The following is a 456,916-nucleotide window of genomic DNA, read 5'->3' on the forward strand; positions in this document are numbered from 1 at the left end:
CGTCAAAATCATTGCTTTATATTATGGAACTCTTAAGGTTCATTGTCGTGTTCAGATCATCCACCTACCTAAAGTCAATTGAATCTGTTAAATTTTGTGCGGTACATGTCTCAACCATCTCATACTCCTTGAATTAATCACTCTAAAATGTTAAATTGAATCATAAGTATGAAGTTCCCCATTGAGTAAGAAACTAAACTAACCCCCCCCCAAAGGGTGGTTAGTTTTGTGTCTTATCCAAGTGTTTTAACCCTTGAATGCGCAGTATGACTTGAATGAGTATTCTTATCAGTATCAGATTACCTTGTTGGTGTTAGTACGTCTTCTCTCACTATTCTTCATTTCTTAAATAGTTTTCTGTCGCTGTTCGGAGACGATGTGCTGCTTGTAGAGCAGTGATCATGCGACTGGCTTGGTATTTGTTTATTTGTTACGTTATTTGTTTACTCGGCATTGTTGTGTTTCTATACCAACACAACAATGCAGAGTATAAACAAATATCTGTTGCCATTGTTTGAAGACGTCACCTTCTGTCACCGGGATCTAAAAGACACACAATTGAAAGTATATAAATCACTTTTATATTACTGTTAATTAAATTAAGCAATGAAGCTATAACACACCCATCACAGTTTCTAGAGTTCACCTCAGTGAACAATACAAAACACATACGGATGTGTTCAAGGTCGTATTTTTCTGTGTTCATTGTACACGTTTTTCAGATTCTGTAATACTACAGATTCAGAAATATAAGATATGAAATGTTGACAGAGGAACTACGGTTCCGGAGAATCTGACGTAAATACGTCTCTATAATGTAATGTAATGTAATAATTCTTACATAAGATAAGTACCTGTGATATTCTAAAACGTTTTTACCAGCACAAAATTATCTATTCTACGACGCACTTATTCTACAGCCGATTCACAGCTCAGTTCTTTCCGCAATAACGAAAGCGGATTGTTGACGGCAGTAATGTAACACAACAATGCCGAGTAAACAGATCACGTAGCAATTAGTTTCTTAGGTAACATAACCATTGTTATGTTACCTGGGAAACGTCAAACTTCATTGATATGTTACCTGGGAAACGTCAAACTTCATTGATATGTTACCTGGAAAACGTCAAACTTCATTGATATGTTACCTGGGAAACGTCATCTGTTTATCAACAAATAAACAACAATGGTTACCTACATAGTTACCTTACATTACATTACATTACATTCATCTACCACAGACCCATCTTAAGCGTAACTAATTCAAGTTAAATAAGCAATGTCTTAATCAAACTTTACTCGATTGTAAAGCAAGTGTGACGTATTTACGTCAAATTATCCGGAACCATGGTTCCACTGACAACTTTTTACATGCAAAACAAATTAATTAGAATAATGGCCGGTGTCAAAAGCAGGGTATCTTGTAGAAAATTATTTCGTAAATTTAATATACTTCCACTTGCAAGTGAATTTATACTCTGCTGTCTATCATGTGTGGTGGAAAACTTAGATAAATTTAAAAGAAATACAGATGTACATAATTTAAATACAAGATGGAAACGTGATCTCTATGTGCCAAATCCTAACCTTACTAAATATCAAAAAGGAGTCTACTATACAGGTATCAAGTTGTTTAATAATCTTCCAACAGTTAAAAGTCTAAGTTATTATATAAAGGTATAAGCCTGCATTGAAATATTACCTCTTCACTCACTCTTACTATTCCGTAGATGCTTTCATCTCTGCTGAACATTTTTAAGCTTTATGTATAGCTATAATCTATACGTAAAGCAAGTTTTGCATTTCTTTTTAAAATTTAAAATTCTGAGGTTTTTGTATATTAATTTGTTAAAATCTTGAGTAAGAAACTAAACTAACCCCCCCCCCTTCGGAGGGTTTTTTTTGTGTCTTACTCAAGTCTTTTAACCCCTTCCTTTCATTGTATTTATCGCCTAAATATAATTTAAACACAGAGGCGTCAGTTTTCGTAAGCAGTTTGACTTGAATGAGTATTATTATCAGTATCAGATTACCTTCTCTCACTTTTCTCCATTTCTTAAATAGTTTTCTGTCGCTGTTCGGAGACGATGTGCTGCTTGTAGAGCAGTGATAATGCGACTGGCTTGGTATTTTTTGATTTCTTTGTTGTGAAGCGTTATTTGTTTACTCGGCATTGTTGTGTTTCTATACCAACACAACAATGCAGAGTATAAACAAATATCTGTTGACATTGTTTGAAGACGTCATTTCCTGAAGGCAACGAAAATCACAAATTTTTATAGTAGAAGACTAGAGCAGGGCGCTCCTTCCGGAGCGCGTTCTCTAATCTGATATTCTACGTCTTTACGTCGCTGTTCTTGTTCAGTCAACTTTCTACGTCCATCCCCACCCTTGCAAATCTTCGTCTTAAAATCGATCATAATAGTTTTCGTAATCGTAATATATCGAATGAGGATCAGTTTACCTTGTGAAGTTGTTGGAGTTGGTACTTCAAATACTTGATGACGTCTTCTTTCGCTTTTCTGATGTTTTAAGCCAACTGTCAGTCGATAATCAAGATTGCGGTCTGCTGCTTCTGGAGCAGTGATAATGCGACTGGTTTGATATTTTTTGATTTCTTTGTTGTGAAGCGTTATTTGTTTACTCGGCATTGTTGTGTTTCTATACCAACACAACAATGCAGAGTATAAACAAATATCTGTTGACATTGTTGATTGATGACGACGAAATCACAAATTTTTATAGTAAAAATAAAAAAAAGATATTTCAGCTACCACAGACCCATCTTAAGCGTAACTAATTCAGGTTAAATAAGCAAAGTCTTAATCAAACTTATCTCAATTGTACAGCATGTATGAAGGGAATATTTAGAATAAAGCCAATATATAAACTTCCTTTCCGTAAAGACGTATTTACGTCAAATTCTCCGGAACCGTGGTTCCACTATCACTTTCATTTTTTTTTTTGTGGGGGTGGGGGGGTTGTCTACTCGGTCGTGACTCTGCGTATGCACTTTCGGTGCCCACAACGAAGCTGAAAGCCAGGGCTGGGGCTCCGACGTGCTGGGAGTGGTGACGAACTCCTGTAATCCAACTACTTAGAGGCTAAGTGTTGAGAAATGACTTGAGGTTGGGAGTTCTGGTGTTCTGTGTCCCACAGCTAAGCTCGGTATCAATATGGACACCCTGGGGGGAGCCCGGGGTGGCCAGGTTGTTTAAGGAGGGGTGGATCGGGCCAGAGAGGAAACTCACCCGTATGATGCTGTAATGGGATCGCGCATGAAGACTGGGAGCTGCTTTAGAGCAGACCGGAAGTCACCTGTGATCGGAGCTACCGGCACCTGTACTACGACAACCCCGGCCCAGGGAGCATTTTTTGGAGGGGGGGGGAGGATGAGCCATGTCTCATGGCTCGAGTAGCCTATCTGCTCTCTCGAAGTTCTTTGGAGTCGGCGGCTTCGAGACCCAGATGAGACAGCAGGGCAGACAGTCTGTGTGTGTGTGTGTCCGCCGGGCAGAGAACGACTCAGCTTGGAGACAGATAGGTCTGATATTTTTTGGGTTGTAACCCCCTACCGGAGCCTGAGCCTTGGGAGTTTGTTCTCCTTTTGAATTTATATATATTTTTATTAAATATCCCTTGTTGTTTAATCGGGGGTTCATTTATTAAGTTTTTTGGCTTAACCGCTATTACCATCCCACAACCGTACCACCTCCCGGCCTGGGATAATTTGGTCCAGTCACGAGAGCCAGTAGGGCTGAATTGCCACCTCACAGATTTTGCAATTATGGAGAAGAATGTTCATTCCAAATTAAAACAAATATATTCTGCAGAGAACTTGTGAGACCTACTGATGTTTTAATACTCCAATTTATATGATGAACTATCATTATTTATAAATTAACAATCATTCCATTTATTTAACTATTTCCATGCATAATTTATCAAATTTAACTTTAAATTCACATAATCTGTATGTATGCTTTTTAACCTATGAAAAAGCATTTTTTAAATATATATCATAATAGAAAATTTCAAAGCCTAACTCCACTAATCAAACATAAAAATGAAAACTAAAAACTAAAAGGTAGATTTCCTGTTCCACATTCTAATAAATATGAAATCTGAATATTCTTCAAACATGGCCACTCTCCAGCAATAAAACTTGGTTTCTGGAGACCACAGCCCAAAATTGGAAGAAATCTGTACAATATTTATGACAATGGAAATAAAACAATTATATCAATTATTTATTTTAATCCGTCTGATCACAATATAATTTTATTTAAAATTTATTATAATTAAGATAATAAAATATCATTCATATTCCTTATCGATTGATCGATTTACATTTCGGAACAAACAAACAAACAAAACAATTACTTCTTTAAAACAGGGAAGGAAAACCCTGACAGAAAACCAAGGGTTGAAGGGGCTGCATAGGAAAAGAGAAACCAATCCTTCTAAGGGAAAGAACCCGGAATAAAAACTTCTGGAGGACTATGGGGGTTGGACATCGGGCTAAGAACCCAATTCTGGAAGAAGCTGACACACTGAAAGGGCCGTAGTGGTAAAGAAGAAGAAGAAGGACATGTAATGAATATCGAAACTTTCATTAGGTTTGTACGTCTTCCTCCTCTGTGTGTGTGTGTGCGTGTGCGCGCGCGCTTGGGTGTGTGTGTGGCGTGTGGGGCGTCTGGGGCGTGGTGTGGGGGTGGTGTCTTGTCGTGTGGTGTGGTGTGGTGTGGTGTGGTGTGGTGTGCAGTCGTGTAGTGTCGTGTCGTGTGGTGTGCTGACGTGTCGCGTGGTGTGTCGTCTCGTGTGGCGTCGTCTCGTGTGGCGTCGTCTCGTGTGGCGTCGTCTCGTGTGGCGTCGTCTCGTGTGGCGTCGTCTCGTGTGGCGTCCTCTCGTGTGGCGTCGTGTCGTGTGGCGTCGTGTCGTGTGGCGTCGTCTCGTGTGGCGTCGTCTCGTGTCGTGTGGTGTCGGCCCACACCACAGTACACCACACGACACGACAGCACACGACGACACGACACGACGCGACACGACTGCAGAACACACCACACAACACACCAAACCACACGATACAACACGACAGGACACCAGGCCCCACACGCCCCACGCCCCACGCCACATACACACACCCAAACGCTCGCGCGCGCACGCAGACACACACAAAGGAAGAATACATACAAACAAAATGAAAGTTTCGAATTTCTTCATTACATGTGCGCTTCTGCTCCAACCTCTTCTTCTCTAGCACTACGGCCCTTTCAGTGTGTGAGCTTCTTCCAGAATTGGGTTGGTAGTCCGATGTGCACCCCCCCCCCCGTCCTCCATAAGTTTTTATTCCGGGTTCTTTCCCTTAGAAGGACTGGTTTCTCTATCCCTATGCAGCCCCTTCTACCCTTGGTTTTCTGTCAGGGTTTTCCTTCCCTTAGCCTTTGGGGATTCCTCCCCTACCCACAAGGCAGTGGGGTCACTGAGCTCATGTGGTATTTGATGGGTGTAGCCTGCCACCAGCTACACTCCCACGCTCTCCGGTCTTGCCGCCTCGGTCCGGGACTGCCCCTTATTCGCAGCTAACCCTCATATCACTATCCGCCACCTGTCGCCCGCCCAGTACCTGAGGCTCGCCCTGGATTACGACTGAAATAAACAAACACGACGTTACGGATACGGATCCTACACATCTCCGTTACACTTTTTCGCCGAATGACCCTTCCGTGTAGACGTATTTACGTCAAAATCATTGCTTTATATTATGGAACTCTTAAGGTTCATTGTCGTGTTCAGATCATCCACCTACCTAAAGTCAATTGAATCTGTTAAATTTTGTGCGGTACATGTCTTAACCATCTCATACTCCTTGAATTAATCACTCTAAAATGTTAAATTGAATCATAAGTATGAAGTTCCCCATTGAGTAAGAAACTAAACTAACCCCCCCCCCCCCCCAAAGGGGTGGTTAGTTTTGTGTCTTATCCAAGTGTTTTAACCCTTGAATGCGCAGTATGACTTGAATGAGTATTCTTATCAGTATCAGATTACCTTGTTGGTGTTAGTACGTCTTCTCTCACTTTTCTTCATTTCTTAAATAGTTTTCTGTCGCTGTTCGGAGACGATGTGCTGCTTGTAGAGCAGTGATCATGCGACTGGCTTGGTATTTGTTTATTTATTACGTTATTTGTTTACTCGGCATTGTTGTGTTTCTATACCAACACAACAATGCAGAGTATAAACAAATATCTGTTGCCATTGTTTGAAGACGTCACCTTCTGTCACCGGGATCTAAAAGACACACAATTGAAAATATATAAATCACTTTTATATTACTGTTAATTAAATTAAGCAATGAAGCTATAACACACCCATCACAGTTTCTAGAGTTCACCTCAGTGAACAATACAAAACACATACGGATGTGTTCAAGGTCGTATTTTTCTGTGTTCATTGTACACGTTTTTCAGATTCTGTAATACTACAGATTCAGAAATATAAGATATGAAATGTTGACAGAGGAACTACGGTTCCGGAGAATCTGACGTAAATACGTCTCTATAATGTAATGTAATGTAATAATTCTTACATAAGATAAGTACCTGTGATATTCTAAAACGTTTTTACCAGCACAAAATTATCTATTCTACGACGCACTTATTCTACAGCCGATTCACAGCTCAGTTCTTTCCGCAATAACGAAAGCGGATTGTTGACGGCAGTAATGTAACACAACAATGCCGAGTAAACAGATCACGTAGCAATTAGTTTCTTAGGTAACATAACCATTGTTATGTTACCTGGGAAACGTCAAACTTCATTGATATGTTACCTGGGAAACGTCAAACTTCATTGATATGTTACCTGGAAAACGTCAAACTTCATTGATATGTTACCTGGGAAACGTCATCTGTTTATCAACAAATAAACAACAATGGTTACCTACATAGTTACCTTACATTACATTACATTACATTCTTCTACCACAGACCCATCTTAAGCGTAACTAATTCAAGTTAAATAAGCAATGTCTTAATCAAACTTTACTCGATTGTAAAGCAAGTGTGACGTATTTACGTCAAATTATCCGGAACCATGGTTCCACTGACAACTTTTTACATGCAAAACAAATTAATTAGAATAATGGCCGGTGTCAAAAGCATTGTATCTTGTAGAAAATTATTTCGTAAATTTAATATACTTCCACTTGCAAGTGAATTTATACTCTGCTGTCTATCATGTGTGGTGGAAAACTTAGATAAATTTAAAAGAAATACAGATGTACATAATTTAAATACAAGATGGAAACGTGATCTCTATGTGCCAAATCCTAACCTTACTAAATATCAAAAAGGAGTCTACTATACAGGTATCAAGTTGTTTAATAATCTTCCAACAGTTAAAAGTCTAAGTTATTATATAAAGGTATAAGCCTGCATTGAAATATTACCTCTTCACTCACTCTTACTATTCCGTAGATGCTTTCATCTCTGCTGAACATTTTTAAGCTTTATGTATAGCTATAATCTATACGTAAAGCAAGTTTTGCATTTCTTTTTAAAATTTAGAATTCTGAGGTTTTTGTATATTAATTTGTTAAAATCTTGAGTAAGAAACTAAACTAACCCCCCCCCCCCTTCGGAGGGTTTTTTTTGTGTCTTACTCAAGTCTTTTAACCCCTTCCTTTCATTGTATTTATCGCCTAAATATAATTTAAACACAGAGGCGTCAGTTTTCGTAAGCAGTTTGACTTGAATGAGTATTATTATCAGTATCAGATTACCTTCTCTCACTTTTCTCCATTTCTTAAATAGTTTTCTGTCGCTGTTCGGAGACGATGTGCTGCTTGTAGAGCAGTGATAATGCGACTGGCTTGGTATTTTTTGATTTCTTTGTTGTGAAGCGTTATTTGTTTACTCGGCATTGTTGTGTTTCTATACCAACACAACATTGCAGAGTATAAACAAATATCTGTTGACATTGTTTGAAGACGTCATTTCCTGAAGGCAACGAAAATCACAAATTTTTATAGTAGAAGACTAGAGCAGGGCGCTCCTTCCGGAGCGCGTTCTCTAATCTGATATTCTACGTCTTTACGTCGCTGTTCTTGTTCAGTCAACTTTCTACGTCCATCCCCACCCTTGCAAATCTTCGTCTTAAAATCGATCATAATAGTTTTCGTAATCGTAATATATCGAATGAGGATCAGTTTACCTTGTGAAGTTGTTGGAGTTGGTACTTCAAATACTTGATGACGTCTTCTTTCGCTTTTCTGATGTTTTAAGCCAACTGTCAGTCGATAATCAAGATTGCGGTCTGCTGCTTCTGGAGCAGTGATAATGCGACTGGCTTGATATTTTTTGATTTCTTTGTTGTGAAGCGTTATTTGTTTACTCGGCATTGTTGTGTTTCTATACCAACACAACAATGCAGAGTATAAACAAATATCTGTTGACATTGTTGATTGATGACGACGAAATCACAAATTTTTATAGTAAAAATAAAAAAAAGATATTTCAGCTACCACAGACCCATCTTAAGCGTAACTAATTCAGGTTAAATAAGCAAAGTCTTAATCAAACTTATCTCAATTGTACAGCATGTATGAAGGGAATATTTAGAATAAAGCCAATATATAAACTTCCTTTCCGTAAAGACGTATTTACGTCAAATTCTCCGGAACCGTGGTTCCACTATCACTTTCATTTTTTTTTTTGGTGGGGGGGGGGGTCTACTCGGTCGTGACTCTGCGTATGCACTTTCGGTGCCCACAACGAAGCTGAAAGCCAGGGCTGGGGCTCCGACGTGCTGGGAGTGGTGACGAACTCCTGTAATCCAACTACTTAGAGGCTAAGTGTTGAGAAATGACTTGAGGTTGGGAGTTCTGGTGTTCTGTGTCCCACAGCTAAGCTCGGTATCAATATGGACACCCTGGGGGGAGCCCGGGGTGGCCAGGTTGTTTAAGGAGGGGTGGATCGGGCCAGAGAGGAAACTCACCCGTATGATGCTGTAATGGGATCGCGCATGAAGACTGGGAGCTGCTTTAGAGCAGACCGGAAGTCACCTGTGATCGGAGCTACCGGCACCTGTACTACGACAACCCCGGCCCTGGGATCTTTTTTTTTTTGGGGGGGGGGAGGATGAGCCATGTCTCATGGCTCGAGTAGCCTATCTGCTCTCTCGAAGTTCTTTGGAGTCGGCGGCTTCGAGACCCAGATGAGACAGCAGGGCAGACAGTCTGTGTGTGTGTGTGTCCGCCGGGCAGAGAACGACTCAGCTTGGAGACAGATAGGTCTGATATTTTTTGGGTTGTAACCCCCTACCGGAGCCTGAGCCTTGGGAGTTTGTTCTCCTTTTGAATTTATATATATTTTTATTAAATATCCCTTGTTGTTTAATCGGGGGTTCATTTATTAAGTTTTTTGGCTTAACCGCTATTACCATCCCACAACCGTACCACCTCCCGGCCTGGGATAATTTGGTCCAGTCACGAGAGCCAGTAGGGCTGAATTGCCACCTCACAGATTTTGCAATTATGGAGAAGAATGTTCATTCCAAATTAAAACAAATATATTCTGCAGAGAACTTGTGAGACCTACTGATGTTTTAATACTCCAATTTATATGATGAACTATCATTATTTATAAATTAACAATCATTCCATTTATTTAACTATTTCCATGCATAATTTATCAAATTTAACTTTAAATTCACATAATCTGTATGTATGCTTTTTAACCTATGAAAAAGCATTTTTTAAATATATATCATAATAGAAAATTTCAAAGCCTAACTCCACTAATCAAACATAAAAATGAAAACTAAAAACTAAAAGGTAGATTTCCTGTTCCACATTCTAATAAATATGAAATCTGAATATTCTTCAAACATGGCCACTCTCCAGCAATAAAACTTGGTTTCTGGAGACCACAGCCCAAAATTGGAAGAAATCTGTACAATATTTATGACAATGGAAATAAAACAATTATATCAATTATTTATTTTAATCCGTCTGATCACAATATAATTTTATTTAAAATTTATTATAATTAAGATAATAAAATATCATTCATATTCCTTATCGATTGATCGATTTACATTTCGGAACAAACAAACAAACAAAACAATTACTTCTTTAAAACAGGGAAGGAAGACCCTGACAGAAAACCAAGGGTTGAAGGGGCTGCATAGGAAAAGAGAAACCAATCCTTCTAAGGGAAAGAACCCGGAATAAAAACTTCTGGAGGACTATGGGGGTTGGACATCGGGCTAAGAACCCAATTCTGGAAGAAGCTGACACACTGAAAGGGCCGTAGTGGTAAAGAAGAAGAAGAAGGACATGTAATGAATATCGAAACTTTCATTAGGTTTGTACGTCTTCCTCCTCTGTGTGTGTGTGTGCGTGTGCGCGCGCGCTTGGGTGTGTGTGTGGCGTGTGGGGCGTCTGGGGCGTGGTGTGGGGGTGGTGTCTTGTCGTGTGGTGTGGTGTGGTGTGGTGTGGTGTGGTGTGCAGTCGTGTAGTGTCGTGTCGTGTGGTGTGCTGACGTGTCGCGTGGTGTGTCGTCTCGTGTGGCGTCGTCTCGTGTGGCGTCGTCTCGTGTGGCGTCGTCTCGTGTGGCGTCGTCTCGTGTGGCGTCGTCTCGTGTGGCGTCCTCTCGTGTGGCGTCGTGTCGTGTGGCGTCGTGTCGTGTGGCGTCGTCTCGTGTGGCGTCGTCTCGTGTCGTGTGGTGTCGGCCCACACCACAGTACACCACACGACACGACAGCACACGACGACACGACACGACGCGACACGACTGCAGAACACACCACACAACACACCAAACCACACGATACAACACGACAGGACACCAGGCCCCACACGCCCCACGCCCCACGCCACATACACACACCCAAACGCTCGCGCGCGCACGCAGACACACACAAAGGAAGAATACATACAAACAAAATGAAAGTTTCGAATTTCTTCATTACATGTGCGCTTCTGCTCCAACCTCTTCTTCTCTAGCACTACGGCCCTTTCAGTGTGTGAGCTTCTTCCAGAATTGGGTTGGTAGTCCGATGTGCACCCCCCCCCCCGTCCTCCATAAGTTTTTATTCCGGGTTCTTTCCCTTAGAAGGACTGGTTTCTCTATCCCTATGCAGCCCCTTCTACCCTTGGTTTTCTGTCAGGGTTTTCCTTCCCTTAGCCTTTGGGGATTCCTCCCCTACCCACAAGGCAGTGGGGTCACTGAGCTCATGTGGTATTTGATGGGTGTAGCCTGCCACCAGCTACACTCCCACGCTCTCCGGTCTTGCCGCCTCGGTCCGGGACTGCCCCTTATTCGCAGCTAACCCTCATATCACTATCCGCCACCTGTCGCCCGCCCAGTACCTGAGGCTCGCCCTGGATTACGACTGAAATAAACAAACACGACGTTACGGATACGGATCCTACACATCTCCGTTACACTTTTTCGCCGAATGACCCTTCCGTGTAGACGTATTTACGTCAAAATCATTGCTTTATATTATGGAACTCTTAAGGTTCATTGTCGTGTTCAGATCATCCACCTACCTAAAGTCAATTGAATCTGTTAAATTTTGTGCGGTACATGTCTTAACCATCTCATACTCCTTGAATTAATCACTCTAAAATGTTAAATTGAATCATAAGTATGAAGTTCCCCATTGAGTAAGAAACTAAACTAACCCCCCCCCCCCCCAAAGGGGTGGTTAGTTTTGTGTCTTATCCAAGTGTTTTAACCCTTGAATGCGCAGTATGACTTGAATGAGTATTCTTATCAGTATCAGATTACCTTGTTGGTGTTAGTACGTCTTCTCTCACTTTTCTTCATTTCTTAAATAGTTTTCTGTCGCTGTTCGGAGACGATGTGCTGCTTGTAGAGCAGTGATCATGCGACTGGCTTGGTATTTGTTTATTTATTACGTTATTTGTTTACTCGGCATTGTTGTGTTTCTATACCAACACAACAATGCAGAGTATAAACAAATATCTGTTGCCATTGTTTGAAGACGTCACCTTCTGTCACCGGGATCTAAAAGACACACAATTGAAAATATATAAATCACTTTTATATTACTGTTAATTAAATTAAGCAATGAAGCTATAACACACCCATCACAGTTTCTAGAGTTCACCTCAGTGAACAATACAAAACACATACGGATGTGTTCAAGGTCGTATTTTTCTGTGTTCATTGTACACGTTTTTCAGATTCTGTAATACTACAGATTCAGAAATATAAGATATGAAATGTTGACAGAGGAACTACGGTTCCGGAGAATCTGACGTAAATACGTCTCTATAATGTAATGTAATGTAATAATTCTTACATAAGATAAGTACCTGTGATATTCTAAAACGTTTTTACCAGCACAAAATTATCTATTCTACGACGCACTTATTCTACAGCCGATTCACAGCTCAGTTCTTTCCGCAATAACGAAAGCGGATTGTTGACGGCAGTAATGTAACACAACAATGCCGAGTAAACAGATCACGTAGCAATTAGTTTCTTAGGTAACATAACCATTGTTATGTTACCTGGGAAACGTCAAACTTCATTGATATGTTACCTGGGAAACGTCAAACTTCATTGATATGTTACCTGGAAAACGTCAAACTTCATTGATATGTTACCTGGGAAACGTCATCTGTTTATCAACAAATAAACAACAATGGTTACCTACATAGTTACCTTACATTACATTACATTACATTCATCTACCACAGACCCATCTTAAGCGTAACTAATTCAAGTTAAATAAGCAATGTCTTAATCAAACTTTACTCGATTGTAAAGCAAGTGTGACGTATTTACGTCAAATTATCCGGAACCATGGTTCCACTGACAACTTTTTACATGCAAAACAAATTAATTAGAATAATGGCCGGTGTCAAAAGCAGGGTATCTTGTAGAAAATTATTTCGTAAATTTAATATACTTCCACTTGCAAGTGAATTTATACTCTGCTGTCTATCATGTGTGGTGGAAAACTTAGATAAATTTAAAAGAAATACAGATGTACATAATTTAAATACAAGATGGAAACGTGATCTCTATGTGCCAAATCCTAACCTTACTAAATATCAAAAAGGAGTCTACTATACAGGTATCAAGTTGTTTAATAATCTTCCAACAGTTAAAAGTCTAAGTTATTATATAAAGGTATAAGCCTGCATTGAAATATTACCTCTTCACTCACTCTTACTATTCCGTAGATGCTTTCATCTCTGCTGAACATTTTTAAGCTTTATGTATAGCTATAATCTATACGTAAAGCAAGTTTTGCATTTCTTTTTAAAATTTAAAATTCTGAGGTTTTTGTATATTAATTTGTTAAAATCTTGAGTAAGAAACTAAACTAACCCCCCCCCCCCTTCGGAGGGTTTTTTTTGTGTCTTACTCAAGTCTTTTAACCCCTTCCTTTCATTGTATTTATCGCCTAAATATAATTTAAACACAGAGGCGTCAGTTTTCGTAAGCAGTTTGACTTGAATGAGTATTATTATCAGTATCAGATTACCTTCTCTCACTTTTCTCCATTTCTTAAATAGTTTTCTGTCGCTGTTCGGAGACGATGTGCTGCTTGTAGAGCAGTGATAATGCGACTGGCTTGGTATTTTTTGATTTCTTTGTTGTGAAGCGTTATTTGTTTACTCGGCATTGTTGTGTTTCTATACCAACACAACAATGCAGAGTATAAACAAATATCTGTTGACATTGTTTGAAGACGTCATTTCCTGAAGGCAACGAAAATCACAAATTTTTATAGTAGAAGACTAGAGCAGGGCGCTCCTTCCGGAGCGCGTTCTCTAATCTGATATTCTACGTCTTTACGTCGCTGTTCTTGTTCAGTCAACTTTCTACGTCCATCCCCACCCTTGCAAATCTTCGTCTTAAAATCGATCATAATAGTTTTCGTAATCGTAATATATCGAATGAGGATCAGTTTACCTTGTGAAGTTGTTGGAGTTGGTACTTCAAATACTTGATGACGTCTTCTTTCGCTTTTCTGATGTTTTAAGCCAACTGTCAGTCGATAATCAAGATTGCGGTCTGCTGCTTCTGGAGCAGTGATAATGCGACTGGTTTGATATTTTTTGATTTCTTTGTTGTGAAGCGTTATTTGTTTACTCGGCATTGTTGTGTTTCTATACCAACACAACAATGCAGAGTATAAACAAATATCTGTTGACATTGTTGATTGATGACGACGAAATCACAAATTTTTATAGTAAAAATAAAAAAAAGATATTTCAGCTACCACAGACCCATCTTAAGCGTAACTAATTCAGGTTAAATAAGCAAAGTCTTAATCAAACTTATCTCAATTGTACAGCATGTATGAAGGGAATATTTAGAATAAAGCCAATATATAAACTTCCTTTCCGTAAAGACGTATTTACGTCAAATTCTCCGGAACCGTGGTTCCACTATCACTTTCATTTTTTTTTGTGGGGGGGGGGGGTTGTCTACTCGGTCGTGACTCTGCGTATGCACTTTCGGTGCCCACAACGAAGCTGAAAGCCAGGGCTGGGGCTCCGACGTGCTGGGAGTGGTGACGAACTCCTGTAATCCAACTACTTAGAGGCTAAGTGTTGAGAAATGACTTGAGGTTGGGAGTTCTGGTGTTCTGTGTCCCACAGCTAAGCTCGGTATCAATATGGACACCCTGGGGGGAGCCCGGGGTGGCCAGGTTGTTTAAGGAGGGGTGGATCGGGCCAGAGAGGAAACTCACCCGTATGATGCTGTAATGGGATCGCGCATGAAGACTGGGAGCTGCTTTAGAGCAGACCGGAAGTCACCTGTGATCGGAGCTACCGGCACCTGTACTACGACAACCCCGGCCCAGGGAGCATTTTTTGGAGGGGGGGGGGAGGATGAGCCATGTCTCATGGCTCGAGTAGCCTATCTGCTCTCTCGAAGTTCTTTGGAGTCGGCGGCTTCGAGACCCAGATGAGACAGCAGGGCAGACAGTCTGTGTGTGTGTGTGTCCGCCGGGCAGAGAACGACTCAGCTTGGAGACAGATAGGTCTGATATTTTTTGGGTTGTAACCCCCTACCGGAGCCTGAGCCTTGGGAGTTTGTTCTCCTTTTGAATTTATATATATTTTTATTAAATATCCCTTGTTGTTTAATCGGGGGTTCATTTATTAAGTTTTTTGGCTTAACCGCTATTACCATCCCACAACCGTACCACCTCCCGGCCTGGGATAATTTGGTCCAGTCACGAGAGCCAGTAGGGCTGAATTGCCACCTCACAGATTTTGCAATTATGGAGAAGAATGTTCATTCCAAATTAAAACAAATATATTCTGCAGAGAACTTGTGAGACCTACTGATGTTTTAATACTCCAATTTATATGATGAACTATCATTATTTATAAATTAACAATCATTCCATTTATTTAACTATTTCCATGCATAATTTATCAAATTTAACTTTAAATTCACATAATCTGTATGTATGCTTTTTAACCTATGAAAAAGCATTTTTTAAATATATATCATAATAGAAAATTTCAAAGCCTAACTCCACTAATCAAACATAAAAATGAAAACTAAAAACTAAAAGGTAGATTTCCTGTTCCACATTCTAATAAATATGAAATCTGAATATTCTTCAAACATGGCCACTCTCCAGCAATAAAACTTGGTTTCTGGAGACCACAGCCCAAAATTGGAAGAAATCTGTACAATATTTATGACAATGGAAATAAAACAATTATATCAATTATTTATTTTAATCCGTCTGATCACAATATAATTTTATTTAAAATTTATTATAATTAAGATAATAAAATATCATTCATATTCCTTATCGATTGATCGATTTACATTTCGGAACAAACAAACAAACAAAACAATTACTTCTTTAAAACAGGGAAGGAAGACCCTGACAGAAAACCAAGGGTTGAAGGGGCTGCATAGGAAAAGAGAAACCAATCCTTCTAAGGGAAAGAACCCGGAATAAAAACTTCTGGAGGACTATGGGGGTTGGACATCGGGCTAAGAACCCAATTCTGGAAGAAGCTGACACACTGAAAGGGCCGTAGTGGTAAAGAAGAAGAAGAAGGACATGTAATGAATATCGAAACTTTCATTAGGTTTGTACGTCTTCCTCCTCTGTGTGTGTGTGTGCGTGTGCGCGCGCGCTTGGGTGTGTGTGTGGCGTGTGGGGCGTCTGGGGCGTGGTGTGGGGGTGGTGTCTTGTCGTGTGGTGTGGTGTGGTGTGGTGTGGTGTGGTGTGCAGTCGTGTGGTGTCGTGTCGTGTGGTGTGCTGACGTGTCGCGTGGTGTGTCGTCTCGTGTGGCGTCGTCTCGTGTGGCGTCGTCTCGTGTGGCGTCGTCTCGTGTGGCGTCGTCTCGTGTGGCGTCGTCTCGTGTGGCGTCCTCTCGTGTGGCGTCGTGTCGTGTGGCGTCCTGTCGTGTGGCGTCGTGTCGTGTGGCGTCGTCTCGTGTGGCGTCGTCTCGTGTGGCGTCGTCTCGTGTCGTGTGGTGTCGGCCCACACCACAGTACACCACACGACACGACAGCACACGACGACACGACACGACGCGACACGACTGCAGAACACACCACACAACACACCAAACCACACGATACAACACGACAGGACACCAGGCCCCACACGCCCCACGCCCCACGCCACATACACACACCCAAACGCTCGCGCGCGCACGCAGACACACACAAAGGAAGAATACATACAAACAAAATGAAAGTTTCGAATTTCTTCATTACATGTGCGCTTCTGCTCCAACCTCTTCTTCTCTAGCACTACGGCCCTTTCAGTGTGTGAGCTTCTTCCAGAATTGGGTTGGTAGTCCGATGTGCACCCCCCCACCGTCCTCCATAAGTTTTTATTCCGGGTTCTTTCCCTTAGAAGGACTGGTTTCTCTATCCCTATGCAGCCCCTTCTACCCTTGGTTTTCTGTCAGGGTTTTCCTTCCCTTAGCCTTTGGGGATTCCTCCCCTACCCACAAGGCAGTGGGGGCACTGAGCTCATGTGGTATTTGATGGGTGTAGCCTGCCACCAGCTACACTCCCACGCTCTCCGGTCTTGCCGCCTCGGTCCGGGACTGCCCCTTATTCGCAGCTAACCCTCATATCACTATCCGCCACCTGTCGCCCGCCCAGTACCTGAGGCTCGCCCTGGATTACGACTGAAATAAACAAACACGACGTTACGGATACGGATCCTACACATCTCCGTTACACTTTTTCGCCGAATGACCCTTCCGTGTAGACGTATTTACGTCAAAATCATTGCTTTATATTATGGAACTCTTAAGGTTCATTGTCGTGTTCAGATCATCCACCTACCTAAAGTCAATTGAATCTGTTAAATTTTGTGCGGTACATGTCTCAACCATCTCATACTCCTTGAATTAATCACTCTAAAATGTTAAATTGAATCATAAGTATGAAGTTCCCCATTGAGTAAGAAACTAAACTAACCCCCCCCCAAAGGGTGGTTAGTTTTGTGTCTTATCCAAGTGTTTTAACCCTTGAATGCGCAGTATGACTTGAATGAGTATTCTTATCAGTATCAGATTACCTTGTTGGTGTTAGTACGTCTTCTCTCACTATTCTTCATTTCTTAAATAGTTTTCTGTCGCTGTTCGGAGACGATGTGCTGCTTGTAGAGCAGTGATCATGCGACTGGCTTGGTATTTGTTTATTTGTTACGTTATTTGTTTACTCGGCATTGTTGTGTTTCTATACCAACACAACAATGCAGAGTATAAACAAATATCTGTTGCCATTGTTTGAAGACGTCACCTTCTGTCACCGGGATCTAAAAGACACACAATTGAAAATATATAAATCACTTTTATATTACTGTTAATTAAATTAAGCAATGAAGCTATAACACACCCATCACAGTTTCTAGAGTTCACCTCAGTGAACAATACAAAACACATACGGATGTGTTCAAGGTCGTATTTTTCTGTGTTCATTGTACACGTTTTTCAGATTCTGTAATACTACAGATTCAGAAATATAAGATATGAAATGTTGACAGAGGAACTACGGTTCCGGAGAATCTGACGTAAATACGTCTCTATAATGTAATGTAATGTAATAATTCTTACATAAGATAAGTACCTGTGATATTCTAAAACGTTTTTACCAGCACAAAATTATCTATTCTACGACGCACTTATTCTACAGCCGATTCACAGCTCAGTTCTTTCCGCAATAACGAAAGCGGATTGTTGACGGCAGTAATGTAACACAACAATGCCGAGTAAACAGATCACGTAGCAATTAGTTTCTTAGGTAACATAACCATTGTTATGTTACCTGGGAAACGTCAAACTTCATTGATATGTTACCTGGGAAACGTCAAACTTCATTGATATGTTACCTGGAAAACGTCAAACTTCATTGATATGTTACCTGGGAAACGTCATCTGTTTATCAACAAATAAACAACAATGGTTACCTACATAGTTACCTTACATTACATTACATTACATTCATCTACCACAGACCCATCTTAAGCGTAACTAATTCAAGTTAAATAAGCAATGTCTTAATCAAACTTTACTCGATTGTAAAGCAAGTGTGACGTATTTACGTCAAATTATCCGGAACCATGGTTCCACTGACAACTTTTTACATGCAAAACAAATTAATTAGAATAATGGCCGGTGTCAAAAGCAGGGTATCTTGTAGAAAATTATTTCGTAAATTTAATATACTTCCACTTGCAAGTGAATTTATACTCTGCTGTCTATCATGTGTGGTGGAAAACTTAGATAAATTTAAAAGAAATACAGATGTACATAATTTAAATACAAGATGGAAACGTGATCTCTATGTGCCAAATCCTAACCTTACTAAATATCAAAAAGGAGTCTACTATACAGGTATCAAGTTGTTTAATAATCTTCCAACAGTTAAAAGTCTAAGTTATTATATAAAGGTATAAGCCTGCATTGAAATATTACCTCTTCACTCACTCTTACTATTCCGTAGATGCTTTCATCTCTGCTGAACATTTTTAAGCTTTATGTATAGCTATAATCTATACGTAAAGCAAGTTTTGCATTTCTTTTTAAAATTTAGAATTCTGAGGTTTTTGTATATTAATTTGTTAAAATCTTGAGTAAGAAACTAAACTAACCCCCCCCCCCCTTTCGGAGGGTTTTTTTTGTGTCTTACTCAAGTCTTTTAACCCCTTCCTTTCATTGTATTTATCGCCTAAATATAATTTAAACACAGAGGCGTCAGTGTTCGTAAGCAGTTTGACTTGAATGAGTATTATTATCAGTATCAGATTACCTTCTCTCACTTTTCTCCATTTCTTAAATAGTTTTCTGTCGCTGTTCGGAGACGATGTGCTGCTTGTAGAGCAGTGATAATGCGACTGGCTTGGTATTTTTTGATTTCTTTGTTGTGAAGCGTTATTTGTTTACTCGGCATTGTTGTGTTTCTATACCAACACAACAATGCAGAGTATAAACAAATATCTGTTGACATTGTTTGAAGACGTCATTTCCTGAAGGCAACGAAAATCACAAATTTTTATAGTAGAAGACTAGAGCAGGGCGCTCCTTCCGGAGCGCGTTCTCTAATCTGATATTCTACGTCTTTACGTCGCTGTTCTTGTTCAGTCAACTTTCTACGTCCATCCCCACCCTTGCAAATCTTCGTCTTAAAATCGATCATAATAGTTTTCGTAATCGTAATACATCGAATGAGGATCAGTTTACCTTGTGAAGTTGTTGGAGTTGGTACTTCAAATACTTGATGACGTCTTCTTTCGCTTTTCTGATGTTTTAAGCCAACTGTCAGTCGATAATCAAGATTGCGGTCTGCTGCTTCTGGAGCAGTGATAATGCGACTGGCTTGATATTTTTTGATTTCTTTGTTGTGAAGCGTTATTTGTTTACTCGGCATTGTTGTGTTTCTATACCAACACAACAATGCAGAGTATAAACAAATATCTGTTGACATTGTTGATTGATGACGACGAAATCACAAATTTTTATAGTAAAAATAAAAAAAAGATATTTCAGCTACCACAGACCCATCTTAAGCGTAACTAATTCAGGTTAAATAAGCAAAGTCTTAATCAAACTTATCTCAATTGTACAGCATGTATGAAGGGAATATTTAGAATAAAGCCAATATATAAACTTCCTTTCCGTAAAGACGTATTTACGTCAAATTCTCCGGAACCGTGGTTCCACTATCACTTTCATTTTTTTTTGTGGGGGGGGGGGGGTTGTCTACTCGGTCGTGACTCTGCGTATGCACTTTCGGTGCCCACAACGAAGCTGAAAGCCAGGGCTGGGGCTCCGACGTGCTGGGAGTGGTGACGAACTCCTGTAATCCAACTACTTAGAGGCTAAGTGTTGAGAAATGACTTGAGGTTGGGAGTTCTGGTGTTCTGTGTCCCACAGCTAAGCTCGGTATCAATATGGACACCCTGGGGGGAGCCCGGGGTGGCCAGGTTGTTTAAGGAGGGGTGGATCGGGCCAGAGAGGAAACTCACCCGTATGATGCTGTAATGGGATCGCGCATGAAGACTGGGAGCTGCTTTAGAGCAGACCGGAAGTCACCTGTGATCGGAGCTACCGGCACCTGTACTACGACAACCCCGGCCCAGGGAGCATTTTTTGGAGGGGGGGGGGGAGGATGAGCCATGTCTCATGGCTCGAGTAGCCTATCTGCTCTCTCGAAGTTCTTTGGAGTCGGCGGCTTCGAGACCCAGATGAGACAGCAGGGCAGACAGTCTGTGTGTGTGTGTGTCCGCCGGGCAGAGAACGACTCAGCTTGGAGACAGATAGGTCTGATATTTTTTGGGTTGTAACCCCCTACCGGAGCCTGAGCCTTGGGAGTTTGTTCTCCTTTTGAATTTATATATATTTTTATTAAATATCCCTTGTTGTTTAATCGGGGGTTCATTTATTAAGTTTTTTGGCTTAACCGCTATTACCATCCCACAACCGTACCACCTCCCGGCCTGGGATAATTTGGTCCAGTCACGAGAGCCAGTAGGGCTGAATTGCCACCTCACAGATTTTGCAATTATGGAGAAGAATGTTCATTCCAAATTAAAACAAATATATTCTGCAGAGAACTTGTGAGACCTACTGATGTTTTAATACTCCAATTTATATGATGAACTATCATTATTTATAAATTAACAATCATTCCATTTATTTAACTATTTCCATGCATAATTTATCAAATTTAACTTTAAATTCACATAATCTGTATGTATGCTTTTTAACCTATGAAAAAGCATTTTTTAAATATATATCATAATAGAAAATTTCAAAGCCTAACTCCACTAATCAAACATAAAAATGAAAACTAAAAACTAAAAGGTAGATTTCCTGTTCCACATTCTAATAAATATGAAATCTGAATATTCTTCAAACATGGCCACTCTCCAGCAATAAAACTTGGTTTCTGGAGATCACAGCCCAAAATTGGAAGAAATCTGTACAATATTTATGACAATGGAAATAAAACAATTATATCAATTATTTATTTTAATCCGTCTGATCACAATATAATTTTATTTAAAATTTATTATAATTAAGATAATAAAATATCATTCATGTTCCTTATCGATTGATCGATTTACATTTCGGAACAAACAAACAAACAAAACAATTACTTCTTTAAAACAGGGAAGGAAAACCCTGACAGAAAACCAAGGGTTGAAGGGGCTGCATAGGAAAAGAGAAACCAATCCTTCTAAGGGAAAGAACCCGGAATAAAAACTTCTGGAGGACTATGGGGGTTGGACATCGGGCTAAGAACCCAATTCTGGAAGAAGCTGACACACTGAAAGGGCCGTAGTGGTAAAGAAGAAGAAGAAGGACATGTAATGAATATCGAAACTTTCATTAGGTTTGTACGTCTTCCTCCTCTGTGTGTGTGTGTGCGTGTGCGCGCGCGCTTGGGTGTGTGTGTGGCGTGTGGGGCGTCTGGGGCGTGGTGTGGGGGTGGTGTCTTGTCGTGTGGTGTGGTGTGCAGTCGTGTAGTGTCGTGTCGTGTGGTGTGCTGACGTGTCGCGTGGTGTGTCGTCTCGTGTGGCGTCGTCTCGTGTGGCGTCGTCTCGTGTGGCGTCGTCTCGTGTGGCGTCCTCTCGTGTGGCGTCGTGTCGTGTGGCGTCGTCTCGTGTGGCGTCGTCTCGTGTCGTGTGGTGTCGGCCCACACCACAGTACACCACACGACACGACAGCACACGACGACACGACACGACGCGACACGACTGCAGAACACACCACACAACACACCAAACCACACGATACAACACGACAGGACACCAGGCCCCACACGCCCCACGCCCCACGCCACATACACACACCCAAACGCTCGCGCGCGCACGCAGACACACACAAAGGAAGAATACATACAAACAAAATGAAAGTTTCGAATTTCTTCATTACATGTGCGCTTCTGCTCCAACCTCTTCTTCTCTAGCACTACGGCCCTTTCAGTGTGTGAGCTTCTTCCAGAATTGGGTTGGTAGTCCGATGTGCACCCCCCCCACCGTCCTCCATAAGTTTTTATTCCGGGTTCTTTCCCTTAGAAGGACTGGTTTCTCTATCCCTATGCAGCCCCTTCTACCCTTGGTTTTCTGTCAGGGTTTTCCTTCCCTTAGCCTTTGGGGATTCCTCCCCTACCCACAAGGCAGTGGGGGCACTGAGCTCATGTGGTATTTGATGGGTGTAGCCTGCCACCAGCTACACTCCCACGTTCTCCGGTCTTGCCGCCTCGGTCCGGGACTGCCCCTTATTCGCAGCTAACCCTCATATCACTATCCGCCACCTGTCGCCCGCCCAGTACCTGAGGCTCGCCCTGGATTACGACTGAAATAAACAAACACGACGTTACGGATACGGATCCTACACATCTCCGTTACACTTTTTCGCCGAATGACCCTTCCGTGTAGACGTATTTACGTCAAAATCATTGCTTTATATTATGGAACTCTTAAGGTTCATTGTCGTGTTCAGATCATCCACCTACCTAAAGTCAATTGAATCTGTTAAATTTTGTGCGGTACATGTCTCAACCATCTCATACTCCTTGAATTAATCACTCTAAAATGTTAAATTGAATCATAAGTATGAAGTTCCCCATTGAGTAAGAAACTAAACTAACCCCCCCCCCAAAGGGTGGTTAGTTTTGTGTCTTATCCAAGTGTTTTAACCCTTGAATGCGCAGTATGACTTGAATGAGTATTATTATCAGTATCAGATTACCTTGTTGGTGTCAGTACGTCTTCTCTCACTTTTCTCCATTTCTTAAATAGTTTTCTGTCGCTGTTCGGAGACGATGTGCTGCTTGTAGAGCAGTGATCATGCGACTGGCTTCGTATTTGTTTATTTATTACGTTATTTGTTTACTCGGCATTGTTGTGTTTCTATACCAACACAACAATGCAGAGTATAAACAAATATCTGTTGACATTGTTTGAAGACGTCACCTTCTGTCACCGGTATCTAAAAGACAGATACAATTGAAAATATATAAATCACTTTATATTACTGTTAATTAAATTAAGCAATGAAGCTATAACACACCCATCACAGTTTCTAGAGTTCACCTCAGTGAACAATACAAAACACATACGAATGTGTTCAAGGTCTAAAATTTGGGTTTGTATTTTTCTGTGTTCATTGTACACGATTTTCAGATTCCGTAATACTACAGATTCAGAAATATAAGTTATGAAATGTTGACAGATGAACCACGGTTCCGGAGAATCTGACGTAAATACGTCTCTATAATGTAATGTAATGTAATAATTCTTACATAAGATAAGTACCTGTGATATTCTAAAACGTTTTTACCAGCACAAAATTATCTATTCTACGACGCACTTATTCTACAGCCGATTCACAGCTCAGTTCTTTCCGCAATAACGAAAGCGGATTGTTGACGGCAGTAATGTAACACAACAATGCCGAGTAAACAGATCACGTAGCAATTAGTTTCTTAGGTAACATAACCATTGTTATGTTACCTGGGAAACGTCAAACTTCATTGATATGTTACCTGGGAAACGTCAAACTTCATTGATATGTTACCTGGAAAACGTCAAACTTCATTGATATGTTACCTGGGAAACGTCATCTGTTTATCAACAAATAAACAACAATGGTTACCTACATAGTTACCTTACATTACATTACATTACATTCTTCTACCACAGACCCATCTTAAGCGTAACTAATTCAAGTTAAATAAGCAATGTCTTAATCAAACTTTACTCGATTGTAAAGCAGGTGTGACGTATTTACGTCAAATTATCCGGAACCATGGTTCCACTGACAACTTTTTACATGCAAAACAAATTAATTAGAATAATGGCCGGTGTCAAAAGCAGGGTATCTTGTAGAAAATTATTTCGTAAATTTAATATACTTCCACTTGCAAGTGAATTTATACTCTGCTGTCTATCATGTGTGGTGGAAAACTTAGATAAATTTAAAAGAAATACAGATGTACATAATTTAAATACAAGATGGAAACGTGATCTCTATGTGCCAAATCCTAACCTTACTAAATATCAAAAAGGAGTCTACTATACAGGTATCAAGTTGTTTAATAATCTTCCAACAGTTAAAAGTCTAAGTTATTATATAAAGGTATAAGCCTGCATTGAAATATTACCTCTTCACTCACTCTTACTATTCCGTAGATGCTTTCATCTCTGCTGAACATTTTTAAGCTTTATGTATAGCTATAATCTATACGTAAAGCAAGTTTTGCATTTCTTTTTAAAATTTAAAATTCTGAGGTTTTTGTATATATTAATTTGTTAAAATCTTGAGTAAGAAACTAAACTAACCCCCCCCCCCCCCTTCGGAGGGTTTTTTTTGTGTCTTACTCAAGTCTTTTAACCCCTTCCTTTCATTGTATTTATCGCCTAAATATAATTTAAACACAGAGGCGTCAGTTTTCGTAAGCAGTTTGACTTGAATGAGTATTATTATCAGTATCAGATTACCTTCTCTCACTTTTCTCCATTTCTTAAATAGCTTTCTGTCGCTGTTCGGAGACGATGTGCTGCTTGTAGAGCAGTGATAATGCGACTGGCTTGGTATTTTTTGATTTCTTTGTTGTGAAGCGTTATTTGTTTACTCGGCATTGTTGTGTTTCTATACCAACACAACAATGCAGAGTATAAACAAATATCTGTTGACATTGTTTGAAGACGTCATTTCCTGAAGGCAACGAAAATCACAAATTTTTATAGTAGAAGACTAGAGCAGGGCGCTCCTTCCGGAGCGCGTTCTCTAATCTGATATTCTACGTCTTTACGTCGCTGTTCTTGTTCAGTCAACTTTCTACGTCCATCCCCACCCTTGCAAATCTTCGTCTTAAAATCGATCATAATAGTTTTCGTAATCGTAATATATCGAATGAGGATCAGTTTACCTTGTGAAGTTGTTGGAGTTGGTACTTCAAATACTTGATGACGTCTTCTTTCGCTTTTCTGATGTTTTAAGCCAACTGTCAGTCGATAATCAAGATTGCGGTCTGCTGCTTCTGGAGCAGTGATAATGCGACTGGCTTGATATTTTTTGATTTCTTTGTTGTGAAGCGTTATTTGTTTACTCGGCATTGTTGTGTTTCTATACCAACACAACAATGCAGAGTATAAACAAATATCTGTTGACATTGTTGATTGATGACGACGAAATCACAAATTTTTATAGTAAAAATAAAAAAAAGATATTTCAGCTACCACAGACCCATCTTAAGCGTAACTAATTCAGGTTAAATAAGCAAAGTCTTAATCAAACTTATCTCAATTGTACAGCATGTATGAAGGGAATATTTAGAATAAAGCCAATATATAAACTTCCTTTCCGTAAAGACGTATTTACGTCAAATTCTCCGGAACCGTGGTTCCACTATCACTTTCATTTTTTTTTGGGGGGGTGGGGGGGTTGTCTACTCGGTCGTGACTCTGCGTATGCACTTTCGGTGCCCACAACGAAGCTGAAAGCCAGGGCTGGGGCTCCGACGTGCTGGGAGTGGTGACGAACTCCTGTAATCCAACTACTTAGAGGCTAAGTGTTGAGAAATGACTTGAGGTTGGGAGTTCTGGTGTTCTGTGTCCCACAGCTAAGCTCGGTATCAATATGGACACCCTGGGGGGAGCCCGGGGTGGCCAGGTTGTTTAAGGAGGGGTGGATCGGGCCAGAGAGGAAACTCACCCGTATGATGCTGTAATGGGATCGCGCATGAAGACTGGGAGCTGCTTTAGAGCAGACCGGAAGTCACCTGTGATCGGAGCTACCGGCACCTGTACTACGACAACCCCGGCCCAGGGAGCATTTTTTGGAGGGGGGGGGAGGATGAGCCATGTCTCATGGCTCGAGTAGCCTATCTGCTCTCTCGAAGTTCTTTGGAGTCGGCGGCTTCGAGACCCAGATGAGACAGCAGGGCAGACAGTCTGTGTGTGTGTGTGTCCGCCGGGCAGAGAACGACTCAGCTTGGAGACAGATAGGTCTGATATTTTTTGGGTTGTAACCCCCTACCGGAGCCTGAGCCTTGGGAGTTTGTTCTCCTTTTGAATTTATATATATTTTTATTAAATATCCCTTGTTGTTTAATCGGGGGTTCATTTATTAAGTTTTTTGGCTTAACCGCTATTACCATCCCACAACCGTACCACCTCCCGGCCTGGGATAATTTGGTCCAGTCACGAGAGCCAGTAGGGCTGAATTGCCACCTCACAGATTTTGCAATTATGGAGAAGAATGTTCATTCCAAATTAAAACAAATATATTCTGCAGAGAACTTGTGAGACCTACTGATGTTTTAATACTCCAATTTATATGATGAACTATCATTATTTATAAATTAACAATCATTCCATTTATTTAACTATTTCCATGCATAATTTATCAAATTTAACTTTAAATTCACATAATCTGTATGTATGCTTTTTAACCTATGAAAAAGCATTTTTTAAATATATATCATAATAGAAAATTTCAAAGCCTAACTCCACTAATCAAACATAAAAATGAAAACTAAAAACTAAAAGGTAGATTTCCTGTTCCACATTCTAATAAATATGAAATCTGAATATTCTTCAAACATGGCCACTCTCCAGCAATAAAACTTGGTTTCTGGAGACCACAGCCCAAAATTGGAAGAAATCTGTACAATATTTATGACAATGGAAATAAAACAATTATATCAATTATTTATTTTAATCCGTCTGATCACAATATAATTTTATTTAAAATTTATTATAATTAAGATAATAAAATATCATTCATATTCCTTATCGATTGATCGATTTACATTTCGGAACAAACAAACAAACAAAACAATTACTTCTTTAAAACAGGGAAGGAAAACCCTGACAGAAAACCAAGGGTTGAAGGGGCTGCATAGGAAAAGAGAAACCAATCCTTCTAAGGGAAAGAACCCGGAATAAAAACTTCTGGAGGACTATGGGGGTTGGACATCGGGCTAAGAACCCAATTCTGGAAGAAGCTGACACACTGAAAGGGCCGTAGTGGTAAAGAAGAAGAAGAAGGACATGTAATGAATATCGAAACTTTCATTAGGTTTGTACGTCTTCCTCCTCTGTGTGTGTGTGTGCGTGTGCGCGCGCGCTTGGGTGTGTGTGTGGCGTGTGGGGCGTCGGGCGTGGTGTGGGGGTGGTGTCTTGTCGTGTGGTGTGGTGTGGTGTGGTGTGGTGTGGTGTGCAGTCGTGTGGTGTCGTGTCGTGTGGTGTGCTGACGTGTCGCGTGGTGTGTCGTCTCGTGTGGCGTCGTCTCGTGTGGCGTCGTCTCGTGTGGCGTCGTCTCGTGTGGCGTCGTCTCGTGTGGCGTCGTCTCGTGTGGCGTCGTCTCGTGTGGCGTCGTCTCGTGTGGCGTCCTCTCGTGTGGCGTCGTGTCGTGTGGCGTCCTGTCGTGTGGCGTCGTCTCGTGTGGCGTCGTCTCGTGTGGCGTCGTCTCGTGTCGTGTGGTGTCGGCCCACACCACAGTACACCACACGACACGACAGCACACGACGACACGACACGACGCGACACGACTGCAGAACACACCACACAACACACCAAACCACACGATACAACACGACAGGACACCAGGCCCCACACGCCCCACGCCCCACGCCACATACACACACCCAAACGCTCGCGCGCGCACGCAGACACACACAAAGGAAGAATACATACAAACAAAATGAAAGTTTCGAATTTCTTCATTACATGTGCGCTTCTGCTCCAACCTCTTCTTCTCTAGCACTACGGCCCTTTCAGTGTGTGAGCTTCTGCCAGAATTGGGTTGGTAGTCCGATGTGCACCCCCCCACCGTCCTCCATAAGTTTTTATTCCGGGTTCTTTCCCTTAGAAGGACTGGTTTCTCTATCCCTATGCAGCCCCTTCTACCCTTGGTTTTCTGTCAGGGTTTTCCTTCCCTTAGCCTTTGGGGATTCCTCCCCTACCCACAAGGCAGTGGGGGCACTGAGCTCATGTGGTATTTGATGGGTGTAGCCTGCCACCAGCTACACTCCCACGCTCTCCGGTCTTGCCGCCTCGGTCCGGGACTGCCCCTTATTCGCAGCTAACCCTCATATCACTATCCGCCACCTGTCGCCCGCCCAGTACCTGAGGCTCGCCCTGGATTACGACTGAAATAAACAAACACGACGTTACGGATACGGATCCTACACATCTCCGTTACACTTTTTCGCCGAATGACCCTTCCGTGTAGACGTATTTACGTCAAAATCATTGCTTTATATTATGGAACTCTTAAGGTTCATTGTCGTGTTCAGATCATCCACCTACCTAAAGTCAATTGAATCTGTTAAATTTTGTGCGGTACATGTCTCAACCATCTCATACTCCTTGAATTAATCACTCTAAAATGTTAAATTGAATCATAAGTATGAAGTTCCCCATTGAGTAAGAAACTAAACTAACCCCCCCCCAAAGGGTGGTTAGTTTTGTGTCTTATCCAAGTGTTTTAACCCTTGAATGCGCAGTATGACTTGAATGAGTATTCTTATCAGTATCAGATTACCTTGTTGGTGTTAGTACGTCTTCTCTCACTATTCTTCATTTCTTAAATAGTTTTCTGTCGCTGTTCGGAGACGATGTGCTGCTTGTAGAGCAGTGATCATGCGACTGGCTTGGTATTTGTTTATTTGTTACGTTATTTGTTTACTCGGCATTGTTGTGTTTCTATACCAACACAACAATGCAGAGTATAAACAAATATCTGTTGCCATTGTTTGAAGACGTCACCTTCTGTCACCGGGATCTAAAAGACACACAATTGAAAGTATATAAATCACTTTTATATTACTGTTAATTAAATTAAGCAATGAAGCTATAACACACCCATCACAGTTTCTAGAGTTCACCTCAGTGAACAATACAAAACACATACGGATGTGTTCAAGGTCGTATTTTTCTGTGTTCATTGTACACGTTTTTCAGATTCTGTAATACTACAGATTCAGAAATATAAGATATGAAATGTTGACAGAGGAACTACGGTTCCGGAGAATCTGACGTAAATACGTCTCTATAATGTAATGTAATGTAATAATTCTTACATAAGATAAGTACCTGTGATATTCTAAAACGTTTTTACCAGCACAAAATTATCTATTCTACGACGCACTTATTCTACAGCCGATTCACAGCTCAGTTCTTTCCGCAATAACGAAAGCGGATTGTTGACGGCAGTAATGTAACACAACAATGCCGAGTAAACAGATCACGTAGCAATTAGTTTCTTAGGTAACATAACCATTGTTATGTTACCTGGGAAACGTCAAACTTCATTGATATGTTACCTGGGAAACGTCAAACTTCATTGATATGTTACCTGGAAAACGTCAAACTTCATTGATATGTTACCTGGGAAACGTCATCTGTTTATCAACAAATAAACAACAATGGTTACCTACATAGTTACCTTACATTACATTACATTACATTCATCTACCACAGACCCATCTTAAGCGTAACTAATTCAAGTTAAATAAGCAATGTCTTAATCAAACTTTACTCGATTGTAAAGCAAGTGTGACGTATTTACGTCAAATTATCCGGAACCATGGTTCCACTGACAACTTTTTACATGCAAAACAAATTAATTAGAATAATGGCCGGTGTCAAAAGCAGGGTATCTTGTAGAAAATTATTTCGTAAATTTAATATACTTCCACTTGCAAGTGAATTTATACTCTGCTGTCTATCATGTGTGGTGGAAAACTTAGATAAATTTAAAAGAAATACAGATGTACATAATTTAAATACAAGATGGAAACGTGATCTCTATGTGCCAAATCCTAACCTTACTAAATATCAAAAAGGAGTCTACTATACAGGTATCAAGTTGTTTAATAATCTTCCAACAGTTAAAAGTCTAAGTTATTATATAAAGGTATAAGCCTGCATTGAAATATTACCTCTTCACTCACTCTTACTATTCCGTAGATGCTTTCATCTCTGCTGAACATTTTTAAGCTTTATGTATAGCTATAATCTATACGTAAAGCAAGTTTTGCATTTCTTTTTAAAATTTAAAATTCTGAGGTTTTTGTATATTAATTTGTTAAAATCTTGAGTAAGAAACTAAACTAACCCCCCCCCCTTCGGAGGGTTTTTTTTGTGTCTTACTCAAGTCTTTTAACCCCTTCCTTTCATTGTATTTATCGCCTAAATATAATTTAAACACAGAGGCGTCAGTTTTCGTAAGCAGTTTGACTTGAATGAGTATTATTATCAGTATCAGATTACCTTCTCTCACTTTTCTCCATTTCTTAAATAGTTTTCTGTCGCTGTTCGGAGACGATGTGCTGCTTGTAGAGCAGTGATAATGCGACTGGCTTGGTATTTTTTGATTTCTTTGTTGTGAAGCGTTATTTGTTTACTCGGCATTGTTGTGTTTCTATACCAACACAACAATGCAGAGTATAAACAAATATCTGTTGACATTGTTTGAAGACGTCATTTCCTGAAGGCAACGAAAATCACAAATTTTTATAGTAGAAGACTAGAGCAGGGCGCTCCTTCCGGAGCGCGTTCTCTAATCTGATATTCTACGTCTTTACGTCGCTGTTCTTGTTCAGTCAACTTTCTACGTCCATCCCCACCCTTGCAAATCTTCGTCTTAAAATCGATCATAATAGTTTTCGTAATCGTAATATATCGAATGAGGATCAGTTTACCTTGTGAAGTTGTTGGAGTTGGTACTTCAAATACTTGATGACGTCTTCTTTCGCTTTTCTGATGTTTTAAGCCAACTGTCAGTCGATAATCAAGATTGCGGTCTGCTGCTTCTGGAGCAGTGATAATGCGACTGGTTTGATATTTTTTGATTTCTTTGTTGTGAAGCGTTATTTGTTTACTCGGCATTGTTGTGTTTCTATACCAACACAACAATGCAGAGTATAAACAAATATCTGTTGACATTGTTGATTGATGACGACGAAATCACAAATTTTTATAGTAAAAATAAAAAAAAGATATTTCAGCTACCACAGACCCATCTTAAGCGTAACTAATTCAGGTTAAATAAGCAAAGTCTTAATCAAACTTATCTCAATTGTACAGCATGTATGAAGGGAATATTTAGAATAAAGCCAATATATAAACTTCCTTTCCGTAAAGACGTATTTACGTCAAATTCTCCGGAACCGTGGTTCCACTATCACTTTCATTTTTTTTTTTGTGGGGGTGGGGGGGTTGTCTACTCGGTCGTGACTCTGCGTATGCACTTTCGGTGCCCACAACGAAGCTGAAAGCCAGGGCTGGGGCTCCGACGTGCTGGGAGTGGTGACGAACTCCTGTAATCCAACTACTTAGAGGCTAAGTGTTGAGAAATGACTTGAGGTTGGGAGTTCTGGTGTTCTGTGTCCCACAGCTAAGCTCGGTATCAATATGGACACCCTGGGGGGAGCCCGGGGTGGCCAGGTTGTTTAAGGAGGGGTGGATCGGGCCAGAGAGGAAACTCACCCGTATGATGCTGTAATGGGATCGCGCATGAAGACTGGGAGCTGCTTTAGAGCAGACCGGAAGTCACCTGTGATCGGAGCTACCGGCACCTGTACTACGACAACCCCGGCCCAGGGAGCATTTTTTGGAGGGGGGGGGAGGATGAGCCATGTCTCATGGCTCGAGTAGCCTATCTGCTCTCTCGAAGTTCTTTGGAGTCGGCGGCTTCGAGACCCAGATGAGACAGCAGGGCAGACAGTCTGTGTGTGTGTGTGTCCGCCGGGCAGAGAACGACTCAGCTTGGAGACAGATAGGTCTGATATTTTTTGGGTTGTAACCCCCTACCGGAGCCTGAGCCTTGGGAGTTTGTTCTCCTTTTGAATTTATATATATTTTTATTAAATATCCCTTGTTGTTTAATCGGGGGTTCATTTATTAAGTTTTTTGGCTTAACCGCTATTACCATCCCACAACCGTACCACCTCCCGGCCTGGGATAATTTGGTCCAGTCACGAGAGCCAGTAGGGCTGAATTGCCACCTCACAGATTTTGCAATTATGGAGAAGAATGTTCATTCCAAATTAAAACAAATATATTCTGCAGAGAACTTGTGAGACCTACTGATGTTTTAATACTCCAATTTATATGATGAACTATCATTATTTATAAATTAACAATCATTCCATTTATTTAACTATTTCCATGCATAATTTATCAAATTTAACTTTAAATTCACATAATCTGTATGTATGCTTTTTAACCTATGAAAAAGCATTTTTTAAATATATATCATAATAGAAAATTTCAAAGCCTAACTCCACTAATCAAACATAAAAATGAAAACTAAAAACTAAAAGGTAGATTTCCTGTTCCACATTCTAATAAATATGAAATCTGAATATTCTTCAAACATGGCCACTCTCCAGCAATAAAACTTGGTTTCTGGAGACCACAGCCCAAAATTGGAAGAAATCTGTACAATATTTATGACAATGGAAATAAAACAATTATATCAATTATTTATTTTAATCCGTCTGATCACAATATAATTTTATTTAAAATTTATTATAATTAAGATAATAAAATATCATTCATATTCCTTATCGATTGATCGATTTACATTTCGGAACAAACAAACAAACAAAACAATTACTTCTTTAAAACAGGGAAGGAAGACCCTGACAGAAAACCAAGGGTTGAAGGGGCTGCATAGGAAAAGAGAAACCAATCCTTCTAAGGGAAAGAACCCGGAATAAAAACTTCTGGAGGACTATGGGGGTTGGACATCGGGCTAAGAACCCAATTCTGGAAGAAGCTGACACACTGAAAGGGCCGTAGTGGTAAAGAAGAAGAAGAAGGACATGTAATGAATATCGAAACTTTCATTAGGTTTGTACGTCTTCCTCCTCTGTGTGTGTGTGTGCGTGTGCGCGCGCGCTTGGGTGTGTGTGTGGCGTGTGGGGCGTCTGGGGCGTGGTGTGGGGGTGGTGTCTTGTCGTGTGGTGTGGTGTGGTGTGGTGTGCAGTCGTGTAGTGTCGTGTCGTGTGGTGTGCTGACGTGTCGCGTGGTGTGTCGTCTCGTGTGGCGTCGTCTCGTGTGGCGTCGTCTCGTGTGGCGTCGTCTCGTGTGGCGTCCTCTCGTGTGGCGTCGTGTCGTGTGGCGTCGTCTCGTGTGGCGTCGTCTCGTGTCGTGTGGTGTCGGCCCACACCACAGTACACCACACGACACGACAGCACACGACGACACGACACGACGCGACACGACTGCAGAACACACCACACAACACACCAAACCACACGATACAACACGATAGGACACCAGGCCCCACACGCCCCACGCCCCACGCCACATACACACACCCAAACGCTCGCGCGCGCACGCAGACACACACAAAGGAAGAATACATACAAACAAAATGAAAGTTTCGAATTTCTTCATTACATGTGCGCTTCTGCTCCAACCTCTTCTTCTCTAGCACTACGGCCCTTTCAGTGTGTGAGCTTCTTCCAGAATTGGGTTGGTAGTCCGATGTGCACCCCCCCCACCGTCCTCCATAAGTTTTTATTCCGGGTTCTTTCCCTTAGAAGGACTGGTTTCTCTATCCCTATGCAGCCCCTTCTACCCTTGGTTTTCTGTCAGGGTTTTCCTTCCCTTAGCCTTTGGGGATTCCTCCCCTACCCACAAGGCAGTGGGGGCACTGAGCTCATGTGGTATTTGATGGGTGTAGCCTGCCACCAGCTACACTCCCACGTTCTCCGGTCTTGCCGCCTCGGTCCGGGACTGCCCCTTATTCGCAGCTAACCCTCATATCACTATCCGCCACCTGTCGCCCGCCCAGTACCTGAGGCTCGCCCTGGATTACGACTGAAATAAACAAACACGACGTTACGGATACGGATCCTACACATCTCCGTTACACTTTTTCGCCGAATGACCCTTCCGTGTAGACGTATTTACGTCAAAATCATTGCTTTATATTATGGAACTCTTAAGGTTCATTGTCGTGTTCAGATCATCCACCTACCTAAAGTCAATTGAATCTGTTAAATTTTGTGCGGTACATGTCTCAACCATCTCATACTCCTTGAATTAATCACTCTAAAATGTTAAATTGAATCATAAGTATGAAGTTCCCCATTGAGTAAGAAACTAAACTAACCCCCCCCCCCAAAGGGTGTTTAGTTTTGTGTCTTATCCAAGTGTTTTAACCCTTGAATGCGCAGTATGACTTGAATGAGTATTATTATCAGTATCAGATTACCTTGTTGGTGTCAGTACGTCTTCTCTCACTTTTCTCCATTTCTTAAATAGTTTTCTGTCGCTGTTCGGAGACGATGTGCTGCTTGTAGAGCAGTGATCATGCGACTGGCTTCGTATTTGTTTATTTATTACGTTATTTGTTTACTCGGCATTGTTGTGTTTCTATACCAACACAACAATGCAGAGTATAAACAAATATCTGTTGACATTGTTTGAAGACGTCACCTTCTGTCACCGGTATCTAAAAGACAGACACAATTGAAAATATATAAATCACTTTATATTACTGTTAATTAAATTAAGCAATGAAGCTATAACACACCCATCACAGTTTCTAGAGTTCACCTCAGTGAACAATACAAAACACATACGAATGTGTTCAAGGTCTAAAATTTGGGTTTGTATTTTTCTGTGTTCATTGTACACGATTTTCAGATTCCGTAATACTACAGATTCAGAAATATAAGTTATGAAATGTTGACAGATGAACCACGGTTCCGGAGAATCTGACGTAAATACGTCTCTATAATGTAATGTAATGTAATAATTCTTACATAAGATAAGTACCTGTGATATTCTAAAACGTTTTTACCAGCACAAAATTATCTATTCTACGACGCACTTATTCTACAGCCGATTCACAGCTCAGCGCTTTCCGCAATAACGAAAGCGGATTGTTGACGGCAGTAATGTAACACAACAATGCCGAGTAAAGAGATCACGTAACAATTAGTTTCTTAGATAACATAACTTCATTGTTATATTACCTGGGAAACGTCAAACTTCATTGATATGTTACCTGGGAAACGTCAAACTTCATTGATATGTTACCTGGGAAACGTCATCTGTTTATCAACAAATAAACAATGGTTACCTACATAGTTACCTTACATTACATTACATTACATTCATCTACCACAGACCCATCTTAAGCGTAACTAATTCAATTTAAATAAGCAATGTCTTAATCAAACTTTACTCGATTGTAAAGCAGGTGTGACGTATTTACGTCAAATTATCCGGAACCATGGTTCCACTGACAACTTTTTACATGCAAAACAAATTAATTAGAATAATGGCCGGTGTCAAAAGCAGGGTATCTTGTAGAAAATTATTTCGTAAATTTAATATACTTCCACTTGCAAGTGAATTTATACTCTGCTGTCTATCATGTGTGGTGGAAAACTTAGATAAATTTAAAAGAAATACAGATGTACATAATTTAAATACAAGATGGAAACATGATCTCTATGTGCCAAATCCTAACCTTACTAAATATCAAAAAGGAGTCTACCATACAGGTATCAAGTTATTTAATAATCTTCCACCAACAGTTAAAAGTCTTAGTTATTATATAAAGGTATTCAAGCCTGCATTGAAATATTACCTCTTCACTCACTCTTACTATTCCGTAGATGCTTTCATCTCTGCTGAAATTTTTTAAGCTTTATGTATATCTATAATCTATACGTAAAGCAAGTTTTGCATTTCTTTTTAAAATTTAAAATTCTGAGGTTTTTGTATATTAATTTGTTAAAATCTTGAGTAAAAAACTAAACTAACCCCCCCCCCCAAAGGGATGGTTAATTTTGTGTCTTACTCAAGTCTTTTAACCCCTTCCTTTCATTGTATTTATCGCCTAAACATAATTTAAACAAAGAGGCGTCAGTTTTCGTAAGCAGTTTGACTTGAATGAGTATTATTATCAGTATCAGATTACCTTCTCTCACTTTTCTTCATTTCTTAAATAGTTTTCTGTCGCTGTTCGGAGACGATGTGCTGCTTGTAGAGCAGTGATCATGCGACTGGCTTGGTATTTGTTTATTTATTACGTTATTTGTTTACTCGGCATTGTTGTGTTTCTATACCAACACAACAATGCAGAGTATAAACAAATATCTGTTGCCATTGTTTGAAGACGTCACCTTCTGTCACCGGGATCTAAAAGACACACAATTGAAAATATATAAATCACTTTTATATTACTGTTAATTAAATTAAGCAATGAAGCTATAACACACCCATCACAGTTTCTAGAGTTCAACTCAGTGAACAATACAAAACACATACGGATGTGTTCAAGGTCGTATTTTTCTGTGTTCATTGTACACGATTTTCAGATTCTGTAATACTACAGATTCAGAAATATAAGATATGAAATGTTGACAGAGGAACTACGGTTCCGGAGAATCTGACGTAAATACGTCTCTATAATGTAATGTAATGTAATAATTCTTACATAAGATAAGTACCTGTGATATTCTAAAACGTTTTTACCAGCACAAAATTATCTATTCTACGACGCACTTATTCTACAGCCGATTCACAGCTCAGTTCTTTCCGCAATAACGAAAGCGGATTGTTGACGGCAGTAATGTAACACAACAATGCCGAGTAAACAGATCACGTAGCAATTAGTTTCTTAGGTAACATAACCATTGTTATGTTACCTGGGAAACGTCAAACTTCATTGATATGTTACCTGGGAAACGTCAAACTTCATTGATATGTTACCTGGAAAACGTCAAACTTCATTGATATGTTACCTGGGAAACGTCATCTGTTTATCAACAAATAAACAACAATGGTTACCTACATAGTTACCTTACATTACATTACATTACATTCATCTACCACAGACCCATCTTAAGCGTAACTAATTCAAGTTAAATAAGCAATGTCTTAATCAAACTTTACTCGATTGTAAAGCAAGTGTGACGTATTTACGTCAAATTATCCGGAACCATGGTTCCACTGACAACTTTTTACATGCAAAACAAATTAATTAGAATAATGGCCGGTGTCAAAAGCAGGGTATCTTGTAGAAAATTATTTCGTAAATTTAATATACTTCCACTTGCAAGTGAATTTATACTCTGCTGTCTATCATGTGTGGTGGAAAACTTAGATAAATTTAAAAGAAATACAGATGTACATAATTTAAATACAAGATGGAAACGTGATCTCTATGTGCCAAATCCTAACCTTACTAAATATCAAAAAGGAGTCTACTATACAGGTATCAAGTTGTTTAATAATCTTCCAACAGTTAAAAGTCTAAGTTATTATATAAAGGTATAAGCCTGCATTGAAATATTACCTCTTCACTCACTCTTACTATTCCGTAGATGCTTTCATCTCTGCTGAACATTTTTAAGCTTTATGTATAGCTATAATCTATACGTAAAGCAAGTTTTGCATTTCTTTTTAAAATTTAAAATTCTGAGGTTTTTGTATATATTAATTTGTTAAAATCTTGAGTAAGAAACTAAACTAACCCCCCCCCCTTCGGAGGGTTTTTTTTGTGTCTTACTCAAGTCTTTTAACCCCTTCCTTTCATTGTATTTATCGCCTAAATATAATTTAAACACAGAGGCGTCAGTTTTCGTAAGCAGTTTGACTTGAATGAGTATTATTATCAGTATCAGATTACCTTCTCTCACTTTTCTCCATTTCTTAAATAGCTTTCTGTCGCTGTTCGGAGACGATGTGCTGCTTGTAGAGCAGTGATAATGCGACTGGCTTGGTATTTTTTGATTTCTTTGTTGTGAAGCGTTATTTGTTTACTCGGCATTGTTGTGTTTCTATACCAACACAACAATGCAGAGTATAAACAAATATCTGTTGACATTGTTTGAAGACGTCATTTCCTGAAGGCAACGAAAATCACAAATTTTTATAGTAGAAGACTAGAGCAGGGCGCTCCTTCCGGAGCGCGTTCTCTAATCTGATATTCTACGTCTTTACGTCGCTGTTCTTGTTCAGTCAACTTTCTACGTCCATCCCCACCCTTGCAAATCTTCGTCTTAAAATCGATCATAATAGTTTTCGTAATCGTAATATATCGAATGAGGATCAGTTTACCTTGTGAAGTTGTTGGAGTTGGTACTTCAAATACTTGATGACGTCTTCTTTCGCTTTTCTGATGTTTTAAGCCAACTGTCAGTCGATAATCAAGATTGCGGTCTGCTGCTTCTGGAGCAGTGATAATGCGACTGGCTTGATATTTTTTGATTTCTTTGTTGTGAAGCGTTATTTGTTTACTCGGCATTGTTGTGTTTCTATACCAACACAACAATGCAGAGTATAAACAAATATCTGTTGACATTGTTGATTGATGACGACGAAATCACAAATTTTTATAGTAAAAATAAAAAAAAGATATTTCAGCTACCACAGACCCATCTTAAGCGTAACTAATTCAGGTTAAATAAGCAAAGTCTTAATCAAACTTATCTCATTTGTACAGCATGTATGAAGGGAATATTTAGAATAAAGCCAATATATAAACTTCCTTTCCGTAAAGACGTATTTACGTCAAATTCTCCGGAACCGTGGTTCCACTATCACTTTCATTTTTTTTTGTGGGGGGGGGGGTTGTCTACTCGGTCGTGACTCTGCGTATGCACTTTCGGTGCCCACAACGAAGCTGAAAGCCAGGGCTGGGGCTCCGACGTGCTGGGAGTGGTGACGAACTCCTGTAATCCAACTACTTAGAGGCTAAGTGTTGAGAAATGACTTGAGGTTGGGAGTTCTGGTGTTCTGTGTCCCACAGCTAAGCTCGGTATCAATATGGACACCCTGGGGGGAGCCCGGGGTGGCCAGGTTGTTTAAGGAGGGGTGGATCGGGCCAGAGAGGAAACTCACCCGTATGATGCTGTAATGGGATCGCGCATGAAGACTGGGAGCTGCTTTAGAGCAGACCGGAAGTCACCTGTGATCGGAGCTACCGGCACCTGTACTACGACAACCCCGGCCCAGGGAGCATTTTTTGGAGGGGGGGGGGGAGGATGAGCCATGTCTCATGGCTCGAGTAGCCTATCAAACATAAAAATGAAAACTAAAAACTAAAAGGTAGATTTCCTGTTCCACATTCTAATAAATATGAAATCTGAATATTCTTCAAACATGGCCACTCTCCAGCAATGAAACTTGGTTTCTGGAGACCACAGCCCAAAATTGGAAGAAATCTGTACAATATTTATGACAATGGAAATAAAACAATTATATCAATTATTTATTTTAATCCGTCTGATCACAATATAATTTTATTTAAAATTTATTATAATTAAGATAATAAAATATCATTCATGTTCCTTATCGATTGATCGATTTACATTTCGGAACAAACAAACAAACAAAACAATTACTTCTTTAAAACAGGGAAGGAAAACCCTGACAGAAAACCAAGGGTTGAAGGGGCTGCATAGGAAAAGAGAAACCAATCCTTCTAAGGGAAAGAACCCGGAATAAAAACTTCTGGAGGACTATGGGGGTTGGACATCGGGCTAAGAACCCAATTCTGGAAGAAGCTGACACACTGAAAGGGCCGTAGTGGTAAAGAAGAAGAAGAAGGACATGTAATGAATATCGAAACTTTCATTAGGTTTGTACGTCTTCCTCCTCTGTGTGTGTGTGTGCGTGTGCGCGCGCGCTTGGGTGTGTGTGTGGCGTGTGGGGCGTCTGGGGCGTGGTGTGGGGGTGGTGTCTTGTCGTGTGGTGTGGTGTGGTGTGGTGTGGTGTGGTGTGCAGTCGTGTAGTGTCGTGTCGTGTGGTGTGCTGACGTGTCGCGTGGTGTGTCGTCTCGTGTGGCGTCGTCTCGTGTGGCGTCGTCTCGTGTGGCGTCCTCTCGTGTGGCGTCGTGTCGTGTGGCGTCGTGTCGTGTGGCGTCGTCTCGTGTGGCGTCGTCTCGTGTCGTGTGGTGTCGGCCCACACCACAGTACACCACACGACACGACAGCACACGACGACACGACACGACGCGACACGACTGCAGAACACACCACACAACACACCAAACCACACGATACAACACGACAGGACACCAGGCCCCACACGCCCCACGCCCCACGCCACATACACACACCCAAACGCTCGCGCGCGCGCGCAGACACACACAAAGGAAGAATACATACAAACAAAATGAAAGTTTCGAATTTCTTCATTACATGTGCGCTTCTGCTCCAACCTCTTCTTCTCTAGCACTACGGCCCTTTCAGTGTGTGAGCTTCTTCCAGAATTGGGTTGGTAGTCCGATGTGCACCCCCCCACCGTCCTCCATAAGTTTTTATTCCGGGTTCTTTCCCTTAGAAGGACTGGTTTCTCTATCCCTATGCAGCCCCTTCTACCCTTGGTTTTCTGTCAGGGTTTTCCTTCCCTTAGCCTTTGGGGATTCCTCCCCTACCCACAAGGCAGTGGGGGCACTGAGCTCATGTGGTATTTGATGGGTGTAGCCTGCCACCAGCTACACTCCCACGCTCTCCGGTCTTGCCGCCTCGGTCCGGGACTGCCCCTTATTCGCAGCTAACCCTCATATCACTATCCGCCACCTGTCGCCCGCCCAGTACCTGAGGCTCGCCCTGGATTACGACTGAAATAAACAAACACGACGTTACGGATACGGATCCTACACATCTCCGTTACACTTTTTCGCCGAATGACCCTTCCGTGTAGACGTATTTACGTCAAAATCATTGCTTTATATTATGGAACTCTTAAGGTTCATTGTCGTGTTCAGATCATCCACCTACCTAAAGTCAATTGAAGCTGTTAAATTTTGTGCGGTACATGTCTCAACCATCTCATACTCCTTGAATTAATCACTCTAAAATGTTAAATTGAATCATAAGTATGAAGTTCCCCATTGAGTAAGAAACTAAACTAACCCCCCCCCCAAAGGGTGGTTAGTTTTGTGTCTTATCCAAGTGTTTTAACCCTTGAATGCGCAGTATGACTTGAATGAGTATTATTATCAGTATCAGATTACCTTGTTGGTGTCAGTACGTCTTCTCTCACTTTTCTCCATTTCTTAAATAGTTTTCTGTCGCTGTTCGGAGACGATGTGCTGCTTGTAGAGCAGTGATCATGCGACTGGCTTCGTATTTGTTTATTTATTACGTTATTTGTTTACTCGGCATTGTTGTGTTTCTATACCAACACAACAATGCAGAGTATAAACAAATATCTGTTGACATTGTTTGAAGACGTCACCTTCTGTCACCGGTATCTAAAAGACAGATACAATTGAAAATATATAAATCACTTTATATTACTGTTAATTAAATTAAGCAATGAAGCTATAACACACCCATCACAGTTTCTAGAGTTCACCTCAGTGAACAATACAAAACACATACGAATGTGTTCAAGGTCTAAAATTTGGGTTTGTATTTTTCTGTGTTCATTGTACACGATTTTCAGATTCCGTAATACTACAGATTCAGAAATATAAGTTATGAAATGTTGACAGATGAACCACGGTTCCGGAGAATCTGACGTAAATACGTCTCTATAATGTAATGTAATGTAATAATTCTTACATAAGATAAGTACCTGTGATATTCTAAAACGTTTTTACCAGCACAAAATTATCTATTCTACGACGCACTTATTCTACAGCCGATTCACAGCTCAGTTCTTTCCGCAATAACGAAAGCGGATTGTTGACGGCAGTAATGTAACACAACAATGCCGAGTAAACAGATCACGTAGCAATTAGTTTCTTAGGTAACATAACCATTGTTATGTTACCTGGGAAACGTCAAACTTCATTGATATGTTACCTGGGAAACGTCAAACTTCATTGATATGTTACCTGGAAAACGTCAAACTTCATTGATATGTTACCTGGGAAACGTCATCTGTTTATCAACAAATAAACAACAATGGTTACCTACATAGTTACCTTACATTACATTACATTACATTCTTCTACCACAGACCCATCTTAAGCGTAACTAATTCAAGTTAAATAAGCAATGTCTTAATCAAACTTTACTCGATTGTAAAGCAGGTGTGACGTATTTACGTCAAATTATCCGGAACCATGGTTCCACTGACAACTTTTTACATGCAAAACAAATTAATTAGAATAATGGCCGGTGTCAAAAGCAGGGTGTCTTGTAGGAAATTATTTCGTAAATTTAATATACTTCCACTTGCAAGTGAATTTATACTCTGCTGTCTATCATGTGTGGTGGAAAACTTAGATAAATTTAAAAGAAATACAGATGTACATAATTTAAATACAAGATGGAAACGTGATCTCTATGTGCCAAATCCTAACCTTACTAAATATCAAAAAGGAGTCTACTATACAGGTATCAAGTTGTTTAATAATCTTCCAACAGTTAAAAGTCTAAGTTATTATATAAAGGTATAAGCCTGCATTGAAATATTACCTCTTCACTCACTCTTACTATTCCGTAGATGCTTTCATCTCTGCTGAACATTTTTAAGCTTTATGTATAGCTATAATCTATACGTAAAGCAAGTTTTGCATTTCTTTTTAAAATTTAAAATTCTGAGGTTTTTGTATATATTAATTTGTTAAAATCTTGAGTAAGAAACTAAACTACCCCCCCCCCCTTCGGAGGGTTTTTTTTGTGTCTTACTCAAGTCTTTTAACCCCTTCCTTTCATTGTATTTATCGCCTAAATATAATTTAAACACAGAGGCGTCAGTTTTCGTAAGCAGTTTGACTTGAATGAGTATTATTATCAGTATCAGATTACCTTCTCTCACTTTTCTCCATTTCTTAAATAGTTTTCTGTCGCTGTTCGGAGACGATGTGCTGCTTGTAGAGCAGTGATAATGCGACTGGCTTGGTATTTTTTGATTTCTTTGTTGTGAAGCGTTATTTGTTTACTCGGCATTGTTGTGTTTCTATACCAACACAACAATGCAGAGTATAAACAAATATCTGTTGACATTGTTTGAAGACTTCATTTCCTGAAGACAACGAAAATCACAAATTTTTATAGTAGATAGACCTGAGCAACGCGCTCCTTTCGGAGCGCGTTCTCTAATCTGATATTCTACGTCTTTACGTCGATGTTCTTGTTCAGTCAACCTTCCACGTCTCTCTCCACCCTTGCAAATCTTCGTCTTAAAATCGATCATAATAGTTTTCGTAATCGTAATATATCGAATGAGTATCAGTTTACTTTGTTGAAGTTGTTGGAGTCGGTACTTCAAATACTTGATGACGTCTTCTTTCGCTTTTCTGATGTTTTAAGCCAACTGTCAGTCGATAATCAAGAATGCGGTCTGCTGCTTCTGGAGCAGTGATCATGCGACTGGCTTGATATTTTTTGATTTCTTTGTTGTGAAGCGTTATTTGTTTACTCGGCATTGTTGTGTTTCTATACCAACACAACAATGCAGAGTATAAACAAATATCTGTTGACATTGTTGATTGACGACGTAATTTATTAACGACGACGAAATCACAAATTTTTATAGTAAGAAGATTTTCCAAACTCTGCAGCTGTGTCGAGGTCATGCCTTGCCCAAACGAAGTCGTTTAGTTAGGTTTGTCTCTTCGGATTTCTTTCGTTGGCCTTGATTTTAAATCGATAGGAGGGCACTCATCCACTGATTCAGATCAGAATTTAGCAAAGATCTGGCCGTGGTAGATCGCACATTCGCTCTTTGGGCCTGTGGCCCGTAGCTTGAGATACTGTTCCATTAAACCACTTTTCAGTCTTGGGGAGCAGCTCCGGCCATTTCTGTGGGTTTGGTGGCAGTGGATTTTGCGTAACCACAGCGTTTCGACCTTTCTTAGCGCGATAAAAGTTGGTGAGATGCGTGAGTGGAGACAATGACTCGGTTTTCAAGTTCAGTACGGATAATTCTTATTACACAGACTCTTCAGAATATTATTCCGGGATAGGTACGGGGCCAGATCCCTAAGTTTGCGTCCTATCGAAGAATCTCTATCCAGGTTAATGGCCTTCACCAACAAGCCTTCCTGCATCTCGCGTTCGCTCAGGCGAGGAAATTACTAGCGCCACTGGCTTGATTAATCTTATTTGCATCGTCCGTCTGGCTTCTCGATGAGAAATGACAAAGCTTTGTACAACCCTAAGGACTTCTTGAGACGTGCTGCTCAAATAGGAGAGCCGTGTACGTATTTCCTGGAATCGGGATTCAAAACAACGTGAAAAGAGCACCGGATAAGCCGAAAAACATCCACGGAGTCGATGCAGCAGCTCGGCCATCGGAGCGTAGCGTGATTGGTCTGGGTTCGTAGCCCGGTTCACACAGCGTTCGTCTACGAAGATGCGGGGAGCCTTTCCCTGAATATCGTCATAATCGTGAGTGGATTTAAGTGGCATGACTTGGAATATTCGAGAATTCCATCTCTCATCGTCTGTTCCATTTGGGTCCTAACTGAAAGTCTCACTGAAAATGGCATTGCTCTCGTATGCGAGACGCAGAATGAGATTGCTGTGGCATCCCCCGGTTCTGAATGTGTGTTGATCCTCGGTGCTTGAACTGGTCCATCCTCCTCTCATCGAATGAATCAATATCGATAAGTCGATTCACTGGATTCTCATTACGCCTATAAAAGGGAATCTGCCCTATCAGAGCCACGTAATGAATAAACAATGCATCAGTGTTAGAGTAAATTAATGTGGAATTAACTTAAATTGTGTTGATCCTCAGTGCTTGAACTGGTCCATCCTCCTCGTCCATTGCTGATTCTTACTTTATGCAACGCGAAAAAGAAATTTCCAATTTTCGTACTCAGTTATTTGCTTAGACGCCAGAGAAACGTCAGCTTCGAGACGAGCGGCGTACATCCACCCCCTCCCCTCCCCTCCCCTCCCCTCCCCGGCGCTAAAACTTCAATTTCCTCAGACGCCGAGGTAATTCGCCGATGTCACAGCAAACCCGCTAGAGCGTGCCCCAGGCGCTGAGGCCGGTTGAGCGTCTGTTCGCGACGCTTGGGAATAATTCGTACCCGTTCGAACGACGTGAGTGCGAAAAATAGAATTTGCTCTTTTCCGAGTCGCAAATCAGTGCCTAACTCGAATACGCCGTAACCCACAGACATAAGGAGATTGCATTTGAATGTATGAGAACATCCACTGCTCCTGCACTTGAAGTACAGGCAACACGCAGCACTTCACGTAGTTTTCCGCAGGCGCAGGCGTTTGAAGCGATAAGAATTCAGAGCCTTTTAAGACGGTCGTAATTCGTAAACGTGGGAGCTCGACTGAAGCTTCGAGCTTAAGAGAAATGTGATTCCTGCTAGCGGATGCCAGTGACCCTCATATGAAAAACGAAGGACATTCATTGAAATGAGCCGAGTTTATTTGCCCAAATCTTACAATAAGTAGATACATAAATGCTACTCATCAAAGTAATTGATTCTGAAATTATTGCTACTGGGACGAAATTACGAAACCTCGTCCATTTTATCTTGTGCCTGTGTTACGAAGGAGAACTTCAAATCATAAAACAAAACACGATCCTGCCCCCGTGTGCGTTAATGGCCGCGTACCAATGTCCTTACTGACGCGAACTTGGATTCATTTGTAGCTCTGTCCAGTTTCATGAAATTCGTATTTCTCTCCAAATAGTGCCCTTTTTTTTATTGTTATTAAATCGAGGATGTGGACTGAGGACAAAACGAGAAAAGTCCTTCTTGTGGTCACTAAGGTAGTTCAAGGCCTGTGACTTCGCTCACAAAAGTACGCTGAGAATTCCCATCCAGCTTCTTTAATATCATTTTCATGTGATCTGACGTCAGCGTCAGAGTGTTCCAGTTGGTCTGTCCCCTTCTGGTTTTACGAATAGGATTTTCTCATGGTTTCTAACTAATTCTCCGTCTAATTATCATTTATTTCGTCATCTTAATAAAATTAGGGACCTCGTTATTTTGTAGTAGTCTCCGACCTCCTGCTGATTTATTCCTCACAGGCCCAAGCCAGTTTAAGAGACGAAGTTCCGAAGAAGACGATGTTTACCTGGTCCGGCCTGAAAGTTCGCTCACCTCTTGCAGCATTGTGCAGGGGATCAGTGACCACAGTGGGGTAATATTAGAAGTGGAATGGGAAGAAAAAATCCGTGAACCGCAGGTAGAAAGATTAGTCCCCATGTTCCATAAAACAAATGTTTTAGGATTACAAAGCTTTCTTCGGGAAAAGTTTAAATTATGGGCTGGAAATGGTAGTAGCGTGGAAGAGATATGGGAAAGCTATAAGGATATAGTCTTCGAGGGTATCGATCGTTTTGTACCTCAAAGAATCCTGAGTAAAAATCCGGATCCGGAATATTATACCAAGGAAGTGAAACGTCTGAAGGTAAAGGTGAGGAGGGTTTATAATAAGAGAAATTCTGGAGGGCAGTACCAAGCGGAGCTGAAACGGTTATCCAAGGAGTTGCTGATAGTAAAAAAGAAGGCTCAGGAGACATTCTTAACTTCGGTCTTGCAAAGAGAGGGGAGAAGCTGGACAGAGTTTTACAAATATGTTAAAAGACGTAAGGGTAATAGAGAAACTATTCCGGCAATCAAGGGCGTTAAAGGAAACCTCATCACAGATCAAACAGAAAAGGCCAACTCCCTTAACGCTTATTATGCGTCGGTATTCAGTTGCGAACGGATAATTTCGCTAAATAACCAGCTAATCCAATCAACAGATTCAGATAAAACGTTTACCATTAGTATCAATATCATAAGGAAACGGATAGCAGCAATCGGGAAAAATAAATCCGTCGGACCAGATGGCATCCCCGGGGAAATTTTAAAGTTAGGTGGGGAAGCAATGATTCCATACCTTGCGCGTCTGCTGGAGGTAACGATGAACAACAATTCTATCCCAGGGGACTGGAAGAAAGCTATAGTGGTCCCTATTTATAAAGGGGGAGATCGATCGGTAGTTGGGAACTATAGACCGGTCAGTTTAACCTCGGTGGTTTGCAAGCAAATGGAGCACGTTATAGCAGGGTATCTAAGGCAAGTCTGGGAAAGGAGTGAGTGGTTATATGAGGGTCAACATGGGTTTAGACCAGGGTACTCATGCGAAAGTCAAGTAGTCACGGTTTGTCAAGATGTTGCTGATTCATTGGACGAGGGAATCAGGACTGATGCGGTTATAATAGATTTCTCAAAGGCATTCGATTTAGTCCCACACGATAGGCTGATTACAAAAATTGCTGCAACCGGTGTGGACTTGAGGGTAGTGTTATGGGTAAAGGAATTTCTCTTAGGACGTTCGCAAAGAGTAAGAGTGGAAGGACAGCTATCTCATGAAGTCAGGGTAACGTCAGGAGTGCCGCAAGGGAGCGTATTAGGTCCCTTGCTATTCCTAGCTTATGTTAATGATATTTGGAAAAACATTGATTCAAATATACGGCTTTTCGCTGATGATTGTATAGTATACAGGAAAATAATGGATAGTAGTGACATTGATAAGTTACAGACAGATATGAATAGATTATGGGAATGGGCGGTAGAAAATGAAATGAAGATAAATCCAGGTAAAAGTAAAGCAGTCAGCTTCAATAGAGCTAGGGTGAAGGATAAGCTGAGTTACTTTTTTGGGGATCAATTAATTCCAGAGGCAAATAGCTTTAAGTACTTAGGAATACTTATTCGCAGTGATCTGAGCTGGGCAGATCATGTGAATTATACACTAATTAAAGCATGGAAGGCTCTCCATTTCGTAATGCGTATACTAAAAAAGGGAAATAACAATACGAAACGTTTAGCTTATACGTCGCTAGTGAGACCGATACTTGAATATGGAGCTGTGTGTTGGGACCCTTACAGGGAAGGACAGGTAAGAGCACTAAATCGGGTGCAGAAGAGAGCGGCTAAATTTGCTAATTTCACGAACGAATCTGGTTGGGAAACATTGGCACAGCGTAGATTGATAGCCCGAATGTGCGCCCTTTTCAAAGCATACACGGGGGGCCGGGCTTGGAAAATGATAGAGGATAGATTATTAAAGCCATGCTACCTGGGCAGGGACGATCATACTCGGAAAATTAGGACTAGGAAACAAAGAACGGATGTAGGCAAATATTCCTTTGTAAATAGGACCATAAGAAGCTGGAACCAATTACCTCCAGGCGTGCTAGAGTCTTTCCCCTGTAAATTAGGCACCTTTAGAAAGAGGGTCAGAAAAGTAGTTACAAGCTAAGGGTTATTAAGTTGGGAATAAATGGTGATAAGTGAAGTGAAGTGTCTTAGTCTCCAAGTGATGAAGGGCTGTAGTTCTTTGGGATAAAATTTTCATGTACTGAGAGCGGACTTTATATTCCACTCTTAAGTATTGTGATTAATTAGTGGATGTGTGTTTTTTTTATTGTGTGTCAGATGTTTTATTTTGAGTGTGGTATGTTGTATTGTTGTGTCTCATTGTATTGTTGTGTGAGTGCATCAGTTCATGACGTTTGTAATACATTACAGTTATTGTCTTATGTCTAGGTGGTATTAAGTTCTTTTTTTTAAGTTAAGTACTTGAGGTTGGATGGTTTTGTAATTTATGAGTTGGTTGATTTTGAGTGGGATGTGTTGTTTTTGTTGTGTCCTTTTTTATTGTTTTGTTCTGTCTCTGTGTTGATGTATCTCATTGTATGTTGTGTCTTATGGTTTTTGTTGTGTCCTTTGTTTATTGTTTTGTTGTGTCTCATTGTGTTGATGTATCCCATTGTTTGTGTGTCATATTGTTTTTGTTGTGTCCTTTTGTTTATTGTTTTGTTCTGTCTCTGTGTTGATGTATCTCATTGTTTATTGTGTCTTATTGTTTTTGTTGTGTCCTTTGTTTATTGTTTTGTTGTGTCTCATTGTGTTGATGTATCCCATTGTTTGGGTGTCATATTGTTTTTGTTGTGTCCTTTTGTTTATTGTTTTGTTCTGTCTTTGTGTTGATGTATCTCATTGTTTATTGTGTCTTATTGTTTTTGTTGTGTCCTTTTGTTTATTGTTTTGTTCTGTCTCATTGTGTTGATGTATCTCATTGTTCTGTTCTGTCTCATTGTTTTGTATGTTATTGTAGGACACTGCCACCGGGTATAAACCCATTTGCAGTCAATAATAAATATATATAATAAATTATGGTCCATGAGATGCCGGAAGATAAGGTTTCAGAAGCGCATTCCCTGACTGTCGATTAAACTAATTTGTCTCGTTCCATGTGGAACGTCAAGACATTATTTAACACTCGCAAACTAAGATCCTTGCATGTCTGATGGGATTTTACGGGCTTCTTAGAATATACACGCACGTGTCGCATTTGCAAAAATTCTGTTTTAAACTGTTCACCTGCAGTTTGCTCAAGTGCAGAATTCTCTTCTGTTACTCATGCCGAAGCAACTGGAAATGGGTTCCGAAATCGTCGATCGTCTTACTCGAAGGCCGTAAAGCACGCGCGATCCAGCAAGCTTTTGTTAACGAGCAGAAAGCATCGTCAGTATCATTCATTCGCGTTTTCACTGGCGAGGCTAGAAGTCAGGTCTTCTTTTTTGTGTTTCCGATATTTGTTGTTAATTGGCATCGTGATTTGAAACTGGCTGTAGACAAGCAGACGTAACCTCCCCCCCCCCCAAAAAAAATAAACACGTACTTAGAAGAGTTTTATCTCCAAAAGTTTACCATTTATTCATATAAACATGGTTCATTATGTTATCCCTTAAATGTTCTGCTCTTAAAACCGGATATCTGTAATAAAACTTTGAGAGTCGCTGAGTTTCAGCCACGGATCTTATTTGGCTCAACACGGACTCAGTTGGAGATCGAACGCGAGATTCAGATAATGCAACTTTGCTGTTAATATACCTCCTGAATTTCCTGACTTGTTGATTAATGTAACGGAGACCGGAAGTTTTTCCGAATGAAGCCGTTAATCTCATTATGCAGTACAGATTTTGTGTACGCGTAATTTTGTGTTCTGAACAGACGTGTCTGAGAAAATTCGTGGTTTCAAATAGCGCTACTTAAGTCGTTGATGAACTGCGTTAGCGAACGCAGAAGTGAATTCGCTCTCTACTTTGCCAATCTGTGACCCTCCAGTCTCCGCCTGACATCTCTCTGATAAATTGTTCCCCTCTGGCAGGTAAATCACTGCTGTGGTTCCGATATCACGGGGATTTATCAGGGTTAATTTGCGGCACGTTCGCACTCAATATTCTGGTGTTGTTACGAACACGAGATATGTGCTGGATGTGCGCATGCGCGTTCGGGGTAATGGACATCAAAACAGTAATGACTGCGCGAATTCGATCCTTTATGACGACACAGATCATTTACCAATGCCTAGGCGTCTAGAATAAACGACGCCCTCAATCTCTGATCTCCATTTCCTTGCTGGAAAATTCTCGCGTTTCTCAGCTCTTAAAATGACAAAGTTCGCGAGTATGTAGAAATTCAGGCGTCGTGTTTCTTTGGAACGTGGCGTCAGGAAGGCTCGCGAAATTTGTGCGTAAAAACGGGATTTTTGTTTGGCTGAGGGTCAGGACAAAGGAGATCCATCTGGATAATTCTGGCTGAAGGTCTCCGTTATCGGGGGTAGGCATTTTGAAAGAGAGTCCCAGTATACGACTGATCGCAATTCTTTGTGAAGGCGAGAGAAACAAAGCGTTGGACATGTGCACGGGCAATACGGGCATATATCGCTCTTTGTGAGTGGACCAATCAGCGCAAAGGAGGTCTCCTGAAAAACACCCGTTTAGAGGCCGAAACTACGTTGTTGCAACTTCGCACCTGGTAACCTTTTCTGGTGTTCAAGGAAGGTTTGGATTTGTACGGACAGCGAAGTCTGCAAATGACGGCATTTCACGAGTCCTCGGATTGTTTGCATGGAAATACATGTTAAAAAAAAAACAATTAGCATTCACTGGAAACCAAAGTTTGTCGCGCAGAGCGTGGCAACACTGAATGTTTCATGTCTCCTTGCTTGTTTCTCGCAACGTTTGATTCCTTCGACGTCAGAGTGCACGTGAGTGATGCAGGCCTCAGCCTCAAATTGTGCTGGAAAACATTTTTATGTTCCGTGACCTTCGATGACCTTTTAACGACACACAGTTTCGGTTTTATTACTCTCAAGGACAACTGAGAACTGGGCTTGGACTAGACGACATGCACCCCGCATCCATTTCCACTTTGCCGGCAAGGAAGCCCACTGAAGCGAAATTTGACGCTGAAGCCGAAACACGCTCCAATGGGTCTCGCCCACTTCATGTGGGTATCGAATTCTCTTCCGCCACATCCGGGATTTTGAGGTCAGGACAGAAGCCTTTGAACGATTGGAATCCGGCCAAAGCCTGTCCAAAATTTCCTCGGCGTTTTCAGGAAATTCAAGTGACCGGAAAAACTAACGTCGCTGTACCAACTGCTAGATTATGAAGCGGCGAATCAAATGAATTGATGTTTATTTGAAATGAACTCGAAGCGATCGCGGATTTAATCAGGACTAGAAAATTGTCCGTGCAGAATGACGAGAAAACCGAACACATCATTTGGGAATAATTTTATTAAAGAGTGTAACGAAGAACATGTACAGTTTAAACCATCGTTTGTCCTTGCTCAATTGCGAAAACTGCGAGCGTCTGTTTTCTAGTTGTGTAGAATTACATGGAAGTGTTAACAGTTTCTTTCCTTGAACACAGAATTTAATATGGCTTAATTTTGCAGTCTCGACCAAAATCATACGTCGAGGTATAAAGTAACTGCACAAAGAACGCCGTGCGCAGAGTAGGCCACGGTTAAAATGAATGTCGTGTAGATCGGTGCCATGCATTCTTGATCGTGGAGATCTTTCAGTAAGGATAGCCGATGTTGCAGGGTCCATCCAAATACGCAAACACAAAGTAAGGTTTAGATCTGGCCCACACGTTTTTCATTTCCCAAACCGCATAACTGATATAGACTAAATTTGGTATTGGAGCCTACATTAAGAGTGGTCAGGTGAAATACATTTTGGCTTGTAGTTTCGGCTTCAAAGTTTTTACGTTGACATAAAATTGGTCTTCACGAACTTCGCGCTGTCTGGACTTTCATCGCTTGGCGTGGCGACGCATCGTTTACGACGTGATTCTGAGTGACTCCAGGCATCGTACTTGAGTCTTGGGAAACGTAACTGGAGCTTCTAAAGTCGGCCTTTCTGGAAGTAAAACAGGTTGGCTGCAGTCAGATTGGCGATTAACAATGTTTTACGGAATGCGACAAAAATCCTGTTGTCTCCCCCCCCTCGCCCCTTCCGGCATCGCCACTAGTGCGGTGATAATGTTCGCTAACAGAAAGTGCTTTGGATGCAAACGGGAATCCAGATAAATTCTTTGGATTATGACAAAGTGCGTTTCGCGGTGTCTGTACGAGTTTCAAACGGACTTGGGAAAAGTCACGTTTCTCTTCAAATTAGGCGGACGTACACGTAGCCCTCGATTTGCGCCGATTCAGAATAACGCCGGTTTTGAAACCAGAAAGCTAAAAAGTGAAAAGAATATATTTTACTATTATTTATAACGTTTTACAATATATCTCGTAATTCTTATATCGCTGATTTTGAATAAAAGAAATGCATTTACGTAAGTTTCGTTAACGCGAATTTGCTCCAATGAGATCGATGAATCGGTAAAAGTTGTTTGTGAAATGCAAACTTTTTCTCTTGTGCTAGGGCGAAGAGGAGTGTTGTGGCATCCATGAAATTTTGAAAGAAAGAAAGAAAGAAAGAAAGAATGAAAGAAGAAATCACGACAGTCCACACTACACGCCTTTTTTAAAAAAACATGACGATCCTGAACCAGGGACTTCGTCAGAGAACTCACGCCCCTTCATCACGCCATATTTTTTAAATTACCTTTATTTTATTTACGTTATTTCAGAGCTTTAAATGCAATGCCATTATTTTACTCGTCAATGTTTTGGTGCTGGGAACGCGTGTCATTGACTTCCCATTGATTTACATTATAAAATCGTTCCAATTTACACCGATTCGTCCAGGAACGCATCCCCGACGTAAACCTGTACTTGTGTTTTATGCACGTGGGATAAATAATTTCAATTAACGGACGGAAGAGGAAAGCCAAATGCGGACAAATGAAGATCAGATTACGAATTCATTGTAGCGAATTATTTAGCGCTCAGTTTGCCCCCCCCCCCCCCCGCACGTCCGCTTTGGCCATGAGCGCTGGGCAGTTACGAGATCGTTGCGTAACTTCGTCATTCCTTTCTTGTGACACAATCCTCGGGGTCACGTCGTTGACCTAACAAGTGTCTCGAGCTCTTGTTTTCCGACGCTAGTCGCTTTCTGCAGTCAATTCCATGATCCAGCAAATGTGAAAAGACGGACACAATCTTATGCATTGTAATTAATTATTTCCAATTAATCAATGATAATAACTGTATTTTCCTCGTAACTTAATACATTCTCTTCATACGAATATAAACCCATAATTTCAAATGTTACTTACGAATCCTGAAGGCCCTCAGTGCTTGTTTGCTGTTTTAAAACGCGCTGATGCGACCATCGGCCTTTCTCTCACGCATATCGATGCGAAATTTTCTTTTGGTTTTTGTTAAATCTGCCGGCTCACCACAGAACAAATCTTTTTGTGTGGAATTTGCAGACTTTGATATGAAACTTTTTTAAGGGTTTATAAGTTACCAATCGACGACCGGTTTAGGAGAAAATCAATTAAGTTAGATTTAAGCTTCATGCAGAGTTGTCGTATTTGACCAATACGAAAGTAGGAAAGCCAAAATAAAACTCGCTTAGCCCCCCCCTCCCCCCCTCACACACACTCACACATTTTTATGAAAATCTTTTGCGTATTTTTTTAGTAGGACGAACAAGAAGACATGAATGACGCATTAATGAGAAGCTTGGTGTGTGCAAAACTGCTATCAAATTAACTACTCAGTGTCACTAATGGCCGCGTGATTGTGACCTTCTGGGTTGTGGCACCGCGACTTCCGATGTTTTCTATTGTGTGTCGTCACATCCTGCTGGTAGGAACAGCGACAGAGAGACTTGGAACTGTGCAGTGGATCTGAAGACGCGCTGAACGCAGTCGAATATTCTGACACAGCGGCAATCCCGAGGCCACAGTGCCAGGGTTTCGCGTCTAATCAACTCATTGATTCACTTATTTGACTGTTGAGTTTGGGGGCCGGACGGTGTATCTGCAGAAGGTTTGAGGCTTCTGTCCGCTCCTTTTAACTAGAAACAATTTTCTGTTCCACAGATTTCCAGAGAATTTAATATTGACCGCGAAACTGTACGTCACTGACTAATTTAAGCAACGGATACCAGAGATGATCGTCGAGAGACCTCAGCAAATTCCCACACAAATAGACAATTCATAACCGCACTTCTATTAATACTTGTGATGAAATTACATAAACTGATCGGTTGGTTTACAATTGATAAATGAATATAATTCGAAGACGGTGCGTGGCGTCGTGGACGTAAGGCTCCACGGTTTCATAATCTCGGCACCAGATGGAGGTGAGTGGTCAGCGCCACTCTCCCGGTCGCCTAATCCTTGGGAAAGAGGCTCTTGTACCCGCGGTCACCGGAAGAGCGATGTTTAATATCGCAGAGAATAATCGAGATAAAAACAAGGATCCACTCAGGACTTAGGAAGTCAGTTCGTGGATCTGGTGGGAATCTCACGATCCGGAATGTTGGTAGCGCTCGGTGCATTTGGGGAGAACGAGGGACGAATACCAAAATCCGTCTCGTGAAGATTTCCGTCACTGAGCAAATGAAGAAACCACACACATTTTTCGAAAGGTTGTGTGGGCCGACTCTTTGGACCAACTTATGCAATGAACTCAGTTGCCTGAAAACAAATGTTTTACGGGGCGTTAAGGCAGACCAGTGGTGTCAACGTCGAGTGCGAACGCCATTCGGATCAGGCCTTCCTCCTCGACATATGACAGAACATTTCGAGTTGGAATCGATAATGCCAAATCGAATCATTCGAGGAGAGGAAGGTGTCGCTCTATAGACGGCGAGAGTTTTTCAAAGAAGTTTTTTTTTTAAAATTTCGTTGTTGTTTTTTTGTTCCATCCGAGAATTTTTGAATTGGTTTTTGGTTTTTGGTTGTGGACTGTGAGTAGCACAACAGTTCATTGTAAATTTGCAATAACGCATTGACGCAAACGTGATCTTTTTGCGACCAGGGGGAGGAACTTCGAGGAGCCGGCGTGATGTTATCAGATGAACTTTTCTCTCAGGTTTTGACGCAGGATTTTGTTTGTTTTGTGGTCGATTGTTATCTTGTTGTGGGTTGCATTGCATCTGTTCTACGAAGCTCGTGCTAATGAAAATCCTCTTAACCCCGGAATTAGAAACAAAGCAACCAATTTATCGCTGATCGATAGCAGTGACGTAATATTTATCGCCCGCCCCCCCTTTCAAATAGCCTACAGTGTTGCCACGTCACTTTCAGCTTTAGCAGTGTTTTCCGCGGGGATAAATTCGGCAGGTTTAAATTTCAACGCTGAATATTTTCTTTAAAATAATTTGCAAGGTTTCGCCATGGAATTAATAGCAGGAATCCGCTTTTATTTTCTCGCTGATTTATTTAATTTCTATTTAGTCCACTTTTACACGGGGTCCGCACGGACCGACGTATGCAGAGTGAGGCTTTCAATGCGTTCCAGGGTTAGTTCAAAATTAAGCGTTTGTCGGCCTCCCACAATTTAAGATTTACCGAAATGTTTGCTGTCGGATTTCTTTGTCTCCTGGTGTGTGCTACAATTACGGGCCTTCACTTAGTGATACTCGAGAAAGGAAAATTTCGTAAGGCAGGCAAGTACGTCTCAAAAATATCCCTTCTCTTACTTAACAGTAAATGCATTGAATGTTTAATGTTTATTCAAACAGACTAGCAACAAGTTGGTACACAATTTTGTCATCCATTGAATGCAGTAAAGTTTCCTTGGGCCTTCTTATTTTGGAAAGAGCCTCTCGCAGATAAGATGGCAGGCAGCTCCTGTCCTCCCACTCCTTTTGAAACCCTCCAGAGAAATGTTACGATACTTTTTCTATAACTAAAATAATGTCTGTCTTCCGCGCTCACAAACGCCAACGAATAAACTCTCGCCTGCCAAGTGCGAGTTCACAGAAATTAATACTACGAGTCGCACAACAAGGGAAGGATTTGTCGTGGGTAATCGGTGAATTGGCTGCTAATGCGCTGTTCCAACAAATGTGCACACACCCCAAGTCATTGTAGAGAAATAACTTAAGCAGCTTCTAAAACTGCTACATCTAAGACTACTTTAGTAACAAATCCCAACCATAATACAGGGTGAGTCAGAAGTATGTTTAAAAACTTTGCGTGCGTGTTCCTGGATCAAAAATAAGGAAAAATGTTCCTATGAACATGGGGTCGCAAATGCTTATTTTTCGAAATAATAGCCAAAAATATTTTCCAATGTCTGCCTTTATTGCCGAGTATAAGGACAGGGATGTTTCTTTATAACAGATGCTCAAAGGTTGTTCCTCCGTTCTCCACACACGCACGAGCACGACGTACACACGACTCACGAATTCTTTCGTACACTCCAGAGTTTCCTCGAATCAACTGCACGCGTTCCCATTGGTCGTCTTCATTGTTCATGGGCGTTGCATAAACGACGGACTTCAAGTGACCCCACAGATAAAAGTCCAACGGAGTCAGGTCCGGTGACCTCGGTGGCCACCACGCCCAATCCCTCGCTGAGGGTTCTGTTCATTGAGACGATATCTGACGCGATGGGAGAAGTTTGATGGGGCTCTGACATGCATAAACGACATTTGTCTTCTTGTATTCAGTGGGACATCTTCACGGAGGCGTGGCAAGTGTCTTCTTAATATTCGCCGATCTGAAGGTCCTCTTAGACGCGATCGAAGCATGTGTGGACCAATAAGCACGTCGGAAACAATCACTGTCCAAATTGAAAATCTTTGCTGGAAGCTGGATTCACTTTGACATAAAGTCAGTTCATTGAAACTTATTTTTGGTCATTATTTTGGAAAAGCAACATTTGCGATTCCATGTTCATAGGAACATTTCTTCTAATTTTTGATCCTGGAACACGCACACGAAGTTTGTAAACATACTTCTGACTCAGCCTGTATAATTGTTATTTCATTCTTAGAAGAGGACAGGAACATTTTTTGAAATGACACCTTTTGAGGGAGGCAGTTAGGAAGGAGAAACAGCGCTTTGTTTCCGTCGCCAATCATCTTAAGCTGCGAAGAAGGCGTCGTGGATTCCCTCCACGGTTTTCTGGCCACCCTTATTACTACATCCAGTCATGATCTTTATAAAGCAAACAGTCTCCCATTTTACGACCGGGAAAAATGACGGCGAAATGTTGGCACAGCGAGATTGGGGCAGACTCTGAAAGAAGACGTTCCTGGGATCGTAAATCGTGTGCTGCGTGGCACCGGCGGGCATCCAAATGGGCCCAACCTCATGGCATTTGCCATGGGAACTCCTCAAGACACCGAAGCTGTTACAGAGACGTCAAGGACATTTCGTGGACCTCTCGTCATTTTAAGCTGTTCACGGCCGATGTCTTTTCGTGAACCTCCGCATTAGAGTCGCGGAATTTTAAATAGGCAATTCCTCGTTCCTTCGCGTGTCTCTTCAGCAGCCTCTGACCTAGGTTTTTGTAGGCCGCGGAGCTTCGTTTGCAAAGTCTGTCTGTCTGTCTGACTCTTTGCATTTTGTAAACGTAGCAAATCAGTGCAGTCTTTACGTACGCGTTTTACCTAACGTTTCATTCAGCCTTGAACGGAATCTGTGAGTAATATTCTCGCACAGCGTTTTAAAATAATTTATCACGAAGAATTTTTTTTTTAAAAAACAACGAAAACGAATTATGCAGTTGTCAGTTAACACACGCGACACAAAAAAACATCTGTTTCCTGGTGTCTGGCCTCTGCGCGAGTTTTCCTGTCTCTTCGATTTGTAGCAGCAAACTTTGAAATAAACTGAAGGAATGTTTGCCGTCTAGGAAGTCGTGGACGAGAATGGAGGAATCTTGTATAACATTTTTTTTAATGAAGCGTGTAACATCCGGACGCGAAATTTGCATACGCAGTCGTGGTTTATTGAAAGCAGAACATCGCGTCCTTCTTGTTACAATCACATGCCGCATGGGCAATTATTGATGGCGATAAATGAACACGGACTTGAATGAGGGGTTGCTGCAAGGAGGCGAGGTGATTGATCAAATTTGCACGTCAGATTTTACGTAAATTGTGCATTTCCGTCGGTTAAAGACGTCTTTTTGCTAGCCACGTGTTTCCCAAAGAGAAATGTACCGCCAAATACATCAGAGACTGTTCGCTGACTTCCACTTCAGAAATGAATTTCTGTTAACAGATGCGAGCTCTTCAATTCGAATGTTCTCTTCAGGGATTTTAGTGCGTCATTTGACTGCCGAAACAAATGCAGGTAACGAAAATTAAGATGTTTTGGTTTTGCAATAGGCCTGCATCATACAGACAACTTCGTTTTATCGACAAAGCACGTTTTGTGTTGCCGGACTTTTCTGACATTAAGAACACGCACGTTGAAAGTGAGTACTGGAAAAGTATTCCTTATTGTCATCTCTTTGCTGTCTGAACGACGGGACCAGTAAAATATGTGAATAGCACAATTCGTGAAGTTGCCCGGCCTGCTATTTGCTATTTGCTTGTTTCGTGTCAAATGAGCTGAAGCGTAGTTCAGAAACTTCCGATTGGGGAGTCGGGGGCGCATGCGCGCTAGTACCAAATGACAGACACTGCTGCCCTCTTGCAGTCTCGCATCGTTTCATAACGGCGTTCGTTTGTTAATTTGCCAGCTGCGAAGTTCGAAGGCCGTGACTTAGAACGGGGAGGGAAAATGTAACTTTCTCACGATGGAGTCTGCAAAATATTTAGGTCCTTCGGTTGTGACGATTCGTTCCTAAGAAACTGACAGTCACTTAGCTGGCCAAAATACTTTCCACTTTTCCTAGGACCTGAAGGTCTCTTACCGTGCGGGTGACTTCGACTTCCTAAATTATTTTTAGTCAAGGAAGTGGACCGATAATACGAACTGTGATAACAGTAGATAATTTCACCGAAATTATCGTTCTTCGATACCACATTCAGTAATGTACCTGCAACGCACAGCAGCACCAACAGGGAGAGATAAGATGCGACCTTGAATGTACAAATGTCTGTGATGTCGGTCGGAAATCCGTGGCGTTCCCGAAGCACGCTTCCCTCAAAGTGGCGTTTGAACCCTCGCATTTGCGAGCATGAGTGAAACATGGTTCCATAAAAATTCTGATTGGGCATCTTCGAGGAAAGAGACCACTGAGAAGACCCAGGCGTAGATGGGATGATAAGATTACGATGATTTGTAGAGAAAGAGGTTTTCAGAGTATCGAGTGCTTTCGGGCAGGAGAACCTTCGGCCTCGGTGAAAGTCGGACTCGCCGACATTTACGGCTTGTCTTATTTCGAAAATATTTCGCAGATGTTGATCGTTTAAAAAGACACGTACGCCCGATGTGACTGTCTTCGTACAAAACAATCTAAAGCGATGGAGCGTAACTGGGAAGTGTTTGGACTCCGACGCCGTCTGTCTGCTGGAACGTCGTGGCGATAAATCAGCGAAGTGTAGAAGGAACTTTCGCAGACTTTCGCTTACTACGAATTGGACCGGTGTTACGCAACCTTTTCTGAAATCGCCGCACACTAAATATTGTCCAAGTCATGGCGGCACTCCATATTGTGGGGGGGGGGGAGATGCTCTATGACATTGACTGGCCGCGACAACTTCTTACAAGTCGACCCCAACCGAAAAATGTTCATAATTATCCAACAAGATCGCGGTGTCCATTATTCGCAAAGTAGCGAGCGAAAGACAAATTTGTGGCAGGGCGGATGGCCTCTGTGGGAGGGTTGTGTCGCCCCTCTGGTTATAATTATAATATGGGGTGAAAGTTTCGTGGTCCACCAGCAGCTGTTCTACTGAGGTCGCCAGCGGAACTGAGCAAGAGCGGATTCCGGTTGAGGACGATGCGCCATTCGACCACAGTTTATTCAGATTTATTCAGTCTGATGGGAATTGAAAGTCAAGTCTTCGGTGTTGTTGAGGAACGTCAGAACGATTCACGTCACTTTCCATCGCGCTCAAGGATGTGATGCTGAGTTTTCTTCCTCTCTTGAGCTGGTGGAGCTTCAACTGTGGCTTCTGGCAACCAGGTCACGTGGCACTACCGAAGCCATGACCAGGGTGCCCTCCAAAGACCCAGGCACTTCACTCTCAGACACCTGGGTTCTGTGGGGATTTTGGGGCAGGAACTGATGATTTTTACAAGCCACAGCGAGCGCGGTTTCATATTCTCAGGGTTTTTGTATGGAATTGTCCATATTGTGAGGCCAACTTATTCCTAAGTATGAACCGAGATGATTCCTTAGACAAATAGATCTAATTTTATAATCAATTCTTCTCGAGCTGCCAGCCGTATGAGGAGGTCAGGTTACTAAAGAACCCTGACGATCAGGACGAAGCTGGTTCTCGAAACGTTGGTGTTTACAACACAAGCTCATGAAATCACCAATTACACCGCAAGGTAACCCGCTTACCGTCAGCGATGTCCCTTGGAGGAGAAACCTGAGCCTCCCCTCTTCATATTTTATCCGCTCATGCGCGAAGGAGCTCGCTCCCTCGCTCGCTGAGTTGCAATTGTTCAGTGTGTCCTGCGCCGGCCGCTTGGTTCGACTAGCGGCTCGATCGCATTTCATTTGTTTCGATAAGTGATGTGTGCGAACGTTTCCTGAAACACGCAGACTTTGTGGAAAATATCTGGCCTGAAAGTAAGTTGCTGTTAAAACTTTTATCCTTTTGTGGCCAACTAGTCATTTAAGAATCCTTGTCTCACTCTTCGTGATAAATGGAGCACAATTTTTGGTGAAAAGCGAATAGTTCTTTGATCCTTCATATTCTTCATTGTTTACGATGTGTTGATATGAACTTTGAAGTACCCACTGGACGAGTGATCCGCCCACGTATAAGATAACGGAGGTCCGAGATTTTTGAGAGTTGGAATGTTTAAGCAGTTCACTGACTAACAATTTACCATTAGCAGTAGAAAATGTTCACTTCCCGTTGGAGGCTTCGGAGCACCGAACTCTCGTGGCTGAACGTAAATTTTACTGCAGTTTGTTGAATGTGACACGACGACTTCTGATTAATTCTCGTTGCGATATTTTACTGGGCAAAATCAAATAGCACGAATGACAGTTCAGAAGCTTTGTTAGATGCTGATACGAAATTATGTCTAGAAGGAAACAGACAGAGAAATCTTTGATTGTTCGTGATTTCTTCACCACGATGTGGAACAGAGTGCAAGATAAAGGTGAGTTTGACATCAGGACAGTCTTAAATGATAGTAACAGCCACCACCAGCGCGACAAAGTTCCAGAGTTCATCAACAAATCGAAACTGCATTTTACGAGAAGAATTTAGAATTCGTGGCAGTCAGGTGCTTGGAATGTTTTCTGCCATTCAATTCAGAATCTTTTGTTTGCGTTCGAAAGAAGAATATTAAGGTGGGCATGTAGAAGGTGAGTTCTTTAAACTTGGGAAATGCAGGCGTAGAAAAGAAATAGGTCTGGTTCGATGTTGGCTGTATTCCTTTGGCTCAGAAGGGAGAGACTGGTGGCGACCTCCAGGGGGAACCTTTGTGTAGTTGAGCGACGATCAGCTTCTCAAGGAAGTCTCTGATCCAAGCAGGTCCTTTTCTGGACTGTGGAATGTTCTCGGAGGGTCGAGAGTCAAAGCTTAAGCTTCGTCGTACCTCAGGAGTCAGACGACAAAGCACGAGGTGGCAGGTGGTCGTGGGCGTTGATTGTTTCGTGACATCAGAACCACGTGAACTGCCGAGGTTACGTAACTTCGTGTTGGAGAAGATTGCTGGGAAAAAAAGTGCGGGAGGAAGCGATTGTGTCCTGGATATGACGGCGGAAAACTTAGTGCACTTCGAGTTTCAGAAAATCTAATTATTTCCCTTTTTAATTTTCATGCAAAAGAGAGGTTTGGCACTTGGTCGCATTTCACTGGTCAGCGCCTTTACGTATTCACGTAGTCCTGAGTTTGAATCTCGGATCGGAGACTGGCTACTCGAAAGTTTTTCCCCACTTCTCGGTCTCTCCAAAACGATGCTGTGAGGTGTCCTTAAAGCCGTCAATATCTTCATACCAGAGGCTGGAAAGCCAATGGCGTTCGCGGCAGGAAGGTGAAATTGGTGAGGAAGGCGTCGATGTCTGCCTCCTGAACGAGACGCGCCTTGAATCGAATCGAGCCCTGAGGTTCGCAAACTCTTTGCCGCCGACCCGAGGGGAAGGAACAGCGAAATTATGCCGTGGTGACCTCTTCGTACACATCCATCAGCTCCGTGAGGACATCCAAGCCACAGCGGCTAACCGGCCCGATTTTCCTCCTGTGCAAGCTAATTATCGCAAACTTGCCTTCTTACCTGGAGCAAACCATCTCATCATATCTTCACTGCCGAACGCTCGAAACGTCCGCGTGTCCTAGCACGCGGACTGGAGTGGCCCAGGAAGAATGTTTGACCCCGAACAAGGGCTGACTGGTGGCTGCCATCCTCGGGTGTCCCGGAAAAAGCGGCCATCCCAACTGAGGTTTCCGTGATTCTCCTACGCTTCAAGGCAAGTTCCAGTGCAAAATCCCACAGGGACACTTCGCGCGCCTCACCCAATCACAGAGACCTTAAGCCGAAGTGATCCCAACATTTGCGGGTTCATAAGTCAACCAAAATCCCAGGACAAAGGACACGTTGCCTGATTGGATAATCTTCTTGAAAAGTCAAGGCCTTCTGCCACGACAAAGTTGCCGTTACCCGCGGTTAGGTTTTGAGGCAAGGGACGATGTCTGGCGCTTGCGCAGAACTCCTCTCTAAGCATTCTTTGCTCTGCAGGGCTGTCACCCGAAATTGCATTTAAGTCAAGATGTTTTATTTTAAAACAACCTTTTTAAAGCCAACAGGGAGAGAGACATTTTGACTTATTATATAGCATCAAGGTCACGGTCCTCTGCGGTTGCCAACTTTTACCTAAGCCAAATCCGGACATTTTTACTCCCACCCCCGTTCTTCGGTATTTGTGTAACATATTTTAAAAATTTCTTAGATCCGGCGTAGTTCAGTCTACTGGCTGGAAGATCGGGGTTCGATCCCCAGCAGGGGCAGCGTGCAGACCTGCTCTGGAGCCCACCCAGCCTCCTGTCCAATGAGTACCGGGGTCCTTTCCCGGGGGTAAAGCCGGCCGGGACGTGATGCTAACCACTCACCCCATCTAGTGCCGAGGTTAAGAGCTATACCTCCGCTCCCCACCCCAAATGACCTGCATGGCGTATAGTGGGACAGCTTTTTCATGTCAAAGTTTTAGAGCTTTCCTGCTTTCGAAACCAGAATAATGGTTTCTCCATTTGGAAAGCAATTTTCGTGCGTTTAAAATTGCTATAATTGTTTGAAATAAAAACTGTTGTTGGAGTTTAATTTGAATTTAAGCTGGAAACTTATTACGTAATCAAACCATGCTTTTGCGCTATAGTGAAAGTTCAATGAAAAAGAGACCTTTTCATTCACGGGGACACAGCGATGTGATTTCACGTCAAAACACGACAATTTACGAACACAAACGCCAAGGCCATAGGTAAAACGTGTGCAGTGGTGGCTGAATATTCGCCTTAAACAGCAGCTGACAAGTTTTCTCCGCTCTCCGAGTTCATGGAATTTGCAGATTCGGTGCATTTCATGTTGTAGTTGGAATGCTCTAGGTTTTCGACGATTCGCTTCATTCTTGCAAATGTTTTTCGTAACACCGAACACTCGCTCCACGAAAACATTCGATGGCTGGAACAAAGGAGGTTAGGTTAGCGTGACTTGGGAATTTTTCTCGCTTTCTTTGTTGTCAGAATGACTTGGTTCAAGCAGTTATCCTTTAATGAGGGCCGTTACTTTGTTGAAATCACAGATCTCCGAAAATAATGGTCGCCAACAGATTCAGAAACCTAAGCGGTCATCCACATCGAGAGGTCCGTCGAGGTTTTGTGCGGATCGCAGACTCTGCGGACCGAGACGAGCCAGAATTGAAGCTTACTGATGCTTACCACGAGTTTAGTTCTGGAAGAATTAGTTTATCGCGATTTAAGAATCATTTCCACGATCAAGAGACGTCCACGTCGCTCTGTTCTTTGTCTTGGCTCGAAAATAAAACTTTTTTACTCTCCAGTTTTTAATAAATCTCTCCTCAGTGGAACAGAAGCTGGAGCGGGGGAAGAAAATCTTTGAACTCATAATTTCCTTTGCAGTGGATGAGAATTCAATAGACGCTATAATTACCAACATTACAGCATCAAATTACAGGAGATTTAGTCCTCGTTTGTCAGCGTTGTGTGAGATGTGGTAATTACAGAGGCCAGCAACGAGATTAGGCGAATCCAATGACTTTTTTTTTAACTTCGCAGATACTGACTTGTCGTTCGCGTAATTAAATGAGCAGATGTCAGCTCCGTTCGCAACCAACTTCCCCCCCCCCCCCCCCGACATATCTGTCTTAGGGGTAAATTCTTTAAGCCTCGGATGTTTCAGCTGAATCTTCGTGAAGTTTAAAGCGCGCATCTCCGTATCGAGGTATCGAATGGCAATCGATACAACTTCAAATTGCCTTCATTTGACGGAAAACTGACCACTGTCTGCATTTTTCAAAATAGATTGTAGTGACGGGGGTGCGAATACATTTTTGAGACCACAATGGATTCTGGATGTTAAATTATAATCAGCGCAAACAGAACGAGACGACAGTCAGTTTCCGTGGTTTTGGGACAAATAACTGAGGTGGTGTTTTGCAACCTGATAAGTCAATATTGTTTCTGTTTTGTTCCGGATTTCACAAAATACCTGTCAACAGTTGAACTTCGTAGATTTTCCTCTCACTTTGCTAATATGACGCCCTGCATCTTTGACGTCCTGTTTCGACAGCCAGTTCCAGGAATCAGCATTTCGTAGCCACTCTTCGTTAAAGTGACATTGTCATAGGGATTTGAGAATTATTCACATATAAGAACCGGCGTAGTTTTACCAAGGTGAGCGAGGTCCGAGTTACTGATTGATGAGAATGGTAAGGAACTGACTCGCGGCGTCTTTTGCTGCTGAAGGCAAGAATCGAACACTGGACGATATATCAGAAGTAAACCCACTGATCTGAACACCTGTAGCTGTAAAAATTAGTGGCTCATCCACTCCAGGTTCAGTTCTTCCGTGTGTCGAGTTCGTGTTCGTCAATGTTGGTTGGTGACTGTGGAATATTACGAAATGAGCATCCGGGGAACCAGAATCGTTTCGAAAAGGCAGGTATCATATTCCTGTCTTAAAAAAGACATTCGCAGCAAAGTTTCCGATCCTCCTAAAAGCCGGATATTCGGCTTCCGGTCGAATATTGCGACCGGAAATTGTATATTTCGTGCAGAACCCGGAAAAACCGGATAGTTGGCGGCCATGACGTCCTGTATTAGAATCTATAAAGATTCTTCAACGATAGAATGAAGAAAATATCTGTTATTGGGGTCAGGAGTGGCGACAGTGGCTAGGTTACATTTTCGAATGCAGTTCGAACGCAAGCGATTTGGTTGTCGCCGTGAAATTTATTTTCGTTGGCGTCGTGTTGTGATTAGTTTAACTTTTATTGAATATATTTTGCGATATGACATTTAATTCATTGCAAACTACATTAGCAGCGTCCATCTTTTGCTGCTGGTAGAATCACGAGACCCCGCGATTGACTTTGTTTTGAGTTAAAGCTGAGGTTGAAGAGCTGCTGTTCTAGCTAGTAAATGTTTTACAAGCCCGCGACTAATGGTCCTAGTTTGACGCAGTCAAAATGCTTGCGACATTCGCTATGAACTAGGGATTTTTTCATTCGACCTGCTTATTCGTGATAAAATCTTGGCGACTGCCTTAAACGCTGCACACCTTTGTACCGGAGGTTTCTTTTTGTTCGGTTGGTAGACTTGTCTGACCTACTGCGATGAAGAAACCTGTGAAAGGGGCAACGATTTGCAGGCTGACGGCTAAGTCCGGTGCAGAGGACCTTGTCGCTTCAGAAACATGAATTAACTACGTAATACAATTAAGAAACCCCTTCAAAAAATAATACAGATGTTGAAATGGTCAAGGCATTGCCCGCTGTAATAGGACCCGAAGGTTCAGCATCGTAATTACAAAAGCCAGGAATTGGACGCCTCGTAACCCATTTTTATGTTCTCCTCACATCTGCTTCTAATTTGTCATCATTTTCCATAATTTCGTACATTTTGTGCGTGACGTAATTACGGAGATAATTGTAATTTCACCAGCTTTGCTCTTAGATCGTGTCATCACAAGTTAGGTTAGGTTAGGTTCTGTTTACGATTTCTCATTCGTGGTGCCAGTCGAAGTCTAAAATCTCACTTGCCTCCAGGCGCCTTGATCTTATATTCACCGGCTGTTTCTTCTGTCTCTCTTGAGAATTGTGTTTTTGTTGAATTATCGACGTCACTAAGTCGGACATTCCACTGGATTACGTTTCGACGTCCGATGTGTGCGCCTTGAAGCAGCCGATACCACTTCCTCGTGCACGTCTCGTGCATTTCACAAAACCTTGGCACGTGAACCATCAGCGAGAAATGCCACCGGAAGGTAAGAGGTGCAGTCGAGTTTCGTCGTCTTACGCGTTTGACTTCGCTCGCTGTAATTCGGACGGCCCGATTTCTTTTGCAAAGGCGAGGGACGAGGATGTCAGAGGCAAAGACATCGCTGCTTTTGTAGTTAGAGCCAACAGGACTGTTACAAAGGTTTTTTTCTGAGACCGACATCAGTTCCTGCCCCAAGCTTCTTCGAATTCGTAATTTTGTTTCAAATTCCTGGTTGCTCGCAGTTTTCATCATTACAATTTTCCTTCCAACAAAATCTGCGCAGAAATCTTCAGTGTTTAGTTCGATTTCGTTCCTTTGTCTCTCACGTTTCTGCAGCGATAGTCGACCTATCGTTTTCAACGCTCTTCGACATTTCGTAATTTTCGTAAAAAAAGAGCCTTTTCGGGAAAATAACAGCGAAAAATACAGCCGCTATCACGCGCTCCAATAAACTGGAAATTCAAGTCGTAGTTCGTATTCTTAAGTTGCTATTCGGTTTAGTTGAAATCAAGGAAAATGTTCAACTGGTTTCAACTTCACTGGAAACTTCAAACGGTCCTTTCAGTTGACATGAAAAAGTGTTCAGGAAATTTGTTTGGTCTCGAGATGCTTGAAGTCCGGAGATCAAGAACAGGTGGGCTTTCCCCATCAGGATTCCTGGCGTGTATTCTCACCTTCTTTAAATGCAGAAGGACTTAAGATCTGTCAATGCTCAAAGTGAGTTAGTTTTCATGAGGGACTTTTACAGCTGCTCTTAAGATTATTGAGTTGAGTCAGAATTTGAGGATTAATTTTTTGAATTCACAATCATTCTTCTGGATTTAGTAATTCTGAGAAACATTTCAGTGATCTTAATTTGGTGGCATTCCGGAAGCGTCGTCTTTATTGTGAATCCAAACACTTTGTCAACAAGATTGGGAAACACGGAGCAATTTTGACCCTGACGAAAGGTGTCCACTCTGTCGACCTTCTCTGACAAACGTCGTAAATATTGACAAAGCGGAGAATCGGGATCCTTTAGAAACCAGCTTCCTTATCTCATCTCGTCGTCGAAGAAGTTCGCTCCTTGTCAACCAAACTTACTCTCCAATGAAATGCAAGTGACTTCGAGGCACGACGCAGCTAAAAGGTCGGAGATCTTTCGTAAAGTTCACTACGTTCAAGGCCTCTAGCGGCACAGCGCGGAACTATGGCTGAATGGAGGTCGCGTGATGCCAAGAAACCTCTCGATGAATGATTCAGTGCCAGGCTTCAGCACAGACGCGGCCGCGTTCTGACGTCGTAAGTGGCGTCGCCCTGAACGGAGGGAGAAGTAGCTAATATTAAACCACACGTGTGTTTTAAAGGAAACGTAAGTTTGTTTCTGCCATCTGGTGGTATTATTCTGAACTGCATTTATTACCCATGATCCTGCAGAAAGAGAACTGAGTGACTGTGAAAATAAAATGTTTGGCTGTTACACGCGACTTTCTTTTGGGTTTTGCGAAAATGGAGGTAACAATTCTCTCTCTCTGTGACGCATTTGTTCTTAAATTTCGGACGCTTTAAGCCTTCGAAGGATTTGGAGGCTGTGGAGATAGCTCATAAGAATGGAGCCATTCTGTTGTGCAGTTATCAGACCACACGACCCATCGCCTCAGACCTTTTTGAAGCCGCTCGAAACATTCTACGTCCAACCAATCACCAAATGGCAGCGTTGATATCCAATGCGGCAAATGGGTTTCGGGCTGTGACCTTTGACCGAAGTGACCTTATCTCACTTAATCTCAACACACCCGATGGCATTTTTAATGGAGACCCGACTAGGGAAGAACAACCCCCCGGGGGGGGGGAGGTTACAAAGCATTGCGCCCAACTTTGCAAATCTGCATCAAACTACAAATGTCGCGACAAACATCGATTAAATATCAAAATGAACTCTTCTCGAGCTACCAGCCGCGTGAGGTGGGCGAATGAAGAGAACACCAGCGTTCCGAGAACCTTCTACGCCCTCGTCCTCAGGGCAGAAAAACAAAAGAACGAAGGAAGGAAAGTCCTGACGCAAAAGAAAATAGAAGCGAAGATGCGATGACCGAAGTGAACCAGCTTGGAGATGCAGTAAGTTGTCAGCACTGTGAAATGCGGGCGCGAGAGTCATCTGCTGGGTAATGCAAGAACAATTCTGGCGTCTGTTTCCACGATTTTTGTCCGCGCTAATGCGACTTAAGTGCGCAGTTCCTTGCTTCAACACTTAAAACGTATTTTACCACTATCTGCAGAAAGTAAAAGTTAAGTAAAGCTGTTCCACTGTACGCCGTGTAGGCGCTTGGGGGGGAGAGGCCGTGTAGCTCCTACTCATTCCTGACCTCGGCACCAGATGGGGTGAGTGGTCAGCGTCACGCCCCGGCCACTTTACCCCCAGAAAAAGGCGACGGTACCCAATGAATAGGAGGCTGGACACAGGGGCTAAAAAAAAATCCTCGGCCCCCGTCGGGGATCGAACCTCGGTCGTCTTATCTGTAGTAGAAGGCGATTTGTGAAATCAGTTTCTTAAATCGCAAGCATTTGGTTTTTTGTTTCTATTAGCCTCGTTAAATCGCCGTAGAAAACTTAAGAGACCACACACGAGTTGACGCTTAGGAACGAACGAACGAACGAACGTCCCGACGTCGCTTTTAAGCTGTCACGTGACGCGGGAATTTAGAGGACGCGCTATTCTCACGTGCTCTGACTCTGGCGTTTGCAGTTTTTCACGTCTGTCGTGGGAAAATCGCCGAACCTTCCTTGCCCTTGCATTAGGGTCAACTGAGTCTGCCTAATCTTTGGGCATCTCGTGCTACACAATCGCTAGTAGCTGCAGAGGGGGAGGGGAGAATGCTCCGACGCCCACAAAATATGCGTCTGCGCTGTTTTGTTCGAGCGAATAAACACTTTCTGTCAGGAAACACGCGGTACGAATGGATCATTTTCTCGCCGCTGATACAGAGCAGGAACTAAGTTAAATTTTCATGGCACGGAACCTGAGCGTTGTTAACAACTGACTCTCAAACTGCCCGCTGGGGGGGGGGTGCTCCCCGGATCGAGGACCCGTGGAGATTTCAAGGGCGGCGTGAGAACGCCACTGGCTGCATTTTACGGTCGGTTTCCTTGGCAACCGTCACGAAAAATGAATCGAGTAGATTTCGATATTTGAACGGCGATGAAACGCCCCAGGGGAAGTTGAAACAAGTTTTTTTTTAAAAAAAGGGGGGGATTAAATAAAAAACTGTTTAGAATGATATGACAGTAGCCGGCATGGTGTGAAATCGGAGCGTACGTAGTGCCTCGAGAAAATAGTGTATTTTGCTGACTGGCAAAATGCTTAAACACCGGACGGAGTTCAGGCTACGTCGGAGAACTTTTTAAAATGGACCGCGTTATTAAATCACTTTTTCTCCGGAATGTGGAAAGATTACTTTGCCTTGCCCGGGTCATGTGGGTTTGTCGTACGTTCAGGAGTGGTCAGTGTTTGCAGATTTGCCATATTGCTTGCTAAAGAGTAACAAACACGATTCCTGACCAATTCCTGCCCTACCGCGCACCCAAAGACACGTACAACGAGAGAGAGAGAACATTCGTATCCTTGCCCTAGTAAGGCCCGTACCCTTACGGCGTTTTTGCGAGGGACCAAGCAACGATTTTGGGCGGTAGACGCCGCGGAGACCGACGGGCGTCGGTTGCTTCCTTGCCCTCGTCTGCGGCTTCGGCGGGAAGGTCTTCCTCTCCGACGACGAGCTAACCCGTTTGAAGACGCCTCAGAACTTGCAACGTAACAAATCTAGAGGATTCAAATTAAATTATTTGGTTATTCCGTGAAATCACAATGTATTTAAAATAAGATAATTAAAATAATTAAAATATCATTCTGTGTTCCATATCGAATAATCGATTTACAATTGGAACAGTTACAACATGTTTCGGTTTTATTAAACCATCATCAGGTGTAAAATTATATTAAATTTAAAACTCAATTACACACCACGAAAAATTGTAAAAAATTATGATGCTGTAATGGGATCGGGCATGAAGACTGGGAGCTGCTTTAGAGCAGACCGGAAGTCACCTGTGATCGGAGCTACCGGCACCTGTACTACGACAACCCCGGCCCAGGGAGAATTTTTTGGAGGGAGGGGAGGATGAGCCATGTCTCATGGCTCGAGTAGCCTATCTGCTCTCTCGAAGTTCTTTGGAGTCGGCGGCTTCGAGACCCAGATGAGACAGCAGGGCAGACAGTCTGTGTGTGTGTGTGTCCGCCGGGCAGAGAACGACTCAGCTTGGAGACAGATAGGTCTGATATTTTTTGGGTTGTAACCCCCTACCGGAGACTGAGCCTTGGGAGTTTGTTCTCCTTTTGAATTTTTATATATATTTTTATTAAATATCCCTTGTTGTTTAATCGGGGGTTCATTTATTAAGTTTTTTGGCTTAACCGCTATTACCATCCCACAACCGTACCACCTCCCGGCCTGGGATAATTTGGTCCAGTCACGAGAGCCAGTAGGGCTGAATTGCCACTTCACAGATTTTGCAATTATGGAGAAGAATGTTCATTCCAAATTAAAACAAATATATTCTGCAGAGAACTTGTGAGACCTACTGATGTTTTAATACTCCAATTTATATGATGAACTATCATTATTTATAAATTAACAATCATTCCATTTATTTAACTATTTCCATGCATAATTTAACAAATTTAACTTTAAATTCACATAATCTGTATGTATGCTTTTTAACCTATGAAAAAGCATTTTTTAAATATATATCATAATAGAAAATTTCAAAGCCTAACTCCACTAATCAAACATAAAAATGAAAACTAAAAACTAAAAGGTAGATTTCCTGTTCCACATTCTAATAAATATGAAATCTGAATATTCTTCAAACATGGCCACTCTCCAGCAATAAAACTTGGTTTCTGGAGACCACAGCCCAAAATTGGAAGAAATCTGTACAATATTTATGACAATGGAAATAAAACAATTATATCAATTATTTATTTTAATCCGTCTGATCACAATATAATTTTATTTAAAATTTATTATAATTAAGATAATAAAATATCATTCATATTCCTTATCGATTGATCGATTTACATTTCGGAACAAACAAACAAACAAAACAATTACTTCTTTAAAACAGGGAAGGAAAACCCTGACAGAAAACCAAGGGTTGAAGGGGCTGCATAGGAAAAGAGAAACCAATCCTTCTAAGGGAAAGAACCCGGAATAAAAACTTCTGGAGGACTATGGGGGTTGGACATCGGGCTAAGAACCCAATTCTGGAAGAAGCTGACACACTGAAAGGGCCGTAGTGGTAAAGAAGAAGAAGAAGGACATGTAATGAATATCGAAACTTTCATTAGGTTTGTACGTCTTCCTCCTCTGTGTGTGTGTGCGTGTGCGCGCGCGCTTGGGTGTGTGTGTGGCGTGTGGGGCGTCTGGGGCGTGGTGTGGGGGTGGTGTCTTGTCGTGTGGTGTGGTGTGGTGTGGTGTGGTGTGGTGTGCAGTCGTGTAGTGTCGTGTCGTGTGGTGTGCTGACGTGTCGCGTGGTGTGTCGTCTCGTGTGGCGTCGTCTCGTGTGGCGTCGTCTCGTGTGGCGTCCTCTCGTGTGGCGTCCTCTCGTGTGGCGTCGTGTCGTGTGGCGTCGTGTCGTGTGGCGTCGTCTCGTGTGGCGTCGTCTCGTGTCGTGTGGTGTCGGCCCACACCACAGTACACCACACGACACGACAGCACACGACGACACGACACGACGCGACACGACTGCAGAACACACCACACAACACACCAAACCACACGATACAACACGACAGGACACCAGGCCCCACACGCCCCACGCCCCACGCCACATACACACACCCAAACGCTCGCGCGCGCACGCAGACACACACAAAGGAAGAATACATACAAACAAAATGAAAGTTTCGAATTTCTTCATTACATGTGCGCTTCTGCTCCAACCTCTTCTTCTCTAGCACTACGGCCCTTTCAGTGTGTGAGCTTCTTCCAGAATTGGGTTGGTAGTCCGATGTGCACCCACCCACCGTCCTCCATAAGTTTTTATTCCGGGTTCTTTCCCTTAGAAGGACTGGTTTCTCTATCAATATGCAGCCCCTTCTACCCTTGGTTTTCTGTCAGGGTTTTCCTTCCCTTAGCCTTTGGGGATTCCTCCCCTACCCACAAGGCAGTGGGGGCACTGAGCTCATGTGGTATTTGATGGGTGTAGCCTGCCACCAGCTACACTCCCACGCTCTCCGGTCTTGCCGCCTCGGTCCGGGACTGCCCCTTATTCGCAGCTAACCCTCATATCACTATCCGCCACCTGTCGCCAGCCCAGTATCTGAGGCTCGCCCTGGATTACGACTGAAATAAACAAACACGACGTTACGGATACGGATCCTACACATCTCCGTTACACTTTTTCGCCGAATGACCCTTCCGTGTAGACGTATTTACGTCAAAATCATTGCTTTATATTATGGAACTCTTAAGGTTCATTATCGTGTTCAGATCATCCACCTACCTAAAGTCAATTGAATCTGTTAAATTTTGTGCGGTACATGTCTCAACCATCTCATACTCCTTGAATTAATCACTCTAAAATGTTAAATTGAATCTTAAGTATGAAGTTCCCCATTGAGTAAGAAACTAAACTAACCCCCCCCCCAAAGGGGTGGTTAGTTTTGTGTCTTATCCAAGTGTTTTAACCCTTGAATGCGCAGTATGACTTGAATGAGTATTATTATCAGTATCAGATTACCTTGTTGGTGTCAGTACGTCTTCTCTCACTTTTCTCCATTTCTTAAATAGTTTTCTGTCGCTGTTCGGAGACGATGTGCTGCTTGCAGAGCAGTGATCATGCGACTGGCTTCGCATTTATTTATTACGTTATTTGTTTACTCGGCATTGTTGTGTTTCTATACCAACACAACAATGCAGAGTATAAACAAATATCTGTTGACATTGTTTGAAGACGTCACCTTCTGTCACCGGTATCTAAAAGACAGACACAATTGAAAATATATAAATCACTTTATATTACTGTTAATTAAATTAAGCAATGAAGCTATAACACACCCATCACAGTTTCTAGAGTTCACCTCAGTGAACAATACAAAACACATACCAATGTGTTCAAGGTCTAAAATTTGGGTTTGCATTTTTCTGTGTTCATTGTACACGATTTTCAGATTCCGTAATACTACAGATTCAGAAATATAAGATATGAAATGTTGACAGATGAACCACGGTTCCGGAGAATCTGACGTAAATACGTCTCTATAATGTAATGTAATGTAATAATTCTTATATAAGATAAGTACCTGTGATATTCTAAAACGTTTTTACCAGCACAAAATTATCTATTCTACGACGCACTTATTCTACAGCCGATTCACAGCTCAGCGCTTTCCGCAATAACGAAAGCGGATTGTTGACGGCAGTAATGTAACACAACAATGCCGAGTAAACAGATCACGTAACAATTAGTTTCTTAGATAACATAACTTCATTGTTATATTACCTGGGAAACGTCAAACTTCATTGATATGTTACCTGGGAAACGTCAAACTTCATTGATATGTTACCTGGGAAACGTCATCTGTTTATCAACAAATAAACAATGGTTACCTACATAGTTACCTTACATTACATTACATTACATTCATCTACCACAGACCCATCTTAAGCGTAACTAATTCAATTTAAATAAGCAATGTCTGTGTTATAGCTTCATTGCTTAATTTAATTAACAGTAATATAAAAGTGATTTATATATTTTCAATTGTGTGTCTTTTAGATCCCGGTGACATAAGGTGACGTCTTCAAACAATGGCAACAGATATTTGTTTATACTCTGCATTGTTGTGTTGGTATAGAAAAACAACAATGCCGAGTAAACAAATAACGTAATAAATAAACAAATACCAAGCTAGTCGCATGATCACTGCTCTACAAGCAGCACATCGTCTCCGAACAGCTACAGAAAACTATTTAAGAAATGAAGAAAAGTGAGAGAAGACGTACTAACACCAACAAGGTAATCTGATACTGATAAGAATACTCATTCAAGTCATTCTGCTTACGAAAACTGACGCCTCTTTGTTTAAATTATATTTAGGCGATAAATACAATGAAAGGAAGGGGTTAAAAGACTTGAGTAAGACACAAAATTAACCATCCCTTTGGGGGGGGGGTTTAGTTTAGTTTTTTACTCAAGATTTTAACAAATTAATATACAAAAACCTCAGAATTTTAAATTTTAAAAAGAAATGCAAAACTTGCTTACGTATAGATTATAGATATACATAAAGCTTAAAAAATTTCAGCAGAGATGAAAGCATCTACGGAATAGTAAGAGTGAGTGAAGAGGTAATATTTCAATGCAGGCTTGAATACCTTTATATAATAATTAATTCTTTTAACTGTTGGTGGAAGATTATAAAATAACTTGATACCTGTATGGTAGACTCCTTTTTGATATTTAGTAAGGTTAGGATTTGGCACATAGAGATCATGTTTCCATCTTGTATTTAAATTATGTACATCTGTATTTATTTTAAACTTATCTACGTTTTCCACCACACATGATAGACAGCAGAGTATAAATTCACTTGCAAGTGGAAGTATATTAAATTTACGAAATAATTTTCTACAAGATACCCTGCTTTTGACACCGGCCATTATTCTAATTAATTTGTTTTGCATGTAAAAAGTTGTCAGTGGAACCATGGTTCCGGATAATTTAACGTAAATACGTCACACCTGTTTTACAATCGAGTAAAGTTTGATTAAGACATTGCTTATTTAAATTGAATTAGTTACGCTTAAGATGGGTCTGTGGTAGATGAATGTAATGTAATGTAATGTAAGGTAACTATGTAGGTAACCATTGTTGTTTATTTGTTGATAAACAGATGACGTTTCCCAGGTAACATATCAATGAAGTTTGACGTTTCCCAGGTAACATAACAATGGTTATGTTACCTAAGAAACTAATTGCTACGTGATCTGTTTACTCGGCATTGTTGTGTTACATTACCGCCGTCAACAATCTGCTTTCGTTATTGAGGAAAGAGCTTAGCTGTGAATCGCTTGTAGAATAAGTGCGTCGTAGAATAGATAATTTTGTGCTGGTAAAAAAGTTTTAGAATATCACAGGTACTTATCTTATGTAAGAATTATTACATTACATTACATTATAGAGACGTATTTACGTCAGATTCTCCGGAACCGTGGTTCATCTGTCAACATTTCATATCTTATATTTCTGAATCTGTAGTATTACAGAATCTGAAAATCGTGTACAATGAACACAGAAAAATACGACCTTGAACACATCCGTATGTGTTTTGTATTGTTCACTGAGGTGAACTCTAGAAACTGTGATGGTAAATAACTGTTGGGTGTGTTATAGCTTCATTGCTTAATTTAATTAACAGTAATATAAAAGTGATTTATATATTTTCAATTGTGTGTCTTTTATATCCCGGTGACAGAAGGTGACGTCTTCAAACAATGTCAACAGATATTTGTTTATACTCTGCATTGTTGTGTTGGTATAGAAACACAACAATGCCGAGTAAACAAATAACGTAATAAATAAATACCAAGCCAGTCGCATGATCACTGCTCTACAAGCAGCACATCGTCTCCGAACAGCGACAGAAAACTATTTAAGAAATGGAGAAAAGTGAGAGAAGACGTACTAACACCAACAAGGTAATCTGATACTGATAAGAATACTCATTCGAGTCAAACTGCTTACGAAAACTGACGCCTCTGTGTTTAAATTATATTTAGGCGATAAGTACAATGAAAGGAAGGGGTTAAAAGACTTGAGTAAGACACAAAATTAACCACGTTTTTTGGGGGGGTGGGTTAGTTTAGTTTTTTACTCAAGATTTTAACAAATTAATATACAAAAACCTCAGAATTTTAAATTTTAAAAAGAAATGCAAAACTTGCTTTACGTATAGATTACAGATATACATAAAGCTTAAAAAATTTCAGCAGAGATGAAAGCATCTACGGAATAGTAAGAGTGAGTGAAGAGGTAATATTTCAATGCAGGCTTGAATACATTTATAGCATAATTGTAGACTTTTAAATTGTTGGTGGAAGATTATTAAATAACTTGATACCTGTATGGTAGACACCTTTTTGATATTTAGTAAGGTTTGGATTTGGCACATAGAGATCATGTTTCCATCTTGTATTTAAATTATGTACATCTGTATTTCTTTTAAATTTATCTAAGTTTTCCACCACACATGATAGACAGAAGAGTATAAATTCACTTGCAAGTGGAAGTATATTAAATTTACGAAATAATTTTCTACAAGATACCCTGCTTTTGACACCGGCCATTATTCTAATTAATTTGTTTTGCATGTTAAAAGTTGTCAGTGGAACCATGGTTCCGGATAATTTGACGTAAGTACGTCACACCTGCTTTACTCGATTGCATTTCTTTTTAAAATTTAAAATTCTGAGGTTTTTGTATATTAATTTGTTAAAATCTTGAGTAAAAAACTAAACTAACACCCCCCCCCAAAGAGGTGGTTAATTTTGTGTCTTACTCAAGTCTTTTAACCCCTTCCTTTCATTGTATTTATCGCCTAAATATAATTTAAACACAGAGGCGTCAGTTTTCGAAAGCAGTTTGACTTGAATGAGTATTATTATCAGTATCAGATTACCTTCTCTCACTTTTCTCCATTTCTTAAATAGTTTTCTGTCGCTGTTCGGAGACGATGTGCTGCTTGTAGAGCAGTGATCATGCGACTGGCTTGGTATTTATTTATTACGTTATTTGTTTACTCGGCATTGTTGTGTTTCTATACCAACACAACAATGCAGAGTATAATAAAATATCTGTTGACATTGTTTAAAGACGTCACCTTCTGTCACCGGGATATAAAAGACACACAATTGAAAATATATAAATCACTTTTATATTACTGTTAATTAAATTAAGCAATGAAGCTATAACACACCCAACAGTTATTTACCATCACAGTTTCTAGAGTTCACCTCAGTGAACAATACAAAACACATACGGATGTGTTCAAGGTCGTATTTTTCTGTGTTCATTGTACACGATTTTCAGATTCTGTAATACTACAGATTCAGAAATATAAGATATGAAATGTTGACAGATGAACCACGGTTCCGGAGAATCTGACGTAAATACGTCTCTATAATGTAATGTAATGTAATAATTCTTACATAAGGTAAGTACCTGTGATATTCTGAAACGTTTTTACCAGCACAAAATTATGTATTCTACGACGAACTTATTCTACAGCCGATTCACAGCTCAGCTCTTTCCGCAATAACGAAAGCGGATTGTTGACGGCAGTAATGAAACACAACAATGACGAGTAAACAGATCACGTAACAATTAGTTTCTTAGATAACATAATACTTTGTCGGTCCGTATTTGCACATTGTCTATATGGATCTTACACATCTTCGTTATTAATCTTTTGGAGAAATTCAACGGACAGTAAGAAAGTTTTTGACGTAAATACGTCTATATTTTAGTGTCAGTGTCATTCGGCGAAAATGTAACGAAAAAGTGTAACTTCATTGTTATGTTACCTGGGAAACGTCATCTGTTTATCAACAAATAAACAACAATGGTTACCTACATAGTTACCTTACATTACATTTATCTACCATAGACCCATCTTAAGCGTAACTAATTCAAGTTAAATAAGCAATGTCTTAATCAAACTTTACTCGATTGTAAAGCAGGTGTGACGTATTTACGTCAAATTATCCGGAACCATGGTTCCACTGACAACTTTTTACATGCAAAACAAATTAATTAGAATAATGGCCGGTGTCAAAAGCAGGGTATCTTGTAGAAAATTATTTCGTAAATTTAATATACTTCCACTTGCAAGTGAATTTATACTCTGCTGTCTATCATGTGTGGTGCAAAACTTAGATAAATTTAAAAGAAATACAGATGTACATAATTTAAATACAAGATGGAAACGTGATCTCTATGTGCCAAATCCTAACCTTACTAAATATCAAAAAGGAGTCTACTATACAGGTATCAAGTTATTTAATAATCTTCCACCAACAGTTAAAAGTCTAAGTTATTATATAAAGGTTTAAGCCTGCATTGAAATATTACCTCTTCACTCACTCTTACTATTCCGTAGATGCTTTCATCTCTGCTGAACATTTTTAAGCTTTATGTATAGCTATAATCTTTACGTAAAGCAAGTTTTGCATTTCTTTTTAAAATTTAGAATTCTGAGGTTTTTGTATATTAATTTGTTAAAATCTTGAGTAAGAAACTAAACTAACCTCCCCCCCCTTCGGAGGGTTTTTTTTGTGTCTTACTCAAGTCTTTTAACCCCTTCCTTTCATTGTATTTATCGCCTAAATATAATTTAAACACAGAGGCGTCAGTTTTCGTAAGCAGTTTCACTTGAATGAGTATTATTATCAGTATCAGATTACCTTCTCTCACTTTTCTCCATTTCTTAAATAGTTTTCTGTCGCTGTTCGGAGACGATGTGCTGCTTGTAGAGCAGTGATAATGCGACTGGCTTGGTATTTTTTGATTTCTTTGTTGTGAAGCGTTATTTGTTTAATCGGCATTGTTGTGTTTCTATACCAACACAACAATGCAGAGTATAAACAAATATCTGTTGACATTGTTTGAAGACGTCATTTCCTGAAGACAACGAAAATCACAAATTTTTATAGTAGAAGACTAGAGTAGGTCGCTCCTTCCGGAGCGCGTTCTCTTATCTGATATTCTACGTCTTTACGTCGCTGTTCTTGTTCAGTCAACTTTCTACGTCCATCCCCACCCTTGCAAATCTTCGTCTTAAAATCGATCATAATAGTTTTCGTAATCGTAATATATCGAATGAGGATCAGTTTACCTTGTGAAGTTGTTGGAGTTGGTACTTCAAATACTTGATGACGTCTTCTTTCGCTTTTCTGATGTTTTAAGCCAACTGTCAGTCGATAATCAAGATTGCGGTCTGCTGCTTCTGGAGCAGTGATAATGCGACTGGCTTGATATTTTTTGATTTCTTTGTTGTGAAGCGTTATTTGTTTACTCGGCATTGTTGTGTTTCTATACCAACACAACAATGCAGAGTATAAACAAATATCTGTTGACATTGTTGATTGATGACGACGAAATCACAAATTTTTATAATAAAAATAAAAAAAAGATATTTCAGCTACCACAGACCCATCTTAAGCGTAACTAATTCAGGTTAAATAAGCAAAGTCTTAATCAAACTTATCTCAATTGTACAGCATGTATGAAGGGAATATTTAGAATAAAGCCAATATATAAACTTCCTTTCCGTAAAGACGTATTTACGTCAAATTCTCCGGAACCGTGGTTCCACTATCACTTTCATTTTTTTTTTGGTGGGGGGGGGTGTCTACTCGATCGTGACTCTGCGTATGCACTTTCGGTGCCCACAACGAAGCTGAAAGCCAGGGCTGGGGCTCCGACGTGCTGGGAGTGGTGACGAACTCCTGTAATCCAACTACTTAGAGGCTAATTGTTGAGAAATGACTTGAGGTTGGGAGTTCTGGTGTTCTGTGTCCCACAGCTAAGCTCGGTATCAATATGGACACCCTGGGGGGAGCCCGGGGCGGCCAGGTTGTTTAAGGAGGGGTGGATCGGGCCAGAGAGGAAACTCACCCGTATGATGCTGTAATGGGATCGCGCATGAAGACTGGGAGCTGCTTTAGAGCAGACCGGAAGTCACCTGTGATCGGAGCTACCGGCACCTGTACTACGACAACCCCGGCCCAGGGAGCATTTTTTGGAGGGGGGGGGAGGATGAGCCATGTCTCATGGCTCGAGTAGCCTATCTGCTCTCTCGAAGATCTTTGGAGTCGGCGGCTTCGAGACCCAGATGAGACAGCAGGGCAGACAGTCTGTGTGTGTGTGTGTGTCCGCCGGGCAGAGAACGACTCAGCTTGGAGACAGATAGGTCTGATATTTTTTGGGTTGTTACCCCCTACCGGAGCCTGAGCCTTGGGAGTTTGTTCTCCTTTTGAATTTATATATATTTTTATTAAATATCCCTTGTTGTTTAATCGGGGGTTCATTTATTAAGTTTTTTGGCTTAACCGCTATTACCATCCCACAACCGTACCACCTCCCGGCCTGGGATAATTTGGTCCAGTCACGAGAGCCAGTAGGGCTGAATTGCCACTTCACAGATTTTGCAATTATGGAGAAGAATGTTCATTCCAAATTAAAACAAATATATTCTGCAGAGAACTTGTGAGACCTACTGATGTTTTAATACTCCAATTTATATGATGAACTATCATTATTTATAAATTAACAATCATTCCATTTATTTAACTATTTCCATGCATAATTTATCAAATTTAACTTTAAATTCACATAATCTGTATGTATGCTTTTTAACCTATGAAAAAGCATTTTTTAAATATATATCATAATAGAAAATTTCAAAGCCTAACTCCACTAATCAAACATAAAAATGAAAACTAAAAACTAAAAGGTAGATTTCCTGTTCCACATTCTAATAAATATGAAATCTGAATATTCTTCAAACATGGCCACTCTCCAGCAATAAAACTTGGTTTCTGGAGACCACAGCCCAAAATTGGAAGAAATCTGTACAATATTTATGACAATGGAAATAAAACAATTATATCAATTATTTATTTTAATCCGTCTGATCACAATATAATTTTATTTAAAATTTATTATAATTAAGATAATAAAATATCATTCATATTCCTTATCGATTGATCGATTTACATTTCGGAACAAACAAACAAACAAAACAATTACTTCTTTAAAACAGGGAAGGAAAACCCTGACAGAAAACCAAGGGTTGAAGGGGCTGCATAGGAAAAGAGAAACCAATCCTTCTAAGGGAAAGAACCCGGAATAAAAACTTCTGGAGGACTATGGGGGTTGGACATCGGGCTAAGAACCCAATTCTGGAAGAAGCTGACACACTGAAAGGGCCGTAGTGGTAAAGAAGAAGAAGAAGGACATGTAATGAATATCGAAACTTTCATTAGGTTTGTACGTCTTCCTCCTCTGTGTGTGTGTGTGCGTGTGCGCGCGCGCTTGGGTGTGTGTGTGGCGTGTGGGGCGTCTGGGGCGTGGTGTGGGGGTGGTGTCTTGTCGTGTGGTGTGGTGTGGTGTGGTGTGGTGTGGTGTGCAGTCGTGTAGTGTCGTGTCGTGTGGTGTGCTGACGTGTCGCGTGGTGTGTCGTCTCGTGTGGCGTCGTCTCGTGTGGCGTCGTCTCGTGTGGCGTCCTCTCGTGTGGCGTCCTCTCGTGTGGCGTCGTGTCGTGTGGCGTCGTGTCGTGTGGCGTCGTCTCGTGTGGCGTCGTCTCGTGTCGTGTGGTGTCGGCCCACACCACAGTACACCACACGACACGACAGCACACGACGACACGACACGACGCGACACGACTGCAGAACACACCACACAACACACCAAACCACACGATACAACACGACAGGACACCAGGCCCCACACGCCCCACGCCACATACACACACCCAAACGCTCGCGCGCGCACGCAGACACACACAAAGGAAGAATACATACAAACAAAATGAAAGTTTCGAATTTCTTCATTACATGTGCGCTTCTGCTCCAACCTCTTCTTCTCTAGCACTACGGCCCTTTCAGTGTGTGAGCTTCTTCCAGAATTGGGTTGGTAGTCCGATGTGCACCCCCCCCCACCGTCCTCCATAAGTTTTTATTCCGGGTTCTTTCCCTTAGAAGGACTGGTTTCTCTATCCCAATGCAGCCCCTTCTACCCTTGGTTTTCTGTCAGGGTTTTCCTTCCCTTAGCCTTTGGGGATTCCTCCCCTACCCACAAGGCAGTGGGGGCACTGAGCTCATGTGGTATTTGATGGGTGTAGCCTGCCACCAGCTACACTCCCACGCTCTCCGGTCTTGCCGCCTCGGTCCGGGACTGCCCCTTATTCGCAGCTAACCCTCATATCACTATCCGCCACCTGTCGCCCGCCCAGTACCTGAGGCTCGCCCTGGATTACGACTGAAATAAACAAACACGACGTTACGGATACGGATCCTACACATCTCCGTTACACTTTTTCGCCGAATGACCCTTCCGTGTAGACGTATTTACGTCAAAATCATTGCTTTATATTATGGAACTCTTAAGGTTCATTGTCGTGTTCAGATCATCCACCTACCTAAAGTCAATTGAATCTGTTAAATTTTGTGCGGTACATGTCTCAACCATCTCATACTCCTTGAATTAATCACTCTAAAATGTTAAATTGAATCATAAGTATGAAGTTCCCCATTGAGTAAGAAACTAAACTAACCCCCCCCAAAGGGGTGGTTAGTTTTGTGTCTTATCCAAGTGTTTTAACCCTTGAATGCGCAGTATGACTTGAATGAGTATTATTATCAGTATCAGATTACCTTGTTGGTGTCAGTACGTCTTCTCTCACTTTTCTCCATTTCTTAAATAGTTTTCTGTCGCTGTTCGGAGACGATGTGCTGCTTGTAGAGCAGTGATCATGCGACTGGCTTCGTATTTGTTTATTTATTACGTTATTTGTTTACTCGGCATTGTTGTGTTTCTATACCAACACAACAATGCAGAGTATAAACAAATATCTGTTGACATTGTTTGAAGACGTCACCTTCTGTCACCGGTATCTAAAAGACAGACACAATTGAAAATATATAAATCACTTTATATTACTGTTAATTTAATTAAGCAATGAAGCTATAACACACCCATCACAGTTTCTAGAGTTCACCTCAGTGAACAATACAAAACACATACGAATGTGTTCAAGGTCTAAAATTTGGGTTTGCATTTTTCTGTGTTCATTGTACACGATTTTCAGATTCCGTAATACTACAGATTCAGAAATATAAGATATGAAATGTTGACAGATGAACCACGGTTCCGGAGAATCTGACGTAAATACGTCTCTATAATGTAATGTAATGTAATAATTCTTATATAAGATAAGTACCTGTGATATTCTAAAACGTTTTTACCAGCACAAAATTATCTATTCTACGACGCACTTATTCTACAGCCGATTCACAGCTCAGCGCTTTCCGCAATAACGAAAGCGGATTGTTGACGGCAGTAATGTAACACAACAATGCCGAGTAAACAGATCACGTAGCAATTAGTTTCTTAGATAACATAACTTCATTGTTATATTACCTGGGAAACGTCAAACTTCATTGATATGTTACCTGGGAAACGTCAAACTTCATTGATATGTTACCTGGGAAACGTCAAACTTCATTGATATGTTACCTGGGAAACGTCATCTGTTTATCAACAAATAAACAACAATGGTTACCTACATAGATACCTTACATTACATTACATTACATTCATCTACCACAGACCCATCTTAAGCGTAACTAATTCAATTTAAATAAGCAATGTCTTAATCAAACTTTACTCGATTGTAAAGCAGGTGTGACGTATTTACGTCAAATTATCCGGAACCATGGTTCCACTGACAACTTTTTACATGCAAAACAAATTAATTAGAATAATGGCCGGTGTCAAAAGCAGGGTATCTTGTAGAAAATTATTTCGTAAATTTAATATGCTTCCACTTGCAAGTGAATTTATACTCTGCTGTCTATCATGTGTGGTGGAAAACTTAGATAAATTTAAAAGAAATACAGATGTACATAATTTAAATACAAGATGGAAACATGATCTCTATGTGCCAAATCCTAACCTTACTAAATATCAAAAAGGAGTCTACCATACAGGTATCAAGTTATTTAATAATCTTCCACCAACAATTTAAAAGTCTACAATTATGCTATAAAGGTATTCAAGCCTGCATTGAAATATTACCTCTTCACTCACTCTTACTATTCCGTAGATGCTTTCATTTCTGCTGAAATTTTTTAAGCTTTATGTATATCTGTAATCTATACGTAAAGCAAGTTTTGCATTTCTTTTTAAAATTTAAAATTCTGAGGTTTTTGTATATTAATTTGTTAAAATCTTGAGTAAAAAACTAAACTAACCCCCCCCCAAAGGGATGGTTAATTTTGTGTCTTACTCAAGTCTTTTAACCCCTTCCTTTCATTGTATTTATCGCCTAAATATAATTTAAACAAAGAGGCGTCAGTTTTCGTAAGCAGAATGACTTGAATGAGTATTCTTATCAGTATCAGATTACCTTGTTGGTGTTAGTACGTCTTCTCTCACTTTTCTTCATTTCTTAAATAGTTTTCTGTCGCTGTTCGGAGACGATGTGCTGCTTGTAGAGCAGTGATCATGCGACTGGCTTGGTATTTGTTTATTTATTACGTTATTTGTTTACTCGGCATTGTTGTGTTTCTATACCAACACAACAATGCAGAGTATAAACAAATATCTGTTGCCATTGTTTGAAGACGTCACCTTCTGTCACCGGGATCTAAAAGACACACAATTGAAAATATATAAATCACTTTCATATTACTGTTAATTAAATTAAGCAATGAAGCTATAACACACCCAACACAGTTTCTAGAGTTCACCTCAGTGAACAATACAAAACACATACGGATGTGTTCAAGGTCGTATTTTTCTGTGTTCATTGTACACGATTTTCAGATTCTGTAATACTACATATTCAGATATATAAGATATGAATTGTTGACAGAGGAACTACGGTTCCGGAGAATCTGACGTAAATACGTCTCTATAATGTAATGTAATGTAATAATTCTTACATAAGATAAGTACCTGTGATATTCTAAAACGTTTTTACCAGCACAAAATTATCTATTCTACGACGCACTTATTCTACAGCCGATTCACAGCTCAGTTCTTTCCGCAATAACGAAAGCGGATTGTTGACGGCAGTAATGTAACACAACGATGCCGAGTAAACAGATCACGTAGCAATTAGTTTCTTAGGTAACATAACCATTGTTATGTTACCTGGGAAACGTCAAACTTCATTGATATGTTACCTGGAAAACGTCAAACTTCATTGATATGTTACCTGGAAAACGTCAAAATTCATTGATATGTTACCTGGGAAACGTCATCTGTTTATCAACAAATAAACAACAATGGTTACCTACATAGTTACCTTACATTACATTACATTACATTCATCTACCACAGACCCATCTTAAGCGTAACTAATTCAAGTTAAATAAGCAATGTCTTAATCAAACTTTACTCGATTTTAAAGCAAGTGTGACGTATTTACGTCAAATTATCCGGAACCATGGTTCCACTGACAACTTTTTACATGCAAAACAAATTAATTAGAATAATGGCCGGTGTCAAAAGCAGGGTATCTTGTAGAAAATTATTTCGTAAATTTAATATACTTCCACTTGCAAGTGAATTTATACTCTGCTGTCTATCATGTGTGGTGGAAAACTTAGATAAATTTAAAAGAAATACAGATGTACATAATTTAAATACAAGATGGAAACGTGATCTCTATGTGCCAAATCCTAACCTTACTAAATATGAAAAAGAAGTCTACTATACAGGTATCAAGTTGTTTAATAATCTTCCAACAGTTAAAAGTCTAAGTTATTATATAAAGGTATAAGCCTGCATTGAAATATTACCTCTTCACTCACTCTTACTATTCCGTAGATGCTTTCATCTCTGCTGAACATTTTTAAGCTTTATGTATAGCTATAATCTATACGTAAAGCAAGTTTTGCATTTATTTTTAAAATTTAAAATTCTGAGGTTTTTGTATATTAATTTGTTAAAATCTTGAGTAAGAAACTAAACTAACCCCCCCCCCTTCGGAGGGTTTTTTTTTGTGTCTTACTCAAGTCTTTTAACCCCTTCCTTTCATTGTATTTATCGCCTAAATATAATTTAAACACAGAGGCGTCAGTTTTCGTAAGCAGTTTGACTTGAATGAGTATTATTATCAGTATCAGATTACCTTCTCTCACTTTTCTCCATTTCTTAAATAGTTTTCTGTCGCTGTTCGGAGACGATGTGCTGCTTGTAGAGCAGTGATAATGCGACTGGCTTGGTATTTTTTGATTTCTTTGTTGTGAAGCGTTATTTGTTTACTCGGCATTGTTGTGTTTCTATACCAACACAACAATGCAGAGTATAAACAAATATCTGTTGACATTGTTTGAAGACGTCATTTCCTGAAGACAACGAAAATCACAAATTTTTATAGTAGAAGACTAGAGCAGGGCGCTCCTTCCGGAGCGCGTTCTCTAATCTGATATTCTACGTCTTTACGTCGCTGTTCTTGTTCAGTCAACTTTCTACGTCCATCCCCACCCTTGCAAATCTTCGTCTTAAAATCGATCATAATAGTTTTCGTAATCGTAATATATCGAATGAGGATCAGTTTACCTTGTGAAGTTGTTGGAGTTGGTACTTCAAATACTTGACGACGTCTTCTTTCGCTTTTCTGATGTTTTAAGCCAACTGTCAGTCGATAATCAAGATTGCGGTCTGCTGCTTCTGGAGCAGTGATAATGCGACTGGCTTGATATTTTTTGATTTCTTTGTTGTGAAGCGTTATTTGTTTACTCGGCATTGTTGTGTTTCTATACCAACACAACAATGCAGAGTATAAACAAATATCTGTTGACATTGTTGATTGATGACGACGAAATCACAAATTTTTATAGTAAAAATAAAAAAAAGATATTTCAGCTACCACAGACCCATCTTAAGCGTAACTAATTCAGGTTAAATAAGCAAAGTCTTAATCAAACTTATCTCAATTGTACAGCATGTATGAAGGGAATATTTAGAATAAAGCCAATATATAAACTTCCTTTCCGTAAAGACGTATTTACGTCAAATTCTCCGGAACCGTGGTTCCACTATCACTTTCATTTTTTTTTTGGTGGGGGGGTGTCTACTCGGTCGTGACTCTGCGTATGCACTTTCGGTGCTCACAACGAAGCTGAAAGCCAGGGCTGGGTCTCCGACGTGCTGGGAGTGGTGACGAACTCCTGTAATCCAACTACTTAGAGGCTAAGTGTTGAGAAATGACTTGAGGTTGGGAGTTCTGGTGTTCTGTGTCCCACAGCTAAGCTCGGTATCAATATGGACACCCTGGGGGGAGCCCGGGGCGGCCAGGTTGTTTAAGGAGGGGTGGATCGGGCCAGAGAGGAAACTCACCCGTATGATGCTGTAATGGGATCGCGCATGAAGACTGGGAGCTGCTTTAGAGCAGACCGGAAGTCACTTGTGATCGGAGCTACCGGCACCTGTACTACGACAACCCCGGCCCAGGGAGCATTTTTTGGAGGGGGGGGAGGATGAGCCATGTCTCATGGCTCGAGTAGCCTATCTGCTCTCTCGAAGATCTTTGGAGTCGGCGGCTTCGAGACCCAGATGAGACAGCAGGGCAGACAGTCTGTGTGTGTGTGTGTGTCCGCCGGGCAGAGAACGACTCAGCTTGGAGACAGATAGGTCTGATATTTTTTGGGTTGTTACCCCCTACCGGAGCCTGAGCCTTGGGAGTTTGTTCTCCTTTTGAATTTATATATATTTTTATTAAATATCCCTTGTTGTTTAATCGGGGGTTCATTTATTAAGTTTTTTGGCTTAACCGCTATTACCATCCCACAACCGTACCACCTCCCGGCCTGGGATAATTTGGTCCAGTCACGAGAGCCAGTAGGGCTGAATTGCCACTTCACAGATTTTGCAATTATGGAGAAGAATGTTCATTCCAAATTAAAACAAATATATTCTGCAGAGAACTTGTGAGACCTACTGATGTTTTAATACTCCAATTTATATGATGAACTATCATTATTTATAAATTAACAATCATTCCATTTATTTAACTATTTCCATGCATAATTTATCAAATTTAACTTTAAATTCACATAATCTGTATGTATGCTTTTTAACCTATGAAAAAGCATTTTTTAAATATATATCATAATAGAAAATTTCAAAGCCTAACTCCACTAATCAAACATAAAAATGAAAACTAAAAACTAAAAGGTAGATTTCCTGTTCCACATTCTAATAAATATGAAATCTGAATATTCTTCAAACATGGCCACTCTCCAGCAATAAAACTTGGTTTCTGGAGACCACAGCCCAAAATTGGAAGAAATCTGTACAATATTTATGACAATGGAAATAAAACAATTATATCAATTATTTATTTTAATCCGTCTGATCACAATATAATTTTATTTAAAATTTATTATAATTAAGATAATAAAATATCATTCATATTCCTTATCGATTGATCGATTTACATTTCGGAACAAACAAACAAACAAAACAATTACTTCTTTAAAACAGGGAAGGAAAACCCTGACAGAAAACCAAGGGTTGAAGGGGCTGCATAGGAAAAGAGAAACCAATCCTTCTAAGGGAAAGAACCCGGAATAAAAACTTCTGGAGGACTATGGGGGTTGGACATCGGGCTAAGAACCCAATTCTGGAAGAAGCTGACACACTGAAAGGGCCGTAGTGGTAAAGAAGAAGAAGAAGGACATGTAATGAATATCGAAACTTTCATTAGGTTTGTACGTCTTCCTCCTCTGTGTGTGTGTGTGCGTGTGCGCGCGCGCTTGGGTGTGTGTGTGGCGTGTGGGGCGTCTGGGGCGTGGTGTGGGGGTGGTGTCTTGTCGTGTGGTGTGGTGTGGTGTGGTGTGGTGTGGTGTGGTGTGCAGTCGTGTAGTGTCGTGTCGTGTGGTGTGCTGACGTGTCGCGTGGTGTGTCGTCTCGTGTGGCGTCGTCTCGTGTGGCGTCGTCTCGTGTGGCGTCCTCTCGTGTGGCGTCCTCTCGTGTGGCGTCGTGTCGTGTGGCGTCGTGTCGTGTGGCGTCGTCTCGTGTGGCGTCGTCTCGTGTCGTGTGGTGTCGGCCCACACCACAGTACACCACACGACACGACAGCACACGACGACACGACACGACGCGACACGACTGCAGAACACACCACACAACACACCAAACCACACGATACAACACGACAGGACACCAGGCCCCACACGCCCCACGCCCCACGCCACATACACACACCCAAACGCTCGCGCGCGCACGCAGACACACACAAAGGAAGAATACATACAAACAAAATGAAAGTTTCGAATTTCTTCATTACATGTGCGCTTCTGCTCCAACCTCTTCTTCTCTAGCACTACGGCCCTTTCAGTGTGTGAGCTTCTTCCAGAATTGGGTTGGTAGTCCGATGTGCACCCCCCCCACCGTCCTCCATAAGTTTTTATTCCGGGTTCTTTCCCTTAGAAGGACTGGTTTCTCTATCCCAATGCAGCCCCTTCTACCCTTGGTTTTCTGTCAGGGTTTTCCTTCCCTTAGCCTTTGGGGATTCCTCCCCTACCCACAAGGCAGTGGGGGCACTGAGCTCATGTGGTATTTGATGGGTGTAGCCTGCCACCAGCTACACTCCCACGCTCTCCGGTCTTGCCGCCTCGGTCCGGGACTGCCCCTTATTCGCAGCTAACCCTCATATCACTATCCGCCACCTGTCGCCCGCCCAGTACCTGAGGCTCGCCCTGGATTACGACTGAAATAAACAAACACGACGTTACGGATACGGATCCTACACATCTCCGTTACACTTTTTCGCCGAATGACCCTTCCGTGTAGACGTATTTACGTCAAAATCATTGCTTTATATTATGGAACTCTTAAGGTTCATTGTCGTGTTCAGATCATCCACCTAAATAAAGTCAATTGAATCTGTTAAATTTTGTGCGGTACATGTCTCAACCATCTCATACTCCTTGAATTAATCACTCTAAAATGTTAAATTGAATCATAAGTATGAAGTTCCCCATTGAGTAAGAAACTAAACTAACCCCCCCCAAAGGGGTGGTTAGTTTTGTGTCTTATCCAAGTGTTTTAACCCTTGAATGCGCAGTATGACTTGAATGAGTATTATTATCAGTATCAGATTACCTTGTTGGTGTCAGTACGTCTTCTCTCACTTTTCTCCATTTCTTAAATAGTTTTCTGTCGCTGTTCGGAGACGATGTGCTGCTTGTAGAGCAGTGATCATGCGACTGGCTTCGTATTTGTTTATTTATTACGTTATTTGTTTACTCGGCATTGTTGTGTTTCTATACCAACACAACAATGCAGAGTATAAACAAATATCTGTTGACATTGTTTGAAGACGTCACCTTCTGTCACCGGTATCTAAAAGACAGACACAATTGAAAATATATAAATCACTTTATATTACTGTTAATTTAATTAAGCAATGAAGCTATAACACACCCATCACAGTTTCTAGAGTTCACCTCAGTGAACAATACAAAACACATACCAATGTGTTCAAGGTCTAAAATTTGGGTTTGCATTTTTCTGTGTTCATTGTACACGATTTTCAGATTCCGTAATACTACAGATTCAGAAATATAAGATATGAAATGTTGACAGATGAACCACGGTTCCGGAGAATCTGACGTAAATACGTCTCTATAATGTAATGTAATGTAATAATTCTTATATAAGATAAGTACCTGTGATATTCTAAAACGTTTTTACCAGCACAAAATTATCTATTCTACGACGCACTTATTCTACAGCCGATTCACAGCTCAGCGCTTTCCGCAATAACGAAAGCGGATTGTTGACGGCAGTAATGTAACACAACAATGCCGAGTAAACAGATCACGTAGCAATTAGTTTCTTAGATAACATAACTTCATTGTTATATTACCTGGGAAACGTCAAACTTCATTGATATGTTACCTGGGAAACGTCAAACTTCATTGATATGTTACCTGGGAAACGTCAAACTTCATTGATATGTTACCTGGGAAACGTCATCTGTTTATCAACAAATAAACAATGGTTACCTACATAGTTACCTTACATTACATTACATTACATTCATCTACCACAGACCCATCTTAAGCGTAACTAATTCAATTTAAATAAGCAATGTCTTAATCAAACTTTACTCGATTGTAAAGCAGGTGTGACGTATTTACGTCAAATTATCCGGAACCATGGTTCCACTGACAACTTTTTACATGCAAAACAAATTAATTAGAATAATGGCCGGTGTCAAAAGCAGGGTATCTTGTAGAAAATTATTTCGTAAATTTAATATACTTCCACTTGCAAGTGAATTTATACTCTGCTGTCTATCATGTGTGGTGGAAAACTTAGATAAATTTAAAAGAAATACAGATGTACATAATTTAAATACAAGATGGAAACATGATCTCTATGTGCCAAATCCTAACCTTACTAAATATCAAAAAGGAGTCTACCATACAGGTATCAAGTTATTTAATAATCTTCCACCAACAATTTAAAAGTCTACAATTATGCTATAAAGGTATTCAAGCCTGCATTGAAATATTACCTCTTCACTCACTCTTACTATTCCGTAGATGCTTTCATCTCTGCTGAAATTTTTTAAGCTTTATGTATATCTGTAATCTATACGTAAAGCAAGTTTTGCATTTCTTTTTAAAATTTAAAATTCTGAGGTTTTTGTATATTAATTTGTTAAAATCTTGAGTAAAAAACTAAACTAACCCCCCCCCAAAGGGATGGTTAATTTTGTGTCTTACTCAAGTCTTTTAACCCCTTCCTTTCATTGTATTTATCGCCTAAATATAATTTAAACAAAGAGGCGTCAGTTTTCGTAAGCAGAATGACTTGAATGAGTATTCTTATCAGTATCAGATTACCTTGTTGGTGTTAGTACGTCTTCTCTCACTTTTCTTCATTTCTTAAATAGTTTTCTGTCGCTGTTCGGAGACGATGTGCTGCTTGTAGAGCAGTGATCATGCGACTGGCTTGGTATTTGTTTATTTATTACGTTATTTGTTTACTCGGCATTGTTGTGTTTCTATACCAACACAACAATGCAGAGTATAAACAAATATCTGTTGCCATTGTTTGAAGACGTCACCTTCTGTCACCGGGATCTAAAAGACACACAATTGAAAATATATAAATCACTTTTATATTACTGTTAATTAAATTAAGCAATGAAGCTATAACACACCCATCACAGTTTCTAGAGTTCACCTCAGTGAACAATACAAAACACATACGGATGTGTTCAAGGTCGTATTTTTCTGTGTTCATTGTACACGATTTTCAGATTCTGTAATACTACATATTCAGATATATAAGTTATGAAATGTTGACAGAGAAACTACGGTTCCGGAGAATCTGACGTAAATACGTCTCTATAATGTAATGTAATGTAATAATTCTTACATAAGATAAGTACCTGTGATATTCTAAAACGTTTTTACCAGCACAAAATTATCTATTCTACGACGCACTTATTCTACAGCCGATTCACAGCTCAGTTCTTTCCGCAATAACGAAAGCGGATTGTTGACGGCAGTAATGTAACGCAACAATGCCGAGTAAACAGATCACGTAGCAATTAGTTTCTTAGATAACATAACCATTGTTATGTTACCTGGGAAACGTCAAACTTCATTGATATGTTACCTGGGAAACGTCAAACTTCATTGATATGTTACCTGGAAAACGTCAAACTTCATTGATATGTTACCTGGGAAACGTCATCTGTTTATCAACAAATAAACAACAATGGTTACCTACATAGTTACCTTACATTACATTACATTACATTCATCTACCACAGACCCATCTTAAGCGTAACTAATTCAAGTTAAATAAGCAATGTCTTAATCAAACTTTACTCGATTTTAAAGCAAGTGTGACGTATTTACGTCAAATTATCCGGAACCATGGTTCCACTGACAACTTTTTACATGGAAAACAAATTAATTAGAATAATGGCCGGTGTCAAAAGCAGGGTATCTTGTAGAAAATTATTTCGTAAATTTAATATACTTCCACTTGCAAGTGAATTTATACTCTGCTGTCTATCATGTGTGGTGGAAAACTTAGATAAATTTAAAAGAAATACAGATGTACATAATTTAAATACAAGATGGAAACGTGATCTCTATGTGCCAAATCCTAACCTTACTAAATATCAAAAAGGAGTCTACTATACAGGTATCAAGTTGTTTAATAATCTTCCAACAGTTAAAAGTCTAAGTTATTATATAAAGGTATAAGCCTGCATTGAAATATTACCTCTTCACTTACTCTTACTATTCCGTAGATGCTTTCATCTCTGCTGAACATTTTTAAGCTTTATGTATAGCTATAATCTATACGTAAAGCAAGTTTTGCATTTCTTTTTAAAATTTAGAATTCTGAGGTTTTTGTATATTAATTTGTTAAAATTTTGAGTAAGAAACTAAACTAACCCCCCCCCCCTTCGGAGGGTTTTTTTTTTGTGTCTTACTCAAGTCTTTTAACCCCTTCCTTTCATTGTATTTATCGCCTAAATATAATTTAAACACAGAGGCGTCAGTTTTCGTAAGCAGTTTGACTTGAATGAGTATTATTATCAGTATCAGATTACCTTCTCTCACTTTTCTCCATTTCTTAAATAGTTTTCTGTCGCTGTTCGGAGACGATGTGCTGCTTGTAGAGCAGTGATAATGCGACTGGCTTGGTATTTTTTGATTTCTTTGTTGTGAAGCGTTATTTGTTTACTCGGCATTGTTGTGTTTCTATACCAACACAACAATGCAGAGTATAAACAAATATCTGTTGACATTGTTTGAAGACGTCATTTCCTGAAGACAACGAAAATCACAAATTTTTATAGTAGAAGACTAGAGCAGGGCGCTCCTTCCGGAGCGCGTTCTCTAATCTGATATTCTACGTCTTTACGTCGCTGTTCTTGTTCAGTCAACTTTCTACGTCCATCCCCACCCTTGCAAATCTTCGTCTTAAAATCGATCATAATAGTTTTCGTAATCGTAATATATCGAATGAGGATCAGTTTACCTTGTGAAGTTGTTGGAGTTGGTACTTCAAATACTTGATGACGTCTTCTTTCGCTTTTCTGATGTTTTAAGCCAACTGTCAGTCGATAATCAAGATTGCGGTCTGCTGCTTCTGGAGCAGTGATAATGCGACTGGCTTGATATTTTTTGATTTCTTTGTTGTGAAGCGTTATTTGTTTACTCGGCATTGTTGTGTTTCTATACCAACACAACAATGCAGAGTATAAACAAATATCTGTTGACATTGTTGATTGATGACGACGAAATCACAAATTTTTATAGTAAAAATAAAAAAAGATATTTCAGCTACCACAGACCCATCTTAAGCGTAACTAATTCAGGTTAAATAAGCAAAGGCTTAATCAAACTTTTCTCAATACAGTACTTTTATTTTCCGTCGTTACACAAGCTTATTGTTAAAATCATATAAAATTTCACATAAAATTGTTACATTTTAAAATTGACGACATGTTTCGATATACAATTCTATCATCGTCAGGTCTATCAAAATTAAAATTAAAATCTGGTGTATCTGTTGCTCTGCTTATATTGCTTTTGTTTTTATCCGTTTTTATTACATCTCCAGGCTTCTTTCATTTAATTTTGGAGACGCGCCTGGGTGCCTATATCTGCAAAATCAATTTTAATTTTCATATCGTGATTCTGGCTCCCGACATAGGAAATGGAATAATATTACACTAATTTTATATTATTTTAAGGAATTACTCAAATATATCGTAATACAAGCAAAAGAGGTGCGTGTCCGTTGTTATTGAATGGCAGACAGCAACTGAGTTGTAGGTATCGTGTGTGGCTATATATATTGGGTGAAAGTTGTTTAGGGGGTTGGGTCAATGGACTGTAGAATGTTAAATATCGGATTGTTGGTGTAAATGTTGCTGTCGTTTAGTGTAAGGTTTTGTTTATGTGTTCTTTGTATATGATATTTCTCTATGGTGTCTCTATGTCGTTTGTTTTGTATTATTTTTATAATGTCCATTGTATGTTCTATTTTGTTGTATGAATGTCCTGTGTTTAATATATGCTTTGCATATGCTGAATGGTCTTTATTATGTTTTATTGCTGTAATATGCTCTTTATATCTTTGATTAAAGGTGCGTCCAGTTTGGCCTATATAGGTTAACGGGCAATCATTGCATTTTAACCTATATATGCCTGGTTTTTCGTATTGATTTGTTGTGTCTATTTGTGGTTTTTGTTTCAAGATGTTTTTTATAGTGTTTTTTGTTCTAAATGCTATTTTTATGTTATTTGTTTTAAATGTTTTTGTTATATATTTGGTTTCTTTTCCTATATATGTGAATGTGGCCCATTTGTTTTGATTTTAATTTTAATTTTGATAGACCTGACGATGATAGAATTGTATATCGAAACATGTCGTCAATTTTAAAATGTAACAATTTTATGTGAAATTTTATATGATTTTAACAATAAGCTTGTGTAACGACGGAAAATAAAAGTACTGTATTGAGGAACACAAGCATGATGCAATTAAGATATAAACTTATCTCAATTGTACAGCATGTATGAAGGGAATATTTAGAATAAAGCCAATATATAAACTTCCTTTCCGTAAAGACGTATTTACGTCAAATTCTCCGGAACCGTGGTTCCACTATCACTTTCATTTTTTCTTTTTTTGGTGGGGGGGGTCTACTCGGTCGTGACTCTGCGTATGCACTTTCGGTGCCCACAACGAAGCTGAAAGCCAGGGCTGGGGCTCCGACGTGCTGGGAGTGGTGACGAACTCCTGTAATCCAACTACTTAGAGGCTAAGTGTTGAGAAATGACTTGAGGTTGGGAGTTCTGGTGTTCTGTGTCCCACAGCTAAGCTCGGTATTAATATGGACACCCTGGGGGGAGCCCGGGGTGGCCAGGTTGTTTAAGGAGGGGTGGATCGGGCCAGAGAGGAAACTCACCCGTATGATGCTGTAATGGGATCGCGCATGAAGACTGGGAGCTGCTTTAGAGCAGACCGGAAGTCACCTGTGATCGGAGCTACCGGCACCTGCACTACGACAACCCCGGCCCAGGGAGCATTTTTTGGAGGGGGGGGAGGATGAGCCATGTCTCATGGCTCGAGTAGCCTATCTGCTCTCTCGAAGTTCTTTGGAGTCGGCGGCTTCGAGACCCAGATGAGACAGCAGGGCAGACAGTCTGTGTGTGTGTGTGTCCGCCGGGCAGAGAACGACTCAGCTTGGAGACAGATAGGTCTGATATTTTTTGGGTTGTAACCCCCTACCGGAGCCTGAGCCTTGGGAGTTTGTTCTCCTTTTGAATTTATATATATTTTTATTAAATATCCCTTGTTGTTTAATCGGGGGTTAATTTATTAAGTTTTTTGGCTTAACCGCTATTACCATCCCACAACCGTACCACCTCCCGGCCTGGGATAATTTGGTCCAGTCACGAGAGCCAGTAGGGCTGAATTGCCACCTCAAAGATTTTGCAATTATGGAGAAGAATGTTCATTCCAAATTAAAACAAATATATTCTGCAGAGAACTTGTGAGACCTACTGATGTTTTAATACTCCAATTTATATGATGAACTATCATTATTTATAAATTAACAATCATTCCATTTATTTAACTATTTCCATGCATAATTTATCAAATTTAACTTTAAATTCACATAATCTGTATGTATGCTTTTTAACCTATGAAAAAGCATTTTTTAAATATATATCATAATAGAAAATTTCAAAGCCTAACTCCACTAATCAAACATAAAAATGAAAACTAAAAACTAAAAGGTAGATTTCCTGTTCCACATTCTAATAAATATGAAATCTGAATATTCTTCAAACATGGCCACTCTCCAGCAATAAAACTTGGTTTCTGGAGACCACAGCCCAAAATTGGAAGAAATCTGTACAATATTTATGACAATGGAAATAAAACAATTATATCAATTATTTATTTTAATCCGTCTGATCACAATATAATTTTATTTAAAATTTATTATAATTAAGATAATAAAATATCATTCATATTCCTTATCGATTGATCGATTTACATTTCGGAACAAACAAACAAACAAAACAATTACTTCTTTAAAACAGGGAAGGAAAACCGTGACAGAAAACCAAGGGTTGAAGGGGCTGCATAGGAAAAGAGAAACCAATCCTTCTAAGGGAAAGAACCCGGAATAAAACTTCTGGAGGACTATGGGGGTTGGACATCGGGCTAAGAACCCAATTCTGGAAGAAGCTGACACACTGAAAGGGCCGTAGTGGTAAAGAAGAAGAAGAAGGACATGTAATGAATATCGAAACTTTCATTAGGTTTGTACGTCTTCCTCCTCTGTGTGTGTGTGTGCGTGTGCGCGCGCGCTTGGGTGTGTGTGTGGCGTGTGGGGCGTCTGGGGCGTGGTGTGGGGGTGGTGTCTTGTCGTGTGGTGTGGTGTGGTGTGGTGTGGTGTGGTGTGCAGTCGTGTAGTGTCGTGTCGTGTGGTGTGCTGACGTGTCGCGTGGTGTGTCGTCTCGTGTGGCGTCGTCTCGTATGGCGTCGTCTCGTGTGGCGTCGTCCCGTGTGGCGTCGTCTCGTGTGGCGTCCTCTCGTGTGGCGTCGTGTCGTGTGGCGTCGTGTCGTGTGGCGTCGTCTCGTGTGGCGTCGTCTCGTGTCGTGTGGTGTCGGCCCACACCACAGTACACCACACGACACGACAGCACACGACGACACGACACGACGCGACACGACTGCAGAACACACCACACAACACACCAAACCACACGATACAACACGACAGGACACCAGGCCCCACACGCCCCACGCCCCACGCCACATACACACACCCAAACGCTCGCGCGCGCACGCAGACACACACAAAGGAAGAATACATACAAACAAAATGAAAGTTTCGAATTTCTTCATTACATGTGCGCTTCTGCTCCAACCTCTTCTTCTCTAGCACTACGGCCCTTTCAGTGTGTGAGCTTCTTCCAGAATTGGGTTGGTAGTCCGATGTGCACCCCCCCCACCGTCCTCCATAAGTTTTTATTCCGGGTTCTTTCCCTTAGAAGGACTGGTTTCTCTATCCCTATGCAGCGCCTTCTACCCTTGGTTTTCTGTTAGGGTTTTCCTTCCCTTAGCCTTTGGGGATTCCTCCCCTACCCACAAGGCAGTGGGGGCACTGAGCTCATGTGGTATTTGATGGGTGTAGCCTGCCACCAGCTACACTCCCACGCTCTCCGGTCTTGCCGCCTCGGTCCGGGACTGCCCCTTATTCGCAGCTAACCCTCATATCACTATCCGCCACCTGTCGCCCGCCCAGTACCTGTGGCTCACCCTGGATTACGACTGAAATAAACAAACACGACGTTACGGATACGGATCCTACACATCTCCGTTACACTTTTTCGCCGAATGACCCTTCCGTGTAGACGTATTTACGTCAAAATCATTGCTTTATATTATGGAACTCTTAAGGTACATTGTCGTGTTCAGATCATCCACCTAAATAAAGTCAATTGAATCTGTTAAATTTTGTGCGGTACATGTCTCAACCATCTCATACTCCTTGAATTAATCAATCTAAAATGTTAAATTGAATCATAAGTATGAAGTTCCCACATTGAGTAAGAAACTAAACTAACCCCCCCCCCCAAAGGGGTGGTTAGTTTTGTGTCTTATCCAAGTGTTTTAACCCTTGAATGCGCAGTATGACTTGAATGAGTATTATTATCAGTATCAGATTACCTTGCTGGTGTCAGTACGTCTTCTCTCACTTTTCTCCATTTCTTAAATAGCTTTCTGTCGCTGTTCGGAGACGATGTGCTGCTTGTAGAGCAGTGATCATGCGACTGGCTTCGTATTTGTTTATTTATTACGTTATTTGTTTACTCGGCATTGTTGTGTTTCTATACCAACACAACAATGCAGAGTATAAACAAATATCTCTTGACATTGTTTGAAGACGTCACCTTCTGTCACCGGTATCTAAAAGACAGACACAATTGAAAATATATAAATCACTTTATATTACTGTTAATTAAATTAAGCAATGAAGCTATAACACACCCATCACAGTTTCTAGAGTTCACCTCAGTGAACAATACAAAACACATACGAATGTGTTCAAGGTCTAAAATTTGGGTTTGCATTTTTCTGTGTTCATTGTACACGATTTTCAGATTCCGTAATACTACAGATTCAGAAATATAAGATATGAAATGTTGACAGATGAACCACGGTTCCGGAGAATCTGACGTAAATACGTCTCTATAATGTAATGTAATGTAATAATTCTTATATAAGATAAGTACCTGTGATATTCTAAAACGTTTTTACCAGCACAAAATTATCTATTCTACGACGCACTTATTCTACAGCCGATTCACAGCTCAGAGCTTTCCGCAATAACGAAAGCGGATTGTTGACGGCAGTAATGTAACACAACAATGCCGAGTAAAGAGATTACGTAACAATTAGTTTCTTAGATAACATAACTTCATTGTTATATTACCTGGGAAACGTCAAACTTCATTGATATGTTACCTGGGAAACGTCAAACTTCATTGATATGTTACCTGGGAAACGTCATCTGTTTATCAACAAATAAACAATGGTTACCTACATAGTTACCTTACATTACATTACATTACATTCATCTACCACAGACCCATCTTAAGCGTAACTAATTCAATTTAAATAAGCAATGTCTTAATCAAACTTTACTCGATTGTAAAGCAGGTGTGACGTATTTACGTCAAATTATCCGGAACCATGGTTCCACTGACAACTTTTTACATGCAAAACAAATTAATTAGAATAATGGCCGGTGTCAAAAGCAGGGTATCTTGTAGAAAATTATTTCGTAAATTTAATATACTTCCACTTGCAAGTGAATTTATACTCTGCTGTCTATCATGTGTGGTGGAAAACTTAGATAAATTTAAAAGAAATACAGGTGTACATAATTTAAATACAAGATGGAAACATGATCTCTATGTGCCAAATCCTAACCTTACTAAATATCAAAAAGGAGTCTACGATACAGGTATCAAGTTATTTAATAATCTTCCACCAACAGTTAAAAGTCTTAGTTATTATATAAAGGTATTGAAGCCTGCATTGAAATATTACCTCTTCACTCACTCTTACTATTCCGTAGATGCTTTCATCTCTGCTGAAATTTTTTAAGCTTTATGTATATCTGTAATCTATACGTAAAGCAAGTTTTGCATTTCTTTTTAGAATTTAAAATTCTGAGGTTTTTGTATATTAATTTGTTAAAATCTTGAGTAAGAAACTAAACTAACCCTCCCTCCCCCAAAGGGGTGGTTAGTTTTGTGTCTTACTCAAGTCTTTTAACCCCCTTCCTTTCATTGTATTTATCGCCTAAATATAATTTAAACACAGAAGCGTCAGTTTTCGTAAGCAGTTTGACTTGAATGAGTATTATTATCAGTATCAGATTACCTTCTCTCACTTTTCTCCATTTCTTAAATAGTTTTCTGTCGCTGTTCGGAGACGATGTGCTGCTTGTAGAGCAGTGATAATGCGACTGGCTTGGTATTTTTTGATTTCTTTGTTGTGAAGCGTTATTTGTTTACTCGGCATTGTTGTGTTTCTATACCAACACAACAATGCAGAGTATAAACAAATATCTGTTGACATTGTTTGAAGACGTCAACTTCTGTCACCGGGATCTAAAAGACACACAATTGAAAATATATAAATCACTTTTATATTACTGTTAATTAAATTAAGCAATGAAGCTATAACACACCCAACAGTTATTTACCATCACAGCTTCTAGAGTTCACCTCAGTGAACAATACAAAACACATACGGATGTGTTTAAGGTCGTATTTTTCTGTGTTCATTGTACACGATTTTCAGATTCTGTAATACTACAGATTCAGAAATATAAGATATGAAATGTTGACAGATGAACCACGGTTCCGGAGAATCTGACGTAAATACGTCTCTATAATGTAATGTAATGTAATAATTCTTACATAAGATAAGTACCTGTGATATTCTAAAACGTTTTTACCAGCACAAAATTATATATTCTACGACGCACTTATTCTACAACCGATTCACAGCTCAGTTCTTTCCGCAATAACGAAAGCGGATTGTTGACGGCGGTAATGTAACACAACAATGACGAGTAAACAGATCACGTAGCAATTAGTTTCTTAGGTAACATAACCATTGTTATGTTACCTGGGAAACGTCAAACTTCATTGATATGTTACCTGGGAAACGTCAAACTTCATTGATATGTTACCTGGAAAACGTCAAACTTCATTGATATGTTACCTGGGAAACGTCATCTGTTTATCAAAAAATAAACAACAATGGTTACCTACATAGTTACCTTACATTACATTCAGCTACCACAGACCCATCTTAAGCGTAACTAATTCAAGTTAAATAAGCAATGTCTTAATCAAACTTTACTCGATTGTAAAGCAGGTGTGACGTATTTACGTCTAATTATCCGGAACCATGGTTCCACTGACAACTTTTTACATGCAAAACAAATTAATTAGAATAATGGCCGGTGTCAAAAGCAGGGTATCTTGTAGAAAATTATTTCGTAAATTTAATATACTTTCACTTGCAAGTGAATTTATACTCTGCTGTCTATCATGTGTGGTGGAAAACTTTGATAAATTTAAAAGAAATACAGATGTACATAATTTAAATACAAGATGGAAACATGATCTCTATGTGCCAAATCCTAACCTTACTAAATATGAAAAAGGAGTCTACTATACAGGTATCAAGTTGTTTAATAATCTTCCAACAGTTAAAAGTCTAAGTTATTATATAAAGGTATAAGCCTGCATTGAAATATTACCTCTTCACTCACTCTTACTATTCCGTAGATGCTTTCATCTCTGCTGAAATTTTTTAAGCTTTATGTATATCTATAATCTATATGTAAAGAAAGTTTTGCATTTCTTTTTAAAATTTAAAATTCTGAGGTTTTTGTATATTAATTTGTTAAAATCTTGAGTAAAAAACTAAACTAACCCCCCCCCCAAAGGGGTGGTTAGTTTTGTGTCTTACTCAAGTCTTTTAACCCCCTTCCTTTCATTGTATTTATCGCCTAAATATAATTTAAACACAGAGGCGTCATTTTTCGTAAGCAGTTTGACTTGAATGAGTATTCTTATCAGTATCAGATTACCTTCTCTCACTTTTCTCCACTTCTTAAATAGTTTTCTGTCGCTGTTCGGGGACGATGTGCTGCTTGTAGAGCAGTGATAATGCGACTGGCTTGGTATTTTTTGATTTCTTTGTTGTGAAGCGTTATTTGTTTACTCGGCATTGTTGTGTTTCTATACCAACACAACAATGCAGAGTATAAACAAATATCTGTTGACATTGTTGATTGATGACGTAATTTATTGACGACGACGAAATTTAAAATTTTTATAGTAAAAATAAAAAAAAGTTATTTCAGCTACCACAGACCCATCTTAAGCGTAACTAATTCAGGTTAAATAAGCAAAGTCTTAATCAAACTTATCTGAATTGTAAAGCATGTATGAAGGAAATATTTAGCAGAAAGCCAGTATATAAACTTCCTTTCCGTAAAGACGTATTTACGTCAAATTCTCCGGAACCGTGGTTCCACTGTCACTTTCATTTTTTTATTTTTTTATTTTTGGGGGGGGAGGGGGTGTCTACTCGGTCGTGACTCTGCGTATGCACTTTCGGTGCCCACAACGAAGTTGAAAGCCAGGGCTGGGGCTCCGACGTGCTGGGAGTGGTGACGAACTCCTGTAATCCAACTACTTAGAGGCTAAGTGTTGAGAAATGACTTGAGGTTGGGAGTTCTGGTGTTCTGTGTCCCACAGCTAAGCTCGGTATCAATATGGACACCCTGGGGGAGCCCGGGGTGGCCAGGTTGTTTAAGGAGCGGTGGATCGGGCCAGAGAGGAAACTCACCCGTATGATGCTGTAATGGGATCGCGCATGAAGACTGGGAGCTGCTTTAGAGCAGACCGGAAGTCACCTGTGATCGGAGCTACCGGCACCTGTACTACGACAACCCCGGCCCTGGGATCTTTTTTTTGGGGGGGGGGGGAGGATGAGCCATGTCTCATGGCTCGAGTAGCCTATCTGCTCTCTCGAAGTTCTTTGGAGTCGGCGGCTTCGAGACCCAGATGAGACAGCAGGGCAGACAGTCTGTGTGTGTGTGTGTGTCCGCCGGGCAGAGAACGACTCAGCTTGGAGACAGATAGGTCTGATATTTTTTGGGTTGTTACCCCCTACCGGAGCCTGAGCCTTGGGAGTTTGTTCTCCTTTTGAATTTATATATATTTTTATTAAATATCCCTTGTTGTTTAATCGGGGGTTCATTTATTAAGTTTTTTGGCTTAACCGCTATTACCATCCCACAACCGTACCACCTCCCGGCCTGGGATAATTTGGTCCAGTCACGAGAGCCAGTAGGGCTGAATTGCCACTTCACAGATTTTGCAATTATGGAGAAGAATGTTCATTCCAAATTAAAACAAATATATTCTGCAGAGAACTTGTGAGACCTACTGATGTTTTAATACTCCAATTTATATGATGAACTATCATTATTTATAAATTAACAATCATTCCATTTATTTAACTATTTCCATGCATAATTTATCAAATTTAACTTTAAATTCACATAATCTGTATGTATGCTTTTTAACCTATGAAAAAGCATTTTTTAAATATATATCATAATAGAAAATTTCAAAGCCTAACTCCACTAATCAAACATAAAAATGAAAACTAAAAACTAAAAGGTATATTTCCTGTTCCACATTCTAATAAATATGAAATCTGAATATTCTTCAAACATGGCCACTCTCCAGCAATAAAACTTGGTTTCTGGAGACCACAGCCCAAAATTGGAAGAAATCTGTACAATATTTATGACAATGGAAATAAAACAATTATATCAATTATTTATCTTAATCCGTCTGATCACAATATAATTTTATTTAAAATTTATTATAATTAAGATAATAAAATATCATTCATTTCCTTATCGATTGATCGATTTACATTTCGGAACAAACAAACAAACAAAACAATTACTTCTTTAAAACAGGGAAGGAAAACCCTGACAGAAAACCAAGGGTTGAAGGGGCTGCATAGGAATAGAGAAACCAATCCTTCTAAGGGAAAGAATCCTGAGTAAAAACTTCTGGAGGACTATGGGGGTTGGACATCGGGCTAAGAACCCAATTCTGGAAGAAGCTGACACACTGAAAGGGCCGTAGTGGTAAAGAAGAAGAAGAAGGACATGTAATGAATATCGAAACTTTCATTTTGTTTGTATGTATTCTTCCTTTGTGTGTGGCTGCGTGCGCGCGCGAGCGTTTGGGTGTGTGTATGTGGCGTGGGGCGTGGGGCGTGTGGGACCTGGTGTCCTGTCGTGTTGTATCGTGTGGTTTGGTGTGTTGTGTGGTGTGTTCTGCAGTCGTGTAGTGTCGTGTCGTGTGGTGTGCTGACGTGTCGCGTGGTGTGTCTTGTCGTGTCGTGTCGTATGCTGTAGTGTCGTGTCGTGTCGTGTCGTGTCGTGTGGCGTCGTGTCGTGTGGCGTCGTGTCGTGTGGCGTCGTGTCGTGTGGCGTCGTGTCGTGTGGCGTCGTGTCGTGTGGCGTCGTGTCGTGTCGTGTCGTGTCGTGTAGTGTCGTGTCGCGTCGTGTCGTGTGGCGTCGTGTCGTGTGGCGTCGTGTCGTGTGGCGTCGTGTCGTGTGGCGTCGTGTCGTGTCGTGTCGTGTGGCGTCGTGTCGTGTGTCGTCGTGTCGTGTGGCGTCGTGTCGTGTGGCGTCGTGTCGTGTCGTGTGGTGTCGGCCCACACCACAGTACACCACACGACACGACACGACGCGACACGACTGCAGAACACACCACACAACACACCAAACCACACGATACAACACGACAGGACACCAGGCCCCACACGTGAACCGAAACTCCGGTCCACCTTATACTCGCTGACTCGGTTGCTCGTGTATTCTACGCCCCGAGGTATTCGTGGGTAAACCAAGGAACATTGAAGGCAGTTGAACATAACAATCAATTAAATTAAATCCCAATCAAATTTGAAGTTAACAAACAAAATGAATTTAATGTGAAAAATTGATAAAAACAAAACAAGAATTACAAAAAAAAAGAAAACTGTGTTACAAAACAAGAATACAATTAATCCTTCGGAAGATAATATTAAGTTACACAAACATACGCCCAAGTGTGTCCATACTTGATGGCAGCCACACCTTTAACATCATTGAAAAACCCTTCTTCATTTTAAACAGAATACTACGTAAGGCCCCCCTTTAAAAATATGAATGTTTGTAGGCGCAGTTGGCTACCTACAAACTCCCCTTTAGCCGCCATATCGGCTTTACACTGATCTCAACACAATTAACACATCACCTCGTACACTCGACCACAAGTAAATTCAAAATACATAACAAGTATTAATATATGGGTCGCAGTGCTTTCACCAACAAACGACAAAAGCTTCCATTAGCTTTGTGTTACAAGAGACCAAATTCCCTTTTTGGTCTGACAACGTTAAGAAGATCAAGTTCCATCTTCTTGATCACCCTCTTTTTCTGAACCTCACACGGATTCGAACTTAACACTCTCCTCACTTGACGTTTCAATCTCCGACTGCCTCCAGCCCGGGATTCCCATCCAGACAAAGAGCGGTCAAGCGGACGCTAGCCTCTCACCAGGCATAGCCTCGTTATCACACGACTTGCTACGCAGTAGCCTCGTGTTAAACTTGGTTTTTCCCCCGACTTATCACACAGTGCTAGCCTCGCGACAGGTGTCCAATTTCACTATTGCAAGACTCCACACTTTCTCGTGAATGACAACAAATCAAAATACCCTTTTTAAACACACAAAAAAAAAAACAGACAAGAGAGTAATAGTGACTAAATGAAAAAAAAATAAAATACTCGTCAACCTATACGATGAGACATATGCCTAACACACTGGGCTACGCCCGACCACACACATTCAATACTTACAATTTCCATTTACTCACAAAAAAATAACACAACAAGGAAATAAACTATATACACTAGCTGCAAATTCCGTCGACCATCGTAATAAGCATATCAGACTTAATTTTGAACCAAAATAGAGAACAAAGAATTTTGAAGCCAAACGCACGTCTGCTTATGATGACGGTCGAACCGGAAAGAGAAAGACCCAAGCCAGGTCAATCCTAATCACCCGTCTTCCCGAGCCTGAGACATGGAGAGGGGGGAAAGAAGCTAATTGGTTAGTCGTGACGTAAGGGAAAATCGAGGATTATGCTAGCTGGATCATCGTCTTGCGGTACTTCACCTTCTCGTGGCCAGCCAAACACAGTTCAAATGCCGGCCGCCAGAGGTCATTAAGGCCCTGAACCTTAGAACGGTTCAAATCCGTGACTTCATTTTAACATGAGTATAGTCAACCGGGTGTTTACGGTTTGGGGGGAAATAAGCGTGCAAAGAAATGACCTTAAGAAATTTAAAGACCTGTATCAGGCAAACAATTGTGCCGATCTTGTTACTTCCATATAACCTTGACCTATACGTGTCCTCATTTTTACATGAGTATAGTTAACTAGGTATTCACCGTTTGGCAGAAATAAGCGTGAAAATTATAACCTTGAGAATTTCAAAGACCCATATCTGGGAAACTGGTGGGTCGATTTTTTCGTGACTTCCTTATGACGTTTACCTTTACCTTACCTCATTTTTATATGAGTATGGTTAACCAGCTACTTACCATTTGGCAGCAATAAGCGTGAAAGCGTATTAGCCAACGACCCGCACTGATTTCAGGACAGTGTTAACTGCACGAAATTACAGGTGTACATGTGGTTAAACAAATGGGCTTGGATCATTTCTACAACCCATTAGCCACCTGTCCATTGCAAATCATCAAATGACAATGAAAGTCTGCTCGGTCATCGTGCTTTAGTTACATTCGCTTTGAGTCAGTGGAAAAGCAGAAACCAAAATATTTGTCTATGACCACGAAAGTATTGTAATTATTGTGTAATTAGTATCACGAAATCAATAAAATGGCGCCTAGCACGATTGTACAATGTGGCATGTTGTTTCATTGTAGAGTAACATTAAAAAAAGAGCTACTAAGCTCAGATGTTGTTAAGCATTTCCTGATACCACTCAATATTTGTTATCGGCTCTTGGGAAAGTCAATGTTGACGCTAAACCAGGTTTCAGCATTATAGCACAGTACAAACAGAAGTAAAATAATTTGTCCGAACTTTTTGACGAAAGCATACCATTAAACTGGACATCAACATATGTCTACCAATTTTAAAACACAACGTTTCGGAAGCCCTTCATGCTTCCGTTATCAGGTCAAACAATACAGTCCATCAGTTAAGACCCAGTGGCGTGAGATGGCTCTTTCCAGTGGACCCAACAGACTAGGCTGTATGGTTCCCTTGATGACGGAAGCAGAACCAGCTTCCGAAACGTTGTGTTTTTAATTATAATTAACAGAACTGAGAAAAATGTACCGAAGAATTGTTACATTCTATTTTGTGTCACTTTGTCGACGAGCCATCTTTGAGGAAAGAAAGAAACATTTGACATTTAAGTAAAGTGCGATTTTCCTTTTATAAACATTAACAAAATAAAAACTCGCTCTATTTTGTTTTCCACAAACCAACAATATAATATGCAATCTATAGCCAATTTCAATATTTACTTGCAAACGACACAATGGAATAAGAACACAGGCAGAAACGACATCCGCGTAATGCTTTCGTGTTCTGCAAAGAAATCGAAGAACCAGCTAAGACATGCAGGTTTAGGACAATGGATTGACACTTAGCCCCTCCTGCAAACGAAAATAGAAGCAGACAGTTCGTACTAAAAAAACAAAATAATACAAAATGAAATGTTTGTAACATTAAGGAATGACGGACGTTTATAAAATCGGGAAGAACAAACAGAAGTAAGACACAGGACGCCGGCGATCCAGAGGAAATCAGTTCTAAGCATTTTAGTCGTAGACTGCGACTTCAACTTCTCTGAAGAATCAGAGCGTGAACTCCAGCGATTCCTTACCGTTCCACATCCATATATTAAGGCAGTTAAATACGAAAACACAGAAGAGATTTAAGATGGCTGTCTTCTGGGTTTAACGCCGTGTAGTCTGGTAGAAATTTACCAACGTTTCAGAAGTTTTTCAGAGGGCGATTGCTCTGTTGATGGAGGCAGCAAGGACCACTGAAACGTTGGTAAAATTCGATCAGACTACACGGCGCTACATCCTAGAAGGCATCCATCTTCGGACTCGCCACCATGAGAACCTCAAATCCTACAAAAATATGTTTTTAATCCGGTTATTGTGAGAGTTCGTACGTGTATTAAAACAGACATGGAAATTGGGTTACTTTAGTAAACACTGTCACTTCAAAAATATAAATGGAAATTGCAGGCTATGTAATTTCCACACAGCGACAATAATGAATTCAAATGAACTTCTGATGGAAAAACGCACAGATTAATCAAGTCTATTATCGAACTCGTAGCACTCAAGAATAATTGACATGCGATTTTTCAGAGGAGCTGACTGGTGGTTGAAAATATTATGGGAAAACCTCCGGAAAATAAACGAGCAAACACAACTTTGATACACAAAATACTTAAGCACAAGACGCCAAATGTTGTCGAAATCAAGCGACAGGTACACTTATTAAACATCGTACAGGGAATCAGTTTTGGAAAGCGTGCATGATCATGTCGATTGGAGGACGCGTTATTAAGAGTTAAATCAATAGATTATGAGTTGACAAAGTGATAAAAATTATTAGAATAAAGAAATAAGGATAAATTAGGATAAATTAGGATAGTAAGGAGAAATTTAAAGATTTTAAGATGTGAAACCACTAAGAGAACTATCAGAAACAGAGAATGCAACATTTTAAGGGAGAAATTAAGGAGCCTAAAAAAAAGTAAAGAAAAATATCAGGGACTCCCACAGTTATAAATTACTTTAATACGTGTCACCAACCTAGAACTAAATAACTTACTTCAGTCATTAAATATTCGTGGGATGAATAATGTTGGGCAGACTTTAAATACATACAGCTGAGCCTTCAGTACTTGAACACTCTCTGTTTGTTTTTGCTGTTGAAATTGTTATTGAAAAAGTGACTTACAAATCACAGCGTACTGATGAAAATCTAGTATAATTTTTACAAACGGGAGATAATTACATTTTTAAATATATAGACGCATTAATTTTCTTCGGAATAACGAGGATTTGTCATAGTTAAAGAGAGTCATTATTGCTCGCATCCAGAAAACAGACAATAAAACCACAGTTAACTATCGGACAACATCACTCTTGTCAACTACGTAAAAAATTGCTTCCAAAATTCATCTCTCAGAGTTAATTCTGTGCGTATATTACATTAAAGAGGGCCGTCAGAGTGTATTTCAATGTAACAGATAAACTATTAGTCGCAGACTGCATTCGTTACACACACGAAGACAGCCTGTGGCTCATGGCAGAAGCATTGTACTGTAGTATTCCCCTTGAAGGTCTTACATTGACGAGACTAATTAAGCTAATCAGAACATGGTTTAGCAAAACCTATATTAAAGACCCTATAAGGAGAAACTCTATACTGCGTTATATTATATACCATTAGGGGCATCAAGTATATCAAGAGGAATTGGAATTTAACTTAATATATAAGCTTATTTTCTGCTTGGGTTTATTTATTAAACAAATTACCATTATAAATAGAATACACCGACTCTGACAGGCGCTGATAAAAAATATAGAGAGACCAAAGTGAACCCAAAGTACAAGATTATATCTCGTCAAGAGAATGCAAAACAACATCTTGACGTAAAGAGAATAAATAAATCCTTTGGAAATATGAGAAAGGGAAAATATTTTAGAAATACCTTACCAAATAAAAATTACGTTCACGAGGAAATTGAAAGGGGAGTTAAATTCTGAAATTCAGAACCTTTCATAGAGTCGTCTCGTGCCTAAACGTGCAAAGATTGCAGTAAACAAAATTTAATATTACCTGTTGTTTTGTATGTGAGACATGAGGTGTCTGATAAATAGTACTGAGGAGAATATTTTGAATTAAAATACATTAAATAACAGGAGAACGGAAGAGACTGCGTAATGAGGAGCTTCATAATTTGTCTACTACTGTTCATACAATATTTCTAGGAGGATAAAATAATCAACGATGACTTCAACGGAGTCTGTCGTGAACGTGAACTTGTAGGTAGAAACAGACGTTTCGGTGAAACATGTTGCCTCCATATTCAACGTTGACTATGAAACCAGTATCTGCCCACAAGTCCACAAGGGATCAATACATTGAGCGATTTGTGTGTTTCTACGGCAACATGCACTGTGCATTAAACAAGAGTCATTCATTGTTTTAAATTACAATGTTTTTATATACATTACAAAACACAAAATTATTTCGGAGCACAAATGACCGATTTTCCTAAGGAGGTATCTCGCTCGTAGCATGAAAATGGGTATGGACCTCTTGCCCCTTTGCTGAAATTTGACCCACCTCTTTCCAATCACAAAATAAGTATTTTTACCCAGTACTCTGCAAAATTCCGTTGAGTTTTTCTGCGTCAAGTAAAAAGAAGTCGAGGAATGAGATACTACTCTTACAAATTACGTGTTTGCCTAGACATTAAGGCATGCTCGATATAGGTTTAACTAAACAATTATATAATGCATTTCAATCTCATTGCACTAATTCGGTTCACTTGATATATCATTCCCGAACCATGAAATCATATTTCACTCATAATACATTGTAATGCAAGTCACAAAGGACGCGACTACATGTTGATGGCAATCAATTGTATAGCCTCGTCACAGCCGTCCTATTCCATATACATTACACATGGATTATCATTTATCGTGTTTAATGCAACTACTCATAATTATTTTCTCCCACTCTCGTCAGGGTTATGTACACCAAATAACAAGACATTGATACCATTTTGTTTGTTATTTCATTGTTTTATCATCACAACCAAAAAGTTGTCAGTGGAACCACGGTTCCGGAGAATTTGACGTAAATACGTCTATACGGAAAGGAAGTTTATATATTGGTTTATTCTAAATATTTCCTTCATACATGCTTTACATTTGAGATAAGTTTGATTAAGACTTTGCTTATTTAACTTGAATTAGTTGTGGTAGCTGAATGTAATGTAATGAAATGTAATATAATGTAAGGTAAGTTAAGGTAAGGTAAGGTAATGTAATGTAAGGTAAGGTAATGTAATGTTTTATAGGTAACAACAATGCCGAGTAAACAGATGACGTTTCCTAGGTAACAAAAATGCTGGAATTAGTTACGCTTAAGATGGGTCTGTGGTAGATGAATGTAATGTAAAGTAATGTATTTCAATGTAATGAAATGTAATGTAACGTTTCCTAGGTAACAATAATGCCGAGTAAACAGGCGACGTTCCCTAGGTTACCATTGTTATACTTTTTCGTTCCCCTTTTTCGTTACACTTTTTTTCCGAATGACCCTTCCTTATAGACGTATTTACGTCAAAAAAAATCACGTCACCACTTCGTTTGAAATTGGCGTGATTTGTTCGGTTACCCTTCTAACAGCGTGGGAAGTCAACTAGATTTTCTGGTTTGTGGACCGTGTAAGCGTTCCTGCCGGTTCTGTAAATGCAATGCAACACATTTACATGCAATAAAAGCACTATCAACGTTTCGCAGGAACCTACTACTTCCTTCTTCATGGTCACCATGACAAAAAAATTGGGTACTAATTCTGTTTCTCAATACTGTGGCACATCAAGAAGACAAGGAACTCTCAAATGGCATTATCACACAACGCATAAAATATAAATACTTTCATTTTCCCCTTTCTTTCTTTTATTACTTCTTTCATTTTCTTATCGTCCATTCCGTCTCTCCTGCCTTTGTCTCTTTAGTTTCTTTATTTCTGGCGCATTTCTCAAGTATAAAATGCAAGAATTCATTAACTGGCATCGCCATTTCTGTCTGTCTGTCATTAGTTCCGTCTGGCTGTCAGCATGTAAGAACTTGAGAACCGCTGCACGAATTATACTAACATCTGACAGTCAACTGGTGAATTTCACTGAAACCGGTCAATACATTCCAATTTTGGTCAACATTTAACAACAATGACGGCATGAACAGGTGGAATTGGAGAATATCTAGTGGTAATTGCCGTATGGGAATCCGCAGGCAGACACCCAACTACGTGTGAAGAATCTCTGGAAGAAACAGCTGTCACTGAAGTCATTCGCAAAGGTCAGAGATCATGTTTTGACAGGCCAAACAGCCTCTCATTACGCCTCGGGAAATTGTGCATCAAGAACTGGAAATACAGAGACAATAAGATGGTATGGGCGTAGTAATTGTTACGCCGTGCTTACATTCCATGACCTGTTTTGGTAATCTAATTGGCCCTACGCAGGAGACAGGATATGGTGACGGGCAAAGAGGCAACGTTATTTTTTAAATCACGATAGCAAATTCTGGCACAAACCTTAATGCAGTTCCTGGATAATTATTTCTCAATTCACAGTTTACATTGATCCTTTTCTTTTAACATTTCACAGCCTCTGAGTTTCACGCGGCATGCAACAAATATTCTTTCACTCATTTCCAATCTAAACCTATATAAAACGTCGTTTGATTAAAACCCGGAAGTAACTAGAAGTCTGGAGAGAAAAAAACATACAGGCACATTAAGAACGTAAGCCTACAAGTTCGCATTTTTCATCGAGCACTAGAATGAGACGCCCAGGGTATATGACAAGAACAGAACAAATGCATTTACATCTCAAGTGAAGAGGTCGTGTGGATTTCGTAGATGTAAATGGAATAATAATATTATTAAAACGGATGTTGGTATGAAGATGGCGTCTTAACCTTTTGGGAACATGGTCCAATTACTGGCAATTCTAAACACGATGATAAACCTTTCTGTTCCTAAGAAGTAAGGAATTAATTTATTGACCGGTTGAATGCCTTTTATCTTTTTACGGAAGACTCTGAAACTTCTTGTTAATTAGTTAAGGTATGAAAAGGTTGAACGGCTGGGAGGAGAATTTCTTCTACCGAGATTAAAGCATTCCCTTTTCAAACAAGCACTCAAAAGTCTCCAAGGCTGTAAAACGAATTCCTAAAAAGATCATGAATCACCAGCACTTTCGATTTTCAAGCATGGACGTCATCAAGATGCATAGCCAATGTTCTCTAAAGAAAATGGACAGAACAGATTAAAGTAGCGTTAACGTGTCTCAGTTATATTTGCGTAGGAATCGATTATGCTTATTCCAGTTTCTACTGTTTCCCAGCAGATTATCTACCTATAAACGAAGAATGACTCCTTTCAGATACCTCCCTACTCATCATACATATAAATAGGATTTGAGGTTCTCACGACAGTGAGTCTGGTAGAAGTTTACCAAAATTTCAGAGGTGCTTGCTGCCCCCATCACTAGGGCGATGAGTAAGTCGCGTGCGTAAAATCACGATATCTCTGAAACGTCGGTAAACTTCTACCAGACTACACGGCGCTACGACCCAGACGACAGCCGTCATTTAACATATAATTCCACGTAATATAATATACACTATTCAAAATGTGTCGTTACAGATTCAGTGAGGTGAAAACTAAAATCGAAAACCGTAAATCGCAATTTGATTCCTGCTACGCCATCAGGACGTCCCGGTATGAAAATTGGTTCGAAGGAAGATTTCCATACTATGTTTATTCTTGGTTTGAATTATTCCCTTCAAGCAAATTCTGTAACAGAAACTTGAGACAGTTAATGACCACTTAATTAAACACCCTTCTGAATCCACCATCCGTAATCATTTCGCAATCTAACATTACTATATACTAGACATACATTTTATACTCGTAGATTGGCTTACGTTAATAAGAATCACGTTTGACTTCAACCATTCGTACCGAATGCACAAATGTGGTATAATCAGTTGATATAGTGAAATTAAAATCCGAGGTGCAAATCTCAAATCTAACCGTGTGTCTACATTATTATTGGGTTGTTGCGCCGTGTAGAATGGTAGATGTTTACCAACGTTTCAGAGGTCATACTGCCTCCGTCATCAGGGCGACGAATCTTCATACCCACCGCTGTGAAAACCTAATATCATACATACATACATTATTATTTTTAAGAATTCCTTATTCTTATCTGAGGTTTTTTAGGCTCTTTGAGAAATGAGCAGTTTCCTATCGTTTACGTCTTACGTACTTCTTTCTATTGGACCAATTTTCAGCAGAACTACCACGAAAAACTTGGATCTTTTTCATGTCAGTTATAAGGGAAGGGTCAATAAATGACCATAGCTCTTATAACTTAGACGTTAAAAAGAACATAGAATGGGACAAAGGTTAAAGAATATAAAAGGGGAAAGGAATAAAAATAAATGTTGATGATCTGGAAGTAGTACAGAAAAGGACATGGGAGATACAGAATTGTAGAGATGGCAATTTCAGGAACAAAAAGAAATCGACTTCTATTGTAGCAGAAAGCTTTGCGAGGACACCCCGACTTCATTGCAGAGACAGCGGTGAACACAACGAACGTCATACTTTGTCGTCCTTCAACTCCGCATGTCAGTAATTCATCTCACGAGTACAAACTGAAGCCTTCATATCTACAAATCTATGTTGTAGCTTATTCCTCTTCGTATTACAGACAGGCCTATTTCTCCTGTTTTCTTCCTCAGGAAATTCGCCGGTAAGAGAAACGTTCTGTTTGGGATCCAAAACTGTGACACCGATTTTTCTGAAACTGCTTATGATGGCTACTAGTTGTGACATCGCGACCGATATTTTTCATTTCTTACATTAAGGCATGGTCTGTTAGACGTGTAAATTATCAACAAAATAAATAATTAAATAAAAATTATTTTAATTCGTGGTCCCGGTGGCCACAGGGCAACGGAAACACTTGGATCGTGGATTCACATTCCGCTGTTGGCATGGATATTTCTCCGCTATTCTTAACGTTGTGTGATGTTAAAGACCTTTCGATGGTCTGGTCCCCATCCACGGAGTTCTGCAATTTGTCTTAATATGGACTTGTGAAATCTTTAAAATGAAGGAGGCGATGGTACTGAACGATATTAATGTTAAATAAGAACCCACTTCTTGATGTAAACAGAAGCTAAATAGTTCACAGTCACAAATTTTCTTACCAAGACCCATGAATCATCTTTACTCATCAGAATGTATATTCACAGCTTCATAATTATATCTTCTTTCCCTGTTTTAAAATTTCTTTGCCCTGAAGATCTAAAAGTAACATGACAGATCTCTTTGAACGAGCGGAAGAACATCAATGTCGTTAGCCCACTTTTCTTAATGTGTGACGAAATAACAATAAGAAGAACAACAAAAATTTCAAAAACCGGGAAACAATTGTGTCAGTTTTTGTGGCTCCACGATACAACGCGCTGTTCACGAGATTAACAAATGTCGCAGTTTACGTCTGGGCTGTCTTAGCTGTTCTTAATATGAAAATCGTGTAAAAGGTGTTTTCGTCGCCGAAACATCAAAGAATTTCGAATGCAACTGTAACATAATGAAGGCTAAATTTAAAAGAAATATTTGCATACATTTTGAGCACTTACAGGTTTAGACACCTTCAAAACTGGCAAACTAATCCTCCCCAATTTCACATGTATTTATTTAAATTGCTCTGCTTTATTTTAAGACACCACGTTTCGTAATGAATAAGAACGAAGTAAATGTAGGAAAATTCATAGGCCAGTGTGTTTTTTTAGAAGGAACAATAATGCCGTATTCACAGTTCCCTGCGTTTCAAATTAACACTAATTTTTTTTTTATTATATAGAGGGTGTAAGACAGCAAAGCAGATTGTACATATTAATGAAACAGTAATGCAGGTGTTATTAGTAATCATAACAGCTTCCACTGTACGTGCGTGCGTACGAAGTGTTGAAGCTGTTTACGCATCTCACTGCATTGTCCCTCGCCTTCTCGCTGGATCATCGTTCCAAGGCGAGCCATACAATACACGCCTCTGGAGGTTTCCATCGCCTACCGGGTAATAGTTAACGATGAAACAGTATTACGTGATCTGAGGTCACTAAGTCTCACGTAGGCGGACAGATCTCGTCACATTGCAGATGGACGAGATTAGATTCGTACTGGCAAAAGTTGGATTAAACTCAAGTCAGAAACTCTTGCGTTCAGCGTAAATATGAGACTCTTCAAAACGGTCTGATTTTACATCTCTTCTTTTACATAGGCTTAGTGGGAATTTAGCACAAAGATTCTGAGCTCCTCGTGAGCTGCAATAGCAATGGGCGAAGTGATTTGATTCTTAAGAAAGTCACTTTACCGTAGCAAATCTACGTTCTCTGTCTCCTAATAATTCGCCGTTATTTAATAGTGGTAATCTTATATTCACTGGTATGAAAACTAATACCACCTGCTAATTCAAAGCTAATGAATTATAACTTGAATTTCGGTACACCTTCATCTCGTATGTTTATTTATTGCTTCAAACTAAGAGTGTAAATATATGTATTTAGTATTCAAGGAAGAAGTGTTAATGAAGACTAATATTTTTTTGATATTATACTTTTTATTCAATGAACCCTCTACTTTGGGCAACATTTTATTGCCCTTTATAATTTGTCATCATAATTTTATTGATGAAAATAAATTAAATTTGACTTTGTATTGATATGTTTTCAGCCTCATTTTATTTCGGTATTTTTACATGCATATATAATTACGTATTGTTTTAAACATTTTTATAAAGACTTCATCAGTGGCGTAGTTTTATTTATTGCTACACCAGCACGGCACCAGAATCAATTTTTTCTGTAGACCCCGAATGATACAATTATTTAACGTGAAACTTCCATAGCGTACAGACCATTACAAAGCGACTCATAATTTTTATACTGCAATACGAACGAAGAAGAAGTATTGAGGAGAAGTATTGAGGAGAGTCAATGAGCAAAGAAGCATTCTGCAGGCGATTACACGAAGGAAAGCTAACTGGCTGGGACATATTATGAGAAGGAATGGATTACTGAGTGATATCACCGAAGGCCAGGTTGAAGGAAAGCGAGGACTGGGAAGAAGACTGATACAGCTAACCGACGACCTTAAACAAGGAAAGAAGATGACGTTCCAGGAATTAAAGCGAGAAGCCGAGAATAGGGACAACTGGAGAGCTCTTTTTGGGCAGAGCAATGGACCTGTCGTAAGACAGAACACTTAATAATAATAATAATACGAACTAATGACTGTCTGCAGAGAATTCAAACAAACGACACAGTTTTATATGACAATGTGCTGAAAGTATGATTATAAGAGAGCACAGGACATGTATAAAAGAGATGGCAGTGCCGGGAGGCAGGTCCTATATGTTTTCACGAAACAGAACTGAAAAATCATAAGTGATAAATATTCATCCTAAACTCGCAACTTACCGGTATAGGAGTTACAGGCAAAACGCATAAAACCCACATCGCTGCTGTACGGAACTGCAGTCCCACAAATTTTAAGCTGCTTATATTTCATTTAAATAATGTAAAGTCATAAACCAATAACAAAATGCAATGTAGCTAGTGGGTTAGGCAACTAATCTTTTATTCCTTCTAAATGCGTTACATAAAAACTTTGTTGCTGTTCATAATGTTATTGTACGGGTTCGATTCCCGGCGGTGCCCGAATTTATAACTTGTGTTGGGCAAGGTCGTGGTCTAGGCAACACGGAGTTTTCCTCCGGGGGCTTACCCGGTTTCTCCGTAACATCCCAACAATTACTCCATTCACACACAGAAGAAGGCAATGGCAAACCACTTCTGGATCATCTGCCAAGAACGTATATGAACAGGTCCCAATCCGAGAAAAGGATGGAAGGATCCTGTTCATATGGACCTGTCGGCAGACAGAACACTACAAAACTTCTACACAGACCTATAGGGTACCTGTCCATAAACCAGATCGAAACCTTGTCCGTTATGCTCATTACATAATAGCTTCTGGAAACTGCATTTAAATTTAGCCCTTCAAAGCTCGGTGACGTATACTGTACCGCCTGCTTTAACAATCAACAACTTTGCATTTAGTACATATGGTATTTGCAAAATAAACAGCAATTATTTCTGTGCAAAGAATTAACCAATTAATCTTTGTAATGGAGACAGTTTGTATTTTCTTTGCGGTGCAAACATTTAAATATTTTAGATAAGTTTCAGCATCAAGGAGTTAACGAAATTAATGTCTCCGTAAGACGTCTGCTGTTACAGTGGTGACCGTCTTTAATAGTTCCATGCCTGAAGTGTTTACCAGGGGTGTCAACTAAATTGTTCTGTAATTATTGTTGTTACTATTATTACTGCTAATTCCGTTGCAATCAGAACTGCATTTAGTTTGTCGGATATACCTTAAAGGTTCTATCACCAGGGCGATCATCGCCCTGATGATGGGTGCAGCAAGGATATCTGAAACGGTGGCAAATTTCTATCAGACTACACGGCGCTACGACCCAGAACACAGCCATCTCCGTGCAAGACGCACGCTCAGAAGCCAACACACGGTCTCGAAATTCACCCACAGAACAGATTTTAGCCCTCGTTCTTGTGTTGTGTTATGTTGCTCTGAGCTGTAGTTTAATGTTTAGAGGTACTAGGGAGCCCAACGGCACGTTTCAAGGGTTCGTTTTGTAACATATCTTTGAACCCCTCACGGCCTATTAATTTGAGTTCAATTACTATTTTACTTAAGAGCCAGTGGAAGGTGTTTCTAGGGACAGGCCACAGTCTCGATTTTAATTTCAGAGTGAATCAGCGTGTTAAATAAAGACAGAAAACCTTGTGGTTAAAATATGTTTTGTTTTGATATCGATTTGGAATTTATGCCTCTCGATTCTTGGTTCCCAAAGTTGTTTTTCTTTGGAGTTAAAGCTGACAACGTCTTCGCCGGAGCTACTTTGTACTACGTGGAAGGATAGAGATTGTTACCACGTGTGTACAGACAGCTACTCTACCGACACTGGAGCGAGTCCTACGTCCACATTTACGGGGATACGAATAGTGCGGACGCACCTTTAATAACGACGCACCAAGCCACGCCCGACAGCTAAGCACCAGGCCCATTCTTACAGCTCCGGATGTCCCCGTCTATACCGTCCTTAAAACCTTAATTGTAATTTACTTAATCACTAAATCGATAGTTGCTATTACTAGCGGAAAACAAGAGATCGACATGCAAGTGATTGATCCCGGAACGTTTTCCAATATGGTTCACGAATAAAAAAGTCGAGATTTTAGACGTTACTTTACGTTGCTGTTATATTGTAATTTCAAACATTATTGAGAGAACAGATTGATGGCTGATTGGCTATGGTGAAAAAATATCATCACACGTGTGTTCGATCCCATTTCATCGAAGTTCACGAAGTCCTGTTCCAGATTAAATGGAAGCTAATACAGAATAATGGCACTGCCCGCAAGAGTTCGACGTGTCATGCTTTATTTATTCGAAGTGCATAAAGCGGAGGCCAATTTTTGAGTATAGGTTTTAACACATTTTTAAGTGTACACTAAACGTGCACACAACAAACAATACATATCTCATTAAAATTTGTAGATTTTAGTTGAGGAACTTTCTGCGTGGGAAGCATTTAACTGTCACTCGTCGTAGTTCCACAGAGACATAGTGTCACCACACCGTGAGGACAATAACAGCACATTTACCAAAAGAAACACTATTTCTTCCTATACGATTGCTCTAGTTTCTGCTAATTACCCCTACAAATATTGAACTCACTGATCTGTGCAGTGAGCTATCTCTACTACTTCATATCCCTGCAACAATTAGTCATATCACTGAACGTATTTCATAGGTCTCCGCTACCACTTTGGAAACCGAGCTCAGATTTTATTATTTCTATAATTACTCGGCCTTATGTATTCTGAATTATTATATTCATCAACTTTTCAAACTGACGATCGCCTGAATACAATTTAAAAACTCAAACACCACATTTCACCACTACAGAGATCAATTTGCTAATGCTCTTTAAGGAAATAATACCTGTTTATACTAAGAATCATACAAAACAAACAAAAAATTTACACTTATTGAATTTTAAAAAAACGTGTAACACACAGTTGCAACTAGGCTTTAACAGTTAAATTATACATCGTAGTAAAGTACAGTCTGATAGCACATCAAGATGTTTAATGAACCAGAAGTTTCGGAGCCAACGGCGAACCTTCTGGTCTCACGATCGACGTGCGAGTTAGCATGGCGACAGCATTTCCTCTGAAATGTCGAACAAAAATCGTGGATAGCCTACATCGTGATCATTACGTAAAGACCTTAAATTAACTGACATAACCCAAAACAGAAGCAGAAGTAAGAGAGCGTGTTCTTAATACACCGTTTCTTTGACCTTCCTCAACTGTCTTCCATTCATGGAGCATACCCCTTCTTAAAACAAGCAAGCCTATCATGTTCATTGTTCTTTAAAGCTTTATGCTTTATGCGAGTTTCAGGTAGGAATAAATTCCATCATCCGGCGAGCCTTGTGATGATGCGAGGACGTACTCTCGTGTAGTGACGTAAGACAACGTCTCAGCTACAAAGCAATTACGATCTGCATAAATGTAAATTATCTGTAAACTTATCCCCGCAATTAAACCGACAATCCATCCTACGAACCATTTGCTTAAGAACACAGATTCCTTCTGTCATGTGATCCTGAGCAAAGATACGTAGTTACTCGCACATCGCAGAGTTGCTCTCTGAACTTATGACACGTGATCTATCATTCATAAACCACACAATAGAACAACATAGAAACGTCCATTTAGATTTCGGTCTCCTGTGTAATGGTACGCCGCTTGGCATTGCAGGTGGCTCCCGACGTTTCGGAGATACGTATTCTTCCCGTGCTCAGTACCTATTTATTTTGCATTCTGAAAGGGTCAAGCTTACACGTTTGCTACAAACACGCGAACGGTCCAGTACAAAGTTTAATTCCTACAGTCTCTCGTGGAAAATATCAATTTACCAGACCTGGGCATTGATGGAAGGATAACATTAAGATATATTTTAATGGACTGTGGCATGAAAGTGTGAACCGGATTCGTCTGGCTCGAAATTGATTCGAGTAATTGGGTTTTCTGAACGTCGTAATGAACGATGGGTTTCAATACAAAATCTCCAATTTCTTCTTCGCTGTCTCACGAAGGACGGTACTCTGTAGACTCAGTTTATTCACGTCGGAATGTTCAGCCGAGTGTCTCGTAAATTACTTTATTTTGTTCTGAACGAACTGAACTTACAGATTTAGAATCTCCCCCATATCGAAGTTAACGCATTTTTAAAGCCGAATGAAGTTAAATAACTTCGTCTGTCTTGATGATGATGATGGTGATGATGATGATTAGATGGTGCATATAGCGTTTTTGACGGGGACTGTGAAAGGTACCAGAGCATGCTCGTCTTGTGCCACTCATGCCCTTACGGGTATCCCAGGTGACAGATGTCCGCTAATTAGCTAGCTCCGTCTTCTGTCTCCGTCCTCCGTCCTCCGGTTCTGCAGACCCGAATCACCACTCGCCACTCAGACCATCTATAAACATCATTAGACTCCAGAGACGTAGCACAAAAACGCTGCCTCGTCTGAATGAACTTTTGTTGTACATAAATTTACGGGAGGGGGAACTAACTCAATGTTTGTTTTCGCAGGTAGCCGCCTTTCTCACCGGGTGCAATTAAAATGCATTGAACTTTGTCGTCTCGGTCTGCTCGTGGGTTCAAAGCCCGTTGTGGGGAACTGCTGCCATTTAGTAATTATAATGCAATGCAGATTGAAGTGTGGTGATTACGGATGTCCACTGTAAGGCTCCTGTTGGCCGAATTGCTTTTGTTACTTTCTGCATCTAAGTTCTGAACTTGAGTCAAGTATTAGGGGGTTAAAGACCATTTGTAAGTAAGGGTTTTGGATGCAGAAAATTCATTACTTAAAAATTGAGGTAACTTATCGAATTGTATGTCTCTTATACATTGCAGCAGGTAGAAAATTTCTTGTCTGTTACGTAGATACATTGATGTAAACCTGAGAAGTTTAAAGGGCAAATTAAATTTTGTGTAGGCATTGCAACTGAATCAGTTCAATCCAATGCAGAACCTCACATCTTACATTTCAAAATGAATTTAAAACACGGATTAAATTACGTGTTTAACAATCCCATGCAACATACTGACACCAGCTTTGCCTGAATTTCAATTTTACGTCATCGGGCGGGAAACAGGGCTGAATGCGATTGTAAAAAGTGGTTTACTATGCTCAAAGTAGTGCTTAGCCCCCCGCGGTGAGGGAAGTGGTAATCATCGCACTGCCGGCGATCGACGTCTGTCCCTACCCCCGAACATCTTCTCCCAGAGCACGACTTTGTCTCAGTTTCCTTCCTTTTCCGTCATAACAAACGTCGTCTCGTGCGGAACCTCGCAGCCTCTTTGTTCGTCCTGCTACAAGAAGCAGAGCACAATGGCGGCTCTCTGAACAATCGCCACCCCCCCTGCCGCCCCCGCCACCGCCCCCAACTTTTGCTTCTGTTGGCATTTCTTTACAGAGAATAAAAAATTGTAGCCGCGGAGTTGGGTCCCCGACCGATAAGAATGTCTTTGGAGTGCGTCTGTACTGAAAGAACGTGCCTTCTGACGCTAAGGTTTTCGTAATATCTGTTACTGCCCCTTTGGTTCGAGGTGTGGGCCGCGTGATATCTGGGATGGAGATAGCCAATGTCTTTGAGTGGAGTAGTAGCACGCTCTGTGCCCTCGTTGATAGGAGGAAAGCAGACAGATGCAAAGTAGTGGTCTGTATCGATATTTTTGCCGCCTCTGTATTTTATCTGTTTTGTTGTTGTTCTAACCGAAGCACAAAGTTATGCAGAAATATGCAGCTCAGTAAAGTTGATTTGAATGTAGGAAATTGACCTCATCTCGGCCCAGGAAGCCGGGAAAATGCAGTGATCCGTAGCCGAACTTGCCAGTACATTGTGGTCGTATCCAGCGGGATACGGAATTGTAATACTTCAAAGTTGCGTTTGTTTTCCACTGATTACTCCGAAAGAAGAACATAAATTTCAGCATTTAAGTGTAATTACATAATACTGAGTACCGAATTGCAGATATATACCTGATTTGAACTGTTTTGTGTGTGTACGCACTGTTATGTTTCCGTTAAGATAATTCGAACGCATTTGCAGTTACATGATCCATCCCGACGGACTGATATGGTCATTCAGGAACATGACGTACGCCTGTTGCGTGATGTATGGCATTTGTGGAGGGTTTTGAAGATGAAATTATCGCCGTCAAGCGGTCGATGTGCGTTTCATAGGCAGGGATTTCCGACCTGCCTCATGCAGTTTTGCCAGATGTGTGCAGAATCCGTTGTTTTAGGAGCAATTGCGATTTGGAACAAATCTGTCCCTGAAGCTGGAAAAGGATACGCATACACACTCCAGGTTTAAACCCGAGCGCCGTGAAAGACGGCAATTTCATCGACACGCTGGTTGTGCGGGCAAACTGAGTGTCTCGGCTGACTGTAGGAGAAATGTCTGACAACTCTGATCTTGAGGACGGTTGTTAAAACAAAGTAGCTAGTTAAACACAAGGAACAGAACCACTTAGAGCATCAGCCCATTGCGGTAGCTGTGCTGTTTGGCGCCCAGAGAATGAGCGTCATCATTCTACAGGTAAATGTTTCGAAGAACGGACATTTCCAGCATCCGGGTGTTTAATAAGCAAAGAAACAGGCCCCGTGTGGTATTTCTGTCTAATAACTTGTACCACTTTACTTTTGCAGGAGGCAGCCATGGTTCTTGACGCTAGGGAAACTCTGGCGTTGGATTCAGCCCGCAGAAGGTAAGTGAATTCATTCACTTCCACTTTTGTAACTACGATTTCCCGTAAGTAATAGTCGAATTGTTCTAAGGACGTTCGAATCAGATTTGCAGTAGCTGTTAGGTTAGGGCGGCGTCTGAATCCTTGTCTCGTAGGAAGTGGAAAATTTTACTCACAGGGAAATGTTGGGGCCGGAAGAAGGCAGGACTGTTTTGAGAACATCGGAGGTTCATTTTTCTAAATGGCTAGACTCTCGGTGGAGGAGTTCCTGCTACACGTCTTAAACTGGGGTTGACGAAGGACCTTGTTAATTTAAGCGTGCTCCCTAATTAGTATTTGTTTCTTTAACTCTTTAGAACCTAGTGGTAACTAACATTCATTTTGCCCAATTTTGATCAAACTACACACTGCATAAAGTAATTACTGATCCAGTTATGTAGAAGAGGGTCACCATTGTTTTCTAAGCACTATAGATCTCACCTTTCTGAAACTTCAGACTTCGAGGATTTTAAGTGAGTACCTGCGAGGGCAGTTGAGTGCTTTGGTAGGTCGAGTGCTGTAAATCTAAAAGTTGAGACTACCCCCATGTTAATCTATGTCTGCATTTTAATTATGGATGAAGTAGTGCGTCGTTAAAATAAAACGAAAATGGCCAACAAGGCGAACCAACTTCAAGGCTTCAGGAAAAAAGTAGCGTGGTTTTAACAACTGAGAATTATACACAGGATATTAATAGTAACTCGCTTCATTTCTGTGTACGGTGTGATCATGAACCCCACGCTACCTCACGTTATTTACATACTCAGTAGTTATTTAAATGCATATGCGAAAGATACGGAAGTTGCCCAGCCTTCGAGTATGGAGCAGTTAATCTGTAGTCGCGGACAAGTTAATTAAAACTTTTCTTTATTCCTCTGTGATTTTAAGAGTTTGAAGTTTTGTTTGTAATTTATACGAACACGAAGTGAGAACTTTAAGTGAGTTAGTTCTTTCTTGTTGAGTGTGTACCTGATCGAAGTATGGGCCTGTGTACAGTACGTGGAAGATATTTGTGACGTGTTTGATTTGAAATCTTCTTTAATGAAATTAATTTTCTTGTTGAGGTTTAGATGTCAGTCGTCGCGTATCTAAACCATCCCTTGCCTTACTTTCTAATTGGAGTTGAATGGTCCCTGAAACGTATAAGGGGGCAGAGAAAATGTGTGATATGACAAACGCGTGCAGAATTGTGGTGAGAAAACTGACGATACCTACGTGCATGTGGGAGAATAATATTATGATGTACCTTAAATAAATAGTGAGCAAGGGTTTGGATTGGATTCAGCTGACTCAGGATAAGGTCCACTGGCGAGCTCTTGCGAGCACGGTAATGAAACTTTGTGTTTCACAAAAACGGGAATTTGTTGACTAGCTGGGCAACTATCAGCTTCATAAGAAGAAGCCTGCTTCACTGAGTTAATCATGTAACAACCAAGAATTATAACAAGACGTCGTGATACAGTTAAAGCTTAAAAACACGAATTCATCAAAATATTCATAATGTTGATATGTCCTACTTACATCCACGCGTGGACCCATTGCATGTTCGTTCCGTCAGAGCTCAGAGTAACCCCCCTACCCCCCCCCCCACCAGGTCAGCATTCAGTATTTATAAACCGCGTATATGGACACGGGCAAAAGCTGTTGATTGGTGTTAACCGACTGGAATTTGAGTTAAATTGAAAATCATTTCACACGAATCAGACGTCGGAGCACCGTTCTGACTGGGACTTGATCTTAATTGATGTAATGAATAAGCACTTTCCATACAACACGTGGTGACACGTACAGCTTTGCGTAGTAAGGCATTGAATGTGTTCAGGTGGCAGGCATTGTAGGAAAAGGGATTTCTTCTTGTCGTGAGCCCCACTGCGCCCTGACCGGGGGAACTAGTAGCCGCCGGTTAAACTTTACCTCCACGCCTCCTAGGCACACTGGCTGCTTCACATCATCATCAAATTTACTTCAGGGCTCATTTTTAACATGTTTTGATACTTTTTTGAGGATTGCGTGATTTCCTGTTGTGTTGGAAACATCTCTTGTTCTTTGTTGCGTCTTCATTCGTGATTAATATCGTCTGTTTTTCTTTCCTTTTATATTTCCGAATTAAATATCTCCGTCTTGTTCACAAGTTTCGTCACAGGCCAACCAACGTCACTCCTGCTTCGAGAAGCCCCGTGTTCAGTGCTTGGCCCAGAGGCCTTCCGTCCTTCCTCACTGAGGTCTTTCTTGGTTTTCGTCAGTTCCTCCAGACATGTTTCCTCATAGTCCCTTAAACTATAAAACAACCGCTTCCTTCCATGTACATTCTGATTCATTATTCACAATTCGCCACACAATTCGACGTCGTGTGATCTGAGATTTTGACGGCGTCGTTAAATGAACCGTAAATAAATATATGACAGGCCAAACAGTAAGGCTGTTTTATTTTCTGTACCTAGAATTTTACCTTTCATTTCACCATTTTAATAAAGTTGGCATGTCCACTATTCAAAGAGTGTTTTGTGGGTCCTAAACGCAGAAACCACAAAATCAGGGGTGTATAAACCTCGTGCTTCAGAATCAGAATTTTTATCTTCAACTCCAAGGGCTTTGGTAATAAAATTACTTCCACGTGTTATCTCTGGCTGATCACTGCCTCCTCGATGAAGTTATCAGTCGAGACAGAAATTGAGTAATCGGAAGAGTTATTGACCGAACTAGAAGATGGCGGCTTCTGATAAACACTTGGCGTTTATGGATGTTTAACAACGACTTATTAATTAATATACCGATCATAATACGTCTTCCAGTACCGCTTTTGATTAGTGGATCTTAACCACGTCACAAAAAGGTTCAGGCAGAGAGAGAGAGAGAGAGAGAGAGAGAAAATCGCATTTTCCCCTCGATCGTAATCCGTCTATCCTCTCAGAGAGGCTCTGTCAGAAGGGAGCGTTTGTTCGAGGTCATTTAATGGAGGCGTTCGGTAAACACATTGCCACTGCTCGTGCTAAAGCCGCGCTCTTTCTAAATCTATCCGCAGAATGGGAGAGCCGCGCAAACACGAGTTAAATCGAACCGCACGGAAGTGGGCGTGGCCTCGGAGCGAAATTCACAGCGACCGGAAACAATTTACACTCTTATCAAAATAGTGGGTGTATATTCCTGTCGACTATTTACCGTCGTGGCGCCATATAGTGATAGAATTATGAATTAAACGGTTGCCAAGCAACGGAACATCGACGGGCATAGATTCACTTCGCACTACAAAATCGTGTGTGGTCCGGAATGAGCGGCCAGGAACGGAGGCGGGATTTTTTATAAAGGCTAGAGGTTAGGCCAGTCTGTTATCCGCTTTCATTTACGCTTTGAACATAGAATGTTTAAAATCTTAAGCGATGTCTCCACTAAAGCTACTTCATATTATATCGATTTCTGGTTTTGGCTCCGTCCCGAAACGAATGAAGCCGTACTGTTCTGTCTGTCTGTACACTGACATTCCAAACCAATATTGATTAAATGTAGTATCGTCGCCCATTAGGAACATCTGATTCACCCGGAGTAAATATCATCGCGTTCCTTTACAGGATTTGTTCTGAGTCCCATGCTGAGTGTTGTTTGTTTGGTGTTTTAACGAAGGAACCTGCGATGTTTTCGTGTTTCCATGAGCTGAATCTGTGCTGGCTCAAAGCTCCATTCGCGTCGCACGAGACGCTCAGCTAACTCGTCCTTTTGTGTGCGACGCTCGGCAAATCTGCAGATTTCAGGCAATGCAGTGCCAACAAGTCAGACCGTCTCTGCCGCTAATTAAATGAGCACGAATGTTTAACTACGTTACGCGGTTACGGCTTCACACTGTCTTATGCATCTTATTATATTTAAAGGAGGTGGATTTCAACAAAATTTCGTAAGCTGTTCTGTAAAAAGCCGCAAGAATAAATTGATTTTTTTAAAAAAAATCTGTGGGCTACACAAAGTATGTGACAAACGTGAAAATTGTACAGAGTCTATTCAGAATTTGGTTTGAAATTTCGACTCAAGAAACTGAAACAAATGTTAGGTTATGAAAACCATCACGAATTATTGTTGGTTTCTTCTGCATTTATATCAACTACCACGATTATCTGTGGTCGATTTACGTCTTAATCTGTTTGTTGGTTTCTTTAGTAAATTTCTATAAGTCTGTAGAGGTTCAGACTTGGGACCGACCTACTTTGTTTACCGTCTCGGAATTTGCTTGTATTTAAAACATAGGCCTAAATCAAGGCATCCGAACTCCGGTCGGGATTCGAAGCGGATACGTCGCGAATCTCATTCATATGCGATGAAATTCTGTCATCCCTCGCGAAAGACATGACTAAGGAAAATAACGAGATGCTAAAAGAGAGTGATTTCGTCTGGCGAAAGGTCACGCACGCGTGTGGACCAGCGTGTCAGAGTGCGAACTACCCCGCGCTGCAACACACCCCCGGGTGGCTTTTCCCGGGAGCGAGCTACCCGCAATGCGGGAATACTCGGCCACAGCTGAGGCTCCCACAGACAAACCGTTCTGTGGGTTCTTTGTTCACGGGGCGCACGTGGTCTGTGGGCCGAAGACTGAGAAACGCCTCGTCTAGGAGCCTAGATCAGTTCCGTCTGTGGTGAGACAGCGGAACATCCTTCATGTCTTCCTGTTCGCGTTCCCGAATCTGTTCGCGGTTTCCATGGTTACTTACTATGAACACAACATATCAGTCGGCAAAGCTGAAGGAAACAGACCGCTTACGAGACCTGGGCGTAGATGGGTGGGAGATATTTATACGGATTTTAAGGGAGGAGGGTATGGATTGGTTTCAACTGACTCAGAACAGGGTCCAGTGGCGGCTCTGGTGACTTACTTCAGAAACCAGCTATTTCCTAACCATCTGAGCAACTAACAGCTCCTTAGAAAGGCGTCTGTTCCATGGTATTGGTGTCGTATATTCCCTTACTGTAGTTGTGAAATAAACAGCCCGATGAATGTGAACAAACCCAAAATTAACAGTCTGATAACGGGGTGAGTGGGATTTGTGTGAATTATTTGTGCTTTGTGTACGAGTTAGTAGCTTGGCAAAACTGTGTTGGTACGCATGCACCAATCTGTATTTTAAGCAAGTTATGCATGTAAAGAGGACGCTGATTACATTGCAATCGAGCAGGTAACAACTTTGTTAGCAGAGCTGGGCTATACTTTAATTGAAAACACATCATCATTATTATAAGCTGAAACAAATAACACGGTCCCGTGTTATTTGTCTGCCTTCAGCTGAAGGAAAACAAATAATGAAACAAAAGTTAATTTGAATAAAATGTGGCATGTAGCTACTTTTAAAAATGCTGAGACAGAATTTTTTTGAGATCGTTCATGGCGATTAAAGAAGATATGGCGGTCAACGGGATTTCCGAATCCGTGATAATATTAGTAAACCAAGTCTGTTACAAAGTTTGCGGCAAGAAAAAACGCTAATGATAGTTTCCTTGCATTCGTCTGGTTTTGGCGAAGTCTGATCGAAAGGTTCCTGTTACAAACAGCACCCCGAAATGGAGGCTGCGTCTCTAAACTTCATGTCTCGTGCAACGGTGCGTCGTAATAGTGATGGGTGGTCTCATTCCATTTTCTGTGTGTGTACGAATAATAACAAAAAACTCAGTTTTTAGTGTTTTGAGCGCAGAGCTGCGTTTTCTCCTGCTTTAAGGTCATATTGCCCAAATTAAGTGGACCCGTTTTGGGAACGGTGGGCTAACACATCTGGGTTTTATTAAACAGGTTCTTTTTATTTCTTCGATATTCTGTCTTTCTGCGTGTCATGCATCGGTGTAGTTTTAACTGAATTTTTACGTGTATTTTTTTTTTTAAATTCCGATTGAGTTAGGCTGCAGTATCGATTTGTATCGAAGTATTCGCGCGGCTGTTTACTGGAGCACTTGCAAACTCGGAAGTGGCGGTCAAAATGTGCGCCTTCTTCCGCCAGTTCTTTGTTGGTTAACCCTTTGAAACACGAAGAGAGAGAGAGAGAAAGAGGAAATTGGTGGGGGAGAAGTGAGAGACACTTCGATATCTGGGGGGGAGAAAGAGCATCTTATAGCTAGAAGGTCCCCAGGCAATGCCCGCTCGTCCTTCTGTTAAGGATAAAGTAAGAGTGAAGGCGTTAGTGTGATGATTGGCATAAAAGGCGGAATTTTGAACTTTGTATTAGCGAAAGCTGAGACTATGAGGGGAGGAGGGTAAATTTTGACGGCGTTAAGGGGTGGTAAATGTTGATTAATTTAAATAGGGAGGGCTGCATGAGGAGCTTGCAGTGGCAACTTGGAACTTGGGAACCATCTCAGCATTTGCTTGAAGACAGAGGAAAACCAAGGAAAACCTGTGTCGAGATGGCCGGTCGCAGGACCTTCCGGGTGCGCGCTGACTACTAGCCAGCGGTCCGGCAGACAAAAGAGAGATTAGTACGACCCCTAGGTTTCCCTAACTTGTGCCATGGGCTTTATTGATAAAGTCAGGTACATTTGGTGTAATAATACAACACAATATGATGGATGCAGGTCATCCGTGTTTCCGTGGTCTTCTTCAGCTGATGGTTTCGTGGTCTGGTCCATGGCAGGAGTTCCGCTGGAGCGTCCTCCGATGAACGGCTGGCTGAAATCAGTAGGGTTTTGCCCAAAATGGACTTTACTTTATTTAAATATGTGTAATTTGTTGGGTATGTGCAGGATCAGCCCCCTAGTAGGGCCCGCGGTCGCTGGTATTTATCGTAAATGGGGTCATATTGACCTAACAGCCTAATTTGGGAGTTCTCACTCGCTTGACTTTTAGCATAAAATTTGTTTGCTAGCTTCCTGACATGGTTACGGAACGTCTCCATGCCAGTTTGCTCATGTAAAATTTCGATTGACGTTACCCTTGGGAGTTTCGTTATAATTCTGAGCACCTTGTTCTGAAAAATTGAAGCACGAAGCTCGTGTAAATAATATTTAGGAATTCAGTCCGTACCGCGAAGAAAACACAACACTTCACCATTACGAAGATCAACTGGTTAACGCCGTTTAAGGAAGTAATCGCTGTTTACACTGAGAATCATACGACACACATTAATGTAAATTGCAGGGTTACTGACTATTAAAGTAAGTGGTACATATAGTTACCACTGGGCCTTAAAGGGTTAGCCCAACCAGGCGGCGCCGGTGTTACTGATCACGTGATCAGCTCCTTGGCAGTCCGTATATTATTGCTCTCCAGTTCTCCAGCGATCGAATGCAGACGACGGCTAGAACGTCACTGCTTTCTTTTTCCAAAATGAGATGTGGGGGGGGGGGGTGGCGCAGGAAAATCAGAGAAAGAGACGGACAGAAGTAACGAGAATCTCGACTCGACTTACTTTCGTTTGCCAACTCAAAAGATAAATCGTTCGCAAGTATCAGCTAGTGCCGCCGAGTGTTCTGTGCCTCAGACGTCGTCGCATTTACGACTCGGGTATTCGTGTATCAATCGAGAAACCACCTGCTCCAATTATTTATCTTCCGGTGCTCATGAGTTTTTAAGTTACAGGGCACATCTACCCTCAGTAATTTTACGTGAATAGTAAATCTTCTTTTGAGTTACTTTTATTTCGGACCTCGAGAAAAACGAATTAACTCCCTAATCGACTTCTCTCTGACTTTGATGGAATTCTTCTTATACCAACAGAACAGGGGCTCTAGTTCGTTTAAAATATTGGATATTGCATATTACTCCCTGGATGGGAGATAAGCCCGTCTCACTTGGCATCCATTCGGAGTGGACTAAATTTATGTGGCTCAGGATAGGGTCCGGTGGCGGTATTTTATGAACACGGTTTTTCCATATACACTAATTTCTTGATCAGCTAAACGACCGCTAGTTCCTTCAGTTATCTTACTTCCTTAGTTTAATTATGATCACATAAACATTATTTTAATAAGGAAAGTGACGTGTGCATTTGATCATGTAATTGCATTTTATTGGCTCGGGTTGAAGAATCATGTAGCGCTAGGTTTTTACACATTACAGGGGTCGTGGCTCGAAGACCGATGAGTGTAATTTCGTATTTGTTCACCGTTTCGATTTAAATGGCTAGTTCAGTTACCAGTTACGTCCGCCAGTTGTCTTCGTCTTGGTGATAGCAAACCGAGTTACTTCTGTTGGCCTTCGCCCCGGGCGTTTGAGGCGGGTTGCAGTACATGCTCCTTGTGTGACTGAAGTTTATCTCCGCCGAAGAATGCACTGCTGGGTCCATTACGTGCCTGTCCTCATAATGTTCCCTTATCGCTGACGTTATGCATGGAAGAAAGAGTCGCGGACCGGATCTTGAGAAAGCTTTGGGCTCTTCAAATTCAAGGCGATAACATGCAGTTTGTTGATTCACATTAGGGTCAGCGTATGTCTTACAAATGGCGAACGAACACGGACGCCATATTTATTGTTTTGTGTTGCTTTGTTAAGATGCGTTGTCTCTGCGCCAGCAATTCAAAATGTGCAGTGCCGGAACCGGGTCTTTTTTTGTTTTCTCAACAAATACCAACGCTCTCGCTGTTTGTAAAACACAACTCAGTTTTATTTTAAATGTATCACACTGAGAACATTCTACGTACAAGACACGGTAATAAAATCTAGAATGAAATGCGCAAGACACACAAAACTCAGGGTAGAGATGGGAAATGCGTACAAAACTTTAGACGGAACACCTGAAGGACAAACCAATTTGAAGAACCACGGATCTTGAATAAATCTCGTCTGAGGACGTGTACTGGATTCAGGTGGCTAAGGACATGTATGTTGGCGGGTTCTTGTGAAATCGTTAATGAACCCTCTGGTTCCATGAAAGGCTTTAGTGAGCAGTGAAAGTAGAAATTCAGAAACTCGATAAAAAATCACGTACATTAAAACTACCTCAGCCCTTGGTTTTTAATTTCAGAAGAATCTTTCAGAGTCCGTGGGTACACAGGGGCTGGCACTCGCTGTTCGTTCTACGAAAGTTTTTGCGCTGATGTTTCATATTGAAACACACAGCGGCTGTTTCGAGCCCTTTCCCACAAATTTATCATCTTTATCAATCTGTAGATGTTAAATATCTTAAGAAGCAAACTCATTTCGTGAGCATACGCTCGTAAGACTCAGGTAAAGGCTTTTCAGGACCGAATGAATAACAGCTGAAACGCGAAATAGATTTACAATAAAATAATGCGAGGCGAAAGAACAAATGAACGCGGCAGTGTTTACATTCTGCGTCAATCTTGACAGGGAGTGAATGGTCTTTGTACAATCTATCTGCTGTTTCGAAACTGCCGAACTGAGTACAAAGGACTGCGAGATGAAAAGTAAATAAAGGAATAATGTGATGTAATGATTTGTTAAAATAATGTTACCCAACATTTTACAGTAGGCAGATCATTAGATTATCTTTGTTTGTGCTCGGTTCAACTCAGTTTCGGCCTTATGATGTTGGAATGAAATGGTTGAAGTTTATTTCTGCCTCAGGTGTGAATGAATTACATTATATTCTACATCCCTCTTTGTTAAAGGTTACTCAGTTCTAAACGTAATTTTCTGTTACAGATCGCAGTATTCAAAACGAACAGGAAATCAGCATTTTTCGAACTTTCTCGTAGTTGTTCAAGATGAGCGTGGCAGTGAACATTGTAATACCAGACTATAGTCTCTCGTGTCAGAGAAGGGCATAAATTCTTGGTATCCGTAGTGCAACGTTTGGCCGATACAACATTCATGCGTTGTGTGTCGGGGAACGTAGGGACCACAAAATTCGGGGAAGTGTTCCGAAATTAGCCGGAATGCGTCTGTTCTTTTAGGAAACAAATCTTCTGATCATGGACTTATGTCAGTGGTTGTACTCTCAGCTTCAAGGCCTCACGATCGTCTCTCCAGCGCACAAATATTTCATCAGACTGACTGCCCTCGTTCCACACAGTACAATACAGATTGCTTTCGACTCTCCGGAAGGGCAGAGCCCACTTGAAGCATGCAACATCGGGCTCGTTCTGAGGGAGGGCATTGCTCTCTCTCTCTCTCTCTCTCTCTCTCTCTCTCTCTCTGTGTGTTCAAATCTCTCCCATGTTTCCTGGACCGTTTCCACATACACAGATAGTGCACTTGATTTGCCTCCAGGACATGGCAATCCAAGCTTATGGGTCTGGGATCGATATATGGACAGGGTTTCAAGCGAAGTGCAAAAGTGATGGCGGTGTCTGTCCATCCGTCCGTCTCTCTGAATGTTTATCCTTTCTTTTGAAAGTGCCGAACTGCTTTCTGTTTCGTAGTTCATTTCAGTTTGTGGAGGTGGAACACAGCCCCTGCTTAACAGGAAAGTAAAATCGAACTTTATGCAGGAAGAAACTGGTTCAAGGTCATTTGTTCCTGCGGATTCTAGTAAGTGACCAGACTTTCTTCCGACGCTGCTGTGGTTATGTACGGGTGTCAGTTTACAAAGCTCTTCGGAGCTAAATGAAGTTCTGAACGCATTGAATATGCTGACGTTGTTCTTCTGGGCTGTAACACCGTGTGCACTTGTAGGAAGATAGCAGAGTTTCCGAGGAACATACTGCCTCAATCTTCAGAACGAGCGTTGCAATCTAGAAGATATGGCCAGTGTCGAAGATGGAGGCAGTATGTTCCTCCGAAACTCTGATATCTTCTTACAAGTCTTGCGGGTATTAACCCAGATGACCGATATCGACACAAATTCTGTTCCATGCGTAAGACGCCCGTCAAAAAGTGGAGTGTTTAACGCGTATCAAAAATACGTTTCTCTCGCAGATTAACAACACAGCTCGAAGTTCTGCTGCACGAACACACATTTCTGCACAGACGGTAGCATCCCTGTTGCTCTAAATGCGGTCTCCGTGTACAACATGGCTTGTGTGTGGCCTTGCGTATGAGAGTACTGTGCCGATCCTCCTCTGGAAATTGCGTTCTGCTGTTGATATGTTGGCGGGGGGTTCATCTGGCGGTGACGAGAGTCACCGTCGGTAACACGAGGCTCAGTCTGTCTTGTGGCTTCAAGCAAAAGGGCGCATGCAGAAGGCCTACCACACTGCCTAATCTTCACTTCATGAACTTTAATTTTCCCGTAGATGATTTCATTTTACATCCAAATTCAGAGTGCGTTTGTTGCCAGGACCGAAACAGTGACACGGTTACAAGAGAGTGTTTCTGGCTCTAGTTTTTAAAGGGACGAATGGGACCTCCACCCAGAAACTTGCTTCATGTGATGTCTGAGGGTCGTCTTTTATGAAACCTCGATGTTCATTACCGTGTTCGCAGGAGTCTGCCACAGGTCCTACCAAATCAGCCCAATAAATACGCAGAATCGCCTTCATATTAATAAACTTGATTTAAATAAGTGTTCTGCATGACAATGCAGCCCGCATTCATACTTGTTGCTCACACGTGATTGCTCATTATGTAAACCTACGTCATCCGTTGTGTCGAGTGACGTCACTTTATTTCGTCCCATCTCCGTCATTATTTTGTTAACACAGAAACAGTTTCGAAAACTGAGTCGATCTGCTTCAAGCGAACAGAAAAAGACAGACCGTCGAGTTATCAAGACGGGATGATACTTGTGACGCTAATCACTGCGTGGTGAGTATGATTGATGAGCCGGTGGGTCGCTCTGTGGTCTGCAAAACCTGTATCTAACGAATACAAATCGAGATGTTCAATGCACAACTAATGGCGGCCGGAGGATATAAGTTCTTCTGACAACCTAGTACAGCACCGGCAAAAATATACGTACACAACTCGTTGATTAGTGAAATGTAACCCGCATAATCACATCATTCGCCATTTTATTACGTTTCATTTGATGTGCGTGTGCCGTGGGTTAGGTTAGGTTGGGTTAGGTCCATTCCGCTGGCGTGTTATTATTTACGCATCAAAAGTTGTAGGCGTGAAAGTGGTAAATTTTACATGGATTTATAAGTAAACATTTATAGTATGTGGTAGGTTACCCGAGCTTTGTTGGCGTCCAGCGACTCTTCTAAAGTGGGCCTTCAGCGGAGAGCGACGTCTACCACCGGATTTAAGATTCATTATCTCATTATGTAATCAACTGAGTGTACTGATGTTTTGCATTGGGATCCCCGAATAAATTAATGTTATTTTCCCGAGCAAAATTAAACAGAATGATCTTTGGAATGGAGATGTGTTGTTTTATCTTGGAAGTATAGACGGAATTTTTACGGATTACCGCACTTTGATGAGGTTTGCCTCTCCCGACCAGATGAATCCAATACTCGGTCTATTTTGTAAGAAATGGTAGTAGCGTGGAAGAGATATGGGATAATTTCAAGAATATAATATTCCAGAGTATCCAACGTTTTGTGACACATAAAATACTGAGAAAAAATTCGGACCCTGAATACTACAATAAGGAGGTGAAACGGTTAAAGTCAAGGGTGAGAAAAGCATATAACAGCAGAAAATTAGGACAACAGCACCAAGAGGAACTGAAACGTCTATCAAAGCAGTTGCTATTAGCTAAACAAAATGCGCAGGAAACATTTTTACGGACAATATTAAGAAATGAAGGTAAATGCTGGACTGATTTCTACAAGTATGTAAAACGACGTAAAGGAAACAGGGAAAATATTCCGGCGATCAAGGATGGTAATGGACGGCTCATTACTGACTCGATAGAAAAGGCCAACTCCCTTAATTTCTATTATTCTTCGGTATTTAGCTGCGAGCGTAGCATCCCGCAGATACAATGCGCTAACTCAGGCGAACCCTTCGCCTTTAGTACTAAAATCATTAGAAAAAGGCTAGCAGGGATGGGAAAAAGCAAATCAGTAGGGCCTGACAGCATTTCTGGGGAAATTCTAAAACTGGGTGGGGAAGCCATGATTCCATACCTGGCGCGATTATTGGACGTAACAATTAATAATGCCACTATACCAAGGGACTGGAAAAAAGCCATAGTGGTTCCTATTTACAAAGGAGGTGATCGATCATTGGTCACAAATTACAGACCGGTCAGTTTAACATCGGTGGTCTGCAAACAAATGGAACACGTTACAGCATCGTACCTGAGGAAAAACTGGGAGGAAAAGAATTGGTTATTCGAGGGTCAACATGGGTTCAGGCCGGGATATTCATGTGAAAGTCAAGTAATCACGGTTTGTCAGGACATTGCAGACACACTGGATAACGGACGAAGGTTAGACGCGATTATAATAGATTTTTCGAAGGCCTTCGATTTACTTCCTCACGATCGGCTGCTTATGAAAATCGCGGCATCGGGCGTGGACTCGAGGATAGTCGCATGGATAAGAGAATTTCTTTTAGGCCGAACGCAGAGAGTTAGAGTAGGAGGGCAATTATCAGAGGAAGTCAGAGTAACATCAGGAGTACCGCAAGGGAGTGTATTGGGTCCACTTCTATTCCTCGCGTACGTAAATGATATTTGGAGGAACATTGAATCGACTATTAGACTTTTTGCAGATGACTGTATAATATATAGGAAAATTATAAATAGTAAAGATATAGAAAAGATGCAGATGGATCTAAACAGTCTGGGGGAGTGGGCGGTTGAAAATGATATGAAAACTAACCCAAGTAAAAGTAAGGCAGTTAGTTTCACGAGAAGTCGGGTGAAGGAACCACTAAACTATTCGTTACGGGACCAAATAATTCCGGAAGTGAGCAGTTGTAAATACTTGGAAATTATCTTAAGCAGCGATTTAAGCTGGGCTGATCAAGTAAATTATACGGTGAAAAAAGCCTGGAAGGCACTTCATTTTACAATGCGTGTTCTCAAAAAGGGGAATAGTAACACTAAAAGTCTAGCCTACACATCACTAGTGCGTCCGATTCTGGAATATGGGGCGGCGTGCTGGGATCCTTACAGGGAGGGGCAGATAAATGCGTTAGAACGGGTGCAAAGGAAAGCATGTAAATTTGCATATCACAGGAGCGATTCGAACTGGGAAACCCTGGCACAGCGTAGAAAGATAGCACGAATATGTGCTCTCTTCAAGGCGTACACGGGAGATCGGGCATGGAAAGCTATAGGTGACAGATTGCAAAGGCCATACTACCTGAGCAGAGTCGATCATATTCGGAAAGTTAGGAGCAGAAAACAAAGAACAGATATCGGAAAATATTCCTTTGTAAATAGGACCATCCAACTCTGGAACCAGCTACCTGCTGAGGTTTTAGGGACTCTCTCCTGTAAACCAAGTACGTTTAGGAAGAAGGTTAGGAAAGTGATAAATGAGGTGAAGTAAAGGGAATAGATGGGTGGGTGCAGTGAAGGGGGGTAAATTGGGGTGAGGATGGGAAGGCTTCATAAGTGTAGTGAAGTGAAGAGAAGGTCCTGATGAAACGTGTGATTCATTACTGTTACTGACTTATGTCTAGTTGGTATTAATTTTTAAGTTATGTACTTTAGGTTATATGGTTTTGTAATATTATGAGTTGTTTTATTTTGAGTGTGGTGTGTTGTTTTGTTGTGTCTTATTGTTCTTGTTGTGTCTTATGTCTTTTTGTCTTACTGTATTGTGTCTCATTGCTTTGTTGTGTCTCATTGTTCTGTTGTTTCTTATTGTTATTGTTTGTGTTGTCTTATGTTTTTTGTGTTATTGTTTTGTTCTGTTTCATTGTTCTGTTGTTATTGTTTTTGTTGTCTTATGTGTTGTTGTGTCTTATTGTAGGACCACTGCCACCGGGTAAAAACCCATTTGCAGTCAAATAAATAATAATAATAATAATAATATTATCTCCCTTCCGTGTCAGAGTACCCTAAGCTGTCTGTTCCTATCATGATTTGCTACTAAAGTTAGGTTAGAATACCTCATGGGGCCCATGCGTGCTACATGTTTCGCCTATCTCACCTATACAATTCAAATTCAGAGTTCCTCTCTCCTGATGCAGCGTACTTAGTGCACTGTTGCTCTGAACTGGAGACTCCGCTCAGTACGTAAACAAAATGGCTATTGCTCTGAATTATCATCAGAGGTGATGATAGTTGGACGTGTCTGGTGTAGGGGCGCCATGTCTGCTGTTCGTTTTCATCCCGTGAGATGAGAATCGGCCAGACACGCCATTATTTTAATGCAGTAGCATTACTAAACAAGCAATTTGCTTGGTATCCAGGGTGCGAAATCATTTTAGGTAGAAAATGCGGACAAGAACGAAGTATTTTAATTGAGCCAAGCAGTGAATTTTGATTACCGGCGGTCACCAAGTACAGGCACACAGGGTATTTCGCAATTTGATTCACTGTCGTCGCGGTGAGCACTTTGGAAGTATCGGGTTCGATTCTTGGCTTGAGGACCGGCTGTCCAGACCGAGGTGTCTCGTAGTTTTCCTCAGTGCTTGCAGGAAGGTGCTGGAACAGGAGGCGCAACGTTTCCTTTTGCATCCTCTCAGAGTCATTATTAACAATTATTCTGTTCCTTCTGACGTCATAAACGGTGGTGCTGGAAAGCGTTTTCACTTAAACAAGGATTAAAGAATAATTTCTTCTGTTGCATGTGGGACGCATTAATGAGTTACTTGGTTAACGATTTGCACCAGATCAGTTGTAAGTTGGAATAACAGTAATCGAAGCAGTCGTGGCCGATCTCAGCGGGCACTCTGCCGGTTCAAGTCCTGACCGGACCGTGTGTGATGTACGCAGCTGACGGGCGGACCGTTTGTGACGTTTTCACGTCCGAAACTGGAGGCACCAGGTACCTAGAAATTGTAGTAGAGATTTGTAACGCATGCGTCGTGTTGAGAAGATCAGGGTTCCTGTTTCACGTCACTCTCGGAAAAGTGCTGCTTTGAGGCAGGTCGCTTCGTCTTGCTGTGATGAATAATTGATGTTTTCAGTAAGATCTGTATTCTGCAGCGTCTCGGGACAGGAGCACTGTTCGTTGCTACAGAAACGACAGATTTTGTCAAATATTTCTTTTCGTAGCCGAATGGGAGAGAGGGTGCGTTTTCTTTGGGGTACGGACTAAATTTCTAAAGTTATTTATAAAATGGAGAAAATCAAAATTCCGCCATGGCTGCCTCAAGCTTGTACAACCCTGACGCCTTCGCTTTTATGAAATCCTCATCAGAAGGAAGAACGGGCAAGGCATGGGAACCTTCTATCGAATGAAGCTTTTTTACCGTCTCACTTTGATCTTTGCTCCTGCTGTTGCTCCATCATTCTTATTCGTGCTTCAAATGGTTTAAAGAATTAAATGAAATTCAATTCAATAAATTTGCCTCTGACATTCCTTTCGAGAAAGTGTTTGAATTGAATTACGTGTATGAAGGCACCTCAGAACCGTAGCTGGTTTATACAGTCCTCACGAGAGAGCGAGTTCTAAACACATTAACCTTCAACTGCATTCATAAAACACGACCTGGAACACGTGCCCTTGCAAAATGAGTCTGTGGCAGTAGAATGGAGAAAAGTACATAATCAGGAGTTCAATCGAATGTTCTTCTGGCGATCAAGTTGAGGAGAATGAGATGGGCGGTACATGTAGCATTCATGAAAAGTGAATTCATGTAACATTTAAAACACGAATACAAAGATTGGAGGACAAGGGTAAGAGGGACTTTAAGGTAATAATAAATAGTACGTGATGGCGTGAAGAGGATTCTTCTAATTCAGTTTGCTGTTCCAGTGGTGGGGTTTCGTGAACGAATTTTCTGGTTTCAAGAGAGACAGGGAAGGCCTTGGCTTACTGACCTGTTTCAAGAAGGGCTGGCTCATCCATGGCGGGAGGTCGCCCGTTCGTACGCAGCCCAGGATCGTAATTTTCACTGCTGCAGTCAGAATAGTGGAATATCACTGATTTGGAAATTGTTTCCATAATCTCACACGTTAGCGTTGAGAACTACGTCAAATACAACGTTCACATTTAGAAACAAATCGAACGTAAAGGCAGCTTGCTCAGCGGTCCGTGTCTCTGATTATGTCAGTACTGATTGACACAATAGTTATACTTACGCACGGGTTCATTAAGACCGGAACACAGGGCTAATTAAGTTCATAATTCTCTCTCAGAATGCACACGACACACACTCGTATTAGCAACATCAAATATTCTGGCTTGATTTAAATGATTTATTAATTGGCATGTAACAGGGCCCCAAAATCATCACCTTGATTCACTAGTAGACACGTAAAAAGAATGCCAATTGTCGGAAATTCCTAAAATAAATGACCTCGTTTCAATTAATTAATTAATTAATTATTCTATCCAGACTGCTTACAGAAACAATAACTTGGTGGAGGCAGCAAGCACCTCTGAAACGTCGGTAAACGTCTGCCACACTGCACGGCGCAGCATTTATGAAGGGTCGTCTTCGTATTGGCCTCAGTGAGAACCTGAAATCTCACCCGCTTACAATTCATCACGTAAGCCGAACAGAGCAAATTATTGGTCTCAAGCTCTGAATTCAGCCATAATCCGACCATTAACTACTGTAATTTATTCATTTGTGCACCACCCGGTATCATAAATATTGCTGCCTACTTTGTTCGTGACAGCGAGGGGGGGGGCGAGTATTAATTTTACACGAAACGAACCAAACATTGTGGTCCAGCGGTTGGCAGCCCTGCTTCGTATTGGGAAGGTCCCGGCTTTAAATCTCGGTTCAGAGACCGGCTGTCCTCACCGAGGCTTTTCGTGATTTTTCCTCAGTCCCTCCAGGCAAATGCCAGGATAGTACCTTAAATTAGATTACGACCGCTTCCTTTCGAATCCCTTCCAATTCATGTTTCACTAATCATTCTATCTTTCAGGGCAATGCAGTCTGAGGTGCTGAAGGCATCGTTAGACAAACAAACAAACAAACAAATACGTGAGAATGAATAGCGTTTTGAGAGTTTTCGTAATTAAATGCGTACAGTGGTGCTTAAACTGAGCTTAGTCCACGGAGTAGTGCTTTTTGAAGCTAATAGTAGCTCATATGGTCAAGAAATGTCTCGCGTTTTGTGGAACCAGAATTCTCGTTATCGTGTTCGCAGTTTCCCACCATTGAATTTAATCGTCAGCCACTTCAATCGAGAATACAACCCCCACCCCCCCAGTCCCACTCTTTATGATCAATTTTAACTTAATTCTCGCATCTTCGCCTGCGTGTTCCAAGTGATGTCGTGCCTTCAGATTTTCCGCCCAAAATCTTGTCAGCATTTCTTGTATCCCGCGCATTTTGCTTCGTGGGGGAGTACAGATCGACGCCCCTCATTGCTGCCAAGTGACGTTAATCGTGATTAAGGAAACAACGAGTGGCTTTGTTCCGCGGCTCTCAACACATTTGCGTTCCTCTCAGTGGTTTCGTAACACTTAACTTGACGTCGATTACACTTTTCCTTCCTCAAAGACCCGCGTCAGAGCGGGTTGCCGGCTTGACAGGCTGAAACGAATAATTAAATAAAAGGTAGCATTCCTAGACCACGACGCAAAAATTATAATTTCCCTGGAAAACAGAAGTGCTTTTCAAGTGACGTGCGATGATTTTCTTCAATGTCTTATTCTGATTTAACGATGCAAGGAGAGAAACAGAGCAAAATCATGAAATTCCTCTTTGTGTTACTTTCTCCGTTTGCTAATTAGCCGTCTCTCATACGAAGGAAAAAAAGTTCGATTTTTAAATTGCTCGTAACTTACAAGCTCCTCTCAAAGAGACCGCGTCTGATGACAGAACAAAATAACAAGCATGTCTCGAATTTGTTCGTCGTGTTTCGTGCGTTCTGAATATCCCCGTGTCATCGCTCATTGAGCTCTCCTCCTTTGCCTGCTACAAGGTTAAAGCTGTTGGACGTCAGTCCATCGGTTTACGCCTTTCAGTTTTCTGTGACACTTTTATTCGGTTTGTTGAAAACGCAGGCACCGCAGGGCGACCTGGTTCAGCCCGTTGGAATTTTCCGGGAAGAGAGCTCTCCGCGATGAGGACTAATTGATTTTTGTGGAGCCTGTGGCCAGTCCTTATGAGCGGCTTTGCTCTGTCCCATCTTCGTGTTTTATACTCGGTAATAAAGTTAGCTTCTGTTGGCTGAGCGTAATTTCGTTGGTAGTATAATGGTCCAATATTTCTCCTTCCTAGTTTATGGCAACTGCTTTGTCGTACCACACAAAGCATTTCAGTAGTCCGAGACTACTTTATCTCAAACGTTGGTAATGATTCTCTCAACTTTTTGAAATCGTGGTTTTGATTTAGTTCATTGTAATTATGTTCAGTATTATCTCTTTCTGGGATATTTTTATGTCAACGACGTTTCGGTGGTTTACTACTCCCCGTTCTTGTACTGACAGGTTGGTGTGTGCCAGCAGCGTTTTCTGTACCACACACTTCTGGCAGAGGACATAGACTACAAGCGATACCTGCTGGCCGAGACAGTAATATAAAGCTCTCTCTCTCTCTCTCTCTCTCTCTCACAGACACAGACACACGCAGATATATATATGAGAACTATATTCCGACTCATAAATGGTCTGAGTTCTATTTTAGATCTGCCCCACGTGGGAATTATTGTGAGCGGTTTTGCGCTTTCATATTATCCGACAACAAAAATTAATGGTTGCTAAAAGCTGTAATTAATTGTGTCTCTGGGCAAGGCTGATACAAATGCTTTGATAACTAAAGTTTATTGTGCAGGAATTAATGATCGAGTTGATCAAATTAGGCATAACGTTTACAAATCCACGAGGGAATTAGCAGCCCGTCCCGTCATAACACCAGTCCCTTTCGTTATGTTTCTCACGTCGTTAAAGTGTAACCACCAAGAGCAAACTGAAACTTCAGCTGAACTAAATTCCATCTTCATGAACTGAATCCAATTTTGTACCTGATCGATCTAATTAGTGTTAAATCCTGACGTCCAGAACTCACCAGATTAACAATCATATTGAAAAGGATTTTCAAAGGGATAATACAGAATATTTTTTATAAAACGTCATTCAGGCATCTCGCGTGAGCAGCGGCCTAGCAACGAGGGTGACCTTGACTCCAATGTCACGGGGAGGTCGTGGGAGTCTGTTACACGGGGGGTGGACCTGCATCTGATATAATTATTCTTCCGAAGCACGTGGCTGATGCGCTGCGTTTTAAAAAATACGTCGTGTACTTTTTTATACGGTTGCTTCCAGAGGAAAGCATTTTAAAATGTTTTGTACAATCCTTCTTCAGTGTACATATTTAATTAGAGGCTGAATTAAGGTAGCTTTAGTGCTGGTAGCCGTGTAAGAATGCGTCTACTCAACTGCAGGGTGGAATTTGTTGTGTTACATATTTCTTTTGGACGGGTTTCGTAATGACTCCGTCACTTAAGTCCCTTGTCCTCGGCTGACATCAAATTCAGACGCACTGACGGACGGACTGCGCGCTGGGTTTGCCGCGTCTATCTCCACGCATTAGTAGCAAATCGATAAATCATATTTCTCTGCATTTTTAATGTCGCTAGTGTCTGCTGCAGATATAATGTGGGATATTAGCTGCGTGCAGGCCTATAGAATTTAAAATGCAAACCTAATGCTGTCGGGATTATTTAAGTACGCTTTGTGTAAGACGGATTAGCAATATTTTGGGAACGTGGCTTTCGCTGCTGCATATTCCTTTGTTTACATTTCGGTCGTTGTTAAATTCAGCGCTGATAACGATTTGATCACGTGATATGACTCAGCGTTTACTTGTATTAAACTGAAAGTTATTTAACACTGGGGACATCTAAAGCACTCTTACGTTAGCGAAGAGGACTTAAGACAATTGTTGCGCGACAATCATGTCGCATTACATTAGTGAAAGACTGACTTACGACGCAAATTTCGATCTGGGATCGAATAGTGCAAACAATGGCCCGCGTGATGTGTCGTGAACAGCGCCTTTAGGATGTACTCCAAAGAGAACACCTTTCCAATCTTATCTAGCCTTTTTTTCAATGAATGAGCCAACTAATTCACTCGATGGAGCTGCATTAGTCTTGAGACGTAGTAGGTCCTCTTAGCTACAAGAACATATTCTCCGTTTCTTGTGGAACGCGAAGGCTCCTTCAGACGTATTTTAATATTATCCTCCCATCTACGCCTAGGTCTTCCGAGGGGACTCTTACCTCCATTTTTTCCGATGAAAATTAGTTTCTGCAATAATCTTTTTAAAACAAAATTAGAAGCAAAGATGGTTGAATGTTCATTCAGTGACTCATGACGTAACTAAGTAACTGACTGTCTAATTATAGAACCCGCATAACGCTGTCACTTCTAAACCTCTTCACGTGCTCTGTTGTGGCAGGGCGGTTAAATTCACAACTTATCATATACCAGTAAGATCCGTTTTAATATTATCCGCTTAGCCTTTTCTGTTAAATGTCGCGTCTTCACACCATACACAGTCGTTGCAAATCTACGCCCGTTGTTTAGTGATCATTAACTTTCTTCGAAATCTGTTCCGCCTTTCGATTTCGATTAATTACGTCATGTGCCGAGCCCTTCGTCTGTATTTTCTCGTGTGGCGATGCTCCTATTTCCTGTTACGTCTGCCGTAGATAGAATTTGTTTCCAGCTCGGTTTTTTTTTCTATTTTTTTCTAAATTAGCTTGTAATGGTTCCCAGTATTATAATGCGATGCGCCTAATATTTACGGAACACGAGTGTGGGTGGAAGAAGGAGATTATTCAGAATTTCAATTCCGCTAACGTGCGCCATTGCTGTACAGCGGGCGGGGGGAGGGGGGCACGAGCTTAATGTTCACGAGAAAACTGGAAATGTCCATTACGCTCTAAAGATACGTCCGTTTTCGGTTTGGAAGTTGCCTGGCAGTAGAGCAACCGGGAGTGCGCGGTATGGCTTTCAATAACGACGGCAGACAGCTACTTCTCTTTCAGCCTTAATCTCTTTGGAAGTAGGTTTTGAAAAAGAGGACAGAAAGCCGATGAGATGGAAGCAAAGACATGCGAATGAAAAAGGAAAACCAGACGGAAAAGTTGAAGAGCGAGTCTCTCAAATAATATGAATGAGACGGAACGGCTCAGACAGGACTTTCGTTTCTGTCGTCCGTCTTTGATGTTCATTTCTCATTGGATAATGGTCGCGCGAACTGTCGATAAAGCTGTGAGCTGCGTTTCGTTTGCGCCCACACTCGTCTTCATTAAGGCCGACGCGCCGGAGGCTCCGGTCGGGCCAAAAACCCTCGCTGCACGGCCTCGGGGGGGGGGGGGGGACACTTGCCGAAATTCCGGACTCTAGAAACTCACTTTCTGCTTTACTGCATTTTATTTTGTTCCCTGGACCCACAGATGGAAGGAGATTTCTTCTCTCAGCTCCTGCTTTAATTTAAACTTACCTGTCAGCCGTTTGAAGGGGTAATTAGAACTCGCTTTTTATACTTGGCGTTGAAGATCTTAGAACTTTGACGCGCTGACGGTAATGAAGGAGAAAGGGCAACTCCTTTCTTTGTACTTAATTGCATTCCTCAGATCTGATAATCGCTCAGAAGTAACGTGGTGTATGATTTAAAGAAATAAAACAGGGAAAAACTATGCAGATTTTACGATGATTTGATTCGGGTTTCAAGACCGAATTAATTTTACACTTTTATGAGTCTTGACTTGTCTTGTTTAGAATGTCACTGTATAAATGTTTTTTTTACTCTGTTGCAGATAATATTTTAATCTAGCATTTAGTAAGGTTTCGAACGCAAAAGGCACGCCTATGTTAACGTGAGTCCATATGCATACAGCGCGTTATCTGTGACAACAGGGCGAGTATAATTTAATATTGTTATCAAATTTCTAGCGCTGTTAAGCAATATTAAAATATGGAACACAAAATTAAGTTAAAGAATGAACGTAATTTCGTATCGGTACAGAGTTTACTTGCATACAGAGAGATTCGAATAAATTAGTACATTCAAACTGTGGCTTCATCGCGTCTTGTGAATTAACATTATATTCTTTATAAAGATCAGACGTTTCGGAGGTGAGACTAAACCTTTCTCTTTGTAGACTTATTGACAAATTTTGGGGCCCATGAGGACTCTGTAAATGCGCAGGAGAGCACCAGAAATTAATGTTTTGAACCACTCGCTCCATCGGTCGCGTTCACACTGTAGCCAAGCTGTACGTGTTTAACTAACTAACTAACCAAAATGGCCGACCTGTAAGTAGCTGTTTGTTCTGTGGCCAGGAAACACATTCACCGATTTTAGAGCGCTGTGGGATTTATCAGCCTGCAAACGACAGATGGGGCCACCTACCGAATGCCCCCTGCAGCAACCAAATGACGTGTGTACATCACGCCGGATACTGACTCGCCCCGCCCTCTTTCCGTGGTGCTGTGAGGTCAATTTGGGCTACTGTTTCACTAACACACGAAGACATATTGTGGGTAGGCGAGCCCCTCCAGCTATGCCCCGTATTCCAAAACCCTTGTTTCGAAACCAGCGTTTCATTTTGCCTCCTGCAGCGCGAACTTAGCGCTGTAGTCGACAGACAGTGTGCAGTCTCACTGAGGGTTCCGTCGCCAGGACGCGCTCTTCGTGGGTTTCTTCAGGCACCGCAGGTGATTCGAACAGCCACCGAAAAGGGCTGTAAATCAGAATGAGTTGCCGATTTGAACCAGTTTGAACATTTGTGTGGCGGTGAACGGAACAGCGCGTTGCTATGCGACTTTAACATTCTGTTTACTAGTCAGAGACGTCAAATGCCCTCACGGACCGAATAACCGCTGGCCTTTGCCGGAACAAAACACGATACGGGTTAAGTGTAAAATGCATTTAAAATACGTAGATTCGTAAACAGGGTGTGAGTTGTGGACTGGATTCATCTGGCTCAGGATAGTGTCCAGTTGTTGTGGTCTTGTGATCACGTCGAGAAGGCGAGGACCGAATTGAACAGCTGAGCGACTGTCAGCTTCTCAAGAAGGAGTATGCTTCGTGGGGTTGTTACTTATGTGTTGTATCAATTTTACTTAGCCTCATTTGACAAGTGGTGTAGCATCTTAATTCATCTTTCTCATCTTCACAACATTTACATTTTAAAGATTTTTTGTTTCGCTCTCTAGATTAACCCCTTAAAGCTCTTTGGTAATTATATGTACCGTGTACTTTGAGAGTCAGTCAGAAACTCTGCGTTTTGTATTTATGGGTTTCGTGTTATCTTTACCGTAAAAATGGATTTTCTTTCCTTAAACACATTAACCAGTGTATCGTTGTAATGGTGAAGTGCAGTGTTTTCTATGCGGTAGGGACTGGATTCTAAACTATTTAGACGAGCTTCGAGGACAGTCTTCCTCTCTGCTTGATAGTCACAATACAAATGTCTCTACTTTCTTATTCGTAAAACGGATCATTATCTTGTACGAGGTTTTGAATAGAAAAAGTTTTCGGAGAGATAATGCTATTTTGAGACAGTATTCCGTGCGAAGCGAGGCCCTAATGAAAGGCATTGTCGTTCGCTGTTTAGTCCTGTACTCCAGCTTCAATTTCCTAGAAGTCTCGGAGCTGGAAACTGATAAACTCGCTTGCAGTTAAAATTACTGGAACGTACTGATGCGCGGGACAGTCTATCTTGAGCCTGAGGCGGGCTGTCCGTTGCGGCTGCTTTAGCTGAAATATAATAAGACTTCTTAATTAATTAGCCCTAAAAATGGATCAACAGAACACGCAGAGGCTGTGAGACGGGAATTAAACAGAATTTTCTTTTTAGAAATTTAACTAAGAAGACTTCTTATAAACGGCATCTGCTGACGCACATAATAGTGTCCAATAATTGCATGAATACAATTCTATAATTTGCCCTGATGCTTAGTTCTATAAATAATTAATAAATTATCATTTCGATAATATGGATGCCTTTCTTCGGACAAAAATCAAGTTCAACACACAGTGTCTTGCATTACATTTCCAAGGCATTCTGCTCCGTCCTGTTCCCCTGTAAAACATGTCTAATTTAGCCACCAGGTGTCTCAAAAGTCTCTTCACTGTGCATTGCATTCGATATGGCAGGGGGCTATTTGCAACCTCTGATTAGGGCTCAGTCTCCTCTTTGCGCGCATCACATGCCCTTTGCTAGCACTGCCCATCGGTCCTGTACATGAACAAGTGTCATCGATCGGGCTGCCTGCTCTGTGGCTGCCCTGGAGTGTCCTGTTATGTTTGTTCGCGATTGAGTCAGGCGAGAAATGTAGCACGCAAGGGAAGAGATCGTTTGGGAGACCTAAGTTTAGATGGAAGGAAAGTGATAATTTGAAACGAAAGGAAACGCTTTTAGCATTCTTCCCTGCATGCGACTCACGTGAAGAAATAAGTCAGCTCTAATTAATTCAAATGATCCGGCTTCGTATCTCCGAATCCGTCTGTTTAAAAGCCTGCCTGTGTTTCCCACTCGGGGATTCATTGGTGAATCTTCATGTCCGTGTGATAAACGCTTCATTATGCTGTGACGTATTTAATTAATATTAAGAAACTCATTGGCTTGCTTATCGTGACGTTTCTTGCCGAAACTAATCAAGCGAGACTTAACTTATTTTGGTTTAAACGAATGAAGATCACAATCTTATGGATTGTGGCGCCGTGTGATGTGGCAGAAGTTATCAGACGTTCCAGAGGTTCTTGCTGCCTCCATCGTCAGAGCGATGATGACCACTCATCTCCCTGGTGATGGAGGCAGCAAAAACGTTTCCCGGACACCACACGGTCATCTTCAAAGTCACCGAAATGAGAACCTAAAATTGTACTAAATTATGTAGTTCTATTCTTGTCACCAGATGGCAGCAATGAACGAACTGTATCTGGGGTCAAGATTAAAGCGGTTTCTGTTGAGAGGTGGCAGCACCAGACAGGCCTTACATTGCTGCCAACTTTGCAGTGTTTGGAACCATCCATTCATGTCCCTTATCTGTTGAAAGATGGTAGCATGAAACGGCTTTTCCTTCCCATCTTTAGGCAGGAACACGAGTTTGCAATTTGTAAGAATATTAATGAGTTTAGTTATTATAATTTTCCATAGTTCGTACCTCACACTGACACGAAGTTAGTATTATAAATACGTAGTTAATTGTCACACAAATAAGGAAATCATTTAAGTAATAAATACTGATGATAAGGCGTGTAATGGCAACTATATAGCCGTCACCTAATTGTATTTTTCAAGGTCACTGTAAAATCGTGCACCGTTGTAACACGAACAGCGGGGCCCAGACGAGTGAGGACCGATCGGAACTCGCTGCGTGGCAAAAGCTGTACTGGTAACTTGTGGCCCGCGGTAAGGCGTGGCTGAAGTCTTCCGCGGCCTTGAAGCGTGCAATTTGGAGACGGCAACTGTAATGAGAAAATTATGCAGTAAGTTCGATTGTGTCTTACTGATATTAACTGAGTTCAAGATGCTGAAGTATTTTTCTCCGAGTTCCCTGTAATTTACAACACGTAATTATTTCGTGTTTCATCTGTAATTTCTTTATGTTTCTTTAGAAACGTCACACGAGCACGGACCGAGAACAGGTCGAATTTCTAATTAAGACAAATGTATAATTCATTGTCGACTTACTGCAAACTGCATCATGACGGAGGAAGTCGATCACGTGATTAACGCAATAAAAAAACGAGACTTTCGCGCAATTAGACAATAAAATGAATGTACAAGTGCGCTGAATAAATTACACTAACGACGAACTGAGAACGATTGGCATTGCAGCCGCCTCCTTTATCGAGAGAAATGAGAGCTTCTTACTTTTACGTTTCTTTGCATTGTTCATATTTACTTTTATTGAATTGTTGCACACAGCGTGTACTGCGATCCTTAGAATAATAACTATTTCACTAACCCGGCTGGTAGACGTTTATCGACGTTTCAGAGGTACTTACTGCCTTAGTCATCAGAAAGATGACTAAGACCCATCGCCGTGAGGCAGGAGGCATCCCTGAAACGTCGACAAACGTCTACCGGACTAAACTTGGCAACATCCCAGTGGATAGTAATCTTCAATCTCGTCGCCGTGAGACTCTGAGATCTCACCACGCTTGACGTAATGACGATCGTTACTGAGGGACAACCTGTTGGTTCTCTGCAGAAATCCAGAAGATGTCAGGACAAACCGAGCTGCAGCGCCGACCTGGTGGCTGCTGCTTGAATCTGACATCGGTTTGAAAGGGAAATTTACGAGAGAAATTTCCTTCGATCCTTCCCAAGCATTCTGAATTATAGAAGTAAATTTCCTGAATTATTTTGACGCAGAAATTTCATGCCAGGTTTGATGTAAGTCCGCAGAGTGGCCCCGGAGTTGAAGCGCTGACTGTCGAAATGGTTGATTTCAGTTTATTCGGTTGATCGCGTCCCGCAAACCGATCCCCCATTTTATTGTAACTGTTTCGAGGCCGCCTCTGAGGCCCACGCGGCCTCCTGTCGAATATTTATCGAGGTTTAAAGCTGCCGGGGCGTGAATCTAAGAACTGATATTCGTCGACTTCAGAGGATAATGAGTGGAGTTAGATCTTCAGTCTCCCATACGTCTTCGTGGTATTTTGCTTAGTTGAGCTCACGATTTGTTTTATATTTTAGCTAGATGTACGTACCCGACTAGAAATCGTTTTGCCGAGATCGCCCCTTGTACCAGGAAGAACGCGTCGGCGTGGCGTACAAAAGAATGCTCACGTTCATTTGTGCATGTCTGTCTGTCTGTCTGTATTACTCGGTGCACGCTCTATCCCCTGGTCCAGAGAGTGTTCGTAGTTTACCACTCGTCTTCATTTCATAATCTGCAGTTCCTGTATCTTTGTGTTCTTGGGCGCGGTACGAATACTGACCACGACGGCCCCGGTGCAAAGACTTACCGCCTGATCTCCTCTCGTAGACCTCGAAGACAAACAGAACCTCAAACACGACACAGAAGATCGGATTACAGTTTCCTGGATCCAAACTTTTTCCAAAGCCAGTTGCTCGTGTACCAGGAATTGGCCTCATCAGCGCGTGTCTTCCTCGTCCTACTAACGATCCCTGCCACAGGGACGGCTTAACAGAGAGAAATGTGCGGGATGCGGAACTTCTACTTAACTGAAGTTGTCAGCTCACACATCACCGTTTTCCTTAAGTATTAAGGTAATGAAATACGATGTTCTCGGTATAAATATTGTCACCACAAATAATAACTTACTTTATAATGAAGATTTTAATCTCAGAATACATTCATCAAACTTATCCAGAATTCAAAATGTCCCCGACAGCAGAGGGAGTTACCACCATTTGACGGACCAATCTAATCTGATTAATATTTAAAAATTCGGCTACCACTTCAAAGAAAACACAAGGCGTCTCGATGCCAGGGACGGAGGAACAGAGGCGGGAGTCTTTTAGAGAACAGCTCGTAACTACGACGTGGCTTCAAAGAGGACGTTAAGTGCGTTGACCTTCTTGATTACCGGAAATCTTTCATTAATGGATTAATGGATTTCATTCGGTCTTCTCTTTTTAGATGCTCAGAGCGTGGAATAACTGAACAGGGGTGGACCTTGCACGTGTCACTTTGTACTGTCTGATCCGGTCATCTGAGAGAGACGAAGGGGTTCAGCCCCTTGCGAGTAAAGTCTCTTCGGTATAGGACAATGACTTTTGAAGGAGAGTTTGTGCCCTTTGTGAAGCACGACCCAGCGCTGTATCTATGATAAAGTTGTTACGTCGTGAGTTAAGGACAATTTGTGTGAGGCTGTTTTAACGTATGTATTTAAATTGACTTAGTTCCTCAGGATCGTTCATCTCCGAGACAGCAAACAGATCTTGGGAACGCATTCCGAAATCTGCAGATCGTATTATCGATCAGTTATAGGAATCATTTTCCACGTAATTCAGGTTTAACATCAGAAATTATTCGTCGTGCGTTAAATGTTTACGTGACTGAAAATTCTGTAAAGATGGCTGTCTTCTGGAACGTATGTGACTCCATCATCAGTCCCTGAAAATGAAGGCAGTAAGTTCCTCTGAAACGTCGGTCAGTATGTTACAGAATGCAGCCATCTTAATTTCTTCTGTAAGTCTCATTTGAACCAAATCTCGAGGCTCCTGTACCAATTCTCAGCGAGGAACGCAGATTCCACGGACGTAGAACGAGTTTGGAAAGGCGTACTCTTTGGAGTACACCAACATTTCAAAGGCGTTTGTCACCCCCACATGACGTAGGTCGTTCTTTTGCTAGTGAGATACCGGTTCACTTTTGTTCCCCAAGACATTCTTGCACTAATGTCATTCAAAGTTTATTGTTACGTTTTTGTTCGTTTCTGCACTAACCGTACCCGAATCATTCTAACGCAACAATGTCTTCTAACAATGAAGTTTGTTACTTTTTGTTCTGTGATCCGAGTTCCCTTTGTTTCAATTCTTGGTTACAGCAATGGGAGTTTTAAACCTATTGTTACCAAACAATGGAACTGAATCTGCGGTGGGATAGACAGACGGACACGACCAACCCACGAGTTGTTTTTCGTTCACATTAGTGCAAGAGTGACTTGTTGACAACCTGAACATTCTGTTCGACCTCTCTATTGGTATTTCGGAATGTAGGAAACTAGAAAGTGTGATTGTAGAGTAGTCCTCAGCGGCATAGTGGCCATACCAAATTTCATCCAAATCCGTCCAGCTATTGTCGAGTTGAGTAATGCTGGCAGACAGACAGCAGATTACGTCCCTCTTTCGTGAGGGCTGCGGGAGGTCACAGAATGAAAAATCCGCTTGCAGTGTCTCTGTCCCTAGCACCAAACTTTCGCGGTGAATCTCGTTCACGTCGTGCTCAAAACTCATTAAAATGATGCAGATCATTTTTGTTCTGTGTTGCAATTTGAGATTATCCTTGACGAACATTCAGTGTTGGAAACAGTAATTAAAGCTTCACGTGTGGCTGATCCTTTGTACTCCAAATAATTATCAGAAGCTCCATTACAAAAGACCCCCCCCCCCAATTTAATACAAAATTCTTTATTTATATGCCGAATGGCTAATGTTGAAATAAAGTAGCAATTACTGTGCTTTTGGGGGACAGCGAAACATTAGGTCATCTTGTAGGCTCGCGGCTTCTGAACTAATTTGACTTTTTCCACGAGCCTTCGTACCAGATGGAACTTGTTGCTCAGATGAACCCAGTTTCGTCTGTAGAGAACTGGACTGACAGAACATCGCTGTTTTAACAGTTGGCACGCCTACTTCATAATTGGGAGGACCCGAACGCAGCCCGTCTCGTGATTTTCTTCAGTCCCTCCAGAGAAATACCGGTGTTGCCTCCACGTGCGTAATCCAGCCATTTCGTATGTACTGGGGACACACCCAAATGATTATTATTTTGATAAATGGATCGCGACACCACTGGTGTCATAGCCCGCCATTGGATTCGGTCCTGCACAATTTCACCACCTGACCCGTGAGATCTGTCTTGTTGTTATCCTACCATCTTCTTCTAGGTCTTGCAACTGAGGCTTTTTCAAGAGACTTCCCTGGCAGAATTCTGTATTCATTCGTTGTGTACCCCGCCCTAACCCACGCCTACTGCTGGTTAGCGTTGTACTTAGGCTAATGTTTCTTAAATTCGTGAAAGTGCAAAGGAGAGGTTCCTTGCTTCAGGGAACGCGACAACTTCACCTCGAGCTGCTTTGCGTTCCTTTGGATGCGAAATTCTGCGTGCACTGAAACTTTACATTGCTTCGGTTCAAAGTATAGCCTCGGGATGTGGATCGCATGGGCTGGGCTGGTATCCATCCTCACCGAAATTGCTTGTTAAGGTAACCTTAAGACGAGGTCTAAATACAGGTAAGCAAGCCAAGCAGGCATTTCCTCAAACTTCCCCGGAATATTAAATTTACCAGCAAATATACACGCGATTTCTGAGTTATTTTTCTTTTTTGGATGATGTAAGATATAAAATGTAACGTTCTTGAAAAGTTTTTTGAAAGAAGAAATTTGTGAGGGGGGGGGGTGTTTCTATCTCCCTTTATATATATCGTTCTTTCCGCCCTTCGCACGTTTCCGTGGATAATCGGGAATGTTCGGCTGTAATGTCTCGGGGTGCCGTTGGCAGATGTCTGTCGTGCGCCGATAGCATTACAGGTCGTGCGTACGAGATTTGTGGGCAAGCGAGTATTGCTACATGCCTACACTTACACAATTTTTCTGACGTTGAAATGACGTTTTTGCGCAGATACGGTATAATACCATAATCATTAGCACTTTGTAGATTGCAGTTCAATTAAGTTTCTTCGTGTGTAAAGACTTTCACAGTTCTATTGGCGTTGTAATACACAATAATACTTTTACAATTCGTAGTAATAGTTAATACTTCTTTTAATATCTGTGTAAGCATAAGTGTCAGCTTTGTTTTTGAAGGTTGTAATGTGCGCGTTGAATATTGTATTTTGATGTTACGCGAACTTCAGAAAACATTCGTGGTGCTGTCACTTTTAAACAAACTTACGCACCGCATTTGACCGAGTTCGTTACCCGGACAGGCACAATTCTACACGATCTACCGGAGCAAGGTAAGATCAAGACGGCAACTAAAATTGAGCAATGGTCGAGTGGCCATGAACTATTTTAAGCAGCAACAACTAGCAGTTGAACTGTAAGTAAGTTTGGATGAGGTAACTTAAGCGGTTTTTAATTAAAACATCGCAGTTTGATTCCCGACTGCTCACATTACGAGTGGTTTAAATGCGAAGCTCTGACCTGGATATAATCAATTCTTCACTCTATTTTAAGTGGGAATAAATGGACAGGAATAGATCATTACAATAAGTGACCTTCCGTAACGTCATGATGTCGTAACATTTACCCCGAGTTTGTGAAATTGCTTCGTAAGGAGAACAAATACGTAGTCGCCCTGCTCTGTCTTTTACACAGACTCCAACTTCTCAGGCAAGTTCAGTTGAGTCGCGTGTTTACACTAAAAACACAAATGTGACTCGGCCTTGCAGGTACTGCGTTCGAACCCCGTCACGACTGACGGAGTCCTTCCTACCTCGACTGGAGATGATTTGTTTAAACATGCATTTCCATGTAAGGGAGTATTCTTAGCTAAAGTAAAGTTATGGCATGTCATGCCACGTATCGTGGGTGCTGCTGATTCATTTAGACGGGAAATTGGTGGCAAAATCTCTTAGAGTAGTTAACTAACAAGACACAGAGTCTCGTCATTTCAGTGGGATTCCTACATTTCCTAAGTTTTGAGCTCACAACATTCCGAGATAATCTATTATTTTGATTTAAGCAGTTCCTCAAAGGAAGGATGTCCGGGTGTGGCAGTATTGGTCAGCAGGTACTCCTGCTTTGAGATCGGGAGGTCCCTACCCGTAGACCAGCTATCCCCACGGGTGATTTTCGTGTTTTTTTTCTCGTTTTGTGGCAGATACTAACAAAGAGTCTTTCATCTCCAGTGCGCTGTTTAAAAATCGACTGATTCTGCGTGTTCTCTGGGGATACAAACGCGTTTTACGTGTTTGTTACGCTCTGGCGTGATCAACAACTCATTTATGTCGTTCGCTTTCAATAGGAATTATGCAAAGCGCGACCGGGGATAATTTTTGAAACCCATGTTGCAACAAAGGTCGTTGTTGGCTCTCGACAACGACCTCGGATAACATTATCGACGAAGCAACCTACCGACGTCACCGCCTTTGGAAGTTTTGTGTACTCCAAAGAGTATGTCTTTGCAATCCTTTTATTTTTTTATTAATCTGTCAGCAACTCAAGGTTACACGGCGCCTGGTGACAGGATCACGAGTGATAACGGATAGCAGGGATATGGAAGGAAGCGGTCATGGCCTGATTTCAGGTAGTGTTCCCGCTTGTGCCTGGAGGGACTAAGGAAAACTACGAAATGCTTAAGTCTGTTTCGAGGCCGACCCAAAGCCCTTCTGAGCGCAATCACTTAACCGCGACGTTCGATAAATCGTTGTTAAATAAACAACAAAAAACACGTGTGTTAAGTTGATGGCAGGGAAACCGATGGGGTGGGAAGGGTAGCTAAATTGACAGACAATCGGGATTTGTTAAGCGGTTGATTAAACATGCTGGAGTCTCGCGTGTTTGCGGGTTACGACCAGTCATTTGTCTCTAGTTGAAGTGGATGTCTCAGTCACTCACTCACTGATCGAATATTCTAGCTCTTACAGCATGCCGACGTCCCTACGTTCCTCCTCGTTTGAGTACGTAAAACCAGCCAGAAATTTCAGGACCAAGGATAAGTTGATTGCATTTTGTAAGCAGAGCCATTGACAGCTGCTAGCAGTTCACGGTTTAAAATGCAGATGGTCTGTTCTTGTAGCGCGTAGCCCCTATCGAGCGGGAGAGCTTTCTGACTGCGCCCGCGTTACGAAGCGTTAGGTTTTGAATTTACGTTTTTGAGCGAACTCACAAATGTTTGCTTTGAGGAAATAAATTGAGTTATAATTATTTAACATCTGTAGCAACGAAATTTGACAAGCTTCATCAATCGTGTGACGTGTAGTTCACATTTTTAGATGGCGCCTCGTACGAGTGGGTTCAAAAGTAATTTCACAGCCTTAGACAAATTAATGTAGTTCGAAATTCACACCTTTGGTCCCTGTGAACATCGACACAAAATTTGCGCAATTATTGTGCGTTGCAGAGCGAAGTAAGTCTTGAGGAATCTGTAGTTCCCCGCGAGGCGTTTTACCTGGTTATTTGGGAAGATACCACGACAGTCCTAAGGAACACAACCTGTCATTGATCAGTTCTGCCCTAGCTGAGATGCTCCATGGTACTGAACCCAAAACAAAATGTAACCACGAGCGACGCAGAACCCCCTGACACATATTTAACCAATTTTTGGTTTATTCTACGACATTCTTCAACTGCGGACGTTATATAACGTCGAATCAGACGCATACATGATCATGAGAATATCGAGGCTTTGGAAGGTGGCGGAAATGACGTACTTGAAAGCAATCTTAAATAATTTTCCTGAGGAAAGTAATTTTAAACCAACAGGAATTCGAACCTGATACTTCTGGATACAAATGTACAGCGTATCTGTTGCACCAACGTTTCGTATGGAGAGCGAGGGTACAGGTCAGCTTTGCAGGGGTCATGTCTGGTTGTAGCTTTGACTGATTAGGGTGACACAAGTCACGAGGTATTGATTACAAACAAACGCGGGCGGAACTGCGCTGTGCTAATGACGGCAGAGGGTGCCACGACGGCGTGGACGGGGCATCTGTCGTGCGATGTTCAGGAAGCAGGGCGACGTGTACCTGGTCTACACGAAACAGTGCTCTGACGAGGACAGGGTTATAATTTTGTTCTGCCTGTTTCAGAACCCTAATGCTTCCTATTTCCGATGACCTTGAACTTTGTTGTCCTACATATACATATTGAATATGAATTAATACCTGAAGTTCTAGACATTGTGACTCGCGGACTTCTGTTTGCCGCTAAAGTGCTAATAATTTAAACTAAACCTGGTGTTATTGATCGATGGACGGCGTATCAAGCAAACCATTGCGGTTAAAGTAATGTATTCGTCACGAAAGGATATTAAGGTATTGGAGACTGTGTTACTTTGCATTTCATCAGTTATGGTCGAGGAGGATCAAACGTGAGGGGAAAACTTGAAATGCTTGTAGAATTTTAGTTGGGAAACCCTATTATAAGAGACCATTTGGAATGCCTGTGTGTAGATGGGAATGGTTTCTAATTTTAAAGTGAGTCTTAAATACGTGGCTCAGGTTAGGATTCAGTGAACACGATAAAGAACATTTGGGTTCCATCGAACTCGGGGATTTCTTGACAGCTGTGCGACTATCAGTTTTTCAAGAATGAGTGATCCAAGTGAGACAAACAGGCTGTGCGCAAAGGGGATGAATTTACCACGGCAACTGAATAAATGAGGACAGGCGAAAGAACGCCCTGTAGTTAAGTTATTTGATGCGTTTGGAAAACGTCACTTAGTCGTGGAATTAAGTAAATGTGTCGCAAACTGCTACTTCAGACACACACGTGGCCCTTATCAGAGTAGGCTTAATGGAAATTTAAGAGTCCAGTAGGTTTAGAAATTTTTTTTTCCCACAACATTCCTGGACGCAAAGTGTTACTATCGGGTGCAGGCGGCCGGAGATTTTGTATCACAATAAATTTACATCGTATGTAGATTTTTATAGGTCAATTAATTCGATACCATTAATAGTTTGCCCTTGACTTCTTAAATGTATATCACTTAACGCATATTCAGTAGAAATGTGGGCTGTGACACCATGTAAACTTGTAGATGGTGGCCTACATTTCGGAGGAACGCGTCCCTCCATCTTCAGGGTACTGTTTTTAAATAGTTCTTTTATTAATGTCGGTATATAAGGAAATGGAAATATCGTTTATGGACCATTTTAAATGGCTTTGTAAATCAGTAATTTGCGTATAAACTGAATTTATCCAGCAAGTTTAACATTGAGTACGGATAGAAATATGCATAAAACAGAGGCATACGACGTGAGATAAAACCTGCCTTACATGACGTCTTCACAGGCCGTTCCAATGTCGCTCAGCTGCGTTACAAAATTATTAAGTGCCGCGTACTTAGCCAAATAGCTACAAGCGGAAAGAGTGGAATTTTATAGAAATAGTCCGCCGCTGAATGGGGTAGAAAAATTGTGCGTCGGTTGCAATGGACAGGTAGCGTATTCGATTTACAGAAATAAAAAGAATTATAAACTTTAAAAACACGAGAGTGGAACTTAATCAGTGGTCTCATTAAGTGTTCAGGTGTACCTCAAACGTCAGCCTAATTTTATCGCTTGAACAGTGTGTGATAACAGAAGAATTCTGTCAAAAGGAATAATTATTTACTCGGGAAACATGCTTCGTGTATTATTATTCTGGTTACTTTATGTATAAAAGCGAATGGATACAGGACGATGAAAGAGCGAGAGAGTGAGTAAATTAGAACTAATAGGGCAGAGTGAATGGCGTACCACACACACGCACGCACGCACGCACGCACGCACAATGCTGAAACAAAGGAATCCATTCTGGTTAGCCAGAAAGCAAGATTAAATATGAAAAAGAGAGACAGACCGGGGGTCGTAATTTTAATGTTTCGTTGAAATAAAAATAAAGTGGGATGAATGAGTGCTTTAATACCGACCACAATTGGAACAAGAACAAACAGCGAGCCCAGTTCCACCACAGCGCCAGTCTACGTTCCGATGACAACTGACTCCACGAAGCAGAGTCGTTCGTCAGAAACTGGTAGTCACTCAGCTGGGCTAATCTGTGATTTATCCACAGTTTACATACGTGTTTGCATGATTCGCAGAGTAAGTAACTCTTACATCCCGGAACAGCACTGACCAATTGACCTGAGTGTTCTCTTTGAGGTAGGGTCTGGATTTTTAAGTATTATTTAGACGTGCTTCGTGCTTCAAAGTGTTATTAAGGTCCTTGTTTCCGGACGAGTAAGTTAAGTTGACCGGACGGCGACTGGACTACAAGTATTTTTGCTTTGTAAGTAAGAGCGGTGAAATGTAGCAGAAACTTTATCATCTCGCCCTTTTGCATCTGCGGTGTCAAACCTTTTGAAGCTGCGATTGTATCGGGACCTCGTTTAACCGTAACGAAATCTTTTGCGTCTGCTTGTACATAACTGTGAATCGACAAGAACATTGCCTGGCAGGATACTGAAAATGTGCATGGAGCGGACCTCTTATTGATAAGCTAATAGTCGCTCAGCTATTCACAAGTGCGCTGTCGTGTATGTAAGCAGAACGTTCATTACCGTGCTCACAACAGCCTGCCGCCAGATCCTGCAATGAGCTAGATTAATCCATTCCACACCCATGTTTCTTAAATCGTAAGTGACATGGACAGGAAAAGATACGGTCCTTAGTACAATGACATAAAGGCAGGGAATTGAGCCTGATGATGTCCACATTGGATCGAAACATGTTGTTCTAGTTAGTGAAGACAGATGAGCCAACAATCAGCATAACACATCGGGATGTTACACTATACAGACTTTCTTGAGTAATTTTTAATATTATCTTCACATCTGCATTTAAGATTTTGTGATTAAAATGTGCCCGTATTTAGTTCTGCCACAGAATGAAACAAACGACAGCTGCACAGCGCAAAGTTTGGCCCATGGTTGTTTGATTGCATACCAGTCAGTAAGTTCACGCGTAGACTGTTTTCGACGTTTCGTTATTAGCTAAAGGAGCGTGTAAGGATCGCTTGAATGCTTACACTCTTTTGTTCTGGTGGCTGTCGTCATTTTTTAAAAAAACTCATTGGGCTATTAAGCGAAATCGTACGTAATATATCCATGTCAATGAACAAAGTTATGTGACGGACAGAACGCAGTGAAGCCTTGCGTCTTTCGGTAAGTCATGCACTTATCACTTAACAAAAGACTCGTGTCTCTAAGTCATTGTTTGCTTGGTTTTCAGCTGTAAAAAATTTTACGCTTGTTTTGACAGACGTTGGGTAACGATAATGGCAGGATGGCAATCAGTGGCAGGCAGAGGATTTGTGTTCTGCGGAATTATAATTGGAGTCACTCAGAGCAGGGGACATCGCTGGCTTCCCGTGGACCCGAGACGATGTCACTACTGTGGCCTATCTTCCAGGCTGCTGAATGCAACCTGTGAGGCACGAGCCGGGATTCGTGTGGCGTGAAATTGAATTCGTTCGCTTCGTTTGAGCGATCCCAGTCAGAGAAAATTACAGACTTCATTCAAATTATCTCCTCTGCCAGCCACTTAAGCTGCTGTTTGAATTAAACGTCTTTATCTTTAACGAGTGGTTCCTGAACTCGGAGCGAACTTCAGTTAACGTTGACAGAGCAGACGTCGGGTGTTAAGCTTTCTTATCCTCAGCCTTTGATTGCGATCCTTGGTTTATTCTTGTGTGAAAGTTTGTCTGCAATACGAACTTTGTTCGGTACATCAAACACGCCGAATATGAACTCAAACATCTGTGTTTGTATTATAATGCGATGTATAATAATATTTTTTATACCACATCCACGCCATCCCAGATATTTGTTCATTTTTTTCATTGATCTGCTGCAAACTATTCATTATTTACAATCTCGTTTTAATATTTCAAGGGACAGATCAGAATTCACTTTGTATTTTTATTCGCTTTGGAATTATTATAAGCCCATGCAGTTTTTCGACGCGGTATTCAGTTCAGTGATCTGCTTGTAAAGTGTGGCTATGTTAATTTTGTTTTGGACGAGAGGGGGGGGGGAAATTGAATTATGCTCTGAACATTATTTGATCAATTTCTGTGTTTTATACGTTATTAGCATGGAGTAATAATAAATGGGTTATTATTCAGTTTCTGGCAATGCAGAGCTACTGATAAATTTATTATAATAAAACGTGAACATACATTAATACTCTATAAAAAAATAACCTCACGCTCTGCTTCAGTTGAAACAGTGGGTTCGACTCTGTTTTATTTATCAGAAATGTCGCGTCTGACGGCAGGAATTTTTGCGAAATGCGTGTTTTGTGCGTGAAAGTATGTATAGTGAAAGATAGTGAATCATTTGGCTGAAATTCTGAACTGTGACAGTTTGGGAACCTTCTCATAAATTCTGTTTTATGTAATTCTTACAATTGAAACAGCCGCAGAGTTTTTTTAACGACAAATTTTGTAAGTAGAAGAAAAAGTTGTCTTAAACCAAAGTCAAATAGAATCCCGCTGAGATTAGTTGTGGAAATATATTTTATTTGTTTAAATTTATGCTCGGGCAGTTTGGTAGCAGCGGATGGGGTCGGGTGTTAGAACTAGGTTTTTCAGGCTTTTTCGCCGTAATGCTAAATCCGCGTTCCTTTGGGACCGTTACGTCGCTGTATCAGCATTTGGAATGGAATTGCAGTTCTTTCGAATTAATCAAGCATCACGCCATCGTCTGACCTCTCAGCCCATCTAGCGCTCAGATTAATGTTTGCAGTCTTGCCTCTTCGCCATGGCGTGCTAAAGCCGAGGGTGGCTTTAATTTCATCCGTATTAAAATGAATCTTGCAAACAGACAGCACGCTTGTCTTATCCTATCTTCTCGGTTTACTAACGAAGAAGCTTTGTTACCTGTAGGATCAAAAAGGAGCAGACATTGTGAGTTAAGAATTCGGAGCGAATCGATTATTGCCTGCTTTCTCTTGGATAATGCCAGAGGAATATCAGAGAGAGACTGGGACAAACCACGAAAAGCCTAGGTCCGTGTCCACAGGATTTTGGTTGAATGGCGAGAGTTTAATTTGCGGCGTGGATGACGGGAGACTGGCGAAGGGGAATAATAGCAATTGTCTTAATAAATATGCAGATTCATAAATGTTCGTGCTACGGCTTATTTAAAGACTGGGTTACCTGTAAAGTTTATATAGATCGTGTTTTATGAAAGCCATACCTTCGTGTTTGTTGGCAATATTACTGGTCAGATATTTCGGGGCGTTGGCCTTTCTTCGTGCCTTTTTTATTTGTTTCCTTTTATTCCAAACTTTTTTGTTACCTTCGTAAACATCGCAAATTCACAGTTTTTAATCACCCGTAATTATGTTTTCACTGATAATATAGACAGATTTCTGTTGTCACGCAAATAGGGGTCGTCTCAGTGCACTGACGTTTAACTTCGTCTCGTACCTCCGATAAAATAAATTATTTAACAGCTGACGAACGGACTGCATGCGCCTGGCTTGTTGTCTATTTCAGCCTTGCCATTCTTACTGCGTGCATTTTAAAGGACCAAAATTTATTTTCTCGGACTAATAATTTTTAACGTTCTTCCTTTCTGTGACTTTAACATCCTTTGTAATATCACTCTTCCCTCCATTTTAAGCTACTTTCCAGACGTAAGTTACTTCGTATTTTCTCCCTCCAGAGTCTTAAAGCATCAATAATTTCGCTTTGCAATGTCCTTTCTTTTATTTACTGTATGTATTAAATTTCGGAAGCCCTTTTTAAGGGCTCCGAAGCGACGCTGTTCGAGTATTTACCTCGGGGACGTGTAATTTAAGGTTTTCATGGTTTTCTCGGATCGTATAGCCGATAAAATCAAGCACAGGTTAGCACAGTGGCACGTATCCAAATTTTATTCAAGAAACAGCAGATCGGAACCTAGGTCCGTGTGGTGAATCAGGACTTTGATGTCTCCCCTGTCAAGACATTGTCTTTATGCAGACCGCCCCCTCGTAATTAACGCTTAATGGCACCCTCATCGCATTCGTGTACGCTAAGTAGTCTCTGTCGTTTAGAGCGTCGTTAAATAACCCACGAACGTCCTCTCAGATCAGAATTTGCTGCTGACTGCCCTCAGGGTTGATAAGCTAAATGAGAGAGTGAGGTTTCAGGTTTGTGACCTCAAAATATTTATTTTTAAATAGAGCAATACGTTTCACTCGCTCGCTTTATGTTATCAGGCAATTTTAATATTTGCACGGATGTCAAAGCCAGTTTTGTCAAATTTAAAGTAGAACGCTGGAAGCACCGCGTATCATCACTTACGAAAGTCCCTTGAAGTTAAAATTCGCCCGCAAGTACTGGGCTCTCCGTATTTTCAGATAAAGTCCACAAAGTTTTTATTAGGTCTAGTCACTTCCATTGTAAGGGAAGTGAGGTTGGTTAAAAAACCTCTCCGGCACGTACATTTTGGAGTTGTTTCATAGTTTCTGAACTCCTACGATAATTAGCGTTTACATCGGCGGAATAGTGACTTTGTGCGTGTTCCTTTGTTGACCTATGAAGGCGCAGTTCGCAGCTTGTTGGAGTCAGCTCCGTAGGGCACGTGCTCTTCGAGAAGCAGATGTTAAGACTTCTTTTGGTTAGAAAAGCCGAACGGAGATGTAGTAAGCACGCATGAGATTAGAATTTAAGCTGGATCTTAAGTAGGGACGTATCACAGTCCGCAAACATTCGATAAACACACGGGCAGACAAAATATTTCGTTAGGGCATTTCACGTGAAAACAGCATAACTCAGAGGTAGCATTTTTCTTTTCTGCGTCATGGCAAAGCGTCGCCTTGTGCCTTGCAAATGAAGCAATTTGCAAGGCTTCTGTTTAGAGGTGTGATATTAATTTGCTCGTTCTCTGGTAGCGAGGACCGCTTTACACTGGCGTGAAATTTAATTAAAATCGACGTAGCCAGGTTAATAAGGACGATGATGGAGAAAATGATACCCGATCTGCTCCGGTAGAACCTCGCTGCCTCGTGTCTGGAGCGAGGTCTTCAGCGAGATTATTAACGCAAATTTGAATGCGTTTGGTTATCCTCTTCTGTAAGTGGATTCAAGGGTAAACATTGTGACGGGCGGAACAGATTTCTTTTCGAGAAGCCGATGGTAGCTCACGTGGTCAGAAATTATTTTCCTTTTATTAAATCCGAAGGTTCATTACGATGTTTACAAGAGGCCGTCCTGATCCACTTCATTTTAGCCCAGAAAGTAAATTAGTTTTAATATTACCCTCCCATTTACTTCTAGGTCTCCGACGTCGTTTTCCCTCTTCAGGTTTTCCGACTGGTTGAAACGCAAAGCAATATGCAATAGGTTATGGCATAAATAATGTGGAAATTAGGCTCAAACGTCTAAGGAATAAACTGATTTTGAGCTGGTTGCAAACCACAGTTCTTGAATATTATACACATGTTTGTGGTTTATCGCCCGCTTAACTTTAGTTACATTTTCAGGCGAAAATTAATTTCATTTTAAGAGACGGTGGTATTTTAAGAAGCTCGTTTGAGTCATATCCGCTTTCAGCTGTGAAATTTGGTATGAAGAAACGTCGATAGCCCTCAACAGACTTATTTTTGGCTCCATATATGAGCGTAGAAAAGGAATTGTCGAAACGATTACATTATTTTTGTAATTTTGTGTTAGTCAGAGGCGTATTCTGATAAAACGACGAAATGTCATTGGAAGATTTCAGTCTTTGAAACATAGAAGATTCTTCTCGATCTCTCATTGGATCCACTTGTCTCCGTATTGGACCGACCATGGGCGTGTCATTTTCAGAAGACGCCATGAAACAAACACAGAGCAAATTCGTGGTGACAGGGAAGTGTTTTGGGAAACAAGCACAGAGCAAATAAAATTACGAATTAGGGTCGGTCCGTGTGGACTGACCAACATTGAACCTTAATTTGTTTTCAGATATCCGTGCGACAAGGCATCTTCGTGTCAGTGAAACTCCTTCGTTTTCAAATTTTCATGTATTAGGCCCTCTCGGATGTTCAAATTTAAAATTAACTCCTGAAACTTTGGATGGGGGATTACGCCAAGTTTATGAGCATCTGTAAGATGTTCAAATCCATCAGATAAGCTTTAAAAATGATGAAAATAAGAATTCTGCATGTAACGAAATTGTCTGTTTCGTCGTTGCACAAATACGCGGATGTGGAGATAATTTCGTAGTGCATCGTTGCACTGTCTAATTTACGTGTGTCCCCTCTGTGAGGTAATATTTAGATAGAAAGTTATAATTCACTTTATGACTGCAGTAAGCAGTTTCTTTGCTCGACAGAGAAACAGTAAAAGACTTGGGATAAGGACTTAAGCCAAAGAAACGTTATATTTACCTGTTATCTTGTAGCGCGCCCCATCTGCTGGCCTCACTCCGAACCATTTTACATGAACGTCGTGGGTTTAACTTTCAGGCTTGTATTAAGATTAATTAGCAGGTAAATTTCTAGCACGGGTATATTTAATGAGCGAAAGCTGATCTCGTAATTGATTACATGTGCAACGTCGTTTGAGTCTGTGCAGAATCTGCCGTTGCTGGTAGGAATTGTGTCCTCTCGTTTCCTTATCAAAGAAACTTTATGAGTTGTGATGTTTCTCTGCTGAAGGAGGGCGGCATTTGTAAATACTCTCTTCGGCTTCGTGAAGCAGATTATTTCTTGATAAGCTGATGGTCGTTCAGGCAGTAAAGAAGTTCCTCGCCTTTCACGTAACCTCGAATGTTTATTTCCGTGTTAACAGCAGTTGGCCAGCGATCTCTGTCCATAGCCAGTTGAATCCAATACACACCGTCACAACCGATTTCTTTCAGATGTAATTAACTTCCATCTACTGCTAGGTCTCTCTCTCTCTTCAAGTTTTTCGACCAAAATTTTATATTATTTTAAGCCATGTCTTATCACCCTAACAATGTCGAGGGCAAAAATTATTAAGCTTCTTACAGCAGGATTTATTGCGATGATCCAATTAATTCAAGTGTGGCTGAGGAAGAACAAATCCTGAAATAGATTTCCCTTGTCTTTCTCCCAATTCTAAAAGTGTTAATAATGCTGCTGGTAGTAACAACGTAATTCGTTCCCTTCTCGAGAAGAGGCTGAGTTGGAGGCTTTGCGCGCTGCCAGCGCCGTGTGGCAGAAAGTCATAAAAACTGCAACACGTGTGTTTGGGGGTCCACATATGGCGTTTGACTACAGAAGTAAACATTGAGTTCACATGCAGACTCTCTTGCACCAGTGCAAATAAGACAGCACGGTCCTTGTCCGAGATCTTCCTCTCACCTTGGCTAACAGAGCCTCGTCTCCTAGGTAACGCGTGGAAGCCATCGAGTGGGCCGGTAATTACCAACACCTTGTATACAACTTCGCATGCAGCTGTTAAATTCTGTGTACATAGAAGCTGTGCCGCTTAGTTAGTTGTTAAGTGACCGACTGGAAGACCGGGGTTTGAATCTCGACAGGGGCAAGCTGTTTCTTTCTATTTTGCCTCTGGGGCTCAACCCAACCTCCTGTTGGATGGGGTCCTTTGACTTTTTCCCTTACAATAAAACTGCAGAAGCCTGAAGCTCCATCTAGTGTCGAGGTTAAGAATCCGTGTCACGATGCTTACATTTTGACTTTACTCTTTAAAAATCAATTTTAGTGTGTGTGTGTGTGTGTTTCTTCTTTCTGTGTTGTGACGTAAACAATATTTTATAATTTAGAAGTGAGCTTTGAGTATATTAATCTCAAAGAACAGAGCGCCATTGCGAGACTGAACTTACAAACTCTTGAGGCAGAGAAATCAGCTCACAGGATTTTGCCATTAAACTGCATCTACAGTTATTTCAGTGGTTCGTATTTTCTCTTTCCGAGAACATTTAATCCAGTGAAAGGAACGCACGAACATAATTTTCAGTTCAGAACTGCGTCGGTAATGAATTCTCGAGTTCCGCGTTGCCGGTGTGTTTCTCCACCAGCTGAGCGGCTGTTATTAACTTTTTCCCGCCTTCCGGTAATCATACGTAATCTTCCGCTGTGGTAAAGACGGTCAGAGATTGAAGCCAAAAGGCTTGCTGCCTTATCTAACGTGACTTTTATAAAACTGTTTAGTGTGGTATTTATCTCAGTCCTCACATCGTTGATGCAATGAACTAGATTTAACTAGGGCTTAATGTTCTATTAACGGACACAAATCCGTAAATAACGTCACGTCATTGTGTTAGAGCGTGGGGTTTGTCATCACGTCCACGCAGATTTTGAATAAAATATTCCTATCGAACTTAAAGCTTCAAAGCCGGTGGATCTAATTTTGTCAACAAGACCCACATTTCCGAAGTTACACAGTATCAATGGATGCGCGATAATGTTTGTAATTTTTCCCTCGAGACAAAACACAACGTTTGAAAACCTTTCATGAAACGAACGTTGGCTGTACGAACTTTCGTTTCATTCTTTTTCCTATATCATGAATATATGAGAAGATATTTTTACACATTCAGGTAACGTTTGAACGCCACGGGCTTCAAAAGTGTCCATTTCACCGTGTTCGTTTATCGGCTGGTTATTAAATGGAAATGTGTTACCATTGCGTGCGTGCGTGTGTGTGGACTGGGCCCCCTCCTCTCAATTTCGTGGGCTGTTTTGAACATCGTAGTGAACCGTCTCTTTGCATAACAAAATGGGCGACATTTCGTGACCATGTCTCAAAGATTCTGATACTATCTGGCGTTCCGCGCTGATCTTTGCTGACTGCTTTGTCTTGTGGGACGATTGGCTTCAAAAACCAGACACTGATACGTATTACAGTCGGTACATCACGTGGTTCCGGTATTGGTGACGTCACAGTTACTGTGTCACGTGTGAAGGCGTGTTATGTTTCTAATTCTAATGCAGTAGGAGCCAAATAAAAGAATATAATACATTTCATTTTGTTCCAACTTACTATGAAATATAATCACTGTTAATTATATAAAATAAAGCAATTAAGAATTAAGGTACAATTGGCTCGCACAGCGCGGTCTCTAGGCGTGCAGATCACTTAAGCTCGAACCTGCTTTGCTGTAGACTGTCTCGTGAACCGATGCTGGCACGCGGCCCATCGGTAGCCGTAGTTCGCATCGTTAGATGCAACACGTGGACTGTTGTTTGTCTCCCATTCAAAGTCAATTGACAATCAACAAGTGATAACTTGGGCCTGATTCACTAAGGCAGTGGCGAATCACGACCTTTGGTGTCATCCATTTGTAAGGTCACTGATAAATTTGGTGCATTAGCGTTCTGATATGCAGGGCAGGGGTGTCTAAAAGGGACAACGCTGTAAAACGATTGTCATCTGTCTGGTTACTCGCTACGGCTTGAAATTTCGGCGTGGAAGTAAATCCTCCGCTGTCGAACATGTAAAGCAAGTGCCCTGTCTTCATAAGAGCAAGTTTTAAACTTTGACAATAAAACACAAAAAGTCTTCTTGAGAGTGTCGTGCTTTCATTTCTCAGAATTAGGTATTGTCGTATTGTACAACGAAACACTTGAGAAAGTTTCCAAGTTGCGAGACGAGGCTTATGAACGTTTCCATGGAAACCGGTGATAGTCCGTCGCTACTGTCGGAATTAGATTTAGCTTCTAAGAAAGATATCCCCGTCAGTCTAATTACAGCTGCAGCAGATGGGCCCTAGAGAGGTTTTCTCTTCACTGAAGCGAAGTTCGCATTCTTCGTTTAGCGATCAGAGGCAGTTCTCTCATTGTCTTTTGCTCAGAAAAATCAGGGACCGTCCCGATCCTGCTAATGGTACAAGATGTTGCCAGGGGCCGTGACTGAGAGTAGGCTGACTGTACAGAACACATGTTGAACGTACATCCACAATGGATACTTTTAACTGGACTCAAATGGATTCCATCTGATTGACCTCATAATATCCAAGGCAGGTAGTACAAGGTCTGCGATGTTTGTGTTCCACTGGGGGGAGGGGGAGGGGGAGTCTTTGAGAGGGCACGATTACGTCAGAGTGTGTTAGGTGCACAAACAGTGGGGCACGCGCAGGTGAGGCTGCGTGCTTGTGGTCTCTTGTAAAGGGCTTCTCCTAGAGCGCATGACAGTTGTATCCAGTGTTAATTTTTTGTGAGTTGGGGGACACGCGTTGTGTATTCTTTGGGGTATGAACTGAATTTTTAAACGTTATTTAGGTGACCTTCTTGCTTCATGCGACTAAGAAATCAAAGAAGGATAAATTCTGCTGCAAATGTGCAGGCATACGAAGTAATGGAACCGCTCTGCTTTCGTCTGCCATTCTTTACGTCGTGTTTCAGAGGAAAGGTTTTATTAATATTCAGAAAGTGAGCAGGGATATTTTATATTGCAATTTTTACAGGGAATTAATTACATTGAAACTGTGAAGGAGTAATACGCCGTTTGACGTATTTTTGCAGAAATCGAAAGCGACCAACAGAGGTTCCCCCTTCAAACCCTCTCTCGTCTGTGTCTTTTGTTTACGAGTCGTTGAATTCGACACTTAATAGGATTTTATTTGGTAGACTTTTTTTTTGGTGACGAGCGAGAAAGTTGCTTTGATGACGGGGAAATTCCCTTTCGTGTGAAGAACAGCTGAAACGGAAACAGACTTTGCGCTGTCATTTCAGGATTCTTGTAGAGGCAGATTATAAACATACGACATAATGGAAGAATTAAAATATTCTGGGAACAGTGTTAACAGCGGATATTAATGGTGACGATTGTAAAGTAATTCTTGGTAATAACTTTATTTAATTCGGGGACACGATAATGGCTCTTTCATTGTTTGACTACAGTGGCTTCAAAGTTACTTTCTCTCATCCACTTTTCAAACTAACGAATTATAGGCCTACGTGTGTTTACGTAATATCATCTTACTCAAAACACGGTTCTTACTTCAAAGAAAACACAACACTTCTCCATGAAAACAATCACTTGGTTAATGCTGTGCAATACTTTTGATACTAGGTCTCTATTAAGCTGATAAACACTGTTAAATATTAATTTTTGGATTTTACGAACATTTACGAGCAGCGGTCAAGTTATTGTTTGTGATAGAACTTTATTTGTGAATATGTTGTGTTTCTGCTGATAACATTTTGGAACTAGTTACTTGTTAATTCCACCGCACTCATGTTTATATGGCGTTAGCTTTTCAGATACAGACGTTAATTAATTTCTGCTGTTCTACAGACTGCAAGTACACAACCAAATGTTGCAATTAAACTTCACTATTGTTATGCAACTCTGTCTGTTGTTATTGTTTTAACTCTTGAGACCCTGTAAAGGCAGTGATAAAACTCCATGGAACAGAGTATTCGTGGGAAGCTGATAGTAGCTCAGTCAAGCAGTTACCCGCCGTTTATGGAACCTGGTGGCCCATTACTGTGTCTTCTAATGCTTTCTTTCCTTAATGATTTTTGCAAAAATTTGTACTCGTTTCTCATTATGTAGTCTATCACCAGATGCTTCGATTATAAATCATCCAAACAGAATTCTACAGGGGTAGATCGACCCAGTGAATATTTTTTTTAAAAAAAACATATTTTTAGACGCAGATATTTTCCAATTCCAAGGTTGCAAATTTGACCTCATAATTTGTTTAAAAAAGAAGTGATGTCAGTGTTGCCATTTTGATTTGTGAAGTGCACACTGCCCCAGTCTTTTGCTTCTCGCCTCGTCAATTCGAAAGTGATATGATATTTTATATTTTTGTGTGTTGGTATTGATGTAGAGCAAGACGGTAGCCATTTTCTTGCTTTGCGTAACCCGTCTTGTGTTACCATGGTAACTGTCTCTCCAGATAAACGAGACACGTTCTGAAATCTAATTTATTGAGCCTCGCAGCCTACATACGCGACGCATATCAAAATTCGGTCATGTAATGTAAAGCCACATTACCACATCCTCCCTTATCTGCTCCGACAGCAGACGTAGAGCGTCTCCTCTCTTCCGCCACGGTTTAGCGTAACCTCGGTAATAACGCACAGAGTGTGCCGGGGAAGGAGGCATCACGAGGCAAAGGGCCTGCCTGCCCTTCCCGTCCTAGTGACTGGACCCTTGGCGTGTCTCGCCCGAACCAATTAGTTTCAGTGGCACCGACTGCTTTATATACATTACACATGTAATGATTATAACATTACGCGAAGCGTGATTTATTTCTTAATGCTGCTCTAAATGAGGTCCAAGTTGAACCTTGATAAATCTGATATCGGTTTCAGTGGCCCGCAACCGACTTCTGCAACCTTCGTGTGTGTTTCGTATAGTGTTCTTCACCGCGGCGATAAAACTACACATCCCTGTTATACAAGAAGGCTTCTGTAATAGCACTTTCGGGATTAATTCGGCTTCTTACATCCTGTGTGTGGCATTGCAGATCCCAACTGTGCCATTATCCGAAGTATCCCTTCCTGCACAGCGGAGAAATATCGAAACGTCATATTAACAATAAGATACCATCGCTGAGAGCTAGAGATATCGACTTTCATACGCTTAAGTCGTGAAGTAATGTCTTCTGTCGAAGCGGTGCAGATAGGTGTAAGATATTTTTGTACGCTGAAAATTGCTGTAGCTAACGACAAGAAGGTGGAACATATTTTATGTTCTCTGGTCGCATTATAAAGATTGAAAATGCAAGGAAAAGTTTGTATCATAAGTTCTTCCGAGAAGTTTTGCTATTAAAGATACTTCAAAATGCATTACATTATAATACCAAAGTGTCCTATCTTCGCGCTAGATGTCTCCCTGTTCAACGTTACTTACTCTAATGCCCCACGACCGCTATTAAATAACTGAAATTCTATTTTCGTTCAGTATCTCCACATTCTGGAAGAGCGTGCACACTTCAGAACTGCCACTTTTTAGTAAAATATCACATTTTAATGCCATTAATATTCAGAACTAGAACTCTGATGGACCCTGTTTCTTATCGAAAGTTCCAAATGTGTTCGGCGTTTGAAAGTTAGTCATTCGAAAAGCATGTTATTTATTATTCAGAGTTTTAATTGTGTGCTTCTGCTAAAGAGCTGTGTACGAACACCAGTAAAAGTTACTCTTTGAATCCCGGACGGTGAAACACCGATCTGTCAATCAATTAATTACGCGTGATAAGACTTCATAATAGCGTTAATTAGAGCAGACGGACTTACGCCCTTGTTCCATTCCTGTCGCCTTCGGACGTTTCAATATGACACCGTTCTGTGAATCGCCAATACCAAGCCTCGGGTTAAAGACGGGTGTAGCCGTTAAATCTCCACGGATATTTACGATCTGTAAGTGACGAGAGATGGCAGAACGCGTTTGTTCCATGTCTTCTGGAATATCATATAAATCCAGTCGGTAAATACATGTTATGAAGCGAAATATGTCGTTTGTAGCGATGAAGTGGTCATAGCTTTATTTGTCATCATGTTCTGCGCTAGTTCCTGTCTTTAACGTGACCCTCCTGCTTGTTCCAGCTTTGGCACTGCAGAGTAACACCCAGAGTTGGCTTAACTCTTAAGTCGTATTCCGTTTAAATTAATTGAAATGCTTTGATACGACCTCTTACCTCCTCCTACAAAGCCTGACATTGCAGAGCTAGTGAGCAATTATCAGCTTCTTAAGATCTTTGATCAATGGATTCAAATTGCGACTTGAGATCTGTTGTAATAGATGTCAGCCATTCCCGTAAATAACGTTTTAGAATTTCGATTCGCATTTTCCTTGCCTGTGAAAATATTTTTACCTAGGGAACATCAGTGGCGTACGTAAATAAATTCTGTTACCTCAAATGAACTTGTACGTCGTTGTTAGGGATTTGAAACAGAAACCAGGGACTGCACACATTCACGTACAAAATTTCTGAAATCTGTGCCGATGAGAGCGTAGGGAATTAATTCCCTTTTATCAGCTGTCAGTTCCAGAAAATTTCCCTCCTCTGGTTAACACAGGAAGCGAGTTCCCACCCGCTGTCTCGAAACTTTCAAATTGTCTGTCCCTCCGAACCATTTTAATTGTCGTAATGGTTTGGTTCCAACTGGCCGTAGTCAACGAGGGGCGTCCTGAGAGGGAAATTTGTTTGTTGACGAACGTCTCTTGCCTACGCACTGGATGACCGCGGTTCAATTCTCGACCGAGGACGGACTTCTCTGCGCCGAATCCTGACTGGGTTCAGGGGTTTCCCAGGATCGGGAATAAAACGGCCGGAGCTTAAATCTGAATTCTCTTCAAAATCTGCCGCCACACGGAGCTGTAACTTCACTCTTCCCAGTAAAAAGTAAAGTTTGTTCCACTATACGCCATGTAGGCGTTTGGGGTGAGTGGAGGTATAGCTCCTTCTTCCTTGACCCCGGCACTAGATGGGGGTGAGCGGTCAGCATCACGCCCCGGCCGGCTTTACCCCCGGGAAAGGACCCCGGTACCCATTGTAGAGGAGGCTGGGTGGGCCCCAGAGCCGGTCTGGACGCAGAGGCTAGAGGAAAAATCCTCTGCCCCCGTCGGGGATCGAACCCCGGTCGTCCAGCGCGTAGCTAGTCACTATACTGACTGACACTTTAATAATAATTAAGGACAGGCACAAGTTTTTTGTTAACGCTGTTTGCAAACGCCCCTGAAGATAGCACAAGGTAACGTTGTTTCGTGGCGATGGTTTCATCGGATTAGTCTTAGTGTTGGTGTAATCTTGCAAGCGAAACATCGAACACTTCGTAAAGTTATAAACCTGCGGATAAATTCCCTGTTTTAATGAGAACTGGAGGTTCACAATCGTGCTTCTTTTAAAGTAGGAGTTTTATTCGACAGGTACGAACAGAAATGTATTTGTCCAATTATGATCGGAGCGCCCTCCAAGAAGTTTACCGGAGTCTGTTTCGATATTCTTTGGCACAACACCTAATCTGCAAGTGATCACTTTGTGTAAGAAGTTCCATGGTTTCAAACTTCTTCTAAAAGACTGCAAGATCGAGGGATAATTTATTGGTTGGAGATACACAGTAAATAATTAAATATAAAAGCTGAGTTAAGATGTCGGAATTGCGAATAAGTCATAATGAAATACGGGGTACAAAGTACAGTACTTTTAATTACTGACGAAAAGTTTAGGGTCTAATGAAACAACTTTTATGTTTTCTCTGAAAATTAAAGAAAACCATTTAATTTTGTAGTTAAAAACAGAAAGTTGAAACTAAGAAAGAGAGTCTAATTTAATATTGAATAATAAAAGTTATTTAATTAAATTGGACGATCGTTTGTAACTACGACATCCTCTTTTAGTAATGCGAATCAACTGTTCTGATTTTGTTTCAGAAACTGCGCCCCATTTTATTCAAACACCGCGTCCTGGAGGCATGGGGGGCGGTTTAATATGCAGGTGGACGGGTCGTCTGTATTTTTTAGATGCGTAGTTAAGATTGAGGAAGGATTTTAAGAGAAACACGTGTTTGGTCTATAGAGTGAATGAGAGGGCCTTATACTGAGGTACTTTGTTCGAACCGACTATGGATCGTGAACACTGCGACTTTAAGCGTAATTTGTATTTGAGCATCTTCAAGCTCACTGCCCGATACATTTTAGCATTCGTGCCTCTGAAACGAGGTAGAAGATACCATAGTCTTCTGAACAGTGACTGTGTGTGAAATATGCCGACGTTTCGGAGGATCGTACAGCCTGCTATGCTTACCATTGACGTCAAGCGGAATAAGGTGCCCTTTGGCGAGACACGAGTCAGATTTTCTCGTCCTCAGGGTTTGGCGCCCACAGCCCTGACACACGAATGCGTAACTGAGGACGAGGGACAGACGACGTTCCATTACAGATTTCTGCTGTACGTGTTATGACGGCGTCAGCGAGACAAGAAGCTCTAATAAGCTCTGCGTCTCACGGACCGTATTTGATGTGTTGCTGGTTGCCTGAATGCTTGTTTTGCTTGTGCAGGAGCAGGATGCTGCCTGCAAGTCGCTCGGAACGTGACGTCTACTCTGATACAGTTATCACGGTTGGATCTTGTCGCGTTGTACTTTCAATGTACTTTGAATGAAATTTGGATGCACGTCCATTCGCAAGAAAATTACGTAGATGGAAAATAGTGTGGACTGGATTAAACTGGCTCAGGATAGGGCGCAGTAACGGGGTATTGACTAGCTAAGCGCGTGTTAACTTCCCAAGAACGCAGTCCACGCATTTGCATAGTCCGTTTAGGTATTTTGCCAGTTTTAAAGCCCTCACAAAGCCTGAGTTCACACGTAAACGCTGTGTCGTTCGTAAGTTTTGCGTGTCATCTCCACCTGCTTCTCGCTTGTACGCCTGAAGATTATTCTGAGTGAGACCCGTGGACCCTTCAGAGTTATTTTTCTACGGGATGCTGCTAGTTTTGGGGGGTATGCATCACCACTGAAAGTTGTAGTACTGCTGGTGGGATAGCGAAGTCACCAGGGGACCGTCATTCAGCCAGGTAAAATACTCTACCGCGTGCATGTGGCGCCGTTGTGCGGTGTAACCCAGAAACGGGAGTCGTGCATAAAACAACTTTAAGGAGAATAAATCTGGCGCTGTTATAAGTGGGAAAGTGGGAAGAAAACATGATAAATTAAAGAAACTGAAATTAAAGTCGCGGTCGCCTGTCGTTGGGTTCTGCGTCGCACTGGCAAACGACGGCGGGCGTCAACTGTATGCATTTCCTTAAACGGCGTTGATCTTCGTAATGGCGAAGAGTTGTGTTTTCTTCGCGGTACGGACTGTTTAGACCAGTTCCGTCATTACTTGGTCAATGTTGCATTTACTCTATTCCTCTGCGTTGCTTTTTCTTGAGTAAAACCACGAAGCTTCTGTAAAGTGTTATGTATGCTGGAAAGGTTATTATGCATTGGCAGGTACGTGAGGAGAATCGGTCGACTTTTTGACCGCGTGGGTGACGAAGGCTTCATTTTTCTGACACACGTACGTTCCACATTCGCTCGTCTCTCTTTTACTCAGCCCTGGACGCATGTCAGCGTTCATCTCCTTTAAAACGTAAAGGTCACCTGGTGAAGGCCGATTACCGCCATTCCCGTTCACTTCCCCTGAAAATGAAGCAGCCGGCCTGGACCGCCGTCAGCGTTCGTTTCCAGCAACTAATTTAGAAATTAAAAGTAAACAATATTTTTACGTTATTCGATATGCCGCGTCCTCTCAACCGCGGCATTGTACCGCTGAATATTTTATTTATCCAGCAAGTATATCTCAGCGGTATTGGTGCTTTGCGGGATTCTTCACGCTGTAAATGAGTTTACTGACGCATCGCCATGGAAACTCCAACTCCGCTTCTACTTTTCCCGTTCATCGTTTACGATTATTTTGACATTTAATATTCATTTTCGTCGGAAACAAGGCTGACATGAAATTCGCGTTTCTGTAATGTCATTAACCTTTAATTCTTTGGCCTCGCAGTTTTTCTCCTGCTGCTAACCGGAGCAGCTTCACTTCTTCTCGACGCCTACGCACTTGAGTCCTTGTCCGCTCCTCTCACGTCGGTCTCAGCCCTTCCTGATCGCCTGTGCCTTTTCGCTGTCTGATTCTACGTCTTGAGCCTCGAAGTCCCTTTCGACGTGTGCACTCTCTGTACAGTACATTTACACATTTCCTCTATTGTAAAACGCCTTCTAGAGTTGATTCACAATAACTGAACCCCTCGCATTTAATCGTACTTTATACTTGAAGTCGTCAGAAGTAACTGAAGTTCTGCAACGTTAAACTAATGCCTTCATGTAGAATTTTAAGCACGAACATGGCTGTCTTCTGTGTTGTATTGCCGTGTAGAAGTTTGCCGACGTTTCAGACGTTCTGACGTTTCTACGTAGCATGCAGTCGTTGGTCGTCACTCTGGGTCGATATATCGATACAAACAGCACAAAATGTTTTACTCAATGTAACAAGCTTTTTCATTATTGTTTGCTGTAATTTATGGAGTGCAGAGCGTAACCTTTCTGTGTTAAAGTTTACAATTTGTATTAAATGCAATAAATACTTGACCTCCGAATTTTTGTCCATGCACTCAAAACTTCTAGAGGATTAAATAAGTTAAAAGCTTTCGAATTTTAGAGTAATTGTATCGTAGAGAAGTGACTACGACGTACGGCGTTAGGAAAACGAACATTTGTAAACATGTTTTGAGTCGAATTTTCGAGTTATTAGGTAAATGGAGGGCAAATATCCCCGTTCTGTGAATGCTGTAATGTTGTTGATTGTTGATAATCAAAGTTACGAAATTCCCTGAATAAAACTTTGCCGTAGCTTATTCATCTCTGGCTTCGTGTTAACTAAATCAAGGGTGCGAACATTCTTTTCCCACGCGAACTCAGATATTGTCCTTTGCTCTATGTTTCGTCGTCCGTCCGTATTGTTCAGTGCATCGCATTTAATTTATACCAACAAAACAGCCGGTGTTTGCTGTTTTTTTAGCGGATGGCACAGAGCTTATAGGTCATAGGTTTCGTGTGTAACGCGCAGCGCCATTCCGCCTCTGTTTGAGCGAACATCAGAGGGTCACTTCACGGGAGAGACCTTTGAGCTTTGTACACTGGCTGACGTCTGCCCTTTTCCCGTGGCTGAACAGCTGACACATGCTTTCACATTAATTGTGTAATTTCATATCGTGAAATAGATGCCTGCGGGAGGTAGGCTACTTTTAAGCCTGTGTGAGGTGAGGTGAGGTGATAACTACCAAACTCTGTTCATGGATCAGCGTCATGAAAAAGGGGACATACTCCGGGGTCCTTCTTAAACGTCACATGCTGGGACAGTCAAGTACATTTCGTGTCTGTGATCAGAGGTCTCACGGGTTCTGACCCCGTTGGTGGTTACGAACGTTTCTGAGGACCTTGTCTCATTCTTCAGGGTCGAAGTGATTCAGAGTCTCTTCGGGTTCTGTGAAACTTGAAGAGAAGTACTTGACTAGCAGAGGGACTGTCAACTTCTTAAGGTCTCTTCTCTCTGGAGCAATTAAAGAAGAAGAAGAAGAAGGAAACCTTCAGCCAGTGACACCGCTCTTTTTGAACTGACTGTACTGGACAAGGGCCACTGAGCCCAGTCAAATCAGTGAATGCGCATCTGGGGGTTGAAAAACGAGCTCTCTATCAGTGGAGATGTATTTTCGGAGTCTGTAATGGACCAGGTCGTGCGTGCGTGCGTGCGTGTAGAACAGATGTGGCTAAATTTGCGAGTTTCCGGTTGAAACGTGGTGACCCGCTTTGAATGGGTAGACTCGACCCTAGTAAGAGGGAAAACGCGTTGGGTGTTTGTAAGGGATCAAGGAAGGTTAAGAAGATTTGTGTTATTTTCGTCCGTTTTCTGTGCCGTGAATCACTTCGGCGTAGTGGACTAGTGGTTCGTTGAACTTCATGTAAACCTGCTTCTAACTGAATTAAACTGAATTTAGACGTACGCATTTTAGTCGCAATAAGCACGTTAATATTCCCATTTTGTAGTTCATCTGTCGCCTTCGAAGACAAATTTGTTTTTTCCAAATTCATTTCATGTTGGTTTTATATTGTACAGAGCAGCCATCAACCAATGGACTCTCGAAGTAACAGCTCCGCAGATCAGAGTCGTTCTTGAGAAGCTGACAGCCGCTGAGCTGGTCGTTGAATCTCCAGTCTTTTATGGAGCCTGGCGCCATAAAAGCTCAGTGAGCCTATTCCCTCGCACTGCGACCACGCCACGAGTTTAGCTGTTGCCAGGCAACTAAACAATGGTGGATAAATTTTGCTTTACGCGCTATGAATGTTCGCCTGGCAACCGTATCAGAGACGGAGAGACGGAGAAGATTATTGCAGTCCGATTAGAACTGCAGATAAAGATTACAGAATGTTTACTTGTGAACGGATTGTACTGTTTCTGTGGTTATGGAAGATGTCAGGCCTGAAGAGACGCCACCAACAGCCAGTGAAATGTAAAGTGTTTACCTGGAACAGTTCTCAGACCTACCGCCATGTTGGCGCATCTGGAACTGAAAGTATCGACAGAATTTACTGCAACAACTTAGGTCATGAGAATTAAATGTGTTTATTTCGCCATAGAGAGAACAGACTGCTTCTGAGACAACGTGCGGACTTGCTGTGTTTTGTTTTACGACGTTCTGCGGCGCAAAGCGAAACCAAACACAAACGCACGTGTCGTTTTATGTATTCGTCGTTCGATCTGCCGTTCAGATGTGAAGCCCGAACGCGCGTTTCATCTCCCAAAAGCTCACTACAATAAGAAGTGAATGCCTAATATGGAGGTCCGTCCAGAACCACTCACTGGACTGCAGTGTCGAATTCTGAATCTCTACACTGCAGTATAATGCCATTTCATCACCTGATTTCAGCTGCATAATTTATATCAGAAGATGCAGCCTGAAGATATGTGTGTAATTTCAGCCCTGACGATGGAGACAGTGTTTCTCCGAAATATTTTCATTCATCGAAGAGTCTTCACGGCTCCAAGAAGTATCACGAATGGTATTATTATGAAGGGAACAGATTACTAGAGCGTAGGTAGGAGGATAATATTAAAATGTATCTTAAGAAATCGGCTTGAGGACGTGGACTGGATTAATCCGGCTGAGGATAGAGTCCAGTAGATGGCTGTTTTGAACACGGCAATGAAGCCTCCGTTTGCATATGATTCGTAAAAATCTGAACAACTACCAGCCTCTCAGAAATAACTATGGAGCCAGGTTGATGGATGGTGCAGACCGCTGCGTTATTCTGCTTAATGTGTTCTGCCGATCATTGTTGCCTCGCTCTGATCAATATTGAGCAGAGTGCAAGTCCTTAGGTGAGCCATCAGTCAGATTGTAGTGCGGGGCAGAAACTTTCAGGGCTGCGGAGGAGGGCGTACGGCACTTGTGATGTTCCCTGCTCTAGCAGAAGGCCGTGGGCTGTTCTTCGCTGTTTCTAGCCCGTAGCATCCACCGAGTAAGGTCATGTCTACCGTAAAACGCAGCAGATCCGTTTAGTTGCTCAGCTGGTCAAGATGTGAGCTGCTGAATTATAAAGACTCAAGATACAAGGCGGATAAGTGCTGAAGGTCTTACAGGCGTTCACAGACCGATTTAATGATGTCCTCGGAGTCTCTCTTAATTCGGCACGCAGTCAACGAAAAGATGAACGGTGCTAAGATGTTCGTCAGTCGTACACCCCTGATAAAAGGTTTTGCCGTCTACTGAAAGAAAGCATTGATTCAGTAGCAGCCAAACAGGGCTTGTAACAGAACTGTTAATACTTTGTTTAGTAGTTGATTGATCAACCCTCTTTTACAGAGCATCAGCCTCTTTCCCCTTCAAGCGCAATTGGATGTGAGCAGATCTGAGCAGAACTATAACCACTCGTGTGTACCTTCTGAGAATCCACGAAGACTTAGTATATTAAATGTAGTCATTTAGCGTCGCAAGCTTAACGCATCTAGAATGCGTTCAGGTCAGAGCGTGAATTATCCATCGTAGACAGAATCCTCTCGTTATGTTGTTTCCACAATCTGATTAGGTTTTTGTGTGCAAGACTTTCGAGAATTAATATTTGTGTTTTGATGCGGCACTGAATAAAACATGGCGTTTGGAGTGATCATTAAAGCGTTCTTTTTCTCATTGACAGAAATACAGAAATTTGCTCGTAATTCCACTCTTAAAACACACAAAAGCGATGTGTTTCCACAGTTCCGTTGCTTGGCAACCAGTAATTGTGTGTAGTTTATAGTAGGATTTGCATAATAAATAATTAGTGGCATTATTTCATTATCTGGTGATGGACCAGGCATTGTCGCTAATGTCATATAATTAAGATCTGAAAATCGTTTTCGTGTGTTGTTAACAGATAATTTGTAGCTGGCAGGCACAACGGAATCCGGGAATGAAACGAGGTTTTACGAATGGACAATATAGCCGGTTCTGGACCTCTTTGTGATGACACTTGTAGCTTTCTCGCCTCTTCAAGTTCTTGCAAACTTTTGATAAGGATTTGCAGCCGCGTTGCGTCCTGGGACATCAACACCAAAGGCAAGGCAGAACATCAATCACACGACACTTAGCAGATGAGACTGGCCAAGATTTTATGTCGGCGGTGAGGCCACGTTACTGTGGTATCTAACGAGATTACTGCAGAGCAGGTTAGCAGAGCGGTTACACGTGCAATTCGGAGTAATGCGTACCGGATTTTAATGTTGCCCGAAGTACGTGCTTTCAACTTAATTTGTTGTGCTTTCCCTCGGTACTTGCAGGCGAACTTTTAGAGAATGCTTGGAGGTGGGTCCAGACTACTTCCTTTCCTGTCCCTTCGTACGTAAGCATCCAGTGACGTCATGAGCTAGAATCTTCTCAAGTTCTTTTCTAACACAATATTCAGGACTCCCGTGTAAATAAGTGCATTATCACCTGGAAAGTCGACTTCTCGAAGACTTGCTGGCTGATAGAGTTTAGAGAACAGGTGTAGGGCATGAGCGATGCTTCTCCGAGTAGTCACAAGACAAACAATGAAACCCGCGCATTCCCACAATCGTCGGACGTTTACAAAACAGAGCACAGGCGGACTCGTCTGTATCCTGGGTCCGTAATTTCTCGTCCCACAACTCTGTGATTGCAGGCAGTACGCTCCAGGGCTCTGTAACCTGGTCTCCCCCCACCCCGTCATGCAGCTCCATTCTGCATCATGAAATTACCTGTCAAAATTAACCCATGATAAATGTCTCAGATTTGTTACAAAACTTCGCGTCTCTTTCCGTTGTCCAATGAGTAAACTATTTGTCTTTTGCCTCCCAGAATCAGCTGTAAAATGCCAGTGGAGTTAATTTTTGATTCATTAAATACTCGCGTCATTTTCTAGCATTTATTTTATTTTTAAAATTGCGAAGAGAATGCGAATGTTATTGGAGCAGATAAATCATGTGACGCAGGAACTAATTTTAAAGGCAATCTCTGTGACCACGCAGCCTCAACGATTGCTCCAAAGAGTCCTATTGAATGTCTGACGAAGAAATTACTTCGAAGCTAATTCTGAATGGAGAATATCACAGATTCTGTTCTCTTATGCACGTAACGCCTGCAAAATACTGTTTCGATTACAAGCGTAACGGCGTTGTCGCGGAAGTTGCAACTCTGTCGTGGAGTTCCACTGACTTGACCCAGACTGTGAATAGAATTTTCCTACCACGTTCATCTGCATACGCATTTCACGAACCTCTGGACCACACTTTGTAACACGTTTTTGCACTGCAACGCAATATGTTGTTCATAACGGCGTAGTTCCTCAGGGAAACAGACATTTTATTAAGTGTTCCGCTCAGTGTCGAACTTGATAATCCTGCGAGAATCGCTTTTCGTCGTGGCGTTTGCAAAGTTGCGAGGCTTTGAGGGCTCTTCGGAGTTCCCACGGGCGCCCTATTGTGTGCTAGGATTCGTGTGGGTGTGTACGAAGACAAGACAGTGACAAATTGCAGATTGATGAGGTCTGCGTGGCTACCTGTGACTTATATTGCGAATAGGAGGAAGGAAATAAACAATTCGACTGAAGAATCTTCAACATATTTTGTCTTACGGGTCATCCGTTGCCATGAGAACGCACTGTAAGTGGCCCGTGAACTTGGTGTCTCCTGTGTCTGCGATACGACGCCACTGGACACGTTCCAACTGTCGTGCGGTTAACACTCGGATCACCCTTCATGTTTTCATACCAAAATTTTGTTTTCATTTCTGGGTGCATCCTCGTGCAGTTAGTTTACATTTTTTCTTTTTACATATTGTTACATTTTACGTGTCGTTGCTTGTTGACTGATTAACAAACTTAACCAATGACTAAATTATTTCTCCGGGTAGCCTAATAAATCCGTACCGGCACAGAAAACGTATCTATTTTCGAAAGTGTGAAATTAAAAAAAATAGTATTGTAAAAATAAAGATATTAGAAGTACGTCCAGGTATTTTCTAGTCTCAGAAATAAAACAGTCTTGTTTCACTGGAACAAATGCGATTCGTTCTTTAATTTGGTGTTTCTATGTGATCGGTTCTGGGGTGTGAGACGAGCGGAGGGCGTCAGGTGGCGGCCTTGTGACCCGTGACCATGGATGTGTGCGCGCATGGTATATGCAGATGACGTCACTTTTTATCTGCACAGAGGGGTCAATGCGTTTGTGGTTAAGACACGAAAGAGAGTATGAAGGCGCACTTGATTAAGGACAGCCGAGTTAGCGATTTTTCTCACAGGGAGGTACAGTTTCAGTTTCAATGGTGGAAACCCTGCGAGGCCATTCTTTCTTGTTTGCGTTTCCTGGCTGTTGTACAGTCTGGAGCCTCGATTTGGGGCCCCCATGAGGTTCCGGTTGGTACTATCTCATAGTTTTCGGAACCAAACCGTAGGGACAGAAATATATATTTCTTTTTCGTAAAAATATAACCCTGAAGACTTACTCTATTCGAAATTACGTCCAACTAAACTAGAAGGAATTACGTCTTTACTTTTTAAGAACCACTTAATTGTTTTAATGTAAAATACTTACGCGTGTAGTTCCTTCGTACACTTTTCTTTTAAACGCGACTACACGTGTTCGCTGTGTTTCATTTGGGATTTATTTTCTTAGAACAGACGCAGCTTTTAAAGCAAACAGACGGGGCCGCATTTCCTCGATTCGAAGAAATGCAAAGTTAATCTCTTGCTCTAACTTAACCTTTCCTTAGCGACGAATTCCTCGGTCTGCAGCTGAATTTGCTCTCATCACATCGCTCTGTCGTCGTGGATTGTAAATTGTTTAACTGAAACTGTTTTAATTTGTATATTAGATAAAAATAGATCGAAGTAGTTCAGTTACCGAGAATTCTTATGCCTGTTTAAGAAGTATAGCTGACCAATTAATTACTGAAATTCAGTCTTTGCATGAAAGCTTGGCAGTTATTGATTCTGTGAGACTGGCAAAGGACAGGAGGCTTTGAAGTATGAACACAGATTAATCCGTCTAAAGGTAGATTGCTTTTCTGTGTTTTATTGCTAACTTTATTTAATTTCTGCGATGTTCCTTTGCAGTGGCGATATGGAATTCTCGTGAAAATTCTATTCATGCCTGTTCTTTTGTACTTACGGTTTCTTAGGTTCTGACCTTTTCATAAGAGTCTCAAAGAATTCCTACGGAAGGTAATTGGGATGACGTACAAAACAGATTTAAACTTCAATAGAATTAATCAGACCTTGCAGTTGCGAATACATTTTAATTGGATGAGTCAATATTGAGCTTATCTTTCATTTAGTAGAATCTAATTTTCGACGTACAATTTCAAGCTTCTCACAGTTGTGACCGCTGAAAATGCGGTAACATCTTCTAAATATATTAATATTGTGCACAAAGGCGTTAAGGAAACTTTCAGCGTGTTATGTAATAACGTTCAAGGATACAATGCCGTTGGAATGCGGAAAATTTTAGGCGCTGTCGTGAAAATGCCGTGGCAACCTGGCGATCGAGTTCTCTGCAGGTTTGTCTAGGAATGTCTAGAAGCATGGAACCACCACAGAGCGCCCCGTTTTCATCTCAGAGATTTATGATATTATAGGAAGACAGTCACATGTGATGTCGGGTTTATCAGTCGATTCTGTACTTAAAGCGGACGACCCTTACCGGTTCGCGCTGTAATCAAACTGGCCTTTTACTTTATTGTTTCGCACCGCCATTAAGGGCTGCAAATTGTCCCTTGTCTCAGTTATCATAATGTTAATGAAAGGGAACGTAACCAACGCTAAGTTGTGATTTATTTTTCTCGTCACAAAGTAAATCGTTAATCACGCCGAAGCACGTGGTCTTTTTCCAGCAAAATTCGAAGACGTCGTCTAAATCCTCTATCTCAGATGTTAAGCGGAAAGCATTTGCCTCTCTGGAAAGGTACACACGTCATTTGTTCTTCGTTGTCGGGGCTGGGAACACGTGGTTCTCGTAGGAGGAACGCGAGAAAGCAAATGCCAGGCTACCATATGATACATATGTGGATGTAATTACACTTGAATTGTGTATATATGATTTCATACGGTATATCTAACACCCCAAACACAAGGAGACTGAAATATAAGAAATGTAATTTATAATTCGTTTAATATTGCTTTGAGAACTAATTTTTCATAATGTGATAGTGACTGTGACGTAATGAGGCTCTTCAATATTTGTACTCTTTGCCACGTATCATAGGTAATCAAATCCACGTGGATAAGATGAGCAGACCATGTGGCACGCATGATGTAGATTCGAAATCCACACAGAATGTAATACCATGAACATGAGGGGGAGGAGCGAGGTATGGACAAATGCGTTTTTGGAGGAAAATGTAAAAATAATTTTAAGTAGGGTATGAGGTTGAAGCGTGGGTTAAGCTGGCACAGTATACGGTTCAATGATAGGTTCTTGTGAACACTGTAATGAACCTCCGGCCAAAACGAAAGGCGAGGAGTTTGTCTGCCAGCTGAGCAACTGTTAGCGTCTTTGGAGTTATTTATTAAGTGCAAAAGATTGAGTGACCTATCGTCTGAATTTATAATTTATCATTCAGGATTCTTTCGTTGCTTACGAAATTGTGCAGAGTTTTCATAGTCCCCTGTAATCTGAAGTTTAGTCTTTTTTACTCTAACGTAAACTACAAAGTTTCCTAGAAATCGTCAGAATAGAATAAGCGAAGGCTTACAACGAGATATTTGCCTGCCATTCTTTAAAATGCTTGGTTTGTTTTATATATAATTAGGAATATAAAAGAAAACGCCTTTCAAACATTCAGACAGAGTGAAATTCTATAACAGGTGCAGAATTTAATTATGTTTGCTTTTAAACGTCTGATTTGATTCTGAATTATGAATTTTTGTGTGTCTTTGTTTTAAATTTGTATAGCAATAAATCACTTTAAGTACGAGAAATTCGGGACCCGGGATCCGAAATTAAAAAGTTTTGTACGTCTAAATTGCCTTTGCAGGAGACGATAGAGAAAACCAGAGAACGGACTCGCGGTTCTAATGTTTGAACAAGAAAGAGAAAATAAGGGCCGTGAACTGTTTCCGCCGAGCCGAGTCTCCGCTTTACCGCGGATTTTCAGTCCGGGATTCGCCACCTCCTTTTAAGAATCTTTCGATTTATATAGAAGTGTAACGAGAGACAGGAGGGGTGAGGGTGGAATTCTTTTCTCTTTTCATCTTTTCAACCACGAACTCTCTTTTCACCATTTATCACTGCCTTTCTTCGTCTCATCCTTTCGAAGGAACGCGAAGACTTCGCAGCCAATTCTAGTTTTTATAACCCGTCTACTTAAAACCCTACGCCAGGGCGGGTGCTGAATTTATTCGCTGGAAGACGTCGGTCGGTCGGTCGGTCTTAACAAGGTTTAATTTGAACATAAATTTATTTTCTTTCTTAAGTTGGTATGGCGTTGATTACAGCTGTTTCATTGCAGACCTCTGTTGCCTTTTAAGTGCACGCCTCCTGAAGGAGGTTGCGATATAATGCTGGAAGCAACATCATGAACGTATTTCATGTGTGAGTGGACAAGTTGCCATGCCTTCCAGTTCCACTCAAACGGCATTTGTACAAAATTAAACTAGCGGACCAGATTAGCCCAACTCTCAGTGTTTCTGACAGAAACGAAGTCCCACACACCGCGTATTCTAGTTTATTTTTTTGGATTACTGTTATTACTTGCAGTGACCACATACAAACACGCGCCTTTATCTAGAAAACAGTATATATACACTTCTTTCGTACACCTTTATCTGCGTCCTTCCGTCTCTGATCTCGTTGCTAGGAGACCGTAATCCGTTTCATAGTGCAAAAGCGGCCTATTATTACTTCTGTGTCTTTCCTTGGCCAACGATTATCCCATAAGTGATCGCCATGCGACTCTTTTGCTATGTGTGTATGAAACAGTCATGATAAATAAGCGATTCGATTATTTTATTGCCAGTACAGTCCTTTACAAAAACCGTGTTTATATTTATCTGCGGCAGCAACGAGCTTCAATAACCCAAGTTCCTGATATTATCGAGGGAGAGCGCGTCCCTCAGGAACTGAGTCGTAGTCTTCCCACCAGACCGAGCCCTGGACTCTGCGTTCGTACACAGTAGAAATTCTTGGATTGATTGATTGATCTCTGTTAATTGTGCAATGCCAGATTTTCTATTGTAGTTTACTGTGACGAATTTGGTGAGTGAGTTTTAAAGGGGATATCGGAGTGAGGGGAAATAAACAGACGAACTACATTTCCGTACAGCTTTGATAATGAAAATTCACACTCATCACGCACTCATTCTAGTTATGTTGGCGAAAAAATGGATTAGTGTAACATTTATGCAGTAAATACGTTTTTTTGCTAGAGTTAAATATTCAGGAGTTGAGTACAGTCTGTTTATAGTTTGTGACTTCTTGAATTTATAGAAACATTCGCGACACAGAATTTTGAAAGCTCTGTTACCGGTAAATATTTTAATAACTGATGCGACAATTCAAAGATTCTTCCATGCAGATTTTAATGCATTAATATTGTATGAAGTGAACTTCTATTTTGAAACACTTTTATCCTTAAATAATTTGGAACTGTTTACATCGTTAGCTTCAAGCACTTGTTAGGTAATTAATATAAGAGACTTTCTTCAGAGGCTTCGTTCAGTTGGTTATGAAATTCCCCACCTCTTATGAAAAGGGAAGGTCCATTTCATGTCCACAAGATCCCATATAGCGCCCTCAAAACATGTGTCCGTAAGATCCAGTTCCACATTCCCAGCAGTTTCATACACCCTCCTGTCAATTCGTCCCCCTTGGGGTCCAAATATTGCCCCAAACGCGCACTTCTCGAGAACCCTCCGTGACCCTCGACACTTGAACTGGGGAATAAGAATCCGCTTTCCCGTTAACGCATCTGCTTGTGACGTCACCAGAAAACATTTCACCAAACTCTCTGGTGACGCTTTTACTGTAAACGTGTGCCTCCACTAGGTGGCAGATAAGGTCAAGGGCCGAGTCTTCTTCAGTCTGTCTGTGTCGTCACGAGGCAACTGCTGCCTCTCATTTCCGGCGGTCGAACGTCGGAAATGGTCAGCCTTGGATTATCGCTCGTCGATTCGTCTGCTTTCGACGTTCTTCTGCCCTGCCTTCCGGCAGTCGGCAAACTCTCCTCGCATCAACAGGAGTCATTGAAAGAGATAAACGCATTGCGCAGAATCCAACACACGCGGCGTGAGCTGTTACCACAAGCGATGGTCGTGGAAAAATGTGAGGGCCCAGAAATGAGAGAGTTGAGGTTCTCGCAGTGGTCAAAATCCGGTTTGTTGTCTTCTGGGTTACGACATCGTGCAATATTGTAGAGAGACGTCGACATTTCGGAATGTATTTTCTACCCTGAATATGAGCGTATTATTTTTACGAAATCGATTCTACCCCTCAGACACTGTACAGAATCTGAAACAAGCAACTCTGATCTCATTCAGAGATTACCAATCAAAATCCAATCCCACTGAGATACGCGACCTTTATTGCTTAACTACAGCCAGGATATATAAAAAAAACTGACAGCTTGATGGTGCTCGGTGCAATGGCGATATGTCACATTCTCCGTGTGTAGGACGCCGACTGTCTTGCAAGTGTCCTCTGCTGTCCAGAATGGCTTTCTTCTGATACATCCTGGGCCGTACCGCGTGAAATTTAATTTTACGTAACCAAATTGAATTCTGTCTTCCATCTCCATGACTATCAGTGTAATAGTCCTGCTTCTTCGCCGGTCCGATATCCGAAGTGTCTCGTCAGGTGGCCGAGAACGTCTCTTCTAAGCCGATTACTGGGTGGCAATGGAGCCTTCGCTTGTTTGCACGGTTTCGTAGAACAATGGTGGATTTGTTTGTTCTCTGCCTTCGACTTCGCGGGGTGACGCTCTCCGTCGCGACGCCCTCCTCTTCCTTTTACGCTTCTCTGCGTCACTTGGCTCATCCGCGCCTTTTGTCCGAATTTCGTATCTCTTATCCCCGGACAGAAGATTGGGTGAACCCCAGAGCCTGTCTGGTCGCCATGGCCAAGAGACAAATCATGTCCTGTCGGGAATCGAAACTCGGTCTTACAGCCCGCAGCCAGTCACCATCTCCTGGTTGCAGCCGCAGACATCTTGTAAGTGCAGTGCTTTCACTTTTAGCTTTTAGCAGAGTTACGATTTTTAATAGCCGTAAGTTCTGAAGTGCGGAATGTAAGAAAATGTAAATAATGAATGACTTCGAGTTTCTGAGCTGCGATATCGTATTCCTGGAGTTTTATTTACATATAAATTACGCTGCTAATTCAAAACAAACTTCAGAAAAATAATGGGAAATTGAAACTCTGTTTGCTACTCGATACTGACGTGGTTTAGAATTGTAATGAGGACAGAAATCCAATCTCCCCTGCAGTTGCTCCTTTAGAAACCACTTGCGTCTGGCGTTCAACAAGTTGTGGGCGTCTGTTCGCTACATTGATTGCGATTTTTTCGTAATTAGCGTTGCATCTCGCTCGTTGAGAAGCGCATTATGAGAATCTTCGCGAAATTTTACTCTTTGTCAGACGGTCGGTCTGCACGTACAGCGAAAATTAGGCTTAAAATATTAGTCAGAAAAAACTGATGACAAGAGGTACGTGGATGACCTTGTCGTAGATGGGTGGATAATATTAAAATGGATCTTAAATAAATAGGATGTGGTCTGGGTTGATCTGGCTTTCTGCTACTCCCGGCGTGGCGTAATTTCGAAAATATTAAGCCAAGTTTTTTGGCTTTTGGATTGCAAAACTTCTGTTTCAAGTTTTCAAGACAATATCAGTGAAAGAACTTTGTAGGGAAAATGTTGATTTACTGAGATTAAAATTAGCTGTCATTCGTATATACTGTCCCGATATGAAATTTTAATTTCATTACATGCAATTATGAATTTATGATTCCCCTGTGCGTCACTAAAGCGCCATCGGAATGTGCAGGTAAAGGTCCTCATGCCATCTAAACCTCGATAATAAATGGAGGTTCACGTTCAGACCGCATTACCTCCAGAGGAGAAATCCCGCAGTCCATATCAATAGGGGCTTAGTGCGGCCCGAAGCCGATGCAGACATGTTGACGAGGAATAAATTCCCTGACCCTCCCGGGAACTGAACCCAGTCCGTCTGACCCGTAATCAATCACCGAACTAACACTGCAGCTGCAGAATTAATAATTTAGTTAAATTACGTTTGATGCAACGCAATGAGTAGGGATAACTCAGTAAGCATAGTACTTGCTACGGGATGGACGACCGGGGTTCGAATCCCGACAGGGATTTTCCCCTCCGTCATCCTGTGCCCAGGTCTGCTTTCGGACCCACTCTGTGGCAAAGCGGCCGTAGCTTGGGGGAGTCCATCTTCGTATACTACGATAACATTAATGTGTGGAGCTTTGCCTCTGGTGTTCGTGGCGTGGCGCCGAATTGCACGCGTTTCCTTTGCACTGATCCGTCTTCAAAGCAGAGCCGAGATTTTTTCCAAATGCCTGTCGATCGAAATAGTTGGTTTGTGGCATTTGAAATGCTACTTACTCTGTGCGTGTGGCGATAACACAGGTATGCAGTTTATGTATCCTCCCTGGAGACTCGCGGCAGCCAATCGATATCTGCTTCTGGGTCTGGGGATAAAATATGAATTTCGCTGAATTATACAAGTCTTACTTACGGCGTGTAGCAGCCGCTCGCTTTGTTCCGCTGCTCTGTGACCCGCGAACGTGAAGAGAGGTGCCTCGTATCCGTACGGATTATTGTGTTTTGTTGAGGGAAATTCCGCTGCTGTCCTTTTTGTTGTGAATTTGTAGTTCCCATCCGTACACACCTGCAATGCCTCGCTGTTTCTGTACGTCATCACATTTGTTGTTTGAAATGCTAACACAAATAGTGTGTATTCAAAAATATTGACATTTTTATAACCTGTGCTCAAGCGTGAATGTTTCCAGTTCCTGTGTTTTTCGTCGTTCATGTCCAGTCGGCTAATGTAGCGGTACGGCTCTAGGCGTATACCTGACAGGAACCAGGTTCGAATCCCGGCCACCTTAGAGGATACCCCGAGAATTTCGTGACTGTCTCGAGTCCCTCTTGCCTTCAAATAGGCTACGTCTGCTCCTACCAACTCACAATTCATTGAAGATGGTCGTCTTCTGGGTCTTGTGCAGTATAGTCTGGTGGAAGTTTACAGACGTTTCAGAGGTCCTTGCTGCCTCCATCATCAGGGCGATTCATTATCACAATCTCTTCACTTTCCTTTCTTTGCTACGTAATCTGTTCAAACAAAGCAAGCTACGAATCTGAGAATGTAACATTGAAGCTTCGGCCTCTGATTATCCTCAATGAAAGTGTTTAATTATTTCAAAAAACGTATAAAAACGCATTTATGCGGGCGAACAACAAATTTTGAACAACAGGACTGTTCTTTTTCTTACTGAATCGATCTTAAAAATAATTAATTAGCATGTTTTATTTTTTTAAATATGGAAAAGTGGTATAACTGTTCAGGTGTGCATTACAAATAGCGACTTTGTATATCCTCTATAAAGATAGGTAAAGTACATAGCAGTTCCAGTTCGCTGACCAGAATGTGATTAACCTAATTACCGTGTCACGTGCTTACATCTGAAACATAGAACACGTTTTGCGTATTCTTGTGCGTCGTTCTTGTATGAGATGAGTGCAGTTGATTTACGTGTTAGTGACGTACATAATAAAGCGATCGTCAGCTTTTTTTGGGTGGGGGGGGTTTTTTACAAGCTCTTCCAATCCAGGCTGGAGGTCCCAGGTTGGTCGTTTTGATTACCCTGTTGCGGGCTCAACTTCGCTGTCTGTTTGCTGAGCTCACCCGCTGCAGTTGTGTCACAGGGAACAGGCTCTTCGTTGAAAGCATCAGAAATGAATTCGGTATTTACACAAGATACTTCTTATGCGTGTGTTTCTGTTTGTAGATAAAAGTGAAAAAAATAGAAACGTGTCTGTGGAAGAGAAACCTAACCTAACTCGAAGAAGGTCTCGCCCTATACCGCCGGATCATGACGTACGATCGTATGCATCTATCCGCCATCTTTTCAGCCCAGCATCCAGGAAATGATGGATGCTGCTACGCCTATAAAGAGAGGTTTATAGAGACATGTGGAATGGCGGATAGGATGATCCGTATCGACTGGATTCGAGACTTCCGCACTGCCTAATTCACGACGAATCGAAATTTTGTGTTGTGATTTCTTCGCGAACAATTCAATGCTTTCTATGAAACTCTGTCGATAATGTGAAGTGTGTAATACGTATTTTCTACATTAAAATGAATGCCACCGGTTCGTATGTGCGCTGTTTTCATTTTACATGGGCCTTGACAGTTCAGTCCATAAATTGGATGGCTCCAGCATGGACTACCGGGTTTGAGACTTCGTCAGGGACAGAATTTTTCTCTTTGCGACTAGACCGAATGTGGGGCCCACCAAATATGTTTAAGGTTAAGAATGTGTGGACATTTTTTCTTCGAAACTCAATTCGTATTCTTTGCGTGGTACTTAGAGAGAGGGAGACTGGCCCTGAGAACTTCCCTTGTCTTTACAAATAATTAGAAAATTCTAGCGTTGCCTTTTCATAGTTATTTGCGTTTCGCTTTAATAAAAAGACGCTCGGTTGGGAGGTTAAAGAATTCGTAATTCGTTATGGAGTGTTTTAACCGGCTTATTTATTTTGATGTATTTGTTTATTCAGACATTAGTTTAGATTTGTCGTCCTCAATGTCTGAAGACATCTTTCGTAGCACTCCACCGACCGCAAGCATCCCGTTGAGTTGCCACGTATGAGTATTTGCTGAGCGCAGAGGCGAAAGCCTCGAACTTCCTACTCTGTTTCACAGACATATTCATTTTTGCAATCGGACTGATTGCTTAGTATTCTAAACAAAAACAGACCTAATTTGGTCGAGAAGCGGTTGCTGTATGTTCGCTGATCGGGGGTTGCGTATTTGCATCTCCGCTTTGTGTTTTAGTAAACAGTCTGATAATGTGATTTGATTATCTGCGCTCCGCTCAGTAAACGGGGTGACCGCGTGTTGCTGCTTGCATCCTTTGGGGGATGGGGTGGAGGAACTTCCGTGTTGTCCTGTCCGGTGTTCATTAGCCCACAGGTCCTTAGGGCGCGTGTTCTGTGGCGTATGTGGTCTGTGCAGCCAATATCTGTTGGGCTGCCGCTCTCGTCATTGAGTGTCTCAAGACACGCGCCATATATTGCCTTGAGAAATGGAAAAGGGATCTCCATATTCCTTCTTACGTGAGAGAGTTCACTGTGATCTGCTAAAGCGATTGATTGGCGACAGTGACATCTCGCTACCGGCTGTTACTGAAGAAAGTTTCTGGAAGCTTTTGAACAGAAATTAACGCATTGGACAACTGTGTTTTAATTATTTTGATTTTGCCCTCGACATATCAACTTAGAAGTTCTGAAATCATGCATTGTAGAGACGCTGAAGCATTGCGTTTTCTTATAGTACGCTTAAAATAAAATAAATACTCGATATGTTATGATAAATTGCCGTCTTGAAAGGAATGGCAGGGAGAGAAATGTAAAAGAAATGATTAATCGTTCCTCCTTCTGGAAATCTTGATACGTGTAGGATAAGAAGGGAAGCGAAGTCAGGTGATGTGGCTGTCTGGAGTCACCGCAGTGTCTCGTGTACTTTCAGTGTTAAATGCATGTCCGTGCCACCAAATATAAAATTCTCTCTCGCCCCTTTCAAAGAATTTCCTTCCCTTGCAGGGCTTTTTCCGTTCCTGCCTTCTTCATCTCACACTGAGATTCTTCGTCCCGTCTTTGTGCTTGTGGGTCGGTGGGTCGATACCCCGTTTAACTCCCGACCCAAAGTGGCGTTCTCCGCTGAATGGAATATCTGAAATGCTCTTTTTTATTTTACGCATTTTATGACAATTCTGACTTTGCCTTAGGAGACGCTTATAATGCAGCTTAAACAGGCTGTGTGACGTCACTGTCGACAGCCAGCTGTATCCTCCAGTCGGCGGAAAACTGAAGGAAGTAGTTCACAGCTCGCTGTGTTCATAACACTTCAAACAATTCTTCATGTTACACGTAACGAACTTCCATGTTTCGGCCTGGCTTATTTTACGAAGCTCTGATTTTCTTTAAGCTTTTGAAAAATATTTCGATGTTGCATGGTGGGAGCTTTTTCACAGGGCGTCTGACGTAAATATGAAATGTGCGTTCTGTGCCCTAGTCATTTTACGTTCCATCTTTGGTTGTTTTTGTAGCCTCTAACCCCGATAACTGCGCGTATACATCGGCGCGGATCCCCTAAGCTTGACCGACCTTACGTTTCAAGTCTCAAACCCCCGTCTTCGTACAGCGGCAATAACTGAAAATCCGATTTCAGCGTTTATCCTTCAAGAATCCTGAGCCAGTTAGATCCAATCCACAACCTCATCCGCTGTTTACTTGTTTATAATCGTCCTTCCGTTTTTTAAACCTTCTCGCCGTAACTCGTGGCACTTAGCTCACGATGCCAATGCGACGTGCTTCGTACGGGCCGCGTTAATCTACGGCTCGTGGAAACGAACGGGAACCAGTCTGTAGACACAGTGGCCCGTGAACCTTAAACACTTAATCCTAGTAAGTAGGACTTTGCATGTTATGAACTTTGCTTGTAGGGATTGTTTGAACACGTTGTGTCGGGGCATGGGGGTGCTCAAGAGACGAGCCGATGTCAGTCCGTGAGGGTGGGTGGGAAATGCAGCCCCTCTCTCGCACGTTCTTTGTACAAAACCACCCCTCGCTGCCCCCAACTCCTTCCTTCGCTTTATTCTCTGTCTAAACACCCTTTTCTACTTTTCTTTCTCTCCCTTCATCTTACTCTGCGCCTTCCTTTCCTTCTATTCGCAAGGACTTCCTCACTCACCTGGAAAACCTGGGAAATGCAGAGTTTGTCTGAAGCGTCAAAACGAGAAGAGAGCTTCCTTTTTTTTTTCTAACCCCCCCCCCCCCCCCCCCCCGGTCTTAGTTGCTCTCAGTCCGAAGATCAAAGTGAAGGGACCGCTGTGTGCTATTTAAATTTATTATTGTAACTCAAAGACGTGTCTGTGCTCTGTGAGGACTCGCGTAGAATTCCAGCGGGACTACTTTCATATAATTCCTTAAGATGGAGTATCATAAATTAGATATGCAGATACATTTTCCAGATTGCGTATTAATGCTTTAAAAGAACGAATGGATTGTCATCCGGTGCAGGTATCATCTTGGCAGCGAAGGACGTCTAGGATTCTGGAAGTAAACTTTATTTAAATAATAAAGCGACGTATTCATTATCACAGAATTATTAATAAACTAATTTGATCTGAGGTTCTCCAGGCGCTCAAGATGTCGATGTTGGCCTTTCAGGTTGTAACTCAATAAGGATTTGTACGTAGATACCGACGTTTCGGAGGAACATACTGGTTGTATCTTCACTTACCAGTCTTAGGGTATCTGTTCCTCTGTTCGTAATGGTCCATGCCGACATTGGTTTTTATTTTGAGAAATGAAAGTTTCTTATGAAAAGAATTTATTAGTAGTTGCCCAGAAATTGTTTCTTTTTTTATTTATATTTTTACGAGGTCTGTTTTCTTGCGAACTATAAAATTCACCGCGCCAATGGAATGTGTTTCAAAGGCTCTCATCGGCTTCTCGTTCTGTTTCCTGAGAAATGCAAGAGACGAGGATATATACACTACGCCCTGCGTTTTGGATGAATGACGTACAGACAGGCAGCGTGGTTTTCAACAAAAGACGTTCCAGACGCGTGACGTCAGCAGCCCTTGTTTCCATCATGGGCAATGAATGAAAGACTCGGAAAACTACGTGATAAAGAACCGGAATGAGTGCAATAATTAGAAGTCTTCGCCTTTTGCCATATTTCTTCTCTCGTTTACTCTTGTCGTCTTTCTAGAAGCCGCGTCTTTGCTTGAAGCAGCGGCGAGTATCGGAAGAATTTGTGCACGAACGCTAATAAAACCACAAGTCACGGTGGTGGAGGAGGCTGAAGGCGGGAGAACTGACTTATTATTCCGACAAAAATGAAGTAGCAGGAATCCCCAAATAATTAAATAAAGAGGGGGGAAAAAGCATAGTTTGAATTTTCGTTTAATCTGCCGTCGGCACGCGCCATTAGAAAGATTACGTAGCAAAGTAGATCAGTGACTGTTTACATTCTGCGTCTTTAAAATTTTCTTCACTAATCTTAGTTCGAATGCTATGGCAACAGTTTCGAATCCCGGTCGAGGTTTGAATGTACGTCTTGCGATGGCCCGATCCCCCACCAAAAGAATCTTGTCAGGTATTGAAGAATTCGTAGTCGCAAGTCGTCAGACGGTGTTGTTCGCGAAAACCGATGAAACTCGTCAGTGACATTTAATGTATTGATCTATAAAACGCGAAGTTAAGACAGCGGTATTTGGTAATGGCTGAAGCTGCCTTTGAATAACTGTTCTTCTTATAGGATTTGAGACTTTCGCGGCGAGTACAATCAATAAAATCTTTTCGGGCAATCAGCCGCGTTAGCTGGTTACCGTAGTAAACCGACGTTTCGGGAACAAACTCTGTCCCTATCTTCAGGGTTCTGATGTGACTGGATCCTCGGAAGTCGCCTGTTACACAGGGGAGAGAGTTTGTTCCCGAAACGTCGGTTTACTACGGTAACCAGCTAACGCGGCTGATTGCCCGAGAAGATTTTATTGACTGTTCTTCAGTTCCATTTTGCTCGTAACGCTGAATCAGAGGAGCCTTTAAAAACACATGACGTGCTACACCTCAAAGTTGTAATACCTTTTTCGTCTTTTATTACTTTTGATACAAACAACCTTTTTTTAGAGATCCTCAGAAGCCCCACGTGAGGTGGGCGTGACGCTGGGCAGGTACGACGCCTTCAATACGAAATTTCATCACAATCCGTTCAGCAGTTTTCGAGATGAAACTCGTGGACCAAACAAAGCACGTCTTATACAAAATATTAGTTTTTGTGGCGTAAATAGTCTACGTCGTGTAGCCTGGTCCATATTTACGTTCCTTGAATGTTTTGAAACGTGGGCTCTGCTTGGATTTATGGGCTGTACGATATCGATTTAAAGAACCGCATTTATTCAAATGAATTTTAATTGTATGTCGGTTGGGAGTTCAACACGAACTGCCACTGGTACAGTGCACTTTCTCGCCGGCTTTGAAGTTCGTGAGTTCCGCGGCGGGAGCGAGCAGAGATTTTATTTATGTTCTGTGTCATTACTAATATTGCATTTATTCGGGCGTCCTGCTATCCGGTATTATGATAATGGCTGACTTTTGACACAAAATAATGCAAATTGATATTAAACTCCGGATCAGATATGAACAAGCAGTGGCACTGTTCATTGACTGTGATATATTAACAGCAATAGTGAGATGTGGGTTTTAGGATATTATTAAAATTAACTTGTCTTTTGGGTTATGTAAGACGCGGGTAATTTCTTGACAAGATGAGCGACTGTGAGCTTCTGCAGATTATTTTTCGTGGATTTAGATTTCTAGTTCATCGTAGAGAAAAACCGAGAACTAAAGATATTTGTGTCCATGCCCAAATTGTTTTGAGGACCTTACATTTACAGATCGTAGTGAGGAAAATAAAATAACTATGTTTATTTTGGTGTGAGCTGGCGGCTATCAGGGTGGCTCCATTTTGCAGAAAATTAATTTTCTTTACACCCTCATATATTTTTTTTTTTCTGTAATGATGAACTCTGTTGTTTAACAGTCCCTAAGCCTCCATTATCCTGCAAACGGAGTTGGATTTAAATTAACCGAGCCTCACGTAACTTAACGTAAGCGAGCCGGAAAGTGACTTAGTGACCACTCCTGCCCAAGCGTGACATAGCGTGACGTACTTTAAAGGCGTGACGAATTGTGGCCATAAGTGTCAAAACGTCGCAAAAGTATTCAAAACGTTACCAAACCTAACACAACCTCAGATCGTGGCCAATGGTTGGCTTTGTCATTAGCAGTTTTGTCAGTTCGGATTCCGGTACCGGCTGGGGTAATACTGACTCAGTGAATTTCAGAGTCCAAGGCAGGTTAATCTTTTCTCTTTTCGATATTATTATTCAATTGCCTTGAGATTAATTTTAATGTTAGATTTACGTCTGCGCCTTGATCTGTCAAGTTGTCTTTACGACAAAACATTTTGTAAGCGCGTCTTATTCATGAATGTTACCTGCTCGTCCTGTGTCACATATTCCTAGAAATGTCTCTCACTGCGAGTATAATGTTAATTACCATGTCACTCAAGATATTTCATATTGAATGTGGTTGAATACACGCGGAGCCAGCCAATGTTATATGAATCAATTACAGAGCCGAACCAGAGTCGGGTAACTTGACACAGCGACTCAGTGTTATGCTAATCTAATTCAACAGTGCCGGATGCCTGAGACCCACCTAGTTCAGCCGAGATTGCTCCAGCCACTGGTTCTGCAGGAAATCATTATCACATCTGTGATTAGTGATGAGCGCGCGTCTCCTCTCAGCCGACATCACCACTCCATGGTCACCGATTAACGCGGTGTCCTGGAAGGATCGCTCGCTTTTCTTTTAAAGGACATTCTGCGCTGGGTTTTCGTATCTGCTGGTGATGCAGTTCACTTTGGCCTAGCGTCGCCTCGTCTGTTGAAACGTAAAGAGTAATTTTCCTTCTTTGTTTCGTATGTGTGAGACTTTGATTGGTGTGTCTGAGAACCAACTTCTCAGAGGTCGTAAGGAACATGCGGAGAAATTGTAATACTCGTGGGATAAATAGGAGTACATACGAACCTGAAAAGAAGAAAGGGCTTGGGAATCTGGGGGGGGGGGGGGGGGGGGGGTCTACGCGCAGATGAGAGGGTGATAATTTGTGTGAGGTTGTGGATTTCATTCATCTGGCTCTAGATAGGGTCCAGTGGTGAGCTATTTAAAATATGGTAATGAACGATCAGATTTCGTAAAAATCGGGAAATTTGTCGACCAGATTCTCAACAGAACCCGTTACAGGAAATTAGTTAATGCACAAGTATTAATGCTTGATATGTGTACGTGTCAATGAACACATCACGTTCTGTCAACCCAGTTATTTCTTTCTTGGTCTAGCTGCTACCATACTTTATCAGTGAACTCTTTATAATGCATAAAGCGATGAACGATTCTTTGGCAGGCCACCATGGGCTGTTTAATGCATAGCGCGATATGTTTTGTAGTCGCAGCAATTATGGCGCCACTAGACTAGTGATTGTTTAGAACGTAAACTTAATGAAAGTAAGAAAAGTCCACTCTCTCAGTTAAGAGATTAAATTATTCAGAAGATTAATTACTTAGTTGCAAGAAATAAGTAGAATTTATTAAAGTGTTTGATGATAAATAATTTAAATGTTTCGGCAGTGTTTGTTTTACGTGATGGCACTGCACGTACAGTGCAATGGCGCCGATAAAGCTTCTCCCAAATTCAATTGCCGTCGCTTTATCAAATTACTCGGAACATTTCGTCGGGGACAAAGCCGCCGCGTGAACCGCTTTGCTAGTCTTCGCTTCCACTTTTCATGATGTAAACCTAAGCCGTGCCTGAGGTCGTAACGCCCCGGCTCTGTCGCGTTTTCGTCGGGGTCCAGGGCCGTGTTTCCTCATTTCTGTGATATCTCGGACGACGTAGCTGAAGGAATAAAGAAAACACCCGCCCTGCTGGCTGTCGTGGTTGTCCTCAGTCCGTTCAGAAGAATCTGTGATAATAACTTGAAATCAGCCCCGATCGCCTCCTTCCAGATCCTCACTTACACATCACCCACAAGTCATTTTCCGTTCTCACAGAACGTCTCGTTCGAACAGCCGACACTCATAATTCAGTGGGTCGTAGTTGGATGGTCCGGGATTCGAGTCTCTGCCATCACGTTTACTATCCTCAGTCTTTTCAAGCAAGTACTGGGTTAGTATTTTAATATTATCCACGATAATTTTCTTTCACATGCCTTCAAATTTTTAACTTACAAATATTCCTTCTCTTACATAAACTAAAGAATTATACAGCGTCGTTAAATAATCCAAGAATTATCTTGCCTCGTTACGTTGTAATCTCTGTAGATGAATCAGCTTTGTAAAATTGTACAGGAATAATTTAATTAGTAAGTATTAAATGTAGGAAATGTGATAATCTTTTAAATAGTTTTGTGTATAAATCCCCTGTGTTGTTATGAAACAAATGTGGCTGCCCCTTGTAGTCCAGTTACCGGCACTGCAATTAAAACACTTTTCCGGACCAAGGCAATTTATAATATTAATTGGCATCGGATCAGTTTAATTGCGAGTCATAATCCAATTAAAATAGCTGTGCAAAGTGTTGGCGTATTCATGCATTCTGTCATAATACTCGCCAGTCCGTCTGTTTTAACAAATCCGAATTCAACAGCCGAGCATTTCATAATCTGCATTTTTTCACGAAGTGCTATTAGTTCAATAAAAGTACGAGATTGGTTGAATGTGTAGCACGCATGGGGATAAATGAGTATTGCCTACGTTGTAGTCAAAGAGACATACCTCCGGTGAGACACCTCCACCTCTAAGCTGAGCCACCCCTTGTCGGCTGTCTGCGTATGCTTATTCAGAATATTGTTAAGAAAGGCAAGGAATATTTCGCGACTGACTGAGCCACTGTCAGATTCTAAATAATTACTCAGGTCCGTGTAATCAGGAACAGTTATAGGGAGATCACGCATCCCTACGCCTTTGTATCGATAATTTCATACTTCCGCTGTGTAATATCCGGTGGAAAGAGACGCACGTAAACCTCGTTTGCTTTACCGTTACAGCGCCGTATGTATGTATGCATGTATGCAGTCGCTTACAGCTGTTCTGATACGTAGCAGAATCGATATGTTATTGGACATTAGGGCAGGGCTACATTGCTTTGGGTTAAGTCGGCTTAGCGATTGGGAACATTTAATGGCATTATCCTAATACTCGCCTCTGGCGGTTTGAATTTTGATATTATTCTCCATAATTACAGTGGTGTTAGCTTGATTCTCGCCTTGTCTTGTTCGTGTTGCATGGAACTCGCTGGCTACACGTTTCGATGGGGATTTCGGCTAATTATCGTCACTTTAGATATCACAAGGTTTAAACTGTCGAGACAGTGGGATTCAATGTACTGGAACGTATTTAAATTGGTGAGGATTTTATGAATACGTATATGTTATGTTTTTGTTGTGTATAGAACGTAAGCTGTCTAGCTTTAACATTTGAAATGTAATTAGAACAAACGGGAATTTGATTTTGTATAGATGAGTTATTAACACGTGTGTGCACATTGAGGACAAAGTTAGAGCCAGTAGATAAGTGATTTTAAATTAGAAATACAACATGCGAATTAAATTATATTTTATGAGTGCAAAGAACGAAGCTAGATAATTTGCAGGCAATATTTACAAAACTAACAGCGCGAGTTGTGTGAGAAATGGAGGCAGTCTGTCCTCGCTGGGTGACTGAAGTTTCGCCGAATATGAGTAATGACGAAAAATGCTAACGTCTCGAGAAAACCTCGCATATGTAAATAATATTCTCGGTCAATTTCTCAGGCTGCTTTCCTATTATCTCCCCCCCCCAAGCGCCTACAGGGCGTATAGTGGGACAGCTTTCCTTTCACTTTTTGCTTTTTGCCTTCAGCTGAAAGATTTAAATAAAAATTGCTGAATTAATTAAAAATAAATATGTGTTATACACATTATTAAATTAGGTAAATTTTTATTTACTTGTCAATTCTAAAGCTCTTTCGTGGCGGCGTTATGTGTGACTAATATCATTGTGGCATTGATGTGTGCTAGCCAGTGATACAGGGTGTTATCTCGTCTTAAGTACGTTCATATACGAGGGTCGCTCATTAAGTAATGCCCCACATTTTTTTCCTCATAACATATTTATTCAAGATGGCTCAAATTTAGTGACAATATAAATCAATGTTTCCTTTACACATATTATTTTTCCACATAGTCCCCATCAACTTGTACGGTTTTACGCCAGCGTGGAACAAGTGCATGCATGCCTTGCCGGTACCAGCTCTTGTCCTGTGCACGTAGCCATGTCCTCACTGCTTGAATCACGCTCTCGTCATCTTCAAATCTTGTTCCGCGGATAGCATCTTTAAGTGGCCCAAAGAGATGGAAGTCGGAGGGTGCCAGATCTGGACTGTAGGGTGGATGGGGTAGCACCGTCCAACCCAATTTGGTGATTTCTTCCCGGGTTCTCAGACTTGTGTGAGGGCGTGCATTGTCGTGCAGGAGCAAAATTTCTGCTGGATGCTTGTGAGGCCGAACTCGTCGAAAACGCTTCTTGAGGGTTTTCAGGGTCCTGATGTACGCGTCTGAATTGATGGTCGCACCTCTTGGCATCACATCCACAAGAATGACCCCATCACTGTCCCAAAAGACAGTCATCATGACTTTTCCGGCGGAGGGAGTTGTCTTGAATTTCTTCTTTCTCGGTGATTGAGGATGATGCCACTCCATTGACTGCCTTTTTGTCTCTGGCTCAAAGTGCTGTATCCAGGTTTCGTCACCTGTAATGATCCGGGACAGAAAGACCTCTCCCTCAGCATCAAAACGCTCCAACAATTCAGAAGAAATCGTTTTCCTTTGAATCCTGTGGCCTGCTGTGAGACTTCGTGGAACCCATCTTGCGCACACCTTCGAATATGCGAGAGCCTGGATAATTGCAATCACACTTCCATTGCTGACTGAAAGCTGTTGGGCCAATTGTCGAGTTGTGATGCGCCGATCCTCACGAATAATGGCATCCGCGCGGTTCAACATGTCTGGAGTGGTGGCTGTGGCAGGACGCCCAGAGCGCGGCAGATCACGGAGCTCGGTTTCTTCACTTCCTGAAGCTTTAACTCTCTTAGCCCAGCGACCAACGGTGCTCCTATCGACTGCACAGCTTCCATACACAGCACACAAACGTTTATGAATGTTCACCACCGTTTCTTTTTCAGCAACAAGGAATTCAATTACAGCTCGTTGCTTGTAACGAGAGTCGTTCACAGACGCCATTTTAACAGTTCACTACAGCTCCGCTATCGGTTGGAATCATTTGAAACTCCGTACACGAACGCGGGAAACATCAAATCTCAAGCATGTAAAAGTACACTTTTCTATCTTCATTATTGACTGAGAAAAAAATGTGGGGCATTACTTAATGAGCGACCCTCGTAGCTTAACCAGCTCATCTCAACCCAAGGTGGAATGTTCTTGCCCGCGCTGACAACCGACATATTCGGGTGACCAATTAATACGAAAGGAACTAAATTAATTTCGTACAGGCTTGGTTGCTAGGCGACCTTAACATCTCTACAGTGCTAAAGCGATCTGTGTCCACCGCTGGCGTGTTTAATCCTCAGTGTGGCCATTACAGGCCACCGTGGAAATATAATCTTACGAGTTTGGCGTAATGCATGGGTTATGCCATTGTTCGTGTGGAGTTTATTTGAGTGAAAAACCCGGGTGGTTTGATACTTCGTTATGCGGCGACATGTGCTCTGCGGGTTGCGTTACTGATTATGAGGCTCAGCTGGGGGGAATCTTTTAATTTGCGAGTGTAACTTTAATTACAGTGAAGGGTCTTGAAATAAGAGATATAATCGTGATCCTCTGAATGGGGTCCTACAAGACCCCACGGCCGCAGGGCGGCCTTTCAAACGGAGAGGGGCGAGACAAGCCGGACAACGAAACAGAGGAACACGATCCCCTCTGACGGCGTGTAAGGAGGATTTTGTGCTGTAGATTACAGTCGGAATTGTGCACAACTCTGTTCACTGTAGAGTGGGCCACTCCAAGTATACGTAACATGGGCTAGTCTGGTGGTTTCTTTATATGTTTGTTTTAGTTTTCGAAATGAAATTGCACACTTCAATGTTGAAGGATTGAATCAAATTGTCCTTTAATTTTGGTCTTCATTATTTCAGTTTTCTCAGAGCTGACGTCGATACGCTGCATATGTATGAATCAGACTTACTCTAAGTAAATACATTTCAGCTGGCGACGTAGAGTTAATATATGAGTGAGTTTCTACAAAAGTTTATTTTTCGCTGTTAATTGCTAGTCCAAATAGAAAGGTTAGAAATTACAGGCCCCGATAAATAGACCAGTAGACTATAAAAATCCCGATAGGCCTCGCGTGTGCCTGAAGCCATAGTCCTCTACCCTGGTCGAGAGTTGTAGAAAAACTTTTGGACACAACGATCATGGGTACAGGACTGTATATAACTTTCTCATCTTTCACGTTTATTGTCATGGAAATATGGAACTGAATATGAATGAAACATTGTTTTGAGTTTCTTTTCGGAATATTAAACAAGACGATATTTTTAACCGTTGTTCTGAATTCTCTTTTAATTCGGTTTCAGTTATGCTTCACGAATGAACGTGATGAAACCAAAACGTTTGAAAACAAAATCAGTAGGCAGAAACGTAAAAAAATCATTGGAACACGCGAGCGAAGTAAGAATTATCTAGCGAAAAATGTAAAAAAAAGTTTCGTTTTTGATAAAACAGGTTGTCTTACGGCTTCATGCTTAAGAGGATCGGAGGCATGCTCCCCCATGTCGGAGTGAGGCAAGTTTTCAGATAAGCCGTCTGCGATTTCATAACATCTCTTAACGTTCGTGTAGTTTGGATACAGTCTCTTAATTGGGAGTATAAGATTACTTTATTTTCCCTGTGTTTCGTTAAACTTTCAGCTTCCATTAGGCCCTGATGAAGAATAAGTAAACTTCAGAAAAGCGATTTTATAATTCTGACATTACCTAAAAATATTTGAATTCAAGTGATTTCTTACGATCTTTGTTGTGCGCTGTCCTCCTGTGACAGGAACGAGAGGGTGGTTCATTTGTGTTGTTGGCTTAACCAGTTAACAACAGAGGCGATATTATGATGTTTCAGAGTTTCATTAAATATTTCATGTTCCATGAACAGATACTTTTCAGAATTATGTTTTTGTTTGAGAATTCCTCGGAATTATTAAAATGCCTACCCGTATTTACGTCGCTTTTGCCCTCTGTTGTGTGAGTATTCCGGAAATAAACACATTAATAACTGACGTAGAACGACAATTTCCAGTTCCGTTCATATTTCATTAACTTACAGCGTGTCAGATGTTTCTAGTACAAACTGTGGATCTCGGTGTCATAGGTATTTTGCGTCATTTTGAGAATGTTCACGCTTCATTTTACAGTGGTTTTTGAATTTATGGATTTATATCAGAATTGAGTGAGTCCAACATCCATTCTAGCAAACATAATGTGGCAGCCTTCGTAGGATTCTGATCAGTTGTTTGAGACGGATAGATAAAGAGACACGAATCTCTCATTATGCTTTCATTTGATATGCCTCGTGAAAAGATAATTACTCTTTTTAACCTGCGTATTCACTGTACAGTGAACAATTCCGTTGTAAAAAAAATAGCAGGTTGCTGTCATTGACAATTGCTCCAGGACTCCGGATTCTCCCCTCCCCTGACATCGTGAATACTGCAGTCTGACAATAGAATTTATAAATAAAATTGTTAATGTTAATATTTTAGTCACAGGCATGCACACAATTAATTTGTTCGGTTACTTTTTAAATGCGATCCGTGGTAATAATTGAGTTCAAGGGCGTGAACGCCATTGGTGCAAACAGCACGCGACCAGGCGCACTCTGAAAGCTGTGTCTGTCTCAGTCTTCATATCAGCAGCTAAAGCGAGTAATGGATATTAATAACTCCTCTTTCAACGACAAGAAAGGTCAGAACTTTTAGGTCGTTTGGTGCTTTCGCGCGTTGCGTGTAGACGCTCTCCTGCGACCAACATGGCGGCCTTCAGAACTATCTTTTCCGCTCCGAGTGACGAATGACGGAGTAGGTGAAAAGCACGTTTCTTTCTTAAATTAAATACAACGTTATTGTTCTGTTTACCACATATCAACGTGGTTTAAAATCGATTTGTTAGTTTGTTCGATGAATTAAAGTCGTACAGTTTTCTCCATAATAACTTAGAGATGCCACATCCAGTAGGGTTAATTCTGTTGCCATCTCGGGATTTTGTACGGAAGTATTTTAAAGTTAAGAAATTCTGTAATGGAGCGGTATTCAGTGTCACGATTCTTATACAGCATTTAGTGGAAATCTGTTAACCAGTACCACTGATGGGGATGACGTCGAATCAGGTAATTCTGCCTTCCTTTAATATGTATCACATAACTATGTTTTATGGTTGTATATAAAATGAGACAAGCGGATTTCGTTCATGGCTTTGTACAGTAGCGCTTAAGTGTCTCGGTTTTGCTTTAATGCTTCGCCCTGAGTTGTTGAGTGCACCATTAAGAACCAATTACATAATTGCTCATCGCCCGGAATCCGGTGTCTGCTTGTCGAGAGCCCCGGAAGAAAATCCGTTTAAAACTAGTCTGGCCAGATCAGTAGCCTAGAGAAGGCGTTTGTTTGTTTGTTTGTATGTTATGTAGGTGGCTCTGGGCATTGCATTTAGCACACATGAACAGGACATTCATAAAACAGGGATCAGAGATCAGTCACTGAATTACTTTGTGTCCGACTGAAAGATTCTGTTCAGCTAACACACACGTCATCATTTCACGCGATCCAGGTTGAATTTATGGCAAATTTTTGGCATTTTCTGCAAGTTCTTTTTTTTTAAAAAAATAAACAGTGAAAATTGCGTGTTGCTGGTACTTTTGGTTGGCATAAGTTACATGTACCAAGAGACACTGTGTTGTACAAACGAGTAACACGTTTCAGTTGAAATAAGTGCCTAGTAACGATTGGCTGCAGTTATCAGACCTAACCTAACCTAACCTGACCTGCCTTTAGACCACTGAGTGTTTTACAGAAATACTTCTTTTGTTTGAGTGAGAAAAGGTTGCTCACTTTTCGTGGCAGGGACTGTACGTAACCCGTCCACAGGCGTCCCTTGAAGTTTAATTAATTCCGTGTAGTTTTCATATTGAACACGAAGCAGCGTCTTATCGCCCCCTGTGGGGCTGCTGGAGCATCATTATCTGCAATATATTTTGAATATGCTAGTGCTTTAGAAAGAGCCTTATAATTCTGTAGGTGTTTTGTGTGATATAAGACCAGAATTCGAAGCTGGTTGTTCATTAAATGAGTTTCTGAATATGGAGAATTAGTGGTCCAGACCAGGAATTACGATACAAGTTGACTGAATTTACCCTGAATTTCATCACCGCTAATACAAAATCTGATCGACCCTGAAGCATAACTTTTAGCACTCATAACCGTGTTGGAGAAACACTTGGCATGCTTCCTCGTCTTCTCTTCCCAGAGCCCCAAAAGCCCACTTGCTAATTTCCCTGCGCCGACTGCCACCACCTCATGAATTTTAATCTGTTAACTCACCGCCTTAATTAAATATGACGCGTGTTTGAAACGGTTACGTTTTCTGTATTCAAATGTGTTATTGTAAACCATTCATGAACATCACGAAGTGGGCGGGATAACTCGGCTTTAAAATACGTCTAGAATACTCGCGCCTCCTAGTCTCATTCTTTAAGTCTCTTAAAGGACTTATTGCAGCAACGAAGACTCTGCTAATTTAGTTCCAGGCTCCCACTTTAATGTCGATATCGTCTTATAAAATATCGCACCAAGCGTAGAGCAATTTTATATGCATCCCAAGTGTGTGAACGTAACTCTTGTTACTACGGGATCATGATTTGTCTGTAAAGCAACGAGTGATTCCGAGGTCAAATCTGATATTTGGATTTACATATGGCTGTTATCACGACCTCGTACAGTTCGGCACATAAATTTTGTATGGAGGTGCACCGTAATAAACCACGTATTTTTATTTGTTAAAACTTACAAACAGAGCGACGGTGCAAAAATTTGACCTAGAGAATTTAACGTAGCCGGAATCCATGCAGCTGAATTGCACAATATTTATTTGTTATATTTTCTCATGATTTGACTTATCGATTGGAAAATTTGAAGGATGATAAGCGTCATCGGTTCTTCGAGCCATTTCAAATGCTGACAGAAGCGATTAATAATCTCCGAGCTGCTCCTTTGCACGTGAGTAATGGTTAAATAAGTGTTTGAAGTTACTCAAGACATGGAGACTGGTTGAAATAACTTTTACGGATCATTACGTTGCATTATAAAATTGCATAAGTTACATATTTGTGTAAGAAGGCGTCATTAATAATATTGCAATGCATGTTTAAGTAGATCATAAATACATGCGCGCTCGTACGCACGCGTACAGTAACTCCCCCACCTGCTAACACGAAAATTTGTACGAAGTCGGCATCTTTTGTGTTGAGAGGTTATGAACTTAAAATCCAGAGAGAGCGAAACCAAGTTTCTTGTAGTACTTAAGAACATTTATATTTCTTTTACGAAAACATGTTCAGAAAATACACTTTTTTCTAGGAACCGTGTGTCGTATGTTTTAGGGGGTTCAGAAACGCGAAAGAAAACTAATTTTAACTTCCTACTGTGTATTTATTTTCTCGTTTGTAACATTCACATAATTTTCAGGCGTGGAAACACAAAACATGAAAATGCGCGAAGGGAACCCCCACATGCAGCCAACATCTCAGTAGTTTATTTGAAAAAAAAGGGGGGGGGGACTGCAGTGTCTCCCTCGTACGATGGTTTTTGTAAGAGGTTCTCTCCATGTAGTGCGATTTTGACTGAAGGATCCTGAAGTGTTTTAGAATTAGTCTGTGTTTCAGTCACATATTGAATAACTTTTTCTTGTTCGAAAACTTTTTTCTCTCCGTTCAGTACAGTTTACTGCTCGTGTTGTATAACATCACGCTTTTATTTATGATTGCTGACCGTAGCTAAGCTGGTAAAGAAGGTCTCCGCCTTTCATGGGACCAGAAGGTGCATTACCGTGTTCACTGAATTTTGAACCCTGATGACGGAGGCAGTATGACCTCTGAAACGTTGGTTAACATCGACCAGACTACACAGCGCAATAACCCAGAAGACAGAAATCTTCAGTTGGATTCTGTCCACATCAGGTCCTGTTTCATCAAGACCCGGAGTTACAGCCGCTGAAATGACAGACACTTGGCCGATGATGTCCCCTCCCTCCTTTTCTCTCCCGTCTGCTAACATTATATGGATGGGTGCGTAGAAAGTGCGTGAGTTTCTACGAATTGACGTTTTTTCAGTTTTTCACTATGTTATTCCAAACTTCTGAACCCCCTGCACCTCGTGTTCTGACGCGGACGGCTTTTCAGATCACAGAAATTCGCGGAAACTGTGTGACGGAACTTAGCAATTAACTGTTGCGACGTGGAGCGTCGCTATCAGGCTGAGAACTGTCTCTCTCACGCTGTTTCGCTGTCAACTGTTCTCGCCTGGAGCGGTGAAGCCGTTCTGAAGTTCGAACTCACTACCAGACAGCCGTTGAAAGGGCGTAGTACATCGCCGATGTGGAATCAGGAGGCCGTTCCAGACCAGAGAATGCGTTGGCAGTTTTCCAATCATAAATCCGTGCGTTTGGACGTCGGTGGATAATGCCGGGTGATGGTCACGTCGACGCTGGACTCTTCTGCGAAACACTAGGCTAGAGGGGGGTGTCGTAACAAATTTAAACTTGTCCAAGCAATCAGAGCTGTACCTCGTAGTACAAACTGCCAATGTGTGTTTGTTTTTAATTTTGTCAGCCGTCAAAACTTTGTATCAACAAAACGTGTGCTTTAAAGCGTAAGCCTGTAGGTCGTATCTTTCTCTGTATTTGCATTAGATGAGCCAACGAGTCGTTTGTCATGGAAACATACTAGCTTAGCTAAAAAAAAAAACAATTAGCTTAACTGCATGGAACAGAAGGCAATAAATTCTGCGTCTTTTATGTAACCCGACTGTACGCTGCCGTTTCAACAAGATCCAACCACTGTTCCCTATCCTCAGTTGCATGAATCTATTACATACCCTTACCACTTTAATATTATCCTATCATCCACACCTACATATCTCAAGCGTTCTGTTCCCGTCTGGCCTCTCGACTGCTATTTTATACAGGACGTGCAACTGACTGCTCATATCGAATTGGTGAAGAGTTTGAGAATGCGTGGAGCTGTAGTTAATCACGCAGGGTGAGGAACTTCGGACCGCGGGGGTGGGGGCTGATAGAAAAACACACATGAAACACTAACAATAAGAAAATGGCAAGTGATTTACTGGAGTGTAATCCTTTGAAATCTAGTGGATTGGGAAACACAAGACAAACGTTATCTTAGGGTCTTCCGGTATCAAAAAATATGTAATGCGGCAGCTTACTGACGATTAAAAGGGCACCTCGTGCCCCCTCAAACCCGCCCTCCCCCCTCCCCCTCTTCCTATCTTAAATGCATATATTTTTAAGCACTTATTTGTATCGTGAAGTTCAAAGCGTGGAAACACGTGACCACCAGATTAAGCGAAACTCTGACAAAAGGCGGAGAAGAAACAGACAATGGAATGAAGGGCGGAAGGCGAGAGACAACTAGAATTTATTTGGGAGTAAGAACTGTGAGTTGAACTAAAGTGGTTTCTGCCTGCGGTAAAGTTCTGTGTTTACGTCTTCCCTAGCAGCAAGCAAATAACTGCGGTTGGAGTGTGTACCGGTGTTAGGTGCTCTTCGCCGCACTGATCCCAGACTCACTCACGTCTTCGAGTTTCGTCCTGAATTAGTTCCTTTTCTTATTTTACGAATTTAGTCGGATTCAGTTGAACCTCCGTTGAATAACAAAAAACTTAATACTTGAAGATGGTTGTTTCTGGGTAGTAAAGCTGTTTAGTCTCGTTGAAGTTTTCCGACGTTTCAGAGGTGCTTGCTGCCTCCATAATTAGGGCGATGCCCCCCAGAAGATAACCATCTTCATATTCGCTGTCGTCTGAACCTGGAATCTCCACAACTTAAAACAAGAAATATCTCTCGTTTGCATGTTGCCTCGTGTTAGCTTCTGCTTGTCTTGGGCTTGCAAAGACAAGGCTTTGTATCTTTTGAGGCTTAACTCCAGATAGTCTATTAGATTCACATACTTTCGTAAATGAAAGTCGGTAAATCTTGAGCGCCTGCCCTGTGTTCAATGACTGGAACGACAAAAGAGCTTCTTCGATTGTGTCTTGAAGTGATAAAACGTTTCTTAGGTCCCACTGTAAGGCACGTCCTTTTCGATCTGATGTTCGTGACTTGGCGTTTATAACGCTGATGGTGTCAAAGTTAACTTTGCTCAGCGTGTGCCTTGCATGAACTGTCAGTATAAAGAGAACAGATGGTGACGTTCCTTCCACGAAAGTTGCAATTAACCGTGAATCCTCTTCAACAGGTTAGGTCAGGTCATGATCAAAAGATTCTTTAGGTTGTTGCAGTGATTAAAATTCACGCAGAAATTTTACAGAAGGGGGATTAAAAAACCGTTCAAAAATTTTGCAGTTAAAAGTCTTACTTCCTCGATAAAATGCACTTTTGTGAAACGTTTTTAGTCCTTTTTTTAATTTGTAAAATTGTGTCGATGTTTATCTTGTAGGTAGTAACGCCACGTGGACTTAGATGTCTATAGTAACGTTTCAGAGGAAGAAATTGCTTCTATCTTCAGGGCAAAAGACCAACATTGACAGTCGCTGAATTCATTCTGTGTACATAATACACTGACATAAATCTTCTGATAGAAACAGAGCAGCTTAATTAGCAGCATTTTCTATAAATCCACACGACTGTCGTGAACTTTTTACGTAGTCAGGGAGACAACTTTGCTTTGCATTAAGACTGTTGTAACCCTTTATGGTCTTAAGTCACGTAAAACGTGTTACGAGCGAGGAGATAAGACGGAAGACGTGTGCCATCAACGCGATACACCTCTCGTTTCATCAGAAGAGTTAATATGTGGATGTGGTATAAAGGCAACCCATTTCCAGAGAGAGCATAGAATACAGAGCAGACGGAAATGCCTTGTTTCCCTTTTGGGTTTCGCATCGCAACGAAAACACCAGAATGCGAACCTTGGTCAGCAGTCGTTTATGTCAAGGAGTTACGGGTACAGGCTGAGAAAAAACTTTTAGTGTTAATATTAGGTTAACAGTTTTTTTATGAGTCTGAGATATAAAATTTTATGAAAAGCTTTCTCGCTGAAACTTTCGTGACTTGCTTTGAAAGTTCCGGCATTCGTAACGGAATCGCTTTGTTAGAGGGCGCTGCTAAATTAGGAACCGCTTGCGGTCTACAATTCTCATTTTCAAACAGACAACTACTTCCATGTCTCCCCTGCGCAAGGCATCTAAATTATTCATTTCTGGAAAATACTGGATCCGTAGTTTCTTCTGACTCTTTTATAATTCAGTAGGCGTAAAGCCGGGCAACTCGGGGACAACAGAACGGTGGCTTTCTGATCCAGCTGGTCGCGTATTTACCCTGCAAGAGGCCTCCTGGAGTTTGCTCCACAAATCTTCCCGGATCCTGGAGGTTCTCTCCCAACTCCAGAAATCTCAGGAATTCCGCTGAATCTTTGGTAGCGCTGTACTCCCATCGCATCCTTGGTTTCCCACAGGTCTCTTACCTCTTCTAAATTCGGGTCCCGCCATTCTTTGGACATGTCCCGTCCATCGGAGAAGTCTCAGCCCAATGTGTATCTCACTACTCACTGCCTCACCAGCTGACTTTGTTTTAAGTTCGCTGTACGCGTGGTTCTTATCCTGTCAGTACAACCACCACAATAACTTCAATTGTCAGTTGTTTTTTTTCTCAGCGATGTTTACGTAGGCGTATAATTTTGCTGATCTGGGTCAAACCGTAACTCATTCGGGCATCCACAAACTATTGCAGTTTTGGTTATTCTCGGTGACTCCCATTTGACTGTGGATGTTCTGTTCTTTGGCACAATTTCAACAGCATAAATTATGACTTGGTATCTCAGGACACTCCATGTTGTTGCGACTTGTACTGAATTTTTTCTAGTGGACGCTGATAATTCACCACTTTCTCGATGTGTTTTGTTTTGTCTTTTAAATGTGTTCTGTACTGAGTTACTAACCACGTGTGCAGTTTTTTCACGTGTCAGCTGTTTGGCTCGGCGTGTTAATCTCAAAACAGAATCGTCTGCCTCCTTCATCGCGTCTCTCTGGACGGGAGCGCAGTGAATTTGTAACTGAGCTCACTGCTTGTAAAGCTCCTAGCTTACTTCTCCTTGATTGCCTAGTTTCTTTCTGCATTCTAGCCTTTATCCGTACTTTAAGATTAATTTTTATACCAGTTAATTAATGACGTACTAGTCGGTCGGTCTCCGGAACCGTGCAGCTAATACCACTGAGTGTTAGAAGAAAAACCACCGAATAAGGTAATAAGATCTGTGCATTACGAGGGTGTTACAATAAAAACGATTCCACAGTAAAATAGTACAGCATTATCCAAATAAAATTAACCTTGCCGCATAAAACATTTATCTTGTAATTAATTTACAGAATGAGATTCCGGATTAAGAATATTAATTCCATACCGCGAGTGTTTTTTTCCCGGAAGACGGGTATTAAGTTACATTATTTTAGATTACATTACGCCTCTATCATCATTAAATTACTGTACCTGGGAGTGAGTTATCGATCGTAATTATTATTTGTAGCCCTAATGATTTCTCTTTGTACGTGGAACCTCATTTAAACCTACAGATTCTTGGGCACGCTTATTAATTTTATGGTTAATTGGCTGCAGCTCTAAAGACATCTTTTGAGAGGAGACGTAATTATAATTATCGAATACACAAGATTTCAGAGCATTAAAGATGAACGACGACCCGGCCTCCCATCCGGGGGCTTTTCCCCTCGAGGTAAAGCGACCATAGAATGAAACTGACCACTTACCTCCATTTACGAGAACCGAGATTAAAAATTCACAGAGCTCTGCCTCAATTTCCCCATATTTATGACGTGGTGTTTAATTAAGCACGTGGGCGGTTTATCGCCTGAAACCCCGAACCCATTTTTACACAAATTTCGTACTTTTTAGGAAGGTGTAATGCTACTCGTCTGTGTATTTCCATCATCGCGGATTTCTGAGCCATCGGTCCACGCAGGTACTGTAATTGTGTGCTCTGCAAACAGTATAATTGATCGGGTAAATTAGTTGTCACGTAATGCAGCCGAATTCTGGGACATGAAACGATTTTACGCTAAGTTTTAAAACCTGTTTGTTCATCCGAGACTGCCAGCATCTCCCAAAACAATGTAGCTCCATAAACGTTAAGTTTTTTGAGAATGTTACTGGGTTCATTTCACTTTCAGGCCCGTTCATCTGCGAGCTTCCGTGGTATTTTTGGAGCTAACAGCGACAAGTATCACGACCCAGTAGGGCCGCGAGCCCTCATTGTCTGGCTTATATCTTCAATGGAAAAATTCTCGGGTGCCAGACGTGTAATTGATGCTGTGTGTGACGGCAAACCCACGTGTGTCAATGGAGAGTTTTCTGCGAGCTTCGTCAGGTTAACTAGTGCAGACGCACTAACATGTTGGGTCACTCACACTACTGGATGTCACAGGCGTAGCAAAAATAACACTTTTATTTTTTAAAAATTAATCCTAGGGTTTGGTGTGTGACACATGATAATCTCACTGTGTCATTCCGGCATTTTTTAAAGCTCTGATCTTCCCAAGGGCAGCATAAAAATGTAAAATTCAAAAACCGTGGCTTTATTACCTGTATATTATAGCAAGCTTTTGTTAATTCGAAGAAATGCTTCAGATCTGTTGCGGATTTTCTGAAAATTCTCACACAGTCTCTCAGCGAAATTAGTGATTATGTCAACGGAGGAAACTGTAAAGACACGACATGAAAGTAGAATACAAAAATTTTTTTTAGTTGGAAATACTAAATGGAAAAGCGTACTAGGGAGACCCGGACGTAGATGTGAGAACATTGAGATGCAGATTGGATTTAACTGGCTCAGGATATTGTCCCTTATCGGACTGTTGTCAACACGGTAAAAAACTTTCGCGTTCCATAAGTTTAGGAATTTCTTGATCGCCTGAGGACCAACAACGCTGTACTCGTGAAAGAAGGTTAGAAAATTCCAGAATTAATTCTGATGGTTAGGTGAATTTGCTGATGGCAGACGGAGGTAGAGACTGGTCTGCGCGCTGCTCTTTAAGTAGAGTGACGGATTCAGTAATTGAACATCAGACCAACAGGTGTGTGAAATCGCAGAGCACAATTGGAAATTAAATGTAGCGTCTCTGTAAATTGGAGTTTTTTGGAGCGTGTCTTTACGCTGTTATTCAGTACATATCGACTGATGGATGGACCCTTTGAATCATGGGTGGACGGCTCTTTTTACGAAAATTCATAATAAACATATATTCTGCTCGGAATTTAGAGTATTCTGATGTGTCTTCTTTGTATGTAATAGCGAGACAGAAATTTCGTTCTATATTTTTTTTTAAATACACACATAATACTTTCAAAATGTTGAGGTTACAGAGTCATTTGTCACTTAGCGCAGCGTAAGGGGGCTCTCTCAAAGGGCGTGAGACCTACATTTTGTTGTATTTCATAAATAGACCTACCTACCTGCAGGTTCTTATCTGTTGAAAGGTCATAACCCTATTACATCACCACTCTTTTATGCATCGGTGGGACAGAATCCTTCTGCAGAAGCTCTTAGTTTCTCAGCTGGTTAAGAAATTCTTCACTTTTTTTGTCACAATCTTGTAACCTTTTTCCTTGTGTTCTTATCATGTGTTCCAAGTAGTCTCTTGCATTTCTCATCCCTCCAATTCCTTCTTCCTTGACTTAATTTGGCGAAGAACACAAATCATGAGTTTCCTCCTTCCTCTGCTTTTGCCCAATGCGATGCAGAACCCGGAGACGCCGTCGTCTGTATGAAAATTCTCCGTTCGACGGCAAATGCTGCCACAGACGTTCCGATCTGATGCTCGCCGTGTGACAGACGTCACGCTCGAAACGTTTGTGGTGGGGGGGGGGCCTTAAAGAAGACGTCACGCACCTTTTAGTTGTTGGTTTTTTTCAACTCTCGGGACGCCGTAGATAGCGTGAATGATGGGTTTTGACATTATCGTCGCTGGCCGTTTGGACAAAGTTTATTTCCTAATCACTCAGGCACGCTTTTAGTGTTCAATAAGCTAATAGGTTCGGGTGTTTGAGAATTGTCTGTCACACGGCGCACGTACCTTCTGACGAAGAAAGATCGCTCTTACAACAGCTCTTAAGTAAAATTGATATTAGTTTATTTAAATGTAAACTTCTACCGGCGAAAACTTTATCACGTGTGAAAGTATTTACCTGTATATCGTCGTCTGGCGTAATTACTCCGCATTTAATTCATGTCATTAGTAATGCACGTAATGGGAAAGGCGTGTAGCACGCATGGGGGAAGGCTTCAAAATTTTAATCATCACACATGAAAAATAGACACCACTGATAAGATCGATTATTGTATTTATTTAAAATGGCATGACTTTAAATGTTTAGTACGTATGTGTAAATTGTGCTCATCAGTTGCCGTGGTAACATTTCACTTTTAACTGATTCAATTTAGAGTGTATTCCTGTAAATTACATCAGCTGTGTATTTCTCTTCGTGCATTTTGTATGCCCGTAGTTTCTGCTATGTATAGACTTGTTTTTGTTTAAAGTCTGTTGTTTCATTTGTGCTAGAGAGGCTTTTGTAATTTCACTGGACACAAAGTAGTTGTTTTCGCCAGTGTTTTGCTGGCGCTGGGTTGCCATCATCTCGTGACGCAAATCCATGTTCCATTTATCAATAGAAATTTAAATTCGTTTTGGGCGTGAAACAAATTTAACAGTTTTATATTCGACGAGAAATTTGGTTCTCTAAAGCAAATTATTTGTTATATTTTGTAAATAGTTACTGTGTCGTAGAAAGTTTTAATATTAACATGAAGTACTTTGAAATGTAAATATTTCGAATAATGGGATGTAAATTTCGTCCCCTCTTCAATTCTCGTCGCATATGTTGATATATGAGGTTTGCTTTTATTTGCATTCATTGTGGTTTAGCAGTTTCAATACCCCGACCGCTGGACATTGTATTTCTGTTCTCCCCTGTTAATCTGTCATTTTTTTCCACGGCTCGTAGTGCTTCATGCTTTACTTTCACCATGTCTGTCTGTCTGTCCGTTCGCCTGTAACAATCCGAAAACCATTAAAATGTTTTCCACTTTTGGTTGAGATTACATCAGAGTAACGGACACTTAGCATGCATTTATACCCGCGGATTTGACGGAGTGGGGAATCCCCGCCGGGGGATCCCGTGATAGCGTCATCACAGCGCATGTAGTCATTGGCCCTACGCAAATCTCATGTCAGGGGTCAAATTCTCGTCTGTTGCAGTAGTAAGCAATTCTTTTGCGACGCTTCGATGCCGTTATGGTGACCTCAAATCCCTGGCGTTTTTCATTACTATAAGCGGGACTTGTATGCACTAGAATTGAATTAATTTGTTTGGGTTTTTTATATTTAAACTCTTTGGCTTTTCATTTTCAGCTACGAAGAACATATATTATTCTACTGATGACGTCACATATGACAGTAACGAATATCGGCGCAGTCTCTAACCGAGCTCGTCATTAGCAAATAATACGTAAAGAGAGCTTACCCCTTCATGTCAATGTAGATTAACAGATTTAAAAGCAGCTGTGGGGTAGTTTTGCCTCTCATTTGACATGGTGACCTCCAGTTTGCTCCAGAGATGAGCGGGTTTCATGCATCAGTCCATTTCCCGTTTTCACAGATTAATATTTTTTTGCGTGTACATGAATGGACTTCGTATCCAAAATACCGAATATTTAAATTGTTGGTGATATTGGCTTCTGTTTTTGTCATGTGTCATGTTGTTGTCCGATGCACTTTCGAATGAAAGAGGACTTTCCGCGACGGGAAGGCAGCGGCTTTTCGAAATTTGTTTTCTAGGTTCAATACTCTCGCTCTTCAACTGTTTTCCACGAGGGAGTTTGTTAAAGTGTTGATCTGCGATATTTAGTAGAAACAGATGTCTCATTAGTTTACAAGTTTCTCGTCTAGGTGACGCAATTAGCATGTCCATAGACTTGTCAAGTTAGAAACAGTTTCGTTGAAAATGTTAAAATGTATACTAATTATAAATTGGTTAATTCTATCGAATATAATCACTTGTATATGACGCCAAAGTTTATGAATTGTAGTGCTTATTTTGATGATTATAGTTAATTCTGGTGTGTTAAATTTCTTAACCGACTGAGCTGCTGTCAGCTTTTGATGAGGGCCTTTGGCCCGTGGAGTTATTACCAAAACGTTGACCGGATCCAGATAAATGTTGCTCGGAAATTTTCCAGGACGAGAAATGATATGCTTGGGTCAGGTGTTGCATATCGTATTCTGCGATGGAAACGCGCCTTGTTGATATGCAAAATGCACATTTGTTTCCAGTCGATTTTTTTTGTGTTTTTTTTCTGATATTTTGTTTACGTCAGCTCCTCAATCCAGCGCCTTGGAACTTGCAATTTGTTTAGAACTGGTTTGTTCCTGTCCTACCAGGAGAACTTCCTTCCACCGCACGAGGTCCACGTTTGTACTAACGGGCTCGTCTTAGTGTCAGATGTTAAGTTACTTTTCCATCCATTGATACAATAAGTAAAATATAGAGATCTTCTATAAATATGTAGGAGGTGAAAGTAATGAAAATGCACGCTTCGATCACGTGTCCAAGGAGTCCTGTGAAATGTCTAAAAGAAGATGGGATGGTGCACGTGGTGTGTGGTACGAACATTTTCATGAAAATTGAGGATTGGTCATGTAGAAGGCACTCACTGAATTAATTTAAGGTTTATAGAGGCAGAAGCGTTATTTAAAGCCTGGCAGTCGCTTAACTGGTCACAAAATTCGTGGACCCTGTCTGTAGCCAGATTAGTCCCATCCACATTTTCACACCCTGCTGCTTTAAAATGTTTAATATTCTTGTGTTACCCATGTAGTTTATTACCTTCAGGTTTTGCGACAGGAATTTTCTGCCCATCGTATTTAACATGCGTGCTACACGCTCGGCCTAATGGTCTTCCTTGATTTCACCACGCCAATAATATCGCTTGAAGAACATAAATTTTGCCTTTGTTTGTTTTTTGGTCTTGTGTTCTTTTAATTTAATGGATTAAAATGAAGCGTCGTACACCATAAAGTTGGCGCGGTCGCAGATTTGTACGTCGTCGAATAAGAATCGGCTATCCGCAAACTCTGAACTGGAACACGAGAAGTCTGTTTGCACCTGCGAAGTGTTTTACTGAATGCCGGAGCTTAGCAGAATCGGTCGCTGTTATCGCATCCAAGTTCCTTCAGCTGTTTGGCCGATCATTGCATGGGTGGCATACTTCATCGTCAGTCCTGTACCTTTGTGTTTGTTCTAGTGGAAGAGATAGGTTGTGGCGGAAATTCGCAGAAAACGTCATTACCCGTCGAGCTTGTCTGGTGCGTTTCGGAAACACTTGCATCCGCCATTTCAGTTTTGATAGTGGCGTTTTGTTCCGTCATGCACGTGAGAGTTCTGTTAAATTAGTCAGGAAAGAGCTGATAACTCAAAAACTGAGTTTCGTTTACAGCTGTTCACAAAGTGATTTAACGCGATTCTTAATTAAGAAGCGTGAGGTTGGATTGTACGTAGAATCGTTAAATTCCTATTGAAATTAAATCGGATGAAATTTCAGGCGACTGCGTAACAAAATTCGCGTCACTCTTTTCATTAGAATTGGGGGGGGGGGGTGAAGCCCAGAGCCTTGGGATTTTTGCGTAGTGTGGATGCAAATGGACCGAACAACGGCTCTTAATTAAGCTGTCTTAAATACCTTTCGTCAGCCGAGTTAAGCCTAGTGTTTGTTAGATTTGCTGAATCTGTCATTTGGAGCTTCGTCCCACCAACGCCTTCTACTTTAAAAATATTTAATGAAAGTTGTTACCGACACTTTGTACTGAATACAAATTGAATGAAGCTCCTCATTGTGTAATTTTCTCCTTCCCACTTTTACTTCCTTTGTCTCATGTCCGTTCATTCTCTTCATAACGTCGATATCAGATAACCTTGGTCTGCGCTGTTTCCTTTTGCTCAGAGACCTTGTTTCAACACATGTAATAAATGAGTCAGGATACATTTTCATGTATTTTAATCTCCAGACATTTGTTTTGGTAGCAAAGATTTCTCTAATCAGTATTGTCGTTATAATTCTGAAATTTAAGTGAGTTACGTCGCTTCAAATCATATATTTATCGTCGTCTGTGCGAGGCGTCGAGCAAAACACTAGAATGTCAGAGTTGAGTTTCTCGACGATCAGCTGTTCTGCCCACCATCGGTCAGCTCTCATAATGCAGTGGATGACGTAATATTAAAATTCAGGTGTCCGATTGTGTTTACATTCTTTAATCAGGAAGATTGTGGAAGCGATTGAATTGTGACCACGTGGTTCGGATAACCACTTTAGCCATAAAACACGGAGCTGCCCCTGCACTGACGTTGGACCGATAACAATGATCGATGTTCCGAAGTGTGATGAGATAATTAAGGGCGGGAGGACATCGCTGTGGCTCAGTTACACGGAGCCCCACCCGGAGCGCTGTTGGTTGCTGACGGCGAACGAACACGACGACCGACATGTTCCTCCTCACAACTGCCAGGAATCCGGGTGTTCTTAATCCAGTTCCGCGTGGTGGCTTCGGCCCTTAACTTCATGTCCTGTGACAGGCTTTTCCATGTGTCGTTATCCTACAGGTAGGACCTCGAGGTCACATTCAGGGGCGTGGTTAGTCAGCGCTGTGGCAGGCCACAGTCATTTGCAGTAAATAGGATTTTAGGTTCTCGGGGTCCTGAGGACGAAGTTGGCTGTCTTCTGGGTTGTGGAAGCAAGCGACCATAGGATATGACGTAACGAGGAACATCGGGCGATTTTCATAACCACGACGATACGATGGGACGTTCCTGTAGATGGAATGGGGGAGACAAGGATATCGTACAGAATTACGGTGGAAAAATCTCTTCCAAAACTTCCACTTTGCAAGCTCTAGAAGGAGAACATTTTTATAATTAATTACTGTAGATGGGTGTGTGAACATTCATTTGGGGGGGAGGGGTTAGGATAATATTTTTTTTTTCTATCGTATCAAACCATACACGTGTAATGAATATGCCCATTTTAAGCTCCGGTAAAGTACTTTAAAAATTATTTAAACTACCTTCGGCTTTAAAGCGTCAAAATTATCTAATTGTCGGGGTTGACAGTACGTTATTCCATGGAAGTAGACAATCCCGCATTGCACTGGCGTCTCTAAGGATCCATCCAGAGACAATCTCAGCAGAGGGCAAGAAATATATTGGTGTGTCTTGCTCCGCGAGAGGCTGAAATGGGTCCCAAGGGGAGGAGAAGTTCAGGGGGAACACTGCAGACGATCATCCATCTACGTCACTAGTCGCCAACCAGTTGATCGCGTTGAGTCGTTCGGGGGGAGGGGGGTTGTGGCGTCCTTTCAAGATTTGGTTGTTCATAGAGTTGCGACATAATGCATTACCGACACTTGCCATCGTCTAACAAATGCGTCACCTGTTAAAGCTTCTAGTGAACAGCGAAGACCTGATTCATGTTTCTGTATCACTGCGCCATTCTATTAAAAAAACTGGTTCATACGTACGCGTTTTGAACCCTTCCTGACCTGACCTACGATATTCCGGAAGAGCGCTTTAAGAAAGAGGTCCAATCTGCAGTGTAGATCGTGTTATTTCGCTACACGCCAAATGGACTTCTTCTTCATTAACAACAGTATTAAATGTGAACGTCACATCCGACCACTGGATCAGTTGTTTTTAAACCCCTGTTTCACGCAGTGTTGACCCCTGTCTCGCGGTCGTGCCGTATCTGCGAAATGTTTGCTATTCATCGATTTCGTGTGCAGTGTTTCATTTCCATGTTGTACACCCGAAGCGTAAACGCATTTGTGTGGGTCACAATATGAAACACAAAAGTGATCGATCCCTTTGCAGCCGAGTTATGTGGAAAACTGCACCAGCAATTCCTGTGAGGTCAGATTTCTTCATAGACCGGTCACAGTGTGACTCGACGGCGACCATAAATCAGTAGTGTAATCGGTTTAATTTGTTTCATCTTCTCATTTGCTGCGATACGACTCTTAATGACGTGCGTTTTGCGTTCACGAAACCCGTGGAGGAAGCCTCCTCGCGGGGATTATACGGATAATGTACTATTAAAATTGTCTGGAAAGACGAAGGGCGAAACTGTTTGAGAAGCTGCCTCGAAGTTTCGCGTCGAGGTCCGCGTTTTGTATGTGCCTGACGTAGATTTATTTAAATGCGCTGAGGCATTAGTGCTCCATAAACAAAGCTAATATGGTAGAGTTCTGCAGGAGTTAGTTCTGAGGCGAAACGAGCCCTTTTCCAGAGACTGACATTACAAGTGACCTCGAACGATATTTCTTCAACCGCAGAGAACATTCCTTTGCCACTCCGAGGGTTTGAGATTCCAAGAACAGACCATGACGTATGGCCACGCGTACGTTCAAACTTTGGCAGAGGGAAAAGTGACCCGTCAGACCTAAACGAAGCTACGCTTTCAGAATCCGGAATAACGCGGACACGAGAAGGTAGAAACTCCGTGAAGGAAATGCAAGGAACATTTATGCATCTGATGTTAATGAAGAAATTAACAGAAGTACAGAGCAAAACCAACTGTGTTTTGAAAATTTTAAGGCGTAACGTTATTGTTTTTGGTTGAAATAAAACGTAGAAAGAAAAATATGAATGTGGTCTAATTTATCGGAGAGTCGCTGCCATACTTTTATCAAATTACAAATGCTTTGCTTTGTTACTAATTGTAATAGAATCGAACTACTTTCTTCTCTGTTTACTAGTGGCGAAACACAAAGATGGGAGTGATGAAAAGATAAACGTCACATTCATAAGATAATAGATGAACGAGGAATAAAAATGACACGTGTTCTTTTTGAAACGAAAGTGTAAAGACGACTCAGACTTATTATTTATAATCCACGCGGTAAGGGAATGCTGTTTTGTGTCGTGAATCAATAGGATGACCTCGCAGCCTGGCAAGTGTACCCCGGTCGGCTCGTAGGTGCTGAGTCTCGTATTCCTCCGCTAGAGCCCCTCAGGCGAGGCGTTAAAAGTAATTACAAGCGCAAGTGAATACTTCGGAAACGGGATTCGATGAACAGAGCTTGTCAGTTTCGTGCGTGCGTGTGCTGTTGCGGTGTGCCAGAAGAAAACTGATTGTGTGTCCAGCCTCATTGTCAGCAAAGTGAAAGGAAATATGTGAAGTTACTGACGCATTCAGGGGAGACAAACGAAGCAACAAGTAAGGAAATAGCGGATTAGATAGGAGGCGATGACAAAAGTTCGGCCAGAGACGCAAAATGATATCATGAGGCGGTGCCGAGATATTCAAAAGAACGAGGCTTCTGAAGAAATTGACGTTCTGTGACTTAGGGTGTGAGGGCAGCCACAGTTCGTTCGATGGCGTTGGCGGGGTGGACACCCCTGGCTCTGTTTGTACGAGGCGTAAATGGTTCGCAGCTCTAGGAATGAAAACAGAGGACGTTTCAGTGCAGATTAATCGATAATCTTTAATGATTATGGGCGGCTCTTGTTCACAGACTGTTAGGTCGAATTTAATTTTCAAATTATAGTCTGTCTCCGTGTTTGTCTTACGTGCGTTAGTTCTCGAGTCTCTGATATTGTTGACTGCGTACCTAATTTAATTTCAAAATTGCGTCTAATTTTTGATCGTTCGATGAATGTGGTAATGACACGACACGTGTATATACGCGGTAATGGCTCCATTTATAGTAATTGAGCTGTGTTCCGTGTAAACTGATCAATAAGAATGTCCGTCTCTCGTAATGAGTACGATGTGAGGAATGGTCGGGACGCGTTTCTCGTCAGTGTGTAGTCGGTAACACAGCTTCAGCATTTACCGTCCTGTGACGTTTGTGTCATACATGTGATTAATGCGGGACTTAAACGACCTGAACGTTTTGAATTTTTTTTATCAAGTTGCTCACACTGGCAGGAGCCTCTAAAACGCCCGCTTCAACATAAAATATTGTTAATTTTTACTGAATCTGATGCAGTAATTGTCACGAATTCATAAAACAGTTCATCGCAGAGGAAGAACATTCCATTGACGAATCACGTGCAGGAAGAAATGTGAGTCGCACGGAATCGCTTCCTTCGTATTTCATCCAAAACGGCAAGAACATGAACTAAAGTCGCGTTGATTCTTTTTGACCTCAGCTGTACTCACGACCTCCACCCCTCCTAACCCGTGCCTCAAACGAAGTCCCGTGCTCGGTTTGACGGTGAACTCACCGGAGTGTGGACGTGGTGGCGAATATGAAAATCTTGCTCGTGCCGGGAATTGAACACCCCTTCCTTCCTCCCGGAGCCAGTCTCACACCTCTCTCTCTCTCATATTCTAAATCTCCACCCACCACCGTCTAATTGTCCTGTGCATTTTACTCTGAGAGTAATCTTGAAGATGACTGTCGTCTGCGTTGTAGCGCCGTGTAGTCTGGTAGAAGTTCGCCGATGTTTCGGAGGTACTTGCTGCGTCTGTCGTCAGGGCGATCGGTAAAACTTCTGCCAGACTATACTGCCCCAGAAACCCATCTACATGCCTCAGCCCTGTAATGTCTCGCCTGAATGTATTTTACGCATAAAGTTTATGTATTTTCTTCCCCTTTTGTCGTCATTTTGCACGTGAAGAGCTTTTATTAATCTGCAGGAAACTTTGTTCGTAAATTAAATCACTTTAAATTGCATTTAGCAGCCCTCGATAAAACGCTGATGTTTCCGAACGTAACTTGACTTTTCGTTACATTTTCGACCTTTTCATCTCCTTTATAGCTTATAGAAGGAGCAAGTTAATTTTACGCTCAGTATTGATTTCCAAGCCCGCGTATCATATTTAATGGAATTTTCTTTCCGGAAGGGAACTCAGTGGATTAGTGAAGTGATATTAAATTAGTATCTCCAATGTTATTATGTTCTAAGCTGAATTCCCATGGCACTGCTGCTGTTTCTGATCGCAGTTTTAAGTTGGGCTGGAAAACAAAATGTTTCTGTCAGGGTCTTCCTTCGTCCAAAACGATTTCACTTATTTTCTAATTTGTTTCTCTCCCGCCGTTAAAGTTTTCTTTATTGAACGCACTGAAGTTGCGTCGTGCTCTGCTACGTTGAGAGCTCTGATCGGTTTGTTCCGAGGCTCTAAAAATGTTCCGTCTTTATAGGTCAATTATTTTGTTAGTACCATCATAAATTATTTATGTTTATTGGAAACTTAATAACATGTATTATGAAATTTAATCTATGTAGTGTATTAGCTTTGCATAAAAATAATATAAGATTTCTTACCTTCTGTGCATTAATGGGCGGCTTTGGCTCGTTACGAGGCACTCTCTGTGCGCTCCTTAAAGGTGATGAAGTCAGTAGACTCCCTGTAGCGTTGCATTGCACTTTCTACGTCCCATTCGCAACCAGATATGCAAAAGAAAAGCGCCTATTATGCCCGCCCGCCCGCCATACCTGTCCGTCCCTCCGTCCGTCCGTCATCAAGCAGAGTGAAGTAGTGGGAACTGAGAACGAACTTCGGAAACGCCCGGTAGTTTGACTCGGCTGTGCGTTACGTGGACATTCAGAATTCTGCTTCGTTCCGGCTGGGGTCGCTGGAATTAAACGAGGGAGTTTTCGAATTCCGAGCGGACAGATGTCCATTTCTGACGTTAAAGGGCATCGCGACGCTCTGTGACGCCGAGATGAACGCAGCCAAGACTGTGGATATCTTTTTCTTTTCCTTCGTACGAGAAGTTCGCGATTTCATCATGATCTGATGATGGTGATACCGAAGATGAAGGAAAGATACAAAATTTGGGTTGTAAAAAGTGAAGGGGAGGGACCGTGTGGCATATCCAGCCACGTACGGGAGAATGCCAAATAAATATGACGTAATACTGTGCGCTGGATTCAACTGGCTCAGTATATGGTCCAGTGGCGGACTGTTGTGAACAGCAATGAACAGTCTGGTCTTGTAGAGGGCGGAGACTTCCTTGTAGATTTATATCTCAGTTGCGCTCACAAGTTAAAACTCCACTTTTACAGAAATTAGTTTAAAAACATTTGTCAGTTTGCTGGAATAAAGCCGTGATTTCACAGCGGTTCCGTCGGGAAATTGTAAACCCGAACTCTTTGGCGTTGAACTCTACAAAAGTTCTGTACGGGACATTCTTGTTCTGAGCAAACCTTATTAATATTAAGTAGAGAAGTAGCAGGTCTGGTTGCATTTCATATTCCCGTAATTACACCGGCCAGGTACTCTCCTTCTCGGGGGGATTTACATGCGACCCCCGTTTGCCCCTCGCCCTAATTATACCGATCCAAAAGAAAGAAATTTTGGCCCTCCCATAGACGTGCTACGTATCTACGTAATTACTGTAGACTATGGCGCTGCTAGCGTAGTGTTATTTCGCTGAGAGCGATTATATTTTGGCTAGAAGTGAAGAGAAATGTAGCGGAAATGAGGATTGGCTAAACTAGTCTAGGTAATAACTTTTTTACTAAGTAAATTAAATGTGGAAAAATATCTTCACGGCGACTGGAGCCAGATGCCTGCAAAAACGAAATAACACGACTGACTTCAGACCCCAACATAGCCTAGTTTATGTTTTTTGGAAGGTTAATATTTAATCGTGTCTTAGTGGAAAATATTTTGATAAAATAATTGGGTCTAACAGACAAGGTTTTACCTTAGGTCTGAGGCGTCGTTTTTAATTGAAGCTAGGATATGTCGTGCTGTTCGTTACTGTGCTGACATCGTGTTTCATCCTCGCGGATAGAATCTGTCTGCCGACGTAGTTTATGAGCGATCGAACATTCAGGAATGATTTGGGTCGGTGGTCGCTGTCCTGATGACAAGCACGTGAATGATAAAGGGACACACAGCTTCAACGTCTCTGTGGTCACAGCGCTGATGGCCGTCAGATGTCAGCTTTTATGAGTTCGCTTCCGACGTGCCGAAACAGTGGTCATTCATTCATGACCATTCAACACGAGAAACGTTTGCTTCCGAGCAAATGTATCCGAGGGCAAACTCACAGACGCCTTCATCTTCGTGTTCAGATCTTAAAACAATTAAACACCGATTTGTTTTTGTTTTGGGGGGGCCACAACTCTGAGAAGTCACGTGATCTTGATAAAATGTCATGTAATGTGTTGAGACATGTTGGTGAGCTTTCAGGTTCTCGCGAAGCGAGTATGAAGATGAATGCCTTCTGGTATGCTGGGATGTTTCCCCATGTAGTCTGGTAGACGTTTATCGACGTTTCAGTGTTGCGTTGCATTGTTAATAATAAAATGTATCGAAGAATGTGGGACCTGTAGGATATGAACGTACACTTATTGTGGTGTTTCATAAACTGGATGTGAGAGGTTAATTTTTCCTTCGCGTAAATAATATTTCACGAAAGGTTTACTCAAACACGGGCTAGTAGTCGCTCTAGGAACGCATTCTGGAGACTGCAGTAATTTGTGTTTTTTTTTTAAAGTTCTGTGCAGTGAGATGTTCGCACCCACGTCATTCTATGCTAATCGTCTTCCTCGCAGTGTTTTGTATTGCACGACATCGGGGTTCATGCGTGTGTTCATACATAAAACATTTATTAATGATGTGTATCCATAAGGCTATTATGTTTCCTGTGAATTAGTTATCACGAAACTATCGACATTTCACAGAGTTCTGGAAGAAGACTGCATTCATTTGTTTCAACTGAATAGGATGCAAGATTCTGTACGCGATTTGCCACAGAGATCGTCTTAGTCGGAATCACCGTGCCTAATCCCCCATTTATTTTAATATTATCCTTCCAGCTCCTCTATGTTGGTCTTGCATTTGACATTTTCCCTTATGCTTTCCGACCACAAAAGTTTTTCGTCTTACGTTAGCCTAACTCGTTAATGCTTCATTTTATCGTCGTAAGAGAGAATGTCAGCGCTCAGAACGGAGTACAGTAGCTCATTACCTCGTGATGAACCCACTTGTGTTGCAAGTGATAATGCGTGTAGCTTTTGAAATGTTGCTCGTCGTTTCGGCAACACACAAAATGAAATATTGAGTATGACGCCAGCAGATGATATCTCCGGTCGTATGTGTGTGGCAGATTTCTATAAATATGTGGTCGGGCTCCAGAGGGGAAGCTGAGTCGTGGATTTATCCAGTCACATCACATTGCTAAACTCCGGGGGGTGCAGTGCCCTGACCAGAGTAAGCTGAGAGTACAAAATTGCCTGATCTGACCTGAGAACTGGCTAATGAGTCCTGCAACGTAGGGAAGCCACGAGACAAGAGGTAATTAGCACTTCACTTGTCCGTGGTTTGCGGTGGGGTTCAAAGTTTGCAGGATTTGAGGTTTCCACGGTGATGTGAGTTTTGGTTGTTGGACCGTGGTTGTGTTTCCAGCATTTGCCAAGAACGTTCTGCCTCCATCTTGAGGGTTGAACTGAGAAGGGTGAGGGTATTGATGGGTTAATTGCGGTGTCAGGCCAAGGAACACGCGAAGACTGTCCAATCAGAGTTGTGGTCTTTGATATTTTGCTATTTCGGGCATCGCCAGTGAAAGTTTCTGTTCTGTAATTGCACAAACAAACATTATGTGAGGCGTGGCATTGTCCTATGATAGTGGGAGAGCACCAGGTCACCTCGTGGGGGGGGGGGGGCGGTGTTGGTTAATAAGTGAACGAAGTGAGACACCGATGACTCATTCGTCCTTCTGGTTAAATCAGAAGAAGCTTGGAACGGGGAAGGATCGCTTTTGTCCTCCACTGCGGGGGATCGGCAGGTGGTGATCCACTTCGCATCGGCGCCATATTGATGTCCATCTGCGTGACCTGAGGACCGCGTCGTCACCCCCTTCCACTCTTTTTCCCCAGTCAGTACACTTTATTAAATGACACGCAAATGGTGCGCCTTACTGTCATCTGATGCTACCCGCCAGACGATGCCATGTGTTGATGGGTTGACACTGTCTGCCGTGTGTTAAATCAACCCGATCGGCGCAGCAGAAATTGATTTCCGTGTACATCAAGTCGATGGTCATGAAATTATGTCGCGGAGAACGTTTCTGAATTTTGTTTGACGGACTGGACGACCCGGGTTCGATCCTCGACGGGGGCAGAGGATTTTTTTTTTTCCTCTAGCCTCTGCGTCCAGACTGGCTCTGGGGCACACCCTTTCCCTCCGAAACGTCGATAGAGTTTTACCAGACTGTGAGGCGCTACAGCCATCTTCATAATCGCCGCGGTGGGGAACAACAGACCTCAGATAGCATCGCGCTTTAAACACAGCATTTGTCTTTCTAACATTTTGACATCTTGTTCATTTTTGGGACAGTAGATCATTTCCAAGTCGTGATTTCTTAAAAAATATATCCTCGAGTTTAAGAATAAGCTGTTTGGAAGCTTCTCTTTTATTTCTTCGAAATTAAGTATTCCGTTCTGAAGTTTGCATCTCTGAACCCAAGCAAAACTTGAACATCGGCGTCTGTTGTTTACTGAACTCAATAGACGCCCCCACGCGTCCACAGGCATGCACTGGCGTCTGCCAGCAAGGAGCTGCCTCCTGTCGCCTAGCAACCACATTATTGCGTCTGCAACAGCTGCAACATTTACCAGCTCGCACGTCAGTCCATTGTTTTATCACCACATTTGAGCATTACAGATGTTCTGAAGTTGATCAGACGATCGGGGTTTGATTCCCGAATGGGGTAAAAAGAATTATCTTCACCCCCGTGTTCAGACCGGCTGCGGGGTCCGGCCATCATTTTGCATATGACATGAGAAATGCGTACAAAATTTTAGTCGAGAAGCCTGAATGTAAGAGGCTAATTGGAAGACCTAGGAGTAGATGCGAGGATAATATTGATATTAGTTTTTCAGGAAAAGGGCGTGGAAGCGTGCACTAGATTCTATTGCCTCAGGATAGGGTCTGGTGGGGTTCCGTAAGAGTCGGGGAATTGCTTGCCCTGCTGAGCGACTGTTAGCGTCTGAAGGTTGACGCAGCTGCATGGAGGCAGTGAGGCCTTAATCCCCAGGCGACGTTAGAACTTAGCAATTCAGAATCTGCAGAACACGTTAATAATCACCGTGCTTTATTTTGCGTGTTGATAATATTAATATCAATAGACGCAGAGGTTTGTCGAGTCCCTCTGGACCTGGTTTCCATAGCAACATGCATTACTCATGCACCAGGTGCAAGTAACCAGCCATTGTCAATACGGCGTGTTACATGAAATATTGCTACGTCACAATGCGGAGATGAGCCCGTTTCGTGTCGGAACAGATTTCTGATATGTCCTTCGAAAATAGTTAGATAACGCTTTTCCAAAGTTGCTGGGAAATCCAAAACGCATGTCTATAAATAATCCATTGGACGAGATTTGTAATGACGTACAAAAAAAGGCCTATTGACACAGTACGTCTGCTACTGTCATGGAAGGAGAAGCTTGTCATTACGTAGGCTCGCGTTCATTATTCATTCGTCTGTTATGATTTGGGTAAAGTCGTCAAATACGTGAGTTCGTGAGAGTCGAAAGCTTGGAGTCTCTTACCTTCCTGCAAGTACAATAACGTTTCGGCGTGTGCGAGCGCTCAAAATACATTTAATCATTTTCTGTACAGGCGCGTTGTCTGCTCGTCCGTCCGCCTCTTTCACCCTCTCTGTCGTCAAACACTATGTGATTAAATTGAGTATAAATTTTAATGACTTTAAACACGAGATAGTAGGAATGTGTTAGTGTTTCCTCACACCACTTACGCACAGTTGCAGCCTAAAACTTCTACCTCTTGGCGTTTGTTACTGAAAAATTACTGTACAGCTGATTTCATTTGTGATAATACTTATATTTTACTTTCTTTGGGCAAGTATTTTGTGACGTATCTCTAATAAATCATCTGAATGTAATTTCCACTACAAGAATTTTTTATTAAGGTTGTTTGGAACGAACTTAAGGAGGGAAAAGGTTTATGGTTGAATACAGCTCTGTATATTCAAATACATTTTCTATCACGCCGTCTGGCGAAGGAAGGAGTAAAATAAGCGAAGTCAGAATATTGCGACGCGGAAACAAGGTTTAAAAGTCATTGGGTGGTTAGGGTTAGAGCGCGAAACATGTTTCCAAGGCCTCTCCGTACAATTTCCTACTTTCTACGATGTTTTTCTCTCTCCCTTTGCTATAAGATATAAATCACAGCAAGGCTTATTGCGTCTCTTTATAAAACTCGCGGGGTCCCAAAATCTCTGCACCCGTGTTTCTGAGGGAGTAAGAAAAGATTTACTTGTGAATATACGAAGCCGCTCCTCCCCCGCTGCAGACCAAGAAGCCACTGACCAGGAAATTACATCTTTCATGCTGTGTTCCGTCCGAACCGCTGTGAAGTCCACTTCTCCCGACACACGGAGGCAGCGTCTCAGTATCTAATCCCGGCAGAGGCAGTTTTCCGACAACAGTGATACATGGGGCACAATTTGTAAGGGACGGTGTTGCAGGGGAAAACAAAATTCATAATGGCGGCCCAAATCTTTTGCGAGGGTTTTGGGCCCCATTAACAGGAGTGTGAGCTGCACCCAGAAAACTGGGAACAGGCGATGTTGCAAATCAGATAAACACGTCGTAATCCCCGCAATAAACACATCAATTATTTCGGATTAAGAACCACCATCTATCACGTGCGCATTATTGCACGATATCATATCACAATATATGTCGGGATCGATACATGCAACAGCCAATTTCAGCGCCCCCCCCCGGGGGGGGGGGGCGAGGGTGGGTTGTATGAGGCTAACGAGTAGCATGGCTGAAGTCCTTTAGAAATTACATTAAGCATTGAAAACAGGTTAAATGAATATGATTTAACACATGTTTTTCTCCTTGTTTCAGGTAAGTGGAGGTTTCTCACGTACCTGGACTCTTTCGCGCCTTCCAAGTAAGTCGTCTTCATCAATGTCTTTACGCGTTCATTTCTAATCTTCTCTTTGGCAAGGACTGAATGTTCGTGTTTTCACAGTATTTTAGCTTGCGTTAAGTTGCCATGCAGTTCGATGAGAGAACAGTAGACCCTAACATCTTAATAGAACCTGATATTGGTGCCATAAACCCTGCTTCATATTTGTTTCTTTCATTATCCGCGAAGTCTGTCAGCAACTATCAGCTTCCGAAAGCCTCGGACGATTCACGCCTGTGCTGCCTTCTGTCGTCTGATAAATATTTATAAAGACACCGACTGTGTTGTTGAATTCCCGTGGTTTCAATGCAGAATAACAAAACTTCAGTTTTTCAGTTTTAATAAGTGGATGATTGTACACACGTTCCGCATGTGAAATCAGAACAATTAAAGCCAGAATCTGACCGTTGTCTAGCTGTCTGACGCAAACCGTAAAATTCACCACCCGCCCCTCAGATATCTTCGTCATTTGAATCGATGACGTCACACAAAGAATTGCAACACGCCCTGTAGAGTCGAAGTATTCAGTCGAGCCCTTTTCCTGCGTTTCGAGCCGAGTGTCTGCTGCTTTCTGTAAGTCCTCGTCACTCACTTCCTATTTCTCGCTGTCGGTCTGCTATCAGCCCTCTTACAAATTCAAAGGACGAAGCAAGGAAACTAATTTTGAGCGACATTTTTCAGTGACGACTCTAATGACGTGTCCACAAGATCCGGTGGGATGACATGTATTGGCTTCATTCCGTCTGCAAAAGAGAGGTCGTACCATCCACATGAAAAGAAACTTACAAATTACAGGAGTGCATGCCGTGTTTTAGTTTGTCGTATGCAAACATTTCCTTTGGCATCCAGGGACACTCACGAGACAGGGATATGACGTAGCATATGAGATTTGAGGTTCTCACGACAGTAACTGTAACGATGCTATTAAATTATTTACCGTCGTGGCGCCGCGTAGTGGTCGTTTTATGGATGAATATATTTCCAAGAAAGAGAACAGTGTTGGACATAGATCACCTTTGCACTGTAAAATATGTCAGGTCGCTTAGCAACCATATCAGAGACAGACAAAACGGAAACTATGTATGAATAGTTTATAAACGTCTTATAGCTCGGCTGTTTCATAAATGAACGTTTTGTGTTAGCGTCTTAGGAGGAAAATTTCGAGGTTTTAATTTTTTTAATTTTCAGTGGGTAACGAGAGTTCTTTCCTCGAGGTTTAGACGGCTGAAGCGTGAAGCTCACCACCGACATAAGTTTTATTTGCGTGGATGGACCTAAGCTGTACGCCTTACTTCGAATATTGTCTCTTTTTTTCTTGTAATTTGATGAAACTGCGAAACAAACAAACGAACATCGTGTTGTGCGAGATGATTTATTTACGAACACGACGGGAAAATATACTAATTAATCGGTTTTCGGGCTGTAATATAGCAGGTTTTTCACTGTTGAAGTATTAATTTCTTTCTCGGTGTGGGTACATGAAAATTGTATTCATTTTCGTAATGAAAGCTTTGATATGGATTAATGAATGAAGGACTGCCGAGCTGATATCTGAACTGTCGAAGTTGACAGCGGAATAATCGGCTGTGTACACCCCTTTTGTGAAGGTCACGGGTCATCACGGTGTTCTGCCCACATCACGTCGTCCTTTTAATATATACTCCTCTAAACAATATTTAAAAATTCGATTCTAGGGAAAAGATTTTGAGGGTGTGCATTGGATTCGTCTGGCTCAGAATAGGGCGGGCTTTTGTGGACACGGTAATGAACCTTTTGTTTTAATAAAAGACGGGCAGATTCTCGATAGCAGAGCGTACCGTTCGCTTGCGTTAGTTTGATAGTTGGTTTATGGCTCCCGAAGGCTCATTACCGTGTTCTCAAGAGCTGGCCACTGGACCCTGCATTGAGCCAGATTAATCCAATCCACATCTCCTTAAAGTCCATCTTTATGTTTTCCCTCATCTGCCCCAGTGTCCGACAGGTGTCACGTTTTCGAACTAAAATGTATCCAGCAATCTTGTCGGGTGTCGCATCAACAACCAATCGCAGAAGGAGAGTTCAGGCATTTGAATTACGACGTCTCGCGCTTGGGGCCGTCGGCCAGAAACGTCTGCCTTTCTCGGTGGCTCTTAGTGGAGAGACTCGGTAATAATCATATTTTTAAACATGAAGGTGCCTGTCTTCTGGGCTGTCGCGCCGTGTGGTCTGGTATAAGATTGCCGACGTTTCAGAGATACTTGCTGCCTCCTTCATGAGAGCGATGAATGGGATGTGAAATGGAGTGAATTTTTCTGGCTGACGATAGCGTCCAGTGGCGAGATCCGATTCCAAAGAAGGACGGACAATTTCTCGACGAGCTAAGCGACTGTCAGCTTCTTCAGAAAGACTGGGTTACACGTAGTTAGGATCTTCACGCGATAGTCTTTGGACTGCGACAGCCTAACGATGTGGCAACCATGTTTAATGATCTCGAAAATAGAGTGAACGTCATATCAATCTCAAGTTTCCTTGGTGAAAGCCACTCCCAGAGAAAGAAGCACTTTCTTTAAGTCGTGATCATTACATGGCTTCAGGTCGGTCTCTCGCCGCTGATGTCATTGGACGGCCCGGACTCTCTTCCGCGCTGCTTCTCCTGAAAAGACGAATTGGTAGGATTTCTTTGCATCTTCCGGCCCTCTTCTGCGTGTCGGGTTTCCTCTCGCTTCGCTTCGCGTGAGCTCTTTATTGCCCCCCCCCCCCCGTCGAATAACAGAGATAAAACGTCTGCCTGTGATAATAAAGAAGAGACGGTCGATGTTTTCGGGGGTAATTTGTTTAATGCATTAACAGCGGCTGTGATCCGTGTACCAACACCAAAGCCGCTTAGGGAGGGGGGGAAAGAGGGAGGAGGGTGCAGATTTGCAAGGCAACTTCTGCAAAGTAGCAGAGTTTTATCGGCTGTAACTTCCGTGAATCGGGCTGCTTGGTACGGAGGTCAGCGTTATTTCTTTCTTTGTGTTGGGGTAGGTTTTTGGTTGGAGTCTCGGTGGAGGGGCCGACTGTCTTGTCTGTAGTTGCCCTCCGGACGGATTCTGGGTTTTATCCTTTGTCGTAGACAGGATCCCTGTCCTTACTTCATGCAGTTCGTCTCTGAAAATTACATTTCCCCCATTCTATTTCGAAACTGAATTGTTTTATCGTTTTATTTTTACATGGGTGTAAAACTTGGTCTCAGTCTGACCGTCAGGCCGTTCGAGAGCAGGACATAGAGGGGAAAATGCGAACGTAAGAGAGAGGAATGAGGAAGGAAATTAGGAACTTTATAACATGCATTGCATCACCCACCAGATTTTGTGTGGGCGATAAACTGAAATAAAGACGAGATTCATGGGGCACCTCGTATGATATCAGGGAAACGTCTGGCTTGTAATTATGAGATTATGGGTTGCGTACATGTGGTAAATAAGCTGCCATACCAAGCATCATTATTCGTTATCACAGGACTTTCACAGATTAATCTAGGAACCTGATTACCGAATTTGGAATACGCATAAGTTGCGGTGTTATTATGTAGAATGTCCTGATCATGGGCGCTGCCTGCTTAGAAGATGTTGAACTAATGCCTCACAAATAAGGGAAAGAGAACTTGCTTTGCAGTTCCCAAGCCTCGCCATTTTGCTTATCAGATGCGGTTACCACTGACGTGATATTAATATCGTCACTGTATACAATGTGGAACATTAAAAGGGCCCAGATTTATGCATGAAACATAGCAATTTGCAGCTTGCGTAGAATTATTTATAGGTTTCAGACTTACGTAATGTGTTTCCGGGTCTTTTGTACATTACGGGACGATTATGATCTGCTTTAGCTAAGCTCAAATTAATTGTTACTGTTCTCCTTTCAACCCGAAATATATTCAGGCCGTGAGGGGCCTGCGCACTGCGAAATGTACACACAGGGACATTGCGAGTAAAATTGTTGCAAGTCGAGTGATCTCCTTGATCGTTGACGTTTTTATAAACGGCCCGATGTAACACAAAGAACTTTGTCTGTGTATCTGCGATGTTTGCTGAGATCCATTTTCCGTAGATGGCATTCAAATTGCGTGTGAACTTTGAAATTTATGTTATAGATAATGACTCCGTTCGCTGTAAATACATTTCATTTCAGGATTTATCTTAAAACCACGTCGAGTTAAGATTCACGATCGCACACTTTATTTAACAGAATATTTTAAAGCGGTAACTATATTATTTTTAGGGTTTTAGGTTCTCACGGCAGCTAGAATGATGATGGGTGTCTTCTGGGTTGTAGCATCTCATCGCCCTGATGATGGTAAACTTGTGCCAGACTAAACGATGCTGCATCTGCAACCTCGCCTCTGTGAGAATCTCAAATCCTACTTAGCAAAGTTTTTTTGTTCAAACGAACGTTGTTTCAGTCTAATTCTACCACCTCTGTAATAAAACATAAATTTGATAAACAATGCATTTTGCGCTAAAAAAACTCTGCCGTTCGGTGCAAGTCAACTTAGCAAATAGCCTTTGTTTTTCGATTATGTTGTGTGTGCTTTGTCGGCGAAAGATTATTTGTTTCGCTGTACCGAAATGTTGGCAGTGAAGGGTTTTTGTGCATCGCGACTGAGAGGGAGGGTGGGAGGAAATGTGTTTTACGCTCTTCGGATGGAGTTACTTTTATTACCTGAAACATTCTTCTAATTCCACGCCTGGGCTGAAAGTCCACACGTCAATACAAACCAGAATGAAGACATGGACTCTGGAAAATGGGATTTTGCGTACAAGATGAATTTTAAAAAAATGCAAGTTGCCAAGCGAAAATGCTTGCTGACATATTTGACGAGGAAAATAAAAATAAAACTCCCTTGCCTCGGTTTTTGAAGAATGAGAAACGGCTACACATAATCCAGTTTTATCCAACGTTTCCCGTTCAAAGAAAAACGGACGCGAAAAAGAAGGGGCTCGAACGATCCTGGGAAGAAAATACTTCCCTCATCAGAAGGGAAAGGAAATTACAGCAGCCAGTGTTGGTAATCCTGATTTATTGGTTTCATTGGTGCCTCATTCACGCCGCTACAATGAACACAAAGTGGATCTCGGAGACACAGCTTTCAAATCTCTTCTTACTACATTTCGATTTGAAATGAAAATGTTTCATACAGAAAACATCGTTCCACAGCAAATAAGAATTGGATTCCTCCTCTCTTATCGCCTTCAGCAGATTGTGTCCGGCCTCCTTCTGTTACGTTCCTCCGTTCGTGCTACGGATTACGGACACTGGTTGCTGCTGGGGGTGATTAATGGATTCATCTGGCTCAAGACAGGATCCAGGAACATCCGGGTTCCGTGGAAGGAAGGGGATTCCTTGACGAGTTTTTGTTACGTACGGTGACAAGACAGTGTCCGCGCTGTGTGCGCTGCCCCTTGCGTCGTCAGTCCGGCCCGTGTCGTCCCCCCCCCCCCCAGTCCCAGCGACCCAAACAGCCTCGTGGTTCGGAACGTTGCACTTCGCTGGCCTCGAAACACGGGCTGCCCCTTCTCTGTAGCGAGACGTGTGTTGCCATGGCAACAGCGGTCGCGATTTGGCGGTACCAGATTGGGGATCAAAGGATAAGGCGATCACCTCCCCAAGAAGCCGTTGTGGATTCTCAGATGATCTCGAAGTTTCTCATCCTTCATGGAAACGGAGGTTCATTATCGTACTCGTAAGATCACGCAGTTGGACCCTGTCCTGGAACAAGTGAGTCCAGTCAACACCCTCGTACCGTATTTTTTTTACATCCAGCTTAATGTTATCCTCCCATTATGCGTGTATCTTACACGTGGTTTTATTCTCCACTGTCTTAAGTTTTATATGCACTTCTTAGTTCTCCCACGTGTTCTATATGCCCCGCCCATCTCACAATACTCGATTTCGGTACCCTTATGATATCTGCCGAAGACCACACATTTTGAACCTCTCACTACGTAACTTTCTCTCGCTGTCTCTCCGAGGTCAAGGACGACCGATTGTGAACTCAGTCGTAGGGCCATCAGACATTTCCTGAAATAAATACAATTTTAGCTTTTCTTTCCCAAGTATTTGCAGGGTTCTTTTAAAATTTCTTCTTTGTTAGAGTTGGTCTTCTGGGTTAAACTTCGTGCGGACGTATACGTAGATATCGTCGTTTCGAAGGCATATTCAATTCTGAAGATGGAGGCAGAGTGTTCCTCTGAAACATATCGCCCAAAGAACATCATTACTATCTTCACCGCTGCGAGGAATTCTCTTGTTTCGTGGATTTGTAGCTGGAAATTAAACTCAAAATAGTTTAAGCGGAAAAGTGGTTGCTTCATAAACAATTTCAGACAGAGATGTTACATTTTCTGTGATTGCTCGTGAGATCAAAATTGTATGCTGAGTAATGACCCCAGTTTTATAGGCTCAGAAAGTGGCAATAGGAAGATTTTATAGCAGTGGAGAAGCAGTTGATGGTATCAAAAACTGTACTTATATAACTTTTAAAATATATTTCAGAGTTGGCTGTTACCAGAATAATTGGTTCCGGTTTACGTGGTAGATTCTTGTAGAGAAACGTAGTCCCAGTTTGTAGTACAGTTATCGCCACAGTCTGCTGTATCGGCTTATGCAGATTTTACCAACAATCCAAAGAATTTTAAGAGACTTCTCTTCGAGTTCTTGAAGCTCGGATCACGCTTTTGGCTTCCGCCTTTCAAACTCGCGGAGAACTTGAAGTTTTGTGACGAATTAATATGTGTATTTTACAGAACTCGGCTTTAACGTTATCCTTTGGTTCTTACAAGCTGCAGTCCGTGGGTTTTTTTTTTTAAAAGTGGATTAAGTAAAGTAGTCGCTGCCTTCTCACACCCCTTCAGTTACAGTCCACTTTTACTGTTCGTTTTGCTGAGGGCATCGGACATTAGGGCTTTCGCTCCTGTGAACGATTACAAAAAATTCTGCAGAACCCAAAAACAGCTCCCGGAAAACTGATTTAGACGAAATCCCTGCTTTTCCACAGTCTCTACACAAACATGTGGAACGACAGTTTGCCGTTACGTCGTGTTTAAATGCTATATTTGTTGCAAAATAATTATGCCGCGAATATTTGTAATTATTTTATAACAGCGTTTCATTAAAATGTTATGACACCCAATTTTCGCCCCACCGCCAATAGTTTCATAACATGCGGGGCTCCGAGTACTGGAGATCATCAATACGTCACGGGAGATTCTTTTATTGTAATGACTGAAATCGTTTATAACTTTGTTTCTGTTGGGGACACTGTTGAGAATGTGACCTCATTTTGTTATCGTAATTTAGTTATTAGCCCGACAATTATAAATATTTAGACGTAGGCCCGTTCGTTCTTGATACATTTTCACTCATTACCCGTTTCGGTCTCAGTTTTTTTTTCTACAGTTGGTACTGCTCCTGTGGTTCTTCTGTCCTCATGGAAATTGCAGAACGGACATTCCATTCGGTGTTCCAGCCCTCGAGTTTAGTGTGTGGTCTCCACTCCTGACATCTGATATCTGAAGGCTTTTCAGTTACTTCTTCCCATATTGCACAAACCATAAGTTTTTATAACATTTCTCGTTCTACTTCTCTCCTCTTCAGTTCTTACCATTATCTTGGATTCTTATTAAGTTCTATCAGCTTGAGTGCAAGTTATTATGTCTCAACGGGAGGAAGCTTTTCCTTTACAAAAATTTGTGCCACTAGATCATTATTTATGCGCAGTTGTGTATTACTTCGCAAGTTCGGTTTTGTTAAGTACCACGCCAAGAACAAAGATCATCTGCTAAGGTTTGCTGGGGATTGTGACTGACTGTTAATGCGAATACTTTTGTACTGGGTGTTATTGAAAACAAGACAAAAATAAATAAATAAATAAAAATTGGGTACAGGTTTCAGAGTTGTTATGTTTTATTACGCCGCTAATAATGAAGTCAGAATAGAGAGTTTTGTGCCGCCGTAAACGTTCCTGCTTTAATGATTACCAGCTACAAAACATCTCGTATTATGCGTGATTTTTTATTCCTGTCGAATCGATAAATAACCGCCAAATGTTCTTATAGTTCCCGAAATCACAATTTTTACTCTTTTATTTAATTGAAATCTTTTCAGAAGAAAATGGATTTTCTTTCGCGAACTGTTTCTGTCCCTCTGTTCGGTCATTTAATTTCACTTTTCACGGAAGACCGTTTCTTGAAAATGGCTTCATCTGACGCGCATTGAAAACGCGTCAGTTTGATGGAAAGATTGCATACATTGCCGTCGCGAACCTCCTACAAGGCGCACGGCGCAATGAGGTTCAGGTCTGTCTCTCTGTATTTAAGACGCAGCAAACTCTTTCGCTGAGAAACAGAAAGAAGCTTCCAGATTTCTGTAAGTAGATTATGAATAGTCTGAGGGCAGAAGAAGGAGGAGGAACATGGTATCTTAGCAACCATTAATTGAATTCATGATTGACATGAAATATATCGTACTTTTAATATCCTACTGCTGCCAGATACAGTCCATTTTTTCCACTGTGGATACTCAGCTTTATGAGATTGTCTTATCGCCATGTTTTCTTTCCCGTTTTACTCCGCACACGTGAGGTGAATTCTCAGAAGACCAGCCCCCATTTCGTGTGTGTGTGTGTGTGTGTGTGGATTGAACCGGACATGGAAGTTTCCCTCCTCTGGCCCTTGCATCGATGTTTTCAGCTCCTCTGTGGCCAGGAACTAGCCACGATTTGATTGAACGCAAGCTGTGTCCGGCTTGACACTTCGTGAGCACAGGATGAATATGTCACCTAAGAGCTCCTTTAAAATAAGCTGACGCCCCTGAAGATCCGCTGCATTACAGGACGTCTCAGTTTCGCCCCTGACTGATTGGTCGTTTTACTGCTCCGTATTCGGGAGGTCCCGAGTTCAGATCTCCGCCCGGTGACGTCATATTCTCATTCCCTCGAGGCTAATGTAGGAAAGATCCCTTAAACTAAGCGGCAATCGCTTCCTTTCACATTCCTTCAAATTCATTATTCACTAGTTTTCCCTTCGTTCGGCTTTATATAATGTGAGCTGCTGAAAGCATCGTTAAATGACCAACAGTAGGATACTTGATCAGCGAACATGTCACTGCAGATCTCATGTGCTCTATATTATTTTTAACAACTCATAGTTTAATCGGGTGGGGAGATGATCATAAATGATGGGTAGGTAAGGATATGGAAGGAGGCAGTGATGTATCTTGCTGCAGAAGGAACTCTTCAAGGTCGCTTCAAGGTCATTCGTTATTCATTATCGTAAATGAGTCATCAGTGCATTTTATGAAGGCTGTTCGCACTGGGCTGTATCATTTAAACAGCATCCGCATTTAAACTTTAGAGCCTGGAATTCATTTAAGGAATTACTTTTCAGTCTTTATAACTGGGACAGCGTAAATTCAACATTAAAGCACTATTATTATTATTATTACATCTATTCACCACTTTATGGGGTATGTACTTCCATGTACCCGAGACAGACCTTGTCCCTAAGGTGCATAGGGCAGCAGCTATTTCCGGGATAGATTTTGTTTTTAATATGTATTACATGTATCATATAATTTTAATTTATGAAAGCGTCTTTAGGATGATGTTTGAAGTTCCCAAAATGGCGGTCTTCTGCAGTTCCCTGATGACGTGTTCGCCCGGAATGTTGGCCAAATATTTTCTGAGTTTATTATTATTATATATTCACCACTTTATGGGGTATTTACTTCTATGTACCTGATATAAACCTTGCTCCTGAGGTACATATTATTATTTTATAAAGGTGTGATTTCAAAGTGACTGTGTCACAATGTGTCTTTTGCTGTCATAAACTGGTTTCAGGAGGTAAATGCGTTTTCCTCCGGAGGTTCAATATTCAGCATAAACCTCAAGCCACAAGATTTTCCCACGGACTGAACCTGACCTAATGTTGAAGTGTGAGCCAAGTAGCAGATCTCTCTCTGCCTTTGGTCGGCGGGTTGCGGGTGGTCCCTGCGGCCAGAGGGTGAAAGGAGAGGCTCACCGCTGCTCTTTGCCGGAGAAGTTACCTCAAAGAACAGCCTCCGTCCACCTTAACCCTGGCAGAGTTAACATCTGCGTGCCTTTGTTGGGTGGATTCCGTTTTGGCTCCTTTTGTTTTTGTGGTCTCTCGTGTTCTCTGTGCTCCATGTACAGGGCGACGCAAAAGTCGCGCAAACTCCTGCAGGTTTTATTAAATTTTATCAAATGCATAGAAAATGGCATTTGACACGCCAAGATTTCGTCGGAAAGTGTGAAGACGTGGGCATGTGTGGGAAGATAATATTAAAATCGATCTTGAAGAAACAAGGTGTGATGGTGTGGTTTGCAATCTCCTTGTGAGGATATTTATGAACCTTCGTATTCCACGAAAGACGGGGAGTCCCCCTCCTCGCTTCTCAACGATGACTTTCTTACGAGAGGTTATATAAGGGTCATAATGTTTTCTTGGCGCCAATCGATTCTTTATCCGTATCTTCACAGGAAAAAAAGAGTTCCCTGGTCTCATAAGAACTTCAACAGGTTTTTTAAGCTTCGAGTTAAGTAGCTTCCGTTTTTTACAGTTCTTAATACATAGACGGAGACGTTCAGTCACATTAAACGACGCTGCATGTCTGCAGGAACTAGTAGTTGTTTTATATCGCCCCCACAGCCCATATTCTGTTGTGTGTCTCCCCACTCTGTAGAGACCTTTCATCGGTCCAGTTTCAAATTATTTAGTATCCTTATTGCATCTGGCTTCTTTCTTGTCCACAGTTTGAGCTAAATAAAGTATGGGTACAGACGTTATACCCTCAGCCGTGGAGGGCCCAAAGTAACGCTCGTCTAACCCTCCCCCCGCCCCTGACAGCATCAGCTTCCGCTGCACCACCAAACGAATAAAGTTTGTTTTGGAGAGTTCCTTCTCGGTCCTTGTCTTACGCCCGGAATCCAACGTTGGGTTGCATTTTTCTTCAGCCACGTGTTGTCCCACCGCGAGATATCGCCCGTACAGTGAGCAAGTCGTCAGTCTGAGTCCAGGGAGCAGAGAGCTGATAGTTGCTAAGCTGGAAAGACATTTCTAGTCCTGATTTTGTTTGTTTATTTGCAGAAAACATAAATGCCAACTCTGAACTCTGTTAGATTCCATTAAGGAACGCGGTACAGTTGTTATTAATAGGAAATGCTGAGGGAGAAATGTCGAATGTACTCCTAAAAATATTGCACAAGAATTTAATTATTATTCTGCTAGGAAAATGCTTTAAGGATACAGGCTCGAGGATGTGGATTGGATTAATCTGACTTGGAGTAGGATCCAATGTCGAAATTGTGGGAAGGCAGTGATGAAACTACATAAAAGGCAGGGCATTTAGTTGGCTAGCTGAGCGGTTGTCGGCTTCTCAAGAAGGACTTTGAAGTTACTTGATTTACCCCGCTCAATTGAACAGGATCGTACATCTGCGTCTATATATTCCCTGACCAGAATTGTGTATTTGTTTCTCATCTAACACTTGCGTGCCGCATTCCTAACCCATCTCATCCTTCTTGATGTGATAACCCTAATAGTATTAATTGTTGAAGGGTCACGCTACATCCTTTAATCATCGAAGTTCTTTAAGTCGTTTTAAAGTTTAAGCGTGTTGCTTAATGCACAGACTCTAGAGCGTTTTAAGTTCACTTAAGGAGATAAAAACAACAAAGCTGTTTCTTTCTCGAAATTTCAGTGTAATGAAGGGAAATCTAGCAGCGCAGTGTTAGGTTTTGGTTAGCGAAGTCTCTCTGCTCTGTGTTTCCACGAAGGAAGTGCCTTAAATGTCTCAGTTTAAACTTATCTCGTTTAAAGTTCCTCCCTGCAGCAAATAATCAGACTCGCAAAGCGAAGAGAAAACCTGCATCTTTATTAGACTTACATTAAGATACGAGTTGCTGAAAACACAACGTTTGTTCAGAGATTTATAAATCAAGTGTCTCAGAATCACGTTGATGATTCGCAAAAATATTATGAATGGCGAACTACCCGAAGTCGTTTCCTTTCTCATCCTTTCCAGTTCATTATTCAGCAATTGTCATATCATTCAGCGATGTATAATATAACCTGCTTAGTGCCAGACCAAGAATGTCGCACTTCGCTGTGTCATGCGAGTTTTCTGTTGCCATGGTTACAGGATCTGTCTTCCGTTCGTCTTGGGTGAAGGGTTGGATGTCGACCGATCTGTTTATAACAAGAAGACTGGAAACGATCTCTTTAACATCATTTGAGGCAAATGAAAGCCTGTGATGATATCATGTGATTTCGATAGCCAATTAAATGTGAACTTCATACAGATATATTGACTGGCCGGGAAATTTCATATCATCCTATGTTTTAATTAATTTCGTCAGCCATATTTCATTGAGATATGTATTTCAGAACTGCGCGTTTGAAGTATTAATACCGAATTATCGCTTCTGCCATTGACAGGAGTAACATAAAAAATACTGCCATATTAATACGAGAATACTAAATTGTAAAACCAATTTCCATGCATACTTTGGTAATGAATTATTCAAATTAGTATTGCTTTTGTGTGTAGGAATTGACTTCCCATATGTACTGTAACACTTGAAATAAAAAGTTAATTGCGTAATATGTACAGACCTATAGCAGGAAATACCGATTTCGATTCTCATCAGGTCCAGACCAGACCTGCGTCGCGTGACTGCGTTTCTACGGGTGTAAGTCGGCCGGAGCTTGTTTCTGATCTCTCCAGGCTTTTGTTCAAAGGTCTAGAATGAACGGAGATTTCCCATTTTTGATCTCAGGACACGACAATTCAGTAGAATTAACTTATGTAGAGAATTACGTCACGTTCTGAGACGAGGAAGCGGGCGAGATTGTCTAACACTTGAAGTTGACGCGCGGACCGAAAGCCACCAATAACTGGCGTTCTTCTGAGGGAATTGGAAACTGATGAAATATTACCACTAATTCATAAAACTGTCCTGATTGGCCCAGACCCAACTCTGATCCACGTGGATGATTGATCCAAAATAAACGCTTAACAATTAAATTAAAATAATAATAAAATTTATGTTAGGATTTGTTTCTGAATGGTTAATCTTATTCTTAAGCTACAGTGATTCTCTTTAATTTTATTTGGTTTATCGAAAAGATTTTTAGCGTGGCATTTGTTAAATAGCTGATAATTAAGGCAGAAACAACAGTTGATTGTCAGAGGTACAGAGTGTTCCAGAACAGGGCACTTCGGAGAATATTTCTACCTGGGAGGAATGAAGTGATAGGAAAATAGATAAAACTACGTAACGAGGAACTTTATGACATAGCACGTATGTGGTTAGCTAAGAAACGCATACAAAATTTTGGTTTGGAAACCTGAAGAGAAGAAATAACTTGGAAGACCTGGGAGTAGAAGTGTGGATATTATTAAAATGAATGTTCGCGTAGAAATATTGTTTCAGGGTGTGGATTGTATTTATCTTTGCTGATGGTAGGGACATGTGTCGCGCATTGCCAGTGAAGAGTCCCGCTCACTGGTTAATTATGTTCCAATTTTTTTCTTTTGTGAATTTTGAGTCTTTAGCTCTTAGATCTGCGACGCGTTGGTAGAGAATATCCTTGCTTATATTTATAAGTATGTGATGCAGAATTGATTTAGAATTAAAATATTTACCATTTCATTTCATTTCGGTGATTCGTGCACACCAGAATCTGATTATTCATATTCAAACGTAATATTCAGTGTCACCGACGTGTGATAACATTCTCATATTTCTGAGCATTATTTCAGTGGTCAAATATTTTTGAAAACGCTAGTATGTCTTTATTAAAAATCGAAATATTGACTTCTCTTTCGGCTATAATGGAAATCGAAAAAGTGACATAGAAGAGTTAGAACGACGAGTGGCAGTAAAAGTTTGAGACAGGACGAGCTGCACCAGAAGGCAGTGGATCGATCGATCGGTCGAGGGTGGAGTGAGAAGGTAAACATCTGGAGTAGTTCACTTTGCAATTCGGAGAAGGATAGTATTTTGACATAAATTACCATAAGTCTGTCTGCCCATCCCGTAGCACCGGTAACGTGCTGCAGTTTAAGACGTTTCAGTACCGGGAACAACGCCCTTTGAAGTGAACAGAGAATTTAAAAATGTTAATATAGTTGCATATTTGTTTTGTGCCTGGGGATACAGAGGCTGGAACCACTTCAGGGACCGGTGAGGACTCAGTTAACGAGACCCAGATTGGGAACGTGTTCAGCAATGAGACTCCTTCAACCAGCTTCTGAAAATGGTCTTTGTATTTATAACCAACGATTTCCTTGTAATCTTCTGCTTTTCCTTACATCCACGAAGTTGATTATACAAACAACAGGCATCTCTGAAACGTCGTTTAATTTGTTCCAGTCTACACAACGCAACGAACCAGAAGACAGATACGTCCATGACGCAGCCGTGAGAACCTTAAATATCACTTGTATTTGCGTGGTTGTTCATTTACTAATATGTACCATCCGACGCTATCCCAGGTTCTGAAGAGTTATCTCCTTGAGCGCTGTTTATTCGACGAAGCGGTTGCTGTAACAAGATTCGCGTTCTGTTTTATTCTTCTTAAGTTTCGACCTGAAATTCGAAATTGCTTTTGTTGTAGTACTTTTGTTATGCACCACTGCGTGCAACAGTGGCCTGTGAGAATTATTTTCAATGCTGTGTTGTCTGCTTGGCGATTTGTATAACCAGAAACAGCTGTTAACAGCTGTTTCTGGTTATAATGTGTCATTCTATAACATTGACATTCTTATTCATCCATTGTTGACAGAAATTTATGTTCTCTCTCACATAAACAGTAGCTCTGTGTCATTGTTGAACAAGCAACAATTGAATTGTCTAATGAACAGTGAACTGGAGTCTGTGGATAAAATTACTGATGCAATGCAGTTCATATTTTATGTCACAATTATTCACACTTCGCAGACACGTAAATGCTGTTCTTTGTGTCGTGTTAAATATTCGCGGTATCGAATAAATGTTTCTGTTAGATATTGACATATTCTTCATGCCATATACAAACGCTCCATAAAACTGTTTAAAAAATCATTAAACTTTTATTTGTGTTTCATGTAGGCAAAACGTTGTGTTGACCCATAATACAAACGTAATTTAAATACGTTCTTGGGCTTTAGATACCGTTCGCTAAACCTAAACGTGTGACGCCACTTTATGTGATAACAGCGCAGTTTTTGCATTAAGATATTCGCAATTTTCCGTCCAGTTAGTTAACAGTTTAGTTTGTCCATTACAGTGTTTTGTGAAATCTGCATATATTGCATCAAATTCCATTTCTACCAAAACGCACTTAATAAAATTTAGTTTATTGTTATGGCTGCCCAAGAATTACGCCATGTTGTGCTATAACCAATTTAACTCTCGCAGAAATTGCACGTCATAATTATATAAATTAAAACAAAATACAAAAAACAATTTTATGTGGTTGTGGTTGTAACCATTTTAAAACGATCGATACCATTCCAGTTCTATAATACTATATAGCGGTATGTTTAGATATTCATTAAAGCTTCAGAATTTATTAGATTAAAATCGCTGTTTCCCAGCAGAGAACCCAAAATTAACAGATGCACCTTGTTATCACAATAGTTACACACGACCCATATTCAACGCAATCTGTCGGCAAAGCCATGCATTTGTACGTGTAAACAGGTCCGTAATTAAACAGCCCACAGCATTCAGTCTCTGATTTTGTTTTAGGTTAGGTTAGGTTACGTGTTCCGTCACATGACGGAGTGGTTTCCAACCAAATGCTGTGTTTTGGAAGCAAACTTCAGCGTTCAATTTTAAACCAACACAAATGCAACACATTAATCTAAAAACTAGCTTACTAGGCAGTAAGTAGGTTATAACGGACCAAGGGATGTAAATTGAGCGTTTTGCTAGATATTATTACAGTACTTAGCTACCGGAATCACGGACTGCATGAATGTCGAGTTTAAACGGAGTTCATATATAATTAATACGCACAAAATAAATCAGCAACACTGTTATTCTAACCCTTGATATGTTAGTGGTTACAATGTGTGTTTCCTGTCTTTATCGTGGCAAATATTTGATTCTCTAAATAACAAACTTTTGTTACGTTTTGAGCCCCAAGCCTCAAGCAACGAATATTTGATAATTGAATCCCCAAAGAAAACACCATGGTTATTGCTGTTTAAGAAAATAATAGCTGTTTACAATGAGAATCACACGAAATTTATAGATATAATGTGGACAAAATGCAGAATTTATGATACGGCTGGTACAATACATGTTAGTCCCCACTGTTCTTGCAGTTGTTGAAATATTTTCTGATTTGTAGCGGTGAGTTTTATTTGGGCTAAATCTCTGGCTGCTAGTTCTGTTGTTGAGCATTGTCGTGTTTGGGTTTGGAATTCATGTATTTTCTTACAGAAACGCTGAAATTAATTACTTTTACACACCAGCGACATTTGATCGCTATTATAGTAATTTGATCGTGAGATAACCGGGTTTTCAGCATTGATTAAGCCTTTGAGCGTCTTTTATTCTACAACCGGAAAAAAGTTCGCGTCTGTGTATCCCCGCCCTTCACGAAGTGTTCGTTGGCGTTGCTGTCCCATGAGCGGCCACGTGTCCATGATAGTGACGTCGGGGTTTTAGGTCATGTCGTCCTGTCATTAATCTAGAGTCACGAGTCTGTGACACCAAACACAGGACAGTCAGCGCCATCACGAACTCACGTTTTCAGCCAGTCCTATCGACATTTCAGTCATGAAATCTCTTTAACGCTTGCGTGTACAGTTTAAAAGGCATTTTGTTTTTACGATGGGTGTTATTTAAGCGGGCAGTTACGTCTCTAAACCATTTTATGTGCTTAGCCGTCTCTGATCTGACTTTGCCTTTCTTCATCTCAGTTCTCAAGACCTCCCAACTTTTAAAGTGACCTCTCAGCAAATCTTTAGCCCAAGAGCCCGTTCTTTACCTACGTTTCTCGTTAAATTGTACCGAAATAATTGTGACATGCTTTAATGCAGTATTGCAGGGTTCACGATGTAAAGAGCCACGAAAATCCTCCGTCAAGATACCTTCGCCTAGGTCAAGACTCAAACCCAGGACTTCCAGACTACGAAGCAGGACAAACGACTGCAGTGACGACCAGGAACTCGACACAGGCCCAGTGCATGAATTAACCTCGTCCGGTCGCAGTTTCTCATTTCATCTGAGCAGCTTCTGTTGCCCCACGAAACAATTTGATGGTTCTAACCTGCCATAAAAGAGGTTATCAGACGCTGGTATTGTCGTTAATTCGGTTTTCGTTGTCTCTCTTTTATTTGGCCGGATTTAGTAGCTTTTAGAAACAGCCTTCTCTATAATGAAAGCCGGTCCGGAGCACGAACCACTCGCAAAGGCAGAAAGAGATTAATGCAACAGTGGGATAAGGCAAAGTGAGGCATCCGTGCGTCATTACACACGCAGAGAGGCTGTCAGTACCCCTACACTTTAAAAACCTGTCATGTTACGAAATTTCGTAAAGGACTACGTTCCATCGGGGATAATATTAAAATGGATCATAGAGCAGTAGTGTGTGGACTGGATTCGCAGGCTTCAGGATGCGTCCTAGTGGTAGGCTGTTGTGAACATGGGTTTGAATCTCCGTGTTTTGTAAAGGACTTGACATTGCCCCGCAGAAACTTATATATTAGGTCCCTTTTCTCGCCCACTGGTCCACGTATTCGTCTGTTTCCTCACATTCTGTGGGTCCTGCATTTATCGTTTTTAAAATCTGGCTGTGAATCCATTTGCAGCAGTTTTATTTATGTTTCGTACTTGGAAACTTGAGGATACATTTCCGTGAAGTATTGTTTAACAAAGGAATTAATTCACTTAAATGTGATTAAGACCCCGTGGTGGGGCGAAGGAGAACTCGGGGGGTAATTAGGTGAACAAGTTGTAGCGACTGTCGTCTTCCCACTTCTCAGAACCAGGAAACTGTTTCCGACTTGATGATTTATGGGGAAATATTTAGTGGGGCAGAGCGAAAGTCCCGAATTATTTCCCTTCTCCTTCGGCGTACGTACTTCACCTGTTCCTGCCCCTTTGTGTCACGCTCTTTCCAATTTCAGAAAGTGGGAAACAAAGCTTTGTCCCAGACCTGGGACTGTCGTGTTCCTACCAAACAAATTTCGATATTGCTTTCGACGTACGCGTGGAAGCTGTTCAAAAGAAGCAAAGATCATTCATCTCTCGGAGTGTAATTGCAGTTTGAACTGTGGCGGAAGCCGATATAAAACTTCGTAATTGTTTGACTTTGTATCATATATTACATCTGGCGTTCAATTCGAAACGCGTTGAATTTTCACAATTGTTACTCCTAATAAATTGCTAATTTAAGAACGCTGAAGCTTTATTACACGATTGCAAGCTTACACGACAATACGTACGGCAGCCAGAGAAAAATCAGGCGCGTGTTACAACAAATGAGGACAAAATTATAAGAAAAATATAGCTAATAAATTCTTTCTTGCGGAAAAAATAGAATACTTCGGAAAACTACAGCTAATTAAATTTTTGTAAATATCTGCTACCGTTCGGCCCAGAAGCTTCTATCTTCCGTGTTAACAATTTTAAAACGTAAAACCTAAAATGCAAGTCTTCTTAAGTGTCGCCTGGTGTTACTTTGTATGGGTGTGAAACTTGGTCTGTCAGCGTGTGGGGACAACAGTAGATTGACAGTATATATCAGGAGGATATTTGTACCCAACAAAGAGGAAGTAACAGGAGAATGGAGAAAATTACTTTCAGAGGAACTTCATTATTTTCAGTACTTCGTGAAGTTTGTATTTGTTTTTCGCATTTATCAGTTCGTAATTCAGTTTGGCAAAGTATCCAACAAATTATTTCAGCAAGGCGATGGCTTAACTACGTGTTCTCAGTAATCTCGCAGGCATTTATCAACGTTTCGGAGGAAATTTATGCCTCCGTCTTCACGGTCGAAGTAACTAGACTACACGATGTTAGAACCCAGAAGACGTGAATATGTGATCGCCATGAAATCTTCTTAGCAGTGGTGCCACACGTGAACGAGTGGAATTCTGATAATTTGTTTCTCTCTGAATTCTTGTCGATTTTGTTTGTGAAAGGAGAGGAGAATAGTATCTCCGTATTTTCGCTTCCGATACGTAAAAGTAATATTTCCTTTGGTTCTTTAATAATGGAGGAGAGAAGAAGAAATTGGATTCTGCGCTGTGGATCCCGCGGTGGTTCACGGAACCTACAAACTAAAGACGAAGTAAGAACAATCAAACTTTAGTACCTTTGCGATATATATCGAGGCGAACGAGGGCATGGGTGGGTTATTTAGTGGGAAGGAAGCGCTGCTTCGTAATTCTGAGGTGGCAAAGCACGCTTTGTATAATCTTGTTGATGGCCGGCGGCGGACGCCCCTTCCCCAGAAGGGCGGGGGGGGGGGGAGCGAGGCATCAAGTATTTTCTGTTTTCTTCGCAGCCGATTCCAATAACTTGTGTGAATGTTGTCTGGGTTTACTACAGATCCCGAAATTAAATTACCGCGTGTCTGCTTTATGAGCCCAGTCTCGCCTTCTTTATGTTTCTCTCTCTCTGTCGTGACAATTTCATCTCATACAGTTGTGGTTAAGAGAATCTTCCTCATATCTTTAACAAATTCATTCACCTTAATGTTATCACCCCAACGATTTATTTTGAAGATTGCAAATTATGTTTCTCGATTCCTTATGATTGCCCTCCCTTAGTTTCGTGTGTTTCTCAGACGCCCTCAATCAATTTGACTCCGTTAAACTGAGAGCCATAGAAAATGAAGATAAAAGGAAAAATGTATTTATTTGTTTCAAGATATGGTTTCTTAGTTACGTATCTCACAAAATTTTATTACGCTAGTTTTTGCGTATGCAAATCAGAGTGCGTTTGGAAAAAGATTTCTTGCCGTTCGCCGATGAAGTCGTGTGATATAATGTTTTAATATTCATAAGGCGAAAAATAAAACTTGGTTCATGAAAACAAGTACGCAGTGTTTGGGGTTATCTTCTGCTCACTTTGCGTGTGCAGTGCGTAAGCACGCATTTCTAAGTAGGCACCGGCTGTTAAAATGTTCCATGCAGTTTACGTAGGGAACTGCTCGGTTTATTTCCACCGATAGGAACGGCGGTGATAATGTAGTCATTTAATGTTGTGGTGCGCCGTGAGTACCTCTTAATGGATAAATGCAATAGACGTAATTTTAAGTAGGATTCTGACCATAATAGAAATTTATGTATCGTTTTTCAGCTTCTCGCCAACTTCTGATGTTGCTTTCAGCTTTGTCAGGACTAGGAATAATAAACTCAAAATAAATTCAGTCCGTACCTCAAAGAAAACAACACAATTCACCATTACAGAGATCAGCTGTTTGACGCTATTTACTGTGAGAATAATACGAAACACGTAAATAAATTCTGTGGGGAAAATGCATCTTTACTGATTGCTAAAGCGGGTGGTACATATAGTTACCACTGTGTTATCTACTTCCCGACACGTTTCGACCCACCTGGGGCAGTCATGATATTAATCGTGTATTATGTGCTGATGCCATTTATTTATCAATTAATTAAAATTACTTATCCGATCTACAGAATGCATTCTGTAACTTGCAATCCGCTTGTGCGAGCTGATGTTCACGTTAAATCTGAGCATTGAGTTGTTCGTGAGTATTTTTGGCAAAGGTAATTCGTACCAATGCCCAAGACAGATAAGTTTATAAATCTGTAATGTCTATTGACAGGAGCTGCAAATAACACAAACGTATCCTTCCCAGACTCACAAGTTGTCTTGTCGAAGAACAGAATTGGTAAATTTCACCACAATCTATCAGAGCATTCAGCTGTCAAAGTTATTGACGCTTAAGACAGCAATGGGGTGTCATGTGTAGCTGAGATCATAAATGAAGTGAAAAATGTGGAAAATTGATGTGACGTGTTGTGAAAAGAACACCATGCATTTGTTTGCTTTCACTATTAACCCATGAAGCACAAGAAATATTACGTGCTTTTAATCAACTGTATTACCTGTTTGAGTGCGGCCAGAACTCTTTCGTAATTAAGAACGCTTAAAACGAGTGTAACCGTCCCACTCCTGTTTGCTGTTGGAGTTGCCCGGCTCGGTTGCAGTCTTGTCGATCTTTGTTGTATGTGAGGTAATTCGGGATTTCTGCTCATGTAGGCATGGAACTTTTCTCAGGGAATATTACATGGAGGGGTATAAGCTGAATGCCAGCGAGGAAGGTTTCGGAAATGTTCTTGAGATTCCAGTTCGTAATTTCACAAGCACAATTTATTTCTTCTACAATTAATATTTACTGGCCGAATCGAGCTACAAAACAATTTAGGATGTTGGTTCCTCTGAATTCCAGAAAAGAGTCCGTCAAGAAAACTTTCCTGTCCTTTAGTTATAGGACTTCCCCCCCTTAACTTTCACAAAAATTTTATGTATTTGGGCAGTAATGATGCCCTAGCTCACGTCGACCATTAAAAAAACCTTTAGCCGGCGGGTGCCCCCTGCAAGAATTTTGGAGGTCACACGGTGCCATAATTCTTTCCTTTACCGTTGTTGCTTGTGCAACTTTCTTTTCTTTTCTTTTTTTTAAGGGTCAGTGAGCCTTCTGCACTGAATGCAGAGCACCTACCAATAAACTGAACCCTGGCCTGAAAAGGACGCACTTGCCTAACAAGTGAAACGCGTAAATCTTTATTACTTGTTTCCAATTTATTTTTATTTGCGCCTCACTGGGACTCGAACCCAGAACGCGCGGTCACACGAGTGACGTAATTGGACAGAAATAAATTATTAATGAGTCAGGTAATTTTCATTAGTAAACTGCCTCAGCTTTGCGCAATAAACCATTAGGTTTTAAAAGCACAATTTTAATAACGGTGTGCCTTTGTTAGTATTTTTTAGTTCTGATATTTCCAATTAAAATTAATTGCCTTCACGATGTCAGATTTACTTAATCGTTGATTACTAAAGGGTAAACGAAGCTAATGGAACTTTTCCGCTTTCGAATAATTGCATATTTTATGGCGGAAATTAAGATCGCTTATCCACGGAACAAAGAACAATACTCGTTATGAAATTTATAAGAAGAATTTAAATAACTTTAGTGTATAGGTTACAAACTTACTTAATGCAGATGTGTATTTTGTTCGTATTTTCAAAGGGGTTTGAAAACCATAGCTGTGTGCCAATTTTATGCAGTACATCGTAATCACTTGTAATTTTTAAAGTAAAATTTATTCGGCGACGTATGCATGAGGAGTCGTATAATGAGATTTAAGATGTGAAATTAATGGCGGAAAGGTTAAATGAAAATGTGGAGTCAAAAAAGACACAAGCGTGGTCGTAGGATTGAACAATAAGAAATATCGAATTTTGTGTTCAGTTAGAAGTTTTAACTATCCTAACATACTGTCCAACAAATAGAAGAAAGGATACAAGAACAGTAATTAAACTTGGCTACATCATCATCCCTGATAAACTGTAAACATAATTCAATTTTAAAGGAATTTTAAAGTATTATAGAGTATCAGATAAGGCTTGAAGGATTAGTAGGAAATATTAATGTACGTAATCAGCTTAATCATGAACTTCCAAGCTGTGGCCATTATATTTTTAAGGTTGTGCGTGCGTGCGTGACGTAAATCACGTCTCCAGCCATTCCCTTCCCTTCCCTCAGGGACTGTCACCGCTACATGACAAGTGTGTGAACTCCAGCTGAAGTTGCCCTAAAACACACTGCCGCAATCTTCCTGATTCCTTATTCCCTGTTAATTGTCTCCTAACTACACGTAAAAAGTATCCTAACCAGTGAGGTTAACTTCGGTGCAATTTCGTGCGATGAAATGATGGCGGAGGAACCCCGAGGAAGGACGTCGTTACTGAGACAGTCGCTTCGGGCGAGGTTGAGTCTTGCTAGGATCGTCATTGCAGTTCTGAACAGGAGACGAGAAGGGCTTCTGTCTACATGTAGCAGAGTCCCTGTTGAGACGCTCCTTGATTTTTATGGAAGACGAGGTTTCATTACAGTTTTCACAAAATCCTACCACGGAGTCCTGACGTAAGCCACATTGAACCCAGTCCACATCCCCACACTCTCCATTTTAATATTATTATTTCATTTACTCTGAAGTTTCCTCAAAGGCAGGGTTCTCTCTTTTTCTTTTACGTCAGGGCTTTCGACTAAAATTTTGTTTGAATTTCCTCCAAAATGGGTAATCAGTTTATCTGAATGTATTCATAGTAGGCAACTGTTATTACAGCGGCAAGAGAATGTTCGTAATGAGACGAGAACACGCACAGAGTCGCCACTGTCTCTTAGTCCCGTGTTGCATGTACGTCGATTCTGTGACGATGGTGGGAGCAGAGATATGGCCAATATCCGCAATCATCTTAACTGTACCTTGCCTTTTGTTTGTACGCCAGCGTGTTTCACGTTCGGACCACGACGGGATTATAGGAAACTGCCGTCAATACAGCTGTTGATTTTCCAACCGAACCCTCACGTTCCAGACATCGGTCAGACTTATTTACTCTCTGGGATTATGGTACATAAACCTGCAATAAAATATCTGACTTCACAGTTTATCTGCAGCTTCGTAAACAGCGAAAAATTTGATAACGCATCATTCGAGATAAATCGATTGTATGCTTTAAACTAAAGGTCCCTTTTCTTCTCGGTTAACAAGGATCTGAGAGCCAATTTTGTGTTGTCACAACTAACGCGGCTTCCTTAATATCCACTTTAATAATATTTCTTCAAATCCGCCTCTTTCTTCCACGGTTTCCAACTAATAATTATCTACGCATTCATTATTTTTCCCCGTGCATGCTACATGTTCAGTCCATCTCGTCGTCCTTTTATTTAATCACAGTGTCTGGCGAAGATTAGAAAGTTCATGCATCTCAGGTATTCGTGCTCTGAGGCCAGACGTCGTCAATCTGAGTTTTCTCGCTTGATGTAAGATAACCAAATTTCACTCTCCAGATAACGTTGCATTCTGTAGCACGGAAACAGAGTTTTCGCCATACTTTCGATTGAGGTTTCGAAACGTCTTCCTTTTTACGGTGCAAGGTTGTTAGCCCTGCGACCAACCCCCAACCTGGAGGCCATGGACCGAATACGGACTGATTTCCTGAGCCAGCCAGGTAGACACTGTGCTCAGGAACTCAGATGCCGTCGTATGTTCTGTCATGTGAAGGCATTGACCACGAACAGGCTCGCTGTCCGATGCACAGAGCAGAACAGCGAAATGCGGTGTTACGATACGCGGTGCAGTCCATCAGACGTGGACTGCCGACAAAATATCGTCGCGTGACGTCTCTGGTTGTTTAATATCGTCTTCACTGTCATCACCAGGATGCCGACGTGGCACTGCAGACTTGCGAAAGGTCTCCGTGAGTTGAGATGGTTGTAAACTTCCAGGTTCAACTCTCGGTGACAAGTTCTTTGTCCCAGTGTACGCGTTGCAGTAAGTTCTCGTATTGAACCCATAACTAAATAAAGTCAGTAGGAGGGCAGGAAACATTTTCTATGCGTTTTAAGACAGACTTTCGTTTAAGGCCCCTCGGCGAAATATTTGCTTCGTCTGACGTGTAAACGGGTAATTTATTACGTGTTTTCTTTCATTCCAATTATATTTTGTACGTCATGACAGAGATGTATTTGCCATTACCTGCTGTTTCGTATTTTCTGTCTACTTTATTCACCCCCCCTCCCTTGTTCCTTGGTCTTCCCCTCACCCGCCACTCCTTCTTTTTAAGTGCGTAGTGATTCACCGCGTAAGGCACGCGGTAGAACGCACTTTCGCGTTGCACCCAGATTGCTAACAAGAAAACTTTGTCTCTTGTTCTGAATAAAGTCACTTCCTTAACTGCGGATAGAATTGAATTAATATTTATTTTGAAAAAGTGCCCCCCGCCTCTTTACTTTTATGATGTAGAAAGTAAAGAATCTTGGCATTCAGTTACAACAAACAAACGAACAAACAAACACTGTCATCTCGCATGTTTGTTTGTTGGCGTTATCTTTGTTTTATCAAGTGGAGTTCTCATCGATTGCACATTCAGTAAAGATAATGCAGAATAATGCTTCATCCTTAAAATCTGCGAAATGCTGGTACTTTTATTTATAAAAGCTATTCCATTACACGTTTATCGAAGGTCTCTCTCACTAGATCTCAGGACTCCAAATTACGTAACTGGGAAAACTGTTTTCTTGAGAAGCTTCATAATTTGTGTTCTTCGCCAAACTACCGACGATGGGATGGACTGGACACGTAGCACGTATCGATGAGATAATAAACTTGAGAGAGACAGACATCGTGATCAAGTTCTGAGAGATTTATTTCGTGAAATGTAATGTAGTCCTACAGATGTCGTGTGCCGGGTAGCATGCCCCCTCCTAATATTGATGTGTACATCGCACATCATAATTAATTACACCGGCCTGTGAGTAGTATCAATGGACGTGACGTCACTGCTCGTTAGTGTTTGCTAGTGTTCTGTCGCAGAATTTGCCTTGGAGCACTGACGGCAGACTTCTAGGCGTCATTTCGGTCCGCTGACGTCAGCATTCGAGCGAGAATTAAATTCGTTTTATGCACAGTTCACTCGTTTATTCAAAGCTGTTCGTCTGTCCATCATATTACATTCATGCATGACGACACAAAATTAACCAGTTTTCTGATGACTGCTTCGATTAGTCTGTATTAAATAATAACAGGATTTCAGAGGAGAGAAATGTTTCTTGCTGGTAATGGATGGGCGTGGGTCACAATTTCTGATAGATTTATTAAGCGTTCCAGGCATGTCAGTGAGATCGCTTTATTGTTACCGGAAAGCTAAAGGTTTTTCCAGATGGCTGAATTATACTCAATGAGCGTTCGGATGGACTTCGCCCTTTATAGAATGTTAATTTTTGCTGGTAATTCCAGGTGTGACAACGTACAGCAATGTCACTGAAAATTGCTAACTGCACTGAACGCAGGGCACACAACCTCAAACGATGAAACCACGTGTTCCTGATGTTTTATGATTGAAACGAGGTGGCATGCCAATATTATTGGTAATGAATTAAATAATTCACATGATTTCGGTAATTCTGCACAGCTGATTTAGCTATCCACCGTGGTACTTTCGTAAGAAAACCCCGAGAGGGGTCACGACGGTCAAGCTGACCATAGACGATGAAAATGAAAATAGCTGACGACATGTGGTTTATTGATGGAACTGTCAAATACGTAAATGACATTTCGAAATGTTAATACCGCCATTTTTCTCATCATCACCACATAAGAGACCTCGGAAGAATGAAGTTGTGTTTTTTCTCCTCTCTGTTGTGTTAATGTGTGTTATGTTCACTTGTATCTTCCTATGTCAAGGTACACCATAACACAACGGTCCAAAATCATCGTTTTCCTCGCGAAAATGAAGACGCTCTGTGCGTGAATTTTGGGCATAGTTGTGTATTTGTATCCGCGTTCGTTATAAGAGGATTAATCTTTAGGAAGTCTGTTATGTTCCTCGATAACTCTCGAACAGAAACCGGCATTATAAATGTCCCAGCATCCTCGATGTTACGAAGTAGAAACGGAAATCAAAGAGGAGACGCGATGCTCGAGTATCACTCAGGCTACATTGCGTCATAAGAGGAATTAGGGAGATTTGTGACAGGACAGAGCACAATAGAAAATGTCGACCACACAACCAGAACAGATTCTCTCTCTGTTTTATTTTAAATATCTGATGAACGGAAGCCACGTCACGTGACCGGAATTGGATACCGTTTACGGAAGCTGTTACACGTTCGAATGGAATTAACGTGAGTCTTTACTACACTTATCGTTATCATTATCGGAAAATAATGAAGTTGTTTGAACTTTGTGTCGGTTTCTGTGTCATCGAACAAATATAAAATAAATACTTCACTTTTGTTTAGTCTTACGTTTATTTTTCGCTTTGCGCCTGGAATCATGATCCCTTTTAATTTAGTTATATTCCTGTCTTAAGTCCACAAGAATTTGGTGTTCAAAGCCACTCGCTGCAGAAGAGATCCATCTCGAGGTAAGTCGCTTGAATAATTCAGACGCCACTAAATCTGTCATCGACAATAACAATAGATGAATATTTCCAGGAAGATGAAAGTTGGTATTGTTTCTTCAGATGAATGTTGAAGTAGAATTATATTAGATTTATTTTTCTACTAGCAAGAGCAAACGAAGTTTTTCGTAGTTTTCGTCTGAAACAAAATTAATTTGAAATGAATACATAAAAGGTTAGCCGTTTCATTCTTATATACTTCGAGGTTTTTTATTGTTATGAGCTAGGGCGTTCGTTGAACCCTGTCTAAGCCACTAGGTCCCTTAGGATCCGTTCAAATGTTGCTTTGCCAAGGGATTATCCGGTTCTCAAAAAGAACTCTGTCCTGTGAAGTTATTACGTAATTCTAATGTAACTCTGAGTAAGAGAAAAAAATGCACTTCAGGCGCCAGGAAGTGATAACGTCCTAGAGTCACAGTTTTTATGGAGTTTAGTTATTTTAGTAGAAAGTGAGTACCAACAAACACGCGTGTGTGTTTAGGCGACATAGCAGAGGCACTTTTGAATACACGTAGACTACGAAGTTTAATGTAACACTGAGCATAAATGTGTTTCTCTTATTCTGTTGGTTTCTCAGTCTCTTTCCTTGTCGATTTGCAATACACGACTCTCATTTTTAAGTAAATGGTCGTTGAAGCGACATTATGTTTGCCCGTCTGTTTATCGGACTGTAGTTGCTACGCGACCGTAGCTTGGTTTTGTGCAAAAGTGATCTCTGTCCACCACCGTCCTGTTAATTGTGAATCATTTAATGTATAAACCATCGTTTCATCTGCCACGTATTCGGGTTAAATGCACGTACAATTCAAAGTCTGGCGCTTTGTGTGTTGTGTCGTTGTCCTGATGTGTTCTATGTTATCGTTCCAGTTTGTGTGGTCTGGTTTTCTAGTTCAATTAGCGAGCCGATGGGCAAAACCATCGCTTTGTTGTGCTCCTGCATGCAGTAATACAGAGCTTGATACGAGCTGAGTATCTTGACTCAAATCCGGGACATGAAGTGAGTTTCTTGCCCCGGAATTTTCGTGTTTCATTGACGTTGGCATAGAAACGTAACCCTATGCATCAGTTATGGGATTGTTCGTGTTCATCGTTGATATCAGCTGTCAGAAGATCGTTTGCACATTCGTCGTGTGTTCCGCCATTGTGTTATGTGAATGCAGACGTGTACCGCCGATGGTACAAACTCCTCGTAACACAGTCTGTTTCGTGTTACAACTGTTGAAGGAAGCCATTAACTGCATTAATATCTCTTTCATCTGTTCTGTACACGTTCTTATCGGCTGATACAGGTTAGTCGGTCTCTCTCACAATTCTCGTTGTCTGCCGAGCCGAACGAGGGGATTATTCTGTTTTCAGGTAAGAAGCGAACACGAAGTTGCTAAGCAACGGGACTGCTTCGTGAGTGATAAGCCGGGAAGAACGTATTGAGACGAGATTTGACGTCTGGTGTTGGAATCGTTTACAGATAGGACGTGGTCACAGACAGCGTTGGGGAAAAGAAAACGTTAAATGTGTAGAGCAGGTGCAGTCTTTCTTATACGCTGATTGTAGCCTTTCTGGTCGAATTCCACGCGTTTCACGCACGCGCAATAGAAAGGGAGAGCTTTGGTTACTGGAGCCCGTCGTGGGCCACGTTTTGTTCCTTTAAGAGTTATTTAAATTATTCCTTCTGTGCTTAGGTCTTCCGGCTGTTCTCTTCCCTAAAGATTTTCGAGTACAATTTGTAACCATTTCTTATTTCCCCCATGTGCGTTGCGTCTCCAAAGAGCACGAGTTATGTATCTCCGTTTTATGATTTTTCTCCGTTCTCCCGTTACGTAATCCCTCTTACGTCCACTCAGTGTCCGAAGGGCCCTGTTCTGAAAAGCTCCCATTTTAAGTAACGCGCAATTTTATAGCTTTCTGTGCCTTAATTTTTACATTTTTTATATAAATATTTTACATTTATAAAAGGAGAGTACAAAATAGGTTTTGTAGCTTTGATAGACTGAAGAATAAGAATTTTGTAAATACAAATTAAAAATAAAGTAGTTTCCTTATTTTGATCTCACGTTTTTGCCTAAATTCGCGGTCTACATTTCAGCATCTGTCCTGTAGACAAAGCGATTTGTTAGAGGCCATAACAGTTACGTTTTATAAGCAGAGCGTGATTTACAAGTTCTTCGTGTATCGGACATGCGCGTTAAACTGCACACCGTTATTACGTATACCGCTATAATTTCTTCGGTCGTTTTGCCCTAAAAAGAAAATTGCATTCTGCCTTATTCTATTCACACGGAAGAAAGAATGTGGTTCTTTAAGAGTAGAAGAATGTGTTATCAAAAGGAGTCTTTGTTGTGGAAAAATGTTTCTGAAGCAGTCCCCTCGGAGAGAGCAACCAGCCACACACTTGTGTTCGTGAAGGAACAGAACTTCGAGATTCTTATTCCCCATAAACTTCACGCGTATTAAGAAAACGAATCCCAAAATTTGTCGGTCATTGTCGTAATTAAGATTTCTCGTAGCCGCGGACAGGTGGCAGCATTGTCCAGTCTTTGTTGAACGCGATTCAAAACGAGTTCTGATACAGGACACTCCAGTTCCGTGATTATGATGGCTCGAGTTTGAGCCCCGACTACACTGACTGAGTTTTCTTCAGATCTCCCAGGCTGACTCACGGCTTTTCTGTACCGTTATTAATAAATTGTTTTATTTCTCATTCGACTAACCTAAGGAGTTAAAAAAACGTCGAAAAATACAGCAATAAATGTGTATAATATTAAATAGTAAGAGGGGTATTTGACACTCTCTTATTTTCGATGGGTTATTCATAAATGTGACCTCCAGAATGCGAAAGCAAATTTTTGTTATAGGACGACGGTGAATCCGTGAGTTGGATTTCTTATACCGCGTTGCCTGGAGACGCTTCATCTCGCATGAAGTGGAATTTTCCGTCGACCACCTCTTCAATAAAGTTATCAACTTCCGTTACAACCTCAGGACAGAGTTTTCTTTCCCTCAGAATTTTTATGGGATCTCCTAAGTTCTGGAAAGTTACGTGAGAGTTCTTCACAGGGCGGAGTTTAAAGAAGACGATGGTTCGTATTCTCTGCTTTCCCTCTAAAGGTTTCAATTCAGCGAAAATGAACTCTTCTGGTGTTGCATCCAACATCGCAGACGTCGAGGAGGTTAGTTCAGCGGTATGCAGGAACAGTGGTGTAGTTTCGTATCTAAGAATGCCGTCTTCTTCAGGAAGACGATGATGGTGATAATGAAATTGTCATCACACGTTAGTGTGGCACACATTAGTGCTTTTCATTAGTGTTAGTGTTTTGTGCTCACTTGGGTTTGAACGAGAACAGAACACGTAAGTTATCCCAAGTCTTATTTTCCAAAAAAAGGTTCTTTGCTGTTTCGAGTTTAATGGACTTTATGTGCTTATTTTACTGGAACAAAAAATATTTTAATGGCTGTATGAGCAATTATGTATTCTTCATTTATTTTAAAGTGTGTGCACGTGAATGGGTCAGACTCGTATTTAACTTTGCTTCTTCTCCTTTCTTTATATCTGTCACAACTTTTAAGTAACACTTTCTTACGTAGTCAAGACAGAATAATTTGTTTCCTTTGCTTTGGGCTCTGTCCATCTTTTCCCTCACAGATCGAGAATGCCTCGGTTCTTATATGCGGCAGACGTTTCAGTTGATATTGCAGTTCTGGTAGAAGTTTACCGACGTTTCAGACGTACTTTCTGCGTCCATCATCAGGGCGATGAGCTGAAAATAAAGTAGTTTTGCCAGAGATCTGTCTTCCTTATTTTATTATCTGTATCAGATACTGTAAGAGGAATAGAGAATTTTTTGTAAACATTTCCGTGCTGCTTATTAAACGGCATTCCAGAAGTGAATTATCGCTGTATATCGTGAAACGTGTATTTGGTATGCTTTGTCGAGCCCGTGTCTGGACTTGGAATCCACTCAAATGACGGGGGGGGGGGGGGGGGGGGGGGTTTAGAGGAAAGGGGAAGTTGGCGCGACCAGATGCAAGGCGACAAATCATTTCCACAACTTGCGCCATATTTTTTCACTCTTGTATTAATTTTTCGTGATATATATTTACGATACTCCATTAATTTTGTTTTCGTGGTTGTACGGTCTGTTCATGAAAAATGTGTGTTGATGTGTGCAACTTTAAGATTAGAGTTCTGATGTTGGTCTACTGCATGTGGACTTATAAGTAGAAACCAATGTCTCAGGGGAACCTACCGCCTCCATCTTCAGCCCTGATACTTATAATTAATATAAAATAGATCGTTGTATACAGAAAATTATTATTGTATCATAGGAGATCCCACACGCAAAAGAGGTTGCAGATGAATTTCATAAATACGCCTATAAATCGAGACTGTGAACGTTAGTGAGTGCTAATTATTTTCTCTGCGTTTTATCCCGTCAGTGGTCTTAATAATCATGTCTAATCTTTTTCTATCAGCTGACAGTTTCAAATGAATTACTGTTTGGATTATCTAAAACGCTAGGCGTCTCTTTTCGGTTAAAAACGAAGTTGTCGGCAGTGGAAATGGATACAGAAATGCACATCATTTTCCAAATCCTTAAAGTTACAAGTCAATATTGAGTTTGTTTCGGTACTTCGGATTTAATAGACGGGAAAATCATACTAACAGATTTAGGTTCGTCGTCTGTTGTTGAATTAAGACACTCTTGCGCCGGTTCGTATTGTTTACCGCCAACAGATACGTTAACTTCAGGCCTTATACAATATTCAGACTGCAATTAGCGTGCGTTAGGTTCCAACACCCATTCGCGGGAGAGTCTCTTCGCATAAATTATGTTCGGATAGTATTTCGTTCTGGAAACCTGCAAAATATAAAACTTCTAAATTTCACAGTAGTCTTCCATGTTGAGGGACTTTACAAAAATAGTTTGTTTTGCGATTTTTACGTGGTGAAACCCTATCGTTTGAGCATTTATCGCCCACATAAGCATAAATTTCGACTTTCTAATTTAAATAAAAGTTACGGAATTTTTTTTTAGATATTGAGTAAGCGTATATCAATTATTCTTGTATGTTTAGTATTCCCACATTCCGGAGCAGTGTAATTCGATGCCGGCAAATTAATTGAATTTCTTTCTCGCCGCTAGTTGTATTAGGGCGCTAGTCGACGTATTCACATGAGGACCTTAAAGTTACTTCAGACGTTTGTGGTTACCCGATCAAGAAATTCCTTCCCCGTGTTAAAGAAAAGGCGATGTTTTGCATGGAAAGAGACCATTCGACTGTTACACGTGTGTGTGAAGTAAGAAGGAAGTTCCGGGCGTTTCAAATGATACGACTATTATGAAGTGTTAATACCGTGCCATCGTTAACTCATTTTTGGAAGAAACCTGTAAACTTTGAGCTTATTTCCTAAATTATTCAAATTCGGAGTATTATTAAGAAATTAAATGTATATTACTCATCACAACCCCCCCCCCCCCCTATAATCGCTTTGGTTTTTTGGTTGCGGTTCCACGCCGTAATGCCCTGCTCACTTTGAAAGTCCGTGTACCAGAGAATTTTTCTGCCTGTAACAATCAACATTCTACATATTAAACTCTCCGTTTTTTCATTCGTGACGAATGGAAGCCGTGAAGCGGAATTTGGAAGTAATTACTTACGTAGTTACGCTGCCGTCCTGATTTACCAATTATGGGACTGCGCGTTAAAGCAAGAAATAATTCAATCAATAGCGCGGAGTGAAGACAAATGTCCCGTGTTTGTTGGTGTTTTGTGATTGCTCGAAGGGACAGGTGTTGCAGCCTTGTCATGCGAATTTTCACAAAGTGAGATTCTCAAATTGGTTCATTACAGTAATTTCCCCGCGTCAGAAAATTGCATTATTTATTATGACGACTGTTTATAAGGACTGAGTGTTTGCTGAAGTAAATACAAAAACACCTTAGCTCTTGCAAACACATCGTAATTGCGTGGTTTCCATAGCAACGGAGGTAAAGAACCACACGCACAGTACGCTTGTTGTGTCCCTCTCATTTGTATCCGGGTCAACGCAAAGCTTAGGTACGCTTTCCTTGTTCGTCGCTAATTATGAATAACTCCACAGTTTCTTAGGATCGACTTTAATAATATACTTTTACGCCTATGTACAATCAATCAGTGTTTTCGACCAAAACTGTTGTGTCTTAAGTCTCCAGTGCGTGCTACACTGCCTGTTCATCTCGTCTTCCTTGATTTGATCATACGTAACTTATTCGCAAATGCCCAGCGTTTTGTTCCTGACAAATGAAATTATTAATGTAGTTCATAGCACACATGGTACTGCATGTCACGGTTAATTGGTATTCGGAAGGGCCCGATTCGATTCTCGACTAAAAGACAGGGAATTCTTGCCGAGACATTTGGTGAATTTTCTCGCTTTACGCAGATCCTGAAATCAGACCTCAAAGCAGGCGACATTTCATTTATTTCCAGTGACTTTGTCACAATCATCTTCCTGTACTAATTATTTACCGTAAAAAGTTGTATAAGCGTTGTCAAACAAGCAACAAATGGTGCCAGATGTTAGTCTTGCAGTACTTTCTTAAAGAGCGCGGATCTACCGGAGGCATCGGAACACGTTGGCTGCACTGTCCAGAAACCGCGTAGGAGTTGCATAAATAAATTAACTCTGACCCAGTTAACAGAGACAAAAGGTTTGATTGGCCGAGCGTCTCGAAGTCTCGCATTGACATTGAACAGCTCGTGTTTCAAAGGGTTGAATCCGATATGACGAGCAGTGATGTTAAAAAGCAATTGAACTTTAACCCCCCCCCCCCTTCCCCTGTTGAAAGTTCGCCTTGGGTCAAACTACGCTGACGAGGTTCATCAGTACGGGGTCATGACTGTAACCGTTCTCCCTTTACTTTTTTTTATTTTTGTTGGTTATTGGGCGCCAGTGGACCTCTTGTCCACGAGAGATGGTTGTCCAGGGTAGCTCCAGCCAGCAGAACACGCAGTCTGTACACCCAGGTTGGTGTAACGGCCGGACTAACAATGATTCAGTGGACGCTTGATTGGTGTCACTTTCTAGTGCATACGGCTTGTTTTTAATTTTGTGGGTTTATAATTTAGTAGAATTTCCAATATTAAAACTAAATTGTGGCGGAGCAGTTGCCACCGATTTGTTTGGTGTCCAAAGAACGAGCGTCAAGTGAAGTCTGCCCACGCAAGAGACCCCTGGCTCCCGAAAAAACCCCGGGTACCTGCAGCACCTCGTTGTTAAGCCAAAAGGGTTACACAAAGAGGCTTTCGCAGTTTAAACAGTTATACACTCAAACAAGTGAACAAAGGAGACCTTCATATAACAGTTGGTCGGACCGAAGGGTCGGTCGACTACAAACTGCCAAGTTGTACATTGCAGTTTCTCGTTCCGAGAAATTGAAATGTTACAACTTTACACGCCAAAACATAGTCCTCTCATCCATCTCAACAAAATACACTTAATTAGTTACACACAAAATCATTACATAAATGACAAATATACATTTCACACCAAATCTGCACTGTTTTGTATCTGGCGGTTGGTTCGTCTTCACAAAGATTCCACGAACAAATCACTTTGGTCATTCTTTCACTCCAACGCTGCACTATAATATAGTCGCTGTAACTATACAATTGTCATTGTACCTGTGCCGTTCTCAACTTTATAACTTCGACTATCCTCATAATATCAAATCTAGGAAACATATACATATATATTTTTTTATATATATATATATATATATAAAATGTCAAGCACTGGCGAACCTATGGACCTTGCAAAGTAAGCAATCATAATGTTCAGATTAACCTCTTTACGTATAATTCAATACAGTGTAATCTAAATCAAAACTAAATCTGTCAACTTAAACAATCAGTTTGAACACTCATCATTCTCCAGAAATGGTTTAAGCGCCCGCTTGTTAAATCTCCCACGGACTTTTCCTGTCATGTCTGTTATTTCGTAGGTGGACGGAACAAAAACTTCCTTAATCAAGTAAGGTCCTTCGAAGGGTCTTATAAATTTGCTGGTAACCCCTTGCGCGGCGTCTGATGTGGGTTGAATACGTAGCAAAACTCGGTCACCTACTTCAGGTTCCCATTTTGCATTGCCAACTTTCCTTTTTCTCCTTCTTTCTGCGGCTTTCAGCTTCATTCTGGCGTAGGTCTGAAGTACTTTATCTTCGAGGCTTGCTTCCTCCGGAATCTGATCTTGTTTCTTTTTCAATATCGCCCTAAAGATGTCAGGTGTAGGGTCTCCGAACATTAACTCCATGGGTGCGAATCCTGTAGTTGCACTGATAGTGGTATTCAGCCAAACTTCAATGTGTGGCAATAATTCAGGCCACTTCTTGTGCGTTTTATTACAGTAAATTTTGAAAAATGTGCCGAGGCTTCTCATAACTCGTTCACTGGGGTTGCTTTGTGGGTGGCGGATCGGAGAAAACTTTACTTCGATTTTTAAATCTGATAAGGTGGTTTTCCATTTGTTGTTGTTGAACTGGGTGCCGTGATCGCTAAGAATAGCTTCAGGCTTGCACACCTGAGTAAAATAATGGCCTGTTAGTTTGTTGAGACATGTTCGAGTGGTGGCGGCTCTCAACGGGTATAGTTTTACATGTTTACTAAACACATCCAAGCACACTAAAACATGCTTTAGGCCTGCCTTAGCCGATGGTAAGCTACCGTATAGGTCAACAGCTAAGAGCTCTCCAGGCTTTTTGGGTAAGTGCGACCTGATCTCCGTGTCCTAACTCCTATTCGGATGCTTAACTTGTTGGCAAACATCGCAACCCGCGACAAACTTCCGTACTTTCCTTCCAAGGTTTCTTATATAGAAGGAGCGGGCCAGTTGTTCTACGCACTTGTCTGTACCCGCGTGCCCCAGTACATGGTGGACGTACTTTATGATCTGAGATTCGAGGTGGCTAGGCAAGTATGGTCTCCAGTGTTTATGCAACTTCTCGCCCTTGCAGTAAAGCATCCCTTCTTCGACCTTGTAGTGTGAATTGAGTGGTTCGGTTGCTTGTGTGAGCTTTTGTTTGATTTCCTCAATACGGCGGTCTTGGGTTTGGTGGACACTGAGTTCCTTCAAGGTTTTCCTAATGGTCGGGTCTAAATCTAGTGAGATTACGGTAACCATAAATTCCCTAGGTCTGCTCATACCCTCAATCTGCCTACTGGTAAGACCAACCGGGTTACGGCTCATCACGTCCGCCAAAAAGTTATCCGTTCCTTTAACATGAACTATTTCCAAGTCATATTCCTGAATCTGCATAATCCAGCGGGTTATGCGATTCGAAATCAAAGTACATCTTTTCATAAATGACAGCGCCTTGTTGTCAGTGTACACAGTGACGTGCTGGCCGAAAATATACAGTCGAAACTTTTGTAGTGCGTTGACCACCGCAAGCAGTTCCTGTTCACAAACTGAATAGTTCCTTTCAGTTGCCGACAATACTCTAGAAGTGGTCGATACAACATAAGACTTTCCTGCACAGTCCCGTTGCAACAGAATACCGCTAATGCCGTATCGGCATGCATCCGTGTAAATGCAATATGGCGAAGTAGCGTCTGGGTGGACTAATTGAATACTACGGGCAAATTGCTCTCGCAGCGTCGCGAATGCTAACTGTTTCTCATCTGTCCATGTCCATCTAGTTCCCTTTTTCAAAAGCGGGACCAATGGACCCACGTAATTCGCATAGCCAACGATAAATTTGCTATGGAAGTTGCATGTTCCTAGAAACTGGCGCAGTTGTTTTTGATTTCGTGGTGCAGGGTAATTCAAGATGGCCGCGATCCTTTGAGGGTCTGGGCTTACGCCAAGCTGATTAATTTTGTGCCCAAGGAAGGTTACCTCAGTCTGGCAAAACCGACACTTCGATGCGTTGACAGTGAAGCCGGCGTTTGTTACTTTGCTCAATACAAGATTTAAATGGGCCATATGCTCGGCGAACATACGTGAATGTACCAAAACGTCGTCTACGTAGGCAATCACAAACTCGCTGGAGTCACAGTCCAACACCAATTTTAATGCCCTAACAAAGGCAGATAAAGAATTTCGGAACCCATATGGTACGCGCTTATACTGGTATACAGTCGAATCGAACAAAAATGCAGTATACTGTCGTGATTTCTTCTTCAAAGGGATCTGAAGAAATGCAGAGCTTAAATCTATGGATGTCATATATCTTACCCCATGAAATTTTTGTAACAACTCATTAAGAGGTGGTGTTCTTTCTCTATCTGGTATGGTGATACTGTTAATCTTGCGTGCATCGACGCATATCCTCGGCGCTTTACCTTCTCTGTGTACGATAGTCAGTGGGCTTATGTGTGGCGAATTTGCAATTTCTAACACATCATCCTCAATTAACTGCCTAATCTGTTCTCTCACAACCGGTCTTAAACTGTATGGTACGGGTCGAGTCGGCGAAAAAGCAGGCGTCTCATCAGATAACCTAAACTCATATTCGAACACTTTACACTTCCCAGGTTTCGACGTAAAGAATGGGGCATACTTCGTTAACAAGGCAATCAAACTCTCTTTCTGTCTATTATCTAAATACTCGTTGTTGCTAACCAGGGTCGAAATCTCTGCTACGCTAATAGAACGGGGATCGGGTCCTTCACCATCAAAGTTTTGAGTATTTTTGGCCTGAAACTGACTGTCCTTCCTCCCTCTGGCTTCCACTACTTCTTCTAACTCACGAATCTGCCTATTTCTGAGGCTACTTGACTCTTCGACTCCTAAAACTTCATACATTTGCCTATTTCTGAGGCTACAATAAAACTCATCCTTACCTTTTAATATATCTTCATTAATATTCATGGGTCCTTGCCCTAACATATTAACTTCATTACCCCCATCATTAATACTAGAAACTTCATTATTCTCTTGAACCACCAGGTTCGTAAGGGTTTCAGTCAAACTATTACATTGTAGCGATTGATTAGAGGCGCATTGAACGTCTGGGTTTTCCAAATTGTGGTTCTCTGCAAAGGTTTTGTCTTCGTGCGTGACGCTATTACTGGGCGATGAATCTCCTTCCACTCGCTCTAATCTCGCTGCTTCCCTTTCAAGCACCTGGTTACTGAACTCAACACTTTTAATCTCATTTCCCCTCAAATATCTAATACATTTATTATCAAAATCCATAATAATCTTATTCTCTATGGCAAAATCGCTTCCAAGGATGCCATCCGATACCAACTGAGGACTAACTAGGAATATATGTTCAAATACACCTGATCCCATTGTGAATTCCAAGTACACCTGTTTCTTAATCCTGCTAGTTTTCCCGCCAAATGCATTTAACAATACGACGTTGTTTATCGGCAAATTCATAACATCCATACCTGTCCTCAACAATTTGTTATAAACCCTTTCTGAAATTACAGAAACTTGAGCACCGCTGTCTAGAATGACGTTTACCATCTCGTTACCAAAGAAAACATCCACGTGGGGACAATTGTTTAAGACAGAGTCATTAATGTGGCAAATAATTAATTCCTCATTCGCATCTATTCCTATATTATCTTCACCATCCATATTAATATTATCGTATTTCAGTCTAGAAAAATCATTGCCTAATGTATCTGAAAAATCTGAAGTACTCAACAACTCCAACTTTTGTGACATTATTGGTGTTTGGTGACCCAGGAATCTAGTGGTCCCGTACGCGGACAAGGTAAGGGTCTTTGACTCATCCGGGCTTAGTTTTCCGACATATTTCTGTCATTGTCAACAGAGGGGTTAATACCTCCACTTCTGTGCGAATACAGTGCGGCTTCCGGGTTCAACTCACCTCGCCCCCTTCTACCATCTTCTCTTCCGTGACTTTGACTATGGGGTGTCCCATAATTTCTTCTATTGTCGTTCCGGTGATTCTGATTATAACTTCGCTGTCCGACCTGAATCTGTCGCACCTGCTGTTGCTGTTGGTATGCCCTGTTCCCATTTTCATTGTGGTTGTAGCCGTTATGATTCCTCCCTTGTGCACGGTCGTTCCTCTGGCCTGGTATAGAACCAATGGAACCGGACCTCCGTTGATTTTCGTGGGCGTCTATCGCTTCTAGACGTTTCAGTAAGTCTAAGGCGTCCTGAATGCACGTTAAATGCGCAGCTGCAAAGCTATTTTGCACATAGATCGGGAAATGGAATCCCAAAGCATCTATTAAATCGATGTCATTTAATCGGGGTTGCAAATAACCAGCAAGTACTGCGTATTTCAGGAAATGATCCGACATTTTCAAACCAGATTGTTTAGAGTATCTGTCCTGATATATCGAACATTTGGCTATGCTTTGCTTGCTAGCTGACCAAAAATTCCTTCGAAAGGCTAATTTGAACTCCTCATAATTGCTTATGGTCGGGGATACAGTCGCTATCCACTCCACAGCTAAAGGATCAGTAACAGAGCGCAATGCAATTGCAAGGTGGAATGAGGTTGGTACAGCCTTTAAGTGGAAATAATCATCCAACTGTCTCAGGTGGGCAATCGGATTAACCTTTTCGCTGTCATGAAAGTGAGGAAGGGTTAAGTCTGACGGAGCTATAAACTGACATGGATTATAAACTTGAGATGGCGGCACGTTTACAGTCGATCCACGAGAACCATAGCTATTACATGGCGCTGGGTGGTCGCAACTCAATCCATTTCCATCGCCACCAGCTACTCCATCAATTACCTTATTACTACCTTCGTTATTGCTATCATTATTACCGTTATTCTTGGCAGGGTCACAAGCTGACAGACTCAAAACTTGGCTTCCATCAGTGGATTGTAATGACCTGGCATTACAAGTTACTGATGGGCTTTCTGATAACCTCCCTTTTAAATCATTTAATTCAACAGTCATGCGTTCAACTTTCCCTTCCACCTGCTTTGTTAGGTTATTAAACTGGCATTTCATACCCGCTAATTCCTTGTTTGAGTCGGAATTTACTTGTTCTACCGCCCTGTATAATTTAGTACTCTCCTGTTCAAATTTCTGAGTCAGTTCTTCATACGTTTTCTTGTTATCCAGTTCAAATTTCTGGATTAACTTCTCATTTTCCTGCCTAATCTCCTCCCTTAACTCTTTCTTTAATGCCAAATTTCCAGACTGAATTTCATTAGTTAGTTTATTCAGACTCGCATTAGTTTCCTCTCTTAATTTAGCTTGACTTTCATTTAATTTATTCAGACTATCATTATTATTATCAATCTTCTGGCTTAGTTGTTTTTGTAGAGTATTAAATGCCTCAGCCATGAAGTTACGTAATGCGTCAAGACTAAGCGTAGCTTGACTTCCCATACTCACTGTATCAGGTTTCACTTGCTCTACAACCTTATACCCTAGGAGCTCTTCACTCTGGTCTTCAAAAGTCTCTATCTGTCCGTCTTGCAATTCACTTCCTAACTCAGAGTCCTCGAGTTCGACCACTCTGCTCCTCAGTTGTTTATTCGCCATTTTCGTTGTGACTGACCTTTTGTCTTGATGAGGGTGCAGCGAAGATTGCCGTGATGCCAGCGTAGCGGCTGCGATGTCTTGGCGTCGGCGTCTGTAGCGGCTCCTGTAGGTGTTGTCTCGCTCCCCTACACGCCAAATTCAACACGGGTAGGCTGTCTCGTTTCTTGTTGTTGTTGGTATCACCCGCGTCCTGCTGTTATTATTTCTTCACTGTTAGGTCCGAAGTCGAGCCCCACGTCGGGCGCCATAATTCTTCTCTGTAACCGTTCTCCCTTTACTTTTTTTTTATTTTTGTTGGTTATTGGGCGCCAGTGGACCTCTTGTCCACGAGAGATGGTTGTCCAGGGTAGCTCCAGCCAGCAGAACACGCAGTCTGTACACCCAGGTTGGTGTAACGGCCGGACTAACAATGATTCAGTGGACGCTTGATTGGTGTCACTTTCTAGTGCATACGGCTTGTTTTTAATTTTGTGGGTTTATAATTTAGTAGAATTTCCAATATTAAAACTAAATTGTGGCGGAGCAGTTGCCACCGATTTGTTTGGTGTCCAAAGAACGAGCGTCAAGTGAAGTCTGCCCACGCAAGAGACCCCTGGCTCCCGAAAAAACCCCGGGTACCTGCAGCACCTCGTTGTTAAGCCAAAAGGGTTACACAAAGAGGCTTTCGCAGTTTAAACAGTTATACACTCAAACAAGTGAACAAAGGAGACCTTCATATAACAGTTGGTCGGACCGAAGGGTCGGTCGACTACATGACCCTTCATTCTTCTGCCTCTTGGGTCGCGCTGACCTTCTGTGGGGGGAACAAACCGCCCTTGTCCATGGAAGGGCGTGGTCTGAAGTCTATCTCTCGTTTGAGCCACTCTTGCTCGGCGCCGTGTGTCTTATGTTGAGCTCGAAGTGAAGTCATTGGACTTCGCGGTCAGTCATTATTTAAAGGAACGGCTTTATGAAGTTCTTAACATTTTTCTTTGATCCAGCTTTTTCAGCATCTTTTATGAGGCATTTACAAATTATTGCCTTCAATTTTCAGAACTGAAACTGTGATATTTATAAACCTGCTGATAAATACCATGACATGTGCTGGGATACGAATAAGTGACTACAAGAAAATGTCGTAAATCCAAAGCTTTTGTGCTAGAGAATCCTCATTTTCCATTTCTCTCTCCTTCGTTAAGTTTTCTCAGTTTGATTCTACTTTCTGGTTGGAATTTGATCACGATTGGTTTATAGTGCAAGAACGATCTTTGTCCACGGTTGTTTCTTTGCATTCCAAAACGTTTAATTCTTAAATGCACCACTACTCAACACAACAGCGATAGATAATAGATAATGGGTCCATATAGACATGTACATTATTCACACGTTTTCGTAATACGAAGAAGTAATTAAGCAGTTTTATTATTTCAGTGCGGTTTACAAAGAAAGGATCGGTGATTTTCCTCTTTTATTATACACTTTTTATGCATTCAACGAGGTCATTGGATTCAACTGGCTCCTCGACTGTGACGAGATGCTCTGACCACGGTAATAAACCTTCGAGTTTCACGAAAGTCAAAGAATTTATTGACTAGTTGAGACAATATCAGCTTGAAGATATCCGTCAAGAAGGACCCGTGGACTGTGCATTAGGCAGAGCGAGACGTTCTACATGAGAAACGTTTGTCGGTCGAAGTGGTTCGTTTATAGACAAGTCAAGAACGCGGATCGGTTACCGGGCTCTCGCGTGCCCTGTCGTGATCAGTCCATTAGAGTTTCACACTTGGTCATTAACTGACAGCGCCAGACGGGAACACAATGCCTCAATCATTATTCTGCCCATTAAGTCTCTGACCTGTTTACAGTCCACATTAACACACCTACTTCAGCTCCACCCCAAACCAACGTACCCCGCCTACCGTATCAGTCACTAACAAGCGTTCACACCCCCGACCAATTACGTCCAGACCCTTCGTTAACATTAAAATTCCTTGGAACGCGAAGAGTCTAGTTGGTAGGCATCGTGTGCTGGTTTGTAAACTGATTAACATTTCTGGGCCGTAAATTTCACATTTTTAACCGCACTTATCGAATGCAGAACACTTTACAGAAGGGGTTATCGACCTTTTCAGACTTGGGGTTAAATCCGCTGACTTGCGGGCGGTATTATAATACGTGAAGGAAATTTAATGAAACTCCGTGGCAATTTATTTAGTAATTCTTCAGAGTTAAGGTTAGTATTGACATTAGGGCTCGTGTTGCTCAGTATTTTTCTCTAACAAAATTAGCCATTAGTGGGATACTCGGCTCTGCTTGTGCTAGACTAATATTCCAATATCAGGTTTCATTTCTGTTTGCCGCAGTTCGCATTAATCTCTCTGTAAGTGTTCATGAGTAAACGCGTTCCAGTTCTTCATACGACATTTAACACAAATCGTACTTAAGCTACGTACAGACAGTTTGCCGTATTCGTGCGGGATCACGTGCACAGCTGCTGTCAGGTGCTGAGAATGAGTCCCTACGGCACTTCAGAGTACAGACGAGGAGCCGAAGACAGAAGTCGACGTCGAGGCACTGACCAAGGGCAAGCGTGTGATGACATTTGCCCTCAGGCGTATGACATTCTGAAGCCAAAAGGGCGTGTAATTGTTTCTATAGACACGAATCACACACTATAAGAGAGAAGGCATCAACCAACCCCCTCTCCCCGCCATCAGTTGATCCGGTTGATCGCAGATTTGTCTGTCTTAGTGTTCTGAGTCTCCTGTTCTGGTTCTGTCCCGAGGGAATAAGAGAGACGAAACGATGTGACTTTCGCGGTGTTAAGTTTCGACGGATGAAAACAAAATACATTTTTGTGTAGACTTTTTTGATGCTTTGAAATTCGGCCTGTTTCAGTATTCCGTTTCATGCGAGCATTTCTCTTCGGGAGGCGTCTTACCACGTTTTCATACCGCGGTGGGATTAAAGAAGCACTGGTTTCATTGTCATCAATTTGTGTTCTAGTGATTAGTACAGAGCTGGGTGTTTGAGTCTGATTTGTTAGCCCAGTGAGACGTGATTGGGCGACGAATTTCGACATCGAAGCTGATGTGAAATTCCCATCTTTGGTCTCCCAAATGACGTACCTTCTGTGATTATGGGGCGTCTCCACCCTGAGCACCGCAGACAAACCCTACCCCTTAAGTCCAAATACTCTCCTCAGGAACCCTGTTCTGAAACACCCATTGTCAGTGTCTTCTCATGTCAGGCGCGACCACGTTTCACACCCGTAGAGAAGAAGAGGTACGATTTGAGATTTGCGTGTTTAAATCTTTTCTTTTGTCCTCGAATGCTTTATAATTGAAGCAGGAACCTAATAACGCTTTCGTTTGTTTCTTTGCAGGACGGGCCACTACACGCCGTTCAACAGCAGAGAGGTAAAGTACGCACACGCATTTTTCTACTTTGTGTTGTGTTTATTCAAAAACTGTGGGTTTCGTTTTTAAATGAACATCAGAGCAAAACGTCTGTGGGTGTGGACTGCACTCATCTCATCCCGAATAGGCTTTTGTGGGTTCGGTAAAGAACCTTTCATTTCCGTACAGTGCCGGGAATGTATTTGCTGGCTAAGCCACTATCATCTTCTCAGGCACGTAAAACCACTGTGCTCAGTGACTGTCTCCATGTCCAGTTAAAATCAGATCTTCGCACCCTAGTCTTATAAAACCCATTTTAATATTATCTTCACTTTTACGTCTGGTCTTCCAAGTGCCGTAAATGAGTCTTGAAATGCTGTTTATCGATATAATCTATAATAAAGCATGAAGCTTGCGTTGTATAAAGCGTGTGTTAAAATCTATGTTCTTATCTAGGATTTACACTTGACTTATTAACCCTTTAAATCGAATGGTAACTATACGTACCACCTGCTTCAACGATCAGTAACACTTCGTGTTTATGGGTTTTGTATGATTCTCACAGTAATAAGCGATTATTTCCTTAAACAGCGTTAACCAGTTGATCTTTTTAATGGAGAAGTGTTGTGTTTTCTTTGCGGTACGGACTGAATTCTTACGTAATATTCAGTCTTTGGCTTCAAATAATCATTTTACTGTATAAATTTAAGCAATCATTTGATTTAAATTTGAGTTTTCCTTTTTTGCATCGGAAGGGTGAAGCCTTGTTCTCGTATACGCCGTTTTTATTACTTCGAGCTGTTTTGCAACGCCACATAATTGCCAGAATTATGCTTTTGAAACATTTAAACGTATCGCCCACCTTTGCGAGAAATACCAGATCTATTTTTTGCATCGCTGGTCGACTCATAATTATACTCGAATTACGAAAATCGATGTCGTATATCTAAATTACTTTTAGCTTTTTGTTTCAGACTGATAATTCGAATACAGTGATACAAATACATTAGAGGTTGGAGAATATAGACCGAAGCGGTTAGAGAAGGGGGGGGGGTCACGATTGAATGGTGCCACAGGGATATTAGACAGTCTCACCAGAAATAAATTACTTGTTTGTTTGTATATTCAGTTGTTAACGGAACACATGAAATTTTGTGACAGCCAAGTGTTACCTTCCCCTCTGTCCTTTACAGTTTCACGTAGGGCAAATACTGTTTGCACAATACACCAAACAAATGTTATTATGCAGAGAATTTCATGCTCACAAGTTAATTTGACGTCAGCCAGATCCCACTCATTTAGTGATTGATGAAAAATGAAATTCCGTCGTTTGCATTTTAATAGGCAATGTTCTGGCGCTGTACAATTTTTATTCTGCAAATAAATGGCTGAATACGTGAAGCTTTAGAAGCTGATATTTTCGTACTCAGTATTCCCGCCTATTACAGAATGATGAGACTGATTACCTTGCCCAAAACAGACCACACTGGACCAGGTAAGTCAGTCCACACCTCCGTGCGCCATCCATTAAAAGGTGTGTAATGCAAAAGTAATTCTCTCTGCTGCTAAGTTATAAAATTTTAAGCAACTAAAATGCCATTGGATTATGAAACTAAGTTTAAGTTATTTGACTTCACCAGGTAAGCGACTGTCAGCTTCGAAGATATGATTGTATTCCTTGGAGTTTCTTAGATTATGAACATCGGAAATGTTTGTCCCAGAAAACAGTTTCAACTCCTTAGACTTCCTTTTCTCAACCAGGAGCAAAACCTAGAAGTAGCAATACGGGATATTGTTTCTCCACGTCACACGACTGCTATCTTCATTAAACTTTCTGTTATTTACTATCTCAGAAGGCATAAGGTCCAGTTTGCGTTTGACGTCATTGGCCACTCGCGATGTAAATGTTACGTAAGACGATATTAAGCAACGAATGTGATTCGCGCGCCTTGAGACAGAGAACTGGTGCTTTCATGAAGTGTTCGGATTGTACGCGCTTTCGGTAAACAAGATACAGTAGGCGTTTTTGGAACTGTATAAATATGCAACACTTTGTGGAGATGGAAACAGGAATGACGTTACCGTGTTCAGAAGAGACTCGCCATCGTATCCTGCTGTGAGCCAGTTTAATCTACTCCACGCTATCAGACATAATTGCACAATGCGGAGTTTAATAAAAGTTCTCCGTTTGCTTACATCATTAGAGTGATATAGAATCAAGGAATATGAGATGCTGGTATATGTAGCACGAAAATAATACCGCGGATATGCAAAAGCGCGTATGACGAAAGTCGCGTTGTATCGCTTCCCGAAAGATGTCACTGCTTTACGTGGCCACGTGTATTTGTAGCGGCATATTGAGTGCACTGCGCGCACCTGAGAGCCAATCTGCGTAATGAAGCGGCCAATTACTGCTTATTAGGGTTTCATTACCACAGATTATGCTCAGTGAGAGAGAGAACCCTTTGCAGGGCTGGGATGGTACGTATCGATTGTCCACGTGCTCCTGAGGAATGTGTTGGTAAATTATCGATAATTGATGGTAACGTCTGGGAAGTGATGGTCGCTTTAAAGCTCATTCGTACACGACGAACACTGAGGCTCTGAGCTTACTCGATGCGGTTTTCGGCTACGAAATATCAGCACGCCACGGATTACACTTCAGAGGACGAACAACCTGACCTAAACATTTTAGCGGCAATCCTTACAGCATCTTCCTACTTACTGGTCCTTCCACGTACTGAGTGATCGCGATTCCACTTTCTCTTGTTTTTTATCCGCTCGCCCAGCTGTGAGCCACCTGTTACGTCTTCCCTCCGCCCGCCCTCATAAAATATTTACGCGGGCCTGACCCCAAGACTTGAGATTCTCGAAAGATCCCGGCGCCTTTTTCCTAAACGCCACGAGAAAAGTTTTGGACTGGGGTGCAGTGGGTGGGGACTTATCTGCGCGGGTCTTAGAGAAAAGGACTTAATCCGAATTGCACTTGGCGTGCGGTCCTCCGTTACGCACTGCGGGAGGGACTCGGATTTTCTGGAATGGGAATGTCAGGACCCTGCCTGGAATATTGATGCTCACTTTTTTTCTGGTGAATAAATAACTGTAATGGTAAGTGTGTTTGACATTTACTGGCCGGAACACGGCCCCGTGACCTTATACTCCACGCTGTACACGCCGGAGGAGAAAGGAAGAAAGACGAAGAACCTGTTGCGCAGAGCTCTAAAGATTTCTTTTCGCGTTTCGATTTATCTGCGTTAGTTCAAGTAATGGAAGTGAAGAGGATCGATGCCTCGGATGCTGCATTGGTTTCGGATAAAAGACGCTCTACTTTGCTGCAAGGATAATGGGTTTCGTAAGGAATTAACTAAGGTTTGTAGGGGTTGGACAGGGGTGATAATCATTAACTGCGTCGCAAATCAGACATTAGACATTAACATTCCTGAGTTAAGGTAGCTTAAATTATAACCGTCTTTACATGAGAAACGTGCCACAAATGACAGCAGAATTCTGTTTGATTCCAGGGTTAGAAATATTTTTTTAAAATTAAAAATTGGCACTGTAGTCCATATTTTCTGATCCAAATTAGACTCATTATTCTTGGCGTATGAGTCTGAAGTGTTATTACAAATCTAAATTCTTCCCTATGTGACTTAAGTCGATAGATTCTGACATGTATTCGGGTGGTCCCCCGTTCGAACCTCGCCAGCGATATTGGCTGTGCTGGGGGGGGGGGCTTTTCGTGATTTTATTCAGACAGTATATATTTTAACTTAAATCAATCAGATAAGGCTTGTTCCCCCGCCATTTGCAAAGTTCCTCGAACATTATCTTGTTATTGTGCTTTAAATAATTCCTGTAGTTTATACAGCATCGTTAAATAATACACAGATCACCCAATCCACGCATCGGCTCCACGTATTTGTTTTGGCTGAAACCTGTACTTATACGTTTTACCTGGTAATGACACTGTTGTTTCGCAAAATAGCTCGTTTGTGCTAACTTTCAAGGCCGCCTTTTTTCATACGCCGCTAGATGTCAGTGGCTGGAATTGTAACTAATAATTGGCATCGATTTTATTATCAGTTCAGTGTTATTCAGGGAGAAGGGGTCATGTTTGGAAACGGCAGCTCGTGGAAGAGGGGGGGGGGGGCTGTTCCGCTGTCACCAGCACGTTTTCAACTCATGTTTCGTAAACGTGCTCAGATAATTTATTATCCACTGTTTGTCCCTGCTGTTTCCAGGACACTCGCAATCTCATGTATACCATTAAAGCCCACTGAGCGCTCAGTTAAACAGCATCCTAAATCCACTGAACACGTCTGCATTCTGCTATCTCTTCACTGAAGAATCAATTCACTGGAACGGCGTATCCTTTCTTGATAAGCTGATAGTTTCTCAGCAAGTTCAACGTGCTTCATGGAACACGAACATTCATTACCGTGTTGACAAGGGCCCACCAATGGTCCATACGCTGAGCCAGATCAGTCCACTCCACACCATGTACTTTTAACGATGTCTGAATTGCGTGGAGTTCTACTCTCATGCTGTACCACACGCCTCTATGGAGTTGCGCTTATGTCTTAGAGCTAAGTTGTTATTATCATTACTCAGTCACCTCGCATCACTTCAAGTGCGTAGCTTGCGTAACGCTGGGGGTGTTGAGACATCGCGAAAAATGACGTATTCTCCTCGAGAAACCTCTCGCAGACACTCGAACGTCTGCTTTGACGAAAATGGAAACGTACCATTCGAGTACGGATCTAGAGGATTTCGCTCACGAGCGGAACGCACTTAAAACAAAATGTGTATCAGGTTGGATGAGGAGAAGGGCCTTTGTGCCGAGGAGAATTTGCTGCTAACAACAATTCTCTTCTCGTAAACGTTCTGTTCGTGTCTGCGGACACAGAAGGAAGCGGTATTTAGCGAGGAGAACAAGGACTTATTTGTATGCAAATTTGCTAGGCTAGAAGATTGCCCCTGCGTTATTAGATTACATGCAAAGTTTCGTCACAGTAGCTACCGCTCCCTCCTCCAGCTTCAGTAGGCTACAGAATTAATATAGACTTAAATCATTACAATAAATAAATTTATGGAATTTAGAAGCACATTAAGATACAAAGCGCCGAGAATCGTTTCAATTTATCTTAATTTTCGCCAGACACAGAAAGACGAAACTGCTTCGTTCTACTCGGTGATTGCAAAGACGAGGCAGACTGTGTATTTCTGTGTTTGTCGAACAGACGGCTCTTTGATCTCATTTGCGTGAAGTTGTTAGTTACATTGAGTTCGACGTTGGGCGTTGACGTGTTTACTCAGATTCAGGGAATGCGAGTAAGACTCACGCACTTGACAGGGGCCGGTACCAGACGAAATCCTGTCTTATTAGAACTATTTGAAGAGCCGGCTTAGGTCAATCAGTATAGTGACTGGACGACCGGGGTTCGATCCCCGACGGGGACCGAGGATTTTTCCTCTAGCCTCTGCGTTGAGACCGACTCTAGGGCCCATCCAACCTCCTCTCCAATGGGTACCGGGGTACTTTACCGGGGGTAAAGCCGGCCGGGGCGTGATGCTGACCACTCACCCCATCTGGTGCCGAGGTCAAGGAAGAGAGGAGCTATACCTCCACTCCCCCCAAGCGCCTACATGGAGTATAGTGGGACAGCTTTGCTTTAGTTTTTAGAACCACGTTCCTTGCCGCTTTGATTAACTAAGTCAGACCTCGACATTAGAGCAATGAGAATAGTTAGCTACTCGTCCGGCCGCTTACCCCCAAGGAAAATAAACCACGTTTTTACATAGGTCAGCCTCTGTATGACGCTTCGTAACTTAATCGTATGTGTGGTGCTTAGTAGCACGCTGTAAGAGAGTGTTGTGAGATTGGAGGTTATCATGGCGGTGAAGGTGATCTTCTGGGTTGCAACGCCCCGTGGACTTGTAGGTAGGTACCGGAGTTTTGGAGAGCAGCATCCCCGGGTTGTCTCGCCTTTGCTCTGACAGTCGGTAAATATTTGTACAGATGATCAGTTCCGTTATTCGCAGTCTGAGTTTTTGTTGTTCGAAAATATTTCCTATTTTCTCGTTGCTCGGTGAATCATTTTACTTCATCTTCTTGTTTCCTTTTCATTCCATTTTCGAAAATCAAGTCTTCGTCGTCCGCAAGGGATACCGCGGGGGAAGGAGGGACTAAGTCTATTTCCTTCAGTAAAATTGGATTCCTTCAGATTTAAACAGAATGTAACTCTGAGACTGCAGTGCGTTGAATTGAACGGGCATGTGCCATGAACATTCAGGTGAAGAAGATTGTAGTTTTTTTTGAAATTGGAAAATGTTAACAGCTTAAACAATCTGATGAAGAGACAAGAATCTTAGCATGCACAGTGCAAACGGAAACTTTCTTCTTGAAGAGAGGTAAATACCCGGGGGAGGGGGGGCTCAGAAATGAAAATTTTGTTTTAAATAAAGTTGTACAAATGGCTGTATGAATGTTAGTAGAACTTACCTAAGTTTCGTAGAACTTACCTAAGTATATGCACAAAAGAATTATTGGGTTTGATTGATTCTTTACACACGCAAAGAAAAGTATTTGTGCTTCATGTTTAAAATAGTTACATTTTATTTACGATTCGATGACATTTTTATCGGAATTTATCTTGAATAGGATAACGCTTTCTTGGAATGCTGCTTGGAGAGGTTTTTTTTTTGATTGATCGATGGCTTATCGGACGTTATCACATGATAGGAGAGACCACGCTTTGACATAAAGTGTATAAGACCAATCCCTTGATTTGCTTCAACAAATAATTATTTTATTTTTCTTTCAAGCTTAAGGGGCATATCTCGTCTAAATATTATTTAATAATTCAGTTGATACGTCCGACAAAGCCCATTACGTCACATCGCATTTACAACTTTGCGATTTGTATTCGTGTTTATGCAAATTTTTCGTTTAATATTTGAATCAAATTTAATCCATAAAGTGAATTCATGTCCACATGCCACGTTACTGAACATTGAAACAGGTGGTACACATAGCTACCACAGCCCTGTGACGAGCTAAAAAATAATTTACAGTTTCCTTCCGTGTTTATTCAGCCTGGTACAGTCCGCAACGTTGTGTGTGAATCTACTAGTCATCAATCACACAAGCTTACAAAGCCATCCCATGGCTGTCTGTTTCCATGGTGACAGTGTAAGCTCTCAGATACATGCAGCCATTAAGCGAACACAGCTGAAGCCCTCCATCGAACCTCGACTTTCACGTGTGCTTCGTGGCTTTGTTTCACATTTCACCTCAAGGTGATGATTAAATCACCGTGCTTGGCTTCGTCCTCTGGCTGTTAGTGTACCCTGATGCTTGTTTCGGTATGTCCCGTTGTTACGAAACATTTGGGAAAGAGAAAGTATCACGTGACCTAAAGTGTAGAATTGACCAAATATCATTGGTTCAATCATGTAGCTTAAAGGATGATGAGATGAGCCAGGCATGTAGAACGCGTTAGACGGCTTGCAATATTATCTTCCCATTTAAACTTTAAGTCTCCTCGTACCTTCGGGTTTCCGCACCAAAGTTTTGTACGCATTTCGTATGTTCCATTCGTGCTACATGCCCTGCCAGCTTCGCCCCCTTAACAGTATTTTATGAAGACTGTACATATAATGTTCCTCGTTATGTAAATATCTCTGTTATCCTCACAGGTCCTGTTTCTCAGACTGAGGTGTTCTTACGAGCTTCATTTATTGTTTATAAAATTCGTATTATTTAGAAAGTGGCTTGAGTTTGAGGTTTAGTGCCTGAGTAAAATACCAGCTTTCGATTTATTCCAACCAGTAGGTGCACAGAATATAATGAATGTTTTAATTTCGTAATTTTTCATTCGGAGGGGATTTATTATTAATTCCTTGTATTATTTTATGCTCTCGTACTCAAAATAACGTGGTTCGTGCTTTGCGTTCTGCCTCTCTGCGTCTGCGTCACAGTTTTTGATGCTCTCTTGTGCGAATGAATTTCAACTTGTCCATTGTCAGCCGATAATAAAATGTGAAACTGTGTGGTAAAAATGTGAGCCACGTTTTAAAGTAGCAACTTACTACTCAAAAAATTTATTAAATGAGGCGTCGTTTCACGATATGTGGTACATCAAAGACCCGCTTCCACACAGCGGCAGCACGTGTGCTCCCTTAGCTGACGGCTTTCATCGTGTAATGGTTTTCCTCAGACTCTGACTTGCCAAATGTTTATCCGTGTCGTGTGTTTTGTGTTTGATAACAAGGGCATCAGTTAATTTAAATTGCATTTGACATAAGCCCTTCTCACTCAGCAACAAGGATGTCTTAAACTAATCCTGATGTGTGAATAGCTTACGTTTCTGTGTTGTATTAAAGTTAAATCTGCTGAAATGAAATAACGACGTGGGTAAACGTCCACAACCCTTGTTCTTCTACGTTGTAATGTTGCCTTGACGTGTGTCCATAGCGACTAAAAATTAGGCGAATTCTAATTTTCATCTGACGCAGAAACTTACAGACATATTAGAGTTTTACAAGGTCGGAATTGCAAATAATTACGTAGATTCGAAAACAGAATAAGATTTATATATAAAAATGCGCAATATATTCTGTGTTACTGAGTAGAAAACAAACTCTTGACGAACAGCGAGTGATCACATGTGAGAACTTATCATTCGCTTAACGTAATCACGATGAATTGAAATATTTGGCTTTTGTGGACACGGTTATGAACCCACTCATGTCCTATAAAGTCGGAGAAATTGTATACTGACTAAGTAAATATAGACGTTTCAGGGTCGACTCTGTCTGCCATGCATTTTGTTAGTTTTCTTCGTTGCCTGTACCAGGGATTTAGGAACACAGCCATGTGGGCTGTGATATTCTGTGAATGAAAGTCTCACTTTATTTTCGTGTGATGTTTCCATCAGATCGTTTTTAATCTGCCAGTAAAATACTTTCGCAGTGTTCAGTGCTGGCTTATGGGGGAATCCCAGGTATCTGGTTTATGTGTTTGCATTATAATTCTGTAACAGACGAGGCCCTACGTGAATTTCTCGCATAGATCATTCTGGGAATCGAAGTAAGCACTGCACAACCTATTTCATTTATACACGAATATCTACGAATGATCCATAAGCACTATGCCATCAGTAGCTTAAAGAACAAAGAGAGAAAAAAGCTCAGGTGGAAATATTGTCGAGAGTTTCAATGGATCATTTAACAAAGTAAATAATTGCCATAATATTAATCAGCCAGATTCTGTATTCAAATACAGTGTACCGCATTTAAATAAAAGTACAATTGAAACGAATAGGGACGCAGCGAGACAAAAGAGATGCTGTGTGAATAGAATTTGATAAAGCAACTACGCGGCTTGGTCACGCAAATGGTCGATGTATTATTAAATCGATTATTTTATGTTTCTGTCTGTCAGCTACCTCGCTCTGTGGAGCCACGTCGTTATTGAGAGGGTGACAATAGTTCGGTTGTTCGAGAGCGCCTTTCATGAATCACGAACATTTGACGTCGTCTAAGCTTCGTTGCATTGATCACTAGAGCCCGCCACTGGAGCCTATCCTGAGCCAGTTGAATCCGGTTTATACATACTCCATAGCTTTAATATTGGCGTAGAGAAGACGATTTTGAAAATTTCAGCCACAAAAAATAGTGCCAGTGGGGGCAGGATCTGTCAGGAGTTGCTGTCTAAGAACAGAAACAGGAAATTAAAACTCGTGGCGTTGTTTCTGCTGTCTTGCGTTCTCCTGCCTGCAGAAACACGCAACACGCGACACGGATGTGTTCACTTGCTCAGTTCGTCGCTGCAACAGTGGCGTAAGTAGCTTCGAAACAGATTTTTGTTAACTCTTGCATTTGTTTTGGGGCGCGCTGTTCAGACCAAGCTTTAGAGCTCAATAGGCGATATTTTAAGCCTTCTTTAGAAGCTGATAGTTGCTCATCTAGTAAAGAAACCTCGTTCTTTTGTGGGCTGCAGAAGTTTCATTAGCGTGTTTTTAACAATAATCCGCTGCTTCCTATGCAGTCCACACAATTCCACTGTATTTATTTAAGATACATTTTAATATTATACTGCCATCTATGTCTTTGTCTTTCCACGACGCAATGTTTATCTCCCCATGTGTGGTATGTTCATTTTATCCGACTTGAAGATCAGCTTAATAGTTTTTGACGAAAATAAGTTATGCAGCTCCTCATTATCTAACTCAGTGATAAGTTACTTCATCGAAAACTGCACCTCAGAACTTTGCCCTCAAGCGCAATCAGTCTGGTCGTTCTCTTAGTGCAAGAGACCAAGTTTTACACCCACACATAAGCGTGTGATTAGACAGAATAGTAAAACCATGAACGGGAATTGCACCCAGATCGACGTGATTGAAGTACGGGGCTCTGTACACTGAACAGCCCACGAACTTTCTCGAACGCGTTGTGAACCGATTAACTTTGAGGCCACTCATTATTAGGCGACGAAATCATTACCGTGGTACTGTGTCACGAGCAGTTAATCTTATCCCGAAAGAGGTGGTCATATTTCGTACCACGTGATCTGAAACATTCAAGACATGATTGATATTAGATTTTGTTGTTTAACATGTGTTAAGATTTGCGTGCAATTGTGCAATATGAGACAGGTCACTTACAACTTCCTAGATTTTCAGTTTCTTCTTCGTCAACTACCCCATCCTGAGTACGCACGCCTTAAACGATTGGCAATGAAAATATTAGGAAAGTTTTGCTCATTACGTTGCCTAGTAAATGTAATGTTGAGTGGATCTCTCTACATGTTTCTCGGTTTGTAGATTAGTTGGAAATTTTCTTGAGGAATAATTGTGTGCCGGAGAAGTAACTCTCCAGAGTTCGGAGCCCCGAGGTAAGTAAGATGGCAGGGGGGCGGGGGGGGGGGGTGGAACATAACACAACCGCGTCTCAGTTGCAGACTTACTTGACCTGGATCGAGTGACTTGTGTTCAATCAGGGGCCAAGTTGCGATAATTTGCAAGTTCCTCTGGGACTGTAAAGCACTTTGTTGCATGTCTGGATTATTGTCGTGTTACTGCAATTCGGTTCGTTTTAGAACACTGTTAACTGGTTCCGATAAGAAGATCTGTTTAATGATTTCGGATAACAGAAATGACAGCGTCGTATCCATTTAAATTGTTATGGCAAATGTGCAGGGACGCCCTGATGACGGAGGCAGTATGACCTCTGAAACGTTGGTTAACATCGACCAGACTACACAGCGCAACAACCCATAAGACAGAAATCTTCATACTCTGATGACGGAGGCAGTATGACCTCTGAAACGTTGGTTAACATCGACCAGACTACACAGCGCAACAACCCATAAGACAGAAATCTTCATACTCTGATGACGGAGGCAGTATGACCTCTGAAACGTTGGTTAACATCGACCAGACTACACAGCGCAACAACCCAGAAGACAGAAATCTTCATACTCTGATGACGGAGGCAGTATGACCTCTGAAACGTTGGTTAACATCGACCAGACTACACAGCGCAACAACCCAGAAGACAGAAATCTTCATACTCTGATGACGGAGGCAGTATGACCTCTGAAACGTTGGTTAACATCGACCAGACTACACAGCGCAACAACCCAGAAGACAGAAATCTTCATACTCTGATGACGGAGGCAGTATGACCTCTGAAACGTTGGTTAACATCGACCAGACTACACAGCGCAACAACCCAGAAGACAGAAATCTTCATACTCTGATGACGGAGGCAGTATGACTTCTGAAACGTTGGTTAACATCGACCAGACTACACAGCGCAACAACCCAGAAGACAGAAATCTTCATACTCTGATGACGGAGGCAGTATGACCTCTGAAACGTTGGTTAACATCGACCAGACTACACAGCGCAACAACCCAGAAGACAGAAATCTTCATACTCTGATGACGGAGGCAGTATGACCTCTGAAACGTTGGTTAACATCGACCAGACTACACAGCGCAACAACCCAGAAGACAGAAATCTTCATACTCTGATGACGGAGGCAGTATGACCTCTGAAACGTTGGTTAACATCGTCCAGACTACACAGCGCAACAACTCAGAAGACGGAAATCTTCATACTAAGAGACTGTCAGGTTTTCAGGACATGCGTTCTGCATGGAAACTATGATTGTAAGGAAGCTTTCAGGCACGCGCGTACTGAGAACTTCTGTGTGCTTACGCATACAGCATTGTTAAATTCCGAATTACCACCCCCGTACTCCTCCAGTTATTGCCGGATTTGTCCGGGAATAGAAGGCGTTAGTGAAGTGGCTGTGTAGTCGGTTATTTAGGAAACTTCACGTGGCATAATTTGTTAAAATTAAGTTTGTCGCCCTGCCTTGGTACAGCAGCGTGGGAGAGAGAGAGAGAGAGGGAGAGAGAGGGAGTCTGCGTTCTTGTCAACAGACAGACATAAGTGCATTAACATGTCCTTTGATAACAGAGTCTAGTGGCACTTGATAGACACGCAGTAGACATTCCTACGCGCCCACCACCCGCGCATTTTAATGTGAGCGGGTCTGTTTGAAGTCGCGGGTCCTCCCTGGGGCGAAGGCAATGCGATTACGCCGTGCACAAGCGCAAATTGGCGTACGCAGAGATATACAAGGCAGAAACTTGTATTAATACAAACATTTTGCTGTGTACGGCCCATAATTTGTTATCTGAAGGCGTAGCTTCTGTGTTGAGTATGGTCCAGGTGCGTGATGTCCAAGTTAACGCATATGAAGGGCACTCGGTGCTAACACAAATCACTCGGCAGGGACTTGAAATTTAAACACACGAATCGAAATAGAAAACGCTTGGCGAAGGGAACGGCTTACGAAGCACCCCCTTAACGTCCTCTTTTGCCCCGTGTCTGGTGGGTCTGGGGACCGCGTGGCTTGAACTCCTCGTGACAGTTCCTCTGGTTCACGAACGAAGAAAATTAAAATTACTGCATTTTCAGTCTGAATTAATTGAACCTACGCGTCTTTAAAGAAAGGTCCCGGGCCCTTTTATTCAGGGGCGAAGCGAATTTCTTCTATCCAGTGCCGAGATCAAGAAAGTGTGGAGCTATACCTCCAGGCCCTGATACATCTTGTTGGCGTACTTCTGAAAGGTCATTCCCGCTACTGAATGTATCCACGAAGGCGTGTCGGCCCCTTTTGTTTTCCGACGCTCCACAACCTTTATCCCTTCGACTTCTAAATATTGCTCACATCAGTTAACAAAAAATGTACAGCCGAAACATGTGAAAGGCGACCTTTTCTCCCGGGAATTAATTGGTTTAGATGGGCGTGTCCTGTCGTTGACTGTGAACGTGGAATTGCACCCCCCTCCCCCCCGGTTCAAACCAGAGCCCCCCCAAAAGTGTAGCCACTGGCTCGTTACTGTCATCTCCTTTCTGATAGGCTAAGGAAATAAAGTAGCTCTGTATAAGTGATTGCTCCATACTGATGCTGTGGAGAGCGTGTTGCCATGGTAACCGATATGTGGCCGCATTGCTATTCTGTTCGCATCGTAGCGGCCGCAGGCGAAGCGGTGAAGAAACTTTGTGCCGGTGAAAATGAATTATTCATCCGTGTCCACTGACTCTATTATCAGACGTAGTGCGCCCGTTCGCCATTCTGCATCAGTGTCTGTGTCTGTGTGTGTTCGTTAGTTATCGGGGCCGTGTTCATTAGTGTTGATTACTGGGGAACATGTGCTTCTTTGTGTGGTGCTGAAAGGGGGAGAGTTGTTTTATCGACTGTCGTGTTTAATGGATGCAATTCTTGCTGAGGTTTTGCTGGGCCAGTAATATTTACCACCAGATATGTAATTGTACTGCACAGACCTGACTTCATCGTGTAGAATTTAAGACATTAAGCAGACGTCACACACTTCCCACCTGCTTGTTTACGCTGCGACCTTAACCTGCGCCTTTCTTTTGTTTAGTTATGTTACAAATCTAATTAAATAGCTATTTGAACCTCCTGGTACCATAATTAATTCTGAAGGTTCAGCAGTTTTTAAAAATAACGTAGTCTGAATTAAATGACCAATGAATCCAAGCAAATGAATTAAAGGCCGTGTCTAAATGTTTGCCCTTCCTTGTATTTCTGAGCACACGAAAGGTCACTCGGCATTCTTCTGCCTTTTATGCTGCCTTCTTCAGATTACGCTAAAAAATGTTTCCACTTAATGGCCGGTTTTTGTATGGTCTGGGCCTGAGTTCTCTTTCCAGTTTTGAAATGTTTGTACTCAGAACTACTTCATTTACGTAGAACCTTTGTCCCTTTATTAGAAACTGCGTTAATAATATTGATTAATAAGAGTTGTGTCTGCGTTTTACGTGACGAACTTGCAGAGCACTGCACGATGAGATAAGAGCACGTTGTGTTACTGAGGCGTTACGAAGCAGCCCGTCCCACGTCATTGCACGGTTGCGTTTATAAGGAACAAGCAAACCGCAACGCACAGCTGAAATGAGATTTCTTAAGCTTAATACTAGGCCAGACAGTATCGGAAATCAATCGAAGGGTAGAACAAAAGTTATTTTGATGTCCGTCCGCCCGCTCGAACGTATTCACATGCAAGACCTCGTGTTATTTTCACTGGAATGTTAGGGACCGACGCTGAAACCCTGGACGGGGCTCTCACTCGTCGTAATGAGCATCTTGAAGTGCACAAACCGACCGTCCCTTTCTCCAGAGCCTGAGAGACCGAGGGCAGGCCATACGCGTCTACGCGACTGAAGTTCCGGTGGGGGAGGGCGGAATAATCCGGTTGCTTTCAGTTCTCGCACTTCGCCGCGTGCAACTTGGGAGGGGAGTCCCCGTCAGATCTTACAGCCCCCACCACAAGAGTCTGAACTTAACGCGAGCTTAATTGTTCTATTTGTTTGATCAACTCTTGCCACAGACTCACTTTGAGCTGTGCTCCGTCCAAGTGACAGACTTCTCTTCTTTTGTATCATTTCCGTCTCGTTTGTTGACAACCTTTAATTATTTCTAACCAACTATAGATTCCTTTTCGAGCAGCTGATAGTTGGTTAGTTGGTCTGAAATTCCCCTGATTCGTGGAATGTGAAAGTGGAGTATTACACTCACAATATTGTTTAAAATCCTGAATGTAAGAAATCACGTGGTAGACCTAGACGAAGATGTCGTGATATTAATACAGATCTTCAAAGGAACAGTGCCAGAAAAATCTTAGCCTTGTTCATCCGTCTCAAATTTAGTAGCTGGCTCTTGTGAACGCTGTAATGAACACATGAGTTTCGTAAAAGGTTAGGAAATCCTTGACCAGCTAAGAGACTACGCCATACGCGTCTACGCGACTGAAGTTCCGGTGGGGGAGGGCGGAATAATCCGGTTGCTTTCAGTTCTCGCACTTCGCCGCGTGCAACTTGGGAGGGGAGTCCCCGTCAGATCTTACAGCCCCCACCACAAGAGTCTGAACTTAACGCGAGCTTAATTGTTCTATTTGTTTGATCAACTCTTGCCACAGACTCACTTTGAGCTGTGCTCCGTCCAAGTGACAGACTTCTCTTCTTTTGTATCATTTCCGTCTCGTTTGTTGACAACCTTTAATTATTTCTAACCAACTATAGATTCCTTTTCGAGCAGCTGATAGTTGGTTAGTTGGTCTGAAATTCCCCTGATTCGTGGAATGTGAAAGTGGAGTATTACACTCACAATATTGTTTAAAATCCTGAATGTAAGAAATCACGTGGTAGACCTAGACGAAGATGTCGTGATATTAATACAGATCTTCAAAGGAACAGTGCCAGAAAAATCTTAGCCTTGTTCATCCGTCTCAAATTTAGTAGCTGGCTCTTGTGAACGCTGTAATGAACACATGAGTTTCGTAAAAGGTTAGGAAATCCTTGACCAGCTAAGAGACTAGTATCGTCCCGTGATGGGCCATGTATTTGTAACTTAAAAGACTGATATTTGTGTAGGTTTTCCGATAAGATAACTTCCATTGCGTGATGAACACTTCAAGCCGGCGATCGTAAGTAGCGGAGAACATAATTTATTACACACCCGTGAGCGTAAATAAAAGTTGTCGCTGTTCCAGACTTTAACTGAGCGAAGAACTTTCTTTGTCAAAACTGAAAGTCGCCCGTTCCCTTATTTTGTTTCAGCCTAATACTGTCATATATCAAATGACCATTACTGTTACGACGTAAAATTTCCTTGCCTCTGGCGTATTTTCTTTGCTACTACATTTTTTAGATTCAAAAATAACGTAAAATCGTTTCGCTGCGATGGACTCCACAGCAAAACTCAGCCGCCATGTCCGAAGACGACACTGAGAGGGAAAACTCACTTACGGAACTTCCGACGTAATGGCGAAATGAATTTTAGTTTCAGACGAGAATGAAATGTCTTAAAATAAGTTGTCTTAAAACGGAAATTAACAGAGTTTACTGAAACTCGTTCGGATCTTGTAGAGATTCCGCCTCTTTTATGGTCACAGAATTTTATTTTCCGTGTTCACAACAGCCTGCCATTGGACCCAATCACCAGCCAGTTTAATCCACTCCATATGTCTGTAATATATATTTTAATATTGTCTTCCAAGTTACATGCGTTCCTGTCTTTGCAATTTATGCCTTGATTCGATCTCAGAAATAGTATTTTCATCAAATACTGTTTGTGCTATCAAATGAAGGTGTGGGATGGGCAGGGCGTGTAGTACACATAGGAAATGAGTGAAGACTACGAATGTGGATCCTCTAATAATCTCTTTTTAGCCATCTGGTTATTCCCTCATTTGTGAAAGGTCAAGTGTGTGGCCTGTACGAATGTGCGGTTTCGTCTTTTGACGTGGTGTGCCTTCCTGAGCGCTGTGGTACTCATCCACACTTTATCCTTACATTTTTATTCTCGTTGTGGGTCCCGGTAGGGCTTAGTGTTGGCCCCGTATCAAGTAGCCCAGTTTCTTCTGCGTTCCTCGCGTGTTACAAAAGCTGCCAACTTGCACCTCTAAGACGATAATGCCCTTCACAGCGAACTTTATGAGAAGTGAAACCTTAAGGTTCGTAGAGGCTTAACGTCATCCTTGGTCGGACGATTTATTGACTTAAGTCGGCTATATATATATATATATACTTGCTCAATTTTATCAGTCTAATCACAATAAAATATTATTATTAAATATTAAAATATTATTACAATTAACATTTAAATATTTAAAATATATTAAAATGATGCTCTCTATCGAAATGTTCGATTTATTAACATTTAAATATTTAAAATATATTAAATTGAACATTTCGATAGAGAGCATCATTTTAATATATTTTAAATATTTAAATGTTAATTGTAATAATATTTTAATATTTAATAATAATATTTTATTGTGATTAGACTGATAAAATTGAGCAAGTATATATTCAACACAATATGACGCAACATTATCATCTCGGCTATGTATGTTGCTTACTCTGAGCTGTTAGTTAGCCCACTGCAAAATCGAATCGATGCTCGCAATTTAGACTTCAGACTAATTCAATCCAGTGACTTTAAAACCAACGGCGTGTAGTTCACGTGGACGTGTGCGAAACGACAAGGTTATGACGTCATCGAACCCTCGGCATATTCATTTATGTCATCTTTTTCAAAATCTTATAAGCTATAGTTCTTTTGTAATGGACTCTAAGTTGTCCTTTCCACTTGTCTGGTTGCTAGGCGACCGTAGACTGTTTATAGTGCAAAAGTGATTTGTGTTCACCGTTGCTTAGAATCCGTTTAATGCACGAAGCGATTGATTTTCAGGGCTGTAAATAATAGAAAGTAAGTCGGCATGAATGTGGGTCTGAGGGACTAGGTTCCAGATAATTTGACAAAATTGTAACCAGTTTCGTTGCTTCGGTACAATTTATTTTTGGAAACGGGTGAGGGACTTAGGCTCATAATTAATTAAATGCCCAATAGATGCGCATGTCTAGAAATTTTTATGTAAGTTGGCCGGCCATACGACGTCTTTTGTCCAACAAGAAATCTTTTTCACAGCCGTAAAATACGTTTAACATCCATCACCCGAAATACTCGACGTCCTGAAATCGCCAAAGTTCGTTGAACGTTTGAGATGTACATAAATGTAATTGCAGGCCATCGCTTATTCGTTGTTGAGAGATAAAGGCTTTGTTCTATTTGAGAAACTCTGCTTTAAGAGTAATTAATTGAATTATGTGGTGAGTCAGGGATTGTAATTTGTTGGAGATCAGTCCAACAGTTGACGTGATGGTCGGTCCGGTACAAGCCAACGGGCACTTCGCTGTTACCTGGATTTCTTCAGTACTGGCAACAAATAAACTGGTTATTTAACGTTGGCATGTGCTCCAATGGCACGAGGCCTGATTTCCCATGAGAATAAATAACCTGAGCATTGCGAATTTCCCTTTGGATCTAGGCTACATTATACAGGGCCTCCACATCTGAAAATACGATAACGCATCTGTAGGGAACTGCGTAAACGCACTTTAAAGACGTCACATGCGTAACCTAACGCTTGCAGTCAGTGGCCGAGCTTAACTGACTTCGTACGTACTTCAGTGCGCGTTCTTTTGCTGGAATTCCAGAGGTAATTTGAATAAATAATTAGGTACTACGTGTTCTAACTTCGAGAGAATTGTATTTTTAGCGGGTTGGCTAACAGAATGAAATCCGTCATTTACACTGGAAGTATTTGGAAACATTTCTGACACAGTGCAGCACCCTTAATGTCCTTTGATGTCAGAAGCCCTAGGCGTGGATGGGATGATAATATTAAAATTGGTTGTAGAAAAGTGAGTTGCAAGATGTGGATTACACTCATATGACTCTGGTGGGTTCCAGTGAGGAGCCTCGCTGCACCACTGCCAGCTTGTACGATGTTACAGCCCCCACGCCTCGTCCCACAAGCGGTGTGGTTGTCAGCCCTGGAATTACCGACGCGGCTCGCCTTACTCACATCAACGGGGTCATATTTGAGAAATTAACTGGCATGCAGTCCACTTGGCTGAGTTATTAGTTAACCCAGATAAACCGCTTTGCCCACTTTGATGTGCAGATCGCTGGTGAACAGGCCGTTCAGTGGTCTCGTGTCTGAGTACAAACCGACTACGGTTTCCCGATCGGTCATTGTGGTTTCTGTGGCACACGTTTGTCGGCGTTGGTCAACATTCAGTTGTGGGTCTCGACGTCAAGAATGTCCTGCCTTGTTCAGTGGTGAAGCATTTTGATGAAATTCCGAACTTATTCGTAGGCAATACTGCGAATTACTTAGCCACTAGTAGTTTTCACACGCACTTGTGTGTCAGATTGAAAGTCGTGTAACTTGAAACATTCAGCTAGAAAAAGTGATGTTAGTATAACGGAACCAGCGAATATCTGGGGGACATTTTTACTGTGGATCCGCCACTGAGCAGTTGAATACCCAAAATGGTCTCTTTCGTTTTAGGTTTTGCCTGAATTTCTGTTCTCCCCGTGACTTCGTCCTAACTCCTCTCTAATCCTTTCCCATTTTATAATCTTAATAGTACTGTTGACGATGCATTGCCATGAACACACTGCATCTCTCTTAAAACGGGTTACCGCCTCCCAGAAAATATTAGGCTATGTGATCCGCTACTTATCTGCACAGCTGCAGACGAAACGTGTTTCGTTTTTAAAACACTGCGCGGAACAAGAGATTTAAGGAGGTGATTTAGGGTTTCTGGCTTGGAGAACATGAGAACACACGAAGGCAAATGGAAACTGTTGTGTACCGTCAACAGCGCTCCGTGTGGCTGGCCACACAGGGTTAATTGTTTATGGCTACAAACGAGCAGTAATACCAAGTATAATTGTACATGAGTACGTGTGTGTGTGTAATTCAAATTCAGGGGTGTCAAGAGTTGCTATTTTAAAGGGAGGGAGAGGGGCGGTCGCTAGATTCTAACTGAGATTTGACGATGTTGGTCATCCTGGAAGTGTTAACGGTTTAGACTAAATCGTAAGTGACAAATGTTACGAAAGGTTGGAACGGATTATCCAAAATACGCAATTCGTTTTATGTAATTAACGTGGCAGTTGTTTACTGTGTTTTTTAGAGAAGCGCGTATTTGTTTCGATTTATCGAAAGGAGGTCCTAAGAAAAACTCAGGTTTTCAGACTTCTTTTAGACATAGTAAATTATTGTTGTAGGTATACTGGTATCAGTTTGGGTTATGGACAGCCCTGGTATTAGCCATTACCATATGTGGGCAGTCATCATAAAATTAGCAACCAAATGGAGGAAAATTCTGTGCGAACAGAGGGCTTCAATAGACCATAAACTTCGATCATATTATTAAGGGTTGGCCATTATACGCGTCATAATGCTAGAGTAACATGATACTCCCTGGTGTATGTTTGAATATTTTACCCCTGAATACTATATGGCTGGAGGGGAAAATGTGATAATTCCAAGCTCCAAACTGGGTTGTACACGGAACAATTGGAGATATACAAGATCGCTGTTATTACATCTGCCTCTTGTGGGAACAATGCAGCGTCTGTGAGCGTAGTTCCCGTCTCTTCTGTTCCCTGGAACCTTGTTTCATTGAGTGTACGTACATATTTCATTTCCGTCTGGATTTTCAAGTGCTGAGGCAGGAATTTTGAAGAAGGGAGCGCGTTTTCGAGGACTAAAATATGCATTACGGTAATAAAAATCGTTAAAATAAGTTGTCTGAACGTCTGTAAAGAATGCCTGAAACCAAATGTGATGGCTGCTGCTGTATCAGTGTAAACTCGAAGGGTAAAAGTTACCAAGGACCTTCAAGAAAAAGATGGAAGGGACAATTTTAATCCCTGTAACTGTGACAGGACAGAGGCTCTGACTCCGAAGAAATTTTTTTGTTTTAGTAAAATTTTAAGTCCAAGGTATTTGTTGGTAGCTACTAAGCTGAAGTCGGAAGAGAAATTTTTGAAGGATTTGTTCCTGATAACGAGTGTTCTTGGCTCCCGTTAAAGGATTGCCTTGGTATTTTTATTTTGAGAAAATGCAGGACATTTTAATTATTATTGTGCAAAGAGTTGCGTTGTACGGCGTAAAACAGTTTCAGGTACTTCCCTTTTGCTTTCTGTTGAAGCTCGTGGTGTTTGCCTCGTGAATACTTCATGATCTGTACAAGACTGATAATCGTTAAACCGAATCGGTCGGCGTGCACGCCCGGTAACAAAAAGGCTCGAATATTTTCTGTCGTTCGGTTCCGATCGGTTATTCAGTGACATCGCTGAAGAGTGTCCATCGAAATGCGTTGCTGTGGGGCGGAGGACTCGTACTGTCAGCAGGGAACAGAGCGGCTGGTTAATTTAATCTTTATTTTTATTCATTTTATCCTTAACGTCTGACGGAGCAGGAATTTAGCAAGTAACTCTCAGAATGACAGCTAGCCGCAACGGGATGTGAACCAGGTTCTCCCGAGACATAATTTTCTTTCTTCAGTTATTTCAGAAAGAAATACTGATTCCTTACCAGTACGTAAAAAAAAACATTAAAATGTAAGCGTACCAACTTTTATGGCTTGAATATTGAAGCATTCTGTTTACACGGAGAAAGTTGTTCACATAAAAGACAATTTTTAAAGTTTAAGGTTAATGGAACTTTAAGGCTGATTTTGGGAGAATTAAAAAGTCGGTTATAGCCACTCCGACGTGAGTGGCTTGTTTACAGTGTTTTGTTATAGAAGGGAAGAACACGTGCGTTCTTACGGTAGATTCTTCCAGTAAAATCTCCATTGATTTCTTCTACTCTTACAGAAAGAGTCTTTTAGAGGGTTGGCAAGCTTTGACTCTCTCTCAGAAACTGGAGCGGATGAGCTGGGCTGAAGCAGTTCGTGACGTATCTGTGTGTGACCTCTTCGCTCACCTCCTTCAGATGATAAGCGTCTTATCTCCAGCGTTGTATTTCGTTCTGGGTTTAACACTGTGCTCATTTTATGTTGCGCGGTGTTGCTGTGATTCTGACGTACTAACCAATGCATGTATTTGTCTATTCCGTGTAACCGGTCAGCTGGTTTTAACAGGAAAATTGGGAAATTGCTGTTCTTTAAAAACTGCTTTATTTTTGAACAGGGTTTGATGTAAGAAGATGATACAGAACATGGGCCTATTGTTACGATAAAGAAATCATGGAAGGGAGGGAATAAATGCATACAAAATTTTGGTTAGAAATCCTGAAGGAAGGAGACCACTCGGAAGACCCAGGAGCAGATGGAATGATAATATTAGAATGGGCCTTTGGGATATGGGGTTGAAGAATAAATTTCGTAAATAACTGAGCATGTTGTTGGCTTTTCAAGAAGGCCTTTGCTGGGATCGAGTTGGACATTACAAATCTCATTGCTGGAGGTCGCCTGGAATACTTCAGAATTTCTTAACCTTTTAAAGCCCAGTGGTTACTATATGTACCACCTGATTCAACATTTAGCAACTATTCATAGGTATCTGTGCTTTGACCGGTTGATCTTTGTGATCGTGAAGTGCCGTGTTTTCTTTGCGGTACGGACTGAATTCTTAAATATTATTTTGATGGTCTTTCGGTTTCAAAGGGTTAAATCCATTTCTTGGGGGAAAACTTGATAATTCTGTGTCGTCCAGTAGGGTCTGTTGATTAAGTTTTTTTTATGAATATTGCCTGACGTACGTAGACTTCTTGTCAGAAGCTTCTCTGTTGACACACGTGGAAGAGATGTGCCTGGTTTTGTAAATCGTGTGAAATCCATTACATGTTTTGAATTCATATTCACATTTACTATAACCATTATTTTTGGGCGAAACCTTTTCAGAGACTGGAAATTCGTTTCCAAGTATTAAATGATGTAATATGTTTAATTAAATAAAGTGGTTATAATGTAATTCAGCCATCAAACGCATTCGGGCAACACATATTGAATCGTAATCCTGTGTGTGGAAGGTTTCCACTTGCCAGGGGATGTATTTTCCGCCGCCAGTGTGTTGCAGGGTTTACCATTTTCCATCGCGCCAGGTGACAAGAATTTGACCTTTGAGAGTGACAGTGACCTCAGAATTGCCGTAGTCAGTGGAGTACGACCTCCAGAGTGCAACACACTCATATTTATGCAAATAATAACTAAATTTTTGGATCAAATGCTTAATGTTTTACCACAGTAGAATCCCAAGGCAACATAATTGAATCTTTAGCCGCGTGTTTTAATCACTCATATAAATTCTGGAAAATAATGGAACTTCTTTTGATGACGCTCTCCCATGTCGCAGTAGGTCGGTACCTTGTTTCCGGAGTCTTCTGGTTTTTGTGTGATCAGTGGAGCGCTGTTTGCCTGAGATTGCCTGGGGTAGCACCTGGTTCAAGCAAGATTTGTGTTCTCATACTGCCTAATCTGCAATTGTACAGATTATTAAAAGTTACAGAGTTGTAGCTTTACCTTTTGTTTTGTGTCACGCTCCGGCCGCCTTACTCCTCAGTTCACATCGGTGAGACGGTCTGGACACAGCGGTTTGTTATGAAACTTCTGTCCGAACCGAGTATCGAACTAACGTAAACAGCCGGTAACACCCCCACGGAGGCGCATCGGGTGACCTGAGTTCCCTCTGATACGTGATCTCGCTGCTGACCACCGTTGCCAGTCATTGGTGTCAGTTTTGGTCCTGCGATATAATCGTGTAACAAGTGATAAATTTCACATAACTCGCCGGTAACTGATCATCATTTGCAAATTGCAGGGTCCATTAGTTATTACGAGTGAAAGCATTTGCTGTGTGGAGCTGCACAGCTGCTTTGAAATTCACTCACATTCAAATAATCGGTTCATTTGTCAATGAACCGATGTCCCATTTCAAAACGAGGGTAATGTTAATCTGAGTCCCATTTAGTGTTAGTTAATTTCAGGCTATCAAGCGCCTGAAGACAGCAATCTGTTAAGTCGGGGATTTCTCGTTCGTTCCAGCTGTGTGGCGACGTAAGGGATCTTGATGTATTTTAATTTTTAGTGCAAAAAGTACGTGACGCGTTTATGTTTCCAGGTGCACAACTACTTTTAGGCGGGAATCGGGTTTGGATCCGACCGGATGTTCACAAATTTACTTCTCTTATCAGTGAACTGTAGAACCCGGGGGGTGGGGTGAGAGGTGATTCCTGGTATGCACAAGATTCTTGTGTTCGCCGCCATCTTCTTCAGATCGGCTTTGTGGTCAGTTCAGCCCCTTCTTTTTCTATGACTCTCTGGTCCGTATTCGGTCCATGGCCTCCTCTTCCGTTCAGTCCTCTGTTAGGTCCGTCTGTCCGAGGCTTTGATTGAGGTTTCGAAACATCTTCCTCTTTACGGTACGGCCTTGTGACCAACCTCCAACCTGGACGACCAGGGTACCTGTCTTAGTCTGACCTCTCCCCCTCGACCAACCCTACCAGTAGCTCTTGGGGTCACTGAGGTACTCAAGTCCCACCACCACGACAAGGTGCAGGTGCCATTACGTGGGGAGTGAATCGGCCGGTTTGCGAAGTTCACATCCAGTTAGGTTTGATTTTAAGAATGCATGGAGTTCTACCTCCATTCCTTCCATGCGGCTTCATGGCGTGGTGTTTATTTAGCGAACTATTTTTGGATGAAATTCAATGACTAACTTCTATGTTACAAGTTTTTTTTTCCTTTGTTGCCAAGTGTTGATCAGCTCTGTCAGATGCTTACATCGACAGTCACGTAGCCGATGAGTGGACTCGATGATCAATTAGTCTGTTAGATGCATGTGAATAATGCAGGGTTATCGAATAAGCATACAGTTTATAAATAGTTCTGTTTTTTCCCATAAGTACAAATTATTTACACACGGTAATGCTTGTGTCAACATCGGCGAACATACAGAACACTTGTTTGTGCACTTATGGGCTTGATCCGCCCCGCCCTCGTTCCATTTGTGTTTCCAGTTAAATATTTTACGAAACTAATGCCCGTTCGTTGTGGAACATTAATTAAAGCATCGATAATGCATGCAGGCGAGTTCGGTATGAATCGATATTATATTACTCTATTGTGATCGGATGTTTTCGTTGAATGGCGTTCGTGACCAAGAGCGAACTGAAGCCAGTTTGTGGAACAAGTGAGCATCAGGTCGAGTTCGCTGTGTTTCATGAACGCGCTCTGTTAAACAATTAAAAACATGTTTAAGAACCCGATATTCTTTTGTGAAGGGTCTCGTAGTGTTTCTGATAACTCCGAATGTCTTGATTGCGTTCCTCTGGGTCATGACGCCGTGTGGTCTTGCGAGTTAGCTTGGGGGTGGATTTATTCACATTTTTACAGGGGCTTCGTTTTCTTTTGTTTTGTTACGATCCCCTTTTTTCTCTGTGGTAATGCCAGGTAAAATTAAAATTGTTCTTAAACGCCTCGTCGGTAGGAAGTGCAGGGAGAGTGGCGATAAAGCTTCACCAGTTGATAACCTCGACTTTACTTTGTTGTGAACGGTCAGATTCACACTCCGGCCGCTTTATCCTCGTCGTGTTGTTGAGAAAGGGGAACTTAAAATATCTGATCGAATGTGAGTAAGTTCTGGCATCGAGAGAAATTCGATATTCACGTGTTCTTGCTCCGCCGATAAGGATTCAGGGGCAGAATTTGGAATTGCAAGGGTTGTTGGTTGCCGCACATCGTGTAGGACCCGTGCCGGATCATAACTTCTTACGGGGTCAACCCGAAGTCGAAGGAAACGGGAGTCTTGATGTGAGCTTCACGCGATACGAAATGGCGAGTCGAATTGTAAGCTCGTACAGTCGGAGCGTGTTCTTGCAGACGGCAGGTGCGTGGTTCCTGGGCCCCTCCGGTTACGTTCAGTTCTTAGATAAAAAGAGAAACGCTAAAGGGAGGTTAATAGGGACCAGGTGTTCCGTTTCTTGCGGTGTGCCGAGATACTAAAATCACTGTTCGGTCGGCGGCACAACCTCCTTAAAAATATCATCCATCATGTAATTTTGCTACATGTCATGAGTGTGTACGTACGCAGACTCTGTTAAGTTCAAAGAGTTGGCTAACAGTTACTCGTTTTCGCTTGGGAAATAGGACGTACATCGTAATTAAAGAACATTCTGGTAGGAGTTTACCGGTGTTCCTGCCCTCTTATTCAGGGATGGCGAATGACCCATCGTCTTAACATTGGCATTCACAGTTCTCGGCCCCCATACTAGCAGGTTATGACTCGTCCGTGTGAATAGAAGCGACTGGGTCTAATATCGCTTCTGTACTAAGATCCAAATGAGGTTATCGTGCTGGAGCAGGGGCAGGTGGAGGGTACATATAATGGCGTAGGAAGAAAAGAAAGGTTTGCTCCCTTCTGTAGGCTTCGGAGGCAGTCAGGTATCGGACTGTTCTCAAGAGAGGGTGAGCGACCAGCAGCTGTTGGGGAGAGACGTGGAAAACCTGAATGCCTTGTGAGATTTCAGGTTCTCACAGCAACGTCTGAGGTGGTGGCCGTCTTCTGGAATGTCATGTCGTATAATGCGGTAGAAATTGACCGACGTTTCAGAGGTGCCTCCTGCGCTCCATCCCGTTAGTCGGAAGAAGATTCGACCTTGTCCCACCTGCTTCAGTATATCTAACGCGGCTTACTTATCGCCCTCGATGATGGAGGCAGCAAGGACCTCTGAAACGTTGGTAAACTTCCACCAGACTACACGGCGCTACAACCCAGAAGACGGCCATCTTCGACAATTGGTTTTTGTTTTGCTTAGAAAATTCTGTAAATCGGTACAGATTGCTTTCACGGAGCGGTTGGTTCTGGGCAGATGCGACTTGAGGGCGTCGAAAACAGGGGAAAGACGCCTCCTTGCCCCTTCCCGCGATCACTTCGGAGCCGGTAACCGTGATTGATGGCACGAGGCGCGTCAGAATTCCAAGGAATCGCAACTTCACTTCAACTGTTCCGGCGACTTCAATACCAGCTTTTCAGTTTATGTTCGTCGCCGTGGTAAATAACTTTGTATGGAAGACATGTTTGTATGCAGAGGGAAATTTATGAAATGTCACAGAGTAACCTGCATGCCAAGAATTGCGAATGTCTGTTTGCTAAGTTCAGTGTCGTGTAAACGCGTTGGACTTTAATGTGACGTCTTGTCACGGTCTAATGTGCAACCGATATCAGTTATGGTGTACAAACTGAGAAGAGTCTTTCTTGAGAAGCTGATATTTACTCAGCTGGCCAATTTCCCGCCTTTTATGAAACGCAAATGTTCATTACCATGTCCACAACAGCTCGTCATTGGACCCAGTCAATGTAGTCTACGCCCGTCCACCTTATTTAATGCTAATTTTAATATTATCCTCCCATCTACTTCTTGGACATTTGAGTGTTTTTCCCTTCAGGTTTTTGAACTTATTTCTCAGTTTCCTTGTAATTGCTGGATTATTGGTGCACAGTATTAATGCAGAGATCCTGGAAGATCACGCCAAATGTGGATTTCATAGAAGCTGGAACAGGCCACCGGCCTAATCCGTGAATTGAAAAAGTTTTAATACAACTGAATATTCTACGGTTTTGTTCATATAGTCAGTGGGAATAAAACAATTGTTTGGCGTTGTATCGGAGTCAAGTATGATGCTTAACGGTATATTTGTATAGACAGATTTCGGCCCGATGGCGGCTAACCGGGGGTGGTGTTACTCCAGCATTTTCTTTGAAATTACACAGGGAATTTCTGTTTCGAGGCGTTCTTGTCCTCAATGCGACGGTTGCGATATGCAGTGGGACGCCTCACCGTGCCCAGATTTGTTAGAGACGCAGGACGTCACACCACCGGTTGGTGGAACGCGGTTTTAACCAAAAAACATGAAGGGCAGATACTGAAGACAATATTAAAATTAATCATAAAAAATGAGGTGTGAAGATGAGGACTGGATTCATCTGGTTCGGGATGGGGTTTTGGGATAACGACCCTTCGGGCTCTCTAAAGGCATCGAATTGCTTCAAAACTTGTGGCGATTGTCATTTGGGGGTTTCCATTACATCCGTAGGAGTGTTTACGAGATTAATCCCGGGGTTTGGTTAAGTTGCCAACAGCCACACATTCAAATAATCATGAAGTTAAAACTGTCGCCAGCCAATGTTACGCCAACAACACATTCAAGCCACGTTTTGTTGCATTCATAATTAAGGGGGGTTGGGGGTTCATAATCGGATGTTACATAATTTAACATCAGGCGTTGCTTTAATTCCTGTCATGTATTTAGGGTCATATCGATTTGTGCATTGTGTCAGAACTTTGAAAAGGGCTGTAGATGGTTTTAAAGTTGACACACTCTTACACGTTATTAGTGTGACATAATTATATCAAATTTCATACAAATCCTTCTGTTGCTTCGAAAGTCATTAAGGACATTGAGGAAATCTGTCCCAAGCGGAAAAATTATTAGGTATCCTCCCGAACGCGTTATAAACAGTTTTGATCAACTGTGAGAGGAATGAAAAATTGTCTATCGAATTATATGGTAAGGCAGGTGACTTGTAATATGGTATTCATTTTGTGCAGCCAACTAAACGCGAGTACCTTCGCAAAACAAACCACCCACTGAGCTGTAGGCCTGTGGGGAAATTCAATTATTCTAATATAGTAGTTCAGCTCTGTGCCTGCTCGCTGGCTTGGCTAGTGCCTAAACGATTAACCCCCCACCCCCACCCCCCGGGCACAACCAAATCAAACAATCACACCCATTCATTGCTACCAACATTGTGTGAAAATAAATTCCAACAACGCATTCATCTCCCTGTGTCTGACCGATTAGTTTAACTCGGGGACTGAAGCTGGGGTTTAATGCGAAAGCTCATAAACGTAAAATTGAAGTAAATACTTTGCGAAGACTGTATTAGAGCAGAGATGATATCTCCTACTTTGTTAAACCGATTCTTGTTCGTACGTGTCTGCAGTGACGTGTTTGTCGTCTGGGTATGTGCGTTCTGATGCAGAGGCTCGCATCTCAGGTCGACTGGTCGGATGGTCGCTCGGTCTGTCTGCTCGCACAGGATTGTGCTAACACAAAGCCACTTCTCGTTTCCTCGTCCGCCTTTCCATTCTTCGTTCTTCCAGTCCACTGCGTTCGTGCTGCCCTCATCGCTGCGTCCCCTACAGACGGTAAGAGATGTAACTCGTGGGGCGTTGGCCCTGGTGTTTGCTACGCCCTGACAACACACAGAAAGATTCGACTAAATGTATTTTTATAAACATTACAAAACACAGAAATAAAATTACGAAACTAGCATCACAATGAAATAAGCTTGGATGGACCATAAGTTCACGAAAGAAACAAACATTTTGAAAAACGTAAGACCTCTGGGAAGAGATGTCATGAAACTACTAAGACATTGAAGGTGGATGTTTTCTGAAACGCTGCGCCTCGTAGTCTGGTGTAAATCGACCGACGTTTCAGAGACTCTTATTGCCCTGATGATGGAGGCAGCAAGCACCTTTGAATCATCGATCAGTTTCCACCAGATCACACCCATCATCGCACTCATCACCGCGATGATCTGAAACATTGTCCACTGACAATTTTTTCAAACCACATGGACTGAGAGAATTTGGACAACCCTTAAAGAGGGCAGTTGAAGCCGGAATTGGCCATCAAGTGACCAGACTTCTTGACGGTTAGATGATAATGATTTTGATTATTACAACCTACTTATTATTTCTCGAGTCTTCGTAATCAGTATTCGTCATTATCTCTTGTTGGGATGAGGACATGTAGAACGAACATTTTAGTTACAAAACTTGAAAGGAAGAGACCTTTTCTGAGATGTTAGCTCAGGTGGGAGGGCGGTGTTAAAACGGACCTTAGGGATTAGAGTGTGAGGGTCTGGACCGTGTCCAGTTGTCTCATCTATTTTTAGTCCAGTGGTGGGTGGGCTCGGAGGAATCTGGACCAAACTTTAGCCGCGGAAGTCCAGTGGCTGTTTCAATGAAAGCGGGCGACGAACGAAACCTGATCTATGGTCTGAACCGAAGGACGTTTCGGATGGCTGTGCGAGACAACCTTTCGCTCATGTAAACCATCAGAGTTTCTAATTATCACTTCAACCCTGACAATGAAGGTCTGATGCCCCTCTGAAACGTTGATCTCCAACCAAAACACTACAGGGGCATTAGCCCCTTCTCACAAATCATTGTTTGTTTGGCTTGGGGTTGGCGGGAGGAAGGGGGTGCCTTTCCGCCAGGTCTGTACCAGCCTCTTTTGATTTGGATATGGATTATCAGTACCGACGTTTATTTGTCACGTTGAGGTATCATCTATGTCAGATATAATTTCTCTTCAACTTTGTACCCCCAAAGTTGTTGGTGTATAATTCAAGTTAATGGTTGTATATAATCTACATCTAAAATAAATTAAATAAATTACATTACTGATTATTCAGTGTTTATCATAAAATAATATATATATATTTTTTAAATTTCACGAATCCCCTAAGATGTCTTCGCGTACCCCCGGGGGTACGCGTACCCCAGCTTGAAAACCACTGATCTACGTAACGCTAAGATTCTCTCCTTTGTCGGCGCCTTATCTCAGTTGTTCACTCTTGAACCCAGATGACAGCCACCTGTGGCCATCTTCATATTCGCCCCCGTGAGAACCTGAAATATCACGACCTGCACTATTTTTTATTCGCGCTGTGTAGTGACCTTGCGAGGGCTTTAAGCTACCCTGCCTTATCGTGTGTAGAGGCCTTTCACAGGTAACCAAACATGCAGTCGGCCGGTGAAGTTCACATCGCCCGTTTTTCTCCTTGCTCACAGGCATCAGTCGTGTTTCTCCTTCGATGGCGTTGCGGTGTTGTTCTCAAGCCAGGGTCGACAATCACAGAACAAGTTCTTCTACGTTACAGAAAGTGTCTTTATGCGATCTTCATGAACACCAAGTGTTAAACGTGAAGTGATCAAGGCTACAGTTCAAAAGCAAGCCTTTGTTTCTGCTTGTAATCGTTCTAAAACACATTCGACAGTGTTCAGTTCGCCGAATGAATATACTCGTGTGCGCGTGATCATCAGTCATTTGTTTGTAATGGCGACTGTGGCTGCTTGAAATCATCTCTCTGCTTTCCATTGTTGTGTGTTGATGTGAAAACGTTTTTTTAATCAAATTCTGCAGTGAATTACACGTTTGTTGCAGTAGTTCACCACGTCACGTCCGGTGTGCAGTAACTTCCAATTAGATTTTCGTTGTGTTCATGACGTACGTAAAACGTGTTTTAGTATCGCGTTTAAATCTATCCAGAGCTCTGCAGTGGATCAATTCTTGGTGTTAATGTGTTCCATAACACGGCCTTTGAATTTATAAAACAAAGTCGGGATATTTATTGTTTAATTACAACCGAGTTGAACGGTGCATTCTCATTGGGTTCACTGCATGTAGCAATTTGGGGGAAGGGTTATTTGTATTGGTCTTGCCAAAACATTTGGATTACTTTGTTTACAAAACATACGATATTCATGCATTCTTTCAGAGCAAGGAACGTGTATTCTTGTTACTTAAAGATAGAAACGTGCTGTAAAACATCTGTATGGTTTATCGTTTAATTCGATCTGCTCTCTGTTCATGTTTGTCTTCAGTCAAGGTTTGAAAGCGCCATGTTTGTTTTTGCGGGTAGTATATACTGACGGAATGAAGTGACAAGTTCATTTCTCTGGCCTCAACTGCTCATATCGTAACCTAAAGTTAAACATTTTAATCGGGATATTAAACTGAACAAATTGTTTGGCTTTACGTGATCATTTCCTTCCGTTTCTCTAGTTTGTGCGTTGTTCAGAATCGTGCGTTAGTTTTCATGTAATTGCTGTAATTACGTTGAGAGTTTTTGGTTATGATTTTTTTTGTACGGTTTTTCGATCTTAGATGTGCACAATCACGTGTGTGTGAGACGGTAAATATTGGTTAAAAAGTTTAAATTCCAGCATAGAGTGAATTTTCCCACATGTATGCATTAGTGTGACACTGTGAAACACGTCGTGATGAAGGTGGAGCTGAAACTATCCGAAACAGTGTGCTTTTAAAACAGTGAAACGTGTAATTGTTTGGAGATTTCTGAAGAGCATCTCAAGTGCAGTTCCGTCATTTGTAAGTACAACTCTGTTTCGGTATGTTTTTTCTTAAATGATGATCTTGGTACAATTCAGGTTAGATCCAAAAAAAACTGCTTAATTTTCCCCCTCCCCGACGATGACTGTCGGCATTTATAATAATGGAGAACTTGTTAATTACTTTATTCGCCTGGCTGTAAAATTATTTTCTAAAGAATGTTCGGATTTGTTGGATTCATCACAGTTTCTCACCAACAATGGAAATTCGTAATGGAAACGACTGCTAACAAACGCAGCTAATGCCACGGTTTCGTAGGATTTCCTTTAATTATGGTTTTTATGGTAGTTTTAGTTATTCAGTTCTCAGTTACAGTACGAGGCCATAAAGAGGATTGCTTTTGTTATACGAACTTTAATAATCTCATTGTAGCCGCCTCGTGGATTTCTACTGTTTCTTCTTTAACACCTGCGCTGTTCGTCCTTGTCCGGGCTGACTCAGGGCTACCAACATTTTATGGTTTTGCAGGTTTAAGCTTTGTCTCGTTGAGAAGAGCTTTTGTTTTCAGCTGTTCTGTCACTTAATGCTTAACCCCAATGGAATGAACCTCCTTAATATAGGCACGTCTCGCATTTACTCTTCAGTTTACCTAATGACATAGGCGTAGTCATCATTATTATAATCTCAGTACTTATCAGTGTAGCCAATTGATTATTCGCATGTTTGTGACTTGATAATAATTCCGTAGGAATATAAACAGCTCTGTTACAAGTAACTCCATGGGGTAGAGCCCTTGAGAAGCTAAGTGGGCTGTTCTGATATATTATTTCTGTGTTTTGGATAAGTTTTTCGGCTGATCGACTGTTAGTTTTTTAGAATGAATGTATCCTGTGTGGTTAATTTATTTGTATGCGTAATGAAGTCCTACAGTGTACAGATTTTATAGCTTCATTGTGTGTGGGATTGTTAAATAAATCAGGTTTCAGCTGCTGTTACTGATGCAAATTTTACTGTTGTTAGTAACTTCGTGTTAAATCCTGATTAACACGAATAATAATAGTAACAACAGGAAAGATTGTAATTGCCTCTTAATAGGATTGTCCCTTTTTTGTTGGATGGACTGAATCTTCTTCGTTTTGCATCGTCAGAGAGTTAAAAGCACGAATTCAGACGTGCGGGTTGCATACGTATTGGGCGGCTGGAACGTAGTTTCTGCATGATTGTCACGATTACGAATTGACATTGTATAACACGACCCGAGTTCAAAAGGTCACGTAGCTGTTTGATGTTACCACGTGATCAGAATGATCTGTCTCCGTGCGTTTTCACGTAAATTAACGTTTGTAACCATAAATTAACTAAACTGCGACATAAATATCTATTTTTTTTATTATTTTCTACTTGCATTTGACCTAACCATCACCATTTGTTTTCGAATGCGTACATGTTCATCGTTGAAGTCCATTCCGAACGCTACGTAGTAAAATGATGGACTGTCGACTGGTGCGTATTAAATTTAAATGTATCTCACAGCTTTCATTGTACCCGACCTCCCCACTCGTTAGATAGTTCCAAAGTTCAAGCATTAAGGTTGTTTCTCTCTTCAGAAATGGATAACTTGAACGGATCCGCCACTGAACTCCACTTGAACGGATCCGCCACTGAATTCTGGCGAAACTCTTGAGCAGCTTCAGAAGAACGTTAATAAAGTCTGACTTTGACGATACAATGGCATGGCTAACGGTCCAGTTGGCCGCGCGAAATTCGCGAAAGTTTTCTCAAGTAGCGGTATAACTCCTAGCGAAGCCTTATCGAACCTTTTATACGCGCGTGTCTTAGGAACAAAACTTTGAATTTATGGGCCAACTTGTGTCTTCATCCCCAAAGTTTCACCACATCAAAAGAGTCACTTCAGTAGCACAACTTTCCTGCAAGATAACTTTATAAATACCGCACAATATTTGTTGAGCCGAAGAACGTGGCGTGTTCAGCCGTTCATCTTAAGAACGTGAAACCGTGCGTCATTGTGACGAACGCGTGCAGGGTAATGTATCAAGATAAATTAAACGTGGTACGGAAAGAGTTTAAAGCGTCCAAGAGATTTATTGAGTAATATGTGAGTGAATGCTAGGCTTAATTCAGTAGAATTTTTAATAACTTGCATTGAAGTTTTAATGAAGTGTTCTCATTTACGATCTTGGGGCCCTTGGTAGGATTACAGGCTGTGATTGTGTGGCCGTAGGCCTAGAAAGGGTTTGGGGGCCACTGGAACATCATTTTCCATATTAGTCGGAAAAGTGCAGTTTTAAACGAGGGGTTAGCAATCCGTGCTCTGGTTTGTTGCTCTCTTCCCGACCTCACCTGTTAAAAAAACCCATTTAGGTAATTAGTGATTTATCTGTAAATCACTGGTGTGGAACGGAAATTTATTTTCTGATTGAGTGAAAGTTCTTGGTACTAACCAGTTCTGCTCTCCATCTTTGATATCGCAGGATTCACTTCGCTGGACCGAAATTAAGAATGCGTGGAGCTGTACCTCCATTTCCACACGTGTCTGTGTGGCGTGGTGCAGGATTCGAATGGTTGAAATACCGATTATGGAACTACGTGGCAATTTAGAACTTAAAGACCCCGATATTTGTTGTAAAATTTGTCATTAAGGAATAACGTACTTGGATGACTTCATTGAACTTTCAGTTTTTCATATCATCAGGGCGTTTGAACAGCAGAACGTCGCGCGTCCCGACGTATTTGCCGACAAAACTCGGCGAAAGAGATTATGAAACCCAATTTCTTGTTATTACTTCGATATTATAGGCTGATATCGAGCGTATTATTCATGTATACCATTTAATTTGATTGTTTCATGCATTTCGTTATTCGTGTATAACCTGACTGTCGCTCTCATTAATTTAATTGGCAAAGTTCATGCAAGAAATCAGAAGACGGCTTTATCGGTCGAAGAAACTTCAGCCGCTCCAAAAGCAAAAGTTGGATGTCTTTATGTTTGTCATTCTGTTATCTACTTTTCTCTTTTAATCCCCCCTCCTCCTCCTTTCATTGTCTTCCTAACAAATGGTGGTTCTGGCACTCGCTTGTTGTTATAAGAGGCAGTCCGTACTGTGACTTAGGTAGTAACGCACTGCCTCTGTAAATGAGGTTGCAAGTGGTAACTTGAGAGTGGAGAGGACATGTCAGAATAATATTGCAATGTATTTCCTTAGGCTGCACTCTGAGAAATTGTCTGTCACTTCGGAACGGATTAATTTCACGTGAAGTCTCTGTGTGTCGCTCTCCAGACCGGAGGTACCAGGGAAACTGATGGCGTCACAGGGGAAGGTGGTCGTAGCACTGAGGTACACTCACTTTGTTTAAAATAGTGGACCTGTTTTCTTCATCCGCTGGGTATAAACACAGACGTGCGATGTTGTCTCGGTAGATGTTTGCCGACGTTTCAGATGTGATTGCAGCCTCCGTAATGAGGCAGACGTTTCTGGGTGGAATCGAATGTGTTTGATGGTTGAGTGAAAGGTTGAACTTTGGTCCGCCCACCTTTCTCGGCTACTTCGTGTCTTTCTAGAGGACAACAGCTCATGCAGAATGATCTGTCGCCACAGCTGCTTCGTTCCTTGGTAATTACTGATCGCGGACGTACGCGTCTATTTTTATATATTCATAATAAATAACTGTGCGGTGCTGCTGTGAGACTAAGGCAATCTCAGTTATGGCCACAAACCGTATCTTAAAGAACTTGGAGTTAATGTTGTAAAGTTTTGCTGTCTTCTGTGCAACGTGTTTTCCGAGCACTAGAAGTGTAGAAACTTGTCTTATCTGTAGTCTGTAATTTCATGACTTCACCTGGAGAGAAGTTTATTTTATCTCTTAAAGAAGTGATAATGCAGTTTAAGATTCAGTGCGATATGTTTTTGACAACGTGGACTGTCGCAGTTGGAGTGCCTCGCGAGGGTGGGCCAGAGCGAAAGCGTAAACGTGTGTGCTATGAAAGAAGCAGCAAGCGTCTCCGAAACGTCGGTCTGTTGCTAGGAAACTACACGGCGCAACATCCCAGAAGACAGGTTATGTTGGAAGCGTCTCACATAAAAGGTAGATTTTATTCAGGATAATCTTAGGGTGGTGAAGTGTGAACTGTTTCGATGGGGCAACTTCACTGATAATGAATAAGGAGAATGTCTTTGTGGGGCTTGGGTCGGTTTTTCAGAAACTTTAAATAATTACCGAGGAGTCGGTCACGCACAGAAGGCTTCTATTGAAGAGGTCTCAAGAGAGGGGAGCGAGGGCTTAGGTAGATTCTTTGACAGTTTTGGGCGGGGAAAGCAAAAAGGTTACCTCAGTTCACGGGTGCGACGTGTACATTCAGTAAATGGTACAGGGAGGAGAATGGATTCCGTCCTCAGAAGCTGATAGTCGTTACGCCAATCAAAAGATTCCGCATTTCTGGAACCCAAATTTGCATTGCCCGTGTTCGCAGGACCCCGCCACTTGACCCTGTTCTGCCCGCCTGACTCCAGTCGATGACATCTCCTTCAATTTTACTTTAATATTATCCTCTTCCTACACCTGTAGACACTGTAATCGTGTAATGATAATTTCCTTTTCTGTTTGGAATCATTTAACAATCAGAGGCTCCAGTAAGGGGGAATTTGCGATTTAATTTGTACTTGATGGTTGATAATTATTAAATACACCTAAATTCATTTGAAAATAAGGCAATACTACTTGAGGTTCTGTAAAAAAGAAATGTGTGTTTAATACCTGTAAAACTTCATTTCGTTTCAGTTAATATTGACATGTAGCTAAGCTTAAAGCAACACGCGAACGGACTGTTATACTGTTTTAATCTCAGACTACATAACACAAAGCTATTATCGTCAAAAATACTGGAACAATCTTCATTTTTTATTTTTCCTAAAATCCACTGGTTTATAACAAGCAGTGTGTGTGTGTGTGGGTGTACACACACGGGGGATTTTATTTGAATTGTCTGAATAAATACCTACTCAAACACTACTTCTGTTGCAAAAACATTTTTTTTTCTAGACGAAGTAATCCTCTTAGTGTGCTGTTATAGTTAGGTATGAAACAATGTACCATTGCAACTGATAGATACGAATTAGTGACGTGATATTTCGTCCGTGCTCGGTAATTTTTCGCCTGTACGTTTCCTGTTTATGATTCAAAATTTTAAGCGACCAAACGCCACATTGTCTACGCTCTTAGAATCACAGAAGACGAAAACGTGGCATTTTAACAGTCTTCGCGTTATGTCTCCATGACAGACAATTGCTGGTTAGAAATCATTCGGTATAATCGTTATTACGCTGCGGACACTTCAAAAACATAAGCTTATCTCTTCAACTTCAGATTTCAGTTATCTGCTTATCATCTTATCAACAGAACGAACTAATCGCAGTGTAATTTATGTAATTTCCAAAATTTTCACCGAAATGCACGAACATACATACACGTGTGTACTTTTTAAACATTCTTTAATTCTAATCTACTAAATCGTTTGTTTGTCGCAAACGGATTGTTGACAGAACAGGGTGCTTTCAAAGGTCATCGACGTTTGTATTATAAACTTAATCAATGCAGTATATCGATTATACCAGTGGTATTCAACATTTTTTGTTCGCGTACCCCCAGATATAATTTCTCTTCAAATTTGTACCTCCAAAGTTGTTGGTGTATAATTCAAGTTATACGTATTATATAATCTACTTTTAAAATAAATTAAATAAATTACATTACTGATTATTCAGTATTTATCATAAAATAATGTATTTTTTTTTAAATTTCACGTACCCATTAGATGTCTTCGCGTACCCCCGGGGGTACGCGTACCCAAGGTTGAAAACCACTGGATTATACGATTCATTCTAAAATATAGACCTGTGTGTTGGTTGGTGATATTTTAAAAAAAAAATCACTTTTTTAAGTTGTTATAGTAGGCAACTAGAAATGTAAAAATGAAATCTGCCTGTGAATTTAACCCCCCCCCCCCCCCACAGCAGTGTGACCAAAAACCTGTACTCTTTACTTTGAGGGTAGACAGACGTCAATTGTCTTCAAAGTAACCTCCCAGGAAAATATTTGGACTCTTGAACGTTCCAAGTGTGTTTTTCCACAACGAAGTTCTGGATGCACTCCTCATCCTCGCCTTTTGTGCTGCATGCCTCGCCCATCAGTCTGCTCTTGTATTTCATTATCCTAACACCACGACGTTGCGGCGTGGTTCGTTCTATCAGCCATCGGCTTCCCGTCACTGTCACTGATTTCCCTCCAATTACGTCGGTCGAGGTTTGTATGTTGGACAGACTGACGGGCGGTTGGAAAGTTGGATGTCGCTCTCTCGACTTTTGGAGCGTTACATCACATTCCGAACGTCGATTGTAATATGGGCTTTGTGCCACTCACGCCCTGAAAGTCCCTTTGGAAATTCATAAAATTCTAAAATGCGAGCCAGTGTAGACAGACGTTTCAAAATGAGTTCTGCGATTCGAAGTGTACACCTGGTGAACTGATCGCGCATCACTGCCAACAGATTCATGTTATTTGAAGTTAAATATTACATACGAAACCTTAAAGGCTTCAAGGTATAATTGAAATCCTCAGAAACACCTGCAGTGCCAGTGTTTGGCTTCCAACACTTCTTTAAATCTCATATTGGCCACATTTGTAAAGCGAAATACGTATTTATGTGAGGAATTGTTTTATTTGTGAATCTTCGGCTACGTGCTTTAAAAGAGCTTATGTCTGAATAAAAATTTTCTTTCATAAAGCAAGAAATTATTCTTAAATTACAGAATGAATATTAGCACGGTAATAATTCATGTGCGTCGCAACGCAGTTGTTTAATTTTCGGTGTGAGGTCGTGTTCCCGACGTTTCGTAAGCGGTCCATCGGTGACCAGTTTTGCTATGAAGAGACATGACATTTAAAGCATTTTGATAATTGAGAAAATGAAGGCCAGATGTTTTATTCGTCAGACGAGTACAGCGATTTAAAATAAATAATTCGGATGTGTGGCAGAATTGGAACATTTAGGAGTGGCTACACCAAATTCTGATTACATTTCACCATATCCTAACATTTATTTTGTGTGGTTCCGTAATCGAGTATCTCATTTAAAGGGATGAATATAAATTAAGGGTATTTGAAATTATTCTGACGGGGAATGTCTTGATCAGGAGAGGGCCTGTCACATTATCAAGGACTCTGCTGAACAGAATTACGTAATAGCGTTACCTCAGAGTTGGAGGAACTTGGATTTTATCAGACCTTCATCTAAATGCGACTAATGGTCTTTCGAAGTGCCTTGGAAATGTATTTGTGGCTTCACAAATCATCGGTGTTTTTGTGAGAATATAGCCGATAATTTTATGAATGTCGTGTCTTGATATACAATGAATCCAGTTTGTGTTTCGTTTCGAATTGAAGCTTTCGAAAGCTGAAAAGCCCGTTCCCTCGCCTTCAGTCCGTTCAGCTGCTTTGATGTGTTATTGTCTGGCTATCTTTTATCAGCGTATCTGGGTCACGGTTTATCTTTCTTGTACTCAGATATTCATTCCTTACGAAAGAGCAGGTGAAGAAACGAGATTCTTTCTCTGGCAAAGAAATATCTGCGTATTTAATCTTATCGGCCCTCGTGGTTTCTGCTGTGCGTGTTAATCTTGACAGAAAATGGAGTGGAGCTCCACAAGAAATACTTGTCTTCTTTTTATGTAACTGGGTTCTGACGATGGTCTCTTACACTTGGTATTACTGAACCCTTTGACTGTGTCCGTAGTAAGGTATTCAAAAGAACACGACGTTTCGGAAGCTGGATGCAGTATGAAGTAGAATCTTTCTAGAGAAGCTGTTAGTTGCTTAGCAATTACGGATATATGTGGAACATGTGTGTGATGTACATGGATAGAATTATGTTTTTTCTGGTTTCAGTTGTTTCATTTTGTGACAGTAGTTGGCGGAAGTTTCGTTAGGATTTTTATTGCCTTCAGAACTTTTCTACGGCCCTGTGACACGCAGAGGCGCTATAAACCACAGTGTACTAAAATCTATGAACTGCATATTGGATTTCTGCTCATTGCCAGCCGCATTATAGGGAACGTTTCGTGTAATTAACACCATCACATAAAGAAAAATTATTATTTTAGTATCCTGACCAAGACGGTGGCCACTCTCGAGATTTTAAAGAGATAAATACGGAATATTTCTTCGTTTGCTGTTCGTGTGTTTCTGTTTTTCTGTTCTGTTTTGGTCTTGTTTTATGTTCCGGTCCTAGGAACTGATTTAATTTACGGAGGAAGTGTATGGCTAGACATTTTCGTATGAACGTAATGTTATAAATCAGACGGGATATAGGATGAATAAATTGACAAAATAACAAGAAGGAAGGACCCAGAAAGTAAAAGTCTGCCATTTTTATGCGGCGTTGGAGCGCGAAAGCTTTCAGAGCCCGTCTGAGGAGTGTGGGAGTTCGTACGAAGCCGCGAATTAAGTGTCAAAACGCGTGCAGTGTGGAGCCACGAGTTTAGATTGACCTGCCAGTGACACAGGGGCTGTCCAAAGGTACAAAGACTATCGTTGCTTGTGGCACACATCACGTAAATGATAGATGCATATTCGGTCGGAAAATGTGGAACGAAAAACGTCGAATCACTTTCTAGTAGAAATGAAAACAGTGTCTGTCAAGGCATTTTCGAAAATATTCAGGTTTTAATGGCGATGAACGTGGATTTCTTTATTGCACGGTGCATAATAATTTTATTATCTTCCTAGAACGGGAAAGCAGATGTACCTGGTACAGAAATATGTTAGGCCGTTTCTGCGATAGAAGCATTCTTTATGCTTCACAATCGGCTGAAACAATTTTGACGAAGTTATTAATGACCTGTCACGGCAATCACTTTGCTCCAATGCTTAAATTAGTGAGCGTGAATATGTTTGTATATTGTCGAGACTGAATTTTATTTTGCACAATGTGTGTCCGTGAGACACATGTAGTTAAAATGCTTACTGCGACCAAGCGTTCTATTTATAAGTTAGTATGATGCGTACATTTCTGTGCTAAAGATTGCCCTTTTTAACACGGGTACGTCTAACACTATGTTCGCAAGAGCCGACCACTGAACTGAATCCTAAGCCAGATGAATCCAATTCACACACTTCACCCTGTTTTATGAAGATCCATCTTAATATTACTTTACTATTTACTTCTAGGTCTCTCAGGTGTTTTATTCCCTTCAAGTTTTCCTGCAAAAATATTTTACGCACTTTTCTTCTCCCACGTATGCTATATGCCCCGCCCATCTCATCTTTCTTGATTTCATCACTCTTATAATCAAGAGCCTGTATATAATAGGAATATTTGATGATCAGTACAAACTGTGAGGCTGTTTGCTTTGTAATGTTTACCAAGTTTTTGTTACTCCACCCCTCTTGGGTCGAGATATTCTTTTCAGCGCCCTTTTGAAACACCCTCGACCTGTGTGCGTGAAACAACTGTTACACCAACTTTTAAGTTTTTATCATCATCATTATCATTATTACCTTATTTTATGAGCTCTCGCTTTTGTCTAGAGGAGTATGTTAGTCCTCCGCAAGACGGTGACAGACTGGCACCGAACCCCCATTCCCCGGGGTATCGCGAACGATAACGTATCCCGCCTGACGTCTAGCGTGCTCTTGGAAGTAGGGAGACCTCGCCTGGCTGTCATTCCTCGCCTTGTAAGGTCCTACAGAAATCCGTCCATAAATCACCGGATCGATATGCTAATAGGTCTGTTCCTTGGCAGGTGCGTCGCACGAAATTTGTTCACCGATATAGCATTTTGAAAGGAAAAGTTCGCCGTCTTCACGGTGAGTGGAACGCGTATGAAATTTCACAGTGGGGAACTTCACAATCTGTCCAGCTCACCAGATCAGACCACGAGCAGATTGTCAGCATAGACCTTGTCCTCGCTGACAGTTGATCCAAGGACCTCGCAAATACAGGAAATTGTCACAAGTCTCGAAGAAACAGGTCGACTTCCAAGTCCTCAGACTCCGAGCCATTGCATTGGGTCTAATGATTATTTGATTCTTGAATATCATTTTATTAAGTGGTGGTTCTATTATGAATCGCGTAAGAACGAGATACGTGTTCTCAACCAAAACTAATCGATTTTTGCATCGATTTTGTCCAACTGGGCAAGTCATCCCTGTAAAAGAGTTTCCACGTTAATTCTGACATCGGATGCTCGAGACATGATTATTTCCGTCTCCTTGTGCTGAGTTCGTTCCTCGGCTGGACTTCCGTCACCCGCTACTCGTCTGCGAACTTCACGGTTTATGCAAATTGGCGAATGTTTCGTCCAACAAATTTCCAGCTTGCATGTACGCGTTGCAAATGTTGCAGACACAAACAAAGTTTGCAAGGGTCAAGGGTAGGGCAGGGAGCGGAGTGAACCCCTGTTTAACAATCGATACTGTGCGCAGAGCAGGGCACTGTATCTTGCTGTGACCAACGTCTGCCGGGGGGTGGGGTGGGGTGGGGTTACAACACGCAAATGAATGCAGGGCCCTTCTCCGAGTAGTAGTCTACTAATGTCTCTTCGTGGTTTCGTCGGTGGCGATTAATAAAATGAGGATTTATGATCCAGCTTGAGAGCCACCGTTAGAGGACGCCTTGGTTCCGTTAAGCAGTCGTTAAGGCGAAAGTCTCAGGTCGCCGTCTGCGGCTTCGCAGAATTGCATTCTAGCGTCGTGTTATTACGAGAATCACGTGCCATTTGCTTCGTCGACGAGTAACTGAGTAGAGACGCAATTCATTTTTGTGGCTCATGATTTTGTCTGCTTTCCTCGGTTGTGACGGATTAGGTTTAACCCTCCGAAGCGTGAACTTAGTTTAAATAATATTTAATAATTCAGTCCGTAACCTTCAGAAACTTCATTTGTCTTACTTCCAGCCCTGCATTGGCCATTTTCGTGAATTTCGTGGCCTCGTTATTATATTTAAAAGTTTTATACGACTTAATATATCTTATATAAACGGCAGTTATCGGTTACCGAAACAACTTTTCCGTCGAATGTGCCGACAACAGTTTTATGCGCGTATTACAGCGCACAAAACAAAATTTCCAATTCTCTGTTGTAACTGATAGGTTAACTAGTCGAGAGGTTTCCGTCTTTTATGGAACCCGAAGGTTAATTACAGGTTTTATAATTGCCCGCCACTGCACCCTGTCTTCATTTAAGAGCCATTTTAATATTATCCACCATTCTAGAGTAACTAGGACGAAACACGTTTTAAATCCTGCTAAAACTTACGCATCTAGAAATACTGCTGTCATTTCTGAAACTGCAGTATAAATGTGTCATAAGAGTTGTAAAGTTTCCGAAAGAATGGGGATTTGTACTGCAAGAATTGTTCTCACTCATTAAATAAAAGCGACTGATTTATAAAGTCATTGTAATCGCCGCATTTAATAGAAATTGTGGGGTTAAAAATTCTGTTATTTCAGTGTTAGAAATGTAAGCTCCGAAGTTTCGGGTTTTAAAGTTTCCTTCCGATTCGAACAGCAATAAAAGTGTTGTTTTTGTTTTTCTTTGTAGTATCATAACATTAAATATTTAAATCCTACGCGCATACAGACGTGCGCATGTTCACCGTTAAACCTCAGTCAAAGAGACCTCGGCGAAGATAAGCAAAGTCGTGTTGTAAGCGAAGCGAAGTTTTAAACTTGTTCAGGACAGGTTCTGATTGCGAAAATTCGATGATGAACCTTCCGGATCCATAACAGCGGGCAATTCCTTTGATGAAGATAAATAATTAGGGATATCATCTTTGAAGATCGTCCTCGCATCATGGAGTTAATTATTAGTAATGAAATAAGTTTTCCTCTATATAACTGATCCTTTGAAGATTATGCAAGGAGTCAAATGTAGTGGCTGTCATGTAAAACATACATCTGGAAATGAAGAAGATTTAAAATCATATCTGATTGCGTAATCTTTCTCTAATTTAATTAACAAAGTAAATTTACTTAAATTGAAACTGAGTGATTTCTGAGATTATCACGATATGGCGATGTGTAATCTGGTACATATTGACCATCGTTTGAGCGGTGGTAACCGCCTTCATTATGAGGGTGCAGAGGCCTCTGATGACGAATGCGGAGCTGAAACTTCTGCCAGTTTCTACCGGGCTACACGGAGCATCGTCCCTGGAAGATCTCATTTGACAGTGTAGCAAAGAGGCCGAGAGACGAGGCCGCTGATCGTAGCCCAGATAATGCTCCATTTCCATTCGGGTCAGCGGTCGTATCACCCTGGGACCGAGGTGTCATGGCCTTGCTATGCTGGCGACGTTGTGGTGCACGTCATAGAGGTCGCCCGCCTCAGCAGAATACGTGTCTGGGCTCATCTCTTACAATACCGCTCAGGAGTGTGCTTATGTGCAAGTCGTACAAGCCGCCACTGACCACTATGCTTGAACGTGAGGAGAAACGACTGTCCACTTTTCGTACCATTTATGAGAAAGTAGACGCTCCATGTCGTCATTTCCCGACTGACTACTCACTTTTGAAGCGACTGACGGATTTCCATATAATTTGGTATGAACGTTCCGCCACGACACCTCCTAACCTTATGTTGAACGAACTTCAGTGGTTGAAGCGACGTTATAAAAATTACGAAACTTTTTGTACTCTTTAAATCAACCGTTCTTAGCCTTTCCGAGTTCTGTTCCCCACATTGACTCTGTTATTGTCGATTCGTTGTTCTAAAGTTTATATAAATGAGATCAATTTATTACAAGTTTTTCAAAAAGCTACTTAGGTGGTTCTAGTATCACAAATATTCATATGTTATTCGTACTCAGTAATTTTATTTTTAAAAAAAGTCTGTAATTAATGAGATATTCGACACTTCATGTGCGTGAGTAATTTTCCAAAATCAGGTTCCGTTCTGCAGCCCTCCAAGTGTTGATCAGTGAAACACGTTCTGGTTATTAACTTCTCGTTCTACGCGAGCTCAACAGTTGCTCACGGCGGTACACACCGCCTGATGCTGATTACATTAACAGCGAGTGTTTCCTGATATCACGTGACTATTTTAGAGTTCACAGGGTCACGCAGAATGACTACAAATGTACGCGGGCCGCTCAAAACATCAGACTGACGTGCAAAGAGCTTCCTGTTTTATGGTGACGAACCATTCGAAATAAAAACACACATATTTATATGCGTACATGCGTAAAATGTGCGTTACACGTGTATGAGTTATAAAAATGGCGGCTGTACGAAAGTCTTTTTCACCAATCCGTTGCATTTCACGGAATATGATTAATCGTCACGTCACGTGATACTACAGGGTGGACACAAACTCATGGTTCAGCTTTAAAGAAGTATGCCCAATCTCATTACTTGTAATCAGTTACATAACTTGTCCATAAGAGGCACTTCTTTGAGGGTCGTAACTATTTGCGGAAATTATCTTTTGTCAGCCCGAAAAATGTTTCAAGCCCCTCACAATATCTACCCCCTCGTACCCCTCGTTATATGTGATATTGCCTGGGTTTGAGCAGAAAATGTGATGATGCTTTCCTTTACGAATCACTGCAGATTTTGAGTTGGCACCCCTGTTCTAGTTGCCGAGTGCTGCCTCCTCCTAACGCTCAATGTTGGTAGTTCTGGTTGAGTGTGCACGCGTATAGCTTCTCATACTGCCGTTTCAAGATATCCCATAAGCGCAATAATTCCAACGGGGTGTAGCTTCAAAATGGCGTAAGATGCCCCCCCCCCCGGCCCAGAATTTCATATCCCAAGAACCTGCATTTCTACGTCTAATTCTGTCTATTAAAACCCATTACTGTAATCAGTTTTCAGTTACAGTAAATATATTGTAAACATTTCCCTGTGCGTCAGTCTGTATCATATCCTTTTATACAGCGTCATCAGTTTCTCCTTGTTTACGTATCGTTGCTAGGCAACAACCGATTGTACAGTGCAAGAGCGATTTATATCCAGCGCCGTCTCGTTGCTTGGCAACGTTTAATTCATAAAGCGATCACCCGATAATAACAGAAAATTGGCCAAGGTAAATATTAGCATAAAAACGAGCAATTCCATTCAAGTAAGTTTATTTTAAGCGACAGCCGGGCTTTAGAACTCTCGTCTTAACTCGCGATTGTGTGAAATTGTGCGTCTACTTTGATTTCACTCTGAATGTTTTACGTTTACTCAGAAACAAGCGAGGCGTGTGATGGAGGGCTCTCTCTCTCTCTTTCATATGTGTGTGTGTGAGAGAGAGAGAGAGAGAGAGAGAGCCTCAGGTACAGCACTGGCTAAGTGCATGCATTCATGTTAGTAATGAAAGACATTTCCGAGGTATCATTTGCTGCTAATTCGCAATTTGCAGTCTACTGTGGACTACATTATTCAACCCAGCGTATTAGCCTGCGAGGTTACCATTGAACTTCATTAACCATCACTTCAGATTACGACGATTGAATGAGCGAGTGATTGGAAATCACTGGTTCAAAGTTCTGGCTAAAAGTTGCCCTGATGTTCTCTTATCAACTCTGTAGTTACTACGACTGCAGGTGTGCATGATCTGATTGGAGGAACATTTTATCTGAAATTTTCATTTACTTGTGGCCGTCAGGTGCACAGTCCGATTAAAAAGTCTGTAACATTTTCGGAAAAAACGTCGCCCGGTTCAGCTCGGCGCAATTTAACGTACGGATAACCTGCTTGCGACCAAACAACTTCAAGGATCACAAATCCCTCTTGATAAAATGACTCGCTTAGCCTTTCAATGAACTGTCCCGCCTTTTATGGAACACCCGATGATTCATTACCGTGTGTACAGAAGTCTGTCACTGTACCCTGTCCTAAACCACAAGATCCGTTTCACATTTTCACACCCCGTTTCTTCAAGTCCGCTGTCAGCAGTGTTATACCATCTATGCCTAGGTCTGTAAAGTGGCCTTTTTCTTTCATTACTTCTGTATGCATTTCTAATTTCTATCCTAAATAGCCCATTCGTCGTGTGTACAACATGAGTCCTCTTAAAGAAGGCAGAAATTAATTGGTCTCTGTGCACGTCTGTCTCCAGTAGAGCAAGGCCTTTTTCAGAATTTGGGTTTGATTTCCTTTGGCTCTCAGTATCATGCCGTGATATGACTGAAAATGTTTCATGTTGGCTGCAATCATTCATACTCTCGAATCCCTTGCGTTTCTTTACACCAGTTCAGCTGTAAAATGAGAGCATTTCGCGATGTTTTATTACAGACGACAAAGTACGTGTCCAAGTTAATTGGACAGTAATCTTAATGAGTTTCTTTAATGAAAAGTTGGAATTAAAAGAGGGCAGTGAATTGGATTTTTCCGCTCCGACTATCTTCACTGTGTCAGTACGCTGATGCTGAAAAGCTCCTCCACGGTTGAGATTTGAACCGGCAAACTCTTCGTGACTGAGGACGTCGTTCAACGCCGATTTCGAAATTTCGATTCCTCTGATGACCACGCCTTTCTTTGTCGGCTTACAGAATGGACGAGGAAACCAAAATTAAAAAGAGTCGAAGGAGTTTGATGACCCGAATGGTTGGCACTCGTGCTTCGTATTCGGGATGTCCTGGGTCCTCACATCTGCTTTTCGCAGTTTTACCGAGTCTCTCCAGGCGATTTCCTGGATAGTGCCTTAAATTAAGCCACGATCTCTTCCTTTCATGTTTTTCCCAAGTCATTACTCAGTAATCGTCCCATCATTTGACTTGGATAATCCGAGCGGTTGACGATGTCCTTAAATAAACCGCAAAGTAAAGCAGAATTTAATTAAATAGGACTGGTAGTAGAACGAGCTGACCTGTGGCCGTGTGTCATTAAAATATCACTTCGAAAGAACCAATTTGGAGAACGTAATTTTGAAAGATGCGCGTGTTACGCCACTGAGCTTTAAAGCTTAATGCGAATCCGTCAGATATTCCGGAATCATGGATGATCTGATTTTTTCCCAGTGATATTCAATTTTCAAAATTATGCTCCGAACGAAAGACACCCCTCGGTTTGTTTCGGGGCGGAGGGTGGGGGTGGGGGGGGGCTGGTTCTTCTGTGAAACATCTGCTGCGTCTATTCCGATGTCTGTAAAAGCGAATAAAGAACGAGGAAAGAATAACGAACAGGAACTAAAGGAAATTATTTTTACCTCGAAGACGCCGAAGACCTTTTTCTTAATTTTATTTGTTCTCACCCCCACCCCACCCCACCCCTTCGTCTGCAGCCTCTTAATTCAGTGACGTCTTCGCGAATCAATGATGTCTCTGTCTTCTTGCATCTTTCTTTCTTCCTTTAAAAAATACTTTGCAGAAAGTCACCGCTGGATTGATAACCGCTGAACCGAACAGAATCAAACAGAAGACGACGAAGAAATTGGAGGAAACTTGCCTTCTGCCGTCCCTACGCGACCTTCGCCCTTATGCCCTTCCGCAGAGAGGTTCTCATCCAACTGAAGCGAAGCTTTCTGACCGATTCAAATGCAGTGTTAAAAAGAAGTCTTCATCAAAGTTTTTTAACTCGACGTCTAAGTGATGAAAAGTTCTTGATATTAAATCTAAAAACTAGCGAATTATACAGTCACATTCCTTTTTCTGATGGTTCAAGTCTTCACGCTTGCCTTGTTGTTTGATATGCGTGAAGTATTTTGTGTTGACTTGTGGAAAATGAAATAGAAGTGACGGGCATTCGTAACTTGCCGCGTTACCTTTCAGTGCTTGTCAAAACAAAAGAAAAGACAACATTCCCCCTTAATAGGGGTAGAAAGTGTACCTAAAGACTTGGGAACTTCATCTTCATAACGAAAAGAAAATTAAATAATTTTGTATCATCGCTCTCCGTTCATGCTCGTTTAGAAAGTCAATTTGTTATTCTCCGTGGTCAGGGGCAGAGACTGAGGAGGGAGTTTAAGAATAAAGATCCGAGGATAATAGATGGACAGATGAAAGAAGAAGTTACGGGAAAATTGAGATATTTACACAGTGAGACGCTTCATAATGTGCGCTGTACCAACTATTTGTCGGTGCCATCAAATCGCGGGCATGACACATGGCAATGAAATTTTGTCCACAAATGGAGACATAAGATTAGCAGGAAGGATAATATTAAAATAAATCTTAGAGAATACGGTATGACGTGTGGTCTAGTTCTCAGGCGTCGCTGTGTGTGTTCTATGTTCTAACTCCGGTGGTTTCCTTCCGATCTGCTTATGGAGAGAGATGTTTTATATCTCAGTGTCGAATTTGCCCTTAATATCACCTGGAATTTTATGGGATACTTTGCCCGCATTTGTGCATCGTTATCTAATCGTATTTGTTCTTGTTTCATTATGCCTCTTAGTGTATTATTTGTTCAGAGACGATCTGAGGGTTTGCATTTCGGACATTGAAAATCAACAGTTTTTAATCTCTCGATCACAAAACCAAGTTCTAGTGAGGTTTGAGGTTCTCGCGGTGGTATTCTGGGATACCATGTCCTACATACTTGTTGGCGTGTACCAGAGTTTCGAAGGAAGGTACTTCAGCCCTGAAGATTGAGGCAGTATGTTCTTCCGAAACACTCGTGCCAATCCACAAGTCACAATCCAGAATGCCTTCCTGATATTTCGACGTATGTTTTACCCAGTTTTTGCTTACCAAAATCGTAGAATGACTGAAGAATCTTGCGTCATTTCCCTTCAAGCTACAGACAACAGACTGTCACGACTCGCAGGTACTTTTCTGTGCGTCGGTAATTTAGTATGATATATATCCCGTTCTAGTTCGATACTTTGATTATAAAGCCCTTAAGCTGTTCGCGTCCTGAATTTATTCTCTTGTAATCCTATTAGGATTTTATGTTGCGGGTTTTGTAGTTTGTTCCATTTCACCGTTGCCATGACTACACGCACACAGTGGACCCACATTCCGTATCCCTGAGTGGTTTCCATCCCCGATCCAGTGAGCCATCTTGCAGTATAAAGAAAGTTTAATTAGTTAAGAAGAGAGGGGGCTTCTGACTCTCAGAATTGATGTCTTCTGACCTGCGGAAATTACGTACTCGGTCACGTGAACGGCTTCTGGGCTAGTCCGCCCTGAGGTGGCGACGAACTCCCGATTTCCCAGTCCACGTGTAACACAGATCTGTTTATTCATTTCGAATTCTTCCGGATTCAGCAAATAATTGACTGTCTAGAGGCGAAATCCCGGCCGATTAAATTTCAGTTACTGTAGCCTAGTAAGTAACAAGGTCTGCTGGCCTCGCTTGCAGTGACCATCAGCTCTAATGTCTGCCTTCGTCTTCGTGAAATTTACGTCCTCTGCCCTTGGGGTCACCATTCCTCTTTCCTCTTTCGTCTCCTGCCTCATTAGGCTGTTGAGATTGCACCAACTTTGTAGTCACGTCCACCTTCGAGGAATCCAAAACACGAATAAAACTTCGCTCCAGTGGGAATCGTTTACAGAAATTTTACGGAATCCTCGTAGCTCAGTTCTGTCTTGAGAAGTGTTGTCGTCGGGTCTTCGGCATTCGGGACCAGCAGAACCGGGTGTGCAAAAAGATGTTTTCTTAACTGGAAATGCTTTTTAGTAGCGATGATGGTCAGACTCTTGGAGTTCACGGAGCGATGCCTAAATGCAGCAGCGGCTAATATTGTCTCGCCGATAGGTGTAATTAACGGAAATAGGGGTAGTTAAAATCGTATACAGTCTAAGAGAAAGTGTACACGTTAGAATTGAAATGAGCTAATCATACGAAATCTTAAAAGGGAATCCTGAATGAGGCAAATACGAAGACTTCTTTTATCAGAAATAGGATATGAGAGTGTGGATTGGATTCGTCTGGCTCGTGGCTCGGGCCAGTGGCGTGTTCTTGTGAACACGATTATTCATCATCGTGTTCCGTAAAAGAATGGGAGTTTTCTGACCAGGCACTTGGTGTGTTGTGGTACTTTGACGTTTCAATTTCGTAGTGTAAACTGTTGATGTCGTGACCAGGCCCTCAGACGCTTGCCATCGATACGCCTTTTTGTGAACACCCTGTTGGGTCTGATGCGATCCCTATGCTGGATGTGCGCCGTTGTCACTATGGTTACTGCGTGTTGTCGCGACTTCCAATGTTTAACAGACGCATTGGTATTCAAACTGTTTCTTCCGATCCCCAATTGGGCGCCACGAGGCATAATAACATCATCATTGTCGCCCGACACTTTCAGACGGCACGGGACGGCGCTTATGCGTCTGAATTCAACAAACACGGATTCAGTTCCATCGCGTCCTTACGGAATTGTACCGAAGAACATGCATTTACCTACATTTCCCAGTATAACCTGCGAAGGCAATTGAATGTTCATTGTCTGTAGAAATATCTCTTAAGCGGTGAGCCATGACAGAGATCAGAAGTAAATTTGGTTTAAATGGGAGTAGAAAAAATTGTGTATAAGACTGTAAAAACTCTTATCAGTGTGATATGAGCCTGAAGTGATTTAAACTTAATGTATTGTAATCGGGGGAAAAAAATTTTGATTCAGCTAGTCAAAATCTCCCCGCCTTTTATGCAACCGGGAGGTCCTTTTCGCTGTTCAGAAAGGCCTACCACTGGTCTCAGATAAATTCAGTCCAACATTTTCCACTGTTTCATTAAGATCAATTTTAATATCATCCTCAGTTCTACGCCGGATTCCGCGATGTTATCTCTTCGCTTCAATGTATGCAGTGTCGCTTATCTCGTGCTACATGCCCAACCAATGTCATACTTCATTTTATAATTCTAGTAAAACATTTGGTGAAGAATGCACCTTTACGCAATTTAGGTCCAAATATTCTCTTCTGATAATTCTTCGTTCTCCAAAGTTTTCGGCGTAGTGTACGTGGTATTTGTAAGTTGGTTGTAACTTTACGACGTTGGCAGCCCTTACGACTTGTTTGGCTGTGTGCGCCGTCTGATACGTAAACAGCAATTGGCAGCCATGTCCAGGCCGAATTCTACCTGTCTTCATTAGCCTCTCAGCAAAGTAATGAGTTTCTGTACTAATAAAAGACGCAGGTTGATGAGAACGGCTCGTTATATGTATTTAACACACATCTTGGCTATAATAAATTTCTTTGTTAAATTTAATGAAAATGGATGCTCGTTTTTCACAATGCTTATGTCTGCTAAAAGAATCTAAGGCTGGAGCAATATATTAAAGTCTAAAATTTTTTTTATTATATTTTGAAACTGTGCAGGAGAAGGGCAGTTTTGTTTGTGTACAATATTCCACGCCGTTCCATGTTATTTTTAAGGCTCATTAATCACGCTTATCATCGCCATATGACCCTCTGGTGAAAGAGGTTTTGAGTGTGTTAGCCACTGAACTACACGGTAAAGGGATTCTGGTGTAGAAACCCCCCCCCTCGCCCCTCAACTGCTACACAGCTGAAGCGTATAATCTGTGTGTCAAAGTGACGCAGAGATGCAGACGAGAAACTGCAGGCCTTCCTGTCTAACCGAAACGTCATAACTTCTCGTTACTTGAGCAGAGATTCTTTGCACCAACTATAGTAAAGTGGTTTTGCTGGGTACCTCCAAGTAAATCTCAGGGAAGTTTCTTAAAATTGTCCACGACCACATGTTTTCGAATTCATCATTCAGCCTCCCCCTCCTTTTCATCACATAATTAACCAACTGATTTTTCTGCGTGTTTCGTTGATAAGCAAAAATATTCTTTCAGGTGTAACAAAAATATAATCAATTAATTTAATTTGTATTGCGAATTTCTGTGAGAAAGTCATTCCGTTTGCCCTTTGTCTCTCTGCTAACTCATACATCCTGTACCCTGGGAAAGAGCCATTGATGGTGGTGATTGTTTGCCACGCAAAGTGCACCTCAGAGACGTTTTGGATACTACCGATGGCCATTAGGCGAATTTGAAATTTGGTAGTCCATTTCCTAGTCATTTACTTACAGGATTACCTGTGCTCATTCGAAATTTTCCTAATTCCATACATCAGGGTCTTCAGAACCTGATGGTTAAAATATTAACCACCTTTCATTATCTTGTTCAGAAGAACCCGCCACAGCTTTGTCAGTCCAGTCCACACACCCCCATAAAATTTCTTTAAAATATATTCCAGTGTTATCATCACATCTACCTCTCTGTCTCCAAAGTTATTTATTTCCTTTCGGCTTTTCCGACTAAAACAAAAAATTGTTGTATTTGAATTGTCAGAAACTTAACAGCAGCTCCGCCCTGTTCGATCATCGTGAAGCTGTGAACCATCTCGAAGTACAAGTTCCGTCTGTCTTACTTTTCTGACACGTGTCCCGCCTTTCACGTGTTTCTGCGTTTATCAACCTTTAAAGGAAAGTGGTAACTATACGTACCACCTGCTTTGTGTCTTGTATGATTCACGGTATAAATAGCGAATGTTTCCGTAAAAACTATTACTCAGTTAATCGTTGTAGTGGTGAAGTGTTGTGTTTTCTTTGCGGTTCGAACTGAATTCTAAAATACTACTCTGACGATGTTCGTCTTCAGATGGCGGCATTTTCACAGTGATTGCCACAGGACTCACCGACGTAATACGACAATAATTGTCGTGTCATAAACAATTATCAAGACACAGCCTTTCAACTGTTTCTCGTTACTGAGCTGAAAATTGTTACTCAGTTCTGGCTCTGTCATTGATAAGAGAAACCACTGAACCTGGAAAAAAAAGCAGCGAACCTACTACGTGAATTATTTTTATTTAATGTTTTATGCGCGGAATATTTTAATTTAATATTTCCTGATTTATGTGTTTTAATTAAATGAGCATCACGAATTAATTAACATGTTTTTGTTGTGCTATTGGGTTCAACTTAAAATTACGTTGGTATTTAGGAATATTAAAAATTTACTATCAGCGTTCGAATGACTTAAATTTATTTTTCATTTCGAGTCATGTGGGCGTGTCATGCTATAACTTACTGGTTCAATTTGTTTTTGCCTTAAAGAAATTTGCTGTAAATATAAGTTACTCGTTGTCAGTGGAATAGAGTTCACATTTCATTAAGATCTGTTTTAATGTTATCATCTTATAAATATCTAAAATGGTTTCTCCCCCTCAGATATACCGACTAAAGTTTTATAAAATTCTGCTCATTATTTCGTTCTGAGATAACGTCAGTCAGTGTTACCATCCTTACACCCGTAAAAAATCACATAGTTTTGCGTATCTCAATATTTTCGCTTTTCACATGGGAGAACAGAAGACGGAACTTTGTAGTAGCGAGCATTCGCCGAATTGAATGTACGTTATTTATTCGTAAATTAAACTTTGATTTGTTGCCACACATTTAAGCCTCGCGTAATTTTTGGGCCCTGCGTTGTGATCCGACTCATGTGAACATGTTCACTTGTACTTCCAAGTTTCTTACTGCAGTCTAATAGACCTTGTGTTTCTGTTTATGGTATTTTGACTTTACCCAGTAAGTTATCATTTATCACATGCCACCGCGTTAATTAACCTTTCAGCAAATGAATAAGACAGAACTAATCACTATCCTTTACACCTTAGTAATTAGCACTTTTTCTGGGAATGTGTAGTCAATCGTTCCAGGGAAATTAAGTCTTTGTCGTCAAGTGCGGAGAGCAAGGAACGTAACGCAAACAGACGTTTCATACATAAAGGCCGCGCAGTGGCGTTACCATGACGATCAATAAAAGTAGTGGAAGTCACCTCTCTAGCCTGTGACGTGTGAGGGCAGGAGGTGATCATCATTGACTACGGATGGGTTAGGAAGCGTTTGGAAACTCCAGACGCCGATTGGTTGATAAATTGATATCTGGTCTTGTTCATGAATCAGATAACGAATTAAGAGAAACCGTATACCGCCCTTAAGATGGAGGCATTATTCTTTCCGAAACCCTGCTATCTGCCTACAGGTCCACACGACGTTACAACCAATAAGATCACGTCTCATATTCGCCGCCAAGAAAACCCGACGTCGAGCTTAAATTACGAAGAATCGATCGTCTTCGTATGTGTAGGATTTCAACATCACAAGGGTTTATTGATACGAGTGGGAGGACCGTAAAATGTTTGATGTATGGTGATTAGACAGTCGCTTTGATGATTGATTTATGATGATTTGATTTGACGTTGACAAAACAGCTAGTGATTTACACTGAATGATGCCGACAGGTGAAATTATTTTGGTGTAGACCACGAAATGGCGTGGTAACATACACGACCTCTGTGGGTCTTTTACTGCATAATAGACCTGATTTACAGCGACTACGTTCAGGGGATGCTAACCTAACCACCGGGTTCAAGTGTCGTACAGGGTCCAGGGATGAATTCAGGATAGTTGATGCATTGAAAATAATACGTCATGCAGAACTGACCAGTTATGTTTTCCACATAAAAGACCCTGTCTTCAAGAGCATGAATATTACGTTTCCATGTGCTAAAGGTCGAAGTTTAAGCTGTCATGTCTGCCAGAGTGAATAAAAAATATAATATCTCTGATTATTATCGTACTCCGGCCCTCTGCCTATGTCCCCCTTCCTCGCAAACGAATGCTTCCCGATCTGTTATTATTTCTCCGACTGTTTGCAAAAAGCCGTTCCGATCGGTCATCGCACGCAACTCTTAGCGCATTACAGGCGCAAGGGACATCTTAGGCGTTGGAATATTTTCAGTACCTCAAAACCACGCGACACGAGATTAAGTAATGCTTTTAAGGCATCAGTGCCACAAGTTAAGGATTGAGATTTCCTGACAAGACAGTTTAATTCGATTGTGTTTCGCGCGTCTTTGTCTATCTTCAGGAGTTTTGTAAGTTTGACTTGATTTAGGCGAGTTTACGCCTGTTAACTATCTCATAAATCGGATTACTGATCCACCCCTCCTTGTAAGTTGATTTTGGCTTGGGAGCAGACACTTAGTGCCAAATTTCGTGGAAATCTGTCGACTGGTTTCGGAGATGAGCACAGAGAGCGCGTTCAGATGACAGTCGAGGATGCAAGAAACGAGAGCTTAGAAATATGAGGATTTTTTTTATTTTGCGCTAGAATTTCTGTGACAAATTTTGAAAATGAACAGAGTTTGTTTCGTAGGTTCCTGTTGTTGCAGACGCTTGTTCAACCGATGATGATCGTTCACGTTGAGGAACTGAAGTAGGGCGAGAAGGTCTTCGTCCCTTGAGTGCGCACTTACTGTCCTATTAGAGCATTCTGAATAATTGGGACACAACATTGTGCTCAAATGATTATTATTATCAAACTTCTCGTGTGGTGTCTCATCAGGAGCGGAAGTTAATTGTCTTAATCTGATGTTGGCCTTATTTACATAATTTTACTATGCACATTCGAGGACCTAGGTGTAGATGGGAGGATAATACTAAAACGGGTCTTTAAGAAATAGGATGTGAGCATCACATTATATACATTTGGCTCGAGATAAAGTCAAAATCGCGGGCTGTAGTGAACGCGACAGTGACCCTTAGTGACATCACGGAAGGCTAGAAATTTCTTCAATTGACGAACGAATATAATCTTGTGACGTGGGATCCTTGTCCAAGTAGTTAATTAGACACACTTCAACTTTATTTAGTCATGATGTGTGTGCGTTTGTATGTCGACAGGGAGGGAGGTGGCCAGGGACATTACAAATTCTCACGCTCGTAATAGGAATAATAGGAATTGTGTGGAACCTCGTTCGATGATAAGAGTTGGCTGATAGAAAAGGGTTCCCGAGGTGATGTGTTTTGTTCTCCATCGGAAATCCATCTTCCGTTTCTCCACGCTGTCTACCTGCCTTGATGCGTGTAAACATGCAGACACTGCCTGCAGTCTTCTCTCCCTGACAAATACGAAGATTAATTTCTTTGTTGAGGTTATGTTGGGGTGTGAATGATAAATTCTGTTACGTTTTCAAAAGAGTCCGCGAGCTGATACTAAAACGCGACTATCATCAGTCATCTTGGAAGGCCGAACATGGGTTCAGGTTCTGGTGATTTTAATCATACGTAGCTAATGAATTTGTTCAATCCTCTATTGGTCGAAAGAATGTCGTTGTTTTAGAAAGGAAACTTTGTTTATTAGTGTTTAAGTGCAATGGATAAAGTTTATCATGGGTAAGCGAGACTGATTAATTGTAGATTTTCTCACTAGACTAGATGTATAACAGATGTATTATAATACAGAGACCCAAAACAAGCCTGTTACTTTCTTATCGTCTACTTCTTCCTGTTCATCGTTCCCCGTTTTGTTCTTGTATTTCATCGGAATCTCATGATGGGTCCAGCGGTAGGGTCTTTGAACTTCTACCTAGTGATTCATTAATTCCCAAGCCGTGAAGACGTATGAAGGCGTGGAGGTTAAGCTCTACGCCCTCGAAACCTAGGAACCGCGCGTGGTTTTCTCTGGGCACGACATATTCTCTGTCTGTGTGTACCATATCTCGTACATATAACGCTGTTGCCCTCAGTACTGGCTTCGCACCCCGCCCTCTCCTAGTGCCGTTCTTTCCCTCTGCTTCACTACCGCGATTTTCGTTCGTCCCTTCCTGTGTTCGCCTGCCTGTGACCTGCAGGTTCACAGAGAGACGGACCTGCCTCCGTGTTGGGCTTCGTATGTAGCGTACATGTAAAAGGGACCCCGGACACCAGCTAATGGGGGGACTGTTGACTCAGGTTGTTGGGGTGCCACTTCTTAGAATCCTGTGACGTTGTCCTTTTTCTCACAGGATATCACCGAACTGATGCATGTGCTCTCAGCAAACAACATAAGTCTTGCTTCGTGGTACATCAGTTAAAGTTATACTCAGGGTCTAAATCATTTTGTTTCTGGAACCATGCCTCCACATGCACACACTTCTTCATGGCAGGAATTGTCGTCCCTAGAAGGATCGGTAATTCAGCTACCTTCTCAATCTGCCCAGTTTTATTCTTATGGGAGCAATAGGACATGAGTGTATTTTTCTCATCTGCATATATAGTGGTCTTGGAACCTATGTGAATGGAGATTACAACAGGACCAGATATCCATAATAATGTTCGGATTGTCTTCATCCGCTCCTAGGACAAGATGTTCAGAATTAAAGAATGATTTTTGAACTGGAGTAAAGGTGGTCCCGGATTGTAAGCACTCGAAACTGGAATGTTGCTTGAACATACACGAGATGGGGTTTAACGTTTTGTGTAATTAAATTAACACTGAGACGTAAATTAGGTAACGCAGGATGAGCGTTGTTAACCGTTTGAACCACGAAATTCGTCAAAAAATATTTAAGAATTCAGTCTGTACCTCAAAGAAAACACAGCTTATCTCCATTACAGCGATCATTTTGGTTAATTAGGTTTATTGAAATAATCGTTGTTTATTCAGATCGTGGTGCGAAACAATTTGTATTTTGTGAGCAAAATGCAGAATTATTTGATGTTGAGGCGTGTGGTAGAAATAGTTACTGATATGTTTTAAAGTGACTTAAGGTACTTTGGACAGAAATTAAAAGTTAAAGTTTGTAGTGCCAATGTAATAAAGTGGCGTCTACAGTTTAATTACGGGTTCATGAACATGATCTTGTGGTCAGTTTAGTGACGCTGTTATGAAGAGTAAGTAAAGGTAATCCTACTTACCGCAAAGCTGACGGTTCGTTTCTTGACCTGAATGGTCGTGCCTCGCCAGCAGTGCCGTGGTTTATATGCGGATGAGCTTTTTTGAGGCGTGCTGGAAAATGCAGGAAAAACCCCCGGCGGACGCAGCTGACGCTTTCCCGCGAAATTATTCTTGTTCTTTCTCCTCGTGTACCTCTTATTTTAACACAGCTACTGAATCAGATCTAAATTCAGTCGACTTGTTAGCAATTCCGAGAAGTTTACACACCGTAATTCAAAATAAGGATGGACACACGTGATAGGTTTAGAATAACCATGGATTCTAATTAATGCATTTTAATATACGTACATCTTCTTGTCACATTCTACACAGAACTGATGCAGTCTCGTACAAAATATATTATAAGAACAGGAATTTGTTTCATATTGTGGTCCTCTGGGTTGTGACCCCGTATTATTATGACGTTTCGGAGAAAAATCTGTCTCATGAACTGTGTGTGTTAACTTCTGTGGGTATCTACCCTGCAGATATGTAGCTAAGTCATTTACCAAGTGACATTTCACGTTCTCAGGGCGACGAGTCTGAATGCAGCTGTTTTTTGGGATGTTGCGCCGTGTAGAAATTGGCCGACGTTTCAGAGGTAGTTACTACCTCAGGGCGAGCCCTGATGTTGGAACGTCGGTAAGTTTGTACCAGATTTCACGGCGCTGTAACCGATAAGACAGCCATCTTCAGGTAGTTTACCGCATTGCATAACAATTTATGCCAGATAAATGTTCTTCATGCGTACGACGTTTAAATATTTACAGATTCTCTCTCTGTTACAGGAGATAAAGCTGCCAGCAACACACTTCATCACCAGGTAACGTTACAACGAATTATCTGTAATCATGTACCGGTTATTGGTTTGATTGGTTGGAGTGCAAGTGACGTGTGTATCTTACTGGCGTCAGTGCTGCCAACTGTACACACTTTTTTTGTTTTGTTGTAGAAATTTATTTCCCTGTTCACTATAAAGAACGTTCAGTTGTCGTAAAGCACACGTAGGACGTCTGAAGTTTCGTAGTTTATGTTTTCAATGTTGAATTTCGTTAGACATGTGGCAGAGAGGAAGACTGTAAAACTGTGTTGAATTGGGGCCATACGGTAATGAAACTATCAGACCAAACAGCTAGAACGTTTACAAAGGATTACTGACAACCGAATCAGAAAGCCGCTGTATCAATATACACTGACGGACGAAGATGCAGGATCGTCCGACAAAGAGATGAAACAGGAGATATTTTATTTGAAAGGTGTTACGCATAATAATATTAAGTATTGACCGACACGTTTCGGAAGATCGTACTGTCTCATCATCAGAGCACTAACCGTCCTGATGTTGAAGACCACAGACACTTCTCAGTCGTCACCAAATCTTACCAGACTGCACACACGACATTCCTCAGAAGACCGCCATCTTTATACTCATTGAGAAGGTGAAATTAATTTTGTTTAACTAGCTTAGCCGGCAATCCTGATCAGTGCGAGTGGCGTATGAACATGCAAGGGGCTTAGAATTTTGAAAACCACCTTGCTCTTGGTCGTAAGGCAACAGTGAATTTTAAGAGGCTTGGTGATCTAAAACTGGCGCAGTCACACACCACCTTCGTTTCAATGCTTCATTTTTCACTTAAGACGATTGAAGGAAATTTCCGTCTTGACAGTTTGTCCCCTTCCCCAATCTTTAAAGCGGAAAAGGATGCTGTTTGGTTTTAACTGGGGAAATTACTCCTTTTGACGAGAAGTTTTTTCATTTTCCCCCTTTGATGGAAACATTTTCTTTTCTTGAGGGAAAGCATCGAGTTAGTTCGCGCTCCGGAAAATCTTTTAGGCTTGAAACGCTATAAAAGTTTTGCTTCCTACAGACAGGAGACGCCTGCGCCAAACACATAAGTGCTAAGTGACGATTTGACTTTGACAACCACAGCACTTTCACTCTTATATCAATGGAAAGTGTTGATTATTTGTCCGCAGGAGCAGTTTAGATAAATAATTTTAAGCATCTTTAATACTCGCTGAAGTAGCCCGTCATTCGCCATGTGTTTTTTAAATGTGCCAAAATAATTATATAATAAATTTATGCTTTATTCTTGAAACTACGTGCAGTTGTTAGATTCATATTCTCTGCGTATCTTTAATGACCTCTTAAATAATGCCCCCCCCCACAAACACTGCACAACGCTAGAGAGAAATAATTCCAGACCTCTGATTTGTTCTTACTTAACATTCATGAAATAAATAATATGATTCACAGTCATTTATAACTGAATACACAATAACGGGTTAAGTCACCGAAACGTCGTCTTCTTCCCTTCAGGTTTTTGGGTCAACATTTTATATTTATTTATAATTTCTCTCATGTTTAATTAATTTTCATCCAGTTCTACCCTCCTCGGTCTCTGTGAGGACAACGCTGTCCGATATTGTCCGGCGACTATCGAATGTAAGGTTGCTTGAAGTGCCGCCTGGCTTTCATCTGCAGGAACACAAAGTGACCGCACTCAGACCCGACATTTCGACCTGGTGTACCAGGGTAGCGGTCGGCATTCGGTGGTAACCAACTCTCCTGCGGAACTTACTCTTAAGTAAGGTAAAGTTGCGTTATACCACACAGACGTATGGTGAAGTGAAGGTGTAACTCTACTGATTCTTAGCCTCGGTACTAGGTGGACATAGTGATCAAGGACCCCGGCGCCGGTGTGGACACTGCGGTGAAGAGAATAAACCCTGCACCTAGCGGGATAAGAACTCCGGTCGTCCGTCACTATTTCGAGCTGCCGAGATTCTGATGTTGCGTGGTGTAGCGCTCTCCTGATGGGAGGTGTCCAACACTTGCCGTGCTGGTTTTTAAATAACCATATTACTGTCTTGTGTCGGTTCTTAGGACGCCGTAGGGCCTGCATTTCTAATTAACTCTTTCACATGCATGTAACATCCCCCCCCCCGCCCCTCGCTAGGTACAGGCGTTCCCTCGAAATGTGTGCTCTCTCCTTCGCTGTGTTATCTGATGTGGCTCTGTGTTAAATTGTATGCCTCTGAAAATGTTGATACTAAATTCTTGGAGCAAAAGCTGACAGTAACTCAGCTGGTTTAGAAATTCTCTCCCTTGTATGGGACTCGGAGGTTTATTACGTTGTTCGCTGACCCAGACAGATGAAGCCTATTGTCAGACCCTGCTCCTGTGAGAACGAGGTCCATTTCGCGATGTGTTCACTTGATGGAAGTTCGGTGTAACGGAAAGAGATTTGTTCGAGGTGACCTACTTTCCGTTCGACGCTTTAGGTTATCTAATGAGACTTCCCATTATACGTACACAAGGCTCGGACAGCTTATCATAAATCCACACTTAGAAGGAACAAGCGACTTACCGACCGTAAACATTTATTACTGCACATTTAAATGCTTGGTGTCTGTGGTGATATAGCCACCTGGAAGATCTCACGATGTCACATCCGAGAAAACATAGATTTTTGAGGCCGATACCTGAAATTACTTGCTTCTCCAAGCATGGCTTCGTTTATAGATTATGTATTTAAATCGGGGGTTCCTGTGTTTGTTGATGGTCTATCTTAGCGTTTCCGTATTCCTGTCAATTTGTGTTTAACATCGGGTTGTCATGGTACCGCCGAGGTCCTGTCTCATTAACCTGATTATGTCACGTGCTAAACCTCCGTTAACAACACATTCGTGAGCTTCCAATATCAGGAGATACCAACTCTTTATAAAACCACATTTCCCAAGAGAAGGAATCGCTCTGATGATGGAGACAGCAGGGACCCCCGAAACGTCGGTAAACTTCTACCAGAGTACATTTCACAAACCAGAAGACAGACATCTGCAGAGTCACCACCGTGAGAATCTCAAATCCTACACGATTTAAAAAGATTGAGAAGGGTTTATTTGGGGAGTAGACAAAGGGCCCCGCAGTGTGCCTCACTTTTCCCACTGTTTGCTGACGTGTACCCTTAAGGCTGTCCTAAGTGCAATTAGAATTAAGTGACCGGTCTCCAAGTCCAGGCCCGTCAGCTTGATCATAAGCGTCATGTTAATTATACGTCGAAGGTAGCTTAATGTTGATTAAGTCCCTGGACGGTTCATAGCAGTGGGGGAGGGAAGCTGCCGGTTGTTGTCATGGCAACGGCTCACGCGGAAATTGAGTTAGTGTGTGTCTCAAGAAGATGAAGAAAAGGGGGGGGCGATGAGAGGTGCTTAATTAAGTGCATCCTCTATGACCCTGGACAGCGTCCAGGAAGTTGATCGAGCAAAATGTCGTCCACGAGCTTACTGTTTCGCCTATGGCATTTTACTCACTTGTACGAGAAGCGAACATCTGTGTCAATACTGAAGAATACCAGGAAAATGAGGAGGCTGCGATGCAGGGAGCGGGAATTGCGTACTGCATGCAGAATTTTGGTAGAGAGGAGCGGTTAGAAAACACCCACTTGGAAGACCTAGAAGGTGATGGGAGGAAAACATTATGTTGTTTCCTAGGAAGATGGGCTGTGAGAGTTGGAGGGGGTAGAAAGTGGAGTGTGTTCAGCAAAAAAGAAATCCTGATTAAATTTGAACTTAGTTTCTACATTTGAGATTTGAGGTTCTCGCCTTCCACCCTTAGGATGGAGGCAGTATGTATTTCCGGAATATTTGTATATACCTACAGTTCCACACAGTCTTGCAAACCAGAAGATCGGTATTGACGTGAATTTTTACATAAGTTCTGATTTGAGATGGATCTTGAGCATGTGGATTCGATTCAACTGGCTCTGGATACAGTTTAAGTGTCGGGCTTTTGTGAACACGGTAAAGAACCTTTAGCTTGCATAAATGTAATAACCAGCCGAGCGACTATCAGCTTAACAGCATTGCGTGTTATCATCCAATTAGGTCTGTCTGCGTAGACGTGTTCAAACGCAGTATTTGTTGCGAATTTCGTATTTGCGTATTGTAAACATGATTCTTGTAGAATGTGTGTGTGAGTCGCAGATTTGGGGCCGACAAAATTGTAAGATTCGAACTTTTGGCACACTTGAGTTTTTAGTAATATAGACTCAGAACAGAGAAGGATTTAATTAAGTCCCATTTATTTGTCTTAATCTGCAGTTTTAAAGTGAAGATTAAACCTACTTAGTGTTTACCCAGAGATGCAAGTTTCGATATCTCGACTTAAGATTCATTTAGAAATAAAGTAGTCAACTTCATGTAACTTACACTGATTTACAAGATTTTAAATGAAAAAAGATGGCTGCTTTTTGTTTAACTTTCTAAAACCGAGTTTTAGCCTATTTAAAAAGTTTTCAACTTTTTCATCTGACAGAAAATTCGCTTTCTCCTTCTTTCAGAGTTGTCATTTTGTCTCGTTAGGTTATATGAACCGAACTTATTACTTCTCGTCGTAATTATCCGAGACAAATTCTCCAGACATTGATGGTGGACCGCTTTAACGTAGCTACTATAAATTTTGCAGTAGGGACAGAGGAAAACGACGTTATATCTAGTCTTGGGACCGAGATTTGAAGCCGGGACCTCACGAATGTTAAGAAGTAGCTCATGATTACTCAAACACGACGTTTGGACTGTGTAATGTTGTACAAATTATTTCGATGTGTCAGAAATTAGAGCCATTGCGTGCGACAGTGCAGGTTATTCTGACATTTTGATTGCTGCAACGGACCACTAATTTGTGTAATTATTAACTTATAATTCCTGCCGGCATTTGAAGGAGAGTGAGAATTGTCAGGTATTTGTCTCACTTGTTAACTTCAGAAGCTCTGTCTCGTTGAAATTAATCCCTTGACAAACTCCGGAAACAAGCCGGAAAATTCATATCACTTCAATCACACGTCATTTTGACGTATGAATTAGAAAGTAATCAGTGAGTATCATTTGTCTGTCGGCCTATAAGGCAATGTAAACGAGATTGTACTAAAAGCACACTTTGTGGGAGAAACGACTTGTGATTAGCAGATTATGTAGGCGGTACACGGGGTTACCATTATACTAGAAAGGATTATATGAAATATTTTACCGCACGTGCGGTATCATTTAGTTAGGTGATCTGGTGCGTTATAGAGCGCGTGATTAGTATCAAATCATGGCACTTACGTGCTAATGAAGGTTTTGTGGAGCGCGGGGGGGAGGGGGGGTGAGGTCGCTGCCATGTAACACGAGTTGGCACTACATTGGCCAAGCGCTGAGCGAGTGGTTTCACATGGACACAGGTTGCACTGTGGGGGTACAGCTTCGCATTACGTTTGAAACGCTTGTCAGATATCGTTTTGTTCATTGCCGAAAAGACGGTAATTCACACAGTCGTAATTACAGAAATTCGACAGGCGGTAACAAATATTTACCTCCGTTCTTCTGTCGTCCTTAGTTACCGAGACACGAACCCAGGACGAAGTTTCCGTCCCACCGAAAGAAATAATTCTGGTCTTGGCGTCGTTCTTCTGCGCCGATGTAGGATGACCGCGCTTTGAACGCGTCCCTCGACAAGACGTGGGAGCCGCTGGTCACTTTGCGTTCCATTGGATAATCTACTTCGGGTAATTGAAGCCTGTAAGTAGTAATTGGATGAAGATCGTCGGTGCACAAGGCCCGTCCTCACACCCCAGCTAGCTTCCTTTCAGGCGTGGTATGATGTGGGCTCTTGACCACTGATTCTTCGCTCGGAGCGCTGTGGGGTTGATGTTAATGGTGTTTGTACACATTTGAATACGAGGGTGTAACGTGTGAATTGTTTATCCTCGGGGTTTATTGCTAAGAACTGGCAGGGATTCTTTCCTCAGTTTCGTGGGCCACAAGTTCTGGACACGAGAAATTAGTCTGAAAATTTATCGAATCTTACTCAACCTTTTAAAACCAAATCATGTGAACTATGTTCCCGCGGTAGATATGTTGGGGAGACCTAGACGTAGATGGGAGGATAATCTCAGGCGGGATCTATGGGAGATAGGAGTTGAAGGAGACTGGATTTTGTTGGCCCAGGACAGGGTCCGGTGGAGGGCTTTGGTTAGTTCGGTGATGAACCTTCTGGTTCCGTAAGCCATCTAGTTAGTTAGTTAGTTAGTTATTCAAGAATTTCCAACTCGTGAATTTTTACAGAAAGTCGTCGCTTTGATGATGGAGGCAGCAAGGACCTCTAAAACGTCGGTAAGCTTCTACCAGCTAACAGCCGGAAGTACTTCGCGAGATAACTTCTGCCTTTAGTAGCACACGAAGTGGCACTTCTCGTGTACCGCACTTGACGAACAGATCCATGAACCTCACAGGCTTTCTTTACAGATTTAATTTCAGGCGCGACGAAGTTCAGAAATTTAATTTTAGTTGTAAATAAAGCCTTCATTTGTTTTCCTCGCTACCCTGAGGATGACTTCAAAGAAACGAGGAGGATAAACGGTGACAGGCAGAGGTGGAAGCTGCTTTTTAATTTGTCGGTTTCGTAATCTGAACTGAACCTCGGCACCCAATCGTATCGCGTCTTTTCATTCATATCCTCTTCCATTCTCACCCTTCATTGGCTTCGTTCTACGCGTGTGATTTATATGCGCGTTCAAAGAAACAAACAGAGCTTCAGTGTAACTTAATAGGCACTGTCAGCGGCGTCTACAAACGCGGAAATCCCATTCAAAGAAAATGCAATTAATTTCGTATTAAATTATAGTTAATGGTTGTGGAATATTTTGTTACATCTAAGACCAGTGTGCGAGGTCTCACGGCCGCGATTGTGACGATTGGAGTCTCTTTTTGTTTGCGCCGTGTAATCTACCGACGTTTCAGAGGTGTTTGCTGCCTCCTCAGCTTATACCAGACGACACGGCACAAAGACCCAGAGGACAGCCATCCTCTAAGACCGTTCTGCCTGCTTACATTCTTCTAAAGGTCGTCTCCTGATTATTCCTGTGTCTCCGAAAGATGCTGCATCTTTTGTTTTCAGTTTCTGTAGAGATGAGGTGCCATGTCACGTGGGTCATGGACTGAGTAATCAGTCGTGGGCTTCCGACAAGGGATGATCCTCCATCTTCGGGGTTGATCAGGGGTGGCTAAGAACTCCTCACTATAAAATTAAACATGTTACGAAATGTTACCTAGGGCTTCGAGTGATTTGGACAGTGACCAGTGGCGGGCTGTTTCGATCCTTCGGGGTTCCATAAAATGCGACGAACTTGTTGGGTAGCTCAGCGACTGTCAGCGTCTCTTGAAAGGCTGTGCTGCATCGTGTTAATATTCGTCTGCCGATGTCAGATCGATGGCCAATCAGCCGTTCGCTATTTATATTCATCTCCTATTTGATTCGCCTTCATCATATTTATTTTGTATCTTTCGTACTTCGCGTTCGTTTACCCCCCCCCCCCCCCGTAGCTTCACTTTCTTTTGAGATTCTTGTTCTTCACCCCCTCCCCTATCCCTGCCTTTTCTTATTCCCTTGTATAATAAAACCTGGGTCTTTTTTTTTTCCAAAGAATGAAACTGATTGTCGGTTCTCGCAGTATGTAAAGTAAAAGGTGTGGAATGAGAGGCGTATAATGGAAGAACGAATTTACGTCAAAAGAAAGAACTCATTTTTTATCCTTCTTACCCTCTCTGTCGTCATTCAGCCCTTGAACTGTGTTCGGGGTGACAGTTCAAGAGGGAGTATGAATGACGCGGAACGTAAAATAGATGTCAGAGGAGCGTGTCGTCCGTCTGGCCTGCGCGTAATGACTCTTTAAGCTGAAATGGACTGGAAATTATAGTGATTTGTAGTACATGACGGATTCTGTCCTGGAAGTGCATTATAGGTCACTTTGCAAGCACCGGGATTTGCTATCGTAACACTTGTTACGTGTTAGCTCCGTGCTTTGTCTGGATTCAGTTTCCTTTGCTTGCTGTGAAGGCAATTTCGTGTCTTGAGTGTCTGAAACTAAAGTCAATGGTCATATATAAACTCTCATAATTTAAGACTCAGCGTTTAAAATTCATTGATTGTTTCTTGTACCTAGTCTCTCCGGCTTTTGCTGCCCGAAAATGCGGAACAAAAGAGAAGCGGTTCCGATATTCTTTATGTAATACGAATGCGTGTTTGTGTTTCTTATGGCTCATGACAGGGGAGATTCGCTGGCTTTTGTGAACACGGCGACGACCTTTTTGGCGGTTTCGTGAAGAATGGAGCGTTTCTTGACCAGATGAGTGACTGTAAGTCTCGCTGTTAAGCGTAAAGAGACTCTGATTATCCATTTCTACTTTACCGCTGTTCCCTCTTTGTTGGTTGCAGTGAATTTCGACAAATTCGTTCTGCCTTTGATTCCTTCCAACCGCTAGTGACTTTCGCTCTTCATAACGCCCGGCTGTGTTCTGTCGAACTTTATAATGAAAGTTTCGCCTAACAAAAGCGTCTGGCGATATTAGATCAATAAACGTTCTTTGAATCAGCGTTGCTTACGTCATTACACGTGTTTACAGGGCATAAATGTAATCAGTGCCTCCTACAGGCGATGAGCTTAATTAAACTCGTGGTCTTACCAAGGATCACGCCTGCTTTGCATTTCCTGTACTGCAGATCCACCCCACTTTTTCCCGTCTCCGAAACTTGGCCTTTTGTACTGCCTGCCCACTGGATCGTGTAATTAAGAATAATGAGGTGGGGGGGCCGTGGGCAGAGGAGCGTGTCCCCCGTACAATCACTTTAAAAAGTTGACGAATCGGAAACTTAATCAAGTCGATTTCTTCTTTTTGGGTGACATCTTTTGGAAAATGAAGTAACAAGTTCTGGAACTTCTTGTACCTACTGTTCGTTTCTGCCAACTAACTCCACACAGAGCTGGATTCTTCTTCATAACCTAATAGTCGCTCAACTGGTCAGGAAATTTCCCCGTGTTCATTACCATGTTCACAAGGGCCTGCCACTGTCCCCTGATTAATCGCTAATCAGTCACTAAATCGCATTTATGTTGGGCAGTGTCTTTTACCTGAGGTTGGTTTTATGTGCACGACGTTTTGGGAGTTGACACTTCATCATCGCGTTCGTTTGCTCACATTTTTAATGTCTGAATACGACGATGAAGCCAACTCCCGAAACGTCGTGTATATTGATACCTGGCGTAGCATAACAACAGGTGCATATTGTATGGCTGGGGGGACGTCGAAAAATTCTTGCCCATCAGTGATTATGAAACGAAGAACCATTTCTGTTCTAGTTTGACCGCCGACACATCCTGTCGCGTGTCATTTCTCACGCTACAGACTTCAAGTGCGTCACATTCGGGTGCCATGCGAAGTGAATTTTGTTTGTGGGTCCCCCCCGCTCCCCAGACCGGTTAATGAGAGTGGCCATCAGAATTATTACTGCCCACTCCGTGTTGTGTTCACGTACTTCACTATTCTTTATGTCACATGAAGCTAACCTGTCAAGGAGTTTAAAAAATGTTTTGAATATTTCATCAAGAGTGCCGAGCTGGCGCTTATGTTTCGTTACTGCGGTTTTAATTTGTTATGGCCTCCTCGTTTCATCATGACGTGTTCATCTGACACTAATGGTTCTTCACTTTTAGCCTCAAAGTGCTGACGGCTTCACTGTCGCGTTCAAAAGTTCAAATTACAAAGCGATGCTAAAATACTTCGCTAATTGTCACAAATACTACGTAAATGTTGTTTATTTATGACATCGCGGGTTATTTAACTTTTTTCAACTGTGCAGGTTATGTGGTTCGTGAAAGTCGAATGAGTTAGAATTTCGAAGCCTTGTGCATACATCCAGATACGAACCGAGATTCCACCGAATACAGGACCACATAATTACTTCTTTGAGAGTCTGCTTTGTTCCTGGTGATGTGTTACTGATATGTGTATTTGCCCTTCTCTTGTGAACACGGCAGTGAACCGGGTGTTTCTTAAAAGTACGTGGGATTTCTCGACTCGTTCAACCTCAAGGAGGACTCTGTTCAGTGATATTGGTTAATATTTAACTGTATTCGCAGTGGACTTATCGTTTAACTACCTGGTCTGACTGGCGTCGAGTAAATTCGGAAATACCACCAACTAAATATACCTCGCTCCTCTTGCATCCTGGAAAACAGATCGTTATTAATTGAGTGCATTATGCGGGTCGGTGGTGAAGTGGCGAGGAACGACCTCTGTGTTCGAGGCGTACAAGTAATTTACAGTCGTTCCCTCGACTGTATTCAAATATACCTGCTTTTATTTTTATTTGGAGTGAGAGGATAGTTTTTTGTTTGGGTGGGATTCAGACGGAAGTCGAGGGGAGCTGAACAGACGAATGGGGCGAATTAAGTGGTCATGGAGCTGTGGATGGGGGAGAAAGTCGCACAGAAACACCCTTTCACTTTATCCCTACGCTGGTTGGAGCATGAGTGGTTTAAATGCGATATTTAGCGCTCGCTGTTATCGCCTGTTTCAAGTTCTGCTGTCCTCTGTCGTTGGTACTGTTTGACACATTCAGTTGATATGAAGGTGCAGAAAGAGGCAACTATTTTTCGACAGACGTATTACTTTCTAATCGCATTTATTCGTGGTTCTTTAACGGCGCTACCAATAGCCCATACTGCTGCGTGTAATTAATGTGTCTGTAAGGTGAATGTGGATTTCTGAGCTCGAGTAATCATCATTGATTTACATACCTGTGTAATAAATTCAGGTTGCATATAAGTGTTGCATTCTACATACAAACTCTCGGTTCCCCTGCAGTGCGGCAATACGTTTGGCATGCTACAGATGCGTGTAGAGTAAATGTAGACGGACTTTAATTACGGTATAAATTTTTCGCTTCGAGACTCGAATCCGGGGCAGCGTGAGAAAATGTAATGGCAGTTGTACAAAATGGACACTTCTTTGTTTCTCTGTCTTTATTCGAGAGAGAAGTCCGAGGTTTTGCCGTTCAGAAAGAAGATGCGGCGTAGGATTTTAGGTTCTCACGGCCAGGAACCGGCAATCTTAAGATAATTTTAGGTTTGGTCGGCAGTTTCTGAAGGTGCGGTGGCCGGAACACGGCTACCAGCACGTGCGAACATCTGTGGTGTTAAAGAACTGGTTTATTTGCGGGTTGCATCAACAACGGTGATCGGCCTTTTTTGAGTTGGAATTTAAACATACGAACCTTTACGGTGCAGAAATCGTGCGTGTTTATGTCTGCTTAGATTTTATTACTTAATTTATCCTTAATATTCCTTTGTACTGAGTCTGACTCCTTGAGAAGCTGACAGTCACTCAGCTAATCATTCACTGCCGTGTTTGCAAGACCCCGTAACTGGACCCCATCCAGACTCCAGGGACATAGCTTCAAGATCTATTTTAATATTATCCTCGCAGTTTAGTGTCGACTGAGGGTGGCAATATTTTCGGATGTTTGCCGACTTTTCGTTCCTCCTTGCGTCACCAGGTCGATGATGCAGATGTTAAAGACCCCAGACAACAAAATTTTATGATCAGATGTGTTGGACATCTCGCAGAGATGTCACTTTATCCTGAAAATGTATTGAGAACAGATGACTTACTGGACTTACGCGTAGACGGGACGATAATATAAATAATGGATCTTATAGAAACATTATTTAATGAATGCCTGTTGTGAATACCAGCTACTTGGATACTTGAATCCGCGTGTTCTCTATGAAGTAGATTTGTTAATTTTGATTCTGTGTTCGCAGTTTTGGTGGCCTTGACTGCTTAACAGCCGTGTCGGATCGTTTTCATTTCGTGACTCCTTTTCGGAGGATGAAACGACTAATAAGCAGGCAGGGGACAGGCGGGGTGGAAAATACCGAATAACGTCGTTCCAATTACTAGTTTCATTTATACTTTGTCTTGTCATCAAGCGTTTTAGCAGTCTAATAATAGGACTGAAATTACAAAGCTCTGCGAACATGTCATAGGACCAGGAGGAATGACTGTAGAGTTCATTTGTCTGCTAGCGCCAGGGTGAGGATGTGTGTGGGATTATGCACAGTAGTTTGTCGTCTGGGAGATGCTGTAATGGGCGAAGCCTGGCAATTAGTTCCCTTTGGACAAATGTTTTTAAATTCGTCGGAATACTTTTAAAATTTATGTTTGCGAATTTTTTATCCTTCTATTGGGGGGGGGGGAGTCATATTGCCGCCCCCGAGAAGACCACATAAATAATAAGCCGTCGCTGGGCCAGTCTGCTCCATTTTCCACGACAGAATCCATTTTGGTTTTTAGTGACGTAACCTCAGAAATTCGTTTGGCCCCTTGTAGATAACTTTGGACACGCGAAAATAATTTACCAAAGTTGGTATTCGCCTTCACTATCATGGGAAGCACAAAATTTCACACTTTTAGATGTAGTGATGAACATAAAATAGAGAGAAATTACGTAAAACATTTGAAACAAATTTCAGTGTTGTATGGCGTATTCTATGCTTTTTAGAGGGATTCTGAACTGGTCTAAAAAAACCTTCGGAACGATTTTTTTTTTCAATCGCGAGTTATCGTTTAGCTGTAGCACGATGAATCGATAGTCGCCACGCTGACAATTGACAGTCACACTTGAAAAAAAAATTCCCAGAATTTAATATATCGGTATCATATTACAATTAGTCGATCGCCTTTTGTCTTTTCACGTAAGCCTAGATATCCGACTCCAGTTAATTCCATTGTAATTTTATGATTCGATTTTTATCACTGCGCGTTCAATTTAAGTTTTTTTTTTTAAAAAAAAAGGTAGATTTGAATCTCCGAGTGTTAATATTCTGTTAAAATGTACTTTGAATGCGGTTTATCGGGGTTCAATGATCGATCGATTTATCGATAAATATCATTCATATATCAGTTTGAATGAAACGTGACACATGAGAGGTACTGATGCAAGTGTGTGAGTGTGTAAGTTATCAGTTTCGTTGTTTATTTTCCGACGTTTTGTCTCGGAATTTTGCTTTGAGTAATGTGCAGACAGTGACAGATGGAGCGGTCATTCTGATCGCTAAACTCGCAGGACGCAGGAGTTCAGGCTCTGGTGTCAAAAACCATTTAAAACGTGCCGAGATAATCGGACTGGCGATTATCTTGACGCAACACCGTTTATCTCCGAGATAAATCTGCGATCAATAAACTGCCCGCTTTGTTTCATTTGGAGGCGGATGTGGAATCAGCCTTTACGTCGTGTGTCGACGAGACATCAGCGTTATCGTGACTGTGTTATCTGTGAAATGATAATTTCTCGGCATTTATTACTAAATGTTATTCGGTATGTGTGACATCTGAGGTTCTCACTGTCGTGAAGATGTTGCGAGTTTTGACGCCGTGTGGGACTTGCATCAGATTACTACCGTTTCCGAGATACATACTGTTAGCCCTGAAGATGGAAGCAGTATGTTTCTCCGAAACACGGCGGTAAAAAAACGTTAGTATTTGTATTCATCAATCCTAGTGGAGCCTCAAGTCTTTTTTCGTGTTGGCCTGTGGATTGGAATTAATTCTGAGATAGTGCTCAAGATTATTTCGTATCGAGTTCGGATTTAAGGAATTCTGCAGCGTTACTTAATTATTGTTGGGGTACGATAGGACACCACACGCTTTCCTTTACACGTACAATTTTGCGCTTGTCTTCCGTGTAACTTAATCTCAGAGATTTTTGTTTCATTAGAAATCGCTTTTAAATTCTACTTCACAGTTGGGTGCTCTTTATGTGCTTATCTGCGCACAGTGAAGTTAACACTGGAGTTTAATTCTGATTACGTCACGTGGCGTATCGAAAATTAAAATCTTTATCATCTGAACGCGGAACGAATAAAAACCCCCCGAAATGAAAGCCAGAAAATGTTCCAGTGCCTTCTTGTCTGTTTTTCCTTCTCCTTTATCGTCCTGCCTTAAGAAAGGAAGAACGATAAAAGGAGAGAGAGAGAGAGATACGAGGAGAGATAACATACTGGCGAAGGAAAAATGATAGGCAATTTGAGAATCGCGGACCCTTTCATGAGGATAATTATTCAGTGCTTCCACCTCTGGGAACATTACTTCCGGACAGAAGTTTTGAAGCCCTGTGTCATATTTAACGCAGCTGATGTGCGGTGTTGTGAAGTAAATGTTCGACGTTCTCCGATTTATGACTTCGAAAAGTCATAATCGACTTTTTTTAAAGTTACTTTGTGTCCCTCGTAAACTGCTGTCTTCTCATGCGTTCAATTTTGACAACACGTGCATTATCGTTGTGTTCTTCTACAGTTTACTCTGTGGTTCAGTTGCAGACTTTGAAGATTCCACGGAGCTGCAAAAAGAAAGTCTTCAGTATCCATCTTACCCTTTTTACTTTATAAAATTCGTGTAAGTCGCCACTCGAAACGTGGAGCATTTGCTACCAACAGAAAGTAAGTTTGTGAAGCGGACTTCATGTACAGCTTTTGTGTTATCGGACGCAGTTCAGTTGGAGGAATATTTATAATCCCTGTTCTTGTTACTGAGACGGACGACTGCTGCTTTAAAACCAGCTTAAATGCTGCAACCCCCCCGGGATAGGACCGGCTGTCTTGGTTAATGGCGTTCCTTACACCCATTTTACTTGTGATTCACATATTTCTGTGTCGTCGAGACTTGTCATTTAGATTATAAAGCCCCTTTTGTCCAAGAAGAGGAAACCCGCAATACATTTCATGAATTTCGTGACCGCAATGTTTTTTTTCCGTGCTCGTATTTCGCTGTAATAAATCAAGCTTAATTTGTGCACTGCCGTGGATTTGTGTCGACAATGTTGTAATTCATTTGCCATGTGTTTATATTTTTATAAACTTCCTTCTTCCGTGCACCGTTGAATCTTAATTTACGAATCAACTACATTTCTATCCAGGACGTATTCAGACCGGAATGAAACAGTTGCTATGGTTACGCTGCGGTGTGGAGACTTCATGGCCCAATGTTTTATTGAACAGCTTTTAAGGTCCGAAGTCCAAAGTGTTCTCTCGATTTGTCGACCTGGACACGTAAATGTCTCGTAATTTTACACCGGCCTATCAATTGTGGAGATCAATACTTGCGACCCGACGCGCTGGCTAATGATACAACGTTCACAGTTTTGTGTCAGAAGAATGAAAGAAATTAATTGTCTGCGTCCATTAGGTCCGGCTCTGTCTTGTTTGTTTGTGTCGTGAAATGCAGCGGTAATTTGTTATACTTCGTATGTGATCGGAGAGAAGGTCACGCAGTCTTCTGATATATGAAGTACGAATGAATGAATTGTGATGGACAGTGAACCCAGATACAGAGTAATTTCAAAATTACAGCTGATATTCAGTTACCGCTGTACGGATTGTCCAAATTAAGTTTTTGAGAAAATCCGTAGTATATTTTTAACCACGAAATGGGAGATGTCGAACTCAGACCTTGAAGTTGTGTGTCTCCACTGCTTCTTTGCTGTAAAGACAAATGTTGCGATAGTATCAAAATGTCACGGTCGCTGATTACCTTCAAATTCATCATTCACACATACGGCGCTGCAGTTGAAACGGCATCATTAAACACGAACCAATCATCTCCTTATCATCGAACAGAATCACAAAGCACTCTTTAGATTGGCAAGAAATTGAAGTTCATTACGTACTTTCACCCAAGCGTTAATAATCAGGGCCCTCTGGTACTAAACAAATGAAGTGCGCCACTGCTAGTCTAATTACAATGTCCATATCGGTCACATCATCCGCCGGACGAAGACGTGGATGGACCGCCTCCACCTTTTCTCACCACGCACACCGTGCGATGATCTGTACCCTTCCCATGCAATGTAATAGGAAAGTCCATTAGTGTTAAACTTGCTTAAGTTATTGACCGAAGTTTAACTGGACCGCGTGCAACTTAGGGGCGGAAATACTTCGTTCCGGTTGTGGAGGAAAGCGGAAATTTGCTGGCGGAACAATCTGAAGCCCCTTATTGGGCGTCGTAATTGACGAAACAAGAATTCAGTCAGCAAGGATGACCGAACAGACCTTCAGAGTTCGTGATTACAATCGGGCGTCACGCCAACCCGATGTGACCCTGAAAGCGTAGGCCAAATGCAAGGACTCTTGCTGCGTTAACGCATGCGCAGTAAGCTTGTCGAGTAGATTTAAACGAAATTTGAATTGGACGTAAAACTACGAATTCTCTCACCCTTTGAGGTAGCCATTATGACAGCACAAGTGTAGGGCACGGACCGGTTTTTAACTCCACGTAATTTTGAATCTGAATGGATACGTAGTTGGACATCCACGTACTCTTATCATTGAAGTTCATCGCCCTGATGATGGAGGCAGCAAGGACCTCTGAAATTGCTTGAAACTGCTAACATCGATTCCTCGTTGATTCATCTTCTATTTCTCTTTCAAATATCTTATTTTTAGTTCCGTTTATAAAGTTGTAGACCCTGACTGATCCCTAGAAATCATCTCACGTGCAGTTTATGGCGGATTGACCTCAATGATTTTACCGATCAATATTTTGTATGCATTTCTTATCTAGAACATTAATCCTCTGCAGCTCATAGGTGCATCCTGATGTCTATGGGTTAAATAGGTAGCTTCCTAACTCAGGGGTCCCCGTTCGAATCACGACTGCGCTATTTATTGATCAGTGTGGCAATAAAATAATTTTTCATTTTGTTCCTAACTCACTTTGCATCATTGGAGCAGAACCATTCTTTAGAAGCTGATAGTCGCTGATCAGATTGGTCGCCATGAAATGTTCTGTTTCCGCTCCGAAGTTTACGTACTACACCGATGTCTGTAAGCAGCACATTTATGAGAAGCATTTTGTGCCATAACGCACGCACGCACCTACGCAGAAATGGAATTAAAGTAGGTAGAGGTCGATTCCAGCCACGTCGAATTGACTGAAAGAGCCGGCAAGCTCCAACCCACTCCAGTTTAGTCCTGGAAATGTGCCTCAAACCCACGCTCGCATCATCGCATTTCGCTTGCCAGCGCGGACGCATTCCTGGGAGAAGGCGTTCTGTTCTCTACGAGGTTAGCCGCGTACGTACAAACATCCGTGCGAACACTCGGCTCGAGGAGGAGACGGTAGAACCATCAGCAGCTGGGAACGAGGCACAAGGATATTTGCTTTTGTGCGAACAGTCGAATGGAGGCGAATGTCTGTACTAAACGTTTTCTGTTGTTCGTCTCATACTTGTGTATTAAATGTTAACTAACTCCATGGAACAGAGTTCTTTATGAGACGCTGATAGTCGTCGCTCAAGAAATTGCACTCCTTTAACGGAATCGGAGGGTTCAGAAGACCCCGCCACTGGACCCTGGGTCTACTCTAAAATTTTGATATCTTTTAAGATTAATTTTAGTATTATACCTGCACTCATGTCTCGTGAGACGGTGGAAGGGAATCCAGGTACTACCCTGTGCAGACGAATGGGGGAATGGAGGTATAATTCCACACATTCATAACCTCTGCACTGTACAGAGGTCCCCGGTTTGCCTCTGTTCTCATTAATGAACTGAAGTAGATTAATATGTTTTCCCAATGTTTCTGCTGCTAAGATTTGAATCTTTCTTTGGATTTTTTCAGTGGAATGAATGATGATGAGTTGAATTGAGTTGTGTAATTGTTGAACTGATAAGTTCAGATCTTGCCCCGCACTGCACGAAGGCGACCGTGACACGTTCTTGTTGAAATTTCGTGTCGTGAAGATGCTTTTAATCCTGTTCTCTTACTCAGAAAAAGTTTCTTAAGTGCTTAGAGGGGATAAAAGATACGGAGATCGCTTGTTTCGGAGTTCAGACAGAATGTTACGGAGAGAAACACAAAGGTGGTGAGTATGGGTTCATTCGGACTTACGAACACCTGTTACAGATCTGCTCGCATGTGTGTTACATGAATGACTTGGTTCCTTTTGTCAAGGAAATCTACTTTTCCTCTCATCGCACCGTCTACCTTATGTTCCTTTCAGGAGACACGCCGTGAATACCTTATGGACGCATTCGAGCTTTCAATACGGGTGTGTGACACGTTTGGAGGCGAGGACGCAGACACTCTGGTCGTAGCGTAGCTGTCCACACCCCTGGCACTCCTTTCTTCTTTTCGTTTCATTCAGCCTCGTTTCTAGTCATTTCCTGTCTGACTTCTGAAAGGTTATAACCGTTGAAGCCAGACTTAAACTAAATCCGTGGAAGAAAGGACATCTTGAGAAGCTGATAGTCTCCAAGCTGGTTTACAAAATTCCGTGCCATTTATGGGACCCAAAGATTCGCTCTCGTGATCAAGAAATTTGCCATTGGACCCACCTTAACCAAATGAATCCAGTCTACTCTCTTTTCCTTTTCGATCTATTTTAATATTATCTTCCCATCTACTCTTAGGTTTTCAAGGATATCTCTTTCCTTGGGTTTTTTCTAATTTATGTGATGCTTACATATACCACCTCTTCGTAGCGTGCTACGTGTCTCGCCAAGCTAGAGCACTATCCCTTGTCGGTTGTCCGCGATCGTTTATGTAATATCTTCGGAACTACCTTCCTTATCTAGTGACCGTCTCTTGCATTCGCGACCTGAGGAAGCACCATGCCGTGGAGACAAGGGGCCTGTGAAAATACAAGGTTTTAAACAGCGTCGCCTAGTTTTGGACACTCCGTTCGTTTCTCTGGAAGACATTAGTTACAATAGCACGGCCATGAAGTATATGGACAGTTATAAAACACTTGGCTCACGGTCGCGAATTCAATTAAGACGTGTTTCAAACTGCGCCTGACAAGTGGTTTGAGTGGCTAGTAGCGGCCACTGTGCCTTCCGAAGCAGAAAATAGTGCAAAGTGTTGCAATTTTTATTGTGGTGCTCGTAATTTAATTTAGCGTAGTGTTTCTCGCCTTGGGGCAGAGCGTCAGTGTGTTTGTTGAGGGAATGGGACGTCGTTGGCTGGCCACGGGGGTGATGGGAGAATGGCGATGTTCTGGCGGGCCCTACTGCCACCACCCTCCCTCTTCTCTCTAACCCATCAACTGGCCGCCTCACCCCAACATCCCCTATTACGTGTGGTCGCGTTTGGGGCGGGGAGGGGTTACTTTTGAGCTACCACATCGTTTTATCTCCCGACACGTTTCTGTGTTTTTTTTCAGAAGCCATTACGAATGATAACTGCAGTGTTAAATGTCTGTCTGCTCGATCCTTGCGTTCTCGGCGGAGGCAGTGGGATCTTTATTTTCACACGTGCGCTTTTATTGAAACTTGCTTTTAACGCAGTGTAAGTAAATCGGCTGATTGCAGTACGAGAAGCAAACTACGTCGATGTTGGTGGGGGGGATGGGGAGGATTACCGCCTTGAGAATTCTGTGGTCTGTTCTGCGAGCTCAGCTCAGTCCAGTACCATCGCTCGTTTCGTAGGCGGGCAGAACATGTCGTTTCAAGACTTCGAGAAGTATCTCTTGGTTCAGCAGATAATTATTTGTGTGGTGCAGAATTGCATTAAATGGAACTCGAAAGACTTCCTGGTCTGTGCTGGGACGAAAACAGAGTTGCCGTGAAGAGAGAGACAGAAAATTACGTTTGAAGGCGGTCTATTCGGTGTCGAACCCAGAAGAACTTCGTAGTCGTCAAAACAATCATCGTTTGTTGAACCGTTTGATTCATTGTCATCATCACTAGGATTCGCGTTCCATGTGCGGTGGGCGGTGGAACACGCAGCAATTACGTCAGTGGTGACATCGGTGACCGCACGCTGTTAATTCCGCGTGGACTTGAATGTGTAGTCCAAGCCACACATGATCGTCCTGTCACACTGCGAATGCTTTGAGATCATCTCTCTGCCTGATGATGAGTGCGCGCTGGTTCTCTGTTCGCGTAGTTCAAGAACCAGGATTGTACAGTCCGTGCCTTGTAAGTAAGGATCCTCCATTATACAGGGTGATCAAGAAGTGACGCAACCCAATGGTAATGAACTCTCTTTGCACTTGTGGAAAATACATCCATGCGCTTCAACTGTTTGAAGCGAACTGACGTGAGCAGGTCGAAACATGACGTCACCCGCGTGGACTCTTAGTGTAGTCACAGCGACATATGTGTTTATTAATTGAACTGTATTGAATTGCAACCGTCAGTAAATATTCCAATATTGGAGTGTGACTTTTTGATCACTCTGTACTTCTTCTTTGGACCTGTTCCCTCAAACGGCTCCAGTCTCTGTTCCTCGTTCAGGGCGGGACCTTATTTCACATCCACATAAAATAAAAGTTAAAGGGGCAGTTCATGTGTTTTATGGAGATAGGGGGATGCATCTTTTAATAAAGACACACAACTTACGTTTTATTACCGGGAGACATGTACCACTGCTAGGTCCTTGTTCTGCTAACAGACAAGTTTTTCTCGATGTTTAAATTTTGCCCACGTTATAAAGCCTCGGTCTGGCGCTACTCGCCCGGACGTGGGCCTGCTGGAATATGCATGGTCTACTTTTGACACACTGATAAATTTCTGATGTCGCGTTATGAAGCTATTTCTGAAGTTTATGCGTCTCTGCTCCAGGTTCTGTGTATCTAGACACTTTCTTGTCAGGTTTTAAGAATTAAGAGTCAGATCACGTTCTGTGTCACTGCAGGGAAGCTGTGACAACCAAAATGGCGCATGTACTTGGTTTGGTTTAAATTAGGCATGAGTCACGATGTGACTAAAAAAGAAAGGTTTTTCTTGGAATTAGACTATACCGTTAGCAGTCGGTTATCTGGCTCTGAGTTCACCGTCCCTTGCTTGAGACGATCAGTAGTTACCAGGTAGAATAAATACGTCACTACAAGATGGCGGATCAAATTAACTTTTTTGTAATCACCCATAAAATTACGTATGTTTCCAGGGATAGTATGGATGATGGTTACCCTGATGATGGTGGAAGTAAGCACCTGTGAAACGTGGATCTGTATCTAGCAGACTACATGGCACACCAACAGAAGACGGCCTTTGTCATAAATAATCGTGTACAAACGCAGTTCTTAATGCGAGGCGCTGATATGTTATTTGAATTATGAATTAGCGCCTTCATATTATTAAAATGGAAGGAAGAGACGTCATAGCAGCAGCGTCGAGGCAGCCTCAACTGGAAACTTTTATTATTCGCCTGAGCAACGGACGTAGGAACTGTTTTAAGTGGCTTGCATAGTGCAAAAATACACTAATGCCCAAAATATCACCCGCTTCCGAACATATTGCTAACCTGTTTTTTACAAAGACGAGTGGGCTCTGCCTGGGAACTTTCTTAGCGACAGTTTACGTTTTCCTCCGTTAAATATAACGTGCGTCATTACTTTTAGCCGTTTCTATACTTTCCTGTTGCATTTATCATGAACATAACATTTTTTTTCGCGTTTAGTCTCTTGTGGTGTGCGTACAATGTTTTTGTTCCGCTAATTAAAAATGGCTGCTTCACAGGGTCGATTATTCACGGAAATTTATTATCTTCTCTGGTTTGAAGTGCCTCCAGATATTCGCAGAATCCACACGTTTCGTTGCCTGATTTTGGCCTCTGAATTTTATCCTTTCTCCAAAAAAAAATAAAAATAAATAGCATCCGTATTTTTGTTAACTTCACATTTCTCTGGCAACGATATTCGAAATGATATATCGATCAGTGTATAAAATGCAGTAAATTGAACTTCTTGCAAGTCGCCAGTAACAGTTAGCCTCCGTATCTGTTGTATCAGTAGATTCCACCTGACATTATCCTCCATCTACGTCTAGGTCTCTCCAGAGGTCTCTTCCCCTCACGCTTCCCAACCAGTACCCGGTGCACACCTCTTGTCCCATCCATGCGCGCTACATGTCCAGCCCATCTCATTCTTCTCGACTTAATCACACTGACAATATTGGGGGAGCAGTACAGATTTTTAAGCTCGTCATTGTGCAGTTTTCTCCACGCCCCATCGTCTTCCCTCTTAGGCCCAAATATCCTCCTCAACACCTTATTCTCAAACACCTGCAACCCGTGTTCCTCCCTCAGAGTTCTAATTGACCGTAATGTGGGATGAAGTTTGTATTCCTTCGCGTCCTTTTAGTTTCAGAGAGACGTACCTGTTTCCAGGAGTGGGGAGAACGCGTCATCTCACCCCCTCGCCCACACAAGAGCTCTTACGCTGCAAGCCGTTTAAGTGATTATCTTAATGTCGTGTCCTTAGCTTGTAAGCCCTCCTTACGTGTGGTGAAGGAATAGGACGCCATTATGGACACGCCATTTACCGTTTAGTTTAAATAAATTATTGAGGGGCTTAATTCTGTACCCGCCTCGCCAAATCCCTGAGCCCCTGTCTCAGTACACCTGTCCCCGCCGTGTCTTTGAGAAATCCTAAACCCAGTTTAGTTTCAGACGAGGTGTCGTCGTGGGTGTCGTTCCAGAAATGAGACGATCGCCTGCCGTGGGGCACCTTCCTGATCCTCTTCCATTCACATGTCACCGTCAAAACCTACTTTTTAAGATCCGTCTTTATGTTATATTTCAGTTTCTTCCTCGGTCTCACAGGCGTCCAGTTCCCCAAGGTACGAAAATGTAACATGCGTTGGCTGTCTCCAGAATTCTGCCTACGTGTCCAGTACATCGGTCTCCTAAATTTCTTAGGTTTGCTAGAAATTCCAGGTGAGACATTCCGGTATCTGTGTTCAAATGTAACAGCCCCCTCCCCCCAACCCCTTGTCTTCCGTAAATCCTCCACACCGAATGAATTTCAAGATCGTGTGTAACGCGGCACACTGTGGTCTTGTCTTCTTATTCTCCTGCGAGAGTAAATTACAGGACTGTGTACTTTGCGTGTCTCCATGTCCCATGAAAACATTTGCATTTCTCAGTATCGTCTGGAAATTTGATGTCATTTTTGGAAGATGTACGGAATGTCACGACATTTTATTTCAGAATTCCGAGAATAAGAACTCACAGTTTGCTGTGAGCATTTCGTTCAAAATCGTGCATTGGCTCGATTTTGCACGTAAAGTTAACACGTGATCATCATTTGTGTTGTGACATCGCAGTGGAATTGGTATAATGAGAAGATGCTCGGTTCCATGCAGCTGGTGAAACTTTTCTGCGGTAGTTGTCATGGAAACGTAGTCGAATTTGTTTCAAAATCGGAAATGTAAAACAATGAATTCACGTCTAAAGTGAAGTCCACTACGTATGAAGATGACTGTCTTCTGGAATGTTGCGCTCTGTAGTCTGGTAGAAGTTCACCGACGTTTCAGATGTGCTTTCTGCCTCAATTAATCAGGGCGATGTTTAGTCAGGGTAGACTCGAAACAATTCGCAAAGCGTTGTGATTCATTGGACGTAAACCTAGAACCACGAAAATTATGCACATAATTATGACTTGTAATCAGGTAATCCCTGTCCACTCGTTGACGTCACTAGCGAAACATGATGGCGGAAATGTAACATTTTTCAGAAACTGCGAAATAAAATGTTTATAGGTGTTAAAGTATTTTGGTATATGCGTACTTTGGGCACATAGGCAATGTCTTACTCGTCTCCCTACGAGATGTTCGCTGGTTCATCTCCGGCTGCTGTGTCGTAAGGCACGGCTCTCGAGGACTGGATGAGATGCTGTCATAGAGATGAGAGTGCCCTTTCATCTCCCACATAAAAGTGGCGGCAAACCCCGTCTGTCCGCTACTTTTCTCTCCGTTCACATGTCCATTAGTAACACTTGGGCTGAACCCAGAGGTTCGCATCACTGGGACGTGAATAAGTTGAACATCGTTGAACTGCATCGAGTTCAATCAGCCCCTCAACAGCAGCGCAACACCGGTCATTATTATTAATTCAACTGAACTTTGGTCTGTGGCTCGCGTATTGCACTGTGCTCCCTGGCTTGAAAATAATTTGTGCGTTACACGTAAACAACGAATTATAATGCGCTGCCCCCCACCCCCCTATTTCGTGTCACTTTGCGTGCGTTGACACTTTGAACAGGGCGGCGAGGCTTGGGCTGGGTCGTTATCCCGGAACAAATTAACCTCTCGCTTCCGATATTTTTTAAACGCAAACTGTTCGTGGCAATTGCGTTAAAAAAACTTTTCCATTCGACATTGGACGCAGAGAAACGCAAATTTCGTGACCTGGCATCGGGTGTTTGCGATTGTTATGTAGGACTCAGAAACGGATCGAACTCCACGGAGCAGGGGCCATTTTGAGCAGCTGACAGTCGCTCAACTGGTCACATTCCCTTCCTCTTATGAAACTCGAAGATTCTTTGCCGTGTTCACAGGATTTGCTGAGTCGGGTGGAATTTCTCAATCCATTTTAATATTATATTTCCATATGCAGCAAGTTCCATCAGGCCTCCTGTTTGTCAGGTCCACGTACGTTTTCCGTGAGCGATTCGTTCTCAAATTTCCGTGTCTCAGGAGACAGGAAGTCGACAGCGTGCGGCAGTGAGAACGCATTGCGACACTGCGGATGCTGACCTGATGGACCCCTCGCAGGGCCGGTTGCCAGGAATTGTAAACAGACGGTCCTGCATTGCGTGCGGGTTGCTTGGTCCTCCTGCAGGGATTTAGAAGCAGACACGCGGTTTCGAACTGCTCAGACACAGGGGTCACCGATTCGAATCCATCTTGGTGCACAGAGAGAGGTATCGTTGCTATGAGTTGTCCTGTTCAGGTGATTGCCTTCGTCAGGAGCTGTGTCGAATGTCAGACGGTTTTATTCGAAACTTGGTTTACGTGCAGGAAGGGTATGGAGAAAACTGCATTGTACTGCGTACCGATTATTTGTTAGAGCGACGAAATGAACAATGTTGAGACGGGAGCAATGTGTCGTATTGATGGGATGTCGGTTTCTCAGTGCGTGCGTCTGGCTTGCGGTGGTGGACTGCAGCCATGAACCAGCATCTGCATGGCGAATTCGTGGTGTTCCTGCGTCTCGACTCTGAATTTGATGTAGTTTTCCGTTGTGGTCGGTGTTGTCTGTCTGGAGCCTCAGGTTCTAAACCTCAGCACCTCTACCAGTTCTAGTCTGTTAGTTGTGTGTGTTTGTGTGTGCGCACGCACAAGTTGGCAGAGAGAACAAATTATACTCCTCTGGTGTTTAAGAACCCTCTTCCTTCCCGTATGCTATAAAGAGGCGAGGAATTTACTGGCCAGGTCAGCAACTGTGAGTTTTACAATATACTGTGCTTAATACCAGTGTTTTAATTGACTTTATTAAACCTCGTGCCAGGTAAATACGATTTCTCCGAGCTCGGAAGACCGTCATTTATCCGTCTGGTTAATGTAGTCCTTAGTAACAAACCCAGAGACTAATTAAAAGTTAGCTAATAATAAGCACTGAAAATAATGTCCCTTCCCAAACATTTCTTTCAATTAGAATAATAACCCGTTGTTCGAAAAGAATAAAAACTTAGTGGCGAGGAACCTGCCGGGTCTTTGTCCCTAGGGAGAAGTTAATTAGGGTCTCCCTGTATGAACGTAGCGCGGAATCCCCCCAGCGCAATTTGTTAAAGGAATGGATTCATTTTCCCACTCGATTGTTTAACTGAATCTAAGTGGCCGTGGATTTTGCAAATGGCGATCGTAGATTTACGGATTGTTACGTGTATCTTCTGGAAAGACCACGTGTCTGGACAGTAAGAAAAATTAAAATAAAGTTTAAATAGGGTGCGGGGGTGTGATTAAATTTGTCCGACCGACCGACGATAAAATTCAATAATGGTTTTTGTGAATACGGTGACGAACCCTCGTCTGCTGTGTTCACGGAATTGTTAGGCCGATATTTCCCAGCTCTGAACTTAACCCTGGCTTCAAAACAAGGTCTCCCTGGGACAGGCAGCCGCTTGTCGTGGCAGATGTTATCGCCACGGTCGCAGTTCGTGACAAAGCCGACCGTTTTCAGTGTGTTTAACACGATTTGGTCTCAGTGTCCGCTTCGGTACCGCCGTCTTCATGCCCTGCACAGAGAGCGGGCTTCTCAGAACTGTCAATATCGTGATGCAAAGTTGACGGCCTTTTTCACAACAACAAAAATTCGTTCAAGTTTTTCATCACACCATGATGACGTATGGGGAAGTGGAGATATCGCTCCACACATTTCAAAATTAGCAATTATGTACAGACGTGCCAGCTTACACCCCCCCCACCCTATGTGGTACCTGTCGAGTCGCCAAAGACCGGGTCTGGACGTGGTGGAAAAGAGAAAATTTTGCCCCTTGTGGGAATCGATCCGCTGTCACTGCGCGCTTTGGCCTACTAACCCCATGTGACTTGAATACGGCATTAACATTCCTTAAAGAACGGACGTTATGGAGCTCCTTATTATGTAAGTTATGTATTTTTGTCTTAACTTGTGTCCGGAATATTTCCCCCGGGCAACTTTTCCTCCAATATTTACAGTAGGCGACAAGATCGCTTATTCCTTTCACACTTCAACATTTTACACGGTGTAATACCCACTGAAATATTAAACACATAATTGGGATAAAGAATTGAACGTACAGAAATCCGGTTATTTTAATTAAATTACATCGCAGGGCGGAATAGCGGTTGTCCCGTATTAAAGGGGATGGAGTTTCATTTGTTGCAAGTAAATTGGAACGGAAAGGGATTATCCCGATGCTCAGATGTTCCCGCGCTGAGAGGGTTGCCTGTCTGGCGGGCGTTAATCCCGTACCTAAATGTTTAATTCTTTCATCTGGAGAGCAGACCTCAGTCCCTGGAGAGAGTTGGGGGTGGGGGTCCAGTCCAGGCACGCGTATGGCGTCTCTTACCAAGAAGACGGGAAAAATTTCTCACAGCAAACGGTGAATACTTTCTCCGTGTGTCAGCCGATGGCACAGTGCTAATTTACTCGCTGTAAAAATGCTGGGTTTGGGGCCAAACATTGGTAGATCTGTCGGCGTAGGTATCGGAACATTCAGGCAAGAGAACATTGACTTGTTTTTCCATATGTTGCTCTTTTATCAACTGTTGAGGCTACTGATAACCTAGGAAACTGGATGGTAGAAATCTTTTTCTAGAGGACATCCTTTGATGCTTCTCTGGTTTATCTCATCTAGAAGAACTTGGCTTCTGGTATTTTTCTCACATCCTCATTGAGTTTCTGTATCCTCCTGTCGCTTCGCCCCCCTTAGATCCAGATGTTACTCCCAGCAACCTGTTATCAAGGACCCTCAGTTGTTTTGGGTGATTCGTATGCCTTCCACCTTCAGAGACGTCGATTTTAAGGAGTTGATTCATTCTGTGTGCGCGTTCTTGGCTGAAGAAATCTCTCTGTGGAATTCGCTTTGTGAATGCCGCGTCTGAATTCAGAATAAACATTTTTACACCCACTAAAAGTGTCTGCGGTATTTGTTGCAGGTGTCACTGTCTTTGCTCTGTCGAGCTTTCAAATTGACTGTGACATTACCGCCCTCTCCCTAGCAGCTTGTCGTACAATTGTGTCAGAGCCGTGAGCAATCGACTTTCATTCAAAATGTGCGCTCAGCTATGATGACAGTTCCATTCTGATAAATGCTTTGCAGCAAAAGAGACTCCGTAAACTGACATAAGCCGTCCGTTGAGCATAACTCAGCGGTACTTGCAGTCTGATATTGTGCAGAAAATCTTCGCTTCAAATATGCAAATGATACAAGACACGTGTTGGATATAAACATCACGCAACATTGGCAGAAATTCGTCTGCCAGGTTATATCAGTGGTAAAGGCATTTCTTTTGTATTCCGCTGTGTCACTGAAAATATCTGACGTTAATATTTCGATGTTATCTTGGTCATTGGAGAATCCGAGACAATGCCCATTTGTTTCTAACCTGTTATCGAACTTGTTTGGTTATCCAACAATTATACAGTGTAACCAGACTATTCTGTTTTGGTTAGCAGCCGTGCTTTCTGTTGAGAAGTCCTGGGTTCGAAGACAGGCTATCCCTAATAAGGCATTCGTGGTTTTCCTTAGGTTCTTCATAAGGATTCGGTTCGAATATTCTGGAGTATGGAGCAGGTGGCGCTGTTTGCAGGTGATGGCGGTATTTGGAAACTGTTTGAAGGGAAACTTCAGACAAGTACGAAACACGAGAAGTTTCTACCTTAGCATTTAAGCCCAGTAAGAACTTTTTATTCCCTCCTCCATCCCCAAACTCAAACTGCGCTTGGCCAGTGGAACTTCTCTCGGGAGGGAGATTACAAAAGGTCATGTTTCCTCTGTCTTCAGCATTTTCCAGGTACCCACAGGTGTCAAGTCGGCTCTTTGTAAAGATTATTACACCTTGAATTAACCACTAGATGCCTTGTCGTCAAATTATGTTACGTCTGTGTAATGTTATCTTTTGAGTGTCAATGAAAATGTGATCTTTTTTAGTCTGGCAGAAAAGGGAGCCGATACACGTCTTTTGTTCTCTGAATCCGAGAGGGTTAGTTCACTGTATCGCTGTTGGCCGTCAAAGTATTTTGTGTCTGATCACTTTTCTCACATCTACCTACTCGCATAGCCAGTGGTAAAATCTTGTGGTAATCTAACCCGAGCCTCAACCCAGTATCTTTGTGCGCATGTGTGTACCCTACCACCTCCATATTCACCGTTCTTGTCTTTTAAAATGCAGCCTGCCTGTATCTTATTTTTATTTCGTTGTAATTTTCCCGCTTTAATGTCTTCTTTCTTTTAGAATTTTATTGGACATTTGTGTTTCTGATTCTTCATTCTTTTCTGTTCTCGCTTCGTCTCTTCATTTCCTCAAAGCGACCACCTGGAGCCACAGGGAACGTCTTTATGTTTCAGACCATTGATTTAAAGTGTTGCTTTGTAATAAAGTAGAGACATCTGGAGAAGTTGCCGGAAATAAATGTCATAACATTACGTGAATTTGTTACTTTCTGAAGAGTCTTATGTGAGCTTATTAAATTGGCCACGTGGCACAACGAGTGAGTTTAATATTGATTCATGTCCAACATTTAAAGATTTAATAAGTGAAATGCGAGGCATCATTTTATATTCCAGCTTATGGATGCTTACAGGTCACTTAGCAGTGTTAGGATTATGTCGAAACATCCTTAAGAGAATATCTAAATTTACTAATAGCCACATGAATGAAAGTTTGAAATGGCCGTCGAGTATAGTGTTTTTTTCAGAAAGTTCTGCCCTTGTCTGATGCACATGAAATGTTCGTAGCAAATTGCTAATTAATCATCCAAAAATCTGCACTGTAAGTACAAGGATTAAGGACAGCAGAGTTGGAAGGGGTGGAGCTATGTCGGCACGAAGACACAAAGGGGACTATGGCAGAAGGAGACAAGTAACGTTTAGACTGCAAATTACAGGGGAGACTGTGAATAGAGTAGGAATTTTACATATTTGGGGTGTCCAATAACTTGGCAAAGATGGGTCACAAGAAAGGGTTGAATGCAAACGGCGAGGGGGAGGGGATTTCATGATCAGGGCCAAAACAGTTGAGTTTGTATTTCTGTTGAGATGGTTATGTGGGCTTCACATTGCGGAAGAGGGGCCCCTTAAAGACATTAATTAATTCTTGTTGCCTGTGTAGTTTGTAAAGGGCAAAGTTTTCATAAATATATTCATATTCAGAACGCTTTCTCCATTATTTTGCATGACATGAAAGTAGAAAAGGCTGAAATAGGTTTCTGTTTCAACGTTTTATCTTCGTGGTATTAAAATTGAAATATTTGCTTTCGCTGTAATGTGGTGGGGGGGGGGGGGCTTAAATAAATAATGAAGGGGCTCAGATCCAAAACAGCCTATCGGAAGTTGACGCAATTTATTTATGCGTGCGTAATATTTTTGCCGTCATGGAAATGGGAAACAGACGTTAGCTAATGAAGGGCATGATGAATGTTCGGGGTTCGATTCTTCTGTCGTACCAGACTACACGGCGCGACATCCCGGAAGACATTAATCTTTATGCTCGCCATCGTGAGACCCTGAAATGTCACCATGAACCGAAAAGCAGAGGCGACCACTTCTCCACACCCTCGCGCACTGTTTAAAATCCATTTTAATATTATCCTTCCATCTAGTCGTCGTTCAGGTGTTTTGGCCAACATTTTCTCCAAAAAAATTCTTGAGGGGGACGGAGAAATATCTGACGCTGTGTTGTTTCTAACGTCCAATTGCAGTCGACGTAAAACGTCGCTTTTGCCAGGGGGAGGCTAGAGAAGAAACCTAACGATTTTAGCATTAAAATGTGACGTTTATTTACAAGGACGTGCCATGCATTTACTTCCTTAAACGAACTCATCAACTCCTGAATGTCTTGTCTAACAACGAATTAGCATTTAACGTAGTGTCTGCTAAGAGGCTTATTGATTTTTGACTGCGCTATTTAAAAAAAATTCCAATTACGTGTTCTACAGGCAAATGAGTGTTTAGAAGCAGTGAAAGGATTTCGTCAATAATTCAGTGAACTGTATGCGTGTGGATGCTGAATATAATACCCGGTTTAAAAAAAACCCAGCAGGCGGTGCTTTAGAATCGAACACGTAATTGAGTCAATCTCTTCATTAGTGAGATAGATAAACAGATAACAGATTTAACCATCAGCAGAATTGCGTGACTAAGGTGTCGTTATTTTACCACATAAAATAGCCAAATATTCAGCTTTTGTAAGTCGGCGGCGAACCAGTGTTAAGTGAAATATTTATTTAGTTTGTTGGGACGAGAGTCGAAACTTTTATTTTGAAGTCAGTTTTAAAAGTCGGTTTTCGTAATTTTGCGAAATGAGTTGTACACGCAAACACTGAATGCAAGCAAAATGCAACAGATTTGAGTTTTTATTTGTGTGCGCTCAAATAACAACGCTCCTGTTTTGGAATTCGTTTTCATGAAATAGTGTACTGAGATCCACCCTTTACAAATAGTAGGCAGCGTGAGATATTGACCCAGATTTGTCGGTTCGGACAACAGCAGGTGAGGGCCAGTCTATTACATTTCCTAAAGATTCGTCGTAATCCTCCCATCTATCTCTAGGTCACCCTTGTTGTCTCTTGTTTGAAGGTATTTTCTTCGGATTTTCATACGTATGCATGCTACACTTTCCGTCCATCTGAGCTCGGCGCGTCGTTAAAATTAATCTTTATCTCTCCGCACTGTAGGAAAGTGGGCGTATTTTGAAACCTCATAGAATCAGGTGGAATTTTTCCCCGCCATGAATTAGCTTCATCATACGCTTTTTAAAACAACATTCTTTCGTGCGCTACAGAAGTGTTTTACTGCTCGAAAATTATCATGGCAGTGTTGAAGAAAGCGTTCGCGATGAAGGGGTTGGAGGAGGGGAGTACACGAATGCGGTGAAGTTTGTACAGATGTATTGTTTGCTCTCGGTCTCTTATGCAGCGGAAATGAAAGACGAAAGAAGAAGAAGAAGAAGAAAGGAAGGCTCATTTACTTTGTAGACCACTTGCTTGTGGGGCTAGAGTAACAAACTTTTAACACGTAGACACGGTACAGTCTGTTCCGAAAATATTTCTGTACAATTCCAGACAAGGAAGTTTTTCGTAAGACTATTTTTCTTAAAATATATATTTTAGAAAGAATTTTTTTTGTGTGCTAAGGAGAAGGTTAGCATATACAGGAAAGCCCCCAACTAAACGCATTCCAAATTTCATGACTAGATCTTGTGGCTGTTTATAAAAATATACGTCGATATGACAAAATTAACATTGCGGAAATTGGGTTTACCATCTTCCGTGTGAAATAATCCTGCCACTGTCCTTAGCCAGTTAAATCCATTTCACACACGCCCATATTTCCTTAGGATTCGTTTTAATATTATCCCGTCTTTGCCCAGTATTACCGCGTTGTCTCTTTCCTCTAAATGTTGGGCTGTATAAATTTCTCGTCTCGTCCATTCGTGCTACATGCCTCGCTAATCTCGTACTTCAATTGTTTGCACACACAGCAACTGTAGACTCGCATTCATTCATAACGCCTGGGTAAGTTCAGTTCCCAGGCACTACGCGAGTTTAAAATTTGGACCGGTCTGAGCTATGCGGTCTCTCGCTTTCCGGGAACTTGCCGCATTTCACTGTCTGGATGAAGCTTCAAATTCCTGCCGCAGAATTTTTTTGTTTTCCCGTCTCTCCTCCTGTGTTCATGTATCTATAAATTCCATGTTGAAGCAGACATGTAAATTACCGTAAGTTATGTGGTAATATGAAACAAGTATGCGAAGCTGATTCATTACACGCCTTAACTGTCGAGGTATTGATCCACGTGTCTACGCGTCGGGCCGCTGTGCTATGCTGTGCACAGATGCGGCTAGCAGGATAAACGATTATTTATAGAAATGATTCTGTGGCCGTGTTTTAGACGGCGGAAAGGTAGATCATTGACGCATTTATCGTCTGATTTTCCGATTCTGGTAACGCTGTGGATGAGTGAAAGGCTGTTATGAAAAGGCGTGGATTCAGTGAGTTACAGCTAACATCATACGGATTATCCGAAAACGTACTCAGAAGTTGTTAGCCATTCAACCTGTCAAGAGAGTCCCTATAAAAGAATTATTTTTCCGATCATGTCTCCAGCGAATTAAATATAGCCTTAAACGTCCTTTTTAATATTATCTTCCCATGTTATGCCCGTCTCTCAAATGGATTCTTTTCTTCTGTTTCTTGTTTTTTGGACAAAAACTCGTACATGCACACTTTGTTGAAACAGCCACATGCTAAGGCGTCTGTCTACTTCTGGTGTCCGGTTTGAGACCAGCCTGGTGATGGGGGGGGGGAAGAGAGAGAGAGAGAGAGAGAGAAGCACCTGAAAGCCCCTCGAACTGCGCGGTCGCATTTTTGGATTCTTTTCTTCATCTTAGGTGGTTACAAGAATGTTCAAAAACACCGGAAGGCATAATTACGACCAAACAACCTTTCATCATAAGAGTCGACTTTTTATTTATTTATCACAGAGTATGAGCAATATTATACGAAGGTAAAATCAGAGATTACGTTTCCTTGGTTACCTTGCGACAGAGAAACATCATTTCCTGGAATTTCTTATTGCTGAGCTGTGCAAAGAAAATGTTATTGAAGTCTTCTCAAGACAGTTGTTAATTGTTCGGTGTTACGGAAAAGTGGGCTAAGTCAAGAATTGGTCGAAGTTGTGTAAGCCCATTTGCGAAAACCTATTTTTTTTTACAAATAAAAATGAGTTATGTCACTTAAACAGCGTAATTTTTGTGTAGTGACATAATGAAATACTAGTTTAAGTACGTTACTGAATAAATTATGGGGTACAATCTTTAATCCTGTTTTCCACAGTAAGTACAGAATTGAAAATAATCTTTTAACTTCAATAATTCATTTATGAAAGTTACATTATTAGTTTTGTGGAAGAATTATATCAACTACCCCGCCCCCGCCCCCACAATTCTGTTTTGTTATTCACTTCAGAGACAAGTGCCTTCGCGATCTTTAGCTACGCAGATGAAAACGTTTTTGATCTGGGATGTGACATGAAATATTGAAAACTTGTTCTCGAATTATGTAGAAGTGTTCTATCGCCAGACCTGTGTCTAATGTTCAACCTCGGTGCCAGATTTTCAAAAGGTTAGCGCGCACATTTCATAATCCACTTCAGCTAATGGATATGTTACATGATATAAAATGACGCCAAATCTAGTGACGTATTGCTGCTGATTCAGTTGCAGGCCGCCATTTGGTGTGGACGTAAGCCGATTCGTTAGTACTGACGTCCATTTCGCATTGTATTATTTTACTCATTTTAGACAACGCCGATTAGAATTTTTCTAGAGAATCTCTGTTATTTTATTGTAACTAAAAGTATATAAATCTTCACAAAAGCGCACAGAATTAAGAATCTTTGTAACTCGATCCAAGAAGTTTTTATCCAAATTTTTATGCTTACGTAAGTGAACACCATTGGCTCTGTTTACATGTAATACATGTAATTCCGCCAGAGTTATGCAGGCTTTTTATTTTAATACGCGAATTATAAGATTTCGCCAAAGTTTCTTATTCGCACCGTGGATTATGATAACAACAAACAATTACGTATTTCTACTATTAAACATAATGCGTTTTACTTTGAGGTGTTTCCATGACAACGGTACAGTGTACAACATAAAGAACGGAATTTATGTTTGCGGTCCAGAGGTGCTTGAAATTTCTCTCGTCCGCACTTCGCCTCTCCCTCCTACTGATTCTGCTGAAGTTGGTATGCGTAGTCCGACGCATGTAATTCACTCCAACACACATCTTTACGTTCATTTAGCAATTACGTCACGTAGCACTTTTTATGCTGCGAACTGTACTTTTGCATGCTTCTAGAATTTGTTTGGATAGCGGTGTTTTGTATAAATTATAAGAAAAAAATAGTTTTGTTTATTTGATGCATAATTCTGTTTTGTGTCTCGTGGCGGAAGGATTTCAACGTGCTAACGTTTGTGTGCGCGTTGTTGATGAATTTCAATTAGTTTGCGCCTTTTTCTGATTTGAAGACTCCCGAAGCGCCTCGCACGGAAAAGATTTACACTTTCAACATACACGGAAGTGATATAAATGCATACAAAATTTAATGTTCAAAACAGAGAGGCTTGATTTCTCCTGTTGACATGGCAGCGAGAAAAAACAGTTTCTGTATAATTTCTTCGTGTTTCAATTTCACGTAATGACCTTTTAATGACAATGTTTAACGACCTTTAAATAATTATTTTGTTACAGTTTCACGTTAATTCAAATATTGCATGCAGTGTAAGCCTGTCTAAAATTATTTTATTAATTATGACTTCCAGCGTTTACCAACAACACATTCTTTGCAACAAATTTCAGGTTTTCCGTGTGTGTCGGCCCTCACAGCAGGTAAATAGACGTATTTTATACCGTTGGTTAAGAACCTCAGTGCAGACAAACTTATAAATTCGCCCAAAGTTACGTTTCATAGCTGAGATGTGTCCTCGCCTGTAACACGACATTCCCTACGAATTATGTTTTAACATAATACCAGACCGTAAACCAAAACAAACAGATTTTATGAGCGGGGGTAAACAGTTTGCATTTCGAAGTTGCAGTATTAATCCAAAACCATTTCAAATATATTTTGCTCAATGTTAAAGAAAAGTAAATATTGATGCTATTTTAATTAGCGTTTTAATTTTTGTCAGGGTTGATTCCGTGTTTGGTGTAACCGGCTTACGTCTCATTGGTCTGCACGCAGTGCCTTATGAGGGACTTTAGAGTCATTTAAGTACCGCTAAGTGTTTATTTATATTATGTGAAAAGGTTATGTAGCGATACGTATAAAGAGTTTTTGTTTTGAACCCAAAAAAAAGGAGGCAGGTTAACTAAGCGCTACTGGGACGATGTTACAACGGGCGTTTTGAATTAGAGCGTGCGTGGACTGGATTCAACCCGTTAAACTCCAGTGGTAAATATATGTACCACACATTTCAACGTTGAATAACTAATCGCGTCTCTCATAAGAAACAGCTGTAATTTTTTTTGAACAGTGTGTATCAGTTGGTCATTGTCATGGAGACGCCTTGTTTTCTTTGAGCTAAGAACCGCATTCTGAAATATTATTTGGTTGGTTGTTCTTTCTGCTTCAGAGAGTTAATGGACGACGTTTCATAGAAGTTGCGTCTTTTATTTCATTTATGAATCGTCTGTGTAGGTTAATGCCGGCTGGATTGAATAATTGTTTCCCGCAGTGTCTAAAGTCCGCCTATTTGATCAGAAGGGCTTTGTAACTCTTCAACTTATATTTCCTTCATACCGTTCTCACCGAGTGTTCCTTTTCATGTCAAGTTATCAGCGTTTGTTTCTCCATCCGGTGTCTTGCTACCTTCGCCTGCGGTTTTCGAGGTTTTCCTCGGTCTCTCCAGACAAATACCAGCTTGAACAAGTTGTGACCGCTTCCTCTCGTATTCTTCGTCGTTCATATAAGCCGTGCATCAGAGAAAGCGTCGTTGAACAGACAGAAAGCTCAAGAGACGATTTGAAACGGGTACACCGATGTTTCAGTCGAGAACAGTTCTGCATGTCTTATCGGTTGTATTCTGATTGCGTCCTCTGAACAGATTTGTGATTATTTCGGATATAAAAGTTAGACATTGCGCCCTATTTTGGGTGGCAAAAGATCAGTCTACTCACATATCAGCGCCTTTTAGAATGCGCGTTCCCTGGTCCCGTCTCTTCCAGCGTTTGAGGACGTAGTTTCTAACTAAGCCCATAAAGGCGGGACTTCCAGCAGAGTTTCAAGTTTCAAAAGGAAATCTGCGACTTTCCAAATTACATGCGGCGTACAGTGCTATCAAATGACTATGTTTTAAAGAGACACTCCAAGAGTTACACAGTAAAGCTGACGAAAACGCCAGGGATTTCCGTAAAGCAACTCTTGGAGTGAAATAATGAAATTTCTTCCTCGCACTCAATCAATCATTCTCTTTGCCTTCGCTGTCACATGTTTCGAAGTAACTGAACGTCGACGGACACTTTAAAAAAAAGTTATGATCATCTACACGGGAGCCGGAGAAGCGAAAGGATTCTGCGGCGCTAATTCGGTTTTTAACCAATTAATTACCGAAGGGCGGTGCAACATTTGGGCAAGCCATTCCTCAGGCGGAAAGTCTGTTGAAAGAAAATTGGTTGGTGGAGTTGGGACACGTTTGCTGCCATTGAAATGTTGAAATCCGCTTTCAACATGACAAACCACCTTTAACTAATTTACAGTTGAGCCAACTGCTAATTTATTAATGTACTCAGTCGATTTTACAGTTGAACCAAACTCGATGAGACTCTAGCTCAGAATGGGGTCCAGTGGCGATGATGAATTCGTCGGTTCCATGACGTACAGGGAATTGTTTTGACCAGCCGAACGACTGGTAGCTTCGGTTCATGTCGCCTATTATAGTGCGTTTTGTGATGATGGCTGACCATGTGGTTGAAGTAACCATGGCCTAATTCTTTTGAATTGTCGATACGTGTCTTAGCAGTTTGGTTATTTGTGTGCATGTGAACGTCCGCTTTAATATTATAATTTTCTTCACACAGTATTCGTTTGAAGCTGCAGTTCACATGCTGTTTCACTTTGTCTCTTTATCAGTGATTAAAGCTCCTTAGCTCGATTATCGCCTCACAGTTTGGGTTTTTTCTTCTAGTGACGTCATCTGCACCTCCGAACGACGTCGGTCCTCCTCGCCCTTAATTGGACGACGCCCCGTGACGGACGACGTAAGTAGACAGCCCTCTTCACAGTTTGCATTTATTCAACCCCTTATTGTAAGGGAAAGAGTGGGTTTAGATGCCGTGTCACGAGAAAATGCAAATTGTAATAACACGGCTCTGAATTATTATTCAAGTGTCCTGATTACGAATTTAAATCCTTTCGCTTCAACCAATTTTCGACGTTGCTCCGTCTTTGGTCTGGTTGCTAGGTTACCGTAACGTGTTCTAGTGTAAGAACTAAACATGACCACTCTTGTCTTCTTGCTTTGCATCCGTTTAAAGTCGTAGAAGTGAGACTCTCATAAATAAGCTCTTCCTTTGCGTCTGAGGGGCGGTGCCTCCAGGAGCATTTCAAAACGGACGAGAAATTTGACGTACTTACTGGGAGACGTAACACGAGAAAGAGTTGGTCCGTCGGCACGGTACGTCTCGAGCAGTTAAGTGTTTCCTCCCAAATGACAAGATTAGAGACGCCTTGTAGACTCCAGCGTGTTGTCTGTCTACTCACTCTGTGACGTCACACGACTGACTCTTCATTTATGGTTTGATCCCGGAGAGATTTCTAACTCCATGGATCTGAGTAATTTTTGAAAAGCCTACAGTCAGTCAGGTGATCAAGAAATTATGCAATCAGGAGGTTCATTACCGCCGCTGTACCCCGCAGATAAACACAGTCTGTCCTACACCCTATTTTTTCAATGTCATTCTATCTATCTAGGCTTAACATATGAGATTTTTCTAGTTAGTATCCTTGCAGATTTATTGATGCTATATCAATGTTTCTAATCGCAGCTGTTTAGTCACAATTAGAATGTGATAATTCGAAGGAGAGTTGTCATTTTGTTACTATTTTAGGTCGACATCCGGTAAATATTTGAACTTTAAACACGGACATTGTTTTGAGGAGACTTCGTATCGTATTGTTTCCTGCCAAAGACATTTCTGGCAGATCGTTCCTGTGGTACGGCACATCTGGAACAGTCGCATCGTCCAGATCCGAGTCTTTTACGGAAATGGTAACTGTCTAGTTTGTAACATACCGCAGGCCTTGTCTTTGTTCTTGCTGGTGGGATGAGAGAAATGAATCCTGTTGCTGGTAGTCTGGACCCGGGATTAAACAACCCCCAACCCCGAACCTCGCAGCCTGTGCATTAAACACTGGACTGTGTTTCGGAGGAAGTATGTACACTTCAGCCTCCCCCTACACACACCACAACCCGGACGGACCGGGGAGGCGATGCGACGTGACGCGTACATAACTCCTAGGGGGTGTTTCTACCACTGCCCTCTTTGGCGATGTGCACGGACCAACCGAATCGCCCCGATACAATCTCCTGAACATAAATATCGATGATTTGAATGACTGTTCATATCCCCTCGGCCGTTTGAAGTGCGCGTTTCACGTGGGGTGGTTTCAGCTGTAGTAATTTCAGTGCCCTGCGTAGGTGTATCGGAATTTTATGTATATATATTTTTTTTTATATTTTGTGAATAGTTGGTTCTACATGTCATGCCATGGTGAATCCAGCGCTACGTCATGTCTGATAAATCGTTACATCTGTGTGTGTTAAAATATGGTGAATTCAGAATACAGCGTGCCGGGATTTTGTCAGAATGAACTGTGCTGAATTAAATTGCTCACTAATTATGGCATTACTTTCTCCCGCTGACGAAAAAACAAAATGTTATTCAGTGCTGTAAGCAGCACGTATTCGTACTTACCAAAAATCGCTGATTTTTTTTAAGGAACTTGTTTGATGTCACAGAAATTTCGAATTGTTTATCGCCTTTTCGCGGCCTGGTGATCGCTTTATGCATTAAACGGTGTCGCTAAGCAGGTGGGCGTACGCTTTATAAAACCACATGTGGTATCGTCTCAACCGCGAGGCGCGACGTGGATACAACTGGAGCCGGGGGGGGGGGAGGGGGTTCAAAATGGACCTGCGGTTGTTGGTTTGCTGGGGGTATGTGCGGGGTGGAAGGGGTGAAATTTGCTGAGTTGTCGAGAAGTGGGAGAATGGAAGAGATAGCTTGGGTATATATGAAAAAGGTTGAATTAAATGGAGCATATAGTGATTAAGCAAGCAGGGACTATGAAAATACAACGTTACAGAGAACGATTTTTTTTTTTAAAAAAAAAGTGATATGGACCGATGTGTATGTCGGAGTGGTCGCAGTTATAAAATTCTGTGTTTACTGCCGTATCGCTGGGTCTGTGAAATAACAGACCGTATTCGCACAGCGGAGTACATGGATCGAAACCAATTTCTGCTTTGTGTGTCTGTGGAATGGACAATTGACGGTATACGCCGGCTTAGCTATTGAGATTTTCCAGCTATTTCTTCCCAAAACGAAACGGGACTCCGATGTTAACCCAAGATACGGAACTTTGCGTTTACTCGATACGAGCAGACGAAAATCTTCTGCTTCGTAACAAGCAGAAGATGTTCGTGATTCATCAGCAGTAGGAATTTAATGTCGCCATGGAAACACACAAGAAGATTCTTTTCCTGTGCCAGAAGTTCAGCATTGCTTTTTGTTACTGACCGGCAGTGGACGTATATTCATGCATTAACCACGCAGAGAAATTCGCCTGGAATGGAATAAAAAATCATGGTTTCTCTTTTTTTAAATTACCTTACGTAGCAAAGTCATTCAGAGTTCGCGTTACTGCGGCAGTGAACTCAGAATACGGGTCCATGAATTACTAATTATGAAATTATAAATAGAACGCTAGATGCCGGCTTGTCATCTCGGGGACCCTGGTTCAGTCCCGGAGGGCAAATTGGAGCTGTAGCACGTTTTCCCACCCGCTAATCATCATTCCACAGCTGCTCTATATCCATCTGTCACCGCCCCACGGGCTCTGAGCAAGCAACTCGTTATCACACCCTGGCCTTCGTCTCTGCCCTGGCACTTGGCGATGGCAGTCGTTGGTGTTGTATCTCTAATGAACACACAGTGAACACGCCACGCCGTGTGATGAGTCCTGAGACCGAGCTGAGTGGGGAAAATGTTTCGGATTTGTATTTAGAGGGAAGGGGGGGGTTGGAATTTCTAATCTTGGGGCTACGCGATTTTAATATTTTCTGCAACAGTTTTCAGGGCAATACCGGCATATTATTTCAGTATTGGCCGTTACCACCTCCTTCCAGATCCCCTTTCTGACAATTCGAAATAAATTTTCCTTGTCATTCATGCCAACTCTGCAGTTCATATTTACCTCCACGAAGAAAAGCGGTGATATTCCCTCATCTAGTCAAGACATTCTCTGTCTTTTATTTTAAACCCAAGGTCCATCGCCTTGTTCACAAAAGCCCACCATTGCATCGTATCCTATGCCAGTTGGATTCTGTTCATTCCATTTGTCTCGATAAGGGATGGGAAGACAAAGGCATTCTGGGTAGATATTCCGGATTAAAATTCATTTCCTGTTTCAGAACCGTGGGGACACTGAATTTGCCCACTCTTAGTCGACGTTGGCGCTGAAATGATTTACAATATGTGACGCGCGACCCTGCATTTCTGGTCTTGACAGATTTCGAATTGAATAGCAAACTATTAGCTTTATGAATATTTGAGACTGGGTATTGTGGGCTTCTTGTGTTTGTGACCGAGTGTGTTCTTGGAGGCGATTCTTTCTCCTCGCTTAATTATTGTCCCGTCCTCTTATGACACCTCATACTTTGCTTGAAAGGATTCTTCATTGTCTGGTTGATCCCCACTTCGGTGTAATAGAATGTCGCTTTTATTTTAACATGCAACGAGAAAATTGCGCGCTTTAAGTCGACCTTTCAGCTCCGTTATCGATTGTGGCGTCTCGCTCCTAGCTTCAGAGTACACGAGGGGTTTGGGGGGGGGGATCTCAGAATGAGGGACTGAATGGGGCACGGCGGTCAGACGACGCCAGTGTGTATGGTCTCCCTGTGTTTTACACAACAAACAGAATTGTTCTTCGTGTTTAGTTGAAATCAACTTTTTCCGTCTTTATTCAAGTACACAGATTTTATAGTGTACATTTAGAAGGCGACTTTTTTGTATGGGTGTTGAACTTGGTCTCTCGCCGTATCTGAAAAGGGTGTTGATAATATTTGGACCTAAGAGGGATTAAGTGAGAGGATGGTGGGGAAAATTACGTAATGGGCAGGTTTATTATTTTTGCCAAATGTTGTTAGGGTCGCGAGATATATGGTGCATGTAGCACGCATAGGATGAATCAAGTCCAGTCCCTGCCTCCCTGTTTTCCTAAGATAAATTTTAATATTATCCTTGCTTGTACTCCCAAGTCTTCCGAGTGGTATCTTCCCATGCATGCTACGTACCTCGCCCATCTTGTCCTTGATTTGACGAGCTTTCGCACTCGTGCAAAACAACAGATAAAATTATAGTTTACGTTCTTAACGACTCACGTTTTTGGTGTGCCATAGAAAATGGGGCGAAGATGTAGATCAGGAGGAGATCGTAACAAATCTGTGGGCTCCATAAAAGACGGGGAATTTGTAGCCTACGAACTCCAGCGCTGGGATCTTTCTGTACAGTAACGAAATGAATCCGCGGATTTAAAAAGTGCGTTAGGAGTAAAACCTGGGCGGCTCTGGTTAGCCTGATGCCAGGCTCTATTAGGCCTAATCGCCCTCTTGTCTTTCCATTTTATTTTGCAAATTGAAAGTAGTAATGCTAGTTCCAGCAAGAATTTGAATTGCAAATACAAAGAGAATTTCCTTTGCTCTTGGATAGTTTAATTCGTTTTGTGGTTCTGCTTACTCCAGTGGTTTTGAACTAGAATCTGGAGGTACTGACACGACTATCATAATGCAGGGTAGCTTTATATATAGCATAACCCCAAAATTTCGACCGCGTAGACAATTTGTCTTCTGGTTCAGTACTGAAATAGTCCACTGTGTAGGAGAACACTTTTATAGGTGTTAGAGTAACTTGGCACTGTTTACTGTAGTAGCGTTGAGTCAGTGTATCACCTAGTCATATATGGGGTGATAATATTAAAATGGATCTCAAAGAAATATTTTGTGAGATAGCGGACTGGATTCATTTGGCTCAGAATAAGATCCAGTGGCGGACTCTTGTGAATACGGCGGTGAATCGGCGAGTTCATTGACTGGATTAATAATTAATTTTTTTAACTGCGCTAGAAATGTTCCGCTGTAATTTTTTATTTAGTTTTAAACGAAATTACTTTTTGGCAGACAGTGTAGGAGATATAATTAAAGTTGATTTTACTGAAATGTTTTAATGCAAGAAATAATTTCTATGTATTATGCCCCGAAGATGAAGGAAGTATGTTCCGCTGCAGCATTGATATCTGCCTACAAGCCCACGCCGCGTACAACGAAATACATCTAAAACCTTTCTTCATTTTCCTACATTTTCCTACGCGTTTTAGGCAGGATACCGAGCGATAGGCTGTTTCACCCGCGAATTGTCTTTTGGCTGGCATTCTGTCCGATTTTACTTAGTCGTTATGGCCAGCGCTACCCGTGGTACGTATCCCAGAACTTAGGGCAGTTGACTTAGTTTCATTTTGCATTGGGACGTTCCTCGATCGTGGGGCTGTGAATTATACTTCATCCTCTCGTGATTCTTGACCGTACACCACAGAACCGGCTAACAGAGCTTCTTCAACTTATATTTTATTCATTGTCTGGATTCGGCTTCTCCTTCCTTTGGATTTGTTCTGTGACCCCCTCAGCCGTCCAGCCGTGTTCTGGCGGCTATAATGTGTGGTTCAGTGATCGCCTCCGAACACCAGGAAATGACGCGTTTACAGGAGTAATGTTTGTATGAGGTAGGGGATTTGTGTGAGTACTGGTTATCAACTCCTGGCCCACTGACCGCTGTCGGTCCGTAGTTGAAATGTTCAGTTGACTGTATTAGTTTGCTCTGTTAGAAATAATGCAGTTCAGGCAAAAACATATTTGTATTACTAAGTACATGTCTTGGAAAATGCACACTGGAAACTGTAAGTGTCTTTAAAATTTTATTAGTTTTTTAACAAAACTTCGCTGCAGTGATTAGCGTTTCGAAACTGGACCCTGATACCGACTTTTGTGGTTCAGTTTTTCGTTGTTCTGAATTAAATCCGGCCACGATTTTTTCCTTTAATTTTTTCGTATTAATTGAAATTCCTGCTTAAGTTAGGAAGCTAAAAAATCTTTGTTAAATAAACCTGGAATCAGCCAACCTTTTTCCTTGCCTGATGATCAGAGGTCAGAATGCCTTCCACTGGGTTGTCGTAGTTTTACGCGAGTTTTGCGTGAGGGAGTTGCATATCATTACTATGAAGTTGGGAGGGAAAACGAACGGACGCGTGTTCTGCGCTGTGATTTCGCCAAACAGAGCAGGACTGATTAAAGCAATCGAAAACAATGTCGGAGACATTTTTAACTTAATTAGATATTGCAGTCTTCAGCTAATAATGCTAATGAGATTGAATCTGGGGCGCGCGGTGGGCGTAACTCTGTGTGCGCGTGCGCACGAGAAAACTGCATTAAAAATTGTTGCTCCAGAAATGTCATGGCCGCGTTAACTCGTCGGAGCGCAGCAGGACGTTGGTTGCAGAAGAGGAATTGGAAACCTTTTGTGACGGACCAAGCCGGGGTGACCTTGTGCCTGATGCCTCGCCGATCCGTGTTTGAGTTGGAAATGCAACCGGGCCCTCAGACCCCACCCCCAATTTCGTACATATTTATCATTCATTTCGTCAGTACTGCACGAGACAGATTAATACGTGGTTAAAGAAGGTCGTACAAGATCAAAGGGCTGCTTATCAGTGTCGATCTTCGGGGTTGCAACGCCGTACAGACTTGAAGATAGATACCAGCATTCTGAAGGAAAATACCGCCTTCATATTCAGCTGTGAAGATGGAAGAAGTATGTTCCTCCGAAACATCTTCAATGCCGTGCGAACGTCAAATCCGTTAACAGTACTTAAATAATTTAAGAGTTTTTGCATTGAAGATGGCTGTCTTCTGGGTTTTAGCGCCGTGTAGTCTGGTAGAAGTTTACCGAAATTTCAGAGGTCCTTGCTGCCTCAATCATTGCCCTTATGATGGAGACAGAATACTGTAAAATTTCCACGAGACTGCACGGCACAATGACCCAGAAAACGGTCGCCCTCAAAATAATAGCCATTTTTAATCGCTGAATGTAATTATGAACGGCAGGTAGATGCCACTTAGGCGCATTTATCCTTCAAGGTGCTACTAGAAAGTTTCTTATTCGTCTCTTACTTGTCAGTAGCGAAGCGTCTGAGATTTTGTTTGTTCATTCCATCTCCTGAATGTATAAACAAAGAGGAACGAACCAATTTTTATCGTGTGTGCAAAGTACGATCAAACAAATGGACTCGGCGAGACTTCGATCTACCTCTGGCTCGCGACCCACCTCTGTTATGTTCCTGAAAACTGAATAAGGACGGCGACATTGGTGTTGCGATGTTTCACCGTCCAACACGGAATCAGCGAGCGAAGCGAAGCGTTCACTGCATTTACGATAGGAAATTTACACCTCAAAGTTTGTGCAAGTAATCTCAGAGTGGCGGTGCTAGTGTTGACGGGTGTCGTCAAAAGAGTAGGAGCCTATCGGCGTGCTTTGCTATGGAAATGTTTCTCTGAACTAATTACGTTGTGGCTATCTGGATTCCGATCACATCTCTAGTCAAATAGTACTCGTTTCATAGTCGAATGTGCTTGTAAGTTTAGAGCAGAAACGAAACAAGTAGCTTTTCACGATTTTCGGTTACGTTTCTAGATTCGAAGTAATCGTTTGCCCTGTTATTTTTTGGAATTAATTAAAACTGATGCAGCTTTTGTAATTTTGCTTCGACACGTGGCCGAACGTCTCGTGGTTAGAATTTCCGCTTCGTATTTGGTAGGTGCAGGGTTCAGATCTTGGCGCGGAGACTGGCTAACCTAACAAACGTTTTCGTGTTTCTTCTCAGTCCTTCCAAGCGCAGAAACGTACAGTTACGTGTCTCCTCGAAGACAAAATGGAAATCCATTTTTCTGTTAACCTTGCTTTTATTATCTCTTTGGATTTGTAAGAATATTCATAAACAGAAATTTAACTCTCCTCTTCCCACTGCACGTGACCCTAACTGTCACTAGGGTAACATCTTTGTGACGTCATTTCCCGAACCAGTCGATCTTTATTAATGGAGACTCGTTGTGTTTTCTTTGCGGTAAGAACTGATTTTTTAAATATTACTTAGGTCAGTTTCATGCTTCAGAGGGTTAAATAAACAACATTATATCGTCACCGTGTAAAATACTTGTAAGTATGTCAGATGGTATCCTGAGATTTGATTTACTCTGCTAGCTCAGATAGCAACTCACAACCACACATTCGCACGTAACGATGAGCATTTGGTAATAAAACCCTAATGTAACACGATTTGCTATGTACAACGCTGAAATCAGAAATCATCCAGTTATATTATACTCGGTAAATTTAGTGAAATGGCATTTTTAAAGGTCTCGTTATAACGCGGTGTAGCGAAATAGACTCAGTAAACCGCGATAAACCATGTTTCTAGTGTGCTACCACATGAAATAAGTGATCTAGGAGCAGCACATCATAGTTTATGTGTCAACATTCAACGTTGCCACTCACAGTGTGTACATGTGTGCAGCTTTTAACTTCCACTAAACGCAGAAAAAAGCTGGAGTCGCGGGGTTTACACTTCTCGTCTGCCTTTTATATTTCAAGGGGTGGAGCGTAAAATGAGATTCCATCAGCCCCGGCGTCAACATAAGGGTGTCGCCCCAAAAATATTATTATCCACTGTGCGTTACGCGCTAAAAAATGAGGGCAGGAAGTTGATCTGTTGGAGTCCGTGCTCGTGCCTCCGGAGGCAGCCGAGATGAGGAGGGGGGTGGGTGGGTGAAGAACACGTACAGAAATTACCAGCAAATAATTAATAAAGCCAACTTGTCATTAGAGGGGACAGTTTTGTCACAGGCTTAGAGCAAGAGTGGAGCAAGGCACTGAACACTCTCTCATGTTCTGAAAGCGCCAATCGTGCTGCCTTATTCGTCAGGGATCCCTGATGATGGAGGCAGGAAACACCTCCGAAACATTGATGAACTTCCGTAAGATTACACGGCGCTATAACCTAGAAGTAATTTTATCAATTTATTTCTGCGTTCCTCGATTATTTTCTCCGTACACACATTTTAGTGTTTAAATAAGAGAGACTTTGGAGCATGCGCAGTAGTTTGACAGTTCTTTCAGGTACTTCTGCGGGTTTTATGGAACCGCAAGGTTCATTAACTTGTTTACAAAAGCCCACCACTGGTCTGTACTTGAGGCAAATGAATGGAATCCAGACCCTCACATTCTAGTTCTTTAAATTCTATTTTAATTTCGGTCTCACATCTACTTCTGTGTCTTACAAGTGGGCTCTTCCATTCGGGGTTTCCAATTGCGTTTGCGCGTGCATTGCCTACACCTGCTACATGCTCTGCCCATCGATCGAATTTCTAAATTTCTTATCCTTGTTTCGTACCGGTCCAAAAACCTTCCCTACTTTACGCGGATCCCAAATATTAATTTATAAAGTTTTTAAAAAGTATAGCGCGTTGATTATTTGTTCGTAAACTTCCATATAAAACACTTCACATCACAGGCTCTATTTTAAGTAAGAGGTTACTTCATTTTTAACTGTAGCCTTGAAAATTAGATTTCTGTCTGAAGGGGGTAATTGTTAGAGGTAGAATCACGTGCTTAAGACGCCTTGGAAATAAGAACATGAATATCAGACCTCTGATTTTAAAAGAAGGGATGTACACCCCGGCAACGTTAAGTGAAGTTTCGCTAGAGAAATATTTCAGATGGTTATTATAGGAGGAGCCACGGAGAGAAGGATCCGTTGTCAGGTCATATGCTAGGCTATTAAGAAATTCTGCACTTATTATGAAGTTAACCCCATTAATGTTTTTTTTTCGCGTAGTTTCTTTTAAAAGTTATTAGAGAAATAAAACTGTCAGATGCTCAACTTTCATTTCTAACTTCTGAGCGATAAAACTAGATGGCATTGTTTTTGAAATGTGGCCATCTATGTTAGTTATGATGTTCACATTTTTTAGTATTCATTCTTCCGTAATCTTGTAATTTTTGGTTGCCTCTGTTTAAGACGACAGCGTTCTGGAGAAAGTGCTTTAAATTAGGACAGCCGTTTCCTTTCGAATCTTTTCCAATTTATTATTGACGAATTGTCAGTTTGTTCTGCACTGTTTTGAAGGAGTTGTTAACACCGTCATTAAGTCATAATTTAGTGGAAAATGAGATTGCGTGCTGACTGACTTTTTTCTGGTCCCTCGGTGTCACACCCCAATTACTCTACGACGCATTTTAATATATTTCTGGAATGTTCGGGGAATTTTCCGCGTACGTATCTCGAGTTAACACGAGTTTGTGTTTGCAGGATGAGACGCGTGAATCCAAAAGTAGGCGGACGATACATTTAGGAAGGGCGTAGGTAGGAGAAGACCGGGGCCAAGTTCGGCTGTGGCATTGGGCCATTTTCGCAGCGCAAGAATCACCCTGGTGTCGGAGCGACGTGAATATGCATGGGGTGTGGGGCCCGTGGTGGTACAGTAGCAACAGTGAGACCTTTCCGCCCTGGTTGTCAGGGGAACGGCGGTGCCCTGCGAACATTGCATTAGGCAATTTTCTGCACCGCGAAAACTGAGTGAGGTGGGGGAATTGAGAGTCTGCTGCCAGCGGAGAAACAGCGGGCCGCTGCAAATAATAATATTAAAACATGAATAATGAAACTGGGCCCCGTAAAACACATGTTTCATTTGCATCTCGCTTTCGGTGTGGCATCTAAGACGAGATGCACCCGTCCGTAGATTTACGATCGTAAGTCGTTACATGGGAAGTGAAAATTTGTAAGTCGAAAATTAAATTCCCATTAATTTCAATGTAAAAGATTCGGACTGGTCACCATCTCTCAGAAAAGTCACACATTATTTTTCCTGCACACATTAGAATACTACGCAGTTATAAAAACAAGATTATTATTATTTTGGTGACGTAGTTATTCCCTATTTAAACCTGCAAATCACTATTTAAGTGTGGAATCGGACGTTTACATTGTACAGTGTGACGTCATAACTTACGTAAACAAAGAATAAACAGTTACATTTACTCATTGCCCTGACGATGGAGACAGCAGTGGCCTCTGAAACGTTGGTTAACACCCACCCGAATACGCGACGCAACAACCCAGAAGACATCCATCTTCTATACATTTTTAATTTGTTCACTAGATTTCTCCATCATCTGTAATTTTCTCTCTTGAAGGTCTAAATTTTTTCCTTATAATTTCATCATCATATTCCTTCAATCCATTTCTGTCTTTTCGTGCGAATAACTTCGTCGTTTTGTATAGTTTAATGTTTGGGGGGTTTTAGATACCAGGCGCTAATGTAAAGTGTCTTCAATTTATATTTTCCGAATAAAACTCTGTAAGCATTTCTCGTGTCTTCTCTGTGGCAGATGCAAAAGGCCCATTCACAATTTTCGAACTTGATATTTGCAGTAACACTCGGCCGTTGTATTGTTCGTAAGAAACTGCTATAAACGTCATTGATTATTTCATATTCTTTTCCTTCTTATAAAGGAATGACATTAAAAGTAATCGGATAATCGATATTTCCTTATTAAGCCCTTAGTAATATATCAGAAACGGGGTTGCATTCATACGTACAGTTTCTTTTCAGCTGTGTTTATTTCTTTACGTCGGTTCAGATTAATCTCGCTAAAATGATTTTGAAGGTCTCTTGGTCTAGACTTCAGGAGAGCAAAGTGTGAGCTTTTAGCGAAAGCCTCGAAAAGTCCTCCACACTGAAAGTGTGACGTCACTGGGGATACCCACTGTAGAATGAGACCCTTCGCAAAATAATCCCGTCCACTGGCTTATTTATTTGTTCGGCCCAACGCGAGGTCTTCGGACCTCAACAGCGATACGCCACTGCTGCAACTGCATTAAGCGCGTGATAAACCGCGTCTGTCCGTCCGTCCGTCGTACCCTGATTCATTAATATTCTTAACAGTAATATGTAGTTTATAGTGAAGTCTAGGAGGCAAGGGGTGTACATGGATTTTGAATCTTTCTGGAAAACGCCACTGGGCAGACCAAGAATGAGATGGGAGGATAAGATCAAGATGGATATTAGGGAGGTGGACTGTGGTTTTGTCTGTGTTGGACCTGCGGGTTCCGCTACCCGGGATTAGTTATGATATGTAATTTTGTGATCATGATTCTCGCTTATTTATTTTAATCGTCTGTTACAAAGAAATACCTGCATTGCGTTAATGCGAAATTGCGATGTTGGAAGAGGTGTCACTCAGCGCAGAGTCAGAGGTTTTACGTTGTGTTTAATCGCTGCCGGTTTGTGGGCTGTCCTGACCTCCGTCGCTTTGGACACTACGTGGGATGACAAGAGTTTTCGAAGTGATAACAACAGGAGTTTAGGGAAATTATTTTCCAAGTTTTGCCACAAAATTTACTTATTTTTATACAATTCGGCGTGGTGTATGAGACGCGGAAAATCCCCAGCTCTTATGGAATGGCAGTTTAATTGCCTTGTTCAAATTATTATTTGATCCTGCCTCCTCGTAGATGCAAGTAATCTGCTCAGCACCGCGTTTTCGGACATCCTCAATCTACGTCGTGCTTTTGCGTGTTTCAGTCTTCACGTTTGACGGGAAGATATTTACGGGGTAATATGTATCGATCATATTCATTGCTTCTAAATTAAAATACTTAACAAATAGTTTATTTGTGGCTGATTTCGTTTGCGTTATTCCGTGGTGTGCTGGCGTACAGCTCCCACCCGCGTTTATTTTTCAGCGATGCTGTTTACAAATTATTTACATAATTTTGAAACCCGAGAGCAGAATTTTTGTGGCGGTCGTCATTTCTGGATCGCACGTAGAGTGAACGTATTTTTCGCGTCTTGGTTCCCACGTAACTTTGAATACTAGCATTCTCTTCCGCTTGTGTTTTGTTCAAACAGTAGCTGATAACAGACGATTGCTTCGTTGTTCGTCAGATGTCAATAATCCGCGCTGCCAAACTAGACAGAAAATAATTTTTCTGTCAGTCTGAATTTTTTAGACTTGCATCTACGTATATGGTGTATAGAGCTTTTTGAACATCCTGTATATACACACACATTTGCCTACGGACTGTGTGACCAGTGTTCGATTCCCAGCGAGGCCACAATATTTTCTCGCTTGCACCTGTTCGAGCCTGACGCACCCCGTCTCTTGTCTGTGAGTCGGCCTGTAAATTTACCTCCACGCCAGGTACGGGCTTCTGTGGCACATGTAACTCAGCCTGCGGGCCTTTATAAAGTCTGGCTAGTTTAGTCGAATGTGGCAGTCCCATACAGCACTAATGTCCGCCACGAACTCCATGTATCGTTCCGCTGTGTAATTAGCGCCGCCGGCAAGTAGTCTAATGCTGCTTCAAGCGGAATCGATTTGAAAGGCCCCCGTGATCTTGGTCGAGTGATACCCGCATTATTTTAATGCATTCTGCAGCATAATTGCTGTGTGCGCCGTGGAATGGAATTCTGTGCGTAAATATGCGACCAATTTCCGATTAGAATAATCGCCTGTTAGGTTAGGTTAGGTTTATTCACCGATGCGGATTGGAGGACTCTGATAACAGAATCCGTGGCCGGTTGGATTGACGGGAAAGCTGCCTATTTATATTGTATGTTGCAAATATTATGCGTATTCAGATCAAACCAGACAACAGTCCCATAAGCGCGAAGAAGATACAGAAATATTTTTAGGATCTAGAAATAGATATTAGTATTTGATTCCGGAAATTCGGTAAAATTACACGTGATCCGTATTAATCATTTAAGTGGAAGATTTTAAAAGTAACTCAGCAGTATAAAGTTATTCTTGAATAAGAATATTTATTTTATCAGAAAATAATGACTGTATCATTCTGTTACATACATGTTTTTTTAAAATATTATAGTTCCGTAATAAATTATTTACATTACGCCTATTAGCAACAGTATATGAATCAAAATAATTTAACAGTTTTAGCGATAAGTGTTTTTATGAGGGGCTGAGTCTAGACGCTTTTTAGGCACCCTATTTTCTTGTTTGAACTTCCTTCGATTTTCCTGTGCGTCGTAATTCGGCGTTGTATGTCATTGAGCTTGTGTGATGTTCCTACCACGAAAAAAGTTTCCATCGTGATACGGTACCCGGACCTTTAGATACGAAGGAAGACTCCTCTCGCTTCCAGCTGTTAGTGGCCGAAGGCAGAGTGCTTCTGTGAGATTCAAGTCCGTGAGAGCCTGGCTGATTGAAAATGTTTGTATCTCTCGTGAAGTAACTGACATTAAAATCGGAATGGCTCTGTTTCTGTTCCATCTCAAATGAAAATGGAAACTCCAGTCTCTTGTGAATGATCTCGTGTTTCCACACATCTACTCGATCCAACGTGTTCATCTTCTGCGAAAACTTTGCAAGTAGCTTAAGGTCAGAGGCCGTCCAAAGAGTTTGGTTCTTCCTTTGTCTCGTTATTGTCTTCACGAAATCTTTGACAGAAATAAAAGATGAAAACTCTTCTCTTGATTGATTGGAACTCGAATTCTGAGTGGCTTGTGAGGAATTGTACGTCCAGGAAGAATAAAAGAAAAGTTTAGAGCTGACGTTTTCTCAGACACAAGAAGGAATTTAGGTTTCATTACCCATTTTCCGCATCACACGTCCTTAAATTGCCCGTGTCCTAAAACCCATTTTTTGTTTGTTAAAAGTGAATATAGAAATTTTAATGTTTTCTTTTGGTCTATGAAAGTAAACGCAAAGAAAACTAAGTTGTTTTTGAAGATATCCGTCTTCTGGGTCGTTGCGCTGTGTAGTCTGGTCGATGTTAACCAACGTTTCAGAGGTCATACTGCCTCCGTCATCAGGGCGATTCTTAGTATGAAGATTTCCGTCTTCTGGGTTGTTGCGCTGTGTAGTCTGGTCGATGTTAACCAACGTTTCAGAGGTCATACTGCCTCCGTCATCAGGGCGATTCTTAGTATGAAGATTTCCGTCTTCTGGGTTGTTGCGCTGTGTAGTCTGGTCGATGTTAACCAACGTTTCAGAGGTCATACTGCCTCCGTCATCAGGGCGATTCTTAGTATGAAGATTTCCGTCTTCTGGGTTGTTGCGCTGTGTAGTCTGGTCGATGTTAACCAACGTTTCAGAGGTCATACTGCCTCCGTCATCAGAGTATGAAGATTTCTGTCTTCTGGGTTGTTGCGCTGTGTAGTCTGGTCGATGTTAACCAACGTTTCAGAGGTCATACTGCCTCCGTCATCAGGGCGTTTCTTAGTATGAAGATTTCCGTCTTCTGGGTTGTTGCGCTGTGTAGTCTGGTCGATGTTAACCAACGTTTCAGAGGTCATACTGCCTCCGTCATCAGGGCAGTATGACCTCTGAAACGTTGGTTAACATCGACCAGACTACACAGCGCAATAGCCCAGAAAACGGATATCTCCATACTCACCGCTGTGAGAACCTCAAGTCTTACATAAGTTGTTTTTCTTAGATTTAAGGTTTTCGTGGCCCTGAGGATGGCCGTGTAGACTGGCTGGCAGATATTTAAACAGACGTTGCAGTTGCCATCTTCAGGGTGAAGATAGCAGCTGCAGCATTTACCGAAACGCTATAAAGTCTTCTATGCTCGACGCGACTCACACACGAAAGTCAGATTCTTACATCGAACGAAAAAAGAAAAATTAAAATAGTAGTTAATTGTTCTCGTTTAGATAGGAACGAAAATGCAGGAAAGTATTTTGAACTGAATTGTAGTAAGCGTAAAATGTCGCACAATAATTTAATTGTTTTGAACTGGTTTAACTTGAGAAAATGTTTCCGCTCTTGGCTGTATTACAAAATGCGCACTGTCAGGTCACTAACTCCCGTTTGTTAGGTTATGATCGCAGTGCTCTGGAATGCACTGTAAAATATTAAGAGATTTAAAGCCAATTAAGCATAGAAGGGAACTTAATTCCTGCCTTAGCGTAGCCTCGTACTCAACCGACCCGTAGCAATGCACGACATAAACACCAGCGTTTCCAGGCTGTAAGAACTTAAGCCTCGCCCTTAACAATCTGAATCCAATTCAATTTGTTTAATTCTCCAGCTCTCGCCATTTTAAATCGGGTTAATGCGTCATGCATTGACAGAACATTCAGAGGATTTTCTAGGGTTCTCATGCCGTCCAGTTTGTTTCGGTCGGAATTCTAGGTTCGACCTTAATTTCACGAAACGACGTTATTGTGTGAGAGATGCTGGCAAGTACAGTTTAGTCCTAAAGTAATGAGTAGCATATGCAAATATTGAGAAGTTTCTGAGCCGAATCTTAAATATTTATTTCTCTTATTAACTAAGCTGCAATATTTTCATGCTAAACCCAAGGTGAGAATTTCTCCAGTGAGAGATTACAGTCTGAATGAGATAAAATTATAAGAGAAAGATGTCATCAAGGTTTCAGGATTTTATTAATTAAGTTGGAATGTGTGTAAGGGTCCCAAGACGCAGGCGACATTTGTATGCTGCGATTTTTTCCCCTTGAACGTCCTTGTGACAAGACGAGCAGGACAAATTAGATTTCTGCTTGAAAAGTGGATGTTAATTGTGCAGTTGCTGAAGAATCCTAAATTGAGACGTCTTCACAGTGCATAAACGGTCCAAGTACCTCAACTTTTAAATATTAAGACATCCCACCGTCGTTCGAAATTTAAATATCCATTAGATTTCAAAACTACGTTAGAGGTCTAACGTTGACACCGTTCTCGAAAAAACTAGTAGTGCAATTTTTATGGAATTCTAATATTAAAACAGTAATTTACCATTTTAACTGCCCCTCCCCAAACCAGTCAATTTTGCACCTGGGTGTCTCCCTTTAAATATAAATCTAGCTCTGATTAAATTTCATATTTAAATCGGTTCACTATTTTTCATAGATCATGAGCCCTCAAACTTCTTCATTTTCTCCGTTGCCAGGATTTATTACGAGCAATACTGAGAGTGCGCGTAGCGCCATATTCGTCCTCGAAGTTTCATAATCCTCATAAAGGGATGGGCTACTCTGTCGGCCACTCAGTTTTTCTTGTCCCTGAATCTCACTTCTGTGATCGCTGGTATTCAAAACGTGAGGCACTTGGGACGTTTTTATAACTAAATTATTTCTCTGATTGCGACATTGTTTTCTTCTTAATTAAAGATGTCTTGCTGCATTCTGTCGTGAGGTGGGCTTAATTAATGTGGAATTCGCGGCAGAGACTCCCTTTGACAAATTTTCCACGCTGGGTCATTGTTAATATTGGGCCAGATTAAAGGATGTATAAAGTCAGCTCCTTCACAGGGCAAATTTAGATGTGTTTGCAACTTTTCGTTACAAGTCCTGCACTTTTCGAGTTACATATTATTTTCTATGGTACTTCTTGTAAGGAAATGCGTTGACCATCTTTTGCCTGTCATCTCAGTTTCTGGACCTGCGAAGAAGAAATTAAGACGCCAAGCTGAAGATAATTAAAAATGTGACTGTAATTAATTAATATTGTGTAAATGTCATTCCATTTTAGTTGTGGTTTGTGTAACGACGATGTCAATATGTAACTCAACACCGTGTAACGTCGGATGTTGGATGATTAATGAATCATGAATTGCAAAGATATGAAAGGAAATGGTCGTGTCCCGACATCTATTGGGAAAACCACGAGCCCGTGAGCGCTGTCCGTTCGGTTGGGACGTTCGGGGGAATTTCGCTCCGTTCAACCAGTCAGACTTTCAGTTCTGTACGTCTCATTTAGCATTTGCCGATCACAAAGCGCGTAATACACACGATAACACACGAAAAGGCGGGCATGTGGCGGCTATGCCCTGACCAGGACTCAAACCCAGCACCAACAGAAACGAGAACATTCCTAATTGTGGTTCGTGACGAACATTTCTGCTGACAGAATTTTAAAAAAAAATCGACTTCATGACTTTTCTCAAGAAACGGATAGTTGTAGGCCCACAAGGAATTTGTGTCACTAAATATAAATGTTTCTTAGCGAAATATTTTTTTTAGTATGGGGAGTAATTAACCAAGTAGAGGAACAAACCATCTCTGACTCCATGCAACACGTATGTGAAGTGTTTAGTTTGAAACTGTCTGTACAAATTAACAAAGAACGCATTAGAAATGTTGGCAATGCAAATAGGAGGTCCCACATTGACTAGTGTCGGTGTTGGCACGGAACATGCATTCGATTAAAATCGATATATCTAACAGAAAGATATAAGACTGAATACATCGGTATAAACGAGGTACGCCTGAATAAATAAACGAACCAAAACAGACTGTGTGTTGTGATACAAAATAACCCGACATCGCCACTATATTTAAAATATAACACAATATAAACACGACAGCGGGATTTGTGTACTCGGCGCACGCAGCGACTTGACTGATTTCCAGACTCTCCACGGACACAGCACTGAAGCATGAACCGTGCTCATGTACGAGAAAAAACATCGCCACAGATCATCTCTCTCATAAATCATCTCGTCGCATGTCTCGCCACCACTGGTGTGTGAAAATCTTTCTGAATCCAGAGATGAGGTTAATGCATGTTTGATTTTGTGAGCTCCATTCCACCTGTCATTGCTAAGGAATCTCTATTTATAATGCGAACCAATCGCCCGTTGACAAAAGGAGAGTCAGTTCCCGAAACGTCGTGTAAGCTTACGTGAAATAGTCTACACTAGTCCCGTGGCCTGGTCAATGACTGTGGCTTCTTTCATAGAACACGGAGGTTCACTGGCGCCACTGGTCCCTATTGACGACGAGTAGGGCGAGTCACGTAGCACGCACGGGGTCTGTGAGAATACGAACAAGATCTCAGTTGGGCGGAGTTAGAAAGATGATATTAAGATTGATTATAGAGAAAAGTTTCGTGTGCAGCTAAGGAGTCAGAATATGGTCCAGTTGACTGTTTTGGAACACGGGGAGGAGCCATTTATTGATATTTTAGCACAGAATATATATCCCTGATGTCAGTCCGAGGTCTTGACAGCCCGTGTAAGTCTGTCGCCGTGCTTAGTTTCCGTGACGTCACATGGGCATGACCCCTATATTCAGCGCAGTGAGGGCTTCATATCCGAGTCCCGTCTGACTCTGGTAACGAGTTTATTCTAATCGCGAAGATTTGGAGAGCGAGCAGGTGCCTACTTGCAACACGAGCTCTGAATTTTGAAGACGCTTTCGTGTTCTTATTCTTTTCCTGGGGTTTGTCGCCGTGTAGCTTCGTGGAAGGTCGATGCCAGCTTTTCAGAGAAACTAGCTGTCTCCATTAGAGAGCTGAACATCAGATCTCACGTCCTCCAGTGATTTGATATTGTCAGGAAAACCGACACAAAATTAATAAAGTTATTAATTTATTTATTTTTGTAGTTTAAATGCGTCATGTTTGTGTTAAAATTCAATATATATTTATTATTTCAGTCTATACACAAACTTAGTTTTTAAAATGTTGTTGTTAAAATTAAAATTTAGCGCTTTTCATCGTTATTACGATGTTACATTTTCAGCGCTTAATTATTTTACGACATGTTTCGATGCTATGTCGTAAAATAATTAAGCGCTGAAAATGTAACATCGTAATAACGATGAAAAGCGCTAAATTTTAATTTTAACAACAACATTTTAAAAACTAAGTTTGTGTATAGACTGAAATAATAAATATATATTAATTTATTTATGTTCTGTAGTGACTCCCACTTTTCCCAGGTGGCATTGTCCTTTGGTTTCCGTGTTTGTGCATTCATAACGAGAATAATCGTGAAACTAAACATGCAACAAAACTTCGTGTGTCCCGTTACTGATCAAATTCTACTTTCTTTCTTAATTTCGCTGTAACTTCGAAATACCAACTAGCTCCACGGAACTGAGTTCATCTTGAGAAGCTGATACTCAAAAGTGTAGTTAATAAATTACCTCCTCATGTGGCGCCTGAATGTTCACGGTTTTCTTGGCAAACTGTGACAACCAACACGTGGTTAACTTGAGTCGACACGGCTCGGTAACGCGACTTATTGCGGGCTGTAGACCGGAGTTCGATTCCTTCCAGGGGCAGACGTATTTTATTCGCCACTGAACCGAGAGTGACTCTGGGGTCCACCCAGCGTTCTGTCTCTGGGGATAAAACGTGGAGCTTTACCTACACACTACTCAGTACGTCTTTTTATGTCTTGGTGCATCTGAGCTAGAATAAGTCTTGCTTCTAAATGCCCCGTATTTTTGAGTGTCCATTCTGGTAAGTGACGTTTTGAGGGGTCAGTGAATACATATCTCTCACCTCTCGTCTTTCGCGCCCTTTGTCTTGCAGTCTTACGAGATGCTAGAAAATTCGTAGTGACAGTTATGGGCACTTGGGACACCAACAGAGCTCACACTTTGTTCTGGTAGAAGTGACAGGCTTCTCGTGTTCTGCGTGTACACAATGAGACACGGCTTCCTGACGGATGTAAGAAATAAACATCACAAGCCAAGTTTCCCTTCTCTTGGCTCCTTCAAGTAGTATCGAAGTAAAGACGTGGGAAGAATTTAAGATGTTACTCTGTTGGAAGACAGGAGACGCGGTTGTGGCTTGGTATGAAACTGTCAGCGTTCAGCTTATGCACTACTCTCGCACCATTTGTCCCTTCTCATTTTATACGTGATAAACTTTTTGCCATGCAAGTAACTGGTGCGAGAGATGAGAAATATCTGTTGTTTGGTGTGGGTGTGAAACTTGGTCTCTCAGATTAAGGGGACAACGCAAATTGAGGGTGTCTGAGGAGAATACTTGGACCAAAGAGGCGCTGAAGTGGGGAGGTTGGAGAAAATTTCGCCATGAGGACCTTCATAATTTGAACGGTTGGCCAGATATTATTATTAAGATGATCAAGTTAAGTAGGATGAGGTAGGCGATACACGTAGCACGCATGGGTGGATCTTTGACTACGGAATTTTTGTGAATTATACTAACTTTTTTAACTTAATTTTCTCTTTGCTTGCAGGCGGGAATTACATTCGAGTTCTTCTGGACTGCTATGTGGTGAGTGCAGATTCTTCTTCTTCTTCTTCTTCGAAATAAGATGCTTCCTGCGTGATTTATGTTTGCTTCCTGTCTGTTACCCATTTAAATTTGATTCCAACGTGACATGCATTTTCATTCCCGTCGGAACAACGAATCTCATTTGCAACTGTTCCAAGAAACTTAAGAATTTATCGTACAAAGTTTTTCAAGAACGTAGTTGTAAGCATTGCTAAAATTATGGTTTCCTTTAAATTCGAAACTGTGGCAGACATTCTGTGTTTCTGTATTTATGACAGTTCTCGAAGTGTGTGACAGAGTTCTTCCTTGCTAATGGAACTGTTGCTGTTGACAAAATCAATGCCTACATCTCCTTGACGTTAACTTTCAGAATTCTTTGCAAGGCAGTGTGTACACCGTGTTACCCATCCACTTAAAAAGTATTACGAAACAAATGTATAGTTTGAAGGAAGACCATATTCAGAAATTTAGTAACATTAGTTACAATAACTAAGACTTTCTTGGGAATTATTACACTAAAGTATTTAATTAAGGGAAATATTTGGGATCACTAAATTTTTGGACTTTGCCCATCGTCTGATATTCAAAATAACACATCGTTTCGGAGACTGGAACTGCTTCCATCCTCAAGTGAAAAGGGAAGAAACAGTTTATGTCACTCACTGCACCAATGACTTAGGTCAGCTATTTCTAACGACCCAACTGAGCATCCGCCCTTTTTACCAGTTTCTGAAATATTGTGTTCTTTTGAATACCAGACGATGGATAAAATCCAATAATTTGGTAATACCCAGTGCAACAGATAATCTTCAAAATCCTTTAAAATTAAAGGAAACATCTTCAAAAGGTGTTAGTTAAAACTGTGCTATTGATTTATGTCAGCGTATTATTGATACTTATATATATATATATATTTGAAGCCTCTGTCCTTGACTGACTCCATGGATCGGCGCCCGTGAGGGGCTGATGTAACGCCCAGCTAGTCTACCAAATAGTATCAGAAGAAGCTGGCGAGCAAGTAGATTACATTTCGGTTAAGTTCAAAATTGCTTCAAGTGCGTGAGTTCGAATACAACATCCGAGGCTTAAGTTTGTTTTGATATTAGAATTCGCTTACTGGGAAACGCTGATGCAGGTTAGAAGTATTGACTTTGTGTTCGGTGGCTTGGTAATGCATTAGGCAACACTGAAATGGATGTAATTCCTACTTCGTACTTGACTGCAAACACAGACTGTCCCCGTCGTACATGGAACAGCTCGGATTAGTTCAGTCGTTGATGAACACAAAACCATTGTCACCGCCAAGTAGGAAACTGATCCATTCTGCAACAAGTTACGGAATAACTCGCCAGCCATTGTACAGGAACTGTTAGTTAATCATTTCCAGTTAACCATTTAAAATCAAGTGGTAACTTTTTATACCACCTAATTTTTTGTGCTTAACCAGTCCATCGTTACCATGGCGCTGTGTAGTCTGGTTGATGTTAACCAACGTTTAAGAGGTCATACTGCCTCCGTCATCAGGGCGATGAGTATGAAGATTTCCGTCTTCTGGGTTGTTGCGCTGTGTAGTCTGGTCGATGTTAACCAACGTTTCAGAGGTCATACTGCCTCCGTCATCAGGGCGATGAGTATGAAGATTTCCGTCTTCTGGGTTGTTGCGCTGTGTATTATGGTAGATGTTTAACAAAGTTTCGGTGGTCATACTGCCTCCATCTTCAGGGCGATAAGTATGAAGATTTCTGTCTTCTGGGTTGTTGCGCTGTGTAGTCTGGTCGATGTTAACCAACGCTTCGGAGGTCATACCGCCTCCATCATCAGAGTATGAAGATTTCTGTCTTCTGGGTTGTTGCGCTGTGTAGTCTGGTCGATGTTAACCAACGTTTCAGAGGTCATACTGCCTCCGTCATCAGAGTATGAAGATTTCTGTCTTCTGGGTTGTTGCGCTGTGTAGTCTGGTCGATGTTAACCAACGTTTCAGAGGTCATACTGCCTCCATCATCAGGGCGATGAGTATGAAGATTTCTGTCTTCTTTGTTGTTGCGCTGTGTAGTCTGGTCGATGTTAACCAACGTTTCAGAGGTCATACTGCCTCCGTCATCAGGGCGATGAAGATTTCTGTCTTCTGGGTTGTTGCGCTGTGTAGTCTGGTCGATGTTAACCAACGTTTCAGAGGTCATACTGCCTCCGTCATCAGACTACACAGCGCAACAACCCAGAAGACAGAAATCTTCAATAACTCTGAATTTTCACTACGGAATAAATTTATGGGTTTTGCATACTTCATAGAAAACAGATATCATTTACCCAAACATCGTTACCTAACGGTGACGTGTTGTGTTTACTTTGCGCTACCGACTGAATCTTTAATCATTACTTAGACGGCAGCGATTATTTCCTTAAACAGCGTTAACCAGTTGATCTTTTTAATGGTGAAGTGACGTGTTTTCTTCGCGGTACGGACCGAATTCTTAAAAGTAATTCAGAATACAGAACAACACCCGTCTGTTTCAGGTACCCCGGAGTGTCCAGTCCACAGGTTGTCACATCGACCAATCCCCTACGCTGGACTGACCGTGAGCCAAAAGACTCAAGACGACCGCGGCAAGAAAATGGAAAAGTGATTTCTGGAATGACTGTAAACTTTTTGTAATTTGATAAGCAACTAACCAAGTTGGTCGCTTCCTATCCAAAACATATCTATGTTAAAAAATTAAAAAGTATCAATTTTTAATAAAGGAGGAGCGCGGACAGGGCTTACATGCCTGACTGCTGGCTAGAAGTCAGAACGCATCCGGAAGGTCCTGCGACCGGACAACTGGACCATGGTTTTCCATGGTTTTTCCTCGGTACTAGAGCAAATGCTGAGTTGGTACTCAAATTCCACATTGCTCTGCATGTCTCCCATGCAGTCCTCCCAGTGCTAACATAAAAATTCCGCTCCATAATAGCCCCCCCCCCCACATCAAAATAAATATTTTCCCTAGCGACACCCTTCCAAGGCCAATATCAAAATTCAAAATTAACGCAAAGACCCTGATCAACTCCCCCCCTACTCCATTTCTTAACCCATCCTGTCTCCTTCTAAATCCCTTGACCTTACTAAACCTATCCATACCAGAAGGACGAGCGGGCACTGTCTGGGAACCTTCGTAACCTCAAATCAACTTTATACCCCTCCCCCATTTATAACAGTAGTGTCTAATGCTACTCCCCCCACCCATCTTCTCTCTCTCTCTCTCTTCGGGTTCAAACGCTTTACATAAATCCACAGTTATTCTGAGTTATGACACGCATTTTACATTACATTTTTAAGGACCCGCTCACATTTTTATTTTTGTTTTCCCCAGTTTTGTGTAAGTTTCCAACTGCAGTAGAAACAATGCAGCAGTTTTAATTTCAAACTCTTTTCGTTGTTTCTACGAGGAAACTATTTCATTCACTCTCCTTTCGTTGTAGAAGAATGCTGAAGACTTGTTGCAGATAGACGCGATCCCCGAATGGTAACAAGAAACATGTAGACGACAGGCGCCACTGATGAGAGTCTCGGCGTAGCTGTCGTCGAACGTGGGGGGTCAGGGTTCAAGTGTGGGAAACATGGCTGATCTCATAAATATTCATCGGCTGTTCGACTTTCGAAACTGGTTTAAGACAGTCTACTCCTCGTCTAAAATGACCTATTTTTTCCGTGTCTCGGACACTAAGAGGTTTCCATACGAAGATTATTAATTCAATTTTTATTTTAGCCTCTCATTAGAAGCCTTTGAGATTATAATTTCTTTTCGCAACGTTTTGTAGAATATTTGTTCATGCACTAGGATCAAACTCTGTCCCTGAGACTCATTACAGTAGCTACCGAAGAACGCAATGCAATGAAGTACTACACTAATGTATGAAGTGAAGCTCTCGCGGCGACTGAAGCTGATGAAAGACTCTCGGGTTACAAGCCGCGTCAGGTGGCTGAATGAACCACATCTTCATACAACGTTTCGAGAACAATCTCTGCTCTCATCCTCAGAGCTGCTGGGTAACGTATCCGATACTTTGTTGCGCGCTGCCTGATGGGAACTGGCATTCGAGGTCACGTGCTCGTACTCGGACGGGCCACTAGCAACGCCAAACTACCTGACGTCCACCGACAAGAAAATTCTCCGGAACAGAAGGAGCAACTTTTATTGCACATTTTTTCTTTCAGAAGCCTGAGCGTAGCCCTGTTACTTTCAAAATTACAGAGTACTTGTGAGAGTAGATATAAAGGAATGATCACAGAAGTAGACTGGAGTTTACTATTAAAACGTTTCTTGGAGAAATTGGTCGTGACAGGATTGGATTAATCTGGCTCCGAGCATGATCCATTAGCTGGATACAAATACTGTTGCGCAACACCCATGTGTTACGATCATTCTTCATGATTATTCTCAGTCACTCACTCATCACATTGGAACCTAACAATGGCCATGTACAGCGGGGACCAGGCTACCTGCTAGCTGAGCTCCCTCGTGCTGTGGATAGTTGCACTCGGCACGGCCTGGTCGGTGCTCGGAACGGCCGGGAAGACAAAGCATGGAGGTGCGCGCGCCTATAATTCGCACGTAATCCGGTCTTTACAACATTTCAACAAAAGTAACTATAAAAATGTTTGTGCAAAGTGACTGCTTATTTGTAAAATGGATATGTTAAAAAATGACGAATATTTATTTTTTTCTTACACAGACAGAACTGTCGGAAACTTAAAAGCACATCAACCGAAGAAATGTCCACATCTCGCGATGCTGACGACAAAGCAAAGATTGTCATCGTAGCTCCGAGCATGATCCATTAGCTGGATACAAATACTGTTGCGCAACACCCATGTGTTACGATCATTCTTCATGATTATTCTCAGTCACTCACTCATCACATTGGAACCTAACAATGACCATGCTGGGCTTAAACATGTACAGCAGGGACCAGGCTACCTGCTAGCTGAGCTCCCTCGTGCTGTGGGTAGTTGCACTCTGCACGGCCTGGTCGGTGCTCGGAACGGCCGGGAAGACAAAGCATGAAGGTGCGCGCGCAGTGATTGTCACGTGGTCTTCACCAGCGCGCCTATAACTCGCTCGTGATCTGGTTCTCAAGCACCGGTGAAATTCTAGCGTTAAAACGGAATGGATTTAGGTCGGGCGATGCTTCGTGTGGTGTTACCTAGCCTATTATAAAACTTGAAGGAAAATAGTCTCCAAGAGAGACGAAATACGATTATACGTAGGCATTTACCTTTCGCAGATTGAGTAAGGAATTTAGGACTCCCTAAGGACGTGAGAGGGGCTTCGGTTTGCTTCCCCTGAGGATCTGAACTTCATAATTCGCACAGCGGAACAAGCGAATGATAAAATAATGTATAAAGACCCAGGAAATTTAATGACTCTAATCATTGTTCGATCTGATTCGTTTATACGATAAAACTTTTGCTTCTGTAGAAACCACCAACCAGACTCGAAGATTTTGCGACTTATTGTTATTTGCAGTGTTAAGAAAACGGAATTATCTGTAGCTCGATATTAATTTGATTCCTTCTAAGCTCTGATGTCATAAAACACACCAATATACACAGAGCGACGCGCAGACTGCAACGCCTAAAGACTATGAAACAATTCGGAGATCGAACCCTAATCGTCTAGCCCGTAGTCAATCACTATATTGACTGAGCTAACCGACTCAGAGTACACTGTTATAAAGTATTTAAACTTTTATGATCGTCGCCAGACTGTCAAAGCACTGTCACTTTGTCTAGAACCGACTTAAATAGTCTTTTTATGCCATCATGGTTAAGAATTCTTCGCTTTTATTGAAACTTCAGATTAATTATCTTGTTTAATAGAGCATCCCTTTGCGGCTTTCATATGTAAATATTCCACAGATTTCTCTATTAGGTCCTGACCGCCCTGGGTATCATTCAGCCTCTAACTTAATGAGTAACTGGGGCTCATTCTGGGGGGGGGGGGGAGAGAGAGAAGCAGCAAGTACGTAGTAGTGCCTGGGTTCGTCATACGTCTTCATCGCGTAATTAATTAATAACGACATATATTAGTAATTCATATGCCAATATGTGCTCTATATCTCATTAATTTCATCCTTATTGATTTTATCAGTAATAATTTCGAGATGAGAACAAATTACGAAATTCTTCATTAACTTACATAACTTTCTGCATCCTTTTATCACTTATTTCCTCGTAAGTCCAACAGTCTCCACAGCATTTCGTTCTCTGACTCTCTTAAATCATGTTCTTCTTTAAAATCAGAGGACGGGTTTCATTTTTTTATTGAACAACAGATGTGGTTTACGTTTATTACAAAATAAATATGTTAGAAACTTTTTTAAAACGAAAAAAATTAATATTCTAGTACTGAAAACATGGCCGCAAAGTCACATCAGTATTGGCAGCAACGTTCAGCTAATATGGTATAAAACATTTCTGAGTTGCCTGCTATTATAAATTGAAATATTTCCAAGTTAAACCTCTACAATATTATCGACTTCAGATTAAAATAAGTAGCCTTTATGTTATTTACATTACAGGCTGATACACAAAACAACAAAACGTTGACCCACACTAAAGTCACATTGAGCACGACGTACATATACAGAACAACATCGAATATGTTATTAAAATGGAATAAAAATCTGGAAAAGAACGTTTGATATCTGGTAAAATCTGATAAAAAATGTACGCTAACATAATATATAGAAGTTGTATTTAAGTCGTTTATTGATTTGAATCTTTATATATTGTATACCCCTGAGGATGGTTCTTTTAGGAACTGAAACATGTCGTGAAAAATGATGGTCTAATGTAAATTGAATATTTCGATAAAGAACATCATTTGATATTTTAAATATTTTTTTAATGTTAATTATTGTAATATTTTAATATTTAATAAGAATTTTATTGTGATTAGACGGACAAGATTTAATTTAATATATACTTAAAAAAAGTAATTAACTACAGACCTCTTATGTTAGCAACCATGGAACAAAACATAAATTGGGTAATCGGTTATCGGTTAACTGAAAATGCATAAAGGAAATGTTTTATTACATAAACTTATTTAATCATCACCATATTCATCAAATATAAGGCCAAGTGGCCTCTTGCGGTTTCATTCCATCTTTTTCATGGTCTTCCCAGACTTGTCATTCTATTCGGTCTGTAGTTCAAAAGTTGGTTTAGGATTCTCCTATATCCTCTCCTACATTACTGTCAACCTCACCTTCTCGCGGTGCACCCTGTTACCACAAACGAGGCTCTGACAACCAAGTCATGGCGGTATAACCATTTCATCCGGGTTGGGTAAATACCACCTGAATAAAGCCTGTCCAGATGCTGAGGTAGCACTCCTACCACTGGACTTGCTGCATTTCGGCCAGCGACCAAATGATAAGGAAAATTATACTGCTTTCAAGTTTCAAAGAAATACAACCCGGACAACGTATTTAATACTGTGATTAAAGTATTTGATCCGAGCAGTAAACAATAATTACAGTACAGCGGAATCGATCCAAACATATATCTGATTGATTTAATCGAATTATTATTACGCATCTCGACTCATAATTCTCTTCATTCCCCTTGGGAGCTGAAATTCTCTAAGCTTTTGTTTTGAAACTTCTTCATTATCTCTTGCTTTCCCAAAAAAATGTTCTCATAAGCATTTAAGTAGCTTACAACTAAGCTTCTATTGTACACATCGTATTGCATGTACATAAGAACTCATGCTCACGAACAATAAAGATTTGCCAGGATTTATCGTTAAACTGAGGAACTAGAAAACAATAGCCTGAATTTAAATGTAAAGAGTGAAGTTGCCCTGTGCACAAAAACCACGTTACGGATGGGCGGAGGTAAAGTTGCGAGTGTACTTATCGACTCTATATGGACGTGGTCAACTCCATGGAAACAGGAACCGACATCCACTGGCTTACAGTCAGCCTAAAAAAATTAGTGGGGAAACTTAAATATACCTCGGTCGTAAGCTTCGTACGATATAAATTGAATTTAGTAAATAAACAAATTCCTCCCTAAAACTATTTAGAAAAATTATTTCGAGCGTATGATGCCAGAATGGTGTATCAACAAAATGGATGATTTATAAGAGACAGGATGCAATAGTTAGGAAATGAGAAATGTGGAGCTTTATATGTCTTCACTAAGAATTGTTAGGAGCAGCCTAACAAACGAGATTGAAATTGGCGGGACGCTCAGCGGACACAAGAGAGTCCACTCCTGGATGACAAAACAACATTAAACTGGATCTAAAGGACTGAATTCATCTGGTTCAGAGTAGTATCCAATGGCGGTGACTTTTAATGGACATATATGCCACATAAACGCAGATAAATTTATTTTACTAACTGAGCGAGTATCAGCTTCTCAAAAACGTACTGTGCTCCATGATGTCAGTAATTATGAAAACATATTATCCTTAATTTTGTGTGTAATTATGAGAGTTAAGTTATATTTAGTTTTGTATTGTACCGTAAAAATTTACGTGAAATTCTGAGATCATACGAAATTAAAACAATATCTGAATTACAATGATTTCAATAAGTGCTTTCCTTGAGTTTAAACTTGTTTCGTCTCGATAACATATAATTAACGATTGTGAGAGCTTTCGTTACACAAGGCATGTTTGCATAACGAGGAAGCTATGGCAAATAACACATTATTAAATGTCTGCACATGTATCGTAGGCTTGCTTCTAATTAATTCCTATAACCACACTGACATGGGTGACTAATTCACAATCGTGTTACCAGGTGGTGCTCATGATATATCATGGTGAAACTATGTCGCCGTGAAACCTCAGCTGTGTTTCACCCTCTGAAACACAAAGAAATGCTCCAAAACGGATATCACAGTGTTGTATACCTATAAGCTAATTACGGGAATCATGATAATCACATATAGCACATATGATTAATTATAAGGTACAATCAGTAGGTTACTAGATAAAGTGTAATAGTTATATTGTATACTTTGTACAGAAACCAAGACTTTCCATTTCCAGCTGTTGTAAGTAGGGGCGACAGGAAGCCATTATGGTGTCTGCTTCAGATAAGTTTATTGAAAAGGGTTCCAATTATATTCACAGACAGAGAAGGCCTGCCGAGGTCAGGACGCCCGAACTTTGACAGGGGCAAAGGGTCGCGGTCCCCGGGGGTTATCGTGTCCTCTAATTGGATCCAGAACCACGCCTTGGGACGACGTTACAGCTTGCATGTAAAAAGCCGTCACTGACGTCACAAGGGCGATATGGAGATTTGCTTATATCCAGTGCATTTCGAAGACACATTAGACATTTCATTTTACTCGTCAGGAGGAAACTCTGCTGGTCTATGCATTTATACATAGCCAACTTTCTTGTATTCATCTGTATTATTAAATAAATCATCAACTTTCGAACGTCTTCTCGTCAGACTAGGCAGTCATCTTTTAAGCTGTGTATTCAAACCTACCATCGCCGACCATCATTCCTAGCCGCTCGGGAATACTGGAATCCTGCGGGACTGGCCGATCCCCCGGGATACAACAACAGTATAAAGTTAACCACACGTGTAAACGCTTATGACACTCCACTTCCTACTATGTTAAAACATTCTTTGTGAACATTGACACAAGGTGCGCTGCGAAATTATTTCTAAAATACTTTGTGGATGTAATGATATTTGGCAATAATTTTCACGTCGAAGTGAACTGGTCACGATAAATATGTAAGAGATATTCCAAAAAAAAAATTATGTTCATTATAATAACCTTATCAGTTGTTCATCGCTGTCAAATCTGACACGGTGGTATTCCTCGGTGTGTTCACGCAAAATTAATTTCTTCTCCAAAGTCTCGTTGATGCTACAAATTTCCGACAGTTGATACAACTCTTGTCACATAGTCTACAAATGTAAATTAATTAAGTACTTTTAAAATCTGACTCTTCTTACTGGGTTTACAGAAATTCCCAATTCGATAACCGACCAGGACGCCCATTACAGTCTATGAGATTATTTGTAGTTTTTGTCAATCGTTACAAACGAATGTCAAGATAGAACTGTGAAAAAAAAAATCTAGACAGATTTATCCTCAACATTTCAAAATTTAACTGCATGAGATCATTTTTTACATTAAAAAAGCAAAAATTTATTTATTTAATTATTCATTCACTTGTAAATTTGAGTTCTCTACACAGAAGACTTTATCCGTCTAACACTAGGATTTTTTCGCAAAACACAGTCTCATAGAATTATTTCTAACAGCTACACAGAGTTTATTATTACGACTAGAAACCCATCCATCCCTTTCCTATAGTATCCGTCATTAAATTTCGTGCTTCAAGGACATAGCAATTTCATGTACCGTTGGGATACAAACAGAGTACCCCAAGCGAGTAAATACAACACAGAACTCACATCATACAATTTTTTACGGCTACTATTGTCCCACTAATATATACAATTTAATTACGAACTAATGAGATTTACAGGACTACAGGTTTATCCAAAGCAAAATCACAAGCTAGATATTAAAATACTACAGCATATCTGATATTCATTTTTTCCAAAGCAAATATTATAATGCATGTAACTTAGTACATGATTAACAAACGCTGTTATCTTAGCTGTATCCTAAAAGCTTATAAAACAGGCTAATTTAAGCAATATATTTAAATTTTGTAAATTGTTATGAATGGAATTACAAAGTAACTTTTAGTAACAACAGTTGCACAGATTTTATTGTGTTGAATATCAATCATAAGAAGTGATATTGTACGTACAAGCAATTAGTGACAGTGATACTCCAAAGAATCGACGGATAATAGCAAATTTTCAAATATAGTGTTTCTGATATTAGTGAAGTGGAATTATGCCACTGATACCAAAGGTGTGAAGAGCGGAGGTTCTGTTACGTGGGCTAATAATTACACTGCGGTTGCAACACATGGCCAGCCGCGGGAAAACACGCAACAGTATGTAGCATACTGGATGCATTCCATCATGGTCTCATGGGCTGACCACCGAATAATGCACACGAAGGTCGTTTCTTCTCATGCAGACCAATCTGCGCAACTATTACAAGGACTTTATGAGATCACCGTCGGTCTCGCCTTTCGATTAATGAGCTGTACTGGATGTTGTTTAAATATGACTTGCAAATTTTATTTAAAAATCGCATTAACTAATTCGCATACTAAGATAAACAAAAAATTATAATATATTAACAAAGGTTCAAATCTCTCAAGTTTATCACGAAAATTCCTAATAGTTACATAACATATTCTGTCAAATTATTTCGGACTTTCATTCTGTAACGTTTAAAACACCTCAATGTGTTAATAGTTATAACGATAAACGTATTCCATCCCATAGCCGACACATTATGCGAATGGATTACTAAATTATAAACCTGGTAAGACAACATAAATGTCGCTTTGACTTAAATCCTAAATTAATACATGTAACATTTTAGTTTTCAGTTATCTTTTGATACTGAATATACTTAGTCAAGATAATCTCTAGAAGGTTCGCCATTGCAACCTATACTTAGTCATGTGAATCAATTCTGAAAATTCATTCCCTACATATCGAAGACCCAATACATATTATTCTTCTCCCATCTACGCTAAGTTTCAAAAGTGGCTGTTAAAAATTCTGCATTAATTTTTAATTCCTTCTAACCCTGAAATATATAACTTCCATGCCAACATCCTTAATCAACTTCTGGATACTGGGATACAGGGAACGACCCGTTCTTCAAGTGCCTGAGCACTGCGGGTCCCAATTTTTCGTTGGCTCGATCTATAGACATTCGGTAGGACTCCTTGGACGAGGGATAGGCCCGTCACAAGGCCTCTCTCTGCCTGTACACAGGACAGCACAACACAGAAAAACGCGGACAAACATCCATGGCTTGAGTGGGATTCGAACCCACGGTCCCAGCGACCAAGCCATACAAGGCCCACGCCTCAGACCGCGCGGTCACTGCGGACACTAAGCAACTTCTACGATAAGATTAATGGGCTAATATCAAAAATAATAAAGCTTTACATTTTGAAAATGTCCTCTCCTCTTGTTACTCCATCTCTCATAAGAACAAATAATCCCTAAGGAACACAAATTTATGTTCCCCAGTTTGCACACATGCAAATATATTTTAATACGTGTCTAAGAATAAACATAATACTTTACGAAATATTTACGACTCCTATAGGAATTCATTAGTATTCTTTTATATTTATAGGCCTGCATGTACGTGCATAACATTACCAAGCTTTCGACAAGATTTGGATTTAAAATCCAGAACTGCTCTGCGATCTTGAAGACGGCTGAAGTTAAATTATCGTCTTCATGCTCCGGCAAGAATATTCTATTAACGAGGAAGTTACCAGGGTCCTTTGAAGAGAATGGATGGTTAACGACTACTGTTCAGTATGGAACGCCCGTACCAGAAATTGATTTCCGGTCGTACGAAACCTAGCAAATGGCTTATCCTTTTATTCGCAGAGAAATCACAATTATTTAAAATGATTTATAAAAATTCATCTATGATATCAAACAGGTCTAAACTGAAACGTATAATTACAATAAAAATATTATAAACAATGTTAAAATTCCGGAAATGCTTGCTACTTTTCATTTCAAAATATTTTGTCTTCCCGTCTGATTTCTAAGAACCTGGAAATTAAAGTAATCTTGCCTGTTGTTTTGCATGGGTGCGAAACACGGTCTCTCACTCTGAGGGAGGAACACAGATTGCAGGTGTTTGAGAATCGGGTGTTGAGGAGGATATTTGGGCCTAGGAGAGAAGACGATGGGGCGTGGAGAAAACTGCATAATGACGAGCTTAAAAATCTGTACTCCTCCCCCAGTATTGTCAGGGTGATTAAGTCGAGAAGAATGAGATGGGCTGGGCATATAGCGCGCATGGATGGGACAAGAGGTGTGCACCGGGTATTGGTTGGGAAGCCTGAGGGGAAGAGACAGATGGGGAGACCTAGACGTAGATGGGAGGATAATATCAAGCGAGATCTATGGGAGATAGGAGTTGAAGGAGACTGGATTTAGTTGGCCCAGGTCAGGATCCGGTGGAAGGCTTTGGTTAATTCGGTGATGAACCTTCGGGTTCGGTAAGCCATCTAGTTAGTTAGTTAAAGAATGTTATGCTCTTGAGTTAGCCAGAACAGCAGTGTCTAAGATGTTATCAATATTTATATTCAGATATACATACAAACGGAGATAAGGAACTGAATCGTGCTCATACGAAAGAATACAACTCTGTTTAGAAATTTCAGAAATCGTAACGCGTTATATTGCGTGTTTTCGTAGCAAGTATGCAAACCAAAACATAAAATATAATATAACACGATTCTTTACTTCAGTTATACAGAAATTTCCTGTGTCCCTAGGACCCCTAAAAGGCTTAGCTTCTAAATGTCAGTAAGTCACATGAGTATGACAAAAATCTGGAATTTTTTACGGTAAATGTATGTACCCGTTTTCTCAAAGGATTGAGCCTGGCCACTATAAACAGGCTGTAATGTGGGGTAAATCTTATATAAGATCATACAGTACTCAAAGAAAATTTCGAACTTGGGCAATAATTCTATAGCCATTTCGAGTCCCTGTTTTTTTATAAGAAAGACAATTTATTTTCATGGTTAGCTGAAAAAATTGATCTTTCAAGAAACTGCACAAGTTGGAAGAACAGGTTTGTTTTCACCAATAATGATTCATACCAAATATACACGCGATTTCAAAGTTAGTTATCTCGTTCATAGCACTGAAAGAATTAAATGTTTAAATGTTATATATAACTTAATTACCTTTCATAGCAGCATTGTCTAGGCCTACTAACAGAAAGTAAGCATTTTGCTCTGTTTCAATGTAAAACAAGAAATTTTTATAATAGATACTTCAAGTATATGCCGCCAGAGCTACTGTAGGAAACTATTTCACGAAGTTGTGCTGAGATTTGCGACACGGTGTGATCGTCATAATAACAAGCTTTTTTAAACCACCAACACCGTGTGTATAAAACATTAATGTCATAAAGAAACTGCCTGCTAGAGCGACCTTAACACGTCTAGTGACAAACTAACAAAGCAACTGTCAAGAAAACTTGTGTGTGTAGTACGTATAGTGGTCGCAGTAGACCAAGAGTTTGAAAATGTGCTGCTTGATCAGAATTGTCACACCTCTTGAGGAGGTAATAATCCACTGCCACGAAATAACATGTGATTAAACCCGAGTGTCCACGGTAACAACAAACTCTGATACGTTAAGCAATATTTTTTCACCATTTCTCATTACGTTACAACGGTTCAGAAACTCTGTATTGAAAGTCCTCAATAAATTCTGTAACTTTGGTACTAGCCATAAGACTGGAAAACAGTAGTTTTTAAAAACTTTCAGGACTAACTAAGAGTTTTTTATTTACCAACACTGAAAAATGATCTGAATTTTGAACAGTCGCTTAAGACAGCGCTACCACGAATTCAATGTTAGATACTTCCGCGGCGGAAAAAAGTGTCACGTTTATTTATTATTATTTTTATTATTATTTATTTGACTGCAAATGGGTTTTTACCCGGTGGCAGTGGTTCTACAATGAGACACAACAAAACAATATTCTTACTATAACAATTTGTGATTCCTCGTTGTCTTCAAGAAATTACGTCATCAACAATGTCAACAGATATTTGTTTACTCGGCATTGTTGTGGAACACAACAATGCCGAGTAAACAAATATCACTATTCACAACAACGGCGTCAACAACTACCAAGCCAGTCGCGTTATCACTGCTCCAGAAGCAGCACATCGCATTATTGATTACTGACTGACAGTTGGCCTAAAACATCAGAAAAGTGAAAGAAGACGTTATCAAGTATTTGAATTACCAAGTCCAACAACTCCAACAAGGTAAACTGATACTCATTCGATATATTACGATTACGAAAACTATTATGAGAACTGATTTTATTTATCGATTTTAAGACGAAGATTTGCAAGGGTGGGGCTGGACGTAAAAAGTTGACTGAACTAGAGCTGTTGGCGTTTTAAACACTTGACGAACCGAGTGTTTTAACCCCCATTCGGGAGGGTAGTTTAGTTTCTTATGCAAGTGTTAAAACACTTGAATGAGACATAAACTAATCCTTCCGAAGGGGGGTTAGTTTAGTGTCTTACTCAAGAATTTAAAATTCAACCAATCCCCCTGGAGGGGGGTTCATCAAGTATTTTAACCATCATTCGGGGGGTTGTTTGGTTTCTTACTCAAGTGTTTTAACCCTAGAGTAAGAAACTAAACTAACCCTCACCCCCTAAACTAGCCCTTCCGAAGGGGGGTTAGTTTACTGTCTTACTCAAGATTTTAAAACTCAACCAACCCCTTCGGGGGGTTAGTTTAGTTTCTTACTCATGGGTTAAAACACTTGAATGAGACACTAAACTAACCCCCCCGAAGGGCAGTTAGTTTAGCGTGTTACTTAAGATTTCAAAACGCAACTAACCCCCTAGAAGGGGGGGTTGGTCAATTGTTTTAACCCTCAATTCGTGGCGGTTAGTTTAGTTTCTTACACAAGGTTGGTTACGTTTTACAAACTTGACCAACCCCCCCCGTAGGAGCTCCGAAAGGAGCGCCCTGCTCTAGTGACACAACAACAGACCACACTCAAAATAAAACAACTCATAATATTACAAAACCATATAACCTAAAGTACATAGCTTAAAAATTAATACCAACTAGACATAAGACAGTAACAGTAATGAATCACACATTTCATCAGAACCTTCTCTACAGTTCACTTCACTTTTGAAGCCTTCCCATCCTCACCCCAATTTACCCCCCTTCACTGCACCCACCCATCTATTCCCTTTACTTCACCTCATTTATCACTTTCCTAACCTTCTTCCTAAACGTACTTGGTTTACAGGAGAGAGTCCCTAAAACCTCAGCAGGTAGCTGGTTCCAGAGTTGGATGGTCCTATTTACAAAGGAATATTTTCCGATATCTGTTCTTTGTTTTCTGCTCCTAACTTTCCGAATATGATCGACCCTGCTCAGATAAGATGGCCTTTGCAATCTGTCACCTATCGCCTTCCATGCCCGTTCTCCCGTGTACGCCTTGAAGAGAGCACATATTCGTGCTATCTTTCTACGCTCCTGTGATATGCAAATTTACATGCTTTATTTTGCACCCGTTCTAACGCATTTATCTGCCCCTCCCTGTAAGGATCCCAGCACGCCGCCCCATATTCCAGAATCGGACGCACTAGTGATGTGTAGGCTACACTTTTAGTGTTACTATTCCCCTTTTTGAGAACACGCATTGTAAAATGAAGTGCCTTCCAGGCTTTCTTCACCGTATAATTTACTTGATCAGCCCAGCTTAAATCGCTGCTTAAGAGAATTCCCAAGTATTTACAACTGCTCACTTCCGGAATTATTTGGTCCCGTAACAAATACTTTAGTGGTTCCTTCACCCGACGTCTCGTGAAACTAACTGCTTTACTTTTACTTGGGTTAATTTTCATAGCATTTTCAACCGCCCATTCCCCCAGACTGTTCAGATCCATCTGCATCTTTTCTATGTCTTTACTATTTATAATTTTCCTATATATTATACAGTCATCTGCAAAAAGTCTAATAGTCGATTCAATGTTCCTCCAAATATCATTTACGTACGCGAGGAATAGAAGTGGACCCAATACACTCCCTTGCGGTACTCCTGACGTTACTCTGACTTCCTCTGATAATTGCCCTCCTACTCTAACTCTCTGCGTTCGGCCTAAAAGAAATTCTCTTATCCATGCGACTATCCTCGAGTCCACGCCCGATGCCGCGATTTTCATAAGCAGCCGATCGTGAGGAAGTAAATCGAAGGCCTTCGAAAAATCTATTATAATCGCGTCTAACCTTCGTCCGTCATCCAGTGTGTCTGCAATGTCCTGACAAACCGTGATTACTTGACTTTCACATGAATATCCCGGCCTGAACCCATGTTGACCCTCGAATAACCAATTCTTTTCCTCCCAGTTTTTCCTCAGGTACGATGCTATAACGTGTTCCATTTGTTTGCAGACCACCGATGTTAAACTGACCGGTCTGTGATTTGTGACCAATGGTCGATCACCTCCTTTGTAAATAGGAACCACTATGGCTTTTTTCCAGTCCCTTGGTATAGTGGCATTATTAATTGTTACGTCCAATAATCGCGCCAGGTATGGAATCATGGCTTCCCCACCCAGTTTTAGAATTTCCCCAGAAATGCTGTCAGGCCCTACTGATTTGCTTTTTCCCATCCCTGCTAGCCTTTTTCTAATGATTTTAGTACTAATTATGTACAATTCTTCTTTTGCCTGCAGGAACTTGATCGCAGTTGAGATTCGAAAGGTTATTTACACAAGCCAATTTTCGGCAAGTTAACGAACATAAATCGTGTGGCCAGAGTCACTTCCCCTGTGCATGACAGATCTTGAAACATGTGCTAATAGATTAGACTGTAGACTTTTAGGTAAATACCAACGTTTAAGAAACAATGGCTTTAGCTCTGAACATGGAGGAATTACGTTTCTCCGAAACGCCGATATCTTCCAACGGGTTTGTAAGGAACCATAACTCAGAACATAATCATCATCATGTCTCTAAATAAGTTTACCTTGAACACTCGCCATTCTTGGGAGTTCTTCCTTTTACTTTATTCATTTTAACGAAGTTTAAAGAGGAGAGGAATAAATAATTGAATCTGAAATCAAGTTGAGTGAAAGCCGCTCTGATACAAGTCAATCAGTTTTTAAGTTATCTAGAATAGATGGACAGGAAGTAGAAATTTACGAGAGGCGTTTTTTCCTCCTCTTTTGTGACTGGCCCAGTCACATTCCAAAAGCCAGATCGGCATTCCCGTATATTTTGTGTCGTCTTACCTGGTGGCTGCCTTAACTATTGGCCCGTGAAGTGATGGAAAACGGACTCAGTCATCACTGAACCTGGGAGAGACCCTTGAATGAAACAGCGGCATTCTTACATTCGTTCTCCTCTCCATAATAACGACATCAGATTTTCATGTAAACTACGTTCAGAACCACTGTCGTAAACTCACGATACCGTTCCACATATTAATATTTCCACCTGTGGCTAACGTAGAAGTCGGTATCGATAGAGATAATTCAGATCAAATATCGATATTTCAAGGTACGTTCACGTAAATGTTGCAAAGCTTCCTTGTAATTTCCAGTCTGTGCGACATGCTCTTTGTAGCAAAGTAGAAAATTTCACACTCCACGATACTATACAATAAGCAACAGGACTGCGACAGAGGACGTTGGTATGTTCCTACAGCACAGAAAAACAAGCACTGAAGAAAGAACTACGCTGAAGAATGCAGAAAATTATAGAAGTCCGGAAATGATCGTCCCATTTACACCTAGAGTTAGTAGTAGTAGTAGTAGTAGTAGAAGAATAAAAAGAGATTAGGGGCCGGTAGAGGTCGTAGATGTACTCCATAAAGAACAGGCTCCTTCGCGCCCTATATCAGTCCGTAATACGAGGTACATTAGGTACAACAGCTGTTGTCCGTCACACAGCGAACCGTTTTAGGGTTTTCTTTAGGTCACAGTAAAGAGTAAAGCAACCATAAAACTTTCATACGGACCAGACAAAGGAGTGGGCTGTAAAACTGAACGGCGTAAAATTAGATCAGTTAGAACGAGGCATGAAAGGAAAATAACACAATTCTCAAGAATATGAGTAATCCGACTCTCTGGTAACAGAAGCCCAAACGTCAATACTGCTATCTTCAATGCCCGTCTAAAGATCCTGCCCGAAGTCAGTTCAGCATATTTCACATTCTTAAAACTCACGTTGCTAAAGACACGTTTCCTAGCAAAGGATATCCATCTTTCGGAGTAATTACTTTTATGTGATTTAAATAACTCCATGGAACACAGAAACTAATACCTTCTCAGTCAAGAAACACTTTTTCTCTTACTAAACTCAAATTTAATTAAATAATTTTACGTTCTAGACAGTTTTCCGCCTCGTAAAAGTGTTTACTACTTGGAACTTCCATCACAGGCAAATATTATATTAAAATCGGAAATAATACCAACAGAATCACCTTCAGTTTTGACTACATATAAGTAAATTACTGATCCGTTTTATTCTCCTTCTTATTTTCTTATGGTTGGATTTATTTGTTTTCAACCGATTCATAATACTCATTTCATTTGTCATGATTTCCAATTCCAAATCTGACATTTTGTGTCCTGTCTCACATCATTGGGGATAAAAAAAGTGTCCAACTGTTTCACCCACTTCATAGATAAACTTAATAAAAAGTTACAGAACAAAAATTTACACAGGTGTTTGTCATACAAACGCACAAAATGAAACCACGCATGGCCTGATCTGGTATACGTCTCACTTTAAACAGTTTACAATTTTCGGATCGAAGAACAAAACTTGTTGAAGCTATTCGTCAATTTCTTCAGAAGAAACGAGCCCCGAGAGACCACATCTACTAATTTTTGAAATGAGGTTACATGTATTTACAGAAAGAACGACAATATTATACAGAAAATAGAAAAAGGAGTAAAATACCAATAAACGAATATAAATTAACGGGAAACGATATTAAGAAGCTCATAAAAGATTATAAAAGAGAGGGAACGAGAAAATTTTTATAATGAAATTATTTTTTTAAAAAATAAAAGGAGGTAATGGAATCAACGAAATAATGATGGACAAGACGGGTTGAGAATGTGATAGAATAAAGAAAGCAAAGCAGGTGGTGTGATTGTAAGTAGCAGGCAGTAGTTTGATATTGCCTGGGAGGAAGGGCTAACTACGAGTAAATACCTTCGTAATGAGGTGGTGGTCCCACCACGTATGCCTTCCCAAGAGAAATTAGGCGTCGTAGCAACGCATGGAAGAGGGGGAATACATAAACTAGAACTCAGAGAACGAGCAGCCTACAGACACACACACACAGCTCTTTGAATAATCTAGCGGCAGAGAAAGGGAGTCCCACACTATGAACATTCGCGCGGACGCGTTAATACCACATTTTCTTCAGGATCTGATGAAATCGAACGAGTATCGATCGAGACCAGAGACCACGATAAGACATGTTTCCTTCAGTTCCTCTAGATACACATACAATCCATATATATATATATATATATATATATATCGATAATATAACTATAAATGTAATTTATAATGCGCGAAAGAACAACAACGATCCATGATCCGATATTTTGCCGTCAAATGGTGCGAAAGCTAGCGAGATTTACGGTACAATTACATTAAGTACGTCGATAACCGAAGAAGAAAAATTGAAAAACTGATTAAAAGATTCCATGGGGGCGTACGAGTGTTGTTGATAACGCGGGTTCTGCTGTTAAAATGTGATGCAGTCAAACGACATATCGACAAACATACCCGTGACAACCGAAAAATCGGCACTAATGACATTGCATGTGAAATGATCAAGGTCCATTTCAAGAAGCGGATTAAGAATGTTTTAAGGCACAGCCGAAATTACGTAATTCTAATGAAATGAGACTAATGCATTGAAACATGACAACACACCGTAGAAAATTCAGCTACTGTGTGATTATTTTTTTAAATTAGAATAAAATCAACTTCATCTATTTACTTACTTTGCACACGCGTGTACAGCAAACCTCCGTCCATCTTGCGGAGAAGAGAATAAAAGCGAAGAAGTGTTCCAGAATTTCAATCATCCATCCACCACGCGTGAGGCAACAGAGATCTGTGGCGGATATAAACATACATGTATGAATTATACTTACGAGGTTTTTGACAAACAAATTCTCAATTGTGGTTGGTAGTTTTAAATTATAATTCTGAAACCATGTGCGGGAATAATCTAATAAAATGGGTGTTATTTATTTGTAGCTTTGATAATTTCGGATGACGAAGACACGCTGAAGAAAATAATGTATAGTAGAAAATTCCATAAAAATTACACTTTTAGCAGCTGGTACCGCCTGTGTACTTCGGCGTGAGTTCTATTATTTATGTGTGGGCGTGATTTTGTACCACATTCCACTTGCCTGGCAAAGTGTATTATTACGAAAGGCAATACTGCAAATACGGCGAGGCATGTAATGCTTAATTAACTAACATAAATCCAATTCATGATCGGCACACGCATTGCTTGTTCATTCAGTGTCGTCGCTGAAATTCCGACCTAAGTTGGTACAAACCAAGGGAATGTAAACATGTTCCACACTTATATCACCAGTCTGAAAATCGAACAGACCGCGTTAAATGATGAAGACTGCTAAAACTGCATTATCACAGCATGTATTTTTATAATAACCTTTCTGTAAGTAACATTATCATCATAATTACCACAAATTATTATAAAGTATTATTATATGTTATATATGTAGGAGTTGTACCTCATCTCCCCTCAAGCGCCTTCATGGCGTATAGTGGGGCAGTTTTTATTATTATATAAACAATACTTAATATATAAAAATATATTAAGTACTGTTTACAATCTAATTAAGGTAGAACCTATCATTGTTGAATTTCTGGCTGTTGTACTGATTCATTTATTTAAACATCAACTGATTTGTTCAAGTAAGCTATTTCATTGTGCACAAACCAAAACAAATTTCCGAATAATGGCTATACTAGGATATATCCAATCATCACCCTGATTATAAAGGCAGAAAATACCTATAAACTATAAATTTCTACCAGGTCACACGATGCAACACCTCAGAAGACAGCAATCTTCATTTAGATTCGCATTTATAGCAACTTTACAAAATAACTGAACAACTTAAATTTTTGTTTATTTTTTAATATTTATTAACAACAGGCTGTCGAGAAAGTGTTCTTAGAAGAAAACCAAAATGGCGAAGAACTGTTATCTCAAGTCGTATTTACACTGCGTTTTTTCCTTAAATACGTTTGCAAATAATAAGCATTCTCTCCAACGTCGGTTATGGAACATATCTGTTCATTGCGAAACGTCATACGGCAATGCGGGTGTGTGCTTATATTTGTTATGTATGAGTGCCAAGACTACAGCGTCATAATATTTTATGATGCAAGTCTGCCAAAACTACGACTATGTCCAAAACCTTTACGATAAGGGAACTGTATATAGCTATGTAAGATTTGAGGTATATAGCTAGTATAAGCCAGACAGGATTTGTTGTTTAAGGGAGTGAGGGATTTTCTTCGAAAATGAAAGAAAAACATGAACTATCTATTGGTAAATCCGAACCCGGGATTCCATAACGAGCATATAAGGCAGATGATCTGCGTCATAATCTGTGAAGTGATAAGAAAAGAAGAGGTTCTGTTGTTGCTGCAATGAAAAGTTCAGTAAAAGCAGAGAGTGACCGAGTAATCTAAAATGTCAGTTTTACCACTACAGCAGAATCTGTATTTCTTTCTTCCAGTGAATAACAGGCTACAGACGTAACTATCATGCACATTTCTGAGGACAAGATGTAACTCTGTTCAATCTGGCAAATTATCAGCGTTATTCTTGCAGTTTAACTTCCGAGGTATACAATGAAACAACTCGTGAGATGAATACCGGCGGTTCAAATTGGGCCATAAGCACTCAATATTTTATGTAAGATTTGCGGTTTTCACAGCGGTGAGCATGAATATTTCCGTCTTCTGCGTTGTTGCGCCGTGTAGTCTGGTCGATGTTAACCAACGTTTCAGAGGTCATACTGCCTCCGTCATCAGGGCGATGAGTATGAAGATTTCTGTCTCCTGGGTTGTTGCGCTGTGTAGTCTGGTCGATGTTTGCCAACGTTTCAGAGGTCATACTGCCTCCATCATCAGAGTATGAAGATTTCTGTCTTCTGGGTTGTTCCGCTGTGTAGTCTGGTCGATGTTTGCCAACGTTTCAGAGGTCATACTGCCTCCGTCATCAGGGCGATGAGTATGAAGATTTCTGTCTCCTGGGTTGTTCCGCTGTGTAGTCTGGTCGATGTTTACCAACGTTTCAGAGGTCATACTGCCTCCATCCTCAGGGCGATGAGTATGAAGATTTCTGTCTTCTGGGTTGTTGCGCTGTGTAGTCTGGTCGATGTTTGCCAACGTTTCAGAGGTCATACTGCCTCCATCATCAGGGCGATGAGTATGAAGATTTCTGTCTTCTGGGTTGTTCCGCTGTGTAGTCTGGTCGATGTTTACCAACGTTTCAGAGGTCATACTGCCTCCATCATCAGGGCGATGAAGATTTCTGTCTTCTGGGTTGTTGCGCTGTGTAGTCTGGTCGATGTTAACCAACGTTTCAGAGGTCATACTGCCTCCATCATCAGGGCGATGAGTATGAAGATTTCTGTCTTCTGGGTTGTTGCGCTGTGTAGTCTGGTCGATGTTTGCCAACGTTTCAGAGGTCATACTGCCTCCATCATCAGGGCGATGAGTATGAAGATTTCTGTCTTCTGGGTTGTTCCGCTGTGTAGTCTGGTCGATGTTTACCAACGTTTCAGAGGTCATACTGCCTCCATCATCAGGGCGATGAAGATTTCTGTCTTCTGGGTTGTTGCGCTGTGTAGTCTGGTCGATGTTTACCAACGTTTCAGAGGTCATACTGCCTCCATCATCAGGGCGATGAAGATTTCTGTCTTCTGGGTTGTTGCGCCGTGTAGTCTGGTCGATGTTTACCAACGTTTCAGAGGTCATACTGCCTCCGTCATCAGGGCGATGAGTATGAATATTTCCGTCTTCTGCTTTGTTGCGCCGTGTAGTCTGGTCGATGTTAACCAACGTTTCAGAGGTCATACTGCCTCCGTCATCAGGGCGATGAGTATGAATATTTCCGTCTTCTGCGTTGTTGCGCCGTGTAGTCTGGTCGATGTTAACCAACGTTTCAGAGGTCATACTGCCTCCGTCATCAGGGCCCTGATGACGGAGGCAGTATGACCTCTGAAACGTTGGTTAACATCGACCAGACTACACAGCGGAACAACCCAGAAGACAGAAATCTTCATACAATATTTTACTTTTGTTATAATGGCAATAAACTAAAAACTCTGGGCTTCATGAATAGGTCATCTATACACGACACACTGTGCAGTTTGACACCTGAAAATGTTATCTGGTCGTTCAATGACCTCCAAAATCAGCACTATACATACACATAATAATTTCGTCGAAGGGCATAAAAAAGAGATAACTTGGGAGACCTGAATATAGAAAGAAAGATATTACTGTAATGAATTAAGAAGTGGTGGAGTGTGAACTGGATCCATTTAGCTCAGGGCAGGGTTTCAGTAAAGACCGGGAATTTCTTGTCAATCTGAGACACTCACAGATTCTCATTGGATTACGTCAAAAACAAACTCTTTCCTCCCAGATCAGCTCAATTCCATCTCAGAAATGAAGCCACTAACTTGTGACAGAGGGTATAATAATGAGCTGATTGCTCAGGAGGATATTAACTTATGACAGTAATTTAATACTCTCAAGAACGCTATACGTGAAGTTTCTTGACCTTGGCAGAAATCGAATGAGGCAACACTATAGTGCAGAAACACACATAAAACGAGTAATGTACCATCTGAAGCTGAAGTTGATCTAAACAATACTTAAGAATTTAGTACGTACTACAAAGAAAACACATTTATCCATTACAAAAATCAACTGGTTAACCGATTTTAAGGAAATAATCCCTGTTTAAACCGACAGTAATACAAAAACCAAACGTAAAAAGGTTGAGTTACTGATTTTTTAAAGTAGGTGGTAAATACAGTTACCACTGGTCTTTAAAGTTTTAACGTGCAGAGTGTCTTGGTGTCAAGGTCATTATGCGGCGGTACTCAGCGGATGACAGTAACAAGACTTCTTGTGTTAAAGCGACAACACTTTATTAACTCTTTATCACCTGCGTGATATTACTGCTATTGCGAGTGTCTTTAAAACATACAGGCGTAACTAGGAGAGAATAATATTGAGAGTGATGTAAGGCAAGAGGAAAAGGCTAACGAATTTGAACCCTTCTACCAGAACATGAACGTTTCCGTCATCTTTTCAGTTCGCGCCTTATATTCCACAACGCGTTTTATTAATCACCCATCAGCTTTTGACGGTCTAAAAAGTTTTATACAGTATATTCTGTGAATGAAGGAGGAGGAGGAGGAATATTTAGAATGAAACTTTATTATCTCCCGAGGAGTTTATATAAAACTTTGTATGGCTCTTTCTTAATTTTAAAATACAAGAAGAAACTGTTTTGAAAGAAGAATGAAATTAATATTTATTTTAATTGATGGGGGTAAGCTATACTGCTTCCATCTATTACAGCCCTGGTAATAGGGGCAACGGGCTCTTCCAAAACGTCGGTATAGATCTACAAGTCCACACGGAGTTACTACCCAGAAGACTGACATATATGTATATTCTTTACAACGCACATAACTTTTGCATTGGCATATCATACAAAGGAAAAGCTTATTTTCGAAATAATTCAAGAGTTTTCACTCTTTTAAGTTCTGTGCAGATATTTAGGTGTATAGACCTATTCTCAAATGCAAAGTATTTGCTGGTTAGGCCCATAGAATTGTTCAATGTAATTCATACAATTACGGGAGGAAAAGTTTTACATAGGCCTATAACGTAATTTCAGCAGAAATCGATAAAAAATGCCAGTCACGAGAAATGAATGCTGACCCTAATTGACGTAGGCTAAAACTACCTCATAAAATGCTCCTGGTTTACAGAGGTCTTTCTCACTGTGCAATGTTTCCGAAGGGGTGAGTTTTCGGTAGAAGAAATGTTCATAAAGTCCTATTCCTTTTGTTAAGTGGCAGCTGTAACACATGTTCAGTAGTTGTAAGACATCAAAACGTCATATTCTTGTAACGGTGTGGCTTTGCAGGGAACTAAACTGAATATCCACAGTAATCTGGCGTAACAAACGAGATTTGTTGTTCGGAGGATTGTATACAAGTTTATGGTGAATGGTGAGACCCAATTTCAGTTTTGTTCAGAACGAAATTCTCGCAGTCTTTGGAACGTGCTGGAAGAGAGAGCAATAGCTCACTTTCTGTCATAAACCTCCGGTCTTCTTGTCTGTCATGATCCAATCAGGTGTATAGTGTGATCCACAAACTGTTTCAATGTAACTTAGCTTCTTTTCGGTATTCAGTTAAAGAACATTTTTATGACCACAAAAAACACCTTCCTTCAGCTCCTAAATGTACGCCCAAAAACTTTAATTATGGAAAATAAATTCTTGGAAATCAAATTGTTTAAAATACGAATGCAGTTGGTACAAATACAAATAAACGTACTAATAAAAGCAACTGTAGTGCGAGAATTGTAGCCTATTTCATACTATTTTATTACAACGCTCAAAAACATGTTCTAGACACGTAACCACACAGAAAATGTTACATTTTAATGCAAAACGGTTTGGCGAAACTGACGAATGTGTTAACAGATGCAACCTACTTTTGAAGGTTATGAAATTTTAATAAATAATAATTTTAATGCATAACATCTGAAACTGGCCCATTTTAAGAAATAAAAAAAAAACATCTAGCGATTCTGGAGACACCAACATTTGCGAACGGAATATTTGTTGCAATTTTTGTGACCAGAGTAAGGCTAGAACGTTGTCTTTTAAATTAATACTACAAAATGAAATGGCACAGAACTGTTTTCATCTTATTATTTTTGACTTTCAAGAGGGGTGCAAATGAAGAGTGGGGAAATAAAATTAACCGTAATAAAATAAATGTTAAATGCATTTGGTGCAAATTATCATCAACTGAATGTAACACCGGTATGTACCGTTCAAATTATTATTTAAACTTCAATAGTTGTCCTTTTTTATTTCGTATCCGAGAAATCAAGTTATACTCCAGGAGTGAAACATACCATCGAGCCAGCGAGGTAAGAGAAGTGGAAAAGAAAACGTCACTGTACCTCATCGGAAGTTCGAGGACCTCCATGGCATCCGATGAGTAAAAACATTTTTGGAGTAGTTGTACCAGACGATGAAGTGTAACCTGGAGGGTAACGATGAAATGAGGTTAGTCGTGACACAGTCTGTCACCAACAAGGAGTGACATACAAGTTAATAATCATACGTTACTCTTAGACATATAACGCCAAAGTCATATACCAGCAAAAAAATAATGCGGGATCTCCAACAACTACAGTAACCTGAGGACGAGGACAAAGATAGTTCTCGAAACGTCAGTATTTTCTTCATTAAGCCACCTTACACGGCTGGCAGCCCGAGAAGAATTTATTAATCTTAGTCACCGTGAAATCTTCTTGTACCAGAACTTTAAATTACACTGTGCATATTAAAATTAATTACGCTGTATGCAGAATCTGATTGTGTATTCCTTCAACGCAGAGAAGGAAAGAAAAATTCGCCTCATCTTTAAGAACCTGACAAAGGAAATCAACTGTAGTCGGAATTGGACTGAGTTTTATTCTTAGCTCCACGTTCCGTACATCTTTCCCATGGCAAAAAAAAATTCTCTGTACTCACAGAGGGAGCCTGGCTGACAGCAGGACTGTTCTGGACGTGGAAACCGAGATATAAATGCAGCCTCTCTTACGAATAGAACCATGGCAAGCCATGACGGACTACTGGCTGAGCTAGGTTACATCGAACTGAAGATTTGTTAGTGTAGATAAGGGATATGACTTTTTATCCAAACGACGAAAAGCAACCTTGTGTTTACGAATTGGCTTTAAAGCAAGCGATGACTTTCAAAAGGGCAAATTGGGTACCATTCGAGGTAACAGCACCGTGAAACTACGTACGCTGGAGCAAGCAGCTGGAAATACTGATTTTTTTTCAGCAAGTGGTCATTTTGCTTATCTCAGTCTAGATAAAAATGTATGTAGGAACAGTAGATAATTCCTGGGACGTACTTTTTGGAAACATCGATGTTAACTTATTTTCTATTTCACGTGAATTTATCTTACAGTACAATGCAAAACTATTAACGTATAGTATGTAAGAATGCAGTCAATGCATATGACTCTCGTTTATTACTTAGATGCGCTGTTCACAACCAGAAACACACCTTGCCCGCGGTTTCCTATACATTCCTATGTAGCACAACTTTTCATATTCAACAACTCTAAAGTAATTACTGTCCTGTCCAACAGATTTTAACGCTACGGTAAAAGTCCGAAGGTCCAATAGAAATTACGGGAACAAATTTAATCAACCATATGAATCATGAATGCGCAAGTTTATTATTTAAATGCGACACTGTGACGTGTGTAAGGGATTTAATTACTGAAATTAGAACTGTCTAGGAAATGTGGTAATTTGTTTTGCTTTTAAAAAAAATCGTAAGTACTGCTAGGTGCATTCTATTTATTTACGAAGCACCTAACCTAACCTAAGCTAACCTAACCTAACCTAAGCTAACCTAACCTAACTTAGCCTAACCTAACCTAAGCTAACCTAACCTAAACTAAACTAACCTAACCTAACCTAACCTAACTAACCTAACCTAAACTAACCTAAACTAACCTAACCTAATCTAACCTAAACTAACCTAACCTAACCTAAACTAACCTAACCTAACTAGCTCCACAGATGATTTGTCGAGATTTGTTCATTTTTTCGCGAAATTTATTGTTAAAATGCATAACGATAACGTTGTATGTAACGATGACCGTCGTTGAAAATGTCCTTACAACTTCAGTCCAATCGCATTAAACCATTATTTCCATCCACTTCATATCACCATTAGTTTCGTCTTATATCCTTGTTGGCTAATCTAAGTAGAACTCATATTTCTTTTCGTCTTTCTCGTTCAATTCGTCTATGATTTTTGTAAAGGGTACAGAGGTTTAATATTAATTTATTTAATTATATATGCGGTATTTCTTTTCGGATATGGGATCCGCCCAATGCAAGACCCCAGCCTTCACAATACATTTAAATGCACGTAACCAATATTAGAAAGGATTTATAACAAACGATCGTGGCTTCATATCGTGCGTGATTTTACTCTGTTAGGCACTAATTCCATGCAATGTGTTAAAATTTAACTCGACAGCAAATTGAATTCCACTGTAAACTGCTTCTAGATGACAGAATACTGACAATCCTTTCTTTTAAATAATTAAACTTGTACCAGCCACCGCCTTAATTTCTTCACCATTTTGTTTTCCAGGCGCCCCTGCTGCCTTAAAGTAAATTAAAATGTCCACGCCCAAATCCTACATTGTAGAGCATCAGCACGGACAGGTATATTGCACGTCTTGGGAACCAAAGTAATCATCAATCATAATTTATGGGGTCTCTATTCAAATCAATGTTTACACACACGGTAAAGACACTAACATTGTTTATATTAGGAGTAACGTTATCTGTTATGAAATATCAAGGATCTAATTTTGGTTATCGGTAATAGTTTTACAAAATGAGAAAATTATTGGTTGTATCACGATAATTGTGATGGCAAATGCCCAGCTATTAAGGCTTCGACCGGGATGTTCTTTTGTTAAATCTTATGTGGTACCGCCTGATTCGACTTCTAATGGTGAGGTGAAGTGTTTTCTTCGCGGTACGGACTGAAATCATAAATAATATTCAGACGATCTTCGGCTTCAAAGGGTTAATTAAAACTGTTTTAATGATATTGGCAGAAGAAAGTCTTATTCTGTTCAACGATCACTTTATTTAGCATCGAGTAAGAGAATGACTGTGGATAATGAACCGGAAATTATATGGTAATAACCTACATAAAAAATGAGAGGAACATTTGATGTTAATTAAAGAGAAAAACTACTAAAAATATCACTCATAATGGCCGGCCAATGGCGGAACCTCCCCGAGTTTGAAGCAGGTGATGAATCCACACGAATACTACGTTGTAAGCAACCTTTCACAAAAGAAACAAATGTTTACAAAGACATAAGAATGCGTAAGTAGATTGGAATTAAGCCGAGTTGGATAAATGCGAAGCTGAAAATAAAAACTACCTTACTACCAGCTTGAATGTTTCATTAAATAGTAGTTAACTAATTCCATGTAACACAGTCCTTCAGAATCTTACAGTCGCTCAGCTAGTCAACAAATTCCCTGCCTTCTACGAAACCCTAAGGTTCATTACCGTGTTCACTGACCCCTATTCTAAGCCTTCCTGTTTTTCCAAGATCCATTCTAATATCCTCCCGTTCATGCCCAGATCTTCCGAGTGCTTTGTTAACCACAAGCCTTCCTTCCAGCCATAGCGGTCTGCTCATTTCTCATCTTAGCAATTCGTCTTACATGTCCCACCCATAAATAAGAACAAAGCCAGTACATCCATGGAAAAAGTTAGGAATGATGTTTGTTGGAACATAAAACTTAGTTTAAAAGATCTTATGTTTTTTTTGTACTCTGTTTTTACAATGCACGCGCATAACTCCCCCAAACAGACACAAATTTTACGTACGCAACAGAAACAAAAAGAAAGCAGGGAAGAGAAATGAAGAACTTCGTTTGGTCACTTTCTAACATGACAATGAAATCCGAAAAGGGAGGTTTCGAAAATAAAAATAAATTCTGAAAGAGAGATTCTGAACTACAAGAGAGTTTACCCGTTCTTCCTCGCGCACTCTTCAAGTCTCTTCTATGAACTAAAACGAAGAAACTTTTTCAAATGTCTCCTGCACACACCATAACGTTCAAGTGATCTCACCTCACCTTGCTGGACTCTGACATACAAAGCAATCCGTGCTTTTGAAATGTTCAAGTTGCCTGGTTTATGGGGAGAAAGATATAGAGAAAATGTGCCAATATTTTTATTCAACTCTCTGTTCACATGTTCTCGTAAGTTAGAGGGCAATTTTAAACAAATTTCCCATTCGAGTTCGGAGGATACAAAAATATGACCACCAACCAAGCAAGAACATATAAAGAAGCATACAGAATGTATCATACAGTCTGTCCCTAAACTGAATGTCAACAAGTACAGACACGAGTTAACAGGAGAATGGAGAAAAATACATAACGAGGATATTCATAATATTTGCTGTTCACGTAAAATTTTTACTCATGAGAGGACAAAGCTGGCTATTTCGGGAAATAGTATGGAGGTCATGAATTGAATTCATCCGGCTTAGAGGGTTCTTGTTAACACGGTAATAAACCTTCGAACCGCATAAAATACGGGGAATTTCTTGTCTAGCTACGCGTGGTATTAGTTTGTCATGCATGCTACACGTCCACGAAATATTCTAATTAATTTTATCATATAAAATAAATAAATAAACTGTGAAGCTCTTTCGATTCTATAGGTTTTTTTTTATTAAGGTTCAGTTAGCACACATTCATACAAATACACACTTCTTGCTTAATATATAGGATAGTCGTATTCATATGTTTAGGTATAGAAAGCAGTGAGTTTTTTTTTGTCCTTCGTTGAAAAATTATTGACTTTTTTTTTCCGAATCATCGAAGAACAGACTGCCTGATACAGAAAAATTTCCAGAGTCCAAAAAGAGCAAGGACTGAGCAGAGAAACGTTTAGTCAGCATGGAGTTCTACAAGAATTATTACTTTTCTTTTATCTGTTTCCCTTCTTCGGCGATCCTACACGGATGGGATCTGTCGATGTAAGATGGCTTCGAATTGCGGGCTATTCAATTTTGTATGAAACATTTTTTTTCTCTCTTTCCGTGTGATTTCGTGAAATACATTCAACAGAATTATGTCAAAAAGAAGAAGAAGAAGAATAAACTTAGTGTCGTCAGAATGCATCAATATGCGTACATCTTGAAATATGTAATTGTTTGCAATTGGTTGGTCACTCCCAGATAACGCGGATAAATAGATTGTCAATGTTTGCAACCATCATAATTAGAGCCAGGCCGCGTAACTGACGCGAGAACGAATTTTCGAAAAAGAACTTGACGATATAAGAGAAAATAAGCATCAATAATAAATAACGAATATAATAAACAAAATAAGATTAGAGAAATAAAGATGGAAAAAAGATAACTAGAAATACGAGAGAGAATAAATAAATAAATAATGTTAATAGTCACATATTTGAGTTACGTGAATGTCATCAGGTCATTTGTGTTTTACCCCATGTTCAAATGACCACTGCGTGTATTTACGTCACCCAGGAATGTTATTGTTTAGTTAATTTGTCCGACACAACCGACGTATCAAATTGATTACGTAATGTTCCTCCACTCTAAATGCAGTTATTTACCATGAATATTATTTCACATCCCTGCAAGCACACGTTAACTGCAATCTTACGCTCTGTGAATTTTGTTGTTATACACGTACAAAGCAAAGATTAACGTCCAATATGTATACAAGAATTCCATCAGTGTTATAAAAAGTAGATTTATGTAGTATATAAGGGCTGTTCTGGGGAAATAAACCCACCCTGCTTACAGTGTTGCCATGGTTACAAAACACCAGTTTATGCTAGAATGGAATTTGTCACTCAAGCGTTTGTCAGTGAATTAACAAGGCATGATGCTAGTTTACGACTTGAGTTGTTCAGTGGTGGATGTGAGTTTAAATTAGGAATAAATCACTCATATCGGGGGATTCCAGCATCCTTCTCCTGTATTTCCTGCAAAATTCCAAAACGCGGCTCCCTACACTTTTATTTTAGAGGTACCCACTTCGAATCTCGGCTGAGATAACGGTTATTCGCGTATTTTCTCAGTCTATCCCGTGGGATGAATAACAAATATGGCTCGGTCGTCTCCTTTCAAACCATAACCTTTCCACTATTCATGAATATTTTCCTATACAAACTTACGCTTTTTAATTTATTCATGTGAAATAGCACTTTTAATAAAAACAGTTTCCAACAGTCCACAGAAAAATGTACTTCAAATGATCGTAGCAGATGTAGCTAGAGATTCTACGCGATTTACATCGTTCTTAACAATGAGAAGGAGAAATTTGTTTATGTATCTCAGAATTATTAAAATATTTTGCGTTTTGTGTATAATCCCTTCGGCTGTACAGGACAAAACGCATGAATTACTTACGCCATCATGTAAGCTAAAAAACATTTCGTGCCAAATAACCACACGTGAAACACACAGACTTCTTAAGTCACACTCAGATCCTCCAGAGAATTTACCTAAAACAATACAAATTTCTACGAACAATTCAGAGCTGATAAGGGAGAAGTTTAGACGAATCAATTAACCAGCAAGTTTTGTGTTTGAGCTTCCTACTAATAAGTTTTGGAACTATGTAGGAAGCTGCAACGGGATCGATACGAGGGTTACGCGACTGGTGGTAAGCTTAACCACAGATTGCAATTTTCAATTCAGGAACACCAATTCTTCAGCCGAATGGTCTGTGAAGGTGGCAAGAGCGTAGGACCAGGAACATTTCTTAACGACGTCACTATTTAATTAAACGTAGCTTATACGCGTCTAACAGAGAGGAGATATCAGGACGCTAGAGAAACACGCATAATTATGAATTTATAATCTGTATTCTTTAAGAAATAAAGGATAATGAGATGGTGGAACACATTTAAGATATGAGAAGTTCATACAAAGTTTCTGTCAGAAACCCTGAAGAAACAGGGCCACTTGGAAAACCTAGACGCAGATGGGAGAACATTATTAAACTAGGTGATGAAGAAATTGGATGGGAGAGAGTAGACTAGTTGTCTGGCTGATAGTCTAAGTTTTACAAAGACGTAAATGTACAGTTTAATGTGTTCTAATCTTTACATTTTTATACTGAATCGTTAAAAGTATTCTTCAAACAAAATCTACTAATTTCTTAAAGATTCCCTTCAGTCATTTAAATATATCCTATTTCTTTTCACATCCACTTTATTTAATCCTGCCATGTGTGAAAATACCTCCCAAGTGGTCTGCTCTTAGGGGTTTACGAAACATAGTTCTGTACTCATTTTTCATCCCTAATATTCGTGCTACATTCCTCCTCAACTAGCCCCTTCTTGACTGTTTTGCTAATACATTATTTGTTACACCAATTATTAACTCCCTCATCACACAATTCTCTCCACCTTTGAGTTACAGCTTCCTCTTTGGTTCAAATATTCTCTTCAGTTATTTTCGTTGGTCATCTTCAATTTTACTTCTTAATTCATAGTCACAGGCCACGTTCCACACACACATATTGACATTCATATGTGATTGATTACACGGTGCAGACCCCAGTAAACTACGTCATGTGTTCCTGTTTACTGGTAACAGCCAAAATTGTTTATGCAGTAAACACATCGTGACTCTTTGCAAATATCGGCTTCTATTACACGTTACATTACGAATGTATCTGGAATGTAAATACAGGCTGAACATACATTCCGTTGGAACAGCATAAAGGAACAAACATCATTAGTGAAGTCGTTATGATGCAGTAAGAACAAACCTTTACTTCAAACAACCAATGAGGCTACTGTTTCACAATGGACACTCCTTACGAGTTATTTGTGGAACGCTAATGTTGGTCTTCTGGGTTGTAACTTAGTGTGGCCTTTTTGTTAGACACCAGCGACTCGGGGGGAAATATTGCCTCCACGTTTAGGGCTGATTTCCCCGAAATGTTGGTATACATCTACATATTAACATCGAAGGCCGTGAGAACCTAAAATCTCACACAGTGAACGAACATCTACGTGAAGGAAATACTACGTAGCGCTCTCCACTGAAAGAAATTCAAATCTCAAGAAAATGATTTTCCCCCCGAAACGTTCGAATTCATCTACAAGTCCAGACGGTGTTCCTACTCTGAAGGCCAAACTCGGTATTATTACTTATTTCACGACGCTTTAAACAGCTTTCAATTATGTAACATCAAATGAATAATGATTTGGAAAGACGTCGAAGGATGCGGTCTAGACTTGACTAAGATTTGCCCTGACGGACTGACAAAAACCATGAAGAAGCAGTAGGAATCCGGGTGGAATCTCGAATTCCATGACACCCTGAATAAGAAAGCAGGGACTCTAATCAATCGGTCGCGAACGTCGGTAAACCAATCAGTAGTTGGTTGTTTACAGATGCTCTTCCAACTGTATAACAGGACAGAGGCCGGTGACGGACTATTTCGCAGATGACAGACTGAATTATGAAACCCTTAATGACGTTAGCTCAAACGAAAGAAGAAGAAATACTCATTATTATTGTTGTTGTTCTTATTATTATAATCACTACTCTAACGTATGGCGCAACTTTGATATAGATCGCAAAGTAGAGAAGTCTGAAATAAGGTAAACAGAAGTTTCTTTTCCAAAGCCCGTCCCTATAGAAATCCTGTTCCAAAGTTTGGAGGCGTCTTCCTTTCTCAGATCCGAGTAATAACCCAGGAAGCTTTGTAAATCTCAAATCGAATATCCTTTGTTGCTCTTTCTACCGATTTCTATTTCCACTTCGTCACTGTCAAACGTTATCCTCTTAAAACTGCTTCCATTCAACCACTCGATGAGTGGGAATTTCCAGCTTCATGCATGGCTGACTTCAAATTTCAGTTCCAGAATATTAAATCGGATAGACTAACACATGTTTTCGCAGATTTACATAGATATTTACAAATGCGCGTACGAAATACCTATAAGCCTATTAATAATGATGTACATTGGCGATAATTATTTCTCTATCTGTGTTGACGAGCTCAGTGATCTACAGAAATGCCCGGATATACTCGTAAGTTTTATCCTACAAAATATCACGTAACGTGCAACGACATAAACTTTCTTTTTTCCAGACTCAACTACATATTACTTTCGTCCCGTACTGGGGGTGTATTCTTTCAATGTCGAAATTGGTGTTATCCCATACAAAAATCCCTTAAGAGCATTACCGTGACAATGATTATAAAAAACAGTGCAAATATCTATATATAAAAAATGATGAAACAGACAGCAAACACTTGAATATTATATACATAAAATGCGACGTTTCTGCAGTAAAAACGCAACATTAACATAAAGTCCCATGCTGGGATTGCAATTCACTTCGTTCAAATACGACGTTCTGTAACAAAATTGACATTTGCTTGTTTCATTGCCCATGAAATGGTACACATAAACCCATATTTCAGTTTCATGACGTGTTGGAAATTAATCCTAATTTAAACGTTTTAATATTACACGCATGACACCAGGCAGGGAGAATCTCGAAGCCAGTTAAAACCATCTACAAAACTGACAGACGCTAGCAAATGTTTGTTGAGATGTAGAAATTCTGAATTTCTCTCTTATGTATTACCTACAGGTTACACCCTCTCTGTAAATTTCTAAGTGTATACAAAGTACGATAATTTGTCGGACAAGAGTGTAGTCGATTTGACCTGCGCAGTGCATATTATTGGAAACATTCCAACAAAATGACGCGAAAATACCTCAAATGATCCATACCAACTACAGGTCAGGCTACATAACAGAGATTCTATACGAATATAAAACTGGAGCTACAATGCAGTCAGCTCTACGTCTGTTAACTCTTACATGTACGTATGTCGGTCACAAATTTTACGTGTTTCTTAGACCCCCCCACCCCCCGGTAAGCAAATCTTTCAATAAATAAAACTGACACAGGATTACACTTATAATATTTTCTAAACACACGGCATGTTGACTTCAGTCTATAAATGTATTTATTTATAGTTTGTTTAATGACGCCTTGTCAGTAGCTCAGACTATTCCGTACATCGGAATTCGTCAGTGGATAAAAGTTATATAAAGTGTGTAAACATTTTTCATAAAAAAAGTGTGTATTAAAATGAACCGAACCAAAGTAAATAAATATCAACATTTTCAGACAAAATTTAGTATAAACATAACATATAAAATTTGATCGAAATCGATCAGTTACTTGAGGGCGCCGTTGGAAACACATAAATAACCTACAAAATTCTTGAACTGGTGTATTCTAAAAAGTACTGACATTTTGAAAACATTAAAGATGAGCATGTTTTGGGCTATTGAAGTCAGCAGAGGAAGAAGTAATGTAAACATTTGCCTCGAAGTCTCTTGTTTGGTTTGAGGCTTCATAGTTTTCACCTCAGCTGCTACTACGCAACTCCTAGAGGGTAGGTCTACTCGCCGTACAATCTTGCGTTGACGGAGCTAGTTAGCCGGAGAAGAGCAATGGAGAAACCAGAAATTTATCGCTGCAACTTTGCTGCATGGTAAAGATACCGTGAAATTTCTGGACTGCATGGTGCATGATTATAAACACTCCCATCGGATGGTAAGATGAGGTTATTCACAGCCTGTTTTCCGGGCGAATGAACTTGCAGTTCATCCATCGTATACAAGTGTCGCTAATACTACCAACACTCTAGCTGATTAACATCCCAGTTCATATCTGCACCACAAGAAAAATGTTGGAATTTTTGTTTTCGTAGTTAATTCAATAATCCATTTATCCACAGTCGAAACAGGACACAGCGTCATAAGACAGATAACAGTATCAAGACTGTCAGATCAACGAGATAACCATTAATGTTTCGGAAAATATGTTTACCGGAGTTACAGCGTGCAACTTGATAAACCAAATAGTCGCTCATGAAGTAAAATAATTTTCACATATTTTGCTACATAAATAATAAAAACTAAATATCCTGGCGGTAGAAAGTAATAACATGTCCCACCGGATCAGTGATCTATGATTATACGTAAAGTAGTCGTTTGCATTGTTAAATCTAAATGAAATATGAAATAAATAATTTGTTTACTGACAGATGGAGGGACAGTAGATTTTATAGGCGCTGCACGACGGTTACGAATGAGACTAAAAAGATGTGAAATCAAACCAGTAAAAAAAAGAACTTTGACACGAAAGTCAATAAATATCTCGCTAAAGTTACCTACGCCACCTAGCACTTACCATAAGAACTAAGGAATAAACTAGGAAATGGGAGCAGTTAGCTGTCTGAATCCGGAAAGCCTTTGTCGACAGAACATTAACACCCGTCATCGAATAAACTACACGTCAGGCGCTGAATCGAATGGGGTTTTTCAAACAGAGACAAATCGTTTGTATTTACGATAGACGAATGTAAACAGCGTTATGTTTCAAATCTGCGCTTAATGTATACACGTGCATAAACTGTTATTTACGCGCAGTAGCTCGCTATGGTCCTCTGAAGTTCATTTTGCACGTCCAACGATCGAATAGGTTTTCAAACCACTCCTAACGAGTATCATTTCGTAATAAGCAACACCGTCAAACTTTCGCAGGCAAACACACAGACACAAACACATCTATGTACATATCGAGAATACCACGAAATAAGCAGTGAAGGCGAGGAACTGTTTTCGTGAGATATAAAAAAAGTTTAGGATCGACCAGGTTACGCGAAATGCCGACAACCCTAATTCGTGGTTATCCACAGCTTCTCCAAGTAAAGATGAGAAAGTAAGGCTTTGACCAGGATGTTCTTTTGTTAAATCTTATGTGGTAGCGCCTGATTCGACTTCTAATGGTTAAGTGAAGTGTTTTCTTCGCGGTACGGTCTGGATTCGTAAATATTATGAAGACGAGCTTCGGCTTCAAAGGGTTAACCAGCTGATTTTCGTAATGGTGAGGTGAAGTGTTTTCTTCGCGGTACGGTCTGGATTCGTAAACATTATGAAGACGAGCTTCGGCTTCAAAGGATTAAGGTACGACGCGACAGCATTCTTTCAAATCCTTACCTATTCACCATTCATGATTGAATTGTATCTACATCCGAAAACAGGATACAACAGAGAGATTCTGATACTTAAAGCAGATGGCGAGATGATCACAAACTTACGTATATTAGTTAAATAATCTAGAACTAAATCAATCTTAACTAAGTTCTCATTGAATGCCGAACATCTCGGAACGGTCAACTCTTTTTTATTCATGCCATTTGTTGCGTTCTTTGCTTGGATGCAAATACAATCCTGAGATTTTTTGGAGTTAGAAAGAAAATTTACGAATCGTTTCTGTGGATAGCCTTCACAGTGTTACCACTACACTAAACTGCTCTATTAAATACAGAATCGGCCAGACACTGCGCTGCTCTGCGTTGGTGGCACCTAACCATAAAGGACCAGTAACCAGAGAATTAGTTACAGCTTAGCAACCAATTAAAATTTCGTATTTCCGATTTGCATATATATGACATGCTTTGTCCCGTCAAAGCAAGTGGCAACCACGTGAGCCACTTGCTTTAATAATCAGTAATGCTACATTTTGTCCTAATAAGTACTAACCTATTCATGTAGGATTTGAGGTTTTCACAGCGGTGAGACTGAATATTGCTATCTTCTGGGTTAACGCGTCTTGTAGTCTGGTAGAGTTCCACCGTTTCAGAGGTCATACTGGCCCTGATGACGGAGGCAGTTTGACCTCTGAAACGTTGGTGGAAATCTACGAGACTACACGACGCCATAACCCAGAAGACAGAAATCTTCTAAGCTATTGATTTTCGTAATGGAGAACCGTTGTGTTTTCTTCTAGATAAGAATTTAAATTATTATTTAGTTGAGTTTCTTTTTCTTCTTTATACGCTCCAGACTTGTTCTGGGGTCTACAATGCCTCTTATCCGCTATGTTAGGTTAGGTTACTTCGTAGGGAATAAGGCAACAGGGGCATAAAGATAACAATTCGCCTCTATTTAGTACCGCGGTTAAAAACGGCAATTAAACATGTAAATTGACAAAGAATGAATTTTGAAAACACATGCATCCTAAATGTCCACCCCTTTTCATGTCGATGACAGATAAACCCAATTTGAAGCATAGCCTATGGCGTTTCACTTAACTGCCTCGTGCTGACAACGTCCACTAGATTGGCCACCCTGTACACGAGCAATTAATGTGTCTGATCGACAGAGTTATCACGGAATCGTCATCAAATATTACGACTATAACTATAACTATAACCAGCTATTTTATTGCCACAAGGCACAAACCGGATTATCTATAAATCCCCCTTCAGTCTGGCGACAAGTATTCTGAAAATTCGAACACCTTTACAATCTATATATTATTTTGATAATTTCGAGCACGTATTAGGTTAACCAGCCTTCCCCTGCAGCCAGATTTGAGGGCCAGCACTGACGTTTCACTTTAAAACCGAACTCTTTTAGGTTTCTTTCATCACGCTGTAGCGTCAGCGAAAAACATCTTGTGGAATTTTCGATTCCATTTTTGCAACACACTATAATAATACAAACCATAGGAGCGGTTGTCACTGTTGTAACAATGTTCGACGACAATAACCACAGATCGAAAAAGAGTGACAGTTCTCTCGGGTGGCATTTCTGCAACAGTGACCTACGAAACTGCTGAGAATCGTTCTGTTTCCAGTTGGAAGCGTAAAGATAATTTACTTCAAACTTTGTTGATTTCCTTCAGGGCCATATTTTAACTTAGAAATTTGAAACTGAGCCAGCAAAGAGCTGTGAGATAACAAATGACACGCGTTTGCATAAGCAACAACTATCCACATCGCACGTGCCATTCTAGCGTCCTCTAAATCAGGCAACCCCAACCTGTAGCTCGCGGGAAACATGTTGTCCGCGGAGACATTTGAAATAAGAAAACGTCTTTCAACCCTTTCCGACAAAACGCCGAAGCAATTCCACCCCTTTCCAGGCAAACTACGAAAGAAAACTTACCACCACTTACAAATTCCCAAGTGACCCTATGATAAACCCTTATTTTTAGCGTTTGGTCTTTGTCGGGATAAAAATAACTTGCCGACGTGTATTCTTATGGGGATGTTTTCTAGTTAAAGACCTGCAGATGTGCGGGCTCCAGCAGCGGCTCCTTTCCGATATTTTCTTTGCCGGTCTTATTGTGCAAAAGATCACACCCAAGTTAAAATTAATGCACTAATATTTTGAAAAGGTTACGAGTTTCTTATTTATGGAGACATACATTACATAAAGAATTAATTTTTTAAAATGTGCTAAAAATAAATACACCCTACCATAGATTATGAATTGCATTTTTCACAAATTTTTCACATTATTATCAGTATATTTTATTGTATATAATATATAGAAAAATACGTAAATAAAGTGTATATATCATTATACTATGCGGTCCACATTTTATGCATTGAACTTCGTGTTGCCAGCATAACAAAAAATGTTGGGCAGGCCTGTTTTAAATGTTAACAAGCAACGAACGGTAGGTCTGTGTTGGTAGCACTGATGGATACTGTTTCAAATTTGTACATAATTGCAGTGTTGCAAAAAAAAACACTACAATTTCACGCCTCGGTTTGTTTGTTAGCAAAGACTCAAACTTTGCGTGGCTGTAACTGATGACAATAAATCCGGAGGGTGTCCAACAAAACTTCCTTTCTCCGTTAACGTGTTTAGCATCGCCCAAATTCGTAATAAATAGCTGAGAAATATTTTAAGAACCCTATAAAAATCATAGCTTGCGATGTCTTCCTAAAACAGACAGAAAATATAAAACAATTTTGAGTCAACTCCTAAAAAATATTATTTCTGCAAGTTGGACATAAAATTTACTGCATCTGTGCCCGTCATTCAATCAACTCTCTTTTTAATTATAAGCAAGCACGTGCTGTGAAATGTTCATTAGCAAAGTACAATTAATAATGTCAACTCTTCAGGTCAAATAGCACTTGCTTATTCGTGCCATTACAAAAATAAATTTCTACGGCTGACCAAACACACAGGCCAGCGCAATTTAACTACATGTTTCCCCTTCGGAACATTTTATTACACCGTAGTTCAAATGACACGTGTTCCACAGAGGCATTGCTCGAGGATTTCCTCCTACATTAGTATGAAAATGCCACAGGAAATGGAGCATGTTTCCACCTGATCTCCATGCTCTTCCATCGAATTTATACGTGAGATTTTGTTAATGGAAAACTGTCCTTTGTTTCTATGATTCAGTGCTATAACCTTTGCTCCAGAACCACTTGTTACACTGCTCTATTAATTCCATATTCGACGTATGAGATTTCAATTAAATTATAACCTAAGACACTAAGCCTCGTTTGTAATATTTTAATTTATTATGTATTAATACGTATTATTTTGAAATAAATAACAATGTATGTATGTAAGTAATTAACCATAGCCATCGCCACAATGACTGGGTCTTGGGTCGAGCCGTGTTATTGTTAAATCTTCACGGCCAAGGTACATTCTAAAAATTATGGTAGTACGAAAGCAAAATAATTAACGTAATATTAATAAACAACATAATATCTTTATGTAGGTGATGACTCATACTTCTCTTAAAGGATTTTTAAATTTTATTTTTATTCTCATCCTCTTATCTGTTGGAAATTGTGTCGTCAGACAAATTTAAATTACTTCCTCCATAATCCGGTCATTGAGTTTTTTTTTTCGAAATCTCCCTGCTGCAATCTTTTGACATATTCAACACATTCTGCCAAATTCTGAGTAGTCACATGATAAAAAGATATGGACCGTCAAGTATTAAAACGTCCATACTTATGGCGTGACCTGTAGCTGTCTCAAATCATAGCTACAACTAATTATCATGCATTTAAGGCTAAAACGTAAGATTCGACAATATGCTACATATTTTATGTTACACACTATTTACATTTTTTAATAACGAAGAAGGAAAACCTTTTGCCCGTCGCAAATAACTCACCGTCACAGATTTACAGTTCGAGTCTCATTAGAGACTGATCAGAATATTAATTACAACCACGTACAATTATAACATTGTGCTAACACTGCGGCAGAACTAAATGGCCACAAATATCTGCCACTTTTATTAGTGAACAGTACTGCAGCCATATTGGATTATCTGTACGCTACACATAGGGTTTATTAGGGCCGCGATAAGGAGATTTATTATGTACGGGAATGAAATCATTCTCACCGCCGTTCCCATAGGATTGGCATTAATTAAAGCAGATACAGTTACGCTAAATTCGAATTTAGCGAACTTCATTAATAGGATCTTTACCGCACAGCTCAAAGGAAGAAGGTATGCGAATGAATTAATGTAGTTTTCAGTCATAGTGGGCGTGAAACAGAGCACACATATTTTCTAAACATCTAATTTACGGATAATTAATTTTTAATGGCCTATGTGTTTAATGCATAATGACGAGCTTAAAAATCTGTACTGCTCCCCCAGTATTGTCAGGGTGATTAAGAATGAGATGGGCTGGGCATGTAGCGCGCATGGATGGGGCAAGAGGTGTGCACCGGGTATTGGTTGGGAAGCCTGAGGGGAAGAGACCGCTGGGGAGACCTAGACGTAGATGGGAGGATAATCTCAGGCGGGATCTGTGGGTGATAGGAGTTGAAGGAGACTGGATTTTGTTGGCTCAGGACTGGGTCCGGTGGAGGGCTTTGGTTAATTCGGTGATGAACCTTCGGGTTCGGTAAGCCATCTAGTTAGTTAGTTAGTTTATGTGTTTATTAATTGTTATGCATATTTACCATCTGAAGCCGAATCTCGTTCAATCATATTGAGTATTCGGTCCTTATAATACAAATAAAACACAATTCGTCTGTTTAAAAAAGTCAACTGGTTAATGGCGTTTAGGGGAATAACAGCTGTTTACAATCACACAAAACACACTGATACAGGATGCGATGTCAATGACTGTGAACTCAGGCGGCACGTGTAGTTAAAACTGCAGATTATAAAGGACCAACTTGAGAAAAGCAGTTAATGGAACAGGGTTATTTACAACTTCTATGTTAACTGGCTGCGCAAGTTATATAGCGTTGTTGTGGACGTGAGAGATGGTTTACACATTCCTACTTGAATCACAGGCTGCTGCTGAAGGACTTGTTATATTACACTGTCACTTTACGGAACGACACTCCACATCAAGCTACGAGAGTTTAACACGATCAAACACTACAGTTAATGAAGAATCTCATCCTAAAACTTTCTGTGATCTCTTCAAATATGCTATTCTCTGTCTAACCAAATCTAATTATGAGATTTTAGTGTGAATTTAATTACTTCCACTGTAACTAATACATAGTCTGTTAACATCCTTCAATTACTGCATTCTTAACACAGTTTCACGACCCCAGAACTCACTTTTTTGGGTATTAGAAGGCGGTAGTAAAATATTAATAAGAATAGGCACAAAACTCGAGATCCGAGACGTTTTATTAAAATATGATAGTTCCTCAGCTGAAAAAAATCCCTATTTTTACAAAACCTAATGACTCATTACTATTTTCACTAAAACTGGTTGAATCAAGCATATATCTTCACGCTCTATTTATCTGAAATCCGTTTTATTAACATCCTCTCATCTACACACAAGTTCCGAAACAGATATAATCCATTCAGAATTGTGAGGATCATAATTTGTGCAGTTCCTCACCACTGAATTTCTTTCCAGCCTCCGCTCACTTCATCTCTCTCAGATCCATATTCTCTCCAGCTCCCTGTTCTCATACCTAAGCGTCACTGAACAATTTCAAATCACATGCAAAGTAGCTTCCACCCACGTGAAACACGAAGCGCCTATTGCGATATGAACAAAATTGTCTACAGAGAAGTGGATATAAGCTTTCTTTTTTACACAGAGTAATTGAATTTCCTATCACCTGTTGGGGCCTGTTCCTTTGTGTAACTTCATAAGAAAAAAGAAACACGATTCATGATATGTTAAAATGCAGAATTCTATGTTGCAGAAGGTGTTTTATTTACATCCACGCGTGGTAATTTATAAACTTATATCTTACGTTTCTACGCATTCTTAGCGTAAACAGCAAATTGTAATTCAAGCTTCCAAACACCAAATTTAATCTAAATCTTTTCAGGAGCTTAGAAAATAGAATATAACGACAGAGAAGACCATTTGCGTTATTAATTCATTTATAAATTTTCTGCAGGGATCACTTAAAGATCAATCATTCTATGTTCATGAAGACAGAACAAATTTAGGATGGTAATGGTAATAATAATAAAAGTGAGGATTTGTGGTCAGGAAAGTGTTTTTCATAGTTTGGGCAGAAAATTGCCTGAACAGAAGTTAGTAACGACACCTTTATAAGTATTATAAAGTAGGGTGAACATGATCATATGCGAAAATGGGAAGACGGATCATCACTTACCTGTGGTATCCTGAAAAGACGCAGCAAGTTCGCAACTTGGATTGAAGTGACGCTAGAGGCAGCACCCACCACTCCAGATATCACTTTGCGGATTTGAATCTTGTTGCAGTGATATTCTGCCCCGTCGATGTTACTAATCGATCCTGAAAAGTAACGAAATCCATTGCTGAATTAAACGTACAGGGAGCTAAATGTTTTTATCTGCCACGTGATCGCTTTATATTGGAAAGAACCCTGCTCCTCTGGTCGTCCAAGCATACTTCAAATCACATTAACCTGCCTCTGTCTGATCTTCGTAATCTGCAAATACACATTCACCCTGAAGACGGCAACTTCAATGTTAGACGAAACCTTAGAAAACCTTCAACATTCCATGCAGCTTATATTTGAGATCCGAGTTTGTTTTCCAACCGAGAAAACCACTGGAATCACTGTCCTTGTTGAGATACTCTTTCGGATTTCCTAAAGAAAATCTCCACTTTTTATCAAAACCAAATTTCATTGACGTACTCAAAACAGGGTAACAAATAAGTAAGTTAATACATTAAGTAGACAATAACTAAAAAGTAAATAAACAGACAAATATTATAAAGTGAGAAGCCAAAAACAAGAAAAGTTCATAAGCAAATAAAGGAATGAATATATAAATAGTTATACAGCTAAATGCATAAGCAATTGAGCAAATAAATATAATGAAGGTATTTGTTCTGATAAGTGTTCATCTTGTTTCCGCTCAGGCACATCAAAGGTACGTGTAACTCAAGATCCGTCTGTGTAAATTGAGTGGAAAAACTCAGGATCACGTTTCCATACCTACCGGCTCAGTGCTACCAACGTTCTAAACCAACAACACTTAACATTTTGCCTTCACTTTTTACATGAGAAAGAGGACTTAATTAAACCTGCATCCTAGGTCCGGTTACGTAACCATCCTGAAGACCTCAGGTTTCATGTACCAAGCAAGCTCTGTGCTATGAAATGGCAGCCATAGGCGATAGATGGGGTGGTTATTCAGGCAGGAAAGAAGATGTTCGATTGTATAGGCCTACCAACACTTCGCGTACTTTATAATGTAAAAAAGTAAAAGCAAAGTTTGTCTCGCTACGTGCTATGTAGGCGCTTGGCGCCCGTAGCTAGTCACTATACTGACTGAGCTATCCCGGCTCATACTTTATAATGTAAATTATAAAATAAGCATAAAATCTATTTGAAGTGAAATAATAAGACTACTTAAGTCTTATTATTTCTGATTCAGAATAGGAATAGTTGTTTTTAACTTCGCTTTAGAATAGGCTGTACTCCACCGCTAGGAAAGTCCAAGAAAATCAGGAGGTAGGCGCCATTAGAACTCGTCGGCACACATGAGCTTTCCGCATATTATTATTGTTATTAGTGGTAGTAGCAGCAACAGCAGTACTATTTGGCGAAAACTTATATATCACAGGGCTAAGAAAAACACAGAAACTCTTATTAGATGCCAGTAAGAAAGGTTCATTTATAAACAAAGACAAAAGGGAGTTTAAGTATAGTCAATCATCGGTGACTTTTTTGAATGTGTGTGTCTTGTGCATAAATTAATACGCTTGTCACCACTGTAACGTCGTTAAGGTTTCTTTTTGACCATATGGGATGTTGTTTTTGACTCTGTGTGTGTTATTCGTAGATTATCATAACCGTTGCCATGGTAACGCTGTTAAGGGATTTTAGGCCTTATGGTTTGCATTGCTGACCACAGGACGACTGACCTAGTTGTTTTCATTGTGGTAGTTTGTAGTGGTTATTGTCAAAGGTGAGAAATGTTTTTTTCTTTAAAGATAAAAATGAAAAGTTCACAGCGAGAAAGGTCGTTGGTAGTGGAAGTTGGCTGTTTGGCTTAGCCTTACTTCTGGAAGACGACGAGAAACAATATACTGCAGTGAGAAAAAGAGCCATCGAGGGAGTACGTTGGAATTATTTGTACGAGTTTGTGAGGGCAAGGATAAAACCGCGTGGGGTCAGGCTATCCGTTGGTAGCAAAGCTTACATGGGAAGCTATAGAACGTCTGGTACTCGCTGGCTGTAGAAATTATAGCTCTCTGCTGCGTTTGTAGAATTTCAGTTGAAATTCGCTGCACTATTATAATCAGCTATAGCTTGGACCTGCAGTTGTTTCTGGAACAATTAGTAACAGAACAGTTTCAGTGGTTTACAAATGACAAGAAGACGATGGTCATCGCAGTGCTGTTATGCCAGCAAGTGAGAAATGAGATGCTATTTCATGCAACAGCAGTGGAAATATTAATTCACAGAGAAGCCGTAATTCAGATGAAGCTTTGGGTCAAAAGGAATGAAGAGATTAAAAGAATCGAAAAGCAAACAGGGAATCGGTTAAATTAAGCTGATGTGCGTATATTGGTAAAGGGAAAACCAGAAGATACTGTAGTGGAAATGCAGATTGGACCATGCAAAATACAGATAAAATAAACTAGAAAGAAAAGGAAGAGGTGGAGCAAACTAGACTAGAAGAAATGAGAAAGTAAGAAAGATGTTATCAAGAAGTGGAATGAAAAAAAATATCATATGATTATCGTAGTTAAGACTTCTAAAAGCATTGTTTTCCCTTCGATGTTGTAAGGACACTCTCACTAATTTATAGTAGAGTTCGCAATTCAGTGTCAATTTTATCTAAAAAGCCATTTCGCCCAAGGCCTACCTAAACCATTTAAAAATGTGGCAGAAGTTTGTGTTTCGGAACGGTAGTGACAAATCAAAATTACATTAAACAGATTAATTCTTCATAGCGTTCAGTGCAGAATCCTCATTATCTTCCCAAAAATCTTCTGAAGACGTAATTATTAATCTGTAAAAAAGTGAAGCTATCCCGCTACACGCCATATAGGCGCTTGGAGGGGAGGAAGTGTAACTCCTACTCATTCTTGACCTCGGCACTAGATGGGGTGAGTGGTCAGCATCACGCCATGGCCGCGCTTTACCCTGGGAAAGGATCCCGGTATCCATTGGATAGGATTCTGGATGGCTCCCAGAGCCGGTCTGGACGCGGAGACTAGAGGAAAGATATGCGCTAGTCGGGGATCGAGCCCCGGTCGTCCAATCCGTGGTCAGTGACAATACTGACTGAGCTGCCTTGGCTCCCAAATATTGTGTATGTACACTCTATAAATTTGCGTCTTGAAACTTCGTCGCACCTTAAGGATAGAACACACTTTAGGAAGGTCGGGAATGGAGGACACAGAAAATTGCCTAATAAACACTTCTTAATTTGCAGAGTACGGCAAGGATTATTGGAGCGACCAAATCAAGGAGTATAAGATGAGTAGGAAATGTGGAACGGGTTGGGGGGGGGGAAGATGCATAATGCATGCATTTTAATCAAAATATCTGAGGAAGCAGACCACTTGGGGCACTAAGGCGTTGATGAGAGGTTAATATTAAAGAGGGTAGTAAAGAAATGAGATTAATGTGGACTGGATTTAAGTGTCCCTGGACAGGGTGTACTGATGGACGCTTGTGATGACGTAATGAATTTTCGGGATCCATAAAATGATGAATATCAAGAAAAGCATTCAATGCGCCCCACGATCTTGGAGACATTTGTGAAAACCACTATGTTCCAAGAGTTGTTCAGACTGGAATTTGTGGTTCGGACAGACAGGAAACCCGCTATTTATTTTAGTTTCGTTCTTGAAACTTCGGGAATTTGGCTGTATTTTATTCTGTTCAGAGGAAACTGCCGCATTATCGATGATTCCGCGTTGGAACAAAATATTATTATTGCTTATGAAATAGTTATTAATATAAATAATTAACTCATTCAAAATCTGGAAATACAGAATAAGTAATAAATTTAATAAACCATGATGTAAAGCCAGTGGTTTGGATTCATACATTGAAGAAACAATTTTATGTATTATTTACTTGAGATGATTTAAGATTTTGATGGACCGAGTCACGTCGGACCCGAAACTATGGATTCCCTGATTCGATCGCATTTGTCAGAATTTTTCTTTGTTTCTTTAGACTTCATGATAGTCTCATTTTGTCTAACGAGCGTTACAGTAACTAACAGTAAACTTAGTTTTTTGAACTTACTATTGGCTTGTCCCTGTTTTTTGCGCTCGTTTCGTCTCCAGTTCAGGCTAGAAAATTAAATGCATAGACGACGGAGTGTGGTCGTACATCAGACTCGGGGTGGGAGGGAAGGAGGGGGGGTGTTTGTGTTCCTTGCCGTTTTGGAACGACGTAGCCGATAGTTCTATGGAGATGTCACGTAGAAGAGGAAGTGGCTAGAAGAAATAGGAAGGTCTGAGGAAACTCGCCAAGCGGAGAAAATGAAAAGAATTCCTTGTGACTGCAGTCGTCAGCTGTTTCGGCTTTTCTCTGGCCATCCCTCTCAGCAGCGTAGGAAGTACCTACCATTCGTTGAGCAGAGAGCGATGCTATGCACGTGATTACTATCCAGGACAAATGTTTGTGAATCAGGTGAACTGTAAAAGACATTTTAATGCCTTCGTTTGCTTATGGAAACATACGACGATGTTAATCTGCAGAATAAAGAGTTGGGAAATGTACACAGCGTAACAGTTCTTGACTTTTCGCCATAATTTGACCTTTAACGATGGTAGGGGTAACAAAGGTGACCTGGAGATTCCTGACCCATTCACATTCGAGGGCAGAAACGCATATAGGTCTTCATATAATGTGTTCTCTACTGACGAATTTGAAACGGAACGTGTCGAAGACTTTCAGTAAAACTGTCGGATATATAATTTTATGAAATTGCGTTTAGCCGCTTTATGTTATTGTTTTATGCATATGGACGGACAGACCGAGCGATTTGATTACGATCCGCGCTGAAGTCAACGCTCCTGAAACTGAATTAAGCTGCTGAGAAACTGTAGTGGACTAGATATGTTGCTCTCAGGGCGACGAGTTTGCACGTGGCTGTCTTCCGCTTTTAATTAACTGGACTCCACAGAGAGCGAAAAGTCAACAGACGTACAACTTCAGAACTGGAAGAGCTAGACAGTATCTGTCGTGTGTGTGTGTGTGTGTGAGAGACAGGAATTATCCTACCTGTACACTAATCCCGACTGTGATTAATAACAGGAAGTAGGATTCAAATAGGCCACCACACTCTGCTTCATTTACATTAATTTTGCTGCGTCCCATACGTTACTAAATAACGTCAGTAATAAGTGTGGTAAACCAAAATAATAAAAATACAAACTTAAGCTTGTACTCTATACGCATGGTATGTAGATACCGAACTAAATGTTCCTATGACCCAGCTGTGCAGTGGTTTTCAATGTTCATAGTGTAAAAGTACGTAACAGAATCTGTACACGGAATCCTTGCAGTTAAATCACGCTGTCTTGCGGATTGGGGACAACACGGAGTTTCTGTGTTTCTCCAGTTTTTTTTTTTTTGTTCGCCGAACAATTTATGCATTCGCAAATATTGATTAAATCATAACTGACCAAATGCCAGAATAGTAAAAACATGGCAAGATGTTTTTGTACTCCGCACAAATAGAAAGACGCGGGGAATTAAGGCAGCGGATCTGCTATTACGCACAGCTGAATGATCGTCTTCTTTACTTGCAGAAGATCGTCAGAAAGTGTCCTCTGCACATTTTTACTATGAGTATCCTTCAAATTGATTGACAGGGATAATTAGACTAATTGAGCCATTGCTTTATTTTGGAATCAGAAATGATACCAAATAGTCCCCACTGTCTTATGTCGTTTTAGCCGTGAGTGATTGATTCATGAGCGTAATGCCACTCAGATGGGACTTATGATTGTAAAAAATATGTTTATCATTCATATTAACGAAGTCGGAAACTTCATTAACTTAATTTTATTATCATTTTCCACAGACCATCTGTAATGATTTCTTGCCATGATTCTGTCACCAGAGCCTTGTTTGTGATAACGAGGTGTACAATGTGAAGTTATGGTTACCACTGGGGCCGGAGAGACTTTACATTTCACACCCTTACTTAATGAGACATTGGTGTCTTAAATTAAGACCATCTGTCACTTGAAATTGAAAGATATGCAACAAAAGGATCTGGTCTTACCAAAAAGCACCCACATAATTATTTTCTTCGCATTTAAACAAGGGCTTGGCTTAACATCACTCAAATACAGGATTGTCCCTCGGATGTATAATTAATTGTTGTTTCTTGGTTCTACAACTCAGTTGTGGGTCTTGGCCGACTCCTTTCCGGAGGTTTTTTGGTCTTAGATGTGTGCATTTGTAAGTAGTGAGTTACCAGCCCATTAATTACTTTGTTTAAATGTGTTAATAGTGGAATCCGTCATTAGAGGAATGTTTTCATGGGATCTTTCTCTTCTCTCCCTACAGCGAGTTCGCGTGTGTGATGAAACACAAACGCTCAACGCGCGTGCATAATGCATTTTCTGTGAACACGATTTTAATTGAATGCTTTCACGCCTTTGCTCTCTGCTGGTCCAGAGTTTTCTTGTATCTCTGGGGGTCATGGGAGGTTTAGGGGCAGGAGCGTCAGATGTATAGCTGATGAGCGGACATGGCGTCGCATAACGTATAGGACCGCAAGAGTGGCAGGTAGCGGAAATGCTGGATAAATATTTGTCGATCTTCTGGCTTGTAACGCTGTGTGGACTTCTTGTAGCTAGCAGCGTTTCGGAGAAGCATACTGCCTCCTTTTTCAGGCCTGGGCTTTTAACGAAACGGATTGTTTTAGATGTTGTCAGCCTCAGTTGACAAATATTGCTGGAATGAAGCTTTCGAAGGTTTGAATAACCATCGAGTCTCATGAGGACTTTGTGTCGGGCATATCCGAACAGAGGACGTATTCAGGATTATTTGTCGTCAGATTAAATGTTTTATTATATAAAAGTGGATTGTCTATTACATAGGGTAAAAATCACTTTGTTCATGTATGTTAGAGTTTAAAGGAAGATAAGATAGAATTCAAAAGTGTTATTTGAATGTTGTTGAAATGATAAATATTGTGTCTGTGGTTGCGGTCAATGATTTCCATCTCGGAAATGGACGTCGCGTGTTGCTGAACGGATTACAGAAGTTGAGCGAAAAGTGGAATGCGAGGAGAAGGTATCGCAGTAGTTCCACGTGGCAATATATTTTTAAAATTCAACTATTGGTGTGATTGTTTTTTTTAGATTGTAAAATAGCTGCATGGTAGTTTATAAACATATATGCACATGATTTACGAAATAAGTTAATGGGGTAATAGCGACTATGCGAAACTTGTGATACTCGACAAATTACACGTAGAATCTGTACTAAAGTAATACATTTTTACAAAAACGAAATAATTGCACTACTAACTCCAGTTGCATGTAGTAAAAAAATTCTCACTAGATTATGAATGAGTCTTGTGCTGTAAAAACCCCGTTTAATTGTAAACTTGCATTATGTGCAGTGAATACGACATTAAAAGTTGTAGGAATAGGAAAGTAGACTTTGTGAATTCTACTCGGAACTACTTCTTTTATTCTGAGATAAAAATGCAAATAGCGTATTGCCGTGCGTTTTTATTGGTTAGTGAGCGAAAGAACATATTTATAAATACCCATAACTAAACTAAGCTGCGACAATTTGTCTTTTGGTACTTCACAAAAGTAGCCAAAATAACCACGCTGACCATTGCAACGTGGAGAATTTCCCACAAAATCACTTTGACCCAGAAACGCATGTAAGAATTCATGCACAGTGATCGTTACTCTTTTTCGATATTAACCAAAATTGTATTCTATAGTTAGTAGGATATTTGGACCTAGAAGGGATTAAATAAGTGGATAATTTAGAATTTTACATAGCGATGAGTTGCGTGAATTGTACGGGTCATCTAACAGAGTGAAGATGATGCAATCTAGGGGTACATACAGGATTTTGGCAGGGAATCCCTCTGGAAAACGACCACTGGTAAAACCGAGAAGGAGATGGGAGGATAACATCAAGATTGATCTTAGGTAGGAGGGCTGTGAGGATGGTAAATAGATGGAGTTGGTTCAGGATCGTGGCCGGTGGCGGGCTTAGGTTTTGTCGGCGTTGAACTTGCGGGTTCTGCTACCAGGGAGTTGGTTAGTTAGTTAATTGTAGTGAAAGTTCCCATTATGGAATAAAATTAAAATCTCGAGTTGTTTCATACGTAACGAACAGACGATCGTATGTGTGTATGACAACTCACCACTTTGATCTGTTTGACCGTTTTGCGAAATATATTTGTCATACCCCCTGATGATAGTTCACGTACCCCAGCTTAGAATGGATGATGTATTATGTTTTAGCTCTGGAAAATGTATATCCGTGCCTGCAGTAGATTAAAGAAAATACCGATATATGCGTGGCGGATGTCTTTAATCTAAGTCGGGTACGAGTTTCCACTCTTACAGATTCGCTTCTTGTACACATGTTGTATTTCCATCCGCAAAGGTAAACATCTCCTGCAAACTAGTAGCGGTTGCAAGATTCACTTCGTTGGTATCCCCCCCCTTTCCTTGGCCGAATCAATTTAATGCAGGAAATTTCTTCCCAGACCTCGCTCACTTACGTCCTTTACCAGTTGTCGTCGAAAACGGATAGGATTTGGGTGGGAGGGGCAAAACGATAAGAATTAGAATGTGTCTCCATTAAACAATTACAAAGCAGGGTTCCATTAGAGGATTTAGCACCCCGTGACATTTTTGCCTACTTCTCCACTGTTCACAAGATTGGGAATATGTGTAATGCCTCGTCAACTCTCGTCTCTAAGTACTTTACTCAGAATCACACTAGATCTATTTTTCTTTAGGGGTTAAATACCAAGTTTCACACTCCTATAAAGTAATTTGCTTTTGCATTTTGAATGAGAGAAATTCAGATGGAAGATTCCGAACTGCGGGTGGTCTCCGAATTTAAATGCCTTTAAGGAATAATTTTATCAACACTGTCCTTCGTCAGATGCTTTTGATTTCGAAATATCTGTCGTCTCTTTGTGTGACGGGTACTTAAATGGGATTTTAAATACTGTTAAGTTGGCTTAATCGTATTGATGGAGTGGCCTAAGACATGAATGTGGTTGCACGCGGTCCGAATCACTGAAGCGAGAATCGAACCCAGGACAGGGACCTCAAGTCTAGCCCGAGATCCCAGGAACGTCACCGACCTTGCAAAAACGATCGTGGAACAGTTTTTCGTTGTGGCAAGCGATAGATGGGCGAGCATCGAACTCAGGACAGTCTCAAGTAGTCGCAGATGGAAATACAAATTATAATTCGAATCTTTAGAATGCTTAAAGTTTAGATTAAATATTACAGTAAAAGGTAGACGTAATAAAATCATGTGGATGTGCGTTCGGAGTATTGGTGACACGCAGTCTGTGTCGGGGACAAGACTACCTGACAGGGGCGTGGCTTTCCTTCCTCTCTCGTGATTGGCCGGCTTCAGTTTGTAGTTGCTAGCCGCCATGATGGGTCGTCCTTGTGAAGCTCTAGTCTTTCTGATTGTGTGGTGGTGCTCGTGTGTTTAAATTGTGAACAAGTGTGCGTAATTATGCAGTGATACATCATAACAGAATACATAAATCGAGAGTTTTACCTTCTTTTAATTCTTGAAGATCACCCAGCTCGCTTTGTAGCAGACCTGCAGCTATATCAGCAGTTAAGGCAGGTTATTACATACAAGTGTTTCTTACTGTCTGACTGTACAGCATTAATTTCGTTCTCTCGTTATATGACTTCTTTGTTCTGGTTACGATTCCTTTCATAGTTCGTGCTTCTCGATTAAACGTGTAAAAGAGGTCCATAGATCTACGTGTTTGAATTAGCTGTAGATGAATCATAAGACGGATTTCGCGGCCCTCCTTTTGTTGTTCAGTCGTCGGATCCTTACCAGAGTAAAGAAAGCCGTGATTTTAAGTGGATATTTTATGAAAAGGCTCGCCTGAAACACGGCTGCCCACGAAACCTGAAGAATTATCGAAGTGCTTCAATTAAAAAACCCATTAAATTACTGGGTGATGTGTTTGAAAATTATCATTTCGTGTTACCTCGTACGAAGCGTGTGTATGCCTCCTCGCCCTGATGATGGAAGGAGTAAGCTCATGTGAAAAGTCTGTCATCTTCAGTGCATGTGGTTCTTGTGGTGGCACTGGGGCATGTTTATTCTTTGATCATTTCGGTGTTCCTCCGTCTGTATAATTCCGCTGCCGCCTCATTCCATCGCAAGTACCAAGAATATGTCTCTTTCCAGTGGGTGCCGCGTAGCTGTTAAATATCGCCGCTCGACTGTACTTTTGTAACTATTACACACGATCAAGTTCACTGGCGTAGGTTCGTAGAACGTAAATTATCGCATAAATAAATTCGTCTGCGCTACAAATGGCTTGCTTATGCCCCCCCCCCCCCCCCCCCCCCCCCCCGATGCAGAGTTTTTCCTTTATCATGCTGAGCAGATACCCTGACGAAGTATTGTGGAATGGATGCTAATAATTTTCTTCTCACTTCGTATTATTCTGTGTTTCTTTCAGAGATGTCCTTATCGTCAACAGTGCGGCCGATAACGCGTCTCTTAAGTGATATCTGGATACCAGGCAACAGCAGTGAGTGTTTATTTAACAGTAGTTGAACCTATAACGAATAGTTACGTCATTGATCACAAAGCATTTTCGTTTGTATAGGACAGCGACAATCCTGATAGGTTTTCGTGGTTTTCCACAGTCCTTCGAGGAGCGTTCCGTAATTTTTCCTTGAATTAGACCACGACCGTTTTCTCTCAAATTCCTTCCAGCTTATTAATCGTAATATAATTCGATGTTGTGCATCTCGAGCTACGATTAGCGTCGTTAAATAAACCACAAGTAATAATAATCCGCGGTATGATTTACGGAAAGTAATGTTGTCAGTTCATGCATTGCACATAAAATTAAATTTTACAACCACGAAATTTCTATTGAATTACAACTTCGATCTTTCAGCTTTTCTGCACTGGGATGACAAAGATATGGATATTTAGCTGGCAACGATGAGTCTAAGGCTTATTGTAGCTCTGTGCTAGTCTCTTGTTTTAGAAGATTGTACCATAAAATCAAAGTTAGCGAATGTTTACTCCATAAATGCGATTGTGTGTGTTGTACATCGTGGCGTCACAGAAACCCGTATAATTACAAGTACGGAGGAGTTGTGGATGACTTTCGACTTTCGATCGGCATCTTCCAGAGGCACAAATTCTAACAATCTCCGCCCGAAGGCTACGTGCATATTTCAGTCTACTGATAATTCGTATTCTGTAAGCAAATGTGCAGACGTCAAATCGAGGTGACTAGACACAAAGATGAATGCGTGGACAATCTATTTAGGTGTTCTGTACTTTGCAGGTAATGTGGAAATGCGACTAGAACGTGTTTGTCGGAGGGTTTTTTTTTAATTATTAGCTGGTTTTTCTGAGTGCTTCCAAGCAAATACCAGGAATGTGCAGTGGTGTACAACGATTTACTTAGAACGACATTTTAGATTAGTCTATCAGTTCTTCTAAATAATATTTAAATATACAGTTAGTACCTAAATAAAAACGTCTTTATAGCAACAATCCATTTGTTAATGTTGTTTATTTTGAGCACATAAATTCATTGTGTGGGGGAAATGTAGATTTTTTTTACCGTTAAAGTATATGGTGCATATAATTACCACTGAGACTTAAGGGTTATTAAAAACGGTCGCATACTCTTGAATAAAATAAGGTAATTTATTTCAAGTAACTCTCCGGAGAAAGAGCGCTGGCATATGTGATTTTGAGACGACTATTAGGCGTAGCTGGATAAGATTTTCATAAAAATGTTTGCCAACAAAGAAAGCCTGAAATGAAAATCGGAGAAATCGTTTCGAAATGTAAGTAGACCAACTTTGGCAGGACCGAAGGGACTTAGGCCACGATCTTGCGATTCATGGAAAATAATGTTAACAAATTGACCCTAGTGAGTTTTCAGCGAACCCTCTGAAACAGGAAGTAGATTTGTAGATATTTAAGAATCCAGTTAATACTTCAAAGAAAATACCAAACATCATAACTAGTTCAAGCCTCCCTACCCCCAAAAATAAATGCACAGAAATAACAGCTACTTTAACGTTCTTGACGAATTCATACGTACAAATACAAAGCGAGAGAGAAAATAACCCAGGAGTGACCAGAATGTCTCACATTTAATTATCCGTCAGGCTGCCTGTTAAAGGACGTGATGCAGCTACTAACCAGTGAAATGTAAATGGTTACTGATATAACTGTTAATGTCAGTTACCAGTTCCTGTTATTTAAATAACAGCAGGAAACTGGTTACTGGTAATTCAGCTGCCGACCTCAGCTACTGTTCAGTGAAACGTGATCGGGATCTCCACTAACAGCGACATGGCAGTTATCAGTTCCGATAATTCAGAGAGTTGCTACAAATAACCAGTTATTGGAAAGTGCAGCTACTAACCAGTGAAATGTAAATGGCTACTGATATAACTGTTAATGTCAGTTACCAGTTCCTGTTATTTAAATAACAGCAGGAAACTGGTTACTGGTAATTCAGCTGCCGACCTCAGCTACTGTTCAGTGAAACGTGATCGGTATCTCCACTAACAGCTACATGGCAGTTATCAGTTCCAATAATTCAAACAGTTGCTGCAAATAACCAGTTATTGGAAAGTGCAGCTACTAACCAGTGAAATGTAAATGGCTACTGATATAACTGTTAATGTCAGTTACCAGTTCCTGTTATTTAAATAACAGCAGCAAACTGGTTGCTGGTAATTCAGCTTGCCGACCTCAGCTACTGTTCAGTGAAACGTGATCAGGATCTCCACTAACAGCGACATGGCAGTTATCAGTTCCACTAATTCAAACAGTTGCTGCAAATAACCAGTTATTGGAAAGTGCAGCTACTAACCAGTGAAATGTAAATGGCTACTGATATAACTGTTATTGTCAGTTACCAGTTCCTGTTATTTAAATAACAGCAGGAAACTGGTTACTGGTAATTCAGCTTGCCGACCTCAGCTACTGTTCAGTGAAACGTGATCAGGATCTCCACTAACAGCGACATGGCAGTTATCAGTTCCACTAATTCAAACAGTTGCTGCAAATAACCAGTTATTGGAAAATGCAGCTACTAACCAGTGAAATGTAAATGGCTACTGATATAACTGTTAATGTCAGTTACCAGTTCCTGTTATTTAAATAACAGCAGCAAACTGGTTACTGGTAATTCAGCTTGCCGACCTCAGGTACTGTGCAGTGAAAAGTGATCGGGATCTCCACTAACAGCGACATGGCAGTTATCAGTTCCACTAATTCAAACAGTTGCTGCAAATAACCAGTTATTGGAAAGTGCAGCTACTAACCAGTGAAATGTAAATGGCTACTGATATAACTGTTAATGTCAGTTACCAGTTCCTGTTATTTAAATAACAGCAGAAAACTGGTTACTGGTAATTCAGCTGCCGACCTCAGCTACTGTTCAGTGAAAAGTGATCGGGATCTCCACTAACAGCGACATGGCAGTTATCAGTTCCACTAATTCAAACAGTTGCTGCTAATAACAGTTATTGGAAAGTGCAGCTACTAACCAGTGAAATGTAAATGACTATTGATATAACTGTTATTGTCAGTTACCAGTTCCTGTTATTTAAATAACAGCAGCAAACTGGTTACTGGTAATTCAGCTGCCGACCTCAGCTACTGTTCAGTGAAACGTGATCGGGATCTCCACTAACAGCGACATGGCAGTTATGAGTTCCAGTAATTCAAACAGTTGCTGCAAATATCCAGTTATTGGAAAGTGCAGCTACTAACCAGTGAAATGTAAATGGCTACTGATATAACTGTTAATGTCAGTTACCAGTTCCTGTTATTTAAATAACAGCAGAAACTGGTTGCTGGTAATTCAGCTGCCGACCTCAGCTACTGTTCAGTGAAACGTGATCGGTATCTCCACTAACAGCTACATGGCAGTTATCAGTTCCAATAATTCAAACAGTTGCTGCAAATAACCAGTTATTGGAAGCAGTGAAATGTAAATGGCTACTGATATAACTGTTATTGTCAGTTACCAGTTCCTGTTATTTAAATAACAGCAGGAAACTGGTTACTGGTAATTCAGCTGCCGACCTCAGCTACTGTTCAGTGAAACGTGATCAGGATCTCCACTAACAGCGACATGGCAGTTATCAGTTCCAGTAATTCAAACAGTTGCTGCAAATATCCAGTTATTGGAAAGTGCAGCTACTAACCAGTGAAATGTAAATGGCTACTGATATAACTGTTATTGTCAGTTACCAGTTCTTGTTATTTAAATAACAGCAGCAAACTGGTTACTGGTAATTCAGCTGCCGACCTCAGCTACTGTTCAGTGAAACGTGATCGGGATCTCCACTAACAGCGACATGGCAGTTATCAGTTCCACTAATTCAAACAGTTGCTGCAAATAACCAGTTATTGGAAAGTGCAGCTACTAACCAGTGAAATGTAAATGGCTACTGATATAACTGTTAATGTCAGTTACCAGTTCCTGTTATTTAAATAACAGCAGGAAACTGGTTGCTGGTAATTCAGCTGCCGACCTCAGCTACTGTTCAGTGAAACGTGATCGGGATCTCCACTAACAGCGACATGGCAGTTATCAGTTCCAGTAATTCAAACAGTTGCTGCAAATATCCAGTTATTGGAAAGTGCAGCTACTAACCAGTGAAATGTAAATGGCTACTGATATAACTGTTAATGTCAGTTACCAGTTCCTGTTATTTAAATAACAGCAGGAAACTGGTTGCTGGTAATTCAGCTGCCGACCTCAGCTACTGTTCAGTGAAACGTGATCGGTATCTCCACTAACAGCTACATGGCAGTTATCAGTTCCAATAATTCAAACAGTTGCTGCAAATAACCAGTTATTGGAAGCAGTGAAATGTAAATGGCTACTGATATAACTGTTACTGTCAGTTACCAGTTCCTGTTATTTAAATAACAGCAGGAAACTGGTTACTGGTAATTCAGCTGCCGACCTCAGCTACTGTTCAGTGAAACGTGATCGGGATCTCCACTAACAGCGACATGGCAGTTATCAGTTCCACTAATTCAAACAGTTGCTGCAAATAACCAGTTATTGGAAAGTGCAGCTACTAACCAGTGAAATGTAAATGGCTACTGATATAACTGTTATTGTCAGTTACCAGTTCCTGTTATTTAAATAACAACAGCAAACTGGTTACTGGTAATTCAGCTGCCGACCTCAGCTACTGTTCAGTGAAAAGTGGTTGGGATCTCCACTAACAGCGACATGGCAGTTATGAGTTCCAGTAATTCAAACAGTTGCTGCAAATAACAGTTATTGGAAAGCGCAGCTACTAACCAGTGAAATGTAAATGGCTACTGATATAACTGTTATTGTCAGTTACCAGTTCCAGTGATTTAAAGTAAACAAGAAAAAACATAATCAAAATGAACACAGTAGAGCGAGAGGCAATGTACAGAAAGTTCAAATGAAAGCTTATGCATATGCAAGTATTATGAAATGGATTACTGACGAGAGAAAGGAACTACATCTGAAATAGCAGATATAATACCTCAATCCACTCGTTACTA

At 41.2% G+C, this 456,916-nt stretch overlaps 2 protein-coding genes, 8 long non-coding RNA genes and 11 pseudogenes across 14 annotated transcripts; 12 read left to right on the forward strand and 9 right to left on the reverse strand.

Annotated features, from left to right (window-relative positions):
• The first annotated feature begins 3,061 nt into the window (after positions 1 to 3,061).
• LOC147872508 (signal recognition particle RNA) lies at positions 3,062 to 3,322 on the forward strand (annotated as a pseudogene).
• A 925-nt stretch (positions 3,323 to 4,247) lies between these two features.
• LOC147872509 (uncharacterized) lies at positions 4,248 to 8,282 on the reverse strand. The gene is made up of 4 exons (XR_015537155.1): positions 8,215 to 8,282; positions 7,784 to 8,000; positions 6,052 to 6,291; positions 4,248 to 5,649 (listed from the first exon to the last, which is right to left on the reverse strand). It is a non-coding gene; the product is annotated as an uncharacterized LOC147872509 (long non-coding RNA).
• A 525-nt stretch (positions 8,283 to 8,807) lies between these two features.
• LOC147872510 (signal recognition particle RNA) lies at positions 8,808 to 9,068 on the forward strand (annotated as a pseudogene).
• A 1,080-nt stretch (positions 9,069 to 10,148) lies between these two features.
• LOC147872511 (uncharacterized) lies at positions 10,149 to 13,670 on the reverse strand. Of its 2 annotated transcripts, none has more exons than XR_015537153.1 (3): positions 13,531 to 13,670; positions 11,799 to 12,038; positions 10,149 to 11,397 (listed from the first exon to the last, which is right to left on the reverse strand). It is a non-coding gene; the product is annotated as an uncharacterized LOC147872511 (long non-coding RNA). The 2 variants fall into 2 exon arrangements; XR_015537154.1 differs by lacking the exon at positions 13,531 to 13,670 and adding an exon at positions 12,350 to 12,827.
• Positions 13,671 to 14,555: 885 nt separating this feature from the next.
• On the forward strand, positions 14,556 to 14,816 carry LOC147872512 (signal recognition particle RNA; annotated as a pseudogene).
• A 1,079-nt stretch (positions 14,817 to 15,895) lies between these two features.
• On the reverse strand, positions 15,896 to 18,309 carry LOC147872513 (uncharacterized). Its single transcript, XR_015537157.1, has 3 exons — positions 18,120 to 18,309; positions 17,569 to 17,808; positions 15,896 to 17,173 (listed from the first exon to the last, which is right to left on the reverse strand). It is a non-coding gene; the product is annotated as an uncharacterized LOC147872513 (long non-coding RNA).
• Positions 18,310 to 20,327: 2,018 nt separating this feature from the next.
• Positions 20,328 to 20,588, forward strand: LOC147872514 (signal recognition particle RNA; annotated as a pseudogene).
• A 966-nt stretch (positions 20,589 to 21,554) lies between these two features.
• Positions 21,555 to 25,075, reverse strand: LOC147872515 (uncharacterized). The gene is made up of 3 exons (XR_015537161.1): positions 25,000 to 25,075; positions 23,249 to 23,488; positions 21,555 to 22,852 (listed from the first exon to the last, which is right to left on the reverse strand). It is a non-coding gene; the product is annotated as an uncharacterized LOC147872515 (long non-coding RNA).
• A 950-nt stretch (positions 25,076 to 26,025) lies between these two features.
• Positions 26,026 to 26,286, forward strand: LOC147872516 (signal recognition particle RNA; annotated as a pseudogene).
• Positions 26,287 to 27,216: 930 nt separating this feature from the next.
• LOC147872517 (uncharacterized) lies at positions 27,217 to 29,792 on the reverse strand. Its single transcript, XR_015537158.1, has 3 exons — positions 29,602 to 29,792; positions 29,051 to 29,290; positions 27,217 to 28,655 (listed from the first exon to the last, which is right to left on the reverse strand). It is a non-coding gene; the product is annotated as an uncharacterized LOC147872517 (long non-coding RNA).
• Positions 29,793 to 31,808: 2,016 nt separating this feature from the next.
• LOC147872518 (signal recognition particle RNA) lies at positions 31,809 to 32,069 on the forward strand (annotated as a pseudogene).
• Positions 32,070 to 32,962: 893 nt separating this feature from the next.
• On the reverse strand, positions 32,963 to 38,246 carry LOC147872519 (uncharacterized). The gene is made up of 3 exons (XR_015537175.1): positions 38,171 to 38,246; positions 34,739 to 34,978; positions 32,963 to 34,341 (listed from the first exon to the last, which is right to left on the reverse strand). It is a non-coding gene; the product is annotated as an uncharacterized LOC147872519 (long non-coding RNA).
• A 948-nt stretch (positions 38,247 to 39,194) lies between these two features.
• LOC147872520 (signal recognition particle RNA) lies at positions 39,195 to 39,455 on the forward strand (annotated as a pseudogene).
• A 21,744-nt stretch (positions 39,456 to 61,199) lies between these two features.
• LOC110836404 (uncharacterized) lies at positions 61,200 to 404,820 on the forward strand. 4 transcript variants are annotated; one of them, XM_087356219.1, is made up of 7 exons: positions 61,200 to 61,327; positions 124,981 to 125,039; positions 278,320 to 278,353; positions 337,830 to 337,864; positions 375,039 to 375,111; positions 396,205 to 396,242; positions 398,757 to 404,820. In XM_087356219.1, the coding sequence occupies exons 2-7, from the start codon at positions 124,990 to 124,992 to the stop codon at positions 398,893 to 398,895; spliced, it is 369 nt and encodes a 122-aa protein (XP_087212345.1). In that variant the 5' UTR covers positions 61,200 to 61,327; positions 124,981 to 124,989; the 3' UTR covers positions 398,896 to 404,820. The 4 variants fall into 4 exon arrangements, with proteins under 4 accessions (XP_087212345.1, XP_087212348.1, XP_087212347.1 ...); XM_087356222.1 differs by lacking the exon at positions 375,039 to 375,111; XM_087356221.1 differs by lacking the exons at positions 61,200 to 61,327; positions 124,981 to 125,039 and adding an exon at positions 156,078 to 156,599.
• On the reverse strand, positions 72,590 to 75,257 carry LOC147872521 (uncharacterized). Its single transcript, XR_015537176.1, has 2 exons — positions 73,983 to 75,257; positions 72,590 to 73,585 (listed from the first exon to the last, which is right to left on the reverse strand). It is a non-coding gene; the product is annotated as an uncharacterized LOC147872521 (long non-coding RNA).
• LOC147872522 (signal recognition particle RNA) lies at positions 80,729 to 80,985 on the forward strand (annotated as a pseudogene).
• On the forward strand, positions 88,184 to 88,444 carry LOC147872523 (signal recognition particle RNA; annotated as a pseudogene).
• Positions 96,807 to 97,067, forward strand: LOC147872524 (signal recognition particle RNA; annotated as a pseudogene).
• On the reverse strand, positions 97,982 to 100,253 carry LOC147872525 (uncharacterized). The gene is made up of 2 exons (XR_015537156.1): positions 99,777 to 100,253; positions 97,982 to 99,377 (listed from the first exon to the last, which is right to left on the reverse strand). It is a non-coding gene; the product is annotated as an uncharacterized LOC147872525 (long non-coding RNA).
• On the forward strand, positions 103,800 to 104,081 carry LOC147872526 (signal recognition particle RNA; annotated as a pseudogene).
• Positions 343,165 to 441,812, reverse strand: LOC147872527 (uncharacterized). Its single transcript, XM_087356268.1, has 5 exons — positions 441,722 to 441,812; positions 441,311 to 441,453; positions 423,213 to 423,295; positions 416,936 to 417,048; positions 343,165 to 345,097 (listed from the first exon to the last, which is right to left on the reverse strand). The coding sequence occupies exons 1-4, from the start codon at positions 441,810 to 441,812 to the stop codon at positions 417,012 to 417,014; spliced, it is 354 nt and encodes a 117-aa protein (XP_087212394.1). The 3' UTR covers positions 343,165 to 345,097; positions 416,936 to 417,011.
• Between the last annotated feature and the right edge of the window lie 15,104 nt (positions 441,813 to 456,916).

Source organism: Zootermopsis nevadensis, unplaced genomic scaffold (genome assembly GCF_977971745.1).
Source record: "Zootermopsis nevadensis isolate Lab colony 2312 unplaced genomic scaffold, Znev_1.0 Znev_ptg000026l, whole genome shotgun sequence".
In the NCBI taxonomy this organism is placed as follows: domain Eukaryota; kingdom Metazoa; phylum Arthropoda; class Insecta; order Blattodea; family Termopsidae; genus Zootermopsis; species Zootermopsis nevadensis.

Excerpts from the sequence above, each read along its gene's own strand:
- LOC110836404 (XM_087356218.1), top strand. The coding sequence starts at position 314,283 with ATGCAGTTTAAGATTCAGTGCGATATGTTTTTGACAACGTGGACTGTC. Across the intron at positions 337,865-396,204 it reads GCAACACACTTCATCACCAG|GCGGGAATTACATTCGAGTT; the intron begins GTAACGTTACAA and ends CTTTGCTTGCAG. Across the intron at positions 396,243-398,756 it reads TTCTTCTGGACTGCTATGTG|GTACCCCGGAGTGTCCAGTC; the intron begins GTGAGTGCAGAT and ends CGTCTGTTTCAG.
- LOC147872527 (XM_087356268.1), bottom strand. The coding sequence starts at position 441,812 with ATGAAATTTGGTTTTGATAAAAAGTGGAGATTTTCTTTAGGAAATCCG. Across the intron at positions 423,296-441,310 it reads GTCTTTTCAGGATACCACAG|GTTACACTTCATCGTCTGGT; the intron begins GTAAGTGATGAT and ends GTTACCCTCCAG. Across the intron at positions 417,049-423,212 it reads GTCCTCGAACTTCCGATGAG|ATCTCTGTTGCCTCACGCGT; the intron begins GTACAGTGACGT and ends TATCCGCCACAG.